The 454474-nt window shown below is 43.0% G+C and overlaps 2 protein-coding genes, 1 long non-coding RNA gene and 1 other non-coding gene across 12 annotated transcripts; 2 read left to right on the top strand and 2 right to left on the bottom strand.

Annotated features, from left to right (window-relative positions):
* Positions 1–4985: 4985 nt before the first annotated feature.
* IL17A (interleukin 17A) lies at positions 4986–8806 on the bottom strand. Its single transcript, XM_006194713.2, has 3 exons — positions 8623–8806; positions 7108–7310; positions 4986–5899 (listed from the first exon to the last, which is right to left on the bottom strand). The coding sequence occupies exons 1-3, from the start codon at positions 8647–8649 to the stop codon at positions 5662–5664; spliced, it is 468 nt and encodes a 155-aa protein (XP_006194775.1). The 5' UTR covers positions 8650–8806; the 3' UTR covers positions 4986–5661.
* A 25731-nt stretch (positions 8807–34537) lies between these two features.
* LOC116658315 lies at positions 34538–48507 on the bottom strand. The gene is made up of 2 exons (XR_004313653.1): positions 47713–48507; positions 34538–36431 (listed from the first exon to the last, which is right to left on the bottom strand). It is a non-coding gene; the product is annotated as an uncharacterized LOC116658315 (long non-coding RNA).
* Positions 48508–71316: 22809 nt separating this feature from the next.
* On the top strand, positions 71317–440153 carry PKHD1 (PKHD1 ciliary IPT domain containing fibrocystin/polyductin). 9 transcript variants are annotated; one of them, XM_032463249.1, is made up of 69 exons: positions 71317–71497; positions 74712–74847; positions 76663–76740; positions 77350–77494; positions 79813–79921; positions 83563–83620; positions 85022–85100; positions 86358–86432; positions 87460–87524; positions 88024–88063; positions 89338–89408; positions 90721–90822; positions 91588–91683; positions 93933–94074; positions 94511–94625; positions 95626–95904; positions 96956–97045; positions 97139–97229; positions 97929–98071; positions 99394–99524; positions 100264–100439; positions 104627–104765; positions 106846–106973; positions 109371–109555; positions 110463–110585; positions 111728–111833; positions 112784–113056; positions 117151–117281; positions 119554–119689; positions 124339–124534; positions 125243–125310; positions 126898–128490; positions 130312–130455; positions 135862–136081; positions 143299–143449; positions 183666–183822; positions 201736–201948; positions 217554–217764; positions 218529–218686; positions 220899–221090; positions 224078–224203; positions 226745–226801; positions 227044–227174; positions 235648–235760; positions 237057–237162; positions 241755–241889; positions 247586–247721; positions 250261–250507; positions 263097–263277; positions 264700–264895; positions 276470–276535; positions 282790–282918; positions 313430–313567; positions 328149–328262; positions 330723–330810; positions 339334–339488; positions 340876–341028; positions 345513–346391; positions 347026–347194; positions 349324–349481; positions 404100–405114; positions 412583–412718; positions 413676–413763; positions 419487–419594; positions 424128–424286; positions 427488–427610; positions 431828–431991; positions 434640–434684; positions 439091–439216. In XM_032463249.1, exons 2-69 carry the CDS (start codon positions 74796–74798, stop codon positions 439094–439096), a joined length of 11982 nt encoding a protein of 3993 aa, XP_032319140.1. In that variant the 5' UTR covers positions 71317–71497; positions 74712–74795; the 3' UTR covers positions 439097–439216. The 9 variants fall into 9 exon arrangements, with proteins under 9 accessions (XP_032319140.1, XP_032319141.1, XP_032319142.1 ...); XM_032463250.1 differs by lacking the exon at positions 434640–434684 and having other exon boundaries at positions 439091–439206; XM_032463251.1 differs by lacking the exon at positions 431828–431991 and having other exon boundaries at positions 439091–439139.
* Positions 141504–141633, top strand: LOC116658420. Its single transcript, XR_004313799.1, has one exon. It is a non-coding gene; the product is annotated as a small nucleolar RNA SNORA18 (small nucleolar RNA).
* Positions 440154–454474: the final 14321 nt, after the last annotated feature.

Below are 454474 nucleotides of genomic sequence, written 5' to 3'. Positions count from 1 at the left end.
ACAATCCCATTTAAATGGCCCCTCATATCAGAAAAAAATACCTACAAATAAACTTAACCAAGGAGGTGAAGGACCTTTATTCTGAAAACTATATAACGTTGATGAAGGAAATTGAAGATGATTCAAAGAAATTGAAAGATATCCCATACTCTTGGATTGGAAGAATTAATATTAAAATGGCCATACTACCCAAAGCTATCCACAGATTTAATGCGATCTCTATTAAATACCCAGGACACTTTTCACAGAACTAGAGCAAAGAATCCTAAAATTTATATTGGAACCACAAAAGACCCTGAATTGCCAAAGCATACTTGGAAAAAACAAAACAAAACAAAGCTGGAGCTATAACCCTCGCAGACTTCAGACTATACTGCAAAGGTATGGCAATTTAAACCGTGGTGCTGGCACAGACACAGATATGCGGATCAATGGGCCAGAACAGAGAGCCCAGAAATAAACCCACACACCTACAGTCAATTAATCTGTGAAAAAGGAAGCAAGAATATACAGTGGAGAAAAGATAGTCTCTTTAACAAGTGGTGTTGGGAAAACTGGACAGACACAGGAAGAACAATGAGATTAGAACACTCCCTCACACCAAATACAAAAATAAACTCCAAATGGTTTAAAGACCCAAATGTAGGACCTGTAAGTATAAAACCCCTAGAAGAATACACAGGCAGAACACTCTTTGACATAAATCATAGGAATATTTTCTTGGATCAGAAAAAGAAAGAAATAAAAGCAAAAATAAATGGGACCTAATTACACCTGAAAGCTTTTGCACAGCAAAGTTAAACCATCGACAAAATGAAAACATAACCTACAGAATGGGAGAAACTATTTGCAAATGATTGTGACCGACTAGGGGCTAATGTCCAAAATACACAAACAGCTCATACAGTTTAATATAAAAAGAAACCCAATTAAACAAATGGGCAGAAGACTTGAATAGGCATTTTTCCAAAGAAGACATGCAGATAGCTAACAGGAATATGAAAAGATTCTCAGCACTGCAAATTATTAGAGAAATGCAAATCAGAACCACAATGAGGTATCATATCACACCTATTATCACTTCATTGTTTATCAGTATAAATCTAACCAGATTTTTTACATTTCAAACAATATTGAAATGGGTGAAAATGGTCAGAAGGTGCAAACTTCCAGTCATAAGATAAATAAGTCCCGGGGCTGTCATGTATAGCATTGACTATAGTTAACAGCACTATTTTTGTATATTTGAAAGTTGCTGAGAGAGTAGATCTTAAAAGTTTTCATAATAAGGAAAAAAAGTTGTAACTAAATGTGATGATAGACATTAAACTTATTGTGGTGATCATTTATATATATATATATAAAATCATTATGCTGTGCACCTAAAAGTAATACAGTGTTATATGTTAATTGCATATCAATTTCAAAAAAAAAAGAGAGAATATCAGAACCCCCAGAACTAAGGAGCCAGAATGAGAAACAAGTATCTTGGTGTTCCACTGCGCCAACTCCCTCAAAATATTAAGAATATTTTCACCATCCCCCTAATATCGTGTACACTGCCTGTCTCTAATAAGACTGTTCATGCTTTGTTCTTAGGAAATATGCATGCAGAGAATACTGTTAGCACCCTCTCTGTGTGAGCCACACATTGAAATTATGACCCTCACAACTAATAATTGAGCTCTTGCAAAGAATTACCCTTGAAAATAACAAAAAAAAAAAAAAACCCTTTGAAATCAGTACGTATTTTACACTTCTAACACAACTTGGGACAAGCCACATTTCAGGGGCTCAGTAGCCACATGAGGTTGGTGGCTGCTGGATGGGGCGGTGCAGTTCTAGTTCAGCTACAAGAAGACAGAACCTCTGTCCACTGGGATCCTTGAATGTCTGAGTGGACCCGGGCTCCCTGAGGATCCCTGGTGGACTGTAACATGAATGAGGAAGAAACCTTGTTTATTTGAGCTTTGTCTGTTGCAACAGCTCTTAATTACACACTGACTAGACTCCCCAGAAGTGTAAGGGACACTGAATTATAAAGAAGACCAGCAAAGAGGCCAGTTGGGGTCACAGTACAGTGCAACGGTACGCGTGACTCTGGAGTTAGGGAGGAGGGAGAGGACACATGATGGCAGATGAGGGGTTTGTCTACTGGTTGGATGAAGGGAATGAGTGGCAGAAATCCAGGTTTCTTGCTCAGATGAGCAGGTGATGTCTTTTGAGTAGATACAGAAGGCAGTAGAGAAGCTAGTTGGGGAGTAGAGCTCGTGCATTTCATTTTGCCTCTGTTGACTTTGAGGTGTCTCTGCGATTGGTTCAAGGTTTACTTCAGTACTGACTACTGCATGCCAGATCAGGTGCTGATGGACTGGCTCTCAGGGGACCGCAAACTGGCTAAAAGCCAATTTTATATGTCAGAGTAGTGATAAATGATACCTACAGTGCTTTTGGAGCCCAGAAGAGAGAGGCTTAATCTGGGACTGCTGGATTAAGGGGTCCGGGAAGGCTCTTTAAAGGAGGTGGATACCTGTGCAGCGTCTTAAAGCATCAGTAGAGCAGTGGGGGTTGGGCAGAATGGGGAGGGCAGTGTCTTAGTCCATTAGGGCTGCTCTAACAAAATGCCACATACTGGGTACTTATAAACAACAGAAATTTATTTCGTACAGTTCTGGAAGTCTGAGATCAAGGTGCCAGTACAGCTGAGTGAGGGCTGTTTTTTGGGTCCAAGGCTACTCGCACTCTCACCTGGCAGAAAGGGTGAGGGAGCTCTCTGGGGCCTCCGTTATAAGGGCGCTAATCCGGTTCATGAAGTCTCTGCCCTCATGACCTAATCACCTCCCAAGGGTTCCCACCACCTAATCCTATGACTTTGGGGGTTTGAATTCAACATATCAATTTTGGAGGGGGACACAAACATTCAGATCATAACAGCAGGGTAGTGAGTAGAGGAGGGGAGTAGAGGAGGGGAGAAGGTGGCTCTAGGTAGAGGGGACTGCATGACACAGGCGGTGAGGTCAAGATCAGCAGGGTGGACACAACAGGGACTTCACTGTGAGTGACACACCCAGGAGGAAGCAGCATGAGATAAAGGAGGACCAGGACGGGCCAGGTGACTGAGGGTGCGTTTGTCACATCTGATTTTTGTGCCAGAAATGGAGGTTGGAGGATGGATTGAGGGGGCAGAAGCAGCAGCAGCAGGGACGTGTAGGGAACTGTTCCATCAGCAGGAGAGCAATGAGCAAAGATGAACGAAGATGAGCAGGGACAGGGTTAATTTGAGAGCTTTCAGGAAGTGAAATGTAATGAGTTTGGTCATGTGTGGGTGTCAGGAGTGCAGGAGAGAAGGAAGAGCCGGGGATGCCTCAGAGGTTTCTAGTGGAGACAGTGGGTGAATGGTGGTGCTAACTGGGGAAAATGAATACAATTTTTTAATAAAGAAGAATAAAAGCAACACATATCATGGGAGAAGAGACTTGGAAGGCAGCTGCCTCTTGCCACCCACAAAATTCCCAGAAATACAGTCTGATGGGAAATCATGGAACACAACAGTGGATATAGTTGCTCTTTTTTGCCCTCCATCCCAAAACAAAAACTCATTTTTATTTTCACCTCCACCATTTAAGGAAGATTGGGAAGTGAACATCAGGGTTTTAGGGCGAGGTTTCCAGGCGTAAAGGCTGTGGGAAACCATGCATGGAGGCTGCCCAGGGGTCTGGTGGATGAAGACCATGATAGGAATGGCCATGAGACTCAAGATCTCCATGCACAGAACATTGGGAGGTGCAGGGGCTGGAGACGTTGGCCCCTGGGTTTGGAACTGTAAAAGAAACGGAGAAAAGCCACGTGCCTCTGGATGGGACTGAAGAATGAAGGAGTGCAGAGGATGGTCTTCGAGAAGCAGGGAGCTCAGGATACCAGCCCGAGACTTCTCAGCGGCGTCCAGAAGTAGGGCGAGACAAGACACTGGGCTGTGACGAGGGAACATGATTATGACTCGAAACTTGAAACTACTCTGAAATTGAATACATTCAGTTTTTATTTTACTTGGGCTGAACTTTTCTCATATTTGAAGTTTGTTTTGCCCCAGTGGCTCTTTTCTGTGTCCTGGAGTGCCGAGGGAAAGGAGGGGGTGTCCTAGGGGTGTGGCTCGAGCAAGAGAAAAGGGTTCATTTCTTGATCTCTGGGTGGCATGAATCTTCATGGGAGACACTGGCCATCTAGTCTGAAAACAGTGTTTCCTCCCAGTACTTCCTCCTTCCTTTCCAAACTCAGGTCATATTTTTGGGAGGGTCTTTTTTTTCCCCCTCTGTATGATTTTTTTTTAAACAACATTTTTTTTTTAAATTGAAGTACAGTTGGTTTACAAGGTTGTGTTAGTTTCAGGTGTACAGCATAGTGATTCAGTTATATATATATATATATATATATATATATATATATATATATATATATATATATATTCCTTTTCATATTCTTTTTCATTATAAACTATTACAAGGTATTGAGTATGTTCTCTGTGCCATACATTAGGACCTTGTTGTTTATCTATTTTATATATAGTAGTTTGTACCTGTTAATCCCAGGTACAATTTATCCCTCCTAATTTATCCCTCCCCCCCTTCGCCTTTGGTAACCATAAACTTGTTTTCTATGCCTGTGAGTCTGTGGTAAACTGATCTTCAATAATGACACATCATTTTCCCATTATTTTCATTTGCTTAATCCGTTCCAGCATGCTTGTGTCCACAGTGTTGGCTTAATAGCGTGAGAGCCTCTGTTCTCTGTTGACTTGAATAGAGTAAAATTGCGACTTGGACTTGGGGTGGGTGGAGGATGTTTTTACTCAAAGGCATGTTTTGTTTTGCTCTGTGGACAAATTGGCATGCTCTTCCAACTGAGAAAGAGCTGAGCTTGCTGCAAGACTTTTAATGAGAAAAAAAATCAAGGAAACAAATTTTCTTCTCAAACTTTATTGGTACAAATTGGTTTTATCACAGGAGTTTAACAGAGCAAAATTAGACTTGCCATCTCTCTTGTGAAACGTCAACAATTTACAAAATTAAGTTAATAAATATGAAACGAGGTTTAGTCTTTCTTTTCAATCATGTCGTGTACTCCTAAGAGACAATGAGAAAATCCTATGAACATAGGCAGTACAAACTAAGAATTTAATCCTAAGATTTCCTGAGGCAGAACAGATACTCATGCTACCTCACCTTTCTCTAAAGACTGAAGAAACATAAATAGATCCATAAATAGCTCATATAAATAGAGGTTTTTTAACCTTTTAAATAATAAAATTCCCAAATCTGGAATCTTGTCTTAAAAAATACAAAAATAAGGTATGTAATTCATTAAAATGGAATCTTATGACCCAAAGTTATCTCAGGGCCTATTAAATACATAAATAACTTAAAGCCGTTAGAAAAGCCAACAAGAAGCAAATTCATACTCAGTCTAAAACCTCCTCCTTGGGGAAAGGGAAAAATGGTTCAGATTCCACCTCTGCACCAAAGTGTTCCCTCTGGAACTTCCATTGGCTGTACAACTTTAAGAACCGTGGTGAGTTTGGTCAGAAAAGGGGCTGGGTCTACTCCTCAGAAAGCCTAACTGATTTGGTGGAGGGGGAGTGGGTGGGGAGGTTCAGGCCAAAAGCTCTTAAGCCACATGGCGTACAATGGGGGTGACGCAGGTGCAGCCCACGGCCACCAGCATCTTCTCCAGCCGGAAGGAGTGTGGGCAGTGCTGAGGCTCCCGTCGCAGGACCAGGATCTCTTGCTGGATGGGGACGGAGTTCATGTGGTGGTCGACCTTCCCCTTAGCGTTGACACAGCCCGAGTGGCTGCACTTGGCCTCCCAGATCACAGAGGGGTACCGCTCGGGGTCCTCGTTGCGGCTGCAGGGGAGACAAAAGCCAGGAAGAAAGTGAATTCCTGGTAAAGCAGAGGAAATCAAACAGGAATAAACAAAGGTAGGCAAACTCACAGGGTGACAAATTATAGGCATTGCGAATCCCCTAAGTGCTGTTTGTTACTATCCTGAAAAGAAGTTGTTTGGGAGAAAACTTAGATTTCGAAGCATATGAAATGTAGAAAAGAAGACAATGATTAGTTTCTCCCAATTTCTTTGAGGAATAAACAAAATAAGAGACTGAAACTATGGAAAGGATTTAAGTTTGATACAAAGGATACTCTTTTTAGGGTACATTTGATAAATGAAAAAAAAAGACTAAGGGAATCATCTAGGAAGGAGATAACTGTTAACATTACATAATGAAGCGTGTCTTTGAAACAGGGAATGCATCAGAATTTCACCTAACAGCACGTTCATGAAACAGGCTGACATGAAGCGCTGGAAACAAAATCGTAAGCCCCTCAGTAACCTCTCTCTGTCCTCCAGCTGAGCGAATAATTTGCTTTGACTTTTGAATTGATGTACTTGAACTGTTATTAATAAGTAGAAGTAACAAGAAACCCTACAATCAGGTGAATCTGTAGGCGCCGCATCACTGAGGCTTATTTGCCTAAAAGCAGACTATCAAAATACATTTTGTATTTAATCATTCATGGGGTCTAAATACTAGATATACTAAGGGCACAGCAAATATAAATCTGAGGGGGTGTAGATCAAGACTTAACTCAAAAAGAGGTGGAAATGCACAGCATGATCTTTCCTCCACTGGGGTTCAAGCTATATTTTCCCAGTGCTAGTATGATTTTTAAAAAGTGTGAAAACCCCCAGTTAATTAATAGTTATTTTCAACAAATCTTCTCAATGGTTGCTCTGGTAAAGAGAATTCAAGGTCTACTCTCCTATGATAAATGGGGTATCATGAATATTGGGGTGACCACCATTAATTTGGTGGGTTTTTGGTGTCAGGGACAATGAGAACCAAGAACAGGTGTCATGGGGGAGGGGGTGTCCTGTGCTCTATCAAAGAAGCCTGTAGAATGAAAGTTTGAGAATCAGTGGTTTGCACAGTGGCCCGTCCAGGTTTGACTAATGATTCTGTGTGAGTAATATAATTCTCAAGGTGATTTAACTGGCAGTCTGATGCATATTCTGTAGAAGAATGCAGAGATTGTATCTGGGGTTCTTACGTACTGTAGAGTCCAAGGTGAGGTGGACCGTTTATAGTAATCGGTGGGCCTTTTGGGATTCGTGTTCCGGTTAAGGATGTTCAAGTTGAGCTTCACGTGCTGAGGGAATTTCTTGTCCTCGGTAATCGGGCATCCTGGGCTCTGTGGGATTATGGCTCCTGCCTTCACCACTGCCGCCAGACCCAGCAGCAGCAGCAGTAACTGGAACTGAGTGGGGAAGGAGACAGAGGTGGGAGACTCGATTAGTGCCGCCTGGTTTTTGTTAACAAATTGCGGTGACGATTGTATCGCTGATCGTGGAGAACACACTACGTTCCAGGACAATCTATGCTAAATTTTCAGATCAGTTAAATGAAAAACTGGTTAGATGACCAAAATAATATTAGGACCATGGAGTTTTTTACCAGTCTTGAGCATTCTTCTTCTTCTTCTTTTTTTTTTTTTTTTGACTTAAAAAAGCCACATTATTCATTGGCTAGCAGTAATTTTAGTAAAAATGGCAAGTCATCATCCAGTCGGTACGTGCATTGTTATCAGGTCATTGGGATGAAAATGACCTTGATTTTCTAGGAAGAAATGCCCTCCTGAGCCACTGATCTTTCTCATTGCATTCTGTCAAACCCTGTGTGAAGTCAGATGTGCACCTTAGAAGAAGAGGCTGTAGAAAATTCATGTAGTATCAGTATTGATGTTAGAAATTCTGTTGGTACCACTGGCAAACATCTAACAAAAACTGGATCCCCCTTGTGTTTTCTTAGGTATATTTTCCAGTTTTTCTAAATTTACACATATTGATTCTGTAAGCAAATTGGGTTTCAAAAACGATACTTTAAGTTGAAATTTTAAAAATATAAGGGGGCAGAATAGCTCAGTGGTAAAGTGCATGCTTAGCATGCATGAGGTCCTGGGTTCAATCCCCAGTACCTCCATTAAAAAAGAAAATTAAGATTAATAAATAAACCTAATTACCTCCCCTTCCCCCGAAAAAGAAAAAAAAAGAAGTAAAAATATAAAGACCATTTACTCTAAGCCACAGCTATACATGCATCTAATTAGGATAAAGAGGGTTATGTACCAAGACTATAGTATAATAATAGGATAATAGAAAGAAAAGTCACTGCCACAACTTATTACATCCTCAAGGATATTGACCCATCTTATTTTAGATTAAAGAAAAATGTGGCGGGAGAATGATATTAAATCCCTTGTACTCAGCAAAACAGATTTGCAATAAACATGCTTTTTTTTTTTTTTACTGCCCAGCATCACGTGACACTTCTTGTGTGGTTTAGCCCCAGTATAGTTATCTTTCAGTTTTAATCTCAACTTTCAAACTGATGTGTACCAGTTCTTGAAAATGCTATACAATGACAAGTATCTATCAAAGGTTTCATTTCCCATCCTATCTATACAGTATTCTTGGATTTCCATAGTTAGAGTCCAGAATTTCATGCCTACAGTACGGAAATATCATCTGGTCCAAACCTACAAGAGCATCACACGTTAGTGCAGGACTCACCGCGGATGAAGGTCTTCCAGGAGCCATGGTAGTTTCTCCCCGTTAACTGCGGATGGATGAGCCTGTGTTTGCTGCGAGATGGATAAAGTGTAGCGCTGCCTTCTCTCTTTTTATAGGGCTCTGCTCCTTCTGTGGTCATTTACGTTGGCGTGTCGGAGTGGGTTCAGGGGTGACACCATTTTGGTTAAAAGTTCCATCCCCGAATGAGGTCACAGAAGAACCTCCCCTTCATGACGGGTATTACCTGCTTCTGAAGGAAAATGGGAAGGACAAAAATTCACATTTCTAAAGACTGTCCTCTTTTGAGCCTTCAAGGAACTGTTACTTGTCAGAAGCTGAGCAGAGACACATAAATCATTTATTTATGGGCACCCATGAGCTGCTGTAAAAGATACCTTCTATTTTAATGGCTTGTGGGGAAATGAAAGTTTGACATAACTTTCAAATCTTGTGGTGTCATATGCCTTGATTTCTTATTTGGTAGCTCCTTGCCTCACCAGATTCCCTAGCCAGATGTGGTGGAGACCATTCCAGAAGCTACCCAAGTTCTCGCCATAGTAAACAAAAAAAAGTGCAGACATAATTTAATGATGACAGGATACATTATTGCTTTGTGGAATGTCTACTCTGCTCGAGGAACAATTGATTAGGCTCCAGAGACATGAGATTCACCATCAAAGGCATGTCTAACACTGCATGTTACCAAGCAACTTGTTACCTCATGCTCTTCTTCAGGAGGAAGAAGGGGTGAGAAGATGTAGGTGGACGAAGGGAGGAATTGAAAATGGAAGTACAGTCTGAAGAAGGGTGGTGGGGGTAGAGAAAAGGAGGGCAATGGAGAGCAGAGAATGGTGGCAGGAAAAGGGAGGAGGGATGGTGGGTAAGAAGGAAAGTGGAGGAAACGGTTCCCTCCTTCCTTGTCTCTGAGTGAAGTGAGCTTGGATTTCAGGTCCTTGAGAACAGCTCCTCCTCAGAGCCATTGAGGATGAGCCCAAGGACAAAGGCATGAGCAGGTGCAGGCGTGGCTGGCTCCGTGTCCCCCCATCTCTGCCCCTTTGCCCCAGTGAGGGTCCTCTCAGCTGGGATCTCATGCATGGGACGCAGGGGCACTGACCAGCAGTTCTTAGTCAACAGCTGGGTACAGAGGAAATCTGCTGGGTCTTGGGCCCATTTGTCCCAAGGTCTAGGCTTCCTTGCCCTGCTCTACTGTGTGTCTCAGAGGACAGACCCTGCTGGCTCCTTACTCAGGCTCCACTGTCAGCTGGCTTTCAGCTGGGTTTGGCCAAAGGGAAATCGGAGGGTAAGAGTGGGAGTGGGGAGAAGGAAGTGGGGGAGAATAAGGTCTTCCACTGTCTCCTGGGGTACCACCTGCTCCCTTTTCCTTCCAGTCTTGGTGGTAGCCTCTGGCTGATGCCAGTCTCAACCATCATGGTAACCAGTTCCTTGCATGAAATTTTGTCTGTTGCAAATGCCTGAAGTGAGCTTTACTTTCCTGGATGGGTAGACCCTGACTGATGTGGGAGGAAGACCACGAGCAGCTGCAGCTCAGTGGCGATGGTAGATGACCTTGACTGGCGAAGCAGGCATAGATGGAAGAGGAAGTGGGAGGCAGCGTCTCCTGATTTCCTTGGTTCTGGTATTGAGAGCATCATCCACCCTTGAGGACAGGGGGTCGCTGAGAGCTCTCCTGTCCCTCTGCTACATGGGAGCAAGTAGCAATCTCACAAGCTGCTGAGTCTCTCATTTCTACTCCTTATTTCCAGACCCACTGCCATTCCTCTAACTCAGACTCTCACCCTCTTGGTCTATTTTAATAGCCACCTTTGCTCTTCCCAATCACTGCCCTCCACCCGCCTTCAACCATTCCAGCAACAGTGATCCTCAAAGCAGGGCTCTGATTGTGCCTTTTCTTGTCCCATTCTCTTGCCTACAGAACAAAATGCAAACCCCTTAGCATTTGGATTCCTATTTGAGTTAGTATTTGAATGTGTATTTGAGATCTGCAACCTTTATAGCTTCACCTCCCACCACACTCCGTGACCTGGGCTCGTGGGAACCTGATGGTCCTCCTTCTATGGATGGTCCCTGAAACTTACGATGGTTCGACTTACAATTTTTTGAATTTGCAATGGTGCAAAAGTGATATGCCTTCGGGAGGAGCTATGGTTCAGATTTTGAATTTTGATCTTTTCCCAGGCTATTTACACGTGTACAGTATTCTCTCGGGATGCTGGCAGAGGCGGTGAGCAGCAGCTCCCAGTCAGGCACGTGATTACGAGGGTGAATGACCAATAGCCTTACAACTACCTGGATCCAGACAGCCATTCTATTTTTCTCTTTCAGTACAGTATTAAGTAACTTCCATGAGATGTTCAACGCTTTATTATAAAGTAGGCTTTATGTTAGATGATTTTGCCCAACTATGGGCTAATGTAAGTGTTCTGGACACATTTAAGGTAGGCGAGGCTAAGCCATGATGCTTGGAGATTAAGTGTATAAAACATGATATTTTCAATTTATTGGGCTTATTGGGATGTAATCCCATCATAAGTCAAGAAAGATCTATAATGCCTACATGGCTTCTGTTAGGTACTGTCTTTGAAATGCCCTTTCCTGCCCTCAGTTTATCAAAATAATGCCCCTTGTCCTTCCAAATCCTGTTCAAATGTGTCTTCTAGTCCTGGAGGTCTCTCCTGATCACTTTAGCTGGAATGAGCAGCTCTCATATAATACGGAGCTTACACCTACCTCTCTAGTAACTTTTCTTTGTCTTGTGTTGTGTTTTCTTTGGCTGGAAAAAGTATGTTTTAGACATATGTTTATTTCCAATTTTAGATTTTACTGTCATCCTTTAGTGCCAGTGTGTTACTCCCATGGTGCCTCCTGTTGAGTTTTATGCAACATGGGTCTTCACAGATTGCTTTTGTGTGGCTGGTTTCTCTCTGGGACACAGCTGTTCATGCATTATTTCTAGAGTGTTGCATGCCATTTGTTTGCATATCTGATTTTCCCGCTAAACAGTGAGCTACCTGGAGACAGGTAGTCATCTTATTAGTCTTTGTGTCACCTAACATGGTGTGTAGTAAGTAGTAAGTGCTCAATATTTCAACTGAAATGTAGTATAAATAATGTTTTTAGGGTAGTTTAGAATCTTGAATATTCTTTTTGGGACCCAGTTGCATTCCAGTGACCAGATTAAACTGACACCTTGACTCTCCATCCTGATCCTTTTGAAGGTAGTGTAACAAGGTTGTGGACCATCCTTAAGTGGAAGAGTCTTTGCTTGTTGCTTTCGGGAGAGGAAGAGGTTGAGGTGAATGTATTGGCTGCCAGTTCTCTTGGTTGACAGTGAAGGAGGAAACACAACTCTCGCTGTTATCTCTGTGCCTGCCTCCTGTGTCAACAAAATCCACCCTGTGTACCGTCCTTTGAAATACCAACCCTTGCTTTAACATCAGATTGGGAAACAAGGTGGGTTTTCCCAAAAGAGTAAAAGTGATCATCTTGAGATGGTGGTGGGAGCCAGGAGCAACCAGTCTTGAGTAGGACTGGCTTCTCAGATGCACACTTGAGCTGGAGGAACAGTCGGAAGCACAAAGATGGTGTGCAGAGTTGGGGGGTATTTTTCTACAGAGGCAGCTGGATCAGGCTTGGACACTCGTCTGCTGAGACTGAATTGCTGAACTGGAAATTAGGTGCCTGGAACACTGGGTAACAGGGGACTTTTGTTTTCCTAGTGGCTCTGCCTTGAACCTGTGCCCTTGGGTACTTCCTGTCCTTGAGGCTCAATTTCCTGCTCAAGAAAATGACATTTTGCACCTGGTAATCTCTGATGGCCTGAATTTTAAGAGGAAGAAAACAGTGAAAGAACAATTAGGGGCAGTGAATTAGGGGTTATGATTTTGCTTAGTGATTTTCCCCAGGTTTATCAGCCTTGCTTCTTTGCGGGCTTGGGAAACAGTTGCCCATGAGGCACAGAGAGCTACAGCCTGGGAGCTGGGAGCTGGGAGCTGGGTGAGGTGGGGAGGAGTGTCTTTGGGCTTCCTGGTTTAGGGAAATGATCTCCAAGTCTCCTTGACCTTGTTAGATCATCAAAATAGCATTCCTTTCTACTTAATGATAGAAAATAATGTGGGAGATGGAAGAAAATGTATTCCTTAAATTAGGACTGTCTTTAAAAAAAACGTACATAAGTTATGTAAAAAAAATTTCTATGTAGGTGGTGGAGTTCCTGTGGAGGTACCATTGTCTTTTCCATTTCTGCTCTACAGTTTTTAAAAATTAAAATAGCAATGGTCACTGTGTAGGAGGAGGCATTAGTGATGAATGCGTATTATAATTTAAAGACTGGCTACTCAAAGAAATGGGTGTCATGTTACCCAGTGCTGTGCACATCCCCAGTAAGACTCCCTTTCTCTTGGTTTTGAGTGAATACAGAGAGGGTAATGGGTAGCTACAGAGAATCCTTTTGGGTTTTAAATCTAGGGGCTGATATTTTGGAAATGGGCCAGCGTGCAAGAAGGAATGTCAGATACTTAATAGGAAGATGTGGTCTTGAGGGAGGAGAGTGTTTGCAACAGAGGGTGATGTGGAGGGCCTTGGGGAGTTGAAAAAGTCAGAATTTAGCCGAGATCCAGATTCAAGATCCAGTTTATCAAGGTCTAGTTCATCTGTCTCCAGTTTCAAAGTATTGATGGTGTTATATACCAGGGACTCAGCTCTGAGGTTAATGCTGTTGTCTTTCAAGAATGGAGGACTTAATATATATATGAAATTACCATGGTTTATTAAATAAGAAATACCAATCTTAGTATCAGCCCGGTAGTATCACTGTTCCTTTCCAGGGTGACACTGTGAGGTATCGCTACGGCTGTGTTTCTGAGGGCCATCCTGAGCAATGAATGGTTGGTGGGAACCTGGAATCTCTGTTGGAGGAATTTCCCCTCCTTATATGACATGACACATTGAAAGAATGATTATCAACGAGGACTTCTGAACAAGTCATGGTTAACGGGCTGGTGAGGGCTAAGAGATGAGAGGCAGAATCCTTTTTCAACATTTGGATTCTGTTTTCTCACCACTGGTCCACTGGTCACATTAACTCGTGGTGGGTTGTTCTTCCCTGACGAAGACCCTCTGTGAACAGCTCCTTTGAGTAACTCATTATCTCTCTTCTGGCTATTGGCTTTTGATGCTGCAGAGACCTAGTCCTAGTCCAGACCGGACTATTTTTATCTGATGGAATCAGATTGCAAAACTGTTTGGACATCTTTAAAAAGCAAACCTAATCTACGAGGCCAAAAGAACGTTGAAATCCGCGGGAGGGATTTGATTGACAAGCATTGTGCTTCTGGTGACTCCCAAATAGTGCATGATGCCTTTGTCCTTTGGGTAAATGGGGTTTGCTCTTACACATCCTTCCCAGTCCCTAAGCACCGAGATGGTATCTGGAAGTTGTGACAAGACCAAGAAGGAAGACACATTGCATCACGTCATCTTAAAAACCACTGCAATCCATCAGTGTTTCCCCAATTTCTACGTGAACATCCACGACCAAACTCATCGTAGGAGCATGTCAGTTTCTCCTCTGAGTAATAACTACTACTAACCTCATGGAAACCAAGCCTCTTCCTTAGGTGGGTTTCTCGCTAGCTTTTTACTGAAACACTGATTTAAAGTGGGTCAAAAACTTTCCATTTTTTTTTTTTTCAAACAAACGCATTCAGAGTTCTATCCCTATACGTTTGCAGATGCATGCAAATTTCTTTTATGGGTGGCCCTCCCTTTAAGTGATGCTGACTTCATCTAATACCCTGAGAATTAAGGTCAGCAAATGCCTGAAGTTTCAAGTCTGAACGGATGTCACTGAAAAGTAAAGTCTAAAATTAAACGAGCAAACCAAACCACACGCTGAGGTTGGGCCCTCAGGTTATCAGCTTTATTTTCTTTTCAGCAATTTTGAAGTTAATATGATTTAGTGACAACCGCAGCATATATTTCAAAGGAAGGATATAAACATGTGGACCCGGAACAAATTGCTAACTGGTTTTCCTTCTTAGACAATATAGAGGAGACTCTGGTGAGGTGGCTTCTCCGCGGATTGGAAATATAGTAAAATCAATACATAATGATGCTATATTCCTTTATTCCAAAATCTTTAGGAGGGTTTGAGATACTTTATAACAAAAATTCAGGCAATAAAGTGGATATAAAAATATGAATCAGGTCCAGAGAATATAGTCAAAAGTCAAGATCAGGAAAAAGAAAACTCAAAGTCACAGTCCATTGGGACCAATAGAGTTACTCTAATTGAGGTTTACATTTGTCTCTGAGCTTCCTGGCAGCCAAAGAGAAAAGGTAATATGCTCAGTTACATACTTCTCATTATCAGCAGAGAAGAAGGTAGCTAATTCCTTAGAGACGGTTTTTCCTATATTTACATTTTGAAAAAAAATTTCATGTGGGGCTTATAAGGGGCTCCTTCTTAGTATATTGGTTAAAGACAGGTTTTGGGCATTAGACATCCCCTGATCAGATCTAGCCCTACTTTGGTAGCTGTGAGCCCTTGGGAAAATTATATCATGCACATTTCAGGCTCCATGCTTACAGAATGGAAGTAACAATAGAATACGACTCACAGATAGTTGTAAGGAGTAAATTAAATAATACATGTACCTTTGCTCGTATTAAGTGGTCAATGCACGTTGATTAAATATTAACTTTTAGAAGAATGTCAGGGTCCGAGAATCTGTCAGAGTTTGTCAAACTTTTTTTGAGAAAAGAGAGACATTGGATCTGAGGGTCTGACATTGGTTGTGAGGGTCAGACATTGGATCTGACTAGTTATCTGTTCATCGAATGTCTACTCTGTAAGCAAGTAGGGAGATTTCTTCAGGATTCCACATGGCTTGGGTGAAATAGCCCTTCATTCCATAAATGTTTCTTGAGCACCTTTTATATATCAGGCACCGTGCTAAGCTCGGGGATAGAGCGGGGAACAAGCAGACAAGGCCCTGCTTCCAAGGAGCCGTCATTCAGGGCAATCGAGGCCCTTTATTCATATTCTGTGCTCACCAACTGTTTGCTGATAACAAATCGGGCTTTTTGGGCACTAAGATAACCTGGAAACCAGTGCCCTGGATAGTAGACACAGGCATCCTGGTTAGTGGAAAGGAATAGTCCCTGCTACAAGTTATTAATTTGTCCTGGTTTATATATTATTGCACTGATAAGAGGAATTTCAAGGGTTACCATACTATATTGCATTGAACTTGTCAGAACTGCCACCCCATATGTGAATGTATGTATTTTATCTCTGTATCTGTCTATCCATCATCTATCTGTCTACCCATGTGCACACACGTGAGTGCGCACACACACACAGACACATCCATAGGTTTTTTTCTGACCGTGAAAGTCATATTTGCCCATTTGTTATACAAAATAATGAAGGTGGAGAGAGTGGAAAGCAAAAGGAGGAAAACAAAGTGAATCCACAATCCTGGTTCTTAGAAATAAGCTTTTGGAGTTTACTGCTCCTGTTATTTTACAGAACTGGCATCATTTGGAGGGTCTTACTCTAGTTGAAAAAATACATTGAAAAAAAGCTAGAAGTATTTTATCTTACCAAATTAGGCCATAATCTAGTACTGATTTGTAACCTGTTTTCTCACCTTACAGATATGTTCTAAACATTTTGTATTTTTAAAGCTTTTTTGTTTGCGTGTGTTTGAAACCAGTTGGCTGTCTAACATCTTGAGAAATGAGTGAACAGCAGACCATTTAACCAATTAAGCTACCTAATTATGAGTGCCTTTCATAATTTCTTTGACTTCTCTATGCCATCTCCCCGTGGCAGCAACAAGCCTCCTCCCTGGGTGCTCAGTAGAATTTTTGTAGAGTTCTACCTTTGCAAAGGGACTGAACTGGGCTGAAGAGCAGTGTTGTCAGGACGTAGAAGTAAAGGAAGAGCAAGATCCACAGGGTTATACACGCTTGGTTGCATAGGTAGAGTGACTGTTGTGAGTTCACAGCACTGGGAAGTCCCAACTGTTTTCCATAATGGCTTGACTCGAAAGGAAGCAACTCCAACCCAAGAGTTAAATGAAAAATGACCGAGTGACAAGGTCCAACAGGATGGGTTAGGAGAACAAAGCTTTCTTTGTAGTTATAGTAGTATGAGAAGTTTAATTCTAATGAGACACATTCACTATATTAAAGGTTATAAATTATTAAATAAAAAGATTTATTTGTTCAGGCTTCTTGAAGTTGCAGTTTTCTGGTTTGCATTTTCCCATGGTGAGCAAGGAGTGATTATTCTGATTCCAAATACGTTCCCACCAATTTCTGCTTGATAAGAAAAAGTAGAAATTGTATTGATGTCAACAGCTTTATTAAGGGAAATACGCTATCTTGTCCATAAGAACATGAATTTAATGTATTGTGATCTATTCACAGATGCATGACAATCAAATATAATAATAATAATAATACTTAAGATAAATTGACAGAGATCTATGAAGCTTGTTAACAATGCTAGGTAATGTTATTACAAGGGCAATAGCCATTAAAGACATCAATAAAAATATTTACAACAGAAAGGCTTATGATAGTATTAAAAACAGTGGTCTGCTATGTAGTTGGTGTCAAGTAAATGTAAATGATATAAATTGTGTAATGTCACAGAGAAAGACTTTTTTTTGGATGTTTATCCACTTAGTTAGTCTCTACAACAATCCTATAGGATATTGTTACCCAAATTTATGAAAAGAAAACTAAGGTTTGGCAGGTTTCAGTCACCAGTCCAAGGTCGCCTAGTTGGCAGGTGACGGCCCTGCAATGGATCACAGATACGGCTAATTCTCAGGTCTGTGGTCTTTTCACTATGACAAACTGAAAATGCTGATATTGAAAACATTTTAAAAACTTATTTTGCAATCAGCTTTCCAACTCTCTGGCAGGCAAGAATCCTACCACTGAACCACTAATGCCCAGCATGGCTTTCCAACTCTCTGAAGCTGACTTTCTGATTTTTTTTTCTGTGTTTTAAAAAATTTTCTGTTGAAGTGTAGTTGATTTACAATGTTAGTTTCAGGTATCTATCAAAGTGTTTCATTTATATGTATGCATACATACATACATATATATATTTTTAGATTCTTTTCCATTGTATATTATTACAAGAAATTGATTATAGTTCCCTGTGCTGTACAGTAGGTCCGTGTTGTTTATCTATCTTATATGTAGTAATGTTTGTCTATTAATCACCAACCCCTAATTTATCCCTCCCTGCCCATTTCCCCTTTGGTAACCATAGTTCGTTTTCTATGCCTGTGAGTCTAATTTTTGGTTTGTAAATAGAATTTGCATCATTTTTTTTAAGATTCCATATATAAGTGATATCATATGATATCTGTCTTTGTCTGACTTATTTCACTCAATATGATAATCTCTAGGTCCATCCATTTTGTTGCAAATGGCATTGTCTCCCTCTTTTTTACGGCTGGGTATGAGATTTTTGAAGTGTCAAACATTTGAAGTCTTAAACATTACCCGACTGTTTTCCTTTCATCCGCTTTGTGGCGCCACCCCTTTCCTTTGCTCTTGTGCATTGTCTCTGCTTTGCCGGCAGTCCTTCGCTGCGTAGTGCTGTGCCTGTATCTACACTAAGACACCTCCGATTTGTATTTGTTTTGTGATTCCCTTGAAGTGGAGATTTTCCTAAAAATAATAAAGGGAGGGGCAGAGAGTGGTGTCTAAATATACATGTTTCACTGAGGATTGGGGTAAAAGGATTAGTGCCTACTTTCCCAGATGGATTAGAAGAGTAGTAATCTTTACTTTCTTTTTCTTTTTTCTTTTTCTAAAAAAAAGGTGGGGGTTGGGAGAAGTAGAATTTAAGCATGAGAACCACATAGGGGAGTATTATATGATGGCTATGAATCAGATTGGTTTTCTGTTTGATCTGAAGAACTAGGCCATTACAGTCATAATGCATTTTAGCTATAGAGAAAAACTTTGCAGGAGTCAGAATTTTAAACATTAGACCAGTATTGAGTTCAGCCTCCTGAGTCTGATGCCAAATGTGAGATGATGATAGATGAAGAGCAATTACTTTTGAAAAATTTCCAACATGTGTATCCTTTAAAAATATTTGGTTAGAATCAAATGTATGTCTATAGCATAATTTACTGATTTTGTCTTCTTCTGGTGCATTTTCAGTTCACTTAAAATTACTCATTATCCATTAATACAATGATAAATATCTTACTCATTAGATCTTTGCTCAAATACATATTATTACTATAGGACATAGAACTCTTGAGGGTTTTTGGGTGATTGTCTCTGTTCTACTAAGAAATTTTGAAGATTATACAGTGTTTTCTTTGTTTGTAATAGAAACTCAGTTGAGTTAGCTTAAGAAAAAATGTGGAATTAATTATAAGGATATAAAGATGGCTCCAGGAAACCAAGGGCAGGAATTATAGCAGGCGAGTACTGGAAGAAGAGTTAAAAAATGAACAGGAGTCAAGCATTTGCTTTCTCAGTTTCTCAAACCCCCTCTTCCCTGAGCTATGTCGTTGCTCTCTCTGTGGATTCCTTTTCTCTGGGCTCCTGGCTGTCCCAGGTTCACATATTTTCAGGTCCACTGATGTGCATTTCTCAGGTCCAAGCCTTAGTCTCAGGAGAGTCTGCTTGGCTTAACTTGACCTTCATGTCTAATAAGCTGTGGTTGAGTGGGGTCATGTTGTGCACATAGGACTGCTGAGGGCAGGGGTCCAGCTTTGAGGTTAAAGTTAGCTCTAATCTCAAAGAAAAGGAATGTGGGCTGGGGAGATCTTCTAAATGGTGTGTGTACTCTAATAAATTTCCTCCTATGACAGAATAAAAACATACGTAGGTGGCAGAGTAGTTTCTTTCCTCCTCACCATCAAATCTTGGTAAGGATGCCTCCAGATCTCTGAGCTTCGTTATTCCTCCTCAGCCTGAGTGATATGAATTGTTTTTATTTTGTTGATGGCATTATATTTTAAATATATATGTATATAACTTATGTATACATGTGTTACACAATTTATATTTGTAATATGTGTATATGTCTCTATATCTCTATACTTATGTCTAAAACTTTGAGGGTCTATCTTCACTAGACTTAAACTTGGTAAGTTGCAGTCCTTAGCACTCTACAAATTTAATGTATGCTTGTTTATTGTCTTTTCAAGATAGTCTTCTTGTCTGAAAAGGCTGGTTGCCTTTTCACAACAATTGTCTGCCCACTTTAAAAAATAGTTACATATTTTATGTCAGTCTATGTGGATCCTACTGAACCCATGTGGTTTTTAAGCTTTTCTTTGATAAGATCGGCTGCATAAAGTATGTGTAGACCACCTGCGGTGAGCTTAGCACCTGAAAGTGAGAGACAGGCAGCCAGGGTCCTGCGTGGGCTAAACACAGCTGCTGCTCGACAGGATGAATAAAAAGCCATCAAGGAAGTGGTTGACGGACCATTTGACCGAGGTGAGGAACTCACTCATCTGCCTTCATGCTTGTTGCCAGAAGAGACACTTCAGCAGAATGCCTGGTGTAAACATTTGAAGACTCTAAAACTTTTTGCTTTTGTTTGATAACTTGGATCTCAGCAGAAATATATTGCCCACTGGTTGTCCTGATTCATCAAACATCCCCATCCATCCAGTCCATCCTTCCTTCCAATCTGTCCATCTGGCAAACATTTATTAAACAATGATTAAAAAGTAGCAAGAATTATAGTTTTAGAGGATGCACTGGCTGAGTCACACTCAAAAGTTTGCAAATGAGTAGGAAAGCTTTGAATTAGACTCGGATTCACTCTGTCGCCTCCTAGCTATGAGACCTTAGTCAAATTCCTTAATGTTCTCAAAGCCTCAAGTCCCTCATCTTTAAAGTGAAAACAACAACCACCATAATAATAATAGTACTTACATCATAAAGTTATTGGAAGGATTGGAAGAGTTTCTGTATGTAGTGTTTTTTGCACAGAGTCATAAATATTATGTGCAATTATTTTTTAATTATCAAAGGCATATTCATCACCAATCACAATGAGTTCTTACAGGAGCTCAAAACTTTGTGTGTTGTGGAATATATAGAAAGAAGATAAAGTCTGCCTGTCACTAGTTGTCACCCTAATGAGATTGATGGCTTCATGTAGGGTATGTCCATAAAATAACAAGACATTTGAAGAAAGTCCAAGTTATCAGAATGTTTTGTCTACCTGTTGCCAAATATAACTTATTTCTTATTTATGTACTGTTACATCCAGGTGGGCTAATTTTTTCACTTTTCATCTGTAGGGTTGGATAGCATGTAGACATGGCTTTTGAATCATAGACCTGCAGAATAAAAAGTGGAAATAACCCAGAGAGCTCATCCAATCAATAGGTGTTCTTGAAAACTTGCCTGAGTATCTATGCTTTATCTAAACACATTCAGAGAAAGAGATATATAACTGCCTTGGAAATTTATCCCAATTTCTAACTGAACTCCCCCCATTTGTAAATTTAGTTAATTTGTTTTGTTTTATCCTTAAGTGGTATCTTCCAAGTGAGGTCCAAAACTTTTCCATTGTCTTTGACTTTTCATTGCCTTTTTAAAAGCTGAAGTACAGTTGATATAAAATACCACGTAAGTTCCAGGTGTACAATGTAGTGAGTCACTTTTTACATTTTTATACTCCATTTATAGTTGTTATAAAATATTGGCTATCTTCCCCTTGTTGTACAATACATCCTCGTAGCTTCCTTTTTTATTCCTCTGCTGCCTCCCTTCTGAGTCCTGTCACTAGTTGTCACTGAGTCCTACTGAGGCTCAGAGTTTTTCTGCCATGTGGTGGGAGAAGTTCTTTAGCCCTTGTTCAGGTCCCCCTTCCCTCAGGCTTTTCCAGTAGTCATCGCCTTCTACTGGGACTTCCCTGTTTCCAGACCCTTCTCCTTGCAGTCCATCCTGCTCATCAAAGCCACATCCATCTTCCTTAGCCGTCGGTCTCCTCAAAGTTTTCCTCTGGGAAGTTATTGCAGGCTAGATCACATTTGGGCTTCTCTATTGTACATCAGGGTCCTCCACACGTGGGACTACCCTTCTCATCCAGCCCCGACCTTGATCGTACCTTTATCTGCTTCCTTCCAGCTAGTTTTCTGTCTTGCAAACACAGCACTCTCAATCTTTCAGCAAGTCTTTGCTCCTGTAAATTGTGTCTTCAGGAATTAGACTTTTTGACTGTTGTGTGGCTGTGTGGTTTGAAAACAGTGCGATTATAAAGCTTTAAACTTTTGCTAGCAATTCACCATCTGAGAGAAGAGTTGAGAAGGTTAATGGACGACATGGAATTTGTGGAAGTTACTCATCTCTGCTTACACATGAGCTGGGAACGGTGGGGTTTCCTTAGACCAGAACCCGGGAAAAATGGGAGGTCCTTAGACAGGGATTCTTAATTTCGAGTCCCTGGATTTCTAGGAAGTCTATGGATGGGATTCCAGGAACCTGAGAACTTGCTAAAATTACAAGTAAAGATTCATGCATACGTGCCTTTGTTTTCAGCCATGAGGATTCACCACTTTCATTAAGAGAAACAGGACATTTGACAAGAAGAAGCTTTATTTAGGGGGTTGACTGGATGAGAGAAGGTAGGATGAAGTTGGGACTGAGCCAGGCCAAGAGGAAACTTTGCTGGGATGCTCTGGAGACATTCAAGGTGAAGAAACCAGGACTCACTAAGGGCTGAGCCAAGCACTAGTCCCTGCCGGGAGAAGTAAATACAGTGTGGTCTAGAACCCCCAGGGTGTCAGAATGTTCTAGACTTAGGCCTGGGCTGGAAAAGGGCTTTTCTCATGAGACAGGCTAGGGCTGTCAGGACATGGATTTTGGGGCTAAGGTGGAGAGGTCTGGTTGAAGGAGGCAGGGGCCGGGGGATAAATTTGAAAGATGAAAAACTGGATTCTGGAAAGAACTGAGATTTGTTTTTTAACAGGCTCCCCCACCCCAAATGACTTTAGGTAGAGGTGTTCTTCTAGATGAAAAGGAGAACAGAGATCTCTGTATTTATAACATTTTGTTGATTAAGAAATTAGTGACTAGGGTTTAGCTATCTAAGTTTCATATCTGTCATGTTGTATGTTCAACCTTTTTCTTTTTACTTTCATATTTTATCATCATTTTTCCTTTTAGGTTTTCATAAAGATGTTTGGAAGATGTGAAACTAACCTGTTTTGAAGAGGAGGAAACGTAGGAGAGTGGTGGGGTTTAGTGGGGAGGGTGCGAGGTGCCATCTTAGCTGGATGAGGGGAGATGCAGTGGTCCAGGTGCTGAGCTCTGACTGATGGGTGGCCAGCATCCCTCCCACCCCCGAAGATCCACAGCGTGACTGTTCCTTGGTCATATTCAGTCCGGGAGGCTGTAACTTTCTACTGAACTTCTCTCATTCTCTCTTCCTAGATCAGTGCTTCCTAACCAGGGAGGAGACGGGGGAGCTTTTACAAAATAAACCTCCACCATACAGACCCACTGAGCATGCACACTGTATGTACCACTTGTTAAAGAACTGATCTGTCGTTTAGTGTGTGTAGTTTATCTTCCCAGTAATACTGGAAGTTCTTTCAGGGGTATTGGAGTCAGACACATGGGTTCAAATCCTGGCTGTCCTACAATTTCTGTTATTTCATGTGAGATACACAAGCTTGCTAAACCATGGTTCTCCAACTTTACTTGATTAATTGCTAATGGATGGTTATGTGACGAACTCACTACAGGCATTTAAAAATACCAGTTATGGAGAAGAATTGAGATAGATAATATTTAAGGGTAGAAAGACCATATGTATTTAAAGCTGAACCACCTGCAACAATGCATCCTAAATTTCCTGTATGCTAAATATCACAAAAAAGTAAGACTTTTTTTTTTTTTTTTTTTTTTTTTTACAGAAGAGACACTTCAGAAATGAATGAATCCAAATTTAACTCAGTGGGATTTGTTGGTAAATTAGCTCCCATAGTAGAACTATAAAGTATAAGAGGAGAATGTCTAATAGGTTTTAGGCAATCAAGTCAAAATAAGGGCAAGGAAAGAAAGTATATATAATTTTTATGTTAAGAGGCATGATCAAAATTATTAAGCAAAAAAGGATCTATAGTTTATATCCCCTAGCAAGAAGACCAGAGGTTGCTGGGTTAACAAAATAGGTTAGCACTGTACTTTAAAATGCTGGATTGTGAACATGTTAAGCTTTGAATGTTAGCGAAATAGATGGATTCAGTTAAGATTATTTTATGACCTATTTTCTAAGGAAATAAAGTTTCAAGTTTACTTACAGAAACTATGAAAGAGATCGTAACTCAATAATGACAAAGCGACAGGATGAGAGAGATAAAAGAGGTGTAATTTCCCTACAAAAAAGATTTTCCGACCAAAGTTAAAAATCTGACCCTTTAATCCCTACAAGAAGTAAAAAAGATATGTATCTACTCACCCTTAGCATATCTTAGGTAAGCTCACGTAAATTCTGGCTTCCTTGATAAAGAGCTACTTTCATTTTCCCTAAAGTGTTGTTTAAACCAGGTTGGATTTGTGTTTTTGTTTTTGTTTTTAAATTGAAGTATAATTGATTTACAATGTTAATTTCTGGTCTACAGCATAGTGGTTATACATATATATATTCTTTTTCATTATAGGTTATTACAAGCTATTGAATATAGGTTCCAATTTATACTCCTTCTAGCAGAGAAGGAGAGTGCAGTTTATAGTATACATGTGAAAATTTAGTAAACCGATACGTCGATAAAACAGTCGGGAGACCAGAAGGGGGCGCTCTCACACCAGCAAGGATGGCCGAGCCCAACAGGTTGTAGAGACTCCTTTCCTGGCAAGGACTCACCCGATGAAAAGCCGTGGATTTTTTGTTTACTACAGCCCTCCGCACTTTCTCTTCCCTTCTACATATAAAAGTGTTCTCATTCCCTTGCCTTGTGGGGCTTGCATGCGGCTCATCATGGTTGCAGACCCTGCATTGCAGTTCTCTATGGATCCCAAATAAACCCATCTTTGCTGGAGAAATATCCGGCAGTGTGTTTGTTTCAGGTCAACAATGTTATTCAATTTATTGAATGAAGTGAATGTTAACTATTTATTGAATCCTTACTGGCATCATTATCATAAACAGTCCAAACTAAAAGAAAACAGCAGTGTAGTCAATAACAATACATATCTGGCTAATGGTGGCACAAAGGACTGCGTTTAGCAGTTATAATTTGTGTTTCCTTGAAGGCTGGTACACATGGACAATTTTTGCGGGAGGAATTGTTTCTAAGCTGACGACTAGGACTGATGGAGGTAGGTTAGAATTTGTAATTTGTACGTGGGAGACTGGCTGAGGTCCCAGAGAGAATCTTCCTCTATTAGCTGCGAATGAAGAAAGTGTCTACAGTGAGCTCAGTGGCAGATGGACATCCTAGAGAGATCTCCAGAACCCACTGGAATCTCCATTGATGACAGCGGACCTTTGGGAAACAGTGCTTACTAGTTATTTGCAGAGTGTTCTCACTGACCCACTAGTGTTCTATATTGGCCCACGAACTCCTTCCAACCACTTTCAGAGGGAGATGCTATTATTACCATCCTTATTTTTCAAGTGAGAAAAACAAAGAACAGAGGGCTAAACAACGTGCCCAGAATCACACCACTTGTAGACTGCATGGTTGGGCATTGAACACAGCAGTCTGCACACACAGTCTGATTTCTCTACCACCAAGCTCTGTTGTGTGTCAGAAATATCACCTAGATGAGGTGGATGGTCCTGTTCTAAGACTTCTTTGCACTCAGTGTTTCTTCTTCATACTTTGTACTAAATTAAATAATTATCTGTGCAGTGTTTTCCTACGTGTCTCTTCCGCTAGAATTAAGCTCTCCAAAGGCAGGCATTTTTCTAGTATTCCCTTGCAATGCTGAGGAACTGCATGTATGTTACTAGAGTATGTTCTTCTGTGTTTAAACCCTTGTTGTCAGCATACATTTTGGAGGAGTTCTAGAGAGAAAAGGAAGTTGTTCTACTCTCATACAGGGCTTTACAAACATCTGTGCTTAATGAAGGTTGTTAAGGGACGCTCTTACTGGTGTTTCAAAGGGAGGAAGCATTAAACTGGTACCAAATTGTCCTTCCCATTGTCAACTGCTGCCACCTGGTGGCAAATTTGAGGAAAAGCAGAAACCTTCGCCATCCTCAGGAATTTTCTCTTTTTATATTCAGCAAAGTGGATTGAGTGTTTCCACTGTGTTTGCCTCCAGCATGTCATCAAATTAAGTGGTGCTTGACCAAGCTAGCATTTATTATAAACTAAACCTCAGATCATCTTTCTTCAGGCTATAATAATAATAATAATAATAATAATAATAATAACCACCAATATTTATTGAAAGTGTATTAAAGAGCAGGACCTGCTTTCCATGGGTCATCTTATTTAATATTTGTGAGACTTCGGTAAGGTGGATATCATTACTATCTTCATTTTAACCCGTTGAGGCATCTTCAGGTTGAGTGATTCACCCAGATCACACCACTGAGACATGGCAGAACCGGAACCGTGATCCCCGAGATCTGATTCCTGTGCCCATGCTCTTAACCACTGCTTCACAGTGGATAAAAGCGAAGATGGGCAGCAAAGGGAATGAAGTAGAAATGGGAGATTTGGGTGTGAATTTTAGCTCCACCGCCACCTAGTTAGTCACGATTCCTTGTTCCAAAAAAGATACATCTGTAACTTATATATTGTTCATCAACCATACTTCAATAACCCCCCCTCCCCAAAACCAGCCAACCAACCAACCAAACCAACCAAAAAACACTCATGTCAGCAGGATCTGACCTTGGTCCTGTTTCCTTTCTCAGGGTCCTGTTTTCTCTTCTATAAAATGGGGTTGGACAGGATGATTGGTTTTCAGGCTGGGATTTGTGATGTGCTTGTGGTTCCACATACAGTGGAGCCAGGGAGAGAGATGAAAGGGAAGAGGGTGCTTGGCCAGGGGCTTGGGGACCCTCACGCTGACCACTGCTGCCTTCTTCATGTCTTTTACATGATAATCTCCTAATTAACGTCTTGGTTCTACAGATGATGTAATAGCTAAAGAAAAACGTAGAAACAACAGGGCCAAACTCTTCTGGGGACCCCAGAAATACTTGACGGAGGGAGCATCACTGGACAATTGCAGGAGGGGAGCATCAGCAAGGCAGGGTTCCACTGATCTTCAGGAGAGAAGCAATGGAGACTCCATCCCTGTGTGGAGACTTCCAACCTAGCATTGTGGAATGCAGTTGCTTCTATGGAATATTTAGAATATATGCTTATAACATGTTTACAATCATGCAGAGCTCTTGGCCCATGGGAACCCCTAAGAGGAAGGCTGTTTTATATTTGGAATAGGATGCAGATTTAAAGGAAAAAAGTCTACTTTGAGAGCTTTTAAAGCTTTTTCTTTGAGGTGTGTGTGTGTGTGTGTGTGCAGGGTTGAATTCAATAGAAGCAGGAAAAAAACAAAGCAAGTCATGCGCTATCAGCATGTTCCCAGCAATTTTTTTTTTGTGCCTAATTCTGATGTAATCCATCCTTTCTTTTACTTTATGGTTTGAGATTTTGTCTAAGAAGTGCTTTCCCACAGCTAAGGTTCAATTGACTTTAAAGCTTTACTTTAGCATTGAAATCTTTTTTCTATCTTTTTTCTTTCCTACCTCCAGCTAGGAATCCAGTTTTATTTCTTTCTATAAAATGAGTCAGTTTTCTCTACACCATCTTCTAAATACTCGATCTCTTTCTGTTTGACTTATGGTGCCATTTTTGTCACATGAAGTTTTTCTCTGTAGGTGGGTCTGTTTCTAAGCTCTCTAATCTGTTTTATTAGTTTATTTTTCTGTTTTGCATCAATACTACACTGAACTAACTTATGGTTGTGGGTCTCTGATAGATCTTAAAATTTTTTTTTATTGAAGTACGGTTGCAGTGTGTCAGTTTCTGGTGTACGGCACAGTGTCTCAGTCATGCGTAGACATATACATACTCATTTTCATATTCTTTTTCAGTAAAGGTTATTACAAGATATTGAATATAGTTCCCTGTGCTATACAGTAGAAACTTTTTTTAAAATCTATTTTTATATATAATGGCTAACATTTGCAGATCTCAGACTCCCAAATTTAGCCCTTCCCACCCCTTTTCCCCCCGGGGAACCATAAAATTCTTTACTATGTCTGGGAGTATATTTCTGTTTTATAGATGAGTTCATTAGTGCCCTCTTTTTTTCTTTTTTTAGATTCTACATATAAGTGATATCATATGGTATTTTTCTTTCTCTTTCTGGCTTACTTCACTTAGATCATGATCTCCATGTCCATCCATGTTGCTGCAGATGGCATTATTTTATTATTTTTTATGGCTGAATGGTATTCCATTGTATAAATATACCACATCTTCTTTATCCAGTCATTGAAGGACATTTAGGTTGTTTCCATGTCTTGGCTGTTGTGTATAGTGCTGCTACGATATCTTGTTCCCTATCTTAAAAGAAAGGCAGCAGAGTTTCCCCATGAAATATTCTTTGCTGTTTTTTGGTGTATGATTTTCACCAACTTGAAATATAACTTAGTTTATTAAGAGCTGTCTTTAAAGTTATAAATAGTTGATGAAATCTACCAAACACCCTTTCTATACCTATTGAAATAATCAGATGATTTTGCTTTTTTATTCTTATTAATGTGTGAATTATATAGGTAGATTTTTAAAGTGTTGAACTATTCTTACATTCCTTTGTGGGAAAAGTCTACCTGATCATCACATGTTATTACAGTTTGGCTACTCTCTGAACTTACTTAACTAATATTTTACTCAGAATTATCACATCCATGTTCATAAATGAAAATGATAGTAGAATTTTATTTGTGTTGTTCATAAATGGGTTTAGGGTCAAGATTATACCAGTATTATAAAATGAACTGGGTGGCATTTGCACTTTTTCTACCTTCTGGACAATTTTAAAAGTGAGAACTAACTCTCTTTTAGTAGTGTTCATCTGTAGAGGCTTCTGGGCTTTTGTGATCAGACCACCGTTAACATATTTGTTAATACCTTCTTGTTTCGTGATTGTATTTCTCGCAAATAACGTTTATAAGAGACAGTGTATTCATAAGAAGAATATATTCCTTGGAGATTTTTGTAATCATTTAGCATGTTGGGTAATGGTGAATTCATTGGCCTGTTTTCTTTTCTTGGCCATATTGAGGTACTTTTTCTTTTTGTACACTTAACACTATTCTTCTTTTTTTAATTTTTGGTAAAAACAATACTACAGAGTAGCCTTGTTCAATAAATCTTTGAAATAAATAATCTAGCTGGTCAGAACACACGTTCTGGTAGTACTGACGTATTAGTGTGAGGTGGAGGGTGAGATTTGCCTACTGGATTGCAGAGAAGCTTTAGCTCCAGTGGTGCCCTGGCTCTTTGAAGAAATTTCTTTCTGTCCAACAACCAATTACAGACGATATCTTAAGCAACAGCGTACAGATTGAAACATTATGTTATTCAGTTTGTTGAACTTTGTTGTATTTCCTTCTTTGCCTTGGCTGCCGGGGTGCTCCTGGTGCAGTTTAATGCCTGACTGCAGTGACCATCTCCTTCCAAATTCTGGCTTGCTTCTCTCATGCACATACTTCAGATCATATCCTGTCTTCAAGTGCTCTAGAACCTTTGAGACGACCTACATCTCAAGTCCCCGATCATATGATTTTGCAGCTTCACCGTCCCAGAATAAAGATGCTGACACCATCTCACGAGGTTGTTGGGAGGATTACATGAGACTGTGGACGAAATGAGAACCCCCAAAGCTGGGGAGAGGGGGTGGATGAAGGGCAGCCGCTGGGGTTCACTCACTTCTTAGGTGACTCACTTCCACACACAGCACAAATTCCTTTCTCAGTAAAAACGACTATGTCATGGGCCTTTGGAGTCACTTCGGAAGAGTCAAAACGGCAAATATTAAGGGTCTACTGTACGTGTTTGCTGGGGGAAGTGGGAGTGACATAAATGATAAGCAAACACTTCTTCCTGTTGAGAGCCGGAAAGTCAGGGATGTGCTGCAGAGGCCCCCGACCATTGCTCATCTCAGCTCTCCCCGCCAGGGCGTGCTTGGCTTTTCCCCGTCCAGTCTTACTTGCCCTCCTTCCCCCTCAAGCTGATGTAGAGGGTTCTCAATGTCCGCCTTTCCATGATTCTGCAAATCAGTTCCCCTAGAGATCTTTCTTAAATCCTTCTGCTTCATCAGAAAGCACTTCTGTGGATAAAATAAAAAGAGCCTACAGTGTTGCAGTTTGAGAATTGGAGTTTGAGAAGGAGCTATCTCCTCCTGCTCAGAAACTTCCCAGCATGCAATGGCTTATTTGCAAGAGACGTAATGTAGGAATACAGTATTTGCTTTCAATGTTTACAAAAAATTCCTTTCTTTTTCCTCCTCCTTTTCCTTCACTACCTTGCACCCCGCTTCAAATGCCCATGTCCCGGCATACACCAGTCCTTGCACACCTGTGGGTGGTGTTGAGTAAAGCACATTGGTGAGCTTCAGTGGGGAGTAACTGAAAGTACCATTTGCACTTGGAAAGACGGGGAACCGGAGGAATGTCTGGAACAGAAGCAACTTACTCTTTCAAGGATTCCTTTTGCCTTCCTTTCTCTGGACTGTGTCTCTACCCTATACCACTCTGTGTGTGTGTGTGTGTGTGTGTGTGTGTGTGGTGTCTGCCGTCACAGGCAGGGAGAAGTTTTCTCTGTTGTAGATGGTGTTTTATTTTGGCGCGAGCCCCTGGCCACCGTGGAACATTCCGGTTTGGTTGAGTCCAGCAGAACAGGGGTCACTCTGGCTAACATGCTTCACTTAGTGCCCTTGGTTTGGAGGTTGAAGGCCAGGAGAAGCCAGTCAGCACATGGTTGTTTTTCTAGGATGACAGTCACGCCGTTCCCTGAGGTGCCCACAGCTGCTGCCTCAGGAAGAGAACATGGAAGGCGGGGAGATGGAAGGGGAGACATGAGTTTTGCCAGATACGCTGAACAATGGAGTAACCAGGACATCACTGTGGGCTTCAGCCACTGGGTACAGTTTCTCAGACCAGTAGTTCTTCTCTGAAAAAAACTGAAGAAGAAAGGAAAAGTGTGCAAATTCCTTAGAGGCTATGATGAGTCAGACTGCAACTGCTCTCCAAGGGTTCCCAGTCACTGTGGGGATGTCCTGCTTCAGGGGGCTGTGGACCCCAACCCAAGCTTTTGGGTGTGTTGACTGAAGGAGTAGTTTAAAAAGCGATTGTGATGTGGCTCCTTGTATATTTCCATGACAACTGGAAAAGGAACTGTGAGCCACCAGCTCTTTTGTAAAACACAAGTTACCAGGTAACCTGCCTACATCACCTTCACTTCGTCCCTCTTCTCCAGGTGACCCCATGGGGTGGAGAGAAGTCTAGGACTGGAGGAAGATGGGCGATAAGGCTCAGGGTGTGGTTATACATGTCATTTGGTATTAAGGAAAATGAACATTTAATGGTTCATTTTAATGAGCCATGAAGTGGATGTAAAGGTCCATCACAAGGGTCAAAACAGCTGCGCCCAGATGGCCACAGTAAAATGTTAGGTTCTCAGGCCAGCAGAGGGAAAGGGAAGAAGGAAGGACGTTTTAAACAGCAATGTTTGAGATACACAAAGTTATTGCTCTCACTGCGATCATTTTTTTTTTCCTGGAATTGTGAGAAAAAAGGGATTACTTTGTGTCTTTGCTAACTGAAAGAAAAGCACATGGAGGAGTTTAAACGGGGCCCCTGAGTCAGGCTCTGGCCCCTCAGGAAGTTACACATGCTTCTGTATTTGTATGTCTGCTTCCATTAAGTGCATTTTTCATTTATAACACTACTCGTTTCTGTCAAGAGAGCAAGAATTACTGATGTTTGAGTTGAACATTTTGTTAAGTAGACGAGACCCATTTATTAATCTTCCGAAGAAAGAATTGAAAAAATTTAGGGGGTGGTGTCGATGAAAATGCAGTTCCTGTTGGTTTTCCCAGAGAAAATCTCAAGAGGAAATGGGTTTTCAGAGCAGCAGGGGGATTTATGTGGGGCTGATCAAAGAGCGTTTTCAGCAGCAAGATTCTGTTGAGGATGCACGTGAAACTTCTTTCCTAGGGTTGGAGGATGGTCTGAGCAGGTCCACAGTGGGTCTTGGAAAGAGTGGCTTCTGCAGTGACCCTTCCCACCCCAACTTCCTCTGCCTACAAGGACTCGGGCGGTCACTCCACAGGCTGGAGTCAGTGTCAGAATTCGAATTTGCTTTTCAAAGAGCCATCAGGCTTTTTCCTCGCAGTAATGGTCATATTTAGATGAACTAGCACACAGTGGATCCCCATGCATTTTCATGACCTATGTTCTCTCCTTAATATTTCTATTGTTTTGAATGTGGATACAACTGGGGAGTAAAAATTGGGGAGGGTGGGGCAGAGGACTACTCTGTTTCATTAAAAGCTTTAAAAATGTGAACTTTGCCCATGTGTAACTTTGAGAAAAACTAAAATATATATAACAATTTAAAAAACCTTTGCTGCTTACTTTTTGTTGTATGAGTAATACATATCCATTGGGCAAAATTTAGAAAATTCAGGGTGGGTATAGTTTAGTGGTAGAGTGTATGCTTAGTATGCACAAGGTCCTGGGTTCAAGTCCCAGTACCTCCACTAAAAAAAAAAAAGAAAAGAGAAAGAAAATTCAGAGATCCGCTCCCAAAATCCACCATCTAGAAATATTTACTATTGATCTTTGTTCCAGATTCTTCCATACTTTTTCTTGACATACACATAGATGTATTTTTTAAATGAAAATGGATCATGTTTATTTTGCTTTTGCCACTTAGAAATACAGCTTTAGAATAAACTCCTACATCAAAGGGGTCAAAGAGTGTGCATTCGATACTATGTGAATTAGGATCCTTTTCTTTCCAAGTGACATTATTTCAGTGTTGAGTGTCTCTGGTAAAAAGGGATACAGGATATAGGAACTGGGCCTTGGAAATAAGTAGGTCTGGGACTTAGATGCCTCCGGACTCTGTATCTCTTCTATCTTTGATATCTTTTTATGTAATTGGTTCATTCTTCTCTCTTACTGAACACTGGCTGGACATACTGGGGCTGGCTGTAGGGCTTCACATCTTTCTATTTTAGCGCTCTAAGGACGTGTATCCCTGGTTTTTATAGACCTCATGTCCGAATTCCCACAAAAGGGCATGCTTGGGTTGCTTAGATCCGATAGCAGTATGTGGTCAGGAAAGGTTCTCATAGAAGCCTGGTGAGGAGAGTGGAGGAGGGGTTGTAAAGAGAATGGCCAAGGAAGAGGGGCTGAGCTGTTAGCAGGGAGGGAGGACTCTCAGTGGAGTGAATGACTGCGTCCTCTATGGATATGCGTGGATAAACTCTGCTCTAGCGAAGGGACACCACGATCTGCTCCACGTGGCAGTGTATGAGCTGCCTGTTGGCCAAGGTCTTGCAAGCAATGGAAATTATCAAGAAGAAAATCTTTGATGAGCTCTGTCTAAGGGGATTTTCCTCTTTGTTCTGAACTCCTGCGCGACAGGTGGCCCCAGCACTCTTTACCATCAACTCCTCCTGGGGAGGAGCTTGCTGGGGGGGGGATGGGATCTGTGTTGAAGGTGACCCAGAGGTTCAGTTTTGACCACGGTGACGTGGTCATGGACTGCCTCTTCCTGGCACAGGATTGATGATTGTACAGAAACACATACAGAGGGACACGGCAGCAAGAGCAAAACCACATGCCCCACTGGGCGGCTTAACCTAGATTTTGCCCTGAAAGGGGGCTGTGGCAGGATGAGCGAAGGCAGTGCTTGGGCACCACGCCTGGCTCTTTGACTGAGCTCAATTCCTGACTAACACACGTTTGATCTTGTCGGACTTTTGCATAAAGAAAGCAAGACCCTTCGAACTTACCAGAAAACATATGTCTTCGTAAGGCTTCTGCCTTTCTTTTGAGTGTCTGATGGGAGCAGGGGTACTTTTGCTTCTCTTCTGGTTTTATGAAAATCAGATGGAAACTTGAATCGCAGTTGTATTCTCAAAGGCTGGGTACCAGGGGCCAGGATGGTACCCTGAGTTTGGATGCAACCCATGGCCTTCAAAGATGGGGTGGTCAAAGGCAAGGTGGGAAATTTAGCTGGTAATGTTTACCCCATGTTCTCTGACTCTTGTCGAAAGACCTAGGACCCGCTGAGGGCACAGAGTGGCTTCCAAAACCACCCAGGAGGTGGGAGTGGCTAGGTATCCTTCAAGTCAAGTCAAGCTGTATGTGGGCTGCCTTCTTCCTAGCATAGAGGAAGACATTATTTGGTCTTAGACAGACATCCTGTCCAGTTTCATCAGGTACTTGAGCCATAAAGTCCCAAATTTGAAAGGGGCCCTTTCTTTAGTCTCCTATTGTCTGCACCTGCCGTGGTCCATCTGACCTTTACCTATGTGACCTCTGCTCTCCCTGAAGGAAAAGGTCCCTCCTTGTTCGGTATACCCAGTCTTCAGCCGTGCCATATTTGCTCTCGTGCCATTTAACCCTCTGGTCTCCCAGGAGCTCTTCACTGGGCTTCAGGAGCCCTACTGTCTCTCCCCTCCCCCAACCCCCAACACCAGGCACACATCTAACTCTTGGGGAAGCCCCATCACACTGCAGACCTGGGGAGGCAGAGCGAGCTGGCCAACATCCCACCCGCTACTCCTGGTTTGCACCAGTGTGCTGTATTTAAGGAGGTACGCAGAAATAATCTAACCAGAGTTCACATGACCTCATACTTCATGTTTAGAATATAAGACAAAGAAGTGATCATTTATTAAATATATTTTTTATTGAACACCAGCTTAGTTTTAGGAACATTTCAGGCACACTGTCAAAAATAAAAACTCTTAAAAGTTGATGATGCACCCAGCACTAGTTTTATACCTTTACATGTGTTTTCATTTCATTCTCATGAAAACCCTATGAGGTGGGTACTATTATTAATATCCCCATCCTATAGATGAGGAAACCCAGGCCCAGAGAGGTCAAGCAATTTGCCCAGAGGGGCAGAGCTACTGAGGGGTGAGGGTTCTGGGATTTGAGCCCAGGTGGTCTGACTGCAGCGCCTATGTCTACACTCCACACCTTTGGAACACACACACTATGGCCTTCATGTACCTAGGAGGACATGTGGTTATGGAGTGGCCTCTTGACAGTGTTCATAAATGCCTTTGCAGGCAATATGTTTCTTAAAAGTGATAAGATCAGTCTCATGTATGAAGTATTCATTTTTTAGTGAAACTTACTATACACTGGTAACACATACAAGGATGAAGGTGTGCTACATGAGAGTAGAATTAATAGTTGGAATATAAAATTACCCTGTAATGAGGTTTTATTTATTTTTTGAGTTTTTCTATTTAAAAACATTTTTTTGGTCTTTCTCTTCCACACGAGTGCCTGTGGACACAACATTGTCTTTAAGTTGTTGTGTGTCCAACAGCAAACCAACACCACCATCTCTTGAGGGCTTCTACATAGCTCTTTAGAAACACGATCTCTTTAAGTCCTTAAATCAACTTTCAGTATTCTTGTCCCCATTTTACAGATGAGGAAACTAAGGTTTATACAGTGTTAACTGAGGCTCAGGAAGGATATATCAGAGCTAATAAATGAGAGAGGTGGGATTCAAGCCTGGGTCTCCCTGACCCCGAGGCACATGCAGATAAGCCCTGCGCCTCCCCGTGTGGAAACTTGGTGGTCTCGACGTCACCGGACCACATCTGTGTCAGAACACAGCATACACACACAGGCTTCCGGAGTTCAGACAACAAACGTAAGTGAGCACTAGCTAAGTCCTGGGCTCACTCCTAGGTACACTGTGAAAGACACAAATTTTGAAAGAGAAATTGGAAGGCAGGTGAGGATGTTCTCCCCTTAATAACAGGTAAATAATAAATCATTGAGAACTTTCTGACTCCTTTACATGTGTTCTCGTTCCATTCCACAGAAAACCATATGTGGCAGGGCCCAGGATTATTTTTAGCCCCATTCTGCAGATGGGAAACTGAGTCACATGTGTATTTCTTAGCAGATAGCTATCTTTGGGCTGACTGGGTCAGCAGAGCCTTATTGGTACCCAGCGGGCTGGGTAAAGGAATTACGTCTTGAACTAACCATGCTCTGATTTGCAATTCCATTGAACTCTGCCATAGTCACACATCTAATTTTCTTAGACTGGTAGCCCCTTGTGAGCAGGAGCCCTGTCTTCTGGGGCTCATGCTTTTCTTCTGGGGGGCTCTGGGCTGAAACCCTTTCCATCCTAAAATCTTTACTCTGTATCAAGAGCACGTGCTTGGGTCTAGTCGTGGGTTTGCAGACACAGAGCTCTGGGTGTTGGGTGTGGAAATCTGGCTCCCGTTTGAACCCAAGGCTCCTTTTTCTCACTTCCTGCGAGCATGAGGGTGTGATAACAAAATCAGAGTCATCTTCTTAAGAGAAAGATTAGTAGGTAATTTCAGCCACAGGTGAATCTCTTCTGTTTCTCCAAAAACTGGGCTTTGCCAGCCCTGCTGGAGCTGGTTGAAGGGGACCAAACCTCTCAGGAAGACGGACTTGGTTCCGTTTGACCAGCCAGAGCAGGGGGCAGCTCCCGCGGGAGGTGACTGCGGCCTCCAGGGTGAGGACTCCTTGGTACCTCCCGAGCATCGCTGGTCCAAGCCTGTGACACAGAGAGAGTTGGCATGAGAGAGTCGGTTGAATCAGATCCCGGGAGCTTGCCTAGCCCAGAGCGTCCGGTCACAGGTTATCTAAGAACCACACGTAATTTGTATCTTGCGTGTGTGACTTTATTTTCTTTCTTAGATCCTTATTCTTTTTTTCTAACATGAACATTGTGGAAAACTAACATGAGATAGAATTATAGAATATGGGAAATGAAAGTATCCCACGATTCTCCCGCCTCCCATCTTCCAAAATAAATGTAACATTTTGGTGTATGTTTTTGGAATACCTTACATCTTGATTTTTCAAAAAAATTCAATTTTGCAATTTCTTATCCAAACATGGAATATTTATGAAAGAATAAATGTAACACATCTGTAAGTTATGACCCATAATGATGAAACCGATATGCACAACCAGCCATCTACCTTAGAATAAGAGTTGGTTAAACCAGTACTGTCGAAGCTTCCTGAATGCTTTCCCCAAAGTAGCTCTTTGGTTTCTCCTCAGAGGTAACTATTACTCTGAACTCTTCTTTTTTCTTATAATTTAAATGTTCTTCTTTATAGTTTTTACCATTTATGCATATATTCCTAGGTAATTTATTGCTTCTTTTTCAGTATAAATGGTATCATGCCATAGGTGGTCTTCTGTAACTTGGTATTTTCACTGAAAATGATAGTTGTAAGGTTTATCCACATCTGATGGCAGCTGTAGTTTATTAATTCTCACTATTTTATAGCTTTTTACTATGTGAGTTTATGTACAGTTTATTTGGTCATTCTTGAGTTGATAGGCATTGAGGTTGTTTGGTTTTGACAGATGGCCAGACTTGACTGGATGGTTGCTCAAGGGAGGAGGGGAAATCTTTGAATCTTGTAGATTTGAAAGGAGGAGTCTGGATTCCAGTGGGTAAGGACTTGTAGGTTGACCTTTCAAAGGAAAAGCAACGTTTACCAGTCCCAAACATCTGCGGTTGGGCCCAGAGATCTGTGTTAAAACTTGCCCTTCGGGGGCTTCTGATGCAGCTAAAGTTTGAGAACCAGTGGATGAGCAGAGGTACCCACTGGTTCCTCTGCATTTCTGGGAAAGTGAGGAGCTGATTAAGGAGACACTCCCCAGGAAGGTGGACTCGCTATGTTCATCATGTGTTTGAGCGGGTGGGGGAAGACGTAGGAAGAAAGGATATTCTGTTTTTTTTTCAAATTTTTACTTATTTCATAAAACTTACTTCATTTTGTTGTTTTTTAATGGAGGTACTGGGGATCGAGCCCAGGACCTCGTGTATGCTAAGCACGCACTCTACCACTGAGCTATACCTCCCTCTGCCCTGCAAAGGACATTTTGGATGATGCCAGGAAATGGTCCTTGGGTTGGGCTTTGCCTGCCCTTTTATTTCCTCTCCCTGATGAAGAGAAGTGCAACGGGGCGGGAAGCCTGTGGCCTTGGAGTCACACTTACCTGGGTTCAGACCCCACTGATGCTTCCTGGCTCTCTTGCTTTTAGGAGGTTAAACCTCAGTTTCTGCATCTGTACTATAGTGGAGCACACCTGCCTCGCTTACCTGTTGTAAGGGTCAGGAAAACAAGGGAAAGGCACCCAGCACTAAGTCCCTGGTGGGCACGAGGGACACTTTCAGGGGCCGTGGGAAAGTCCTACGGACAATTCCCATTGCTTCTGAGGCCAAAAGTTTCACTCGCTACTCCAGCCTGTCCTCCACGTCTCCCTTCCCTCAGCTGTGAGTCTTTTCATTTCGTCTCTGAAGTTTGTTGAAAGCACTGATCGGGAAAAGTGGTTTCCCCAGCCAAGTGGACCTCTGTCAGGTAGACCGCAGCTTGGGAGCACTGCCTGGAAAAATTAGACACCCCAGAAAGCAAAGTGCCGAACAAGACACCAAGAAGCGGCAGCGAGGTGCTGTGGCTGGGTTCTAGAACAGTTTTTGCAGAGCGATCTTGAAACATCTTTCTTGCTCAAGGTCCCCTCCTCCTTGCCAGCATCCCAGGGCTCTGCCCTAAGTATCTCACCTTCACTCTCTGCCTCCTCACTGTGACACAGGTGTCTTGCGGCTGCGGCTCATGACTCACCAGCTCTTCCTCCAGCTACCCTTGTCCTAGCCCGACCATCCTCCTGCTCCTCCTGGGGAGCAAGGGAGCAGGCAGTGGTGGGGGGCAGGGGAGGTCAGCCAGGTGGCCTGACATCAGGGTGGAAAAATCACGTGTGTGTCCAGCTCATCAGTCAAGCCTCTGGCAGTGCAATTTCTTCAACTCAGGACTCCGGACCTCATCATCTCTCTCCTCTTCTTTACTCACATCCTGCCCACCCACACAACAGACCCTCGATTTCTGGGCAGATGACATGAAATCAGTATCAGGGAAGGAAAAGGAAAACTGTCTTTGGAGCAGACGTAATTTAGAAAAGGGAAGGGTTTCTGCCCATTTTACAGACTTGAAGACTAACCAACGTTTGTAAAAGAAGGGCAGGAACTTTCTTTGGAAGACAGTTTACCATAATAATGCCCACATGGGAGACCTTATTCATTCAAGGCACCTCGATCTAAAGCAAGGGATTCTCAGCCTCGGTTTATTGACATTCCAGTGGGTCTCTGTGGTGGGGGCTGTCCTGTGCATTGCAGGGTGTTTGGCAGCATCTCTGGTCTGTGCCCACTAGATACCAGTCAGACCCCCCGGATGTGACAACCAGGGATGTCCCCAGACATTGCCAAATGTGCCCCGAGGGGCAAAATCACCTCCAGTCGAGACTTGCTGATCTAAAGCTGTTTCTGTATTCCAACCTGTAGCTGCCCCATCTTTAGTCATTCCCCCATGTTCTTCTAGACTCCCCTAACTCTCAAGGAATTCAGTTTGGCTTCCCCTGAAGGCCGTTAGGCACCAGTCTGAGGTCTGAAAGAGGCAGGTGGGGGGGGGTCGTTGTGTTGCTGCAGCCCGGGGAAGGGTTTGGCTCGTGATGCTGTGGGTGCTGTTGAGCCTTCACCTCTGGCCAGTCGGCCTGCATCTGCCGCCTGCTGTGCAAACGTGGCCGACCCTCCCTTCATCCTTCCCCTTCCTCCTCATGCCTCGTCCTGGCTTTGCTGCTTCTCGGTTCCATTTTACAGCTCCCTCCTGTGCATCTCAACACACATCCATCAAATCCCGCCTGTGTCTGTGGTTCTGCTTGAGAACTCGTAGTATAAACGTAATGCAGCCCCAGCTCTCATGGCACATGCACTCCCTTCACAAGAAGGAACTGGAGCTGTGGATGCACCAAGACCTCCTGGGGCTGGGCTTCAGTGAGAGATGGAGACCCTTCTCAGAGCCGGGGGAGCTGATGGCCAGAGCCTTGGGGGACCACAGTCTCCCCTCATGCTCTGGGCTTCCCCCCATTTGTCCATTTCCTTCCTGGTGTGGGTTCAGGCCCTTTAGAGTCAAGGCTGGGAACCAGGGGTTAAAGGAAGAGGGTAGAAGGGAACTTAACCCACTGGATGAATGAATAACTATTTCAGCGCCTCAAGCCTTTTCTGCAAACAGCCTCATCCCGTGATGCTTTGCCACAGGGTTGTGATGTGAAGAGAAAAAGACAGCAGAGTAGGGTCAGAGGACTGGCTGTGTGACCCGAGGCTGGAGTCCCCTGAGCCTCACAGCACCTTCCCATCTGCAGCAAAAGCACTTTTAGATGCATGACCTGCCCTAGGCATGGATAATTATGAAAGAAAGTGATGCAGGCGGATAGGAAGGCATTGCAGTTCAGTTTGTTTGGTAGAAACATCTCATTTCAGGAGCAATATGAATGGAGGGAGGAGCTTGGAGGGCGAAGGCTGACCCTGTGACAAACCTTTGGGTGACATGGCCTCTCTGGACCTGAGGAGGGAGGTCTGGGAGGCTGGCCACCGGGAGGACTCCAGGATGATGATCAGTGTGCCTGACTCGGGATGAGGATGAAACATCGAGGGAAACCTGGGCGTGTGGGGGGCCCTGGACGGGATTCGGAGGCCCTCCCTTCCTCTGTGAGGGATGCCTGCTGGCACAAGGCCGGGGTGAGGCAGAAGGGACAGGTACTCTGGGTGGGACCTGGGGCGGCGGAGAGGCGCTCGCCGAAACCACACACTTCCTTACATTCCATAGCAAAGTAATCCGTATGGGGATATAAAGAAGTATGTGGCCTCGGGAAGCAGTCTTGGCCCCAGCCTGGTTTCTTTCATCGTCCAGATGCAGCCCTGCCTCTCAGCTGTGGGCCCCTCCCTCTCTCCTCCTCCTCCAGGTGGGAAAGCCTGGAGAGCGCGGTCCCCAGTACCCCCTTACATCCGTCCCATCATTCCCCCCAAACTATCTCGGAACACACCTGTTGTGAGGCATGGCGGTACTTTGGGGGACCCCAATCCTTCTACTGTTCAGAAATAAACGGCATGCAAGCTCCCCTGGCTTATTTTGGTGCCGTTAATAATCGATTGGACCTTTTATTATTACTATTAATTACTCTGCCTTGGCTTTGGTGTACCATAAGATTCTTTTTTAGTGTTTGGAATCCCATGAAGGATATTTAAAAATTAAAAAACAAAGCAAAACAGAGAGAGAATCCTACTAAGAAATATCGCGCACGTGCGCAGAGAATGACCTGGTTTAGAAACACGCCCTCAGGCGCACGTTGCCGGGTGGCAGCTGCGGGCGCAGCCTTCCAAGCGCCATTGTTCATTGTGGGAAGGATCTTTTTGTTCGTCTCTGCTCCCCGTGGCCCATCACCTGCCCTGCGATCTGTGAGGCCCGAGCCGCGGAAGAGTGAGGGACGCTGGCAGCTGCGGAGCCACCCGGGGTCCGGACGGGCCACCCGGGTTGGAGGGAAATGGGGTTCTCAGCTTCGGAGGACCTGATAACTCTGCCAGGAAACGGGGAGGATGCTACTGGAGGAACTGCACCCCCAAGGAAGGTCTGAGACTCACAGCACTGACCAGGGCAGTTAATGAAATCTAATCATAAAAGTAATAAGAATAAGAACAGATTTTTTTCTCTAATCATAAAAGTAATAAAAATAAGAACAGATATTTTTTTTTCTCAAATGTGTTCTCTGTGACGGATGATTTTCGGTTCTTTGACAAACTCCTTGAATCCTCACTACTCTAGCCGTAGCCGTGATTTTTCTCTGGTTTTACAGAGGTGGGTGGTAGAAACGAATTGGTGTACATATATGTAAATAGTAATCCTTTAAAAAACGTATCAGGCTGGAGGGGCAGACTTGCATCAATCCATAGAGAGAGGATTGGAAGGTAGGAGGTCAGAGGGAAGCAAGGGAGGAAAATGTCCATGGGTTTTACACTCTGTGAACATTTATTCCTCTGCAGCTGTGCACTTGGGGTGCTGCTGATGGTGGTAGCTTGGAAACCATACCTTTTCTCAGGAAAATAGGAAAATGTCCTAGGTGTCCTAGGCCCCCCAGTCAAAGTCTTTCTGGCTGATCTCAGGAATCATCCAATAGCTCATTGAATTTAATCCAGTGGCAGTGGATAAGCTTCTGCTGTGAAAACAGTTCTCCCCCAGAGTCAAGTGCAAGCTTCACACGAGGGAGAGTGTGGGGTTGCTCTTCCTCCCCCAAGAACTGGGGCTCATGGGGAGGGGAGTCAGGGGGGCAAGGAGAAGATAGATGTAGCTGTACCTTTGAGAAGATTAAAATGTCTCATCTCTTCTGGTGAACCAGGGCACAGAGAGCTGAGTAAAGGTTCATTTTAACTGCTCAATTCTGCAGATCAAGATCTCTAAGAGCGTGGCATGTGCGTTTCAGGAGTGAGGGTTTCATAGACAAGAGAGACCGAGTTTTTTGGTCCCGAGAACTAGAAAGAACCAATTTTTAAGAAACCTGCCAGTCATAAGCTGGCATTTGGATGTAAATTATTTGGTCTTTTTGTCAAGCCCAACTTATATGGTCAAAAGATTATGTAAAAGTTCACTTCAAAATATTCAGGAAAAAAAACAACAATGTACTTAAATAATCAATTACTGGATCGCTTTTGAGTCTCATCCTACTTTCGCACATCATCTAAGATGCCAGGAAAGAAATTCATAGGACAGATAAGGAAATGAAGTGAAGGGTAGGTTGGAAAAGCAAAACGAAACAAACAACCACCACAAAAATCAAAAGGTTTCAGAACAAGTGTAAATAGGAGGAAAATAGTCTAGGATGGAGAATATAAAGACATGTTTCTCTGAGTTTTGCATAGGGCAGAGGACATTGGTATAGCAGCTGGGTGTAGGTCCCCCCCCCCCCGATTATTTATTTATTTTCTTATCTGCCCAATCTTCTAACTTTGGCTGGTAGTGTTAGTATGGAGAATGGGAGGGATGGTGTGTTACCTGGCCACTGGTGTGCTCTGTGGTGTTGGTGACATCACCACCTCCCTCTCCCTCATTCCTGCAGTGGTTGTGTAACCCCATCTGCCCACCACAGGGAGGGTTGAAGATTAATGAGAGAACACATGTGAGGGTCTTGAGTTTCTTAGAAGAACAGGCTGATGGCCATATAAAATGTCACTCAACATGTTATTGAAAACAAGATTTATTTTCCCCGTCTTCTGCCCAGTAGTCAGAACAGTGGACCAAAAGCCCTTACCTTTCCCTTGTTCTTGAGAAGTAAGTTCCATTTAAAAGTATTTAGAACTTAAGTAACAGTCAAGATAGCATCAACAGCATCAACCACAATTATAGTTCTTTCCTATTTCTTTCACCAAGCAGGGCAGTATTTGAACATCAGTGACTCAGACATGACCTTACAGAGAAGGGAGGATGGTGATTTCCCATTAACGGTCCTCAGAAAGGCTCTTGGGTTTGGGAAGAATCAAGGATGGGTTAAGCTAGGGAGAAGTCTGAATTATAGGCAATATAATCTTGAAGATGATTGGTGGCAGAGGGTTATAGGGAGGAAGAGCATGGCTTGGGCATCTGTGCGTTCTGGCTCTGTGATCCTGAGCAAGTTACTTAGCCTCTCTGAGTCTCAGTTTCCTCATCTGTAAAGTAACTATAATAATACTTCACTATAATTCAACGGGGGGCTTCAATGAGATAGATTTATGTAAAGTGCCATGAATATAGTATTAGAAGTCTAGTAAATGGTCTCTAATGCTCTTGCTACTCTTATTTAATATATACTTAATATTAATTAATATTAATAGGCAACTGAAACTACCCACTGCATGGAGGTCCTTATATTTGACCCACGTTAAAAAGCTTCATTCACATAACAGTCATGCAAGGAGTGGTTCTAAGATACTTAGGAAAACTTAACTATGACCAAAACTATTTCTTTTTAAAAAAGATTTTATTTATTTATTATTGTATTAATAAATACTTAATTTTTTTTTTTTTTGGTGGGGAGGATAGATAATTAGGTTTATTTACTTTTAGAGGAGGTACTAGGGATTGAACCCAGGACCTCATCCTGCTAAGCATGTGCTCTACCACTTGAACTATACCCTTCCCCCCATCAAAACTATTTCTTTCACAATTTTTGTTCCCTCTTTAAAAAAAAAAATAACAATTTTTAATATTTTCATATGTTTGAAAAAGATTTGTTAAAAGGGAAGAGATTCATCAGTATCATTTTCTGACGAGAATCCTTAGAGGTTCTGAATACCCAGGGGTCCAGTCTCATTTTCAGGACCTTTATGAAAAAATATATTTGATAAGATGCTCTGACTGTCCCCTTATTGACCACAAGGCCTTGCCCTCTGATGACAGAGCTGGCCTTAGTCAATCGGCCCTTTGCTGGATGAGGAAAGGAAGGCAGGACTCTGTGGGAAAACCGCCTGTATCTCACCCTCTGAATTTCAAATATAGGCTTGTTAGCCCTCCCTATCCCTTCTCTGCCCCCTGGTCAGGGCCGATAATAGTTTCTTAAAAAGCAATCAAAATTGCACGCTTTCCTGGGGATTCGGGCCCTTCTAGTGTCTGCAGGAGGAGCGGTGCGCACAGACGCATCCTTCTGGACGCTGAGCACTTGTGACCTTCTGTGCTGGCGTCAGTGGCTGCTGGTGTTCTTGGTGGCTGTCCATGAAACAGAAGCTGTTCTGGAGCTCACTGAGGCACAAGCCAGATTATCTGGGGCTTACCATCACCTGGCTGAGGAGGCAGGCAATAAAGCAGCGGCCCCTCCTTTTAAGGCAAGCCTGGGTTCTATGTTGGGATAGAACCTTATTTTTCCTAAGGCTCCGCCAGACGTCTTGCTATTTTTAGAGGACCGGTCAGTTCTGAGTGTTGATTCAATCATGGGCATCAGTCCCATTTCAACTTCCCAGAGGCAGCCAAGAGCAAGGCCAGCTCCCAAAGCCCACCCTGTCTCCCTGCGGGCACCTTGCCACCTCTCTCGGAAGAGGTGAGTTTGGGTGGCATTTTACCATCACTGTTGTCCTTGCTCTGCTTCTCATCAGAGCTGGAGAGCTGAGCCGGGACTTTGGGGGAGGATGGGGCAAGGGGACGAGAGGGAGCCAACATTATACTAAGCCATTTACTTATTTATGCTTCCAGCAGGTTAGATAATTTGGAGGCACAGAGTGGTTAAGAAACTTGCCCAGATCACACAGCTGATAAATGGCTGCCCTAGGACTGGAAGTACCTCTCTAACCCAAAGTGCACATTCATTCTAATACGCCGTGGTTCCCAACCTCGCCTGATCCTAGTGCCACCGAGGCTCTTGTTAAAGCTTCTGTTCCCTGTAGTCCACCTCAGAGCCACAGAATCAGAACCTGCACGGGAACGACCGGGTAGCCACATTTTTAACGAGCACTCCTAGGTGATTTCTATGCTCAGCAAATTTGGGAAAGAACAGATCTAGGAGAGTTGTTTTCAAACTTGAGTGAATGTTAAAATCACTTAAGAGCTTGTTAAAATGCAGATTCTTCTGACGTACTCTCAAAGATGCTGAAAGAAGCCATGTGGGCCAGGGTTCAGGAATCTGCATTTGTTTTTGCAACCAGTCCCAATTTATTCTGTTGCTGGTGGGCAGAGGGCTTTGAAAAACACTGACCTAATAATAAACAAGACAGAGAGACGTGGATGCTAAAATGATGAAATCATTAATACTGGAAAGAACTCACTTTACAGCAGGCCGAGGAAAATGATTTAATTTGGATTAAAGGAAGAATTTCTGCAAACGTGATGACAAATGATTAGACCAGAAATGGGCGACCCCTTTCCACAACGTGAGCAGTTCACGTATTAGTAACAGAAAGGAGAGAAGGCACTGTTGTCCACGCCTGACCAGTGATATCGTCTCTTTTCCATGTTCCCTGTTCTCAGCTTCTGCTTCGAATGTTCTTTTCCCTTTGCCCATCTTCACTAGTTAAAATTTCTCTCTTTAAGGCTCAGTTCAAAAGACATTTTCCCCACAAAGTTTTCTCCCAACTGCCCCTCTTCCTCCTTTGTTCCTATTGTTTGTACCTGTCCTTAGGCACACCTCACATCTTAACTTGCTGTTGGACTCCTTGTGTACCTGTAACGCACACGTTTCCTTTCAAAGAGGGCTGGGACCTGACTGCGCCGTTTTTGACTTACTGCATGCAGGAGCTGTTCTCAGCACCATAATAAGTCACTTCTACTAAATATTCCCCATTTTGCAGATGAGGGACGTAAGGCGCTAACTGAGAAGTGGCTGTTTGTGGAAGGGTCTCTTTTAGAAGCGATGGCCCTGCTGGTGACCAGAGTCACAGCTGTAAGGAGATCTGAGCTCTGTGTGTTACAGGAAACAGCATTTAAAAATAATCCGAACCTTCTTAATTTGGTGTCTCAGAGTCACCTGGAAGGCTGGCTCAAACCCAGAGTGCCGGACCCACCCCCAGAGTGTCTGATTCAGTAGGTCTGGGGTGGGATCCAAGACTTGGCGTTTCTAACAGGCTCCCAGGTGATTCTGATGTCGCTGGTCTGGGAACCACACTGTGAGAACCACTGCTCTAGTTCAAGGTTTCTGATGCTGAACAATTCAAGGGTGAGGAATCGGCCCTTACATCCGCTCAGGATGTGAAAGCCCTAAAATTCCTAAAAATGAGGTGGCGAGAAAGAAGGAAAGCCACACAGAAGCCAGGAAGCTGTGAGCCCTGTTCAAGGTTGTGGTGATAGGAGCTTTTATCAGTAAGGGTGAGGACAGACAGACAGACAACTCTCCAAAGCGGGGAGCCCTGTCCGTGAAGTTACTAAAAGTTAGTAAGAGTTTTCAGCGTGAGGGGTTGCACACAGCTAGGGAAGCATCCCTTTGGCTCCTGACTCTTACCAGTAAAGCTTAAATGGGGTTTGGTGACAAACGGGCATGGGATGAGGTAAACGTTTTTCTTGACAAGAGAGCTCAGCAGCGGGTCCACTGACTCACTCACCTTCCTATCATGTTTGCAGAGGGATCATAATGAAAATACAATATAACAATAATACAGGATTGTGATAAAGCTTTGTAACTCCAAAATCTCTTACTACTTTTTTTTTTTTTTAAAAAATATACCTATTAAATTGAGTGAGAATTAAGAGTTGCTTAAGATCCTGGGAACACATTAGAGAATCTGGTTCTTGTCCTAGTTTTCCAAAGAAATACATTGCTCAGGGACTTAGTTTCTTAGTTTTTTAAAAAGATGTGACACTTCACATTGTCCTAGTGGGGACGTCTGTGGGGTCATCGGAAGAAGCTACTCCCATTTCAGTGATTGTGTATTTGAGATAGACGATGTATTAGAAATAAATTCCTTTGAGGTGCTTGGGAGAAAATTTCAACATGTATTCAAAATATTCAAGGCACTGACAGGGCAAGCCGCGAGTTCAAGGTCATGTGCTGGTCCAAATCTCATCCATCACTCCCCAAACCTGAGCCCTTCTGTAGGTCATGGACCAGCCCCTAGGCGACTATGAAATCTGTACCTGCTTTGAGATGTCCTTCCCATCCCTCTGTCTTCCAGACCAACCCTCCTGCCCCTCTGCCTTTGCTCCCAGCCCCCGCACAAGGAATCCAGTTCTTGGTCACAACCAGCCGACAAGTCATTCCCACACCCCAGTCATGCGGGCTGGGCGATTCCTCTCGCCCACTTGCCCTCACCTAACTCTGCCTGATGGATCTGGGTTCCAGCGGTGCATCCCCGCCTGTTTGGGGATGCTGAATGTGGAGCTTCACCTGCTCCTGTAGGCGCGGTGCTGGCTTCAGATGACAGAAGCAGATTGCCCGCAGGGCTTCCCCAACATGCACAAAGAAAGACAGACAGATGGCAAGGCAGGAATGGCCAGAGGACAATGAGAGGAGAAAGCCCCTCGTGGGAGCAGCTGGGTACATACCTGGGGAGGAGTTGCAGGACCGGTCCCTCCTCCTCCGTGTGCATTCTTCCCTGGCGGGTTTCAGCCCCATTGAGGTGTTTGGAGCGTGGATTTTTTTTTCCCAGAGCTAGCAGTGTTGGCTTGCATTTCTATGCCTTCCTGTCAGAATTCTCTCAAGGAAACAGCAGCTGGTGAGCTCAGAAATGTCAGTCAGAATCTTGGCCTAGTTTGGGGCCTTGAAGATTCTTATGGAAAGTTAAAAAGGTTTCTGGGCCAGTGTCTCCTCTGGGTTTTCCCTCTCCCGGTTCTCACCTTTTCCATCTTCTATTTTTCTTTTTTTTCATTTTTACCTCAGTAGCTAGCTGCTTAAATTGCCTGCCTGTGTCTTTCTGATGGTCCACCCTTGGGTACGGCTCTGTCTCCTCTCCCTGCTCAGCCTAACAGCCTGGTGATTTTCTGAGCCTTTAGCTAGCCCTGGTGCACAAATTACTTATTTTGCCTCCTTGCCCGTTCCCTTTTCCTGTTTCCTCCCTGTCTTTTCACTCCTGTCCTTTTAATCGCCATCCTTGTGGTCACACAGAGAGATCGCCTTTGTCTCTTGCTGAAGGGCGTCCCCATCCCGATGGTCGGTCATTGCTCTCTCTCTCTGTGTCCGGTCCATTCCTTGGTTCATCCCTTTAGTTCTGTCCCCCTTTCTAGCTTTACCTCTCCTTGGATCCTGCCCAGATGTGACCTCGCTTCAGACCTCCGCTCCTGGGCCGCCCCCTCCTCTCCTCCCACTCCTGGCCTCCGCCTTCCCGGTCTCTGCTCTGGGAAGGCAAGCCTCCTCCTTTTGTACCCTCCGCCCTCCGCCCACCCCCAGCACGCTCTCCCACCTGTCTGTGTCTTTTAAGGGCCTTGGTCATGTCCATGCCTTCTGTCCACCTCAATCACCGCACTGACGGGCCTCCGAGAGCTGTTAAATGACACCTCTTCAGCTGTCCCCTCGCAAGGAGAAATGCCCTTGGCTAAATCCTCTCTCAGATAGGCAAATCTACTTCCATGCTTCTGTCTGTGGAATCCACTGAAGTGAGGCCTGTATTATTTTAAAGAGTAAGAACATTTTTTTCCCCCAAGCGACTTGATCCTCATCTTTTGACACTGGGCCTCTTTTAGGTTACGTCCATATATACCACCTCAGATGCAGTCTTTTTAGCTTGTCTGTAACTTATTTTGGCCATTTTTCAAATAGAAGGGCGGTAGCAGTGGGATTATGGAACATGTGGCCAGCTGGGGACTCGACTGGATGCTCAGGCATGTCCATTTAGTCTGTGTGCCTGCCAAACCGCAGCCTAATGTGGTCGGCACTGGAAATACAAGGAAGTTTCCATATTCCCTGACTTGAGAGCATTAAACAGGTTCTTTTGGGGATAAAACCTGTATCTGGAAAAATATACCAAAAAAAAAAAAAAAAGAATATGATAATTGCAAACTGATAGTACGGAAAATAAGAGCTCTTGGTATTCAGAAACGGGGATGGATGAGTGGTGGACCAGGTTGTGAAAGCTTCATGAAGGATGTTGGGTTTCACCTGGGTCCTGAAGTTAGTCGGGAGGGGCTTACATACCTGGGAGGTGAGGGAAGGGCCTTGCCAGATGGGTGAACACTTGAGCAAGGCATGGGAGCAGGAATGTATGTTCAGGAAATCCTAATTAACCTGTGGCCAGATCCCGTGCTTTGTAAGGGGTCAGCCTGGGAAAGGCGTTGGACATAAGGCAGATGTTTTGAGAAAACAGTCTCCTAGTAGGTGATCTCAGTTTTTTAAAAAGAGTTCCTTTAGACCACACATTTATAAGTGACTTAATTGTGTGTGTGTGTGTTTTTGGGGTGGTAATTAGGTTTCTTTATTTTATTTCTTTATTTTTATTTTTTAACAGAGGTACTGGGGATTGAACCCAGGACCTCATGCCCGCTAAGCACACACTCTCCCACTGAGCTATACCCACCCCCCAGTAGGTAACTTAATTTAAAAAATAAAAAAGAATACACGCTATAGTTTACATGATGTTTACAACCTAAATGGATGTAGAGTCTTTGAGAATTATCAGCTGGAAAACTACGGTCTGAAATCTGTTGCTATTGAATATATTAAACTAGTAACAATATTAAAATATTAAAGTTCTGTTTTTTCTTTAATTCTGGTGTTTGGTATTGAAGGTCTGCTGTTATAAATGTAGAAAACTGCTCATCCTACTCACCCCAGACTGTCCCCAGTTCTGTCTCTTCTGTGGGCCTGACCCACACTCCGCTTAACCCCAACCTTTCCCCTTGCTGAAGGCTCCGATCCCAACTTGGCTGGACTGTGCATTTGTTATAGGTCTTTATGCACTTTAACGTGTCATCATACTGTTTTGAAATTTGTCATGTATATATGTGTGTGTGTGTGTATATGTGTGTGTGTGTGTGCAAATCTTGAATTGAAAAGGCTGTAAACTCCTGAAGTTTATACTTATTTTGACGTTTTCTCTTGTCTCCACACAATATAAGGCACACAGTGGGCTCCTAAAGTGTTTGTAAATCAAACTGGATAAAAAGGTTTGCTCAAACTCTACAACAAAATATAAACCCCCACCCCCGCTGCTGCTAGGAGGCACGCATCTTTTTCAGCGCTGCATCAATCCTTTAGCCCTTCTGAGATTTATCTAGAAAGAGGGAGGTGACCTTAATTTAATGACTTGTCTGGATACAGGGTAATGCTTCACATTTTCAAACCACATTTTCTTGTGAGCTTCAAGGACTATTTGGAGTAGGTGAGTCAGAGAGGTATTGATGTTTGAATTTAGAAGATGAGATGTCAGAGGTACAGAGAGAAGAGGGGACTTGCTGGAGGCTACATGGCTAGTTACTGAAAAAGCTGGTGGGAAATCCAAGCCTTAAGACTCCTGATAAATTTTTTTTTAACCTTAGCATGTTTTAGGTAAGAACGCACCTAAATTCTGACTTCCCTGATAAAGAGCTACTTTCATTTTCCCTAAAGTCTTGTTTAAACCAGGTTGGGTTTTTGTTTTTGTTTTAAATTGAGGTATAGTTGATTTACAATGTTAGTTTCTGGTGTACAGCACAGTGATTCAGTTATACATATATATTCTTTTTAATTATAAGTTATTACAAGAAATTGAATATAGTTCCCTGTGCTCTATAGTAGGACTTTTTTTTTTTTCTTTTTAAAAACTTGTTTATCTATTTTATATATATTAGTTAAGACCTTGTTTTTTAACGGGGCAAATTGATGGGCGAGGTAGAAATGGGTGTGAGGGGTGGAGGCTCTTTTCCTGAGGTCCTTCCCAATGAGGTGCTCTTCCCTGTGCAAATCTCCAGAACCCAGGAAAAGGGTAAAACGAGAGCTAGTCTGAGTAAGGTTTTCCTCAGGAGTAATCTTCAGAATAATGTCACTTGGTTGCCTCGTTTGATGTGTGGGAACCCAAGGCCCAGGTTAGCACAGAGACTTGTCCTCATTCCCCAGCCCGGCGGCTCCCGCCCCCAGGGCCGTGCTCTTGTCACTCGTTACCAACAGCAGCCCTTTGAGGAGCCTTATTCCCATCAGGGCGACCCTGGGACAGGGCAGTGGTGGTGGGAGGAATACCGAGGCTGACTTCTTCGTGGCTGCAGGCCGCCTCTTAGAGCCCTCCAACAGTGAGCAGAAACCGGGGGGAAATCCCTCAGTTGAGGGGGGGATGCAGAAAACAGACCGTCCCGTGTTAAACCTGAGCTTGACGCTTTGTAGTGGGTTCAGCTCCTGCATTTCATAAGGACGATAATAATAATAATGAAATCATGGGGTGATAAGAATAAAGCCTTTGAGATGCTGCCAGAATTATGAATCGGAGGCTTTAGACGCCAGTGGGCAGCTGCTTGGCTAAATGTGGCCCCCAGTTGTCAAGGAGAGGCCCACCCCGACATGGGAGAAACAAATCAACAAGGATGTGCCAGGCACCCACAGGGCAGAGCCACAGGGAGGTGAAGGTCTCCACGTGAACACCGTTTCTGCCCCTAAGGAACCAGCCATTTGAAAATGGGCTCAAAATGTCAAATTCTTTGTATTCTCAAAATGTCAAAAACGTAGAGGCATTTATGGCCCATGAACTGACTCACGTGAATCAGAGATGAAATAAACTATCACGTGCCCCAGCCGATTATCCTGGTTTCAACGGTTGCCGGCATTGTGGGGTTGGACACACTCGAAGGTAGTGTGAGCAATAAGGTTCTGTTAACTTTTTGGTTTTCCAAGACGGTTTGGTTTCTTCAGAGCTGGAAGGTAGGACTCGACTACCTCCTGTGTTGTGTGATTGCCAGAAACCCACTGATTCTCACCTCCATTTTCTCATCTGTGAACTAGAGGGGATGACAACTGAACCATCTCCCTTGTTAGGTGTGTTGGGAGGATGAAGTGAAGTTAGCATTTTTGCTGTGAGATGTTGCAAGGCGGATCGTGGTTGCTTTTAGTCATGTTCCAGGGGGCTAACAGTAAGCAGTGGGGGACCAGTTTGAATTTCGTTCCGTAGTGGATGGAGTTGACTGGGGAAAGTTGGCTTTGAGGCATTTGCCCACAAATGTTCGTTTTAAGGGGAAGCATCTAGTCCAGTCTTCTCACTTTGTGGTCAGGAAATGGAGTCCTGAGAATTAAAGTGATTTTTTTCCCCCTGGAATGTCATTCATGGGATAAGCATCAGAGCTGGGCTCTGAACTCAGGCCCAGGTTCCTAACATGACAGTCGACCAGGCTTGCGCTGAAGGCCCAGAGGGACCACATGAGATCATGATCGTGAGAGTTCTCTGTCTCTGTAGAATCATACGACACACATGTCTGGTGTGATTTTAATGAAATGTGTCCCCCAAATACCATTAGGGCAGAAAATGACCCTTCGCCCTGGGTGACGGCAGCCTTGGACACCAGCTGCTCCCCAGAAGCGTTCCCAGCTGCCACTGAGGCCAGCGCTGCGGTGGGGGAGCCCGGCATTGGGTATTCCAAGAGCGCAGATTCCATACGGGATCCGGCCAAAGCGGGTTAAAGGCAGAACAGTTGAAGCTATTTGGGAAACAGGTGGGAGCGATGAAAAACTTATCTGGTTGAATGTGTGCTTAGATCAACACAGAAGTTATCCCAGTTGCTTGGTTTGGGAAGACAGTGCACGCAGTGTTTAAAAGCTTTCCTTTCTTTGAAACATGATACTGGACACCAGAAATTGACACAACATTGTAAACTGACTATATGACAATCAAAAAAAAAAAAAAACAATTAAAAAACTTTCCTTGCTTTTCTTTCTTTCTCTTTTCTTCTCCCCATCTCCCTTTCCCTCCTCCCCCTCCTCTCTCTCTCTGTCTCTCTCTCTCTGTTTCTCTCTCTCCCTCCTTTCTTGTTCTTTTTAAAATTTACATTTGAGGCTTAGTGAGAATTCCATAACTGTCCATATGAAGAGATAGTAAATGAAAGTTGATTACCAGTTGTGTGATTCCCCCCCACTCTCCATTCTGTAACAAGAGGATGTGATTTCAATGCTTGGGGGGAAAAAGGTTAATTACATTAAGGGAAACTAAGTTTTATCAGTCCCCTGGCCTGGGTCAGCTCCGTGTTGTCACACGTGTTTTTTCACTTAATCCTCACAAAACCGCCTTTCCCCACAAGAGATGCTAAAGTCTTCAATGGTAGGGGCTGTCTTCATCTGTCATAATCTGTCATGGCTTTCTGCGTTCAGATGATTATTTTTAAAAATGTAGCCTATGTCTTTTTTTTTTTCTGTCTGTGCTCCACTTAATTTTGAAAAGGGATCTATTTCCTAACAGATTTAAAAATTTATGTTTAGGTTTTAAAATTATAATTATTTGAAAGCCTTAAGTTCTGGTATATCATAAATATTGAAATTTTAATTTCAAATACTGTATCATTCTTTTGAATGTACCCAGTGAAACCTAATCCGCAGCAGTTTGACATTTGTCCCCTTTCTTTAAGGGAATATGAAGACAAGCTTTTCTACACAGTTGGAATTTTGTACCATTCCTTTTTTTCCTAGAACTTGTATTACTCTGTTCTGTTTCTCACAACAGATTTTATCCTAATGAGAGTATTATGTTTGAAAGTAATTTATTACCCTATCAAATTTTACCATGAAGAGATGAATATACAAAGATTGAAATTAAATTTAAGACGAAAACTTTCTAATTAAAAATTAAAATAAAAATTGTTTTAATTTCCTGTGACTTACAGAGCTTAGATTAAAATTTTTCTTTTCTTTTTTTACTGAAGTATAGTCAGTTTACAAAGTTATGTCAGTTTCTAGTGTGCAGCATAATGTTTCAGTCATACATGTACAAACATATACTCATTTTCATATTCTTTTTCATTATAGGTTACTACAAGATATTGAATATAGTTCCCTGTGCTATGCAGTAGAAACTTGTTGTTTATCTATTTTATATATAGTAATTAGTATTTGCAAATCTCGAACTCCCAATTTATCCCTTCCCACCTCCTTTCCCCCCCAGTAACCATAAATTTGTTTTCTATGTCTGTGAGTCTGTTTCTGTTTTGTAAATAAATTCATTTGTGTCTTTTTTTTTTTTTAAGATTCCACATATGAGTGATGTATGGTATTTTTCTTTCTCTTTCTGGTTTATTTCGCTTAGAATGATGATCTCCAGGTCCATCCATGTTGCTGCAAATGGCATTATTTTACTCTTTTTTTATGGCTGAGTAGTATTAAATTTTTTTCTTTTGGATTTAATTATCATTACAATGCTTACTAGTAAAGAGTTACTCAAAATATCATAAATATATTGCAAATAATAATTACTAAATGTAAAAATGAATGTTTATTGGAAATACATCTTTTATGAAGTTAACATGGCTTTTAGCATTTTTCCCATGAGTTCATACCCCCATAGATGGAGATTACTAATTGTTAGGGTGGAGATTTGGCATAAACTCTTCTTTTCTTCTGTTTATAGATAGGAACACTGAGAGCATTTGTTCACAGCAATAAGAAGACAGGAATGGAGGAATTTTATGGTAGAGATTTCTCAAAATTCTTTGATCCACATCTGAGTTTTATGCCAGAAGTTACGTAGTAGTCTGTCATCAAAGTTATTATCAATGATCCATCCCTCACACCCTGTTGAGGTTCTCTTTCAATTTTGTTGAAAGCTATTGAGTGGGAACTTCACAGCCTGCAGAAGAATGTGTTAGTCATGAGAGTTTCTTGTTGGGAGAGCCCTGAGTGTCCCTGAACATCCTTGCTGAGTGTGCCGAGGATGCGAGGCTCTGGCTGCTCTTTATCCAGACCGTTTCTCAGGGCGGTGAGCAGCCTCAACATGAGGCAACATCTCTGCCCGGACAGAGAGCAGGCAGAAAAGTGTTGAATCCTGCACACTCAGGGTCATACAAATGCACAATGGACACAGGATCCATCTAAGGCCACCCATCTCCTTGCACTGTCCCCATGGGACTCGGAAGGTGTAGGAAACCATCTGGTAAAGGCCATGTTAATTTCATAAAAGATGTATTTCTAATAAATGTTCATTTTTACATTTAGTAATTATTATTTGCAATATATTTATGCTATTTTGAATAACTCTGTACTAGTAAGTGCACACCAACATCATGCTCAGTCTTCTTGCTGTGCAAAGAGTACTGAAGGTCGTAGTCTCTGACCCGTTAGTTTCATGTCTGTTGACAGCATCCACGGAAACTTAGACTAGTTTATTCGCTTTTAAGTGGAGTAAAATCCCAGATCCTTCACAGACTCTGACATATTTATGTTTTTAATTTCTGGGAAGAATGCCAAGAAGGCACTGCTGTGGCTCATTGAGTGACCATTAATTTCAGCAGTTACCCTTTCACACGGAGGCACCCTGTTGACGATAATCCAATCAAAGGGCTAGCAAAATCGAAATACTGCTAACTTCAGTGCACCCCAGTCATATGTTTTTTGAAAAACACTTTGAAAATCTTGCCATGTACTTCAAATATATACTTCATAAAAAATTTGGAGCCATAGATTTAGTTCATTCAATTTGGGGAGCGTCTGCCATTATAACCTGATTGGTAAAGCCAGTCTTTACTGTCCAGCCCATCAGCCAAGATAAACTTATTCAACGTGTCCACGTACCTTAGACACGTGTTAGAACGTCTTTGCTTATTGCCATTTGCAAGCCTCTGGCCTAACCAACTGAAGCGTGTTTGCTTGGGGTAGAGGTCAGGGCAGAGGAGGGTTGAGGAAACAAGTGGCTGTTTCCATAGCCTTCTTCCTTCAAGCCCAGGAGTTCAGTGAAGAAGGTATTTCTCATCCTCGAAGACTGTGAAATTTAGGAGTCACAGATCCTAGAGAATTAAATGTCCTTGTGTATAAAACGGTGAAGTAAGCACACTCCAGTAGAAAGTGTCTAAGGGCACAGAAGCATGCAAACTGGAGGAAGGGTCCAGGTGACTGCCTTTTCCATCTTCCAATCATGATGAAACACTTTATTCAGAACATCAGATTGGGGTCCACCATTTTGAATTACCTTTTTTCTTTAAGTAATGGACCGAGAGTTTCATGTATCCCTAATTCCATCTGGGGTATTATGAGCACTTGATGGATAATTAATGTGTGTAAAATGGAGAAAAATTAAATTTTGAGAGTGGTTCAGTCAGAGGGCACGTTGAATTATGTTGTACATACATTTATGTGTGGCATCCATATTCTGATCTCTGGTGCCCAAGGAAGTGTCAGTAGTCCTAGCAGAGGCCTTTGGTAGGCTGGACACTTATATGTGATAATTAAAACCCTCCCTGAGGTGTCTCAGAAATCTTGATGTGTTTGGGGAGCATTGTAGGAGGTTAAAGTCTTGCTGAGCACGTGGGTAAGGGCAAGTCCCACGACATTTGGGTTAATGACACCACATTCTTCTCCACATTCCAGTGTGTGAGGGCGTCCAGTGGAAACTCAGGTTACAAATAAAAACCTTAGTTCTTTTGAGCAGCAACTGGTGAGACCGCTTCCTTCTTCCCTATCAGCTGCCTCTGGAATTACCTCCCCCACTGCCCTCCCTTGTCCCACAAAAGGCTAGGACTGGGATGTATCAGTTTTGCAATGATATGGGGTGAAGCAAGCCTTTTTCTTTTTGATTTTTTTTTTTTTCCAAAGCAAACACTGGAATGTCTTCTCTAAGCCCTCTGGTGGCCCGGTTGAGACAGATTTCCAGACCTCCTGGGAATCATTTAAAGGAGTGAGAGGGTGGTCCTCACCATGGCGGCAGAAAATGATGGTTTCTCTCCATGGACAGAAACCAGCCATCCCACCTGTTCCCAGCTTAGCCCTGCCCTCAGAGCCCTCAGGGCCCTCAGAGCCCAAGGCTGGCAGGTTGCCTAGTTAATGTTTAAAACAAAAACCTGTTGAACAGAAAGCACTTCCTCCAAAGCACAAAAGGCCTTTGCACCGAGACCCCCTCCTCAGTCTCTCCTGGCGGGGACGCTGGACGCGCTATCTCCCGTGAAGCTTGGCGAGAAGGCGTTCAGCGTCCCGGGCGGGAGCATTCTTAGCATGTGGGTCAGGGAAGATGACGTTCTGAGGAAGAGCCTAGAATTTTAGGGCAAGGGAGGGGGCACTGAGAACATTAGTGGGCCCAAAATGTCCACTACGTGTGTCCAGAAGAGGGTCTTGGGTCCTTTGAAGACCAAACCAGCTACAAGGCTGGCCATGAGTTAGGTCCACGGAACAGCTGATGTCAGCCAGAGTGGTTTTTCAGAAGGGTTGTCCTGCTAGCCCTTTGGTGATGAGACAATCATTAACCTGCCCTCACTACCCTGCAAGAATGTTTTGGAATTTTGATTAACTGATTAATGTGGGAAATAAGAGAAGAGAACTAAGTAAATATTTGACTTTCAGCTCATGGTCTGGAGGATGGAGTCTATGGAGGACTCTCCTGAAATAAGTGATATTTTATTTTAATTGTTTGATAGTAGTGAAGAACATGTCCTAGCAGGGTCCACCCCCTTAATCCTCAGCGTGGAGTGCCCTAGCAGACCCTTGGGGACCCCCTCCCTTCCTACGCTGCTTGGAGGTATAATCCCCCTTAGGGATTGTAAATGTCTGAGGAATATCAAGGGTTGACTGACAGGTGGCCACTGGAGGACTTTTACCCATAGGGTCACGTTCCCACAGAGGCAGTATCTGGAGAGAGATCGGTGAGGTCTCCGTGCACAGAAAGGATGATGGCAAAAATATAAATTCAGCATTTTGTTCACGGATGTTTCCTAAATGACTAGAAGAGTGTTTGTTAAATGAACGGCTCTACTCACACGATGGGACGGACAGCCTGCCGAGGGCAGCACAGCCTCTGGACATGTGGGTGCTCCTTGAAGTGGTTGCTCCAGTTAATGATAATACACAGGTCATTGGTAGAACAAACTCTGTGAGGAGCCTGTGGGATTAAGAGAACAGCTGGAAGTTATCACATCACTCTGGGGTTTGATGAAGGTGTTTTCGGATGCTGTAATATTCCTATAATTCCTTGCTCTTTTTTGTTCTTGCCAGTTTTGACCAGAGAAGTGGTGGGTGGCTGGGATGAGCATGTTTCACTGCCTCTCTCCCTCTCTCTCTCTCTGGTTTTGGGGAATATGGGGTATGTTAATTCATTTATTAACTAATTAACTCATTTATTTAATAAATATGGTGTGTCCATTTTGCTCTGTGCTGGTTGCTGCGGATACAGGGAAGTCAAGGGGATTTATAATGGAGTTGGTTGTGGGCAGAGGCAGTGGAGCAAAGAGCACCAAGGGCGAACCACGAGGGCTACTCAGAGGACGGGGGTGATGTCTAGGCTGAGAACTAAAGGTAAGTAGGAATCAGGCAGTGACGGAGAAGAGGACTGGGGCAAGAGTAGCCAGGCAAAGGCCTCACGGTGAAGGCAAACATGCTGTTTTAGGGAAACTGGACTTCCACCTGAGGGCCGTGGGAGCCGTTGAAGGGTTGGAGCTGGGGGAGCCAAGATCTCATCTGTGCTTGAGAAAGACCATCCTCCCTGCAGGCTCAGAGGTGCTGAGAGGAGACAAAGCCGGAGGGAAGTGAGGCCGGTGAGGAGACGGCGAGGGTAATCCAGGCACCGGTGATGGAGCCTGGGCGAGGGCGGAGAAGATAAACGGTGGTTGGGTTTGAGAGGCAGGGAGGAGGGCGTCGCAGATGCGGCTACTGTAGGTGGGTTGGAGGGGAGGGATAAGTTTAGGAAACACGCATTTGGTGGGAAGGGTTATGGGTTCAGTTTTAGCACGTGGTAATGATGTCCAGCAGGATGCATGATAAAGAGTTGGAGTCATAAGAGAGAGAACTTGGTGGAAGATGAATATTGAAGAATGAGTAACATCTCTCTCTTTTTTTTTTTTTCAGTGAGTAACATCTTTGCTATACCACAAGGCAAGGGTGTGGGCTGGTCCCGTCCTCTACTTCCATACATCTTTGTCACGGAATAAACAGAATTGTGAGGAGCTCTGTGAGTGGACCGTGGTGTAAGTCCATCCTCCTAGCTTATTCCTGACCGTCCCTGCAGAAAGCCGGAGTTGATTCTCTGTGCCGTTTGCACGGCAAGAGCAAGGAGGGAGAAACCCACTGGTCTCACCCCTCCCACAGGCAGAACGCCTGCTGCCTTTACAACGGGGGTGGCTGGGACCACACCTCCTGAGCCTCCGTGGTTACAGGAGGGCTGCACGGGGCTGAACTGATGGCTGAAACCAAAGAAGCTCCAAAGCTGTTGTCAAAGCAGCTGCAGGAGCAATAAATCGTTGGTAGAAGCAGCCCCCACGGGGGAGTGACGGGAGCAGATACAGTCAGGATCGATTTCCCTTTGGTTTCTCCACCCAGCTCAGGGCCACAGGATTCCACGTTCTTTTTTGGAGACAGCAATATGTCAGCTGTGTTGTCCTTTAGATTCCCTTAGTCAGGGCAGGGCAGGCACGCTCCATCACCCTGGTGGGTGGTTCTGCCCCTGGGCTGATTCCCATTCCCAAGAAAGAACTGAAGAGCCTCCCTCTTTGGAGGTCAAAACAAAGCATCCCTTCTCTGGGCCTCCTAGCGGCTTCTTACCCTGTTGGTCTTTCGGCATCGTGTGTGTCTTTTTACAGATGAGAGAAAGTGATTCAATTCTGTGAGTTTGTATCCATTTCATTTTCCTCCCTTGCAGATAACAAAAACCTTTGCCAATCAAGAGGAATCCCACGCTGTCTTCAAGAGAGGGCCATATACCACACATAAATTGTGTGTTTGTGTGTGTGTTGAGAAGGAGTGGCTTATTGATAAATCTGAATTTTAACAAGTACGTTACTTTACTTCCTGTTATGGAAGAGTTTTAAAGAAAGGAGATACAGAGAAACTGCTCACACTGGTCATTAGAACTATGATGAGGGCAGTGATTTTACATCTTGTAGAACTCCTTGCCCTTTCTTCTCTCCCTTCCTTCCTTCCTTCCTTCCTCCAGCAAACTTTTACTGAGTAGCTCCTATGTGTGCCCATTATAATCCTAGGTGCCCTCGTGACTAAGGGCAATCTTCCCCAATGACTGGCCGTAGGTGGAGGCACAATCTCTGGTTCTGGAAGGTAGGAAAATAAATTGGAACACAGCTTTGGGAACTTGACATTAATTAGGACAAGGTCTGAACAATGCAATACCCCTTTGTGAGAATCAGTTTATTTCTCTCCTGGATTTTTCTCCACGGTTGTTCTGTTTTTCATTGTTGTCATCCAAGCATGCTCCAAGATCACCATTAACAGTAACAACAAAGACCTGTCATAGCAAAATATCTTGAAAGAGTCATCTGTTGTTTCTGACTCCATGTCTTCACCTCTCAGTCTCTCCCTTCCTTCGCAGATGGAACTTCTGTTTTTCTCTGCAGTGAAATTACTCTTGCAAGGTCACCAATCACGTTCACATTGTCAAGTTCAACTATGGTTTTTCTGGTTCCATTTGGCCTCTCAGCAGCATTCAGCTCACTCACTGCACCTTCTCAGTCGCTTTCTTTGGCTCTTTCTCTTTTGCTTGGCCTTGTAAATATAATCCAAGGATCTGGTTTTGAAAAGTGATGCAGGAAGGATGTTCAGGTAGGACCTGGGAACATTTAGTGATTATTTCTGGTATTGCATTTTTCATCATTTGTGGACTGAGGGCCAAAAAAACCTTGCCTCCCAATCGCCACATCCCCGAGCTCTCCTTCTCCCTGACTCCACTCTGGACACACTGCCCTTCTCACTCAGTATCCAACATGCTGAGCAGCTGCCTTTCCCACGGTCTTACCCTTGCTGTTCCTCTGCCCGGAACTCTCTCAATGAACACATCCGTGGGCTTTCTTCTTCATTCTCTCATGTCTTGATCTGATGTCTTCCCTCACTTCTGCTCACAAATTTTAGTCCCCTTCTGACCTTCCTGTCTTCCTCCCTTCACTTTCCTCCTTTGCACTTAACACAGTCTAACCTGTTCTATATTTTACTTCCTTCTCCTGTTTATTTTCCCTCTCTCCCACTAGACTGAGTTGTCTGAGGGTGGGGGTTTGTATCTCTTTTGTTCACTATTCTAGTTTGGCACTTAAGTGGAACCTGGCACGTGGTAGTTCTCAGTAAACATGTACAGAGTGAATGAAAAAATTAAAGGAGAGCCTGGGAGTCCCCATCATAAATGCTGGACTTGTTGGAGGCCACTGAATGATTTTAAGGAGAAGATTGTCAGTTTTACTTCGAAAAAAGATGGCTTTGGACACTTGGAACAAATGCATTGGGAGAGTAAGTGTGGACACTGGGTGACAAATTAGGAGGATCTGCAGTAGTTCAGAGGGGAGAGAGTGGTCGCCTGGACCAGGGCTGTGGTGGTGGGGATGAAGGGAGTTGCATTTGTTAAGAGGCTGAATCTGTAAGACGTGGTGGTCGATTAGAAATGGGAAGCTTTGCTGCATCAAGGCTGAATGGAAGGTTTCCATTTATGAGTGAGAGCCTGTGTGAACGGTTGTTCTATTCCTGGAGACAGAAAACCCTGGAGGAGGAAGAGATTTTGGGCTGAAGATCAAGGGCTCAGAGTCTTTGGACCTGCTGAGTTTCGAGCGTCTGAGAGAGACCTGAGTGGAAATACCGTGTTGGCAGTTGGATATTCAGGTCAGGAGCTCAGAAGATTCGCATCATCAGTGCATAGATAGTACATGAAGCCGTGGGAATGGATGATAAACAAAAACCGGGATCAGGTTGCATCTGTGAGACCAGAGTCCAGCAGGCATTTTGATGGGTCCAGCATGGCTGCGCCTCTCTGGGAAGGCTCGGTCAGAGTACTCACAGTCTCCGACTGGAACCGTCACTTTCTGTTGGGTCCTACCAGCGATCCTCCCTCCAGGGTTACTCTGGGCATGCCTGCACGTCTGTCTTTAGGCTTGGTTCTGTTTACAAATTTCCCTTCTGCATCAGCCCTGCGTCTTCGCCAGCAACCAAGCTGGTTGTGAAGAAGGTGGGAGGGGATGGTGACAGTCACCTAACCCAGCTGATGTGTGGCAGCAGTTTTTTCCTGAAGCTTTTGGACTGATGCTCTGACTACCACCACTCAGTGTTACAGGGGAGCAGGGAGACGGATGACTCAAGAAAAGGGTACGAGAAGGAATATATGTATGTACATGTATGACTGAGGCATGATGCTGTACACCAGGAATTGACACAACACTGTAAACTGACTAGACTTCAATAAAAAAAAAAAGAAGAAGTGCAAAGTGCAGGACAAATGGAAGGGCTTAAAACTGAACAAAGATCTTGGTGTAGTTTCATCAACATTTTGATATCTTTGTATCTGAAATAATAGTTGTAGGAAACCATGCATTTATTTTTGGCTTGCTTGTTTTCCCTTTGCTAATTTAAAATATTTTTTAAAAACTACATATTTATTGTAAAAAGTTCAGTGTAGAAGGTATAAGTGAAAAATACAAGTTCTTTTTTCTCCTCTCCACTTAAAAAAAAGCTGGCTCAATTGATTATCCTGTTAAATTTTTTTAAATTTAAGTATAGTCAATTTACAAAGTTGTGTTAGTTTCAAGTGTATAGCATAATGATTCAGTTATACATATATGTTCCTTTTTATATCTTTTCATTATAGACTATTACAAGGTATCGAATATAGTTCCTGTGCTACACAGTAGGACCTTGCTGTTTATCTATTTTAGATATAGTTGTTAGTATCTGCAAATCTCAAACTCCCTATATATCCCTCCACCCCACCCCGCATCCTGTTAAGTTTTGTTCTGAATTCAGATTTGGTTGGGTTCAGCAACTTAGCGTGATTCACTCTCCGGTTTCTTTGTGGCAGCTGTGTGCCGTGGATGAATATCTGGCTTGTGCAGGGGTCTTCTGGGTGCTTCTGACTGCAAAGCACCTGGGAGAACAGTCAGATCTTTTCATTCTGGGGCAGGAGATGGCGTGCTCTGAGGACAGGCAGCTGCGTCCCTGTGGGAGGAGAGGGAGCAGGTGGGGCAGGAGGGCCACATGCCACCAAATCCCTTGCAAATTTTCCTCCTTCCTCAGCAGAGGCTGCCAACTGAGCTGAATGCCACAGGGAGATTTTTTCCACTGTGAACAACTGTCCCAGGACAGCAAGCTGGGATCACATTTCAGGAATCTCACGTTGCCCTTGAGAAGCCGTGTGGATGGCTGTCAAGTATGTATAGAGGATAAAAAGCTCCAAAGAAAGGTGATGAGTCACGAGGCACTGGGGTGAAAGGGACATCTTCTGAGGGGGGTGTGGGGGTGGTCAGATCATTCCTGCTTTCCCTTCAGCTTTTCACAGAAGTGAATTATCCAACCAATAACTCATATTTTAAAAGCTTACTTTTTAATTTTATTTAATCTCACTTTTCCTTTCCTTTGAATTTTTTTCATTTCATTTCAGTTTAGTTTCCAATCCAACTTGAAATAAAATATTGTGAAATCTACCTATCTCCAATAATTTATTGAAATTCATGGAATACAGAATCATATGTTTGCACTTATTTCCTTTCTTAACGTTATTTGACTCTGAAGCATATCATTAGTACTTTCATTCCCAGAACCAGCCATCTGTATTTTTTTTAATCACACAAGTTGTGTATGAATACATCTTAGTAAACTATTCAAGTAACACTCATCCTTTGCATTTGAGGGCCCTTTACAAAGTGTATTCACAAATTGAAGAAGTTGTGGATATTTATGCAATGGAATACTACTCAGCCATAAAAAAAGAATAAAATAACACCATTTGCAGCAACATGGATGGTTCTGAAGATTGTCATTCTAAGTGAAGTAAGCCAGAAAGAGAGAAAAATACCATATGATATCGCTTATATGTGGAATCTAAAAAAAAAAAAAAGGACACAAATGAACTTATCTGCAAAACGGAAATAGACTCACAGACATAGAGAACAACTTATGGTTACCTGGGAGTAAAGAGGATGGGAAGGGATAAATTGGGAATTCAAAATTTGTACCTCTTGAGGAGTGATGGAAATGTTAGCTATCTTGATTGTGATGGTGGTTTCGTGGGTGTATACATCTATCAGAGTTCATCAAATTGTACATCTGAAATATGTGTATTTACTGTACAGGAATCATACCATAATGAAGGTGTTTTAAAAAACCAACCCCCTCCCCCCCAAAACCCATAAACCAAAGTGTATTCACAATTATTCTCTCCTCTGATCTTTACTAGAAGGTGTTCTCAGCTAATGGTATATACCTACATCTCTTTTGAAAGACCCTGGTAGAACAGTCCTGGGCAGCAGACATTTTTAGAGCAAATGTGGGCATGAAAGATGGAGGAGGAGGAGGAAGGTGGCTGCCTGAGGATGGAGGTCAGAAAGCAAATCTAGTTGAGTGCCTAATTGAGTTCAATGACCTTAAATCACTGCCCAGGATGCTCTGAGTGGCCCCTGACCCTGGTCCCACACCTTGTACATCACCCCCCTCCCCTCAAATCAGGTGATTTCTTAGATCATATCCCTGTGGAGGGAGGGTGCACTGATTTGGTGGCCAAGGGCATGGACAGGGGTTCAAGGAGGCTGGCAGCTAGAGCTAAGCGACCAAACAACAGAGAACAGACCCTGGGGGATGGTATGACTGTCCCACACCCACAGCTCCCCGCCCATCCCACCCCCACTACTGCCACCAGCCCATCATCACTGGGGCAGAACAACCAGGTGAGATGGCTCCTCTCCATTTCCACCTATTCCCCTGAGCGCTATTTTATGTGTCTTTGAGTTATTGAAGTCACTCCTTGAAACTCATTTTATCCATATTTCATCTGCATAAACATGCTGTTAGGGGGGCATTAAGATAATGAGGGCAAAACCAAGGGGATGGTTTGTTCTGGGCCTTACACTGTATTGAAGGGGCCAACTCTATCCGGACCCCATCCTTTAGGGTTCAGCCGAGTACGAGGTGAGGGGCCGTGGTTTCACCGCAGTCGGCTCCCTGATATCTAATTTACTGGGATTAACACTCGTTGCCCTGAGATGGAGAATCGGGGAAGATGGCTCATCCTTAAGGCATGGGGTAATCTGAGGCTCAGGTTTGTAAGAGAGGCCAAAGAAAAACCCCATACAGAGTGCCTCAGAGTTTCCACTCATGAACGGTCTCAGACGGATGGTTCAGTGATGAAGTTAAAGATTTGGGAAATACTTCAACAAACCTAAATAGGTTGCATTTCTGCAGGACTTCTCAGAGGCTTTAATAAGCCAATACCTGCGAGTCTTTAAGGAAGGGTAGAGCTTGTGGCTTTTCCCAGTATTTGACCACAGAACTTGTCTTCTCCTGGATTGTCTTTCTAAATTATTTAAGTTGCACAGAGTATACTTTTTAAGGTTCCTTTAAATGAAGGACGTTGCTCTAATGCCATTCTGTGAAGCTGATTGATGGGAAGATATTCTGGGCCAGACTGGGTGTGACGAGGTGCCTGAAATCTCACATTTTGGATGGTTGTCTTTTCCGAATTCGTATTTGCTTACAGCAGTCTGGTTTTGTGTTTCATCTTCAAGGGCTCAATACTGCCCCCGAGTGGGTCCAGTCAGATCGTAAATTTTCTGTCCAATTGTCCTAAACTTGGGACATGACCTTGGTAGTTTCTACGAAACAAAATCTTTGAAAGTCAGAAAAAGTATGCTACTGGTACCAGACATGATACCACTTAAAAAACTGTATGACAGTAATATGTATTTGTTTTTGCATGAAAAATAAAGGTAACCAAAATGAAGAAAATAAAAATAGCCCATAATCTTACCTCAGTGGCTAACCATTACCGTTCCAACATATATACCCTTGCAGCCTTTTTTATCTACCTGTACATAAAAGTTCATACTCACCCTGCTCCTAAACTAAAAAAAAAAGTTTTCCAACCTTTTTCTTGCATATCCATTTTATTTGAACTTTAATTAAGAACCTGTTCCTTGCTGGGGTGGGGAGGGGATAGCTCAGTGGTAGAGCGCATGCTCAGGATGCACGAGATCCTGGGTTCAGTCCCTAAGACCTCCATTTAAAAAAAGACAAAAAAGATTTTTTCAGAAAAGAACCTGCTCCTTGAGTAATTTTGGTCCTTTTGAGGGAGGCAGGAGGAGAGAGAGGGTGAAGCATGAAAGGGGAGCTTCAGGGGCTAGGTAACCCGCCATGTTTTGCGGGTAGTTGCACCAATGAGGGACGTACACACTTCAGTGGCACCAAATGACAACCCCTACTGTTGTGATAGTTTCCTATGGCTGCTGTCACTCAGCATCGCAAACCCAGTGGCTTCAACATGGATTTGTTATCTCACAGTCTGAGCATCAAAAGTCCCAAATCCACCTTCCAGGGCTCAAGTCAAGGTGTTAGCCAGGACTGGTTCCTTCTGGAAGTTCTGTGAGAAAACTCTATTTTCTTGCCTTTGTTTGTTTGGCTTCTAAAGGCCACCAGCATCCATTGGCTCAAGACCCCTTTCTCCCATCACATCAAACTGGCTTCTATCCTCATGTCTCCTGCTACTGACTTTGGTCCTCCTGCGTCCCTCCTAGAAGGACCGTGGTGATTACACTGGGCCCACCTGGATAATCTGGGATGCCCTCCCAGTCTCAGGACCCATCATCACATCTGCAAAGTCCCTTTTACCAGCTAAGGTCACATATTCACAGGTTCTGGGGATCGGGATGTAGACACCTTTGGGAGGGCCATGATTCAGTCCACCACAATGGCTTTTTCTTTTTTAAAAAGAATTTAAGGTGAGAATTAGAGGTTCATCTTTTGGAAATCATGGTCTCCAAAGGTCATGGAAATGATCTGGTAAATATGAGGGTTTGTCAGATAGTGGCAGAAAGTCAAAGCCCACTTTGGATCACCTGCCTTGGCTGAGAGCTGCTCTTGTGGGACTGACATAACGGGCTTTGGCCATTTACTACCCTGGAGCGGGGCGGCATGGGCATTTCTGGTGTGGTCCAGCTCTGGCTCCCAGAAGCTCTTGTGTCCCGTCCTTTCCTTTCTGCCTCTGAGAACTTAGCACTTCAGCGTGTTCACTCTGCATCTCTGGCTTGGCTGCATGCCCGCTTTGAAGCTCTGCAGCAGTTGTTGTCTATAAATAAGGCATGCCCAGTGCCATCAAAGCGCCGCGATGAAGGGCACGGCTCACTTATAAGAACGTCGAGAGTGCAGGACGGTGTTGGGGGAGAGCCGCCCTCCACCTCCTCTCCATCCTCCCACCTCCAACTTCGTGTGAAAAATACATGAAGGCCCCAGAGAGAATAATCAAAGCTCTGCCACCCTTGGCACACTTCCCTTAACAAGAAGGAAGAAGAAAGAAATGAGCATTTGGACAAGAGCCTGGGAGCCCACATCCGTTCAGACTTTCCCCTGCCAGCAGTGCCTCCTGGATTTCTTCCGGTGGTGACGTGACCAAGGATGACTGCGTTACTGGGCTTGCTCTCGTCTCTACCATGATGCTGGGTTATTGCATCTCATTCTCACGACTGCCCCCTGGAGTGGGAGTGTAAGAATTTCCATCTCACAGATGGGGGAGGTTAAGCAATGCTTTCCCCCATTCTTCTCTTCTAGGTGCACATAGAAAATAATAATATTTGAACTTCACCCTGAGGTCAACTTCTGTTGCTGCTCTGGTGGAGGTGATGGGTTTCGGTCTCCAGCTGCTGTGTGCTGGAGAGGGTGAGACCCCAGCACAACTAAACTTGCTCGAGACTGTAAGACTAGGAAGTCAGAGATGTCATCCATGTCTGTCTGATTCTGGGTTTCAGTTTCCTCCCCCCACCTTTTTTTAAAGACAAACTTCTCTGGAAGCATCTCAAACCAAAATCATCACCTTGTCCCTAAACTATCTTCTCTTCCCAGTTATCCTGCTGTCTTAGGTCAGGTTCCTCAGAAGACAGGCGTTCTTGGGTAAGGTGTTAATTGAAGAGTCACCACAGGAGATAATTTGTAAAGAAATGGGACCCGAGAGGAAGCCAAGCAAAGATGTGGCTGAGCAGAAGTCTAGCTTCAATGAGATCCCTCGGGGAGCTCTGGCGTCTCACAGTCACACGGAGCTGTCCCTCTTTGATGGAAGCGGGCTGGCCTTCCGAACTCCACATCAGCCAGCCGATGGCCTCAAATGGGAAGACTCAAAGGCTGGTGGTGACTGGATGCTTGAGGAGCTGGAATGGTGTGAAGCCCATTCACTCATGGGTGTGGAATCTGAGCTGGGGGAGCAAAGTCCAGGACTGCCACCTGGAATGATCACAGGGGGCCTGTCCACATGGTGTGGCTCCATCCGAGCTTGGCAGCCCCAGGTAGCTGGACTTCTCAGCGAGTGGCTCAGAGCCCCAAACATAAGTGTTCCAATACACATGGCAAAATTGCATTGTGTTTTCTTACTTAGCCTCGGAACTCAGGCGGCATGATCTCCGACGCTTTCTGTTGGTTTTAAATGAGTGACAAGTCCATCCAGGTTCAAGAGGAGGGAGACATAGACCTCCTTTCAATGAGATAATTGACAAAGAACTTGTGACCATTTAAAGAAAAACTGCCACACTGTCCATCTTCACAAATAGGCATCTGACTGGCTTTCTTAGTCATAGCTTTAAGTCTTACTAAGCAGTTTGATCCATTCCTTGTTGCTTTCATTGTCTAACTCTGAAGGCGATCTTATTTCTAGATTTTTGGATTCCCCTCTTGTTCACTGTCCGTGTTGTCCCTCTTATCAGGTATTGGACTCTGCTATTATATCAGCTGCGCAGTGTTTGCCAGAGAAGGGGAAAACATTTCTTCCATTTAAAAAACAATTTTCTCTAAGATATAGAACTTGACAGTATCATAACCTTCTGCTGCTAAGGCAAGCATTCTTCTGGGCTGCAGGAATGCATGACTTCTATGTCGCTCATCATTTTAAAAAACAAAAGTGTGAGATACACTTCGGAAATCTCAGTTGGGCTCCTAGACTCAGAGAGTAACATGGTATCAAACTAGAAAAAAATTAATTGCTTTTCTGTTGTTGCTCCCTGCTGGTACGATTTATTTTAAATTCTGCTGAACCCAGGGAGATGCTCTACTGTGTGTAATTCAGAAACTGACACAGGCTATTATGCCCATATTTCTCACAGATGCTCCCAATTCAAAAAAAAGTTTGTTCCTGTGGTCTGGAAAACATTGGGTATTGCAAGACCGATTTTATCTGACATAGCAGGAATTGAGTGACTCGACAAAAGTGAATTCTATAAGCAACTGAAGTCTACCCACTTCGAGTGCCAAAGTTGGGGTGTCCGGGGTATGAGTCATGCTCAGGCGGCCTTGGACCTGAGCCCAAGACTTACTTTAGAATTTCCGTGTGACAGGGACTTTGGAGTACGATTAGATGGAAGGGTTGGTGGGCGGGGGGACTTGTCTAGAGGTTGTGTCTGTATAGCAAACTCAGATATGTGTGTAGATTTGGGGGTCTTGAGGTAGATGGAGCTCCCAGAGAGGAGTCCTCAGGGCTCCCCAGACTTCCATGTGGCATAGCCACTGCCTGTGGGGTCTACAGCGTCTCCTTCTAGGCCTTGGACCATGAAATGGCTCATTCTATTTAATTTCTTTAACTGTAGAGCCTGACTGCCCACCGGGAAGTCCCAAGAACCCAGCAACCAAAGTCCTGTGTATCATTAGGATTCCTCTAGTCCAGAGTGAGGACGTAAATCTACCCATAAGAACACTAGGGTGCTTTTAGGATAGAGTCTTGACAGCTAGGCTGACAAAAAGAATGATAAATATTCATTATAGGCTCTTTATTCAAGGTTAGATGGGGTTCATGTCTGGAAACCTCTTGCTAAAGTAGCAAGAAATAGGACATCAGGTAAGTCTTCATCATGAGATTTGACTACAATACAGAGGGCTCACCTGGTCATGATTCTGTCTCCCCTGCCAGATAGCAAGCGCTTTGAGGGCAGAAACTCTATTAAAAAATTTTTTTTTGAACCTTCTAAGTGGTTGGTGAATATAATTTCCTTTATAGAAATAAAAATTACCAAATAATTCTGAAATCCCTGTTGATTATCTGCCTCAAACCTGGTCTGTCCCCTCTTCCTTATTATCCATATGCCAGGCACCCACATGTGGCTCGATCCGGTGATGCCTGTGGACCTGCACTGGCGGATCTAGAGAGGAAACTGAGGTTCAGCAGGTGAGTGACTCCCGAGCTGCGTAACCTGGCCAGGCACCTCTCTAGAGGCACTACCGGCCGCCGTGCTAGGAAAATCTTTCTCCTTGTCACTGGTTGCCAAGCTGTGATACACAGCAGATTTGGTCTACAGTCCCCTCCTTTCTAGAGGACCGTTCCACTGCTCTCATGAGACTTGTGCTGTGTTTCCAGGGATTAAATCTGTGCTTGCTGGGGCTGCTTTCCAGGTCCTTGAGGCAGAGACTCAGGGCTGTGAAATTCTACTGGAAAGGCTTCTCTTCCAAAGGAAGGAAGATGAGAATTGCTCCTGGTCAAGAACCACCAGGCATGGACTGACACCATTGGGAAGCTGGCCAGGTGAGCTGGACTGGACGGTGGGACAGAGACAGAGACAGAGACATCAGACTTGGACCAAGTGAGGTCATGGTGCTGACTTCCTCGGTCAGCTGCTTGTCTGATTCTTCATCAAGAGACTCAAACCGGTGACCGAGACCCATGGTCTGGGTCCTACTGGAAAGTGATGTGTCCAAGTCAAGCACTTCCTCTTGGCCAAAAAAGCAAGATCAGGAGGGAAGGAGGAAGATTAAAAAACAAAAAGCAGAGAGGACTACTTGGCCCTTTCTTAGCAAGACCTTGAACAGGCCACCCTCTCTCTGCTTCTTTAGACTCACCCCCTCATAGTGAGAATGTCAGAACACAGCCAGGCACTCATGAGCCCTTTCTGCTGGGTCCATGTTCGGTCATTGACTTACTGGCAAATTCCTTCCACCACTGCATGCTTGTTTGTCTCACTGGGTGGACTTTTACTTAAAATTCCTGCCTGGGGCACATTCAGAAAGCGGAGAAAAACGTAAGCCACTCTTTCTTTGGTCATTAATAGAAGATTCCGAGGAAGAAGCCTAAGTAGCTCCTGTTAATCGTTAAACTTGCCCCGCGGTTAGCTCTGGACTTTTACTTTGGCACCAGTCTGGCCGGGACACAGACGAGTTAGGTGAGTTCCAGTCCAGCAGAGTGAGTTACCTGCGTGGTGGCTGCTGCAGGCTGGGCTCTAACCAGGGAACGCGGCCATCGGTGCTTGACAGACAGGGACAAGAGCATTTGGAAAGGAAAGATAGCTTCTTGCTTGACTCACGGTGGGAGAGACACAGGAAAAGGTACTGTTGGGTTCGGAAATGTCTCTGCTCTGTGTTTTCTAGGTATGGTGAGCGTCGTGGTGAACAAAGGAACTGGGGGATCTGAAGTAGCAACCTTATAGCGCTGTCTTCAAAGTCCTAAAGAAAGAGAGGCCCAGGGAGGGGAGGAAAGGAGGAGGAGAAGGAATTAGAGCAGAGGGGAGACAGAGACAGGGGAGAGAGAAAACTTGACCGAACACACAGCTCTCCTCTGGTTGAAGATATTCTGCTTAAAAGAATTAAATGGAGGCTGAATTTGTCCTTAGAAAGAATGGGTGGATATTAAGAAAAAAATTGCATTTGTTACTGATTTATTTTTTACATGTATGTTTATATTTTCAGATTCTTTTCCATTATAGCGCACAAGGAGAAATTTAATACAGTTCCCTGTGCAGTGCATTAGTTGCCTGTGGTTTATCTGTTTTACGCACAGTAATGTGTATCTGGTAATCCCAAACTCCTAGTCCACCCTTCCCCTCGCCCTTCCCCCACCTCCAGTAACCACAGTTTGTTTTCTATGTCCGTAAAATTACATTTATTATTGATTTGATTGTTCTATTTTAAAAGAAAAGATGTAGCTCTGAACATAGGGCTTTAAGAAAGCCAGTGTGTGACTATTGACTTCCACTGTTCTCAGCTTGAAGTAAAATTTAAAATCCCACAGTTAGATTGAACATAGACGCTCCCGTGCCGAGCACAGCCTGTTGGGTGTGACAAGCACGTCAGGTCCGGTGCTGTTGGACCAAGTAGCAAACACTGCTGGGTACCTTGCTCTGGGCAGGAGGTGTATTTCTGAAAATGGCATGTGTTAGAAGTGAGTTCTCTCCCAAAAAGGTATAAAAATGTGGGGAGTTTTGCAAGTTAAAGGCACGCCTGAGTCTACTTGAAAATTGTAGCACTGCTCCTGTAAAAGCAAGTGGCCTTCATCCCTACCCCTTCCTCTAGGGTCCTGAGGGCAGGTACACAGATCATGTGTCTCTGTTTTCCCAGCTCCTCGAACAGCGCCCGCCCAGCACATATTAGGCATAGGATAAATGTTTGTGGAGTTGAATTGACTAGAGAGGATTTTATACATTGTACTGTCTTAACCAGGACACACCCATAAAGATACGTTTATTCTAAGTGTTTTGCAGATAATTTTTTTTTCTGGGCGTTTATGGTGGCTTTTATTTTTCTGAAATGGTTTAGCTATTTTTGCTAGTCTCAGTGTTTTCTTAAAAATACAAATTAAATGAATCTTCAGGAATGTCTATATATATTTAATTCCGTACTTTTTTTTTTTTTGACTTTTGGAAAATTTCAGAACGAGTACCTTTGAGAGGTTTTTTCTGTGCCCTCTGACTTAGGGGAGCTGGATGGCAGGTCAGCAGCCGCTCCAGAGCAGGCATCAGGGCGTTATCCAAGGAGGGTGGCTTTCCAGCCAGGCTTCCGTGAATCTTGTCCATCCCACTTGTATGAAAGCTGTCTCTTTTAAGTTAGCTAAACTCAGGCTTAGATTACTTAACTCTGTATTCAATCAAAGTCTCCTGAGTCCTGTGTGGGGCCCCGGAACTGAGAGGGTTGGAGAAATAGCAGACTGGTCCCTGGACCTCTTGGTGGGATGGACAGTCTCGCAGAACAGGCACACAGCACTGCTCTGTCCAGTCCAGGCTGCACAGGGCACAAGCTAGAGGTTCAGGGCATAACGGGCAGTGAGAGCAGGACTGAGTGGTTGTGGGGAGGTCAGGGAGGGGATGTGACCGCCGGTTGACCTGTGAGCTGGACCCCAGGAGTCAGAGGTTCCTCACCTCCCTCATCCTTGAAATGTACACCCTGCGCACCGTTCCCACAGCCAGAGCCATTTTCAAGGACTCAGTTTTGAGAGAGCACCATGGTGTTAAGACCATGGGGACTGAATACATGACTGAACCCGGTAAGGTCTCCGTATAAACTTTTAAGATTCTGGCAGGCAGGTGGGGAGATCTACTCATCCTGCAGCCGCTCCAGACAATCCTCGGACGTAAGTTCCCTTGGTTACAAAACCTGCTACCTGCCAGTCTGGAGTGTCTGCCTCGCTGTCTGGTCTCTCCTTGCCCAACGAGTACCGAGGGCCAGTTAATTTGTGAACCAACACGGAGACAGGTTCCACGGAGGAGGCAGCTCCTGAGCTGGGCCCTGAAGGAGACCAGGATCTCGCTAGGGCGCAAGAGAGTCTGGGGCATCCAGAAAGGGACCAGCAGGATCCAAGGCAGAAGCTGACTGTGGGAAGCCTGCCTGGGAGACCACGCGAGAGCACAGCCTCACCGCGGTGCAGGGGTCATCTTGGAGAGCAACGCAGGGCGGGGAAGTTAGAGAGGTCGGGGGCAGATCTCAGCGAGACTGCAAAGTCAGGGGAGGGCTTTCCATTGGAAGTAGAGAGCCCGTGAAAAGAAAACTAACATGTTTGGGTATCTCCTTTGTATTCAGCTCTGTGTTAATTTCTTGATGTGTGTATCATCTCGGTCAATCTGGGTAAAAGTCCTAACAGGTGTTCTTATCATTTTTTAAGTGGTAGAAGTTTTGTTTTGAATTGAAAGCTTTAAGCAGGAGAATTGCAGAATGAAAGCAGTATTTAAGGAGGATGGTCTGGGCATTGTGGATTAGGTAAAGAGACCTGGGGTCGTGGGGTCCAGTTAGGAGGGTCCAGCTTTTTCTTCCTCTGTTTCCTCTCTGCCTCCTCTGCTGTGAGTGTTGAATAATTTTGCCCAAATTCTCATTACCACTGTTTTTTCCAACCTTTTACATGCTTAACATTTGCTTTGTTAATTTAAGTTCATTACTCTTTTTGTGTTGATTGTTTCCTGGAGGACTGAGACTTCTGGAAAACAAAACCAAACCACCCTCTCACCTCGGTAACCAGTATTAACTGGTATTTTGAGATCTGGAATTTATTTATTTTTAAAATTTAAGTGTTTGTTTCATGCATTAATGAAAGGTTATTATTACTTACCCAGCTTAAACGTGCATAAAGTAAGTGGGCGGGACAGGGGAGGGGGCGGAAGAATGATGATTTTATATAAAATTCTTAGATTACCCTTTCCTCTGGAGCTTGGGAAGGTGGTGGGTCCCTCTAGGGTCATATTGATATAATTTCTTTAATTTCCCAAGTTTTAACACAGCAAAGCAATTGTACATAAGCAAAAAATGATAGTAATTTTTCATTTTGTTTTTCATAAAGAACAAAAGCCAGGCTGCTCCAATCAAAACTGAAAATGTGTTTCATGTCCGAGAAATTTGGAGAGTATTGATTTAAGTAGGCAAGATGACTGGGTGGCTGGTTCCTCTAACAACTATTGAAGTACTCCTCCTGGCAGGTGAGTTGGATGTGTTTTGAAGGGATTTTAGAGGGAACACAGCAGATTACCTTGAGAACTAGTTTACCAATACTGAAATATTATTTTGGGAGGAAGTGTTGAAATGTCTGCTCTGGGTTTAAATTTTCTCTGCTTAATAAGTTTTTTTTTTTCCTGTTTAGTAGTTGAGGTTATATATTAAATAGTTATAAAAATATACTTTATTTTATAACAGCCAGTGGAAGTTACTGTTATAGTCTAGAGCTTTTAATAATAACTTACAACCTTCCTTTTATAATTCCTTTTTGAGCCATATGATATAATTCTTTTTAGATTTTATTATGTTATCTTCCCAAAGGGAATAGCTTATCTCATCTTAGAGATTAATGACTGCTCGTGTTAAAAATTTCCTTTTCTCATATTGTGTCTATAATTTTCTCAGTGAATTTGAGTTATCCTCTGTATCTTTTTATGGCATTTGTTTTTGGCCTTCTTTAGGTAGAAGAATCTAATACATCTTTGAGGGGGTAAGCACGGGCTGGTTGGGCCAGGGCTGCCATGAATGACTGTGTTGATGTAAATGATTCTCCATCATCCTTGGTTGTGCAGTGTGCCACCTGCACAAAGGTACATGGAAGCCCTGGGCTAACCAGTTAATGTGGTTTGAATTATCCTTTAACTTTTCTGATGTAGAAACAGAAAAGTATTCTGTAGATAACGCTTCTCCTCGCTGTGACCTCCCTGAGGATCTGACTGATTTGTGTTGGTGTCCTTGAATTGGCTTCACCTCTGCCAAGCCATGTCCAGGAGAATCTTTGAAGATGAGGCTTTAATATGGTCATGCTCAGCCCATGGCCTCTATGGGAGAACCCAATAGCCTAGCATGTGAAGTCTATGGTGGATTAAAAAAAATTCCAGCACTGGTTCATGCTTCAGCCCCTCTCTAAGCAGGCAAGGCAAACATCTAGAAAATTCTGTATCCTTTTGGGGAGTCATTCTGATCAAGTATTCAAAAGGGGGAAACTAGAAAATGGTGCCGCGAGCAGGTGGATTGAAATAGGGATGGCTTCTAGAAGTTTCTTCTCTTCTCTGGGAAGGAGAAATACAAGAAATAAGTGGTGACAATTGAATATGACCACCTGATTATAAAGAGTAGGAAGGAGATCGGATTTGCAGATAGTAACTACTATGTAAAAGAAACAACAAGTTTCTTCTGCACAGCCCAGGGAACTATACTCAATACCTTGTAGTAACCTATAATGAAAAAGAGTAGGGAAAGGAATCTATGTATGTGTATGTATGACTGAAGCATTATGCTGTACACCAGAAACTGACACAACATTGTAAACTGACTATACTACAATAAATTAAAAATAAAGTAAAATAAATGTACCATTAAAAAATAGAGTAGGAAGTAGAGAAGGCATGGGTTCAATTAGGAACCAAATGTATCCTTGAGACTTTTTCCAAAGGAAGCAGAGATTCAGGACTGTCCCAGAACACAGGGTTGTTGGATATTTAAGATGAGAAGACCAGTCAAAACTTTCCTGAAAGTGTGCGTTTTGAAGCTGTGGTCCCCAGACCAGTCCCACCAGCAGCACCTGGTCAGAACTGTAAATTCTGGGGCCCCATCACGGACCTACTGAATCAGGAACTCTGGGGGTGGGGCCAGTGATCTGTTCTTTTAACTAACTCATAAATGAGAACACTCATTCATATAGCGTGTATCAAGCCTTCCCGGGGATTCTGAGGAATGATAATTTGCTTCATGACACTGGGGAAGCTGGTGGATTGAATCTGCACATTGAAGCCAGTGTTTCTCTTACTTGCTTACAGTGTCTTCTCTGAGCATCTATGTTGAACCTAAAGAAGGCAGCCTCGCAGGCGGGACGTGGCTCACAGTCATTTTTGATGGTAGGTTTGGGTCTTTGTGAATGCCAGTTTCTTATTTGTTGCTCCAAAGAATTCTAAAGAATATGAGTCTTTGGTTGTCTTCCTTGTCTAAGGACAGATGTAAAAGAGGTCCTGAAGGACCCGCTTCTGTGTTTCCAGACGTCCACCTGCTCATGTCAGAGCACACCATTATGAGTCTGTGTCCACATCCTCATCCCCTGCTGGTAGGGGAGGGGACTCCAGGGGCCCTAATGAGATGACAGCAGAGAACTTGGCAATGTGACCTGCAGAACCTTGGTTTCTTCCTTGTCGATAATCGTACACGTGGGAGCTTCTCAGCCGTGGTTCAGTGTACCCCTCTCTACCACAGGAAGGAGTAACTTTGAGGGTTGGAAAATTCTTTCCTAGATTTAGACTGATGGACCTGAAAAGAGACTTTCTTTTAATAAACTCATAAATGAGAACACTCATTCATATAGTGTGCATAAATGCCTTTGGAAATGAGGGGTATTAATTTAATCCTTAGAGCCACTCTGTGCCCCCCATGGCCCCCACGTGGCATATTTTTATATCACCCCATGTAGAGTACACATCTCCCCAGCCTGAGATTCTCCTTTCCCTTGTGCTTAGATTTCGAGGCTAGTCTCCTTTATCCCGCCAACGGCTCTCAGCTGGAGATCCACCTGGTGAACGTGGCTGCGCCTGCACTGCCCAGCGTCCCCTGTGACCTCGCTCCCGTCTTCCTGGCTTTGCCGGCAGTGATGTGCAGGACCAGGTACACCTGCCCGGGAATGAGAAGATGGCCAGGAGGAGAGCTTTGCTTATCTCAGTAGCTTCGGGAGACAAATTAGAGCAACTTCCCCTGTGACTGCAAAGAGCAGTGTAGGGCTTCAAGGGGGATGGGGATATGGGGAAGATTTCTGAGAATTTTGAGGTATTTGTAAGGAGGGGCTTCCAGATTTTGTTTGGTTTGTTTGTTGTTTGTTTGTTTTTGCAAGGATCTCTATTGCTACTGAGAGTTCAGCAAATGCTTCCATTTTGCCATCTATTCTTTTGGAAAAGGCTTCCTTGCAATGATTGCCCATAAACTAAAAACCAGTTAGAAAAGAAATCTGCCTTCGTCCTCAGTTAGTTTGCTGAGTTTGATCCGATTTTTGTGGAATTCCAGATACGCTATCGTCCCTCTTGAGCTTCTGTTGGCTCACAAAGTTTACACGAGTTCATTCTTTATATCTTAGAGATGCTGCCTGAAAGTGGATCGCTGGTTAAGAGGAAGAACAGTGTCATTCCGTTTTGTTTTCTGTTCCCTCCTTCAGGAAAGCTCCCTCTCTTCCATCTCTGCCTGTTGAACCAACCCTATGCCAATGCCACCTCTTCCCTCAACATCCAACTGAGTGTAATCTTTCCCTTCTTTGAAAGGGGAACAAATAGGAACTGAAATGCAGGCCTTGAGGAAGGAGCAGCTTTTAGTAATTCATCCATGTGACTTGTGTGTGTGTGTGTGTGCGTGTGTGTGTGTGTGTACGCACCCACACATACATACACACCACATACACTTTCCTGATGCAGTTCATCTTCCTGAAGGGAGGACCTTTTTGTAATTTACACGAAGGTGTGTTATGCACAGTCTCAGTGGCCCTGTCTCCTCCACCCTGTGTTTCTCCTGACATCATGTGGGCTGCCCACTTTTCAGACTCATCCTTACAGACTTAAGTGCGCTGAGGACTGAGGATGTGGTTAACTCACCTTGTGGTCCTTATGGTGCTTACCACCATATCTTGTGAGTAGAAGATGCCCAGTAGATGTCTATGAACCAGTTCCTTTTAACCCTACTATTGGTGGAGACGTTTTCCTTAGGTTTTATGGTACATTTGGGCACAGAGTTCCTGCAATAAGTTAAAGCTCTGAAGACTTATACGTTCTGTCTCTGCAATCCCAACATACTAATGATTTTAAGATGCACCATTGATTTTATATCATCTTTTTAGAAAAAAAGAAATACTACCCTCTTAAATGCACTCACTGCTTGGAAAATGAGTATCAAATACAATTAACACTCAAATGTGGGAAAATGTACATTTTATCATCAGCGAAACAGTGTCATATTCATTTTCGTAAAAAGCCTTATCTGCTTTCTCCAAAGCAGGCATTGTTGCATCCAGATCAGCACTGCCCAACCGAAATACAATGTGAACCACAAATATGATTTAAAAATTTCCAGTAGTCACAGTAAAAAAAATCAAAAAAAGAGGTGAAATTAATTTTAATAATACATTTTGTTTGGCTCCACATATCCTTTATTGCATAAAAAGTCTTCAGAATCCAGTGTGCATTTTACACTTATAGCATATCTTACTTGGAACTAGCTACATTTCAAGTGCTCAGTAGCCACATATGGCTCATGGCTAACGCATTGGGCAGGGCAGATTTAAATATTTAAGGTCATGCTGAAGATTTTAGGAGAAGGTTTGGACAGGAAGCACTTCTAAAATCTAACCCCTTTCCATCATATTCTCCCTCTCACAAAAATCAGAGTGAACAGGAGCCTCAAGAGGAGAAATCACTGTGAAACGCATGGAAAGGGAAGGTCGAGGACTCTCTTGATGGACATGTGAAGTGTTTATGGGCTGCTTGTATAATTACCAAGTCAAGAATTTTTGGCAACATATAAAGTCAATGCCTTTTATCAGAAAGAGCCTAGGATCCAAGCTCTACTTTGTCCTTAACCTGTGGTGTTCGTGTACCTAAGTGTCTTAATCTCCATGGAACTGTAATTTTTTAAAAATGGAAACTAGAGCAGATTATCTATCCATGTCCCTTCTGTCCCTTAAAAGTCCTAAAACTATGAATCTGAGAAGTGGGACAGAGTTTTAAAAACTTAGGTACTTTCAATATAAAAATTCATAACTTCTTTTGCTGCAGGATCCAATCTTCAAAGTCTAGTCGCTGAGTGGGTGGAGGGGGTGAAAAGTGAGATATAGGAGTCCTGGGTTCGTTAGCTCTGTTCCACAGGTGCAGGGAGGTCCAGTCGGGCGGCCAGCTTGGACAGTTCACGGTTTCTGATTCTCAAGGATTTCCATGTTCTGCCCACAGACCTCTGCTGTCCGAAGCACACGAGGGCCTGTTCTACCTGGAAGTGCGCTCAGGGGCACAGGTGGTAGGCAGCCCAAGGCCAGGACCACGAGACAGCGGCACGTTCAAGGTGGGTTCTGAGGATGGAGGCGTGTGTGCTTTCCTGGTCTGAGGGTGTGCTTGTGCTGTCGACCAGCAAGTTTATAAACCAGCTGGGGGTTGTCTGCCCAGGTAAGAGGCCAGGCGGATGAGAGTTATGGGGTTTCTGAGATTCTGTTAAAGAGCAGTATTGAGCACGGCTGTGTCAGGCTGCAGCTGAGTGCTCTATGCACGTTAAAGCACCACTCACAACCATTTTATAGGGTAGCTTTTCATTATCCTACTTTGAGGAGCAACCTAGGACTCAGGGGTATAAATAATTTGCCCACATCATCCAGATCATAAATGGCAGAACCAAGATTGGAACCTGCTTCTAAATCCTCACTTCAGCTGAAGCCCACAGAGGAACCACAAAGATGACTGTTTGTGCATCATTGTTCCTTTTTCCAGCTGAGATGATCTAAAGTATCAGGTTGGTGAAGGGACTCAGGGACCCAAGTTCCACCCTCTTCCCTGCTTCTCAGTTGATTTCTGCTTCTCCTTCCAACCCTACATGGAAAGGGCACTTACTGCTGGGATTCTCCTTTGAGCTCAGAGAGAGCAAAAAGCAAGCCGAGAATTTCTGAGCCAATGCCTGACTTCTTTTAGAACTTCCATCCACATTCATATTATGTTGGGGCTTAATTTTATGTTGCTTCAGTATTCCGTCCATTTCAGATTGGTTTTCCACTAAAACGATCTCTGAACGGGTAGGTTCTAGACATTCCGTGAAAGGCAGATGTTTGGCAGGGTTCTTTGCCGTGGTTGCACTGCCCATAGGGAGCCTCCCAAGAACACAACAGAGACACTAATGAACACTCCTTGAGAACAAGACTTCATCTTCTAAATTTATCTGTCCTACAGTCCACACTTTATACAGGTAATTCATCTTTTGATACTGGAATTTGCCATTAGTTTAACTTGAATGACTTGTTCCTCAGGCCAAGACGATGGCATTTTTCAGAATTTTGCTTCTGCACACAGGCTGCAGAAAGAAAAAAAAAGATCACCCTTTCTCATTCAGACCCACACCACCACCTACCTCCACACCGTCTCAGTGAATAGAACAGAAGGGAGATGGTCGGGCCTGTCCCATAATCACCATGCTAAAGGAAACACGGTGATTCTGTTTGGGGGCTGGGACCAGGGGAACTGTGTGTATGAAAAATTAATTCCACCTCGCCAGTGGTGGCTGCAGGCACTGAGACATCTGAACAACTCACAGATGGTTTATCTAGCAGCTGGTGGCTGTGGCTTTCTGATTCGGAGCCCCTGCTTCTACGCTCCCCCACCTAGCTGCTACCCACCCCACTGGGGCTCAGGGGGCAGTGTGCGGGAAGCTGGAGACAATTCCAGGAATTCCACCTCACCTATAGGCCTCTGGCTGGGTCCCAGATTAGAGCACTTCACAGTCAGGGCCAGCGTGAAGAGGCGGAGAATCATAGGGATGGACGGGCCTGGCCAAGGTTTGGCCCATGTGCTAATAACCCGCCCAGGGAGAGACCTAGTCTCCCCTCGCTGCCACCCTCACCCCATCCTCCTCTGGCTGCCTGAGGACCCCAGACCTGCAGTCCCTCCTACCTGCAACACAAAGACAGCAATGTGCTTTGCCTGGTCTGCTTTCATCACCCCAGGAGTGGTTGCTAAAGAATAACTCCCTGTTAATCAACAGCCCTAACCAGATATGGAGAACTAACAGACATTTTAACAGAGCCGAGGGCAGCTTGGCAAGTATTTTAAGTATTGATCCACATGGCCGTACAGTCTGTCACCAAGGCGAGTTTCCTGTCTTTCTGAACGAAAGGGTGAGAAAAGAGGTCACAGAAAATATGCATGTGCAGGGGGTCAACAGACGAGTGTCGTGACTCCCCGGGTTGGGAGCTGGCTCTGATCTCACCAAAGGATAACGATTAATGCAAGTCCCACACGTCTGCCAAACTCCCACTCCCACCTCCCAACCTCCTCCTGCACCCAGACCTCCCTCTCCCCCTGCGACGCCCTTCAGACCCTTGTCACTGACACTGGAACTTGATCATAGGAGCTCCATAAAGTACAACAGTGGTTATGGCCCCACTTCCCAGATGTTAGACCAAGCAAGTCCACGCCAGACAAGGGAACGCACCTCCCAATTTCCAACCTGGAATATAAGATCCACTGCTCTAGCTGTGAGCCTTCCACCAAAAGCTGGGGGGCTAGGAGGAGTGGAATAAAGACACTCCTTTATCCCACCCTCTCTGGTCCTCAGAGAGCGGCAGGGCAGCCTCGAAGAGACACCTCAAAAAGAGGCTTCACTTGTGATGCTCTCTGAGCTGACACGACATAAAATGGGACTTTTCTAAGAGAAACAGGCCTCTGGTCACCCACCGAGCCAGAGACATGACAAAGTGAAAACTTAATGAGCTACCAAACCCAGCTTCCCGCACGCTGCCCCCTGAGCCCCAGTGGGGTGGGAAGCAGCAAGGTGGGGGAGCGGAGAAGCAGGGGCTCCGAATCAGAAAGCACAGCCACCAGCTGCTTGGTAAACCGTCTGTGAGTTGTTCAGACGTCTCAGTGCCTGCAGCAGGCTCTTTGCGGTGGACTGGCGAGGTGGAATTAATTTTTTATACTCACAGTTCCCCTGGTCCCAGCCCCTAAACAGAGTCACCGTGTTTCCTTTAGCTCGGACTGCCTCTCATTAGCTGTATCTCCTGGTGATTTTTCATCAACTCACCAAGCCAGTCCAACCACTGAAGGACTTCCTTTCTTTAATGCGCAATTTTTAGGATGGGTTTCTCGCCTTTCCCCTCTCTCTCTTTCCCGATCTTTTAATAAGCAGGAAAACTAATATCTGGGGTGAAAGGTGCAGCAAAACCCAAAACAGCATGGTGCATAGGGGTCACCTAACAACACAGCCGGGCATGGTCCCTGCCTCCCAGGAGCTTGTGGTTGGCAGAGGATGTGCTGCAGGGGGTCAGGGCATTATAAGATGACTCGGGGTACCAGGACCAGGCTCCCCCAGGCTCCTGCCTCTCCCATCAATGCTGGTTTCCTCCTTGGAGAGTAATGTTGCTTCTCATTCCTTGCATCATTTGAATCAATTTCCTCCCAACAGGTACCTTCCCTCTTCCCAAACCAACCTACTGTATGTGTCTCTCCAGCTTCCAGCTTTTTGTAGCTTGCTAATCCCTACCAAGGTGCTGGCAGATAATAATTTAAGTTGCAATCTTTTCCATTTAAATAAACACATTAATGTCCAGATAAGTTAAAAAAAAAACCTTCAAGACTCCAAGATTTTAAGTGGCAATAATGGAATTAAAATTGGTGTTTTAAAGCATGGCCGGCCTGCCTACCTTTCCTTTGGTAGAACGTGTTCCTGGTGTGGCAGGTGGGCAAGGAGAAACAGACTTGCCCAGGTGTGGGTGATGTGGTACAGGTGAGATACATGACCTTGATCAGATTCTCTTTACCTCATCTAGGGGAGAAAGATAATAATATCTGTCATCTCAGAACAGAAAAAGATGGAAGGTGATTTGAGGAAACGTAACCATTCGCTGCCTTAGACGAATGGTCTGTGAGAAATGACTTGTGTTTCTTGCGCATGTGATTGTGATGTTTTAGAGAAATTCTCACTGCAATAACTTGTTTTCTAAACAGTTTTCCAGGGCACAGACACCCATTGTTTACCAAGTTCATCCACCAAGTGGAGTTCCAGGTAAGAAATCTCCTATTAAGATAGGAATAAACAATATGAATTTCTTTGCTGAAGCTTATTGCAAATTTTCAAGTGTCCCTCATACTTCCTAGAAGGTTCCCAGTGTTTTAGGGCCAGTCATCCAATTACTGGAGATAAAAGTCACTTCATATTAATAAAATACAGGCACGCTGTGTAGGGAAGCATTACTTCTTGGTCACGTTGTTTCGTGGCCTCAGGTGTCGTCTCTGGATTCAAGGACCTCATGAGCCCCACGGGTATACCCTTCTCCTCCGTTTCTGAGGCTTTGCCTCGTTAACCCACAGCTCTCTCATCCCTCAGCATTGTCTGTGATGCTGGAGGACGACAGCCCGGGCCGTTCAGTCCTGTGATTGTCTGGAAGGCTCTCACTTCCAGGTTTGCGGGCTGGACTTGAGCTGGATCACCTTGCTCCGGTGTGTTTGCCTAAAACCTTGCCTCATGCACCTCCCCAGGACGGCATTTAGGTGTTTTTCCGGCTCTGGGGGAAACCAGCCCCTGGAGCATCTGGTTTGGGGCCTGAACTCTTTCTGAGAAGGGGCTGCTGAGCAGAGAAGGTGGGGGCAGTCCTGAGAATGCACCTGGGTAGAAGGGGACCACTGATGCCTGCACCCCCTTTCTTATAAACCCCAAAGAGGCGAGTCTCAAGGAGAACCTTGCTGCCCAGTGGGAGTCCCTGCCAGTCGCACAGAGGAGCCCCAGAGGTAGAAGTCAGCCGCTTAGCGGTGGGCAAGGCAGACACCCACTGTCTGTGGGCCCCTGTTTTGCCCTGTCTTTGAACGTGAGCATATTTGTTGGCTGAATGATGTGTGCAGTGGCCCGTCCTTCAAGCCACAACTGTGCTGCGTTCTCAGGCCCTTCTTTCTGACTTCCTGACCACTGGTTCATCCATGACACTCCTCTTTCGTACTCTTGAGATACGGGAAAAAGTTTAGTGTCTCCAAATACCCGTCCAGATGGTGTGATATGGGCCTCCTCTTATCAGAGGGAGGTCTCACGAAGCATAGAGCACCCCCGAGGAGCATTACTCTTAATTTATGTGGATGGTCTAAACGCAGCCAAGAGAGTAGAACAGGGCTGTGTGTTCCACTCCCTCCCTCTGTTCATGGGACTCAGAGGAGGACCTGGTGTTTCTTCTGGGCTCCATACATACACGAGTAAGCTACGACTGGGCACCGATTGATTATTTTAGCCTCTTTGCAATGTCCTAGAGATTCCTGGGTCATCCTTTCCTGTTCCACAGTTTATAAAATTGTTAATATTCTGAGTCATGACCAGCTTGGCAATTTTGAGTAGATGTAACTAAGAAAGAAAGAGAATTTGTGTTATATATTTAGAGTTTGAGCTAAGTCGATTCATTAGAAGAAATCCTTTTTAAAACAGGAAAGCTGATACAGGTGTATGGCTGGATTATCTCTGGAAGCTCGGAAACCTTGGATTTGGACGCCGAGTACATTGACAGGTGAGTGTGTGACTGTTTCTGCGTGCTGCTGGTTTCAGAGATGCTGGATTGCTCCCAGAGGCTCCCCGATAGCGATAAATTGGAAGCAGTTGGCACAGAATGGCTATTTTCCTCTTTGCATTTTATGGTCCCTGGTGAGCTGGGCTTCTGCAAACTTTGCTAGTGTAATTGCGACCGGTCGATTAAGTTGGTCCATTTACTTACTGACAACTAGTCACTCTGGGCTCAGTGTGCGCTGTGCTGTATTTGCATCTGTGGATTTTACTTTCTCGAGTCTCACCCTCCTCCTTCTTGTTTCTCAGGCTGAAATAAATTCTTTATAACAAGGTGTGAACTCGAAAGACTGTTAGAGCTTCCTTGTTGGTTATCCGCTTGTGCATTTAGAAATTCTGTTAGTATGTTCAGAGGAAGATGTGGAGGAAATCTGGAAGGCCATGAGAATGATCAGGATGCCCACAGGACTATTTTCATTGGAGACTTTTAGAGAGGACAGTGGTCCTGTTAAATCATGCATGCTGGGGAAAGGGGAGAACAGGATGGAATGTGTTGAAGTTGGGGTGTTTGTGGAAAGCTCTAAAAAACTGGTTATTCAACAAATGAAGCAGTTATAGTGAGGATTTATAAGGTAGAAGGAACACAACGTCACTATGTGCTCTGCTGAGAGGATCTACACGCTGTGTCTAATTTTTCCTTCACCCCTTGAACAGAATGGGGGTCTTCTCGTGTTCTGCCCCATCTCTTTGATTCTGCCATAGATGAAGGGAACAAGATTTGACTACTTACAGGATCCACATTTCTGGCATTAAATAATGGCCAACTCATCTTGAATGGAAATTATTCTTCCTGGGGAGACTAGAGCCCCCGAGTCCATCCTTGGCGAGATACCACATTCACTACTTGGTCCCCTCGCAGCTTTGGTCTGGGGTGCAGTCTTGGCAAGGAGAGGAGCAAAGACATGAACTCCTCAATGGCTCTGTGTGGCCCCAGGATAGCCAGGGTGGAGATGATAAGGATTTTCCGGGAAAGGGGAAGTGCTCCCTGTGAACGCGTGGGCCACAGAAGAGGCTGGTGCACCCGCTCTCAGGCCGAGGGTCTGATTTAGGGTCTCCTTACAGGGCAGTCCCCAGTCCCCAGTACTGATGCCTTGTACACCCAGAGATGCTTGTTCACAGCCATGTTTCCTCGGAGTTTTGCCAAGAATGTTTGCTGGGAGCATTCACTCTTGTCTTGTGTCTGTTGTTTGCATTTTGGATCCAGCCCACTGATTTTGGAAGCTCACGGAGACCAGTGGGTCACTCCTTGCTCTCTCGTAAACAGGAAGACAGGACGCTGGTGAGTGTCTTTCTTGCCAACACACCTGCTTTTAGGTCCTTCCACATGGATATTACACACACACACACACACACACACACATTTTTAATATAAATTGCCCATAACTGTTGACTGCCTTATCTTTAAACTTCCTGGAAAAGACACAGTGACTGAGTGAGAATGCAACTTGAAGTGGATTCTGAGAGCTTTCTTGCAAACAAATGGCCAATACTTACTCGTGCTTCCTGTCGTCCAAGCCCTGCTCCTGTGCTTTTACAGTTAAGGGCAGCCAATGACCTCCTCCCTACACACGGTGATTAGTCCCACTTTACAGATGAGGAGACTGAGGTGAAGTAACTTGCCCAACATCTCACAAAGAACAAGTGGCAGAGGGGCCGACCGACCAGCCTCCCAAGTTCATACTCCTAACTACGATACTACAACGACCAGCCAAAGATGAAACAACTAAAGTTTCAATATTCAATTATTTATTACAGGGGAAATTAAAAAAAAAATGAGCGTCTACATGCTTAGGGCTCAGATTACCAAAGTTTTGCTTGATTTTTCACTCCACTCTGGACTGAGTGGATTAACCGTCCATACTGTATGGCTTAGAGTTTTAGGACCTAGTGTTTAGTTGAGTCAAATTCTATAATGTGGCTTCTTCCTGGTGCCTTGCATTTGTTTGCTCAGAACTGTTCTGTTTTGGGTTCACATTTGATTAGGATTTTTTTTTTTTGAATGAGGATCTTGCGGTCCTTTTCATAAAATAGATTTTGGAAAGAAAGAACCAAATGGAGGTTAGGAGTAAGTTCAATTTTGTCTCTCACACTGGTAGCATATATATTCATGGTAACGCCAGTTAGAGTTTTGTCTTGTTTTATTTTATTTTATTTTATTTTATTTTATTTTATTTTATTTTATTTTATTTTATTTTATTTTATTTTATTTTATTTTTTACTATCCTGGCTAAAGAACCAGAACTTCTGAACCGAATTGTCAGATAATTCTTACTTCAGTTTTTTTTTTTTTTTTGTTCTTTCTCTAGTTATCCTATTCAGGAAGACCATGGTCCTGGGACTCTGCAGTGCCGTGTGGAAGGCAACTACATTGGTCTGTTTGAGATGTAACAGAATCTTAACGTCTTATCCATCTTCTTCTCTGTGTCCGGAAAAAAAGTATTTCAAAAACTGATTCTCATGAGGATGATAGTAATAACTACCATTTGTTGAGAACTCCCTGAAACACACTATAAAAAGCAGCTTAAATACACACTGATTTAATACTCACCTATACACCTGGGAGGCTGGTGGAATTATTCCTGCTTGATGGGGAGGAAATTGAAGCTGGTGGAGCAGGGTTTATCAGTCCCGGTCTCACTGCAGGCCTGCGCTTACCTGCTACGAGTTACTACCTTTATCCTTTTGTGGCTGGAAATCAGCATTGCTGATGGCGCACGTCCGGGAGGTGTTTATTTCGGGCACTGTCAAAGCCCTGAAGGTGTGGGTGGTGACTTGGTGACAGCTGGAGTCCTTGAGTTTCTGGTAGCAGTGGCCTGGCCCTGGTGGTTCATGGAGGTTCCCGTATTAATGGCTGTTTCTTTTTGTCACAGGCTCCCAGAATGTTAGTTTCTCAGTATTTAACAGAGGAAAGTAAGTAACTGGGAGTAAGAAAATTTATCTTATTAATTTATTTTTTATCGAAGTACAGTCAGTTACAACGTGTCAATTTCTGGTGTGCAGCACAATGTCCCAGTCATGCACACACATACATATATTCGTTTATCTTCATCTTATATTATCTACTCTCTTGTCTTGCTTTACCCTTTTATAGTGGAAAGTTTCAGATGTATAACCCATATATGAAATGTATAATGAAACCCCATGTTCCCGCTTGATTTCTTTTACTTGGGTGAATATAACTGTGTCCTATGCACTCGTCGTTTTTTCCTTCTTTTTCTTTTTTCTTATATAACAATAATACAGTGATCAAAATTAGGAAATTTCACGTTGATCCAATGCTACATTCTAATCTAGGTCCCACATTCATATTTCACTAATTGTCCCAATATTGTCCTTTATAAAGTTATTTCCCCCCAGACCCAGAATCTAACCTGGATTGTGCCTTGCATTTAATGGTCATGTCTCTAGTTTCACTCACTGTGAAGCAAGGTAAATGTTTCAGGGTGATAATGGCACAGAATTTGGCAGAATCACCTCTTAAGTAATCTTATAATAGTAGGCATTTCAAACAGGATGTAGCTCCATAATGCATTGTGCAGGAAATGCCTTCCTCAAGATGGAAAGGGTCCAACTTTCATAGAGTTTTGGAGAGAGAAATTGGGATGCTGGATTTCCACATGCCTTTCTGACACTGCGTGCTTTGTCAGGTGTTTTCCTGAAAAGTGCTTTGTCCAGCTGATTTTTTTTTTTTTTTAAAAAATACGTTGTTATTGAAGTGCCGTCAGTTTACAGTGCTGTGTCAACGTCTGGTGTTCAGCACAATACTTCAGTCATACAGCTGACTGCAATTTCATTCCCAAGACAGCAACCCATCACCTGCAGCCGCACAGTGCAAAGTACAGAGAGTCTGTCTCCCTCTGTCTCTGTCTGCCCTTTGGGGAGGAATAAAACTAGTATGTAGTGAGTATCTCCCAGAGGCCGGCTCTAGCCCAGGCCCTTTCACACCCATCATTCCACTGCATGCTTGTTTGTTAAGTGGGAATGATTCTTCCTAAATAATAATTTTCTAGATCAGAAAAGAAACTTTGCTCTGTGAGTCTCATTCTCTAGCCATCAAAGGGAGCTGGTATCTAAACAGGTTTAAAGATCACTAAAAGCTAGTCACCTTCCTTTCAGGCAGTCACTTTAAAAACTGCAAACCCAGAGGCAGTTTTCATCCAAAACACAATGTTGTCTTTTTGAAGGTCCATGGTACACAAGAATGCGTGGCTGGTCAGCGCCAAGCAGGACCTTTTCCTGTACCAGACGTACTCAGGTACCGACCGTCTCCCTTGGCCGTGGGCTTCTCCCTGCTTCTCTCACCCAACCCTGGACGTGGGACCCGCCTTCCCTTCCTTCCGGCCGTTTCTCTGTAACCGGCAATACCTGATGCTGTCCCTGCAGGCACGGATGGCCCGTTGGTTTCGTACGGGGATAGGGTGCTTGCTGAGTGTTGACTTTGGCTGCTGTATGAAAAGAGACTTGATCATAGTCTTTTATGCAAAGTCTGGGGACGTGGACTGACTGAATAGAAGACGTGGGAGTCGTTCCTGTTCCGTGTTCTAAAAAACACTAGAGAAGAGGTGCCACCGAAAAACCTAAAAGCACATCTTTGCAGTCACTTTGACAGCTCACCCCCGAGGAGTCATTCAGTAACTTATGACTTGCTGATACCAATGCTACGTCACTGTGTTGCTGTCTGAGTACATCTTCATCCAAAAAAGTGAACGCTGAAAACTGGACACTTGCATGAAGTCGTGAGCTCAGTTCCGTAGTAGAAGGCTGGCTACTAAAGATGAGGGCTAGATTCTAGGGTTGAATACAGTCCCCAAACCACTGAAAAAGTGTCTGTGAGGTCGGGGCAGATTCCAGGGGCAGCAAAATCTACCTTTGCCGAAAGTACAAGAAATGTCCTCGGTCGTGCCGCAAATGCCCCTCCCTCTCCAGGTGGCCGACCGCAGGAAACGCTGCATTTTGACCCTTGCCTTTATTTCATAGCGGGAACCATTTGTAATTAGCCTCTTTGCATCTTGAGTTTATCAGAGAACACGACTAGTCTTTCCCCTGGAGGGAATGAAACTCCAAACTCTCCAAGTTTGATCACAGGACAGGAAAGGATCAGAAAAAGTTAAAATCTTGGGGATATGTGGCCTGCGCCAGTGGAACTCTTTCTTTTGCTTAGAGCGAATTGCAGACTCTTATGGGTAAACCGAAGCCTTGCCTGGATCCTCCATAAAGTAAAACCCATGTTCTGTGACGTGTAAACAGTACTAGAGGGCAGGAGATGACTTCCTAAGAAAGCATTACGGCAGGCAGGGATTTTTGCTGATAGCAAGAGTGACTGTATTTCTCTTTCCTTTCAAATACTGTTCCTGTATAATATATATTATTATACAGATTGTTATATTTGAGTCCTTTTCTTATGATATCTATTTTTAAATGACTGTTGCTAGAAAGAAACTACAACTATTGCTGGTCTTAGAAAGTTAAACTGAGAAATAAATTATTGATAGCTTCTATGATTACATTATTATCTGGGTCCCATGCTGGTTTGTATTCGGAAGCTTGCTTTTTTCCTTCTGTTGTAGAAATCCTATCTGTGTTTCCAGCAACTGGGAGCCTTGGAGGAGGAACAGACATCACAATTACAGGAGACTTCTTTGACAATCCTGTGCAGGTTACCATCGCAGGTGACTAAGTTGAAATGGCTGAAAACAGTTCATAGATTTAAATGCCGTAAGGAGAGTATGTGTCTCTTATGGCAGTGGGGACGGGGGAGCAGTCTTTGCCTCGTCTCACTCCTCATGCCAGCCGGCTAGCATGGACTAGGGGGGGTTGGCATCCTGCAGCCCTGCACACATAGAACAGAAATAAGGTGTCTCGCAAACCTGCTTATGATTCACGGGTGAGTCCCCCAGGTGTCCCATCTTGGGAGAAAAGAGAAGGGAAAGCAGAGCTGCCTGGTCACCAGGGTTTACTCGGACTGAAAGGCCACCCCTCTCCCTCCCCCATCGAACTCATAGGAACAAGCCGGAGTGGGCGGGCACTGCTACGCGGATTGTTCTGGAATGCCCCCTGGGCAAATCCTTTTGTTCCGCCAGGGGGATGCTCCTCTGGTTGGTGACGCAGAGGATGCAGGAAAATGTCCTCACGCTCTCCCGCCACACTGCCCTCCCCACTCAGCCACGGTGCAGCCCATCTTCAGTGAGTGGCGTTGCACCGTGCTGCTTCCCTTCTGGTTACTCTGTGATGCCCTGTGCCCACTGCCCTGCCCATTCCCTTTCCCTGCCTCCTTCCGTGGAGATGACAGCTTTTGCTCTATTCTCCACTTCCGGCCCTTTGCCTTAGAACCGGAGCCTGTGTGCTCCAGTGTGGTCCTCAGGTCCTGCCTCGCCATCTGTATCTCCATCGAGATCCATGTTGACATCTGTATCTGATTTGGACATCCTTCTCAGGAATTCCGTGTGACGTCAGACACGTATCTCCCAGGAGGATTGAGTGCACCACCAGGGCTCCGGGAACAGGTGCCCGGCTCTCTGCTCCTCAGGCAGGTAAGGAAGTCGCCACAGCTGTTCTGCGACATCCTATGACATTTTTAACCACGAGGGGCTGGAAAGCAGAAACGAAAGTGTTTGAATTTGGTCTCAGCTGTTTGACTGGTTGCTCAGTGAGCCCTGGGTCCTGGGTTGGGGCTTTCATTTCAGAAAGGCTTTTAGCTTTACTCAGATGCTTGGCAACACCCTGCAGTCCTAGCCCCTGGCCAGCTGCATGGCCGGTGAGGTTCAGTGGAAACCATGGTCCAGGAAGCAGAAGACATTGCTGTAGCGACTGGTGGAAACTCCTGAGCCGCCTCCTCCATCCTGTGGGTCAGTTACCCACTCCCCCGCTGTCTTCTAAGAAGACGGGGCATCAGAAGGTGTCTTCTGTGCTCATAGACTAGGTGGAGAGTAGGGCACAGCAGGTGCATTTAAATGTTGTCCTCTTCCCTGTGGGCAGCTGTCTGATACTCTGAGAAGCAGGGACGTGGCCACCAGGTTACTCCTGAAGTGGGCAGAAACAGGGCAAGTGGCAGGTTCCACCTGTCCTTCTGTATTTAAAGCTTCCACCCACGGCTGCAAATGCAAGTGCACTGCGGGGGCACTTTTCTGGGAGGTGTCAGAACAGGCCCTCAGGCATAGTTAAGGTTGGCGTCTTGGGCAGCCTGGAGCCACAGGCTGCTTGTCTGTAGTCCTATCCTGTAAAGCCCAGTGGGGGAGAAAACTTTGTAAAGAAAGGACAGTCCAGTGTGAAACGCACACAAAGCCTTGGCCGAGCACTTTCCAGTTCCCCGAGTTGCAGTTTTTACTGAGGGAAAGCTCCCATCCAGGGAAACAAAGCTACTAAAGCAAATGATGGAGAAGACGCATTCCCTGAGTCAGGAAACAGGCTGCGCCCTCGCTGGTGGTTCTTGCTTTAGCTACTCGGGCAGTGGTCGGATAATTTCCAGAATGTGGCTGTTCTTGACAATTATCTTTATGAAGCACTTTTGAAATGTCTTCTGTGGAAGAGGATCAAATGATTATGTAAGGCAGTGGTCCTCAACGGCCCCCAGGGGACGCTGCGCAGTGTTTGATCCTTGGTGGTGGTGCTACTGCCCTCTAGTGGGTTGAGGCTGGGGGTGCAGCGAAACATCCCTCGAGGCAAGGGCAGCCCTGACAGGAGTTACCCAGCCCCAAATGTCAGGACTGCTGAGGCTGAGAAGCCTTAAGCAGTGCTTAAAATATGCTCTTGTTTTTCTGATTACTCCTTATCGGTTTCCTCTTTTTTAGGATTTAAGGAGGAACAACAATAGTCGTTTAAAATAATAATAACTACCCTAGCTGTCCTTTATTGTATTTCATGCCCTTTGTGTATATATTTTAAGCTCCCTTAGTTTTTTCTCTCCAGTTGTCAACTTGACTCTATTTCTCCTCCAGATTTATTGAGATGTAACTGACGTGTAGCTCAAGCTCCCTTAGTCTCAGTGCCGTATCTCTGTTTACTATTGGCCCCCTTTCGATGCCTAAGAAACCAAAGACATGAAGCAGTTTGCTCAAAGCTGCCCGGGTAGTAAGTGGCGGAGCTGGACCTGGAACCCACAACGTGTGACTCCCGAGCTCTTACCATCCACCCACGTCAGTATCCGGTATGGGTCGCACGTACGCTTTTGGTCTCAGGTTTTGTTTGGTATAAAACACAGCTGAGTAAGGACAGTGTCATTTAGAATGTGGCGTCATAGCAGCAGGCCACCTAGTTTGCTCTGTGTCCACAAATTGAGGCCATGACACGTGAAAAACATAAGGATTGCCAATTTTCTGGAAAAGGGTGGGGAGGATTTAGGGAATGGAGTTCGCAGGCTGAACTGGGCATTAAAAGACACTGAAGTCCACTCCTGGCTTCACGAACCTTCGTTTGCTTTTCCACATTTCCTTGTATCCAGACACTCCCATTAAAGAGTTCCCTACTTCAATTAAAAAGAAAAAGAAAAAGAGCTCTTCAGTCTTCTCTGGTTCTCCAAGAATATTCCCCCTTACTGTTCCTTGCTAAGTCTCTCTTTCCAAGAGGCAAGCTCCTACACCAAGCAGCAATTTCCACTTTCCAGAACTTTTGTGTTATCTGTAGAACGTCTTACATGGCTATGTCACCTGGGTCTCCGCTGTGTCACCTTCTAGAAAACCTGTGGGTCATCTCCACTCTGTAATCTCAAGTAAAGCCGCCCCCCCCACCCCCCGCTTAGGGGGGAGACGCCCTCTGGTGTTAGTGAGGCGCAATTGTCTTACAGGCAATCGAGGGCTTCTTTTTGAAGTTGGAGATGCTGCAGAGGGCGTGGACCTGACTCAAGCCACCCCCGGGTACCGATGGCAGATTGTCCCTAATGCCAGCTCTCCATCTGGATTTTGGTCACAGGAAGGGCAGCCTTTCAGGTATGCCGCAGGAGAAGGGGGGCCCGTATCACCAGTGTCTTTATTGGCCGAGGTGGGGCCAGGAGACAGATAAGGAAGCAGTGAGACTCCTAGGGGAAATTTGAAAACAGCCACCAAGTCAGCCACAGCAAGATTGGTCAAGGGATCTCCGCTAAGCCGCCAGGCCGCCCTGCGCTGCGGCTACAACTTTCCCAAAGAAGCCGGGACCGCCCGGGGGTTGTGCCAGTGCAGAGAGGTGGGCTGAGGCTAAGGGTCACGCGGGCACCGCAGGAGAAGCTGTGTCCAGAGGGCTCTGGCCCATCACAACACACAAGAGTCAAGGGTTTCCTCCTCGTTACCACGAAGACAAGCCAAGTCCAAGGGCAACCATTTGCCGGGTCAGGGGTTCTGGGCTCAGTGGCCCTCGCTTCGTTCTCTCTGCTCCTCTGCTTTACAGAGCACGGCTCCGTGGGTTCTTTGCGGCCCCAGAGACAAATAATTACACGTTCTGGCTCCAGGCCGACCACCAGGCTTCCCTGTATTTCAGCCGGTCGGAGGACCCGAGGACCAAGGTATTGCCCCCACTCTCACTGTCCTTCTTGTCCCCAGCCCTTCACCCCTGAAAAAACGAAATAACACAGAACAAAAGCTCTCATGTTCTCTGACAGTTGTAGCATGCCATTAAGCAACCAGGAATTTTAATGTGTGTTTTTTTGGTGTGTGGGGGTGGGGTGGGGGGTGGAATTTATTTTTGTTAAAAAAATTGAGATATAATTGACATGATTTTAATTGTTGAAAAAGGGCTTGGCTGAATGGGTTGGCGCATTTAGTGAGCACTTACCATAAGCTGGGCACAATGCCACAGCTTTTATATGCCTGGTCTCGAGTTTTCACAGCATCTTGTGAGCTACGTCTGTTTATCTCTGTTTTTCCAGATAAGGACAATGAGCCTTCGGAGGGTTGTGTGGCCAATACAGGGCCGCTGGGATAATAAGAGGCATATTTAGAACTCAAACCCAGATTTGTCTGACTCCCAAGCTTATGCCCTTTCCACTAATTTTAGGTAGGAATGTAGCCAGTTATATGCAGGAATTTTCTGTTCAGATTTGAAGGATAAGAAAAGGTGTTTTAAACAACAGTCCCAACTAACTAGTGCCATTGACAAAGAACCGCCATATTTTTTTCTCAAATATGCTTCTGTGAACTTGCTTTGCTACAGACTTGCTTGACCACAGACTTTGATGTGGTCAAGTCATAATAGGTCTCCCAAAGGGCTTCTTACAACCTTACCCACAGCATCACAGAAACCTGGGGTTTCAGGTTGGCTGTTTCTGCTCTAAGCATGGTCCCTCCAGCCTCGTCTGAATACTATTTAATTGAGACAGAGAGCGAGAAGGAGGCCTGGAGAAGCGTACACGAGCCCAGGCCCTAGTGTGATGGGGCTGACGTGTTGGAAAAGGCAGACCCGCCCCCACATCCCTCGTTGGTAACCGTCGAGACCCAGACACTTGCTGTTTGAGAGAGGCCCGGAAGCCCCACAGAGCCGGTCACGAGGTGCTTATCGGGGCACAGGTGAAGGAGGCCTCCCTCAGGGTGGGCACCGCCGACTGGTTTGACTCCTGGGAGCAGAGTGGCAGTGAAGAGATCTGGCAACAGAAGACCCCCAAGCTGGAGCTGCTCGGGGGAGCCAGGTACTACCTGGAAGCGGAGCACCGAGGGAGAGCCCCCAGCAGGGGCGTGAGGATCGGGGTCCAGATCCACAACACCTGGCTGAGTCCCCAGGCGGTCAGCACCTACCTCCGGGAGAAGCACCAGGTCCGAGCCCGGGCCCACAGACTTCCGGACATCCAGGTCTGCGTGTCTTCCCGGTCCCGTGGGGTTGGGTTCCGGGGCTGAACTCTGCAAGGAGTATAGTCCTGCCTAGTGGGGGGATGGCTGGCTCGGGGCCAGGAGACTTGAGCCGTGATGATAACTCTGCTGCCGAAGAGATGGGATGTCCATCCAGTTAGGGTAGTGATGACTTTTTAAAAAAAAATGCAAAGTCTTATTGTAGAGATGACTTCACTCGTGGACTTAGTTTCAGGAATTTAAGTTCCTCGTAAATCTGCCTTTGGGAACGTATTCCCCAGAGTGGAGATAAGGTTTTCCCAGCACCCACACCTGTGTGTGCTTGCATGAGTGCCCGCCCACAAGACTGCAGCTTTCTGAGTCCTGTTTCCCCATGTACTGTGTCCTCTCAGCCAAGGTCAAGGCTTTTATTTCTTTCGGTTGTACCCCATATTTAGGTTGAAGAAATTTGGTGTACTTTTTTTTTTAATTGAAGGATAGTCGATTTACAATGTCGTGTGTGGCATACTTTTTTTTTTTGGTTCACTTTTTGGGTGTGCAAGGGTGAGTCAATATAGACATGCCTCTTAAAGCTGACAGTCTACTAGTAAAACACACGAAGAACCACAGAACCAAGTGGAAAACAACTCGAGGTGTAAGATGGTCTGAGTTCATTACACAAGCGCGATGTGCCCAGCAGGGAAGCAAAGCAGAGACTGAATCGGCCTCTCAGAGAGTGTGACATGCTTGTGGCTGCTTCTGCCTCCCAGGCCACCCCCTCCCCCCAGGAGGGAACTCGGCCAGAAGGGCTGAACGTGGGCCCTTCGGTGGCGACATTTAAGAGAAGGAGGGGGCATGCATCAGCAGGGAGACAGATGGGTGTATCCTGAGAAACGTCTTCATTACCGGATAACACTTGTGTTCTCCAGATAGTTCTAGATGACAGTGAGTTAAAAAAAAATTGAGATTAAAATGAAAAGGAAACACCAAACCGGGGGAGTATGTCTTGTGTTCCTAGGTCGCCTCTCTGGTTCAGTGAACATGTTGTTTAATCTGGTGATTCTTGACTTGGTAGATGCTGACCGTGTCTGGCGCAGGGCACTTCCTCCTCACGTGGGACGATGTCTCTAGCCGGCCAATCCCGGCAAATGCCACAGCCCACCAGGTGGGAGCCTTCCCCAGACAGGGAGGGGGCGGGGGAACTAGGGGGGGCCTTGATACCCAGGGTGTGAACTCTGGCAGTCTTCCTTTTTAACAGATTCAAGCAGCCATTGAGGGGTTACTTGCAGTCAAGTGCGAACTGGACCCCCTTTCGGCAAACATACTGCTCCGGCTGGGATTCGAGCAAGGTGCCGTCCCCGGTTTGACAAATTCTCACCCTTTTCTTGCATCCTTGTCTCTCCCTCGCTTTCTCTCTCTTTTTCCTCTGTAACATAGGACGAGTCTTCATTTCTTCTCCAAGTTGACTCCGTTCAGAGTCAAATGAAGGCCTGGAAACTGGATTTGGACACAGAGTGTCCAAGGGAGGGGCTGCATGCTTGGGAGGGAGCTGCTTGGTGTAGGAATCAGAGAAAGAGACTTAGAGACCAAGGATGCTGGGCACTTAGCGTCAGGAACTGTGTCTCACGCTCCACAGGGGGAGAAGGGCAACAGATACAGGAGGGAGACAGCAACACAAGGCAAATCTTGTTTAATTCAAATCGCCTCTCAGATAAAGGCATTGTGACATCAGACCGTAGTCTAACAGATTCTTAAAATGTGAGGGTGTTTATAAAATGCTAAGGCGAACTAAGTCAACTACAGTCAACACTTTTTTTACCTCTTTGCTTCTCAGTAGTTTTCTGTGTCACGGTCCACATGGAAAATGGTCACAGAGTCTCGAGACTGTCCGAGCTGGGGGGTGCTGGCCCCCCAGAGCCCCGCCCTGCTCGCCCAAGGGTTGAGGGGCCAATGTCACGGCAAACCCGTAACCTGTCCCCTGCAGACGTGTCGGGAGGCTCTTGTTAACATTCACGTCTGTCTTCCTGTCTTATCTGAACTGCGTCCAGGCCCAGAAGGTTCCAGCTTTGATGGGCACCTCACCAGTGGGACAGAGCCCTTCTGTGGGAGGTTCAGCCTCTATCAGCCTCGACACCTTGTCCTCACACCCCCGGCTGCCCAGAAGGGCTACCGGCTGGACCGGTACACACACGTGAGTAGCAGCCCCCTGCTTCTGGGAAGGATGGGGAGGGAGGGATCGCAGTTACTCCCCGGGGTTGAGACTGAAGACGCAGAAGCACAAAGCAGTGAGTGCTGTGACTCACCCAAGGCGTCTCAGACTGTTTCTAAACTGCTGTCTCAGGCGTGAACACACACCTCTGGTCCTCCATGAAGGAGCTGCTCCGTGGAAATGCCTTTGTGTTATTAGCTGAGACCTACGGCAGGTTTTATATGCGCTATAGGATTTTTCTGGCTCTCCAGGTGTGAGTGCAGATTCTACAGTCAGACCCTCTGGGTTTGAATCCTGACTCTGTACGGTGCATGCCTTCCAGTCTTACTTGAGTCTACTCGTCTGGGGAGTGAGTGATGATGTGGTCTGCCCCTCAGGATTTGGGTGAAGAGTAAATGAGATCAACTAGCAGAGCGCCTGGGCAGTGGCTCGGGCTCGTTCCAGGCCCGTTGTTACTGCTTGTTACAGCTTTCGTTATTATTGGTTATTACTGACAGACACACCCCTTCATCACCTCTTAGAGCCTTCGTGTCTGTAGCACTGCTGTCCTTCATAAGAGGGCATGGCTCCCTTGTCCTTTGGGAACCAGAGTGAGCGTTCCTGGGGTGGCTGAGCTCATGACAGTGGTTTCAAGTCCTTTCCTAGTTGAACGGGGGAGGGTCGGGTCTAAACGGTTCAGGTCGGGGTACCTCTATCTTCCGGCCTTTCCTTGCAGCACAGGCTTCCAACAGGGGTGGGAAGGGGAATTTTGCCCCCTAGGGGAGAGTTAGTAATGTTTGGAGAACTTTTTCATTGTCACCACTGGGCAAGTGCTACTGGCATCCAGCGAGAAGTTTCTAGGAACGTTGCAAAACATCCTACAACACACAGGACAGCCCCTCACAGAACAGCATCATCCAGTCTCAATGCCAACCGTGCCGAAGCTGAAAAATCCTGCTGGAAAGTCTTCGTGTGCCAAACAATCTGACTTAACTCAACATTAGAAACCCAGGCTGGCGGGGAGTTAAGGAATGAGGCTCAGAGAGGTTAAGTGACTAGCTCAAGGTTGCACAGCTAGCTGGATCACCACAGGGGTTTCTAACTGAGAGGCTCTACATCCTCACTGCCACGCACCATGCGAGGCATTTAATAACCCTTTGTTGGAGAAATAACAATTTATTCTCAACGTTTCTCTGCGGCTAGACTGGTAAGCTCCAGGAGGGCAGGAACAGGCGGACTGTGTCTCGGAGTGGGAGGCAGGTTCTAGGGAGGCGGAATGGCTGTGTCTCAGTGACAGAGCTAAAGCACTGATTTGGTGTCTCTAGCTGTGCCTTGCGTACAGGGGCCATGTGGATGCGATCCTGAGGGTGACCGTGTCCTTCACAGTCGGCTTTGGAAACACCGTTCAGAAGAACACCACCTGTGACTGGAGTCTTGTGGGGACCAGTCCCATCAGGTAGCCAGTCTGCGGGCAGGTGCAGTGGGAAGTCTGCCAGCCGGGATGATTAGCTCTCCTGGGGACAGTGGCCCCTAGGATGTACTAACTGTCTCCGAGACTGAGGCCTCGGGTACCAGCTTCACCTCTGAACACGTTTCAGTGGGCAAAGAGGTTTGATTTAAGAGCCGTTAGTTGTTATAAATCCAATACTCCTCAGAAGGAGTCTGCCCTTCCTCCCAGGGACAGAATCGTAGACCATCAGGTTTGGAAGAGATTTCAGGGAACAATTCCATGACATTACAGATGAGAAAAATTGGGGCCTGGAGAATTTGTGACGCACCAACATTCATTCAGCGAGAGGACAGAGATGCTGGAATGCAGTTCAGGCATCTTGAGCCCTTGATTCGGCTCTCTTTCCACATCTCTTAGGGGCTTTTGTAAGCAGTTTTGAACTGAAATAAGTCTGGTAACGTCCAAGAGTATTAATCATCTCTGCGCTTAGAGCCCAACATGTGATCTGCTAAAGACACACAATGATTTTGAAAGTACTGCTGAAAGCGAGTGTCACGATGGGTGGGGGGGGGAGGGGAAACGTGACTCCCTGCCGTGATCCCCACGCTGAGCTGAGCCCGTCTTGGATGGGGGTGTGCACTGTTGTGTGCGGGACTCCTGGGGTCTCCTGGCTGTGTGGCGCTCAGGCTCCAGGTTGGAGAGGAGGGGGCGGTGCTCACGGGAGACCCTCTGTGCTTGTTTGCAGCTGGGAGTTCGCCTGCACTGACCTCCGCAAGACCTGCGTGCATGACCCCGCGTGCCTCCAGCCGCCTCCGGCAAACTGCCCCGTGCTTGTTCATGGGATTGACCTCCTCCCTCTGTCTCCGGGGACGGGCGCGTTCTACGTGGATGAAGTTATCATTGCAGACACGAACCTAACAGGTGATGATCGAATCTCCTCTCCTCCACGGACCTGTCCGTCCAGTGCCATTCTCGAACTTTTCTGGAGGGGCTGCTTTTGTTTTCATGGAGAGGGGACAAGTGACTCTCCTTCTTTCCTGTCTGGACCCTAGAGAGCGGGTGGAGTTGGCACACACATGTCCTTGGCCCCCGTATCTCTCTAGCTAGTTCCTTCTTTTTCCCCTACTACCCGCAAGCTTGCTCTTGCTTTGGGTGCCTGTGATCTTACCCCAGTTTTACCACTTCCTTGCTGAGAGGCCTTGGTTTTCTCATCTATAAAATGGGCTTCATGAGGGCCCTAGCCCATTGGATTACTGTGGAGATTAACTGAAATATAATGTGACGCACTCATCACAGGTCCTAACTGTGCTAAATGCTCAATGAATGTGATCAGTTCCCAGTTCTATGACCATGACTACTGTTAGGCCAGCAGGATTGCTCCGCCTCCGCATTAGTTAATATCTGTCGTATAAAGTGCTGGAAGGAACACAGCAATACCTGGCCGTGTAAGTGAGTTAAAAGTCTGATTTACCACCCTTAGGACCAGCTCGGGGGGGCCTCGGGTCACCATATCCTGGTGAGAATAGCCTCACCCTTCTTTCTGCCCACCTGGCTTCCTCCCACCCATCACTCAGAGCTCAGGCTCGGCCCCCTTCTTCACAAAGTCCCTTGACCTCTCTTGGGCCCAGTGATCTCACCTGGCTTTGCTTGTCTGGGGTCTTAAGGACAAAGATCAGGGGTCCTCCTGAGGCTGGCCACGGGTGACGCACACCCCGGGGGTGAGGAGTCCAGACAGATGCTCCCAGGGTCTCCAGGCTTCCAAATTTTGTTCACTCTTCCTTCTCCATCAAATCCCTTGTGACTCTGGGGCTTGGCTTTCCTGTTTTTCGCAGCTTCTCTCTCTTTCTGGCTTCCAGGAGAAAAGGCTGTAACGGATATTTGCATTTTGATTTCCATATGTGCATATTTTTCATCTCTTGCCTCAAAACTGCAGAGCTGAGGGCAGGGGAGCTTGGGGATGGGTGCGAAGAGGACTCTCAGCCCTGAAATTATGTCATCTTTGATCTTCATCAGAATTCCGTCTCTTCTCTGTTTCAGTGGTTTTAAGTGTTTTGGGGGCCTCTGGATCAAAAGGTCATTACTTCTTTCCAACTCTGTTCATGTTCTGACACACTTAGAAACTACTATTCAAATGATGGGCTGTCTGAATGTCTTGGTGCCCAAGACAACTGGCTGGGGCCTTTGGTGACCCCAAGTGCTGCCCAGATTCCCGGAGGGCTGAGGGGACCAAAGTTTCATACACTTGAACCCACTGACAAGAAACTCAGGACTGGATAATAAATGTCGTTTCCCTTTCTTCTCTCCAAACCCCTGAAGCCTCGGATCCACAGCCCTTTCTCACTGCCGTCACCTCTTTGCCACCAAAGGCTCCAGTATCTGGAACCACATGGGGTGAGGTGAGGAGGGAAGCAGAGGGGCAGAGGGCAGAGACCAGGAACACTGACGGTGACTAGGGTGAAACCATCTGTTTCCCACTTTGTCTGCTTATCCTGTCAGCAACAATTTTCCTGGGAGTGTTACTTAATGGGCAGCATAAAATCTACACAACTGGGCTCAATATTCGTAGTTAATTGTCTGACGTTTATCTGATCTACTTAACACTTGATTATATTCTCCCTTGATGTCCTCTATGAAGGTTCTTTTTTTTTTTTTTAACATTTTTTAATTGAGTTACAGTCATTTTACAATGTTGTGTCAAATTCCAGTGTAGAGCACAATTTTTCAGTTATACATGAACATATATATATATATATTCATTGTCACATGTTTTTCTCTGTGAGCTACCATAAGATCTTGTATATATTTCCCTGTGCTATACAGTATAATCTTCCTTATCTATTCTACATTTTGAACTCCCAGTCTTTCCCTTCCCACCCCCTGCCCCCTTGGCAACCACAAGTTTGTATTCCATGTCTGTGAGTCTGTTTCTGTTTTGTATTTATGTTCTTTTTTTTTTTTTTTTTTTTAAGATTCCACATATGAGCAATCTCATATGGTATTTTTCTTTCTCTTTCTGGCTTACTTCAGTTAGAATGACATTCTCCAGGGACATCCATGTTGCTGCAAATGGCGTTATGTTGTCGGTTTTTATGGCTGAATAGTATTCCATTGTATAAATAAATATATCACATCTTCTTTATCCAGTCATCTGTTGATGGACATTTAGGCTGTTTCCATGTCTTGGCTATTGTAAATAGTGTGCTATGAACATTGGGGTGCAGGTGTCTTTTTGAAGTAGGGTTCCTTCTGGATATATGTCCAGGAGCGGGATTCCTGGGTCATATGGTAAGTCTATTCCTAGTCTTTTGAGGAGTCTCCATACTGTTTTCCACAGTGGCTTCACCAAACTGCATTCCCACCAGCAGTGTAGGAGGGTTCCCTTTTCCCCACAGCCTCTCCAGCATTTGTCATTTGTGGACTTTTGAATGATGGCCATTCTGACTGGTGTGAGGTGATATCTCATTGTAGTTTTGATTTGCATTTCTCTGATAATTAGTGATATTGAGCATTTTTTCATGTGCCTATTGATCATTTGTATGTCTTCCTTGGAGAATTGCTTGTTTAGGTCTTTTGCCCATTTTTGGATTGGGTTGTTTGGTTGTTTCTTATTAAGTCGTATGAGCTACTTATAGATCTGGAGATCAAGCCTTTGTCGGTTTCATTTGCAAAAATTTTCTCCCATTCTGTAGGTTGTCATTTGTTTTACTTATGGTTTCCTTTGCTGTGCAGAAGCTTGTAAGTTTCATTAGGTCCCATTTGTTTATTCTTGTTTTTATTTCTATTGCTTGGGTAGACTGTTCTAGGAGAACATTTTTGAGATGTATGTGAGATAATGTTTTGCCTATATTTTCTTCTAGGAGGTTTATTGTATCTTGTCTTATGTTTAAGTCTTTGATCCATTTTGAGTTGATTTTTGTATACGGTGTAAGGGAGTGTTCTAGCTTCATTGCTTTACATGCTGCTGTCCAGTTTTCCCAACACCATTTGCTGAAGAGGCTGTCTTTATTCCATTGTATATTCTTGCCTCCTTTGTCGAAGATTAGTTGACCAAAAGTTTGTGGATTCGTTTCTGGGCTCTCTGTTCTATTCCATTGGTCCATATGTCTGTTTTTGAAGGTTCTTTTTATTTAGGGGCAACTACACAACACTTCTCAGTTAGTTCTCAGAACCCCGTGAGATGGTCCTCTGAGCCCCACTTGATAGATGAGGAAACCAAAGCTAAGAGGGGCTGAGGGTCTTGCCCCAAATCAGCTGGGATGTGGGGGAGATAAGAACCCAGAAATCATTGACACCAGAGCCAAACGTCTAAAGACTTCGTACTCAGCTGAGCCAGTAAACATTTAGTGAGCACTTACTCTGTGCTGAACATTGGACCTGCCAAGACTCTGCCTTTAAACTGTTTACAGTCTCGACTGTACAGACTTGGAAAAGAAGCTGCCTTTTTACCCGGTGCCTATGAGGAGGGAAAGAGGATATCCAAGTAGATTGTGCTGGTCCTGTAAGCCTGCCATCCCATGAAACTCTCCCTGCCAGGCAGACTGAGATCTGTCATGAGTCCCCTTTACACATGAGAAAATGGAGTCTTACAGAGGTTGTATTGATTAGCCACATGGTAATCACCCAATGAAAGTGGAAACCAGAATCTGAACAATGATCTTGCACTCTCTCTGCCCACACGTTGACTCCACGCTATGGATAAAATTCAGGTAGCTCCAGTGTGTGCCCCGTGTGTTCAGTGTTCCTAAGGAGTGTCAGCTAGTGTTCCTGGAGTTGTCAGGGCTTTGGGAAGGAAAGGAGGAAGGTAGCAGTCCACACTGCAAAAGATGATCTGTGTGTGGCGGGGTCGGGGGACCGCCAGTGGCACCAGCAGTGGTGCTTGGCCCGCTCGGGGCGCGTCGAACTTTGCTGTGGAATTAGTCGTGGTCTCCTTAGACCGTGACCTTGCATGTTCCTTCTGGAACTAAACTCCTGCCTCAGCAGATAAGTAGGAATCTCTGCTGTAAGTGATCACGGAGATGCAAGTAACTCAGCCTCTCCAGCTGGGACCGTCCACGTAGCAGCTCTTCCGTCTTGATTTACTTGATAATCGTTGGATCCTCCGTCTCCAGTTTCTCAAGCTGACTCTGGAACAGCTCGCCCTGGCGGGAATCTGGTGGAAGTGCTCTCTGTGGTGGGATCCCCTCCTGTCTACAACGTCACCTCCTGGTTGGCGGGGTGTGGCCCGGACCTCCCGCTCATCACTGCAAGGTAGGGAAACTGTCCATCCTTAAAACTGCTAACTGGCCTTGAAGACACAGCTTTTCTTTTATCAGGAAAAGCTGGCTGTCTTGTTGCTTAAAGCAACAGTTCTTAATCTCAGGGATGCTGTCCATATCAGACTCATCTGGAGGTCCTGTTAAAACACAGACTGCTGACCCTGACCACGTTGTCTCTGATGCAGTAGGTTTGGGGCAGGGCCTGGTAATATGCATTTCTAATGAGTTCCCAGGGGATGCGGTTGCAACTGACCTGGGGACGACACTTCAAGAACTAGTTCCTAGTGAATTTGTTTATAAGTAGTTGCATTTTAACACTTTCCTGAGGTTCACATTACCACTGTTTTCTTTTTGCTCCTCTCTTTCTATTCCCCGTGTATTAATCTTACTAGAATCCCTGGAGGCAAAATGAAATTAGTCAAGGGAACAAAGCCAGGAAGTTCTAGGATCTCACCACCAGATGGCACTAGAGCCCCACTGATTATTGCCTCTTCTGCAACAGTCAAACCTCTGTAGCCACCATTTACATAGCAGTAACTAAGAGTCAGACTCCTCCAAGCTCCCGGGAACACATGCATGCTTTAATTCGTTCTTTTAATTTTCCACTAAAACCCCAGTAGGATGGGAAGAATTGAGATGTCTTGTCTTTAAAATTTCTCCCCACCACCCACCTCTTTCTAACATGTTCCAAAATGAGTTCTCATGGTGTATGAACAGTAGGCACAGAAAGCTTGAATCTGTGTCCCACCTTCCTTGACTTAGTGTTTCAGGGTCCCCTGGGAAGGGAAGATGCAAGAAGGAGTGAAAGAGCCCCAGTGGTGGCCAGGGGGCCGTCCTGCTGTGCAGCCTGCGGTCCTGTGTGCCCAACGCCAGAGTCACTAACTCTGAGAGGCTGGAGTGTGACTCAGGTTACTCGGAACAGGTCCACCCTTAGAGTGGTCCTCATGCCCTCCTTTTCTGAGCTTTTCTCAAGTCCCTCAGCTCCTTCGGGAAGCCTCCAGCCTCAGCCAGTCAGGACAGCCTTCAGACTGGTCCAGCCTCCGACACAGATAGTACCACTCGCACTGTTTTGCCTGGTTGTACGTACGCCCCTCAGTGTGTCTTACTTAAAAAATGTTATTGATAATCTTCCTTCATGTTCATTGCTGAAAATTTGGAAAATACAGAAAAACACTTGGAGAAAGACACCAAGCCCTCGCACCCCGCCTGCTCAGAGATAACTTCTGCTAACGCATTGGATCCACCTTTTCCCCAAGCAGTTTTTGTACACACGTGTACATGTATATATTCACTTTGTAAACCTCAGCTGGGGACCACACATAACACACTGTGTTTGCAACATGCCCTTTTCATCTAATGGTATAAATTGAATCTTTCCTCATTTCATTAAGCATGCTTGTAGAATATGGTTTTAACGGCTGAAGAGTATTTCATCTCGTGGTGGGTCATGATTTATCTGACCCATTTATTGTATTAAAAGCAGGATTAGGCAGAGTAGGGGGAGGGTGTAGCTCAAGTGGTAGAGCACATGCTTAGCATACACAGGGTCCTGGGTTCAATCCCCAGTACCCCCTCAAAAAAATAAATAAGTAAACTTAATTATCTCCCCCTTAAAAAAAAACTGCAATACATTTAAAAAAAAAAAAGCAAGGTTAAGCAGGCAGCATATTTGCACACAGGTACTGGATAAGGAGTCGGCTAGATGAGGTGGCCTGTTTCTGCTGGGGACACTGAGAGGGGAGGTGTCTGTGGATCAGGGCCCTGACTTTTCATCTGGTTATGTAAATGAGGTTCGAGAATACCAGGTTCTCCCTTCACTGTGTCAGGACCAAGACAGCAGAGGCCAGTCCTCACTCTCCACTCTGGGCCCCTGTGCTCCCAGGATCGGTGGTGGGGGGAGGGTGGAACACCCCTAAAGAATCCTCATGTTTACCCTGCATTTTCTCTGCTGTGCTGGGAACGCGAGCGGATGGTCTGGAGAGGTGGGAGGCTTCCTGGTCTGTGGATGGATCCGTGTTCTGTCTGGAGCAGCTGCTGGGGGACACCGCGGTTAATGCTTGTTTCTGCCGCAGCTCTGTGCCCAGTGAAGGAGCAGAGGGAGGATCCGGGTCGGTCCAGGCGACAACACGGAGACTACAGAGGACAAGTCCACCTTTAGGGGGACACTTCCGCATCCAGCTTTCCGACACAGTGATTCCTGGTAAAGGGGCCGTCAGGGGTACAGCGTTTCTTGTTTACATTTTTTATGGCATTTCCAGGCCATCAACCTCCTGCAGGATTGCCAGGCAGGGTGACAGTCTTGAAGCTGTTTTGTTTATTATCCAGTGTCTGAAATGACCTTAAAATTAAAGGGCTGGACAATAAGCATAACCCATCATTGTTAATATGATCCCAACCTTTTAGTTTTATAGACGTGGAAACTGAGTGGATTAGCTTCCTGGGGCTGTCATAACCAATGGTACAGCCTTGATGGCTTAAAACAACAGAAATCTAGTCTCTTACAGTTCTGGAGGGCAGAGTCCAAAAGCCAGTTGTTGGCAGGGCCACACTTCCCCCTGAGGCTCTAGGGGAGGATCTGTGTCCTGCCTCTTTCTACTTCTGGTGGCTGCCAGCATCCCTTGGCTGCAGCTGCATCACTTCAACTCCTGCCTCCCTGGTCACGTTGTCTCTTCCTCTACTTCTTCTTTGTAATAGAGGGACTGGGGATTGAACCCAGGACCTGTGCATGCTAAGCATGTGCTCTACCACCGAGCTGTACCCATACCACGTCTCTTCCTCTTCTGTTTCCAAAGTCCCTCTGCCTCTCTCTTTCAAGGATACGGATGATTGCATTTAGGGCCAACCTTGATAATCCAGGGTGAACCCCTCTTCTCAAGATCCTTAACCACATCTTTTGCCATATAAGGTCATAGTCCTAGTTTCCAGGGATTAGGACAATGACATATCTTTTTGAGGGCCACCATTCAGCCACTAGACTCAGGCTTGCCCAGAGCTCATGCAAATAGTTAATGTCAGGGACCAGATATGAGCTGGGGTCTTTGATTCTCTGATCAGTCCTCTTCTTTCTAGAGTCTCCTGGGCCCAGATTCACGGTAGTCATGGCCCTTCCGAATTCAATGCCACAGTGACACCATATGATAGTGAGGATTTAGGGATCATAACAAATGCAGAAGAGCTGCCAGCTGCCGTGAGGGGAAAACAGCTTCTAAATCATCCAGAACGTACACATCTCACCAAGGACAGGATCAGAAGTGATTCTAATAGGGTATTTATTTGATAAAAACATAGAGGAATCAGAAAAGAGGCTCAGGAGAACTCTAGAGTGGCTGGAGAAAAAGTGATGCATGGCCCAGAAGTCTTCTGCCCTCCCAAGCGGAAAGACGCTGGGCTTGCAAAGGATCTTCCAGGGTGGAGGACTGGGGTGTTACTCTCATAGGGCAACTTAGGGAAAGTTGATGGCCCCTGGGCTGCTGGAGTCTGAGAAATGGGTGAGGAAGTGCATCAGAGCCCTGCGCCTGGGAAGCCCACTGCTGTGCTGTCTTCCTTCTCACGAATGAGAGCCCTGTGGCCTCTCTCTAGAGACTTACCCTGCCATCGTGTTCTGTCTCTGAGGCTCCTCCTCCCATCACTGCCTGTGACACAGCCAGGGAGCAGGGAGAGAGCCAGCCCTTCACCGGGCCTTTTGAAATGATGGTGGCCTTCAACTTATGTATTTGTGCAGAACAATAATTTTTTTTTAAAGATGAGAATTTTATCTGCAAATTGGAAATACCGTGGTATTTGACTAACACTCCAGGGCAAGTGTGGGGTTCAAGAGGAAAGCTCTCGTGTAGGCTGAAGGCCACGTGGGTTTTAATCTAAGCCTGGCTCACTTGGTTGGCAAGCTTCAACATCAACCCAGGTTTCATTTTCTTCATCTCGAAAGCAGGCATTAGGACATCCAGGTGAACCACCTCTCAGGGCTGTTGGGAGTAGCTAATGAGATGGAAACTTTTGGTAAAGCATGAAACAGGGTTCAAACACCAGCAAGGCTGCAGCCCAGGGTGTCATTATTTCTCCCTGGGGACGTGGAATGGGGAAACACGTGGTTGGGCTTAAAGGAAATTCTAATCGAGAAGCCGAAGTTCAGCGCCAACATTCCTCAGCTGGGTTGTCTGAGTTTTTACGGGTGTCAGCTGCTGTGTGTCCCCCAACTCCCTGTGAAGGGTGGCCAACTTCTCCCTGTTCACAGGGCTGGCTAAATTTTCCTGCAGAAAACCCAATATTTAATTAGACTTTAAGGCACTACCAGGATAGCTGGGGTTTCCGTTTTGAGTTGACAGTTGAGATAGGTTTGCCTGAGCGACTGTGTTCTCGGCTTGAGACATGTGATGCTGATGGAAGAGCTCATGGTGTAAAAAGTGAGCATCTGCTTGTAGCTGCCTTAAAAAATGGTTTAATGGGGCTGAGGGTTCTGGTGAAGCTGGGTTTTGAACTTGAAGTTCTCCTGCTATGTGTGGTAGCAACCTGACGTGTATTGTCTCATCTTGATAATGAGACTCTGTGAGGCGGTGTTATTGGTGTCCTGTATTTTCTACATCAAAACCTTCTCCCCCAGGTGTCCCTGTGCACATTTCAGCCAGTCACCTCCAAAAACTCTTACAGAACAATGCCGACGACTTCACATCCAGGTACCTCAACGTCAGTGACTTCACTGTGACGGAGGATCTAAAGTCTTGCTACGAACACGTGTGGACCCTCTCTTGGTCCGCCCAGGTTGGGGACTTGCCCAATTTCATCAGGGTAGGTATGGTATCCCTTTTGGCTTTGTGACTTTGATGCCCTTGGAGCAATTCTGTGGGAAAAAAAATCAGAATTGTATGAATGAACACTGTCATGATTTGTTAATTTTGTCAGAATAGTCAAGGTCAGGTCAAGGACCTTTCTTTCTGAAAGTTTTCAAGACATAGTTGAATCTCATGCTCCTGATAAAGCAGTTTAAGCTGAGCATCTCCCTTCCTAACTCAGTGTAGGTAGAGAAGTCATTGGTCAGTGTCCACCATGCAGTAGCTCCACATCTGTTATTGGATAATTTAAGCAGATGTGATTGTCTTCGATTATTGTGGAGGCAGATGGCGCAGCAGAAGGAAGTTTAGGAAAGGATTTGCTGTCTTTGGATAATGACAAAACCAGATGCTCTTGCATATTTAGGGTTTTGAAAAATAATCTAATGATCATCCAGCATTTGGTTTTATAAAGTGAAACCTGAGATGAAGTTTTATTCTTGTGATGTGATATTGTGGGTCATCTGGTTTCCAAAGAAAATCCTTGGGTGGAGATGGAGGAAGGATCAGAGCCATCTCCTGGCACTTGATTTTCTAGAGTTGATTTTGTTATTTTGGGTTGCACACTGATAAAATAAGAAAGCACACGGAAACAAAATATCTCAGGGCTTACAAGATGAGTATGTTGTGCCTTTCTCGGGCAACAACACTTCCCATTAAATACTTCCCTGGTCAACTGGGGCTTCCAGTAGCCATTATGGACTATTAGGTTTCTAGATTTTAAGCCCCACTCACTCGATTTTTCATTCTCCAGCTATCTGATTATCTTAAGCAGAATAATGTGAAAACACCTCTGGTCATTTATTTTAATCAAGAGTTAAACTTCTGTGCCATGACGAAACTCACCAGAAATGTAACCATCTCAGGTATCGGACGAAAACCTGACGGGAGTGAACCCTGTTGTGACCACGCGTGTGGTATATGACGGTGGAGTTTTTCTTGGACCCATATTTGGAGACATGTTGGTCACTGCCAACGAGCACACCCAGGTGAGAGCGGATGGGCCCTGCAACGTGCAACTGTTAGTTTCAAGTTGATGGCAGCCCCTCGTGATTTGTAATGCAGACCAATCCCAAGGGTCGGTTTTCCAATCCACAAGACAGGGGTGGTTACGGCTGTGCTCTGTCTACTGCCACGGGGTCTGCAGAGGACTCTGGAAATGCAAGTGAAGTGCACGAGCTAAGTCAACCCTTTTTTCTCTTTAAAACGTCCTTTGCTCTTTCGCGTGTGTGCAAACTCCTGTTGTAAGTCATCTGCTTTTAATTTGAGACAATTTTAACATGCAGAAACTGTAAAGAACCATATCACCAACACCTGAGTACCCAGATGAAGATTAACAATGGCCAGCATTTGATATGTTTATTTTATCTTCTTTGTCTTTGAATAAAGTAAAATAATGAATAAAATAAAACATTGCTGATGAAACCGGAAGGTTCACGATCACCCAGTGCCTTCGTGCCACCCCCAAATCCCTTCCCTCCATGAGCAGACACCCTCATGAATAAGGCGTGTGTGCTTTTTAATCCTTATTTTATGTGTAAAGGGTCAGAGTCATATCTTTTTTCGCCTTTCTCATCTCCAAGATTTGCAGAGTTCTGTTACATGAACCCTAGTCCCAGTGAGACGGAAAGACATATAATTTATTCTTGGGGCCTTGTCATTCTAGGACAAAAAAAGACCCCCAACCAAATGTCCAGATACACTCTAATTTTCAGTTACACGTCCATGTAGTGAGGGTGGAAGGAAGCTGCCTACTTCATTGGCCTGTCCCTGCAGAGAAAGGGCTTTTCATAGGGAGCAGGTACTCAGTGCAAAATAGAAAGTGATTACAGAAGTCCTCATCCAGGTTGAACTGACTTCTGTGCGACACAGAGGGAAGTTACTCAAGAGCGAGCATATTTAATTGTAAAAATGTTAGGTTTCAGCATATACTTACCACCCTTTAAAAAAAGCCTAACGTGTTTTGAGTCATGCATTACAATATCGGGTCTATTATTGGAAAATAGAAGGAAAAAAGAGAATTAAGTGAATCACTAACGGTTGAATTTGGGTAAACTTTGCAAGTACTTTATGAATACTCTGGAGCATATGAAATCCTGCATTTGCTTTGAATTCTTCTGCCTTTTTCCAGGTGGTTGTGCGAGTGAATGACGTACCAGCTCATTGTTCAGGTTCATGTTCCTTCCAGTACCTCGAGGGGTCGACTCCCCGGGTCCACTCTGTGTGGTATGACCTAGGTATGATTTGTACTTGGCACTGAGATGGGTGTGAACTTCAGCTCAGAGTGATTTGTTGGAGGCTGCGTGCCTGGTGAGGGGCGAGTAGATGGTGGGGTCAGTTCGTGCGGTGGATATTGAGTGATGCAGCAAAAAAAAAAAAAAGTATTTTTCAGCTATCAAAACGATATGGTCATAATTTGAAATGGTGGATTTTTGATGACTTAACATGTTTTATTCTCTTTGTCCCTTGCTTTTTATTTTTATTTTTTGAAACAGTTGATTTACAGTGTTGTGTTAGTTTCTGGTGTACAGCAAAGTGATTCAGTTATACAGATATATGTATATTCTTTTTCATTATATTACAAGTTATTGAATATAGTTCCCTGTGCTATACAGTAGGTCCTTGTTTATCTATGCTGTATGTAGTAGCTTGTATCTGTTAATCTCAAACTCCTCTAATTTATCCCTCCCCACCCATTCCCCCTCTGGCAACCATAAATTTGTTTTCTATGTCTGTGAGTCTGTTTCTGTTTTGTAAGTAAGTTCATTTGTCTCATTTTTTTAGATTCTACATGTAAGTGATATCATATGGTATTTGTCTTTCTCTGTCTGACTTCACTTAGTATGAAAATCTCTAGGTCCATGTTGCTGCAAATGGCATTATTTCATTCTTTTTTATGGCTGAGTACTATTTCACTATATAAATACATACTGCAACTTCTTTGTCTCTTGTTTTGAAAATTTCTTTTATTTGATTCCCCCCCATTTTTATTGACTAGTGATCTCCTGTTACAGTTTGAGAAAATTTAAGATGAGGCTCTGTGCTGTAAGAATAGATGCAGATTTCAGAATAGGAGTCAGCATTCAACTCGTTGAATTTTGGGAGAGGAAGGTGAGAGATGCTCTCGTCAATGGAGTGATGTCACAGAGAGGTGATTTCTTTCTCTTAATTTCTCTCCTCTTTTAAGATGACATTGACCTGCTGGTTTATATTACCGGAAGCAGTTTCTCTGACGACTCACAGGCCTTGCAGGTTACAGTGAACCAAACGCATTGCAAAGTTATTTCCTCAAACCAAACGAATGTGGTGTGTCGGACAGGCCTGCTGCCCTTGGGGGTGCATCGCATCTCAGTGTTGGTGAGACCTTCTGGTCTTGCCGTCAGCGCCAGCGGAGGAGGCCTCTTCCTAAACGTGGAGCCCAGGCTGGACGCCGTGGAGCCTTCCAGAGCTGCAGACACTGGTAATCAGGGGCACTTGCCTTGTGTCTGCCCCTCCGAAGCGTGCCTTCTCGCTGATACACAGGAATCTAGTCCTGCCGTGTAATAAATCATGATGCCCAGCATTCTGTTTTCTACCATCAGCGTTTCCTCCAATGAGCAACAGACATTTGAGCTGTTAAATGAACTCACTTGCCACAAAAGGGATCATAGTTTGGCTGATGGCGTCAGGCGTAATTGGGTGGATCCCTGAGTCATTAGGACAATCTGATCTAGTGGAAACAGTCCTAGATGAGAAGTTAGGACGTGTGTCTGGGTTTTCAGTCTGCCAGAGTCAGAGGTGTGACCTTGTAGATTTCAGCTACTTCTATGGGACTTACTTTCCTCGTAGTGATGCAGATGGGCACAATATCATTTATTGAGTACCTCAGTGCTTACAGCTGCCCGAAAGACGGAATTATTGTCTACTTTTTTCCAATGAGATAATAGTGGTCCTAAGGGAAGAGTGAGTGACTTGCCCAAGGCTTCCTAGCGGAGAGGGGTGGAGCCAGGATGCCACACAGGATCGCGGGGTGCCAGGGCTCCTGCCTCTTGTCCCAGTGCTGTGATGTCTTACCATCCACGGGGTCGAGCACTGCCGGGCTTGTAGGCCTCCCCGTGTTGAGTGAGATTGAACTGAGCCAACAGGTGGGAAAGCCCCTTGAAAATTAAAAACATTTGCAAATGTGAGGTGCAGGCCTGGCCCACTAGGAATGCAGTGGGTGTCTGAGAAATTTTGTAAAATGACGTACACTTGGCTACTTGGCTAGCAGGCCAAGCCAGCTAGCATTTGAGTAATGGGTGACAGAGAGGACAGTGGGCTTGCCAACACCTGCCCCACGGGGTGTGGGGTCTCAGTGCAGCGGCAACCACAGATCTCTCCATGCTTTCCGAGGGACATGGCCAGCCTAAAACCACCTGGCCAGGCTGCAGGAATCTCGGGAACACCCTGCTGTATATGTGAGTGTGTGATTTTTAGAGCGTGAAAGCTCTTTCCTTCATGCCTTGGGTTTTTGTCATTGTGTATCCTGTTGCCCGAAGGTCCGTGGCAGGAAGCACTTCTTAAAGTAGTGTTTCCTGGCTCCAAGTTCATTGTTCAAAGGATCATTTGGTTTCTGACTTGACTTGGACTAAAAGAGTAAACCAGGAGGCCCATTCTGCCTCCTCTCTGCACATGAAACAGCCAGCTTGCCTCCTTCCTCGGTAACTCAAGGAAGGAGCCAGGCGGTGCGAGGTGCTCAGAGTGAAAGATCACATTCTATATTAACCCAATAATTGTTGGTTAGAGTTTAGGGCATACAGTAGCCTTCCCACTAGATTTATAAGTGGCTTTGGTCTTCCTATAAAGTTACCTTTGCCATTCAGGCTACACCGTCCTTCCCACCCCCGATGCCCCGGACCGTGGGCACCTCCAGGGCAGACGGGAGACTCAGTCATCCACGTCCTGTATACACAGTGACTCGCACAGGCAGACTGGCCACCTGTTCTGGTTTTCCTGGGACTGAGGGGTTTCCCAAGATGTAAGACTTCCAGTTTTAAAACTGGGATGTGGAACTCTTAGTGCTGAAACTCGGAAAGTCCCAGGCAGGCCTGGAGGAGTTGGTCACCCTGACAGGGTGTGCTGTACCAATAACACATGGTGAGAGTGTTTGTCCGGGAGGATGGTGTGTCACCCCTCTGTATTTCAGTGAAAGATGAAACACTCAGAGAAGGGATCATGTTGAGTGGGTCCAAATTAACTTTTGGTGAGACAGAAAGGGAGAGAGAGAGAGGCTTTAACTGCTATTTTCCTTATTACTGGATTTAAACTTTCCCTCTGAACCCTTCCTCCACCCTGCCAACTACCTAGTATCAGCTAGTGTCAGCCAATCCATCCATCCATCCATCCATCCATCCATCCCTCAGCACTGACTGAGCTCCCTGCGGAAGACGCTGGGCCAGGGGCTGAAGACCATGGTTCTCACAGTGTGGTCCTGGACCAGTGGTACCTGCATCGTCTGGGGGCTTGCTGGAGATGCAGCACCTCAGACCCCACCCCTCACCTCCCAGTCAGTCTGCACATTTGCACGATCCCTTGCATTTTCTTTTCTTTCCACTCTGCACGGATGGAGTCTAGGTTTCTTACAGCCCTCTCGTAAGTCCTACTGGTTTTCAGACCAGCTAAGGGGACTCATTTTCCCGGGGTTGAACTCTGAGACTGTGGTGCCCATTATGTGACTTGAACCCCTCGCTCCCCAGGGAGGGGTCCCCGAGCCTGCCCCTTTTCTTCTGCATCCCCTGCTAGGGGCATGGGTCCCCCCACATTGCTTCGCCTCCTTTCCTACCCGACCCCACCCCAGAACAGCTTTTCTGCCAGCCTCCAGGCTGCTCTCAGCAAGCGTTGCTCCGCACGTAGATGTGTGTCTGGTGTGTTTGGAGGTGGGGGACGTCCGCTCCGCGTCCTCCTCCCGCACCATCTTGGTCTCCCCAATTATTGCTGTTTTCTAAGATATCTTAATGCCTGGCAGAACATCCCACTTTACTCTTATTTTTGAAATTTTGCTTTCTGGCTATGGTTGTTAATTATTTTCCACTGAATTTTAAAATCAGCTTATCTAATTTAAATTAACCATCCTTTTCATGTTTTTATCATGAGTGTGTTGATGCTTTAGCTTCACTTAGAAAGTTATGCCACCTTGTGATACTCTTTCTGGACATTTACTTCAGTTTTCTTATTTAAGGTTTTTTTTTAGTTAAAGTTTAGATATATATGTTTTTATTATAACAGAATAGTTATTGTGGGTAAAATATTCATTAAAATCTGACCCCTAAGAGTACATCAAAAGTTTTAGACTGAATTGGATTCCCTTCCCTTTGTCATAATGATTACTACATCATTGCTGTAATGTCTGGTTTTTTTCTTTAAGTTTTAACCCGGCTATTAGGTTCCTCAGCAGCATTTCAAAAGTTTCTCCAAGTTTCTTCATATTCTTGAATTTTTCTTGTCAAGATGCTTCCGGATAGTGTATCTTTTATGTTGCCGTTGTGCTGTTGTATCTTCTCCAATATTACTCTTTAACTTAGAAGGCCGTTGCCCTGAATCCTCAGGGCATGTTTATATATTCACTTCAAAGTAATAGTCCATTCAGTCACCTGCCCCTGAAAGGTTTTCATCAGGTTGTGTAAGTCCCCCTTTCTCAACGTGACACGTCTGGGGTGGGTAACTTTGCTTTTGTGCCCCCTCTCCCCTCTCAAGGGATGTGTGTCTCTGGTGACCTCAGGGCTCTTCTGATATCCCCTTCTGGGGAGATGCAGAGAGAATCTTGGCCCTCACCCACAACAAGGGGGCTTCCTGTCCATCAGCGGGATCGTGGGCACCTCCTCCAGACCGTGTGCTGTGACACCAGTGTGATGGGGCCACACCTCATCTCACTGATGTCTGCGGTGGGCAGGGGAGTTTCTGTGGTTGAACTTTAGTGGCTGAATGGAGATCCCGATGGCATTTGGTGACGACGTCCGTCATTTCTGTATCATCACAGGGACTGGAACAAAGTATGTGTGTATCAACTCACAAAGCTGGGAGGGCTAAGGCTGTCATTTAAGGATGAGGGAAGTGAGGACCAGTGACCTCAGGGACAGTACTGCAGATGATCTGCTCTCAGTGGCAGAGCAAACTCCGCCCTGACTCTGGGCCCACTGCTCCTTCTCCCATCTTATAGCTGCTCTCTTACACTCGGCTTCTTGGGAAAAGAGTAAGTCGTGTAGAATTGGCTGTCACTGACAGTAGTTAAGAATCACGGGCAGAGAGAGTTTTCGGAGGTCCTCTATTTTACTCTGTCTCACTGCACTGGTGTGTCTGTTTTATTCTTCAGTATCTCCAGGATGCGTTACTCCTTCTCTGCCTTCTAGTCGCTGTTTCTCCCACCTTATTTAGTACCTTATGTATTTAACTTGGAGTCTTTTCCTGCAGTTTAAGCATGCTTTGTGTTTTGACTAAGGAGCCTCATATGTTGATTTCATTTTCTCTCTCTTGCGGGTAATGAATTTTTGTCTGCCCGTATGGCTGTGGGTCCCACCTGAAAATGCTACTTTTGTATAGGAGGGCTCTGGGCCACCATCCGAGGCTCCGGTTTGGAAGATGTGAGCCTGGTGTTCTTCGGATCTCAGCCGTGTGCCGTCAACGTCACCACAAGCCATTCACGAAGAATTCAATGCAAAGTTCCACCCAGGGTGAGTGGAACCTTTTGGCATCTCCTGTCTGGGTGGGTGACTGTTATTAACGTGTTGTGTAAAGTTCTCAGTGAATCATTTCTTAGAACTCATTTAATGGACATGACCTGTTCATCAGGAGAATGTGCTTACTTTACTTATGTGGAAGCACTTCCGCTATGAAGTGAGGAGCTGGCTCCACCAATGGGGCTTATAATTAGCATCTGTCAATTTCTTTTAAAAGGAGATGAACCAGTCAGTTCCACTCTATACTCTTATTTTTCATTTTAAGAACTTTCATAGTATTAGTGCCACAGAATAGATTTATCTAGTGCTCCTTCTGAGTGTAGGTTTGCAAACATATCTCTTATAATCTCATTTCTTTCTCAAGCAAACAAATAACTAAGTTTTCATTAGCAATTCTGTTTTCTGGCATGGATGTGACTGGGGAGCTTAGAATCTTCCCCATGTCTGATTCCTATGGAACAGCTTCCTAGTTAGTCCCTGCTGCTTCCCTTTTTCTCTCAGAAAAAAGTCCCTGGGCTTTCCTCTTCCTCTTCAGTTAGTGCTCAGACAGTGTAAGAGGTTTGGGTCCAGGCCCTTCCCCGCTGCTGTGGGAGAGCATCAATCTCACAGCTGAGGTTGGATTTCTATTCAGAGTTCACGTCAGCGTCAACAACATTTGTAACACATCTGGAGCCCGAAAGAAGGCTGTCTACTGAACGATAAAGATCTCTGGAGGAAGAATAGGTTTGGAATCACCTTTGATATCTGGTTCCATTAAAAAAATTTTTTTTAATTGAAGTACAGTCAGTTTACAATGTTGTGTCAATTTCCAGTGTACAGCACAATGTTTCAGTCATACATGAATATACATGTGTTTGTTTTCATATTTTTTATCATAAGCTACTGCAAGATATCAAATATAGTTCCCTGTGTCTGGTTCCATTTTTTATCTCATCTGGTTATTCAAATATTATGAAATATTAGCTTTTGTGTATCAACTACATGCAATCCTGAGATATGGTTGTGTTGTCATTTGTTTATTTCCTGTTATTGGACATTTAGATAATTTATAGTTTCCAAAATTTCCTAGGTACAACAGTAGAGCTTTGATTATCCCAGTAACTGTATTTTGGGGTGTATTTATTTTTCTCAGGATAAATTAATCTAAATGCTGAAGTGTTTGGCATGTGGTATCCAGTTATCTGAAATTCCTTTGAAACTAATGTTCTCATCATCACCGTGCGAATGTCTGACTTCTGGTGCCTTGGTCAACATCGAGTTTTAGCATTTTAGTATATATTTACCATTTTAATGGGTTAAATTTGTAGTTGTTGGATTTCTTTTACTAGGAAGAATAAACATTAAGAAAGCTAACATTTAATTTTGAACAAAGTTTGCATTTTGAACATGCCAAATTCAAAAGGTAGTAGTAAGACAACCACGCTCTTCTCTGTCCCACTGCCCTGTTGTTCAAGTCTTCCTTTCTGAAACGACCACTTTCAATTCCTTTGAATATAGTTACAGGACCAATTTTTGGCTAAGCCAATAAACTATATTGACATTATTAAACTATTTGAATGATGCTGGCAGAATATATTTTTTATAGTTTGTTTTGTTCTTAGAGTTTCTTATTTTTTATTAACATGTCTTGCTTATAATAAAAAAATCCTCTGTCTTTAAAAAAATTTCATTATATCAGTTGCTCTTTTTTTCTGGAAGCTCTCTGTTCTGTTTCCATCTAACCTGGTGTTTTCTAGGTTCACTGTATGGGTTTCAGCCTGGAACTTCCCTTGGTTGCTCTCCTGAGTAGACTCACTGTTTCTTGGTGTTTCTTTCTGTTTTGTTTGGGTTACTGTTTATTTCATGAGATCATAGCCTTAAGAAATATCCCAATAAAGAAAATGTGGGAGGAAGGTGTTCTGAATACTTAAATGTCTGAAAGTATTCTCACCCGTGATGGATAGTTTAGCTAGATATAGATGTTTATTTCAAATTGCCATTTGTTTTTTTTACAGAACCAATTGGTGTGTTAATTGCAAATCATTCTTATTTACTCTTTAACCTGTTGGATGCTACACTTGCCTAGTCTAAGCACTTGTCACTCGGTGTATGTATGTGTGTCTGTGTGAGAGAGAGGGAGAGAGAAGGGGAGAGAAAGACTTGAAACAAGCAAATGCATTTTTTAAAAACAATTTTCTTGAAATTAACCTTTTAAACTGATTCTGTATGGACTTTGCTCAAGTAAGCCTTACTTACAGGGCTGTGATTTTAAAAATTAATTTTTCAGGGGAAGGATGGACCTATTGTGAGTGTGACTGTGATCAGAGGGGACCACTCTGTGGTTCTTCCCACGGCATTTACGTACGTCTCCTCTTTAAATCCAGTAATCACGTCTCTCAGCAGAAACAGAAGCAACGTAGCAGGTAAAATACATGGTGCTACAGGATCTTTTCATTTCAGACCATTGATGCTATAAAAAGGGCAAACACTGGCCTCTTAATTTTACCAAAGACAGTGTTATATTTTGGATGGAAGTTATTTTTCTGAAAACTTGGATACTAATTTCCTCATCTTAGCCTTCATTGAATAAATCTCCTTATATCTATTTTTCCCTCTGAAAGACTGGGACCATTTCCATCATGAAAATGACATGGGAATTCAAAGGGAACCATGCAATAAATATTTATTGTGTACCTACTCTGTGACAATAATAACAGCCCGGACATATAATAGACATTAATCCTTGTCCTCAATTTATAGAATTATTAGTCTCAGTTTACAGATTAGGAAACTAAGGAACAGAGAGCAAGTAACTTGTCTAAGATGTTACCTGCAGTAAGTTACTGAGCAGGGATTTGAACTCAAGCAGTTGAGCTGCAGATTCCAAATGCCTAGCCACTTAGAGTTTATTGTGAAGTAGGATTTGGCCAGCAGGTCCTTTTGTAGCAGTTATTTGATGTGATTGGAGAATAGGATGTTCTGATTAACTAAGAATTCCTGTTCCTTGAGACATATACATACATACATATATATATATGGTGAATTCTTTAGCATCCAACTATATGACACGATTTAATCTTGCTTTGATGATTCAGCTGATGCAATAGAATGGAATTGTGACAATTTATTATCATGTCATACCATATCGATTTGGAAAAGTAGCAGGTAGCACTCCGTTCTGCTTAATCGGATGCCAGATGACAGAGTTGATGGCAGTCATGTCTAAGGGTTTATTGTTGCAAGACCATTACAGTTCCCAAAGAAGAAGACTGGACTTAGTGTTTTCGGCACTATTTTCATTTCCCTTTGCTCAGGAGTGCATAAATAAAGGGAGGTGTCCTTCAGCCTCTCAATTTTGTTCAGCTCAGATAGTACAGAAGAAGAATTTGCTGCCTGAGGCGACCAAAGTGTATAAAATTCCTTAGTGGTATAGATTCTTCCCAACGAAGTAGGAAAGGGAGGAGGGAACGCCGTGTTCTATTCAGATTTCAGTGATTTTGGCTTTTAATAAAATTTCCCACCTATAATGAAAAGAATAAATACATTGCATCAGTGCCTCAGAGGCATCTAGGATTAGCTTGACAATTGACCAAGAGCCCAAGGAGCACATGTTATTGATATATACAACACGGCTCATTATTTGCAGAATTTACACTTGCATTGAGATCTTTCTACAGGCAGAATAAAGAACATGTTATAAAATCCACAATGAGTAGATACCCTGTTGGGAAAAGCTATTCTGAAAGTTGGAGAGTTACATATCTCTATTCAGGAAATGATGATGTTGGTGATGACAGTAAAGCCAAGATGAAATCAAAGAAAGGGGAGGAGGGGCAGGGGAAAGAGGTGGAAGAATCTGATGGAAAGGACCATAATTAGTATGGTTTTTGTCATCAGCGCTGGATCTGAGTGAATCCCAACTCAACCACTCCTTGGACAAGATACTTAACTTCCTTTATCTTTAGTTTCTTTAATTATTAGGCGGGAATAATTCTTTCAAGGTTATTGGGAAAACTGGAGATGAAGTAGGGAAGAGTACCAAGCCCAGGAACTACCATGGAGGAAGCATGCAATAAATGCTTTGTTGAAGTCAGCGCCATCATTCTGGCAGACACTGAATGTTGTATGAATGGGCCAAAGATGGTCTCTGGATATTGCCTGTATGTTGTTTCCTTTTTTGCAGCAGGCTGAGGTTCATGAGCTCGAAAGTCCGTCAATGCCAAATTCAAATTACACACCCAATTGTTTCCCATATAAGCAGGTTTTTTTTTTTTTAACGTTTTAGAACCTGTATCTGCCTTACACACCCTGCAAAACTGCATTTAACATCTAGCCATAGATAAGACTGACCTGGGGTCCATAAAGGACTCGCAAAGCCACTGCTGCACTACAGAGCTCCCCCACCCAGAAACTACCCACCGGGCTGCTGAGTGACACCTATGGGAGGAACCTATAAGCTCCCTCTCTGATCTCCCTCTTCCCCAAGAGCTCCTTTGCCTTCCTCTTCTGGGTTGTGGTCTCCTATTGTAGCCTCTGGAAGGTCTCCTGCGGGGAGATTCCCCGCTCTGTGGAGCCTGTCGAAGCACCACCATGCACAGCTCATTCTGTGCTGCTGCCACCTTGTGGTCACATCTTTTCCTTGGTCAACCCCGAAACCTCCCGACACACAACAGTGAGATTTCAGACTTCACAGTAGAAGTGAGGCTGGGAAGACAAGGAGTAAGGAGGCTGTGGAACAAGGAAGAAAATGAAGCTAACTGAGGCCTTTTGAGCGCTGTACTACCCGCGAGGCTGTCCTAGGACATCTAACTTAATCCTTACCACAAACCCCATGGAGCGGGTTTTGCTACTTAACACCTTACTGATGAAAAATCCAAGGCTTTGAGAGCCCAGGATGAGTTGCCCAAAGTCACACTGGTAGTTAAACAGCAGAGCGAGGGATTGAATGTAGCTTCACAGTCCTCCTAACGTGCCAGAATCCCTCTTCAAGTTTTCTTTTTCAAGCAACCTCTTTCTCCTCCTCTAATTGGCTTGTGTCATCCTGGAGATGCCAGCTTGGTCCTAGTTCTCAAACATTTGTGTCTAAGAGAGCTTTGGAGTTGCTTTAGCCCAAGCTGCATCTCTGTGGGCACCCTGAGACCCAGGACAGCAAGTATATTTATCACCACTCCTGCTGTGGCAGATTTGATTTCTGGCTCTCATTAGGACTCAGGTTGTCTATGGACTGGATTCCCTCTTTCCTCTCTCTCCAGTCGATCTTACAGATTGGAGGAAGAGCTTTAGTCATATCCTTTTGTTGCTTGGAAGCCTTTGGAGGTCTCCACTGTCCATTGAATTGAGCACAGACTCCCCAGGATCGGGACCGGCTTTCTTCCTCTTCAGCCACAGAACCACCAACAACTTGGTCTCTTCCCATAGAATCCGTACCTGTGTCCACATGCATCTGGTCTTCCAGAAAGCTACCCAGTTCCCTTTCCTCCTCTCCAAGCCACTGGGTGATTAAATGAGAAAGTGCTACAAAAAGCAAGGCTTGGGTACAACTGTGAAGTTTTTTAGAATCAGATTATAAATCCCCTATCTCTTTTATTTCCTTTTGGGATTGATCTTTAAAATTGAATTTCAAGCAGCAACTTGCTCATAGGGCTATTTTGATATGCAGAAGGTGGCTCTGATTTGAACAACCCCACTGCTTAATTCCCACCTCTTTCTGGTTTGTCTTGTACTGGGGCTTTGGGGCACGTATTCTACTACCTTTGAGATCTCTCTGAGGGCAGGATCTGTGTCTAACTTATCTTGTGCCCCTTGTGCTGTCTTCCTCTTGGTACTCAATAAATATTTAAGGTAAGTGAATTGAGTTTAAGTGTCCATAATATACATGGCATTTTAGTAGAGTTGCTAGAGGCACTGAGTTGTAAGACTGGGCTCAGGCCTTCACGTTACCATGAGTTAGCTCTGGAGTCTTGGCTACTGAGCCTTAGTTTCCTCAAAAGCAAAATGCCAGTCCTGCTAAATGCCCTGTATGTGCTATCAGGATAGTGTGAGGGTCAAATGGGGTAACACGTGTGACAGGGCTCTGTGAACTGAGCTGCTCTGTCCACGTCCAGCCTTGCTCTGGGGCTCAGTGCATTCTGAGGACAGAGCTTTGGACTTGTTTCTCCCTTTCTGCTGTGACATTTAACTTATTTATTTATTATTGAAGTAGACTTGATTTACAGTGTTGTGTTAATTTCTGGTGTACAGCACAGTGATTCAGTTACACATTTATATATTCCTTTTCATATTCTTTTTCATTATAGGTTATTATAAGATACTGAATATAGTTCCCAGTGCTATACAGTTGGCTCTTATTGTTTATCTATTTTAAATATAGTAGTTTGTATCTGCAAATCCAGAACTCCCAATTTATCCCTTCTCACCTCCTTCCCCCCTGGTAAACATAAGTTTGTTTTCTATGTCTGTGAGTCTGTTTCTGTTTTGTAAATAAGTTTGTTTGTGCTTTTTATTTTAGATTCCACATATAAGTGATATCATATAGTATTTTTCTTTCTCTTTCTGGCTTACTTCACTTAGTATGACTGATCTCTGGGTCCATCCATGTTGTTGCAAATGTCATTATTTTGTTCTTTTTTGTGGCTGAGTAGTATTCCACTGTATAGATATACCACAGCTTCTTTATCCAGTCATCTGTTGATGGACATGGAAGCAGACCTTTAGACATTTATCTTCAGAAAAGTGGAGGCTGAAAACAGAAGACATAGGGGCCGTTGGCTGGTTATGAAGACTGACATCAGCCCTGCAAACTTGATTTGCTTTTATGTGAGATAAGTTAGTGCCCCTTGAGCACAACTCTCCTTACAGTTCTGCTTCCTGTGCCCTTGAGGTTATAGGCTGTAGCTCCATTCAGAGTTGTTATGTTTCCTGAAAAAAAATTAGGTTGGAATTAAAATTCTTAATTAGAGTATCATGCACAGGGCTGATGCCACATTTAATCCTGAAAGATAATCTTAGACTTGAATAAATGGTTGAGGCCACAAATCCACAGCACAGAGGCTAATGGATTTTTTCAACACAGGAGGTGAGACCCTTTCCATTGGAATGACGCTGCCTGTGAACCACACGGATTTGGATGCGGAAGTCCACATCGGGGATACCAGGACTCCGGTTCGAGAGCAGACGGCCCAAGGCCTGGAGGTGGTGCTGCCCCCGCTGCCCGCCGGGCTCCACAGAGTCTCAGTCTCCATCAGTGGGGTCCACATTCGCGCACCAGGGTGAGGTGGACCTTTACCATTAATTTTAGGTCTGTTTGACAGCTCGGTGATTGAGTTGAGGAACTCTAGTTTTGAGTTAGGACCTTACTTTTTTCTTCTTCTTCTGACTTTAAAGGAGAAATACATAAGAATCCTAAAATTTGAACAGATCTTAAGATCCTACAGGACAGTTCACTCTCAACCAGTCCAGGCAAAGTTTTTGGCTTACCAATCAGGGAAAGGAGACCTTTCTGAAACTATGATGTTATGTCTCTTGGTTAGGGTGGGCTGGGGTGGGCACCCATCTGTGAGGAGGAAGAGTCTGGGCTTAATAAGAGTCTGTGATTTAAATAAGACCTTTAATAATATTGTGTCTTGAGCTTTGAATGAATGGCTTCTATCACTGCACAAGTCATGCTCAATCCTCTTTGCCCTGAAGTCTCTCTGCCCTGTATTTCTCTGGGAGCTCCCTCTCTTCCTTCTGGGAAGTAGCTGAACTCTGTGAGACTGACACCACCTGTGATATTGTCCCAGGAAAATGTCCCACAGCCTCCGTTCTCCACGGTTTCCCCTCTTCTCTGGTGGGACAGTGCCCTTCACACGTGCTCTCCATCACACCCCCTTTCTCTCTTCATCTCATCCCAACACAGACATCCCTGCTGTCTTGTGCCCTCTTTCCTCTTTTTCTAACTCTCAGCTGTTCCATGACAATTTCTCCATTTTCTGTAGGGTTGATCTTCACATCCAGTACCTCACAGAAGTCTTCAGCATCCAGCCTTGCTGTGGGTCCCTCCTGGGTGAGTGGCTCTGATGTGACTAGAATCATTTATCCAGCAAATATACTCCCTAATTATTCAGAGTTTGTTCCTGGATTAATTAGCTGGTGAGACCAGAGACAGGGTCGCAGGGAGAGGCACTTTCCCCGGCCCTGGGAACTGAGTGGTGTACTTTGTAGGATGTGAAAACTCAGGATTCCTTGGGCCAGTAAGTTCAGGAAATTTAAGACTTTTTATGGAAAGGAGATGTGCCTGGTTTCTTTTTTTCTCCTAATGGAAGGAGGCTGAAACATCTAAAAAGTGGCACATCTTGAGTGCCTATAATCAAAGTACTTTGCTGTACCCCTGAAACTAACACAATGTTGTAAGTCAACTCTACTGCAATTAAAAAAAACCCAGCAGAAAACAAGGGAGGACCTCCCTGCCTTAGGCTTTTAGACATCGTGTGTGCAGGGAGAGGAAGGGTCCTCTGCTGCCTTCACTTTCTCCAGGGATGTGGATGGAAGACCAGACACACAAATGCCAACGTGGGAGGTGTCAGGACAAGACAAACAGAGGCATCTAGAAAACTCTTCATTTTCAGAAAAAACGAAAAAAGCTGTATATTTGCCTGTGGTAGTCATCGTGATCATGTGTGGGCTAGCACGCTGTCCCCTTTGAGCACAGTACGGTCCTTTTTAAAGGTGCTTGCCTAGACCACAGATTTGGCCATGACGAGGGGTTCGTTGCTCCAGTCCCTGTCCTGAAGACGGGATTTGATTGTTCCTCAGCTGGAAAGGGAGCGTCTTCTATGAATATAGTGGCAAAATCGCAAGTGTGTCTCAGTGTTTCATTGGCTCTTGATTTGTCACACACACACATGTCTCCATAGTACATGAAATACCGCAGTATTATACAGAATAATATGGAAGAGAAGTAGAAAGCTTCAACACAGTTGACTTTTCCAGTGTGTAAGTTGAATATATATAGACAAATATGTATATATTCTACATAATAACTTACAGAATAATATGGAATTATATGGTAGATAATACAGCATGACAAGAAGACTAAAGAATGATTTTTCATTCATGTATAAACTGTCTATATATGTATATATGAAACATACATGTTCTCTTTCTACATAATAACATGGAGAATGACATAGACTAACATGCAAGATAATACAGCAGATGGTGAGGACACTTCGAGAAATTTGATTTTTGACACCCAGTGAGTGTCAGGGGAACTGCACCCTTTTCTCGAGAGAAGAGACGACTCCTGTCATGGACACCTTGACGATTAACGGCAGTGGGTCTCTGACCATGGTGCTGATTAGGGGCCCGCGGAAATTAGAAGGGGTGGCTACTGGGATCTGTAAATATACATGAAAATTTTAATTAATTAAATTAAATATTATAAACATTCTCTTATATAGCAACTTATATTATTTTACTGTCATGTGACTTTCAGCCTATCTGACTCGTGTCAGAATGATCACAAATTTAACATTAGTGGGGTGAGGCGAGACAATTCCACTCACACCCCACCGTTCACTTATATGCGGGGGCTTACATAAGGGCTGTGACTTCTAGGTCTTAAGTTTTGTTTTCAATATTCCTGCTTTAGGTGGAACCATCCTCAGCCTCTCAGGAGTAGGGTTCAGCCGGGACCCAGCTCTGGTTTGGGTGCTTGTGGGCAATCGGTCCTGTGACATTGTGAACTCCACAGAGATGAACATCTTGTGTGAGACCCCGCCAGCCCCGCTGCTGCCTGGTGCCCCAGCCCCTGTGGAGGTCTGGGCTGGCAGTCAGCCCTCCCCCAGCGGACCTCTGCCAAGCCTGGTGGGGGAGGGCTTCACTTTCATGTACGAAGCGGCAGCAACACCAGTGGTCACTGCCATGCGAGGAGAAATCACGAACCACAGCCTGAGGCTCTCTGTGGAGGGACGTAATCTCTCCAATTCGGTAGCCCTCCTGGGTGGCTTGAGCTGTGATCTTGAGACCCAGTCTTCCGGGACCCACATGATCCTGTCTGGGTGCGACTTTCCGCTTCCCAGTTTGGAGGCGGGCATCTATCCTCTCCGAGTCCGTCAGAAGCAGATGGGGTTTGCTAACATGTCTGCGGTGCCCCAGCAATTTGTGGTGACACCTCGGATCACGGCCGTCTTCCCCACGCGTGGATCTGCTTGTGGAGGGACAGTGGTCACAGTGAGGGGCTTGGTTCTCAACTCCAGCAGGAGGTCAGTTCAGGTTGACCTTTCAGGACCTTTCATTTGTGCGATGTTGAGTCTGGGGGACCAGGCAGTCATCTGCCGGGTTGCCCTGGTGGGTGACTCCTTGCCTGGGGCTTCCTTCACCCTGAAAGTCACCGTTCTGGTTAATGGGCTACCCAGCGAGTGTCAGGGGAACTGCACCCTTTTCTTGAGAGAAGAGATGACTCCTGTCGTGGACGCCTTGACCATCAACAGCAGTGGGTCTCTGACCATGGTGCTGATTAGGGGCCAGCGGTTAAGCACCGCGGCTGATGCCCCAGTGGTGCTGGTAGATGATTGCCTCCCTTGCTTTGTAACTTTCTTTAATATGAGCCACGTGACATGCTGGATAAAGGACTTGGCTCCAGGACCTCACTACCTATCAGTTTTTCATGCAAGATACGGTTATGCTTGTTTTGGTAACGTTTCCAGAGACTTCCATGTTTTACCTCAAGTGTTTCACTATTTCCCAAAGAACTTCAGCATCCACGGTGGAAGCCTCCTGACCATGGAGGGCTCAGCCCTGAAGGGACGGAACACCACGTTGGTCTATGTTGGCCAGCAGGCCTGCCTGACGGTGAACCTTGGCTCTGAGGTCCTCCGGTGCATGGTCCCTGCAGGGAATGGATCTGTGGCCCTGGACGTAGAGGTGGATGGACTTTCATACCAGATGGGCATCATTGGTTACAGTGATGCCTTCACCCCCGAATTGCTCTCTGTTTCTCAGACTGATGACATCTTAACCTTTTCGGTGGCCCAGATCTCAGAAGCTGCGAACGTTGACATTTTTATCGGGATGTCACCCTGCGTGGGTGTCTCTGGCAACCAGACCGTTCTCCAGTGTGTGGTCCCGTCCCTTCCCGCCGGGAGGTACCAAGTCCGGGGTTACGACCGCACGAGAGGGTGGGCCTCATCTGACCTGGTGTTCACATCCAGAGTTACCGTGACAGCCGTGACCGAGAACTTCGGTAAGTCAAGCAGATAGGGCAGAGAGCTTTCTTGGAGTAAGCGGATTAATAGCTGCTGTTACTACTCTACGAGGTAGGAAATTGACATCAGTCTGAAAGACAGAAGGAGAGAGAAGCCGGTTGGCCTCTTCGGTTCCAGTTTCCTCCTAAACTTGTGTTTGCTGTTCTGTTCCACGGGTAAGGCCTTGCTTTTTATCAAGGAGATGGTGCCTGTTCCCTAAGTGTTTGATTGTATTTTAATTTGACGCATTAACCCACTTTAATTTGTGTTTTAAATCAAATAATACCGTTTGTAGGAGCTCATAATTTGATCATTTAAGTGGAACAGAAATGCCTTCATCTATTTTCAGGCCTGTATGCCAATGTGAAGTACTTCCGACTTATTAAATATGATTAATTGTTATCATTTTGTAATGTTTCACAGATGAATTCATATTGCACCAGTAATAGGCCAATTGCATAGTACGACGGCATTGGTTGAACTTTTTCTCCTTTTGGATATGTGGAAACTTGCCTTGCCTTTTCTTCCAAGGATGGTTTGGGTTTCTTTCCCTTCATGTCTTACTGCACTTGAGATAGCTCCCATGTGATTGTGCTGCAGAAAATTTAGAGGAAATTATGGGAACAGGGTCTTAGATTGATGAAGTATGAATGAAGCCTTTTCTTGGAACGAATGTGTCCAGCTTCAGTGGGTGGGATGCTCTGGGGATCGGGGTTTGGTCCTGAGTCTGTCACTGTCCTTGGTGGGTAACTTTTTTAAACCTCAGCTTTGTTATGGGATAAAGCATTTTGGGCTGGATGGCCCCTGGGTCACCTTTCTACTCTCTAAGAATCCATGATTTTTATGATGAGAGAGCAGACGGTTTGTCTGGTGGCTGGGTACGTACCACCCAGAGTTGCCATGAAGGCAGTGGAAGCTGGGGCCCTGTCTCAGTGTGGACTAGAGGTTTCCGCACGTCTGAGAGTCCAGCTGATGTTTTCCTTTGCTGGTTCTCAGACTGAAGCAAAACATGTCTGTTAAGAATTGGCATGATCTTACACATCAGACAGATACACTTCCTGCCCTGCAGGTGGGAGCGTTAACTGTTGCAACATTATCTTGGAGAGAGATTTGGCGATATCTATCAAAACTAAAAATTTAATTTTCTTTTGACCCAGCAATTCCACTACTGAGAATTTGCAACAGTTACACGAGTGTATAGTTCATTGCAGCATCATTAACTATCGAAATTCTGGAAGTCTCAATCAACAGGAAAATTGCTAAATAAATTATGGCATAATCATAGAATGGAATCCTCAGTAGCTATTAAAATGATGAGCTAGATCTCGAGATACAGACCTGGAAAAATGTTTATGCTATGCTTCTAATTAAAAAAACAAATTGTAGAATAATCTATAGAGAATGATTTCAAAAAATCTATATGCTTAGAAGATTTTGGAGGGATTCACAAGGAACTCTACATGTGGCTACTTCTGGGGAGTGAAATAGATCGTTAGGGAAGTTTTCCTTTCATTTTATACTCCTCTGTATAAAGAGTTTAAGAGCTATAAATAAGCACTACTTTTCTACATAAACATTATTGCTTTTTTTTTATAGGTTGTTGAAGGTGACTGAGGTTTGACAGAACTGGGGCTCCAGGCTTTGGAGACCTGAGCTTAGGGAGAAGAAATTGAGGAAAGCAGGGCTCTAAAGCCAGCTGTGCAGACTCTGTGGAGAGTGTAGAAAGAACGATGGGTGGCAGGAGAGCAGGGGCTTGGATTTTGAGTAGAGAAAGTGAGATTTGCCTCTAGGATCGTGAACTCGTAACTTTGTCTTTAAAGGCTGCCTGGGTGGAAGGCTCGTGCATGTGTTCGGAGCAGGATTTTCTCCCGGGAACATCTCAGCTGCCGTGTGTGGTGCTGCCTGCCAAGTCTTGGCTAACGCGACCGTGTCTGCCTTCAGCTGCTTGGTTCCGCCTCTGAATGGTCAGTAAAAGTGCTGTATTCACTTTTTTTTTTAAAAAAAATTGAAGTAGGGTTGATTTACAATGTTGTGTTAATTTCTGTTGCACAGTGTAGTCATTCAGTTACAGACATACATATATATTCCTTTTCCTATTCTTTTTCATTATAGGTTATTACAAGGTATTGAATATAGTTCCCTGTGCTGTGCAGTAGGACATTGTTATTTATCTATTTTATCATATTTGGTCTTTTTAGAGTGTATACAAAAATGATATTCTTTGGTTAACTCCATTTTTTGGTAATTAGTGCTATATTGACCCATAATTTTTCTGTGTGTTCCCGGGGGGGAAAATATTCTCTATTCTCCATCTAAAATGGTAGTTAGAATTGGGGACCACCTATTAAAATGGTTCATAATAGGTTTTGTCCTATTAATGACAACAAAAAATTTATCACCTAGGTTTTTTTTTTTAAAATTGAAATATAATTGATTTGCGATGTTGTGTTAGTTTCTGGTGTAGAGCAAAGTGATTCAGTTATACATACATGTATTCTTTTTCATATTCTATATTATTATGAGTTATTACAAGATATTGAATGTAGTTCCTATTCTAAACAGTAGGACTTTGTTCTTTATATATTTTATATATAGTAGTATTGGATACAGAAGTTGTGGTACACACACACACACACACACACACACACTGGAATACTACTCAGCCATAAAAAAGGATGAAATAATGCCATTTGCAGCAACATGGATGGACACAGAGATGATCATACTAAGTGAAGTAAGTCAGACAGAGAAAGATAAATATATGATATCACCTCTATGTGGAATCTGAAAGACTGGCACATGTCACCTGTGTTCTTGACTGTGGTCATGTGATGATGGAGAAGGCAGTTCTGCGTTGTGAATACTAGTTTCAGTGACAGCCGAGGCTGTCATCATGGAGAAAACAATCTCTTGGTCTCCTGAGGTGGGGCTGCTGGAAACATCTGCCTACTGGAGGTTCTAGTGAAGGGACTGGATCATCAAGCTGGGGATCTCTTGAACATTGACTTAGTGTGTGTGGGTCTTGAATCTTATTATAGGGAAAAGGGCCGTCATTAACATAATCCTCGTATTCTGTAATGTCCAGGTGATACCTGAACCCTTACTCAGTAAAACGCCATCTCTCCTTGCTTTAAGCTTCGTAGCCATCATGTGAATTGTGGCAGGGGAAGCCATGCCTTTGTGGGGTGGAGGGTTTAGAATGGAAGGCACAAAGCTTTGATATTTGATTTTGATTTGGGGCTGACAACACATGATAATTACCCACTGAGCTTTAGGAAAAAAATGTCTCAGGGATGAAATTGCCATTATCACTGCAGGATCGGCTAAGCTAGGTGATTATCTTGTTTGGATAATCACAGATCTTGTCCTGTGCACTTAAAAACCCACTTGCACACATGTTTTCTGTGTAATGCTTTAAATTATATTCCTAATTTATGCATCTGCAACTTGAATGTGGGTGAATGATTCACAGTGATAAAAGTACCACTTCATCTGAGCTTGGACAAAATTCCACGATGGAGAATACTATTGTGATGACAGCTTACACTGGATTGTCTTAAGACCAGGAGAAGGTGGTGGTGGAGGGGGAGGAGGAGGAGGAGGAAGAGGAGAGGAGAGGAGAAACAATTCTTGTTTAAAATACTAGAGTTTCCTATTATCATCATGTATATAAGCAGAACATTATAGAAGAGAGATCTATTCTACTTACAATTCAACAATAGGAAACTTAGGATATGGTAGAAAATGTAAGTTTAAGATGTCCATTTCATTCTCTTCTGCCTCCTGTGCATAGAACAGTCCTGGCTTAGGGTACGTGCAAAATTGATGTCTGATAAAAGAATAAGGAAGGGAATTGGAACATAGTGGAAGCATAAAACCAAGACTCCACATTTCTAGATCCTAATATTTAACAAATACTGCTATATTTTTTTTCAGGCTTTCACATATACACTGTTTAAATGAATCAACTTTTTAAAACCCCTAGGTATCATTTCAAGACATCTAGTTTCAACCAGAAGTATAAAATAAAAATCAGTGAAGTTACAGGGTCAGGCATATTGTGTTACTGGAAGTTTTATAATTCATAGGAGAGGAATCAAATACATTATCATGTTTTAAGAGATTTGATTAAATTTAGAAAAAGACCCCTCAAAATTTCTTGATTTTTAAGAGGGAAACTTGAGTGGGAAGCTGTAACTCTTAGGATTGCCACTAGGTGTCAGCAAACAGTCACTGATTGTGCAAGGGCTGCTCATTGACTCTCGGGAAATGGATAATTTGACTTGTTTTCCTCTTTCATTCAAAAACATGTCTTTAAAAAGACTTTTAAATGCAGTGTCTAAAGATAGGGAAGAATCAGTGAAACCCAACTCCACTGGTTTCTTACTTGAGACCTAGGATGGGTTTGGGAGTTCTATCAACTCCTGAAGTTGGGTAAAATATTTTGAGTATATGATTGCGTATTTTTTTTTTTTTCTAGGAGCGAGGTATATAATGGACATCAAGTGGTCAAAGGAGTGTGTCTCAGGAATTATTAAGAGCCACTAACAATTCCCCTCCTTTCAGATAGAATTGCATATAGCTGATTTAGTTAAGAATCTGTTATATTTTAAACAGGTTTTTCAGCGGGAGCTTTCACAGCAGCAGCTCCTACGAGTGTTTCCCTGTTGCCCTTCTCAGAGAAACCCATCCTTTTACCTAGCTCATGCTCCCTGCTCTACTCTTTTCAGCCTTAATCAGGTGGCAGCCCTCGGGAAAACCAAGTAATTTCAGTCCTTCTAACACAGTGATTTTCAGTGATATTATTGTTGAGAATTGTTATTGAGATTTATTGAAAAAAATATTATTATTATTACTGGAGCCGCAACAGCAGCCAGCACCTGGGAGTTTGATTGAAATGCAAATTCTTGGGACCTACTGAATCAGAAATTTTCCACCAAGTAAACATTTTGGAATTTATCTTCTGAGCTTCTAGAGTATCATCGGCAAAAACACGGAATCACTTTGCTGCGCACCTGAAACTGATATAATATGGTAAATCAATGCCACTTCCAGAAAAATGAAAAAGGTGGAGCACTAAAAAAGTCCTTTTGCTGCTTTTGGTCACATTTATTTTTATCCCCCCCCCCCCCCCATAGTACTTCTAACAAAAGAAGAATTTTACTTTCTCATGTGATGGGTTGTGAATGTATCTTGTCTGTGAAATGAATACTCTGTATTTGTTTAACATCAGCGAGATCTTTGATCTGTTGGCTGCTTGCATTTTTATCTTGAATTTTACCACAGAACTTCTTCATGGAAACTTTAACTTTTCCACGAGGCATGAAAAGCTAAAGTGATTAAGGTCACATAGCTATTTAATGGCAGAACCTCGAGTAAAATCCGTGGATTCGGATCCCCAGCCCTGGGTACATTTCATAATGCACCTTGTCAATTTGCATCCACCTACTCATCCATAATGAGTTCATTATTTTATAGATGTTAAGCCTGTTTTTATTTGCCCTAGGGCTTACTAACTGGAAAGTTCTCCTGTTTCCTCCACTCATATGAGGGTCTGCCAGCCATTTTAATTGCTGTCATTCATTAAGAACGCAGTCACAGAGAGCCTGCGATGCGTCGGTGCTCTGGACTGGAACAGCAACAGTCATACCATTTGTGGTGATGGGACAACAGTAAACCATCCCCCATGGGCTCGGCTCCCTCACCCCTTGCCTCACACAGCCCTGTGATACAGGCAAGCATCTCAGGTTCAGGTCCATGGTCCTTGATAACACGTGTTGCATACCTGCGTGGACAGGCTAGCTGCAGAGGTGGAAGGCTAGAGAAAGTTTTTCTTTTCTCTTTTATTAAAGTTTGCAGGCAGAGCTGCTCCAAAACCATCATACGGAGAGGCTTGTTTACAGAAGTCTAATAACCATTAGAGATTATTGCCAGCTTGCCTTGTTGGTGCTTTTTACGTTGTGTTCTCGTGACCCGAAAGGAAAGGGCCTCAGGGTCAGAGGGCTTCCCAACACTGCTTTTCTTCTTTATGAAGTGTGAATAGTCATAACTATGTGAGAATCCAGAACTTCTGTTACTCAAGAGATCCCATGAAGAGAATGAACAGTCTGGTCACAAACCTAGAGAAGGGATTGGTAAGCATATAACCTCTGTGGGATTAGTACCCAGTATATAGAAAGAGCACAATTCAATAAGATAAAGACAAACCTTCCAACAGAAATAAGGGAAGATGGCAGAAATGGGAATTTCATAGAGGAGAAAACATGGGTTATGATGAAACATATCAGAAACTGTTCAACCTAAGAAGTTATGATGAGAATGCAATTAAGGCCACTAGAGATGCCACTGTATACTTATCGGACTGGCCAAAATTCGGAGTCTGATAATCCCAAGTGCTGGCAACTATGTGGCATCCTGGGAACTCATCAACGCAGCTGGTAGGAAAGTAAAATGACACAACCCCTTTGCAGACAGTGTGGTACCGCCTTGTAAAGTTGAACTTGCACCTGTCCCGTGAATGGTTTTCTTGGAGGCGTACACCCTGGAGAAAATTCTGTACGTGTTTGTAGTAGCAAAACCTGGGAGATGCCCGGCTGTCCATTGGTACAAGGACAGGTACATCTCATAGCGCCTTCCCAGAATGTGGTGGCGAACGCGGTGACAGTGTTGGAACAACAGGAACGTATGGTAACATGAGCAAACCTAGGGAACATCATACTGACCAAAAAAAAAAAAAAAGGTCCAAGAAGATGATGTCATGTCTTCAATTTCATAAAGTTCAAAAAGAAGTAAAGCCCAGCAACCTCCTAGTTAGGATGCAGACTCACGTGAGAAGACAATTTAAAGAAGGCAAGTGGTTGCTTCTGCGAATGAGGAAGGGGCTGGACCTGGCAAGGAGCACACAGGCGCGAGAGCGTCACGGCCGTGTTAGGACTTATGTTGGCTGATATGCTCCCGTGAGTTTTTCTTAGTCTGATAGTTCATATTTTATAAAAAATGACATATTCTTTTGTATGTATTATGGATACATAATGCATTTTAAAAATGTTTAAATTTTTAAAGATTGAAGTATAGTTGATTTACAATGTTGTGTTAATTTCTGGTGCCCAGCACAGTGATTCACCTACACACATATATATATTCCTTTTCAAATTCTTTTTCATTATAGGCCATTACAATGTATTGAATATAGTTCCCTGTGCTGAACAGTAGGACCTTGTTGTTTATCATAATACATTTTTAAGAAGAGTAGATGATAACTTTATTTTCCTGTTGTTCAAGGGACAACACATGGACTTTGTTTATGTAATGTCAGGCCTTCGGTTCTTTCTGTGGTTATTACCTAACCCAACGGTGACCATTTCCTGCAGTGTCCTTGGCTTTCCTGTGTGGCCTGAGGCATGAGGAGGAGACCTGCGAGGCCTCCAGCTCCAGCTATGTGCAGTGTGATTTGACCGTCGCTGTGGGAACAGAGAGGCTGCCTGGGTCCTGGCCTTACTTCTACGTTTGTGAAGAGAGTACCCATTGCTTCTTTGCACAAGATCCTTGGACAGAGTCAGCCTTTCCATTGTTCTCAGGCCTCTTGATCAGGTAACCCTGTTCCCTCCCTCCCTGAACTTCCCCATGAACGAATGCATGGCCAGGGGACTGATGGAGCCCTCGGACCCGGCCCTGGGGCCGGCACTCTGGTTGGAGGACTGAGGACTGTTCCATTGTGGAGCCCAGCCAGCCTGCATATCAAAGCGTCTCCTGCCTTTTCAAGTGTTCAAGGGAACATCTGAAAAATCTGCCCAGTAAACAGCCCGCTTTGTTCTTGCTTAGATTTTAATATTTATCTTCCGATCCAAAGCAACATCTGGTGAATGCCAATGGGGAAAAAGATTAGACATTATGAAAAACAGAAGGCTCTTTTCCCCTTTCCTTTTTCTTTTCTCTCCAAACAGATTCACAAGTATGAAAAAAAGTCACAGAGAAATCTAGCAGATTGTATAATGTTTATTCAAAAGAAGCGGGGGGGGGATGCACAGGCGGAATTAATGCAGATCAAGGATTTAGAAGCCATAAGCTTATAAGGGTTTTTTTCGAACTTAAAAAAACAAATAAATACCACAACTTTCCAGGTAAAATCCTCTTTTTGAAACATATTTTTAAAAAAGCGTGGCCGTGTCGGTCACTCTGGATGGACTGTGTTTCCACAGGCAGTTAGTTCCTTTTCTGTGAAGTGTGTTATTTCAGTGCTGAACGTCGCCCTGCGTCCCGCTTTGTTTCTTATCTAGATAGAGTGCTTACGTCTGATTGTTTAATGAAGGCCTATTTTTCCCATTAAGAAATAAAATAGAACCAGACCGACTCCCCATAGTGACAGTGAGAACCAGCCCTTCTCACGGCAGTCCATCTTCCTGATGTCCTGAGACAGCCTGGGTTTCCTGTGAGTTTGCCACCTGAGCAAATGTTATGTTATGTTCAGTCAGAGGAAAAGGGGACCTCCTTGGTGACTGTTTGCTGGGAAAGCGTGGAGAACCCCGCTTGGGTCTCAGAGGACGTGGGGGACTGGAGGCTGTGCTCCTGGGAGACCAGATCTCAGAGCTCACGAGTGCTGGGGACCAAGGACATGTCAGCCATTCGTGGCTGCCCGGAACTGAGCGACTTTATCTCGGCCCCCAAACTATCCTTTGGAGTTCTGTGCCCTTCACTTCAGGGGGTGGCTGAGGGCAACCGAGCTCAGGTCCCATTAAAAGTTACGCCCTTTATATGTATGTATAGGCACGACTGGGGCATTGTGCTGTACACCAGAAATTAACACATTGTAACTGATAGTGTTGCCATTAAAAAAAAAAGTTATGCCCTTTATGTATGGATCTCAATCGGCAATATACACCAATAACCTTACAACCCTCCCTGCTCTGTGATCCAGCAATTTCACTTCCAGGATTTTAAGAAAGCACTTAGAAATACGTGATATTTATGAAAAATTGTAGTCTTTGAAGTTTTGGGTATAATAACAGAAAATGTTGAAAAGAAACAAGCGTTTAGTAATAGAAATGCATCCAAGTGACACTAGATGGAAAAACTTTGAGAACTCGATGTAGAGTCTTTAACCAAAGAGGGAGATATTTACAATACATTGAGGAGTAAAAGGTGCAGGTCATGAAGTCGTGCATTAGTGTGATCCTAATGGTGTTTATAACACACGTTTGGACACACCTGTAACAGGTGGTTGGGAAAAAGGCTGGAAGGATGATTTTTAAAACTCTGATAGTGCCCATCCCTGGTGGAGGGGCTGAAGCACTGATCATATTTGTTTTCATTATTGAGTTTGTGTGTAATTTTTTCAGTGAACGTATACTAATTTAATAACCAGAAAACACATTAAAAATTATACAGGGGGCATTAGGAAAATCATGTGCTGAATGGCTTACCTTTGTTCCTCTTAAGATTATACTTGTGAACCCAGAGAACTACTTTCCAGGATCTTTGCAAGGGACCCATTTCTATTAAATGCTCTGACCCCCTGCCAGCCACCACCACTATGGACTTGATGTCATTTGACAAAAGTGATATTTATATCCGTGGTAAAAATATGCCCACTTTGTCCATCTGTCCATCCATCCTACCATCCACCCATCAATCCACCCATCCATCCATCCACCATCCATCCACCATCCATCCATCCACCATCCATCCATCCATCCACCATCCATCCATCTACCCATCCACCATCCATCCATCCATCCACCATCCATCCATCCACCATCCATCCACCCACCATCCATCCATCCATCTACCCATCCACCATCCATCCATCCATCCACCATCCATCCATCCACCATCCATCCATCCACCATCCATCCATCCATCCATCCATCCACCATCCATCCACCATCCATCCATCCATCTACCCATCCACCATCCATCCATCCATCCACCATCCATCCATCCACCATCCATCCATCAAGTTGAATGAATTGTCTGAGGCCAGAAGGGCAGGAGCAGAGAAAGAAGGAAGGAAAGTTGCTCTCAATGAGTATGGGGAGTTATTAAGGCCTTGAGGTCCTTAGCAAGGAGTTTAGATTCTATTCTAAGAACAGATTAAATGTCTTCCTTTTTGTTTTACTTGAAATGTAGTCAGTTTACAATGTTGTGTCAATTTCTGATGTACACCATCATGTTTTAGTCATACATATCATACATATATTACTTTTCATATTCTTTTTCATTATAGGTTACTATAAGATATCGAATATAATTGCGTGTGCTATACAGAAGAATATTGTTGTTTATCTATTTTATATATAGTAGTTAGTATCTGCAAATCTTGAATTCCCAATTTATCCCTTCCCACTGGGATTAAATACTTTTGTAAAGCCTTGGCAGTGTCAGCACTGGAACCCAAGGCTTTGACTCGCCATGTACTCAGCACAAAGCTGTACCATCAGCATTAGCAACAGGAGCCTGGGCTGGGCTGTGCGGGTCCACGGAGATTTCAGAGACACAGGAAGCAATCTCTGGCTGAGTGAGGGAGACAGCATGCATGAATTTTTATTGCCCATCCTAGAAGGCGCATACAAGATCATTTGTTTACTTTTGTTTATTTTTATTTTTAATTGAGGTATAGTCAGTTACAATGTGTCAAGTTCTGGTGTATGACATAATGGCCAGTCATGCACTAGGCACACATATATTCATTTTCATATGCTTTTTCATTAAAGGTTATTACAAGATATTGAATATAGTTCCCTGTGCTATACGGGGGACATTTGTATTTTTAATCTATTTTTTTTAATATAGTGCTTACTTTTGGATATGATCAGACCAACTGCAGGAGCAATGGATTGGGACTCCAGAAACATAGCTCTAGAACTCTCTCTGCCACCATTTGAACCAAATATTTTTACCGTATTCCCTCCATTCAAATAAATAGTTGCATACACACACGTGTGCGTGCACATCTGTATCATCTGTATCTGTGTGTCTCTCTTTGTACACATGTTTATAGTTAAGTCTGGCCAGCTGCACTCTTTAATGCGTAGGATGACTGTGGAAGGAAACATGCACAGTAATTATTAGGAAACCTTGACATTTTGTGACTGCTGCTCTAGTTTTTGATATCCTGGGGTCTCTGCTAATCTGGGTGATGGCTTTTTAATGAAAAAAATTTCTAGTGAGATAATCAGGGACCAAACTAAAAAGAAATATGAGCTGAAGTTTGTAAAAAAAAAAAAGTCTAAGCTGGCAGAAAGAGGTTTTAGCTTTTTCAGAGCAAGAAGAACATGATTTTTTTTTTTTTTTCACTTTCTTCTTTTTCTGGGAAGCAGACACCTCCTGGCGAGAGCCAGGACACTGGGAGGCAGAGTCAGGGATGCCATGGTGGCCAGGCCTCAGCTCAGCTTCACAGAGGTGGGAGAGGAGGTCGACTCTTCCACGCCTCGGTCACTGGTATTTCCCAGGAAGATCGGGGGCCCCACTGCGACATTTGCTGCTTCTGTCATGTCCCTGCAACTTGGGGGGACAGACCGTCTCTCCAGGTGGGATGGCCTCCTGAAACGGCCTGGAATGCCGAGCACTGACAGGTATCAGCAGAGCCTTCTACTGGGGGACCAGCTATTGGAGGACTTGCTGAAGGAACAGGCTTTATTTAGTTGGTGTGGGACTTGGTCAGCTGGAGCGACCCTCAGACGGCAGGTGATATATATGGTGTCTCTGGAGTCATGAGCGAAATGGGACAATCCACTCCAAACTGGAGGGCGTTGCTGCGGGCAGGGGAAAGGAGGGTATGGTGACTTAGCCCCCTTTTCTCCAACCTTTGCTGATGAAGAGCCTAGCAAGGGCAGAAGAAGGTTTCTTAGGACATGGAAGCGCAAGACCAAGAAAGGCTGTAAAGGAAGTTGGTGACTCCTTCCCTTGAGTTCAAGTCCATTAACTCAGACTGTTCGTATACGGAATATAAAAAAAAAAATGCTTCTACTAGTGAAGATCCACTGCTGGCCATGAACCTGAAGGGGAACAGGCAACAGAGAGAGGAGACTGGAAAATTGCAAATATTCTTTCGCTTGCCTACAAAGCCAAAAAGGGAAATCCTGGAAATGCAGACAACTGTGTGTTATCCCTGACGAAGTTCTATAAGGAATGATTAATCAGATGGTCCGTGAACCTTCAGATATGGAAGTAGCCACCCAGAAAATGATTCGCACGGAACAAGATGGTGGGAGACCAACTTCATCTCCTTTCTGATGGCTTTTTTAGAGATTTATGATGGAAAAGTAGAGGCAGCACCTCTTAGACTATTCCAGCAAGTCCCCCACCCCTCACCTCCACCCCCAGGAGCAAAAGCTGCAAAGTCCCAAGTGCCCTGATACAGCATCAAGTTGGAAGTCAGGTGTTTTATTCGGAAAGTCCATGTGAGTTTTGCTTTCGAGTCCACCGTTATTTCCGTATTTATCTAAATATAACATTACATTGTAATTTCGAAGTTCAATTACTTCACTTTCCCTTTCCGAATCTTTGAGTGTAACCGACACTCCAGGAGCAAATGCTGCATTTATCCCGTGGCTTCGTCTACCTGCTGGAAGACGGCTCAGCTAAATGGATTTGTAGCTGCATTCACAGGCTCCGATTCAAAAATGTGTTTGAGCAATGGGTCCACATCAGTGAGATGACCTGTAACAACCATGAATGTAAATTCCCGCATTGACATTTCAACAGTAATACCAGGCAACATTACTACCACCCAAAACTATGAGAAGAGCTGGCTTCATCGGACACCTCTGTGTGCCAGGTTCTGCACAGATCCTTTGGAGGGCTTCGTTTTGCTCTGTCTCCCCAACACCTCCTTAAAACAGGTAGTGAGTTCATTTTATAAATGAGGAAACCAAAGCTCAAGGGAGTCATGTCTTTACAGGGTCAGAGAGACAGTAAATGTCTGCTTGGGACTGACATCCAGCTGGTCGGCGTCTGAGCCTCACCTCGCTTGCTAACGCTTCTCAGAAAATGGGCTGAACAAATACAGCATGGTGTCGAGGTCTGTCCCAACAGGCTTTTTCTGTGGATCTACATTGTTGGAAACGCCTCACAGAATAACTATGTGGTTTCCTTTACTCACAGAACTGCATATTAGATCTGTGGGAAAGAACTACAAGACAGAGCTGCTAAGTAAACTATGAAAAACCTAACAGTCAAAAAAAAAAAAACAAAAAAAAAAAACAGCATGGTGAAACCCTCAGGTAACTGAGGCTCCGAGACTTTTTCACTATTGTCTTAATTTAAGCTTGGGGCTGCAAAATGAACACATATGAGGTGCCATGGAGTGGAGGGCTCAGATAAAGGGCGATCATGGCCCCAGTGGCCAACCAGCTATGTGTGCTTAACTCTGAACTGTGCAGTGTTAAAATACTGGCAATCTTCAGACGGTCTAGAAGACAATGGGTGTGGAAGTCGTGTCTTGGGTGGACACGGAGCTGGGAATACTTTAGCATGAAGACGAGAAGGCTAAGTAGATGTGGTAGTTACTCTGCTCATTATTTCTTTTTTCTTTTTCTTTTTTTTTTTTTTTAACAGCAGCTTTATTTATAACCCTGCTCATTATTTCTAGCCAATGTGGGAGAAACCATTTTGTCGCTGATTTGAAAAAAGATGCTGTGTTTCGACATGATTTATAGTTTCTCCAGCGGTGACCTTTTGCCCTTTCCCCCACCCTTCCTGGTCCTCCCACGGGATCTGCCATCTTCGTGGTGACGTTCGTTCAGCATCTCCAAACTCTAGGAGTCTGGACTCCTGGATTCTCACCCCAGAGCTGCCTGTGCTTTGGGGTTTGGCTTTACGCAGATCCCCTGATCTCTCTTGGTTACACTTTTTACGCTTCTACTTACTTTCCCGACTGAAATGAAATCATACATATGAAACTGTTAAAAAAAAAAAAGGATAAGACATCCTGCATTATTATTACGAATAATCTTTGAGGTAGTGGCAACAATGCCTAAAGCCAGGATTATTCTTGCATAAGTATCACACCTGTTGGGGGGCTCTACCCTGCCAACTCCAGCTCTCATCTCCTCCGGACCAACGTTTGCAGGCTTTCTGTAACGCTACACTGCTGTTTTTCATTCTAAATCCAGTCTGGCTTCTCTCCTTAAAGCAAGAGGACTTTTAAAGCGGGGGGCTGGTAGTGTAACTGGCACATATATCGAATCTCCTTAGTCTGGGCTGTTAAGTAAGTTTAATTAACTTACTAAGTTAATGTTCCACTGCCAGCACCAGAGCCTCACTGCCATCAGCTGGGGAGAGGGAATTGCGAGCCTAAATGAGCTCATTTTTTCACAGTTGGAATTAGGGACCAGTTAGCCAGTTGTATGGCTTTTTCCAATTTCTCCATCTGCCCTGGGGGTGGGGTGGGATTCAGGCAATTCACTCCCCCAACACAAAGTGTAAGAACAGAAAGAGGGAAAAGAAAAAAAAAATTTTTTTTCCCCCAATAAATGCTTCCATTTTTGGGACTGGAAGTATCATCTGTGTGTTGCTTGTTTGGTTGAGCTTGGAGAAGCCTTTGCTAATGTTCCTGATAGATTTGGAATAAAAGAAAGGCCTCAGTGAAAGATATTTACCCCGTGCATTTTCATGGCAGGGTGTGCAGATAAAGGGAAAACAAATAAACAATAAAAGAATGGAAACAAAATTACAGAAATTTGCAAAATTTGACAAATGGTGGCCTGTAGTTGCCACAAGCTAATGGCTTGCAATGATTAATAAGAGTAAAAATAATTGCATTTCATTAAGATTGATGATACCCCATTTAACCTCCCCTCTCGTTTCAGCCCTAAAGTGGAAAGAGATGAAGTTCTCATCTATAATAGCTCCTGTACCATTACCATGGAAACTGAGGCAAAGATGGAGTGTGAGACGTGTAATCAGCCAATTACCGCCAAGATTACTGAGATACGGAAAAGCCGGGGCCAGAACACTCAGGTATAATCAAATCTTTTTTACAGACTGATTCAAACAGCTCAAATTAAATTTGTAATATTGTGTACATTAAAAAAACAATTTAGCCCAAATGGCAGCGATATATAATATTAAATGCTCTCAAACTTTGAGGAGCTGATCTAATGCACAGCATCTGAATTCATAGTTAACTATGGTTAATCATATATTTTCTTGAAAATAAATGAGTGCTGCCTGGCCTCTTTTAAAGCCAGTTCTGAGCAGATAATCTCGACATTTTGTCCTGCTTTCTGTGGGCATGTTTGAAAGACGCTTTCTGTGGTTTATTTCTCCATGAAATGAATGGCCTATAATTCAGCCAGGCCCTTCTGGGAGGTTTCCCAGTCACTCAGCTGTCCTCAGTGGGTGGATGGCCGTATCTGCTGGCCCGTGCCATTCACCTCTGTGCCGTGCAGAGCAGGGTGGGAACGTCTGATTCTGAGGGGATGACGTGGAAATTAGGACCGAAGAGGGGAAGGTCTGCGGGGTCATCCGGTCCCATCTCCTCACCTCATCCATCTGTTTTAAATCATGTCAGTACCCCTCCAAGTGGCTCTTCTAAAAATGTGTTCTTAAAAGTCCCCAGGGAGAGATGCCACAGCCTCCCAGGGAATTTTCAAGAATTGAAATCGGAGGCGAAGGGCTCTTTGGATTTACATCAGAAAATCTTTGGCAACTCTCCAGGCTTCTCACAGCACACAGATAAAAAGTATTTACTGAGAACCTACTCCCTTAGGTGTCTTTCCCCTCATGAGCGAGACCCTCACATCTTCCTCTCTTGTCTCTTTGATTGGAACAAACGTTTACTGAGAGCCTGTGAGGTCCCACCCGGTTTCCCAACCCGGACGCGAGTGCCGCTTCTCAGTCCCAAACTCTGCTTCCTGGGTTCCCAAGGCACATGTTTCTACAACTTTTGGACTAGTGCTGCAAATGCACACAGTTACAAATAACGTTGATTTTTCTGGCCTCTCTAAACTATTTCCTGTTCTCCTTCCCACCCCTCGGGCTCTCCCTGTCCATCCTGTCATCTCCCAGGCTTCTCATGTTCCTTTCCCGAACCTTCCCGGGGTTGTGCAGGCTGTCGCTTGCTTCTTGCCCCATGGTGCCCACCCCTCCACCCTCCGCTGCCCCATACACCTCTTCCTTTTAATGAATCATTGGCTTTAATTCTTCTTCTCCAGCTCTGCGGTCCCCTAATCGCAGCCTCCTCTTCACGCCTGTGCCCTTTCTCAGAGGTTGGCTGTCAGTGATGTCTCAGAGGTTTGCTGTAGTCGGCAGGACTGCTGAATCAGTGTTGAGTTCTGGAAGGAGAGGCGTGGGACGCAGCAATCTTTCAGTTGCTCAAGAAAGGATAAGATAATTGAATATTACGAGGCTAGTGCACATGGCATTTATGTTGTCTTCATAATGTAAGCAATGAGTAATATTATAAACAAGACAAAGTAGCTGTTTTCAACCTACGGACTTTTGATACTGTATTAGTGTGAGTATGAATGTGTGTTTGGTTGTGTGTGATGGGTTTGGTGATGCCGTGTCATGTAAGAGACGGATAAACGCTTATGTCTTCCATTGCAGAAAGTGTAAACGTTTCTAACACTGATGGTTCTAAGAAGTGTTCATAGGATAATATTATTTAGACACATGGATGTTTTAAAACAGAAAAGAAAAATCAATGATAAGACAAAAAGAGTGGAAAGCGTTTGGCTCCGAGGCATCAAAAATGGAGAGATGTGGGGACCAGAGAGTGGTTTTTAATACGATGCAGAGTTTGCTTCTCTTGGAAATCGAGGAAGAACGAAGTATATCAAATAATTTTTCTAGCACATTGTTACATCAATAAGTGGAAATGTTATATGCAGGGAAATCCACACTTGTCTAACACAAATTTACTGAATGCCTGAAGTGGCTTAGACACCATTCTATGGCCTCCGCCTTGGTTTCCACCTGGGGAATAATCTGCAGTTGTTGGGATGCTCACCGGGCAAACGCCAGCAACGGGGGGGAAAGGCAGGTAGCACGCTGGTTGGGGTGGGCTTTGGGCTAGACTCCCGGCGCTGGAAGACATCACTTGCCACCTGGGGGACTTCAGGCAACTTAACCCCTCTGTGTGTCAGTTTTCTCATCTGTAAAGTGGGAATAATAATAGGACTGGCCTAATAGTGGTGGCAGGAGGATTCTGGGGTGCGAGCCGCGGTGTGCTGCGCCTCATACACAGTAAACGGCCGACGTTGGCGGTTCTCAGCAGTGCTCGTTTGCTGATCTCAGTGCTGGAAAACGGTACAGGATCGTTTCTCTGTAGTGCCTGCTGCTTTGACCAGATCACTTCACTTCTTTGCTTTCATTGAATTTCCCTTCATTTCAAAGACTTAATTTTGAGGTGTTTTTGGAGGCTGCAATGCCTGTCATCTTTAAATATTTATACAGCATGTGTTTATAGAGTTCTTACCACTTTCAAGGTTCTCTTCTGTGAAAGAGATGAAAATTAACATGGGAAGAGGCCCCCCTGTAGGGACAGCAGGGAACAGAAGCTATGTGTGCAGGTGGGTGAGGGCCGAGGAAGGACACAGAGAGTCAGTTCACCACAGTTGGATGGGACATTGGACACTGTCAGACAGACCAGCCCCCTCATTTAAGAGATGGGTTAACCAAGACCCATAAAGAGGTGACCCAGTAAAGGTCACACGGCTGTAATTTAGCATAACCCATGCCACCATAAGTCACTGTGGGGGAAGTAAGCCATCTAATCTTTAGGAACCAGTGGGCATGTCCCAAAACCTGCTGGGCTAACCCAGTCCTGGGATGTATGGTTCTCCCAAGAGATGCTGGGATATCTGGGGACATGTAACCTGTGTAAGGGTACACAATTGCCTTCTCTGGGCCTGGGCCTGAGGATAACCAGCTCTGACAGGTGCTTGATCAGGACTAGAGTTCAGGTGTCTAGCTCTAAGACCCTTGGAATAGTAGTTCCATGGAGTGTTGTAAGAATTCTGGGATAAAAGGATTCCAAAATCAAATACATTTATAAAAACTCCGTTAAACATAGTTTTATATATATATGTGTGTGTGTGTGTGTATATATATATATATATATATATACACCTTTATATTTATAACTTTTTATATATAAAAAAGTAGGACTTTCTTTTGAGAGCATTCAGTATGTGAATGTATAATGGAAATTTCAAGGGGAGGGCTGGAGTGTTCCCTGAACTTGTTTGTCCGCAGAGCCCTTTATTGCCGGGCTTTCTCTTGGGGCTGGTACCCCTCCTGCTGCCCTCACTTCGGGCAGTGTTGCCCATGCCATGATCTTCCCTTTGTCCTACAGCTGGGGGTCTAGAGGTGGGAAGGGTTCTCTTCAGATGGGGCCGTCAGCTGAGGTCAGTAGGTAGCTTTTGTATTGTGCCTAGAAGAATGGGCAGGATCTAGACAGGCAGGGATGCAGAGGGCAGGTATTTCTGGTGGGGGAACCAGTATGTACGAGGCACTGAACCCACAGGAATGGTGCAGAGAGCATGGTGTGTGTGGAGGGGACTGGTGAGTTGTTGTTTTGGAAAGATGGGCTTGGATCACATTGGGATAGCAGGTTAACCATTTGGTCCTTTAACTGAGCAGGTGACAGGTGATCCTCGAGAAGTCACTGCAGGATTCCAGGTGTGTTTAGTCACATTGATCTGGTGGCAGAGTGTGGGATGCCTTGGGAAATTGTGGGAGACAGGTGAGAGGTAACCGGACGGGGAACGTGGCAGAAGGAATGAGAGGCGGGGGCCCGCGGCACAGTCAGCACTTGATAGCTTGTGTTAGACACAGGGTTCAGAGACAGTGAAAGTTAAATGTGGTAGGAAAGAAAATGATGCACCAAGTTTCCAAAATGGCCCTTTCACATGTTTGAAATATACACATACACACCCTTATGCATATCCGCACTCATGACTCCTGAATTGTAATCTCCAGCGCAGACCTCTCTCCTGAACTTGAGGTTCCCAAACCTCACTGCCTACTGTGTCCTCACTTGGGTATTGAAGCGACGTGTCAAGTCCATCAGATTCTAAGTTGAGCCCCTGACTCCACTGCTCCCCTCCCCACCCGTCCCCACCACAGTCATGAACTGAGCTGATGGCCTCTTTTCCGTTGCTCAGGCCGTAGAGGCATCCTTGATCTTCCAAACCCCACGTCAGATGCATCAGGGAATCCTGTTGGCTGTACCACATGTCACTTCCCCAGTGAAGTCTACCCTTCCCACCCGATTTAAAATTGCAGCCCAGGGCTTCTCACTCCGTACATCATACGTGCAATTTTCCTTAATCTGTTTTATTTTTTCCATAGTCCTTATCCCCTGCTAATATATTTTGTATAGTACTAATTTATTATGTTTATTGTTGAGTGTCTGACTTTTCTTGCTAGAATCTGATCTCCAAGAAGGTGGTATGTCTGCCTACTTTGTTCACTGGTATGTCCCAGTGCCTAGAACAGAGCCTGAAGCAATTGTCCAAGTGAACAATACAGAAAAACAAATAAAGGTTAAAAACAAGCCTTCTTACACACTGTTTCTCCAGTCCTATCCCCTGAAGAGTCTCTCTGAAATGGCACACACACACACACACACACACACACACACTGGTGTACACACACCCATTTGCATACAAAGGTGTTACTGTGTTATTAATAATGTTCTTCAATTTGTATTTTTTAAAAACCTATTGACAGTCTAGGATGTGAGCTCCATGAAAAGAGGAGCTTTGCTTTGTCACTGTCTCCCAATGCTTAGATCTATGCCTAAGACACAGCGGAGCTCATTAAAAATTATGATTTAAAAATTACTGAGTGGACGAAGGGATTTATGAATGAATGAACACATCATGGTCATCCTTCCATTTTAGCAGAGGTACAGTTTTCTCTTCTTCAGGGGACATTACACCTACTGTGTATCGCTGTGGTGCACTGAAACAAGACAAAAGATACTAGAAGAAGAAAAGCCTAAAACAGTGCTGGAAAACACAACAAAGTGGCATCAGACAACTGGAGATTTTGAAGGATTGCTGAAGGACAAAGAGTGATGGGGTTGGACGGGTAGACAAATTGCAGCAGAATGAACACGGTGCAAAGCCAGTTTAGGTGGAACTGAGAGGAAGTCAGCCGTACTTTCCAGAGGCGCTCCGGGAGAAATTCCAAGCTTGAGAGTCAGGTGGGGCGGGTGTCAGGGTAACGAGTGAAAGCACTTTTTTGGGACATTGCTAGGTCACTATGTCCCCTCCCTTTCCGTGTCCCTCTCTTCTTCTCTGTCCCTGTGAACGCGGAGTGGTGGGTCTGTGACTCTCAAGATGAAGCCTTAAGAGCAGCTCACAAAGCAAAAGGGGATTGTTTGCTTGGGGACAGGAGATGGGTTTGGTCCTCTGTGGATATTAGGGCCAATGTTAAACTTGGCCCAAACCAGGATGACTCTGAAACTCCAGGACAGACTCAGGGAAAGAAGGAAGAGAGGGCAGGGAAAGCAGAGTCTCCTCGTTTCTGCCTCCAAGGAACCCCTTGACTTTTCTCCCTCGTCCAGATGTTTTACCCAGCAATTTCGGTTCTGATCACTGGAAGACGTGCCTCTGAACATCTGATCTGCCATCTCAGTGGAAAAAGAAATCGGAAACAGTGCTATTAAAGTTATCTACAAGATGATTTTCAACCCAGAATCTTCCATCCAATCAAATACTACTTGGAGCAGGAACAAAATGAAGACACATGTGCTGTACACCACTGACAAGGTTTATCACCCCCGTGCGCTCTGCGAAAAGTGACGTGCCCCGGGAACCCTGAAAATGAATCCAAGAATGAAGATGATCCGGGACACCAGGAACAGTCATGAACCAAGAACCCGAAAAGCAGCAAAAGCAGAGTGAAAATTGGTGAAAATATGGCTGTGAAGCTTAGGATAATTAAGAATGGATTCTTGGTGAAACAGACGGGAGTCTCCTGGTTCAAGTAGAGGTAATAAAAGGAGGAAAAGAAACAAAGCATAAACCCTGTCTGATAAAATGAGGAGGTATCAGTGACACAAGTGCAGCCGTGACGTGAAGGTGGGCAGTGCGTGGGAGACGGCAGGTGGCGCCGCGGTGTGGAGGAGAGTCAGCGTTAAGTTCCCGCAAACGGACATTTAGATAAACAGCAAGACAGTTTGCCCAGCTGGACCCTAGAAAAGCTTTGGATTTAGAGAAATTTAGGTACCAGGATATAGGCATGAGGCAGGAGCAGGTGGTTTGAAGTCCTCTATAAAGAGTAGCTAAGGGGGAGGGTACAGCTCAGTGGTAGAGCACATGCTTAGCATGCACGAAGTCCTGGGTTCAATCCCCAGTACCTTCATTAAAAAAATAAATAAATAAACAAATAAACCTAGTTATCTCTCTCCCCACAAAAAAATCCCCAAAACCAACCAACCAAACAACAACAGCAAAGAGTAGCTAGAATCCTAGAACATGACTACTCGCCGACCCAATCAGACACGTTATTCCTACTCCTCCCTCCAGGAAGCAGAGGCATCATTTATGGACGAGTTGAATTACTAAGGTGTTAATCAGGTACTTGAGACCAAGCTTAGGGGTGGAGGGCACAGAGAATGCAATGGAAATCTGGAGGGTGATTGGAAAATCTGCTGACTCTCTGAAGAGTGGTCAACCCTCCCAAGAAATTCTTCCCTCTGCCCAGCTTCAGAATCCTGGCAACTCAAGCTCTGTTCTTCTCAGAGAGGAGACTGGAAGATACTTTCCTGGAGAGGTTAAACCCGAGTAAAGACCCATGGATTTTGACATTTAGGAGCCTCAGGAGGTCTCACTTACACAGATTATCCACTTGGATTTTTAGTGCATTGCTCTTAAACGTGAAAGCACAGACTTCTGGTTTTGGCCCCAAGAGAGGGATGGTTTGTAGACATACTCTCCTGCCGCACGCAACTGGGAAACTAGTCAGAATATATCTCAGGCTTCGGATAACAGACAGCACGACTGTGATCCCTGAGGAAAGGGGAACGCACAAGGAGAGTAGCTTTCCGTCTGGGGGCACTTTTCCAGGCCCGACACGGGGAAAGAGGGCCCAGGGAGAGGGAAGCGGCCTCCCTGGGGGGCGTCATCGGAGGCTGGAGTTCAGGGCTGCTGATGTACGTAGGAGGTATGGAAAAGGAGGCGGAGGTAGGAGGGAGAGAAGAATATTCAATGGTCTAATGGCCAAAATTTTTCCAAATTTGATGAAAATTATAATCCCATAGATCTAAAAAGCTTAATGCTTATCTAAATTAGCTTAATCCAAATCAGAGGAAACATTAAGAGAGCCATTATCAGGGTTTCCAATAATGTTAAGATGTTAACATCATAATGTTAAGATGTCAGTTCTAAGTTAATATTTAGACTCAATGCAATTCGAATAAAACAACCCAACTTTTTGTTTTGTTTTTTTTTTTTTGGTAGCAATTTCTAGGCAGATTAAAATTTTCCATGGAGATACAATGAACAGCCCAAACTACCTTCAAAAAGAAACGTTGATGACTTGCGCTGCCAGATTTCAAATCTACTACAGAGCAGTGGTAGTCAGGAGGAGTTCTAGGCGAGACCTCACTTGAAAGAAGGGCTCTGTTGCTAAAAGCATGTCTCGAAACTCTTGCCACAGTGTCGTGGAACCCAGGGGAGGGGAGAGATTGCAGGAAGGGGTGACGAGGAACGTTGAAAGGGAATGTGATCGGGAGGTCCTTAGTGACATTCGAGACTGCAGGACAGTATTGGTGGGGAGGAAAACCAGATTTTGTGGGGTTAAGGGGTAAGTGAGTGGTGAGTCAATGCAGGCAGCTGGTACAGAGCACAAGGGGGAAGAGAAAGGAAGGATGCAGGTAAAAGCCCATACTCATTGTAACTGATGCTGAGGATGGTTTCTTAAGTTGCCAGTGCTTTGATTAAAGCTGGGCTCTTCAACTAGTTTGTTCTCTATATCTGTGAGTCTGCTTCTTTTATGCTATATTCACTAGTTTGCTGTTTTTTTAAGATTTCAGATATAAGTGATATCATACAGTATTTATCTTTCTATGTCTGATATACTTTGCTTAGCATAAGGCCCTCCAAGTCATCCACGTTGCTGCAAATAGCATAATTTTATTCCTTTTTAAGGACTGAGTAGTATTCCATTGTGTGTTTGATTTCGCAAGACCAGCACTCTGCAGGTCTCTCACGCTGTTCATTCTCCCAGTGATTATAGAATAGCTTTCACACAGCTCTGTTGTTTGGCTGGTTGAATCTCAATCATTATCGCATTTATTTTAGAAATATTTATATTTTAAAATGCACTTTAGTGCCTGGATTACAGTTTGAAAGAAGCAAAACCCCAGTGCGTAAGTGAATCCCTACTTTCTGTTTAAGGAGAGTCTCCTCGAAATACAACACAGTGCTGTTGCAGATTTGGCATTTTCTTTATAATGTGTCTCGCTGTTGGAGGCTAATTTGGAACTACTTTCTAGTCCCTAGTTGAGCTTGTTTCTGCTGTTTCTGACATCTCCAAACACCTTCTCCACTTCTGTTTCCTCTCCTCTCCTTTTGGTTTTTCATCTCTCCTTTTCTTTTGCTTGCTTCCCCCCCCCTTCTTTTTCCATTTTCCTGCCCTTCCCTTCCCCCTCCCCCTCACTTTCTTCCCTTTCCTCTTTGCCCTCTTTTCTCTCCGTTTTCCCTTTCCTTCCCTTTAAAGCACCTCTTTTATTCTGTGTCTGTCTTTGGGGTGTGTGCCTGTGGAGCAGGTGCTGTTGGGAGCAGGGTTGAGCTGGTCGTTGAGCCAAAGTGCTTAACAATTTTAAGTACTAGTCACCTCCCAAAACTAATGGATGTTCACCTGATTTTCCAGAACCATTTCTTCTAACTAAGACTGTACAGCAGTTCTGCGTTAGTCCCCTCCGTGGTCGCCTCCTCCAGGGTCTACTTCTCGTGGATTTTGAGCCCAAGGAAGCCCTGCACTTCCCCACCCTTCTCAAGTGGGGCGGGCAACATCACTCGCTTAGCAAGTGGGGCGAAGCATTGCAAGTCTAGGGCTCGACTCTCCAGCCCTCTCTTTCCCTCTGCCGCGACACCTATGTGGCCTGGCGTAGCGTCAACTTACAGAGGACCACTGTTCCATCCTGGAGAGTCGCCAAGATTCCTAGTGGACTTTGTGTTGTGCCCATGAGGATTTGGGGATATTTGTTACTGCTCAGAATCTAGCCGGACTAGTGACCTCATCTAGCTTGAGACTGGTGACCTCATCTTTAACCATTCACCTGATGGCTGCCACTGGTACCATTAACTTTTCTCTGTGAGTCTGCATGGATCATGTCCTGATTTATGTTCTTGGAGGCAGGGGTGATGAGTGGACTGAGATGGGACCATTGGGTAGCACTTATGGCCTGATAGGAATTAGCAGGGTAGTCAGCCTCTCCCACCCTCTGGATTCCCTCTTTGGCCTGCTTCCATTGGCCTGCTTCCATTCTCACCATGGTCCCTATGCCCCGAAGACCCTCCGTGAAATTTTCTACCGCTGAGAAATCAATCACTTTCTTTCACGGTGTTGTTGCAAACCGTGGGAGTGTGTGGGGATACATGGCCATTTCAGATGTCTCTACACCTGTGCTCAGTCTCTGTTTATTTCCTCCTAAGAATCACTCCAGAACATGATGCATAAAGAAAATGCATTCAGATGGAGAATGTATTTGTATCTGTGGTCTATACCCATACCCACAGCTCTATATAATCTGTTTAGAGGTATTTTCTTATACACTCATGCTCTTTCATTTCTTTCTTTAAATTTCACTTGAAAAAAAATCTTATTATGAAGATTTCAACCACAAGGGGGAAAAGAACACAACTCAGATGGACTTGAATAATAAAGGAACTCACTGAGTGGCTCACGGAACAGGAGAGCTCAGTCAGGGCTCAAAGGCACAGCCGGATCCAGTGGCTCAGTGCTCACTCAGGAGCTGGCTCTTCTTGTGGCTCTGCCATGTCTTCTTCTCTTTTTCTAGTTTTATTTTTTTAATTTAATCTAATATTTATTTAAAATTTAACTTAATATTTATTTGAAATTTTAAAATTTCTGTACAATTTTAAAAGGTTACTTTCCATTTACAATTACTACAAAATGTTGGCTCTTTTCCCCGGGATGTACAAGACATCCTTGAGCCTGTCTTACACCCAGTAGTTTGCACCTCCCACTCTCCTACCCTCCAAACTGTATAATGTCCCTCCCCCTTTCCCCACTGGTAACCACTAGCTTGTTCTCTATATCTGTGAGTCTGTTTCTTTTATGCTATATTCACTAGTTTGCTGTATTTCTTTTTAAGATTTCAGATATAAGTGATATCATACAGTATTTATCTTTCTATGTCTGATGTACTTTGCTTAGAATAAGGCCCTCCAAGTCCATCCATGTTGCTGCCAATAGCATAATTTTATTCCTTTTTTAGGACTGAGTAGTATTCCATTGTGTGTGTGTGTGTGTGTGTGTGTGTGTGTGTGTGTGTGTGTGTGTGTGTCTGTTGATGGACACTTAGGTTGTTGCTGTATCTTGGCAATTGTAAATAATGCTGCTATGAATATTGGAGTGCATGTGTCTTTTCAAATTAGTGTTTTTGTTTTCGTTGTTTTGATACATACCCAGGAATGGAATTGCTGGATCATGTGGTAGGTTTATTTTTAGTTTTCGAGGCACCTCCATACTGTTTTCCACAGTGACTGCACCAATTTACATTCTCACCAACAGTGTCCAAGGGTTCCCTTTTCTCCACATCCTCGCCGACATTTGTTTTTCTGTAGACTTTTTGATGATAGCCATTCCGACAGTTGTGTAGTGGTCTCATGGTTTTGATTTGCCTTTCCCTGATCATGAGCAGTGCCAAACATCTTTCCATGTTCCTGTTGTCTGCCCCGCCTTCCATAGGGTCAGATTCAACCTGAGGCGGCCTCCTCTGTGGCCACAGGGTTTTTGCCAGTAGATCCCAGGGCTTCTTGCTCCCCTGTCTTCACTGCATGGGAGTGAAAGGTCTTTTATAGGCGTGGTCTCAGAAGAAGGACGTTTCCTCTCCAGAAACCCTCAACAAACATCTCTTTATGACTCATTGGTTCAAACTGAGTTACTTTGCTCAGGTCGACAGATCGGCTTTGCTGGCTGTTTTTAGCCAATTACTGTCCATCATGGACCTTAGAATAAAGTCAATCCCACCCCCAACACCTGGTGAGAATATGAGAGCAGTAATGCCTGGAAGGAAAGTCCTGGGGCTACTGATGAAGGGAACCTGGAGAGTGGACATCGGAGAGTCAGTCAACACGACCTCACAATGGCCTCGCTGTTCTCCTTATGGCTCTAAATGCAAGCCTCTTCCTGTTTCTCCTCACCGGTCCTTTTTGATCATCTAAGGCATTGCTGTTGCATGGAATTCTGACAGAGGGGAGAACCAAGGCTAAGGGAAAAGGAAACAAAGTGTTTGGTAAACCTCCCTGAGAATTCCGTAGAGGGTTTGCTTTTAACCAGCAAACAAACAAGCAAATGAGAAAGCCCCGTGACGACATAAAACACACATCCCTTCTGTAGCCTGCGGGACCTCAAACCCAGGTTTGTGTTTCTTCTGTGATGTGCGTCTTCCTGACCCAAGAGGACAGTCGTTGTTTTTAGGAGGTACCAGCTCCCACCGGGAGCTCATCATTCAGTTCTAACCCTCTTCTAATAATAAGGAAAAGAGCAATTTAGGGAGAGAAATGTTTTGTTACAGTGTTTGTTTCTCACAGTGGGTCTTCCCCAAACACTTTGCAAATGTTTGTTTTGTTTTTTGGGTTTTCTTTTGGGGGGTGGTGGTAATTAGGTTTATTTGTTTATTTATTTTCAGAGGAAGTACTGGGGCTTGAACCCAGGACCTTGTGCGTGCCAAGCATGTGCTCTACCACTTGAGCTACACCCTCCTCCCAAACACTTTGCAAATGTTAAGGAACCCGCCCAGCATCCCTGTGTAATGAACATGTATGGGTGGAGGAGACAGTCAGCTGTCCAAGGCCCCTCCATGAATGAATGTCAGGACAAGGACCTGGACCGCTGGGCTCACGGCTCCAGTCCCAGTCACTCGAAAACACTGCCATTTAACTTCTTTCCCTTCCCAGAGGGGAAAAGTATGCACAGCCAAGCAGAAGCAAATGTATTTTGTTCTTTTCTGCTTGGCACCAACGAGTATGCATTTGAAGGACATTACATGATGACTTTACGAAGACGCTGAGCACACTCAGCAGTATGGACAGCGGAGAGGGCAAGGCACTTCTGCACCTGGAAAATGAGATTATTGTCCCTCCTTCTCAAATATTGTTTACAGATCACTCGCAGGGTGCCAGCCATTGTATTGGCCCCGGTACAGGACTGTCAGATGGTTGCTTTGAGAGATGACAGAAGACTATGAAACTATTAAGGGCTTGGATAAAATTATGCAACTTTGAAAGGGCTGGGTCAATGCTGTAGATGAATAAGATTCAACTCCCGCCTTGTGGAAGGTAACTCTTCAACAGGGGAGCTAGAAAACCCCCTAGTAACTGTACTGTGAGCAAAATGTAATAAATGTGATAATAAAGGTGTTCGTATTTTACTGTAGAAAACCAGTGAAAGCCAGGAGATCTGGATGGAAAAATCATTACGTAGAAATTCCCTGGAGGGTGTGTCATTTTATCTGGGCTGAAATTTGTGAGGATTTTAAGGATAAGCAGAGATGAGGAGCAAAGGTAAACCAGTGAAGAGATGAGTGTTGGAGAGTCTCAGGGGTGGGCGAACGTGGATTTTTATATAAGTAACTGTATTTGGCTGGAGTGTAAAGTTTGAAAGGAAGTAATGGGAAGGGAGTAACTGGAAACAAAGATTGGGGAACACCGAGGTCTTGAGTGTCAAACTGAGTGTGGATTTGATCTGGGAGGAAGTGGAGGGCCGTGAGAGGCTTTGTCAGTTTCGCAGCTGGCACTTTGTCCCGTGAAATCTGCGTTAGAGCTCGCATCAGAGTCGGAACGCGAGTCTGGCTGAAGTGTGGCCGGTGCCAGGTTAGTCCTGACCTGTGTGTAGCTACCGTTCTCCTGTAGCTCGGGTGCAAGTCGAGGCAGGGCGGTGCGGAGGCAGGAACCCAGGAAATGAGGCGTCATTCTCAACTGCAGCTGAGAGAGGGTTGAGGATGGGTGTTCTGAAGGTGACCTGGAGAAACACCCAAGGGACAGGGATGCACAAGTGATGCCTGGGAATTACGGAGGGGCGGCGTGGTACAGCGGTGGGTCTGAGAGTGACTGATCTGGGTCCTACCTCCCAGCTTGGGTGTCACCCACCTGTGTGATTCTAGGCCAGTCCCCAGGAAAACCTCAGTGTCCTCATCTGTAGTGAGAAAGGGGACAGCATTTTCTAATGTGCATTCTGTGGACAATTAGTAACGAAGAATGTCCCATTAGGAAAAAGGGTCTGTGGTCAAATACGTTTGGGAAACATTGCAGACTCTGCTCCACTCTGGTTGCCACGAGGTCCAGTGAGGCATCAGAGGGAGGCAGTTTCACTCTGTTGAAATCAGCCTTTCCCAAACTTCTCTGCTCATAAAAGTCTTCATTTTTGTTTCCGTGCAACACCCGTCAGCCGCCTGTGGAACATTTTGGGAAATTTTGGACTAGATCATTTTAAGGGAATGATCCCACCCTCACAGCCCCTGATTCTGTGTTACCTCTGAAGGTTTCTTCTCCATCTAGGATTTTGCAAATCTGCACGAAGTGTCCTCCTCCAGCCTGGTCAGAGTTTTCCTACCTATAGTACACAATTAAGTGTCACCCCCTCCCCCATCAACTTTCTCTGAGATGAGGCCAGAAGTTCTTTAAAAGTGTTTTTAAAAGTGCTTTGAGATCCGCAAGGAAGGAGGTCCCCGGTGGGCTCGTCATTTGACTTCATTAGAAGCCTGTATGCTAAGGAGCCTTCGACTTCAGCTTCTGGTTTGAAATCATCCTATTTCTAACGCACTCTATTAACCAGGAAAGAGCTGAGGGATTATTTTTTTCTTCCTCTCTTTTTTGCATCTTTGTATAATGTAATTTAACCTAGCAAAAAAAAGACACTGATTGTCTGTCCCACAGGACTTAATTAACTCCCAGCTTCATGGTGCGCCAAAGAAATAATAAGAAAAGGAGAAGTTCGGGTGTTCGTACCTGTCCACTTCCACCTCTGGTGCATAATGAGATGTCAGGAAGGGTGACACTGATGGGCTGTGTGAAACAGGCTGACTGCAGGAGGCGGCGAGCTGCCTGCTCGGCTCCCGGGAACGCTGGCCAGCCTGCAGGAACCTCGGACCCAGGGAGCCGCCTTTTTCTTCAGATGACAATTTCCAGCACCCTCCCCACCCACCTCCCTGCCACCTGAGCTGAGCGGTGGTTTTGTTAACCTTTAGCTCTGCCTTCTGCACCCTGGTCAGATGTTATGACAATTGTCACGGGGCAGATGCTGTGTTTATTAAGCTGCCTGTAGCAAATCCGGATGGGAAGGGCCAGATTCTACCAGCCAGCCCTCAGGGGAGCTCATAAAGAAATTGCAAGGCTAATAAAAATCATGCTGGATGAAATTGCAGTCCTCTGGTGCCAGTCCATGACGGGGCGAATCTGGTTTTACATTTTAATGGGGGCAGGGACTGAAGGTTTGAACAGGGACCCTGGTACCAGCACCCCTGAAAGTTGTACCTGCTTCACCCAGAGCTAGGACAGGGCAGGAGAAGGCAGGCTGGCTTCTCTCTTTGTGCAAGGTTGCTGCACATTTGAGATGGGAATTCGTTAATGTTTCTTACATGTTAACAATGCCCTGCTCCTGGGAAAAAGCCTTCCTCTGCTGCGTGGCATGAGATTTGGGCTACAGTTCAGGTCCTCTGGCCTCAGACTGATGGAAGCCTTCAGCGCCCAGACTTGAGGGTGGTGGTCCTTGAAAATGCGTGGGGAACAATCTCCGGTTCCTCATCTCAATAAAATGGTTCTAAAACTTTCCCATCCTGGGGGCTTCTCAGAAAGCTGTGTGAGGTCTCTGCGAAGAGCCATTCCCGCATTTGCAGTCAGATTCACGCTGTACCCCATCCAACGTGGGGGCGACGGCCTCAGAAGGCAGTTCTTTTTTCCTTTGTGAAGTCCTTCTGTTCACAGAATTCACTTCATCCAGATCAATCGATAGTTTTCGGACATTAAAATGAAACAGCCATGTAGACAATTGCTGTTTGGGGAAGACTGAGGAGAATGGAAGGAAAAACACAATAGAATATCTCAGTCATAGGTATGGTGCCATCCAGAGAAGTATATTCCGTATTTTCCTGAAAAGAAACAGTATTGTAATAAGGGAAGGGGGTAACATTAACTGAATACCAACTTCCTGTCAGGAACTCAGTGAAGCCCTTTACTCAAATGACCCATTTAATCTTCAGAATAAAGCTTTGCTGTGATTACTACTGTCATCTCCAGTTTACGGATTCATAACTGCTCAGAGAGGTTTAGTAGCCTGATTCAGGACACACAGCAGGCAAGGGGCAGAGCAGGGACTCAAAGGCAGAAGAGTCCAGAGCCTCTCCTACGACTGCCAATTTTTCTTAGGAAAACATGTTTCAAAAAAGTAGAAAGAAAACCTGTCCTTTTTTTTTTTATAAACAAGTCCCCAAATAAAGATGGGAAATGACAATGTGAATTTGTGGAGGTAGATCTCTGGGTCGTGGAGAATGTAGGACTATGTGAAAATTTACCTTCCAAGCTTCAACCTCGGCTGGGAGCCTGGGTCTGTCTGGTTCTGCCTTCTCACCGAGCACAGCTCCTCCACGCCTGCCTGCTTGTGGGGATTGACCTCCCATTTGTGTCCTGGATCCTTCCAGTGGGGTTTTCTGCTACCTCGACCCTGGCACTCTGACCGTGACTTCAGTGGACGTGCCCATGTGTGTGGGTTTGTGCTGGCGGGGCCGCGCTGTGCCGTGTGGAGCCCAAGACTTAGGGCTTCTAATGACTCCAGGAGTCAGGCTTTGTGGAATGAAGACAGGAGTGACTATATCAAAGCCCACGGGCATCAGCTGGAAACCAGCCCTCCAGACTTCCGTTGTGAAACTTTTAGAAACTGAGACTGTAGACACTGGGAGACACAGCAGAATCGGACTCTTACCAAAGAAGTAAGTTATACGAAGGGTGGTTTTACTCAGAAAGACCTTCCAGTTTCAGAGGAAGGCATTTGGACTCCAAAACCATAATAGCTTTGCCATTTGCCAAGTGGGTTTTCCTGAGGGTTGCAGAAGTAGAGATCTGCTTGGCATAGGTGATGTTCCTGGTATCTTTCTGAACTCTTTCCAAGTCTTGATAATGGGAGCAATATTTAGTAGAAATTACTTATTTTTGCAGTGTAGGGAGAACCCTGTAATTTCCTTTGCTGTGTTGTTTTAGTGAAGTAATGGGAGACCAGATCTGTAGTTCCAGAATGTTCTGTTTAATTTTCCTTTTGAAATTTTCCAGAAAATGAGGAACTGTGTCTTGTAAGGGAGGGATGAGGGGTGCAGATACTAACTACATAGTTTACCTTTGAAAGGGGAAATCTGCTAATGGGAATTTTCAAGATGATGGCAAGTTCTAACCTGGGAGTCTCTGAGTTTAGTATTTTACACAGAGTATAAAATACTGAAGAAAGGATGACTATATTTCACATTTGTTTGAAATTATAGGAACACAAGGCACCTGGGGTTTAGATTAAAAATTGCATCTCTATATAAAGTTTTCTTTTGAACCTCTTTTTTTTTTCTTTTTTTCCCCTTTGTTTCTGTCTTCCTTTCTATTCAATTTCAACTCCTATTTAAAGTATAATTTCATAAGATCCAAATCTCTCCAGGTGTATTGTAACAGAATTCTTGGAGATCCAAATAAATGAAGTCATAATGGTAGAAAAAAACAGACGGTGACGATGGTTTTTGTATAGGGGCTGGGCCACGATCTGCACCCCATCAAATTCCATTGTCTGAGCAGCTCAGTGACCATTCATCACCTTTAAGGCAATAACTAGTAGCAAGTATGTTGACCTTTTTATATCGCACAGGCACATGGCACGTGCTGATTTTGCGTGCGTGGTTTTCATAGCACTATGGAGTACGTATTATTAGCCCCATTTTACAGATCAGGGAATGAATGGATGCTTCTGAAGGTTGAGAGCCTTACCCAAGGGCCCACGGCTAATAATGCTGGACCTGGGATTGAGAAATGCAGTCTGCCTCATGTGAGACTTCTCTTAAGCAGGATGTGGAGAGGGGAGTGGGGGTGGGACGGAGGCAGAGAAGACGAGATACGAAAAGGATGGAGTAGTGTGGAAAATAAATTTCAGCTAATCAAAAGAAATCTTTCACTCAAATCTCACATCTAGTGAAATTAGAGCAACACTCTGTGAGTTCAGTTTAATTTCAAGGGCATGGCCAGATTTCCTAAGGAAGAAAAGTGTTTCAATCTTAGTTTGAAAATTTTGGCCTGGAAAACAAGATTTTCTTTTCACAGCCCATAACTTGTTTCCCTGGCCCTGGAATTTGGAGAGGCTCTGAAAGAAGGGAGGGGCTTCACTCTTTCCTGCCCTGATTTTGTATGCAAAATGTTCACTGGAATAAAACAAAGAAACAGCCCCGACAAAGGAAGAGAAGGACTCAGGGAGTAGATACTGTCTTGCAGGGGGTGGTGACATCTGCGCCAGGTTGTCACGACGGAGCGGAGCGAGTGGAGGTGGGCGCCAGGTAACCACGGGCGATGCGGGAGATAAATGGTTGACCCCAGCCCGTGTCAGCCGACGATTGATGCCACCATCAGCCCGAGTGCCTTCCCAATGATTTTTTAAAAAAATCTTTGATAGAGTGTGTTATCTAGTTACTGGCACGAGGGCAATAGCCTAGAGGGGTGAAGGAAAAGGAAAGAATAAAAGGTCACTCCAGGAGGACGATGTCTGTTGGACTAAATGAGAAAAAAGGATCTGGCTCCAAAGGGGAGGAAATAAATAAATAACAATAAAAGCAGCTGCGAGGTGCAGGGATGGGATGAGGGAGATGGCTGGTTCCCGTATCTTTCCTGCTCCTGTCTTCTTTTTCTGTCCCTTCCTTCCTTCCTTACGCTCTCTCTTCCTTCGTTCTCCCCTTTTCTTTTTTTTTTCTTTTTTTTGGGGGGGAGGGTGGGGAGGTAATTAGGTTTATTCATTTATTTTTTAATGGAGGTACCGGGGATTGAACCCAGGACCTCATGCATGCTAGGTATGCACTCTAACACTGAGCTATACCCTCCCTTCTTCTCCTTTCCTTTTGAATTAAGATAGACCTTGAGTTATTCTGGGGAGCTTAGCAGATGTAGCCATAGATTCTTTGCTTTTTTTTTTCCCCTAGAATTTTTCTAATGATCTGATTGGGATTGTTAAGTCTTTGAAGAAATCTTTGGGAGAGGTGAAATTAAAAGCCTTAATTAACACCCCCCAACCCTTTGTCTGTAAAATAATGATAATTTAAGAGTAAAAGATACAAAGCAAATAACATGAAATTCCTCTACATAATAGAAAAATATGTCCTTATGATATGGTATTATTAATTGATTTGTGGTGGATCTGTGAATTCAGTTCTGGATAACACTTGTCTTCCTCTCCGTACACACACACACACACACCCCATAGGCATGCCCACATGCATAGTCTTTTCACAAGCACCTATATACACATTTTTGGAGAGGCAGGAATATAATTGCTTTTGCTCAGTATTGCTGTATCAACAGAATTCTACTTCATGATAATAGAAACTTTAATTGGCTCTTTTAGTCTTAAAATAAATTTTGCAGAGGGAAAAGAAAAGCAGGGTGAACTGAGGTTTTTTTTTGTCTAAGATCGTGGCTTTAATTATGAATTTTTTTTCTTTTTTATTTGACCTGGAAAAATCTAGTCCTTTTTTGCCTTCATGGAGTGTTTGTGGAAGGTTAGGATGTTGGTTCCAGGGCAGGAGGCCTGAAGGCAGGGCTGGATCCGTGGCATGAATGCTCTCCTTTGAGAAGACTCATGTTGGATATAAAAATATTGGTCCCCAAAAGCAACTCTGGGAAGAGTAGAGAAATATACTTCAGGCAGAATCCATCCTTTTCTAAGGCCAAGAGAGTTTAAACATGTGACTTCCTGGCAGTAACGACATTGGTTCTCAGCAGCCAGTGCTGGGCAGGGCCCTCTTTAGTTACTTGGTGCAGGTTGGAGGGTATGTTTTGCCATCCCTTCATCAAAGATGTCAGAGTAATGGAAAGAACCCGAGTCTTGATGCTGGAAGATGTGGGTTCTAGTCCCTGCTGACACTGTCTTACTAAGAGGCCCTGGGTCCACGGCTAGATTTCTCAGACCCATTGCTTCCCTCGTGTGCATGGTGACAGTCATGCTTCAGAGTATCCTCCTTCAAAGTTTTTGAAATTTAAGAGTCTACAGATATGAAAACTGTAAGTTCTAAAGTGCTATTCAACTCTTACCCTTCTTACTCCGTGTGGATTCCATGGGCGACTGGTGGTGGGGTTGGCTGTGATGCGGGGCTTGCAGACTAGAACAAGGAGATGGTGCTTCTTGGAAACTTCCATAAAGTTGACTCAAGCGGGGACAAGACGGAGGCATGAAGGGGCTAGCTGAAAAATATTAGCGTGTGTACTTTTTTTTGGCTTTTAACAGTTTCTAGTTTGGCGACATAAAATGTATGCTGTATCATTTGCCTTACTCATGGAGTTAATACATTTGAGATCCCAAATTTAAAACTATAGTTTATTTTGTCAAGAGTTTGTCTCTTTTATTGAGGTATAAATTACGTAGAACAAAATGCTCAGATCTTAACATGTATAGTTCATTGATGTCTGTGTCTGCTATGACGGCCACACTCCAGATCAAGGTCTAGAACACTGTCATTGCCCGAGAAAGTTGATTTTACTTTAATTGTTTTTTTTTTTTCTCTGTAAATGGTGATGCAAAGGCTGAATCTTAATAAATCTATCTTCTCCTTGTTTTTGTTTAAGGAAAAGTGTGCAGGAGGCAAGAAGTAATCGCCTATCAGGCACTGAGTTGGCCGTCACCTGTGTTAGTTAACTATATGTTATGTAATTATAATGGCCCTTGAAGAGTCTCCATTTTATGGTCGAGGGATTGAACTTCAAGGAAGTTAGGTGACTGCCAAGGTCACACAGTGGTCAAGTGGTGATGCTGGGATTTACATATGTGTTGTCCCCTCCGAAGTCTTTTTTTTTTTTTTTTCCTTCAACTGGTAAGATAAAGCAATCACAAAGATTTGGGGACCTGAGGGTCTTCCACAGAATCAGAGATACTGCAAGCCCATATTTTCAGGAAAAAAAGGTCTCCATACAATGTAGAAGTCCTAGCATGTATGAGAATAAGGGAACATATAACAAAGATTCTATTTAATATTTTAAAAGAAATTAGGATCTGATACTACTGGATTTTCCTATGGGAGAAACAGTCATGACGGAATGTCTTTGGCTAAAGAGCTCGCCTTTCCCACTCCCTCCTCCTCCTCCGGCTGTGACCTCGGAACTACCTTCGTGATTCGGTGTCATCCTCGAGACTCTCCCTTTGTGGTGCTGCGGGGGTGGCCAGACGTGGGTGGGTAAATGACACCTTGCCTTGCATGCGATTTCGAGGTCACAGACGCGGAGCTTCCTTTCCTTCGTAACTGAGATTCTGTCCGCTTTCCTCAGAAGCATTCCAGGTTAGGTTAGCAGTTTTGCTTTTACTTTTTCTGGGTCCGGGAATGCCTCAGGTCCAGGATACCCCTAAAATCTCCAGCATAACAGTGGCTTAAGGGGAAGGGTTCTGAATTTCACACTGATATTGGCGAGAATCCGTACAGGATCCCTCAGCACAGAGCGGCGCTCACAGGACTTTGGCGTGAGATCTGGAAGGATGCCGCGGTTCTGTTTTCACATACGCAGAGGTGGAGATGGGCAGCGCGCAGACTTTGTGCAGAAGCGGAGTGTGTGCGAGTGTCCCCTTTTATATCAAGCTGATTCCCTCTTTGTCCTCATCCTCCTTTCTTCAACAGATCAGTCCACCCAAAGGCTTCTTGGGTGAGGAGCAAAGGGAATAGCTTCCTTTTGGTCCTTCTTTTGGAGAAACGACTTGGTTAATGATGGATTCCCGTTCACTCAGTGAACCACCGTTTTAGCCAAGAAGAACCCAGGCCATTTCCTCCACCTCATTAGTCTATTCCCCGTGCTCTCTTTTGGAAAAGGATAGTTTTAATGACATTTACAATCAAACAAAGATTTTCATCTTGTCTTTCCAGTGGGCTTACTTCTTTTTCCCTGTGGCCTGCTCCTTGGTCATAACTCCACATTCCCAAACCCGTCCTTACCATCCAGGCTGCTGGCGGAGCAAAGAGCTTCGTTAATGTTTTCCCGCTAGACTTGAAAACAATTAGAGCCGTGACTTGAAGGAGTTAAAGAGGACCCCCCCCCCAACCCTGAAACCAAACAGACATCTCAGGGCAGGGATATAGCAGGTAAAGTGGTTGCTGTAAACACTTTCTCTTGAAAGCTGTGTCTTTTCAATAAACACACTGTTAGGCCTGAGCAAAATATTTCCAGTTGGCTTCATGGGTGGTGTGGTGCTTTAAGCTCTGAGCTCATACTCAGTTAAATTTCAAATGTCAAAGCTCATTAATAGTGATTTTAGCCAAAGACAGCTTGTAAGGAGCTGTGCAAACTTAAATCCTCAAATAAAAAGAGAAGAAAGATGACCATTTAACCTTGCTTTTCCTTCCCCTGCTTTCTTCACCTCTGCTTCGAGTTTGTTTTGGGTTTTATTGACAGTAGGTTTCAAGTTTATATTCCGCATTTCCCTTAATTTGCCTTGTCCTTTTATCCCCCCCTTGGGAAATAGGCCTATTACAAAGGTGTCGCGATGTTGCTTTGAGTTTTAGGAGGAGTGTTTTGTCTGTTTGAAGCGGGCCTGGAGGAGTCTGTGGAAGTATTAAGGCAGAAGGTGTAGCTTTCGAGAGAGAGAAACACACTGGGATATGATTATGTGTTCAGATGCTGTTTCCAGCCGTGTCTGAATACAAATGTAGAAGGAGATTCCATCGACACAATAACTATGTTTCAAATGAAAATATCACATGATCTGGACTCCTGTTATTTGTGGTGGGGCCAGTGCTCACCCCTGTGGTTACCTGGAAAACCAAGCGAAAAACAAACTTTTTTTTTTTTTTTTTTAAACCCGATCTGAAGTTACTTGTGCAGTTGTGATTGTGGGCTGGCCGGCCTGCCATGTGAACTTCCGTGAACAACAAATTCGTAATTGAGTTACCAACTCCAGATTTGACGTCCACTTGGCCTCCCTTTTGATTCCGGGTTTCACGGGCAGCAGGCTCTACTGTGTCCTCTTCCTGAATCTCTGCAGGCGTCCTGGGTACCACGTGGGCAATGTCGGCATTGCAGTGTGTGGTGGAGGAGGCTGGAGGACCCAGGACGGATGCCTCCGAGGTGGTCCGGGCGGTCTGCGATATCTCGAAGCTTCTCTCACTAGACCCTGTGGCCACAACTGTCTTGAGGAATGTGAGCGTGGGTTGCACTGAGGTTTCTGCATGACTCCAGCCAGAGCAGGGGTACTAATTTGTAGGTGGAAGAGCCTGGAGGATGAGGGAGGATCAGGGGATGGTGTTGAATCAGGATTTTCTTCTGAGGATTTAGGACAATTTGCTCTTGGGGGGCAAGCATGGGTCCCAGTCAGAAGTTTATGAGCCCTGTGGCCTTTTTCCATGTTTCACCAAAACAAGGGAATTTTACTCCCCCTCCTCCCCCAACAGTTTGTTTAGGTTTTTAAAGAAGCTGATTGATTTGGACAAAGGTTGCTGTGCTGAACAAAGGTCATTCATTGTGAACAGTCTGCCATCTTGAAACGAAAAGAACCCAGTCGCGTTCTTCAGATGGATGTGTGTCCAGTTAGTGTTTATGGGTTTTGATGATACTTGGCTCATGGATAAAAGCTTTAATAACATGAGATCGTGTTGAGTGGGCTGTACTGTTTTAGCTTTTGTCCCCTCTGTCCTCTCCTGTAAACATCCAGATTTTGCCCGTCTGAGAAAAGAAACAAGCCTGTGTGGAACTGTAAGGATTGTCTTCTATGTCGGTTTCTTCCAGACCATGAGCGTCCTGAGAGCAGGAAATTATGCTATGTATCATTTTCTCCGCGGGGCCTCCCACAGTACCTGGCTCAGTAAATGCTCCTTGGTTGAATACAGTAAAACTTCATTAATTGATACACTAGCAAGATTGTAGGCGGAATATTTAACTTAAGAGAAAAATCAATTTTATGGACTCTGGTGCATTAATTATTTGTGTGCAAATAGAGGCTGCAAATTACAAGTAAGGGCTATCAATTTACTGAAGCAGATATGGAAACACTCCATTGGCCGACCCAGCGCCCTAAGTTTGGGTTATGCCTTGATCGTTCAAAAAACACTAAATCATTTTCACAGAAAACAAAGAAATTTTAAAATGTCAGGCAAGAGAAAGCTTTTAGGTGTCACTGTAATCTGCTGTTTGCTGGCTGCCCATTTCACACAGCCGGTCTAGTTTGTGGATTTGGTCTAATTGACTTGATGAATGCCCAGGTATACCAGGTACGGTGCTAGTGACTTGTGGTCCACAGGTGGTTACCATGCAGTCCCTGCCCTGTGAAACGCACACTCTAGCCAGATAAACATAATCCTGGAGGGGAACCTGGACCACAAGAGTGGTAAAGGTGGAGTGCAGGGCAGACCCCGAGGAAAGAAGAGTTTCTCGAGAGCCTGAGAAAGTCTTCACAGGGAAATTTCAAGTGGAGCCGGACCTTGAGAGATGCCTGCACCATCCAGGAGACGGAGCGTTCGCGTCAGCACGGTCGGTCGTGGTGTATTTAGGAGACAGTGTGGCTTTTGGTATAGTTTGAGGATGGTGCGTGTTCCAGTGGAGGCATTGGAAGGGGAGAGGGAGATAAGGCTGGGGGACCAATGACGGGGTTGGGGTTGTGCGCTGATGTGAATTTGTACTTTATTTTCTAGGCACTGGGAATCAGCTCCCCACCTGTATTCTAAAGGTGGGGAGTGTGGCCAGGTGTGTGTGTGTGTGTGTGTGTGTGTGTGTGTGTGTGTGTGTGTACAGGGGGGAGGGGGAGAGAGAGAGAGATGAGGTAGTGAGGTTAACTTTTCTAGGACGGGAGTACTGCTTCCTGGCAGGATCAGCCGCGGAGAGGAGGCTGGAGGGTGTGGGCGGATGAGGGGCAGAGAGACCAGCTCTGCTACCTCAGGCGATAGTCACTGATTTAACATTCATTCATTCAGGTAATAAATATTCATTACAAACCTGCTGCGGGCCAAGTACCATGCTACACTCTAGGTGCACAGACAGACCTGCTCTCTGTCCTCACGGAGCCTCTCGTCCCGAAGATGCCGGTGGTGCTGGGCGCCTTGGCGTTCTGTGCGCTGAGGGGAAGCGCGTGAACTAAGAGGTGTTTGTGGGGTGAGTGGGCGCAGCTGGGCGGCCTGCTGGCTATGGGAGGGGAGCGTTAGGGGGAGCGGTAGGCGCCTGTCCCTGGAGCTGGCGAACGCTGTAAACTCGGTGGGTGGTGGGCCACTGGGTGTTGATGGCTGAGGGAGCAAGTCTGCAGGAAGGAGGGGATGAGAAATGCAGCTTTACATGTGCTGTGGCCACGGGCTTCATGTCACACGCATGCTCAGCTAGCCGGCTGTTCAGGGTGTAGGACAGAGTTCAGGGTCTGAGGTGCAGATGTGAGAGTTGTCACGAGGCGGATTATAAGAGGTGAAGGGAGGAGGTGGCAGTATCCAGGGAGGATGTGTGGATGAGAGAGAAGGGGCTGGACGCATGGGGACTGCCAGTGTTTGCTGGATGAGCAGAGAAGAGGCTGATCCCTGCCCACACATTCTAGACCATTCCATCCCCCTCATCGGGAGCACGTGACATCACCAGTGCTCCCTTCTTTTCTCTTGTTCCATTAACTCATTCTCCTCAGTGTATACACTGTTCAATCTTAAACCAAGACCCTTCCCCTAACTTTCCTTTGACCCTACGCTTCCTTCTACACAGTGGTTGGCTTCTTCCCTCCCCTTCCCAGCCCCTGCTTGTTGGGAGGGTAACGCCGCGGGCTGTTTCTGGTCCCCGCCTCTGGTCTGTCCTTCCCCTGCAGCTGCGTGGCTTTGACAGCCCCTCAGCCCTGAAACGCCCTGGCCAGGGTCTCCTGTAACCTCGTCCTCATCCTGTGACCTGCTCCCAGACGCATTAGTCCTGAGAAGCTCTCAAATTCAGTCAGATGTAATTCCAAAGCCTCAAACCTTAATTCAGTTCAAAATTGGCCCACCCCTCGATGGCTTGGAAGCGTGTGGTGGGGGCATGGTCCTCTCTCTTGTGACCATCTCCTTCCCCACGTCTTCTAGGAGTTGGCCCAGGGAGGGGCGATGAGGCTAAAAGGATGCGTCATGTGTGGCAGTACAGCAACAAGAGGACAGGGCTGTGGGTGGGAGAGGCCCCATGGTTAGCTGTCTCGGGCCTCGCTGTGGTTCACAGAAGTCCTCCAGCTGAGGTCCTGGGTCTACAGCTCTCTCTGCCTGGCTGGCCCGTTGCTTTTTGGGGGTGGGGAACTTGGCTTCCCCCCAGTAGTTCAGCCTGCCTCTTGGAAAAATCCCTTTTTAGCAGGTGAGATCCGTTCCCTTCCAGGGGACCCACGGTCACCTTTGTTTCTCCAGCAGTGACATCAGCCTTTCCCCTCTGCTGCAGGGCAGGGGCAGCTCCAGCCATGGGCCCCTAACTTTAGACTTTCTAGGTCTGAATCAAGTGCTGGTGCCTTTTTCTGTTGAGCTCTCCCTTTGGTTCCCTTGAATCTTGGCTTTGATGAGGTGGGAGTGTAGATAGAAAATACGGCGAGATACTGAACATCATGCAGTGGGAGGGCGAAAAATACTATAGCGGGAAGTTCAAGGCCCGGTGGAAGCAGGAAAAAGACAGTCAGCTCTGCTTTAGGGTGAGGGGATCCCAGCTAAAGCATCTCAGAGAAAGGGAGATGACCTGGCTTTTGAGCAAGGGTTTGCCTGGTAGGATAGGGTAGAAAGGTCTTCCAGACGGAGGTAGGACAGATCACCTCCAGGACTGAAGGCTGGAGATATGACATAGCAGGGTGTGTCTGGGGAGTTACAGGCTGTCACATAAGGAGCAGAGTGGAGAGGGGACCAGGGACTAGAGCCCCGAGGGCTGCAGGCACACTCATGCACATGCACTCACAAGAGCAAGGGGACAGACCCATGCCCCACAGAGCAGCACGGCAAGCACATATGCTGAGCCTTGTCTTCTTTTTTGGTCTTTCGTTCCTTCGTCTGCTTTTAGGATCTCGAAAAAGTCATTTAGCCTCTCTAAGCTCCAGCACCCTCATCCGAAATACGATGAACTGTCTCATTTCCTAACCAGGCTCTAGAGATGCGCTGAACCAACCGGGTAAGTTTAATTTTTAATCTGTTGCTTTGGTCTAGAGAACTAGGGAGCCCAAGAAGGTTGGTGATTTAATTAAAAACAAAGAAACATATCCTGCCCCCCCCCCCAGTTTTTAAACTGTAGTAAAACATGTATAATATAGAATTTTCTGTTTTAACTGTATTTAATTGTAGAGATCAGTGGCATTAAATACATTCACATTGTTGGGCTGCCATCACCCCGTCTATCTCCGCAGCATTTTTATCTTCCCAAACTGAAACTCCGTGACCATTAAACTCTTACTCCCCATCTCCCCGGCCCCAGACCTGGGCAACCATCTTTCTCCTTTCTGTCTCTGAATTTGACAACATAGGTCTCTTGTCTACGTGGACTCACACAGTATTTATCCTCGTGTAGCTGGCTTACTTCTCTTAGCGTAATGTCTTTAGGGCTCATCCATGATGTAGCGTGAGTCAGTTTCCTTCCTTTTTAAGACTGAATAATATTCCATTGTATGTATGGACCCCATTTTGTTTGTCCTTTCATCTCTGATGACCGTTGGGGCTCCTTCCACCTTTTGGCTATTGTCAGTAAGGCTGTTATGAAAATGGATATACAAATATTCTGCTTACAGTTCTTTTGGGTGCAAACCCGGAAGTGGCATGGTCAGAATTACACGGTCCTCCTGTGTTTAACGCTATGAGGAGCTGTCATATTATTGGCAAAGTTTTGCCCCGTTTTACATTCCTACCAGCAATGCACAAGGTTCCAATTCTCCACAGTCCCATCAATAGTTGTTATTTTGTTTGTGTTTTTGTTTTGACTAACAGTCATCCTATTGGCTGTAAAGTGACATCTCATTGTGGTTTTGATGTGCACTTTCCTAATGATTAGTGGTGGTGAACATCTTTTCATCTGCTTATCTGCCATTTATATTATCTTCTTTGGAGAAATGTTTATTCAAGTCCATTGACCATTTTTTAAATAGGGTTGTTTGATTTTTGTTGTTGTTGTTGTTACAACTCAAAATTTCTCAATATGTTCTGGATATTCATCCTTTATCAGGAAAACGATTCGCAAATACTTTCTTCCATTACACAGGTTGCTGCTTCACTCTGTGGATAATGTCCTTTGATACACAGAGTTTTTAACTTGATGAAGTCCAATTTATCTATTTCATTGTTGTTGCTACTGTGGTGTCATACTGAAGAAATCACTGCCAAATCCAATGTTAGGCAGATTTCCCCTCTAGACAAACATAGAAGCCTCGCCTCTTTTTTATCGCTTATGTTGGCCTCATTTCTATATTTAAAATCCAAATCTCTGGCTTAGTCTGCAGAGAGTAATTTAATTTTATTTCTTTTGCCTCCTAGTCTCTAAACATTCTTTGGGTACCATCTTATACCGTCTTACCATCTTAGTTGCTTGAGGAATTAGGCAAGATGTCAGTTAGGTCCATTACCTTGTCTATAAGTGTTCTCAATATGTTCAAAATGTTTAAAAAATGTTTTAAATTAAGGTTTAGCTTGGCTTTGGACTGCCCCTATGAAAAACTTCAAAGACGTGCAGATTAAAAGCTACCTGCCTACCCCGATTAGTGGAGGAGAATGGAAAAGCGAAGGGAAGAACAAGGAAAGGTTATTTCTTTCTGTTTCATGTGATGGATAAGGGTGAAGTGATTTTTTTTTTTTCTCCTCAATTTTCTAAAACGACAAAACGCCTTGGGGGTAGATCCCGGACAAAGGAGGCGTCATCTGGATTTGCTGTCCGGAAGTGGGAAATGGGGAGCGGTGCAAGCTGTACCACGGCTCGCCAGCTTTTCCGTGGGACCCATCCACGTGGCTCATGCTACCAGAATGCATGCTGATGGCTCGATCAAGAAAATGTTAGGAGAGCTGCTTACACTTTGCTGATTGAAAAATAAAGGCCATGTCTTTTGGTGGAAAAAATACAAATCACTTTGATTTGGCTTTTGTCCTGACTCTAACCTGGCTCAATTCATCGAGCAATCTTGTAGCAGTCACTTACTTTCACATTTTTGAAACGAGCTATTAGAGTAGATATCTAAGCTTTCATTAACCCTGAAGTAACAACGGGGCTTACTGGGAGCTGTGTTTCTTCCCGTTGGGAAAATGGGGGAAAGAAGCAGCTTCTGTTTTCTTAAGGCAGAACAGAGTTACATGAATAATTAATCCTCAACAAGTTGAGGCCCTGATTCCCAGCAAGGGAGTAACTCCCTGAAGTTGGGAGAAGGCATCTCGCATGTGTTACAAGAGATCTTGTGGCCTCTGATCACTCTCCAATATTGCTTATTGAATTAGTCCAGCCTTGGGTCCCTGGAGAGTTGGGTACTGCTGCTTTAAGGCTCATTTCATGGCGGTCTTTGTGGCTTTTAAACTCCCAAACTTCTTGGGTGATAACTCTGCCTGTGGATTGTTCAGTATTTACTGAAGATTCTGAGTTTTCTGCCTTTAAAGACACAAGAAGGAAAGGTTTTCAAGTGTTTGTATAAACTTATGTGTATATGTTGTACACATACCCATGTTTTTATACTATGTACGCTGTATACAATGAATGCCAGGTGACTTTAAAGCGAACGATTAAAGTACATTTTGCTATCTGGAAAATATATTGAGCCACAAGAATTTTTGGTAGGGCTTTGGGAAATTTTTGCTTTATGGGGTTTTCTGTGAAGGAGAGTTTACTGGAAAAAAATGCACGTATTTTCTTAATTTTATTTATCAGCAGTCAAAGCAGTAAGTTAAACATTTAAAAAACATTTTAAAAGCACACTGCTTGGAGATACTAAGTAGATGACAGTTTAGCTGATTTTTGGATGTTTCATTTTTAATCATGGGGACCTTTAAATTTTGTCACCCCCTGCTTGCCACACCTACTCAGGCTGATAACTGGCATATGAAAATTTGGAAAAATACAATAGAGATTTTTTTTTTCCATCATGTCAAAATAGCATGTGCTTTTGATCCTAAGAGTGGAGGGTTTCCATCAGACTGCCCTATCTGAAATCTCCGGGTCTATTTCCTCCTTTGCCTGGATGGCTGTTACTGGTAGTTGGTATTATTCAATTATCTCTACATTTTAACCTTGGTGTTTACCACTAATGTCGCTCAAGTCCGTGGATGATTCATTGCATCTGGAACCAATAAGCAGGGTTTGGCAGAAAAGGGACAGTGTGTGGTGGATGCGTGGAGAGGAAAGGCAACAATGCACTTGAAAGCGGGCTCTAAGAGCTGGCAAAGTCAGTTTCGCATTCATGGGTACCGGGGAGGGTCCCCCAGTGTGCAAGCCACAGTGAGTGCCCAGGGAAGACTCGCAAATATGATGGCGATGATTTAATCAACGTGACCTGTGTAAACAAGAGAGGCCTTCGCCCTATGGAGGACGGACAAGCTCCCCAAGTTCTAGATCCTCAAGGCTTCATCCTGGCTCTGAAACTCATCATTCATTTATCATTCCTCCAGCAGGATTGATAATTTTGTGGTATTTGCTTTAAAACAAATTATCTCATGCATCATTAAATACCAGACAGTACAGGCATGGATGCTGAATGGTCAAACTTGATGCTACTTTGATAGCAGGAGATCTGAAAATGTCAATGAACATTTCCTTTGTCCCCCCTAAAAAGCACATTAATCTCTACCCTGAAGCGTCAAGAAGGAGGGGAAAGTTATTTAGTCAAGGCCACTGAAGATCCCAGGTTCAGGTACAGGATGGATTTCTCTGGTTTCTGAGCTTGGTCTCCCCCTGCAAAACACTGCCTCTTTTTTTTTTTTTCTTTCAATTTTAAAGTGAGGGAATAAAAAAAGTCACATTCTCCTCTCTCCTCAGGAAGCAATGCAAGCAGAAGAGTAGTGTTATTAATACCAATTACATTCAAATACCATGCTCAGAAGTCAGGTTGGAATCTGGGCTTGTAAAAATCCTCAGTATCTCCCAGAGGACACCCATCATGGTTGAGTTCAGGATCAGAAAGATTTTGCATTTCTTCAGTCTAAATAGAGAAAGGTTGTGAGGGCGTAGCAGTCCTGTAGCATTTGCTGTTTATACGCTCCCTGAGCAAATGAGTTCTCTCTCAGGTCTTAATCTAAACTTCTTGACATCATAAATTAACAACAAAAAAAATCTGTATTGTCTGTCCTGTGTGTTGGGAGTCACTTAAGCGGTGAGAAAACCCCCTGGCCTTCTGCCCGGCATGGCCATCCCATCTTGGTCTTGTTAACCATCCTTTGGGGTAGTGACTTCAGTCAGGAGGAAAGGAGGAAAACTCAAATGCAAACACACTCTCGGTGAAAATGACCGCACAGCACACTCGCTGCATAATGGATAACCACAATCTCAGCAACTCAGGACAATGCTCATCTGTCATCTCGAAGTGTCTGCGGGTCGGACATCTGGGCGCAGGGTCGCTGGGTCCCTGCTCCGTGTCTCACAAGGCTGCAGTTAGGGTGTCAGCCTGGCCACATCCTCCGCTGGAGCTCAAGGTCTCCCTCCAGTCCCGTTCACGTTGTTGGCAGAAGTCAGTTTCTTTCAGCTGTGGGATGAGGGCCTCTTTTTCTCGCTGGGTGTTGGTCAAGGACCATTTTGACTCCTGGAGGCTGCTCTTGGGACCTAATCAGATGGTCCTTTCCATAACCCGACAGTTGGCTCCTTCAAGGTCGGGGGGGATCTCTTTTAAGGGCTCACCTGCATAAGAGAAGTCTATCCCCCTTTTGAGTAACCCAAAGTCAACTGATTTCTGAGTTTCATTACACCTGCAGCATTCCTTCACCATTGCCACGTGATGTAACCTGATCATGGAAGGATATCCCATCTTACTCACCAGCTCTGTTCCCACTGAAGGGGAGGGGAGTGTCCAGGGCGTGTACCCAGAGGGCAGGAGTCCTGGGAGGGCACCTCAGAGTTCTTAACACCGGCAGTAAGCTCGAACTGGGGATTTGAGATGGTCTCTAGACACAGCCTTTGTGAAAGTCAGGGTTCTGCTGGCATCGTAGGGATCTGTTCCAGGTCTTTCTGGACCCTACATATTTCACTGAGTCCTGGGCTCTCCTGGAGTACCAAAGAAGGGACCCCTCCTGGATCACCTCCATTCCTGAAGCTCCTTTAGGGGGGCTGTTAGTTCTAGTTTCCAATGAGGGGTTGAGGTTTGGGGTGGCTCCTGGGGAGCTTACCCCAGGATGGGAATCTGTCCTCTTGGTAGAAGACCTATTTCTATATTCAGTGTTTCTTGAAACTGGGCATGAGTGATGCCAACAAGAAGACGGGGGAAAGTCTTGGCTTTGTCTGGTTCTGATCCAAGCATAGGGCATCGGTGTGGCATAACCCCAGTCCTAGGAACGTGCCTGGCTATCTCCTTGACCTCCGAGAGCTGTGGGCAAGATCCCCCCAAAGAGGCGGGAGAAGAACCGCACAGGAGACCCGATTTGTTTTGCTTGTGCTAATGGAAGACCTGCCCACTTTCCTAATTAATGGTTCACTACCAAGAGCTCTACACTTCTTTAGCCTGGGAGCTAAATGCAATCAACGTTTGTTTGTTTCTGTTAAAAAAAATTTTCTTTTGCCCTTGAGGAGATCATTATTGCTATTGTATGAAGATGGTTGCCCAGCATTAAGAGTAATTGGAGCAGATGGTAGTGAATAGTTCTATTGTAAAACCGACTCCTCCTTTTCTCTCTGCCACCCCGTATGCATTTTGCTTCCCTTCAGGTATGAAAGGGAGGAAAAAAAGAAAAGGAGGCAAAAAAAAAAAAAAAAAAAAAAAAAGAAAGGTTCCCCTGGTGTTTGAAACTGAGGAGCTGTCAAAGGTACCGGGCAGGAAAAGCGTGCTCCCATGTATTCCAGCTCTGAAATTAAGTGTTTTCCAAGGCGGCGCAGTCACGGGTCCACGGCATGGGGAAATAACACGCTGTAGTCCATCACTTAAAATGTTAACCTTGTCTCTTACTCATGACTGGGAGCAGGAACACGTGCTCCGCGCTCGCTGGTTAAATGGCAGTGTGTCAGCTCTGCGGAGAAGGCTAGCGTGTAGCTGTCAGTCTTCCGATTTGGCTCTATGTGTGCACATCCAGGTGTGACACACACACACACACACACACACACACACACACACACGGACTTTTGGTTGCCTTTATGTAGCCTGCAGAGACCTGGTTTATTGCTTACTGGAAAATGAGAACTGGACCAGTTTCCAGCATTTCAGTGTATACCCTTTTGTTTGCCAGTCCTCAGTCTCTTAGGTATTGATATTATATTTATTTATTTATTTTTAGTCGTAGGAGGTTCTATTTTGAACATATTTCAATCTTGATGGAATATACATGTAGTATACAGAGCAGATTACAGGCACTTGGACAGTATCAGTTCTTCTTATTATACTGATAGTATACATTAGAAGGTACCAGGAGTAAGCAAATTTTTTTTTTTCTAAAAAGAGCCAGATGGTACATATTTTAGCTTTTGTGGGCCACATAGTCTCTGCCACAAAGTGAAAGCAGCTATAAACAATATGTAACATGACAGCCAAGACATGAAAGCAACCTAAATGCCCATCAATATCCAAAAGACTGGATAAAGAAGCTGTGGTATAGTTATACAGTGGAATATGACTCAGCCCTAAAAAAGAATGAGATAATGCCATTTGCAGCAACATGGCTGGACCTAGAGCTTATCATACTAAGTAAAGTAAGTCCAGACACAGAGAGACAAATATTGTATGATACCACTTACATGTGGAATCTAAAAAAATGATACAAATGAACTCATTTACAAAACGGAAACAGACTCATGGACATAGGAAACAAACTTATGGTTACCAAAGAGGAAAGGGGCAGGGATGGATAAATATGGAATTTGGGATTAACAGATACACACTACTATGTATAAAATAGACAAACTACAGGGACCTACTGCATGGTGCAGGGAACTGTGTTCAATATCTTGTAATAACCGATAATGGAAAAGAATCTGAAAAAAAGAATGCATATATATGTATAACTGAATCACTTTGTGGTACACCTGAAACATTGCAAGTAAACTGCACTTCAATAAATTCAATAAAAAAATAAAAATAAAAAAAGGTAAATAAGCGGTCAAAGCCATGTTCTAATAAACCTTGATTTATCAATACAGTGGATGGGCCAGATTTGGGCTGTAGTTTGCTGACCCTGATATGTTCTCCTGACTTACTTCACTTGATTCTCTTCTCTGTGACATGTGGAGAGCTCGGGGTCTTTATATGGTAGAAGAATGAAGGACCGTCCCCGGGTTTCAGCAGGAAGGGCGACAGAGCTGTGCAGGCTTCCCGCCTTCAGACCCGCAGGCCGGTCTGTGCTCCCGGCGGCGCACGTTCTCGGAGCGCCTCGGGCTCGCGCTCCACCCGCCTGCCGCTCCGAGCCTTTGCCCGAGGGGCGGGCCCGCTCACCGCGCTCGTGCGAAAGAGCTCCTCCCACCCGGCCACTTCGCCTCCACTTCCTCCTGCCTTTTTTTTCCCCTCTAGAGCACATTATTTGTTTTACTTACTTAACTTTCTCTCCCTAAGATACAAGCTCCCTGAGGTCAGAGATTTGTTTTATTTTGTGCCCCGCCCTGTGCCTCTCAGGTTGGGGATACCCAGTAGATACTGGTTGAACCCAGAGATCCATCCGCACCGTGGTTCCGGGCAAGAAGGCTGAAAGGAGCCTGTGATTACTGAGTGTTCTCCATGATGAACAATTTTTTTAAGTTTAACATTTTTAACATTGAAAGCAGGGAGGGACAGAGGTAGCTTTTTCGGTGGTGAAGATGAGTGATGCTGGAAGTCAAATGTCTTACGTGTGCCCTGGGACGTTGGAGGCGCTCGGTCATGGAATGATCTTCCGGCTGGTAACTGAGAAGAGACATTGTTGAGGAGATTTGAAGATTCGAGTGGAAGAGACGAGGAAGAAAGGGCCAGCGAGATTGTTCTGTTTGCGGACTGTGATGTACCTGAGTGGGCTAAAATAACTTACAAGGATGAAGCACTGAGTAATGTCACTATTCTTAGAGAAATCTTGGGGTGTAGGGTGTGCATGGAACAGAGAGGGGAGCTAGTGAATTGCCCGGGTTTCTAAGAGGGAGGAAATCTGAATTGGGCCCAAGCCCCTGGCAGGAGGCGTAGCTGATGTTTCTTTGAGGACCCAACACCCTGGCAGCGAGGAGGGACTTCCTCATGGTATGTCATCATCGCGAAGGGTTTACAAGCACGGAGAAAAGAAAGTGATCTCTTAGAGCCAGCATGAGCTCAGTAAGAACAAATTATGCCAAACTAATTTAATTTCCTTTTTGTTCCCTAAGGAGCTATTAGATTATAGGTCTGGGGCTCTATTCGTAATCCTGGATTTGTAGATGGTTGACTTTTCCTATAAGTGAACATCTTTTGGGTTTCAGAATCAGCTGGAATAATCTCAGCTTGTGTTAATTTGTCTGAGATGTCTAGACTGAAAAAGGGAAGGGTAATTAATGCACTAGATTTCACCTGAAAGGCACAGCCAGCCCTCTGAACTCCCACAGCACCTTGGTGATGCCTTTAATTATTGAATTAATCACACACAGTTGAATGATCTGGCTATTTGTCTTTTTAAAAAAAATAACACGAACACCTTAAGAACAAGGATGAGGTCACGTGTATCTAAAAGAAATACCTTTACATTAGCTCGTACATGAAAGGTTTGGGATTTTAATTGACCAACAAGCTAAATATAACCCAATATTATAATATAGTTATTAAAATAGCCAAGACCACTAGTTGGGAGAGCAAATGTTATTTAGTAAATGGTATGAAGATAGTTAACTATTTGGGAAACAAAACCAAAAGCAAAGGTAAAAAATAAAGAAGAATGGAAAACTTCCCTTCAACATAAATTCTAAATTAGTTGAGAACTAACATGAAAATACAAAACCCTACACATTGAGAAGAACACACAATACTGTTTGTGTTAGAATGAAAGAAGGGAATCGTGTGCAGAAATGAATGGAGGATGTTAACAAAAGAAAAGATAAGTAAATTTCGTTTCATTAAAAACTAAAGACATTTCAGTGTGAAAGAAATAAGTTACTGCTTCATATCAAATTATTTTAGTTGTTAAGACAGCGTTTTACATTTTGGCCTAGTGATTATGAGTGCGCCTAAGGGTTGACTATTCATTCAAACATATTTTTGGGGTGCCTACTTCATGCCAGGCGTTGTTGTAGGTCCAGAGCGGGGAACCAGGAAGCTCTCAGGAAGCTTACATCCCACTGGGGGCTGATTGACTGTAAACAGTATACGATGTTTCCGTGAGGACAAGTTCTTTGGAGCAAACAGCAGTGCAAAGGGTGGAGAGATTGTCGGTGACCGGGGCCCGCCTTTCCCTAGTTCCAGGGCTTGTTTGCTGAAGAAGGCCTCCAGGAGGGGCTGTGGCTAGACAGACCCCCACACCCTCCCTCCGCCACCGCCGCTGCTTAACACAGAGGCTCACAGAGAGGTCTCGGTGCCGCCTGGTGTTCCATCTTGCTGATCAGTGACTTCTTTCAAGATAACTCGCGTGGTGTCACAAGTACATTGAAGGTGACATGTGAGATCTGCAGACACCGCACATTCCCTGAAGTTCAGAAAAGTGCTGATGAGCCGTGAGGAGCAAACAGATCGCGTCAGCCTCTCGCCGAGGCAGCAGGGCTTTTGCTTGTGTTCTGTTTCATTTTTTGGTTTTCGTTTTGGTGTATCTGGGGCTGTAGTTCCTGAGGTAGAAATGAAGGTGTGTTCTGGATAGTTTTCAAATTTCTATGTTCAAACCACCCCCGTATGCCCACAGGGAAGTGGTTTTCTTCATCTGCAGCATGGGAATGTGTGACTTGTTTATGTCGAAGAAAACTAGAGCGTAAGGCTGAACACCTTGGGAATTATCACAGAAAGAGCTTAGATTTGGTGGCAGCAAAACCTGCATTGACCTGGAAGGTGGGCTTGTGGGGGGGAGTGGAACGTGGCTTTCGCCCAAAACGTCACATTGGTGTCAACTGAGATGCCTTCAAATGTATCGATGAGAAGTCTTTTATCAGTTCCATCAGCATTCTCTTCTGAGTGACTGGATCAAAGTGAGAGGAACTGGAGGACACAGATGTTGGCAAGTGAGCCACGCCCCCGGTTCTGGGGGGTCACCACCCCAGGAGTCCTGTGTGTAGGGAACATGGTACCACCATTGTGTCAACTGCGGCAATGCGGCGGAGCTGAAAGTCTCATGGCGACACGTGTGTCATCGTGGATTCACTGGCGACGTGCTGTCACAGAGATACGTGGCCCTTTCACTTTTCCAGGTGGCTGTTAGATGGCTGAGGATGCATTTATATTTTAGGACTTTTAATATTCAGTCATGGTTTTGTAATAAGCATGAATCGTCAATAAAATTCTATGTATTTCAAGACATGTTTATTACGGTAAAGAAAAGTCTGAGGGCGGAGGGAAGCTTAGATTGTTTTGGAACTTAACGCTGAACATTTATAACCATTTGAAATCTACCATATTGAATAAAGAGACTTGAGGTGAAAGAAAAACATCAGTGGAAGATTTCATAGGGAGATTGAATCTGAGTCTCGGGTTTTTGTTTAGATAGGCTTGCCATCGTTTGGTTTAAGTTTAGAGAGAATTTGAAGACCCAGAAAGGAGTGTGAAGGACTGTGGGCCAAACTCAATGGATTGGGAGACCTAGGGGCGTGTAGCATTTTTAAGCATTTTAGGTCTTATCCCTTAGGTGCACACCTATTGTATCAAGAAGGCACGTATGCTCGTGTGTGTGTGTGTGTGTGTGTGTGTGTGTGTGTGTGTGTAACATCTATAAGTGCATGTGGGACTAGCAGGTGGATGATTCACTTAAGAAATCATGTCATCGATTTTTATTGTGCACTTACTATGTGTCGGACACTTTTTAGGGGGTTGGGGATACAGCAGTGACCAAAACAAAGTCCCTGACCAACCTCAGTGGATGATAAAAACAGAAGGAATGGTATGGTCAGTACCAGCATGGAGAAGTATTAAGGAGAGGGGGTGACTGGACGTGGTGCTTCCTTAAGGAGACAGGGAAGCAGGTGCTGTCTGAGCGGGTACCTGAGTGAAGTAAGGGAGGGAGTTGTGCAGATATTTGGCAAAGGACACTCTGAGAGAGGCCATGTGAGGGCAAAGACCTGAGATGGGAGCTTGCTTGGCTGAGTCCGGTCTGTCTCTGCCTCCAGGTCTTTGACACAACATTTAAATTGGAGTCTGTGTTTCCTCCACTGTAAAGAGGAGTTAACAATATTTGACCTTCCCACCTGCCGGGTTGGGTCAAGTATAGCAGTTTTCGAAGGTTGACTGGCCAGGCCAAGATGGTAGAACTGGGGAGGGCAGCTAATGATTCACATAGCGGTTCTCAAGCAAGAGACTAAGTCTTTAACATTCTCTTGGAGCTGGATGACAGGTGTCAGTGCGAATTGTGAATTTTGAAATGCTCTCAAGTTCATTCCTGAAAGACGTCATGGAATGGTCCTCCTCTGACCTCCTTATGCCCCATTCATGTCTAGTTGTTCCAGATCTTTCCACTGTGATAGTCGTGAGCCTTTGTAGTTCTCAGTCTCTTTGTAGTTTGCATCTGGATTGTGGATCTGAGCCCCGGGCTCTTGTCACGCTGCTGAGTTCTTCACTCCTGCTCAGGGCTCGTCCACATACCCTCGCCCTCCCCAAGCTTACGGGGCTGTTGTGAAGGGAACTTCCTGTTTCCTTTTGCAGATATTCCCCTCCCCTCTAGCCCTTGCCTTGAATTAGTCCTCAGACTTTGATGCAGGAGTGCCATCCGGGAGATGATTCCAAGAGCAGATCCCTGGTCCCAGCTCCTGAGATTGTGGGTCCATCCTGGTGGCACTGAGGGAACCTGCCCCTGAAACAGCTCTAGGCTGAGAAACACTGTCACCTTTAAAATAAAGGGATAGGATTTCTCTGGAGTTCTTTCCACCTCTAAGCTTTTTGAAATCCAAGCTTTCTCAAATGTCCTTTCGTTGTGGACTCGGGGCTGATGTTACAGATAATCTGCATCACCTCCTCTGGTCTCTCGCGTCTTCGTCCGGCTCGAGCTTTCCCATCTCCCCCCCAATTCGTTCCACTCCAGTTCCTCCTGTTTGCCCCGCTTTCCTCTTTGCGGATCCCACAGGAGTGAAGTAAAGGATTATAAGAACGTAGACTGTCCAGCCTTATAAGGAGCCCTTTCTGTAATTCTGCCTGCCTGCACCCCGCTGCAGTGTGAAATCACTGGAGAGATAAACTTCTCTCCTACTGTTCGCATCTGCGGATGGTTCTCCTGTGGACACGGTTCCCACAGCTCACAGTGCTGCTCAGATTCCACGGATTCTTTTTTTTTTTTTTTTCCCCTTCAGGGCTGGGACTCCTTATCGCTGTGTCTGATGCCTTTCCGTCTCTTAAATTGGGATGAGTCACTGCCTTTTATTCCTCCTTGGTAGATGCAGAAAATGCAAAGATCCCTCTTTCCCTTATCCCCGAGTTTTGTGGATGATGGGGTTCAGTGTACAATGTGTGACTAGTGAACTGGAAAATCCACTGGCCAGAGGCAACACATTTCTCCATTTTCTCTCGGAAATACTCTAGGGCACTGTTCTCTGCGGAGGTACAGTTGCTGGTGTTGTAAACATGCCCCCTCCCTTCTGAACGATCTTCTCCCATCTGCCTCTAACGCGGCACCAGAGGACCTTCTAGGCAGTTGTTTTGTAGGAACTGGGGCTTCACATTAGGCTGGCGTCTGGGTGGGGAGGAGAGACACGCATGTATCGTCCGTGTGACCTTGAGGTGATTGCCTGATCCAGTCGGATTGCGTTACATTGATCAGAATTACAGTTCCATAGCTGCGCAAGACATTTAGACCTGTTCTCAGCCTCCTGTGTGAGCCCGGTACTGCTTTCTGTGATTTTTCACATCCTTGGTTTGAAAACCACATGACTTTGGTGCAACCATAAATTAACAGGAAGCCAAAAACTCTGAGAGGGAGACTGCAGGGGGACAAGGGGGTGCCTCCTCCTCCGGGCTCCCCCTAGCCCTTCTCCCGGCCCCTCGCCCAAAGGTTCTGGGCTGTCATCTGAAGTCACTTGGCATTCCCCCCTGTGCACGAGCTTTTTCAGCACGGATGCACAGAGGAAAAGGCGACAATAATATCAAGAGGCAGTGTGGGAGGATGGAGCTGGACACGTGGAGAGAGGAATGTTCCTGTAAAACAGGGACACTTGGTGGTAGAGCCAGTGAAAAATGGTACCAATTACGTAAAGCAAAATGCCACCCATCCAGCACAACATTTTAATTGTTTCTATTCTGGGCTATTTATGACGTTTTGTCCAAGACTCAATACATGTCGGGAAAAATAAAAAATGGAATCAAACCCATCTGTTAGGGAGAAGGGGGCCTGCCTGTGCCGGGAAGAAAAAACGTAAGAAAACATTACCAGCCTGTCATGGGAGAATTCCAGAGGCCGGGCACAGAGGCCCTGCAAGCACGACTGTGCCCCTTCCGTATTTTCCCCCGTTTGAGTTCGTTGCAGGAGAAAGAGAGGATGATTAATCGCATTGAGACATTTAAAATTGTCTTTAAATTCATTTTCATTTGAGAAGCTTCTGGTTTTGATTGATCACCCAGGCCCTCCTGCTTTACAACAAAAGAAAGCAAAATAACAAAACCTGTTTTCCAGGGCAACTTTTCCTTACACTTCTGCGGGAGGTGGTCCAGGGCTCACAGCTGGCTTGCCGGCAGACGGCCACAAGAGGGCGACAACGTCACGGTGGAGAAGGGCCAGGTGCTCCTGCTGGACACCAACACCAGCGTCCTCAACTTACTGCACGTGAAAGGTTGGCGGAGTTTGAGGGGGGCGGGTGGCGTTATTATATGTGATTCTATCATTTTAGGGGCAGGAGGAAGGGGAACTTTAGGGGTCATTTATTCTTGGACCAAACTGAGATTTCACTGTGAAAGGGGGAAGTGCTCAGAGGGTTCAAAATGAAAGCCCTTTCTTTCGACTCTGACAAGCACAGAGCTTGATTATTTTAATTTTTCAAATACGAGAGGGTGAACAGTGCTTTCCAAGAATATACTTCTTTATCCAAGCCCTTTGTAGTCATGCTTGTCCCTGGCAGCACCCACAATAGAGCAAAAGGCTCTGAAATCAGTTAATGTTGCTGCCTTTGAAATTCCCTGCCAAGAAAGCAGTGTCTTCCTGCTTTGACCCCATTGTGGTTTTGACTTCCTGGTCCCACGGAAAGTCATATAAATAGGCTGCCTTATTGCACAACCGGCCACATAGCTCTAGGGGCTGGGAAGTTGGGAGAGACTGAGAATTCAACTTTCAACTCCTCCATCCCATCACCAAATGACTAAGTCAGTTTTTTTTTCCCTACCTCCTTGTGCATTGGTTTCCTTATCTGTTAAATGAGAATAGAAATCATGGCCTACTTCAGTGGCAGATAACACGGAATGGTTATCAAAGTGACTCTTGTTCATCGGCAAATGAAAATTGCTTGGGAAATGTGATTAGTTATGGGTATCTGTAAAACTGCACTAAAATGCCATTCTTTGCTATAAATATAGCTAACATTTACAGGAGCATTTGTTCTTGTTAAAGTAAGAACGTGGCTCTATAAGGAGAAAATAACATATTTTGCAGGGGATAAACTGGTGCAGTGTTGATACCTGTCTCTTACAGGTGGATTGAGGTCTCTCTGATTCATCAGTTTACATTCTGTGCTCTGGAAGCTTTTCTTTTCCCCACTGAGTAGCAAGGAGAAGTTTTCAGGCAAATCAATGAATTGGTCCCTTTAGGAAAAAAGGTCTGTGAGCCTGGGCTCTTGACTTGACTTTAAGTGTGTGTGTGTGTGTGTGTGTGTGTGTGTGTGCAGCCAGTGGCCGTGGAGAGTGCTGACTTACTGACAGCCATCCACCACCTAAGGGCTGGCAATGACAAAGGAAAATTGCAGACTTCAAGTCTCAGCTCAGACAGAAGATGCTCTGCTCTCTTCACAGGACTTTCACCAGGACTCTGGCCACAGGAGTCACATTCTTTTGGAGGATGGGCTGCCCTTTCGTTGCTCAGGAGTCTTTGCCTTATATTAATACCATTTAAGAGAAGTTTCCCAGCCAAAACTCAGCCCCTCTGAGTCTCTGGTTGTCCTGTTAGTTTCAGGTAAAAGTTCTATCAAGGAATGATGTTTATCGATCAGGCCAGAGACTGATGATGGAGAGGAGGTATCAGAGAGACAGCAAAGTGTACGAGGAAGGCAGGGACGTGTGGAATGTGTACTCGGCTTCTCCCTCTTGGAGATTTCAAGATCCGGGTAACCCAGACGCTTGCCCCAACCTGTCACCTTTCAGTAGGGCTTTTTCTTCATGTCCCTAGTTCAGGCAATATTTCACTCTTGGATGACCTGTAAGTGGCTAGGTTTGGGAAGGCAAACCCTCATCCTGTGGAGAGGGAAGGTCCGTCGCTGGGAGGATCCCTCCTCTCTCCCTCAGGAAGTAGGACCATTGGTAGGATTGCGAGGGTGAGTGGACAGGTTTCTGCACAAACAGAATCCAGGAGTCGTTGTCAGGGAACAGGATTGCCCAGAGTGAAACTTGGAGGTTTTCATCACCGAGATACGGGTCACAGCTTCTAGAAAGGGTGAGAACAGGGAAAGGACCCAGATGAAAGTTGATTCAACCGATGACCTGTGAATGCTTATTACGTGGCTTAGGAGCTCTGTGTGAGACACAAGAAGAAGTGAAGTGTAATACTTAATATGTGTGAGGTGCATTCCTACTAAAGAAAACATAATTTGGGAGCAAATGTAAGAGTGAAATTTCTAAAATGTGTGATGGGGGAGGTAAGGCCGAATGTAGGTGGAAGGAATCTGAGTGTCCGGGATGTAAGTTGCGTGGTGGGGGCAGGTGAAGAGCACGCCGTCGGTACCCAAGACAAGTTCTGATCATGTAGATCAACACATGGAAACAAAACATGACGCACGTCCCCATCTCCCTTAATGCAACTGCATGGGCCAGTGGCTCAGGCCGAAGGTCTTGGCGGCATCCTAGGTGTCTCTCTTTTTCTCACATCCCATGACCAATCCATCAGGGAATCTCATTGGTGGGACCTTCAGCACGTGTCCCATGTAGCACCGCCTCTGTGAGTAACAGCCTAGCCCTCATCAGCATAAGTCTGGGCCGGGACCATTTCAGACAACTTCTTAGTTGGTCCCCACATTTCTGTCTTTTTTGTCTTCTTTAGTAGCAGAACTCCCACTTTTATTTCGGGCAGCGATGTACCCAGCTATGTCTCCTTTGGTAGACATAGCCTTTGGCTAAGAGCTGGCCAGTGAGCTGGAAGGGGAAGTGGGGTGCAGGACGTTGAGGAAATTTCCCAAAGCAGAGGTGACTTAGTAGGAACCATGCCCTATTTGTCCCTCCTTTTTTTCCCTTCCCTGCTTCCTGGAATGTAAATGTGATAGCCACGCTTTCAGCTGCCATCTTGGACCATGAGGTGACTGGTTCAGAATGAGGAAACAGAAGACTAGCAGGGACCCAGGACCCTGATGATTTTGGAGTTGCCATACCAGCATGGCCCCTGGGGCTGCCCACCTCTGAAGTCACTTTTTGTGATAGAAAAACATGACTTCATGCGTTTAAGTCCTTGGTATTTGACTTTTATACTTTGTGTTAAATACCCTGTGAATACTTTTTATTGTCCACGCCCTTTATAAATATGTCCATCTTATTACTTTTTTTCTCATCCCCGCCCCCACAATGGCTTCTTATCTCACTGGGAATAAAGTCCACACCATTGTTAAACTTCTGTCCCTTTGTTGACTTGTCTTCCTCATCTGCTTTGCTCCAGCTCTTCTGTGAATTTTCCAGGGACACACCTGCTGCAGGGCCTTTGCACATAATGTCCTTTGCCTGGAATAGTCTTCTGCTAAATATTCATGTGACTTTCTCTCTTATTTCCTTCTCTCTTTGAGTAAATGTTAGCTTATTAGAGAGGTCTTACTGGCCATCTTTTCTAAAATTACAACAATTTTTATTTTTCTTCATAGCGCTTATCATCCCAATTTATACTATAAATTTACTTGTTTGTTTACAGTTCATTTCCTCTGTGAGGATAAGCTCAAAAAAGCAAAGATCATCCATCAATCAGTTTACTACTGTCTCTTCAGTGTCTAGGACAGTGCCTGACACATGATGAAGGCTCAGAAAACATGTGTGGATTGTTAGGTGGATGGACAAGTAAAATGATGCAGAATTCAGGTCCTGGATGAAATTCAAGAAGTCTAGTTTTCAAACTCTTGCTCTCTTGAATATCACTTTTCCCAAGTAATTTACTTTCGCTGCCCTTAGTGGTGATCACTGCTGTCTGTCTCTGTCTGCCTGTCTGTAAACGTGTGTATACACTTATCTACATAAATGTACACAGATACATTCACATACATGCACATATAAAATCTGCTGCTAAGTTATTTTTGTGTTCCTAAGAGGTATTTGAAGAATGCTTTCACTGGGGAGGAATATCTGGTTGATATGGAGTAGCTCTAAACCCCTGATGTCTCTCTTGGGCAATAATATGTGTGAAAGTACGTGAAGGATAATAGAAACCTATTCAAATATCATACTGAATTGTTATCATCATCACCCATAACAGCAGTTCACTCTCTGAGTGTCTGTTACTGCGTTTTTCATATCCCTTTGTGGCATCAGAAAAACAGCTGCGTGGAATTTTCTTTATTTTTTGGTGCCATCTATGGACTGAGACAAAGCATGAAAAATTTCAAGCCAAAAAATAATTTCTCCGAAAGATTTTAACAAACATGATATTTTAAAAAAGATAAAAACAAACAAACAAACAAACAAACAAACAAAAACCAAACATGATATAAAGCATTAGAGTGGAAATACTTTCTTAGCCATTTCCATGGTATTGTGAAGAATCCATTCTACATGAGGGATGTGCACACTGTGAACAGATTAGTGCTAGACAGAAGTGAAATTAGATCACCCAGGAGCTGCATTTGGAAGGACTTTATGAAAATATTGCATCCTAAAATTATTTTTCCATTCGTGGAAACCAGAACCCTAACCTATAGAAGGACCAGGCTCCTACACTAGGAGAGCCAACACTTTTACATATGGCCCTTGAGAATTCTGAACTCTCTGTGCCTTACCTAGATTTCCATCTATAAAATAGAATTCACTTTTTTTTTTTTTAACAAATACAACTTACAGTAAGAAGGAAGATTAGACACTTCTTGGAGGCAACTGGGAAATGGTACCCAAAGACTGAGTTTTCACCATTGTTTATCATGCCGTCTGTACTGATTCCTGAACTTTTTGAAAAACGGCACCTTATTTTGTGACCATGTTAAGAGCTACAGCAACATCTACTATTATTTCATCTTAATTAGGAAAAGATGCAGAACTTGTGTCCATTTACCATCTCTACTTCTTCCCTCTTTTCCTCTCCCCCTCCTTTTTTTTTTTTTCTAAATTATTTTTTAGGGAGTACTGTTAAACACAAAAGAGAATTATTAACCCAATCAATTAATACTAATGGGCTGGGATGGAAATAGGCATATTGCCTTGATTTAGTTAATTATATTTTTCGTTCTTTTATGTTAAGATGCCCAACGGCCACAGGCATTGCTGAATTAAAATTTAGTATTTTATTCCAAGTAATTATGATGAGCCATTAATAACAAAGAAGGCACGTTCCCCTCTTGTCTGTGCTGTTGTGCATCTTGGGCAAGGATGCTGGGCTTGTCTGCAGGGTGGAGGGGGGGCGTCTGTATTTTCCGAATGAAGCAGCGACTCCCTGTGCTGGTGGTCAGACAGCTGGATTGAAGTGGCCCTGAGCTAACAATTAATAAAGGGTCACTTAGGGGAGGGTGCACTCTAGAAGCCCCTCTTTCCTTGGCACTGGGCGTTCAGGAGGAAGACATTTTCTGGTTTCTCATTACTCACAGTACCTTCCCTTTACAGTGCTCCAGCAGAACCTTGTTTCAGTCGCTCGTGCTGCTGACTCTGGCCCTGGCTGCCTGCCATGTGATTCCCTGTTTCTTGGTCTCCTGGTGTAGACCCAAGCCGTTGAATGCTTGGCAGGCTTTGGAGCTGGGAGGAACTGAGCCTGATCCTGGGCTTTGCTTCTTACCAGCTCTGTGATCTTGGGCAAGTTGTCCAGCCTCTGTGAACCTCGGGTTTCTCCTCGCCAAGAGTCAGGCCTGCTTTCCTGACGGCAGCCGTGACAGTGATGACAAAGTTTTGTTGTTTGCTGTTGTGTGGCCATCCTACGAGGTATCGCCCGATTCACGTGGATATTCCGAGTATGAAATGAGTAACGTTTGTAAAACCCTTTACAAGGGGCCTGGTCCACCATAAGCACTCCATTAATGTTAGCTGTCGTTTCTTCTGCACTGAAGGGGAGAACAGAAGAGATGGCCGAACGTCAGACCTGTGTTGCAATTTGATTTACAGACAGTTGGCTATTTCCATACACAGAGCAAAGTGGATTACTGAAAGAATTAGCTGGGCAGTAGAGACCGTGGATGGCTTTTGCCTCTTTATCTTCAGAACGCATGTGGAAGTGTTCCCCTTCTATGGCGAGAGGGGGAAGGATACAGAGGTGGGAGTGGCAGAGTCTGTCCACCTGGTTGACTCCATTCCCCTCGGCGTTTTGACTTTGTGGACATGTGTTTTCCTGGTGCAGTCAGGCATGTGGTCTCATTTTCTCCAAACCTTTTTCTCTCAGTTCACGACTCTGGGGACACTCAGTTCTATTGGTCTATTGTATTTGGGATTTCTAGCACAGGCATGCATGCTCTTGGCTTACTGAGATAAGCCATCTTCTCCTGACCCGCTGCCAGGTTCACTGTAGACCTTCTTTCTATAAAAGGTTTTATTTTTTTAAACTAAAGTAGAGTTGACACATTATATTAACTTCAGGTGTGCAGCATAACGTTTCGATATTTGCAGATACTGCAAAATGGTCACCACAGTCAGTCCAGTTAACATCTGACGCCACACATAGGTACACACTTTTTTTGTGTGTGTGGTGACAACTTTGAAGATCTGCTGTCCTCCCTACTTTCAAATATGCAATACAGTGTTATTAACCACAGTCCCCACGCTGTACAGCACATCTCCATAACTTAGTTATTGTGTACCTGAGAATTTGTACCTTTTGACCCCCTTCATCCATTTCTCCCACCCCTTATTTTCTCGCCTCAGGCAACCGCCAATATGTTCTCTATATCCATGAGCTAAGATTTACTTTTTTTTTCTGTTTTTCTGTTTTTAGATTCCACGTGTGAGATTATACAGTATGTATCTTTATCTGTCTGACTGATTTCACTTAGCATAATACCCTCAAGGTCCTGCAGGCACGTAGTAGGTACTCAGTAGGTACTTCATAACTGCTCAGTGAATGAATTTGGGGCCTGAAGAGGCAGGTTAATGTTAGCTGTGAATTTCTCTATAATCAGAGTCCTTCCTGGTATCCTCAAATGCGAGTGGCTTGGTCCAGACAGTGACCAATTTCATTTACTGTTTGTGTATCGGGAGATCAGAGACAAAGGCTTTTTAATGTGGGGGACACTGAGCTCTGAAACCCCTTATTTTTCCCAGTCAGACAATAACTTACATTATTTACCTCCAGAGAACAGCCCCAGACACACTTGATTAGCCTTAAATGAAAGATAAGCCGTTGCTGTGAGAAAGGACATGCTTTCAGTAGATGGGCAGACAGACAGATAGATAGATATTAAGCAATTTACAGTTTTATGTCTTGACAACTTGGATATGGTAACATGAAAAATGCGATTGAGAGGGACCAGTCCCTTCCTAGCACAGAAGCTATAATATTTTCAATAACAAAAGATAAATGTTTCAAACGTCCTTACTTAGAACCCTTCACGGACTTTCCGTTAGCCTTGATATGGTTACAGGGTCCTTCAGGACTTGGTCTCTCCTTACCTCTCTACCTCATTCGTTGATGAATGGGTTCCCGCATCCTGTTCATCCGGCCTGGGAGTGAAGCTGGAAATCTGGATGCTTCTCTATCTGGGATTCTTGTGTAGGTTGAAATGCACTGAAGGCTGAGCGTTTCATTTCTGCCATTTCCCCTGTGCTGTAATAGTCCTGGGGGTCAAGTAAAAGTAGGAAGTACTCCCATTTTTGAAATAAATAAGTACTATGAGAAAATAACTATTATCTTTCAGTTCTAAAATTATTATATTATAAAACTAGTGGTTGCCGGTAGGGAGAGGGAGGAGGGGAGGGGCAATATTGGGGGAAGGGATTAAGAGGTACAAACTCTCAGGTATAAAATAAGCTACAAGGATGTATTGAACAACATGGGGAACACAGCCAATATTTTATAATAACTATAAATGGAGTATAACCTTTAGAAACTGTGATTCACTATATTGTGCACCTGTAATTTACATAATATTATACAGCAACTCTACTTCAATAAAAAATTTAAGAAATTATTATGTTATAGCAAGTCATGTTTACAGTATTCAGAGAATAATTATATTTGGGACCTTTTAAATAAACAGATTATGCAGAGAAGCATATCAAATTGCTGGGCTGGTCGAAAATGTGATTGCGTCAATGCTAATTGGAATTTGACACAGAGAAGAAAGGAAATTATTTGAATGAATGAATAACTTCATGGCTAGGGAGGTACTTATCTGCTTGGAATAGACTTCGGGGGAAAGACAGGTGTGTTTTTCCCCCCTGTTTTGTCCTTTCTTTCTGAGGTTTTCAGCGACTTTTTAGAAATCCATGGAATGGGTGAGGGCCTTCAGAACTTAAGTATCAGAAGCTTTGTTGGTTAAAGAAAGTTTTGGTTTTCTGGAAGTAGAAAGGAAATCCAGGTTTTGTTAAGTAGTCACTGACAACAGTAACTATAATGATGAAGGTGTTAATTTATATCTTGGTGTTTGAGTTCCTTTAAATGTTTCTCTTCCACAAGTACATTTATACTCTGTAACCAGTACAGAGTTAACTCATGGATGAGGTTAATTTAATGAGGTTTATGTTTTAAAGAAAAAATAGAAGGCTGAGTCATCACCATTATCTTCTTTCTCGGTTATCTGTGAAGTTGGCCGGTTCACTGAAACCCGGGTACGTTTGTTCACCTGGAGCAGTTAAGCCTCGTCACCACCTTCTGGAAGTGCAGACTGTGTTTTTTACACTTTCATCTTGGCACCTAGCAGACGGGCTGGAAAATAACAGCAAATGTTGGCTGAATGACAGAGTGGATTGATCTACAATGCCGGTCTTGTGTTTCTCAGTTGGTTTTAGACTAGGGACTGTGGGCACCTAGAACAAGCTTCATGTACCTAGAGCAGTGGTTCTCAAAGTGTGCGCCCCGATCAGGCGGCAAGATCATCACCTGGGAACTTGCTAGAAGTGCACATTTTGGGGCCCCAGAGCAAACATACTCTGGGGGTTGAAGCCCAGCACTCTGTGTTTTAAGACCTCTGGGTAATTCTGATGCACTCAAGTTTGAGAACTACTCTTGTGGGTGAGAGGTTCTTGTTGCAGAAAGAATTCAGAAACAAGACACAGGGGTCAAGAAAGCAAAGCAAAGATTTATTACGGGATAGATAGTATGATCTCAAGGAAAGAGCGGGCAGACCCAGGTGGTAAGCTGCCCTGAGTTTCCTTGGCAAGCTGGTTATACGGGTGTAAAAATGAATGGGCAGAATATTCATTGGCGAGAAGGGGTTGGGGTCATCTTTCCTGATCCTCATCCCAGCCCCACCTTCCCAGGTGGGGATGAGGGATTTTTTTGGTCCTTATTTAGTCTTGGATGAGGTCATAATGATGGAAAGCTTGCGTTCAGACGGTGAGGATTCCTGTCTTGTCCCACCCTTCTGCCTCCAGGACACTTGTCAATACAGAAGGTATGTTTTTTTCCAACCAGTCCAGAGGATCCTGTTTTTCTGGGTCTATCCAAGGACCCCTGTTGTTCCCAAGATGTATAGTTTTCTGCCCTTTGGCTCGTGTCCCCCTTTCTCTGCTCATATCTAGCAACTGCCTGCACTCATACTACCAGCCTAAAACCGTAGAGGGAACCTACAGGACTGTCGGGACTGGAAACCAGTTAAACTGGCCCAGCCACTCTTTTCCCGAAGGCTGTGTGACCTTTTGCAGAGTGCACGTTGGCATGTTGAATGGGCCTGCCCTGAGCGTGGGCATTTTAGTTAGATGCAGTTGTCTCTCCTGCCGGGGAAGCCTGAGCTGATGAAAATGATTCCTTCCAACCGCTGTTGTCCGTGGCTCTGAGTCAGTGACTTTATCTCCAGGACGTTTTCTCCTCCACGTTGCCCGTTTGACTGTCCTACCGTCTCATTAAGCAATTAGCATGTGGTACCCATTCTGGGAGGTGTGTGATTCTTCTCCTGCATCCTGAGAACGTTTTTGCAAACACTTTCTAGTTCATATTTTCTTTTTTTAATCAGGCAGAGACATTACAATTAAAATACCGTTAAAGTGATTCTGGCAAGTATTGCAATAAGCATGTTTTTTAATTAAAGGAAGAACGGGGAGGGGAGTGAACCAGCAGCATCAGCTAAAGGGGAGAATTTCATCCAATATCTGTTTTAATGGAAATGAAAAAAAAAAATCGGGAAAACAGCAGCAGCCTGTGTGTGTGTGTGTGGCCTGCTCCCAGGGTGCCAGGTTGAGGTGTTCTGGGCTTGATTAATTAGTAGCCAGCCAGAGAGTCCATTGCCTCTGCCCCCAATCCTTAAAGCCTGATTTATGCCTCACCTCCCCCATGAATATGCGAGGGCTCAGGCATCTATTTCCTGAGCTGCGGGTGGATAGGATTACGGAGCGTGCACGGAGCTCTTGGGGGCTCTCGTTTGCCAGCCAAATTGATTTTCCGCCTCTCTGGCCGGGGACAAGCCCACCTCGCAGGCTTCCAGGCTCTGCTCCAGTGCGTCAGGCACAAGTCTAATCCGGATCTCGCCAACCAAGGAAGCTGTGTGCATCCCCAGCAGAACGCAGGCTTCGGGCTGGGGCTGCCTTCCCAGGGTGCTAATCTTCTCCCCCCTTCCTCACCTTCTCCCAGCGCCCTCCACCTTGGCAACTCAGGGCCGGAGGGTGCGGAGGGTGCAGCAGGGTCCACCAGCGGGGCCCAGCCCTCCTTACCAAGGTGGAACAGGACCCGTCCATCCTGAATGGATGATCATCTCTAATTCTCCAGGGAGAGGGAATTTCACAGGCTCCCCCATCTACCTGACTATTTAATAACTGGAAAGGTAACAAGACCCAGGCTGCTCAACTTTGTAAAGGATTATTCAGGGTTGACATAAACAGCTGAGTGGAGAGGCTCATCAATGTAAATAAGTAAATTGGAAAACGTACATCTGAACAGGCAGGTAGTTCAAGCTTTGGGTAAATGAATGATCTAGTTTGGTGATACAGATTGAGCTAATGAATTGGGGACCACAGATCCCTTTCTGTACCTTGCCTCCATTCACCTCTGGCTCTCTCTCTGCTCAAAACAGGAATTGTGCTCCCCGAGTTCATTTCATCACCTGGCTGTTGGTCCTAACCAAGCACTCTCTTGCTCTGCACCCTTTTTCCCCAGATCCTCCCCAAAATGACTCTAAGCCTTTGCTGTATTCATCTACCACCTTCCCAGTTCTTAAAGCTCTTCCCGGAGTCCACTACGACCTTCTGATTCTTCTTCTAATTCACCTGTTTCTTTGACTCACACTCAAGATTACCTTTCTCTTTCCTCTCCTGATTCTAATGTTGAAATATCATCCCCCTTCTTTTTCTTCTGTTCTCACTCTCCATGTTCTCCTAGGGAGACTTTGTTCACTTCTGTAACTTCAGCTCCTATCCATTCCACAAGGATTTCATGACCACTTTCCAAGCTCCCCATATACTAGGCACTGTTCTAGGCATGGGGGCTGTAGTTGTGAATGAAATAGATCCCAACTTCCTGCTCGCCTGGAGTTTATTTCTATAAGGAAAACAATCAAGTAAGCACATTGTATTTTTTTTAGATTTTCTGAGCAGCATGGAGAAGCATAAGCAGGGAGTTAGGTGGTGGTTTGGTGGTGGTTGGGGGGATTGGCACACAGTGAGATGAGGGCCAAGGCTGTGAAGCAGGAGGGCAAGAAGGTCAGGGTGGCAGGGGGAAGGGGTTGCCAGGGGAGAGTGGACAGAGAGCGGGCCAGAGAGGGCCAGCCCTGCAGGGTTTGGTGCGCTTTGACTCTGTGTGTGGTGGGAACCATTGGAGAATTTCAGGCAGAGAGGTGACGTGATAACGTTTGCATTAAAAAAATCACTTTGTGTGCTGTTTGAAGAGTCGACCCTGGGGTGGGGGCCAAGACAGAAGGGTGACTCAGCTTAAGAGGTTTCTGTGGTAATCCAGGGTTGAGATGAGAGTGACTTAGACCCCAGCCATAGACCTGGAAGTGGTGAGAAGTGCTTGGATCACGGAGATAGTTTGAGGGAAGAAGGCACAAGGTTTCCTGGAGGATTGGTTGGGGTGCAGGAGAGAGTGGCAGTTGATTGTAGGGCCTTTAGATGGAATAACCAGAGGAACGATGGAGTTGCCATTTATGGAGACGGGAAGGACTGAGGAGAAGACCTGTAGGGCAAGACAAGGGGCTGACTTTCTGGTTTTACTAAGTGGAGACGCCTTTGAGACACGCAGGTAGAGATGTTGAGTAGCAGATGGGTCTGTCTTGACGGCAGAGGTATAAATCTGAGAGTCATCAGCAATTAGCAATGGTGGTGTTTGCAACCTTCAGACAAGGTGAGAAAACCAAGGTAGAATGTTCGTAGAATGTTCGCAATGATAGGAAAAATGATGAAGGGACCGAGTCTTGTGACATTCCAACTGTCAGTGGTTGGGACAATCAGGAGGGATCAGGTAGTGGAGACCGGGAGGAGAGGCTTGGGAGGTAGGAGGGCATCCTGGAGGGAGCAGTGCTGGGCAGGCGAGGGGAAGGCGTATCCAGAAACAAGGAGTAAGTGTGTCATATGCCGCTGGCCGCTCAGGAGAGGGGAGGACTGGGCCTCGAACCTGGCTTTCAGCAATGTGGTTGCCATTTGTGACCTCGACAGGACCAGTGTTGGTGGCATGGCCGGGCAAAGGCCCAACTGGGGAGGATTCCAAAGAGATGAGAGGGAAAGAATTAAGGGAGAAGATACCGCCAGTCCTTTTGAAGAGTATTCCCGTGTGGGAAAATATTTATACTCGAAATTTTTCCTATAAGGGGGACAATAGCTAGAACTTTTGTTTCTCTAAAACACACACACATGCACACACAGCAAATCATTTTGCGGTTATTACAGAGGATGGCTGATTGTAGGGTTAGCCGAAAGCAGGTTTTGATGTCATTTGTAAACATCAGCTAGCTGCTAAAAGTCTCTTTTACTTCCCGTTAAAAGAAACAAGAGATGTTTAATGGAAAGAAGTGATTACATGTAAAAAGTTGTGTCCATGTATTTATTTTAGACGGGAAGTAACAATAATGATGGTTGATTGATTTTTATAAAAATTACCCAAGGTCACTTGTGGGACGTCCTCAGCTCTCATGAACAATCACAACGAGCAATTTAAGGGTCACAGCCAAAGGCTGATTGCAGCCCTGCTCTTTATTTCAGCTTTCAGAAATGGGGTCAAGCCCTAGAAAGGGAAGAAATGAAGTCCTCCCACTTCCCTCCCACACTCAACTAACTGTCCTTTAAAGCAGCCCCCTGGATGTTTGTTTTAAGCTAATGAAGTGTGAGGATGACGCACTCGGAGCCTTGGCACAGAGGTGGATTAAATACAGACTTTCCAGGGGGAGGGTATAGCCCAGCGGCAGCGTGCATGCTCAGCATGTGCGAGGTCCTGGGTTCAATCCCCAGTGCCTCCACTGAAGTAATAATAATAAAATTAAATTTCAATAATTAAAAAAATATAAGCTTTCCATTCTTTCACTTTGGTTATCACTTAACGATTCTTTTAATCGAAAACAGCTGAATTCCAACAGCAACCTCTCTTCCTTATTCACCTGGATTTCCTTACACATACTTGCCTCTGATAAAGTGAGGCAGGAAGGCTTTTTAGCAGGAAATAATCATTATCGCATTAATTAATTAGTCCTGTTTGTAGCACTCTTGGCAACACAAAACATTCATCTCTTTGCATTGAGTTTTTCTCCCTTTATTAGCATCATTATTAATTCCCATCAGTAAATGACATTTTATAATTTCTACCAGTTTGCTTCTGTGTGTTTAATATTTTGCTTGATGGTACCAGGGACAAAGCCTGGTTTATAAATTTACCCACTAATCCCTGTAATCGGCCTCAAATCCTTTTTGGAATGAGGTGAGGTGTATCTACATTAACAAAATTAAAATCAACCACCTAGAAACAAGCTGTAAGCAAACCTACTTAAGTTAACACCTGTTTTTCCTTAAATGCATCTACAATACCAGTCCTCACTAATGAAAAAGCTACCTGGGAGGGTTTGCAAAGTGGATAGGATGTGGGCTTCTCTGTCAGGTGGTCCTGGGTTCTAATGCTCGCTCTGCCTCCCCCAGCCCACCGTCTGCTCTGTGAAATACCGAGCGTGGTGTTGACCTCCTAGGCTTGTTTGGAAGGTCGTTTCTGACAACACAGCTAAATACATGAGCATATGGTAGGTGCTCAGGACATGTTAGCTCCTTTGTTTTCCCCATAGTCTTCTTTTTCTTCTTTTTTTTTAGGTCTTGAACCAGTATAATTTCTTTGTGTGTGTGTGCATATATATACACACACACACATATTTATTGAAGTCTAGTCAGTTTACAATGTTGTGTCAGTTTCTGGTGTACAGCATAATGCTTCAGTCATACATGAACATACATATATTTGTTTTCATACTCTTTTTCACCATAAGTTACTATAAAATATTGAATATAGTTCCCTGTGCTAAACAGTATGAACTTGTTGTTTATCTATTTTATATATATTAGTATCTGCAGATCTTGAACTCCCAGTTTATCCCTTCCCACCCTCTTCCCTCCTGGTAATGATAAGTTTGTTTCCTATGACTGTGAGTCTATTTCTGTTTTGTAGATAAATTGATTTGCCTTTTTATTTTTTAGGTTTCACATATGAATGATATCATATAGTATTTTTATTTCTCTTTCTGGCTTACTTCACTTAGAATGATGATCTCCAGGTCCATCCATGTTGCTGCAAATGGCATTATATTATTCTTTTTTATGGCTGAGTAATATTCCATTGTATAAGTATACCACAGCTTCTTTATCCAGTCATCTGTTGATGGACATTTAGGTTGTTTCCATGTCTTGGCTATTGTAAATAGTGATGCTATGAACATTGGGGTGCATGTATATTTTTGAATACCCATAGTCTTCTTTAAATTCCTGATTGTGCAGGTAATAACCCTTCTCCAGTGGTATTCAGAGTTCCCCGTGACATAGGTGGGGTCAGGAGAACCTGAGCTCCGGGTCTCCATCAGTGTCAAATGCGCACTTGACTGCCTCTCTGAAGATGCAGATGTCAAGTGTTCTAGAGCTGGGAAGAGCCTCGGTGAATACACGGTTCTATTCGGCACATCACTGGTGAGCAGACAGACCATCCTTCAGCCCTGAGTGGGACAGATTTGGAAACTGAGTAATCAGGCCAGGCAATTTTGTGAGACTTTTTATGAAGGTCATTCAGAGGCCAATATCAGAGTCAGGACAGGAACCTGGATTCAGTATCCTGTCTCCATCACTTGTGCATCAAGGTTGGTTCAGATTTCCTAACTGTTTACAATGGCAGGACCCATTGTCCAACCTGTGGTCCACCTGTTGAAGATAATCAGTTAGGACATTAATGACATGTGGCTATGAGTGAAAAAGTTCTAGTAAACACAAGAATGTGGCCGGGACCACCGGTCACATTTTTTCCCTCTTGTTCAGTGCAGGATTTGTGATTATTATTGCATTTCTAATGATTATTCTTGTCATTGTGATGAAGAGGAAAGGGAAAATTAAAGTCAGATTTGTCAGTAGGCCCTTTGGACGTCTGGTAAGCAGTGTGGGGGCCACTCACTCGTATCAAGCTATAGATTATCAAAGGAGAGTTACTTCTTGGGTCGTTTGCCTTACAACGTGATCTGTACGCCATATTTGGAAAGGAATGTCAGGGCAGCTCCTGGTGAGGTGTTGGAAGGAGGTGGTCCAGCAGAGCTGCCGTGATGGAGCAGCTGTGGAAACTAAGTTGTACTAATACCGGGATGAAGTGACGACAGTGGTGGACACCACTGCAGTAAGTGTCTACCAGGTGTCAGACCCAGGACCAGGGGCCGCCAGCATCACTGTGAGAAATCTCACCATGATTCTCTGAGGGAAGAATTCCAGTCATGAACATTTTACAGACGGTGAAAATGGATACCCATGTGGGTGTGTTGTTCTAAACTGCAGCTGAAAGGGAGGAGCACTTTAAGGGGTCAAGTCCAAGTAGACGCTCTGCGATATTTCTGGTGCTGTGTGCCTTGGGCTTTAGGATGGCTTTAGGTGACGAGGGCCGGGGAAGGCTGGAGAGGAGGGTTAGAACAGGAGGTCAGGGAGGAGAGGCCTCCACGTTGGACTCAGGTCTAATATGTACTGGTCATTATCTCTGCACTAAGATGCAGGCAATCAGAAACCAAATTCCCCTTGGCCTTTTTCTTCCTCCCTCCCTCCTCCAGCACGTGGTTAAGTACTTGCAGTTATGATTTCTGGAAAACAACAGTCGGACACGATTTGGCACATTGGATTCATTTAGCAGGTGAAGTGCCTGTTCCTCCTTCTTACAGTAGAATCTGCCTTTTGAACCATTCCTGACAGGTGCCTTCCCCACATCCTGGGCAACCTTCAGCTCACTGAGACAGTGTGTGCACTTAACAGATTCAATGTAATAATCACCCTTTCTGAGAAAACGGGAGTGTGTGTGTGTCCATGAGGAAATTCATGTACCTAGAACAGATTTTGCTAAGGGATGTAACCATGTATTCATTTACCCAGCAATTATCTGTGGTGGGCCAACTCCCCGCCAGTCACTGCCCTAGGCACCGGGAATGCGGACGTGACCCAGGCAGGGAAGTGCCCTTGTCAAGCATGCGTCCCAGTGGGGGGAGGGCAGACAGCAGACATGTAAGTGTATAGTATGTCTGATGCTAAGTGGTATAAAGGAAGATGTTTGTGCATAAGGGGCCAGGGCAGGCTATTTGATCCAGCCTGGAGAGGGAGGTCGTCAGGGAGAAGTCAGCATTTGCATGGAAACAGGGGTGTGGTGGAGTGGGGGTAGGGTGGAGTTGGGGTGGGGAGTGAGCCCCATGGGTGTCTGACAGGAGACATTCCAGGGGTATCTGGTTGTTTCAGAACCAACAAGCGGACCAGTGCCTTTGGAGTGGATGAGTGAAAGAGTGAACTTTAGAAGATGCTGGGAAGGGTATGGGAGGTGGGGTGGGGAGTCAGGAGGGACCTTTTCGTGACCCAGTATAAGGACTCTGACTTTTATTCTGAGTGAGGTTGGGAGCTACTGTAGGGTTCGGAAAAGAGATCCCTTGGTGTTTCCAATAGAATGGCACAAGTCTGACCACTTCATTATAGAACAGAAAAGTCTTGTCTCATGCTGTTTTCCAACTTGGAGGAGTGAGATCAATTTGATAGCTCATTCAGTTTAAAGTGTTGATTTATACGGGATGTTTTAATTTTTTTGGCATCATTGGAAAGATTCTGTGTGAAATGCAAATATACTAAATACTTTTAAAGAGAAGTATTATAAAGATGAATATGCCTTTTAATATGTTAAGTATGTCTTCTCATAATATAAAGCAATTGTATTATAAAATAATATTCTTATATTATGGAATATTTGGACAACAGAACAAAACAGCATCCTTACTAGTTAAGGTTATTTCATTGCAGATAACAGAAACCAACTTTTCTTTAAAACAGGAGATGTACTGGGAGGGTTTTGGGGAGCTTACAGAATTGATGGGAGGCCTGGAAAAATCAGGTGTAGAAGCAGATAGCAATCAGGGCATTCTGAAGGGGCTCGGCAGGTGCGGATCTCAGAAACAGGAACTCATTTCAGGCCTGTTAAGATACCACCACTGGAATTACTGAGATTGAAACATTTCCAGTCTCCTCTTCCTTTTTGTCCTGGATTTCCTTTGGAAGCCTGGGTACATGACTCAGGCGATGGTAGGGTAAGACACCGTGATTGACAGTCCCGCCCACTCAGCTTTATTTAGGGAGCAGAAAAATTCCTTGTGGAAATTAGGGTCTGTTATCAAAAAAAAAAAAAAAAAGGGGGGTAATGGATGTTACTCAGCTAAAGTGCAGCAAATGTCATGATGCAGCCTAATTATACTTCCTTTCACCATAATTCATATAATTTTGGCATATTTTCCTTCTAGTCCTCTTTCCTGTTTAAAGCTGCTATTACGTGGTAAAAATGGTGATCTTCTCATTTTATTACTTAACCAGTCCTAAATTTCTGGGCATTTAGGCTATTGTCATTGAAAATAATATAAAGAAAGCTGCAGGGAATTGTGATAGCTAATTTAAGCAGGCTTGGTAATATAAACAATGCTTCTGCTCCTGGGTGTCTGATCCACTCAACGGGGCTTCTAGAAGAGAGGGCGAGAGACAATAAGTATGTGTTCCAGCAGAGGTGGGTAAACGAGGAGGAATGCCTCATCTTCCCGGAGACTGACGGTCTTCTTTTTGGCCATTAGGAGGCAAGCTGGTCTTCCTGGGCCCGGGACCCATCGAGCTCAGGGCGCACGCCATCCTCGTTTCCGAGGGTGGAGAGCTCCGGGTCGGATCTGAGGACAAGCCGTTCCAAGGCAAAGCTCACATCAGACTCTACGGGAGTTTGCACTCTGCTGCCTTCTTTCCCTATGGAGTCAAGTTCCTGGCGGTGAGGAATGGCACGCTATCCCTGCATGGTGAGTGAGAGGGAAGGAGGTAGAGCTGTGCCCAGCCAATGTGCAGGCGATGGGGAACAGGATAAAACGCCTTACGTCTCTCTGGCTGTTAGTTGCGGAAGCCACAAAGTCAATTAGAGCATGGACACTATTTCCTTGCATAGGGAATATTAACTGTTACGAGACTCATGGCGGCGTATACCGTGGTTCTCAATTATTTTCTCCCCTTTCTGTAAGAGGATTAGACATCTCCGCCCACCGTCAGGGGACTTCCAGTGCCTCCCTGTGGGTGGATACTTCCCCGTCCCACTAGAGTGGGCTTGGTCTTGGACTTGCTTCGGTCAGTGGAACGGGAGCAGAAATGATGTCCTGCATGGCCAACTGGAAGTTTTCCGAGCCACTGTGATACTTTGGCCATTTTTCTCTTTTCCTTCTGCTTGAGAATAGCCTGTCCCCTGTAGGGTTAGGGGCAACTCGCTAAGTTTGGGAACCTGACTGGTGACATCAGGGGGCAGCTGCAGCCGGCCTCCCCTTCGCGTGTGTGTGAGTGAGGAAGAAACTTTGGTTGTCACAAACCAAGGATTTGCATTTGCAAACCGGGATTTGCATTTGCAGCTGCGGTGTGACGCAGTGAAAACGGACGGACACTGTTCCTTACTGCTCCTCAGCCTACACCTGGCTGTGTACCTGGTGGCGTCACAGACCCAACTTGCACAGCTTCATTTTGTAGTTGTTCTTGCTGTTTTTCCCTCCTGGAAATGGGGTTCAGTTAGAATTCTACCTAGAATCCTGTTCCAGGTGGGTTGGTGTTTATGGATTCCTGGCTGGGGAGGGAGCCAGGAATTAGACAATAGTGTGTTTCTGCTGCAGTTTTGTTTGCCTTTAACCTTCACCTCATCCTACTTTGCAAAATGAGGAAAAACATTCTTATTTTTCTTTGAGATTCAAGAAACTATGAAATGGGCCAGGATAAGCCCTAGTTTCCACTGGAAAATGGGAGGGTTACATGATGAGCTTAGAGTGTCTTTCAGTGGATGCTTATGTACTTTTGATTACATCGCATCAAACGCGTGGCCTTGCCTCCAGAAACTGTGACATCCTCCACACCGGAAGTTCCAGGCTGACATAACAAAACAAAACCCAGCCACCTATCATGGAATAATCATTCCAGACATGGGCACATGGCTATGCTGAGGAGTCAGTTTTGCCCCATCAAGGCTCTGTCTGTTGCAAATTGTGGCCCTCCAACATTGTCTACTAAAAAGCCCTCTTTTGCCTTTTTTTTTGGCTTACTGTGAGAGGAAGTGAGGTCTTGTCGTCAAGCATGTATTAACCATGGACCAGCCAGAGTGATAGACACTGAGAGTATCAGGATTTTGTCAGGATTAAAAAACTCATAACTATCTAGACAAATTCAAAATGCCTACCATATTGATTTTTAAAAATTAAAAAAAATTTTTAACTTGAAGTATAGTCAGTTTACAATGTTGTGTCAGTTTCTGGTGTACAGCATCATGTTTCAGTCATACGCGTACATACGTATATTCCTTTTCATATTCTTTTTCATTCTAGGCTATTACAAGGTACTGAATATAGTCCCCTGTGCTGTACAGTATAAACTTGTTGTTTACCTATTTTATGTGTAGTAGTTTGTATCTGCAAATCCCAAACTTCCAATTGATCCCTTCCCACCCTCTTTCCCTCCCTGGTAACCATAGGTTTGTTTTCTATGTGTGTGAGTCTGTTTCTGTTTTGTACATAAGTTCATCTGTGGCATTATTTTTAGATTCCATACATAAATGATATCATATGGTATTTTTCTTTCTCTGTCTGACTTCCTTCAGTTATAGTATGATGATCTCCAGGTCCAGACATGTTGCTGCAAATGGCACTATTTTATTCTTTTTGTAAGGCTGGGTAGTCCTATTGACTCTTACACTCTGCTTCTAAGGAGGACTCTTTTCTTCCTGTCTCGGTCAGTGAGCACTTAGACTGATGGATCTTGTAGCCCAGGGTCCACAAGGGCTTCTCCCAGTCACACATCAGCTGTGGTCAGCAAGTGTTTGCTCCAGTCTAACCAGCCCAACGTGCTGCTGTTTACTGTTGAAAACAACGCAGCTGGGGGACAAGCAGGCACAGATGAGGGGGTCAGCAGCCCCTAGACCATCTGACGGGCCCCAAAGCTTAACAGGGACCCTCTGGTTTGAGAACCACTGTCCTAGAAGATGCAGATGGCATGGCTCTCGCTAGAATGGACATTCACCTGAAGAGCAGGGAAACTCTTCTAACTAATTCTCTCACTCGGCCTCTTTCATTCCAGCCCCTTCCTGCTCACATCCTGTTGTGACGGATCAGTGAAAGCGTTTACGAACACACCTTTCTGTGCTTGTGTTGTCAGTGGACCCCATGCTCCTAAGCCTTTGTGTTTTAACAGAGGTCAAGTTGAGAAGATCCCTGGTGCCCTTGTGAAATTAGATGCTTCTAATGTGTTTTGAGAATTCTGAACGTTACAAGAGTGTTTGCTCCGTTCTCCCTGTGATGTTCCCGGATATCGAGAGTGCGGACACCTCCTCTGCCTCTGCTCTGCTCATTTCCATCTTCTCCCTCCCCCTCCTCCTCCCCTTCCCTGTATTCCCAGGGGTAGGGTGTCATCATCTGCTTTACCCAGCCGATACAGGCACGCGTAGGATCTCTGGTGGACCCGAGAGCTTGCACACGACACAGGCGAAGTCAAGCTGCTTTCCTCACTGAGGTGAGGCTGCCGCAACTCATTCATTTGAAAGAGACATTACGCAGGAAAGCGCTCAGCCACCGGCTGGGAGGGGGGCCCTGCCCCGGTCTCCACCAGAGCATCCCAGCCACAGCCGGTGGTTCATCAATCCTCTTTCCTCCTCCCTCTCCCTCACCACCTGAGGTCTCAAACAGTCTTCCCCTCCGGTGGCAAGGCGGTAGATCATGGTTAAAATCGTTACATAATTTCACTGGCCTCTTCCCAGGGCCAGAGGTGGGGTCCGCTGACACTTGGGGCTTGAAGGGAAAACTAATTTTCTTTTGCTGTCAAGTATGCAAAACAGTGAGCAGTCTGATTCACTGCCTTGCCTCCAGAAAGTCCCTGAAGACCCAGCGTTCACTCAGCTTCCCAGGAGGACGCAGTGAGGACATGCACCAACTTCTGTGCACGGAAGGCTCTTCCCGGGAAGATTTTCAAAATCCGGGTTTCTGGTCCTCACCCCCAGAATCTGAGTCGGTGGGCCTGGCGTGGCCCCAGGAGCGTGCATTTCACGGGGACCCTTGGGTGATTTGATTCAGGAGGCCCCCTGACTCCACGTGGAGAGACACTGTGTTTAGTGGTTAACGTAAGTTAAGATCAGATATCCGTCCACCTGTGGCTTATCAGCTTTGACCTTGGGCAGATGAATCTCTATAAACCCAGGAAAACACAGCCCCCACCTCACAGAATTACCGCTTGTGAACTGGCACTCAGAACCAAACGACTGTTGGTTACGGCTGTTCGGATGATTTTCCCCACCCCAGGCAGTGAGGACCCAGTGCCAGTGATCTTATATTTTCTTTCAGGGGTGAGGGAGGGAGGGACTTCTGCTTGGCCTGGGTCCAGCTCAGCATAGAGATTTTTCTTCTGGTTAATTTCCTTGTCTCTCTCTGCATCACAGCCAAGAGAGAGAGATTTTAGCTTTGGAGATTGGGAAGTAACAACATTTCCAGGCATCTTCCGCTCTGTTCTCACCACCCCGCGAACACCTTTTGATTTTGATCTTTTGTGGTCCAGCTGCTTCCCAGCAGCGGGTAACCTGCTGTGGGCGTGGTTACAGTGAAGGCTTCTTGGAAACTATTCGCATCAGCTGTGGACTAGGCAGGTGCAGGGCAAGTGTTCCAACAGGAAGAGGCCCGGCTGATGGAGAAGTTCACACCAGCTCCGTCCTAGAGAAACGCACAAACGGGTCTGCGTGCCGGTGGTCCAGCTTCCCCACCTCCTCCCTCCTGTCTCATTCTTCAGCACTGCTCCCTGCTACCCTTCTGCTGCAGCTGATTCTGACCACAGACTGCTGACCAAAATTGCTAAGCAAATGGGCTTTGCTGGTCAGCTGTCACCAAGAAAGATGGAGCTGAGAGCATGTTTTGTGTTTTTCTTTTAATGTAGAAAAATTCTCATACACTCACATGCTCACCCCCTCCCCCCAACCTCGCACATGCACGCATGCACACACGCAGCCCAGGTATTGTGTGCACAGACTTGACACGCGTCTGCCTGATACCAGTCTGCCTTTCTCTTTCTCTGGGTTTGGGAGTGGATGGAGGCAGGCGGTGTTCTGAATCTCTGGTGGAGATCAGATGGCTCAGTAAACTGGGTCAGCTGCTCAGTTTGATGTGTTAAATGACTAAAGGGTCGCAGGTTCTTCCAGAGAGGCAAAGTGGTCTGGGGTTTGGGTGCTTGTCGTCAAAGAGGAAATTTCACAGTCTTGCCGTTCGCTTTCTCCACTCCGCCTGCCAATCTGGGTTCCCCGCCCTAAACCCAGTGCCAATCACATGTCACTCTTCCAGGGGGTCGCTGTCAGCCTGGGCAACCTGAATTTTTGACAATGTAATTACGGCCCTTGCTTCCACAGTGGGAGTCTGAGCAGGACGGTGGAGCTTTTATTGATTGTTCAGAAGGGAAATTTATCAATGTCTCTCACTTTATTTCCAGTTCCTCCCTGAGAAATTTGGCTGACAGTTTCTTAGGAGAAAAAAGCCGTCTTCTGGCCTTGAGTGGACTTCGGTCTTTGTCCTTTTCAAGAAATTACAAGATCAGGCATTAAATATAGATGAGTTTCTGGGAAAAGCGAGAACGTGGGAGCACGGTAGAGGAAAACGCGAGTGTAATCCTAGGAACAGCAGAATCTGGTAGGAATAAATAGGGAAAAAATAGTCCAAACAAGCGAGGTTAGATATAGTTTGCTTCCCTTCTCAAAATACCAAGTAGCTATATTTATTTTTCATTTAAAAAATTTATTTTTTATCGAAGTGTAGTCAATTTACAATGTTAGTTTCAGGTGTACAGCAAAGTTTCAGTTATACATATACATATGTGTATATATTTTCTTTTCAGGTTCTTTTTCATTATAGGTTATTACAAGATATGGAATACAGTTTCCTGTGCTGTACAATAGGTCCCCGTTGTTTGTTTTATATATAACAGCGTGTCTGTTAATCCCGAACTGCACACATCTGTATTTAAACTCCATGGTTTCTGTAAGAGCTCTTATTGTCATTGCCAAAGGGTATCAGCTTGTCTGGAAGCCCGGTATTGCGGGCATGGACTTGACACACATGCATTGGCCAGGGGTTTTCGTACTGGGCTCTACAAAATCTGCATATTTCCTGGGGGAACTTCAGCAGCTCCACGAATAATGAAGTATTTGGGAATCATGCAGTAAAAGATTAAATTCCCCAAGTAATTGATTCATTGCTTTGATCTCTAGGCTATATTGGTGTTAAAGTAATAGCACATTGGAAGAAAGAGTTGTATTGCTGAAATCGTGATGGAAAATGATTCTTGTAGCTCATCCTTCTAACTGTGGTGTGTGGATCCTTTGAGGCATTCAGGGTCTCTCTTTGTGTGATTCCTTATTTCCCCAAGACTGATGGAGTTGGAGAGATTTCCAGCAGTCTGTTCTTTGATGAAGGCTGACTCTCCAGAGCCCATTTTCATCTTATATAACAGTCCCCCTGTACCCAACTATGTATTTTCAGATCTCTGCTCTTTTGTCATCTGATCAAACATTTCCAGTCCTGTCTCTTCTGCATCCCTGACTCCTTTCGCCCCTGTTCCTTACATTTTCTTCTGGACCATGACTCTTCCCTTTCCTCTGTCTCTCATTCCTTTGGGCTGGAATAGAAACCATAGTGGTTTCCATGGCATGGCTTTCAACATGTCTCTTTATTACTTTTAAACTGTTTGGTTTTAAGGAACAGAAACCCAGTGCAAGCATACAAAGGATGGATGGGAGGGTGCCCACCTTCAATCCACCCTCAGTCTCTCCCCTCTGGGTCTCTGCCTGTGTTGGCTTCATTTGCTCCTTACAGGCTCCGTCTGTGTGGCCACTGCCTTTCCTGGGTTCACGTGGGCTTCGGTTTCCATCACCAAGGGAAGAGCTCTGTGTCCTATGGCGACTTCCAAGAATCACCAGGGAAGACCTCACAGAGGTGGGCTTGACTTACCTACCAAGCTTAGAACTCTACACACTGTCCAAGGGGTAGGGCATTGTGATCGCTCTGGATCAAGTCACTTTCCCAACTGTCAATGTCAGAGAGACAAGGCCAAGTGAGAAGACACAGCTCTGCCTTGACCAGGGCGGCCAGGGAGGTGGTGTGGTGCGTGTGTGTATGTTTGTGTCCTTGCGTGAATGCGTGTTTTGGGGAGCTGTTCTCCAAAAGAAAGGAGGGTGGCCAGCCTCAGAATGGGGTGTTGATGGGCAGACAAAAACATAGGTGTCCTCTCAGCAACTTAAACAAAAATCTTAAGCTTTTAACTCTAGTTTGATCTCTGAGATCTCGAGGTGACTGAAACCCATAGGCAGAGAGAGATATATACATAGTCCACTATTCATTGTTGCACAAACTCAGAGTGTAAAGTTGAAATCGCATGACATTTATGTGTATTCAGGCTGAATAAAGCAGGAATGTGAGATGAGGCAAACCAAAGTGCCCAGAAATTTCCTAGCACAGAGCTTAGAACCTAGAAAGTTCCCATCAAACAGGCAAACATATGTATAACGGAGGAAGAAGGAAGAGAAAAATGAAAACCCCTTTGTCACTTTCTGTAATCTTAAATTCAGACATGCTTCAGTCCTGGGGTTCTGGTCAGCTGGTCTGTCATGGCAGATCATAATTTCACAGTCAAGTTAGCGCCGGTGAGCATGGTTCTAGTGTACTTGGAACTCTCAGCATGGAGGGTAGCCAGTGGCTGGATGACAGGTTCTCTAATCACAGCATAAGAGAATTGGTCCTTAATTCTGTGTCTCCCAGAATATAACCAGCACCATTATTGCCTAATAATGCCTCCGAAAAGTCCAAAATGCAACTTTTCTAAGTGCACGGTGGCAGAAACATACCTGGTAGAAATCTCATCGGTTTGTAATTTAAATCACTTAGAATTTGTAACTGCGTGACTTGGACAGGAGTGACCTTGGAACAGTGTATAAAAAAGGGGTCCCTGGAGTTAAGAGTGTAAAACGCACTTTCAGGAACTTGTTTAAACACGTTAAAGTGAACATGCTGTTTCCGAGGTCTTTAGGATTTGGGGTGTTTGCATGTAAATGTATACTGCTAATTAGAAATGAGTTCTAGCCATTCAATAACCCAAGTACAGCAGGATCCCCACTTAGAAACACATTATAAGGTACTTTAGGTTTCTATATATACCTGATGAAAGTGTTGGCATTCCTCAGGTCTTTTTTGGTTACAAGTGACAGAAAACCCAATTTGAACCAAAAATAAGGGCATTTATTGCCTCATGTAACTGAAAAAACTTGAGGCGCAGCTGAGTCCAGGCGCTCCAATGAAGACATTAGGGCTTTGTCTCTCTGCAGCTCTGCGTTCTGCTTTCTCCCGAGTTGCCTTCATTTTCCCATCAGGCTCCCCCCCCCCCCGGAGGCAGAACTCGGTCCCTGCAGCTCCAGATGAAATGATGACTCTTTTCCGATGACTCTCTGCCTCCCTGGGCGAATTCCAACATCCCTCCTGTCAAGACTTCACATCCCCCGACACTGTTTTTCCCCTTTAGCTTTTAATACTATTGAACATATTATATACAGTTTATTTGTCGTATGTATTGTGCTGATTCTAGTGTTTTCCCTAGTAGAATGCATACATCATGAGGGGAGGGGTTTTCCTGTTTTTTGTTTGTTTGTTTTCATTTACAACATCCCCACTGCCTACAGCGGTGCCTGGACTCATCTTATTCTGGTGAGATAGCACACCTCTAAATTTTAGAAACCATCCTCCATCAATCTCAAACCACGTAGTTCTGGGTGGTCAGTCACACCCTTGCTCTGTCCTGGCCAATAAGACCACCACAGCCCTGGTCACAGTAGCAGTGTCAGTGATGGGCTTGTGACCTAAGGGCCAAAGTTAATCCTAAGGCTTTCAAGAAATACATGTTGTGTGAATAACGGAATAAGAACTTAAGCAGAAGCCAGAAGAAGAGAATGAGCAGGTAGAAACAATAGCTTGTCTACTTTTACAGTGCTTGACAATATGACATTTTTGCTACTTTTACTAATTTGGAATTGAAAATTAGTAAAATTTTACTGGACAGCCTTTGCTAATGTATTTCAAACCCATTTAGTTTTGTTAGGAGGGAAAAAGAAAAATCCCAGTCAGTTACTTCACTAAGCAAAACTAAATCCACCATGGACAGAAACACAAGTCATAGAAAATTTAGCATTAAAAATACCTAATAACACTGTGACGTTTTCTAGGTTCTATTCTGCCTAGAAAGTGTTATTGAAAGAATGAGGTTGATTTTAAGAAAGGTTTTAGTTGGGGGATCTAGGACCACATGGATCTTGATCTGAGCTGGCCACTCTTGCATAAATATGTGCATGCTGGGGTCGTGGCCAGCGAAGGCACCAATACTGAGTATTAGGATGTGGCCTCTAGCGAGCAGTGATGTGTCATGTGACTAATTCTTGACTGAGCTCTGAAGGAGGTGGACAACCAGCTTGTGTTCCTTCTTTATCCCTAAGCCTACAGGAGACACTGGGGACTTTGCCCTTGATGGACGCTAAGTCTGGCATCGTCAGTTGGTCCAAGAACAGAGGAGAACAAACATCTCTACCATCAATTGGCTGGTGGACCTTGGAAAGGTCAACTTCTCAGTGTGTCAGTTTCCATGTACAAGTTGGAGATGATTCTAAAACATTCCTCATGGTGCTATTAGGTGGTTTAAACGAAACAAAACCAGTAAAGCACTTAGCCCAAGGGCGGGCATTGAGTAGCTACTCATTAGTTATTGTCGTCATTTTTCTTACGATATGCCTAAAGTTTTGATTTGATGAAGCTGTCTCATTGTTATCCTAAGAAGGCTGGGAGGGTGTTTATTGCTTTCCGGTAATCTGCCAGCCAGAAACCTGGTTGTCATTCTTGACACCACCTGCTCTATGGCTTCCTCCTCTTGTGTCCACCACCAGGTCTTGGTTTGAATTCTTGGATAACTCACGCGCCCTTTTACTTCTCTCCACCTCTGTGGCTGTGCCCTTAGTTCATGATGCCATCGTCTTGTGCCTGGACTATTGCTTAAGCGTTCCAGTTTGTCTTTTAGCTGCCATTCTCATCCCTCTCCAATTCACTGTTGACCCTGGGAGCCAGGGTGATCTCTTAAAAACACAGACCTGTTCATATTACGCACCTGCCAAAACTCTTCTGTGACTTCCCATTGTTCGTAGGCTGATGTCCAAAATTTCTAACGTGGTTATCGCGCCTTGTCTGATGTAGGTCCCGAGCCTGTCCACCTGGCTGCATTTTCCAGCTGCCTCCCGCACTCTTCCCCCACTGCGGTGCTTTTCAGTCTTAGTAACCCTCTTTTAGTTTGTTAAAAAGTTCATGTCATCGAGATTTTTACATTTTTTAACATCTTCAAGTCCCAGAAGGAATTCAGCTTTGCTAAGGAAATGGAAGGCTGCCTACACAGGAGAGTGAGATTTTTTCTCTTCAAAGAGAATTCTCCCATAGGTATCATCAAAGCAGTAGGATTAACAGCATTGCTTTCAGCCTGGTCCTGAAGAAGGAGTATCGTTGAATTGAGCATTATATTCAGTATTTGTGAAAATTGGATTCTACCTAGATGCCGGGACTTTGTATTTCAAAGCTGCTTCTCATTCTTCCCTCTCATTTAACTCTCACAGCAGCTCTGTGGCGTTGCAACGACTGGGGTTGTTTCTTTCATCTCAGAGATGGTGGGACAGGGACCCGGGAGGGGAGGTGGCTGACGCTCATCCATCCTCTTCGTGGGATGGATGTTTTGAGTACTGTTTTGAGTACACATAGCTGGTGTTTCCCTGCGGCAGAAAGACAAGCAGAAGGTACTCCTTCCAGGTTTCTGGAACATTCTTCTCAATTTCTTTTTTTCAGGTTATTTTGGGATTCTAAGTGGGTCTTTGTTCCTTTTGGCTCCCTTTGTAACGTTCTTGAAAGAGGCACAAAGAGCCTGCGTCTTCCCCGGTTGGTTATTCACCTTCAGCCTCTTTATGGCATTTTCTAGTCCCTGAGATGGCAGATCTACAAGTATCTTCTTTTATGGCTCCTGCCTTTAATTTTTGGAAAACTCTTTCCTGTACAAGACTATGCGAAAATGTACCTATCTGTTTCCTGGTACTTTATTTATTTATTTTTTTTCATATTAGTATCTTTAATCCAGGGTCAGCAAATGATGGTCCATGAGCCAAATCTGGCCCATTGCCTATTTCTGCAAACAGTTTTATTGAAGTACAGCCATGCTCATGCACACGTTTAAGTGTCATCTGGGCCAGCTTCATGCCACCATGACAGCTGAGTAGTTAACAGAGACCACATGGTCTGTGGACCAAAATCTATTCACTGATTGGCCCTTGACAGAAAATGGGTGCCAACCCCTTCTTTGGTCCATCTAGAATTTATTTTGCTATAGTGTATAAGTCAGTCATCTAATTGTTTTTTCAAATGGCTGGTCAATTTTCTCAACACTATTTATTCAACAATGCATTGTGGTAAGATGAAAAAATGGTCCTCACATATGTTCACATCCTAATTCCTGGAACCCATGAAGTTTACCTCAATTGGCAAAAGAGACTTTGCAGATGTGGTTAAGTTAGCGATTTAAAAAATGGGAGATTATCCTGGATAATTTGGATAGGCTCTATGTAACCACATTGGTCCTTATCAGAGGGATCCAGGAAGAGTCAGAGGAGGAGATGCAATGATGGAAGCAGAGAGAAGTTTGTTTTCTATGAGTCTGTTTCTATTTTTCAAATAAGTTCATCCCTTGATTCTTTTCAGTCACTTTCTAATCACCATAGCAACAGCAAAACTCAGATTGGTTAAAAACAGAAGTTGACCATTCTTTTATATCTCTAGAGAAGGCCTTCAGTCAGAATAGGGCTCATTGTCCTATCCAGATAACCTTGGTTAGCCTTGGTCTAAACCTTTGGGCCAAAAGAATGGCAAAGTTCTTAGCACTGGGAACAGACGTGGCACCTGGTTCTGTCATCACAGAGCAGAAATGTTTGCTGACCAGCTGTGGATGCAGCCAACTGATCTGTGCATTTAGACTATGGCTTGGTCAGTACTGCTGAAGATTAACCAAGCTCATGTGGGATTTTCTGCCAGGATTTGTCTTCATCCAAGGGAGAAATCCCAGCGAGGTTCTCAAGGGTAGAGGGAAATGGTATGTGAAAATTACCCCCATTCCCTCACTTTGGTCTACCAGAGAATCTTGTGTTAATGCTAATGTCACAGTCTTCTCTTCGGAAGTACAGTAAATTGGATCACCTCCAATTCACCAATGGTTTGGATTCAAAGAGTTCCCTTCTAAGTTGTCTGTTTGCAACTTGGAATACATTTGTTTTAAAGGGATGCTGATAAACCTTGTGGTTACGGGCCTTGGTCTGTGTATTAGAAGAACGAAGTGGGCTCTACTCTCTTTTCTTACTGAGTTCTAGTGACAGAGGGGGCTAAGTCCCTCTGCTCTGAGAGTGGCTTCTGTGGCCCTGAGGTGCCACAGTGGCCTGGCACAGGGTGGGTTCTGGGAGGAGAGAGGCCCAGCTTAGGTGAGAGGTGGAGTAGTCATCAGGGATCAGCGTTTCTCTACGTCCTCTGGGTCCTTACACTTCCAACTGTTGTCAGGGGAAGAGTATGATCCAAGAGTCTGGGCCAGGTGCCGGTGGGAGGAAGGGGAAATAAGAAACAGTAGAAAGGCAGGGCTTCCTCTCCAGCCCTTTGCTCTCCGTGCTCACGGCCTGCTACCAAGGCACCCTGCCTTCTATTGGCAGCCGGATGAAATGAACAGTAGGAAACAGGGCTCAAGTCCAGGAAATGATGGGCAGGTGCTCAAAGCTTAAAAATTACAAAAAAAAAAAAAAAAGAGCAAGGAGATGGGGAAGGAATGAGTCTTCAAGCAGTTGGACGAAGACTTTCTCTCCACTGCATTTTAAAAAAATTATGGGTCATTATTATCTTCATTTTTTGGTTTTCTTCCTTCTTCTCTTCTTATGTTCCTCCTCATCTACCTCATCTTTGAAGGACGATGTTCCCATGGGCTTGGTCTTAAGTATTCTTCATTTATAATATATACTTTCTCTCAAGTAACCCCACTCATTTCCAGGGTTAACCTCTAATTAGATATTTCTTTATATATCAAGCCTCAGACCTCTCTTCTGAGCGCCAGATTCAACCTTGGATATTCTCTTAAACATCTAAAATGTAAGCTGTCTGAAATGGTCATCTAAAACTGAATGCCACTAGAATACAGACTTCATGAAGGCAGGGATTTGGGGCTATTTTTTCTCACTATTGCATTCCCAGTACCCAGAACAGCACATGCATTTAGCACATGGAAAGGGCTCAATAAATATCTATTGAATGAATTTTTATCTTCTTCCGCAAGTGTCCCTGTGCTTGACAGATGTTCATTGACAAAAAAGATAAGATAGCACTTACTGTTTTGCTACAGATAATGGTGAAGCTGCATGCAGAAATATGAGGAAATAATTTGCATATATTTGAGAAAGCTATTTCTAGTTCTTTTGTGAGTTTTGCTATTTTTTCTTTCCTGATTTGAACATTAGTCTAAGGAAATGATTTTTCCCTCCCTCTCCCTCCCTTCCTCCACTCCCATCCCCTCCCCCTTTACTGATTTGGAAAGGTCTTGGCAGTGATTCATTTGGAAGAAATTGAAAGACTGAAGTCCTACAAAACATAGGACAATTAGTGATTTTAAAGCGTGTTAACCTGCAAAGATGATTTTCTTTCTCTCCATGCTTGTCTGGAAGAGGGCTCTCTGGGCCTGTGAAATTATGGATGGATGGCTCTGAAACACTTGAACAATAATTTGTAAGAAATACAATTCTGAGTAGAAGCTATCAGTGGGAGGAAATGAATAGTTTGTTGGTTAGCAGGTCAATGTTGAAAGCCCGAAGAGATTCAACGTGTATTAAATTATAAGTTAAGAGCCTAACCCTTTTTTCTGGAAGCATATGCATAAACTATGGAACTTTCTAGACTGTGTTTTTTTTAAATGTTTTTTGATTCGTGGTGCAGGGAGGAAGGGAGCTGCCCAACCTGAGTTTCTTACATGTTCTGTGAAGTGAAATGACTCACATTTGAAACGTACGGTGCTGTCTTCAGCAGAGAAGTCAGGCAGTCCACCTTGTATGGCATTTAAATAATATTTATAATGTAAAGAATATAATGTTTTGAGTATCAAAGCTAATAGGGTAGGGGTTGGGGGTATAGCTTAGTGGTAGAATGCATGCTTGGTGTGCACAAGGTCCTGGATTCAATCTCCAGTGCTTCCCCTAAGGAGGAAAATTAAAAAAAAATTTTTTAATTAAAAAATTAAAAAAAGAAAAAACTATAAGAGAGCTAATTTGATACAGTTAATATACAGTAATTTCCAGAGGCTAGGAATTCCATTATGTGTCCAATTCTCTGGTTCTGGATTCAGAAGACCTGGTTTCAGAATTTGGTGCTGACATCTCATTACTGTATGTTTTTGTCCTTGAAGCATTATTTCAGCCTCCTGATCTGTACGATCTGTTACATGGAAAACAAGAGAAAACTCAGAAAACCAACAGTTCTTAAGTTCAGAATAACACTGCTCAGCACAAGTTGGGTTTATTCTAAGTTCTCAATTATGTTTGTGGGGTTTTTTTTTTAATTGAAGTAACTGCTTTCCAGATGCTCTGTCAACATTTGAAAGGACTTGAGTTTATGTTGAGTTGAAAATTCACTTCAAAGCTTCTCTGTGATTTTCCCCCATTCATTCTGATTGACTATGATGGATAAGAATGATCAGTTGAGAAATATCTTTGCTGTCCCTACTCTTGGTTCTGCCATGTGTTGCTGCCTGTTGATGGGTGCACAGTAGGTACTTTTGCTTGTTGATTGGGTATGTGACCCACGAATCACAGCATTTAATAGCATTTTGTCTTTGACAAACACTTTCCCGCGTGGTAGAGATTTTTCTGCATAGACATTCAAGAGCAGATCAGAGACATTCACATGTACATATGCATATACATCTGACTAGACTTTATTTCATTTATTGTTCCCAAAGGTTAAAGCATCCAAACAGGAATAAAATTAAAATGATTTTCTTTGGGGATGATTTATGTCTTAATTTTCACCTGCTCTATAATTAGAAATTTTGAACTCTGTAAATTTTTTTCAAGACGAAATTATTGCCTGAGTAAACTTCGGAAATTACATCATTAACCCAGAGACCTTTTCTAAGCCTAGAACAACGTTATTGGCACAAGTGCCCACCCCGCTCTCTGCCCATAGACAAATAAATAAAGAGGGAAGTTTAAAATAATTTGAAAATGATTTATTGTTGGCCACCTCTGTAGTTAGAGATTCAAGTATTATTACTTTAGTGCAAAAAGGGAGGACAGGAAGTTGCTGTGGGCTAAAGGTAAATTATGATCTATTGTGAAGGAGGAAGGAAATGTGGGGAGGAAAGAAGAAGGAGTGGGGTTGCTTCAGATAATGGCGTGGAAAACTCTTCACCTTGACCCTTGCTGGGAAGGACCAGAGTAAACTACAAGCCTGACTACCTTCTCGAATTAATGCTGGTTAAGGAGCAGTGTTCAGATTTGGGGAGGGTCAGGTGGATGCAACCTAGAAACCAAGATATCCAGAGTCACAAGCTCCCCCTTCTTCAGCTTTGCTTAGCAGTCCTGTCCTGGACACACCCTGTACTAGAATATAAAGAGATCATTTGATACACTGAGACCTAGCACACCCATTCTGAGGGTGATTTTGAACTCTGCTATCACTGTTTGTACCGTGAATGAAAGTCTTCAGTTTAGAAATTCATTGGGAACTTCCATCTTGGAGAGGCTGCTAGCCGTTGGTTTTAATTTGGAATAAGAAAGAGGTGGTATGTTTCATCCTCAACAGCGTGATGCAGGGAAGGAAGAGAGAAGACGAGACTGTATTGAGGGTCTGTCACGTGGCCAGGTCCATGCTAGCTGTTTCAGTGATCTTATCTCATTGAATCCTCCAAAACCCCCATGGGGGAAGGCTCTGCTGCTTCCGCTTTGTAACCGAGGGAACGGAAACCCACCTCCGAGTGTATTACCCAAAGGAACAGAGTCAGAATATGGCAAGTCTGTGATTCAGTTGTAGAGTCAGTCTGGCTCCGATTCCTGTGTTTTTTACCCCATACCCATCTCTATCCTGGATGACTTTTATTGCCACCATGTGAGAGACAGGAAAACTAATATCCAAAAAAAATGAAGGCATTGATGCCCATCGCACCCCATTGCTCTCCCGGATTCTTCTTTCATAGGATTCCTTGGCTGAATAACATCACATTCATAGTAACTTTTAACATGTCTAAAGGCAAGTTTCCCCCGGACTTGCTTTAGGTTCGCTCCCAGAGGTAGTGGTCACCCATCTTCGAGCAGCTGCCCATGCCCAGGACACAGTGCTGGCCCTGGAAGACGTGGTGGACTGGCACCCTGGGGAGGAGGTCGTCATCCTCAGCGGGGCAGGTGCCCAAGGCGCCAAGCCCACAGAAGAGACTGTCATCGTGGACACAGTGCACCATGCAGACCTCCATCTGAGGTCACCCTTGAGGTACTGCATGTCCGCGTGGCTCCGTTTGGACAGAAGGAGATGAGGTCTTAACTGTGCTGGAGTCCGGACATGTGTTTATCTTTCAATAATTTTTTTTAACATTAAATAATGCTAGACATTCTGACAAGAAAATTACACAGCATGAAACATTTTGAAGATTTAGACTTTTTTTTAGGTAGTGAAATGCTAAGTTTATTTATTTATTGAAGTTTAGTCAATTTATAAGGCTGTGTTAGTTTCTGATGTACAGCATGGTAATTCGATTATACACACACACACACACACATATTCCTTTTCATATTCTTTTTCATTGTCAATTATTACAAGATATTGAATATAGTTCCCTGTGCTATATGGTGGGACCTTAGACATTTTTTTGGTGGAGGGGAGGGAGATAATTAAGCTTATTTATTTATTTATTTTAATGGAGGTACTGGGGATTGAACCCAGGACCTTGCGCATGCTAAGCACACACTCTACCAACACACTCTACCACTGAGCTATACCCTCCCCACCAGACGTCTTAAATAACTTTCTCTTGTAAGGCTCTAGAACTTTCACTTTGTAGTAAGTGGTCAGAGCAATAGTCAGCCTAGTTCCTAATTTTCATATGCTTGTGCCTGTAGTTCACTCTTCTGTGTCCGAGTTTCTAAAGAAATAGAGACCCAGATGGAGAATTTGGCTAATTTAGTGGTTTATTATTCCTAATAAGGTTTGGAGTGATATCTTCAGATGTGCCTTTTTTCTTTTTTTTCCCCCCCCAGATATTCCCACAATGCCACAGAGAACTGGGTGGCTGGAGAGCGCCGTGTTTTAAAGGTCATGGTGGTGCTACTCAGCAGAAGTGTCACCATCCAGGGAAACCTCACGGACGAGAGGGTGAAGCTCCTTGCTTCCTGCCCGGGGGCCGAGGCTTCAGAAGGTAGAGAGAAATATCCCACTGGGAAGTCCAGTGGGTGAGAAAGAATGTCTTCAGTGTCAAATGATCTGTGGTATGGTTGGCTTCTTCCAGAATGGAATAAACCCTGTACCCTTTGCATGTCCATACTGTTTTGTAGTTTTCAGAATGAATGCTCTAGATAGATCATTTCATCTGCTGCCCTCAACCACCTTGTGAAAGAGATAGACCACAGTATCTGCTTGAGAAATTAATCATTTCTTGGGGAGGGGAAAAAAAACCAAACTCCTGTTAAATGATTAAATCTAGGGAGTCGAATTAAATTTCCAGGTTAGAAGTGATAAAGAAGTCTTCACACAGATTCCGGACCTCTTCTAAAATTCTCAGGAAAGCTGGTTAATGCCAGGGTCAGGGACACGGGCAGCCCATTGTACGGATGGGCTGGTAGGACTCCCCTCCCCCCTCCATCCCCACTTTCGGAGTTTGTTTCTGTGTGAACTACCACATACTTTAAGTAAGTGGTTGAAAAAGTCAATTTATCTTCTGGAGGAATAACAGGCACTGAATCACACTGATGTGCCTATTAAACATCTATTTCAGGGATGGTTAGTTTAGTAGGTTATGTTTTGGTTTCTCAGGCTGTAGATTATGAGGCTTTCACATGTTGTGAAGACATCGTTTGTCAACTTTGGGCCAGGGTGGTTTGGGTGTCAAGGATGACTCCCAGGCACGAGCTCTGGATGGATGAGGAGGCTGTTTACTGAGATGGGAAGAGGAGCAGGTTTAGGGGTGGGAGGGTGGAGAGCATGAATTTAATTTTGTACACGTCGAGACTGGGGTGCCAGGCCAGCATGTGAGGAGGGTTGTCTGGTGGTCATGGCTGGAGTTAGAGGTTTGAGTCATGGCTACACACAGATGCATGTGGCTGTAATGTGGGGATGTGGTTGGGTTAAGAAGGACCTAGACCCCATCCCCCAGCCGCTAGCCATCTAGCATCATGAAAGTGTCATTCTGAAAAATGTTTGGATCCAGTGGATTAGAATCCAGTGACTGCCAACTTTAACAACTTGCTGAATTGGGATCTACAGTCTATTCAGACTCTCTTGGTAATTCTCATATGTGTATTCTCAGATCATATTGTACAGAACATTGCATTTGATCATGCTGCAAGAGAGACCAAGCTTCTAGGTTTGGGCCATTATAAATCTGTTGACTCCTAATGGAAGAAAAAAAAAAAACCCTGATTTCACCACAACTCTTAAACATTGCTAAAAAATTCTAAAAATAAAACAAAATTCATGTCACTCACCTCCTCGTGTGGGGCTGAAGTGTGGGAACAAGGTAGCCAAAGACAGTAAGAAGCCTGGGACACCGGAAAATACTGCAGATCACTGACACACATAATCAAAATTGTGGTAATGTGTACAAATGTCAAACACCTCTTCATTTGCCTCCTATATATTCATTCTCCGGGTGTTGGAAAGTGACTGTTGAATGGTCCACCATTATGTATGACTAGTACTTCTTTGGTTTATTAACCTGGATAATAAAGACTTAATTCAGGAGACAGTTTCTTCTCCACGCTGAGGTCAGTTCCCACCACCAAACGCCACGTGTCCGCAGAAAGCGTCTCAGATCCTGGGGTCACAGTGCTTTGTCGCAGTGGTAGTTGTGTGCGGTACGTTTACGCAGTTTGGCACCCTCACTAGGGGCTCCTCTGGGAAGGAGGCCTTGGTGTGGGGGGCCTGATCACCACTGAGGAAATGACAAAGTCCCCAAACCATAAAGCAGCAGAATGATGGGAAAGCCCCGTCAGACAGCCTCAGACTGAGAAGAACTGTGATTACATTTAACGCTCACCTCTCTTCCTACAATTATCTGCTATGAGAAGGTCATTTTATTGTACGCTCCCTCCGGGGGATCTTTTGGATTGAAATAAGCATCTATTTAGGTTGGGTTTGTGGGTTAGAGTCAGCCTCTTTGTGACAGTAATTAAGGTGATTGATTTGGGGCTTTTGGAAATAATAGAGCGAAGGCAGCATCATGTCCTAGTTATCAGATGTTTTAATTAATAATCCAAAGAGGAGAATCAAACTAAAAGGGAAGTACGCTTATTAAATGAAATACACAGTAATGGTTTGCCCTTTGTGCCGGCAGTGCCTTTCACACTGGGTGATTTATCTAGAAGCACGTTGTACCTACTTCTGCTCCTCCTGACTTTCATTCTGTGTTTCAGGTAACTTGCAGGACTGTTTGTATTCCAAGAGTGAGAAGGTGCTGGGATCCAGAGATCTGGGGGCCAGAGTCATCATTCAGTCCTTCCCCGAGGAGCCCAGCCGGGTCCAGTTACAGGGAGTGCAGTTCCGGGACTTGGGGCAAGCCTTCCGCAAGCACGGGAGCTCGCTGACTCTGGTGGGAGCTCTGAGAGGTAAGGAGGTCCAGGCCTGTGACCCCTCATTTTCCTTTCTTCTTCCACATTCAAGGTTCTCCATGCAGAGGGTCATGGTGGGTGGTACACGGGGTCAGAGGTGGTTCAGAGCTGGATCATTATACCCCTGATATCTGTGGTTCTCAAACTTCTACGTGCCTGAAACTTCCCTCGGGGAGCTTCTTAAAATTCAGGGTTAGAGACCCTGCCGAGACAAATTCTGATCTAGAGTGGGCCTCGGGGCCTGAACTTTTATCAAACAAACCTTATGGTTTTGGAGCAAGTAGTCCGGGAAGTGCACTTTGAGAAACGTCACTGTAGGTGCAACCGATGTGGCGGGAACTACAACAAATCCGTGTTTTGCATCCTGCCGCTACCATTGAATAGCTTTGTGACCACAGGCAAATTGACACTGACAGTATAAATCCTCAGGGGGCGGAAGTCCAGGCACAGCGGAGAGCGTTTTCCTCATGAAGTTGTCCAAATGCAGAAGTAGGTAGAAAAGATGAGAATCAGGAAAGGAGCGTATGACCAGATGTGCTATTATAGGCTCTGAAACCAAAGTCAGAGGAACATGGGCCCATCCGGGGGGAGACTCCAGCTCCAGAATCTGACCTACAGAGATCAGAGAATTGGGGTGTGGGCGCTGAGTGAGGAGGACAGTGGCTGCATCTCTGTTATCCTCCCCAGCCCTCAGCACCTCTGACACCGACACATTCAAGCTGCCTTCCTTGAAAGGGGTGGTGCTAGGGAGTTAATGCCTCACGAAACGCGTCAGGGTGTATCTGAAGGTTCAGGTGGGCTTTGAGAGGTGCTGGGATTTCGACAGGTAATGAGAATAAACCCTGCGGTCACTGAAGGCAGGGTCCTGGCTAGTCGGCTGCAGCATTTTTTTTTTTCTCTCATTTCAAATCATCTGCATGTCAAGAATGTCTCTTTACCCGAATTTTCCAGATCTCATCCACCTTATTTTATTTTTTACATTAATTTAGGGGGATGGTTCCTAACACGCCTCTTTCCCTAGTATGTTAGGATGATCAGTATCTTTGTGCCTTTCTCTCTGGCTTTTTGGTCTCCTGGTGCTCATAGTGCTGAGCAATGTTTGGTGTGGGGCCAGCTCCAGGAGAAGTGAGCGTAAAACAATTACGTATGTGTTATCTGTTGAACATAATCACGGCTCTCCCCACCTGGTTCAAAAATTCACTTAATCTGCCTCCCGCCCAACCTCTGCTTCGAGTAGCTGCACTATTATTTATTAATGTATGTTAGGTTTTATTTGAAAAAGGGTTCAGGGCTTAACAAAAGTTTGAAATCCACTGAAATCACACATTATCCCCTGTAGATCTCTGTTAAAATGCAAATGTGTTTCCTGGGAGGGGGCAACACATTAACCCAGAGGTTAGAAACTTCTGGCATGCTTGCCAAAGAATCCTTTATTGTTTCATGCCCTACAGGCCCGCGTGACCTGTGTAGCCAGCTGTCCCCAGTCCCTGGGGTTAGAGGGTGCTGGAATCTTTGCATGCACGCTGCTTTTAGAGGTTTACCAGTCCCTGAACTCCACCCACTAGAGCCCTGTAAACGCATCAGTCCGTACTGGTTGTTCAGATGGGCAGGCGTATCCTGATGGAGTGATGTCATGGTGGAGATCCGGCGTCAGTGAAAATCTGCAGCATGCAATGTTTCCTGCATAAGTGGACGTGGGTGGGTTAACTTATGGGTGAAGGATGTGAGGACATTTGTGCTAGAGGAGCTGAGATCCAGGGGAGCCAACGGTCCCTGTGTCTTTGCAGGCATTATAGTTGAGAACTTTCTGAATAGTCCCAATTTAAAAGTCAAATTATTACATAAACTGAAGTAATTTTTTCAATACTTCCAACGTTTGACATTGATATAATATCTCTCACTACCTGGAAATAATGCAAAACTGCTCTCTCAAGATTTATAATTTTATTATCCAAACACTACATTTTTATTATTTTAACATGAGTTTCCTCCATCAGACTTCAGATACACAAGTGCAGAATTTACTCAGTTTTATTTATCTTTATATCTCCAGCACAATGCACAATTCCTGAAATATACAGTTGATATTCAGTAAATATTTGTTCCTTGATTGATCCAGTCCACATAGGTTGATTGGGGGGGGGGTCATAAAATAGGCCCGTGGAGCCAGTGTAATGATTTTCCTAAATGTCAGTTTCTGTTAGCTTAGTAGAGGTATTTCCCCTTCAGTTTCACAAACTACTGTATTCAAAGGTGAGAGTGTGGTCCTCAGATCAACCACTGGCTTTATTTATAATTTGAAATAAGAATCTCTGGCTATCTTGGGCCAAAGATATTATTGCCTGGCAAGGTAAAATATTCCTTTGCAGCTCAATGACTGCACTTCCTCATGCCAGGTGCAGTTTTCAAAGATCAGGGTTGGTGAGGAGGGTATAACTCAGTGGTAGAGAGCATGCCTAGCATGCATGAAGTCCTGGGTTCAATCCCAAGTAACTCCATTAAAAAATGAATACATGAACCTAATTACCTCCCCCCAAACAAAAAAAATATATATAAGAAGATAAAATTTAAGGAAAAAAAAAGATCAGGGTTGGCCCACAAGTAATGCTCTTCACATTGTTCTTAACTTCTCTCGAGCTGTTGTCCACCATATTGTGTTGAGAGTAGATACCAATGATGGTGGCCAGTGGGGAATTGTGACAGCCTTTGTGGTTTGGCCATCCTGTCTTTCTCAGATGGTTTTGTTTCTCATTTTGTGACCCTTGGATCGCAACCTGCTTATCTTTGGTATCTTTGCAGTACAGTGGCCCAAGTTGCCCATTTTCTTGATTTGATTTCTGGTGCCAACTCCTCATCCTTTTAGTTTAATGAGTGTGTGGGTGGATGTTCTCGGTTATATTCTGGCTTGCTCTGGAGGTGATCAGCAGAATCTGAGGCACCTTTGAGGTTCCTTTCTAGTTTTTACCTTTTTCTCTCCTGTTCAGGTTCCTATATGCAGGGCTGCACAGTGTGGTGTTCCTTCAGTAGAGGCCTCAGCATGTCCAGGACCTCGGGCCTGAGGGTGGACAACAATGTGTTCTACAATATTTTAGGCCACGCACTGCTGGTGGGTAAGTGAAACGAGTTTGTTTAATATTGGCATTCTGGTATAAGACACGTGGTTTTTTATAAGAAATTGTCCCAAAACTTGAATTTCCAATTTGTGCAAACTTTAGCCTCTGATCATTAGAAACAGGTCATAGTTAAAAATTCTCATTGTAAATTTAGTCATCCCTGATTGGCTAACTAATCTTCCCCAGTAGGAAACTGCTTATTGAAGACAGCATTTCAGTTCAGGTTAGTAAATATACAATGGGAGGTTTTAAAATTTATTGTCAGCAATTTTCACAATGATTCAAAGTCATGTGAATATGTCTTTGTACAGTCTCAAACCCGAATGTTGGACCAAGAGCAAAACATGCTGAATTCTGTTCTTAGCTCCTCCTCTGGCTTGCTGAAGAGGCCCATATTTCAGAATTTTCTAAATGGTCACCTATGTGCACTTTTGTTTCCTAAAGTTCATCCCCCTTGCAATGCCTAGAATTATCCCTAAAAATCTCAGATTGTGTCAATGTCACTTCTCTCCTTAAAACCCTTTACGAATTTCTTACTACTCTTAGGATACAATCCAAAATCCTTAATGTGACTTAAAAGACTCCTTCAGTGATTTTGCCTTTATTAACCTTGGTACACTTGTCTTGCTCCTGTTCTCTCCCTCTACACTATAACTACATTGACCTATTTCATTTTAATTCTTTCAAAAGGCTGTGTGTTCTCCTGCCTCAGGGCCTTTGCACAGCCCTTTCCCTCCATTCATACCACTCACTCTCCTCCTGTAAGAGTCTCTTCCCCACACTCCTAAGTCAAGTTCCTCTGTTTAAGCTCTTTTAGCATTAATTGTTACTTATTGATTTAAAATTATATATCATGTTTCTGATCATCTGATTAACATCTGTTTTACCACCAGATTTCACTTAGCACTTAGCACATTAACTAGTGCATTGGAGATATATTTGTCTAAAGAAATGAATGTATTAATGAACAAAGGGTCTTTGGTTATATCTGAACAAAAAAGCAAATCCGAGGTTTTCACTGAAAGTTAGACTCTGTATTTATATTTCAATTAATTCTGTGATATAACATCAGAGGAAAAATGTGTATGTTTCACTTAGGACAGATCCGTTAAGATAAAAGCTACAAAGATTCTAATCCTGAGAGGGAAACTGTTCAGTGAGAAAATATGGCTCATATAAACTAACTCCAGCTCTAAAAGGCAAAGAGCTAGGGACGATAGAATGATCAGGTGGAGGAAAATCTTTTGGTTGGGAGAGGACAGCTGCAGAGGAGTCAAGCTAACACATGGAAGACTGACTTTGTTTATCCTTACTTTAGTTGATGTCAGGGAAAAGCTTGTTGAAACCTGGAGCAGAAATTCAGAAAGGTACCATAACGGTATTATTTTAGGAGAAAACAGTGATATGGGGTAGGCATTCACTGGGCAAGGAGGAAAACCTACGGGAGGAATTTGGCCTTTGGTGCTTGGATACTGTGAATTGGAGGCTCATGACGTCTACTGCATTGCAGGTGATGGAATTAGAATACCTGTTAATGCATCTTAGATAATGTACTCAATCTATGCTAAATGAGTTTGCAAACCCAGACTCAGGAAATGACGTGGGAAGCCCAGATGCCTGAAGACCTAGAAAAAAAGGGGGTCTGTGGGGCTGCTCTGTGTTGATGCCACGTAAGAGGCTGATCTGTCTCTGTAACGTGGCCCATGCTCTTTTATTCTCTTCTATTTCAAACCTCTGGCTTAAGTGTGAGGGTCTCAGTACTGCCCAGCCTGTTCCTCCAGGACAGTCCAGATCTTCTGAGAAAAGTGAGGGGCAGGTAGATGGCTGGTGGCCAATTTGAACAGGTAAGGGGTGTGGCTGGAGCTGACACAGGGGTGTGTGACTCTAGAGACAGTCAGACTCTTTCTAAGAAGTGAAGCAGTAGATCTATTTCTTTGTTATTATTATAATTTTTTTATTTAAAATGAGCTTCTGTTGCGGGGGAAAGTATAGCTCAGTGGTAGAGTGCATGCTTAGCATACACGGGGTCCTGGGCTCAATCCTTAGTACCTCCATTAAAACAAACAGGGACAGACTGGGAGTTCAAAATTTGTAGATACCAACAGGCATATGCAGAATAGATAAACAAGATTATACGGTATAGCACAGGGAAAGAGATACAGGATCTTGTGGCAGCTCACAGCAAAAAAAAATGTGACAATGGATATATGTATGTTCATGTGTAACTGAAAAATTGTGCTCTACACTGGAATTTGACACAACATTGTAAAATGACTATAACTCAATAAAAATGTTAACAAACAAACAAATAAACAAACTAATTATCCCCCCAAAGGGGGAAAACAGAACAAAATAAAATGAGCTTCTGATCCATGATACTCTAGAACTGAAAAGTTCATATAAAAGTTCTGTATCTGTCTGGTTCATTGATAAAAACACAAAACCAAGCCACATCAAAAGAAGAAATAGTATTGCAGTGTCCCTCGTTTTCCTGGGTGGCGTGAAACGTGACAAGCTGACATGACCTTTTGTTCTCAGGTGCATCTCCCGAGATAAGGCATATCCTTTGGGAGGTCATTCCTGGAGGAGAAAATGGTAAATATGTGAACTGATTTTCACTCTATTACAATACACTTAAGTTGTCGTGTGTTTTGTGGACAGGCCTGACGGCAGGATGTTGGAGGTCTTCAGTCTGTTGAACATACTGAGTGTGATTTGGACACATGTACACTTATGCTTTGTGAGAACTATGACTGTGCTAGTTGAAGTAAGAGTGTTGAGTACATTTTAATTATGGTTTTGAATCCCCGGGTTTGTTTGATCTTTTCTGAAATTAGACTGGTCAGAACAAGGAAATGTGATAAGAAACAATGTGATCATCGATGTCTCTGGCGCCGAGGGGCTCTCCAGTCCTGAAATGTTGGCACCCTCTGGTATCTACATCCGCGATCCCACCAATGTTGTGGAGGTAAGATCTTCAGCTCCTCCAGGAAGGTCAGAGCTGAGAGGGATAAAATTCACTCCAAAAGTTATCCGGGCGGCAGTGTCAGTGATGTGGTATAAAACGTTTCCTTGCTGCGTGTTGGCAGTGAGAAACTCCTTTATGATATTGGGTTAAACGCTTCCTTAGGATAAATGCAGTCAGTTCTCTCTGTGAACGCTCTCTGGAGCCATATCTAGATGAAGCAAAACAAAGTAGATATTGATGATTTTCTGGTCATTTCGACTAGCGCAAACTAAAACGTCTTCCCGAGCTATCTGTGACAGTTGCTGAATTTGGTCTCAATTCCAATAATTACTTATTAAATCTTCAAGTTACTCTACTAATGTGGTCATACGGTTGCTCTTTAAGAGTGTCCAAAACTGACGGTCAGCCAAGTCTTGAGATGTATGAGATCATGTCAGATTCCAGGATGAGCAAAGTACAGTTGACCCTCGAACAACACAGGTTTGAACTGCCCGGGTCCACTAATACGTGGATTTTTTCAATAGTAAATACCACACTGTCATACTGTCTGTGGATAGTTGAATTCACTGATGGGGAATCATGGACATGGAGGAACCGCACATGTAGACGACGAACTATAAATTATATGCAGATTTTTGACTGCGTGGAGGGTCAACCCCCATAACCCCTGTGTCATCCAAGGGTCAACTGTCCACTCTGACGGCCTTGGTTTTTACCCTATTGTTTAGTAGAATTTAACATTTCTTTTCCTTGCTGAATTTCTCTCTAAACACTTTAAGAAATTAATTTTTGCTGGTAGCTTAACCATAGATCTGTGAATGAGGAATTGCATCAGAATAGTAGGATAGCTTAGTGTCCCCCTTTCCAATCATTTTGTCCCATGGGCCATCTCTGAAAGGGTTAAGGGCCTCACTCATCAGTATGGTCCTCTGAGGATCTGCTGTGTCATGACAATTTTGCCAAGTTTCTGAGGAACTCAGAGAATGAACGTCTCTCTCTCTGATCATCTGTTTTTAATTACCTTCAGCTGAATAACCCCTAATAAAAGTCGTGGTTATCTCCTCAACCCTCCTCCAGACTTTTAATTATGTTTCTTCCAAGCACAGCATTTACTATTTTAGGTGCCTAATGGGGGCCGCTAATATGCCAGTGAGGAAAGGAGGCAGAACCCCATGGACTGAAGGAAACCAAACTCTAGACCCGGTGCAGGGACAGCGACATTTAACTCGTTGGCGACCACAGGGCTTGCTGCACAGCTATGCCAACAAGCTCTGGGGACTAAAGGACTTGGATAGCGTAGTTTTGGCTCCTTTGAAATACCTGGAAGAAAGTAGACCCTCAAGGTTTCTCAGCTCACCTTCCTGCACGAGGCTGGAAGGTATCTAAATCCCACACTGAATGCCAGCAACAGCCGCCTGGCATGGCTTCTCTGGTTAGTGCGTCTCCAGGGTGGGCGTCCAGGCTGCTGGTTGACCATAAGAAATGAGGTGGCTGTCGGTGCAGACAACCAGAGGGCCACCTACAAGCTGGTAGGTCACCTGAGCCTTGCAGGCTGACTGTGGAACAGTGCCCAGTCAGCCATGACAAAACTGAGCCCAAAGCAAGCTCTTTGTTCCCTGTTAGACGCCTCCCATTTCCATTCATTTACTTTCTCCCTCTTATGTCCACTTGACAGAATTGGAAACAAAGTTCCATGCATGTGTTTTGAGAATGAGGTTTTAGTTCAAGGTGGTGATGTAGGTTCCATAAGTACATTTATTAGGTCTCTATCTGACATTTTGTCTTCGATGATCTTCAAATTCTGTGGTTCTCTTTTCATTAGCTTATTGGCTTTTAGACCCTAGCTCGGCACCTGACATGTAGTAGTCGTTCAATAAAAATTAATTCAATATGATGAATGAATGAATGAAGGTAGGTATAATTCCATAATCAAAGAATGGAGTGGGGGAAGAAAGAGGAAAAGAAAGTATAGATTCCACAATCCTGCAATCATTTTGATGATTGAAAAATCAGCAGTGTTGTCTGTATCAGCATTCTGACACCGTGGAGCTCATCTCTCGGTGTTAACCTGTGTACAGTCCGCTCCAGGTCTCTAGCTGTGCCACTGCTGTTCCGCGGTGCTGTCTCTCTCTTGTGTTCTCTTGTCAGGACTGTGCCACAACCAGGGACTCTTTTGGCCAGTGCGCTGCAGGCTGCACAAATCCCGGGCTGAACCTTCATTCAGCAGATTTAATATTTTTTGGTGCCCAATGGGCCAGTAGCTCTGGGCTGATCCGTAACCCCCAGCAGTCCTCAGCCTTCTCCTCTGGTTCAGAGGCACCCAGGCTTTCTCTTCTGGCCTTTTTTCTTCACGATATGGATCTCGGCATTTGGGGATGCTGCCTGTTCCTGAATCAGCTGTAGGGGCGTCACCGCAGCCTTTCTGAGGGGCTTAGCCACCGCGACTGTGCGGCGGGTGAGGGGTCGGAGCGTTGTGGGAGAGTAGTTCTCTTTCTCCTTTGGGTCTGCAGTCTCCTGGGCTAGCACCTTGGCTTGCAGTTCTTTTTGAATAACTGGGAATATGTGTTCAAACTAAAAATTAGGAACTTCTCCTGACCCTTTGTGCCAGTGAAGGTCCTTTCAGTCACTGAGCGATCAGTAAGTTAGTGTTTGTTAAGTGTGTCCTACGTGCATGACACAGAGTACTTTGAAAAGTATATTTTAGAAATATATCTTCACTCCAAAGGGATAATAAGGAGGTGACAACAGTGACGGAGGGTGGTGTGTGTGTGTGTGTGTGTGTGTGTGTGTGTGTGTGTGAGATGAGGAACAGAAAGAGATGTGGTGGAGACACCTGCCCTCTTATGGGATTGTTCTGATGTTCAAGAGACAGATGTTCCTTACTGTGAGGAACCATCTCATGCGTGGTGGCTTTTCTGTCCTGCTCTGTGAGGGGTTCAGAGTCGAACTGCCCCCAAAGGAGATGAAACCAAGGACATCTGGCAGGTCCTCAGGTTTTGTGACCCTTTCTCCCGCCTTGCTTTTCAGTTTTCTTGCAGTTTGGCAGAGTATTTTTTTTAAAGCCACTGTATTACAAGGATTCACTAAGATTTTTCTTTTTTTAAAAATCTTTTAATTTTGAAATAATTTTAGACTCAGAAGTTGCAAAAAAACAAAACAAAACAAAACAGAGTTCCTGTTTGTCCTTCCCTCAGTAGTAACATAATCATAACCATTGCCACAGAGCAAGGGCAAACCAGGAAAGTGACATTGGGACAGTCCTACCAGGAAGCTGACATTGGAACAATATTACAGGAGAGTGACATCAGGACAGTCCCACGAGGAAAGTGACATTGAGATAGTCCTACCAAGCAAGTGACATCAGGGCAATACTATTCAGTAAACTAAAGCCCTTGTTTAGACTTGATGGTGACCTAATCCTAGCCACTGGGGAACCAGCCCAGAAAGCCTAAACTGCCTCTTCTATATACACACATTGACCTTGAAATCTCTGGCCTGGCGGGCAGGCAGGAAGAAACGGAAGTGACCCTTAATTAAGTCTCTGCGGTGATTTGTGCTTGTATGTTGTCCCCCAGTCGTCCTGACCCAAAGCCTAGGACCAAAAGCTCTGCCCAGTGCATGGAATTCACCTTGGCTCCCGGTCCTCAGTTCAGTCACCTTCAACCCCGCCTGGTACAAGGGGATTTCAAATGCGATATTCCTTTTTAGTCTTCATAGTCACAAGTGCACTGCCTGCCTCCCTGCCCAGGCTGCCGCTGAGCTAAGTCCAAGGGCAGTTTCTCATAGAAGCAAAACCTGAGCTTTGTGCCTTCTTGCTGGTGAGGACTCAGCGTAATGTTCCTGTTGGAGTGTCCGAGGGCCTTGGGGTATCCCTCGCATCCTCCTTAGATGGGCCGTTGCCATGCTTGCCAGCAACAGATCGGTGGTGGTCCCTGCGTGCGGCACCTGTGGCATCCGGACCACTTCGATTCCAGGCTGTCTCCCCTCCACACTCCAGCATCCGAGGCTCTGACTCCTTCATGGCGTTTCCCGGTCATCCGTCCAGATGCTTTGTCTTTCCAGTAGACATAATCTATGTTGACCTCGGGTTGGGAGGTCTTTGCTCTCAACCAGCGAGGGACTGTCCCCTCCCAAAGCTCCAGAATATCCCATGTGAGCATTGAGAAGTTCCCAGGACCTGATCCCTGTTTAGGACAGCCAGTGGAAAAACTCTGAAGACCAGCCCTTTGGAAACTTTCATTTAATTTGAGGCGAATTTGTTCTGGTTTGTAAATCAATTTTGTAAGGAATTCTGTGTTTAAAGGCCACTCTCAGCTCCCCAGCTCTCCCCACGCAATAGCTAATGTATATTTAAGAGCTGCCTGAAGGGTTAACTGACTTTTTTTTTTTTAAGTGACTATAGATGCACACCTCAAGGAGCTGGCTTACATGGGCAGTTAATTTCTTTCTGGAATTTCTCCTGCTTGAATGTCCATAATACATCGGCTTCCGCAAAGAATTGATTTCCACACAAAATTCCCTACTTGCCTTAAGCCCTTCCCCAGCAGCTGCGGGCTGCCCTGCGTACCGACGTGGTTCCTCCTCGTGAGTGACTTCTGGCATACCCGATTGGGGTGGAGAGTGAAAAGAGCTGGGGAGTAGTGTGATCCGACTGCTCAAGCGCTTCTGTCATAAGTGAGCCCGATCGGCTGACAGAAGATGAAGTCGCAGTATCGTGCCCGGTGATAAAAGCGCTTGGAAAGCCTTTATGTGTGATCACTCAGGTGCTCCACAAATACGCACAACACCGGGGCAAGTGATTCAACAAATCTATTCATTGGCTCGAAATACAGGCTCTCTGAGCCTGTATGACCAAGGTAATGGATAAGGATGAAGCCCTTGGATTATATTCCGCAAATGTTTGAATGTCTTCCTGCCTGGTAGAGTCTTGGTGATGAATTAGCATTTCATTGGTAATGAAACAGAGGCGTACATCTGAGGGAGGTGATCGTGGGTAGCCGCCGGTGCCTCTTTCTTGTGGTTTGTATGCTTGCAGAAAAGGTGAGCGTCCCTCACCCTCAGTTCTTACACACGCATGGCCTTTCCCGTGGCTCACAGGTGTGGAAGAGCCCCAGCCACTCAATGCAGGCGATGTGGGTGGTGGGGCTTCGCAGGTGCTGCCCTGAGGAAGGTCCCAGTTATGTAATCGGAACTAAGAATCAACAGCCGTGTTACTTCCTTGTGTTTCTATGAAGGCTGAAGAGATACACTGGGCTCTTGTATTTGCCAACCCAGTGACAATGATTCTTCCAAAGCTGAGAATCAGGGGCGTGTGTCTTCTCTTCTAGCATGGAAATGGAGCTAACTGATTCGATGCTAATAAGCGTTCCTTTGGGGAGTGCCCTCCTGGTAGAAACTGTCAAAGTATTGCTTTGTAATTAACCGTGTTTTTGTATTGAGGTTGGTCTTTCCATCAGATTTGGAGATGGGCTACTAGAAGGTGGGGATGGGTTGTTTCAAGAACGAGTGTAGACTGTAGACCCGGGTTTTTTTTTTAACCGTGCTAGGATTAACGCTTGGGGCCATGTGATTCTTTGTGGTGAGAGGCCGTCTTCTGTATTACAGCATCCCTGGTCTCCATCCACTTTATGCCAGTAGAATCTCTCTCTCCCCTCAGTTGTGACAACCAAGACTGTCTCCAGAGATTTCCAAATGCTCTCTGGGGAATAGCATCGCCCTGTCTGACAACCACAGCTCCAGACTCTGCCACCCCAAAATAACTGGAGCCTTAGAGATGGTCCGGGTTCTCTGAAGTCATGTTAGCATCTTGAATAGTATTTCAGCTTCCTAGTCAGTGATATGCCACATGGTGAGACATGATTAAAATTTTAAATAGCCTCAGGAAATTGAAGAGATGCTCAGAATTCAAAATAACGAAGTGCTGGTAGAGAATGGGCCACGAGTTCACAGAGAAAGAAGACGTTCTGGAACTGAATGAGAGAGGAGGTACGGCTGGCGGGTGACAAGTCCCCAGGATGAGAGAGCCGCAGTGCCCGCAGTGATGGACGGGCTGATGTCAGGGGAGCAGCGCTGGCCCTTGTATCAGCGCATGCTGGCGCCCCTGGCCAGGTCCTGGCTGCTACCCGCCGGCCAGGCTTCTCATCTCGGGGTAAACTCTGGTCCTCACTCACACTTCCTCTGGGTCTGGGGCCCTGGATCCTCCACTCACATGAGCCAGGAGTTGAGTAGTGTTGGTTTTTAAAACATCCTGTTTCCGTTCTTCTTCTGTATTGACTTACTTCGTTCTGAGTGCATGTGTGTGTGTGTAAGTCTGTGTGTCTGTGTGAGTGTGCACACGTGGGTGCTCCTAGTGGAACACGTGGCCCTCCCAGAGAGGAAGAGGCTTTGTAAAGTCCTCTTGTACCATCAATAAAACTCAATAGTTTCTTTTTTTTTTTTTTAAATTTAACTCTGATGGGGCTCCTATGTTTTTATTTGCTAAATCTTGCTACTCTACCCTGGGTGCACACTAAAGTTTAAAGAACTGTTCTTGCAAGACACATGGCATAGTCCCACTGAACCCTGGATAGAGGCCACTAGGGCACTGAAGTGTTGTTTTATAGAAAGATACTGAACATTGCGGTGCATGTGTCTTTTTGAATTAGAGTTCCCCCCAGATATAGGCACAGGACTAGGATTGCTGGATCCTACAGTGAGTATATTTTTAGTTTTTTGAGGAAACTCCATACTGTTTTCCATGATGGCTGCATCAAACTACATTCCCACCAACAGTGTAGGCGGGGATAAATTGGGGGTTTGAGATGTGCAGATACTAACTACTATGAATAAAATAGATAAACAGTAAGTTTCTACTGTGTAGCACAGGGAACTATAGTTCAGTAGCTTGTAGTAACTTATAATGAAAAATAATATGAAAAGGAACATATGTATGACTGACACATTATGCTGTATATCAGAAATTGATACAGCATTGTAAACTGACTATACTTCAATTAAAAAAAAGGAAAAAGGGCAAAAAAAAAAAAAGAAAGATATGGAACGCCTCGTTGGGCTGTGCAGTGTCACAGTCCTTCCTGCTCCCCATTCTCTCTTCTGTGCCCTGAGGCCAGGGTTCAGGATGAACTGTCCTAGTCTTGCGCGGTCTGCTCCTGGGAGACAGATGCTCACAGAGAGGACACTCATCATCCTGTTTCTCACACCAGCCAGACCACGTCAGACCCCAAGGAGGTCAGGGATGAACCACATGGAATCATCTGGGGCTCCCTTTACCCCTGCCGTACAAGATCTGAGGCTGCCTTGGGCACCCTGTTCCCTGACTTCTCCTCCCTGGTAGACATGGGAGAGGACAGGTGCCCACAAGTACAGAGGACGTGGCCCAGCATTCTGCTCTGTCGGCCCTTCATCCCTCCCACTCCAACAGAATCAATTACTTTACCGCCTGGATCTAAGAGGTTACAGATTCAAATGCCTATAAGAACCAGCCAGGTATCACAAATTAATGGAGCAGGGAGGGTGGGGACGATGGCAAAGTAATCCCTAATCCGAGAGAGCAGGTGCTTCTTAGCTCAGCTGATCTATGCCTACCCCGCAGGAAGGGGGTCTCAGTATTTAAAAAGAAAAAAGTCCCTAAGTCTGAGTTTGTATATCAAGTCTCCTGATTTTGAAATGTTGGCATCAGTAAAAAATTCTTATTAACATTGGGTACGCCAAGCAAAATACCTCTGTGTACAATATTACACTCTAGGGAGTTGGCTTTCTACTCTGTCGTAAAGTGTCTTGCATAGTGATGAATATGTATAGATACTTCTTCGAATTTATAAAGATTGTCTCATTGGGTTCAGTTTGAGCAGAGTTAAAGCCCCAAACTCGTACCTTCAGATGGAGAATTTAGGTTTTATACAAACATATAAAAGACATTAAATTGTTTAGCTGGTCCTATAAAGAGACATCAGGTGATTAAAATGGTCTAACTTGGGACAAGAGGACCTGGAGGAGATTCGAGTTGTATTTGAGCTCAGCCACTGTGCCTCAGAACTCGGGCACGGCTGGTGCAGTCCCTGGCTCTCACTGGTTTGTTCAGTCAAATCATTGACTTGCTCAAAGGATCAGGGAGAAACCCTCTGCGTAGACTTGGCTGTAGGTCCACCTTTGCCCCTCTTATTCTTCATACACCAAAGAGGGGAGCTTGGGCGAGGTGATGCAAGTAAGCCTCTGACCGTGGAAGCGTCCAAGGATGTTTTAACGTGAGACACCAGCTATTGAGGTGGACAAATGACAGTCCAGTTGAACTGCCTGGACGAAGAGGAATGAGCGTATTTGCCTGGGGTGCGGGAAGGGAGGAGTGAATGAGTTCATAAAAACATCAATAGACCTTGACAGGAAGTGAATGCAAAAGCAGAATGACCACGGGTAAGAGTCTTTCCTGCTGGCAGCCTTACTGGATATGGACAAACTGTGCCCTTAATTTCTGTAGGGAAACAGCGTGTGTGCTGCTGGTTATGGCTACTTCTTTCATCTTGTGACCAACCAGACGTCCCGAGCGCCACTTCTCTCCTTTACCAGCAATAGCGCACGTTCTTGTACCAGGTAACTTTGGGAAAATTCATCCGTATTTTGGGTGTAAGGCTTATGGTTTAACTTTTTTTTTTTTTTTTTTGGTACGGCACTCACAGAGAGGGTTGTATCGCGTTTGGCATCCATGTGAGATTTGATGGTGGGCCTGAGCGAGCATTTTGGATCATGAGTTTGGCGGTGAAGGGAGGGGAAAGAGAGAGGTCACTTGAGAGGGCACGGGACAGAGCGCACCTTGGGCGGCCAGAGGAGAATTCAATGGGGAGATTGATTAAATTTCCAGGAGACTGGGGGCAACTGGGAGGCTAGAGCACCCGGGCTGGTGGGCTGAATGGGGAGCTGAGGTTTGGAAAAGAGGCTCTTTGCCTGTGAGCTGCACACTGAGAGGTGAGAAGGGCCTAACAGAGACTTCAAGGTCTCTGTTACATAGAAGACAAGGTCATCTTCTAAGAGCAAGGGCTGGGAAACATGATGGGAACACGGGAAAAATCCGGGCCCTAGAATCTTTCGGGCCCTGTTTCAAATCCGGACTTCGTCCGAATAAATTTTGTGTGTGTGTATATATTTTTTTTAAGAGAGTCAGATCCCTTATTTGTAAAGCAGGGACAGATCTATATTGAAAGTTTGATGTGAAAATCAGAGATGACTTACGTAATGCACCTATGAGAACACCTATGGTAGGAACTCAATAATCAGTATCAATAATGATGATCATAATTATGATGATAATAGTAAAATCATCCTGCAGGGATGGGAAGTGATAAGGAGTCAGGGATAAGGGCTGAGCACGATGGCTGTGCCATGAAGTGCCGGCTGAGGCTGGGGTTAGTGCATGCGTCATGAAATTATTCCTAAGATTACGAAGTTTTTATCGGGTAGCTCTCAGCAGCCCTGGAATGGGAGGGAGGAATGCCACAGTGGTGGGAATTTCAGGGAGAATGGAAGTTGGAGGGATCCCGGGTGCTGGCACTTCCCCAGCAAGGGGGAGGGTCTAGAATAAACCAATGGAAGCACAGGGACGGTGCTCTGGGCGAGGTGAAAGTGTCTGGGCTCCTAGGTGAGTCTGGAAGGGCTGACAGAATGGAATGGGGCCATGGCTGTCTGCTTCCTGCTGAGATCCAGGAGCAGGTCATGGAAGGTGACAGAAAGGACAGGCTGGGGGATGGGCAGTGACGGCCAGAGAGAAGGTCACAGGTGTCATCTCCACTCTCCCCTGTACAGTACCTTTATGTTTATATTTGCCAAGGAGAAAAAGTGAGACATTGGAAATGCAGAAATTGGCTAAATTTCACTCTCGAGTTTTCCTCCTAGGTGTGGTCTCATTGTCTACCCTAAATTTCAGCCGCCGTGGGATCCTTGCGCTGGCCCCGCCCTGTTCCAAAATTTCACGGTTTGGGGAAGCGCAGGAGGTGCCCAGGTGCGTTGCTTTAATTTTTTTTTTTTTTATTAGAACCACTGTTTGTTTTCTCATGGTGATTTATTACGCGTATCTACTTAAAGGGGGATGGTTTGCTGCTGAGGGGAGGCTTGCCACGTTATCACGGCTTTAAGGAGCCAACAGCATCGTAGGTGCGTGGGAGATAGTTGTTGAGTGAACAGTTTCCTAGTCAGTATTCCAAGGTTAGTTCACTTCCTCTGCAGCTACTTTTCAGCAGCTCTAGTAGGGAACAACAGAATCGTAGAGATTTACGACCACAAAGGATGATAGAGGTTTTCTAATCTTTCCACTCACATGCTCACTTATAGAGGAAAAAAGTAAGGCACGGAGAGTAAAGGGATTTGCCAGCGTTGGCACAGTTAGCAGCACAACTGGGCGCAGAATCCAGACTCCAAGTGCTGTACACCTGCTGCGCTGATGTCCTAAATAGTACGTGTTTCAGTCTTAAGGAAAAGCGCTGTCCATCATTGGAACACAAAAAAATTCCAGCTCAAGGTGGCGTTCTTAGCTTTATCAATGGGCCACATTTTTTTTTTTCTGTTTTCCTTGAAAGGGAAAAATGTTCACTTTCAGTCATTTGCTTTTTATTATCTCACTGATTTCTTTTAAGAAGTCTTTGCATGCTTACTGTTACCAACAACATTCACAGATTCTCCAGGGTCACTGTTGCTGCTACACAGAGAACATTACAGATATTTGGTCTCTGCCACATAGAAATATGGAGCCTAAGATACACAGATGAAGAACTATGTCTACAGGGCTTTCAGAAAATAGGAGAAAAACATAGAATTAAGTCGCAGTAAGAAAGTTAGGGATTTATTTCACATTTCCAACATGAGGAAAACAATTTTGGATGGGGAAAACCCCAAAATATAAAATTGGGTTAGCTAACACACAGAAGTGCTGTTGCATTAAGTATTTTGTTCTCATTAAATTTGATAAAGTACTTTGCTTCCCAAAAGCACTATTAATATAGGGGTGACGAATCCAGCAGAAACGTTTGTTGAAGCAATTCACACCTTGCAGAGGCTTAAGCTCTGTCTCCATGCTCTTGAATGGCTTTATTCTAGAGGAAATAACCTCATAAAATGAAAATATTAAAAGATGATCATTAAAGTTAGTTTTCTCAAGCTCTGCCATCAGCAGTGTTAAACCCATAAAAGAAGAAGTCGATCCTTAAAGCTCGGACCCTGGCATACTCTGGTGTAAGCAATCAGAAAGTTCAAACAATAAAAATGCTTCTGGAACTTAACACTTTAAAATTTAAAAAGTTACTTCCTCCAAAAAAAAAAAAAAATCCAAGAACAAAGAGTAATGGAAGAAGACTTATACTTCTTTATGTCAAAAGTCACTACAAGGCAGTTATAATCAAGACAGTGTCGTATGGGCACCAGAATAGAAATATAGATCAGTGGAAGGGAATCGAGGGTCCAGAAATAAACGCATATATCTCCAGTCCACTGACTTTTGCCAAGGATGCCAAGACTGAGGGAGAGAGTAGTCTTCTCAACACATGGTGCCTGAACAACGGATAGCCACGTGCAAAAGAATGATATTGGATCCTTACTGCATACTATTTATAAAAATTAACTCAAAAACCTAAAAGTTAGAGCAAAAACTAGAAAACTGTTAGAAATAAAGAAAGGGTAAATGCTCATGACCTTGGATTTAGCAAAGATTCTTTAGGTATGACATCAAAAGAAAAAGAGATAATTTGGGCTTTATCAAAATTTAAAAAATTTATGCTTCACAGGACCCCATCAAGAAAGTGAGAACACAGCCTACAGAATGAGAGACAATATTTGCAAATCATATAGCTGATACGAGACTTGAATCTAGAATATGTGAAGAACTCTTACACTTCAACAAAAAGACAAGTAACCTAATTTAAAAATGAGCAAAGGGTCTGAATAGAAATTTCTCCAGAAAAGATACACAAATGGCCAACAAGCCTATGAAAAGATGTTCAACATAATCAGTTATTGGAGAAATGCCAGTCAAAACCACAGTAGGATATGCTTTCAAACCCACCAGGATGGCTAGAATTAAAACAATAAGTATTGGCAAAGATGTGGAGAAATCAGAACCTTTGTGCATCCCTGGTGGGTATTTTAGATGGTCTAGATGCTTTGGAAAACAGTCTGGAAGTTCCCCAAATGATTAAACATAAAGATACCAAATGATCCATCAATTCTGCTTCTAGGTGTATATCCAAGAGAATGAAAACATATATACACACAGAAAAACATACACAAATGTTTATTGCAGCATTATTCATAATAGTCGAAACATGAAAACACCCCAGATATCCACCAATAGATGAATGGATGAATATAGTGTGGTCTATCAATCCAATGGAATATTATTCTGCCACAAAAAAGGAATTAAGGCCGATACATGGATGAACCTTGAAAACAACATGCTAAGCTAAAGAAGCCAGTCATCAAAAATCACGTGGATATGATTTTACTCATAGGAAGAGTCCAGCATAGGGACCTCTACAGAGACAGAAAGATTAGTGGTGGCTCAGGCTAAAGATTGTGGGGATTTCTTCTTGAAGTGAAAATGTTCTAAAATTGACTGTGGTGATGGTTGCATATTATCTGTGAGTATATACTAAACCCTTTCAATTGTAAACTCTAAATAGGTGAATTGTTTGATATGTGAATTGTATCTTAGTAAAGCTGTTTAAAAAACACCAAAGGTGACCTCCTACGTACATAGCCATACAACTCTCAAATTTTTCCAGTTCCCTATCTGGGTGACTTTTGCCAAATACCCAATTTTTCCTTGTCTCATTCATAAAATGGACATAGTAATAGTACCTAGAGGATAAGTTTTGAGAGTTAAATAAGTGCCTGCAGGTAAAGTGCCCAGAGGGGTACCTGGATCTTCATGGGTGCACGTTGGCAGAGGCTCTTATGATGGTTGTTAGTAAGCAGGCTGGGGTGGTGATAGGTCAATGGTGATAATGGTGCCTCTGGAATCTGCAACGTTGAGAAGTGTCCTCTTCATCATCAAAAAGTACCTTGTATTTAAATTTCATATACTTTCATTATTAGACATACCTAGTGTATTTTGTATTCTGGGCATTAGATACGCGTGTCACCTGTGTAGATACTTGAACCGAACATTTCATTAGGTAAAATTCCTATTGATTATAAACATAGATTTATATCTATGTGATGAGACTGGTAGCTAAAATTTTTGGATATTTTGTCATTTAATCATCTTAATAATATTTGGAGGAGGTGCACCATGATTATCTTGTGTTTGTAGATAAGAAAATTCTCTGGGCAGAGGACAGAATACTTGCTAAAGTCACACAGTAAGAATTGCTGGATTCCAACTCAGGCAAGCTGATGCTTCCATACGTATGTTAAGAAGAGTTGAAAAAAATACCCTCTCCTGACCATGTCTCATAAATGCACAGCAGTTCTTTTAGATGAGAGGAGAGGGATGAGAACACATTGTGAAAGCTGTATTCACAGCACAAATAGGTGTTCTCTGCTATTGTGTGTGGGTTTCCTTTTAAAATTACCAGGCTCTCTCGCTAATGTGAGGCGTTAGCTGTTTTTGAATATGAGTCTATTTGCCAGAAATTGGGCTGACGCCTGTAATTAGGTAACAACTGTTGTCAAGTTATCAGTTCAGATCATACCTGTTTTGTTTACATAAACCTTCGTGTCTTCAAAGATCTATCATTTTATAAAAGCTGTCAGAAATGCAAGCTATTCAGTTCTCGAAAATTCAAGCACAAAGACTGATTGACAGGTAGAAGCATGAGACTACGGTAAATCAAGGCCACCTTGGCCATAATTAATAGGAAACTCCCACTTTAAGACATGAACTTAAACATGACCCTATTTAATAAATAAAGGGATGGCTGTTTAAGGTTAATGGCTAGTCCCGACCTCCACTCTGATTTTAAGGATGGTTGAACTGAGGCCTAGGAAAAGTTAAATGCCTTGCCCAGGATCACATAATTAGTTAACATCAGTGCTAGGTAAAAACCAACAGCTCTGTGCCCCAAACTAGAGTGATTCTTTCGGCTCTAACAAGCTCTTTTTGTTAATACTTGATCCTTGTTTGGGGCCACTAACACAAGTTGTCATCAATATACGTGCATAGAACGTATTCTGAGTCTGTAGTCATGCTGAATCACTTATTTCCTATTTGCAATTGTCCGACAATATTAGTTAACATCTACAACGCTGAGGAAAATGATCAGTCCTGGAGTTCTGGGATGCTCTGTTTTTCTTCATTAATTTTGTGTGATTTGACTGTTCCGAGCTTATTTTAGATACGTGAAAAATTCACACTGACCTTTTTAATACGTCAGTTGTTAGGAGGAGAATTGAAAACTATGGAGGGGGTATTACCGAAGGGGACTAGTTAGTGCTGACCTCACGGCAATTCTGGGGACGCCTGCACCGATCCCGATGGACAAAAGCTGTGTGAATATGGCATCGCGTGCTTATTTAAACTTAATAATTAAAGAAGCTAAAGGAAGCCTGTGAGAAAAAGTGAGCCTCAGACCACTGACATAACATATGCTGTTATTTTTATAGATTTTTAGAAGTAGCAATCTTCACCTGAAAAACTTCCAGGTTTATGCATGCAGAGATTTTGGAATTGACGTCTTGGAAAGTGATGCGAATACTTCAGTCACTGACAGCTTGTTACTTGGTCATTTTGCTCATGAGGTGAGTGACTTAGTATGATTGTTGTAGGTTGCCCATCAGAACAGAATCATATGTGCTGGGCCCCCTGGTGACCCAGGATATGTCATTTTAGTAGCATTCTTTAGTGAATCTTGTTTTTAATTGGTAAAAGTTGGAGGAGCTTTTCATTTGTAAGAATGGTGATACTTATAATAAAATTCCATACACAAGAGTTCAATGTTATGAGTCTGTATAAATCATGAGCCCCCTGAGTAGCTTGCAGAATTCTCACTTGGTTGTAATTAAGCATTATTATCTGTACCGATTATCCATACCAATCCAAACCTGGTTCAATAATAAACCTAATAATTTTAGGTTAATTTACTCTAACCTCACAAGAAATATGAAATAGCTTGATTCCATATTGTCTTTGTGCATCTGTGGTTTGTCAAGTTTCGGCATCAACATTTTGTCCATAGGGTTTTTATTCTATTTAGGGTCTCTCCCAGAAAAAGAGGTCATATAAATTTATACTGTTTGCTGTATGGTATCTGAGGGTTTTCTTTATGTGATTCTCTAATACTTGCCTCAGTGTGGGTTTCTACATGATAAACGTTAGGCTGTAGAAGACTTCCCTGCCCCCGTAGGGCCAGGGGACCAGAATGTAAATGAAGCACAGAGGGCTTCCTGGAAAATAAGTACTAGTTCTTCTCAAGGGAAGTCCACGGCCGCCACTGACTTTTGACCTATACTGGGTTCCCTATGTTCTTGTTCTTGAAGGAGTTACTTGCATATTAGTGTCACACTGTCAGAACAGTGTCAGAGATGGAAGAGATACAGAGTACTTCTGGGAACCAAGGAAAGAGCATCCTCTTAGTTTGTTCCTGAATGCTTTGACCAACTGAAATTTAAATGATAATTATTGACTTTCGGGCTTCCCTTGGAGGTTATTTCAGAGATTTAGCTGTAAATACTAAAAGTAAAAAAAAATCATTTTCTTACCAAGCTACATTTTCCTATGTTTACTTTTCCAGCTTACTTCATTACATCTCCTCTGAACCATCCTTTTCAAAGGGAAATACCTGCCAGTTTTTCCTTTTCTCTGAAAGGATTACCACCTTGAGAGGTGATTCTTCTCAGGTTGCACAGTGTTCAGAAGATGGGCCCAGATTTAGATTCTGTGATGCTGGAAATAACCTTAGAGAAGATGCTAAAAAACAAAATGCCCATCAAACTGAGGAACTAACTGTCCTGGCTAATTTATGTCACACTATCTTAATTGATGTGGAATAGACATCATAATTAACGGGAGAGTGACATAAATTAAGATACAGATTATGACAAGAGGTGTTTATCACGAGGTAACAAAAAATCATCTCACCCCTGGGGTGTGAGTCACCATCAGTCAATGCAGCTGAGGGCTTCTCTGTCTCCTAAGAAGCAAATGAGGACCAGAGTCCCCCGATGGAAACTGTTAATTCGTTTAGGAGACATCTAGGTCCTGGTTAGGCATCCAGATCATAAAACCATGTAATTTTAGAGCTAAACATTACCTACGAGTTGATCTAGTTAGAAGTCCTGAATTTACAGGTAAAGAAATTGAGGCTTTGGGAAGTCAGACGATAGACCAGGATCACACCCAATATTGTAGAGCCAGGTCAACCCCAGTATCCTCCCATACCTGGGCAAGTGCTCGTTCAATTACACGTGGAAAAATGGCTTTGGCAATGAGCATTTATTAGGGCCTTCTCCAGTATTCTCTAAGAGTTTTCCATAGAAGGCTAAGCCCCAAGAGAGTGTCTGAGAAAAGGAAGATTCTTAGGTTAATTACATTTAGGATATGCTGTTTCAGGGGATTTCATCCCACGTTGTGTATTAACACAGTAAAGTCTCTGCAAAGTTCTAGGGTTAGAAACAAATGAGAAAAATATCTATGAATTTTTTTTTAATTTTCTTTCATTTTTAATAAATCTTTATTTAACACAGTATCACTCAGATTTATTTGTGAACCACTTTTATTGCTGTATGAAACCGTGTTGTTAAAAAAAAATGATGCCAAATCTCTGTGTGGTTGTAGGAATCTGATTTATACTCTTTCTTTCAAACCTGCCATGTCTTTAGGAATTAAAATTTTCAGAGGATCTGGGCTACCCATTCTTAGACCTTCCACCCATGCGTAATTGCTGACACCCAGTTATCAGTGAGTCCTATCTTAAAACAAACACTAGTTTCTGGAAGAACATTTATTAGAAAGGTTTTTTTTTTATTTTCCCTTTAGGCATACTTGTGTGTATGTCGGTACTCTCACGCCCAACCATTACCTTTATATCGTGACCGGTGGAATAATGTTCAATGAGGATGGCTTTATCATGCATGAAAACGAGAGACACTAACCACCATGGTACATCCTAGTTCGGTTGCGGGGTTTGCTTATCCTGCTGTTCTGTCTGGCTTTCCACCTAATTAGGAATCCCTCTTAACACTCCCCAAGATGTCCTGATTTGGATATAAAATATGATCACCCTACTTTTGGAAGTATCAGTAGGAATGGTGGCCCTTTTGATGTTATTGTAATTAATTCAAGCAGATGATCCTACTCTAAAAAACTATCCTATTCAGGCAGAGGCTGGTGGGGTGGCTTCATGCGTCCTCCTGTTTCTCTAAGGATTTCTTCTTGTTTTCACTTGTGGATCTGTCTTCCTGGATTTAGACCTTTCATCTTTCGGTTTCTCTAAATTCTATCGTCAGACCCCTTCTCTCCTCCATGTACTTGCCCTCCCTGGGAGAAATCTCATTTTCTCTAGTGGTTTCAATGACCATCCACATGCTCGTGTCTCCCATACATTTGCATTTATTTCTGTTTTGTGCTTTCAGTTTGCCTACAGTTTCCTTTGCTTCTTTTTTTCTCTTACATTCCAAACTTGATTTGTCCTGCCTTGAATACTATCTTTTTTGTTTACTCATTGGAAAGTTTTTATTCCTGTTATGACTATTTAAGTCCTTGGACTTAGATTTGTGACACGCCTGCTTGCTTTCACGAAATCTCAGTTACATCAGCACCGTTAAACTTCACCCGAGTCACACAAGGACCTTAAACTTCTTTAATTTCTTTCTTCACCCTCTCCTCTTGTATATTACTTTTCTCTAGTATTTGTTCTACCTTTTAAAACAAATGTTTCCCAGAAATTAATATTTATGGAGAAAAATGCATAAGTCACAAGTGAAGAGCTCAGTGGATTTTTATAAAGCAAAACCCACGTGCCTACCACCCAGCTCTAGAAATAGAACGTCACCAGTTCCTCTGAAACCCCTTCATGTCTGCTCCCAGTGAACCCAACCCCCAGCCCCCCAGCCACAGGGGAACCATTATTCAAACTTCAGACATAGGTTAATTTCAGATCTGTTTTTGAACTTTATATGCGTGGAATCATAAAGCGTGTAACTGTTCTTCCGCACAACATGATGTCTGTGAGATTCATCCATGTTTTTGTATGTGGCAATAACTTATTCTTCCAGTTGTTACATACTATTCCATTTTATAGGCTGTACCACAACTTTTTAAAGCCATGTTGCTATGGATGGGCATTTGTTTCCAGTTTTGGGTTATTACAGAGAAAGCTGTGCTGAACACTGTCCTCTCTGCCTCTTGGTGTTCGTATGCATGAATTTCTGTTGAGTAAGTGGCAGATTGTCAAGCTGCTGGCTCAGAGGATAGCCCTTCAGCTTTAGTGGGTGATGCCAAAAAACAATTTCAGGTGTTTAAATTTGCACCAGCAGTGTGCGAGAAGGGTTGCACAGTGAGGTCTTGGAATTTCTCTTGACCGACATTTTGAAGGTTTTCCTTCTGTCTCCCTGGTATTGGAACTCTTGCTTCTGATTCTCCTGTATTCCTCCTTTCTGATTTAATTCTCATTTTATTAGAGCATAGCCTATAGTAACTTTCTGAACTAATGGCGGCGGTGGGGTGGTGATCTATGGGAGGTAAAGATTTTGACTTACAAATGAAGGCCCCCTTCTTGGCAGGTTGTTGGCCATAGACTACTAGGATGGGGTTCATTTGGCCTTGACAGGTTGAAGGCAGTGCGTCTAGTCTTGAGATTAAATAGTGTCAGGGTGTTCTGATTCTAGGTCTTTTAGGTGTAACCTTTTAGTTTTTCCTCTTTGGGGACTTTTAGGATCTCATCGTTGTTCCTGGTATCTTGCAATTTTAATATATACCTTGCTGTGGCTTTTTCTTCTAAACACGATGTTAGGCACCAAGCAGGACTTTTCAGTCTGGAAAAAAAAATCATATCCTTCCCTTCAGGGAAGTTTTCTTCACTTATTTCTTTGATAATTATCTCCTCTAGATTTTCTTCTTTCTTGAAACTGTGATTAATTGAATATTAGTTCTCCTGAATTATTTTTCTAATCTTTTTAATTTTCTCTCTGATTTGCCCATTGCCTTTCTGTTCTACTTTCTAGGATATTTCAATTTTTCTATTAAATTGATTATTTTGCTCTCCTGCTTTTCTTTTTTCTTTTCTGAAAAATTGCTTTTAAGGCTTCTACTTGTTTCATGCACATAATTTTTTTAATCTATATTTTTATTTCTTTTATTCATCTTATATGTTCTTAATGATAGTGTTTAAGTTTTCTTCTGATTTCTATGCTGGCTTTGTCTCCACTGAGTTTCTTTTCTCCTATTTGTTTCTTTTTATTACTGTTGGAGACCCTTGATGAATTTCTCGTGATCCTCAGACATACAATATTTTTAACAGTGGAACAGTGATTGACTAACAGCTTGATTAGATGGACTTTTTTTGTTGAAAAGATTTTGAGGAAAATCCTGGAAGCAGTTTCTGTTTCTTTTTAGACTTTTTCATATTTGTTTTTTATGGTAACATACAATAAAATGGGCTTTTTTGATGGAAAATTCTATAAATTTTAACACATGTATGGATTGGCATAATCATTGCCACCACAATCAAGATACAGAACAGTTGCATCAACCTGAAGAAACCCCCCTCTGGCTCCATCTCCGTGGCCGCCACATCCTCTCGTCATGTCTAAACCCTGGGGGTCACCAGTCTATTCTCTGTCACTACAGTTTTTCCTTTTCAATAATCATAGAAATGGAATCAGATAGTGTATAAACTTTTGAGACTGGCTCCTCTCACTCCCAAATGCCTTTGGGATTTATCTAACTTGTTGCAAGAGACAGTATTTTATTCCTTACTATTGGGGGCCAGTATTCTACCATGTGGATGTACCACAGTTTGTCTATCTACTCATTTGTTGAAGGACATTTGAGTTGTTTCCAGATTTACTGATTGATGACAACCAGAACTGGTGTAACCATTTGTGTAAGGTTTTTGTATGAGCGTAAGTTTTCACTTCTCTAAGGGATGAGTGGTAGGAGTGTGTTTAACTTTGTGTGAAACTGCCAAACCATTTACTGCAGTGGTTGTACCATTTTGCATTCCCGCCAGCAATGTGTGAGGGTTTCACTCATTTCTTTTCCTCATCAGCACTTGGTACCATCACTGATTTTTATTCAACCATCCAATAGGTGTGTAACATACCTTATTGTGATCCTTTGCTGTATATTTGATTTGCAATTTTCTCCCAGTCTGTAGCTTTCCTGTTTACTCATTTAACTGTTTTTATTCATGTATGAAAACTGTATTTCATGTGGCCAGGCCTCTTATTTTTTTTTTCCACTTTTTTTTCCATTTTTCCCCCCTTCTAAATCACAGGGAAGGCAGTGTATGTCAGCTGGGGTCAAAACTCCCAGAAGGCGGGAACTGAGAGTATCTAACACAACGTTTGTGAATTTTGATCTCACTGACTGTGTGGCCCTCAGGACCTGTTCGGGCTGTTCCCAAGGACAGGGTGAGTTGTTTGAGTGGATAAGACAGATAGTGAATAATTACTCATGTAAATGTGGTAAATAGTGGCCAGCCATTGTGGTTCATTATTTCTTTCAGCAGTAAGATTGCATCAGTAGAAATTGCGGCTCCAGTCTCCTAGAATAAATCTGAGAGGAGGCCAGGTGCTCTCACTGTGGCCCCTGCAGCCGCACATCCTTTTCCTAAATGGATCTGTCACCCTGTATCAGTACGGTGCCGTGTCTCTGCTGGACCCTGAGCTTCTTAAAGACAGGCATCACATCTCTCCTTTTAATTGACGTAGAGTTGATTTACAATATTACATTAGCTTCAGGTGTACAGTATAGTAGTTCAATATTTTTATGGATTGCACTCCATTTAAAGTTATTATAAAATATTAGCGATGGTTCCCTGTACAACATGTCCTTGCAGCTTATTTATGTTATGCACAGTAGGTTGTACCTTGTAAGCCCCTACCCCTATCTTGCACCTCTGCGTTCCCTCTCCCCACTGGTAGCCACTGTTCTGTTCTCAATATCTGGTCATACCTCTTTTGCTCAGAGTTTTATTATTAGTAGCCTGGTGCCCAGTAGGTTTGTTCATTAAATTAATGAATGGAATTGGATGGATAGACATATGGATACAAAGTAACACACATGTAAGCTTTCCTGAAAGAGCCAGACGTCAAGTACTTTATATTGGTAACAGCCCAAGGCTTGCTGTACTCACAGAGACACCATAGGAATTCTTGTTCACTTATTAACCATATCTCAGAGGTGGTGAGAATTACCTTGGAGAACTCACGGGCCAAGGTGAAAAGATGGAGAGAGCAATCTATTTGATTTGATCTTTGTAAACAGACAAGCCAAGTAATTCAAGTAAATATGCTTTTGTGGTTTGTTTGAATCACCAACCTAGATAATTGTTTGTTTTTTTTTAATTAAATGAATAATCAGCAAGTCTCCACTGTGCTCCCCTCCGCATATACATAGAGCCAAAGATTGTTTTTATTTGGGTGGCATCTGAGTTTAAGAATGTTGAAGTCATAATAGGAATAAAAAATGCCTTATGGCAGTCATTTCGAATGATAATTCCTCAGCTATTTAATAGCTTCACTGTTTCATATCGTTCATAAGACCCTGAAAAAAAAAGCACACTACTTCTTATGAGCTCTAATCTCTTCTCACTGGATGATCTTGGCTAAGCCGTCTCTTTCATTTATTTAAAAAAAAAGTCTATTTCCGGTTCTGTTTAAGGAACTGAGTGGTACAGAGATGAAATACACATAGTTCTCGTCTGCTAGGTGCTCTCCATCTAGGAGCAAAAATAACGTCTAAGCCAGTGAATGTAATAGTGTGATGCATCTGATACTATAGGATTGAACCAGGTCAGTGAGGGGAGCGAGGAAAGGGGTCAGGTAAGATCTCATGATAGAATGACTTGAGCAGGGTTTAGAATGGTGAATAGGAGTTTGCAGAGGGGAAGAGGCAGAGAAATGTATGCAAAAGAAAACTCCAAAAAGTGAGTCATGTTTGGGGAATTGAAAAGAGGTCCAATAGGGCTGAGTTGTAGAGCTGCTTGTGGCATTAGATGAACTACAGAAGTCACAGTGGGTGGTATCATGGCGCCTTGGCTGCACTGACAGTTCACTGCATGGACCTTGCTGGAATGCAGGATGAAAGCATTAGGGTCCCTCTTTGTTTGTATCTTATTTTTAGATTTTTTTGTGTGTGTGCATTTTATCATGTATATATATAATACAGCAATATGGTAGCATGTATACTATGAGATGGGTACCGAAGTTTTAAATGTTAATGACGGGATGTGGGTATTGTTAGACCACTGCTGCAGTTTCTTCCCAGCTGACTGGACTGGCCGCTGTCTTGATGAATCACGTGGAGATTGTGTGAGGGCAACACTGCTAAGTGTAGCCCTGGAGCTAATGCTTAAAAAAATCTGTTACTGTTACTATTTGCCCACCTGATTGATCAAATATTGCTTTTGAGGGTAAATGTTTAAAGTATAAATCTCGTAAGAGGTGGGGTTGGATCTGCCATCAAGGAACTGGAGCAGAGGGATGCAAAGACTAACCCGCAGCACCTTTAGCGGTTGGCAATTAGTAAATTAATGTTCTGTGTCCCTAGTTCCCACTAGACTGTCCTGAGTGTTGTAGAATGGTTAACAGCACCAGATGCCCGTGGCACTGCCAACCACCCAGTCGTGACAGCCAAAAGAGATGGCAAATGGCACCAAATGCCCCCTGGAGGGCAAACCCAGCCCTGGCGGGGAATGACTGCCCTGGAATACAGGCCACATGAAGGCAGTGCCACTGCGGCTTTGTTTCCTTCTATCCCCAGCACATCCCACAGAGCCTGGCCTCAAGCAACGCTCAGGATATGTTTTTTTTCTTGAATAAATGAGTAAATTATAAAATGTTGTAAATATGTGATTCAAAGTACTGAGAACACCCCAGTGACTTCAGTTGCCATTTGTGACAGCAGTCTTTCCTGCCATTGTGAAACCGCCTTTCTTGCCGTTGATAGGTGGGTTTACTGTGAAGACCAGCCAGCTGAAGTTTACCAACTCTCCAAACGCAGTAGCATTTCCATTTCCTCATGCAGCAGTTTTGGAAGACTTGGATGGGTCTCTGACCGGGAAAAATGGAAGTCACGTTCTTGCTTCCATGGAAACCCTTTCAGCTTCTTGTTTGGTCAGTGCCAGCTTCAGTCAGCTGATCCACGGCAGCGTCTGTGAGGAAAACGTGCGCCTTCATCGGATGTCTGTTGGTTTGTAAGTTGAATTAATTCTACATTTTGGCTTGTCAACGGGTGTGCATATATCATTCAGTCTATTGATATTGGTGGAAGGGAAACTGTTTCCCAGATTCTGTTTGAAGTGTTCAGTTCTACGACAGTGAGGTGGGAATAATTTTGACAGCTGTCACATCCTCAGTGTATGGTCATTTTAGGTCCAGAACACTGGACCAGATCTTGTAGCCCTTGACCTCTCATTGACATTTCGAGTTAATAGCTTCCTCTTGAAAAGAATTGCAAAAAGCAGAACTATATTTAAGTTGAGTATTATTTAAAAATTCCAAAATGTCCATCCTCATTTATATGCGTGTACTCTCCCCAAGCTCTCTCTAAGCATTCCGTATGCTCCAGGGACACAATTCTCCAGGGAAGCAAAGTCGCTTCACCCAGTTCATTTTCCTTGTTAATTTCATGAGCTACTGGATCCGTGCAATACACTTCCTGTTAATATGGGAGCAAGGACTCCATGGTTATGCTACTCAACCTACCATTGAGTCAGCAGCTGGGCTGTTTATAATGCGTAATAGGATTGCTTCTGCCCTCTTTAATTTCCAGGTAATGGTTACTGAGTGTCTAGGGTTCTATCTCTCACCTGTTTTAAATGCATTGTATCTGTTAGCCACACTTCTTTCCTTCCTTGGTTTTTAAGTGTCCCTAACTGCATGACTGTTAAGTCAACTGCTTCAGCGAGACCATGCTGGCATCTTATTTCAACAGAGAAATGCCAGAGAGTGAGTCAGTGTGGTCAGGACTGTATTAAGCCTGCATTCGGGATGCACATGGCACCAGTGGCTAGACATTCCGTTTCAGACGCCTTAACAAGACTCTACTAGCACTGAATCGTCTCAAAGTGTTCCATTTTTGCTTTCCAGACTGTTCATTATTCTATCTAATGTTAATGGGCCCAATTCCAGTGAGTGAAATAACAACGCGGAAGGGTATGTTTTCATCTCTAAGCAGTTTGATTGTGTGGAGTATGACTTATTTATTTACTTTTCATTCTCAGGGATGCATCCTGAGTTTTATTCTTTCAGTGATTTTAGCAAACATGTTTATAATGAGCATGTTGAGATTCATAAAAGGTAGTGATTTATTTCTTACAAGCATTTTTTGAATGAAGAAAATCAAAATAGACCTGTGTAGTTAAAAAGAACATTCTGTGCCTGTGTGATATTGATTTCTCTGTATTCTTGATACTCCTTTTTTTATGCCTTCCTTGGGGACTTGCTGGGAGATGTTCTCTTAGAGCAGCCCTTAGTGGTGTTAGAAGGCTCTCCGGATGTGACCTTGTCTAAGCTTCTCTTCTTGGAGAGCTTCAGGACGTGGTAGGAAAAGGTCCTTACCTTGGCAGCAGGTCATGATCCCAGCATTCAGGGACTGTCAAGGTCAAAAAGATAATAATCTGATACTATATTCTAAGTAGATTCAAAATACTCCTTGCAGACTTAGTAAACAATCTTATGGTTACTGGGGAGAGGGGGTGGGAGGGAATAAATTTGGGAGTTTGAGATTTACAAGTGTTAGCCACTATATATAAAAATAGATTAAAAAAATCTTTCTTTTGTAGAGCACAGGGAACTATGTTCAGTATCTTGTAATAACCTTTAATGGAAAAAATATGAAAATGAATATATGTATGTTTATGCTTGACTGGGACATTGTGCCATACACCAGAGATTGACACATTGTAACTGACTGTACTTCAATTAAAAAAAATACTCCTACTAGGGTGAAAAAGTTGCCTGGATTTGCCTGAAATTTTCCTGGTTTTAAAATAGAACATCTCATGTCCCAGAAACCCTTCAGTCTTGAGAAAACCAGGATGGTTGGTTACCCTGTTCCCTATGTTTCTATTTTAGAATTTCCAGGTTGATTCACAGGTCTAGGACAAATGCTCAGCTACCCCAAATTAGCCTGAGGGAAGTCTCAGCACACCTCCAAGGAGAAGTGCCTCGGCCCTCGTGTCCTCACCCCCAGGGAGATGATCTCTGAGGCCCCGCAGACTCACCACAGAAGTCCTGCAGCAGAACCCCCGCCCCAGGTGATTTGTATTCCAGGTTTAGAAGCACAGCTCTCAGGTCCTTCTAACTTTATCTTTCCAGGATTCCATCCCCAGCTATTTGTGTTCAGTGACTTGATCTCTGTCCCAGAGCATTGTAACCTCATTAGGAACATGTCAGAGATAATAAGCAATTTGAATTCCGCGTAGATGCAAAGTTGGCTGCATTTCATGGAGAAAGGATTAATTTGTTGTGCTCTTTGCCCTGGAGCAAGCACCCTCAGAGTTGATTTGCAAAGCTCTCACGGTCCCGATCTTTTGGGGTTGCATGTTGATGGAGATCTGATGTGGCACAAAGACCCTGCCGCCTTCCCTCTCACCTCTTACCCCCAACGGCCCCAGCACAGGTCTCCAGAGGCCAGGGGGTAAGGCGTTCACAGCTGCATGAACAGGGCACCGGGCCCCGTCACTAACAGTCGAGTGCTTGGGGTGTGATCTCTTCCTTGGAGGCCCCTCCTGGTCCATTTTCACCGTAAAGTTCCCTGTTTGACACTGACAACCTTCCCTCATGACCTTTCCCAAGGCTGATGCGGGCTCATAACTGTGCCCCTTCCTGCTTTGTAGCCTCCTCTGACTCGACCCCTAGCGGCTGGGTTGACAGAGGCATAGACATATTTGAACTTGGTAATAATGTTTAATGTTTATGTGAAGGAAAAAATTCTCGCCCTCTACAAGGCAGAGTCTAGTTTCTGTTTTGCTAAAATGATAACGTGCCTGAAACACGTGATTCTCTCTTGCTCACCAGTTCCAGAAACGTGCTTTCTTCGGGAGGCACAGGTGTTCAGGACGGCCTTCCTTTCCCAGCTTCTGTTTCTACCAACCTCATCCTTCCTGATGAGATGGGGGTGGTGTTGGCCCTAACCATGGAAGACAGGGCCTCATTTCAGAAAGATGTCGGCCCCGTTTCCTCCAGGAGCCTCATAATGGTGACTTGCCTCACAAAGTTCCTTGGTTTATTGATCCCCAGTTTCCTCTGTATAGAGATAATTACCAGGGACAAGGCTAATATCACCAATAAGTTTTTTTTTTTTAATATTGAAGTACAGTCAGTTACAATGTGTCAGTTTCTGGTGTGCAGCACAATGTCCCAGTCATGCATATACATACATATATTTGTTTTCATATTCTTTTTCATTAAAGGTTATTACAAGATATTGAATATAGTTCCTTGTGCTATACAGGAGAAACATTTTTTTCTTTTAATCCATTTCCATACATAGTAGCCAACACTTGTGAATCTCAAACTCCCAAATTTATCCTCTCCCACCCCCTTCCCCCCGGTAACCATAAGATTGTCCACCATGTCTGCAAGTCGGTCTCTGTTTTGTAGATAAGTTCATAATGTCCTTTTCCCCCTTTTTTTGAAATTCCACATATGAGTGATAGCGTATGGTATTTTTCTTTCTCTTTCTGGCTCACTTCACTTAAAATGATGATCTCCAGGTCCATCCATGCATGTTGCTGCAAATGGCATTATTTTATTCTTTTTTATGGCTGAGTAGTATTCCATTGTAGAAATATACCACAGCTGCTTTATCCAGTCATCTGTTGATGGACATTTAGGTTGTTTCCATGTGTTGGCTGTTGTATATAGTGCTGCTATGAACAATCAGTAGGTTTGTGTGTGTGTGTGTGTGTGTGTGTGTGTGTGTGTGTGTATGCTCCTTTTAGACCTCCTCTGTAAGCTCTTCTCTCGGCCCCTTCCATGCTAGTGTTCCTTAGGGTTCTGTGAGAAGCTTTCCTCACAAGTCTTGCTCTTCCCACGTGACCTAGAATATTCCACAGCCTCAGTTAACATCTACTGATGATTCTAGATTTTTTTCCCCTCTAGTCTATACTGCTTTGCTGAATTCCAGACCCATTTCTCCAATTGCCCTTAGAATCTGCACTGTCCACCCAGCACAGGTGGCTACTGAACCATCGAAATGTGACTTGCCCAAGTGGAGATGTGCTCTAAGTTTATACGCCTGATTTCTAAGACTTCATAAGAAAAAAAGAATGTAAAATAGCTCAGTGATTTTTTTCTGTTGACTATGTTGATCTGATAATGTTTTGACTATATTGGGTTAAATATATTATTAAAATTAATTTCATCTGTTTCTTTTAAGTTTCCCCACACGGCTATGATAAAATTTGAGATTCTATCTATGCCTCGCATTTATGGCTTGCATTCTACTTCCACTGAGCAGCCACGCTTTCAGTATTTCCGCTCGAGTATTCAATAACTGTCTCAAACTCAATTTGTCAAAACTGAACATACGATCTTTATTCCATAGACCTGTCCCTCCCTGGGTGTTCAGGCGAATGATTCAATTATCTAAACTGGAAATGGGAGTCATCCTCAACTCATCTTCTTACTCATTTCGCACATGAGTCACCTACCAAGTCCAGTCCATTTTCTCCGCTAGAAAATTCCTCTCGAGTTTTTCTGCTTCTCTCCTTCCCAGCCTCCCCTCTCTGGTCCAGGTGGCCGTTCCTCTCACCTGTATAACCACAACAGCTGCTTCAATTGCCACCTTGCTGTGATCTCGCCCTTAAATTTTGTGTCTTTGTAAAACAGGTCGGGTCTTGCCCTCCATACACTCCCTGAGACTTAGTCCGGGCTCCCCAGTGCCCCCCGATGAAACCCCACCACTTGTCATGGCTCTTGGCTGCTTCCTCACCTGCTCCCGTTGCACGTTCTAGCATCGTTCCTCTACGCCCTGCCTTCCCTGCCCTGCCTTTTTATGCCTCAGCCACACTCAAGTTCTTTGTGCTTTTCAGTCCAGGAGGAGGTTCAGCTTCCATGAACCCAGCATGAAGGTCGTTTTTCTCGGGGAAGCCCCCCCAAGCCTGCGTACAGCCTGTGTACCCCCGCTCTGTGCTGGCTCTCTGTACTCGCTCTGACCTGTACACACAGCTCTTACACTGCTTCATAAACTGTCCCTCCCTTCTCCTACATGCTAAGTAGGGCAAGGATGGGTTTTTTGGTTTGTTTATTTGCTCTTTTGTTTGTATTATGGTGCCCAATACCACGCCGAACACATAGTGACTCAATACAATTAGTATTGAAAAAATTAGTAACATTTAAGAAATTGCAGACTCCCCCCGCACCTCAAATCTTCCTCTAGTGTCCTTATCCATTTCTTTCCAGGACATGTTTATGAGGAGTCCTTGGCATTCAGCTTTCCTTCAGAAAACCCAGAATTAAGATACTGTCCTCAATCTTTATTTCTAAAATTCCTAGGAACATCTAAAAAATACTTAAGAATGTCCTTTCATAATGTCTTCTGGGCTTTTGCTTGCCTGGGGCGGTCACTTGACCAGACATTGACCAGGCAATTTACTTTAACCACTGATTCCTTCTCCACTCTGCCCCAGCCCCACCCGTTACTGAATCAGCAGTTGGCCTGTATTTGCAATCGTCTTCTTGTCCTGGTGGTACAGATGCACACATTTGTGGTGGGGGGAACGAGCGCCAACTTTCACAATTACCGTCTGGGAGTCATTAGTTTTTCAGTCTAGAGCATTCTACAGCTCCTTCAGTGGACATAGATTTTTTTCAAATATCAGTAAATCAAGCCTTGATCTGTCTTCCAGTTACTAAATGGATTGTGGGGGAAATTGAAAGAGTTTACAAGATGTTGTAGGCTGGCCAACCAGTCTTTCTGTGTTTTAACAGGAAGTACATAAAGTCAAGTCAGGACAGAGGCATATGTTTGAAATTATTTTTCAAAGGCTGAAGAATGGAGAAGTAATTAAGAATCATTTGTGGGTATAAGTCATAGCCCACCCTCCCTCCTCCGCTTCCTAGGTTTGTTCCCAGACAAGCTACTTCACCTCTGTCTGCCTCAGTTCTCACATCAGTAAAATGGGTTCAGTGGTACTCACCTCACAGGGCCATTATCTGGCATCAGTAAATGTTGTCTTTCATAAGTCTCTCCATTTGCGATTTACAAAACAACATATAAACGTTCTACTAATAGAATGAAAAATCACAGATGATTATGTTTCTGAGAAACAAATGCCAGGCCGGGGAATTAAGTCGGCTCAAATGTAACTTAATCCAATTCTTGGAAAATAGGGACCACTTTCCAACAGTCACATGACATCACACTGACACAACAGAGCCTCCCAGAAAGTCTTGGAATCTGGAATCTTTCAGGACACCGTTTTTTGATTCACCGTGCCCCCAGTGCCTTCTGTTTCTCTCTTCCCGTTTCTCCGAGAAAAGAAAAGGTTAATGTTGTGGCTGATCACCTTGGTTCTTAGATCTTGCTTAATATCCTCTCCTGTAGTGCTTGCGTTCAGTTCTTACCTGTGGAACTGCGCTTAATGTGCCAGTGTTCAGAGCACGAGGCACCCCCTGCCTCTGCCACTGCAAAAGTGAAGAAGAGTTCAAATGGAAACCGTGGCCTAGCTTTGCCTTTAATAACCGCCTGACTCTCCTTCCTAGGGATAAATAGGCATCGCATCACTAATGGTATCTTTTCTGTTCTCAAAAAAAAAAAAATAATCCCCAAATCCATGTGAGACAGGAAAATTCCAAGAAGTATTATCCTCTCTTGGCAGCAGAATTTTCAGAAGTAAAACAGAAAAAGATCTAAAAATCTAAACGGAGCCCAGACTCAGGAAGGGTGCCAGCCATACTCTATGGCTGTGAAGGTTCATGAGTAATAAAAGGGTCCAGTGAAGTGCTGGTTAAGTGTTTAACAACCAGGTCTCTAGAATTAAAAAAAAACAACAACCCTAATTTGTAGATTTGCCAAATTCCATGGTGAAAGTACTCTCACCTGACCTGTAAGAGGCTCCCTTCGTGATGTCCCTGCACACAGAGTTGGGAAGAGGGGCTGACCACGGGCTCGTGACCGGGTGCCCGGCAGCCCCTCGAGCACCAGGTGTGTCCACATATAAAAGGGAAGGTGTGCTTTGCAGTTTAACTCCCCACCTGATGCACAAAATGGTTTTTCACTCTTCGTGACAGGATGGTTGTCTCCTTTGGGGCTGTGCAGCTCCAGTGGTGGGATTCTCAGGTCCTGAGATAGCCATTCCAGCTGCATCCCACAGGTCAGGAGAGGAGGGGCAGGAATGTGTGAAGCGGCATCTTAGGTAGGACGACAGACAGCTATTGCGTCTTTTCAAGGACTGAGGTATGATAAGCAAGAATTATTATCCTAAGTGTGTTGTAAAAACAGTAGACACGACCTTTGATTAAGAGCTTGGTTTATTCTGGGACTTCTCTACAACAAATGCTTATTGCTGTAGCCAACTCTGAAAAAAAAAAAACTAAACAGAAATATACACCTGCAAAGTCACGGAAACGCGGGGGTTATGAAATCCCATGGCCGGTCTCTCTCTGTCGAACAGTTCTATTTCTTTGTGTGAATTTAAGGATGGCTAAAACTTTAGGGGAAAGACTTGAGGGTGCCGGTTTCTTTTCTCTTTGTGGGTGTCTTATTCAGAAGGAGAAGTACTGAAGTGTTTCTCACTCAATAACGGGACGTATAAAAAAATCGCTTACTGACACACGTAAGATGTTACTGGGTGATGGCAGGTCAGCAGGTGGAAGAGTGGCTCTCTGACAAGGACTTGTTATGAGCCCAGTGTATTTTTAAAGGGTGCTCAAGCGAAGCCTTGCCACAAAAATCTGCTGGCGATGCTCAACATTTTGCTTTTGTCCTCTTTGTGCGGTGGGAGATGAACGCAAAAGCAAGCAGGGATATCCAGGCAGTGCCGACAGCATCCTTTGGGGCCAGTTATTATGGTGTGTCTGGCTTAGGAGCTGCATAATTATAAAGGGTTTATTTCACAATTGTTCTGAATTTAGAGCATTTAGAGCTCAGTGCCGTGTTTGTCTTAATACACAGAGATGCGGAGCCTCAGGAAAAGTTAGATAATGGTAAACAAGAACCAGGGAGTTAATATTTGTTCTCACTGGGATTGTTGACTGCCTAACAAATCCTCTGCGGGCAGCAGACATTCGACAGCCCTGCCCAGAACATGGGCGCTACGTTACATAACTGTTTATGCAACTAGTATTGTAAACTGGTACTTGAGTTGGGATGTTTTATCAAGGGATAGAGCTATATTTCTAAAGGGAAATGTCCCTTAATTAAAAACAGTCTCAGTGATTAAAAAAAAAATTTAAGCTACCCCAGAGAAAAAGAAAGGCTTGTCGTCCTTTTGTCTTCGATTGTATGCAGGAGCTGTTGCAGAGGTAAGGGTTAACATTTCAAATGGACTGGTTGCCTCCTGATTTCTTGCACATAAAGCCACGAGAAGTTCAGGGAGAGACTTCTTCCCCTAGTAATGAAGCTCTTTGCTGCTAATGGCCCATGCAGACTCCCTTGGCTCCTCCAAATTAGAAATACTTGTGTGCTCCTTTGCTTCATTAACAGTAAAGAGAGGGAGATTGGTGGCTATTTAGGGCATGGGGAAATTGGTGGCTATTTAGGGCAAGCGAAAATTGTAGTAATTATGGTTGGTAAATTCTCTTCATGGTTTCCTTCTTCTCTTGATGTTCGTTTGGTGCTTTTCAGGGAAGCCCACCACTGTCACTGCTGGCCCCTGGCCTAAAAGGATGGGAGCTGATTTGACTTAGAATGTTTGGCCCCCTGGCTGATGGTCAACACAAGGCATCCTGCCTCTGGGGAGATGGCTCCTTTGCATTTTGATTTGCTTTTTTCAGAATGCACCATGTGACCCTTTCCATTGCTAACTGTGATAAAGGTGTATTGAATAACCTCCTTCTATACCTGGATTACATTACAGAAAGCTGGTGATGCCCACGAGGACCTGTGAAATTGCATCCCACATCAGTCTTGGTTGAGATGGTTGGGGCAGCCTGAGAGGCTCAGGGCAGTGCATGGAGAAGGAAGGGGAAAGGATCATTTAGGACCACAATGTGCTATGATTGCGTCTCTGGTTGATCAAGGGATTAGCATCAGATTATACCGGATGCTGGATGGAGGAAAGGCGTCCAAAGGAAGGTACAAAAGCCCCCAAGACAAATTGAACTGAATTAATGTTGGCATGTAGTGGTTTTACAATATTTGAAGACAGGGTCATGTTTATGGGGGCTTTCAGAAACTGGGGAGTATGGCCTGAGACATGTCTCCTTGAAGAGTTGAAATGACAATCTATAAGAAACTGAATCAGGAGAAATCAGATCCTAAAACTGATTTATAGATGTGATGCTAACAGAAATTTGAGAAATAAGTAACTCTAGTCCAAGTGACCAAGGGGAATCTTGGGGCTACAGTGCTGAAAGGAGGAAGAATTTCTGGAAATATGCATGGTCTCTGAAGGAAAGAGTGGTAGAATACAGGTCAGAGGAGTTAAACATGAACAGATGGATGAGCTTGAACAAATAGAATTCTTTTGGTCTATAGTTAACAAACAAACAAACCTCAGACCCCTACTTGTAGAAGTGGTTTAACTGAGAGCACTTGACTAGGATAGAAGAAATCTAAGTTCATAAGAAAATCTTAACATTTTGCTAAACCAGGGCCCATGGTGAGTGCAGATTGTTTGGATGTGCCCAGGAGAGGTTTTCTGACCATTGAACCTAAGTCTTTAAATCCTCTTGGCAAATAGCCTATTGATACTGGGGTTGACCGCATCAGTATCATCAATCGCTTGTTTCCTTTGATGCATAAGTTTACAAGAAACCTCCTGATACTTATGTGGTTTTCTGGGTAGATTTCCCTGGGAAGAAACATCACTAAGTGGCCAGTTGGAGTGTTCTATTCTCATTTAATACTTGTCTATTCACTCAACAAACATTTGTTGAGTACCTACTATGTGACAGGCAGTTTCATTTCTCACTTTGAATTATTTTTTTAATTGTAGTAGAGTCAGTTTACAATGTTGTGTCAATTTCTGGTATACAGCATAATGTTTCAGTCATACATAGACATACATATTTTCATTTTCATATTCTTTTTCATTACAGGTGACTATTAGATATCAAATATAGTTCCCTGTGCTATACAGAACAAACTTGTTGTTTATTTTATATATAGTGGTTTCTATTTGCAAGCCTCTAACTCCCAATTTATCCATTCCCACCCCCCTTCCCTCGCTGGTAACCATAAATTTGTTTTCTATGTCTATGAGTCTGTTTCTGTTTTATAAATAAGTCCATCTGTGTCTTTTTTTTAAAGATTCCACATGTGAGTGATATCATATGGTATTTTTCTTTCTCTTTCTGACTTACTTCACTTAGAATGATGATCTCCAGGTCCATGCATGTTGCTGCAAATGGCATTATTTCACTCTTTTTTATGGCTGAGTAGTATTCCATTGTATACCTGTATACCACAATTTCTTTATCCAGTCACCTGTTGATGGACATTTAGGTTGTTTCCAGGTCTTAGCTATTGTAAATACTCACTGTGAATTGTTAAATGGAAACTCTGATTTATCAGTATGTCTCTTGTGGAGATAGGTCTTGTGATTCACTTTCCAGACCCCATACATCTCTGTGAACGCTGAAGGCCGGCACTTTCAGAACCTGAAACACTCAGAATCACTCTCTGGACTGTGAGGAATCCTTCATGATATATACTGACCATGGTACCCACTGAGCCTAACTCATTTGCCTCTTTGGTATTTCTCGGTTCCAACTTATCTGTTCTGATCACATTTGCTTTACATTTATTTCCCAGAAGCCTATCTTCGTTTATTAAATATATTAGTTGGGCTGAATCATGCTCGGTGATCTCCTGGGACTCGGGGACTCTTGGTTTCAGTCACAGGGAGAGAGATCTGTGATGGCTGAGGAGAGAGGCTAGAAAATACAGGGAAGGAAATGAAGGTTCCTAAAGCTTGTCTAAAATTTAAAAATAAATTTCATAAATGGAGGAGGAATTTGAGGATGTGAACATCCCACAACTGGAAGACAAAATACAGAGGGAATTCCCACATGGGTGCTGGAACAAGCGACCTTCATGCCCGTTCTGATCCTGAGACTATGAGTCCAGGACTGTCCTTTAGTTCCCACCTAAATCCTGATACGTATGCGGAAAAAAAGCCCTGGGTATTCCAATTCCAAAGAGGGGAAGAAGTCTCCCCACCGAGATTTCTAAAGGCTCCGTGGCTATTGCACTGGGACATCTGGAAAAGAGCGGTTCTTTCGTTCCAGGTGCCCCGAGCATTCTTCATCCCTGTCATTTTGTTAGTTGATAGATGACACAAACACACTTGACCTTCCAAGAAGTATGTATCAAGTACTGCACTGCCGGGGCGAAAGCTCTGTACCGCCAAAGGTTCTGAGTGTGCTTTTAAGTGAGCAGATATCCTGGATAAACCTCTAGAGGTTAAAATAGGGAGCCAGAGTGGCAAACCTGCCAGGTTTGCCACGTCTGAGGTTCTCTCTTCGATGAGCCGTAGGTCGACGTTGTTGGCCTTGGTGATGGTCAGCTGCGTACGTAGATTATTGCTGTAAGTTTCACAGTCACTATGTAAGCTACATACTGTATTGTCTGCATTATAAAAAGAAATACATTAAAACTTAAAGAGGGCTGGTGATCCCCCCAAGTTCATACACCTCGTGAACACAGATGCAGATTGACCCCTGTTTGACAATGGTGCCCAAGCATTTAACACTAAAACCAGTTTCCTCTTTATAATATGCCAGTGGGTTGTAAATTGGCTTTCCATGTGCTCAGGCCCCACCTCACTTTGAAGACCCAACATCCTCCTTTGTCTCATTTCCCTCTACTTTGAGAATTTAATTATCTGCCTGCAGCAAATGCCACAGTTAAAAGATTCTCAGGAAAACTAAACCAGAGGGGGAAGGACAGTCATAATATGTGTTGATTTTTTTTTTAACTTTTGCTTTACTTTTTTTTCCTATCCATTTTGACTTTCTTTTATGGTCTAGCATGGGGCAAGATCTATTTACATTATAGTGAAGTCTTAAAAATCACTTTCTGGGATGGGCGTGTAGAATAAGTTGTAGAAACTTAAAACCTTCTAGTTCTAGCCATGACACCCGCATACTCCTTTTGCTGTATTTGGCCTCAGTTTCCTCACTTAGGTAAAATGCAGTTCTTCTGGAAACCCTTTCTGTACGTTGGGAGGTTGGTAGCAGCTGCTTTGGGGAGAGTTCCTCCGTGCATCCTCCATTCATGAGACAGATGTGATCTGAGCACGTGTTGTGTGCAGGGCCTGGTGTCGGAGGCAGGATTAGCTAATAAAAGAGAAATGTCTCTAACTCAGGGATGTCACAGTCCATGTTGGCAAACACAGATGCAAACCCACCAGCACTGAGGCACTGTGGCAGGAGTGTAAGCCCACAGGAGGGGAGCTGGGGCCTCTTCGTGCTGGGGAATGGTGGCTGAGGCCATTCCTGTTTGGATCCACACCATGACTGCTAAAACCTCCATAGACATCCGGACAAGAGACATACGTGGAGAAGATAGAAGATGGATTACAACTGATGGAAGAGGCGTGGGCATGCCTTAGATCCAGGATGGACAAATAACTTACAGTCTTTTTTTTTTTTCCTTTTAAATCATCCTAGAGCCAATGCCCCGAAACTTTCTTATGATTTAACCATAACGGACAGCAGGAACAAGACCACCACTGTCAGTTATGTGCACGACACACTGTCTAACCCTAATGGCTGGATGGCCCTGCTCCTGGATCAAGAGACCTACTCACTGCGATTTGAGAGCCCTTGGACCAACAACAGCTCTCTGCAGGTAACCCCCAGCACCCAGTCGCTGGCAGGCTCCATTCCCCAGGGGTTCCCATCTGTCCTTCTGTGACATAATAGTTTGCAGGTATTAGTATCTTCTGGTGCTGATCAAGAAAACTATAGCAGAATTTTGACCAGGTGAGTGTAAACTGAATTTGAGATACGTTTTTTTCTTTTTTTAAACTTGAAATTTTTAGAATCTGTTTAAATTTCACCTTGAACACAGAATGGTCCTGCATGAAATTTTAACTTTATTAATACAATGAAAGACAGCTTCGAAGCATTCTGTGGGATTGTATTCTTCTATTATGGGTTAAGAACCAACTTACCCCAGAGAAATATTTTTTTACAGCCAAGAGATAAATGTCTTCACAAGGCATTTTCACATTGCACACTGCCACCTTGTGGTCAAAGATTAACTTGCACATGAAGGTCTCGCTGGCCTTTGGGTCAAGTCAGATGGTCTGGGGTTGTGGCGGGAAGGTAGGAATAACCATGTGGAAAGTGGGTACATTTTCTGAAAAAAAAAAATCCAGTGATTCTCTCAAGCTGCTTTTCTTCCTTTTAACACACTTCTTTCTTCCTGTCTCATCACATGCATTCTTCCTAAGGGTCATGAGAACAGGTCTTAGGGAGCGGGAAACAGGTGTGCCACAGTTCTGAGGAATTCAAAGCAGAATCCTCTTGAGTCTCTCAGCAGAGCTCTCAGAAAGTACGCGCCCCTCTCTCCCTTCCATTCTGGGAAGATGAAGGCAGTAGAATGGTGCCTCTGGCGGTGGGCACCTGGGTTTCTATCCCACATCAGCACTCTCCTGCTTTGTGATGTGGGGAAGGTTACTGAACCACTGCCTACCTCAGTGTCCCCATCTGTAAAATGGGGCAGTACTCATGACAACCCCCAGGGTCTTCTAAGGATCGAATGCCTTGATATGACTCATAGCAGTCAAAATCATTGGCTCAATGTCATATTACTGAATGACTTGATATGACCCGAGCACGTACCAAATGCTCGACAGTGTGAGCTGTTACTGTTCTAAGTGGGCGGCACTGTTGTCATTGCCCCCCTGTGTGAGTTATGGGGAAGACTGGAAAGGCGTTCTCGGCATGGCTCTGTCTCTTCTTGCTGTTTGACAAGTCAGTTCGCTTGTCTGAGCTTCGGCTGTCTCCTCTGTGAATTGAAATTTTTAAATAAAAAGAACTTGGTGACTTTCAGTCCTCACGTGGTAGGATTTCGTAGCTTTCATTATGATTTTGTTATGGAGTCAATTTAAGGAAGCCCATTTACCACCAGGAAAGTCGTTGCTGTGAACTGTCCTATTTCTGTGCTACTCCAACTGAGTTCTTTGTAGCTCTTTTTTTTGGGGGGTGGGGAGGGGGAAGCCTTCCTTACTAAATGAGCCTTTTTGTGTTTTTCTCTCACTTCAAGTACTCAGCAACATTTGACAGCTTTGCTCCCGGAAACTACCTGCTGTTGGTGCACAGAGATATGCGGTCTTATCCTGACATCCTTTTAAAGTGTGGGAGTCGCGTGGGGCGGGCCCTTCCGTCTCTCCCATCACCTGGTCAGGACCAAGGCTGTGACTGGTACTTCGATAGCCAATTGAGACAGCTCACCTATCTGGGTAAGTATAATTGGACACGCATTTTGAGGGCACATAGTCAGAAAACACAATTTACTTTTGAATCCCAAACATTTGTGCTCCAAAGTAATGGGGAACAGAAAAGGACAGCTGTGTGTTATGGTTAAACGGCTGGGCTCTTCAGTCAGACTGCCTGCCTTTAAATCCCAGCTTCGGCACCTCCTGGCTGTGGGGTGCTCAGCCAGTATTCTTTCTAAGCCTCAGCCTCCTCATCTGTAAAATGGGGTCATAAAAGGACCTAGCTAAAGGACAGGAAATTAAGTACAGGAGAACATGTAAAATCCTTTAGCATCGTGTCTTACCTAGAGCAAGGACATCATCGACTTTGTTATGAGTATTTTTAATTCACGTTAAGGCAATGTTGTATTTATAGAGAGATCGAATGCACATGTAAAGACAGGAGGGCTGTTTTCCATCACAGATAAACAACAGTAAAGTGTTCCAGGCGATGGGTAACAGAGAGGCGGGATGAAGGGTGCAGTTAATGTGGAAGGTGAGAGGGGGCTCCTGGAAGGGAATCTGAGGTCAGGAAGGTGAGCTGCACGGAGAGCTACCCGAGGAGCTGGGCGGGGTGGGGTTGGATGGGGTGAGCGATCTCGTCCTGTGTCAGATGCAGCATCAGGGTAAAGGGTCCAGGAGCCTCATGTTATGGGACTGGAAACCCTCCTGTGATTGCAGAGTGAAGGGACCAGAAGGATTTCCTTTCCTTCTTTGGTGCATGTTTCATGGAAGCCTAGCGTTTGGGTCAGGGCCAGACCACGGCGGCCTTGGTCACTCTGAGCGCTGTGGCGTCCACTTACACCGACCTTAGCTCCGTGTGGTCTGCGAGAAGGGGAATCTGGCAAAATGAGTCTCTAGAATGACAGTTTGGGTCAAATTCAGGGCCATGTCTACCATGGCAAGTCTCAGCCTCTTCCACAAGCCAGACTTGGCCCTACGGGTTTAGAGAGCTGGCAGTCATCCTGAGTCCCTTGTCCCTCTCACTGTGTCTCACCATTTGTCAACTGAGTCTGATCTACACTTGAACCTGGGGACTACTACATTTTAATAGCCCCAGAGAGGAGAGGATGGTGCCTCCTGGGTATTTTTAAAGCCTCTGCCAAATGGATTGTTTTATATTTTATTTGCACTGAACTGTACCATTCAAATTTTATTTCTGATTTGATCCACCCATAAATGTCACCTAAAACTCCAAAAAAAGAAATCTCAGGATGGACAAGAGATCCCAGAGACAATTTTACCTCTAGAGTCAAATGCAGCCATTAAGTAAGAGCAAACAGTTGCCATTAACTTTTACTCCGGCTGTTGACTTGATGTATATCCGGGAACAAAATTTTCATTTCAAACTGCTCTTGTTTGATTACTTAGCATGGTTCTGAGGAGCCTGACTTGTCCATTGATCAGATTTTGTTCATGAACTGCAAGCTAATTTGAACAGACATAAGCCAAACATGAGACGAGAACAACTGTGGCATAAAGACAAAAAAAAAAAAAATCATCACGCAGCTATAGATTTTCTTCCCCTTTGCTAGCTTATTTATTGAATTAATAGCCAGTTGTACTGTTATACTGTATTTATAAACACGGTACACACGCACATCTATGTAAGTATGTAGCATATATATTTACATGTGATGTACATCTCTATGAATGTATGTGCGTATCTGTGATGTAGATGACTATTTCAGTATAAACCGTTTTTAGTAGGCAGATGGCCTTTATTCATTAAAGATTCTTTATATCAGAATACCTTCGTATGTCCACTTTGGAATAACATGAGTTGGACCAGGAACAGGAAGTCACAGAGGGTTGATGGAATGTTTAGTAAGGGTGGAGACCCTGGTTCCTTGGAGAGGATGCCCAGTGCTCCAAGCAGTGGCTTTTGCGGCCATCTGTACATCCTCTGTCCTCTGAATGATGGAGTAGGTGGGTGGCGAAGCCAGATCTGTTCCCGTTCCTGGGGTGGCCCAGGGAGGACTTGAGGACGTAGGAGGAACTGAGGCTCACGCTGGCCCTCCATGCTGGTGTCCATGCAGCTATATTGGGTGGTGTGACTGGGATGTCCTCCGTGTGGAGCTGACACCATCGCTAGGCAGTTGACCATCAGGCTACCATGTTTTCCGTAGCCCAGTGCTGTAATGGCGGTGAGGGAGTGGTAGCTGACACCTCAAAAAGCCTCCAGGCAATAGAGTTCCGGTTACCTAATGATTAGTTTGTTACTTCCACTTAATTGTTTGTTTTTGGACCTTGTGACTTTATAGGTCTGTGATTGGGATAATTTGCATAAAATACATTTACTCCAAGAAGAGAAGTCAAGACCTCAGTCTATGTGGACATATTCCTGGGATTAAAAAAAAAAACAAAACCCAAAAATCATGGGGAGAGTTGTGTACACTGAAGTTTCATTTTACCGTAGGGAAACTGCTTGACCTCTTCCAGGTCCACTGAGTTTCCTGACAGGCTTTGCAGGGTGGGCGTGGGGGGGCCCGGCTCCTTTCCCCAGCTGCCCTTTCCTTCCGAGTCCTGCTCCAGTGACAGTTGGCTGTGCTTCTCTCATTCTTTGACCACTTCTAAGTGGCCTGTCTTCTGTATTGTTTGTTTGCAACCCTACCACATCCCCCCACCCCCGGAGAGGAAGTTTGCAAAAAATCACAATTATCTTCGTTTCTTCTGTTTGGCTGCTTGGTGTGTGATTTAAGGTGCCGGACCAGTCTTCGACCCAGCCAAGAAGGGCAAAGACCGGAACCCAGGCATTCCGGCTCCTGGGTGTTCAGCCCTCCACTAGAGTGTGCTGCCCGCTCAGGAATCATGGACCACTGACTGAAAAGTGTGGCGGGGGGGAGCGTGCCAGGCAGGGTTGTGGGAGAAAACTTCTTACCGATCCCCAGTGACAAAGAAAAACTCCTGCACATATAACATGTTTTCTCTTCTTCACCAAGGCAAGTTTTGTCTTTGTTCAGCAGATGTCTTACAGAATGCAGGTTCTTTGGAAGGCTCCTGGCCAGAGCTTCCGGCCTCAGGTTTTGATCAGTGGCTGGCTGGCTATTTAATTTGGGGCATGAGATGATAAATGCTCCACCAACGAGGTTAAGAGTACTTACCTCTTGGAATTGTGGTACAAAACACCCAAACATCTTCCAGGGTGATTAGCATGCCGTGTTGTTTGACCGCACATTTTCTCAGTAAGTTATTTCTCTAGAATGTTGCTCTTCCCCCAGAAGATTAACAAGCTCGTGTGCCTCGAACTCAGTATATCTGTGGTAACTTGTCTGATAGAGTCTCATTCTATCTTCCTTGACTAGATTTTGTCAGATAACAGATTCCTGTTAACATGACATCTATGATATATTGGTCCCTGGATTGAATCTTAATACCACACAATGTAAGCAGTTGTTACCCACAGAATAAGATAACTTTGCTCATTTAAGAAGCTCTCTTAAGGAGATTGGTTCAGGGTGCCTTTCTAAAGCCCCTGAGACTTCTGCCCAAAGAGCTACTTACAGAATAGACCACAAGTGAAGTACTTGTGTGCTGTGGTTTGTGTTAGCTTCCCGGAGGGGCGGTGTTTGATGTGATAAACTGTTATGAATGGCAGTGGAGAACTGTAAGGGCTGAGCCGGGCTTGCCGGTGGGTCTGACGGTGGAACACGTGTTCCTTTATAGTTGCAAAGTCAGAGTCAGACCCGGCGAGCCCACTTCCCCGTTTCTATGGTTGGCTTCCCCGACAGCTCCTGCCCCTGCCTTCCGCAGCCAGTTTCCCATTGCCTCTGTCCCCGCTGGTTTTCTTTCTTTCTTTCTTTTTTTCTTCCCAGGGATGTTTCAGTTCATGGTGAACTATTTTTATTTTTTAGTTACATTAACGCTATGAAATAATTAGTCAGCTAATTAATCTGGTTTACAAGCTTTGTCGGATTCTTCAGCTGTCAGTCAGGCCCAGGCCCCAGGCCTGCATCTCAGCTCTCTGGCCCATGTGATTCCCGTTGCCATGGCTACTGGCTACATCTGCTGACACCCCACTCTCTATTTATTGCTTAATTAAGAATTTCACGCTCAGCCCTTATCTGCCGCTAAGAACAAGCGCACACTGTTAAGAAATTCCGAATTTAGGCCCAGGCACAAGGAGAGCCTTTCTTGCGGGCTTGGCTGCATGGAGCCTCTCTAACGATCTTCTCGGCATCCCAGCCGCCACCCTTCAATCAAAAATCATTAAATGGGGCAGAGATAATGAGCGTGTAGCGTATCAAAAGCAGGATGTTTGCTTGGTCCAAAGGAGGGAGAGCGGCTCGGGCCCCATGCTCTGCTCCACTTCAAAGGGAGATGAGACCCCCTTGTCACCGGGGCCTGATAAAGCCTCATTTGTTCTGGGCTTGACTTATGCAGAAGGTCTGGTATGTCGGCGTCCCATCTCACAGACATGGGATCCCCGCCCCACCCCCCCTACTTCTTGCCCTCACCTCCACCGGCCCCCTCCCCGGCCCTCCGCACGCTCGTGTGTCAGAACTTAGGCAGCTGGGGCCCCCAGAGCATCAGGCGGAGCATGTAATCACTGACTCTGCGCTGACAATGGCCACTTGTAGGGGGGTGGCTGGGAGGAGGTCCTCATCACAATAGGGACACGATTATTGCAGCTGCCAGGGAGGGCGAGGCGTCTTCCTGTAGGAATATAATGGGACTTGCCCCAAACAGGAGGACGAGGCTGGGGGTGGCAGTGGGTGGAGAGGGGTGGAGAAAACAATCTTGAGTTGATTATTCCCATTCTGCCTCCTGGAAGCCCGATGAGGCACCAGTGGGGTCCCAGCAGCTGCTCGTCCACAGCCCTCGTCTAATAATTGTACATTCTGTCCGGGGTCAACTTACTTTTGACCCTGTCCTTTTATATCGGTAAGAGGCTCTTTAGGGCAAACTGTTGGGTTGTGGCAGGGTGCATTAAACACTCACGGCCCCTTCCCCTTGCCTTCTCCCGCCCCGGCCGGCAGCCGGTGATAAATTCATATCAGATGCCGAGCCATTCACAGTTGCCCTCCCGAGTTCACACAGCCCCCACCCGCGTGGCCAGGATGCAGCCCAGCCGGGACATTGTGTGAGGCGGCAGCTGAGAAAGTCCGCCTGCGAGGCTCAGCGGCTCCTGGGTACCACCTTCTTCTCATCGGTCTGAAAAAAGACACGTCTAGCCAGACCAGCCCGCGCTTGTTTCCAAACATCCCCCTCGCCAGGATAAAGGCTGGCTCTTTGGCAAGAAGGGCTGCGCATGGAAAGACAGATGGTCTTCATTGTCTCTGCTTGTTGCCCCCAAAGAACTCAAGTCACATCACACAGAAGGCTCAGGGAAGATGCTTTTAACTTGGGAGAACCTGAAAATAAGGAATGTTTTCGGGAGTTCGCAGCTAGGAGACTGAGGATCCCGCCTGGGTGCTTTTTTCCTCAAAGTGCTGGGACGCTGGGATGGGGCAGGCTGCTGCCTCCACTCTTCTGATCTTCAGCTGGTCCAGAAAACCCCATGCAATTCCTTGAGAAGGAATCTTGTGAGGGTCTAAGGAGGAGACAGGACTCAACTGGCTCCCCTGAGGTCTTGGGGAAGATTTTTATGAGCAGAATCATAATCCTTTGAAACTGTGCAGCCCTCCCCACGCTGAGGCCCTCGAAGGCAATCTATAGCATTCTAGTTAATAAATTAATTTACATTTGTATAGAAAACTCATTCCCCAAAGACCCCCAAGGATTTGTACCAGTAATATAGAGGACTGACTTCAGGGAAGTGCATGGACCTTTGTGGCAAAAATACAGAGAATGGGACAGGAACTGTGGACGCGGGAAGGGATTTTGCCTCTCAATTATAAGCAACTTCTCCAAAAGGAGAAGGAAGGAAGAAAGGGACAAAAGGAAAGAAAGCAGGAAGGAAGGAAGAACTCAGAAATCAGAATCAGATACTTTTTCAAGGGATCACTCAGGACTAAGGAACGAATTCTCACTGATGCTGGTGGCTGACCTGAATCCAGGCAGGTCGTAAGCGGTGTAACCAGTTTCCAAACTTGGCCTTTCTGATGCTGGTTCGGTGCTTTTTCTAGCGTACTAGTGTTTTGTTTTGTTTTGTTTTAATCCAAGCTTACATCCCCACCCTTGTAAACCGATTCTTCCTTCTGTGCGTAGGAAAAAACCTGTTCCTCTAGGTTAACTCTGTGCTGCTTCAACTTGACCTGTTTGAGTGTCACCTTCACAGTTTGTCACATTCTTATGCCTCCTGTACTATTACCTACCTGATTTTTTTTTTTGTAAATCAATTCTCACACTGCCTTACTTTTAAAACCTATCTTGGGGGGTGGATATAACTCAGGGGTAGAGTGTGTACATGAGGTCCTCAGTTCAATCCGCAGTACGTCCACTAAAAATCAATCAATCAATCTAATTACCCCCCCGGAAAAAAAACCAAACAAGCCAAAAACAAACAAACAAAAAATCCCAAAATAAATAAAACATAGCTCTTGTTAAGCAATAATATTCATAAAATCATGGGTTTAATGCCACTTGCTTCCTCTAAAATACATTAGCATTCATAACTATTAAAATAAAACTTTTAAAGCACTAAAATCGTCACCTTGCATTTTATGCTTTGGGAATATAATGTGGTCTCCAAGTTTTTTGCTATAATTGATGAAAAGTAAGAATTGTGAATATAAGGATCTGTTTTTTATTTTTTTTTTATCTGAGTCTGTCTCCTCACTGGCTAAGAACACCTGCCTCTGAGAACAAACCACATTTTGGAGTGTACAGTACGGAAAAGCGCTCCCAGGCCCCCCACCCCGGGAGCTCTGGTTCTGCCGATCTCTGCAGGGCCCAGGAGCCACACATGCCCTCCGCAAGCGTGGCAAACATTGCTCTGAGTCGGAAGAGCAACTGTTACTGTTCTTGGCGTTAATTAAGAAGGTTTAATTGAGCTAACTCTCAGGCCTGGTTAATGCAGGTCTATCTGTCGGCATCTTGATCAAGTCCTTTTACTCTTACACTCAAGAAAACTACACCCTTTCGTGGATGAATGTTACTGGGAATAATAGGGAACTCACAGGTGTTCGCAGGATTTTCATGTCGTATTTCTGTGAAGGTCTTGAAAAGACCCTGGGTTACTCGGGCCGAGGTAACTCGGTGGCTGTCTCCGTGAGGCCGGGATCCGACTGGAGTGCGGTCCTGTGGACCCAGCTTTAGCTGCCCTGGGACCAGTTGACAAGAAAGCCTTCCTTGTGGCTGAGGGAAAGAGGCTAATTTCTGGGGACCGAGGTTAAGTTCACTGAACAGGGAAGGGGGAACAGCAGGAGTGCGCAGGTGTGTGGGGGGTGGAGCCGGGAGAAGAGGCAGAGGTGGAGGGCCAGGCAGGCGGAGGTGAAAATGTAGGGGGGACCCAGCCAGCAGTGGCCCATGACGATGGTGCTGGAGTCTGGGTCCGGGGCGGACAGAGGCGGAGAGTGGGCACGAGTCGGGGTGAAACGATGAAATTCGCAGACGTGGAAGTAGTCGTGTGTGGTGGTCTCTCTGTGTGGAGTCCGCGGCCTACTCACATTAGACAAAGCGGGCTGAGCGAGAGGTCCTGGTACATGTGTAAACCTCAGTGGCCAAGTGAGCGTGGGGCCAGGATGAGGAAGGAAACAGGAGAGGAGTCTGTTGCTAGATGCCAGCTTTTTCTTTCTTTATAGATAGACAGGTACTTTCTCCCTCCAAAATTCCAAGCAAAAATGGTACCTGCTCTGGGAGAGAATCAATTAATTTTTCTCTCCCCTAGGGCCCTGGCGAGGACAAAATTTGCCAGCACAATACATAACTCTAGCAGGCGCTAGGGTCAGATCTAGATGGGTAACTCCTTTTCCTCTAAATGAGAGCCATTTTCTTAACGTTTCTCTCTTCCCTAGATGTCTGTGTTTATAGCAAGCTTAGATCATATAGCACTCGTCAGAATAATTTGGCCATAATTGACCCAAAGACTTCTTTTCTTTTTAAGGACCGACCAGATATTCTGACAATCTGGGAAGGATCAACGGCAGTGAGCCTCCACTGATAAACAAAGGAGATTAACCATTCTCGTATTACAGACACAAAATCAGCAGTCAGAAGCGCTGAGAAAACATATGTACAATATCACAGCTTGTGCTAGGCTCTTAAGCTCTTCCCCAGTCGATACCTTTATTCTCAAATGATTTTTATCCTTCTTTGTATTTATCCAAATTGGAAACAACACTGCATTTACACTGCCTTTTATAGAGTCAGAGCACTTAGCAGACTTCAGCGGGTCTGGTTAAGTTGCTTACAGCTCCGAATTCTAGGGCTCGCCGTGATTAGGTGCGGCTGTAAAAAGAGCAAAAGCATACTTCCTGGGTTCTGTCAACTGGCTCCAAGAATAATGAGCGTGTTGTCATAACCGTATTGATGATGACTAACGTGTATTGTTCCTTTGAGCCAAGCGCTAGGCGGAGCACGTTACCTGGCTTACCCTATGACGTAGGCAGTACAGTTAGTCCCATTTTAAGAAGAAATGAGTGAGGTTCAGAACTCATCAGGCGCCCACATTTAGGAACTGGAAGACCCAGGACTCAAATCCAGGCTGTTGTGGGTGGGGGGACTTCACCCCCAACTCCCTGTGGCCTCTCACAGCCTGGAAATGGTGTGTGGGGGGAAACAGCCCTCTGAGGCGTGCTCGCGTGCTCAGAACCAACCCGCAGGGGGCGTGTGCAGGCGCGGTGGTGTAGGACGCCAGACTTTCCTGATTCTTCCCACTTTCAGTAACTTTGCTCCGTTTTCTCTGACACTGAAACTGCTTCTCTTAGATTGAATGGTATTCACACACTTGCTTTAATAAAGTAACAGTAGCTTTTCAGTGCATGCTTTAGTTTCATCGTCTGCTTTGGGGAAGAGGTGGCTCTGGAGGTGGGCGTCATTTGTGCACGTGTCGAGGATGAACAGTCAGCATCCACTCAGATCGGAAGCCACCGGTCCAGAGGTGCAGGCAGGACAGCCTTGGTTCCCCAGGAACAGGGCCTCGGGAAGGGCTCTAGTGGACGTAGGGAAGTGGGACAGCCTGGAATGGGGGTCAGGTTTGTCCAGAGTTGGCCCGTTCAGTCCCCAGGGAAATCACTGCTGCACAGGAGTCTACCCGGCCATCCTAACTGCGGTGCCTGGTGCTGGGTGTCCTTTCCACCCAGGGGATTCTGCGTACATTGATTATATTCCCTGTACTTCAAACTTCCTCCTCTATCTAGTGGGAAAAATGGTGTTGCTATTCTCCACCCCCACCACCCTAACTATTTCTCTCCTAGGTATAAATTGTAGTTATTTTGGGTTGAATCAGTCATAGTGAAGTGGCCAGAGTGGCTTTGGAAGACTCTTAATGGGTGACTTTTTTTTTTTTAATTTCTTTATCTCAATGGCCACGTCTTAAGGCAGACGGCACAGATGTACTGAAATCTACAGATGCTTGGAAAGTACTCACGAGGATGATTTTTATAACATCCTTAAATGAACGGACCTCCCTTTCCAAATGATTCCTGGAATTTTTACCCCTAATTTACCTTTCTTAAAGTTTGATCCTATCACGATATTTAATTCCTTTCTCTTATACAAGGGTGTTCTATTGTTACAGACTTTTGCATATCCTCTTGCCATGTTCTCTTTCTCTTTATTTTATTTAAAAAAATTTTATGTAATCTTTTTGAAAAATTTTTTTGGTGGGGAGGGTAATTGGGTTTATTTATTTATTTTTAGAGGAGGTACTGGGGGTTGAACCCAGGACCTTGTGCATGCTGAGCATGTGCTCTACCACTGAGCTACACCCTCCCCCTCACATTCTTTTTTGCTTTTCTCTCTGATTGAGCTTTTTTGTTGTTGTTGTTTTACCATTAAGTCCCGGCACCCAGAGTAGAGCACTATAAACTAAGGATTTCTAGATTGGTCTGTGAAAATTAAGTATCTACATTCCCAACAATGTCTAGTGTCTTAAGGTCCATGAGAGAAGTCCCTCCCTCAAAGATGTAGAGACAAAGCTAAAGACTGAGGGAATCCTCAATTCACTGCAGTTGATGCTCAATCGTATTTATTAAATCAAGAGTGAGCTTGCGATAATTATCACAGTGTGGTTTTAGAAGTGCTTTTCAACTTTAGAAAAATGCCTGGATCAAGTATGAGCAGAAGTGAGTGAGTTAGACATCAGAGGAAAAAAAGGAAATGAGATTTGGGGCTGGTGGCTTTATTATTCATTATTATTATTATTATCATTTCAGTTAGAAAAGTGGGTGAGATATGCAACAGTATAAAGAAACAATTTAAATGAAGCTTTGGACAGAACACATAACGAACACATTGGCCATTGTGCCTGGTCTCAAAATGTGTAAGAAGAAAGCCACAGACTTTTTATAATGGGAAAAATTTTATTTTTTAATTGAAGTATAGTTGATTTACAGTATGATATTAGCACCAGGTGTACAGCCTCGTGATTCCATACTTTTGCAGATTATGCTCCATTGTAGGTTATTACAGGAAAATGTTAAAGGAGAAGAGAGATCAAAAGAAGGACCAGTGAGGTCTCATCAGGGGTGTCTGGGGGTTATTTTCTTTGTGATGCTCTGGAGCTTATGCTTTGTAATTAGAAAGAATGATCCTTGGTCTGTCTGCCCCATCCTGTGATGGAGGAGACGGTTTAGGGCTGCAGGGAAAGGCACATGGAGAGCATGGGGCTGACCGAAGCCTCAAGGCTGCAGCAGCCTCGGGTCCTTCGGTAGTGGGAGGTGCTGGCTTCCGTGACATCTGAGAAGGTGGAAAGGTAATTAACCAATAAGAGACAAGGTGTTACTGAAAAGTGGGGTTCGCGCACCTGATTACTAATTAATCAGGCGTGAGAGCACCTTGTAGATGCACTCACTATTTAATTATAGCAGCCTCTCTTGGCAAAGGAGCATATGTTCCCAGCTTAATCTACTGGTTTATACTGACATCAAATTGTCATTATCAGAAAGAATCAGGCCTTTTGATTATTTCCACTAATTTATTGAACACTTAAAATTAATGAACCCCAGGCCTTTTAAATGTGCTCAGTTGGTTTGGAAGATGGGAGGAGGGGGGTGGGGTGGAGAAAAGCCTTCATTAAAAGGACAATTTGTTTGGGGAAAGGTAAAGCAAATACATTTCATGGGTGATCTGAACTCTATTGGTGAAAAATGCATGCATTCTGAAAGTGGAGCCTTCAAACCGATAGAGAGGAAATGGGATGTGAGGGGTGCCCTGCTGACCATCATTGGCCTCCACAGAACATATGGTTAAAGGATTCCCCCCCTCCCCTAATTATTTATGTGCCAATTCTCTAGGAAACCTCACTGCAATTAAGTTTAATCAAATAAAAGCAATCACAACCAAATGCTGGAAATCAATTGTTCAGCTAACTAACAAGGACTTCCTTTTTTTTTATTTTGAAAATTTTCTTAGGTTGGGGAGGATTTAGCATAAAGCCATCTTTCTTCCATTGGCATATCTTTTGTATTAAGGGAATCTTTGTATCACATCCAAGTGGTGGCTTTTTGTTTTCAGTTTCAGGTGAAGGCCAAGTTCAAGTGAGTCTCCAGGTGAGGGAAGGTGTGTCCCCAACTATTTCAGGTGAGTATTAACCCACCAAATAGACTGCCTGGCACAGCAGAATGTCCTCCCAGAGGTTTATAAATTCTTCCCATCACATTGTTTGTAGGGCAGGGATCAGCCCGAACGCTTTTATGTCTGACAACAATTTATTGTGTGACCCCTACAGCTAAAATAGATGTCTGCATGTCAGAGAAAGATACAAGAATGGTGCACTTCAGAACATTGGAAAGGAAGAATTACGACATGTAAATAAGCACATTTCATAAATTACGGACCATATGTGCACACAGGAGTCCAGATCTGTAGATGAGTCACTAGACCCCCACCAAATGGAAAGAAAAAATTCAGGGTATCTCAGAACTTTAATTGTTCCCAGTAATTTCAGGAAATCAGGGTAAACAAATCGTCCCCAAAGTCAGATGGTTCTGTGAAACCTTTCTAACTCATAAAAGCTAAACTCTCAAAGACTAAATGACTCAGAAGCACCTTCTAATGTATTTCATTGTTTGTTTTTGTTTATCCTGAGTCCGTTTAACTATACATTTGCAGCAGGGATAAATCTTTTCAAAGGCTGAGTTTTCCTTTGATTTCCAGTGGCATTTTTGTGTGTGTGTTATGTCAGAGAAGAGCCCAGGCTAATCAGAAAATGATCTAATTCCTCCGTTTAAATTAATAAGTAAATGAAGTTGCAGGTATTGGACTAAAACGCTAAGCTAGAAATATGGACAATGACTACTCCACGCTTATGGGACTAAGAAACACGTGATTCTTTGTTTTTATGTCTGTTTCTGAGCTGCCATAGCATTGGCTCTTTAGGTCCTTGGTTCTTCATCACTTTCTTTCCTGTAGGTGCCTCAGAAGGCTTTGTTTGTTGACTGCCTCTCACGGGAGATGTGGGAGCTGTAATGGTGGACACGATGGAATGGTCTTTGACTTCATGGGGGCCTTATGGTCACCAAGGAATGTCAATCAAGTGACTAATCAAGGAATAAGTTTCTTTTAAAATAACTGTTACCAAGGAAAAGTGTCTTACAATTCTCTCCTCTCTGGTTGTCCCAAGAAGAGATTCGATCGATTGATTGGGTCAGTCCCCATTTTGTAGGGGACCTACCTGTTCGGGGAGCTCTTGTGCCAGGCCCCCTCGGAGGACACCAGACCACCTATGGGTGGCCGCTCCTGGGCCAAGCAGCTTAAGTCTGCATGACATGCCACTCAGCACTTAGTGTGACTATTTCTGTCTTCGGGACTCTTTGGAAGGACACTGTGGGTGGCCAGTATCCAGGGCTTTTCAGCAGGGGTCAGTTTAACTGGGAGATGATTCACTTGGCCTGTCGCTTACAACATGCTGAATGAATGGAAAGCTGATGCTTCATAGAGTTGTAGAGTTTTAATAAGGGAAGGAACCTCACAGGCTCTCCTATCCAGTTGCCCCATTTTACAAATGAGAGCACGGAAGCCTAAAGTTTAGTCACAACAGTAGTGAGTGGTTGAGCCTGGATGAGAACTCGTTTCCAGCTCAGTCCAGTGTTCTTTCTGCTATACCTTGTAAACCCCAAAGTGTTCAGATTACTTTTGGCATATATTAATTTATGAGTTAGATTAAAATCAACTATATATAGTCAGTTTTCCTAGCCTACATAGGTTGGGATAGAAAACTATCCTGAGACACAGGACACAGGGAGTTACAGAACTAGTCCATTACCATTCATTATATTCAAATACTTATTATTAATATAGTTCAAAGACATTGCTTGATTTCCATGGTGTGGGGTCTGTGTGCTAATGTCAAAATTTAAATGTGGGTGCATGTTCTGTTTAATGGAGAGCTCTATGGAAAATAGAACAATGTTTGCAATATCAAAGATTCTTTGACAAACCAAGAATGGAATAAATAATGGAGTTTCATCAGTACATTTACCCACTCAGAGATCCAGTGAGTATGTAATGCAGGAAAAACATTCCGGGTTAAGGTGTTCTGCTGTGGAGCCTTTCAGCTCACTCAGTTCATTGAGGGCTTAGTCCTTGTACGAGATCGTGCTCATCCTTGTGGGGACGTTGTGGATGGGAAACTCCAGAGGCAGCAGGAACTAGGATACGTGTGGGCCAGTGCTGGGAGAGGCAGAGGAGGTGGTGCTGGTGAAGGTTGTCATCAAGGTGCTGAGTGGACTTGGGCTAAGGATTTATGCTAATTTGGGTCAAGATGGTACCCAGGTTTGTGAGGATCCCAATGCAAGTCTTTTATTCTCCTCCAGCACTGTGGCTTCCCTGGCTTCCTCTCAGTGTCCACGATGCTTTTTAAAAGATGGGAGAGAGGAGGCGGGTGAAGCGACCCACACTAGGGAGAGATAAAAATATTTCCGCAGAGTCTTTACCTCAACCGTGTTGTCTTTTCAGTGGGGGCTCATTGCAAATGATGCCAATAGTCGTATCAGAATATTCAGATGATCAGATAATCTCTTCTTAAATATGCCATTCCTTTCGCCACAGATCTAAGTTTCTTTCTTTTCCTCTAGTCTCTGAATCTAGTCAGTCTTTCTCCTGTTTAAAGTCACCCTACCCCTTCCAGCAGCTTCTGAACTTTATCAGTGAATGACTCTTTATCTTGTGAAGTTAACCTCTCCGTCTTTCCTGTGTTCGGTGCCTCTCAATTAAAAAAAAATCAAAGCAAAGCACAATTCGTGGATACTGTATCCTTCTCTAGTTGACATCGCTCCTGCAAACTTCCCAGAAGACCAGCCTCCTTCTGATGAGGAGCCATAAAAAGCTGGGGTAGCTGAAGGATTAACGAGGAGAAAGCACTATTTGGCTCATGTACCTAGTTGAAGACCCTCTCAAATTGTGGTGGTTGTTGATTTGACGAATTTGAGAGGAAAGTAGGGGTGAGGGCTCATCGCGAAGGCTGGTCCTGACCAAGACTCCAGTTTCAAAAGAAGTCTAATTTATCTAAAAGTTGGGAAGACAGATCAAAGTCTGAGGGTTTCAAATCTTAAAGTTGTCCATTCCTCAATGAGCTTTTATTTTTTAATTTTTAAAAATTATTTCTTAAATTGAAGTAGAGTTGATTTACAATGTTGTGTTAGTTTCTGGAGTACAGAAAAGTGATTCAGTTATACATATATAATTATATTCCTTTTCCTATTCTTTTTCATTATAGGCTGTTGCAAGGTATCAAATATAGTTCCTTGTGCTGTGCGGTAGGATCCAATGTCTTGCCTTCCTCACTTCCAGTGTGTTCCTCGATCCACTGTAATCCACAGTGGTTTCCACCTCCACCACTCCACTGGGACCCTCTTCTCTTGATCATCCATGCCCTGGTTGTCACATTCAATAGTCACTTCTTGTTCCCTCTTTTATTGGAACTTTGCTATTAATGACATAATGCTATTAACATTCTCCATTTCTTCATCGTCCAAGTCATTTCCCTCTTCTGGTTCTCCCTGTATGTCTCTGATGGCTTCTTTAACTCTTTAAGTTTCTTTTCCTCCCCACTTTCTATGTTAAAAACAGTTGTCTAGAAGCCTGATGTTAACTGTATGGGCATCTAATAACTCTGCAGGAGACTGAAACATAGCCTTCTCTTCTTATTTTAAGGCAGAGTGGTATAGAATGATCAAATTCGTTCATTATTATATCCCTTAGGATAGCTACCTTAAGGTTTAGTTTGTCCAATTAAAAACCATTTCAACCCTCTGTAAACAAGAGTGTAGATGATGACAAAGGTGAAGAATGTTTGCTTCCAAAGCTGTGATAGAAAAATTGAAGTAATTAAGGTTTTTTTTTTTTGAGGCTTGGAGTAGGATTTTAAGGAACCTGGTCATTCCTTGTTTGAAAAATCACTGGATATAAGAACATCTCTCTATGGCCTTGGGGATGTTGGTTAGTGGCCACTTCAACAAATGCCCCCACCCTAACCCTACCTGGGGTGTAGTATTGCAAAGGAGGCAAAGTTGGAAGGAAACTTAGGCCCCATATTATTGGTGTGTATAAATATTCCTAAAGCCTCTTTCTGAGTGAGGCTTGTTCACAGACACTGCCTGGTTTCCACAGCATGCGGTGTATTTTGTGCTAATTAAATTGCCTTGGATTTCTACCTGACCGCAATCCATATACTTTTACATTTCCCCAGGGCCCTAATTAGACCGTGACCACTGGGGAGTTGGGTTCAGGTAGACAAAATAGTTGGGTGTTCTCCATGGTTCTGACCTCAGGCATTTTCTCTTTCCACACTGCAGTCCCCTGGAGCCATCACAACCATGCTCAGATTTTCAGTTACGACCTCTGGACCAATGATGCCCAAATCCGTCTCTCTGACTCAGAGCTCTCTCCCATCCTTCAGAGTCACAGCCATCCCCTGCTTGCCATATATCTCCTCAGAGACACCCCAAACTCTTTGTGGCCCAAACTGAGTTCATCGCTGTCTGTCTTCATGGCATCCCCACCTGACACCACTGCTGGAAACCCAGCAGCTACCGTTGGCTCCTCCATCTTTGTCACCCTTCCCACTCTGAACTCTGGTTATTCCTCCAGCCTGACCACCTGCCTCCTTCCAGCTCTGGGACTCAGCAACACCAAACTGCTTGTAGTTCCTCCACGTGCTCTCTCATTTCTTGTCACTGCGTGTGCTCATCCCTCTGGGGTGCAGACTCTCACCACATCCCCTCACCGCCACCTCCCCCTTTAGGCTGGTAGGTCCTAAGCCTTCACAATGCAGCTCAGATGCTTCTTCTGCAGGAAGCCTTCCCTGGCAATGTCTCACTGCCTCCCTTGGTCAGGAACCATTAAAGAGAACGCCCTTCAGTGCTCTATTCCCCCAATATTTACTTCCGTACTTACACAACGCTGTTACCCCCTTGGGGGCAAGCACGACATTTTATGCCTTTTTGTATCACTATTCTTAGGACACTTCTGATAGAGAAGGCACCCATTATCCATGCTGGTGAAATTAGCAAGTAATAGATAAGATTACCCTCCATTACCTGAGTTCTTGAATCTCCCAGAATTTCTCCCTTGCCTGAGAAGAAAGTATTTTTCATAGGACAAGTACGTTTCCCCCCAAAGACCTAATTTCATTTATGGTTTACTTTGAACTTCTTAAGTTAAGGCTGAATAAAAGAAGGTCTGTCCTGGAAGAAGCACATATGGTCTATGAATCTTTTCATCCTCCTCTTTTGAGACAGTCTCTCTGGCCTTCTGACTCTGTTAGGGATCACATTCCAGAAATGAACACTTGGGTACCTTTCAGCGTGGTGCGGTGCAGTCTCCACTGGAAAGGATTAGATTTATGTTTTGATTTCCTGAAGAGGGCAGTGGGATGGTGGAAAAGAAAATGCCATTTGATCATCAGTGGCTGAATCAATAAAAACCAGGGGTAACATACAAACTGTATGTACATTACTGCAGTGAGAGGTGTTCAGATTATTACCCTGCCTTTAATTGCATTAAGAGCTGTATTAATTGCATTAATACCCTTTGACTTAGTGATTCCATTGCTAAGATTTAAGAATAAATTATGAATCCTGGCAGGTTTGCTTGGAGATACTTAATATTACATTCTTTATAATTTAAAAAGAAAGTAGAAAAAGCCTAAATGCCAAACATAGAGGCTTAAATAAATTATAGATCTTTTATATGATAGAATATTATGTAGCCATTAAAAGTATGTTTACAAGGAGTTTTAGTGACATTAGAAAACAAATATATATATTTGTACAACTGAACATGATGCTGTACACCAGAAATTGACACATTGTAACTGACTATACTTCAATAAATAATAAAAAAAGAAAATGCATATGAAAACCTGCTAAGCAAAGTAAAATAAGAGCTGAATGTAAAATCGCATGTGATAGGGTCTAAATTATATAAAAATGCTGAGAAATTCTGGAAGAAAATACAAATAAAAGGTTAATGGCTGTTACCTCTAGGTGGCGAGACAGCAGGCAATTAGTATTTTTTCTTCTTCTTTCTATATTTGCATTTTCCAAATGTTTCACAATTAGCATATGTTACAATATTTATAATAAAGGTGAAACACAAACGTTTAATAATGAAAGAAGAGTATATTTTCCCAGAAGTGGAAGTCATCTAAGGATTAAATCATTACTTGCTTTATACGTGATGACATGTTTTTGTGGAAGGTTATTAACCGTCTAAAGGCAGCTACTTTGGGAAGCGACTGTCACCAGCATCCTAACATAGGGATCGAATTTGCAAGTTGTCATTGTGAATCAGATTTTCATAGTTACCTTTGCTGTTTTCCTTTTGTTTTCTAGCTTCTACCTTGGCACCTGAATCGATTTTAAAGTGGTCCCTCCCTGAAGCGTGGGAAGGCGTGGAAGAGGGCTGGGGAGGACACAGCGGTACCATTCCAGGCCCTGGGGATGACGTCCTGATTTTACCCAGTGAGTGAAACAATCTATGGGTTAACTAGTCACAGACAGACTGGACCAGGTCAGTCTCATTGGGGATTATCTGTCACTCAAATACATTGAACAACACAGTAAAGAATGTGGAAGTGAGTAGGTGCTTATGTCTACCACCTTCTCTTTGGGGGTTATTCCAAGAGAGGAATTTCATAACCCAGTAAAAATGAGAAAAAATTGTTCATTAAAGGTTCACCTCTATTAAAGGTGGGGTAAATCATCTTCATACCAAAAAAACTGCTAACTGGGTAATTTTTCTACTGTGCCAGAGAACAGATTTATAGAAATTTCTAGTATCCTTATGTTTGAAAGACACAGAGTATATAGAAAGAAGCAATTTGCAAATACCTCCTTATCTTTGGCCTTTGTGAGTCTTTTAAAGGTAGTCCTGAAAAAAATGACAAGGCCTTCTGTTGCCATGATTTTTCAAAAATGCTGGAAAAGGAACAGATAAATAAAATGGAAAAATAAGCCTATCAATCTGTCTATCATCTGTCTATCTATGTAAGCTCTCATCTGTTTATTCATCCAGCTACCTGGAACTCTTTTTGTGTACATGACAAAGGAAAAATGATTCCTCACTCAGATTTGTAGAAATAGACACCATACTTCTAAAATTCTTCATTCTTAAGAGAGAATTCTTGAAACTCCCAGGAAATTTCCCTAGCCTGAGAAGGAAATCTGTTATAGACCAAATATATTTATTTCCTCTAAGAGACCTATTTCCACTTACGTTTGCCTTTAATTGTGTTAATGAGACATAGAAACTAATTTATTTCCACAAAATGCCCTTATCTTGAATTTCTTCTCTGTCCGTATCCGATGTGTTACTTCATCTAGGCCAAGGAAGGTCATACCTCGGCTATGTATTTTGACAATGGATAATTTTTTTTTTTAAATGGCAGTACTAGGGATTGGACCTGGGACCTTGTGCACACTAAGCATGTGCTCTACCACTGAGCTCTAGCTACCTCCCCCGCTTACGGTGTACTTTGAACATCTTACGGTAATACTGAATAAAAGAAGATCAGTACTGGAAGAAGAATGTTTAGTCATCTGTGAAATAATAATAATGCTAGAATCAAACATTTGTGGACCACTAACAATATTTGGAAATCATGCTCCATATATGTACTAATTTAATCCTCACAATAGCTCTGTAATACGAGTGACAACATCATCCCTGTGTTTACTGACAGAGTAAACAGAGGCCCAGAGCAGTTAAGTAACTTGTCCAGGGTCCCACAGTTTGCAGTTCAACAGTCAGGGTTTTGACCCAAGTGGTCTGCCTCCAAGTCTTTATTCTTAACCAATCAAGTTCATTCCCTTTCTAAAAGGACTAAGAGTAAACAAAAAGAGTCATTGTGGTGTTTGCTTTATTTACGATGGAAATGAAGGCAAAAAGATCAAAACATACTGACCACCATTCTAGGCATTTTGGGATTGGGGATGGAGGTGCCTGTGTGACTGTGGACACACAGAGGTGAGGATGGAGGGAGTGGGCTGCCCCAAAACAAACTTAAACTGTGATGACCACCCCACTCCCACGTCCTCCACCTCTCTCGATGGAGGATGTAACTTTTTGAATAAACAATCTCATGAGTCATTTCTATACAGAAAGGAAAAATCTGTTCTGTCTCAGCCATCTCTTTGATGAATCTAGCCAGTGGATTAGCCCTGGGCTATGGTTTTTTCCCACTAAGCAAGCTGTTTCCCCCCCACTCTGTGCAGGAAGCAAGAGAAGCTTTTGAAGGTTGCCAAGTGTTTAACATCCTTTGGGACCTTAACACTGAGTGAGGAGGGAGCAGTTCTAGCTCTCTTGCTTGGCACTGCAGTTTGACTGCATCCACTGTGTGCCCCGGTTGCTGGGGGCCCCTGGCGTTCTCCACCATCCTTTATTCCCTCATTCATGGTCCGCCGCAGAAGAGCCCAAATTCTCCATGAAGCTGCCCTTAAATCAGTGCTTTGGAAAAATGTGTGGGCGGCCCGGGTGTTGGATGTCTGAAGGATCTCCCAATTTGTCCTTCAGTGTGATTGGGGAAATCAGAGAAGTTAAGATTTTTAAATTGTTACTGTTCATTATTTAGTTTTCAATCGGAAAAAGAAGTGAATGAAAACAGATTTGTAATACATAATAGGCGAAGTCCTTGTTTCTTGTGGCCTCGCTTCTCTTCTCTGTGAAGCCCTGTTCTAACTCCAGGAAGTTACAGCCGCCAGCTCTTTAATCCCTGGTTCTGTTCAGTTTGGGGTCTTACATAGGCGCTGTTCTGGCTGAGTTTTCCCTTCTGATTTTTGGCAAACCCTGTTATTCTGACCCCTGATGGACCTTGGGATTGAATTTACCTCCTCTTTCTACTTGTAGCTTTGTCTTCTTGACTTTTTTTTCTGGCTGTCCTGCTTTCTTTCCTTCCCCACCTCCTTTGAATCAAGTCACTTTGTTCACCCAAGTCTGGCACAGAATAGACACTAAGAACGTCACACATGCCATCCACAATGTGATACCAGAACTAAGTCTTTGGGTTCAGCAGGATCGGCCCAGCACAACTATAAGATTCTACGGTCTGTGGAAAATAATGCCTTGTCCTTGGACCAGCATCTTAACAGTTAAGATTTTCCCAACGACAATGACGGTACCCGCAACTAAGACTGGAGTGCCAGGTGCGTGCGAGCACTGGGCTAAGTGTTCTGCGTGGATTTTCTCAGTTACTCCTCAAGCCGCTCTATGAGTGGGTCCTGGTTGTGTCCTTGTTTTTATAGCTGAGGAATCTGGGACAGAGAGAGGTTAAGCAACTTGTCCAAGTTTCACCCAGCTAGTAAGTAAAAAGATTGGGGAAGGAAATGAGACAGTGTGATTCCAGAGCCCTAACTCTTTTATATATATATATATTATTAATATGTTTAATAATATATATATTTAATACATATATATATTTAAAACTCACCATTCCTACTTGCTCTGACTCATTCCAATCAGACTAAATATTATACTGAATTTATGCTTCTCTGCTTACTGTTCACATTGCTCCCTTCACTTGGAATTAAAAAAAAATCTATTTATTGAATACCTAGCATATGTCAAATACTCTACTTGAGGAAGTCAATCTTACCACAGTCTCATTAGGGGCACACACATGGAAAAACTGGTAAATTTCCAAAGAGGTATGTGATGCAGTAAGCCATTGGTAAAAGTATCTGGTTTGCATCTGGTGGCAAACATCATTGGAATTCAAGTTAACATTCCTTTCTAATTCAGTTTAACCAACAATAACTGGACACTCACTGTGTTCCAGGCCCTGTACCAGGTGCTCCTGATCTGGGGCTCCAAAGGCAAGTCAGATACAGCCACGATCTCAAAGAGCTAGTGACTTAGCCGGGTTAATGAAGCTCATAATACATCATGACACACCAAGTAGCTGTTAACAATTTAGAATCAAAGCATCTCAGGCGGGTAGAAGAGAGATTGCCTCATGGAGGAAGAGGCGTCTGAAGGAGATCTTGAAAAATGGGGAACGGCTCTGAGGGGCCCTTAGGAGACACAAAGATCTATTTGTGGGTGGTGGTGGTGCATTAGAGCTATCGGATGGGCTGTCAACTAGGACGAACCTAGGTTCACATTTGGATTCTGACATTTACCGACTGCGTGACACTGGACAAATTTTAAGGCTCTCTGACCGTCATCTATTACATGAGGGCTATAATTAGTGTATCATCACTTTGGGAAGATTAAATGGGCTAACGTCAGCACACGTGACCCCTGCATGGAGTGTTGGCCGTCATGGAATTAAAGGTGAAAGCTGGGAGTTTTAAGGTAGCAGGAGCTCATTTCCTTCGTTTTTCCATCTGGCTGCCCCTCTTGGCCTCTGGTATTAGCGACACTTTGTATTTGCTTTCCAATGGCTTATTATTTAATTTTCACAACATCCTTGGGAGCTAAATAGGTAATAACTATTATTACAGTAAAAACCCATTTTTACATAATATGATTTTAATGGAACTGCTGATTTTACAAAATGAAAGTGACTGGTAAAGAAGATTTAAGTGATACTTTTGAACCTCTAATATAATTTTATGATGTTTTGTGTATTTTAATTCATTAATAAAGGAAATGTGTAGAACATTCCTATCATTATTCAAATAGAATAGCATAATTTTTCAATAAAATTCTTGGGGTAAATGGCCTATTTCCATTTTCTGGGAAATCAATTTTATGGAATGACCTCAGACCCATCCTATTCCATAAAAATAGGACTTTACTGTACTAATAAAGGATATCACTGTTTTAAGTATGGTACCATTTTCCTTCGAGGCGTTCTGTCTTTATAGACATTGGATTTTGAAAGAGCTGTAAATTCTTCTTGGTGGTATTATATGGGGTAAGCTGAAGTAAACATGAAGAATTTGCTTTTGTAGTTTATAACTTTGCTTCCCACAAACAAGGATATCTGACTGTCTTTGCCTCCTAAGTGCTGGGAGAATTGGCCTAAATGCGTTCAAGACGTCTTACAGAGTGGCAATAAGTTCTACCTAATAAACCAGGCAAATCTCAAACCCTCGCAAGCATAGCTGGTCCCTGGTCAGAATGACTCTGCCAGCTCGGGCTCCAGGTTTTGTCCTGAACTGACCTGAGAGAGATTGATGCATCTAGTTCTTTCTCTGCAGGAGTTTCCACCACAAAAGGATGATCCGCCTTTCGCACAGAGCAGGCTTCATGAAAGGAAAATGTGTTGTAATTCCAAGTGGTGGGGTTCTGTTTTGAAGGCCACAGACATGACATCACATTGCCTCCAGTGTGGTTTTCCTTCTCTGTGTGTGTGTGGTAGAGTTCATTTTCCCGTTTGACCTTGAGCTGTCCTTACTTGAAGGCATGAATGGAGGAGCACTGCTTTTCTTCCTTAACGGTTCTTCTGTTTGTCCTGAGTTTCAGTACTTGGGTAATTTAAGTGTTTGTGAGGCTCATCAAAGCCATGTGACGTTCAAAGACAGCAATGCTTAACACATCTCCTTGTTAAGTTACAAGACATTAGGGTTGGAGATACGAGATAAGATGATCGTAAATAAGGAAGTAATTTCTGTGGGGAAGGAATTTCTACAAAATATCATGAGGATAGCTTTCTTAGCTCTGCCACCTTTCTCTTACCGGAGAAGATAACTAATTTAGGATAAGAGACACGTAACGTGGAGATCTGGGTCTTCAACATCAACTGGAAACCAAATGTTTATAAATATTCCTATTGCCTCGAGGAGTTTTCAGACTTCCGGTCTTGTCCCATTGGGTGGCCCGGAAAAGTCACACAAACCATCACTCCATTTCTTCTGGATTACTAGCAAGTGGGAAGGGGAAGTGAGTTTGAACTTGAGTGACTGGGGTCCTTGGTGGGATGCGTGGCGTCTGAGCGGTGACTGCGGGAATACGTGTGTTCTGGAAATTTATCACTACTGAGCAAACCACCTAGAAACTTAAGAGGTCAAAACATACATTTTATTTTGTTCACAGCTTTGTGGGAGAGGGTTAGGCTGGGGTATTCTTGTTGGAGCCTTTGATGCATTGCAGTCAGCTGGAGGCTGACCTGCATCCTCTGCAGACCTGACGTGGCTGTGGGTTCCAAGAGGGCTCACTCAGGCAGCTGGTGGTCCACGCTGGTTATTGGCTGGGAGCTCCGCCAGGGCAGGCAGCTAAGAGGCCTCGATTCCTCCCCACCTGGGTTTCTCCTTGGGGCTCCTTGGGTTTTCTAACAGCGTGGCAGCTGGATCCCAAGAAGGAACAGCCTAGGAGGGCATTCCCCAAGAGTGAACAGTCCAAGAGACTTGGGTGACAGCTGCGTGCTTTCTGAGCCATCCTAAGCTGCATCGGAATATCATGACCATCACATTCTCTTGATCAGGCGGGGCACTCAAGCCAGCCCAGACACAAGAGGGGAGAATTAGACTCTACTTCCATTGGGAGGCATAGCGGAGGACTTGCAGCTGTCTTTAATCTGCCCCTGCGTGCATGTTTGTGTGTGAGTGAGTGTGTGTGTGTGTCTGTGTGTGTGCGCGCGCGTGTGTGCATGTATGCAATTAAGAGCAGATGTACCTGACTTAATTCAAGAGATTGGAGTGTTTTAGGGTCTGGTCAATTTGTGCTGTCTTCCCTCTCTGAGCAGACTTTATTTAGAATCTGTTGGCTTACATGAGGCAGACGTTGAAGAACACCAGGAGACAGACTGGTCAAAGGAGTTTAGTTCTTTATTCTCTTCTACCGACTATGTTAGGTGTTACCGTATTGCCCCTTCACTGCCTGAAAGCGGGATTCCTCACCCTTCAAACATACGGGCCCCTGATCTGGGATTTCTCACCTTGAGATGGAAATGGATGTGTTTGGGTTGCAACCTGTGCCCGGATCTCTACGTGCATGACCAGAAACCTCTTCTTGGAAGAGAGAGTGCGATGGGATGAGGGGAGGAATGGACCATGAATACACTGAGCCTTTTGTTTCTTTCAGGGCAGAAATGAAAAGTCCGCCAGGACAACAGTCAAAATTTATTTTACCTCATTTAGGACACGAACAGGAAAGCTATTCTTAAAGATTTTATGGGGAAGAACAAACGAATATGAGTTGAAGAGGTCCTCTGGACACAGAAATTTTAATCAGCATTACAGTCAAATAAAAATAAGCAAATAAAGAGAAAATCTGAAACCAGAGATCAGAGGATCCTTAGATACTGTGTAAATCTCCTTTTAGGCAGTTTCTTACAGGGGAGCACAGACGTCCGTGAACCTTGCTTATTACTGAAGGGTATTGAGACCGTGTCCTTCCCATGAGAAGGAAGCATCAGGCTCCCAGACTCCATGGAGTGAGTGTTTCCACAGACCTCCCCAAACAGTTGTGAAGTGTTTAATGTAAATTGATTTTTCGTATATCCAGTTATTTGAGAGGATACTGTAGAAGCTTATTATCAAAGGCAATCTCAGTGCAAAATCCTTTGCAGTGTGGACTCCTCTGATGAATTGAATGATTCCTGAGCGACTTATTTTATTTTGGGTGTTTTTCCATGGATTTAATTAGTATTAGTAAACTTTAATATATACATAAAAATATGAGTATGTAGAATTGTTGAGCTGGTAGGGAGCTTAGTGAAGCTCGACTCAAATGAGCTCCTAATTTATGACTGTTTCATAAATTGTAAAATCCTATGAAATACATTAATGTTATTGCCCAAACTTACATGACGTTTTGGTACCATGGATAAGAGTAGAATTTGTCTCCTTGTTTTCCACTCTGTGTTGTGAATTGCCTTCTAAAATTTGTAAGAAGGAATGCTACTGCTTCATTTGGTACATTTTAGGTGATCTGTGTCCCTGAAGTAGGTTTACATTTGAGAGACACAGTTGGAGGCTAGGGAGTTCCTATTAGTTGCAGTAACTCTAATTCAAATGACTTCTTGCAAAGGAATAGCTGAAGTGCCCCGACTGCCGACCAAGACCTGTGACACAGAGTCCTTGCCAGGGGCGGACAACCGGGAGTTGAGTTTTTTTTAAAAAAAGTACTTTTACAACTATTTATGTTTTCCCCATACAAGTTAAATTTCAATTAAAATAACAGCAGAGATTTTTATTTCCTGTAAGTGACAAAAGGAACATAAAGATATATTAAAATAAATTGATACCCTTCCTCTGATCTCTGCTTGACTCAATCATGGTGCTTGTTTCTGGGCTAATGAGAACTCACTCACAATCTTCTCCTGGGACCCAAGTCACGTAGACCCTGACACTCTTTACGGCTTGTTAACTTGCTGGAACTAATTGGCGTCTTAGTCTAATTGAGTGGTTTTTCCAGACTCTTCCCTGTCCTTACTCACCTGAGAAACAGCCTCATTGTCATAGTCCATTAGAATTAGGATCATAGCAGTTTTCTAGGTGGGGACACAATTCCCCAGGGTTTGCAGATCATAATTCGGGTTGGGGGATATTGGCAAGTGTGAAGTGTGTAAGAGACCCAGGGCTCATTTTGGTACTTACCCCACTTTACAAACTCCTGACTGCAGTCTCCCAGAAATGTGACCCTTCTGGGCACGTGCGTTCTAGCCCGGGCGATGCCTAAGAGGGCTACCTGTAAAACACCTGTGGTGCTTTTCGTCCATCGCTACAGGTGTGATTTCTTTGCTCCAGTAGCAGCTTCTTTCTCCATGTGTAGTTTAAAACTACTTGTTAGAGAAATTATGCATTATTTTTCTCGGGACTTTTAAGAGTACTTTGACCTTCACAGCACTAATTACAGACTTCCTAGCAGCAACACATGCATTGGTGGTTACTATGGAAAAATACAAGAATGATAAGAAAGCGGAAGTGGCAGGACCTGGCATTTTATTGATTGTGAAGGGCAAATGTGAATGAGGCTGACTGAAAAGATGAGTCAGAACCTTCGTGCCTGGGTGAATAGCTAGGTGTGCCATCAATAGAAATAGAGGATGCAGGGGAAGAATAGGTTTGGCAGGGAGGATAATAAATTCCATTCCATTCCCAACTAAATTTTATGTGCAGATGCCTAGATGGTCACAGGAAATGTGGACCAGGAGTTTGGGAAGGAGGCCAGTTGGGAATCTGGATTTCGATTTGGTAACCCTCAGAAGAGTTGACAAAGGAAGCCTTGGGGATTGAACTAGGGTTAGAGCCAGCAGGGGAGCCAGTGCTGAGAGATGGAAGGAAGTGGTGGAGATAGCATCTTGGAGGGAATTCTGATTTAAATGGCAGGAAGGGAACCCAGAGGAGAAGCAATCATGAAACCAGGAGAAGTCAGACAACAAAAGGCAAGAAAAGAGCGATACCAAGATGGTGGAGGTGGTTCACAGTAAATGTTCCACAGAGGTTCCAGAAGGATGGTAATTTAGAAACTGCCCAAGAAAAAAAAAGTACACTCTGTGAAGCCTCCTACAAATCAAATGCAAAATCTAATGCTTGTCTTGCCTTATAGTTTTACGCATCTGCTTTGGATCTTTATGAAAACCTTGGTAGAGATCAATGTCTTCAAGGATCCTCACCTCATTTTTTTTTGAAGGTTATACTCCATTTACAGTTATTTTAAAATATTGACTATATGTCCCATATTGTACAGCATATCCTTGTAGCTTATTTTATGCATAATACTTTGTACCTTTTACTCCCCTTCCCCTATAGTGTCCCTCCCACCTTCCTTCTCCCCACTGGTAACCACCAGTTTGTTCTCTATATCTGTGAGTCTGCTTCTTTTTTGTTATATTCACTACTTTGTTGCATTTTCCAGATTGCACATGTAAGTGATAAGATACAGTATTTGTCTTTCTCTGACTCATTTCGCTTAGCATAATACCCTCCAAGTCCATCCATGTTGCTGCACCGAGCAAAATTTCATTCTTTTTCATGGCTGTGTAATATTCCATTGTGTATATATACACCATGTCTTCTTTAGCCATTCATCTATGGATGGACACTTAGGTTGCTTCCATATCTTGGCAATTGTAAATAATGCTGATATGAACATAGGGGTGCATATATCTTTTCAAATTAGTATTTTTGTTTTTGTTTTGGGTATATACCCAGGAGTGGAATTACTGGGTCAATTGGTAACTCTATTTTTAGTATTTTAAGAAACCTCCATACTGTTTTCCACAGTGGCTGCGCCCATTTTACATTCCCACCGGCAGTGTACGAGGGTTCCCTCTTCTTATCAAGGGATCGCTGTATTGTGGTTAAAATTAAAAGCCCGATGAGACAGCAGCACTTCTAGGGTGGCAGCTGGGTTGTCCCTAGTCACTCTCTGGCTAGAATACTGCCAAGTATTCTAAATTAGTATGTCGCATAATGGGCTCAATCCAAAAGAACTGATCAACTTGTACAGTCAGTTTGGGAAAATTGAATAGGCTGTATTCTCCAAGATATCATTGCCATTCCCTGAAGGGGTACAGTATTACACTGATATAAAGCAGCACAATAAATACCTTCTTTAAAAAATCCGTGGGAGACTGTATATAACTGTTACAATGAGTTCAATTCTGAAGGTAAGAATTGGAGGTCATATTTAAAACAGGCAGTAGTCCTCCAACAGAATACACTGGTTAAGTCCTTTCAAATTCAGAATACTGAAAGCATCGTCCAGAGATTTTTGAGATTTATTTTGGGATGTTGATATTAAGAACTCATGTCTTTAAAGCCGTTAGTAAATGGAGTGACCAACTGCTCTGGTTTATCCAGAACTGAGGGATTTCCTGGGACAAAGGAGTTTGAGCGATAAAACCTGGAGAGTCCAGAGCAAACCAGCATGACTGGCCACCCTACTAAATCACCTTGAAAGTTCTTACCAACCCTCTGGTCTGTGAGCCGCACTGCAACAAATTTGCTGAGAATTAATGCAATTTTTCCTTGACTTAAATGCAGAAAACTTCTCCTTTACCTAGTTTTATTCCCCCAAGAAATTTGTCTCATGGAATTAATATTCTTGGAGGAGACACAGGCGTTTCTTACCAGTGGAGGGGGACCTGAATGATTGCATATGTATTTTACCCTCCTGGTCGGGGCTGGGGAGGTTTGAGCCAAGTAAGGCACTGCTGCCCACGGCGCCCTTAATCTAGAGCAGGGCTTTTTTCACTTGCTCTAATTGAATTACTTCTTTCTCTCTTTACTTTATGGTCTGTTTTCCATGCAGATATTCTTGGAATGTCGGATTAAATAATTCATGATTTCCCAATTATTGGTTTAAGTAGAGTTGCCATTTCTTGAATTGATTATACTTTCTTGAGGGAGCTTTAAGATATGCAGAGCTTTAAAGATAAGAAGTCTGGCCATTAGACATACAGCCCGGCCAGCAGGGGCAAGAATATTTTAGGGACTCACTGTCGACCACACTGTTACACAGCCCTGGGATTCTGAATTTCTCATGTGCCCCAGGTCCCTCTGACAGTCTGGTGAAGCCTCGATCCATTCTCAGAGTAATATTTTTAATACATAAAATAAAGTGGGACTATAAAAGCAACCAGTTACAGTCTTACAGCTCTCAAAATATTAAAAATCAAGTTTGTGATGTAATAGTATGTGTGCTTCTGTATCAGAACATTGAATAACAATATCTAGGCTGTGATTATTATCCTAATGTAAATGTGGTCGGTGTAGATATTTGATGTCGTTGTAAAGATCAGAGTCCTGTGGTCAATGACTCCTCTCCCTGGAAGCCGGCGCTGTTCCTTGTCTGGAGAAGTCGGGGCTCGTGCCCCTGCCTTTGAACGTGAGCCTGGCTTTGTGACTCGCTTGACCAGTAGAATGTAGTGGAAATGATGTTGTGAGACTTTCAGGTCTAGGTCGCAAGAACCTGGAAGACTGTTCTGCCTGCATGTCTTCCTTGCTGTTGGGAGGCTCCCTACGGGGACAGAGCCCTCAGGCGATGGGAATCCCAGATCATGCAGAGAGGCCACCTTTTTTACACTGGTTGGCAGCCCCAGATGAGCTTGAGCTAGTAGCCGACATCAATCTCCAAGACTTATAAGTCATCTCTCTAGGACATCCAGGCCAGGTGAGCCTGGGAACGGGGTATTGTTGACAACTCTGAGGTTTTATTCCCTCATTTGAAAACACATGAGAAATTTCTTATTTTATCCTTATGTCAATATTCCTCAGGATTTCTTATGTATGTTTAATAATGCTCCCTTAGAAGGGGCATTCCTACGTTCAGTTCACTAGGATCCACGTGGGCCCAGAGGAGTTCATGGCCTACACGCTATCCAAGAGAGTAAAAGTGACTAAAACTCCTTCTCAAAGTGAGCATTGTGACCTAATAAAATTAAGACCTCTGCTGTAGAAAACATACAAAGGGTTCTGAAGGCATAACCCTTGAGGACCTGAACTGGAATGAAGTGAGTCTAATTAGGTAAACCACACTGTAAAGCTAAAATAACCATGTAGATATTACCTAACACTAATAGTAAGTTTATGCAGAATTTCTCAAATGGTTTCCTATGAAATTAGCTTTTTATAACCACCACATGTAAGAAAGGTAACACCATCAAATGAGTTTAGGAAGTTTGGGACTAAACACAGAAAAATACTTTCTTTGCATCTGGTCTTTTCAAAACCCTTTATATGATAAGATGGATTGGGTAATTTCCAGAGGGGATGTGGTATGTGCTGTTTCTCAGAGTTGATTAAGCATGGAACCCTTTTATTCACAGAGCAGCTCGTGATGCCAGGGTTTTAGGGAAATGCTCTATGTCCAGAGTCCTCTCACACTTAACATAACACTTGCAACCACGCCATGAGGTTAGGTATCCAGTTGTATTAGGTAAGATTAGGTCTTCTGTGAACAACGAAGACCTGAAAAATAGAAGTTTTTATCTCTCTTATGTAAAAGAGAAGTCTGGTTCATGGCATCAGTGACTTGGATTCCATTTATCTTCTTGTTCTAGTATATGCTGTTCCCGCCTCAAAGTTACTCTGTGGCCCAAGATGTCTGCTGGAGCTCCAGCCTTTGCAACCATGTTCTAGGCAGCAGGAAGTAGGAAGGACTCCTCCTCTAAGTCACATGTGACACTTCTGCTTACACATTTTTTGCCAAAATTTGGCTGAATGGCCATACCTGCCTGGAAAGGAGGCTGGGAAAGGTAGTCTTTTGGCTAGGTGACAATGTATCCAGCTGAAAATTGAAGTTCTTGTTACTAAGAGTTCCTTGTTACTAAGGAAGGAGAGAAGAAATACTGGAAGACAGCTACTGGTCTCTGCCATGATTCTCTCTCATTTTATAACTAAGGAAAATGGGCCCAAAAAGGGATGCCCAAGAAAGAGTTCAGAGGTCATGGAGACCACACAGATTCAAATCTAGGCCAACAGATTCCTTGAGTCTCTCTAGTTCATTAATTATACTATCCCCACCTAAACATGGAGGGGTGGGAATCAAAATAGAGCCTTTAAAAGCTGGGATGTAACGGGTCACGGTGACAAACAGATACACCACTGTAAAGTACATTTAAGAGAAAGGTGGGAACATGTGTTTCTTAGAGGTACGTCCCCATGTTTGGAAATTAATAGAACTTGATTAACAAAAACCTGTAAGTGGGATGTGAGTGCCTTTGGCTCCGGATGCATTATAAAGGCCAAGGTTCTGTTTGTCAGGCTGCTCTGTGCCTAACGTCTTGTCCTCGCCTGCCTACATTTGTCACATCAGTGATGCTCTGTCAGCCCTGGATTCTGTCTGAAGCCATCTGTTTGCCTCTCTTTATTTACATGATAACATCACCTGATGGCAATTTGGTGTCTGGATCAAGAACATTAGCTCTTACCTGGATCGAGCTGGGCTCTGTCTGGTTTAACGGCAGTGGGCTAAGCCCTCCGGCTGCGTCTCTCAGGCGGCAGTTGGGTGTGGAGGGTGTGCACAGGGGTAGCGAGCTTGCTCCCTGGGGCCGGGACTGGGCTGTGCTCACAGGTGCACGTGGCAGGCGTCACTCTGCTGTCTGCCAGCAAGTGACGGGTACCAGCGGGAACTCCGCATCTTGGTGTTCCTGGGGTCCACGGTAGCTCCAGAACGGAGGAGACGTTCTCTGCGCATTTGTTAGATGAGTGAGGGAATGGTGAACTGGATGGAATGCCGAAGAATCCCGGCGCTGTCCTCCATTCCTACTCACGACATCCTGGCTGGATTTGCGGGGGAGCCTCGGGAGCGATTGTTGTGGGCCCAGCGAGGCCGGACGCCGGGGGTGGTTGCCCTGGCTGGTTCTGAGTCAGAGCGCTGGCACTGAAACCAGGCCCCTTCCTCTCCCCTCAGCGCATCCTAGTGCGGGAGGTGGTGTGGAGAAGTGCGTTCTTCCCGAGAGGTCTAGGGAGAGATGTGCAGTGGGGTTTCCTCCCACAGGTCCAGGTATTTAGAATTCCGCTCCTCCGCACTGGCGCAGTTTTTTTTTTTCACTAAAACCCCAAGGAATAGGGAAGTGAGCAGGATGCTATAAAGGCATGAGTCTTTTTTCTCCCTTTTTAAAAGTTGAAGTAGAATTTATTTACAATGTTTCAGGTGTACAGCAAAGTGATTCAGTTATACATATACTTATACATATATATTCTTTTTCAGATTCTTTTCCATTATAGGCTATTACAAGTTGTTGAGTATAGTTCCCTGTGCTATACACTAGGACCTTGTTGTTTATCTATTTTGTATATAGTAGTTTGTACCTGCTAATCCCAAACGCCTAATTTATCCCTCCTTCCCTCTTGTTTGGTAACCATAAGCTTATGTTCTATGTCTGTGAGTCTCTTTCTGTTTTGTAAACAAATTTATTTGTGTCATTTTTTTCTGATTCCACACATAAATGATGCCATATGATACCTGTCTTTCTTTGTCTGGCCTCATTTAGTATGGTCATCTCTAGGTCCACCCATGTTGCTGCAGATGGCATGATTTGATTCCTTTTTATGGCTGAGTAGTATTCCATTGTATAAATATACCACAGCTTCTTTATCCAGTCATCTGTCGATGGACATTTAGGTTGTTTCCATGTCTTATAACTAGGATTTATGCTTTACAATGCTACCTCTGGCAAAGAAATACAGACACGTACTCTGAATGTAGGGTGGCTCCCAGCTTGCTGACCCTTACATCCTCCTGAGGGACAACCAGAAAGTTAGCTCCTAGAAATAGAAATCTGTCTTTGAGATCCCAGAGCTGTAGGGAGATGAGAGCGGAGGCTGGCCTGGATGCTCCACAGTTCCTCCTTCCTCCTCAGGTGACACATCCTGCCTCTAGTCCCCTTACCTCACGTGGGTTGCTTTCCTTGTACTATGAAGTGGATCAAGAACTTGATTCATCATATGTGTTATCCTTTTTTGGCGGGGAGGGAGGTAATTAGGTTTATCTTTTTTAATGGAAGTACTGGAGACTGAACCCAGGACCTCATGCATGCTGAGCACACACTACCACTGAGCTCTACCCTCCCCCCCCCATTTGACTAAAAAGTTAAATTTAGCACAAGATTTGGCATGGAGCACGTTTGCAGCAACATGGACGGACCTAGAGATGACCAGACTAAGTGAAGTAAGTCAGACAGAGAAAGACAAATATCATATAGTACCACTTATATGTGGAATCTAAAATAAAGACACCAATGAACTTATTTACAAAACAGAAACAGAGTCACAGACATAGAAAACAGACTTCCAGTTACCAAAGGGGAAGGGAGATAGGGGTAAATTAGGAGTTTGGGATTAGCAGATGTAAACTACTGTATATAAAATAGATAAACAACAAGGTCCTACTATATAGCACAGAGAACTATATTCAGTATCTTATAATAAACTACAATGGAAAAGAATCTGAAAAAGAGTGTATATATATATACACATGACTGAATCACTATGCTGTACACCGGAAACTAACACAACGTTGTACATCAACTACACTGAAAAAAAAAAAAAAAGGCCCGGCATGGTGTGAATACTCAGTAAATGCTGGAGCGAGTAAAGGGGAGGGACATGCAGGCACTGCCCAGTGGCTTCCTGCTGGACTGTTTCCAGGGATTTTGGAAACTGAAGGGAGGGCTGCCAGTGTCACTTGGAGAATCTTGGCAAACAAGGTCTGGGTGGAGGGTGGTGAGTCCCTAAGAACCTTGGCAGCTGACTAGGAGGCGCTGATCTCCCCGGGGGGCCGGGGTGGTCTGCTATGGAACCTGGTCTGGGAATCTCTCAGCACCAGCACTTATTTAAGTTCCTTGGGCCAGAGACTTCCACTGTGTGCGTGGCGCTTCCCACAGCTGGGAAGATGCTCTGTGGGAGGAAAAGCATGGGCTCATTCCTCTTCTTAATGGAGTTTTCTGAACTCGAGGGCTCCCAGCGGGTGCCTCTCGTCTCCCTTCTCCCCTGGTGAGCGGGGGGCCTACGTTGGAGCTCCTTCTCTGCACAGCTTGCCCCCCACCTCCCCGCACCTTCCACCTGAGCCGATGACTTGGCCTCCCAGGGAGCAGCACCTGAGGAACTGCTGGGCCCGGGGTGGCTTCCAATCAGGAACTGAGAGCTCTCTGGGGATTTACTGCCTCCCTGCCTGCAGGCCCCCCGTGGCTTAGCATCTCCGGGGTTGTCACACCTCCTGCCGTTTTTTAGCTGGCAAGCAGCTTGCGGATCTTCTGTTGGCTGTGAAAGCCTTTCAGAGGTTACCTTTTCTCATTTGCATAGTGCGGCTGCACCTGGTTTTGTTTGTTTTCTTTTTTTTTCTTTTGGTGGAATTATAAAAGGAAGAGGGTGAACGAGAAAACATTAGCGCCTTCTTGGAGCTCTGATGTTGGCTACTGGGCAAATAGTTCAGGTGTAAATCGTCGTCCTGGTGAGGGCATCATTGTACCTGAGGGAATCCCAGTGGTACCATACATCCTTTTGGCTCCTACTGTATGGACTGGTGTGTATTTAATACTATCTTATGAGTCTGAATGAATTAAAAAGCCTTTTCACACTTAAATTATCTTACTCGTCTCGAAGTTCAGAGAAAGCTTTTGGCCGAGCAAGTTGGCAGTTCGAGTGGAAAGGGAAGGGAACGGTTAAAGGGTTTTAAACCGCTAAGGAGGGCTTTTCCATTTTTCTGGGAAAGCAGCAGTTTGCATGGAAATCACAGCTTTTATACATTAAGTATGGTTATGAGTCCTCCCCAAAGCTGTGTGAGAAATGTGGACCTTTTTTCCCAGGGGAAAAGGAGAGCGAGGGCCAAAGGGGCATGTAGCTTTGTGCCAAGAGTTTTTTCAGGTAACAAAGAGGAAGGAGAGACTGGTGGGTACTCAGAAAAGAGAGGATTTTTATTGATAGTTTCGGCCATACCATGCTTAGTTCAAGCCCCACTCAGAGAGGAAAACTTTAACCACAAATTTTAGAAGACTTGACTATTTTACTGTCTTCTGTTTTCCCATCCTAAATCCCCCGCGTCCCATCCCAGGCAAACCCAAATCACATTGCATAAGGAGGACCACACCAGCATTTCAGTGCCAAGGGCTGGCCTTCCCTTTACAAGGTCCCGGATTACTTGAATAATAGCAGTCAGAGAGGCTGGGTTAAAATTAGAAGGCCATAAATTTATTTATTTTTTTTTTTTTGCAAGAGATGATGCAGGAATAGAAGAGGTATTCAGCTTTAATTTTTTGAGCCAAAAAAAAAAAAAAAAAAGGAATACATTATGTCAGGATAAGGCTGTAGACGGATAGGACACATCAAAGAGATTTAGGTCCTTCATTTAGCGATAGTATCAGTAAGTAACAGGACAGTGCTTATTACAGTAATTACAGTCGGGCTACTGGTAATCATACATTCATGTGTATAATGAGATAATAATACGACTTCAGTTTTTTTATGTGCCCAGCATTGTGTTCATATTATTTTATTTCACTGAAGCTTTATGAAGATGCTGTCATGTTGGCACCACGTTTTGTATACATGAGGAAACCGAGATCGAGCGCACAAATTCTTAACCTTTTGCGTGCATAAGCACAACTGGGATGGTTGGTAAATACTAACGATTTGCATGGTGAGCCCACTCTGCAAATAGCATTGAAGCGGGACGTCCACACTTTTGGAAAACCCTGGCTCAGGATAATCTCCCCTAGAGCACACGGCCAGCAAAGACCGAGTCAGGCTGTGAATCCAGGTCTGTCTCGTCCCGGCTCCTGTGTCTGGGCTTTCCCGCCTGTTACTCTGCCCCCGAATGAAGCAGCAATACTTTCCTTGTTTGCCTTTTACATCCAGCGAGTATTACGTTTCCGTAACTTTAAAAAACAAGTTTATATAAGACACAAAAATCTTTCTTGACCAAAGTAATATAATGACGTACAGAATAAGATATCAGAGAACCCTTTAACCCTTTCTTCTTACCTTCCCTTGGATAACTTCTATTCTCAGCTGGGGTCACACTGCTCTTTTTAATATGTGTATGTATTTATGTGATGTGTCGTTTTTCAGAATATTAAGTGAGTACTAAGCATTTGAGATGAGCTCACTTTGGAATCCAAATAACCACCTTATGAGTGTTAGTTTTTAGGATTATTGACTTGATTATTAATTATCTCTCTTTCATGATTCTCAGCATGTTTTTGTGTTTACAATTCCTTGTTTGCCTGCCCATGAATTCTTGTTCCATGAAGTTGTCTCCAGTTACCCTGGATGAGCAAAATTGCGAGGGGGAGAACTTTCTAGAGAGCAGTATAATCTATGCGAGGTACTGGAGTTTGGCTTTGACCAGCTGTTAATTTAGCAAGCAAGAACTGTGGTCAGAACAACTTAAAACATTGTACCAACTCCAGTCTCCACGGCAGCATCAAGACTTCCCTGGATTCGCAGACACTCAGCAGAGTGAAGCAGTTTACAATTATCCAAATGTAAAAATGGCAAAGATGGGGATAAATGGGAAACCAGATTACAAAACAAAATGTAAACTAAGGAACATTGGAAACAGAAAGTCAAAAAAGGCAAGTCAAGCAAGAGGAGATCACAGCCAACTCTCTCAAAACACTGCTGACAGTGGAAGGAAATTGTAAGTCCTACAAGGACAAGGAAAGAATTCAAGAAAAGGATCTCCCCCTCTTTTTGGCACACACACACAACTACAATTTTGCCTATGGAAAATTAAAAAAAAACTAGTCTCTATTTTAAATTTCAATTATAATTAAAATGTTTTAAAAATAATCAATGCATTACATTTTCAAAATTCAAAAAATGCAAAAAAAAAAAATACTCACTGAAAAATTATGTCTTCACCTCTGTCTTCCAGCCACCTCATTTTATTTTCTGGAAACAACAACGTTACTAGTTCCTTGGGTATCCTTCCTCAGGTATTCTACGTGGCATATACAGAATAAAAAAAAATTACGCATATTTTTCCTTAACCCCTTTCTTTATACAAATGACATAGTACAAACTGTGTTGTGCCCTGACTTAAAAGCTGTAATTTGAAGATTGTTCCATATAAATACATTAAGTGCTGCTTCATTTTTTTAGCTTTATTGGGGGTGTAATTCACATTCCATACAATTCATCCTTTTAAAGTATGCAACTCAATGGCTGTCAGTGTATTTGCAGAATGGTGCGATTATCGCTGCAATCAATTATAGATTATTTCCGTTACCCCTAAGGAAACCTGCACCCCTTAGCCATAAAGCCCTAATCCTTCCATCCCTCCTAGCCCCAAGCAACCACGAATTTACTTTATGTCTCTATCGATTTGCCTATTCTAGAATTTCGTATAAATAAAATTATACAATGACTTCTTTCATTTTACATAATGTTTTCAAGGTTTTGTCTATGTTGTGATATGCAGCCAGTCTCTATTTCAGAATGGACAGACGGCTCAAAAGACTCCACGTGAAAATGTGTGTTTGGTTTTATATATGGATGTGTAGATGACATGCATTCATAACAGCTTCATGTGTTTGTACAGCCGTCACTCATCCAGGTACCAGTTCTCATCAATTACTGTTAAAGGAATCCCATTCAGATGTTGTAAAGGAAATGCAGCTTCTTAGGGAGAAGCAAAGCCAAATGCCTAGATAGATAGATTTATTTCACACCAGGAGTTTTGTAATAGAGATCATCGCGGATTGGTCATTGGCAGGTGGAATCTAATGTTTACATTGTATAATTTAGAGGTGAGCTGAAAGTGTGTCCCAAGTTCACCATCTTTGCAAAGTATTTTAGTTCTCATACTTTGTACCAATCCCCAGTTTCCTCTTGAAAGGAGATACAGATTGCATGTGTTCCTACCCTCTTCCCTTCTGTTGTAACAGAGACAGTGTTTTACCTTCTCTCAAAGCTCAGTCTCATCTGGTGTCCTTTGCATCCTGTGCTGGTCTTGCTTTCTCAGTGCCTCAGTTGTCTCCTTTCCATGTCTGCAGCCTTCCCCTCCTGCAGGATGCTTTCCAACAGCATCCATACGCCTTTTTGTATGTCCATATGATTACAAAATTACCTTAAGCCCTCAAGGGACTTCTGGATACTGATTCTTTTTTTTTTTTTTATTGAAATATTTCATTTAATTTTAATTTAATTTAATTTCTGGTGTACAGCATAGTGATTCAGTTATGCATGTATATTTGTATATATATATATTTTTTCAGATTCTTTTTCATTATAGGTTATTACAAGACATTGAATATAGTTCTCTGTGCTCTACAGTAGGACCTTGTTTACCTGTTTTACATATAGTAGTGTGTGTCTGCAAACCCTGAACTTGCAATTTATCCCTCCACCCCCTTCTTTCCCCGCAGTAACCTTAAGTTTGTTTTCTATGTCTGAGTCTGTTTCTATTTTGTAAATAAGATCATTTGTGTCATTTTTTAAGATTCCACATGTAACAGTATAGATACCGATTCTCTCTCCTCATTCTGTCTTTTCTTCCTCCATGATGTCTGAGAACAGAAATTTGATAGCCATCAATCCATAAACAGGAAAATGGTTTTTGCTTTTTCAGGGTATCAGACCCATATGTTCAACTGTCAACTTGAAATCTCTATGGGGATGGCTTACGGGTACCCCAAACTAAAACCCCACAGAGAGTCCTCTATTCCATCCTCCCCTGACAAGTCTGCCCTTCCCACCTGCCAGCTTGAGCTCCCCCCCGGCTTTCCCGATTCCGGCACCGGGCGTGGTCTTCCATTACCGACTGCACAGTTCTTGACACTTCAGCCGGTCTTGCAGATTCTAAGTATTTCTCACACCTGCCTGCTTGTGTTCCTCTGTCCTCTCACGACCCTAATCAGTGTATCATTGCCTCTCCGGTGGCGCACTCGGGTGCCTCTTATGTTTTCTCTCCCAGCATCTCTTGCCTTCATCAACTCCGTTATTCTCCACGGCAGCCGGCGTGATTCTTTAAAAATTCGAATTGGGTATGTAATTTCCCTGCTTAGAATCCTTTGCTGGCTTAATGTCACTCTCAGGATAATGTTTCCAATGTGTTTCATAATCTTCAAAGTCCTGCCTGACGGGCTCTGGTGCCTGCCTGTCCAGCCTCACCTCTCACCACTGTCCTCCAACTTCTGCAGTCCGGGCATCCTTCCTGTTTCTCAGCGTTTTGAGTGTACGGAGCTTTTTCCCACTTCGTACTTTTCATACATATGACTTTCTCTGTCTAGAGCACTCCACCCCCATCACATGACGCACTTTTTCTTCTTACGAGTCAGCTCAGTTTATGCCTATGTGGTTACTTGCGTGATTATTTTTAAATGTCAGCTTTGCCCACAAAATTTTAAGTTTCCCAAGAGCAAAGCCTGTGTCTCTTTGGCTCACCAAATAGCGGAGTGGCAGGAGTAGCGTGAACACTCAAAAATATACGTATACATTGGGCAGACACAGCAGGGGATAGCTAGTGCTTTTGCGCCTGGTAGGTGGCAGGCACTGTAATCCTTTTATATGTGAGATTTCACCTAAGCCTTACTTCCATGAAGTATTATTTCTCTTATTTTGCACTCAGGGAATGGAAAATCAGAGAAGCTAAGCCATTTTCCCAAAGAATGGCTTATTTGGGATTCAAACTTAGATCTGTCTGATTCTCATCTGGTGAGTGTTCCGTTGCATCTGATTGCTTCTTGGGCAAAGGGTAATGGATGGATTAGCCAGTGTTGTACGTCCTACACTTAAAAGTTCTTTATTAGTCAAGTATCAGTGGATAGAGCCCGGAAAGAATGAGGGTGTAACTGAGACACGGCTGGGACTACAGAACTACTTATGTGTATGTGTGGAGTGTAGGTAGGTAGGTGGGGGCATCATGGCGACTCCAGCCACTAGAGGGTTATGAGCCAGTGAAGGCATTGGGTCCTCGAGGATGGATGTGCACTAGAGAGAGGAGAGACGTGGACACTGAATTCCTGTCTTTGAAATATTTCCTGGGCCTGGCCGTGATTATTTTGGTGGGTATCAGGAGCAAATACTAGCAAGGATTCTGATTTCCTTCTTCTTTCCACCAAAAACTCATCTGGTCAATCTTATACAAATATTCACGTTTCTCTGTGAAATGGAAAGCCTTGTTTTCTTTATATTCATCTCTTTGGCATGTGTCAGTATCTGACAAAGCACTTGGTAATGTTTTCTAAGTGAATGAATGTGTGAACGAATACATTTATTGGTCAGTGATAATTCTTTCCTTTATGTACCATTCTTCTTTTGGGGATTTCTAGATACCTTGGTTTAAAAGGAAGAATTAACTCTAAGGATGGGGATTTCAGTATTGTTGCCAAGCAGTTTGAAGATATTCTAGGGTATTGGGACTTCTGGCAGAGATTATAAAAGCTGGGTGGTATTGTTGAGGTACTTAGAACTGTGAAAAAAGAGTTCCAGGAAACTTCATGTTCTCTGGAATTTATCTGAATTCAAGGGGAAAGGAACTTATTTTGGAAACCCTGAGAATTAAATAAATATAATTTATTGGAATTTAAAAGAAACTCTTAAAGGCTTTGGAAATTTCTAAAATACATAACAATGGAAAATATGAAAATGTTGAAAACAGTGAACACCTCTATAGAAGTAATTCTTATGTTTACATAGAATATAAGCACTTTATGAATTTAGGAATGGGAAATACAGGCTAGTTTGCTCAGAAGTTATAAATTTTGATATGACATGTTAAAACATGGAATAGAGGTTATTTACTCAATGTTTCTTAGTACTGTATTCTAAGGTCTCTTTTAAGCATCAATTATGAATTTATGAAGTAATATATGTAATTTTTAGAACACAAGCATTTTATTTTTTAAAAATTTTTTTAAGCATTTTATTTTTAAGGAATTTAATAATGTTTTGGAGGGGCTTTTCCCCCTCCAAAATTGTCGTAAGAAACAGTTGAAAGCTTGAGAAAAAAAATAATCAATAACATTAAAGAAAATTAAAGAATCTCTAGTATCAAAGAGAGAGAAAAAGACAGAATTTATTTTCAAAAAAGGGCTGATGGGGGAAGTAAACTCACTGAGTGTGTGGCTGCTACCTGGACCTCTGGCTGGACAGCCTCATTTAGGAGTGAGTCGCTTATTTCATAGATCTTCATGTTTTTTTCTTCAGAATTAAAGTGTGAAAATATATTTATGTACTAGAAGTTGGTTTCATTGTTTTTCTTAAGGAAACAAATCAAAAAAAAAAAAAAAACCCGATGTAGGAAAATAAATTTGGTGCCTTATTTGGCTTTGATACCAGCTGCAACGTGTGAAAACTGAGTGAGTGAATCACCTGAAACTTACCAGTTTATGCCTTTTCGCACATGAAAGTGTCTTTCACTCCAATAGGTAGGAATTTTTTTCTTTTCTTCTTTTTTTTTTATTACAGTTTGACTGCACATACACATTATATTGCATGTAAATACATATATACAGTATACTGCCCATTTTTTTAGTTTACATATATGTACTAATTATTGTTTCTAAGAACAGATTGGATCTTTAGCTTTTTAAACTTACATAGTTATCTAAGGAATAAAGCCAAATACAAAATAAGAATCCACAGAATACGGTAATCCAATCATAAAGGACAGTCAGATGTGCTCACACGTATTCAAGAAATCAAAATAATATTTAGTTCATTTGTGAATTTAATCATGAGACTTCAGGTTAGTATAGTTTCATTAATGATTTAGTGAAGTGATAGAATTATGTGGATAGAGCCAAACTGGAATTTAACATCTGACCTCAAATCTATCAAATGCATCCTCTTCACTTGTAGGTTTTCAGGGGATTGCAAGGTCTAGGGTCTTGTTGTTATTGTCACTTGTTTGTTTGTTTTGGGACTTGAGTCACCAGAACAATCAGGGCACCATGGACTCTGTTTCAAACGGCAGCGCCAGGGGACATGGAGGGGTGTAGAGATCTCTGAGATCCTGTTTTCATCTCCTCTGGGTGAAACCCAGGAGTGGGGCTGCTGGATCACATGGTAGTTCTATTTTTAATTTTTTGAGGAACTTCCATACTGTTTTCCATAGTGGCTGCACCAGTTTACATTCCCCTCAACAGCATACCAGGGTCCTCTTTTCTCCAATTTTTTTTTTTGATAAAAGCCATACAAAGAGTTGTGAGACAACTTGCAGTTCTGATTTGCATTTCCCTGGCAATTACTGATGTTGAGCACATTGTCATATACCTGTTGTCCACAATTTGTGTGTTTTCTTTGGAGAAATGTCAACTCAGTTTCTCTGCCCATTTTTTATTGCGTGGCTGCAGGAGAGGGAAGAGGGGGAAACGGGGAGGCACTAGTCAAAGGGTACAAAGTTCAGTTATGCACGATGAATAAATCCTGGAGAACTACTGCACAGCAAAGTGCCTATAGTAAACAGTACTATATTATATATTAAAAATTTGCTAACAGGGTAGATCTCAAGTGTTCTTATCCCAAAGTAATAATTAATTAGTTGATTAATTAATTGAAAGAGTGGGAGGAAATTTTTGGAGAGAATGGATAGGTTTATAGCCTAGATTGTAGTGATGTTACATTGGTGTATGCTTATCTCCAAACTCATGAAGCTGTATACATTAAATATGCACAGCTTTTTGCAGGTTAATTATACATCAATATGTCTTATTTTATTTATTTATTAATTTAAAAAACTTTAAAAATTTTTTTTTTAGGGGATGTAATCAGTTTATCTATTTATTTCTTTTGGTGGAGGTACTGGGGATTGAACCCAGGACCTCATGCATGCTAGGCATGCACTCTACCACTGATCTATTCCCTCCCCCACCTATATCAATATATTTTAATATTAAAGTTGTTTTTAAAAAAGGCCAAATTGACCACTCTGAATTCTCTGAGGTCTAATGGAGGGAACTGCAGCATAATAGCATCTCAAGATTAAAACAAAACAAAACAAAGAAAACCTGGAATGAGAGAAGGCATGGATTCTTTTCTATTTCTATAAAGCCAGCAGCCCCTTCTGGTATTTTCCTTTCAGAATTTGGGATTTAGAGGATTGATCTGATACAGTTGGTAATGTTACTTAAAGACCTTCCTATTAAATAGATTCAAAATATTTTTGAAGAACAGATGGTAGAGACTAGAGGAAGAGACAAACACTGTATGTTAAACATTTTATTGATCAATTAAAATATCGTAATTTAAAATGTTGATTCTGCAGTGGGATTTAGGCATGTCGGTCTGTGACGGAGAAAGACACAGAGAGAGTGTATGTGGGAAGCAGGATGGGAATTTATTGTCCAGAGTTTAAATTGGACTCTTCCCATGAGGTGAGAATGAAGAGGGCACGCCTGTCCCCCGGACCGCCCCACCGTCTTCTCCTCTCACCCCCTTCACCTCCTCCTCCCCCAAAGCACACCAGGCAGGCAGATGGCTTTTCTTTAAGGGGTAAGGAAGCCGGCTTCAGTCTTGAATCATGTGCCTCTGGGTACTTTGAAAACTGCCTTTTCTGCCTGTTTTTAAGACCAGTTTGAAAAAAAAAAAAAAAAAAGATAAGCAGAGTAGAATAAAGAAACCACCTGCGTGGCTTTCATGAACAAGGCAGGCTATGATGTTAGCAGCTCTTTGAAAAGAATTTAGTTATAGAAAGAATGCATCGTTAGCGTCCCCTCTTCTTTTGTTCTGCTTTTCCTGCAAGAGAATGAATTCTTGATAAACGAATACCAACATCCCTGTAAATTAGTCTATCTGACATCAACTTTCAATCTTGTTAACCTTTCATTCCTGTGAACTACTTACGTATGACAACTTCGATTCTATTATAAAAGGGCTTTTTTTTGGATCTTTCAGTCATCCTCATAAATTACAATAGAATATTTGGAGAAATCGTTAGATTTACCAAAAGCTAAGTAAGACTCCAAAGGAGGAAAAATACCACCAATCATTGTGTAAATGTGTATATCCAAGGACCTAAAGTGGTTATTTTATTTATTGATTGATTGAATTGAAGTATAGTCAGTTACAATGTGTCAATTTCTGGTGTACAGCACAGTGTCCCAGTCATGTGTATACATGTGTATATTCATTTACGTATTTTTTTATTAGAGGTTATTACAAGATGTTGAACATAATTCCCTGTGCTATACAGAAGAAACTTCTTTAAAAAAAATCTATGTTTATATATAGTGGCTAACATTTGTAAATCTCAAACTCTCAAATTTATCCCTTCCCACCTGCTTTCCCCGGGAACCATATAAGATTGTTTACTAAGTGTGCGAGTCTGTTTCTGTTTTGTAGATGAATTCATAGTGTCTTTTTTTTTTTTTTTAGATTCTACATATGAGTGATATCATGTGGTATTTTTCTTTCTTTTTCTGGCTTACTTCTAAAGTAGTCATTTTAGAGCTAAAAATATTCTTCTCCTTTTAAAAAGGAAGAGTGGGTCATTTAGTAATGATTGACATGATATTAAAATGTACTTTTCCATTCATTCTCATATTTATGGGAAAGTATTGGAGCCAAGAATGGATGTAGAAACAAGCTTGTTAGTTGTGGAAGGTGCAGGAAATAGCAAACCTACAAATAGTCCTTGTATGTCTGTTCTGTCTTTGCACGCTGTCACTCTCCCCTAGAAATCGGAGCCACGTGCAAAGTTGGGGTAGCCTGTGTTCCTGACAATAGCAGGGTGCGGTGGATACTGTCTTCGCCACCTACGTTATGGGCGTGAGACAGTGAATACTGTACAAGCAGCGGGACTGCCTGCCCTAAATGGTGCTTGTTCATGTGACCTCATCATTATTCTTAGGATCTGTGCCCCTCACCTTTGATCTCATTTCTACAGGATTTAGACGAGTGTCAGACCCTTGGAATGCTGCATGATCGTGACCTTGGTTCCCTGACTTTGCTGGGGGGAAAAACTGAGTTTAAATTTAGTGTTGAAATTATATGGAACGGAATGCTTTGTAGCTATGATGGTCAGATCCCTCCTGATTGCAAAGAAGCCCTAGTCCCCTGTCAGAGACATCTGCCTTTTGATTTGGTTCAGGCTTTCTGGTCTTAAGGGTAGCTGTGCATTTAGGGAAGAGTAAAACCTCTCTTTGCTGTTGTTTCTGTTGTTGCATTTGATACATGGGGAAAGTCAGGTGATTCCTCCCCAGTGTTCACGTTTCAGATATTATTTATAAAGCTTTGTCCTTCTCATTGTCAAAATACAACCCTTTCAGGGCAGGAAGAAAATCCTCAAAATGTTGCTTTGGCAAAAACTACTAGAATAAAGATGGTGGGATGTTTAGTGTTTGATGGATGAACAAGTGGAAAGAGGGTGTAATTTGGAACCAAGAGGCACCATCCCATGGCTGGTCCTGAGCTCCTTTGGGGGGAAAGCAGTTTTTAATTACATCTGGCATTCATTAATTCTTTTTGGAGTCTCTTTCCAGATCTGTTCCCCCATCAGCCTCCCATCGAGCCACAGAAATTCCAGATGGTTCCCTCCATATGCCAGCGTTCATTCTCTCAAGTAGGATAGATTGGTCACCGACAGAGTTGGATGCAGTAGCCTTGGCCAAGTCAAGGCAAGGTGGAAAGCACTGGGCCATAGTCAAATCAGAGGTGGTCCATCACTTATGTTTTTAAGTGGGTTAGGTAGCTGAGTGATTTTTCTGAACTGTCTTGAGTAATTTCATGGAAAGCACGCTACTTCTAGACACTGTGGCATATCGACCCTAACTTCCCATACCGGGAGCAGAGCGCAGTCCTCTAAAAGTTACAACTGAGGGTTGGTCAGTTTGGCCCCGATCTGCCCTGGGGACTACGTTAGGATGCGTTCTCCTGCCGGCATCACTTGCAATGACAGCTGTAATGTCTGTTGCCATTGATACAGGAGAAATCCTTTATAAAAGTCTCTACAGGGCATATGTTTATTTCATCTTCGCAGAATTTGGGGAGAAGAGGCATGTTGATAGACTTTCCATCTTGAAGTAGTTGAGAATGAAGATGAGGTCAATCTCCATGTGATGAAAAAGTATATTATCATTTCAAGTCTGTTGCATTGTGTTTGTTTATCTGTCTTCATCTGATGCAGGGAAACATGTCTTCCTCATCTTTGAATTCTCAAAGATTTGGCACTTACTGGGGAAGGAAAGAGTCAAGGAAAAAAAAAGGTGAATAGATGGAGCCAAGACATTTCAAAGTGAAAGGTGGCACTGAAAGAAATAAAAGCAATGTTTCTATGCTTGTCTTCATTCTGTACTTTGCCTCTGATGCCTGCTGGCTTTTACGTGTGGAGTGTGTGTGTGTGCACGTGTGCATTTTGGTGGTGTTTCTGAGTGCCTGCCAAATGCAAGGTGTTAGTCTATGTGCTGAGCAAATAAAAATAAGAATGGCAGCTATGGTCTCTGTTCTCATGGATCCTATAACGGTTAGGCTAATTGTAATTTGTAGGGAATTTGTTGGTATATTTGGAGTGAGTAAGGGCAATTAAAGAAAAATTTCTCCCAAGGGGCTATGTGATAAAGCCCAAAGGGAAAAATTTTAATTCCGTGTAATTGTCATATTTTAACTGAGAAATATGTTCAAAAGAGGTCTAATATCATGCTTGTGTGTGAGACAGAGTACTCTGTGGATGAAAGAAAACATTTATTGAAGAAGTTCAGCTGTTTCGTACAGTCAGGTTCAACTGCCAAACTTTGGTAGAAAGGGCCATAGACTGGAAAAGATACAGGTCTTTTGTATAGAATTCTGGTATTTAAAGGTGCTTGCTTGAAATAATTTGCCTGGCTCTTGAAGTCATATTAGTTATGAACCTATAAAATGTATGTTAAACCTTCCACTCTTTTGTTTGAATGTGTTAAAAGTAGCAGATATGAACTTGAAATACACATTTATTTTCATCTGTTTAGCCTGATTCTTCACTTTGTATCAGTCACTAATAAACTCTTGAATTTTAAGGTGGGTAAGAAAGTGAACTCAACAGATCTGGGCAACGTATATTTAACATCTTCGTCTTTGATGTCACAAAGAGCACTCAGGATTTTTAAAGATGGACGATCTCTTCTGCTAAGGAAGTAACAGCAGGAGAGAAAGACATCATTACACTGAGGATCAGCCCAGGGACAGTTCCCTGCTTACATACAATGATCATGTTTGTGATGACAGTACTGTGTTTTATTGCTCTGTTATAAGAAGGTACAGGAAGCCACTAGAGAGTGAAGGAGATTGCCACACGGGGAGCGGTGGATCCAATGTGGGGACTAGGATTGGCTGACTAGCAGAGCTAGGACTTGCATTGCTTCTGAGGGATGAGTGGGCGGTGCTGATGCCTTTGGACCATGACCACACCTTGAGAACCGGTGTTCTCCTATTTAACTGAGAGACAAGGGAAGAGAGGAGAATTTAGGGACCAGGCCTGGAGATGTTCCACTGCACTTCTACCTACGTTTTACTGACTACAGCCCAGTCACATGGCTTCATTTAATTGCAAAGGAGCCTGGAAAAAAAAAAAATAGTTTAACTATGAATCCAGGAGGAAAAGGGAAATGGTTGGTTTACAACCCTATGGTCTCTGCCATGGGCACGTGTGATGGTCTCATTGCTAGGGTGGTAGCCAGGGACTAAAAAAGACAGCCCCTGAGAAGTTAATTTGGGGTGCAGGACCTTAAAAAACAACAGGGTGCATTGTTCCCTGGAATGAGACATGAGATTAGGTTTGAAGTATTCCTTGAAAATCTTTGCATGTGTCAGTGATCATGGTGCTTGCAATTTAAGCAGAAAACATTTATTTGATATCTTTCATTTGTGTTGAATTACTACTAAGCCTCAGCAAGTAACACTTAATACTTTGGCACACGTGATGTATTTATCGTTGTAAAGGAGAATTTTTATTCACGTATTACTCTGCTGCTACTTTTGGAGAAGATCAGTGATTCTTTCTCCTGATGTTGTGTGGAAACTGCTTGTATGTAAAGGAAGATGAGGAGTAATGGTGTTTGGTTGTCCAGGGGGCCCTGCAAGTGTGCTGGGCTGATGAACAGCAGTGTTAATCCTGAAAATATCCAGCGTTTATTGATCGTGAACCGGACGCTTGGCTTTTCGTGGTGGGGGTCGGGGAGTTGAGAATGGCTGACTAGTATGTTAAGCACTTCAGATCATTTGATTCATTTAACGCTCACCAAAGCCCTATGGACAACACAGGTATTCTTGTCATCACCCTCACTTCACAGCTTAGACAGTTGAAGCACGGAGGGGGAAGGATTTTGGTCCACACTGCTAGTGAGTCACCTGGCTGGGATTCACATCCAGGGAGTCTGACTTCACATCCAAGGTCATAGGTACGGTTCCTTACCTCTCAAAAATGAGAGCCAAACTGGAGGGACAGGGACAAAGGGTACAGAGCTCACCTGTGCATTTGCTCTACAGTCGGCTTGCGGCAGGGTTGGGGGCATCGGCGATGCCTTTGGCCGTGACCCTGGGTCTGTTAAGCAATGGCAGGACGTGCTAGTCATGCTTTCTCGTTTCCCCCGCCTCTTCATTAAAGCCTAGCGTGTGGTAAGCCACTTGCCCTCCGTCCTGAACTACCTGGAGAGCCCCAGCGTAAGTCACTGGAGGAGAGAACTTCTGTGTTGGTCACGTGTCTGAGCCATTTCTTTCCCTTCTGCAGACAGGACTGTCCTTGTGGATACAGATCTTCCATGGCTCAGAGGCCTGTATGTGACGGGGACTCTGGAATTCCCTGTGGACAGAAGCAACGTTCTGAGCGTGGCGTGCGTGGTCATCGCAGGTGGGGAGCTGAGAGTTGGTGAGTCGAGGCCCCAGGAGGCCCTAAGCTGTGTGAGAGGGGCCCTGGGAAAGGTGCTGTCGTCCGCAGGCTGCAGGGAGTCTGGGGAGGGCGGAGCAAGGAGGGAGTTGACTGGTAAAGCCTCCCTTCCACAGGCAAGCTTTGGATGCAGGCGAAGGTGACTTCTGCGGGTCACTCTCTCACATCTGCCCACGGTCAGCAGGCTGCGGCTCTGGCCCCGGGCTCCCCGTGCTGCTGCTCACTGCAGAGCTCTCCCTGCCTCCTCCAGGCCACACATTAGGCCTCCCTTTGGTTCTTTGTGCAGAATTTACCTGTGGCTCACTCTTCCAGAAAGATGTCAGAGGGTGGATTTGTTATCCTTTGATCAACCAACTCACAATACAATTTCAGTGGCCGAATTAGGGCAGATCCTTCAGAGAACAGACCTGAGAGCCAAGCTTCTGTGTGAACGCTTTACAGGGGCGGGAAATCGCTGTGAAATGACAGGGAGCCTGTTTGCTCAGCCCGGGAGAGGACCTGTAGAACCTCCACATCCCTGGGAGATGGGAGGGAGCTGGGGAGAAGGCAAGCGGTTCGCCTGGGCTTCCCCAAACCCAGGACCCCCTCTGCCTGGCTTTGTTTTGTTTTGTGTCTCCCAGGGTGGCTGGTGGAGGGCCAGAGACTCAGTGGTGCTGGCAGATGAGGGTCCTCCGCGGGGAAGGGAGGTGCGTTGCAGAGACTGAGGACCAGGCGGGATGGAGTGGGTCTGGGGTGAGGTGTTAACCAGGTCTGGGACATCGGCTTACTTAAATGAAAACACCGGTTGCTGTAGGAGGGCTATGCACTTGGGACTGCTGTAGGCAGTCAGTACACAGTGATGGAAAGCCAGGTCCGTTGCCCTCAAAGGAACTACTTTTGAACTTAGTAAGGCATTCTACATTGCCCCCCGAAAGGAGCTTAAAAGAGGACTTTTCAGAAACAAAACTACTTTATCTCAAAGAAATCAGTCTCCGATGGTGAGGAAATATTTAGATATTGTAGTTCAGTAGCACACAAATGTTAGAATCTCTGGAAGGAGAGATTTCTAGGACTACCTCCCTGTCCAAAGTTTAAATCACTGCAAGAAGTTCCTAAGAAATCAAACCTCTTCTTGAATACTTCCGGTGACAGAAAAATCAAACCCTTTTGAGACCACGTGTTCCCACTGTTAAGAAGTCTGTTAGAATCCTTTTCCTTCTTGAACCCAAAGTCTGTCTTCCTCTGATTTCTGTTGGTTCAGGGTCTTCTGTTTGATCCATTCAGGACAAGTGTCAAATTCTTCCCTTTGAAAGCCCTTCATTCACATCTTCTTGAATCGTCTCTCTTTCAGGTTATGAAGTTCCTATTATTTTAATCATAGATAAATCATGGCTATTATGATGATTATATAGTTATAGTCATATCATTTTAATCACAGTATGCATGTTTTAAAATAATTTTTATTTTTTGAGTCTATTGTACAACCTGAAAAACACAGAAAACTCTGTAGAAAGTCATACAGAAGAAATGAAATAATCATTTATATTCACAAATGTACAGATAACTACAGATAACGTTTTCATAGTCCTAAGATCATTTTTTTCCTATACATGCATGTGTACATGCACACACACACTTTAAAACATAGAATATAGTTTGATAACCTTTCGAATCCTATACTAATAATGTGAGAATTTCCCCCAATTTGTTCTATATCCAAGACACAATTTTAATAGCTTTAATATTCCACATCAATGTGAGTCTATACATACACATACATGTGTAATAATTTAGTTAACCATTTTTCTATTGTGAAACATCAAGGTTATTTCAGATTTTTTTTTTTTGTCCTTGTAACTTACTCTGCAACGACCATCCTAGCACTTAAATCATTATTTATATCTCTGATTATCTCCTTAGGGTAGACTTTTACAAGTGGAATGACTGGACCTAAGGATAAGCACATGCTTTAAGGTCCTTGAAGCGTATTGTCAGATTGCTTTCTGGAAAGATTTTACAAACTTGCACCCCGCTCTACATTTTTCGGCATTATGAGTTCCTTTCACACTTCCTGAAATTGTCACTAAACGCACTTGAGCTTTGTTTAATTCCTCCGAAAGTATGAAGCCCAAGGAAAAGAACTATTGCCCCGATTAAGAATGTGAGCATCAGACTCTGAGCAGAGTGGGTGAATGTAGCACTAACAGCGGGGGCTCTGAGTCAGATGCCTGGGGTCCCGTCCAGCCTAGTCACCTACTTGATGATAGGACTTAAGCAAGTCAGCCTCTGGACACCTGCATTGCTTCGTCTGTAAAGTACACAGCAAGGCTAGAACCTACTCAGGGGTGCTGGAACCATACATGTAGCAGCTCTTAAGTGCCTGGCGTAGAATAGGTGCTTAATAAATGCTAGTTTATCTGGCAGGCTGTCTGCAGGAAATACATGGCATATTGAATCGGACAGTTTGAGGAGATTTTAACGAAGGAACCATTTACAAAAATCCAAATGGCCTGAGGCAAACTCCAGGGCTGGAAATGGGAGAGTATCCTTACCTCCCCTTGCCCTGAAGGCGAGAGAGGCAGAAGTTGTTACTGGAATAAGAGGTTGTCCGACAGCAGCATGAACTTTTGTGCGACTGAATCGCACTCGGTACAGGAAGGACCCTGGTCTCACTCTCTGTCCTCCCTCCTCTCCTGCTCATGCTACTGTTTGGCCACACCCAGCCGGAACTCTGAGTAAAAGAGGACTCACTGATGCCCTGCGTGCAGGGCAGCTGCATCCCGGGGGCAGTGAGCGGAGTACAGGAGGGCAGAGTTTGGAATGAAGTGTCAGTGGACCTCCCACAACAGATACAATCCTTCTATTAAATTCTAACTACTATGTATAAAATAGATAAACAACCAGTTCATACTGTGTAGCACAGGGAACTATATTCAATGCCTTGTAGTAACCTATAACGAAAATAAAAAAGAAACTGAAAAAGAATATATGTATGCCTATGTCTGACTGAAACAAAATAATAATTTATAGAGTTTTATAAAAAATTAAGTAAGTTAATATTTATTAATGTGATTTTTAAAACGTGATTAAACAGTGAAACATTATGTTGTACACCAGAAATTGACACAACATTGTAAACTGACTAGACTTCAACTAAGAAAACAAAATAAAACAAAGCCTCTGAAATTAAAGACAAAAAAAAAAACCAAAAAAACAAAAAAACAAAAGCCAAAGATTCAACTAAATTCTTTGTCCCATTGTGTCATGATGTTGGTCCTGCCAACTATGTTGTCAACTCTAATTCTTACTCTATTGAGCTGTGCTGCCTCAAATACATGTCTCTACATCGTGCGCTTGTGTAAGGATTATTTTGTTCTCCCTTGGGCTTTAGGGAGATCTGAGTGTATTATTCTTCACTCATCTCTCTATTTTATTATTTCAACCCATCTTTCCATAGCGAGGAAATCCTTTTGGATTCTGATAATTTCTTCCCGGATTAATATCACTTGCTCATCTATTGAATATTCTATAAAATCCTCATCCAGTTAACTGATAGGAATATGAAATAAAACTGAGCCTAGTTCCTGTCACTAGAAAACTTATTTCAGTTTGACACTGCCTACTGCTAAGAGTGGTCTTTTTTTTTCGTAAGTGATTTTTAGGTTTCTGAGGTCACTCATTACTAGAATTAAAACTTGTTGCCTAAAAATCCATGCCTTTGAAGGCAAGGGGCATTGTGCCTCTTTGCAGTTTTGATTTATACATTTCAAACTTATTTTAAAATTTGTCCAGCCCCTAGTATATTTTTGTCTCTTACTAGACAATGGTACGTTCTTTTTCTGTCTGCTTGTCCATGTGTTCCAGGCCTCAAGGTTGATTATCCAAAAGGAACCCATCTGCCCAATCCTATGTGTATTATGCCTGAAGGAAGACTTTCAACCCATCTGTCCCCTTCTCCCACACCCTAAAGAAATCCCAACATGAAATAGGTAATAAGACTAGTTAGCAAATAAACTTCATTGATGTGGACATTGGCACAGATCACTGCCAGAGTCTGTCTGCTATCTGATGCCATTCGGTCCGAGTCCCAAAGCTGTGGAATTGTACTTCTTGGTGGTCCTGCTTTTAAGGCAACTGGTGCTCGCAAAAGGTATCAGTTGACTTTTAGTAGAGTGGAATCGTAATGCTAGCATTAGAAGGGAAGTTTAAGATCAAAGCTTTGCTTAGAGGGCTACAGCTGTGTTATAAATGCCAACCTCAATTCCATTCTTCGTTCAACGGTTGTCTCATTAGTCAAACAAAACACTTAAGATAAGCTTAAGGTACTTCACTTATTTGTCCATCCTTTCGTTCATCGTGTTTTTGCTCATTGCTGACCACGTGCCAAAGAGAAGCTGGATGTACAGAAATAAAAATCATGAACTGAGCTTTCAAGAAATGTCTCAATGAAGCTGTGGAGACAAACAAATAAAAAGATAATTGCAAGTGTCACCTCTCCCAACGTGGAGGGGGATTAGAGATAAAAGAAGAGATCTGAAAAAGCACATATTTGTGGACGCGTGTTATACCTTCAGGAAATTGTAAGGGATGAGTACGTCTGGATTGTAGGATTTACAGAATGGTGGTAGCCAACACAGCTTATTGGCCTGACGCATTATGTTAAGGAATTTGGGTTTTATCACGAAGGCAGTGTCCAGTCACTGGATAATTTTTAAGCAGGGAAGTGGCATGATTAGATCTGGTCTTAGGATGATCCATCTTGGCAGTGTGGGGGATATATTGGAAGGGGTGCAGTGGAAATTGAGAAAGCTATGAGATGTCTCGGGAAAGAAATTGTACAAGATTGAACTGGAGGCACTGGAGTTAAACAGGAAGAATGGGAAGTATTGAGTAGGTAAAAAACTCACTAGAGCCGAGTAGCAATTTTGACGTGAGGTGAGACGTTGAGGATACATCTTAGGTTTCAGGTTGGGAGATCTGGGTCCATGATAGGACCAGGAAAGAACCTCAATTCCACCACTTGTTAGTTGAGTAACTCTGGTAAATTACGTGGGCTGTCTCTGCCTCAGTTTCCTTAACTTCTAGAATGGGAATAATAATAATAAATTTCTAGAGTTTTGTAAAAAAAAATTGAGTTAACATTATTAAAGCGATTAAACAGTGTCAGGCACCTAGTAAACCTTTATATATGTCAAATTTAGATTTCAGTGGGCTGTGTAAGTGGTGATATGTGGAGGGCCAATCGATTTAGGAGAAAACACAGGAGAGAGGACTGTACTAAATATGTATGTTCGAGGGTTATCATCCAAAATGGGAATCAAAGCTGTGAGACAAAGAAGAAAAATTGACCAATGCTGACATCTTGGCAAACACCAGACTTTTAAGGGTAGTAGGGGAAGCTGAGCTCAGGAAGGAGAAAGGAAAGGAAATGGTTACGAAGGTCGAAGGAAAATGAAAAGAAAATAATATCTTGAAACAAAGAAAGGGATTTGCAAGAAATATTGGTGGTTAGCAGCTTGAGATACAGTGAAGAGAACAAAGAAAGCAGGAAAGGAAATTGTCCATCTTCTGTTTTTGTTTTGTTTTTGTTTTATAATGACTGTCAGATATCGTTTTGACGCAAAATGTTACTTTGCATGTTGAACAAAGGAAAAAATTCAACACATTACCTGAAGGACAGTAACTTCTAATAAGTTTAATATCATTTATCTATTCTTTAACACTTTATTTTTTGTCTTAAAATATAGTCTTAAGTATGATTGAACAGATTCAATCTCATGTTTGAAAATGAACAGTTGTCCGTATTGAGTGATGTCATCAAACCTTTATAAGCTTTCCTGAATAACAAGCCTTCTTTTGGATGATAAAATGGAAGAAATAAGTAGATATTAAGGAGAAAATAGATTTTTTTTCCTGTCTCTGTCCCCTTCCCACCTCCTTCCCTCACTTTTCTCTTTCATTGAATGTCAACCAAGTGCCAAGCACTCTTCCTGGGACTTGAGTGTTCAGCAGTGAGCACAACAGAGTAGATTCCTGCTTGCGTGCTTTTGTTGGGGGCAACAGACAATGAAGTAGTGAAATGAATGGGGAAGTTCATTTTAGATGGCAGTACATGCTCTGAAGGGGACTAAGTAGGGGAAGGAGCTGAGACAGGTGTTGGCACCATAGGTTGTTAGTAGACCCCTTGCTGAAGAGTCAGTGTAACTTCAGACCATAGAGACAGGAAGGAGCTAGACTTGCAAAAATTTGAATGAGAGGATTTCAGACAGAAGGAAGAGCTGGTGTAAAGTTCCTAGGCAGAGCCAGGACTTTACGTAGTTGTGAGGCAGAAAGGCAGCCACAGTAGCTGGAGAATGGTAGTTATGAAAAGGAGGCATGAGTTTCATGGTGGAGGCTGGATTTTCAGCCCTGTAGCATCACTTTCTAAAGCATTTAAAGAATGCACATGTATCCAAGAGGTGCTGAAAACTGACTACTTTTTGATAATCTAATGAGCTTGACTTTAACAAGGAAGAAATTAGTTTAGGTCCTTCATGAATATGGAAGTTCTAGAAAGCTGGATTATAATTTTGGTTTGGCAACCTCTTATACAGCTTTTGGAAAATTCCCCAACAGTAGATTTGTAACTGTGACATCTCAGACCTCAGAGATTGTGTGGATCATCTGTATGGTTGCATGGATAACGAAACTGAATCCAAAGAAATTATTGATTTGTTCCAAGGTCTCATGGCTGGGGAAGAGCAGGACCAGAATTAGGGACTATTTTAGTCACTTCAAATATTCCTTCTTCAAGCCTTTGTTCAAGGATTAGCTTTACTATGAGCATTTTCTGCCTCCATTCAGTAGGTTTCAGTGTATTTTTTCTTCTGGTCCATTCTATTCATCCATATCGTCATTATGGCATTCATTTTATTGTTATGAAATAGTATGTTTTCATGAGTGTCTTCTCTGTGTTAAACGACAGGCTTCTTTGTGACGTTCTGTAACCTAGTACCTAGTACACAGAAGGCTTCTATGTGCCTGTGACTGATTAGTGTATATATAAATGAATGGGCACATCTCCATCTGTCTTTCAGCTCCATGCCTTTTTCTTGTAATACATTCAGTCTCCCTACACTTAAAGGTCAACATCTGTGGTGAAAAACTTACAGTGTTAACATGTAAATGACTACAAGCCCCCCTCTTCCAGGAAAGAAGTAAACTGGGGTTCAAAACACACTGAAGAAGTTGGTGATCTTGTACAAATCTAAAGTATTTTCAATTTTATCCCACCGAGGAGCGGAAAACTAATAAAAATGCCTGACTCAGAGCCTGTTCAATAAACATTGGTTTGTTGAGTGTTTTAAATGTCTGTATTTCTTGGCCCATGAATAGCTGTTTGAACTCATCCTTCTCATCAGTGTCTTTTTTTTCAGCTGCGACATCATTTCCCTGCTTTAATATGGGCGGTTTGTTATCTTAGTTATCAGTGATGTTAACATGTTGTTGATCCAAATGTGCAACTCAGTGCAAAGTGTTTTAACCTTATGCATACTTTTACAATGGCAAATGGAAAATTCTCTCGTGATGGTCTGTTGGAGGATTTCAGAGGAGGATACTCAGTAATAATGTATTTGTGTCTTTAAAAACTTAACAGAAATCTCCTTGATTCCTAAGTAAACAACACACGCCCCACACTTCAACGTCCCTGAGGACTTCACAGTGCATTGTTCCTTCAGCCTGTCAGAGCCAGGTCATGGGATGCCCTGCCTAGTCACCCGGTAAACATGCTAGGAACTGGGTTTTTAGCCTAAAAAACTTGCTACATATTGTTTTGCAGAGCTAGTGATGGCTATTCGTCAGCTCTGTCTCACGTCTATAGCCAGGAGTTTCAGGTCGTCATTAGCATAGGAAGTGGGATTGTCGGAAAATGGGGTGCTAGGTGTATGGACGTTTCTTTCATTTCTTCTGTGATTGTGACTTTCTCAATCCTAAAAAGAAGAGAAATCCACACACTGCTTATTACCTTCCAAACTGACAGTTCTATAAGACTCATTGTATGATTAAGAAATAAGGAGACAGACCAGAGAAAAGTGTAGATTAAAACGTATCATCCAGCTTAAAGCCACAATACCCAATACTCAGACTCATTGAGTAGTCAGAGAGAATCTGGTGATGGTGTTTGTTTAAAAATAATAATATAAGTTAAAAAAAAGTCTTTCAAGTTGATGATAAAAATAATACAAATTAATCTCACATTTAATGTGTAAATATGAGTATAAGTGTACACTGATACCTGTAAAATGGATGGTTTATAAATTAGCTACTGTGGCTCTCAGTCAACAGATCATTTTCTGTTTGTGCTGACAGTTTCCTAATCAAACTACTAGTTAGCTGATAAAATAAAACAGTGAAATCAAAGGGGAACGTGACTTTTAAGTATCCTACTTAACTATGAGGGCAAAAGCATAAACGCTTTGTTCTGTACACACACGTTCAGGAAACACTAAACTTTATTTCCATAGGTTCCTAAGAAGACAGGCAGCCAGCAGTTAAATAATATAGATTTCAAAATGAGATTGAGCACAGAGATACCTGTTTATTTTCAGATTGCTATTAGTTCCCCAACAAACATTGCATTAATCTTAAATATATATAGATATTTTTAAGCAAAACACTGATACAAGAAACGATTCTTCTATCTTGTTGGGTTTGTGTCCACTAAACACAATCACAGTAACCATTTTTACTTTAATATTTTAATTTCCTAAGTCAGTGTTTCCCAAACTGTATTTTGGATTCTTGAACTTCTATCCCAATAACATAGAATTCCTTAGAAATTTATTAATTATTTTCAAATTATTAGATAATTATATAATAAATAAAGTAATTATTGAATATTATTTAATTAATTAGTTCCATGGAAACACTAAATAATTCTAAGCAAACAGGTGAATAAGTAAATAAATGAATGAATACTTTATTTTCTTGTTAGAAAAACTCCTATAAGGGTATTTGAGTGTGAGAGGAATTTAATTATATTCCCTGCAGTTCCATGGGCTGGGCATTCAAATAAATGATCACCTAATATTTTTGAAATATTACCTTTGAAATGTCTACTTTCTAGCATTTTAGGAATAGGACATTACTTGCTAGGAAGAGCTTGCCTTCTTTAATTTCCAAATTTAAACCTCAACTTTGAAACGTTTCATTTCTCGAGTGTTACTACCACTACTGTTTACACTATTATTACTACTAAGAGCCAACATTTTTTAGAACATGTATTATGTGCGGACACGGTGCCATGTATCGTTAACATGCGCGACATCATTTAACCCTAATGAAAGATGAATGTTCTATTGTGCCTGTTTTATAGGAAGTTGCAGAAACCGAGACTTACGGAATTAAATTAGCTTAATCTTATTTAGGAAATTTTGGTTTAAGGGTTTTTAAAATACATTTTGCAAGTATGCAAATAAATACATTATACATTAACTTCTAATTTTTGTCAATTGTTAACGAGCTGAGAGGCCTCCCTTATCAATGATCAAAATTTGTCAGCTTGAATAAAATCACTCTCTGAGGGTTTGGAGGTTATCATTTGATAGTGCCTACTGGTTATTCTTATAACCACGTCTTATTTCATTGGGCAGAAAGCCCTCCCAGCCTCCATTTTTTTTTTTCACATGGGATTATTCTATTTGGGAAGAGTGTTTTAGGGATAAGTGTGTCAAGTCTACACTGGGAATTAAAAGCTAATTCAGAATAAAACATGCTTCCTGATGTAATTGATTTAGCGCTGTTTGTCAGTTAGGGTCTGACATTAAGAATGTTCTGGAGGCTCTGCTCTGAAGAAAATAGCTCTAGCAAGACAGGAGAGACACAGTCATGTTCCAGTTAGAAGATCAACCTCCAAAGCCATCACTATATAACCTACTTCTGAGAACAGGAGAAAATGTGTAAAATTGATTTTGGGGGCTAATATCTTAACGTATCTTTTACATGCAATCATGATGTTTATGGAATTTCAAGGTTAACTTGGATGGAAATACAGATTATTTAGAAACAAAATTTGTTGCTTTGGATTCAGTGAAAAGGACCTGTCAAAAAGTTTATTAGGGAGATGTGTCTAAAATTTTGGTCAGTATACATTAAATATATGCAGTTTTTTGCATGTCAGTTACACCTCACTAAAGCTGTAAAAAAAATGTAATGGTTTAGAGAAGCAGAAAACATACAGTTTTGGTCAGTTTCCATTCTTTTGATGAACAATTACTTATTGATGAGCGTCCTTGGAACATAATTTCTTATTGTGAAATATGACACACATGTACAGAAAAGTTCATAAAATAAAAATATACACAGCTCGCCTTCCAGGAATCCATCCTAGGGGGTATGTAGTGGGATCTCATGACTGTTTTAATTTGCATTTCTCTAGTTTCTAATGTGATTGAGCATTTAAAATTTTTCATTGTCTATTTGGTATCTTGTTTTGTGAAGTCACTGTACCTTTGCTCCTTTTTAAATGATGAATTGTCTTTTTTCAGTGTCAATTTATTGAAGTCATTTATACGTTTTGGAACATACCTCTCGTTAGCTATCTGTGTTGCAGATACCTTTGCACATTCTGTGGCTTACTTTTTCACTTCCTTAATAGTATTTCTGGATAATTGGAAATTATCCAATTAAATTAAATTTTTAATTAATAAAAATTTAATATATTTTAATATCATTTTATAGGCCTTTCCCAAGGTGAAGTGTACATTTCAATTGAACTCTGATAGGCAAGCATATGCTATATGGTTTTAATCCTTTTAAGTTTTGTTAAACCTGCTTTAGTGTCATTGTATGACCAATATTTGTTGTATGTTTTATTCAGGCTTGAAAATAATGTGTATTTTTTTGTGAGTCTAGCTTCTCATCTATGCCTATTACATTGTTTGCAAAGTTTATTAGTCAAAAAGTCAGAACTGTTGCATCCTTACTATTTTTTAAATTTTATGAGTAGTTGTGTTTAATCTGCCACTGTTATCATAGGTGTATCTATTTTTCCTTGTACTGCCATTAATTTTTGCTTTATTTATTCTGAAGCTATGATGCTTGGCACATGCACACTCAAGGTTATTTAACATGGGTGAGATGAGACTTTTTTACTGTGGAGTATCCGTTTTTATTTCTGATTGCTTTCTATAAGAGGATTGGTGAAAATTACTTAGCTCCCCATTTTGAGGATAAAATGTAAGTGAATGCTGCTAGAAATACAGCCCCCTCTGTCAGTGAGCACCCTGTAAAGAGAAAGAGGCAGTCAGGTTAAGTGTTGAGGTAAAAACATGGTATGTTGTGCTGCACACAGACGGCCACCTAACACAGACATAGTTGATAAGGAAGCATCCAGAAGCGGTGGCATCCGAGCTGGGTTTGGTCTTCTTCAGGGACTTGGTTTAGGGGGCTCAGCTCTTGAGCGTGGCAAGGAAACTGGAGGAAAAGGAAGGCATTCTAAATGCACAGAGCCTTTCCCAGGCGTCTGCTGTTTCAAAACATTTTCAGATGTTTGCTGTGGAGAACAGATAGCCCTGCGTACGAACAGACAGCCCTGCAGTGGAGAACTGCCCATATCCTTTGCCCATATCCCACGCTATCTCCTTAGGGAGGAGTTAGGATGAAGGTGAAGCATGTAAAAGCCTGGGGAGGGGTCTCCTGTGCCCAGAGGAGGGTGGAGGGAAGGGGGGGCACTTCAGTGTGGGGTGGCTGACTCACAAGGTGTGGGGAGTGAGGCTGAGAGAGCGGACTTATGTGTAAACTAGGTTTATACTTGATGCCATCAAAGAGGCTTAGTTAATCAAATAATGTAAGGTCCTTCTTCTTGCCTTTGAAGTTCATGGAATCCATTTGTAACATATTCTTCCAATCATTATAACAGTTATCTTTCGTACACCAGAACTTTTCTTCCATCTCCCCAGGTGTTTTTAGCATCTGGAATGTATCCCGTTTCCTCTCCATTGCCCACCGTCGTACTAAGTCTTGACAACTTCCCTTTACTTCTTTCCTATTCCTCTCTGTCCGCATATTCTCAGAGGGGTCTTTAAAGTCTCAGCCCAGCTCCCCCACTTACTAGCTGTGTAATTTCCGACAAGTTACTGAACCTCGCTTTGTCTTGGTCGCCGCATGAGAACCTCAGCGGTATCCACCGCGGGTTGTGGGAATTAAAGGAGCTCACGTGTGCAGACACTGGCATGTCTCTCTGCAGCACGGCAATGATCTCCCCTCCACCGAGAGTATCTACCTTCATCCAGGTTGAAAATGCCTTTTGCTACCATTTAGGGCAGTTTGAAGCAGCTTGAAAAAGGAAAACCAGAGAGGAACTGCATTCTCCTGGGAGCCTTCTCTTAGTGGTGGCTACTCTCATCTAGGGAACAAGCCCAGGCTGGTGAGAGCGCCTCACCTTCCTTTGATTGCTAGATTTGAGAATAAAACGAGGAGCCCAGATTTTAAGGCTTTCCATTCTTTGGTTTTTACATGCCGGAGACACACTGCATTTTAATGTCAAAATAGCATCTCTTTCCTTCTCTTTGGTCCCTCTTGCCTTCTTTCTGCTCGGCCTCTATCCTCCGTCTTTCCCTTCCTCCACGTCACAAAAAAAGAATCCAAACTCTGGTCAGTTCAGATCCCAAAAGATCACGGCAGGCTGACTAATTTTGTCCAGACTTTCTGTGAAAGCACCCCATGTGCTGTAGTTTTGGGTTGCATAATTGATTTGATCTCTGATTTTAGAGGAACGCTGAACTCTTTTTGTGGGACTCTGCAAACATTTCTCTAGGGCAAAAACTGTCCTACTTTTTTCTCTCTGGTATCTGTTTAGTGCTAGGCCATTTTTCTCCCCCCGTGAATCTAAACTACCCTCCGTGAAATAAATGAAATCACAGTTGGAAAACGGCTTACTGGCCAGACTTATAACCGCCAGATAAGAGCTACACCACACACATTTTCTTAAACATTCTCCTCCTCCCCTGCGTCCCTTCTTTCTGCTCCAGCACATCTTTGTTTTGGCTAAAAATATACATTAGTCATTCAACTGAGGATTGGCGTCACCTCCATGGAGCCACAGTGGACCTTCGCATTTCACTGGGAAAGCGCAGGCAGTGGGGTCTAATCCTTGCGTGCCCAGTGACCTGCTGTGTGACTCCAGTCAGATTTATTTACCTCTCTGAGACATGACTTTTAACAATCCCTTGTAGACCAATGGCTGTGAAGGCTGGACTATGGAGGCAGGTAGGTAGTAAGCTGGAAACTCACACTCTGCCTTTGGCTAACCAGGTCTGCCTGGGGTGACAACTGGGGAAAATGATTTTATGCCCCCTGAAAGACCACTTAACCAAAAGGACAACCAGGCCATTTTAAGTTTACTATTTACTTTATACCATATTTGGCAATCTCATTTTGGGTTATGTTTTTAGAAATTTCTAGCTGGAAAGGTCTGCTTGAAAGAACATGTATTTTGTCAACCTCTCTGATCCAGAATGTAGTTTGGAGACAATCTTCTCACTAGTTCCTTCTTTAAAAATCTAATGCTTTGTAATGTGTTATGTGCTTTAAGATATGTTTTCTGAAGAAAATAATCTTTGTTTGGTCCATACTCTCTAACACAATTTCAGCAATTTCCCCAAACAATTCTCAGACCTTGAAAGTGGCCAAACTCTGCTGTTTACATCAACAAATTAAGCTCAGAAGTAATTCCCAACTGCTGTTTGAGTATCCCAGCCTGAATGGATTGTGTCCTTATGCTGCTAAAAAAAATTTAGGCTTAGATAATACCCTATTAGTGTTTAATAAAACACTTAGAATAAACAGACAATTGTTCAAAGTCAGACCCTGCTATTTACTAGTTGGATAAACTTGGATGAGTCCTTTATTTAACCTCTATGACTCATTCTGTATGAATATGTAACATTGAGTTACGAATCATACTTACTTATCTCGGATGCGTTTTGAGGATTTAATTGCTAAATGTAATGTGGGGATCCAACCATAAACTGTGTATCAGTCAGATTTTGCTGTAATAGTGTTGTGTAACAAATAACCTCCAAGTCTCAGTTGCTCACAACAACAGATTTTTATGCCAGACTTCGTTCCAATTCATGTGGTCTATTTGGGTCTGCTGTGTATGTCTCTTCCTTTAGACCCTAGAGGCTGTTTAAGGAATTCTCCTTTCACGGCAGAGAACATCATTGCAAGTTAAACTGGTAAAAACTTGCCAACCATCTTAAAGTATCAACTCAGGACTGGCATTACTATCACTTCTACCCAAATGTCATTGACCAAAACAAGTCATGTGACCAAGCTAAATATTAGCAGGTCAGGAAAGTATACTCTGCCCTAAGGAAGGAGAGTGAATTTTTACTAAACAGTAATCTAGTCTCCTTCAGAGAAGTTTAGTGCATCTATTCCCCCCACCCCTGCTTTCTTATTTCCTGTCTGCAACATTGGCTCTTCTTCCTCTAGTCTACGTTATAGCATCTACTTCGCATTTCTCAAAATTACACCACAATTTTTCTCTCTCTTTAAATTTCAAACTAACTTTACATGACATACTTTTCTTTGTAAACAGGTACTTTAGAAAATCCTTTAGAAAAAGAGAAAAAGCTTCTGATTCTCCTTAGAGCTTCGGAGGGAGTCTTTTGTGACCGTTTCAATGGAATTCGTGTTGATCCAGGAACAATTGGTAAGAGTATAATGAAGTTTTTATTAAAAATGAAATGTGTATTTCTGATAGAGAAGCCCCATTCACAGGACACCTTCTAAATTCCAGGCACTCTTCTAGGTCATTTATATTTATGATTTCACTCACCAGTGCTCCTGTAAGGAGTATACATTTTACAGATGTCAAAACTAAGACTCAGAGATGATGAAAAATATGCAGAAGGTTACACAGTTTCATAGTGTCAGAACTTAGATTTATGTCTGGATTGGTCAGACACCAAAGCCTGGACAAACAGGCTGTGTTAGCAACTATAAATACTATGTGGTTATTGATACTTTTTTAAAAAACTATCTATAGATTACTAAGAAACATTGACTGTTGACAATTTCCTCATTTGATGCTGCCTCATTACCAAATCTTATTTTAAAATTGGCCCAGACAAGAGCACAGAGTCTGGGGCTGGGCTTTTATGACTATGGAATAAGAGCTACACAGTAACTTAGTTTTAAGGAATAGGTATAAGAGGCTTTTGGTCAGACGTCTAGTATTTTCTTATTCTCTCTGTACGGCATTACTAATTTGATAAGGTCGCAGTGACCCAGTAAGATGGAAACAATCATGTTAGGATAGTGTGAAGTTTGGTAACCTGGTTTCATAATGTATAGCCATATAATGCCATTACGTTGATAGTGCTTTATTATTTCCAAGTGATTTTTCATTTATGCTATTTATTTTATCTTTTTAAGAATACGAGATTAAGGAACATTTTACTTTTTCCAAGTTGGCAGACTAGATGGATCACCACAGGAACACGAGTTCTTTTTGCCTGTGGTGTCCACTCTGTTCCAGGGAGTGCCATGTTGAATTAAACTTTGTGTTAGGAGTGTGGGAGGGTGGCTGTCTTGATCCCCAACTCCAGCCATTTGGCCAAGCAAGTGTTTTTGAAATTTTCTCAGATACTAAACTGAATAAGCCATGAAATATTTGTTTCACTGCATGCTTAAAATTGTGTGATTTCATAAGTACATGACACATTTTAATCTCTTCAAGTATTATAATCTCCTTGAAACAGCTAAGCAGTGGTGTCATTTTACAGTAAACTTTTGGTGATTGGGAATGATCAAGAAATCTGCTTTCTGGTAAATTAAAGGAAATAAACTGGTTTTTGTTAATGTTGGAAATGTTGTTGTTGGAAATGTCTCTAAATTACTTTATGTCCCTCCCCTGTCTAGGCTACTTAGCTAATAGTCAAAAAGATTAAAAAATTTGATGATGATGATATTTTATAAAATATATACATATGTATATAAAACCATTAATGAAAAATTGATTCCAGGACATGTCCTAAAACTGAGAGCATTTTTCACATTCCCATTAATCCTTCTTGTAGTTTTATTATCTTGTGACTTTTTGCTGAAGTCGAGTATGGAAAAAATTATGGATGTTGGCATAAGCAGTAGATAAGGTTCTGATGACTCGAGCTTTTTTAGTTCTCATTGGATGAAAACCCAAGGCATATTATTTATACCTGCCTGGCGTTTGCTTCTCTTGTTTATACATTTTCTGCTAAAAATTGTGAAATCTTTAGATTTCAAGATTAGTGATTTGCAATAAAACAGCGTTCACCAATCTGTGGGTATGAAGATGACGAATCTCTTTGGGTGCAGGAAGAAAATATTAGAACTTCTATTCAAACACGTATGAATATATTCATTTGTATGTATGTTTCTTTATCTAAAAACAAATGAATAGACATGTGTTAGGAGTGCATGATCATAATTTTGTTATTGCTCTGGTTCATGCACAAAACGTCTTTAGACCACTAGAATATGAGGAATTTTCCTTCACATGGTTTTCAATGGCAATAAAACATGTAAGAGGAAAGACCTGAAGGAATAAAACTGGACTGCATCAAGCATGTCCCTGGTAGGACTTTAATTTATGAGTCTGAAATAAATTATATTTTGAAACAAAGGAACTAGAGATCTATCCTTTGATATCTGCAATGCAAAAAAAATCTGATGTCCAACCATTGAAAACAAAGCTCATAGCCCCAAATCTCTTTCCTCAGGAAACAAAACTACCCTTGCCTTTGGAAAATCTAGTGTATAACATAGAATTTCAAAGCCAGTTAACTTCCAACAGAATCGCAAATGGTTTGGAGTCACCCAATGGTGGAAATCTAACTAGTTAGCTGTTAGAGTGGTCTGTTTCCCAGCTTTTGGGTTACTAGATGTGGTGTAGCATTCATTTCTCTATAGCTTTTCTGAGAATAAAAATAGGTTTCGTAGTCCTGTGAGATGTAGTTGACCTGCTGAAAATAAAGCACTTAAATATCCTTTTTCTGATAAGGTGGACCCCTTCATATCACGTATCTTGCACAATAACCTTTCTCATGAGTTTTACTTGTGTGGCCTTAATTTCTCTGAATTGTGCTATCCTATTCCAACCCTATCCAACTGTTGCTCCTTTTATTTTCAGGGGTGTTTGGGAAAGTTCAACTTCATAGTGCTTATCCGAAGAAATCCTGGACACATCTTGGGGCTGATATCGCCTCAGGCAATGAGAGGTAAGGAACGAGAGTAAGTTAAGGATATATTTTAGGTTTCATTTGCTTCTGCTTGAGGTTCTGTTACAATATGAAATTAGATTTTCAATTAAGAATCATAATTCAAGGATGAATAAATGGAAAAAAAGACTAGGGATTTAAAAAATTCTCTGTAGTATAATGGAAGAACAAAATAAGCTAAAGGCAAGGATGATTTAGTTTATTTAAGAAGTAAATTTTAGATGAAACATGTTTTTTTGCTGTCAATATATCTTTAGAAATATAAATTCTATGAGAAAACAGATGAAATATAAAGGGGGACCACAATGTCTGAGTTGAAATGTCACTGGTTAGGAGATAAATAGAAATAAAATAGGAGTGAGATGAGGCATATGAAGACTCTTGTGAAATTTAAACTGTGATAATGGAATTTAATAATGAATTGGAGGCGGTGAAGAATGAAATCACCATTGCCTCAGAGGGAGCAGGAAGCATGCGAAGAAACTGCTGGAGTCTACCTGAATGCAGAGGACAAGGTCAAGAGAGAAAAATATTAAAAGAGAAGGTATTAGAAATAGAAGACAGAGACTACAAAGCACACATTGATAACTGCTCCTTTAAATAAGAGCCCAGAAAAATGACAACACAAAGAATAATTCAGACTTTAACTAAAATACACATAACCAACCCAGGAGTAGTTCCATTCAGTTTGAACAACTTCAAGAATGATGATTTGCTACATATCCTCACAGTGCAAGAAAAAACAGTGAAAAAAGTAAAAGAAAACAAAAGGGGACATAAAGCTTGATAACATTAGAATCCCCTGCAGTATTAAATGTAGGAAGATAGAGGTGCAAAATCTATACATGTTTAGGGAAAAAGATTATAAGCAAAGGCTTGGATTATAAACAAAGACCCTGCCAAATGCCAAATGCCATTCACATGTGAAAGCAAACAAAAGACACCTTTTGCTTTGCAAGACCTGAAAAAACTGTGAAAAGGTGTTCTAATAAAGAGATTATACTGAATCTAAAATTTAAGAATACAAATAAAATTCAGGAGTAGTGTAAAGGTATGTAAAGTATATATATATATAAGGTAAGCATTGGAATAAGTTAAGTATAATACTGTAAATATGGTTATAAAAATAAGACAACTTAACTGTTTTTATAAATAAAACGTACATAAAATTTGAAAGTTAATGTATTAATCAGGGCCCTGTTTATATAAGACATTTTCATAGTAGATTATGTGCATATATATGTGTATGTGTGTGTATATATATATATGTATAATATATAGTATATCATAGCAAAAGACATTAAGTTATCAAAAATTTATTCCTGAGAATATATTTGACTCAAATAAATTTATGGCATATTCTTTCAACCATCCAAATATCAGACACTTATTCTGTTGTACAATCTATTCCACAGCATGGGAATATATGTGAAGCTTTTCAATTCGTTTTAGTAAGCAAGTCTAAAATAATTTTTAAAACAGCTGCTAAAAGTAACTCAAAAAAGAAAACTGCGGAAACATCTAAGTCATATCCTAAATAAAACAGCAAAAAATAAAATCCAGAAATTTATTAGAAAAAAAAGAGTGTGATTTGTTCAAGTAAAGAAACAATTCACTGATATAATTTACCTAAACAATAAGTATAAAGACAAAGAACATGTTCAGTTTGGCGCAAAACAGAAATGCATTTAATAAAATTCAGCTTGCACTCTTGGAATAAGCAATAACTTAAGACTACAAGGATACATCCTTAAATCAATGTTTATTAATAGGGTGGGTTAGTCATTAGTTGAGAATCACTGCTTTAAATAAAAATATAAAATAAATAGCTAAAAATGTCTCTCAAATAAACAACTTTCTATTTAATGGAAAAACTAACATTAAAAATCACTGTGTGAAAAAAAATCACTGTGTATTGCAGTGCAGTGTGATTAAAAATAATCATTAAATATTGTTATTAAATTTTAGCCAGTATACTGAATCAAGAAAAAATGCATTACTATTGAAAGGAATCCAAACTATCATTTTTTTTTATGGATTACATACATTTTTGTCCTAGAAAACTGGTCATCTGAAAAACTGTCAATTGCATTCAGTAAATGCACAAATCAATAGCCTTGTAATATGTGAGCAATAAAGTTTTCAATTACAATGTAAAATCTTATTTAAAATTTCACTTTAAATATCTATAAATAAACTTAAGGAAAAACAGGAGCTATACAAGCAAATCTATAAAACACTAGTCAAAAGCATGAGAGGAGACTGGAATAAATGGTGATGCATAACATAAGTGGAAAGGCTCAATATTTTAAACATGTCAAATCTAATGCAACTTTAATCACAAGCCAATCACACACATTTGGAATCTAACTCATTAAATCTAAGCCTTTTGGAACAATAAACACTTGAAGATAGCCAAACATTACCAGCTATTACTATATATATATATATATATACCTTTAATATGAGTAATTACTTTATTGTTATTGGCACCTGAACAGAAAAGACTACTGAGCGATAGACCCAGGTGTGTATTACTGTTTAGAACTGGAGTAAGTTAGCATTTCAATTTAGTTGAAAACTTGTGATGGAATAATTGGTCAATGCTTTGGAAAAATATAAGATTAGATTCTCACTTAACACTTTAAATTATAAATGGGTTTAAAAGAATTAAAGGTAAAAAAAATACAATTATTTGAAGAACATTTAAGTAAATATTATGTAATATTAAACTAGGAAGTACTTGTCTGATCGTAACAAGAAATACAACCACCATAACAGCAAGAAATAATAGATTTGACAACGTAAAATAATTAATATTTCTGCATGTCAATTACCAAATGAAAGGGTGCATGACCAATGAGAAAATATTTGCAATTTATAATAATACAAATGGAAGGCTAGTATTTTTATATGTGAAGAACTCTTAGGAATAAAAAAAAACAGTAGGAACATATCAGAAGAATAATTGCTAAAGAGTTTGAATACATGAATCTCAAAAGAAGACATACATCTGACTAGTGAACATAAGGGAAAGTGTTCTTCTATACTAGACCTGAAATAAATATTAATTAAACAAAAATTAAATGCCATTTAAAAATTTTAAATTGGCAAAAGTGAAAAAGAGTGAATTCCAAGTTGACAAAGGGGAAGAGATGTGAGCTTTCAGGGGGTGGGGCAGATAGTATTACGTATTAGTATAGTCTTGTAAATAATATAAAATAATATTTATGTATGCATGTAGTGGACAGAGAAGAGTCTGGAAGGGCACACAGCACAGCAAGGATCCCTCTTGGTGAAATGGTAGTTAGCAACTGCTTTGCTGTGCTTTACGTCATCGCAGAGTAGTTGTTACATTTGTAGTTATTTTAGCATTGTTATATATTTATTCCGCATGATTTTTGTGAATTCTAACAGTGTGTCAAATATTAAGCTATGACCTGAAGACACCATAACAGGTGAAAATCGACATGGTCTCTGCCCCCAGACATTAATCAAATAAATATAAAGTAAATGTAAAATTACATCTGCGATAAGTGCTATGAAGAAAGGCTACGTAGGATTCTGAGAACATGAGAACTTGCGGCAGTCATTGTGGTTACAGAAGGCTCCCCTGAAAAGTGATTTCAGAGGTGGGACCTGAGAGTTGAGGGGGCCTTCTTTAAAAGTGGGGGCAGTGTGTGTGTGTAAAGAATGCTCTCGCCAGAGCAAACACCGTTCAGTCATTCAACAAACATCCAATGAGTATCTACCTTGTACCAGGGGTTGTTGTCAGCACTGCAGACCTAGAGACAAATTTGAAGAGACAGCTGTCGTATGGGCTGTCGTATCTTGGTGGAGAGACATAGGCAATAAAGAAGCAAATACAGAAATATAAATGACAGAGTTGCAGATTAAAAAATGTTCATGTTAGGAAATTAACAAAGTGGTGTGATCCAAGGTAGCTGGGGAGTATGAGGTGCACCCTTTTACAGCGAATGGACAGGGACGATCTTTCTGGAGAAGGGACATTTAAGCTGAGGTCTGAATGGTAAGAGGGCTCACCTGTTTGATGAGCATGGGGAAGGAGGGACACACAGCATTGTCTCTGAGGTGGCCTCTGGGGGATGGAGAACAGAAAGGAGGTCTCTATCGCTGGACCAGAGTGAGCAGAGGGTAGAGTTGTATGACATTACAAATGCCCAGTCCCACGGTACTGTGTTTAGGTCTGAGAGGGCAAAGGGAAAATCACTGAAAAGTTTTACGCGGGGAAATTGATGGAATCCGATTTGTGTTTTGAAAACCACTCTGGCTGCTGGGAAGATGATGGATCGTGGAGACCAGAGCAGAAGCTGGGATATCAGGAGGCCAGCTGAGGCCAAAAGTCACGGTGTCTAGGACTGTGGAGGAGACAGTGGAGATGGAGAGAAGAAATGGCGCTGAGCGGACCTGCTGATGGGTTGATTGAATGTTGATGTCAGGCGAGTCCTTCAAGTGTTTGGATGGATCAACCTGGTGCACGATGGAGGGAAGACGGGGAGAGGAGCAGACTTGTCAGGGCGGGCGATGGCAGGAATGTGCTACCAGACAGAGATGTGAAGACGGCAATTTGATATAAAACTTGGGGCTCAGGGAGACAATGACAGGGAGTCATCCTAGAAGGAGGGGTCAGCCCAGGTGGTTGAGAGGCAAAGGCCCAAGAGGACACTCTGTGGTGGGAGGAAGGACGGAGAACATGAGGGACTGGAGAGAAGGCCAAGATGGCTAATGAGGAGAGGACGGTCCAAGCGTGGCGGGGTTCCCAGGGGGCAGGTCTGGGTCAGCGCCATATTCATCGGTGATACCAAGTATTTCAGTGTTTAGCCTCTTACGAGCACCGTGCAGCTGTTTTAGGTTTCTAAGAGGATAGTATGGGTGGGAGGTAGCACCGATAACCACATTTTTTTATCTAAAAAAAAAAAAAAAATCATTGTATGTGCAATGCAGACAACAGGAAGGGTCAAAAACGGGCTTGGGGACACCACTTAGGAGATGCAAGCAGGAGATGGTATAGCTTTTAGTCAGGAGCTGAAGTGGCAACGGAGAGAAGTGGGCAGATACACAGAGAGGAGATAACATCTCTGAGATGAATTGGGGGTGCGGTGCTTTCTTGGTTCTGGGCTGTGTAGATGGAAGGTTGGGTACCACTCACTAGGAGAGGACTAAATCTGGGGGAAAAGATTATGAGTTCGGATTTGATCATGTTGAGTCTGAAGTGCCTTTTTATGCAAAAGGATTTGTGAGGTATGCATTTCCAACTGGGATCAATAAGAATCTCTAATTATTATAAGGTTAGCAAGTTGGAATTTGGCAGGAGCCGTATGAATGGATTTTTCTTATAAGGATGTGTTAAAACCTCATTCAGGATCTGAGCTACAGGCTATTTTGAAAGAAACTCAATTTTATTAATTAAAACTATCAATAGTAATTAACTAGCTCCCACTTATTGAGTTCTTGTCCTGTGGGCTTACTCTGTGTCAGGCAAATACCCAGTATGTTACGTACGTGATCTCATCTAAATCTCTCAGCGCTGTAAGTTAGGTCTTAGCACCTGCATTTTACAGATATGAAAACTGAGGCTGGAGAAGTTAAATGAAACTTCTGAGTTTATAAAGCTAGGGGTTCCTGAGGCTGAATTTTTACCATGGTTTGTCTGATTCCTGGGCTCGTGTTCTATGTATTACAAATATTAAAAACAAAATCATATTCGAAACAAAGTTACTTAGAATCAGTCCTGAGGAGTAGTATTTTCATGAGTTTGGATGAATGATGTATATAATTAGCATAATGTATTCATTTTATGGATAATTTCTTTTTTTAACCTTTTAACAATTTGTGAAATAATTTAAGACTCACAAGGAGTTGCAAAAATAGTACAGAGTTCCCAGGTACCCTTTACTCACCAGTCCCTCATGAGATCTTACATAATCATTGACATTATTGAACCCGGCAAGCTGATACTAGTACTGTATTAACTGAACTACAGATCTTATTAAAATGTTTCTTTAAACATTGACCTACAATCTTCCTACTGTTGAAAGTCAGTTTAATAAGTCTTTCTAACGTATTGTTATGGGTCCAGATTTTACTTGGACCCCTTTATGAATTTTCACCAACAGAATTGTAGCTCTGAATTCATTTGTATATAATTGCTTTATTTTATGAGGAATGTTAGAGTAATATCTTTGGAGGATAAATTTCATTTTGTAAACTCAGACTTTATAAACTTTAACTTTATAAACTTAGGCTCATTTCTTACACTACCAAACAAAGTAACCTTAGCAAGATGTTTGAAAAAATATATTTTCTTTTGTTATATACTATTATATCAGTTTATCTCTAAATTAAATTGGTTTTTTGGATTGCAGATAAATCAAGAGAGATTATATACCTGAATTAAAATGAATTTTTTTTTTACTCATTACAAGTGTTAAGTATGTTTTACCATGAGTCTTCAAAGGGAGACCATGTGTTCTTTGAAATTAAATGGCTACTATATCAATCCTATGATAAAGGTTTTAGATTTTATCATGGTCATTGGAAGATTTTAAACAGGGCAGGGACAGGGTTCAATTTGTGTTTGAATCTGACTGACACTGTGCGGAGGATTGACTGTTAGGGGGACAAAAGTAGAAACAGAGAGATCAACTGTTACTGCAATAACATTGCCGTCTTTCAGGTGACATGTACTGATGGTTTAGTTCGGGTGGGAGTGATGGAGGAGGAAAGAAGTGGTTAAATACACCTTGAAGATGGAGGCAACGTGATTTGCTGATGGGTTGGGTAAAAGGGAAGAATCAAAGGTCACTGTAGAATTTTTGATCTGAGCAACTGGGTGAAGTGTGGTATAATTTCCCAAGAAACGAACAACCAGAGAAGAGTAGGCTTATGGGGACCCTCCATCCTCAAATGTTCTCAATGTGTTTTTATTCCCCATCTCATTTGCTTTTTAAAGACAGTGTATATGTTTTATTTACCATTGTGTCTCTAGCACCTACTATGGTGTCTGATACATACCAGTTGCTCAGTCAACATGTGTTGCCTAATCACATGGACCTGTTGCCTGGATGAACATTTACTGGTAAAGGAGACTTTATTGTCAAAACTTGCTAAAATAAGAGCATTAGCAAAAGAGGCAGACAATATAAACTTATGTCATTGAAGTCAATAATGAATGTGAATGCAGAATAAAGTAGACACACTCACTAGGAAAAGCTAGGCAGCAGTGAAAGACTGAACAAAATTGTTTATTAAATGTGAGTTAAAATAAACAAAAATGAATGAAACCCTCATTGTTTTATATATATATGCTTGAAACATAACACATTCAAGGAATGCATACCTTTGTTCCTGCAATAATGTTAACGAACCAAATTTGTGTCTGCTGGCCCGTGTGCAGAAGAAGGAAAGTACAGCGTTTATTGCTGGGCACCACTCAAGGAGAATGGGCAGCTTGTGCTCGAAATCTGAACTCCCTGATGGCCTTCAGGGAAGGAATTTAAAGGCAGCATGAGGGAGGGGGCTGTAGGGGGCATGATCAGCTCATGCACAATTTTCAGATTGGTTGGCCTCAAGGTGAAGTTTCAAGCATCATCAACTTTCTGGCTTCAACCAGTATGGGGTCTATATGCTTGTGGTCAGCAGTTCTCATCTGGTGGGGGTCTGTTTCCTGTAAAAACAACTTAGGAACGGTGTGTCAGGCCTTTATCTATATCTTTGATGATTCTGCCATGTGGTGGGTTTATAGTCTAAATTGTTACCGGTTTCCCAGACCAACAGCTATTCTTTGTTTCTACGTCTCCACATTTCCTAATCACTAACTCTTGAGCCAGCCTTTTTGAGGCTCAGTGGAGACCTAAGATCCTAGAGCAAAAGCCTTTTACTTCAAAGACAGGGACACGGGGGCTTGTATATCGTTTCAATGACCAAGGGATGGCGAAAGGAAGCTCCAAATATTGTCACTTTTCAAATGAAGATGTGAAACTCAGAAGAGTTAAGTGATTTCTCAAGGTCACACAGTTACTGAGACCTCTCGGATTCGCATTGTCTGCTTGACTGTAAAAGTGTGAGCCTTAATGCATGATGGTGAATTGTCTGAAAGCGGTATTAGAAGTCTTCAGCAAATCTGAGAAAACATCCCTCCTGAAAAATACCTTCATGATTCAAACTGTTTCGCAGTTGAGGAAGAAGATTTCCATTTTAGGAAACCATGTGTAGAAGGCATATACTCAACTCTAGAACTTTTTCTTGTTCCTTTATCTTGTACTTCATGACCACAGAATATCTTTGCTGTCTCTGTGTTGTGTACATACAAGCCAGAAGATTAACTCCATTAGCATTACATTTTTGCAAAAAGCTCTTTTTCTCTGTGTTGGCTTGATATGTCTGCTTTAACCTCCCTGGTGGGAATTGTTGCTTGCAGTGGATTTCCTTTCCTCCCCGAAGTTAGTGGGTGATCTGTGTCGCACAGCCCGTATGCTGAGTATCATCTTTACACTGTTACAGAATTATAGTAGAAGACACGGTGGATTGGCGACCCCACGACAAGATTGTCCTGAGTTCCTCTTCTTATGAGCCTCACGAAGCTGAGGTCCTCACTGTGAAAGAAGTCAAGGGCCATCATATCAGGATTCATGAACGGCTCAAACACCGGCACATTGGTAAGGCTTTGGTTTGTTAGTTAAGGGAAGTGAATGAGCCCAGAAAAACGCGTTCAGTCACCTGCCTGGGGACCTTGGATCTGATCAGTGTTCCAGGGGGATGGGTAATACTTTATTACTGCCCTAGGCTCATCCTAGAAGCCTTTATCTACATCCCTTCATTAATTTTATTGCCTAATTTTTTTTTAAAAAAATACTTTGACATCAGGGAATTTTTTAACTTTTTATTTATAATGGGACTTGTAGAAGCGAGCAGAAGGGCTAAGAATCTTGTTCAAGGTCACCGGGCATTTTCATGGCTAAGCCAGAATAAACCTTATGGGAGATGAGTTTCCAGTTCATTTCCTGGCACATTGAATCACACAATCACTTAGAATGTGGTAGTTATTGTAAATAATGACTTCTTCTTCCACACTTAGGAATGTGCCCTTCCTCACTGAAAGTTTATCTTTTGTATTGACTGTTACTGCTACCACCACCAAAGATAGATAGATAGATAGACAGACAGACAGACAGATAGAAGCCAAGTATGTTTTTCTTAAAAAAAAGTACTGAGTATTTTAACACACAATATACACTTCAAACATATGGCATATAAATAGTAAATAACCATATTTCCTGGTTAAGTCTAATAAATACATTTAACCCAGGAAATATAGTTACTAACTAATAAAACACGGAAATAGAAGAGTTAGAGGATATCTTTTTGTCTCTGATATGTGAGAGGGAAATATGTGCTTTCCACAGGACTCTGGCTAAAACAGTTTCTAAATCACAGTTTCAGGGATGATTTTGTTTTTAAAGAGTGGCAGGAAAAGAGAAATTGTTAGCAATCTTCGCCAGTAAGATGCAAGGTGAAATGTGAATGGTGGGTCGTGGCACCAACCAGCAAGGCTGAGAAAGCTCCTTCGGGGAGCGATGAGCTCCAGGCCCACCAGGAGAGGGCGCTGCTGCTGCTGCTTGGGTCCTGTCGCTGCCTCAGTTGATCGGGGGTTCCTCCCTCGCGTGAAAGAGGTCCACGGACCATGCACAACCAGACGCGGAAATCTCACACTGATGAATCGAAGGTTGGGGATGCCCCTAATTGGACCCGTCTGCCCTGACATCCTCGCACCAGCCGCCTGTCCCAAGACCCACAGTGACTGAGGAGAAATGAATTCTTGCTCAAACACTCTCACTCTGATCCCAAAGAGAGACCCGGGAAGGCGCTTTTCATTTCTCAGCTGACGTTTGTGGAGAACGCCCCGAGGAAAAGCAGGCCTTAATGTTGGGAGGTCTTCTGCGGGGAAAGGAGTGTTTTCATTTGCCAGGTTCCCTGGGTCCCCAGCTGAGGATTTCTGAAATAGGTTTTTAAAGTTTTTTTCTCCCCCAATTCCCACTGCCCCAGGAAGCGTCCACGTGATGGAGGATGGCCGATCTGTTCGTCTGGCTGCTGAGGTTGGACTTTTGACCCGGAATATACAAATCCAGCCTGATACAGCGTGTAGGGGGAGACTGCTCGTGGGGTCCTTCAGGAAGTCCAGCATGGAAGAATTTTCAGGTAAATAAAATTTTAAGTCTCTAAGCATGACCAATTGGGAACCAAGGCATCTGGGACACTCAGAAATGACAACAGTGGGAATTTTCACATACAAAATACAATGTTCAAAATAGTTGCTCCTTTGTGGTCTGAGAAGCCACGAATTCTCCATCCTAATCTGTGCTTAATTATCAGTGTGATGTTAAAATAATATATTAGCTATTAGCACATACGCTCATTTTTACCTCAGAAAAACATCTCTGGCAGATGTGAAATTTCCTCTGCTTTGAAATTATGGATGATTTAATGACCCCTTGAATTTTATCTCTTTCCTGAATTTCTATTACTCTTTCCCAGTAGCATGTGCTATCTGATGGCAGGCCTCATCTCCTGCTATAAATTAATAGTGTACATTTAAAGAAGAATGATTTGCATGTTCTAGACTGCTTTAAGAATCAGTTCAGTTTCTCTCATTTCTTTCAAGCTGTAGCGCTTTTGGAATGCTGCAAAATTATTTGATTAGTACCTTAGTTCTTAAACTTGGATTCCTTCATATGATTGTCCAAAGTCATTTCCTAGTCAAATAAAGCTCCAGCTTAGAAAGTCGCTGTGTCCATAAATATAATAAAGACTTAGAAAGCCAGGCATAAAAGACCTAACCACTTCCCAAATATTTGAGCATAGGACACTTTTGGTGGGCACTTCTGTTTTACCAGTATGGTAAAGGGCAGTGTTTGGTCCTTAAATCAAAGGTTCAGGATTTCTGGTCCTTAGAACAAGCTCTCTCTCCATGAGCCTCGCTCCATCTGTCCTCAACAGAAGTGATTTTGCTTGGCCCTTCCTTCCAAAGGACATTCGGCACTATCTGGAGACATTTTTGCTTGTCACAACTTTAGCAGAGCTTCTGGCACCCAGCGGGGAGATGCTCAGCATTGTACAATGCACAGGACAGCTTCCCACCAGAAAGGATGATCTGGTCCAAAATGTCTGCGTGGAGGTGGCAGAACCCTGTTCTGGAAGGCTGAGACAGAGGCTGAGTTCTGGATGCATAAACACACAACTACCCAGTAGTTTATGAAGATGGAGGGTTAGGGAGGGAGCACAAGACAGGGCCCCTTTTCATGGAAACTGCAAGAAACCAGGCAGGAGCCTGGTCACAGGAGCAGGAGAGAAGGTCAGTTCTCAGAGCGGAGCATCAGAGCCAGAGGTGAACCACCCGCAGGCCGGACTCGGGCCTGAGCCTCAGCCTGCTGGTTACGGCTCTTAGGTCGTCCCCGGGGAAGGGAAAGGGAATCTGTGTTGGATGCTTCTTTGTGGATCAGGAACCATGCTCCTCCTCACACCTGTTTTATTTCATTTAATCCTAATATCCTTGTTAGAGAGACATTTTATCCTCTTTCTTTGTGGATGGAAACAGAGTCTATCATAAATTTGCCTGCTTATTTGTGAAACTTTGTTATGAGCTTGTGAACTTCTTGAGGGTAAGGTTGGGGCTCTCAGCCCTCTTGTCCTAGTAGAGGAAGTGCTGGGTATTGAGTGCTCAGTAAATGTGGATGAATTAAATAAACGAAGAGAAGGAAAAGTCATCCAGCTGCCAAGTGGTGGAGGTAGCCTTCAAATTCAAGCCTGATTCTGAAACCCTAGTTAAATTTGCAATTTTATAATCACTTTAGATTTTTTTTTAAGTTGTGAAGGGAGTATGAAGAGTTCCTGTGTACCTTTCATTAGATTTCCCTCTTGTGAATATCTGACACAACTCTGATATGCTTGTGAAAACCAATAAACGAACACTGGTGCATGACTATTGACTGAACATGAGACATTATTGAGATTCTGCGTGTTTCTCCACCAATGTCCGTTTTCTGTTCCAGAATGCAATCCAGGTCCCCGCACTATATTAAGAACCCTTGGATTTTTCTGTACTATGTTCCAGAGCCTGGATGAGGCAGGATTTGCAGGTGTAGGACAAGGTTGCCAGCTACGGGTTGAACGGTTATAGGGCAGAAATGCAGGCCAGGATTTACACGTCTTGCTTCTAAATCAGAGACCTCTGTCATTCTCCTCCTTCTGACCAGTAATATCCAGCAAGGTGTACTCAGAACTGTGATGAACCGAAGGAAAATTAAGAGAAGAGTGGTGAACAAAATCGTTGCTTAATTCTCCATTTAAATACTCAAGACATTTTAAGTATTTACACTTGATTAGTTTGCATTGGTTGATTTAATATGCACACAAGTCAAAAGATCTTGGACAATTTAAAACTGAATTTTAACCATGCAAGTACGACATTAAAAAAAAAAAAAAAAAGAAACACACTAAGTAAAATAAGAATGATGCATGGCCTTGGCTGAGATTCTAGAACCATGTTCCATTCTGAGAGATAAGCTTTTGCGTGTGGACTCACACCGGCATTGGCGCCCTTTGTGCTGGAGTTCCTGGAGGGCAGGTCCTACGAGCCCTTTCAGCTGTGTGCTGCTGGTGAGGGATACTTCAAATTACGTCCGAAGTGTTATCTCCAGACAAATAGTTTTATCGTTCTGTGAACATTTCCACACCATCTACCAGTGTCTCCTGAATCAGCGTCCTTTGAGGAATTTGGATCTATTGGAATTCTGTTGTCTGACCACAAAGAAGGACACACATACCTCATCCGCCCTCCTCGCAGCAGCCTGGTTCCCTCTGGTCGCTGATTTGCGAGGGTTCAGGTTTCTCATCTGTGAAAACGGGGTGGGGAGGGGGAAGGTGGAGGAGTAAGGGTGGACCAACCATCTTGGAGCTTGAAATACTGTTACTAAAACACCACAGCTCCCTCTGTTTTTATTGAGGGAAATAACTTTATAGTTTACCTTGAACAGTACCTTAAAAAAAAAAAAAGAAGAAAGAAAAGAAGTGGCCGATGAGATATGTTGTTGGCACAGGGCTGTAGCCCAGTCACCGGGATCTCAGTGCAAAGCTGTGTCTTTGACTCCATTTTGTCCCACACTCTTCCCCTCTGTGCTTGTGTGTGAGTTAACCACACAGCCTCTGCATCTGTGCGCCTAGGTCCAAGTCCCAGCGTGTTACTTACCGCTTCTCTGCCTCAGTTTTCCTATCTGTAAAATGGGGATAATCACTGCACCTATCTTGTAGGAGTTTTACAAAAATTATCAGTCATATGTGTTATCACTCATATGTGAAATCTAAAAAAAAAAAAAAAGAAAAAAAAAAGGACACTGTGAACTCATCTACAAAACAGAAACAGACTCACAGACATAGTAAACAATCTTATGGTTACTGGGAAAGGGGGTGGGAAGGGATGAATTTGGGAGTTTGAGATTTGCAATTGTTAGCCACTATGTATAAAAATAGATTTAAAAAGGTTTCTTCTGTAGAGCACAGGGAACTGTATTCAATATCTTGTAATAACCTTTAATTAAAAAGAATATGAAAACAAATATATGTACATATATGCATGACTGGGACATGATGCTGTACACGAGAGACTGACACATTGTAACTGACTGTACTTCAATAAAGAAAGAATGCATATATATGGTATGCAGAGATATGTAGATACATATGGCTAAATATAGTGCATGGTTTGCAATGAGTGCTTTTTAGAGTTAGGTGTTATATTTATCAATTCACTTCATTTTTCCTCAATGCTCATATTATTTTCTATTTTATCAAGAGTATATACACTGATAAATTAGTGCTCATATTTTTAAATCAATCTAGTGGCTGTATTTTATACTGTTTTAACAATATCTGCTTAAAATAGGATAAGTAGAAGTCCCAATGAGACTGAGTAATTTGCTGTCCTTTCTTGACATAAAAAAAATGTAGAAAATCCTGTTATTTATGAAAATGAAACAGGGAATATTGCATGGCTAGGACTAGAAATAGAGAAAAAAATTATTCTTTAAAGTCACTTAAAATATGTTACTGCTTCTATTATGTCTTAATCAGGAAGCATGTATTGAATATCATGTTTCTGGACATAAATTGAGCAGAAGTTTTGCACTTAAACTCCTCTTAAAAAGATTTAAAATATTGTGTGTAGTTGGCCATTATTTTCACTCATGTGGTATCTTTGTGGGGATGATTATGGCCTTTCCACATGGGGTTACTGAGAGGAGACCTGACTTCGAGGTGAGTGGCCCCCATTCTCTTCTTTCTTAGCCGGTCCCTTGACCCAGCCCTGCAGACAGGTGCACAGCATCTTTAAGCTAGCTGTGCCCATCTGCAAAGCCTATCTCTTTCCTGTGTCTCTTTCCTCTCCCCCATCCTATCACCAGGCTCTTCAGAAGGCACAGGAGACTTTCTCAGGCCGTAGTGTGATATTTTTAATGATTCTTATTTTGTTGGTGAGACTCAGTGGTGTGCGGGATAGTGCTGGCGCTGGAAATAAACTATTGCCTTTTAATGAAAAACCTGCATCTCCTGATGCCGATGAGTGGCCCATGCTTCCGCCTTTTGGAGGGAGGGAGGAAGAAAGTACCTGATGCCATGTGTCTGGCTTGCAGGTGTCCTTCAACTTTTCAATGTGGAAATTCGGAACTTGGGGTCGCCGTTGTATTCATCCATCGACCTCACCAACGTGTCGGCAGGATCCTGGATAATATCTTCGACTCTGCACCAAAGCTGCGGTGGGGGCATTCGTGCAGTGGCCAGTCGTGGGATCATTTTAAATGACAATCTGGTGTTTGGCACAGTGGGCCACGGCATTGATTTGGAGGGTCAAGGCTATTCTCTCTCCAATAACCTTGTGGTTCTCATGACACAGTCAGCATGGTCTACTGTGTGGGTGGCAGGAATCAAAGTGAATCAGGCCAAGGACGTTCACCTCCATGGCAACGTTGTGGCAGGATCAGAGCGACTTGGGTTTCACGTCCGGGGCCACAGGTGCTCCTCTCCCGAAGCTCTCTGGTCTGACAACGTGGTGCACTCATGTCTTCATGGCCTCCATCTCTATCAGGAGTGTGGACCTGACAACTGTACCAGTGTCTCTGGCTTCTTGGCTTTCAAGAACTTTGACTATGGTGCCATGCTGCGTGTGCAGAACAGCGTGGAAGTAGAGAACGTCACTCTGGTGGACAATGCTGTCGGCCTTTGGGCAGCAGTGTATGTGTCTTCTGCTCCACAGTGTTACATTGAAAATGTATGGATTGTGCTGAAGAATTCAGTCCTTGTGGCCACAAGCTCATCTTTTGACTGCATTCAGGACAGAGTCAAGCCCCGCTCTGCCAACGTGACCTCGGCGGATCGAGCTCCTTCCAATCCCAGAGGGGGTCGAGTTGGTCTTTTGTGGCCTGTGTTCACCTCCGAACCACATCAGTGGCCTCGGGAGCCGTGGCACAAAGTGAGGAGTGGCCGTTCCATTTCAGGCATCATAAAACTTCAAGGTAGGATGTTTGCGTTTCCAAGCAATGTTGTTTCATATGTCTGTGCTTAACATCTTTAATAGTATTTTGAAATTATATCCACTGGACCGTGTAGTCCAGTGCTTGTTCAGTGGACCACCTGCTGGGTACTGGTAACCACCATGGTGGTTTATGATGACAGTGAGCGATTCCTTTAAAAAGCCGTTTCTTTATACATGTTGAAGAAATTTACAGCCATTATTTAATTGGATTATATGACTAATCTCTTATGGTAGGCGTTATTTTTCCTATTACACAGAGGAGGACGCTGAGACTCAGAAGTTGTGCCTCACTGAGGTTAAGTAGTTGGTGGGGCAGCGAGGATTAAGTTCAGTTATACTACAGCCTATGCGGAGAGTCCTCTGTAAGGTCTCTTCTGTTACTGTTGTACTCACTCCCCACTGGATCTTGATCAAACCTTTGATGGTAAGTATTGGTCTCAAGACTTCAGTGTGTTGGAATTCAAGAATGAAAGATATCTTAAGTCAAGATCAACGTAAACTCCTGGAACTACCCTGGAGATATGTTAGTATAAGAAATTTTGGTTGTGTAGTTGATATTTGTGGTTGGTAGTGATATGATCTAATGTTACGATACCTTGAATTTTTTTTTTCAGATGTGACCTTTTCTAGTTTTGTGAAGAGTTGCTATAGTGATGATCTAGATGTCTGCATCCTGCCCAATGCAGAGAACACTGGAGTTGTGCATCCAATAACAGCAGAGAGGACCAGGATGCGAAAGATCAAAGATAAAAACAAGTTCTACTTTCCTCCTTTACAAACCAGGTACCAGTTTTGATATTTATAATGAGCCATATTTAGGAAGTATGTGGTCATTCTCCAAATACCTAAACAGTTTTTTTTTTAAAGGATAAAATCATCAGTGAGAGTAGAAGTAAGTCCTTTTAGGAAGATATGGTGGACTGATTGGCTCCAATTCTTTACCCTTCTACATTCATGCCCTTTGATATATGATTTTTGCAATTTCTCTCACTAACAAGGTGGAGGCTCTCTCTCTTGGATCTGAGATTCACTGTGTGGCATCTTCTGGCTAACAAATGGGGATGTGATGGGGTGCAAGTTGTACTGATATTGTTTAATTGTTCTGTCATTATTAGAGATACTTCTTTGGGATATTTTCAAAGTCAATGGAAAAAAATTGACGCTAATTCCTGAATCTTCCATGAAGTATGGTGTCACTAGTCTTCAGAAGAAGGCTTGGGAGCCTTTGTGCAGGGACTAGTGGATAGAAGGAGACCATGTCTGCTGTCAGGAATAATGAACGATACGGCTTAGACACGGAGCACGTGTAACTCCTGTTCTTGAACATACAAGCTGCGAGTTTTATTCAAGAATCCAAAAACTAGACAAGGAATTCTTTTTGCCATTAGAGGAAGTTGGAAAGTTAGAAGCAGGGAGAATGGGTTACTTTTTCCTCCCCTGTAACACCGGGGAAAATGTCTTAAGTTGGAAGAAAAGAATCAGGAATAATCACTCTAATGTCATCATTCTAAGTGAGTAAGCCAGAAAGAAAAAGAAAAATGCCACATGATATCACTCATATGTGGAATCTAAAAAAAAAAAAAAAAAAAAGACACAAATGAACTTATTTACAAAACAGAAACAGACTCACAGACATAGAAAATGTTTTTATGGTTACCAAAGGGGAAAGGGTGGGGGATAAATTAGGAGTTTGGAAATAGCAGATGCACACTACTGTATATGAAATAGATAAACAACAAGGTCCAACTGTTTAGCACAGGGAACTGTATTCAATATCTAATTTTTTTTATTGAGGTATAATCAGTTTACAATGTTGTGTCAATTTCTGGTGTACAGCACAATGCTTCAATCATACATGAATATACATTCATTTTCATATTCTTTCTCATCATAAGCTACTACAAGATATTGAATATATTTATATATCTTATAATAACCTATAATGGAAAAGAAGATGAAAAAATAACATGTACATTTATATGTATGACTGAAACATCATGCTGTACACCAGAAATTGACACATCATTGTAAACTGACTGTACTTCAGTTAAAAAAAAAAGAAAGTTTATGTGTTTGGTCCAACACCAGTCTCTTTTTGGTGACTATCCCTGAATCATTTTTGGAACCTAAACATTATTAGGTACACAATTTGTGTTGTTCTGTCACTTTTTTTCTACTGTCCAATTTCCCTTATGTTCATGTCTTACCTATGGGATCAAATAGTTGTAAAGCTAAATGATATTAGCATCTGATTCTTTGTACTATTAATACCTGACACCTATTGCCATGCTGTAAATACTTAATATTATAACCAAGGTTACCTAAAATATTAGACCAGCGGAAATCAGGTAAATTCTCTCGAATTCAATGTTTTAATTGCCAGTAAGTTGTGTATCTACCCTAAATTCTGAATGTATAAGGAACCATGTCTATTTTTATCACCACTGTATTCCCCAGCCTACAAGCAGTAGGCTTTCAAGATATTTGTTGAATGAGAACATCTTTTTTTTTTACCTTGTTTGCATATAGCACAAATATAATTGATATTATGATGATAGTCTTAGAAGACTGCAAGGCCTGAAAGTTCCATAAAGCAATGATTACATCATGTTTAGTAGATATTAGAGTTAGGAACATTTTATTGTATCTTACATCTTAGAAGGTTAACAATTTATGTAAAGATTACCTATCTAGATATTCAGAATATTTGGTTAATAAGTGTCTTTTCTTCCTTGAACATATAAATTGGAAATAACATATTCTATAGAGTTTTCTTTCTTATCTATATAACATATTGTTAATAACAAAATTCTCTTGAATTTATTTTTCCTAAGGTCAGCACTACCAATCTATACTTCCTTTTCTCTGCTCATCATAGAAATGAGAGAATTGCTTTCTCTCTGTCTTCGCAGGAAAGATTTAGAAACACTGATCTGCTCTGAACCAGATTGCGAAAGCCCCAGAAGATATCTCTTTAAGGATCTGGATGGGAGAGCCCTGGGTCTACCTCCACCAGTTTCTGTATTTCCTAAAACCGAGGGGGAATGGACTGGATCCTTCTTCAACACAGGTCAGTGCTCTCTGAACTCGCCACCGCCAGTAGGGGGAGCACGAGTGTGACGGAGCTGGTCGGGCTGTGTGTCCAGTGGGAACAAAAATCCTGGAGAACTGAGTGAGCTCTAGAGTTGTGTCACAGGCATGTCGAGTGCTTAAGAGGTGTCACAACAACACTGTTTTGCCCTCCATGAGATTGCCTGTGTCTGTGTCAAAAGTCTAGGTTCCCGGCACACCCCTGTGCACAGGTGGAGGGAACAGTCTGCTCTCTGGTCACCTGGGCCCAAAGCAGTGCTCTCTGTGCTCAGCATTTCACGGCATCTGCCGTGGAGCCACCTCCTCTGGCTTCTGAGTCTTTCTTTGTCGTTCATCAGAGCCGCACACTCTCACTGTGGAAAGCTGGGAGAGTAGATGCATGCTTTCTTCTTTGCCTGCCTTTTCTCCATCTTCTAACTGTCGCTGGGGGACTGCGATCAAAAGCCCTCCTTATTCTTCCTGCTTTTACAACTGCAGCCCATTTGGCCATCAGTTTTTGTGGCTGGACCCCTGAAGAGATCATTGTCTTTCTTCTTTCACTAATAATGAGACTCTGAGTTTTTTTGTTCAGGTGGAAACTGCTGCAAACAGATCTAAAGAACTTCCCCAGCCTTCTTCCTATGTCATGGGCTGATGCTTTTCGGACCTCTTTTCTAGTCTCCCTTTCTCCTTTTAAGTTCTGAATGTATGAATATTCTAGGGCTCTGTCCTGAGACCTCTTCTCTTCCTATCCTGCTCCCAAGCCCGAAGCTGCAATACCGTTCAGTGCTAATGACCTCCAGTTTGTGTCTCCAGCCCAGACTCCACCGTGAACTTTGATCTGTTCCATCCAACTGCCTCCATTGGGAATTATCATTGGCAACATGCCCCCAGTAGGATTCTTGACCTCTGCCCCCATCCACAACCTGCATTTTGCCCGTTGACCCTACCTCAGTAATTGATACCATCATTCATGTTGCTATTTAAGTAAAAAAAAAAAAAAAGGAGCAATCCTTTATTCTTCTTTTTCCTCACCCAAGCTCTCCCACTTCTAACCATCGTCATCTCTCACTTGACTAGTCTCCTAACTGATTTTCTTGCTTTCACTTCTGTACCTTATAGTCTTTCCCACACAGTAGCCAAAGTGATATTTTCAGCGTTCCAGTGGTTTTCTACCACTCAGAATCAAATCCAAAGTACGAGTGTATGAGTCTTGTAGTTTCTGGTTCCTGCCTGTCTCTCTCCCTTCATCTTCTATGATACCCTTTTGACTTACTCATCATGGTTTTATTTTCCCTTTAATATGATAAGCTTATCCCTACCTCACGGCCTTTGCATTGGCTAGTTCCTCTGCCTGAAATAGCCTGGTCTCACTTCTTTGCAGAGCTGGCTCCTCTTGTTCAAATGGCAACTCCTCAGGAAAGCCATCCCTGATTGCCTGGTCTAAAATAATTACTTCTCCATTATTCTCTAACCCTACTGTGCCTGCTTTATTTTTTGTCAGCATTCCAGTACTTGGAATCATACTATAACTGTGCTTGTTTAGTTGTTGACTTACTGTTTGCCCTCTTAGAATGCAAACTGGGTGAGGGCAAGAATTTTGCCCTGTTCACTGCTGTGTATTTGGGGGATGCTCAACAAGTATTAGTGGGTGGACTGATGAAATGAATGACTTCTTGATAACCAAGTGGAATATCAATGCTGTTTGCTCCAAACCACTTAAGAACATACAGGAGAAATTGGGGCCCTAGATGGTTGGTTTAAGGATTTATCTCTAATATGGGGTCCTGGGACCAAGACATTCTATGTATCATTTTATTTGTTTCCACCTTTCTTCCATTAGAACTATTACTGTTTTATAGCACTTAGCATTTAGAAGAGTTTCTACATAAGTCTTTTAATTACCATGCAATTTCATGCTTCAACACTTTTTCATGCTTTCCTTAAAATTTTTTGCAGGTTTGAAGGCTTATCTTTGCAACAGAGTGACATGCTATGGATTATAGGATGGTTTATAAAAAGTTAATGCTGAGTGCATGAAACATGCCAAACAAGTACTAATTTTGATATGCTGGTGATATATGTTGAATATAACCGGCAGGTTCATTTTTTTTGCACAAAAATATGAAATTCAAGGAATTGTACCTATTGAAAAAATAAATGCAGGGTAGTAAATGGGAAAAAAAGATAGGAAGCTGCTCTCTCATTTACTCCTAGAATCTACTCAGATAGCTTTCTGCCGAAAGTTATTCCCTTGGCTTAAAGAATCCTCCCACGTTAGAGGTGTTCATCAGGAAAACATCCTCGTGCTTTAAAATAAATACACGAATCATTGTGGGGATTTTCTGAACTTGTGGTTTTGCTGAAGCTTCTCTTTCTGTGGAAATAGTAGCCAGGGATCTGTATCTCAGTGTATTGAATAAAAATTACCAATTCAAAAAAGAATAAGGACTAAAGATAATGTCTTAGTTTGGGTTGCCCCAGGCGCAGACCCTGATTCAAGGCTGAGGATCCAAGTAGTTTATGATGGGGGTGAAATCAGGGTTCTGGAGAAGTGGGGCAGTGAGACAGGGAGAGGAATGAAGCCAGGAAAGGATGTGTCATCCATCCGACTGGTCACCACCATGAACAACTGGAGCTCACGTCTGGTGGGGAAGTCCAGGAGGCCATGGGAACGTGAGCCACAGCTGTCCCAGCTGAGCTGTGGAGACGCTGAGTTGTTTATACTTCAGATCACTACTCTTCACTGGCTGAGGGATGCTCCTGGGGTCATTAACTCTCCAGCTTTTTGGCTTTTCCAGAATAAGCCAATTGTGCTCTTTGCTGTGGCCAGGAAAACCTTTCTCAGAAAGGAGTCATAGGTGTTCATGGCAGCACTATTTACAATAGCCAAGACATGGAAGCAATCTAAATGTCCATCGACAGATGATTGGATAAAGAAAATGTCACACACACACACACACACACACACACACACACACACACACACACACACACAATGGAATACTACTCAGCCATAAAAAAGAATAAAATAATGCCATTTGCAGCAACACGAATGGACCCAAGGGATTGTCATACTAAGTGAAGTAAGCCAGAAGGAGAATGAAAAATACCATATGATATCACTTATATGTGGAATCTAAAAAAAGAGACATAAATGAACTTATTTACAAAACAGAAACAGACTCACAGACATAGAAAACAAACTTATAGTTACCAAAGGGGAAAGAGGGGAGATGGATAAATTAGAAGTTTGGGGTTTGCAGATACACACTACTATATGTAAAATAGATAGATAGCAGGGTCTTACTGTACAGGACAGGGAACTATAGTCAATACCTCATAATGGCCTATTAATGAAAAAGAATACGAAAAGGAATATGTGTATGTGTGTGTGTGTGTGTGAATCACCATGCTAAACACAAGAAATTAACACAACATTGTAAACTGATTTCAATTAAAAAAAAGAAAGGAGTGCCACGTTTTTGCAGTAGCTGTCTTTAGTCTTTGATATGCGAAGGTGAGTGCCAGGAACACAGGGTGGGTGGCACTGAAAATATCTCTTCCAAACAGGAACTCAAAAATGTCCATCAAATACTCCAGGGGTGAATAACAGTGTTCTCTCCATGAACTCTCAGGTGGTTGCTTACCGTGTGCTGTGAATACACTGCTTAGGCACCAACATGCTCTTGCTGCTGGTTGAAAAGCTGTCATTTTTATTTTTTTCACCCCTCTTTGTCTTGGTTGTGAAGCAGGATTCAATGGTCAGACTCCGGCAGGTATTATGACATTACATACTACCAACCATCGCATGGGCACGCGTGTGTGAGTGGCTGGGGGAATCCTGGAGGTGTGTATGGCGGACTGCATTAAACTTCTCAAGCTTTAAAGATTTTAAACGAGGTTGCTATAGGTACCCACTGCAAGGATTCCCACAGTAGGATCTGCTGTTTACTGCACTGAAAATACAATCCATGTCCCCTTTCAGTGAAGGAGGCGGCACATTGTAAATGGTGCTTTCCAGGTACTAACAGGACCGTGGTGTTTTCCTGTGACTTCCAAAACAGGAATAGAACCCTCCTTCCCTAATGCAAGTCCCTTTTAATTTTTTAAACCAGTTTCTTCTGTGCTACTTTCTGATTCCTGTCCCCAGTCTGGTAGAGGAGAAACGTACACATTTCAGCCTTAAGAGTGTAAATGTCTGTTTTATTATTTTTCCTCTTGGAGTCAAGAATCTATGACCATCTCTGAAACAGGGAGAGCAGCGAAGCGGGTGGAAACGGAGACCGCTGGAACCAGCTCTCATGTTTATTGCAAATGGTGTGGAGCTTCACACACCTTTCGGCCTCTCTCAATTTTATTAACCAACAGTCTGGAGTCCATTGCCTCTGAGGTTTATTTTAATTTGAAAAATACTGATTTTAGTTGCACACAGAAGTTCACATGCAAAATTCAGACAGATATCCACAGGTTCCAGCATATTGTTCTAAACTCTGGCTTGGGGAGCAAAAATTATCCATGTGAATCAGCTATGAGGAAGACTGTGCCAGTGGGTTTTGCTATCTGTGTAATGCAGGGTGTGTAGCCAGGGGAAAAGTTTGCTGTTAAATTTGTTTTGTACTTATCTGTAAGTTTGCATGTGCAGCCAACTTGGAAACACGCATGGCAACCCAGGGCAAGGCAGCTAATCCCAAGTAGGAGATCCTCTAAGCACAATTTGCATTTCATTCTGGAAAGAAGATTTCTTTTGGTTTGTGGAGGCATCTGATAATCTGAAAATCCAAAATTGTTTAGAAAAACAAAGCCTGGAAATGAACATCCCACTTAGGTAGGACTAGATAGGTATCAGAGCTTTCTGCTCTGGCTTCTGGCTCACTTCCTGTCTGTCCCAGGCTACAAACGGATGGCGTCACCTCTTAGCCCAGCTCCTACCTGTGGGGTCCCGGTGTCATTGGGAGAGGACGGAAAGAAGCCGGAGCTTTTGTTTCAAGGGCAGTTTACAATTTCTTAGCCATGAGGTCGAAAGTAGAAAGGGGGTATAATGGCAGTTAGCGTTCCTTGGGCATCCTTCTGCATGCTAAGTGCTGCAGTTGGCATTTTCATTTATTCAGCAAGTGCATTTGGGCCATCTGTAGGCTATGTGCCTTTCTAAGGATGGGAACTGTAGCTGTGAACAAGACAACACTCCTGCTCTCATCAAGCTTATGTTCCAGTGGAGCTACATCTGCATCTGTATCTGTATCTCTATCTCTGTCTGTATCTCTATCTGTGTCTGTATCTATACTTATATCAAAATCTGTATCCATGTCTCTGTATATCTACATAACTATACATCTATATCTATGAACAAATAAATAAAATATTCCAATAGCGATGAGAGGTATGAAGAAAATAGAGTTTTTGGCTAGAGGGTAGTTTGAGGTATGCATGGTGTGTGTGGGTGTATGAGGGAGATGCTATTGGAAATATTCGAGTTTCAATTCCAGTGAGGCCTGAGTGAGGAACAAGGACTCACTGCTCTGAGCAGAGGCAGAAGCTTTCCAGGGCGTGGGACCAGCCAGAGCAGGGGCTCTGAGACCAGAATGGCCTCGGTGCATCTGAGGGGTGGGCAGAGGGGAGACTAGGGTGAGGGGTGCTGTGTTAATGAGATGGGACGTCGCTGCAGGTAGCCAGGGTGTAGCCCCTTTATCGGCCAGAGAAATTTAAGAAGATGATGTTGGAAGGTTTTAAAAAGATGGGGTTGGGATTTTATGCACTCTCTGCAAAGATCGTACAAGCTGCCATGGAGCGAGTGGGTCATGGGTGGGAGCAAGGCCGGGAGCGGGCGGCGCGTTTAGAAAGCTGGGGGTGAGATGCCTTCCTCCACGCGTGGTCCAGCGCCCTGTGCCGCCCGCACTCTTGCCCGCATCCAGTGAGGCAGCGACGGAGACATAGCACGTAGGACTGTGGCAACTTGACAGAGTAGTTCTATGTCTGCTGAATCGAACAAACAAACCTTAGGGCTTTTATTTTGTGTGTTTAATTTGGCTGATAATCTACACTGTATTTTGAAAGAATTCATCCTCAATAGACTGGAAATTTGGAAAGAAGCAAACACAGCAAAATGAGAAACCGCCTCCTCATTCGCTCTCCTGCTCTTGTTCTTCTTTAATTTAGGAGGTGAATTGGATGTGCTTAGGACCGTGACTCCCAAAGCTGGCTTATGGTCAGACTCATCTGGGACATTACACATTCGCTTGCATATGAGAGGACTTTGAGCCGATAGATGTGTGAAGCCCAGGCCGCTGCGTTTAACACGCACACAGACCCTCCCCAAGTGATTCTGCTGTGTCAAGGCTTGAGAATCACTCTTACAGACTCATGTGCTCCCTTTGGAGAAAATAGAGAAGATGTGAAGAAGACAATTAATATCTTTAATTCAAAAAGTGGATAGTTTCAATTTCTCATGAATAATCAAGAATTAGCTCTCTGTGCCAAATACCAGGAGACATAGGCATGCTTGCTTATAAACACACTGGACACATTTCTGAAAGGGCAGAGAACATTAGGAAGACACAGTATTTACAATCTAAATTAAGTCTTTGCATCATAGGAATATATGAAAACTTTTTGAAAAATAGAGATTATTTTTCCGAGTATTTGAAATGAGTTAAGTGACCTCAGCACATCACTTTCACAATATATCACTGGATAAAAATGGGTTCAATGCTAAGTTTATTTTTTAAACTCTATGTTGAATCATTATATAAAACGTCTCAACTCACGATAAGCTTTTCCCACACTTTCCTTTACATCATTCCCAGCAAAGTAACTGTGGCCTGACCAGGACTTCTGACCACATCCACCTTGAGGGCAGGGGAGAGTTTCCCATTCTTTCCCAGGAAAGGACAAGAAACATTTTTCAAATGCTGTTAACTTCTTGTACATGCCCAGAGAAAGAACCTTATAAACCATTGTGGAGACATTCAAAAGTGACTAGCCTGGAATCGAAAATAAAAGATGAGGTGGATAAAAAAAGAAAATAAAGCTGGCATTTGACTGTCAGCCCACAGCGTGATGAAGTGGTTTCTAACTGAGTAATGGGGAAATTCAAGTAACGCGGAGACGTGTACTCAGCTGCTTAGCAGAGAGCGGGGACGCGTTTTTCTCGGCTCTCTGTTGCTTGATCTTGAAATGTGTCTTTTCTTTCAGCTTTCCAGGCTTCTCTTTTCTCCCCCCCATTTGTCCTGGGAATGACAGCAAGATGGCATTATTATAAAATGGGAGAAGGAGCAGGAGGGAGAAAATGAGAGGACAGAATGCAGAGAGGGAACGGTTGTCAGAAAACTTGTCTGCCAGTATCTGTGCATGTAGAGGTCTTTTTCTTCTAGCTAGAGGGGGAAATACCATTCTCTTTTCCCAAGCAATTATAGGCCCCAAAGATTGAAACTTGGTATATAGCTCTTTAATCTTAGCAGATATTTATGGTTAAACATTAGACTTTTAGGATTCCAGATGTCAGGGTATTAAAATATAAAGGCAGAGTGAAGTCTCAGAAAATATTAGAATCTTGGGATATGTGGCTGCAGAGACTTTTACCCCAAGCAGAGAAGGATAAAGCTTCCGGTGGTGCTTTGTAAGACTCAAAAGAACACCTTTCTTCCACCTTATTCTCTCTCTCTCTCTCTCTCCCTCCCCCGTGACTTGCCTGGTGTCCGGGCAGTGAATGGCATAACAATATTCGATTGCATTTTGAAATAGTCCATGCCGTGGATTGCAATGATTTTTTCTGTGTGATTTGTAAAGGCTGATGTGAAGGCGTGTGATCCTTGGAGACAATTTCCTTTTCCTTTCTTCCATCTGGACGTCGTATTCCTTGCTCCTCACATCTTCCATTAACGACTCAGACCTGTTGAGTGCATTTCTGACTCCGTGGTCAGACCGTCACGTGACATTTGATGCCGCTGGTGGGATCGACCCTGAGAGGTCAGCGTTCTTACTCCCTTCATTTTATCGACGTGGAAGCTGGTGTAGGGAAACGGGCGACTTGCCCGTGTCACATGACTGATTAATAGAACCTTCGGCACTGAGCCTGTGTTTCTTGTCTAACACTGTTGTACTGGGCACAGTATCCTCCTTCGAGGTTTTCTTGCTGCTTTCTTGACATCCTCCAGCGTAAGCTCTCTGAGATCTACCAGCTTTTCTCACGCACGAAGCTCTGCCTACACAGAACAAAACCAATGGGACTGTGCAGTTATTCAGGCAATTATCCACCCCAGCTAGCAATAATAATAGTTACTATTTATCTGGCATATTCCATGTGCCACGCATTATGCTGAGTGGCTTATGAACATTCCCATTTATCCCCACAACAACCTTCATGTGGAGAGATCATCATCCCTTTCAGCATTTGAAGGAAGAGGGGTTTAGAAAAGTTAACTAATTTTTCATGGTCCCGCAGCTAGAATGTGCAGAACCAAGATTTTAATCTATGTGTGTCTGACTCTGAAGTCTGGGCTCCTAACTACTTCTAGATAATTATCATTGCGTGGTCTGAATCATCTGGTGGGACGCTGTGCAGAGGTACATTTATCTGAATATTTCACGTGTTTCCATTTTTACATGGTAGCAAATAGATGTCCAGGTTTTAAAAAATAACCGTCAATTCTTATAACGTTATCGAAAGACAGTGCAATAGCAACCACCAAAAAAAATTCTCATTTGGTTCCTCTTCTTCATATATATATATATACATAGCCATTTTCCATGGACAAACTTAATGAACTATGCCACATCCAAGAAAGACATTTTGCCAGTGTTCACCACTGGATGTTGTGTGATGGCAGTAGAGTTGTCTGGAGAAGACGCTTTGGTCACGAGATCAAAAGTGTATCATGGTAATTTTTCTGTAACCTTCCCTTTTACCCCAAAGAATTAACATAGGTTTTTTTCTTTTTTTTTTTTTCTCCTAGCTTAGACACATGTTTATTGGGAACCCAGTGAGAGCAAAGCACTGTATACTGTTGGAGTAGTTAAGAAACCATTCTTGCCCTCATGCAGGAAAAAATGGAATTTGCTCTGAGCCTAGACCATTGGGTAAAATCTCTGAAAGGCATGAATGAGAGAGGCAAGTGCAGAGTTGGGTTTAGAAGCAGCCGATGCAGGCTTCCTGCGTGCTGCAGTGTAATACCTACCCCCCTCCCCCAATCCAGAAGGCTCCCTGGCTCCCACCTGCAGTTGGAGCTCTGTGTCTTTATGTCCTCACTTTACCTCTCACTCAGTTCCAAGATAGCATACCCCACGTCCTACTGCCGTCACCTTACAAGGCTGCCTTCTCACCAGACTGAGTACTTCAGAGGCAAACATCTTTAAATTTTTAGTACAATATTTGGAACATACTCTCTGCCCAGTAAATGTTTGCTGAATGAGGTAATAAATGAATAAATGAGCGAGAAAGTCAGCAACAGAAATTTGCCAGTCAGTTGTTCGGCAAAATAAATTTCACAGGTTTACTCAATATATTACTTGTTTTAGCATTTTCAAAGACTATTTCCCATTCCCTGACCTCAGGAGATTGTGAAAAAATATGGTACGGGGCCAAATAAATGCTGAAAAGTCTGACTAGTCCCATTTTGGCGAGTCCTCACGCACATTAAAATAGTAAAGATTCTGATAAGTCCTGCAATTTAAAAAAATACTGTCTAACTTTGTGTTACCCAGTATTTCTCAAACTTTTTGACTATAGAATACTTTTTCACACTGCACATTAGTACTCCTTGGAATTAGTGTACTTCAGAATGCATTGTGGGGAATATTGTCCCATATTAATCCATTCCTCTGCAGGAACACATGCCAGTCGGAAAGAAATTATGAATACAACAGTTTTGATTTGGATGGTTTCTTGAAGGTCAGTCAGTTCCGCTTGCCATTCAGTGCAAAGATGGCCTCTGTTGTTAACTTTTCCCGAAAGTGGGAATTCATTCTCTTACAATACCGCTTAATGTCGTTTGAATCATTTTAATTATTAGGATCTTCCTTCTATGATGTTTACCCAGTGACCTCGTTTACTTTCTGATGTGACTGTGCATACGTCTAATTCTTTCCATATTGCAGCTTTTCACATATTCAAGACAGTGAACCAGTGATCTTGTAATAAGCCAATATGACTTTTTCAAGCATAGAAATTCTAAGTTTTTTCTGTTAGTCAACACCCATGACAGGTGTTTTTCAGGTCTTCACTTTCTCCATTGGCTTGTTTTTTTGATGTTTTTCCAAAATGTAGAAACCAGAACTGAGTGCTGCTTATCCAGAACATTGTCTAATAGAAATAATAATGCAAGCCACAAGTGTAATTTAAATTTTCTAATGCCCAGGTTAAACAAGGAAAAGAAACAGATGAAATGTAATTTAATAGCATATTTTATTTAATCCAATATATTTAAAATATGATCATTTTCAGATGTGTAACCAATATAAAAATTACTGAAATATTTTCATTTCTTTTTTCATACTGTCTGAAATTTCACCTGAATTTTACGGTTATAGCATATCTCAATTCAGAAACTACAATTTCATCAGAAATATTTGATCTGTGTCTAGATTTCTTAAACTTTACAATTTAAAACTAGATGCACATGGAGAAGTTGTCTCAAATAATCCAGTTTCCGTAGGGTAGTGGTTATCATGTGTGCCTAACAAGTTGTTACAAATATACCAAAACATTTTTCATAACCAAAATGTCATTTTACACTTGAAATTGTAATCAATTGAAATTATGTACAAATTAAAAATTGGTTCCTCAGGCACACTAGTCATATTTCAAAAACTGAAGAACTACATGAAAATGGGTATCTTTCTTCCTTTGTTCTGGAGGGACAAATATTAAAGAGAATTGATTTTTTAAAACCTATGTGCTGGACTCTGTCTTGGTTAAATTTCATTTTTATAAGTCATTTATGTAAGTCATCAGATGCATCTTGGATTTCTAGGACTAGAAACTCACCGCAGAATTAGAAACCATTCTAGAGACCACCGGATTGGTTCCGGGCGTATATCTCAGTCAGTAAAGGAGAGAAGTTTGCCTATAGCTGGGGTTATCTGCCATGAGCAGAAGCTGCTGTTTAAATATCTAGTCGTCCAAGCAAAGCATTGGGGTTTTCTGAGACTGGGAATTTTACTACTCAAGGTCATGATCCTTTATTGAGAAGTCTATTCTCATTTCTATGCTTTGTTAGATGAGAAGCAGTAACATCAATGGTCCACAAGGGGAGCTGTTTTTGAGTATCTGTAGCTATATGAAATTAGTTGACTTTTTGCCATGATAATATCCTGGCTCTCTCCTTTTTTCTTTCCTTTTTCTTTTTCTTTTTCTTTTTCCTTTTCTTTTTCTTTTCTTTTCTTTTCACCTTCTTTCCTTCCTACCTTCTTTCCTTCCTTCCTTCTTTCTTTCCTTCCTCCTTTCCCCTCCCCCAGCCTCCCCCCTTGGATTATTTCCAGGACTTCATAAGCTGTGGTTCTATTCCTTAAATTCTAATAATGGAGGAATCCTTCAATGCTGCTTTCATTATTTTGGTATAAGAATTATTGAAAGATTTAGATGGCAGAAGCTCAGACTTTAGCTTATTTTATGCCTAAGACAGATGGATGTTGTCTGTGTGTTTGATGATTTTTTTTAACATTTTTTATTGATTTATAATCATTTTACAATGTTGTATCAAATTCCAGTGTAGAACACAATTTTTCAGTTATACATGAACATAAATATATTCATTGTCACATTTTTTTTTCCATGAGCGATCATAAGATCTTGTATATATTTCCCTATGCTATACAGTATAATCTTGTTTATCTGTTCTACAATTTTGAAATCCCAGTCTGTCCCTTCCCACCCTCCAGCCCCTTGGCAACCACAAGTTTGTATTCTATGTCTATGAGTCTATTTCTGTTTTGTATTTATGCTTTGTTTGTGTTTTTTTTTTTTTTTTTAGATTCCACATATAAGCGATCTCATACGGTATTTTTCTTTCTCTTTCTGGCTTACTTCACTTAGAATGACATTCTCCGGGAGCATCCATGTTGCTGCAAATGGCATTATGTTGTCAGTTTTTATGGCTGAGTAGTATTCCATTATATAACTATACCACATCTTCCTTATCCAGTCATCCATTGATGGACATTTAGGCTGTCTCCATGTCTTGGCTATTTTAAATAGTGCTGCTATGAACATTGGGGTGCGGGTGTCATCCTGAAGTAGGGTTCCTTCTGGATATATGCCCAGGAGCGGGATTCCTGGGTCATATGGTAAGTCTATTCCTAGTCTTTTGAGGAATCTCCACACTGTTTTCCACAGTGGCTGCACTAAACTGCATTCCCACCAGCAGTGTAGGAGGGTTCCCCTTTCTCCACAGCCTCTCCAGCATTTGTCATTTGTGGATTTTTGAATGATGGCCATTCTGACTGGATGATTTTATATTTGTGTGTGTGTGCACTTGCCAATACTTGGGAAGCCCCACCAAAAAATAAAACACTCATGCCTTACTAATTGGTACTAAACCAGTTCATGGTTGAGACCTTCTCATTTCAATATTATGGATCTGAAAGATTCTTTGATTTAGTTTTAAGGTTTTTCTCCATTTAGTTGCACACTCCCTAAGTGTAAAATTAATGCTTTTTTCATGACAGTTTGAACATAATCATTAAAATGTCTTAGAAATAGAAATGTGGATGGGACACAAATTTTTTAAAGGTCAAAAATAGCAACAAATATGTTTAAGAATTTAGTTTATAACAAAGATGACATTTTAAATCATGGGAAACTAGAAATTATTCAATTTGTGATGTTGAGGCATTTGCCTAATCACTTAGGGAAAAAAATAGGAATTCATATTTTTCTCTTTATAAAAATAAATTTCATATGGGTTCAAGATAAAAAATTTTTGAATTATCAGAAAATACTGGTAAGGTTATATATTCTTAGAGTTATGAAGATTTTTCTTACTATGAATCAAAATCTAGGAACATATGTAAATATTTGTTACATTTGACTATATAAGAATTAAAAAGTTCTGCAAAGAATATAAAAAAATAAACCAAAATCTAGGAAAAAAAAATATAGCTCAGCTAGAAAAGGGCTAATTTCCATATTATACCAAAACATTCTTACTAATATTTAAAAACAAAAAGGAACAGACCAATTCAAAAAATATTCAGCAGATTTAAAAATGCATTTCACAGAAAAATAAGTACAAATGCCAGAAAAACCATACAGAAAGCCATACAAAACACACAAAAAGAGAAAGAAGAGCTCTCTCATAATCAGAACATAGGTTAAAAGGTCTTATCCTGGGTCGAGCTGCCTGGATTGTGGTCCACTTACTAGATGGACAACTCTAAGAAAGCTTCTCATCCTCTCTGACCTCGGTGTCCTCATGTAGGAAGTAGAGACGTTAACGTTGTATGCCCATATGACTCTTGTAAGATTTATAAGGGATAAGCTCAACAAAATTTTCCTCCACTTCTACTAAGACAGTGATGGCTGTTACCACTGTAGTAACTATTAATACTATTATTTTAGCAATTGTACTGGCAATGATTAAAAACTGTGATCATCTCAGTGTTGCAGAAAGTGCAGGAAAACAATTCTTAGTCCTTGTTCTCAAACATCACTTGATGTAGCCTCTTGGCGCCAGGCAGCTATCTGCAGTCCTGGACCTCTGACTCAACAACTCCACTCAGGAAATTATCCTAGAGATTTTTGTTGAACAGACAAATCAGTGAAACATATACAGTGAAAAATAAAAGACCCCCCTGTTTTACCCTCTGCCATCCTGATCATCAGCGCCACAGCTCAGAGGGAACAGTGGAGAAGTTGCCATTTTTTAAAATCATGTATATGTATTACTTATTATTTTAATAAGAATAATGATAGTGAAACTCATTTCTATAACAAATGGGAACCCTGAAAAATGAGTCGGTTATTATGTAAAGCATGTCGGGAAAAGGGACACCAAAGAAAAGAAATTCTCCTAGACCTGGAAGCCAATCTTTCCACTTACGGAATTACGGACTCCCTATAGGACCCATTTCCAATTTGCTTAACTCCCTCACAGGAGAAATATTAATACAAATTGAATATAAGTTCCTGAAAGTAATTGCCATGGAGAAAGGGAGTTGAAGCTGAGCTTTTCTGTGGCTGTGGATAATAATCTAGTCCCTTTTGGGTCATGTTGGTAGGATGCAACTTTCCTTAGGCATGGCCCGTGTGGGAGCCAGCCTATCCCCTACCTCCAAGGCCATAGTCTCTCTTTTTGCTTGAACACTTTGGAGGCCAAGGAGCAGATCCTAGAGTTATAAAACTCACAATGCATATAAAATGATGTAGCCTCTCACCTGGCTCTGGATAAGGACTGAGTAAGAACTAGTGACTGCTGTGCGGTCGCCAGCATTTGTCATGCCCCTGGCGGGGGTGATGACTTGAACATTTGAGCATCCATCTTAACTGGTTCCTATACCAGTTTTCTCTTGCCGCCATAACAAACTACTGTAAATCAAGTGGCTCATGTCTTGTTCTGCAAGTCAGAAGTCTGGAACACTTGGCTGGTTTCTCTGCTTAAAGTCTCTCAAGGCTAGAAATTTTGATCTTGGCAGAATATGTTTCTTTCCGGAGTCTCTCTGGATAAATCCACTTCCAATCTCACTCAAGTTCTTGGGTGAATTCAGCTCCACGTGATCATAGGATGGAGGTTCCCATGTCCTTGCTGGTGGGAGGCTGTGTCCTGTTTCACCTTCAAAGCCAGCAATAGTGGCTTGTGTCCCCATGCTTTGAATTTCTCCTGCCTTCTCTTCTGCTGCATCTCTCTGATTCTAGCCAGGGAAAGTTCTTTTCTTTTGGGAATATATGGGGTTAGATTGGGCCCACCCAGATAATCTCCCTGCTTTAAGATCCATAAACTTAATCACATCAGCCAAGTCCTTTTGCCACAGTCACAAGTTCAAGATGAGGGCATGGACGTCTTTAGAAGGTTATTGTTCAGACTAGCATCATTCTTTGTAAGGCTGTAATTTTAGTTGTGGAAGGTAGAGGAATAAGAAATAAGAAATAGTAAGTTGCAATACTGATGCTATCTCTGGAAGATTTCTTTTCTCTCAGGAAAGAAGTAAGACCTGGTTTATCTGATCTCAGAGGTTTGGTAGAAATACGGAGGATTCCGTATCCGCTCTGGAGGGTGAACATCAGGTTTTGATGGAAAAATTATCAGTATAACCGGATTTATTTGATGTGATTACATAACATCATGATTCCTAACCTGTTTTTTTTCTCATTTTTGTTACAATTTGAAACAAAAAATATTTTACAGGCATACCTCAGAGATATTGCAGTTTTGGTTCCAGACCACCCAGTGAAATGAATGTCACAATCAAGCGAGTCATATACATTTTTTTGGTTTCCTGGTACACACGAAGGTTTTGTTTACATTATACTGTAGACTGTTAAGTGTGCAGTAGCATTCTCTCTAAGCAACAATGCACATCCCTTCATTAAAAACATACTTATTGCTAAAAAATGCTGACCATCACCTGTGTCTTCAGTGAGCTGTAATCTTTTTGCTGGTGAAAGCTTTGAAATATTGAGAGAATTACCAAAATGTGACACAGAGACACAAAGTGAGCAAACGTTGATGGAAAAATGGCGCCAATAGACTTGCTCAATGCAGGGTTGTCACAAACCTGCAATTTGTAAAAAATGCAGTATCCGCGGAGCACAGTGAAACGAGGTATGCTTGTGTTTGGATGTGCATTTAAATATTGTGTCTTATTGCGTATGTTGTAAATATGACTTTATAATATGCACCATCTTTGATCTATGTATTTACTATGTTACCGCTTCTAAATGCAGTCTCACTCACCAGTTGCCCTGAGTTAAGCGAAGCAGAGTCTAGGCATTAGCACCTCCGGGATGTCCCAGTGCCTGGTGGTGCTTGGTGACACAGCTGTGAACTTCCATCATAAAGGAAGGCAGAGCCATCTTCCCTGGCTCTCGCAGACCCATCGATGGCCCACCCAAACAGCTGAGTGTGAACTTGCAAACGCTCGGATGAGGGGGCGCTGCATTTTGCAGCAATTAATTTTGCAGAGGAAGCAGTCTGTTTAAAGACGCCTGCAGCACTCACTAAAACGGGGGCTGTTTTTCAAGGCCACCAGAGCTGCAGTGGGCTCGGGCTGGCTCACCAGCAAAACAACAATGCTAAAATATGGCCTCCCGGGTTTTGCAAAAGAAGAGACTGGAGGGGCCATGAGTGATGCTCACCTGCTGGAGCTGGTGAACACTGTAATTGTTTAGCCCCCTAGCACTACCCTGCAAGGGTTAAAGTGACAGCGATATTAGTTGGCGATGGCTAAAATTGTTGGTTTGAAGCTCTCGGCAATACGCAGACTGTTATTTACCGGACTTGGTCGATTTACTTCTTAATGCAATAATGACCTGTGAAATGAAACGTGAGCCAGACAATTGTTCCTCATTGTTTCCAGTAAAACATCCCTTCATACCCCATTAAACCACCATTAATTCCATATGAAAGAGAGTCACGCACACGCTCCGGCTGGTCTCTCTCTTTCTTTCGCGGACTTTCCTGCCCCTACGCTCCTGTTTGGTTTTTCTTCTTTTTACTTTGTGTTTCCCCTTTTCTTCCCCTTTCCCTCCTTTTCTCCAAGTGGAGTATGAGCATCAGGGAGTTCCTGGTGGGGAATTCCTCTGAGTTCCATCTCTTCCAAAACAGGGAGCAGGGTTTCCGTGGCTCAGCCTCCACCTGGCTCTCTGTTTGCCTTGGAGCTATGAAAATAGCTCCAGAAACAGAAAAGTTTCTAACAACAAGGAGCAATTGTTTAGTCTTGTTTGAAAAAGATCCAGCTGCCTATTCCAGGTGGGTAGGCGCTGGTCTTCCCACGCCGATTGCTACTTCCCCGACCTCCAGGGGCGCCAACCGTGTGGACGGGTGATGCACCTTCCCTGGCCTGGGGAGGGGACCCTCCCACAGCAGGAACACACTCGGGTCACAGAACGCTCCTCTGGGTTCCAGGAGCCTGGCTAGGTTTTTTTTTTTTTTTTAATTTTTAATTGAAGTGTTGTGGATTTACAATGCGTGTTAGTTTCAGGTGTACAGCATGGTGATTCAGTGACACACATATATATTCTTTTTCATTATAGTTTATTGCAAGATTTTGTCTATGGCTCCCTGTGCTGTGCAGTAGGACCTTGTTGATCCATTTTACATACACTGCTCTCCCTTCCCTCAAAACCTCCTCTAACTTCTTCATAGCGAAAGGCCCCAACCGGAAGGCACTGAGCCACATAGCATGAGAACCTGTTTATAGCATCTCTTCTCTCCCTGCAACCTCGTAGCTGGGACCTGTCTTAATTTCCTTCACTGCATGACTGGAATACTTCTCTATTTATTTTGCATCTTGTTGAAACCGAGTGGGACCCTGTGAGGCCTTCCCAGTGACAAGACCTCCCCCAACTCCGTGTCCCCCATTTCTTGTTTGGAGGAAAAAGGCTTTGGTTTCTTTGGCCTTCTTTGAATTCCAAAGAGCAGATTCAAGCAGTTACTAATTAGGGAAGTGAAGGAATGCAGAAACAAAGGACAGGCAGTCAAGAAACGAATAGTTTGGCGATAAAACAGAGTCCTAGTTTCTCCTCAAAGGATGTGCACAACCATCTGACACACATCTTTGAGTTGTTCTGCAGGAACTAAGGCCCCCTCCCAGGTCGGGGGTGGTAACCATGGGCTGAGACCCTACATTGGCTGGGAGCAGAGGTTGATAATTAAGATTTCCGAAACAACACCCTGTTACCTCACCAACCAGTCAGAAGAAAGGCATGCACCCTGCAGCCCTCGCCCCAAATGTGGCCTTTAAAAACCCTTTGCTGCTAGAGATTTTCCTTCAGAAAGTCAGCGTTAAGATGTGCATTCATTGACGCATCCGTCCGTTGATCCAGCCAGTACTTACTGGGCAGAAGCCACATTTCAGGTATTGTGATAAAAGCTGTGTGACAAAATGACATGATTCCCACTCTCATATCGTATTAGCCAAGGTAAATAATAAGAGAAATCTACACATAAAAATAGACAAATAAATATATAATCATATGCATGGAAAAATGCTATAAAAAAGTAAGTAGGAGGGACCTAAGTGCATCAGAGTGGTGGTGGTGCTGGGGAGGGGGAGTCCGTGAAGGCTGATCTTAGAACTGATAGTAAAACTGAGACCAAAACAGAATGCGGATGGGGTAGAGCTCAGTGGAAGAGCATGTGCTTAGCATGCATGAGGTCCTGGGTTCAATCCCCAGTACCTCCATTAAAACAAACAAACAAACAAAAAAAAACTGACTAGGAGTTGACCAGGTAATGTGTGGAGGGGAAAGTCTTCTCTTCCCAAGGCTGGAGGAGCAGAGCCTTGAAGGAAGGCAGGCCAAGGGGACTGAATAACAGCGACCCTTCAGGTATGTAGCCTGTGATAAGGTTGGATGAGTGGATGAGAGTCGGATGCTGAGGACTTGTGGGACATTTTAAGAACCTGAGATTTTATTCTCCTTGCAATGGAGACAGTTGCATTTGCTTTGCCTTCTTTAAAAACTTGGGAAGGATAAATGGAGGTTTGCAGGAATGCATAAGAGAAAGATGAGTTAGCCATTCTACGGCAGTGATCCAGGTGAGAAAAAAAACAGTGACATGGGTTTCTTTTGTAGCGGTGGAGATCTGCTAAGTTTCTGATGATTTGTCAAGTATTTTATAGAAGGTGTAAATTCTGATAACAGAATTGATGAAAAATTTTCTTTTTGACCATGCCCCCATGTCTCCCTGGCTCCACACACAGACACCTGAAAGCTTTCCTAATGTTTGGGATGCCAAGTTTGGGATGCCAGTGTAATTCATTGAGACTCACTAAAGTTAAGACATTCTTAAAAATATGCATAGTAAAATCTCTTTGAAGACTCCCTTTCTTTTTCATTCACAGTAGATTTATGGAGATATGACACATGCCAGGAACCATAGGAGGCACTGGGGATACAAATGTGAATAAAGAATGAGTCTGCCCTTGAAGACTTCCCAGACCTTGCTTTGTTTTTAAACTTAACTTTTTGCTACGAGAGAGCAATGCTGTTAATTGTCTAGTATGATTAGTCCAATTAAAATATTGGAAAATTAGTTCTATTACATAAAGAGATATGACATTTGTCATATTCATAAAGATAATATTCTCTCTCTTTGATTCTCACAACAGTCCTCCAAGTCTGTGTTTCTCAGTGAGGTGATTAATTTTGCCCCCAGGGAGATTTGACAATACTTGACATTTTCAGTTGTCCCAACTAGAGAGGTGCTACTGGCATCAAGTAGGTGGAGATCAGAGAGGCTGCTGTACATTCAACAATGCACAGCACTTCCCCCCTACGATGAAGAATTACCCAAATGTCCATAGTGCTCTGGTGGAGGGGGGGAAGCCCTGCTGTAAGTTATTTCCTTTTTGACCTTTCAGAAAAAATTGCCTAAAATGTAACCTAAGTCCTAACGTGACACATTGTCTATTATGCTGCATTACCTGTCTCAGAAACGTTAGTATCTAACCAACGTTAAATCTGTATTCACAGACGTGGTTAAAATTGGCTGTTTCTTGCCCATCCCTATGAAGCAGCCGTGTCAGTGCATTAAGACCTGGTCATTCCAGCCAGGTGGCGTGTTCACAAGCCTGGGTAGGTGATAGACAAATGAAGCAATGACATTTCTGAACAGCTTAAGCTCAAAAAAGTGTAATCCCCAGTGCCATATTATCAGTACTTAAATGACAATTTAACATAATCAAGACCTACAGAAGACAACATAAGAAAGAAACAGCGTGCGTGGCATTTGTGTTTTCCTACGTCTCGATGACGTACACACACAGCATCACAGGGAACCACGTTATCCACTTTAAATGCTACTTCCATGCTCTTTTATTTGATTCTATCCCCATTTTATGTGAGAGAAGTTGGAAATATCCTAAGTCACTGTCACTGAGACCATCTCTATCTGTAGATCAGATGGCAGATAATCAGTGCTCTTTAACGATTCTGACACAGCGCAACCTTCTCTTTGTGCTCAACTTCAGATCCCACCTGTCCTACCCTTATTGCTTAAATTTCCAGTGGATAACCTGAAAAGGGGTTTTTAGTATTTCTCTATGTCCTTTTTTGACCTCCTAAGCAGCAGTGACCATCACACATATTTGTAGGCTGTGAACGTTAGTCACAACACTTCATGAGACAGTTGCATAAAGGCAATCTTTGTCCTCCATTTCCCTTTTCCAGAGGATGTAAGCATCTTAGAATAAACGTGCCCATGGTTACTGGAATTTAGGAGACTTCTCCACGTTATGAGATGAATGCAGTGAAGTGTCTGTGGTGGAAGATCGCAGTTGGAGAGAGAGCAGGCTTTGTGCGTAAGCAAAGCAGACGGTGATCCACGTGGTGTGATTTGAAGGACCTTGGGAAGTGATTCCTCTCCCTCCGACAGCTTCCTACAACCCCACCCACCTGGCCTCAGGCCTTAAGTTCCAATAGAAAAGACTGAGCATTGTGTATAATGAAGACTTTTTTGTCTTGAGCAGACCACTCTTCAAATGTTTCATTTCTAGTGATCAGTCTGTTAAAATGATCTAGTTCTTCTAAATTCAGTTTGGATGGACTGTATGTTTGTAGACACTTGTCCATGTCTTCTAGATTGTCCAGTTTGTTGGCATAGAGTTGTTCCCAGTATTCTCTTATGGTTTTTTGGTACATCTGTGGTATTGGGTTGTAATTTCTTCTCTTTCATTTCTTATTTTGTTTATTTGTCACATATTAATGCCATGAGATGAAGCAGACATTTTTAACCAGTGGGGAAAAAAAAAGGACTTAGCCAAGTTTCCTTTACCCAAGGGTTTCTATCCTGGAATAGTTTGCTGAGGCATTTTGACCTTGGGGAATGAGATGCACGTGGTAGGTACTTGTCGTGAGAGTCAAAGCAAACAAAGGTCTTCTTGGCCTGACCTTTGCCTACAGCACTGGCTTTATTTCTTAAGAGACCCGTCCCCGTGAACCCAGGGTGCTCTCTTCTCGTGAAAGCTGCCTCAAGCTTTCATGGCTCGGTCCCTTTTCACTCTTTTTTCAGAATCCACTTCCTTGCTCTGCCTATCAGGTGACCGTTTTCTCAAAATGTTATTCCAGGCGAGGAAGTGAATCACTCTTAAAAGAACTTTAAGCAACACATAAATATTCGGCCTGTGCTTCTGGGGAGGATTGTGCAGTCCCTAACAGAAGGGAAGAAAGAGTTAGATGAACTTGGGCCTTGAGGACCACCAGGAATTGGGACCAAGGGTTTTGAGGCTGTCCCCGCCCCCACCCCCCCATTTCATTGTCTCTGCTTTTGTGACTCTTGGCCTCATTCCTTCTTGCTGCCAAAGGACTTTTTCTATCTGGAAGGGAAGATCAATCACCTCGCTCATCCCAGTTTAATCATCCCAGCTGAAAAATAGGTTTTTTGTCTTTTTCTCCCAGTGTCTACAGATCAGGGCCAGGGAAACACTGATAATTCTTCTTTGGCCTTTGTACCTCTCTCAGGGTCAGTCACTAGGTCCAAAGGAGCGGAGGGGATCTGGTTGGCCAGAGCCTGGCTGTGGTTCCACTCCTGTGGCCAGAGGTCAGGATTCGTACCCTGGAGAAGGGGGAGGGCAGATACGTGCCGGGCAGCCACACAGGAGCTGCGCAGGATCCTGGTTCTCAGCTCCTGACAGCCGTTGATGGCACTTCATGGTGCTTCTCCTGACCCTGTGTTGGAGATGAGTCCCTGTCCGTCCCTTGGGCCTCTGCCTGTCAGGAAACCTGAACCATTGTCTTATATTTGTGAATTTACATATATTTACACTGCAAGTTTGCTCTAGTTAATGTTTTGGGGGATATTTTCAGATGATAGATTGGGATCCCTGTAGCTCCTCCACCTAATTTTAGGAGCGTATTAGTGACAGGTGTGAAGGATGTGGTCCAGCTAAATGAAGGGAAGGTCATGGCAAGTCCACACTCCACTTCATCAGCCCGTTTGTGCAAAGCCAGCCTTTCTCAGGGAACATGCTCGTGTTTAACCTCCTGTTGGCCTCGTTCTATTAAAAAAAACATTTCAAACGATGTGAGTAAAGCCGTGTTTCAACAAATCATTTAAGACCAAAGGGATTATAAAAATAATCTGTGTTTCAGCAAAGGGGCTTTTAGTAACTTTCCTTTTTATTATTAAAAATTGATTTTGAAGAATTTTACCATTCAGTGGTCTCTGGAAGAGCATCGTGAACCCCCATGTACGCACCATCCCTCTTGAGAGGTAGGATATTACAAACGTACAAAGGCAGTTTTGAAGTCCCTTTGGGCCCCTCCCTGACCCCAGCTGACTCCCTTCCCTGCCCCTTCCTGGAGATAACTATCTTGAATTTGTTGTTTCTCATCCTTATTCATTTATTCATCCTTTTTTCTTTATTAATCTGGTTGGAAAAATGAACAAGCAACCTCGTACCTGCGCAGGGGTGTACCAGTATCAGTGACCTTGCTCTGGTTCAGATGCCTCTCCGTGTGAAGTGATGCTTTTCTCCTCCTGTCCTCCCAGGGGGTCGGCGTCGGCTCCGTTAGAATGGTTGAGGAATGACAAGAAGATGCAGGGATGCAGAGTCGGGCTGTGCTCAGGGGAAACAAAACCCAGCCCCTGTTTAGCTGAGGGAAATAGAACACCTTTAGTGTGTGTCTTTCATGCTCCTTGTCAGACCAGGTACTTCTCAGTGTCCAGCCTCTAGTTTTAATTCTCAGTATACCAGGTGTCTGGGAGAGCTCCATGACTGAGAAGTAAAATCGTGAAGGTCTGTGAATTCAGGGGTTCAGTTCCGAATTCCTGCTTTCTCTATGTGTTAATAAGAATTGGTTTTAAGAATTCTTCTTACTGTTCAGGAAGATGTATAATGATGAGGAAGGAGCTTAGATATACTTGGTCTTCTCAGTTATTGGCTCTGTGACCTTGGGCAGGTCACTGATGCTCCCTTAGCCTACTTCCTCATCTGTAAAATGGGTACAATAATACTTGATCTGCCTACTTTTCAGAGTTACTTTTAGGAAGAAAAGAGATAACTCATGTGGCTTGTAAACTAGGAAACACCATAAATATAAAGGAAAGTAGTTTTGGGGGACACTATTCTGTGTACCATCATGGGGGAAAAATGATTCTTATTCTGCCTGACTAGACATTTTTTCAGGCTTGTGGCTTAAACATAAGAACCTTAATTAATTATTTCTGTCTTATTTAAGATTTCAGCATGGCAAAAAATGGTCTTGTATTCATTTGCTTTAGCACATCCCTAGTCCAGAACCCAGATGTCAACATCTGTCTACTTACTGTTTTGGTAAGAAAACTAGTAAATGTGAATTTTCTCTTGTGCTGTGGCTTCAAGGGGAGCTCCAAGGCCTGAGAACAAAGTAATGGTTCCAGAGTTCCAGCTCTGTCCACGGAGCTTTCTGCAGTGATCGGGGATGCCTATGTCTGTGTTACCAGCATGGCAGCCGCGAGCCCCATGTGGGTACCGAGCACGTGGAAGTGGCTAGTGAGACTGAGGAACTGAATTTGATTGTGATTAACTAACATTGAGACTTCCTTAGCCACGTGCGGTGAGCGGCTACTGTGTTGGACAGTGCAGGCTAAGACAATCTGTGTTGTTGATCTTGTAAAGGAAGTGGCTCGAACCCAGTGCAGCCTCTGACTGGCTAGCCCTTCGCCTACCTCCAGGGGTGAGAGAGGAGAATTCACGGGGAGGTGGAAGGACTGTTCTGAGGCTCATAGTGTAGATAATTTTCACTGTGCTGTGAATTCTCCATCTCTTCTCACAGGAGGGTGAGCACAGGGCTTGCTCTCACACCCCTCTCCAAACAAGCTGGGTTTTAAGACATCACTTGGAGAAACTTACAGACAGAGACTGTTGTCTGACATGCTGAAGAGAAGTCTACAGGTGAGGCATTGGCTAAAGTGACTTGTACAAAAGTAGGCTCCACTTCCCAGCTGGCTGAGTGGAGATGCCAGGCCAACAGCCGCCCAGGGATGGACCCGTTACAGGGGTGACTCGGGTATCATTTTAACAGAGGCCCACCAAAGAGGTGTGAGGTGACCTCAAGTGAAGGGGAGACACTGCAGATCAGGGGCTATCAGATAAGTCCGACGCGGCCAGCAGGAACAGGCATCACCCGTCCCAGACAGACAACTGCAGATCCTTGGTGTAAATCTCTGCGGAGTCCACAGGAGGGCCCGACCCGAAAGAGAGTCGGCCTGAGACATCTGTGATACCCAGAGGGTATCAATGCTAGGTTCTAAACGTTCTCAGTCAAGGAAGACCTCTTCTGTCAACTCCAGACCCCAAGCTCAACCCTGGAGAACCAGAGGCTTCCGAGTGAGCGGGGGATGAGGAATAAAGGTGCAGAAATCCTGCAAAGCCAACCACACTTTGCCCCATCACAGATTTCTCAGCTGGAAGCAGAGCCAAGCTGAAGGAAGGAAGAAGGTTTCCAAAGGCACAGGATTGGACTGGAATGTTTCATATGAGAAAGTAATCAGAAAAGCTGTGTCACCTACCTAGGGTTTCATCCAGGATCCGAGAAAAATCGTCTGACAGCGTGAGTTTAAATGAGAACGGGTTAGAGAGGCTGCATTTCCTCCCCTGCACCTGCTGCATCCAGCTCATTCAGTAAACAGAGTATAATAATAACGATAATTTTACATTATTAATGGCATGTTAATAATGATGGTGATGAATAGCTACCATTTATCAAGTATTTACAACCTGCTAGGCCCTCCTCTAAGCGTTCTCTCTGTTTTAACCCCTCAGCCGGGGAGATGTAGGAGCTGCTTCCTTGCTGTCTGAGGTGGCTCAGATCACGGCACAGCCAGTCTTTCTGGATCACCCTGGAAGACGAAATCACAGAAGCTGAAAAATCATTGTCACCTCACAGCTTTTAAGCACACTTAACAAGCTTTTCACATGCATTATTTCATTTACTTCTTTAACAGGATTATGAAATAATTCGTTATTTTATCCATGAGTAAGTTGAGCTTCGGAGAAGTGAGTTCAGTTTACCCAACGGTGGGTCTAGGCTGGGAATCTAATGCTGTCAGACCTCAGTGTCTTGCTGTTAACTGACACCCTACATCCGAGGCAAGAACTAGTGCTCATCTGTTTTCTCTTCTTGAAAGCAAGTACATTAATGATAAGGAACAAAAAATTGTCTTGTTCAAGTGAAATAAAACCTTGGTAAATCTGAACATTGCCTAGCACTCTGGGTACTAATTAGTAATCGGATGAATTCCTCCCCTTGCTCCAAACTCTCAAGGTGAAGTGTAGAGACGCAGGGCTCCAGAAAATGGCTCAAACTGACAGTCAACGTGTGTTCCGGCAAACAGAGAAAAAACAAGAGCGAGGGCCAGCTCTTCATTTCTGACCCCCAGGAGTCCTCCTGATCCTCTCAAATCTTCTTCCTCTCCACTTTATTTCATTGTTGTTCTTAAAATGAATTCCAAAACCCAAGAGAGGGATAAGGCTCTTACCCAGAAGAAAAGGAAAAAGGCTCTGTTGTTACGGTTCAGTGTATTCTGAACTCTCGAAATTGGGGGCCTATTTATACTTCAAGACAAACAGAGATCATGTTAACAATAGCAGATGTTGCGAGCGAAGGGTAGGGTTTATTACAGGCAGACCTATGTGGGGTCAGAAGTCACAGTCTCTTCCCGTGGGGGAAGTCGGATGGGCAGCTTGGCCGTTGTGTTACAGTCCAGGTTGAGAACACAGTGTGGTGCCCAGCTCTGTTGGCTGGATACACATGCCACTTCGCTACCCTTCGCCCAATTTTCTCGTCGGTCCCAGGCGTTACTTTCAAAACTGTGTAGGTAACTCAAGTGCAAGGAAAACATCTAACTGTTTTGAAGGGGCTGGGAGACGACTCATATTTGCAAATATGATTGGAGGCATTTATCTTCCCCCCCCAACCCGACATCTTCTAAATATTAGCATTTAATAAAATACACATTTCTTCCATTTATTTTGAACTCCCTCCAAAGCCAGCAAATACCAGAACCTCAAATGTTATGATAGGATAGGTTCTTTATTGGTTTGTTTTCTTTTCATTCTTTCTGTTTTTACTGTGTGATTCTTTTTTATTATAAATCCTGATGTTTCCAACTCAAGGAGCCTGACTAATCAGAAGGGCTTCCAGCAGAGGTAGACAAATATTCTCAGTGCGGTCCTGAGACCCTGCAGATGCAGACAGCTCTGCTATTCACAGGAAATGAAGAAGTCAGGGCCATCAGAGACAGAGGATTTCCTCTTCAGATAAAGTGTTTTAGCTGTTGCATATTAGTGATCTGAAGCTCAGGAGGGGAGACAAGATGGTTTCTGATGGTGAGGGACATGGCCTCTACTTATCTGGGGTGCCCCAGGGGGTGCGAGCACGGTGGGGGGAGACAGAACTAGTGAAACAAAGGCAGGAAAGTCACTCATGATGTCTCCAGGAGACATCTGATTCTGTGAGGACCCTGAAGAAGTGTGTCTCAATTCTGCCCACGGGCAAAAAGAGAAGGCAGCGGTTCCCATCTCTGATTGGTCAAAGGTAGCCCCACCCCCAGCACTTCCTGGTTGCACCTGTGTGGATGCTAAGTGGTTCATCTCATGTGGTCGCATCAGAGAGGCCCAGGGCAGCAGGAAAGGCGGGGCACTGTCAGCTTTCTTCTGCATGGAACCGGCAATCACATCAGTGACTGGATGAGAGATGTGGCAGAGAGGACCCGAAGGGGCACCCAGAGGTCCCAACGCAGCCTTGTAAGGAACTGGTTATTATAGGCTGGTGGTTTAGAGTCCACTCAGAAAGCTGTGCGTTGAGGCCCCACTTGGATGACTTAGCAGCTCTGTACCCTGGGCAGGTTATTTGCACCTTGCCCCAGACTCCACTGGTGACCTTGATGCAGGCAGTTTCGGAGCAGTGGTATCAGAGAAGGCATGAGGAGTCAGAGGCCCAAGATGACCACAAGATTTGCGAGGTCTGTTCCCAGAATGTGTTATAACCCACATTAAGGATTTTGGACTTGATCATAAGGGTCAGGAGGCATTCACTCATAAAGGACTTAAAATACAGGAGGATCATGACCAGGCCTGCATGTCTGCAAGATTATTCTGACTGCCCCACAGAGAACAGATTGAATGGGGCACGGGACGAAGTTCAGTGTCAAAGGTCCAAAGGACAGACAGTGAGGCAGCACAGATCAGGCTGATGGCATGAGAAATATAAGGATTCCAGTGAGATTTGTGAGGTGAAATCGACTAGACTTGTTGATTGATTGGGTGTAGGGGATGAGGGAGAGAAAGGAGGCAAGGGTGACTTCTGGGTTCTTTCTGAAACAGCCAGGTGACTGGTGGTACCATTCACTGAGGGAGAACCCTGGAGGAGGAGAAAGTGTGGAGAAGGAGAAGAATTCAGTTTTAAACGTGCTGAATGTGACGTACATGCTAGGCATCCGAGTGAGGATGCCCAGCAGGGCGTTAGATGTCCAGCTCAGTGGTTCACACGCGAGATCAAAGATTTGAGGTTCATCATGTAGACGGGAACCAACGCCAAGAGACTGAGTGAAATTACGTGAATAGGATGAGAAGAGCCTCCTGTTACGGAAGGAACGGGCGGGCAGGGAGGGTCTCACCAAGCATGCGACACAGAGCAGAAAGACTCGGAGGACGGAGATCAGGAAGCTAGAGAGTCACTAAGTTCAAGGAACGAAAGCATTTGGAGATAGTTGGCATGACGACAATAGCAAATGCTGCAACTGGGCCAAAACGAGGCTTGAGAAGAAACGGTTGGAGCTGGTAACACAGACTCCACTGGTGATCTTGCGAACAGGCAGTTTTGGAGCAGTGGTAGCAGAAACGGCGTGAGGAGTGAGAGGCCATTGAGGCGGTGAAACTGAAACCTTTTATCAAGAAGTCTAGCGAGTATGAAAGGCTGCAGCAAAAAGAGAGACAGAGGGTAGTGGGTAGCGCTGGGTGTGGGAAGGGGGAAGGGATAAGATAGGGGAGGTCTTGAACCTGTTTTAATGAGAAGAAGTCAATAGATATAAAGTAAAGGTACAGGAGCAGGGTTACGTGAGAAGCCAGAGGACGCAGGATTCCGAGCCCAGATAGAAAGACGCAAGGTTGTCTGTGAGGCCGACGCAGCTGCCCGCCTGCCTGTGCTCTGCTCGCTAGGTCATCCTTCCTGGCATGGGGCTGCCTCACACTGGAGGTCCTTGCTCTCATTTGCAGAAAGGGGTTCCTTTTCTCACTTGCAGAAGGGCACCCTTTGGGCTAGAGGTTGTTCTGTGTAGGAGCAGGAGCATCTCAAACGAGGCAGAAGGAAGCGGCAAGGATGAGTGAAGATGCTGGTCAATTTCTACTCGGACGTCACTGTCCATTCAGCATTCTCCCTTAAAATGACTCCTAATATTTCTAATTAAGAGACCCCTCCTCCTTTTAATGCCAAAAACTTATCAGATTGGCACAGTAGTAATTATTGCTTAATTTCTACTGATACTGGAAAAATAAATGTCAACATAAAGCTACTCTACATTCAGCAAAGTCTTTTAAATGAACGTATTACAGTAGTCAACACCCTGCAATGTCAATTTGAAAAAAGGTAAGAATCTGTGCGTCAAATACTATTTTTCCAGTCTACACAGCGCTTGGTTAGTGTAGGAATCCTCAGATCGTTTGCAATAATTTTGGGGATTTGACTTACAGCAACTCAGCCACAGTTCATGCCCGTAAACCAGGGTCCTGGCTCCATGGTTGCTTTTGGGAAAGGCAACATCACGTATAAAAGCTAACAGTAGTACTTCCTTGACTTTTAAATAATCGAAGTAAAATTGATTTTTATTTCAGAGGAAAGTCAGATTCACATTTCCCTTGGCATTTCATTTTAAGCGTTTGGCCTGGGGAGGGGCTCTAGGGAAAAGATATGGATGGATGGGCGATGAAATAGGACAGAGTTTGGAGACTGGAGAGGAGCATCAGTGATGGACTAGATGGAGAATGGCTTCTGGTTTGGTGATTCACCTTCCACCTCTTCCGCCTGCTCCTCCTCCTCTACCTGCGCCTCCTCTTCTTCTTTCTTCTCCCTCTTTTACTAGTGATGCTACACATTTTCTACACACTATAGACCAATCCTGGGGAGAAGCGAGAATTGAAGATGGTCCATGAAGTTGATGGGAATGGGAAAGGACATTCAATCGGAAGTAGCAAGGAAGTTCCTTCTTGGGGCGGTGGTGTCTCTTAGATAGGTTAAAAGTGTTTGTTCCAGTTGCTCCTGTGCACACAGGGACATGGATAGTTTGGGCTGTCATAAATTGTGAATGACCCACCTTCAGTAAATAAGAGAACAATATTGTTCCCGTGGATCTATGATCCAAAAAACAAGAGCCTGTTGTCGGGGGAGCAGCAGACACAACAGGTGCAAACATCAGTGCGTTGTTTCAGTTGTTGAAGAAATACCAAGAGAGGAATGCGTTACGGGAGGGAAAAATTCTACCCGTCTTAGGCTTATTGGCTGGGGTCCTACAGATTAGACCAACAAAAGACAGATTAACAAGAGAGAAGTAGACAGAAGTTTATTAATGTGTACCAAGTGCATACACATGGGAGTCCTCAGTGGTGAGTAACTCAGAAGGGTGGTTAGAACTTGAGCTTAGAATTTGAGCATCTTAGCAAAGAACAATAATTGCGTAGAAAAGTGTCGAGATGAAAGAAAAGGGACTTGAGCTTCTAGGAATGGCAAGTTGTGGGAAAGGAAGTGTACGGAGGTACTGATGGTAGATAAAGGGTGTGTGATGAAGTTTGTGACGTGGATTCCTCTGGTAGCCTCTCTGGGCTGATAGGGGTCTGGAGTCTCAGATGAGTAACAGCAGTCCTGGCAGAGAGGAGAGGGGAGACACCTTTGCAGATTTATGTCCTGCTTTTAGGCAAATAGGGGGCGTGCAGAGAGCTTTTCTTGTATCTGCTACTTCTAAATTGTCTTCAGCTCAAATTAATCGCTATGCCAAACTGGCATGGGGTTTTGTTTTGTTTTGTTTTTTTGTTTTGTTTTTTTGTAGGCATATTCTGCTACACTTCAAAAGTCACCAAGTAACCACTGTCAGACTTCGATTCCCCACATCCTGACTTCACCTCTGTGATTATAATTAGCTGAAATTATGACAAATCCCTGTAAGTTTGACCCTGGGACATTCAACACTTTTAAGTGCCAGGTGTATCACCTAGCAGGTTTAATTTTTTCCAAAGTTGTATTAAGTTTATTAAGTTGAATTGTTATTCTTGGAAGTGGACAATCTACGTATGATGCTTTTCTGTAGGGAGGACGTAAAGGATGACTTCCGCTGACCAGCACCAGGGATTAATCAGCGTTCTCTGCCCGTTACAGAACGCGTGTCATTTTCTGTGATTACTGGCGATTGAATTCAGGGCCGACTCTAGCAGAACTGTGAGGCAGGCAAAGATTTTCTCTGGCGGTCGCCTTCTCGCTTTCCTTTTCTCCTTCGAGTGTAGATCCTGGCCTCATTTCCAGTTGTTACTTGGGTATTTGCACTTTAATAGGAAATTGCTGCCAGTAAAAAGCCTTTAAGGCCCAACTAAATGAATCTTTCATCGTGGACTTTTAGATGGAAATGGGGCCCTACGGGAGAGGCGTTTTCTGGAGAGGGGCAGCCGCCAATTTGTGCAGTGGGCATTGCGGGTCTGTCCCTTTGGGTCGCGAGGAAGAGCTCTGAGATGGGGTCTCTACTTGTGTCTTCAGACTGTTCTTGTGGCCCCTTAACCCCTCGTCCCCCTGTGGCTCCTGGCACGTGCTGCAGCATCTCTTCACAGTCAGACCTCTTTAAGGAAGGCTGCCCTCAGTGACTCTTCCTTACACCCCATTCCGTCTCTCCTGCCGCGCTGTGGCTCCTTCGCCCTTTGCACCACTGAAGTTGCGTTTGACCAACGTCAGCAATTGCACATTCCTGGTTGTTTTCTCCTTGCCTCTATGGTCCCTGCAGAATTTGACTCTGAGTCTGCTCCCTGGCTCTTTAAATCCCACCCTGCTTTGGTTTCCAAGGCAACGTGCTTCCCTGGCTCTCCAACCTTTTGGTACTTAGTGTAACTGAAAGAGGGGGCCGCCAGGATGGGAATGTTTTGTCCAGCAGCATCCCCCACTGTTGGATACACACAACTGAATTTCTAAAATTCTGGTAATGAATACTCGAGCCCTCCTTCTCTCCTGATCACTGATCTGAGTCCTTTCAAAATAGAAATGTTGGCATCTCCACTGCCCTGGCCATTGCCTCCCCCTCATATTCTCCATCTCCAGTGGGAGTGGTCTTCAAAGTTTTGTCATGAACCACTTCTCCTTTTCCTCTTTTTTTCCCTCCTGGTCTTATCAATGCCCTGGCCTTCGACTTTGGTCCCCAATAGTCTCTTCCTCTAGTCTAGACTCACCCCTACCTTCCAGATCTGAATGCCCAGCTACCTGTTAGACACCTGCCTTCCACCTGTGTTAGAATGCCTTATCGTCAGCCCTTCACCCTCAACTCAGCCTCCCACATCAGTAGTCACCCTTGGCTACTTCTCTCTCTCAGGCCCTTCCTTCATGCAGTTACATATTTAATTAAATATTCTGAAGGTCCAGTGTCCTTATGCCTAAGACTGCAAGGAGAGAAATATACATTTTTAGAGAAACTTTCAACCGTATTTTCACAAGTCCTCCCTCTGTGTTTCTGTAGTACTTTGTATAATGTTTATGTCATACTGTGAACATACGATTGTGGCAGACACAGGACCTGCCATTAATGTAGTTTGTCCATTTGTCCATCTGCTCTTGAATTTTAGTGCCTTGAGGGCAGGAGTCCGTTTCTCTTTGTGGCCTCATCACCTACCACAAATTCCAGGACAATTATAGTAAATAATCAATGCTTATTTAATTGAGGGCAACTCCAAGCGAAAAATGGATTTCTGAACATTCTGGGTCCCAAAGAAAGTTTGGTACATTTGAATTCCTTATTATGTATTGAGGTCTTAAAAGATAAAATATATAACAATTACTTCTGCTAATTACATTGTTTGAGATAAAGTAAATTTGAGACAAGTTTTAAATTTCACCCATAAAACTTGGTGGAAATTTGTTTTCCCTCTTATTAATAAGTATGTATTTAACATCCCTGACTTTGCCTCTGCTTGTGAGGTCTAAAATACTTACTATCAGGTCTCTTACAGGAGAGCTTTGCTAACCCCTGCTTCATAAAATATTCAAGTTTAAGAAACAATCGGTTTGTCAAAAATGTGTCTAATGCAACATTTTCACACTAGCCTGGACGTTAAAATCTATGTCCGACCTTCTTTTGAATCTTACTTGACCAGGCCTAGGGCTGAATGCCAAATAGGTGCCTAATAAAAAGTGCTTAATTGATTTATTTCTTGAGCTGCTCAGTTTTAGGACAAGATTTTGCCTTATCCCATTAGAATTTTAATTAATGGAATCCTCAAAATGCAATAGAAATATAGATATTTATAATGAGGATTGTTTTAAATGACTGGGCTGGACCACTGGGGATGTTCTCAGAAATAAATGCTAGAATCTTTACACAGACTTAACTTTGCCACACACTAGAAGTTGGCAAAATCTATAAGGCACTTGTGATAACTCACACAGTTTAAGAGATGGCTCGGAATTAATATGTCAGGTCAAATACACTGGTTGTTACTTAATTCTAATTTAACATTTTCAAATGCAGCATTACCAATGACACCATAAAAGTGTTTTAAACCATAAAAGTATTTTAAACGATCTCAAAATTAGGTAACTACATAGCAAAGAAATCACATCGAGGGAAATAAAACCCGGAGTTGATGTCTTGCCTGGTTAAAATGAGTGTTTTAATAAAACTTCTCTTTTCCCCTTTTGGTTCCTGGGAAGTCCTTACTAATTTCACTTGTTAAAAAGGTACATTTTTGACTGCTGCGATCAGGCAGGTTGTATTGTAAATCCTGCCCAAATGTCGCTTGAATGAACCAGTCAAGAATTTAACCTCTGTTTGACAAACTAATTGGCTGGGGGTTTAAAACCATCAGTTATGTAATAAAACTGTGTGCAGTCAATTAGAGTGAACTGATTGTGCTCCGCTGGCTTTGGGTCTGAGGAATCCTGTTAGCAGTTGAACTCTCTGAGTGACTGGCCTAAACTCTTAGAAAACGACTCTTCTGTAGAAGCACGAGCTTTTTAATTCCTCGCAAATTTCACAGGGCTTTCAGGTAATGGGCTGCCTTTTACCGAAGGGAGTGATGTCAGGTGCACATGGAAAGAATGGTTCTGGCACATTATCCTTTCCTGAATGGATCACAGATGAGCTATTAATGTCTGTTTCCCTCTCTGGGTGACCCAGCCGAGGGGCTGGGGGTCAGCGAGTTAGGAGTCTGAGTTGGGGACAAATCCAGGCCCTCAGGGACTGTTGTCTTCCACTGCGAAGCTGCAGATATGATCTAGTCGGCAATCCAGAGGAATCTGAGAATAAAGATTCTGGTATGATCTGAATAATGAGATAAAAACTGGGAATCTGGGCAAGAGAGAGAAGATTCAGAGAAAGAAGAGGGGAAGCAAACGGGACCTGGTGACAGTCCTCAGCCAGAGTGGAGTATTGAGTTTTAGCTATGGGGACGCTCAAACGCTCCCTCCACTTATCAGAAGAGGCTGGATATTTTAAAGTACCATTCATGGTTTTCTTGTTTCACTCTAGGTCTGCTTTTTACAGAGACTTGGGATTGAAAGTCTTTGTTCAGTTACTGCAATTTGCATTATATATTAGGTTCTGATTTGCACTAATTTCTCAGGAACACTTGGGAATTTCATTATTTGCTATGAAATCAGAATTAACATTTGATTTTTCTACTTTTGCTTTTTATGAGTGAGGACCTGGCATTGATCAAACTAAGGCCATGTTCTGATCATCCCCAGTCAATATACCCAATGGATATCTTGAATAACAGATTAATTACTCAGGCAATTGTATTTATGTATACACACACATAGATACACATACACAATAATAATGCCTCATGAATACAGAAGCCAAATCTGTTCTATTCATGACTGTTCCTAGGACAATAACTCTCAGTGGCTGGTTGTTGATCTAGTAAGTGTGGTTCTGGTCCTTGTGTCAGTGCAAGAGGCATGGAGCACATTTTTATAGTTGTCATAGATGCAAAAAAAAAAAAAATTTTAAATAAGTAGTTCAGAGCCATTACAGCTCCCCTGACTGATTTTACAGCACAATTTTAGAGGATCTTATAGCGTTGAATAAAATACTTATTAAGGTTTCAAGTGTTTGATATCTAAGTACTTTCTACAAAACACTTATTAGAAAATAATGCTATTAAAGTTTCTGCTGTATAGCACAGGAAGCTATGTTCAATATCCTGTCATAACCTTTTATGAAAAAGAATATGAAGATGAATATATGTGTGTATATGCATGACTGGGACATTGTGCTGTACACCAGAAATTGACATACTGTAATTATCTGTACTTCAATTAAAAAAAAAAGAAAAGGATGCTATTTACCAATTGGAGTGCTAGATGCTTGATAGTAAAAATGTACTATCTTTTAACAGTTGATAAAGATATTTTAAATAAAGTCATTCTAGAATTCTTAAAACCAGCAGCTAATGAGGATGTGGAGCAACTGGAACTCTCATACATAACCTGCTGGTAGGAGTGTGAAAGTGTACAGATACTCTGAAGAACAGTTTGGCGGTTTCTTACAAAGCTATATGTAGATGTAACATATGCCCCAGCAATCCTCTTTCTGGCTCTTTCCCCTAGAGAAATGAAAACTCGTGTTCACACTAAAACCTGTAGACAAATGTTCAGAGCAGCTTTATTGCTGATAGAAGTTGGAAACAACCCAGTGTCCTTCAAGGATACTGATCAGTATCTGGGGTCTGGATAAACAGGTTGTGGTATGTCCATACAGTGGAATATTACTCAGAAATAAAAAGGAACCAACTGTTGATACATATTGATACTGATACAGGCCAGATGAATGATTCTCAAAGACATGTGGGAATGAGAGAAGTCAGTATGAGAAGACTGCATACTGTATGATTTCAAATATGTGATATTCTGGAAAGGGGAAAATTGCAAAGATAGTGAAAAAAGATCAGTGGTTGCCAGAGGGATAGGTGTGGTAAGAATATTATTATAAAAGGGTAGCAGAGGGAGTTTTGGGGCATGAAGGAGTTGTTTTATATCCTAATTGTGGAGGTAGTTACACAAATTCATACATTGTTGAAGCACATACGTTACTGAATCCAAGCTCTTACCGCTTGTCACCTGACAGTCTAATAAATTGAGGGAGGAGGTGTTGGGTCAAGGAATAGCAACTCTAATTAGAAAGCCAGCAGACTGAGAAGATGGTGGACTAGTGTCCCAAAGAACCATCTTGCCTGAGTTAGAATTCAGGCTTCTTTTACACTAAAAAGGGAGGAAGTAAAACACATATCCTGGTTCCAGTCAGACTCTGGAGAAGATATGTTCATTTCTTCCTTCCTGCAGCCATTCCCAGGTGGACAGGATGTTTCCTGTGAGCTAAACAAAGGTGTTTTAGCTTAACACTAATTACCTGGGATGCAGGGTTCCAAGAGATGGGCCATTATGTATAATTTAAGCTTATAGGCAACATCCCTGTAGTGATGAACTTGTAATAAAAGCAATGGGATAAAAAGGTTAAACTAAAAGAAACAGATCCAGTATGAAGTCAGATTTGTTCACATAGAACTATACACCAAAAGAAAAAGAAATTTCTATATGATAATTTAAAAAAATAACATTAAAAACTTCTCAGTCAATAAGGTTTAAATAATGGCATAACCAACTGAGACTTCCAGTCAGGTGTTGTCTTCCCAGGCACATTGCAGCTGAAGACCATGGATATTGAAAGCCATGATCTAGTTATCTGAGAGGTACAAAGGTAGAAAAGTGAGCTGTAGTATAATTTTTTTTTATAAAATAAATAAAACAGTATTATCAGAAAGAAAACTCTCCTATAATTATTGAGAAAGCAAAGTTGTGAGATCTTGTGTTGAAGCCATCACTTTATTGTCCACTTACGTAGATTTTCCCCTCTGGTGCTTATTCTGGCATTAATTAATATAACAGAATCTGAAAGAAAGATTAGAAATGTGTTATGTTAGAAATAGCCTTGCTTTAAGGGACACGCATATTCATGTGCCAGGAAAACTTGGATGATTCTCTCACTGCTGAGATTTTTTTTCACCCAGTCTGAGGTCCAATGGAAACCACATATTTATTAAATGATTGATGTTCGTGCTCTTCAGGAACCCTGGGAATTACCATCCTAGATCAGATCATTAGTCTGCCCGGTCTAACATCTTGCTTCTGGCTTAGGTAATTATCTGATGCTTCTCAGGGATGTTTAAATCTTCCTCATGAAGCACCTGACCGATGTTTCACACCGTGCTGATTCTCCTTGTTGAGGTGTGGATGGGCAACTTGGGCTGAAGTTTCTCTTAGTGCAACTATGCTCATTTGTATTTTCAAAAATTGAATTTTATTCTGATCATTTTGACCATATTGGGTAGATCCCAAATGATAAGGAATGCTGTGATGCACTTGATCTAATTCTCAAGAATTTGATTTTCTACTCAACCATGAGGCTGCAAAACTGACTGGATGAAAATTGCCTATAATGTAATGGGTTTTATGCCTCTAGAAGTCCTATATTATAAGAGGAAAGGCAAATAAGCCTCTCCATAAAGCTCAGTGCTTTAGTGAGCAATGGTCTCAGAGCTAATTATTCCAAAATAATCGATAATTAATATATCTGTAGACACTTACTTTTACCATTTTCTTTCTGATACATTACTTTGATTTCTAAAGAATGGGACCTTTTATTGGCTGGTACAATGTGATCCTTGTCTGCCTTCCCATCTTCTAGGTAGATGTTAAATGCATTTAATGTGTAGAGGCCAAGGATGCTGTTAGACACCCTACAATGCCCAGGACAGTGCTGCCAATGAAGAACTGTCCAGCCCAGTGTGTCCATCACATCAAGATTGAGGCCCACCCCCTACACTCGAGAAAGGGCAGAAGATATGTTTTTACATCCAGCTCAGTGCTTTGAACATGGGAGGTGCCGAGAATGTATTGAGGAGATTTTCACAAGGGAATTCTCAAATCAGATTTTGGGCACAAAGGGAAGGAAGGTGTTTATTGTCATAATCAGGCAAATTGCAAAGCAACGTTGATCTAACACGAATTTTATGATGTGCATCACAATGATTGCAAAGCATGTCGGATGAGGCACACATGCAAAGCATCTTATTACGGGTATTGTTACTAGTATCATTTATCAACCTGTGAGACTAAGCCTGGTTTTCCTCCCTTCTTGGTCATCAGTTTTTCCTTGTCTCCCACTATCAATGGCATCCAGTTTCTGGAGCACATGTCCCATCAGCTGGGGTTCTTTTTCTCCCACTGACAGTTCTCCAGGGCCACAAGTCTCGGCTTTACCTCTAACTTCTGGGTTGATAATTCTCTTTTTAGCTGTTTGATCTTTAAACTTGAAGGATTTTAGAACAGAAAATCCTGTTGTTTTGTCTTTGAATTCTTGATCTTGAAAAGAATCTCCATATAATGAGGTCGTAAATAGTAGGGTATGTGGACCAGGAGATGATGACACACATTGGGTTGTATAGGGGAAAAGTGTGTGGGGGACAGGATTGCGTATCTCTGTCCCTTGGTTTGGGTGATTTTCCTCCAAAAAAAAATTCGGACAGAACTTTTTTCTTCATCCCAATGAAGATGCTCATGTTGGCTTCCGTGAATCTTGTGCTGCTCTTGAGAATTTGCCTTTTAAAATCTGCAGTCCCATTTCCCCCTTCCTTGGGATCAATGACACACTTACGGGCTACAGACCAACAGCCATCCTTGGCTAACTGAGCGTCTGTCCATCACTGCCAAACCCTTAAAGCAGAACAGCCATCAGATCCGGCTTCAGAGTGCTATGGGTTTTTAGACTAGAGAAGGTTCCTTTCTACAAAAATCACTGGCACAGCTTGAAGCTTGGTGCTTACAATTCTTTCACATGAAGATAGACTTTCACATCCACTTGAGTTTTAAAACTAAACTTGTAAATACAAGCTGGAAGTGCTAACTTATTAGAACAAATTTTTATCAAAATTCAAATAAAGATAGCAGATTCTTTCTTCTTCTGTAGGAATAGAGAATGGTTTGGGGAGCCCAAAAGCGGGCGACGTTTTTCGTTTTTTTTTTCCCCGCCCAAGAACCAAAAAGGCTATGAAAGGCAAACTTTTCTTGCTTCAGAATTTCACAGTGGGCCTTGTGCCATTTGTCGTCTGCGTTTCTTATCCAGATGTATGACCAATACAAGATTGTAGGGCAGGGAAGATAAGGGATTGAGATGTCTATTCGAGAATTCTCTGTTACCTAATAGAATTTTATGCACATTATAGCCTCTGCAAAACCTAGACATTTACGATTAATGTATTTCCCAGAGATATTCACATATACCCACATTGTTATTATTTTAAACCAATGATATTAAATAGCCGTGTTATCATTTTCACAACCTATGAAAAAAAATGTTCCCCAGTATTAATTTCTGAGACAGGTAAATGCAACAGTGTTTCCATCTGAAGAACTACAGAAATGAGCCCTTAAAATAAGTTGAATAAGTGGAAGTTATTTCTTGATCACTAACAATTTAATAGATTATGGACCCGGGATTTCATTTTATGTTTTTTTTTTCCTTCTTCTTCTTCTTTTGGGGGGAGGGGGCAAGCTGGCCTTTCTTTATGTTTCAGAAATAACAGTATTAAATGCTATGGAGAAAGGATAGAGGGTTGACATTGAGGTCGCATTATAAAGACAAGTTAAAAGCTTTAATTTATACTTGAGAATAACAAGATATGAAAGGATTTTGTGAAAATCCTTTGTTCATTAGATACTGTTTATTTAACAAGAAATGAGTGTTTTCAATAAGATTAAACTGAGGATTTGATTGGAAAGACTTTAAGAAGTAAGGTCTCTGTTCTTTAAACCCCGCTGATTGAAAGAAATATTACTAAATACTTTTAAGTCCATTTTTATTCAGTTCTATCTAGTTGCCATTGGTTATAATAGACTTAGGACCTTAAAGCTTATGCTTTTATTCTTCATTTTTTTTTTTGTTTTGTTTTAAAATTTTGGCAAGATTGTTTTCTTTGTGCTTGTTGTTATCTGAAGGTCCCAGCAGAATTCCAAATCTTCCGTAGCCTGCTGGAAGGAGACGTGGCATCACTGTGAGCTAGGACATCTCTGTGGTCACGGTGTGGCTGTGCAGCTGCATTGTCTTCTGTGGGTCAGAAATGAAGTGACCATGCCTCCTGTTCATACTTGCTTGTCCCAGTGTAATTGGAATACGTCCACTTTCAGAAGTGTCTTGGGTTAAACAATACGTTATACGCTTGCCCTTAAAGTTAGAAGACCATATGAAGGGAGTGGTACTTGGATCAGGTGTCTGGGAGGATTTTTGTTTTGTTTTGTTTTGGTTTCGATGGTGGTGGGAGCGTGTGGCTTGTGAAAAGAGATCAATCAAATTAGGTTATCTGGGATGAAACAGAATGTGGACAGGTTTTGATGGGAACTGAGAAAGAAAACATTTACAGATGTTGCTGTAAACTAACAAGCTTAACTAGGGAGAGGAGAGGGAAAGAAGAAAAAAGTACACGTCGTAACTGCAGGGCTGTCATTACTGGGACAAAGCCAGGTGGTTTGGTGGTGGTGTTAGTGGGCGAAGGGGTGCCTAGGAACTGGCACGCAACATTATTTTGAGAAACACAACCAATAGCTAGACAGTGTGGCATAGAGAGCAAGGTCACAGGCTTTGGAACAGTGTTTACTTTCCTCAAGCTATTCATAAATGGAAAACATGCTTCAACTATATATGCCTCATTTCCCTCATCTGTAAAATGGGAGTAATAGTGGTACTCACACCATGGAGTTCTTGTGAAGATTAAATGGGTTAATGCTCATAAAACACTGACGGTGGTGTGAGTCCCGTTGTAAGCACTCAATGTGTACAGTCTGCTCATATTACTCTTGTTACTGTTTCCGATGCATAAAGGAGGTGGTGGCTACACCAGTGTCATAAATGGAGACGCACGTGTGTCTCCCAGAGGCAGCATCCCACACTGACCGGTTCCACAGCCAGATGGGCTGGGTGGGAATCCGGTCTCTATCACTTATTTGTTCAGCAAATTTCTGAACTTTTCCTTAGTCTGTCCCCACATCTTTAGATGGAGATGAAAATAGCCTTTTTAGGTTTATTGTTGTGATTAGACTTGTTACAATCCTTGTAAAACCACTCCACACGGTCTCAGGCAGACAGTCTGTGCTTAAATGTTGGGCGTTCTTCTACAGGAACCTCTCCCTATAAGCTTACATCTATGAGAAAGGTAAGGAAGCTATTGACTTTCTGGGTTTCTTGGACCTTCTCATTCTTAAGGAGAAGGTAATGAACACATAGTTCAGACTGAGGCGTAGAGGTGGCTGCAGGAAAGCCGGTGTGTTTGAGGTGTGGGAAATGCCTGGTAAGACAGAGTAGTTAGCACTCAGTTCCGTCATTCAGGAGAGGTGATGAGTTTTGGGGCCATTAGTGCATGGATCAGTCCCTCTCTCCCCCCTCTCCCTCCCTCTCAGTGTGTTTGTATGTGAGCTTGTCCAGGGATCATATGTGTTATGAGATGAAGGCACAGAATTCAACCCTGAAGAATCACTTCCCTTAAAGGGTCGGATGGAATAGGACCTGCCCCGCCCCCAGTAACAACCACAGTTGAGAAACAGGCATAGGAGGGAACTAGGAGGTAAAGATGTCCTAAGAATTAGGGCAAAAGAGTATTTCAAGAACAATAACACATGCTACAATTAAGCCAAATATGATTAAATCAGGGGGAAAAAAAGCATCTGGATCTTACAACTGGAACAAAAGCTAAGGCTTCTAATAACATCCCCGAGAACAGTGTCCTTACGGTGACTGGGGCACAGTGTAGGTTTCAGCGGTGGAAGTGAAGGTGTCGTTCTGTCAATGATGGAGATGTCCTATGCAGACGTGGAAGAAGAATGAGGGGGGAGATATCGGGAGGACTGAAAATGCCGACGAGAGGATCACAGAAGCCACGAGGAAGGAAGTACCAGTAAGTAAGAAATGGAAGGAAGAGAGGAGAGGGCTGAGGAGCTGAGAATAAAGTCTCCATGAGCCAAAGGAGTAGGGACAGCTGGAGAAATAAATGCAAAGAGTTTGCTTGCTTTTTTGTTTGTTTTTGTAAGGCAGGAGGTTTGGTTGGAGAGATGCCTTTCCTTTCTAAGACGTCAGAGATGGAGGGCCTTGTGAAGTGAAGGGACCAGGGTACTGCCGGCAGAGGGGTTGCCAGCATGATCTCCAAATGATCACATCCCTTGTGTGGTGAACGTTGAAAGAGTGCTCAGCAATAACTTATTTGGTCTAATCTCATTTCTAAGGTGGTAAATTTGAAGTTCTGAGTTCCCACTACCGGGCTGTGTTTAATAAACCACACTGTTTATATACTTGAAACACTGAAGCATTGATTTGCTCAGTGAAGGTGGAAACACTTACTGTCACATGACTGTAGATTGTGCATAGAAGTTAACAAACCCGTCTCCTCTGCACACTTCATCAGATAGATCCATGGTGTCAAATCCTGACCAATGGCTTGTCTGTCAGAGAGAAAATGGAATCCAGGTGACATGTGACATATAAAAGTCACATTGCCAAGCACCAGCCCTTGCTGAAGTCTAGCTAATTAGTGGTACTGTTTGATTAATTCAAGTGGATGGACCTCAAGGCGGTATTTGTAGAATTCAGTCTGAGAGTTTAGTTACCCTCTATGTTCTGATTATAAATGTTTTGAGTATTAATCTACATGGTTTGAAAATACGAAAATAATTTCAAGGTCACTTTGGAGATTACTGTGTCAAGCCTTGACTGATTTATTCATTCATAAGTCTACGCACTATTCGTTTTAAAGATAACACAAAGAATATCATGTTATGGCAAGATCACCAGACCAAGATGCCAGGAGAATAATATTTTCGATCCATTCGCTGTAGCTTTGGACACGTACTAAACTTGCTGAAACTTGGGTTTCTCATTAGGCAAATGGAAATACCACCTCCCACACCTGCCTTTTCACAGTTGTAAAGGACGAATGATGGCAGGTGGCAGGTGGGTGTCTGTGATTACTTAACCTCTCTAAGTGTTCGTTTCATCATCTGTAAAATAGAAGTAACATTATCTTTCATGTAGTTTTTAACAAGTACATATAATGCACGCACTGCCTCTTACATAAAAGGATCTATTACTGACATAGCAGAAGTAATAATTATTTGGATATATAAAATACAGATGTGAAGTTTCCTTTTACCTTCTGGTGCTGCTTGAAATCCTGTTGCAATTCAGGCAATCTGATGAAATTCACACACCAACTTAGTGACCATCCTGCCTCACGTTTAATTCATCCCACTCTGTGGAGGGAGAGGTCCTGGAGATACTATCATCTACGTCTTCTTCCCTCCTCCTACTTTTCCTTCTCCTGCTTACTCATTTTTTTTTTTTTTTTGCAATGAGATATGTCTTCATTCATAAGATTAGGTATTTGTAGTATTTGTGGTATTAAGAACATCAACTTTTCTGAAAACCGAGGGAAAGTGGAGTATCAGAAAATGGAAGTTCACATCTGACACCCGAGAGACCTATGATAAACTTGATACTCGTTTCCTTCTTGGAAAGGATTTTTAAAAATATTTCCTTATAGATTTTAAATATATACATTCCACGTGTGAAGGAAATTTAGCTGCAAATGTGCAGAACATGAACATTCAGTCTGAACATGAGTGAACCAGAAAACTCTAGAGGTCATAATGGAAAGAAATGGCTGTGTTAAATTTATGCAATTTAATGCATGTTTCCTGAATGGCTACTGTGTTTCTGGTCCTCTTCTAGTTATCTGGGGTCCGGAAGTGTAACATTGTAACACTAGACAGATCCTTGCCCTCATGGAGCGTACATTCTAGAGGCAAGAGATACTAAGTGATACCTGTGGAAAGTAAGTGAATTATCCACCAGGTGAGAAACTGATAAGTGCCATGGACAAAATTTAAAAGTGCAGAGCATTATAAGAGGCAACGAGAGCGTGGGTGGGGATGGGCTGGTGAAGGTGGGCTTCCTTCTGGGGGAGACATGTGGGCGAAGTGAAAGAAAGGTGTAGAAATGGGCCACGTGACAATTTGGGAACAAAGAAGAAACAAGGGTCAGAGGCCCCAATGAGGGTGAATGGTCCAAGCAGAGAGACGGAGAGCAGAGGATCAGAAGATGAGGTCAGAGGGAAGGCACCCTGCTGTTTGCAAGGAAGCCCAGCTTTAAAGATGACCAAGTCGAGTTCTCTTAACATACAAGGTAGAAGGGCAATCATCCATCTTTGCAAGAGGACCATGAGCTGGTTGTTCAAAAGTCTTTCCCCAGTGCATCTCTTCTAAATTCAGGCTGGGTAGGAGCCAGGTGTTGTCAGCCAAAGCTGTCATCCATCTGGGACAACACTATCAATTTTAGAGTAAATTTATGATTCTTGTTAGCCAGTGATTATAATTTTAACGTCAGAGTAAATTATGGAGTAAGTTTTGCCAGCCAGTGATCGGCACAGAAAGAGAAAAAATATTTGTAGACGCTTAAAAGGACGTGGATTGGTGGAAAGGAATTTGGATACAACTTTGGACAGTGAGTGGAAGACGAATGGTATTCTTGGTTCCGTGGACATGGGAAGCTCACAGGAGTGCTGTTGAGTAGGTGTTTGTATAGCAGACGTGGCAGTGTTTGGAGGGAATCCACTCTGTACACAGCCCTCACCCCAGCAACCTGCTGATTTATCACAACACGTTTTCTACCGACTCTTCACATGGTCTTCATTACCACAGATGGGCACCAGCCTTTGGAGTGAAACCTTTTTACCATCTTGGATTAGCTAGAACCAAGACAGTGCTTTGGAAAATAGAGGTGAAGTCTACACAGAGTACAGAGGAGCAACTGGCCGAGAATCTTGGGTTGTAAGGTTAATTGTGTGCCCACGGTTTAAAGTCAATACAGACTAGAACCTCTGGATGGTGAGAGAACAAAAGTGAAAAGTTTTAGAAGCATTGGGAGACAAAAGTAAACATTTTCCCATTTCAAAGGAGTGGCAAAAATTCTTCTTCTTTTATTTTTTCTTTGCCCCATTTCATAACATGAGAACACGTATGCTCGCAATGAAATTAACAGTGGGAAAATTTTAAATAAATAAAAGGAAATACTTCTACACTGAGTGCATAATAAGCCCACAGACTTTTCTGCTGAGGAAGGTCAGGGAGTCAAACGCTGAAGAGGAAAGAAAAGAGAGGAAAATCTGGTGAATTTTATGACCAATAATAACATTGTAATTATGCCCTGAGATAAGAATAATGAGGCTGAGGCTTTCGGGCATAAAATGATCGTCTCAGAGGACAGGAAGGAATTCTCCCACTCCCACCCCCGATGGTTTGAATGGCACCACAAGACTGAGCAGATGCATCCTGGGGTGTACTGTTTTCCCAGGAGGCAGCTCCTATTAACCCAGAAAACCATTCTTGAAAGACCAGTGGCTGGTTTTATCTGGAAAATCCTGTATTTCAGGGGAAATCAGCCTTGAATCCAACAAAAAGAATTTTGTAAGTTGGTGGAATGATAAACTCCCCGATGCTGGATACGGTCTACTTTTGCTTTTGACCCAGTGTGTGAATGGCTCTAAACATAATATTCATGTAACTAACTTAGTGTATCGTAATGGATGGAAATTGGCCTTTGACACAGAGGAGGTCCAGTGGAAAGCGCATGAACTCTATCTCTTAGGAATTAAAAGTATGCTCTTGCCCTCTCGCCAAACTTTTTTTTTCAGAGTCCACACCAGCTGCTTAATAGCTTCTGACTTTCTTGGCGCGCGATACGCTGTTGCTTGAACTCCTGTGTTCCAGACCCTCTGCGAAGCGCTGGTTCCCTAGCTGCCTTTAAGGGCTCCCAGGTTAGTTTTGAGCTGGCCACCAAGTGGGTCTCACCTGGGAGGGAAGAGCTCATCTGAACTTCCAAGAACACAAGAGCGACGCTGTTCTCGTTGAATGGAGACACACCAAGAGGAAGCAAGGCTGATGCCCGTGTTCAGATTGCTTACGAGCTCACTGTCTCTAAAAGAGAAGGCACGCTTGTTGCTAGAAACTTGTCTAAGTCAGACCCATGGAGGTCAACACTGTCTCTCCTTTTATTTTTGACTGTCCCAGTCCTAGGTCTAGATCCTATCAGGATAATGATAAAAGCTCAATAAATAAGTAGGATTAAATCAATGCTTAAAATGTCAGGACCTTACCATGGAGAAGCTAGAAAGTGAGAACTCTTTTTTGTTTTAATTCGTATCTTTATTGAAGTGGAGTTGATTTGCAATGTCAGTTTGAGGTGTACAGCAAAGTGATTCTGTTATACATATACATACATACATATATATTTTTTCAGATTCTTTCCATCGCAGTTCATTACAAGAAATTGATTATAGTTCCCTGTGCTATCCAGTAGGTCCTTGATGTTTATCTGTTTTATGTACAGTAGTGTGTATCTGTTGGAAAATGAGAATTCTTTTCCTGTCTTCCCTCCCCATCGCCGACCTGCCCCCAGAATTTACAAAAATCCCTGTCTGTAACCCATAGTACACAAATACTTGTAATTTAAAAATCTTATATATGGTGTGTATAACTAAAACTTTGCTTCATCAGTTATTCTTTTCCATGTTTAGCCAGTATATAGTGTTTGTTGGCATTTGTAGCTGTTTTTTTGAAGTACCTGGTTTTATAGCTCCGGGCACTACTTTGCCTCCTGTCTTGTATAAAGCCTTTGCTGTAAGTCGGCCATTCTGTCTGAATGTCTGGTGCCATTTGTGCATCTCAGTAATTTAGTTCTGTTGCTCAAAGTTGAATTCCAAAATGTCCTTAAAACCCCTTCACCTGGCTGAACTGGGATGCACCAGTCTTCAGTAGGAAACACTGAACTTAAAAGATGACTTTTAAGTAGCTTATCTGGAAATCCCTGGCCCAGTATCTTCTGTGTAAGAATCCTAACAAATTATTTGTTCAGATGACTCAACAGAATCTGGTTAACCTGAGCGTGTTCCCATCCACTCTCCCTCCTGGCCCTCAGTGAGCAGGTGGCTTGGGTGGCTGCCTCCTTTTTCAGCCGGCTTTCCCCTGCCACATTTTCTAGTCTTTAGTGCAGGTAACTTTTAGGCAATCTCCCTGGAGAGAGATCTCCCCGGGCATTGTTTTATATGCATGATAATGAAACTGAGGTGCGTGGTGGTCTGTCCGTTGTCATGGTGAACTTGCTATTGTCTGTTGGAACTGGCCTCTTCAAACCAGTGTCTATCCATTCAATCCCTGCATTTCTCTTAGCAAGATTCCCCTTGGCTCTCCTTTCAGTGTCTGACACTGGGAACATGATGCTCTCACTGTATCTTCATCACATCCTGTTTCCAAAGAGCAGCGGCAGCAGCAGCAGGCTGTCCACTCACCTTGCCTTTCTGTGAAGTTGAGAGGGACCACCTTGTTTTCTGCCCCCAAAATGGACTTTTTCTTTTTGCTCCAAAGGAGACAATCTGGACTTAGAAAAACTGATTAAGTAGGGCCAGCTGTATGCATTTTCCACCCATATTGAAACAGCCAAAGCCCATACACAAGATCTCATCCTGAAAGACCTAAACATTCCAATTCTGGGCTTATGGAAACCGTTGCCTCTAATTACTTTAATAACCTTCTGTGTGCGGTATATTGAGGAAGTTTTATGGCAAGGAAAGCAGATTTGCAGAGGTTCACAGGATGAGTTTTTCAAAGAGCTTTAGCAGAAAAGATTGATTCTCAGGTATTAGAAATGAATATTAGGATAAATCATGTGCAGAATATTTGTGTTTAGAATGAGAAGGGTTCTAGTCGAAATATTAACTGAGAATTCGAACATTTCATGTCCTCCTCTGTCTCCTGAGGACCAGGGGAAAAAAAACCCCACAAGAGTCCTTTTATGCTCTTCCTTCCCTCCCCTGAAGCTGGATATTTAATATATGTTCAGAGACAAGGATATATCATATGAGAATAGCAAAGATGCCTTGTCCACCAGCAATGGGTTAGAATGCTGTAACACACACCTGTGAATCTCAGTTGCTTAAAAAAATATAAAAAGTTTTATTTCTTGCTTACAGTCCTTGTTTGTCTCTGGTTGGCAGGGACCCAGGCTGAGAAACCAGCCTTCTTCTTGTACTTTTCTGGTCGCTGTCTCAGGGACAAACTTGGAACTCTTAGAGCAGGGGTAGGCAAACATTTTCTGCAAAGGGCCAGATAGTAAGTATTTTCAACTTTTCAGGCCATAGAGTTTCTATCACAGTGACTCCTTTCTGCTCTTGCGGTGCAAAATCAGAGTTTACAATAGTTTACGGCACGTAAACAGATGAATACGGGCTGTTTTCCAGTAAAACTTTATTGACATCAGTAGCCTGTGGCCTGGAGTTTGCCAACTCTTTCAATTAAGTTGCTTGGCCCCAAAGGGACGCTCGTTACCTCTGCTCAATGACTAATGACTAACTAATGATTTTGCTCAACCCGAGAGGACGGGGGAAGAACCAGCCTGTCACTTCCTGAGCTTTACGCACAAACATGGAAAATGATGAAGCTGAGCAGTTATTTCCACAACTCGACAAGGCTGGATTAAGCCTACTGATCTTTTACTTTCTTTACCCTCTGTGTTTTCTCTTTAACTCGGAAGCCCTGACTTTGTAAGGTGCAGTGTTCATTTGTGTTTAAGCGGCAGCAGAAGTGGCCAGTCAGTCAGAGAGCATGCTGCTCAGCTGTTTACACAGCCTTGGTGGCCACGTTGGGGACGGGTAGCTGGCCTTCTCCCTCACGGGAAACCTTTGCCTTTGGGGATCCTAACGTGAGTCGGGACATGCACTCTGGAAGCAGATCTTGGGAAGAGATTTGGAAATAGGAAGGGAGACGTTTTATCAGATGACATTCGTCAACAGTGAAGTTACCTAGGGGGCCAGTTTCTGGGAAGTTTCCTGGATGTCGCAGTGCAGCCAGGACACAGGGAGCGATGACAACATGGGGTCTTCAGTTCATCTGACTCTAGAGCGAGTCTCACTCAAACCTGCTGTACTCCAGAATGATATCACTTCCCATATTTGGATTTCTAGCAAAACCCACCTTCTTCCCCAAATCACAACCAACCCCACTCTGCTCCCTCCTGGTTCACCACTGTTTTGTAAAGTCAGATGGTTCCGCACCTTCAGTGGACTCCCGTCTTTCAGGATTCATTGGGCACCACTCTAAGAACAAAGCTTAAAGAGGCCATTTGTTTTTTACATGGTTCAGTTCATTAAAATATCTGACTTTTCTCCATAGGAATAGTTTGACTAGTTATAGAGAAATGTGTGCTCAAGTGGGTCTGCCAATTGAAACAGAGACACTAGGAGCCTATTAAAGAGGTAGGAGGCTCTTATGCATTGAATGTCTGTTCATATTGATTGTGATCCATACCCTGTAGAATTTTAAGGCAGTTTCTTGCATGTTATCACACAGCGAAACACCTTGGTAAACCATTTAAATAATTACGTTTCAAATTGATAAAAGCAGAGCAAGATGTAGGCCTGAACTAAGACCTGTTAGTCGGGGAGAGCGCTCGACCTTCCTTCTCATCGGTGACGCTTCTGTTGACTGTGAGAAGACTCGAAAGGCAAAGGCTACTTGACCACAGCAAAGACACCACTTCAAACAGAGTGAGGATAACCTACGTCTTAAAGAAAGTATTTCCAATGTCCAGATGATGCTTTTTTCCTCTTAAAAAGTTTTTTTTTTTTTGATTGAAATATAGTCGACTTATAATGTTGTGTTAGTTTCTGGTGTATAGCATAGTGATTCAGTCATACTATATATATATATGTATGTATGTATTCTTTTTCATATTCTTTTGGGTTATTACAAGATGTTGACTATCATTCCCTGTGCTGTACAGTAGGACCTCGTTGTTTATCTATTTTATATATAGTAGTGTGGATCTGCTAATCCCGAACGCCCAATTTAACTCCCTGCTCCTTTCCCCCTTGGTAATCCTAAATTTCTCTTCTTTGTCTGTGAGTCTAAAAATAATCACACAAATGAACTTATTCACAAAACAGAAACAGACGATATTTTTATTTAAAGTAGTGTTGTCCGATACCTTGAAATTAATTGTAATTGACTTAAATGAAGGTGTTACTATGGTTTCCCTCGAAAGGATTTTAATTTCATTTCCCAGATTAGCTGCCAGTAGCAAGCTGTCATAGACTGTTTCTAGAGAGATTATTATCCAAGTTTCTTTGGACTAATAATAATAATGGTAATGACAGGACTGCTTATTATGTCCCAGGCATCGTCCTGAGCCTTTTAAAATGCATTTAATTGTCACAGCTGCCTTATGAACTTGATACCATCCCATTTTCCTTCCCACTTTGCAAAGGAGGAAACTGAGGCTCAGCGAAGTTAAGTTACTTGCTTTAGATCACATAGGGAGTCAGTAGCCAGGCCAGGATTTGAACTGAGGCAGTTTGCACCAGGATCCATATAAATAACCAGAAGTCTGTAGGAATAACCACTGTCCTATAACATCTTTCACAGCTGGGATAGTGGGATTGGCATTGAGATGCCGGTGGAGGATCAGCATGATTTAAGGACTTAGAAACAACCAACCTGTGTCATGGAGGAAAATCTACACTCTTTTTGTGCTTATCTGAAATGGCCACACACTCGCAGGATAGAGGCAACTTCATTTCCTGGGTCTGTGGAGATCCAGGGAAAATGCTCACAAGCTTGCTTTCAGCAGCTGTCTGGTGCAGAGATTTTTCCTTCTGGAACGAAGGGAATGTGAAAGAAAAGGAAGCACTCAGAGGCTTCAGTTTGCTTTCGACAGGTAATCAGTGAGCTGCTTCATTGCTGTCACCGCTCCTCCCTCCCACCTGATCTGTCCTCGGAAACACTTTGCTCTACCTGAGTTCCCGTACGTGACCGTCTCTCCTTGCCAAGAAGATTAATATAAAATATCAGCCCGGGTTTTGTATTCCCAGCCCAGATCTTTATCTCAGAATAAAAGTAGGGAATTGATCTCTCGTGAGTCATGGGCACTGAGGATCTGGGAACACTTCCCCGGCAGGGAGAGTTGGCAGAAATAGTCCTGGTGGGTTTCGAGTTTATTTGACTAATTCTTTCACCGCCTGTCAAATGCAGCTCCTTTTGTTTAGGTAACAGAACAAGCTGTTTCCTCTGCCATTTCTCCACTGAGCAGTAGAGGCACTTGTGGCGAACACACATTACTGCTAACTGTTATGATGTTTGCTGTCAAATTCATTTATTTATACAACTGCTGGAAAAAGCCCGCGGCCCATAAGCAGCCTTGAAAGATTTCAGAGTCATGGGGTGGGGTCATGAGAGGAGGGGAGAAAGAAGTCTCCACTGGTTATGAGAAAGGAGCTGACACAGGAAACGGTCACATATGGTGCAGATTTATTGCGTCCGGGGTTTCCCATTGCAATCTCATTACAGCCACAGCTCAGACCTGGGCACGGCTCCGCCACATCCATTTCAGGTTTGGCGTCCAGCTGAATTACTGCTCCAGCTCCACACGGAGGACTGGAGAGGTGATGAGTTTATCATTCCGGGGACAGAGTGTGCCTGGATTGTATTTGTAAAGAATGCTGTTGGCTGCCCCTTCCTTGAATCTAACCCACAGACATCACTGTTCATAGCTGGCAGGCAGGTCTGCTAGCAAAAAAAAAAAAAAAAAAAAAAAAAGGATATTGAGGTGGAGTCAGGGTACAGAGTATGACAAAAGGAATGAAGGGAAGAGGTAAGATGAGGTGAAAGGGAAACTAGCTTGAATTTTGCAGATTTTATTTACTTTTTGATGAGTGGGAAAAAAATAGGTGTCCTGCGTATGGACGCATGTCTGCGTGCATGTGCGGGTGTGGATGTGTGTATTTCTTTCTTACCCATCTTTTCTAAAAACATAGATGCTTATGCCTGCATTTTGGCATCTTCTTCACCTGTAACTTGTCTCTTTCAACATTGTTTGTTGTGTGTGTTTGCAGCACTCACAGGTGCTGTTTCAGATGGTGACGACGAGGCAAATGTTGCTATTTTGAGATGAGGATAGTGCCAAAAAAGGCGAGAGGCGAGTGCAAAGCATTTTAAAAACTACGCCTTTTTAAAATTATGACCAATGTAACAGTTTATATGTATTAGCACGTGTGTTCCCAACTCTGCACATACATCAATGCATTTCATCCTGGACCATCAGCCCAGGGACTGGGAACTATTCTCAGTCACTCTTGCAGATGAGTTAACCATGTCAGAGAGAGGATACGTAACTTGCCGGTGATTTTGCAGCTAGACAGTGGTGCAGCCTGGACGCAGCATGGATTCCTCTGACTGGAAAACCTGATCTTTCATCCCCTAAACTGGACTTTCCGAACTTGCATTTACTTTGGCTGTTTTTGACGTGGTAGTCAGAGAATAAAAATCATAATTGAGACCATACTTACTATGTTTGCAGGTCAGCTCATAATGCAACCAAATAACAAAAAAAGCAGAAAAATACTTTCTAAGCTACTGATTTCAAAATATAGGTGATTAGTATTTCAACATAGTGAGACAATACAGCATAGTCTTCTGGAAATTGTTTGAATGGACTTTCATCACCAAAAATAAGATTTTTTTTTTAAATTAAAAAAAAAAAAGGAAAAATGGTTGACTCAGAAGGGTCTATTTAATATAAACCTGCCCCGCCTCCCTCACCTTAATTACCACTTCATCACTAAATTTCATCTCCTGATCATTTTTTCCCCCTCAAAGCAACACTTTTATAAAAAGGGAAGAAATATTTCAAAATACTCCCTGAGAGGACTTAGTAAAAACAGAAGGGCCTTTCACAGGGAACTTACGGGCATCCTTGCCTGTAATGGTTGGCCTTAGGTAGTTTCCATTTTTCTCAGATTGGTTTGGAAATCTATTCCCATGGAAAGTAGACCCAAGTTCAAGAACTTTGGTGAGATTGCTCACAAAACGATGACAGAGCCTAGAACCTACAGCTCCTGAAGTCCATCAGCCCATTCCCCCTGGACGTGTGTAGGACCACTGAGCGGTTTCCCTTCCTGTGTAATATCTTCATCCGTTTAGAGCTGTCTTCATGCTGGAGTTTCTCTTTTCAACATACCTCTTAACTCCCAGCCTAGGGGGTCATTTCCTCAGGCCGACCGCCAGTGAGGGTTCTGTCTTCCTCACTAAGACGATGCCAGGGTAGACCCAGCCTCCCTGCCACCGCCTGACAGTTTGTGAAAGTCAGCCTGGAACACTCTGTAGACCTTGAAGATCGATAATTCTAGACTCCAAGTTAGCAAGGTCGCATTTTTTTGTCCTTTGTATTGAATCTTTTATGCACAAGAACATCACTCTCCATTTACCTGCACCTTATGAATATTACACATGCTCAATTTTTGAAGTTTTAAGAAATAGTTTTTAGCTTGAATTCCCCATTCCAAAAAGAGAAGACAGCTTTTCTCTCTTATTTCTAATAATGACCCAAATATATTTTCTTTGGATATTTCTTTCCAGGATTTCAGCTACTCCGTTTGCATATTTAGGAGCACAGCTTTGAGATTTTGGAGTTACACTCTTCATAGCCTGAGGGTCTGTGGCAACATGCATAACTGGGGATAAATTCAACCTGTCTTCACTTGATTTGATCTGTGGCCATTTATATTTGTTAAATTAGAAATAATGAGGTGTAAATGTTGTTTGACAGAAAAGACTTGTAAGTGATTTCTTCTCATTTCTTGAAAATAAGAGAATGATTATATATTTTGTTTTTGTCAAAATCTACTATACTTTAGTGTACCATGAATTGTGAAATCTATCACAAAATGGCTAAAAAAAGTTACCGAGGGAAATGGTGGTGTTAACCTCGAGGAAAAAAAAAACATTAATGTTGATGTATTTCATTCAATTTCAAACATAAATTTTTCTCTTTTGCTGAAAAGGGGAAGATGGAAGGATTCTCTGTGCCTTTGAGTCAAAACATTTATTCTCAAAATACTTTTTTCTTTCCTTCTGATCCATTTTTCTAAATAACGGATAGAAGTTGTTTCTTTTTTTTTTTCCTTCCTTTTCTTTTAATTTTTTTTCCCAGCAAAGACGACCCCTTTGGCATATTTTCTTTTCAAATGTGAAATGAGGTGGAAAATCCTCATTTCACGACAGGAAGGACAAATATTGACACAAAGTTAATATTTGTTAGGACCCTGGAAGCAACCTGAGTATACGTCCACACACTCACACACACACCCCCACCCACCATCCTCTGTCCCTCCTCCTGCACGAGACGTATGTTTCTTGGTTTTGACGTTTATGGTTTCCCATCCAGGGAACGACATACGTGGACTGTATGTCGTACTGTATGTCTGGGATGTTTTAGGATATTTTAGGATGTTTAAGTACACATAAAACAAGTGCTTGTGTGCGCACATGCACACACAAATACAACCTGCTTAATCTCATTTCCCCCATTTAGCAAGGAGCTTCTGGACTTTATCACCGGCTTGTCCATCTTGAACGCATTCGCATACGCTAAGCCAATACTTCTGGTCACTCGGCATTTATTAAGTCCTGTCCACTCTTGCCTCCTGGAGGGGGATGCCCTGGGGTGACCGCGGGGCTGCCCCGCCAGGCTGTTACTTTATTCACATTGATTATAAAAGTCAGCTGTGGCCAGACCTTGCTTTTTTTTTTTTTTTTTTTACTTCTTTCTTTTCCTTGCCTTCTCTCAGTCCCTCTTACAAGCACCCCTGCCTGGATTTTCATGAGGAAATAATCAGATTAGGCCTTTCACGGTGAGTTCATATGGAGTTCTCTTTCTCCAGTGGGCTACTAACCGAATAAACGTGTTTAGTGGTAAATTGTAAACGACATTATGATTACCAAAGCCAGCGTGGGTTTCATTTAAAAGTGATCAGCATGGCAGGCCACAAAAATTGTGACTGGCAGAGAAGGCCATTTGGAGAAGTGGGAAAAGGAAAGACAAAAACAAGTGAGAAAGATAATCATTACTCAAAACGAAACCTTCCCCCAGCTGAGAGAGGCAGGCAGGAGGCAGAGAAACCCAGAGAAAGAAAACATGGACTGCTAGTTAGAAGGGCAGCTAGGCTGTCCCTGTGGGCGCCCAAGACACCTTTGCACTCTCAGCACCCAGCACACCTAAATGTTCACGACACGTTCTGTGAGGTTACAGATGACGCTGAGGGAAAGTCGTCCTGGAGACACTGTGGTTCTTATGTCACGTGTTTGTTTTCCTTGATTTTCTAGGCACATTCAGAGAAGAGCAGAAATGCACATACCGACCCCCGATACAAGGCTACATCTGCAAACAGACCGACCATGTGATCTTAATTCTTGAAAGTGATGAAGCCACCTGGACCACGCAGACTTTCTATCCAGTTGTGTCTGTGACTAGTGGTTTCGTTGACACCTTCAGTAGCATAAATGGCAACACTCCCTGCTCCACTTCAGGGTCTGTGTTGAGTTTCTATTCCATCCTACCCACCAAGGAAATCAGCAAGGTCTGCTTTGTGGATCAGACTCCTCAAGCTTTGCGTTTTTTTCTATTGGGGAACAAAAGTACCTCCAAGCTCCTCTTGGCTGTGTTCTACCATGAACTCCAGAGCCCCCGTGTTTTCTTAGGGGAAAGATTCATTCCACCCACTCTGCGTCAGTCAACTTCTTCACTGCTGAATGAGTCTATTGGTTCCAACTATTTCAGCATCCCGGATAACCTCTTGTATGTTGTCCTGCAAGGAGAGGAGCCCATTGAAATACACTCAGGTGTTTCCATTCACTTGGCCCTCACTGTGATGTTTTCAGCCCTAGAAGAAGGCTGGGAAATCATGATCCTTGAAAGACTAACTGACTTCTTGCAGGTGAGCCAAGACCAGATCAGAATTCTTCATGAGATGCCTGGGGATGAAGCAACATTAAAGGCCATCGCTGACAGTAGAGCCAAGAGAAAGCGCACATGTCCGATGGTGACTTGTGCCAATCTTGATAGAGTTGGTCAACGTAGACCTCTCATGACGGAAGAGAGCTCATATCGGGTCCTGCCACCAACCACTGTGGAAACTCTCTCAAAAGTGGTGGTCATTGAAATTGGAGATCTGCCAACAGTACAGAGCCCTGGACTGACTCCATCCTTATCCAGTAACAAATTACAGAGTTTGGCTCACCAGGTTATCAGCGCTCAACAGACTGGAGTCCTGGAGAGCGTTCTGAATACGACTATCGGGGCCTTACTGGTGACTCAGTCAAAGGGAGTCACTGGCTATGGGTAAGTACGGATTATAAAAATGTCTAGATGAGCGCTGATTTCTTGGATGCATATTGCAAATGGTGGTCTCCTGACACTGAATCACTTAACCTGTCTGCTTCTTAAGGTAAGAAGAAAAACTTCAAGAGCCATTTATAGACTTAACGTCTCAATTTTTAAATTCATTGATAATCTGTCACCTTCATGGTGATTCTGTTTCCTGGGTGGCTGAAGATGTTACATTTCGGTACTTTACAGTGAGAAGCATGGAGGAAGAGGCTTTTATGAAGCAACTTGTTTTCAATTATTTGTGCATTCATTTATTCATGCAATGAATGTAAGCAGTGTGCTAGACTCTGGGTTGCTAAGGTGAAACTGATACGACTTGTGCCTTATGGGGCAAAAACACTACCTATCACATTTGCATAGAGCTTTGAGCTGAAAGTTGAGTACTTGGCAGGAGTGATGATAATTCTGCCAGCAGGGAGTGGGGAAGGGATTTATATTTAGGAAAATTTGGGAGGGACAACCAGGAGTTTACCAAGATAAAACAGTGAACCAGATTGGGTTTTATTTAACCTAAGATTATAAATCCCTGAAAAGATGTCAAACTGTGTGAGACAGGAGCATATAATGCTGCCAACTATGTTTACGGCACAGACCTGTGTAGGATTTGTAATAGCCTTTCTGCTATGTTGTTCTGACTTTCCAAGTTTGCATTTTGATGTATGTTCAACATGCATTTACCTGAATAGTTCCCTGAGCCTAGTAAATGAAGTACATGAAGTACGCAATCAGGGAAGGCAAGTATAAATTGCTCTCATTTTTGTAGCTCGTGTTAGCCGAGGGATGACCTGACCAGCCCAAGTTCATCTGAGACACCTGTCATGAGGTCAAGGCTGAGTCCCAACGTCCAATTTTTAGCAGATGCAAAAGAACCAGGAACAACATCCCGGCCTGAGAGACCATATAAATTTGTCACAATGCTTAGGAAACATATATAAAAGTAACCATATCACACATGCCTTCTGCTAAGTTGTAGAGGACTCAAGATGGACAAACTTGGATAGTCCCAGCAAACCTGTCACCACCACTGGAAAAATAAACACAAACCCATGCACATTTTGAGTTGATATTGGGTCCCTGATGCAGGTCAAAATATCTGGATTCTGAGCTATATTTCTCAATAAAATTTTAGAACATTCATATTCTTTCATATTGCTCTGTTACTGCTTTTTTCATTGTATTTTGTGGTAGTGATAATAAATAAGCAATGAATATTTAATGGGTGTTAATTACCTTCTATGCAATCATCTCCAGTAGATGTGAGATTCACTCTAATATAAAAAGTAAAACAAAAAGAGGCACCTTCACATTTTGAGGCATATTCAACTAGTCCATTGATTGCCTTTCTATACATAGAGCACCGTATCCATATGAAAGCGTAGCTGGTGTTTTTGCATCATCATTTACCTGTCTTTGGTATGTGTCTTCCTTATGGTACATGAATATGTATGGAAGTTATGAAAAGAAAACTCAAGCAATTTTTTTTTCCAGGGTTCTGGTTGATTGGGAATTGTTAGCTTAGACTTAAAAGTTACTCCTGTTTATATGATTGCTCAGAACCTGTTAAATCTTGGATATTTTTGCCAACCGCTGAATCTTCACCATGTTACTGATGTAATTATGATATTCCGCAGGATGATATAAAAATCAGGAATCTGAAACAGAAATGATATTAATGTATCTTAGCTTACATTTAAATATACTCTCCTTTAGCTCAATTTCATTTAAATCCCACTGAGTTCTTAAACACATATTCTATGTATGGATGACCAGAGAGAAACAGGGCCAGTCCATTACTAAATTTTATTTGGATTTTTACAGCACTGAGCTTTGTTAATAGATCATTCTTCCAAAATGACTGATTTTTACATTGTATGTTACAAAAAAAAAAAAGACTTAGTGATTATTTAGCTTTTAACCAGAAGGAGAAAAAAGTCAAAGAGTGAAGACAATGGTGGTAAAGCAGAGGAAACCCACCAGAGAGAATGGACCCAGCACAAGGTTAGGCACACACACGCATATGGGTGGGGGATGTCAGTCTATCATGAGCTTCCGGGAAAAGATCTCCTTTATCGCCCACCATCCGTCCTAGCCATCGTGCTTTCACTTGCGACTCATTTCTGATTTAATATGAAACTGCTCAAAGCATGTATATCATAGCATCGATCTTCTGTTGGGATGTGTCACAGCCCCCATCTCTCTCTGTTCTTCTAGTATTTTTAAGAGAGGTTTCCTAGACATAAAGCAGAAAGAAAATCTTCTTAAGCTAAGGAAAGGCTGCTTCTTAAGTATATCTGAATAAATCTCTGCAGAATGAGAAATGCCACGTCCTAAGGGATTTAATGAGAACTAGCAAGTTTTCCCATGGTCCTAAGAATTGCACAGTAGGGTAAACAGCCCCGAAGCCTTGTGCAGGCCCCAGGGCCAGCCCTGTTTCTTTCAACTTTGATCAGTGTCAACTGGAACTTCCATTGAATGCACTGGAGAGCCATCAACAAGCTAATGAGTTGACCTTGAGATGCAGAAATTAGGCTGGGGACACAAGCCTTTCAGGGGAAACACATAGGATGTTCTTGAGACGCTCGTTCTTGTTAATTTCATGGAGTTGCATGCCTTTCAACAAATTGAGGCCATATTGGAATTTTACTTATCAAGGGGGTTACTACCTGCTTTCAAAAAGTGACCAGCTTCTGCTTTGTGGGGAGAAATGGAGGGCTATCTACTTTGTGATTAGATAATACACAGTGACTTGGCCTCTCCTGGTCTTCAACCAGGAGGCATCCAGACTTAACATCCTCTGTGTGGCGAGGTCAGTTCCATGAGCCTGTTTTCCATCTTCCAAAACTTCAATGGCCTCTCCTCTCCTCTCCTGCCTTCTTTATCCTTATTGATTTCCACCATTTTTAACTCATTTCTGTTCTTTTAAGTAATTTCAGTGGAGTTAGGAGGGAACAGAGATAAACATATGCTCAATCTGCCCTTTTAAAACTTGGGGTTCCAAAAAAAAAATAAAACCTGAGGTTCCCCATAGGAACCTTTTTTTTGTTTGTTTTTTTAATATTCTGCCTTTTATCTGGAATCCTGAGAGGACACATTTTATATTACTTCCCTTCCTTTCAGTAGAACCTTGATTTTTACTCTCGAGTTTCTTTCCGTCCTGTATTTTCTTCTTCTCCCTCCCTTTTTCCTGCTTCATATTAAAAAAAAAAAATCCCTTTAAATAATACTCTTTGTCATATAGAAAATGTAAATATATCTATATCTTTTATGGAACAATAGCTACTGAAATGCTAAAGCTATCTGTGGTTGGCAGTACTTCTAAAATAGCCACCCAAAGGGGGGCTGCCCTGAACCCAGGAACCTATGACTATGACCAGATAGCATTTCTATGAAGACACTGTGTTAAGATGGAGAAAATGCTCAGGGTTATCAAGGGAGGGGCAGTTAAACACAGGAGCCCTTAAAAGAGGAGAGCTTTCTCCTGCTGTGGCAGAAGAAGGAGGCAGAAGAGGAAGGCAGGGAGATTGTTCCAGGGGTGAGAAGGAAGGGAAGGGTCACTGCTTTTAGAATGGAAGGGACCCCATGAGAAGAAAATCAGATGGATGTTATCAGTAGAGAGTGGACCTTGGCTGACAGCCAGCAAGGAAACAGGGATCTCTGTTCCACAGCCACAAGGACATGCATTCTAGCAATGATCGATTCGAGTCTGGAAGTGGATTCTTCCTGAGAACCCCTACTTAAGCAGTGAACTCAGCCAAGCTTGTCTGGACTCTTGACCCACAACCTGAAGATAATAGATTCGTGATATTTGTAAGCCACTAAGTTTGTGCCGTTTTGTTGTGCAGCCATAGAAAACTCACATGCTATCTCACAGAAATCTGTTTTTTTATGACATTGCCATGAACAGTTGGACCCTAAAAACAGTCATAGGGAAGGTGAGCATGGCTCTGCGGGGTATATATCTGTGTATTTTTGTACCCGTTGCATTGGTAGCGTTTTAAGTATTCTCACTCTGTGTAAGTAGCAGCTTGTCAAACTGACTTGGTAAAGGGAAGAAATCTAGGAGAGCCCATCGGTGAGACGAGTCTGTAGGTGACACTCAGGATCATTTAGCATCTTCTCTGGTGCAACCTCTCCCTGCCCCCTGGGCACCTGCTTTCTAGGAAACAGCTGTTTGGGAGCTGCTCCTCCCAAGACCAGTGGAACATTCATCCCAGAAGGGTGAGCATTTCAGATCAGGCAGATGCAGAAGCAAGAGTTGGGGTGAATAGCGGTTGACCTCTGAACTGAGCCATTTCCTGTATTTCCTTGATCTTTCTCTTTTAGCTTGCACTTAAACATCGAAGGGAAAAAAAAAAATTCTTCCACATCCCTGACTGGGTGTTGGAAGCTGTTAAATAGTGGTTAAAACTGGGAGGATGGGAGGGAACTTTCCTTCCCCATTTTTTAGAGTTTGGCTGTAGGTCCTTCTGCCTGCAGGCTACGGTCACATTAGCCGTTGGAAATTGGATAACGACAGCACAATGACAAATCCAGGTTGCTTGCAATAAGTTGCTAATCCCTTTGCTTTAATATCGCAGCAGCGTATAATGATGTTTGGACATCACTCCAGTTTACTGACGACCCCACTGGGGCTGGCAATAGAACCGTACAACTGTCTAACAAGGCGTCAGGTGACCCCCGTCGTCACAGCAACGGACACTGGAATCTAATCTGCCCTCCATCCCTTCTAGCACCCAATAACGCCTAGATTATATAAGTGGCCCATCATTGCTTGGTAACTTGAATCAATTAACGTTAATTCGCACAATGCTATGATGTATTGTGATCACTTTCATTTCAGGGAAGGGGGAGAAATTGCCATAAGTCACCTAAAATGAGGTTGTCTGTGGTGCCGAGGTATTAATTGGGTGTCCATATTAAATGCAAAAGGAGCCCCATCGTGAAAGGAAAGTGGATGAGTGACTCTCCTGGCTGCTATTGACCTATCAGAAGAAGACAGTGCCCTTTTCCTTTGCTTTTATCTATTACAGTTTTCCCTATTGCGTGTCAAGTTGATGTATTATAAAAAATTCATTTGGTGACCTTTCACCCCCTTAGCAGATTAAACAATTTCACTTCGATGGCATCATTAACAGGACCCTGCATTTAATGATGATTTCTCTAAAAGGCCACGGAGATTCGATTTTAAGCTAACAGATTTATTGCACTATTATAACATATCGTAAAAAACTGTACCACCTACGGTCAGGTTTTAGGATAGAAACTGCTTAAGAGTTTATGGGGAGCTTAAAGTGGTATTACCTTGGGATATGCTGTAGCAGCAAGTCTCTGACCTCCAGTGAGATGCTGTTTACATTTAATAAGAGATGTTTGCTCACAATAAACTTTAAAGTGTGTCAGGGACGGGCCTCTTAGCAAGCGTTCAGGCAGTGGCTCCCACCCTTTCGTCTCTAGACATCAATGTACTTATGTCAGTGTCTTTGATGGAGTCGTTCGGTTTCTTTAACCCACACAGTCCAGCCCCGCATCCTGTCCGCATCAGAAAGCATTTAAGAAATAGGCTAGGAGAGAAATAGGATCCTGTAACAATGTTAGCATTTTCCAATAACCTGGGAGCCGTAGAAGCATAGAATTAATAGCATGGATTTTTAAAATCTGGTTTAAATTTTTTCTTAAAAAAGGAAAAAAAAAAAAGGAGCCTTACCCACTCAGGCTAAGCAAACTAATAAAGGATGATCAGGCTAGTGTATGCTGAATTCCCAGTGAGTGATTCTAGCAGAGGGCAGCTGGCAGATGACCAAAGGGGGTTCCTGGGACCACACATGCCCACTCTCCCCTCGTTTTCCAGAATGCTCGGGGGAGAAGGAGCTTGCTTCCCACAGAAACTGTCACTGTTTGTGAGCCTCTGCATTTGTTCTTCCACAATTTCCCTTAAAGATTAGGGAATAACGTAGTTGAATCACAAGCATTTAACTGAGGGTCAGGTAGGCTACTTTTTTTTTTTAAGTCAAAGCCTTGTTAGATTTGACCTAGGATGTTTTAAGGGTCGGGTAATACATGTGATATATGATGTCTATAGACTTCCATTTAATTGCTAAAAACCTATTGTGTGCCTCTGAAGTGTAATACACAGTAGGCTTAATGGAACAACAGGTTTATCATCTATAATGTCCTTTTAATAAAGCTAACTTGGTCTGCAAAAATACTAAAGCTCGGGGGAAAAAAGATGTTTTGAGGTATGAGCTATATAACCGTTTTATTTTCCTTTATGTTTTCCTCGCTAAGTCGCATCAGCAATGAATGTGCTCAGAAGAGGTGAGAAACAGTGCAGCTCCAGAGCTCAGCCATACCCTTCCTCTTTGTAAGACCTTTGGCAAATTACGTAAGCCTTTTTGGACCGCAGTTTCTTCATGTGTAAATAAGGGTACCTACGTCAGGGTGTCATGTTAAACATATGCGTTTATAAGTGGAAAGTGTAGAATAGCACCTGGTAGAGGGCAAGTGATCAGCATATATTCATTATAAACACATATGATTCTCCCTGAGGGCTTCACTCAATTAAAATAAATTAATCAGTTCATGCCTCAGTTATCGAACCTCCTGAGTGCAAGCATGCTGTGGAGGATGTGAATGTGAAAGGGCTGTTGTGAGATTAAATGAGCTATTCCGTGGGAAACAGTGCTGCGGGGGGCGGACGGTTGCTCCCAGGCGTCTCTTCCTGATTCTTGTTGGTGACGCCATCTTGGTACCACGGAATCACCATGGTGAACGTATCTACACCACGGAAAGGGGTGACCTCTAAAGTCAGGGTCTTTGAGGAGGGAGCTGGTCTACCATCATACTTTGAACGTATCGCGACCTAAGTATTTCAGTCTGGTAAGTTGCCTCACCGAGGCTTTTTTTGAGAAATGGTATTAATAAATCATGATGCAAATGTAAGCTCAAGATACATGCTTCTCCCACCCCCTAACCCCCTCCCCATATACACCTATAAAATTAATGTAGAATTATTCTTTGGTTATAAGGTCATGTTTGCTATACAGTGTATTTTTTTAAGGAATTCATTCATTCATTCATTCAACAAGTATTTATTAAATTCTTTTTTTGGATCCTACCCCCCAAAATGAAATAAATTCTTTTTTTCGGTGGGGGGGGGAGATAATTAGGTTTATTTATTTATTTATTTTTAGTGGAGGAACTGGGGATTGACCCCAGGACCTTGGTTGGGCATGCTGAGCACATGCTCTCCCACTGAGCTACACCCTCCCTCAGATACAGTGTATATTTAGTTTCTCAAAACAAAGGCAGATGCAGATCTCTTCACCGGGAATCATGAGTGACGGAAATAGCTACAGCAGTGATATGATATCTGTAATTTTATGCATGTATTCCTTTTTTTTTTCCTTTTAATATGTGCCAGAAATACAAGCAGTTTTAAACCTGGAAACTGGATGTATGTCCGCCCCTCTGCTCTTTCGGTCCTGGTCCAGCCTTCCGATGGAGAAGTGGGAAAGGAACTTGGAGTCCAACCTGAGCTCGTTTTCCTGGATCAGCAGGTAACTTGTGCACAGGGAGCAATCTTTATGTCCAGCCGGGTACCCGTCGTGCGCAGCGCTGTTTCAGATTCTGCCGTCATCATGATACACGGGTCCGCCGAGAGCCCACCGTGGGCCGTTTGCTGCGCTTACAACAACTGACTACTTCGTCACTCTCCTTCCACTTCCTATGAAGGTCCAGTGTTTGATCAAGGGTAGAAATACAATTCTGATGCTTTTTCTCCCCCAGCAAATTCTTAAAGTCGGTTTCACGTATCTTCTCCGAAATCTAGCCTTTTCCAAAGTGCTATGTCTCTAACTGAAGGAGTAATTTCATATGTTAATGAAGGACTTTATAACGTCACATCTGCATTATGGTTTTATGTTACTTTAAATGATTTCTCTTGTGCGTGGTTAAGTACATCCTCCACGAGAGGATTCTGTGCTTAACTAATTTCAGGTCCATGCCTTCGCTTCTGTTTCATCTTTTCTATATTTACTGGAGTCATGGTCGGGGGGGAGATAGTGAAATATAATAGTTAAATCAGCTTTCCACTCTTTATTTTAAAAATGTGTCCCCTGACATGCATGGCGAGGGACGAAGTCCGTGCCGCTGAGGTCCCTGCTTTTGACCTGGTCTGGCCCTCACCCGGCTTTTTCCTGCTTCCTCCTCCTAATCTTTCCTTCCTTATTAACCTTCCACCCAGAATGCCACTCTCCTTCTCTGTAAACCAAGCTTCCCTTTCTGCCCTTTGCTGCCCTGCCCCGACTTCTGCTGCAATAATTTCCCTTCTCTCCTCCCCATAAGCTAACTTGATGTATTCCTCTTAACATGAGAAAGAAAAAGTTATTTTTTTCCTTTGTTTATTTCTCCTGAATATGTGCTTTATAAGAGTTTCTGTCTGAATCCTCTTCTGTTTTGGATGACTTCACAAAATTCTCTTCTTGGTGGAACTTTTTCTTTCTTTCTGTTTCCAGAATCAGAGAGTCGAGTCCCTTGGGGCCCCGTCAGAGCCTTGGGCTGTTTCTGTTTCCCTGGAAGGAGCACCAGATTCTGTGCTGAGAGGTAGGTATCTGTGACATTCGGAGACTGCTCCAACTGCTTCTGCACAAAAATATTTGCAGCCATTGGGAATTCATGGCAAGGTAAGGAATGCTCAGTCTCTTCCACAATTTGAAAGACGTCTCCTTTACCCCCGGTCTACAATGCCAGCAGCTGCAAAAAGGAACATCAGGTTGGCAGGAAAAGCTTAAGGAACCGTCTGGTCCCCCTCCCTCCCCTGGCATGGTGAGGAGCTTTTTGTCACACTGGTATCTTCAATATGTGTAAGGAGCAGGACAGGACCCTCTAAGACAAATGATGCTCTGGAACAGTATCAGGTCACAGGTGCATGTGGTTTATGTGGGAGAACAGAGACACTTGCTCTCAACGTTATGAAGAATAAATGTGACGGCGGATGCAAAGCACCTGGCCCACAGCAGACCCTGAGAGTTCACCTCATCACCTTTCTTTGCCCTCTGTTACCTGCCTGTTCAGTCCCAGGACCACTGCTAGCTTCATTTAACATCCCCTGAGCTTGTGCATATGGCAGTTAAAAACCCCCATTCTGTTCTTTGCTTCTGTAAATTTGACTTGTTTAGACACTTCATATACATGAAATTATACAGCCCCTGTCCTTCTGTGACTGGCTGATTTCACTGAGCTTCACGTCCTCAAGATTCATCTATGCTGTCATGTATTTCAGAATGTCTTTTTTTAAGGCTGAGTAGTATTCCATCATGTGTATATATATATATATATATATATATATATATATATACACACCTGTTGATCTGTTGGTGGACATGTAGATTGTTTACATATGTTGGCAACAAATAAATAGCACTGCAACAAATATGGGGGTGCAGACAATTCTTTGAGATCCTGATTTCAATTATTTTGGATAAATACCTAGAAGTGTGCTTGCTGGATCATATAGGAGTATGTCTGTTTTTTTCTTTGTTTGGATTTAGATGACTGTTCTCAGCTTTAATCAGAGTTCTAATTCACAATAAATTATAGTTTGAGTAATTGCTTGTATAAACAATTTTTGTTGTATCTAGGGAAATTTTTTTTCATTTTCATATTCTTTTTCATTAAAGGTTGTTACAGGGTACTGAACAAAGTTCCCTGTGCTATACACGAGAAACTTTTTTAAAAATCTATTTTATATATAGTGGCTAACATTTGTAAATCTCAAACTCCTAAATTTAGATCTTCCCACCCCTTTTCCCCAGTAACCATAAGATTGTTTACTATGTCTGTGAGTCTGTTTCTGTTTTGTAGATGAGTTCATAGTGTCCTTTTTTTTTTTTCATAGTGTGTCTACTTTTAATGTTGTGAGGAATCTCCAAACTGTTTTCCATTGAGGTGACACCATTTTCCATTCCCAACGAAAGTGTATAAAAGTTCCAATTTCTCTACATCCTCACTAACACTTGTTTATTTTGGTGTTTTTTATAATAGCTATCCTGAGAGGTGTGAGATGCTGTATCATTGTGGTTTTGACTTGTATTTCCTTGATGACTAGTGATGTTGAGCATCTTTACATATGGCCAGTTGGCCATTCATAGGTCTTCTTTGGAGAAACATCTAAGTCTTTAGCTTATTTTTTAATCAGGTTATTAGTTTTGTTTTTGTTTTTGCTACTGAGGTGTAAGAATTCACTGTCTATTTCAGAAACTAACCCCTTATCAGATATTTGGCTTGGAAACATTTTCTACCATTCTGTGGGTTTGCTTCACTCTGTTGATTGTTTGCCTTGCTAGGCAGAAGCTTTTTGATTTGACGTAATCCCACGTGTCTAATTTTGCTTAAGATGTCCATGCTGCACAACGTGATCTGCAGATTCAGTGCAATCTCTCTCAAAATCTCAATAGCATTTCTTACAGAAGTAAGAAAAACAATTCTAAAATTGAAATGGAACTCCAAAGGATCCCAAATAGCCAAAACTATCTTGAAAAATAAGAACAAAACTGGAGGCATTACACTTCCTGACTTCAAAATATATTACAAAACTATAGTAATTAAAACAATATGATACTGGCATAAAGACAGACTTACAGACCAATGGAACAGAATAGAGAGCTCAGAAATAAATCTATGCACATGTAGCCAACAAGAGAACGAGGAATCCACAATGGGGAAAGGATTGTCTCTTCAACAAATGGTGTTGGGGAAACAGAATATTCACATGCAAAAGAATGAAATTTGACCCTTGTTTCATACCATACAGAAAAATCCACTCAGAATGGATTAAAGTCTTAAACATAAGACATGAAACTAAAACTCCTGGAAGAAATACAGAGGAAAAGCTTCTTGACATTGGTCTTGGCAATGATTTCATAGACAGGACGTCAAAAACACAGGCAGCCAAAACAAAATTGGAGGATTTCTTGATAACTCTTTTAAAAAGATCAGCTTACGGGATTTATTATACACTTCATGGACTGGTTAGGACATTTCCATTGGCTTTGGGTTTTCCGTAATGTCCTTTATAAACATGTAAATGACTCATCTACCAGTCCAGACATCAGCCTTTCTGTGCAATTACTGGTTTTCAAAAAGAAGCCATGATTTTACGGTTATTTCTTGCTATACCCTGGCTGTGAGTCTAAACTCGTTCACATGCCTCCTGTAAAGTATATAAAATGTATAGGAACCAGTCCATCATAGGAGTTCATGGTGGCTCTGCTCTCATAACCTAATCACCCCCTTAAAGGTTCCACCTTCAAATACCATTACACTGGAGATGAGTTTCCAACATTCGAATTTTGGAAAGACACGTTCAGTCCATCGTGATACCTTCCCCATCCTTTATAGATTATTCATACTCCATGTCTTACCCACACTTCATATCCTTAGTCCTACTCTGTACCTTCCCTGTACTCTAGACTCTGCCCACAATTTCTACTCTATCACTTTCCCTTACCCAGGACCGTGTTCATACCCCGTGCCTTACCCATATTCTTTTTTATAAAATATTGTAGTAAAATATATGTAACATAAAACTTGCTGTCTTAATTGATTTTACCTGTACAGTTCGGCCGTTCACATTCTTCCCCTTACTCATATTTTACACTCTTGCCCATACTCCATACCTCCCCACACTTCATACATTACCCACACTCAGTACCTCGCCAGTACTCCATGCCTTTCCCACACCCCGTACCTCACTCCTCTACCGTACTTTACTGAGGCTCGATACTTTACTGTGCCCCACTCCTGACACATACTCCCCCAAATTATTCCTTATTTTCCTCTCAGTTATCCCACAGCTATCACCACTGATAAGCTAAAAATTGCACTGGATCATGCCAAATGAATGAGACATGACTCCATTTGTTACTTTCTTCTATTGACACCAAGTCACGCTCAAGCCCGCTGACTCCCCCGGATCAGTGTTGGATGGAACAGTGTCCTCATTGTCCTCGTTGGGAGATTCAATGAGAATGAATGAGAAGTGGGCTGAGATTGCCTTCTGTACACACATTTTTGTGTATGTGAGTGTCATGAAGTGGGAAAAATATCTTGGGTCGTTTTCTTTTTAGAATACTCACATCACCAAACACCCTATTTCATGACTGAAAGTATCTCTTGAAGCCATCATGAAATATTTCTCCTTAACTTAAAAGGAATAGAACTAAGACCAGTTGGCATGGATTACCTAACTTATTCTGAGTACTTCCTGCAGAAAAATAAATTAACAATGACAAAACCCTATCTATAGGTCTAGCCTATATCTTTTATTCTGCAATTTAACTTCATGTTCTTTTGTTTCAGTAGATCCTCTTCAGTTAAAAAAAAAAAGGTTATAACCTATTAACCAAAAATGGATTTATATACTCAAAGACAATTATTTAGGATCCTTCAGACACTTTGATACTTAACTGTATATACTATAGATCTTAGTTGCAGAAAAAAATATGTTCTTAATATTAAAAAAAATTGTCTCAGCGTTAATGATGGAACAGTTTGCTAGCGTGTACAGCTAAGGTTAAGAGACATAGTTGTGGGGGAGAATTGGGGCTGAAAAGGCATTTCAGAAACCCTGTACCCTACGGAAACACATTCAGGTAGCATTCCCTAGTAAGCCATGTAGTCAGTTTCAATCTTGTGTCAAGTCCGACACCTTGTCTCATGCTAGGTTCCCTCAGCCAGTACACGGTTCATACCAGCTCGATCAGAGAGGCTGTCAGTGACATTTGTCTCTTTTACAATTACCATTCCAGAGATATGATGAACCCCGGAGTAATGTACTGTACTTGGCAGCAACTGCCTCAGCTTTTGGGCACATATGCTTCAAATCTGAGAATATCATAGATATATATGGGAATCTTCGTCGAGATCTCTGAGGCAAGCTGGTATTTAACGCAAAAGCAAACCCATTTGGAGCTAAAGTACTTTCCATTAGGCAGTTTGGCGGCTGTTCTACGAGGCTGACTCACTGTGCTTGCCGGACACATTTCGATTAAATGCTGCTTTGTATTCCTCCAAAGATGGGAACAATAAGGACGTTTGTCAAAGGGAAAACTGCAGCAAACGATTTCATGTTGAACATCTGTACTCCGCAGTTCATTGTTTGCAAGAGTTTATTGACCATAATTTTGATGCATATAGGTTTTAAAGAGTATAAACTGCATTTATCTTGGGCGCCTCACATTTATTTGAGTCTTGGCTTATTTATTTCCATTTTTCTGGGCATTTTTATTTATTTGGGGACTCTGAAGAGATGAAGGAAAAGATGTTTCTGAAAAAGGAAATTTTAGTTAGCTCTGCAAAATTGATGAGGAAAGACGATGTTTTTTTCCCAAAAGAAAGATTGAGCAATTGAATTGAAAAATGTAACACTATGCATATTATATCTTTATGATACCTTTCAGCCTGAAAGATCTCAAACAGATTTTTTTAAACTTTAGGACCGCTCTCCTCACTCACTGTCCAGCATACCCATCATCGTGACATTTTTTCAGAGTGAAATTAACAGCAGCTGCTAATTAGCAAAGTAATTTGAGGGTAGTGGAGTCAGGAGATTAATTCATGGTGTTGTGACTGTGAGCCAGAGCTAAGTTCCCTTCTTTCAACTTCATAAATGGATAGCCTATTGTTAGAAGTCAGAAGACCTCCTTTTTGCATTTTATGCAGGGACATCATAGCCCAGAGAATCCAAGTCGCCAAACAGGGTAGCCTGTATCAGTCCTGACTTGATACATTGCAGTGGTCCTGATCTAACTCTGCCACCACGTAACCTACAGATCCCTTGAATGGAAGAGAGGCAGAGCCTAGAAATTGATCACTTAGAAAGAGAACAGACTTTCTTTCTTGAGAGACATTTAATAATAAAATAGTCAATATATAGTAATGGTTCAGAATACAGACTTTGAAATCAGGCAGATTTGAGCTATAATCCCCACACCAAATCCTTTAACCTTTCATCAGCCTATTTCCTAGTCTTTAGATTATAGATACTAGCATATTGTATAGGGTTGTGCGGTTTGTTTACGATGCGGTGTACAAAGCACAGTGTCTGGCATAGTGAGCATTCAACCTACATGAGCTGTTAGTATTAATATTATTCTATCTTGGATTACTTGGTTCCAGGACTTGTCTAGGAGAAGCCTGATGGGTTTAGTAACCTCTTTAATTAATTTTTTTTTATTGTCCAATTGCCTCTCTACAGAGAAGTCTTGAAGAAATTGCTCTTGTGTGGGTAACCAACATTCACTTTTTGTCTTTGTGTTTGTCTGTAGGCTGTACTCGGGCAGAAACCCAAGACGGTTATGTGAGCTTCTCCAACTTGGCAGTTTTGATCCCCGGATCAAATTGGCACTTTATTTTCACTGTCACTTCCCCTCCAGGTAATTTCAGCACAGTGTATTTTTATTATCTGTGTCTTTTAAAAAAAAAAATATATATATATAGCCTTTTCTTTATAATGGGAATAGCTCCTACCATGAATAAGAAGTCATTGTAGTTTAGAGAAAAAAATTCACGTAGTTATGTCATTAAGGTGTGAGAAGCAAGAACACGTAGAAATTAAGCCTCAGAACTGAGTCCTAGTAAACAAGACTCCAAAGTACATTTTCCTCTAGTTGTTAAAATTTACTTTGAATGTTTTGCTTTTGTTTTTCTATGACATTGGATGGAATTTGGTTGAGTATTAATTTAATTTTTTTAATTTATAGGGAAGAGAGTCATGAGGTATTGAGTATCATGAAATCTTGTCCTCAGTCTTGCCCTCCGCATCCCTGTGTCCTGCCCCCCAACCCTGTAAGGGTGACTATACCCATTAAAAACCCTGGTACTTTAGAAGTCTGGGTATAAGGTGGATGTAAATTGCTTATATGATCCAGCTTTTCTTGACAAAACATTAAAAAGAAACCTTCTCCCTTCTGAAGCATTGTTGGCAAATTTTGCTTCATTAGAGGGTGATATGGTTCAAAAGTTTGTAGTTGCTAACCTGTTAATTAAACGTCACAGCCATGTGGGCCTGTGCAAAATACTACTTTCCTGTTTCCATGAAGGAAAGAGCCCAGGCCTCACCCTGCAGAGGAGTGGCAAGAGTCCAATTTTGGACACCCTTTTTAAAAAGATTGCACTGTGATATAGACATTGAGTTACCACTTGAAAGAAAGATGATTTAAATGTTGCATCCACTATTGTGATTTACCAGAAAAAAAAAAAGCCTCCTTGCGTTAAGAGAGCATCTAAAAGAATTCTAAAAGTGCATCACATTTGAACTGAGAAGTATATATTTATAATCAATTATTAATTTGAATCAGGGAAATTAGTCTGATACTTAGGACATGCAGCTGTGGAAAGCAGTTAATGCACAGCTGTGATAGCGCTAAGTTTTATAAAATAACACTAGAACAATCATGAGCGGATTTAAACGTCTTAGATACTGGAAATGGAGAAGGAAATGAAATGTTTTGATGTGACGTATCTGAAGCCCAACAACAAATATTTAATTAAGGCAGAAGATTAGTTCTCCTGCATGAAATTTAAATTCAAACCACCAGTATACTTTTCAAAAAGTTAAAAATATGTCTCTCATGAAAATATAAAATGAGTGCTTGTCAACAAGTTATTTAACCCATTAATGAGGGAAACAGGAGGTTGGGAAAGCTTACAGATCCCTTAGCCTGGAAAGGACTGCTGAAATCCATTCCCCAAAATGGATACAGGCCATCAAACTGTAACCTTTGAGGTTGCATGTCTACAAACATCATTGCATCTTTACTAGACGAAAATCATTTGCAGCTTACTGATCTCCAAAAAATTCTCAACGCTGGTCCCTAAATATTAAGTCAAACAAAATGTGTTGCAGAGAATTTGATAAACCTTGGGTGGGCCTGTTTACAAATGCTCCAGGATGACATTGACAAGAGCTGTAATCAACGTCTATGAAGTTGTCCTAAAGTATGAAACGTGTTCAGTGTCTTTGACCACAAGACTCCCAAGGATGTATTTTTGTTTTTCTGTTTGCTTGTTTGATGATTCTGGTAAATTATTTTTTAAAATCTTCATATTTATTTTTTAAATTTTTATTGAGGTATAGTTGATTTACAGTGTGGTTTACAAAAGTCACATGGTTCACTCACCAATTCACCCAAGTTTCATCTCAGAGGTCACCTCCTCAGAGAGCCCTTCTCTGCCTCACTCTGCACCACTGTTCCAGCCCTGCTCCCATCTCCAGCCATTCTCTGTCTGTCTGTCTGTCTTCTCCATGTTCTCATCACTGCCTGACGCCAGAGTACCTGTGCATTCACTTGTTCATCTACTGCCTGCCTGCCTGCTCTATCCCACATTAAAACCCAAGTCCCCAAAGGGACAGGAATTCTACTTAGTTCAATGTTACATTCTCAGGATGTTAAAAAACCGGTACATCATAGGCACAAATAAATATTTGTTTCTGAATAAGTGAGTATACTGAAATTATGTCTAAGATTGCATTTCTTAAGAAGGTTCTGCTGCTAAAAATCTTTAAAAACTGGTGGTCTCCACCCTTAGATCCAGGTGACCCCTCCAGCTTATAAACTTCATGCTGGACTTCAGCCTCTCTGTCGGCACTTCACGACCGGATGTTCTGTGCCCCAGGTGGCTCATGCCACTTCTCAGCTCAGAATTTTTCCTTCTATGACACCTCATTGCCTTCAGAATATATTTGTCTTTTGGCATTTAATGCCCACTAAAATTTGCCTCACATGCTTTCCGGCATTAACTCCAAGTACTTCCCAGCGGTAACTTTTTCAACATCGGTTGCTTTTTTTTTTTTTTTTTCTCTTTTCTGTCTTTTTTTGCTCAGCCTTCAAAGCCCCACCGAGGTACTCCCTCCTCTGGATGCTTTCCCCGATCATATCCATGGAAAATAACCTCCCAAAGAAACTGATTTACATCATTCTGGTGCCCTGGGTCACACATTCTGATTTGTATTACAAACATTTGTATGTGTATCTTTGTTCATTTATTAGCTTGTAAATAGCTTAAGAATGAGAAGGGTAACATAACTGCTTTGTGAAGTAAACAATGATGGAGCAGTTATTGGAAAACAGATAAAAGAATAAAGAATTTTGTTTTTACTTCTGTGAATCCCTGGTAAAAATCCTTCCCCCATCTCTGGGCTAGATTTAGCTTATTCAGTTGCCCATAAAAAAGGAACTAATTGATAACAAAAAAGCAAAATATGGCTCAAGTATAAGATACACGCACAAGAGGAGCATTTCTAGATAATTTTCTTAGAGTAGCTTGGGGACCGAGTCCGCCAGGAGTCAAGAGACTTGGGATCTGTCTGTAAGTTCCAATCAAATTGTCAGTTTCAGCCCAAGGAAAGCACAGCAAAGAAAAACATGGTGTTTCCTTGAGCAGAGAAAATAAAAACTCTGTTTTGGCCAGAATGGTTCAGATGGAAGCAGAGATTTGGGGTTTGTTGGTTTTGAAGGAGCTACTCAAAATGCTGATTATGACTAAGTTATGTTCACAGGAAAGTGTTTTTTTTTTAACTTTAAATTTCTGTCTAATGAAACCATCCTCACATTTAAGATAGTGACCATATCTAACACCCCCAAAATCATAGGCAAGTTTTTTAAAATAGCATACTGTAAAAATGTATTTTTTGTATGTCATTTTATGAATTCAAAGATATATAGAATTCTATAGAGAGAGATTCATGTAACCATCACCATCAGGATGCAGAACGTTTCCCAAAAGTTCCCCTTGCGCTACTCCTGTTCCTCGGTCCTCACATCCTCCCAGTGATTCCTGCAACCATGGATCTGCTCTCCATTTGTATCATTCTGTCTTTTCTACAATGTCATATAAATGGAATCATATCATATGTATCCCTTAGAGATGGGCTTCTGTCCCTTAATATCATGCTTTTGATGTTCACCCCAGGTGTTACATGTTATTAATTGTTCCTTCCTTCCTTCCTTCCTTCCTTCCTTCCTTCCTTCCTTCCTTCCTCCCTCCCTCCCTCCCTCCCTCCCTTCCTGCCTTCCTTCCTCCCGTCCTTCCTTCCTTCTTTCTTTTTCTCTTTCTGGCTGAGTAGTACTCCATTGTCTGGATAAACCACAGTTGGTTTATTCATTCACCTGTTGAAGAACATTTGCATCCTTTCTGGGTTTTGGTGATTCTTGATGAAGGTGCAGTAAACATTTGTGTACAGGTTTTTGTGTGTATAGACAAGGGTTTTTTGAGGGGAGGGGTTGTTCTTTTAGATTCTTTTACGCCTTGCTTCAGAGATACCAATGGAGTGAGGACCAAATTTCTCAGTCTACAGAAAGGGGAAGGATTTGGGATGAGTTCTTAGACAGATGCGCTCTTGGAAGGGAGAGGTGCATCCTACCCCGCCATCCATAGCTTGGTGGCTCTCTCTGCCCACCACTGCCCTTCCCCTACTTTTCCAGATAACAAAATCCTCATGGACATTAGCAAGTCTCGTGGTTCCATAGTAGGAGTCCCTGTGCCCCTGTTTTGATGCCATATTTGAAATAAGATACATATGTCATAGCAAGTAGTTTCACGCAACCTGGAGCCCAGAGTGTTTCTGTTCTAATTAGTGGAACAGAAGAGTGATGCTCCAGTCTTGTGGTGGTGGATACAGCAGTCCGAGAATAAAAGGAGAGCATTGGAAGAGTTCCCCATCCATAACAGACAGAATTGGAAAGAACAACTGTATATCACTGATGGAATCTTGAAGTTCTTCAGAAATACGTATCTTGAATTGATCATTGATTCCTGTACCTAATTGTTTAATTCAATAAATGTGTATAGAACAAACTGTGTGCCAGGTGCAGTTACAACCGTATAATTTCCACAATATTTTATTATATTAGCATCTTATTAATATGTTGTTATTATTATTTTGTATTTGTTTTTCTTTTCAACAGGGGTCAATTTTACAGCTCGCTCCAGGCCATTTGCTGTCTTAGCTGCGACTCCATCCGAGAGGTCCACCATGCTCCTGGCTGCTTCCCTGTGCTCCGTGGTCTCGTGGCTGGCTCTGTGCTGCCTCGTATGCTGTTGGTTTAAGAAAAGCAAAAACAGAAGTATGTGGATTTTTTTTTTGAAAAAAAAAATCTGAAAAAATTTCATCATGTGCAACATATTAACTATTCTTTTTCTTCCCCCAAAGAGAAATTTTTATGAGCCTCTGGAATACAGTAAACCGCATGGAGCCAAATTGCTCAGTTCATACATAGAAACCCAGAGTGTCTAATCTTACATACTAATAGCAATAATAATGACGGTTCATATTTATTGAACAGCCGCTATGGACCACGTTCAAAGTATGTTAGATACTTGAATTCATTTAATCCTTACAACAACCACATGACGTAGGTACTAAGGACTATGTGTTTCAGAGGTGGAGCCTTTGCACAGAAAGGCTCGGTGACTTGCCAAGGGACACAGCCAGGACGAGGCAGTTTGGCTCCCTGCAGAACTCTCTGAGAACACTCACTGCTGGGCTCCCCACACCCCGCTCTCTGAAACACTGTGCCCCACGGCCCAGGTGACCTTCCAGAAGGACAGTTCAGTAATCAAGGGGAAAGGCCCTCTCCTGTTTCACAAGAGGGAAGAGAGTGTTTGGTGTTTTCTTTTCTAGGGGCATAGAAATTACGTTCTTGGACATTTTCCCAGAAGCCGATTTTTTTTTTTTTGGCTGGAGACATGGCTGAAACACTTGTGATATCAGGAGATAGGAGGGAATCAAAGTGGTAAGAATGAGCATAAAAGCGGCAAAATGCGGAGATGCAAAGAGAAGGTCAAAATAAGAGAGGAAAGGGGACGGAGCACGGTGGCATTGCTAGACAGCTCCTGGTGCCTGGATTTCGGGGAGATGCTGGGGCCAAGCTCCCCCGGCTGCTCTTTATTTTGAACCATGCTCCCGACTGATCTCTGCCTCTCTCCCTGCCATCGCCGGGCTGGACAAACTGCAAGAAAGCCCGAGGCTTCCTTGTCTTCCCCAGGAAGAATGGGGTCTTCTCCTGGGATGTTGCCTGTGATTTGTTGAACCACAGGTTTTGGTCTTTGTTTTTAAGTCTAAAAATATCTGCGTGTGTGTGTGCATGTGTGTGTGTGTGTCTGTGTCTATGTGGTGCTTCCTGGTCCTGCTATGGTTTCTGATATCATGTGATTTTTCTGTGAAGTTGGTGGTTGAATTCGCATCCTCCACTTTATAGCTAAACCTCCCAGCCATGCAGGGAGCTTTCCACTAAGCTCTTTTCACCCCATCTCTCCTCTTTTGTTCACCCAACTCTAGAGAAAGCTGCTTCCTGCAGTTACTAAACATCTCAGTCACCTTGACCTCCTCTTTTTGCTTTTTAAACCCTTCAGTATCGTTGGACACATTGCCCTGTATTGAATTTCCATATTTTCTTAACTGCACAGACTCCTAACTTTCTTTTAAAAAAATGTAGAGATCAGGAGAAATTTTATGGAAAAAAATATACAGTAATCAGCTCTGTATCATTTGCATTTCCTTTACATTGTTCTGTATTTTCTTTAGATTTCTAAAATAAGCATTCATTAATTTAAAATCAAAAAGGATACTGTCCGCCATCTTCCTCATAGTACATGATTTTCTGACCCAGCTGGACTGTCTATGTCAGCGCTTTACAAAATTTTGAATTCAGGACTTTGTCACACTTTCAGTAATCACTAAAAACCCCAAAGAGCTTTCATCAGTGTGTGTTCTATGCATCCATCTTTCCAAGTTGGAAGCCAAAAGAGAACACGTAAAACCTATCAATTTATTTATAAATAACAGTAATACATGCATTAGATGTTAACATAACATATTTTTATTTAAAAACTATCTTTAAAAAATACATAGTGAAAAGAATGGCATTATTTTTTTTTATAAACCTCTTTAATGTCTGCCTTCAGAAAGGTCTGCTGGGTTCTAAAAGCAGCTTCTGCAGTCTGTCTTTTGCAATGTATTGTTTTGAGTGAAGTCTATGAAGACAGTCCAGCCTCACACAGATAGGAAGTAGAAAAAAGGAGAGTGTTCTAATAGCTTTTACAGATAATTGTGGATATTCTTCTTTGACAATCTACCCAAACTGGACAAGAGGTAGTCACTTAAAGGTACATCTCAGTGTACTTTTTGTACTTGAAAATGCACTTGTCTACCTTGTACTTTGAATGGAGCTTTTATCCACGCATAATTCTGAAACATTGTGCTTTGGCTATTTGGGAAATATTGTTTCACTGAGTTATATAGATCTTCCAAATGCTAATATATTTCATTCTACATTTAAAAAAATATCATATGTTAATGTGAACAGAATGAAAATCTATGAAGCTCATAGATGCAAGTTTTCTAAAATTCTAAAATTTCCCATATGAACTTGATTTATATCATTTGCAACAAATACTATCAATTGTTTCTTTGCAGTTACAGGCTCACTTCATTTACTTAAAAATAAAACAACTCTTCCAAGTACTCATGAATAACCATAATTTGTCTTTCAGTTATTCTTTTCAAGTTCTTTCAACATAAAAATAGTGTTCCGTGGGGAAAAAAAAATCAACTAGTTCAGTTCAAACTCAATCACAAAAGTGTTTTTCCTTGAGAAAATCACCATTTGTCATGGCATGGAGTTATTTGACACTGTGTTACAAATCTGTGTGTCTATCCTCTGCCATCCAAAGTGGAATAAAAGCTCCAGGAGGGCAGGGACCCAATCCTTCATGTTCATCGTTCTCTTTCCAGTGCCTAGAACAGGGCCTGGCATGAGGACTGTAAAGGTATTTGTGTTAATATATGTAATGAGTGCATGAATAGAGGATAAAGCATCACTTCAGTCAAGAGTGGACTGAAAATGGAAAGTCTTCAATCAAGAGTCCACACCTGTATGAGATCTGTGGATTGTATCAATAATAGTTCAACATGCAATGAATATAAAAATATTAGACGTCCTACATTTTTGCAAAATTAAGTGTGTATTTTACACTCACAGCATGTTACAGTTGGTACTAGTCACACTTCACAGGTTCAGTAGCCACACGTGGTGGCAACTGTCTTGGACAGTAAGGTCTTACACCTCAATGTTGGTGGTCAGTGTATGGGATTTTATTTCATTATTCCTTAACTGCTGGAAATACTATGTACATTCCACTGCATGTATGTCACAGTGATTTGGGGGGAGCAGAAAAGGGACGCATCTTAACACCTAGGATCCATTTACAATAAAAATGTCATTTTATTCTGGAAAAAAAACCACTTCTTTTTTTCATTAATGCAGAAATAAAAAGTGAAGAGATTTCTGAATCTCAGACTGATGATCAAAACAATCATATCCATGTCACATCCAAATGCCAAGGACCACAGATAGAGATGGAAAAGGAAGGTGCCAGGATGGCAGAAGGTAAGCTTGGACAGTGGGATGGTTCCTGCAGGAGGAACCCATTGTGTGCACACGTAGCCTCCCGCTGGCTGCCGGTTTCTGAATCAATTTTGTTTATAGCCTCTTCCTTAGCCTTTGTTACTTCTTCACAAGGAAACTGTACCCCAGCGTAAGAATACACAAGTCCGGCTGATTCACTCAGCTCTTAACCAGTTATTCGAGTTGACATTTATATAGTTTTTCCTTACTAGAAGATTATTGGTTTAACATCTGAATTTGTTACATAGAGAAAAGGAACACCAGCGTCTAGGCATATAATCTCTCCCGTAGCTATTGCAAAGCTGCCAGTTTGGCAACCTAATTGAATCTGGGAAGGAAGACAATGTGGTTGCCAAATACCAACTATGCAAATTCAATTGAATATAGACCCCCAAGAAATAAGTCAGTTTTGCTAAGCTCTGCTTTGTTGTTTTGTCGTACTTTTAGCAAAAGGTATTATTTGCCTATGTTGTGCGTTATGCCAGATAATTTTGCTTGTTCCGTTGCGAAATTGCCATTAGTGCCAAGCAAAGAAAAGATAAGCATTTGTCTCAGGCCAATGTTTTGCCCCTGTCTTTCTAAGGACACAGAAAATACAAAGACAATGGACAGAACCCAAGATAGGTTGGCCAAGTACGAACATGGCATATGAAAAATATTCGTATAATTTCCTGGATCTGAAACATTTTGAAACATAAGCTCTAAAGAGAAGAATATTCTTGTTTTTTTTCTAAGTAGTGGCCAATGATCATGATATTTCTGCCTGAAAAGGAATACAGATCTGACTGGTTCTCAGAGGATGTTGAACCAAACCATAGCCGTCCAATGTTGCTCTGCCTCTGACAAGTTTAATGAACTCGGGTGACTGTGTATGTATCACTGTATCAGTTTGTTTGTCTGTTTGGATTTTGTGCCACAGGAGAAATAAAGTAATTTTTTTAAAAGATTTCCCATTAAATTAGTCCAGCCATACTCCATCCAGCTCCTGGACCTGTTCGAGATTCGCAGATTCTAACTAATATATGTAAAATAGATAAACAACAAGTTCATACTGTATAGCACAGGGAACTATATTTAATACCTTGTAACAACTTATTGTGAAAAGAATATGAAAATGAATACATGTATGTTCATGTGTGACTGAAGCATTATGCTGTACACCAGAAACTGACACAACGTTGTAAGCTGACTATACTTCAATAAAAATACACACAGACACACACACACACAAAGTTGGTAGGGAATGTGAGTGGGTGGAGGTGTGAAGGATGGAGACAGAGAGAAGGGGACGGGAACTCTTTCTAGATTCCATCTTTAATTTTGGTTTCCAGACCCTTGCCCACATTATTGCATGCACATCCAGGGCAGTTGCTTGACAACGGTCCTCTGAGCCCAGCTCCGGGAAGAAGGGCATATCTGGCTGCATTCTTCAGCGAACAGCAAGAGTGATGCTAATCTCTCCCTTAATCTAATATGACCATCTACATGCATCTCAGTTGCCCGGCTTAAATTAACTACATTAAGCAGTCCACAATGCCTGGGTGTTTTATTAAGGGACATTTTTTATGTGGTGGCTTATTAATAAATTATCAGGAACGAGACAAGGGACAGGGCTCCTGTGGAAGAGTTTAGATTGAGGAGATGGGCGAATGAAAGAGCCCATTTTATTAGGCCATCCGAGTTAAAAATAGAAAGATACGTTATCCAAATCCTCCCCTGGGGATCGTAGCGGATTTGTTTTCTTATCTTCTAAGCTTTGTCCAAATCTTAAGAGCATCGTTTCCGAGGGAAGTAATGAGGCATCTCCTGCTCTTCTTTGGAAATTATTGCCAGCTCCAAAACATCTAATTGTTGCTAGCTTTAAATAAATGTGGGTTTATTTCATTATTTCCCTGGCACTGAAGTTTCTAGTTTCCGTTTTTCTTCTGTGTTTTTAAACCTGTGGCATTTGCTGATCGAGTGATTGGCTGTCCCGCTTCCAAGCACTTTGCATATTCACAGAGCATCACTGACACTTATTTAGCTGGGAGAATGCACGTTTTCACTGTCCAATAGATTCAGACTGTAAACTCACCATGTTATGACTTTTACCAAAAATCGTATGAATGCAACAGGAGCAGCAGAGAGTTGGGAGGAAGGAGGAAAGAATAAAGCATGTACTTTTACCAGGGCTTTAGACACAGGAAGCATCTGAGCCGGCTTGTAAAACTCCTATTTGTTCTTGTCACTCTGGTCCTCGGAAGGTCTAATGAATTCCCAGCCTGAGCTGGAGAGGCAGCAGAGCTGGACCGTTCAGAGCACAACATCCAGGTGTCAGCAGGACTGGGTTCAATCCTGATTCCCCTGTTGACTTACTCTGTGGCCTCAAGCAAGTCACCTACCCTCTCTGTGCTCTTTGGTTTCCTCATCAGGAAAACTGTTCCAAGAATACTGCTCACACTCAGGGCTGTGGCGAAGGTTAAGTGAGTTAATATCACGATAGAGCAGAAGGGTTCCTGATATATTGTGTGTGCTGTGTGTGGATTATTTATTGTTGGCTTTCCTCCTTGTTGCTCAGGACTCAAAGCTCTCCAAGACCTGACTCCACCTGACCTTTCTAGTCTTACTCTGGGTTTCCCCTTCTTGCCCTCTCCTGACACTCACCCCACCAGCCTTCCCTTCCCGGGACTGGTCTAACAACTTTGCATGCCCTAGCTTGCACAGTTTTTTTTCCAGTTGGATTGCTTGTCTTCACCTGTTAAAACTTCCTCGAGCTTTTCAGCACCAGCTGAAATGCCTTTTTTTAATTTTCATTTTTAATTGAAATATAGTCAATTTACTATGTTGTGTTAGTTTCTGGTGTATAGCATAGAGATTCAGTTTTTTATATATATACATATATATATATATATATATATATATATATATATATATATATATATATTCCTTTTCATATTCTTTTCCATTACAAGTAATTACGAGATAGCGAATATAGTTCCCTGTGCTATATATAGTAAGACCTTGTTGTTTGTCTATTTTATATATAGATGTTAGTATCTGCAAATCTCGATCTCCCAATTTTATCCCTTCCCACCCCCTTTCCCTCCTGGTAACCATACATTGGGCTTCTATGCCTGTGAGTCTGCTTCTGCTTTGTAAATATTTACAAAACAGAAATGCCTTTTTGCCCCCATAAAATCTACCCTAATCCTCCCCACCCTAACAAAAATTAATATTACCCTCTTCGGTTTCCAAAGACTGAATGCACACCACCACAGTAGCGCTTATGGTTTTTGGAATTTGTCGTGTATCAGTGGCTCTCAGTTCCCACAGGCCAGGTCCTTAACCAGGGGCAATGTTGTTTCCCAAGCAGGGTGATCAGTTCATCCTGACTTTCCAAGAACTTTCCAGGTTTTAAAAATGAAAGCTTTGTGTCTCAGGAGCTCCCTCAGTCTCAGACAAATTGGGACCACTGGTCCTTCTACCTCCAGTGGACATTTGCATTTTCTGGAGACATTTTTGTTATCAGAGCTGGGGGAAGGGGATGCTCCTGGCCGCTCTGGAGAAGAGATGGGGGACACCATAAACTTCTTACAACACACAGGATCACTCCCACCGCAAAGATGATCTGATTCAAGGCATCAGTAATACCAAGGCTGAGAAACCCTGAGAAGGGGTTACTCATCTTTGTAACATTTAAGTGAGAGACTGCTGGAATGACATAATAAATGAAACTAAATGTTATCTTCCGATAAATATTAGACCAGTATTTCTTTGTCTCCTGATATTTTTTGTACCTCACAAGGTCCTCTCTGTCCAGCTACTAAGAGATGATATTTGGTTACCTGTCCTTAATGAGTTTCCAGTATGAGTGGGACACAGGAGGAGTATTTGGGGGAAAATGAAAGGCCATTTGCAGGCAATCCACAATGCAGTGTAAAGCAGTCACAGCAAACATTATGTATTTGAAGAATTCAAAGAAGGGAGAGAATGCTGAAGGAGAGAAAGACTATCTTTACCCTAAGTCACATGTGTGGTCCCTCCAGCTCCTAAATCATATCACACGGTTTCAAATCCCATTTGCTAAGGGCTTAATTGTACGGTTTGTATCAACTCCAGTTCACAGAGGAGCAGCAAGGAGCTCCGCTTGGCTCTGTCAAAGCTCACTTTTGTACCATTTCTTCTCACCTGTTCCCTGGTTCCCCTCATTTGGTTAATAGCCCCCAGCTCTCCCAGACTAGACTCCTCAGAGTTGTCTTCAACCCCTGGTCTCCTGTTACCAGCGGACCTTCTTGCTGGCCAAGTCCGATCAGTCCCACCTCTGCGGTGTCTTCATTTCCATCTCCTCCTGCTGTTTCCCAGATGTGCCTTCACTCAGCCTCAGGTAACACACCCCCGACAGATGCCCACCCCCAACTCCCTCTCCTCCCTCCAGGGCAGTGTTTCCTGTACACAACCTACGCCTATGCGTTTCACGAGATCTTTCTCTAAGGTATCTGCAGATCTAAAGTCTTTTGCTTCTGATCCCAGATCGAATACTTTTTCTCTTTTTCAAATTCTTTTATCTAAAAGGAGTAGTCCCCTTTCCTCAACTTTTGTAGCCCTTTCCTCTTATTCACTTATCACACCTTCTAGGTAATATAATTCTTTGTGTTCATCTTGGCCCGACCCTTCCCTGTAGGTTCAGATATCTTTTCTAATCCCACCTTTACTGGAGGGTGTTATGACATAAGAACGTGGATACTCCGTGTGGGGTAAATGAGGAAGATAGAAATGCCATGAGCCCTTTGTCTTCTCCTTCCCCTTCCCAGAGACCCTCCTTCCCAGAGACCCTCATTCCCAGAGACCCCTTCCCAGAGACCCTTCTTCTCAGAGACCCCTTCTAAATGCTGGGGGAAAATAAAAAGAATGACCCCTCATCTCGTCTAAAAGAGAGATAGAAAAGTTTATTCTGGTTCATAAAATTAACAACAGGGTAATGAGCACACATCTTTTGGGACCTACAATGGGCAGAACGTGATGTCTTTCTTCCAGGTGATGCTGCCTGCAGCCACCTGAGTTTCCTCTCCCAGTTTCCTGGCTACCACCTTTGTCTTTGCTGGACCGCTACTGCTGCAGACCTGGGTGCTGCCTTCTCCAAACTGTACCCTGATCTGTGTCTGGCCCCTGGTCACTCGTGTGTGTGTGTGCATGTGAAACCCAAGCCCCCAGTGTTGGGAATGAAAAACTGACATGTGAAAAAGGGCTGGATACTATCCCAGTGCGGCTACAAACATTAACTTCATGAATTTTTCGTCTCTATCACTTTAGAGTCCTGTTGGCTCTAGATTTGAGTACGAATCCATGAGAATGAGAGGGCGAGGAGAGGAGAGGGCTGGCTTCAAGATGTCTGGAAGCAGTGAGGAGCAAAAGAGTTCAGGACTGGAAGTTCTCTCAAGTTCCCAAGAAAGTAAAACTGTATTTGGAAGTTATTAATAAATAGCATGTTCATGCATTTTAAAAGTCCATGAATGATAAATGCTGGAGAGGGTGTGGAGAAAAGGGAACCCTCCTACACTGCTGGTGGGAATGTAGTTCGATGCAGCCATTATGGAAAACAGTATGGAGATTCCTCAAAAAACTAATAATAGACTTACCTTATGACCCAGCAATCCCACTCCTGGGCATATATCTGGAGGGAACTTTAATTTAAAAAGATACATGCACCCCAATATTCATAGCAGCGCTATTTACAATAGGCAAGACATTGAAACAACCTAAATGTTCATCCATCAACAGATGATTGGATAAAAAAGATGTATTATGTATATTATATATATATATATGAATACTGCTCAGCTATAAAAAAAGAATAAAATAGTGCCATTTACAGCAATATGGATGGACCTAGAAATTGTCATACAAAGTGAAGTAAGCCAGAAAGAGAAAGAAAATCCACTTATATGTGGATTCCTAAAAAAAATGAAACAAATGAACTTATTTACAAAACAGAAACACTCACAGACATAGAAAACAAGCTTACAATTACTGGGGGGAAAGGGGGTTGGAGGGGATAAGTTAGGTGTTTGAGATTTGCAGATACTAAGTACTATATAATAAATAGATAACAAGTTTCTACTGTAGAGCACAGGGAACTTTATTCAATATCTTGTGATAACCTATAATGAAAAGGAATATAAGTATTTATATGTATGACTGAAATATTATGCTGTAGACCAGAAATTTACACCACATTGTATGTAAACTGACTATACTTGAATTAAAAAAGATATGAACATCTAATTAAAAATAAATAAATAAATTCCAGCACTTATTTCTTAAGAAAACTTAAAAAAATATATAACCAGGAATGAGAGCCTGCCTGGTAAATAAGATGGAGAGGTCCAATGCTGTTTGCAGCCAAGATCTAATATTCCATTTAACAATGGAGCACTATAAGAATTCCTGTTTAAAGTAGAACAAAACACAAAACTCATTCTTACCACAATTTTGTGACATATATTTTGGAGCATGAAGAAATAAAATCAGCTATAAAACAAAATGAAGAGGACAAGTTTGGAGAAAATATATGATGGTTTGCAGATGACACAATTGTTTAATGAAAACTTAATGAGTCAACCATTAACTGCTGTAATTTAGAAATAACTTGCGTAACTTACTCAATATCAATCTATGCAAAAATAATGTTGTATGAGCCAGTAGTTTACAGAGAGGAAACATCAAGAAGCACACAGTAATGACCGAAGACTATGCTGTCTTGGGGAAAAAATCTTAACAAGAGATATATTGGAATTATGTAAAAATTACATGGTATTTTATTGAATAGTTTAAAAAGGGAAGACTTGAATACATGGGAAATTACAACATGTTTCTAATTAGATTGACTCATATTGCACAGGCCTCAGTTATTTCTAAATTAACCTTGGTTTCATGCAGTTCCAATTATTTTGTACAGAGTGCAACAGCACAAGATGATTCTAAAATTCTTCAGAAAGTATAGATCAATGATACAAAGTTAATTTTTTTTAACAGGAAATTGATTTTATGGCAGTGGGAGAAGGTAGCTCAACCAGAAAGGTAATATTTATGTCGTTATTCTTAAGACAACATGATACCGACACCAGAATATATGAGCGCGTTGGGAGAAAGAACCTCAATTAGATATAGATATAGAAATGGAGTGTACGATAAAGGAGATAATAAAAAATAAAGGAAAACAGAAACATTAATCTATGAATTGGGCTGTAAAGTTGACTACTTACAACATTTATTATTCTAGAGTCACGCTTCAAAAAATACATCAAGGTAAACTCCAGATAAATCAATGAGCTAAATTAGGTTTACTAAAGCATATCCATTGCTAAAGTATAACAGAAACAATAAAATGGAGCTCCCTTATGATAGAATGTAGGATTAAAGGCATTTTTCGTTTCTCTTTCAAAAATTTTCACACCTTCCTGATTCATTATGCATGGCTTATTAAAGTAAGTGGCAATATTTTCTCTTCAAGGGACGAATAATCTAGAAAGGACACAGGCAATTGCATGTATAATATTTTCAGGTGATATTAGTGATCTAATCAATAATCTAATCAATTCAATATTATTGACTAATTATTGCATAAATCTTCTTCGGTATGTGGGCAGGACTGTCGCCCTTATTGACAAATGAGAAACCAACGTGGCGTGCATTCCTCATGTTGGTTGGCCCACCATCCATCTCTCTGCTTTAGATCCTGTTTGGGCTTCAAGGTCCAGGTGATTATACTGGGTCTTCTGTACTGAATCCCGGTCATCCAATGCTGAATGCAGAACATGGAGACTGGGCAAGGAAAATATAAACAGTGGAGAGGGGGAAGGGAGGTTCATAGCTAATTTTCCCATTGCAAAAGAAGCCAATGAGTGATCTAAGTCAGACAGAGAAAGAGAAATGCTGTGTGCTGTCACTTACACTTGGCATCTAAACAATATGACAAACTAGTGAATAAAATGAAAAAGAAGCAGAAAAAAAGAAAAGCCAGTGACTAGTACCCACACACAAATTTTTAAAATCACAGATCCAGCATGTATTTGTTGTCCAAGAAAGTTTGGGAAGCCAAAAGTGGTTAAGGAGAGCTGGAAAAGTTACAGCTGACCGTGGATGTACCTGGGCAGACCCCAAACCACCGAGTCTTCCTTTTTATAGAGAAAAGATACATGTTCCCATATCTTATCCCATTCTCCCTGAAACTTGATTGTACCCGCCAATGGGACTCTGAAGAGGCATGGAGGGGCAATCTGGTACCCTGTCTTTCCATTTTCATGGGGACGCGCCAACACGGTGGAGGTGGGGAGGAGCCACACCATTTCATATGTTTTGATACTCGCTATTCTTCCTTCCCTAAAACCCAAACATTCAGCTGAATGCCTTAGGACACATATCTGCTATAAATTCATTTTTTATCTAATTTGTCTGAGATCTAAGCTTCCTGTGGAGGTCCAAGATCAAAGGATCTGATTCCTTCTGATGTCGGCGCTGACATGTAATGTGTGCTGACTTAGTTCTGTCTATAACCTCACAGTGGGAGGCGGCCAGCCTCCCTGGGCACCTTTACACAGTGCACTTTCATTTCAGCTGGGGAATCTGTCAGGTATGTTGCTGACTGGAGCTGCCATGTAAATAATTCATGGGAGATTTTTAAATGTTTGGGGGCTTGCAAAGGAAAGCTACGCTTGTGTTCGTCTTTCATGAATAGATGCAGACTTGGAGAACAAGGGGGATCAGAGTTCCAAAGACGGGCTCTCAGAGACAGGATAACAGTATCTTCAATGGACTGAAAATAGGTGACTTGCAGTGTTTGATTCCCCGTTGTATGAAGTGGTATTGGTTTTACCAAGGGATAAAAATTCAAAGCCTTTTTGCCTTTTTTAAGTTTGCTTCTACCTGACAATTGATTATTCTCGTTCTTTGGTTATTTGCTGATCTTGATAAGCTATGTCTTTTCCCCCTGGTGGGAGCGGTCACTCTAGAGGTGGCATCAGGCTCAGGGCTTGGTAGAGGACTGGGCGTAGTCAAGGGGCAAGGTGGGTGGCACAGAAAGTTCCTTCCCTGAAGAAACTCAAAGTCCTAAGAGGAAGATGAGATCATCATACGAGGGAAGGTGACCACTACCAGAAGCAGTTGTACAAGTCAAATGAGAAACTCCAGCCAACAAGTATTGAGGCATAAATCAATGGAGTTTGAGCTGTCCATGAACAGTTCTGGAAGGGTTTGAGACCTCTGCAGGGAGACTTGGATAACCTGAAAGCTCTCGGCAAGAGAACTATCCCATAGTTAGGGGACCGTGGCAGACACATGCTAGGCAAAAGGACTGTGGACAAGGAGAGAGAAGATACGGATAACACAGGCTTTGCAGCGTATTAACTGACACGTCACGGGAACAATACAGACACCGTGATTGCTTCATCTTATTTTACTACTCCAGATCTAAAGTGTATTACCTCCATTTGATCTATGAAGATTACACATATTTCGATTATGTTATTATTGCCTTCTCTGTTCCTCACCTTAGTTCCCATTCAATGTTAGATTACATTGAGGTAGGAAATTAATACCCTTTGCCCCAAAATTGTCTCTTACACTGGGATGTAGACCGGATCACTGTCTCCCAACACAAGCCAAGCTAGGTCTCCGTAAACTGAGACAGGAGCGTAATACACAGTTTTATAAATTAGCATTTATGTTGTATATCAAAGTATATATGTACAAAAAAATTCACAATAATGCATTTAGTGGTGACATATGAGAAAAGCAGGAGCAAGAAATGTCAATGACAGTGCCTCTGCTTACCGCTCTGGGTTCAGGATTGTTCTCAACCTTCTCTTTTACTCTAAGGCTCATGGAAGATGACCTTTCCATGCACGCCGTAGTCCCATGCATGTATCCAACCGAACATTCTTCTTAACTCCTCATTGCTATCTTTAACTTTACACAGCATTCTGTGGTTCTCAGACTGCAGACTCTGGAGACAAAAATCTTGAATTCTGTAAAGTAAGTAAGATCTGCCACTACTTTGTATAGATGTGATCTTGGGAAGGTACCTCAATGGCCTCTCTTCTAAAAGGGAGCTGATAATAGCACTTAGGTTGAGAGAGTTGTTGTCATGGTTAAATTACACGTACGCATAACTCGGTGCCCACCATGTGATATAATTGCTGTAGAAGTGTTGCTTGAAATTATTATTAGCCTTTCTCTCTTCAGAGAACACATACTGGAATATAAATGAATGGGGATCGTTAACACAGAATAATTTTGAATTTCTTTCATTTAATCTTAAAAAGGATAATTTAATAAAATTATTTTAAAAATTGAACTGTAATACTTTATTGTTTATAACAAATAGACCGGGAGGTACAAACCATTAGGTGTAAGATAAGCTACAGGGAGGTGTTATACAACGTGGGGGATACAGCCAATATTTTGTAATCACTGTAAATGGAGTGTAACCTTTAAAAATTGTCTACAAAATAAAAATAAATAAAATGAAAATAAATCAATAAAAATAGATTGATACATCCCTCAACACCCAATGTATTAAGAGGATGGGACACTCATGAATTAGGAAATACTTTCTGAAAAAAGTGAGAAATTTGGGGAGCTGACTAAAAGAAGGCAGAGAGTTTTTGAAAGACAAGATGAAGAAAAAATGTGACAATGAATATATATATGTTCATGTATGACTGAAAAATTGTGCTGTACACTGGAATTTGATGCAACATTGTAAAATGATTATAAATCAATAAGAAATTGAAAAAAAAAAGACAAGATGGAAAAATATTTCAGGCCTAAGGTGTGTTTGAAGATAGTTCTTACAGGTGGGTAATTATACATGCCTACTCATATGAATATATGATTACTTATGTGTTTATCTCTACAATGTTTATATTTATGTTTTTATAGAGTCAAAGATATTCAAATTGTGAATTTGGCACAAAAAGCCAAAAATACTAAGATTGGCTTTTAGAACTCATTTCTTTTTTTTAAATTGAACTATAGTTATGTACAATTTTGTGTAAGTTTGGGGGAGTGTAGGATTCACAGATACACACCACTATATATAAAATAGTCTCATTTCTAAATACAAATATGAGTTACCCCACTTGGTAGGGTCTGACTCTGGTCTAATTTTCCTATTTAAGCTGTCATACATACACTGAAAAAATCCTGGTTGACTTATCAACATTATAAAAGGTTTTTCTGGGAAGCTATGTTGTCAAATTTGTATCAAATAATTAATATATATAATTATAATAGGCATGGGATACCACAGGGTTGTTTTTTTTTTTCTGAAAAAAAAATTCCCCCGAATATTTGGAAATCAATAAGCTGATATAATTTAGTCTTTATTTGACGATATCATTTCAGGGATGCTAAATATGCCGGATGTGTGATCAACCGATTGAGAGCTAAACCTGTTTCCTCCACTACTATTCTGTCTCTCACAGATTTGAGGATGAAGGTCCTGAGAGGCAGACTGAACCAGCTCCCCCATCAGTCACTGAATGGCGTGTCCAGAAGGAAGGGGAGCCGGCCGGTGGTCCGGGAGGAAGGTGGCCGCCAGGCGGAGGCTGCTGCTCCTGCCCCCGGCGTCGCCGGTGTGACGGCGCACGGGAACCCCTGCGCTCCGGGCTCCCCTGCTCAGCAGGTGTACCTGCAGGAGACTGGGAGCTGGAAGGAGGCCCAGGAGCAGTTGCTCAGATACCAGCTGGCAGGCCAAGATCAGCTGCTGCTGCTCTGCCAGGACCTCAGACAGGAGAGGCAGCGACTGCATGGCCAGAGCCGGCTGGACAAGGACACTGTCAGCCTGGGGCTTTCCCAGGAGAAGCCAGCCTCCTGTGGCACCACCGAGGCCTTCTGCCTCCACCCAGTACACCCGGAGGCTGTTCAGGAACAGCTGTGATCAAGGACCCATGGGGACATATGGGCTGAAAGTCATAATGTCCAAAATATTTCCGGATCATGAATGGAGGGATGACCCCTGACTGGTTTGACATTAAGGAGGGAGAATATGGACTCTGAGTTCTCTGTTTTCAACTTTAAAATGCAAGACAGTCACTTAAGTGATTGTAGATTGAAACAGTATCTGATATGTCTTGTATTTATCACGGATCCTAGTCCAGTGCCAGACAAATAATAGGTTCTCAAATATTCGTTGATTTTTTTCCTTGTTTTTGACTTCAGCTGGTTATCTTCCTGATTTTGCCATCCTAATTATGGCATAATACTGATTTATACCAGTAGAGGGTGCAATTAAGCTTCCTCTAGGATCACCACCCACAATGCTTTGGGCTTCTCTTATAGATGGGATCATGCAAAGGACTGGTCTGCTACAGTTATTCCTGCTGTGTTAAAGCAAAACATTTCTTTCCCCGATGGGAACATCTGAAGGATAGAAGACCCCTCTCCCTGACCTGTCAGAGCTGATTTTCCAACCACAAGGTGACTGCCTGGCTTTTTCACAAATTGATTTTATTTCATGGCTTAAATTAAATCATTATTAGGAGCTCACTTTTGTGCAAATGTATCAAGTTTGTACCTCATGAGTCCTGACACATGGAAACTGATATTCTCGTGGGGTTGGTTGAGATGATAGTTAAGGGCAAAGATCTGAAAAGAGCCAGTTTGGGGAAAGAAATTGTCCATGGGCCAGTTATATTTTTCTGTAGTTCTTTCTGTGAATAACTGGGACAGATTTACAACTGGAAGAAAACCAGAGATGACCAAGTGGCCAAGTGGATGATCAGCTAATTTAATTACTAGAGAACTGCTTTTTAGAGAAGACAGTGCATGGGAAAGATCCCATGACATGCAGAAGGCTGTGTGCTAGGGGTTCCAGTGGAGACCAGAGCAGAGGGTTAACTGTGTTGATTTTAAGTTGAGTATGGATACTACTCAAATGGGTGAATTTCACCCAATTCACAACTTTGCAGAGCGCCCATCTGTGTTCAAATTAAACCTGATTGTGTCCTTGGTTCTGGATCCAGAAGATCTCATGTGCCAGGGGAATAAAGCCAAGACAGCAGAGGTAAGGAAAATACCTAGAAAGAACTTGCTCTCAACTTTTCCCTAAATCTAAACCAGGATTTTCCAGTCTCTGGAAGATGAAGGAGGCTGTTCTATGTTTGAATTAGGGCAGGGAAGGAAACACACTCTTCTATTGCAGAGTTTTAAATGATGATGTCCTGGAAGGAGCCCCAACGGAGGGACTGGCAGGAAGCCATCATTGAGGGCATCACTGGGAAAGTACGTCTCACTCCACCACAAGCTGGCAGGGAAGTCCTCAGCCTCTTAGTCCATTTTTCAGATGTCTTGTACATCTCAGACCTTACAGCTGCCCCCGAAAGGAGGTAAGGCAGCATCCTCTGGGACACTGAGTTGGATTCTTTGGGTTTTCAAAGAGCTGTTGTGATCTTTTAGTACAAAAACATTTGAGAGGTTAAGCTTTTGAGAAGTAGAAAACCACAGCATCATAGCACCCTCCTTTCCACCCCCTCCAGTTCCAGCCCAGGTGTCTTTCCTGAACGCCATACCAGTCTTCCCGTAGGTCATCCTGCTGCCACTACGATGTTAACGTGTCCTAAACTCTGCTCCTCCTCAGGTTTCTAATGCATGGCATCCTTGTACTCAGACCACAGTCTAGAAGTCAACTTCTTCTTCTTCTCTCTCACCCTTCCCCCCAAATCAGCTACCAATCTTATTTCTACCCCTTCTTTGTCCTTCTCCCAATCTCTGTTATCTTCTTTTCCACCTCCACGTGCTTAACACTGATCTTTCTGGAAGGTGAGTTTGATCCTATGCCTCTGTTTACAAACAACCCTAACTGACCTGTTAATCCTACCCTGGCAAAACCTGAAATTCTTGAGTCCAGAATGGACTCTGGGACAGAAGTTCCCAGAGTACCTTGTAGGGCTGTTGCACGTGGTGTGGAATCTCAGAGTCTAGCCAGAATCCCCAACCCAGTCCCCTATTCCCTCCTCAAAAAATGGGAGAGTTGGGTACATGCTGGAAACAAAGAGGATAGTTCTTGGTTCATTCAGGTCTGGAGATGAGCTTATTAAATAGAACACCATAGGCCAACCCTAAACTTTCTCAGAAACATGGAGAACCCAGTGAGTATGTCCCAGCAGTCACAAGCCTTACCTCTTATTCAAATAAGTAATTGAAAACTGTCTTGTCCCTGTGTAGTTCCAAAGAATCTCTTCTTGCCTTCTGTTGCTAATCTTCCACATTAGGATGGACTCCTTTCCCCCGAAATACTGAACAAACTAAAATTCCAAGCAGTTCAAATATATTTGTAAATATTTATGGATGTTAAAACTTGAGAGAGAGGGATGGGGTAGCTTCCACCATCTCTCAGGTTTGGGGGGTTGTGTTCAGGGAAGGCACCAGATGCTGAATCAGCTCCGTGTGTCTCTCAGAGTGAGAGCCAGGGCCACTCTGACCAGGGTGTGTCCTGCAGCAGACCTGCCCATGTTATAGCCCAAAGAGGCTGCTGAGTACCAAGAGGCTTTAGTCCCTCAGCGCCCTCCCCTTTCAGGGATTATTCAACTGAAATAACTCCCTTCCATCTAGCAATCTAACTCCAAATGTCTGAAACTACTATACATTGAAATGTATGCAAACCATATGCAAAAATGAGTATGGGGAAATTGAATGTAAATCACATGCAAATATCATTCAACCAAGCTTCTATCAAATTGTACATGTCAATAACAGTAAAGGATTTTAATTAATTCTGTCATTTAAAATTCATGCATTTATTCCATATTATGTTTCCAGAACTTATAATGTATTCAGTGTCAATTCTGAGAGAGCTGTAAGCAGAAAGAATTACTCTACTGAGTGTAGCACAGTTGATTTCAACTTACACTATGTTCCTGTGGCTGACTGCACATATATTTGAGAGACACACCACGTTTGCAGAATGTAATTTTTTTAAAGGAAGAAAATATTCGTATAAAGTTAAATGAGGTTTAAATGGTCAAATACATAGATTTGGGTGTTTACAAATACTCCGCCAGAATTTGTTATTTTTCGGCCTCAGGAAAAGACTGGGGATTTCTTTGCTTGGAACAGTCCGCGAAAAGAGGAGATTCTGCCCATCAATCTGGTCTGTTCTGAGACAGAAGATTTGTTTAACGTGTTGGTGGGACTCTACAGAATTTACTGGGGTTTTAATTGTTTCTATATCATCTCTTATTTCAGTCTCAAAATGATGACTCATTATCGCTATATCTTTTATTTAAACGTGAGTAGACACAACAAGAGGGAAGAAAATCATTTTCCTTTTAAAAAACGTGAGAAACACCACTCTTCTCTCCACTTTATAATGAAGAAACAGGCAGGAACTAGTCAGCTGGCCTTACATAGGGAAACTGTTCGGGAGTCCTGACTTAATCACAGCAGCCCTTCAAGAGGAGACAGTTTTCTCTGGCTGGTGGCAGAACTCAGAGGTATTTCAAACGTGGGAAGATTCTGTGTGCTGTGACTGCTTTGAAAATGGAGCAGGCCACCTGGCAAGGGGTCCAAGTAGCCTCTAGACGCCACGCATAGCTCCCCTCCCTCCCCCATAACAGCCAGTGTATGAACAGGGACCTCAGTCCTGTAACCACAAGGAGATGGGTTCTGCCAACAACCTGAATGAGCTTGAAGCGGAGTCTTTCCCTGAAAGCCCACTTTGATTTCAGCCTTGTGAGACTCTAAGCAGAAAATCCAGTTGTACCTTCCCAGTCTGTTGACTTAGAGAACCAAGGGCTAAAAAATGGGTGTTGCTTTGTTTTGTTTGTTTTGTTTTGTTTTAACCGCTTAATGAGATATAACTGACTTGTAAAAAGCCGCACAGATTTAATGTATAGCACTCAATGAGTTTAGGGACAAATATACACCTGTGAAAAAGCCATCACCACCATCAAAGCAAATGTATCCGTCACCTCCTAAAGGTTCCTCCCAACCCCTTATTATTATTATTGTTGGTATTGTTGTTAATAGTAGTAAGAACATCGAAGCCCAACCCTCTTAGAAGAGTTTAAGTATGAATGTGTTGTACTATGCTGTCTTACGTAAGGGACTTGGACATCAGTGAGTTTTGCTCTCTGCGGGGGCTCCTGGAGCCAGTCCTGCGTGGATACCAAGGGACAACTGAGGACAACACAGTATTGTTAGCTGTAGGCACTATGCTGGATGGAAGGTCTTCAGAACTTACTTATCTTGCATAACTGAAACTTCATACCCCTTGACATCACCTTCCCATGGTCCCCATTGAACCATGCTGCTCTCTGCTTCTGAGTATGACTATTTTAGATGCACATATAAGTGAGGTCGTACATTATTCATCTTTCTCTCTCTGGCTTATTTTACTTAGATAATGTCATTCAGGTCCATCTGTGTTGTCCCAGATGGCAGGATTTCCTTCTTCTTTAAGACCAAATGATATTCCACTGTAGGTATTGTTTTAAGGCATTAAGTGGTGGTCATTTTTGTTACACAGCTATGGAAAACTCATACAGACACTCTGGTTTCCCTGAACAAAAGGGGAGCTTCTTGTCTCGTCTTTGCTCCTGTCTCTTGGATGTCTCCTGATCTCTTTTTCAGTGGACACGAATCACTTCCAGTCCCCCAGAATCTTAAACCCTCACTCAATCTGTAGACGCCTCTGTGGGCAGATGGACAGCATCAGTGTCAGTTCCGGTGCCTCCCCGGGTGTCCCACTGACACTTGCTCCTTCCAGCGGGGAGGATGCTGGCTCTCCCATGTTCCAGCCACCACAAATTTGTTCTCATCATGGAGCCACAAGATGGAAACAAGCCAGACCATCCTTGTCTCCCTCTCTCCCTCCTGTCTTCTTTCCCAGTCTGTCTCCCCAACTGGATTCTGACAAAAGTTATTTCCAGCATTCCCATCAGTTCCATGAGTGACAGCAGACTGATGTCAAGTGAGAAAATGAAATGTAAATTTTATTAAACACCCCCTCTCATCTCTGCGTATCAATCCAGATTCCAGCCGAACATAGCAAATCAAATCCTGCCTATGCCTGGCCTCGGGGCACTCGGAAAATCATTTCTCCTTAATACCCTTCCCTTCTAGTAAAATATTTTTCTGTTTGGTAAATGAAAATTTTAAATGCAAACCCTGTATTAATCCCGGTGAAAAGTATATCTTCTAAATGAACATTTGAAAGAGGGAGCAGAGAAGAGACGAGGGAAGATTCCGGGGCAAAGGGGAAGAGGCAGGGGTTGGGGAAAACACAATTGTGTTTAGCTGTGTCATGCAGAGTCCTGACTGGTGGCTGTGCAGGGATGCGTTGCCACAGAATGAATGGCAACATTCTTTGAAAGCTCGGACCGTCGGGACATTTATCTACATGCTGTCCTGTCTCAGAGGTAATAAAGATCTTGAATCTGATACACTGCCTTGAAATTGCATTAGAAATATAGATGCTTCGCTCTGGGTGTATGTGCACAATTACCGGCTTGTCTGCGGTTTTGACAGGTGGGGTCTGACTCTGTGTAGACAAAATCTTGTTGAGGGGGTCTTAAAAGTGTGATTAACTTTGTGAAATAAAAGCCCATTTGGATAGCATGTTGGTTGAAGTAAAAATAACACAAATTAAAATTTGAGCCAATAGCGAACATTGAAAATACCGCGGCTACTTTAAACACACACTCTCTTATCCAAATTCCACTTGATACATTCAAATGAAAACTGTAAATACTGTTCTGTGTTTAGGAGAAAAGAAGTTCATTTATTTAATCTGTTTTAATTTGCTCGTTTTCAGTGGGCAAAACCATTCTGAAATGACATTTCGTCAGGAACAGATCTGTATTTGGACCACGTGTTCTGATTTGCCCGAGACTGGGGAGTTTCCAGGGTATGAGACTTTCAGTGGCAAAACCAGAAAACCCCAGAAGGTCCCAGGCAAACCAAGATGACGTGCTCATCCTAATATATTTTCGGAAAATGATTTTGAGCTAAGTAAATGTAGCTGTATCTGGAAGTGAGTTCCTTGATTAAATCCAACTTGGCAGCTGGAGCTTAGGCTTCCAAAACAGGTGAGGGCACCACTCAGGCACTGCATCCACTAGCTGAGAAAATGGCAGTCTGATCCTTCTCTTTCCTCATGGTTAAGCTTTAAAAACATTCTTCCTACTAACAGCTAGAAGTAGTCAGTATAAAGGAATCTGAGTTTTGCTTTTCAGAGACTTAGGAATCTGCTGGCAGAACACAACTGTTATTGCATAAACAGATGCCTCTAGTTAAAAGACAGAACCCAGTTTAGATGCATTTTTTGCATTTAAGATCCAAAAATGTAAATCTAGTATTGGGCTAAACAGCGCCTTCATTTCCCCAAAAGAATTATAGCATTTCTCACCTGGCAAAGGTCTGGCCCCCGAGATCAAGGAAGGTTATATTTAGGATTTAAAAAGGGTGCCACCCTGCCTTGCGTACAGGAAGGGGGTTCCTATGGTAATGTCGACATCTTAACTTGAATTATTGTATTGGACTCTGCAACCCTTGGTTGCTTAATTAAATATGTTTAATTTCTTAACTAGTCTTCCTTTTTCATATTTTTGTGAACTCATGAAGTAAAATAGGGCACTTTGCTTTAGAAATGGGCACAAATTATATGCGTAAAGAGCATAAACGCAGTGCTAACTCAAGGCAAAAACTGTGGAATCATTAACGTGTGTGTTTGGGGTTTGCCCTGACCTTTGTCTTATTTTATTTCTTCCAATCTTAGTTTCCAAGCCTTTGGTACTTGACCTAGCGCATCCCAAATGTAGTTCAAGCTCTGGACCTATTGTTTGTATATAGCCCATCAAACTCTTCTACCCAGTGGCCCATTTTGTCCAGAATTTCTAGGTAGTTTCGTAGAATAATTCACACTAACGTTGTGATGTTACATATGTTACACCTCTCACGGCAGTTTCATTTTAACAGATTTCTCAGGTGGTTCCTCAAATAGTATATGAGTATCCTATCACTGCTGTTACCACACAGTTCCTGCCTTAAAACGACACATACTTATTCTCTTAGAGTTTGGGATGTCAGAAGTCCGAGATCAGTTTCAGAGCTAACATCAAAATGGCGTCCAGGTTGACTCCTTCTTGGGATTCTGGGGGAGAATCTGTTTCTTTGCCTTTTCCCTCTTCACGTGGCTGCCTGTACTCCTCCTCCATCTTCAAAACACATCACCCCAAGGTCTACGTCACTCCAAGTTCTCCCTTCACATCTCCTGCGGTTCGATCACCCACCTCTCTAAGGACCCCCGTGATTACATTTAAGGCCCACCTGGATAATCCTGGATAACCTCCTCTTTGCCAACCACCCCTGGGAGTCCCTGTTGCTGTGCAAGGCAACGTTCACAGTCCCAGGGACTAAGATGGGGGTAGCTTTTGAGTGGCCACTATTCAGCATCCTACAAATAACCTCCTCTCTGGTCATTTTTGTTTATGGTGAGATGGGTCTGTAGGAAGGGAAACCCTACCCCTCCACGTGGTGGGGCATCTATTTGGGAACTGGGGATGGAGTACTGCCTGACGGGAACCACCACTGTCACACACCTCTGTGGTCCCTGTTGTAGTGAGAGTGGAGAGGTCACAGAGGGAAGCCCTTCTGTCCACGGCTGTCCACGCCCTAAGGCCCCTCTCAGTGCTGCTGGGGTAGGGTTACAGGAGCTCCAGGAAATGTGCCACAGATGCAAATATAAGTCATTGGGTCTACTGGATCTCGAGGCAGAAGTGGTACGTCTTAATGCTCAAGAAATACAAGAGAGAATAGTTGTGTTTTTCTTTCTACATGCAATTTTCCCTTCCTTTCCTTCCACAGTTTGTGTCCTAAACATTCTTTGGGGCCCAGACAAAGCCTGCTTCTGGTTTCTCATTGCTTGGGATTGTCTGTGCTGCCCTCGTTATAGGACCAGGTCACGCCCAGGTGATGAGTGGCTGCTGATGTTTTAAAGGCCATGTCTGTTTCCCCATCCAGGTTATAAACATAGTGACTGAGGGACTCTGTCTCCTGGATCACTGAGTTCTCCACTGCCCGCCCCACACAGTGGCTTAGTAATGGGGTGGATGTGGAGGTCGAATGAATGATTACGGGAAAATCGTTTTCCTAAATCAGACTTGAGACAAGGTCTGTGCTTTAAGCATAGCTGTAGATAAATATTTCTCAATATTTATGATTCTCCCAGGCAATGAAGAGAGTAGTACCTCTGTAAATATTTGTTGATTGATCAAGAAATAGATCCTTAAGAATTACAGAAATGAAAATCATGCTGGGTTTATTTTAATGGCATCAGCTAGCTTTATATCTATTTTCTTCAAATATTCTACTCCAAAATGGTTAAAGTTTTAAGTGTAAAACAAGTTTAGGAAAGAGTTTACAATACTTTTTCTCCTTTATTTTGTTCCCTGAACACTGTGAGTTAAAAAAAAAGTACTTTATGCACATACCAAGTATAATACTGTTTTAAAACCTGAGGTTCATATAATCACACGATGGTTTCATAAACCTTTGATAGAGATATTGGGGCTTCAAGTCAATAATGTGTCTATTTCATTATCACCTTATTTTTTAGATTTTTCATTTAATGCTACCCCAAAGCTCTGGTCACTGGATAAAAATATTTGTAACAAGAAACAGAAAGATGAATACACTTAATACTTAAAAGCCTTTTATAATTGTTTAGGAAAACATGATCCATGGCCAAACCCCACCCCTAACTAAACTGGTAAACATACTATTTACGAAAGAAAAAATACAAGCAAAACCAAACATATAAAAAGACTTATTTCAATGTGATCAAATTATGTAAATTAAAATAACAAGGTGATGCCACATTTCATTTATCCAACTGGGCAAATATTTATAAAGAAATTATAATTCTCGGTATATGGGAGTACTCTTGATGCTGGCAAAAATGTGGCCTCAAAGGCATTCCCATGCATTATTGGGGTGGCTATCAGTAGGTACAAATTTTATAGGGAGTAATTTGATCATTCTCAAAAGACTTTAAAATATATACATATTTGTCTAAGTGACTCAAAAATTATAGTTTTACCTAAATAATTCATTGGAACACACACTGCACTCATACACCAAAGCAAGAACCAATTCCCTAAACCACTGACAAGAGAAAAATAATTAAATTAGGAACGAAATAAATTAGGTAATTAAATTAAATTGATACACCCATATCCTTAAAAGATTCTGATTCATTAAAAATTATGTTTTCAAGTAATAATTGCATAAGAAATCCTTATTTTTCACTCTTAAGTCAGACACAGAGGATGCAAATACAGCATGACCTCTCACCCACTTGCCTGTGTGTTTTATGCCCATATTGATATGTGTGTGTGTACGAGTTAACAGGCGTTCTCTAGTGAAGATGGTTTTCTTTGTCTTTTTCATTCTCTTCTTTGTTTTTCTTTTATTCAGAATTTCAAGCATCAACGATTTACCTTGCCATCAGGTAAAAATCCAGTAAGGTCTATGGGAAAAGGGCTAGAGACCCCAGGCTCTGCACGGATGGACACATCTCCCCCAGGGCTAGCCTTGGAAATGCCCCCCCTGCGCAAATCCACTTTGTACTGCCTGGCCTCCCCTGGCCCCGCTGTCAGGGAGTCCGCTGAGGAGGACTCGGCTGCAGCCTGGAGGAGTCGTGGGGAGCCTGCCGGCCGCAGAGAGGTCACGGAACCCAAGGTCCCTCGGCAAACCTCTCTTATCTCCTGCTTGTCTTCCTCCTCACCGCGGCCTCCCTGGTCCAAGATTAGGATGCACGTCTTCCGCTCACTGCGGTCCAACGGAGGGGGTTTTTCCACCAGCTTCAGCTGGGGAAGCGTCATTCCTCTTGCTGGTCTCCCTGCAGCGGCCTCACTGGGGAAGGCTGGAAGAAGCGCGCCAGTGGTAATAACCCGAGCATTGCCTAGACTCAATGTTAGTGCCGGTGCCGGGGGAGCCGTCCTGGCTGCGGGCTGCCCGAAGGCAGTGGTGAGCCCCTACTTGTCCTATCTGTCAGTCTATTTGATCTCCAAATGAATTGCTTTTGATAACAGCTATATAAATGCAGAACGGATCCGCTGGGCCTTCTTAAATGAGACTCTGCACTTTCATCTCCCAGTCATTTCAGAAAGCAGATAGACTTGTTAGAGGTTTTAATGCAATGATTTATGTTTTATCTTGCCTGGTTCGAGGCATTTATTTAGCACTAAATTCTTCCCAAGCCTCCATGTGAAGGGAGAAGCGTTTGAACACACAACATTGGAGGTTTCTTTTTTTAAAAAAAAATAAATAAATTCAATAGTGTATGCTTTTTTTTCTCCTTTTTTATGGTCAGGAAAGGCAGTCAACTTTATTTTAAGGAAGGAGTGAGGGACTGGAGAAAGTTACCGTACAATTATACACTTTCATTATCGGACCCTTGGCAACGGTAGAGAGAAACAGAAAGGGACGGTATTGATTCTCAAATTCTATAAGACAAAGCATTGAGGTTCCCCCACCCAATGACTTACCAGAAAGAGAGATCACAATTCATTCCAATTAAAACAAAGGGAGACAAGTTTTCTCATGGTTTTGTTTTGGTTTGGTTTGGTTTGGTTTGGTTTGGTTTGGTTTTTTCCCCCACGTTGTTTGCATTTTCTGTAAGAGGATGATCTGTGCACGTGTTAATTATTTCTGTCTCTTACATCTTTCTTCCCTTACACCTCATTTTCTAACCTCTTTCTGCTTTCACCCCCTTCCCCATTGTAGGAATGAAGAAACTTAGAAACGTCTCTTATTAAAGAGAGTGGAGCATCATTCATGATGCACAGAACCTTTTGAGAAGCTTTGCTCATTTATCACTAACAGGCTATAAGTAAGCTTCTTTAAAGGGTATATTTAGCGGGAAAGACACAACCTGCTGCAACCAGAGAATGAAATAGAGCTTGATTTCTCTTTCATTAATCTCGCATGTCATGAAATATTCTTATAAGAAGCACAATGTAAATTGCGTATGTGTGTAGACATCAAACCATCTCAATGAACTGTGACAACTTGCTATTGGAATAATGTTCTTCAAATCAACTAAATTATGATTTTCAAACAAAACATACCATCAGCCCAAATCTGAACTTTTCACTGACCGTGTTTGGTTAAAAGGAGATCATTCTCTCATGAAACACCGTAACACTTTATTCCAACCACTGTACAGCAAGACAGCCTGTAATTGTACCTTCTTAAAAGTCATATATAACAGAGCAGAGGGTAAGAAGCCACATGGTATGGAACACTTGACTTCTCTACCTCGAGGAGATGGGATTCGTTTTTTGAGAACTGAGGGGCCTCAGCGTTCAGAGGTGTCAGAGGTAACTGGAGATGGGTTAGGAGATGGTTTTCCATGTGGTAGAAAACACATTTGTATTCTGCATAGGGCTTTTACTCTGTAATTTCCTTTTGAATCACGAGAAAAGAGAAAAGAAGTGTTTAAATGCTTGAACATTTGGTTAAAGCAGCCTATATTGTAGTCCCAGCATTGAATGCAACAGGTTACAGCTGCTGGTGATAATTAGATTGCCCCTGCGATTTTTTTTTTTCTTGTTACTCTTTCTAAATGTTTATATAAATGCTGGAAAATCTTGTTGAGTTTCTTGAAACAGAATATGCAAGTTAAAGGAGAATTGATGAGTGTATTGTTTTCTTGAAAAAAAATGCTTTGTATTAATAATTGTAAAAATAATAATTATAGCTTGTAATGATAAAAATATCTTCAAATGAGGAAGATACAGTAATGAGATAGTTTGATTCCCATTTTTCAGATGAGCAAGGTAGCAGAGTTAACTAAAGGCCATCCACCTTAGAAAAAATATTATGGGGATTATTCACCTGGTATCCACTTCACTGCCTTTCTTGTAGGACACCAGATAGTGGATACTGTCTTTTGAATACAGGCATTTTGGTTGACTATAGAGTCTCATATAAATAGCCTTAGCAAAGTGTGTTCTTAAAAAGTATGGTACCATTTTAAATTTGATAAAGAGAAATAATTATAATAATGAATTTTAAAAAGCTTTGTAAATCACAGTATCTAAACTGATCCACTATAAAATACAAACCCATTTAATAAACAGAGTGTCTATTATTAATCCCATGTTACACAATGCAAGGTATTTGATTGCTGTAATTATTAATGGCATTGTTATTATGTTGGGCCCCAGAGAGTACTGATACTCAGAATTGGAAAGTGATTTGCCTAATGTCAAGTCATATTAGAGCTAGTTCTGAGTTTTGAGTAAATTTGGATCTCTTGACTTTAAGACCACGAACCTCCCAAGACACCAGTGCTTTGGTTAAAGGGAACTCAAATCATTCTCAGGACTAGCTCCTCTGTGGTGAATGGCATGAACAATCCATTTTTTTCCCCACCATAGGCAGGTTCCTGGGTGTTCTCGCGGCTTCCTCAAGGCTGCAGAACCTTGGGTCTCTTAAATACTCACTCTCATCTTTTTGATTTGTGTGCTCAACTTTCACATGATCCAAAATTTATTTCTGGAGGAAAATGTCATGAATTTTATTAACCAAATGTATTTCTAAAATGATGTCCCTTTGGGACAAGATCGTATCTCAACTAAAGGATATTTTATTATTTCTTGAAACTGCGCCAACTTCCTCATTCTACAACATAATGCGTATATACCATCTATGTAGCTGCATCCTTTATTTCTGTCATTTTCATGTAAGTACATTGCTCTCCCTTTGCCTATAATGTTTTGAGTCATAGGGGTTTTGATTTGCCTTCATAGATGGGGCTTAGAGAATTATAAGGACCTTAAGAATTCTCCCTCATTTAATACCCTTGTATGAGAAATAAGGAATATAATCTAAATAGATTAAATCATTAAATTCCACAAAGAAGCAAAGGGACAATTTAAAAATCCATAAGTAAGCCTTCTGCGTATCTACTCACACAGTTTTAGTGGGCTTTCAAAAGTCATCAAAGTATTTCTAAAATTGTGTATGGATTTCGACCATAAGTTCTTTCCCTCCTCATCTTTCTCAACTGGCTTTTTTACACATATGCCTATTTTAACGCAAGCAGGTGCTATGAATCAGCTCAGTGGTTAGAAAGGGAGGCCTTGGAGTCAGCTGTTGGGGTTTGAAGCTTCACGGCTTACAGGTTCTGCAACCTGGGGTAAGTTTATCTCTGCATTTATGTCTTTTGATAAATGAATGTAATAGCGGCCACTCCCAAGTGGATTGTTATAAATTAGTCTATGTATCTACGTGTCTGTAATTAGTCTATAATTATTCTATGTAAAGGAATAAGAACGTGCCTGGAGGGTGGAAACAGTCAATAAAGAGCAGTCATCATTCTTATTATAACCAATAAATGGAACAACGTGGAATGTGGTAATCATCAAAAAGTAACTCTCGTTTATCTTTTTACCGCCCTTTTAAACTTTCTGGGCTGGAGAAAACCTTTCCCCTGCCATTAGATGGAAATTCAGCAGACTGCATGACTTTCCTGTCCTTCCCCAAGTATTAGACAGTTCTGTGTACTTTATGATAGGAAAATGTAGGCTTTATTCAAAAGATTCCCATTCAGAGGATCCCATTCAAGATACTCGTCAAAACTTAACTTCACTGGAGAGTAAGAGATTCCCCGCGCCTGGGCTGCTTGTCCTGGTGGACAGTTTGCCTTGTGTGCTGGGCTCCTCCTTTCCTACTCTGCTCATCTCTTCTTCCTCTAGCTTCTGGGTCTGAAGTGCTGCTCTGAAACTAGACAAGAATGTACCTATTGGCCAGGTAACAGGTACTACTGGAAGTTGACTTTCACCCTCCCTGGGCCACTCTCCTTGGGCAGATTTTTTAAAGCTGATCTTTTTTTGTGGCTGTTGATGGGTCTCTGCGGTTTCTGAGCACTATGAGCGGAGGCACTTACTGCCTTTGTTCTAGACTATGGTTCCGAGGGTGTCTGTGTATTAAACAGCCTGGGAAGATAGGACTAGTGTCTGTCTCCAGACCAAACAGTAGGCATGTGTACCGTCCAGTGTAAAAGATCTCGATTCCTTGAGCTCAGGGCTTCTCCTCTGGAATGCCACCTGCTGCTCATGCAGCTGTCATCCGACCCTTTGCGTAATTCTCTGTAGAAACGGGGGCTTGAGGCACTGGTGCAAGAAAATGATGATTTTTATGGGTGTTGTTAGCGATCTGAGTAATAAAGCCCTTGGTTTCTGACCCAGGAGTCTTGTATCTTCTGCCAGCATCCATGAACTCCCTAGCCGGTAAAACGGCAAAATCTCAGCTCTTTCACAGTTCTTAACAAGAGGATATATCTTCTACCCTCAGAGTCCTCTGCTTTGGGAAACCTCCTCTTAATTATATTTCCCTTCTCATGGGTAATGTCTTCCCAGTGACTCCCAACTCTCTCGTCAGTGCCTAATTTTCCACAAATTCACGCTATACAGACTCTCTACATTAAAATGTATTAGTCTTGGAAGAACAGAACTAAAAAGCTCCAAGTTGGCTCTCCCTCCCATGTGGCCAGCAGCTGGTACATAGGAAGTACTGATGCGTACTCTGTCAAACTTTGCAAATGAAGCCAATTCTGATGTTGACACGTGCCACTTTATCTCTCCAAGGCATGAATTAAGCACCCATCCTCCATGTGACCCAGAAGGACATCTATTTCAAGTTCTCCAAGTGATCCCATAAAAGCCACTTTCATAGGCAGCAGCATCCTCTCTCCATAAATGCTGTACTGTAAAAATACAATAACCAAGATGAAACTCACTCAAAGGGCTCCACAGCAGAATGGAGGTAACAAAGGAGTCGGTGAGCTTGAAGATACATAA

The sequence above is a fragment of the Camelus ferus genome, chromosome 20, assembly GCF_009834535.1.
Source record: "Camelus ferus isolate YT-003-E chromosome 20, BCGSAC_Cfer_1.0, whole genome shotgun sequence".
In the NCBI taxonomy this organism is placed as follows: domain Eukaryota; kingdom Metazoa; phylum Chordata; class Mammalia; order Artiodactyla; family Camelidae; genus Camelus; species Camelus ferus.
This window is presented reverse-complemented; position numbering and strand designations above follow the sequence as displayed.

Bases quoted from the DNA above. Each gene is read 5' to 3' on its own strand.
- PKHD1 (XM_006194706.3), top strand. From the start codon at position 74,796: ATGACTGGGTGGCTGGTTCCTCTAACAACTATTGAAGTACTCCTCCTG. The intron at 237,163-241,754 runs GTGCGTTGCTTT...TTATTTTTATAG, and splicing joins GAAGCGCAGGAGGTGCCCAG to ATTTTTAGAAGTAGCAATCT. The intron at 349,482-404,099 runs GTCAGTGCTCTC...TTGATTTTCTAG, and splicing joins TGGATCCTTCTTCAACACAG to GCACATTCAGAGAAGAGCAG.
- IL17A (XM_006194713.2), bottom strand. From the start codon at position 8,649: ATGGCTCCTGGAAGACCTTCATCCGCG. The intron at 7,311-8,622 runs GTGAGTCCTGCA...TTCCCCACTCAG, and splicing joins CTGGAAGACCTTCATCCGCG to TTCCAGTTACTGCTGCTGCT. The intron at 5,900-7,107 runs GTACGTAAGAAC...TCTCCCCTGCAG, and splicing joins ACCTCACCTTGGACTCTACA to CCGCAACGAGGACCCCGAGC.